Source organism: Meleagris gallopavo, chromosome 6, assembly GCF_905368555.1.
Source record: "Meleagris gallopavo chromosome 6, MGAL_WU_HG_1.1, whole genome shotgun sequence".
Lineage (NCBI taxonomy): Eukaryota > Metazoa > Chordata > Aves > Galliformes > Phasianidae > Meleagris > Meleagris gallopavo.
The window spans coordinates 24,313,236-24,827,772 of NC_139409.1; the positions used below are offsets into that span (position 1 = coordinate 24,313,236).

The window sequence follows — 514,537 nt, forward strand, 5'->3', positions numbered from 1 at the left end:
GGTATAAATGATTATGGGAAACTGATTGCAGACCATTCTTTCTGACACAGCAACACACTTTTTGTTTCATTTAAGCACTTTCTTGATCAAAAATGGTCATTCAGATGGTTATTTCTCAGATTGTTTCAAACAATAAAAAATAAATTAATAAGTAATTGAAAGAAAAGTAGGAAAAGACAGGAAATTTACCTTACAATTAAAAAAGAAGAAATTGTTATTTTTTGCTTAAAGAAACCAGCTCCAGAAAAGAGAAAGCTCATCTGGTTACTTCCTAAGCTTGGGTTCTTGCAAGCGGCATTCCCTCTCTGCAGCCTTGCTGGTGCTTTACACCTCTTCGATGGGCACAAAAAAAATTATCTTCGTAAAAGAAGATATCATCCCTATGCTGCAGTGGGTTGTGTAACACTCCCTACAGTTAGCATTAAAAATGGACTTCAATTAGGCCAAGTACTCATTGCTTGTTACTGTTCTGAGCAGTGTTTCCACCTGGGCCTTGGCAGGGCTTCTCAGGCAGCCCTCTGTCAGAAGGTTTCAGCACCATCTGGAACAAATTCGTTTTTAACAGGTTATGTGTCTTTGGGGACACATAACCTATTGGTACTCCAAAGGGACAAACTGATGTTGGCAGTGAGAGCAGTGCTTTGGGAAAAACTTTTTTCATGCGATGATAAAAATGTGTATTTATGAATGATTTCAGCTTCAGAAGTATTCCTGTATTCACTGTATCCAATTGTTCACTGAAATTTGAGCAGTGACACTATGAAAGTCAAAGCATTTATTTCATCATTTTCAAATAAGACAGTCTGATTTTTTTGTTCCCAAGATATATACATCTATCTTTAAAATTCCGTCTTGAAATTGAAACAAAGCATTCAATTTGAGGTTGAACAAACTGCCTCTTCAACCCAGGCAAGCAGTGTAGGGATGGGAAGAGGCTCCCCTTTGCAAGAGATAGAAATAAATTATTCATGCAACTTAAATACTACTTATCTATTATTTAGTATAGCCCCAGTGTTTCAGTTTCACATCAGGCAGACAGCACAAATGGGAGAAAAAGAGGGCTGCAGTTCTGTAGTGTTCATCACACTTGGTACACCAACTAATGATATTTGTCTAATAAATTGGCCAGCACAGGTCTGCAAGAGAAAGAGTCCAAGCAATTAAAAGTGCTGTATGGGAAACCGGAGAGCTCTGCCTTTTAATCACGGAGAAGCAGCACTTTGGAGTTCATAGAGCTGCTCTTGCCGTTGTTTCTGCTGTCAGTCCCAGGCAGTTGTTCTGACAGGTGCCATTGATTTTTCTGAAATGCCAGAAGGCTGCCTGCTGGCTGCAGCTCTGCTCCCACACAGTGCGCAGCACCGTCCTGGGAAGGAAAGGAGGCAGCGTTCTGAAACAGAGGGATTTGATGTGCTCACCGAAGGGAAATTCCCCAGGGCCTGCAGAAGAGAGGGTGCTTGAGGGGAAAACCTCCAAAAGATGAAAGCATAAGCTTGGCATTCTGATTTCTACAGCAAGCCAAAAGAAAGAAATTTTAAGCAGTGATCTGCTGAGATTTGCTTTCCTGATTTATAGATGGTAAAAAACAACCTGTATCATTCTTAAAGCTCTGCTCCCTATAGAAACATAAATCAACAGAAGGGGAACCGATCCCCAGATTCCCTGCCAATCTCTGTCTTAATCCACAGATGTTTTATTACCTCCCTCTCTTCTTCCACAGTTGCATTCGATTCTCCACGAGCACTTTCATGCCAGGAAGCCTGGCATGTTCAGAGCAGAAATGCCTTGTTACATATTTTATGAGGGTCCTTAACCACATGCGTGGAAAATGTTTATTTTATAAGTGCGGAATTGTCCCCCAGGGATGTTTTGCTTCACAAATGAGCCTAATGAACATTAGAGGAGCAGTTTTCTTCAGGAAAGTGATAGGGTTTTTTCTTCCTTCATTTTTTAATTACAGCCCCCAACCTGAAGGACTAGCACGAAACTCAAAACAGAGGAGGTTACAAGAAACATGCTTCTTCTACCATGAAGCAGTGTGTTACCCCGTGCTGACAGTGAGCCCTGGAATACTCTGTGCTAACACACACCTTGCTGCTGCCCTCAGCAGCTCTTTGCCAGGGACCTGTGCAGGCTCATGGGTGTCAGCTGACATCCCCAGTGTGAACCCCACGTGATGCTTGAGGGAATGGCATGGAGCTTCATCAGGGAGGGTCAGGTTGGTTGTTAGGGAAAGGTTCTTCAGTCCTGCTTCTCACTCCAAGATTACTTGATTAACACGCCTGCCATAGGCGATAACTTTTCCTGGCAATTACAATGCCCACAGTATATAACACATAGATTTTCCTGGTGATACAGAAAGCTGAAGAGCACCCAAAGGACAGGCTCTTTCTTTCAGTGAGGGTGAAACTAGTGGAGAACTGAAGTGGGGTGCATCACCCTGGACCTCTAGAAGCAGGCCGGCTCCCTTGGCCAGGTACCTGCCTCCTCAGACAGGAAAGTCAGAGCCAGCCCCTTGCTGTACCTTTGAGAAAACCAACAGCTTTCTCTCCCTGCTCCCATTCCTGCCATGAGCATGGACTCTTCAGCCTAGCCCAGAGGAAGACAGCTGAAGGTGGAAGCAAATGGTGACCATTTGCACTGTCCTGTGTGTCTCCAGGGTCTCCTCTTGTATCCTAAAAATCTTCTTTTGTCCCCCAGATAAGTTTTCTGTTGGATCTTTGGGCCCAATAGCAAAAGTATTCTATAAGTTTTATTATTTCCCTTCTTTTTATCCTTTTGTGTGAATCGCTGATGCATACAGTGGCTATATCTATTTTAAGCACTGATTTTTTTTTTAAATTATATAAATGCTAGATGATTGTGCTATGCCTGTACCTATTGTTTACAGTGAAAACGGGTATTTTTAAACATCTACTAAAATAAATGAGCAAACAGTCAAGGCAAAAATGAAGAGATGATAATATTATTCTGAAAACACTTCTTGATTTTCATGCTTGACTTATTGTCCTAGAAATGAACCAAGAGAACCTGGTGTATAAGAAATGAGGAACCCTCAATCTCTAGTCTGATTTATATGCAAATGTCCAAGTGTATCTGTTTTATACACATATTGGCTAGTACACACGGGGCCAGGATCAGATGCAGCTGTAGATGATGCTCTTTCTTGTGTAGCTCACTTGATTTTTTATGTGAAGGATTTGGAACTTTTGAGACAAAAGTGCGCAGAATTGTTTGCTCAGATGGGGACCAGAGTCCTGGCTTTCAAAAATAGTAGAGGTCTTCTGTCAGTACGAGCATGGGAAGGCAGCCCATGGCAGGAAGCAAGGATCTGTGCACTCCGCAGACTGTCATTTTATGGGAACATCAGATTTTTGCCACGTGGGCCCATAAAAGGCATTTTGAAAATGGAAAGCTGGATCTAAACATAACTGAAATTTTGCCAATGCCTTGAGAGTCCATTACAGAGTGTATTTTTGAAAATAGCCCATTTTATCCTAGTAGGAGCTAGTGTTGCCCTGTGCTGTTTGCAGAATAGATGCTTTTTGTTTGGCAGTGCCTGAGCACACAGAACACACAAAACAGTTTCAATTGTACCAGCACTAACACCACCACAGGAGTGCAGCTGCAGTGTTTCAAAGTGTTCCTATTTTGTACTTCCGTCCCATTCCTTTTTGTGATCAAAACATCATAAAATAAATGTCATAGATGGGAAGGAAAAAAAGTTCTGATTTCTGTGGCAAAAAGCTTTGCTTTTTTCCAAGATTAATGAATGTGGCTGAAGCCTATGGAGGAGTGCTTACTGGGTCTCGGAATCTATGTGCATACCCCATTTCCAGAAAGGCAGTTTAAGTTGTGCCCATACCATTCTAGCTGGAGGTGCCCCTGTTCATTGCAAGAGAGTTGGACAAGATGATCTGTAAGGTCCCTTCCAAGTCTAGCAGTTCTATGATTCTGATTTTCCTAACATCTTTCTTAACTAATATCAAGATGGAGAACAAGTTTTCCTTGAGAAGAAATGGAGATTGGTTTTCACGACATGCCCTTTCTTAGTTTGGAGGCTGTTGCTGTTAACACCTCAATCACCTCTTACTGTGCTGCTCCTTGGCATGCAGGTCCTGAGCCCCCGCGTGCAGGAAGCAGTTACTTCTGCAGTACCAGAGATATCGTATTTGAAATAATAAAGGCTGTTAGGCATTAAGGAGGAAGAGAAGATTTTTTTCTGAGAACATTTATTCCCCTCATCTCAGTGGTAATTTTTTTTTTCTTATAGGTGAAAATCCTCATAAAAAGGACCATATATTAACAGTTCTGTGTCTTAAGTGCCTGTTATCTTGCTTATACTTAAGTGATGCCAGGAACTTTCATTATTTCTAAGGCCTCCCCTGCTGTGAAGCAGTTAATTTTGACATTGTCAGAGAGGTGACAACCCCTCTGAGCAATGAAAGACTTTTGATTCACTGAAGCAATGGCATTACTTCACTACACAGCAGCAAAGTGCGACTCTCAGGGTGAGGCACATTTAACACAGCAGGAGCTCTTGATGGGATATTGGTTGGAAAAACTGTTTGCGTTGCCTATAGGGGAAAGGGATTTGGGAAAAGTGAGGAGCATTAGGCAGCTTGTTACGTTCTGCCCCTTAGCACTTTTGTTCCTAAGACCTTGAGATGCAGTAACTGTTGATTATTAAATACAAATATGTCAAATTTCTTCTCATTGTTCTACAATCACTACAATTTTACTAACACGTTTTCCTCATAATTCAGTTTCATTTTTAGTAACCTCTATCAGTTTGTGATATCATCATAGAATCACAGAAAGGCTTGGGCTGGGAGGGGACCTCAAAGACCACCCAGTTCCAGCCCCCTGCCTTGGGCAGGGCTGCCACCCACCAGCTCAGGCTCCCCAGGGTCCCATCCATCCTGGCCTTGAGTGGCTTCAGGGATGGGGCACCCACAGCTTCTCTTAGGAACCTGTGGCTGTGCTTCACTACCATTTCAGTAAAAACTTTCTTCCCAGCATCTAACTTAAATCTATCCTCCTTTAGTTTAAATGCATTCCTCCTTGTCCTATCACTATCAGACTATGAAAAGTCAATCCCCCTCCTGCTTGTACGGTCCCTTCAAGTACGGAAGGTGAGGTCTTGCCAGAGCCTTCTCCTTTCCAAGCTAAAAAAGCCCAACTCCCTCAGCCTTACTTCATAGGAGAGGTACTCCAGAACTTTGACAATCTCTGTGGTCCTCCTCTGGGCCCATGATATAAGAGTGTCTGTTGACTGTACAGAGGACTGTTTTGAGAATACTTATGAAAATGCCTTTCAAGTCTGAGGGTTTACAAAAAGCTTGTTTTCTCCCTGTTAATGAGACAAATAGTTTTCGCAGAATCGTGGAATGATTAAGGTTGGAAAAAATGACTAAGATGATCTAGTCCAACCATTATCTACCTTGCTATCTAATGTATTCCTCCTATTTTGTTTTTCAGAGTTTTGAATGGAGAGCATATTTTGGTGGCTCTGGGCTTTTTTTGTGCCACAGTTCAGCCTGGTTCAGCATAGTTGCAGCATAAGGGGGTGAAGGGACCCATGGACCAATGCGCCGGGACGTGGGGGAAGGGAAAAGGTAGGGAGATGGGCCTAGATGTGAAAAATAGTGGCTACAAACTAAGGGGAAAAAAAATTAGTTTGCTTAATATAATAAAGGAATGAGAGATAATACAATGTAATACAATACGATTGAAATTGGAGCTAATACATCAAATAAAATGAGAAAGAGAAAGCTTCTGAAACAGAAGTCCTTACTCTAACGCTGTTGGTGAAATGGCCAGGTGGCACAGAGAGCAAACAGGCAGTCTCATGACTCCCAGTTTTATCCTTTCCTTTGAATGGAAAATGGAAATGAAAAAACAAATTCTTCTGGCAGTTGTAGTTCATCTCTTCTGAGGCAAAGAGACCAGAAATATCAACAGAACCACAGCATTAACTCTTTAACTCCCAGTACACTGTGTTATGTTATGATGTGGAATACCAATCAAAAATCATGAAACCATGACATTTTGATAGAAATTAGAGATTTGCGAGCAGTCTACATCCATCCTGTTCTGGGGTGTTCCTGAGACACCTGCACTGTTCTGGCAGACAAAACTCGAGGACCTCTGTAGATACGACAGCTCTACAATTACAAAGGACATTTGCCTAACAGAGTGTCGCTCATTGCGCTACCAAAGCTGTCTGAGTTTCACACAAGTTCAGTATTCACTCTAGGATCATCTAGTCCAACCATCAGCCCATCCCCACTATGCCTGCTCACCCATATCCCTCAATGCCACATACACATGTTTCTTGAACACCTACAGGAATAGTGACTCCTCCACTTCTTGAGCAGCCTGTCCCAGTGCCTCATCACTCTCAAGTCCTCCATAGCATTTGTGCTCAGCAAAATAAGCACAGAAACAAGCAGTGGTGACAATACATAAAGGACTGATGCAGTGCTCATAAGAAAGACAGAAAAATGAAAACAAGCAAGAGGAGCAGTGACAGCCAGACCTGGTGAGAGGTTTCAGCTGAAATGCTTGGATACTGGACACAGAACACTGGCACATCTGTTTATACATCTCTGTCTTTTACAAGAGAAAACCATATTTCTCGATGTCCGACTGCCTTCTCTGATCACATCTCATTTCTATAAAGCTGTTGCTAATGTTCTGTTTGCTCCTGGCATTATTAAAAACTCCAATCTGAACTTGGCTATGCACAGGACTAGTACTAAGTACAAGCAAAGATGTCTGACAAACAATTGTAACTTCTCAGTTTTTCTTCTTTAATCTGAGTTTGTACCTTTCATTTTGTAGAAATGTATCCATTTTTCAGACTGATGCCATGTGGCACTATTGAAACTTCAAAAGATTTCTAGAGTTTTTCAAAATTCCTGATTTAATGGTGAACAGCGAGGCACAAACTACTCATAGGGGCCAGGCACTGATAGCAGAACATGTTCAGAAGAAAGACATGAAATGATCCAAAGAGTGGAACACCTCTCCTACAAGGACAGGCTAAGAGAGCTGGGGCTGTTCAGCCTGCAGAAGAGAAGGCTCCGGGGAAGACCGTGGAACGGCCTTTCAGTATCTAAAGGGGGGCTGTAAGAAAGAAGGGGACAGACTCTTTAGCAGGGTTTGTGGTGGTAGGACAAGGGGAGATGGTTTCAAGCTTAAAGAGGGGATATTTAGGTTGGATATTAGGAAGAAGTCTTTGACAGTGGGAGTGGTAGGCACAGGCTGTCCAGAGAGGTGGTAGATGCCCCATTCCTGAAGACAGTCAAGGTCACGTTGGATAGGGCTCTGAGCAACCTGATGTTGCTGTAGATGTCGCTGTTCATTGCAGGGTGGTTGGGCTAGATGAGTTATAAAGGTCTCTTCCAACTCCAAGTATTCTGTGATTCTGTGATTCTGTACGTTGCTCAACAGAGGATATCCAAATATTATAGCCTTCTACATTTTTTTTCCACAATGGCTCTGTAACAAGAAAGAAATAACTGAGAATATTTTCACAGCCTACTGCTCCTCTCTAAATTCATTCAGTGTTTTTTCTGCTCCCAAGTAGAAGAGAAGGCTCCTTGCACTCTTGATTCCAAACATTATGTGGTTCTGACACCAACGTGGCAATGAAAAGTAATTACTTACACCAGTCAAAGTGCACAAGGTTTAATGCACAGGTGCCTAATTTCAAATTAGGTGATGAATAGAAATCAGAGAGGATGTCAGAATATCAACTAAGCTAAATGAATTCTCTTCTCATTATACTTTAAAATGAAGAATGAGGGTACCTGTTGGAGGAGGCAAAGACTCTGGAAGAAATAAAGCAGTGTGTCCAGTAGAGATTACAGCAACTCCACTTTGAAATTCACTGATTTGTTTTCACTCCTGAGGACATCAGTCTGAAGTACGTTCTTGTTAGGATCCTCATCTGAAATTCACCAAACAGAGGCCTTCAGAAGAGAGGAAAGTCAGGAACTGAAGGGAGTAAGAAACTGCTGTTTCCTTATGGCTGGCATCTTTATTTATTTCCCTTAAAATATATTCTGACTTCAATTTTTTAGGGAGTTTTTCTTTTTTTCCTCCATTTTTTTAAAGAATACTGATACTGAACTGTTTCACTGTTCTCTCTCAGAGACTGCCTGGGCTTTGGTTGCTGTGCCTTTACATGCTTACCTCTCACCTCAGGCAGCCTCTATTCTTTTTGAAGCACTGAAACTTGCAAATAAGGAGATCAGGGCAGGGGATGCTCTGGTGCGGGGATCAGGCCTGGAGGGGCAGCAGCAGAGAGGAACTGGTAGGGAGGAACACAGTGAGAGAGGCTCCGCAGTGATTTCCCTTGGCATCAGCTGTATCGATTAAATAAGTGCCACAGAGAGACATATTTTCTGTAAAGAACTCATATTCTTAAGCGTAGAAATGCATCCCTACTTTCCTGAGCTCTGTGAGCAGAGAACGAGCCACAACTCTCAAAACTTCACCAAGCTTCACTGTTCTCTTCAGTCCTGTTGCTCTTTTCCAAGGCAAGACAAACAGTGCATCCTCCTGATTGAATGTCATGCACTTTTTAGCACTCAAAAATCTGTGTTCAACAAGTGGGAGTTAATCCTTTGAGATTATGAGTCTAAAAAGGAATACAGATAAGACACTCAAAGGTTAGCAGTGTCCTCTGGATGTGCTGCCTGACCCCTTCGCTGTGCTGACACAGCTTTGTAGAAAGAGGAAGGCACAACCAGCACAAAGCAGAAGCTGTGTCTTCCAAACTTTCTGTGATCTTGGAGATCTGGCTTAGCTGACAGCTTTGGCAGAAGGCAAGAACAGCTGGTTAGCAGCCAAATAGGGAAAAGGAAAAAGGAATGAGCCTGGGGACTCAGAACACCCACAGACAGCACCTTTCTCACTCTACTTCAGTGCTTAGGTACAAATGCCAGGAGGCAGTGGAAGCAGCAGAAGCAGGAGGGGTGTGAGTGCATTTTGCCCCGTCTCCCCTTGATTTACAGAAAGCAGAAAGGCTGGTATGCCACAACAGGAGTCACCAAATTTACATAAAAACTGAAATGGAGCATAATTCTGTGCTCAGTTGCAATTATGATGTAAATACAATTTGACCCCTTCAGCAAAAAAATATGGTTCCAGTATATGGTTTGTTCAATAGTCACACTTGTTCGGAAAAACAATGAGTTTGGTTCCAAAAACCTCTGTATTCTGCGAGTACCAATCAAATGGTGGAAAGTGAATGGCTTTGTTTTATGGAACTGCAGTGATCTCGGCTCCTGTGAACAAACAGCATCAGAGCTGTGTGCACTGGCCATCTCTGATGTGTATCTGGAAAAGAAAACACCATTTCCAGACAAGTAGAAGAAAACAGAACTATGCTCACATCCCAGATGTGTTCACAGGATTCCCCAGAGGAATCTGTGAGTGTCAGAATAACACTGACAGCAGGTGACAGAAACTGCTGAACTGGGGTGTTGCCATTTGCATCCCTTGACACAATCCAGTCTCAAGTTTTCACCTGTAGACTGAGCAGATATATCTAGCAAAGTCAAGGAAAAAAAAAAAAGCTTTTCAGTGACATTATGCTTGCTTTCTACATTGTTCCTTGAGCTAGGGGATGAAATTCTGGCCAAAACAAAGCTGGGGCTGCTGCACTGTGCTCTTCCCCTGGGCATGTGGGGCTAACTGCTGTAATTCTGGATGGGGAGCGCTCACAGAAGAGACAACTGAATCTCACTAGGGGAGATGCAGAAAGGAAGCTGATCTACTGCTGTTTCTGCCAGTCACATCCTTCCCAGTTGTTTTTGCTTGTTCTTCCTGGTGCAAAATCCTATGAACACACAGAAGGGAGAGTACATGGAGCCAGGCAAATGCTCCTGGCTGCTGCAAGCAGATCAGCACATGAACAAAACGGACTGAGTGCAAATCCCACAGTTTTCAGAAGGAACAGAAGTTTTTGTTGGGAAAAAAATCTTTAGAAAGCTGAGGTGTGGAAACAATACCAAAGCTTCAATGAGAACAATTTGGAGTACCCGTAGCAAAAGAAAATATATTTCTTGTGAGAATAATCTACAAAAGTGGCAGGGTCTGGGGTGGGGGAGGGATGGGCACTGCCCATAGAAGAAGAAAATTAGATTAGGGACCACTCAAGAAATTTAGAGATGCACAAGCCCATATAATTATCCAGGAGGCTGAAAGAGGTGGATAACATTAACTAGAGACCTCACTCTAACCTCTTTGAAAGGTCATAATGTTTAATGGTGATTCTGAGGCTGAAGAAAAGGTGAATATTTGCTGTTAAATACTCACAAGGATGCCTACGATATAGTGCCTATTCCCTTTCAGCTGCATAAATTTTTCCTACAGTGAGGCCCAAAAGATCTAAACTGTGTACAGCAAGTGGTTTGGTCAGTGACATAACCCAGCTAGCAGCAGCCCAAGTGCAGAGAAACACAGGGCCTTCTGTCCAGCCTGTTGCTTGTGCTTGGTTCTACTTTTCTCCATCTCTTCTGTTCAATTCTTTGGCTCTTCCACCTCTTGTCCCCTTAATGTTGTCACTTTTGTACAGTTAGTACTTTAGCCACTGTTGAAAATAGGGAAAAAAAACCAGACAAAATCTAATTTGAAAAATGCTAAAAAATTATCAAATAAACTATTATGCTGTCTTTATTTTGTGAGCTGCTGAAAGTCTTGGTGTGGGAGCTTACAGCCTTAGGTTCACAAAGTAAAGTAGGCTGAGAGGAATTTTCCTTACTCTTATGAGACATTGATTACTTCTGCTGTATTTTATATTATTATTTAGAAGTGTTTGTCACTGGTCTCAAATAGGTAAGACGTTACACATGTTTATGGCTGCTAAGAAAATTGTTCCCAGCACTGGTTAGTACATCTTCCTTCTGTTCTTAGTTCCAAATCAAATGTGGGCTCAGAAGGGAATTTTTCTTCTGGGTTGAACTGTTGAGAATCAATTGGGGTGTTCCTGGACTCCCACTTCACCTACCAAGTTCCCTGTGTGAGGGCCCCAGAGCAGTGTTCCCCACTGTGGAGATCCCAGCTGTGCTCCTGAGGCCGTAGGCAGCTATGCCTGCATCCTGCCTGCCTGAATCAGCTCTCTGTTACCAGGTGTGCTCCCAGCTGGGGTGATTGCCCATGCTCACAGCCCTGGCAGACACACGCAGGCATCCTGGCTGTGGTGTCTGCTGCTCTGTTTACTCTGCCAGCACTGGTGGCATTTTGTCTTTCAAGGGGAAGATTTAAATTAGTGGAAATTAGTACAAATCTTTGGTAATTCAATTTTCTATCAATCAGACTTCATTTCTTATACAGCAAGCCAGTGACACCACGTGCACTTTCCACATTCCAACACACAGCCCCTAACTGATCATTCTGGAATGTATCAGAAACCAAAGAGTCCAGCAGCAGAGAGCAAATAACCTCTTCCTCATGCAGCTTGTAAATACACAGCAGGGTGCAGGGTGCACACATTTTGCAGGCATGACTTCTACTCTTGACACTCCATGCTCCAGGAATGGAGAAGACTGATGACAGAGGTCACCCTCTCTGCAGACCCTCTAGCGGAGGCATCTCTCTCCCTCCTCTCTTCTGGGGAATGTGACCCAAGCTGAATGGGAGCCACCAAACAGAGCATCAGAGCTCAGGAAGGGAACAGGACTCCTGGGAACATGCAGGGCAGGCAGGGGCAAAAGGAAGGTGTCTAGCAACTGGCACAGAGGTAAGGCTGCCTCCACAATGGCCCCGCAAGAGGTTGGAGCTTGTTGCATCCAATTCATGATGACTGAGCTAACAAGTTCCTTGGCCAGCCCCTGGGACTGGAGGGCTGTGTCCAGTCCTCAACCCAGCTGGTGTCCATGGTGAGTTTGGACTGTGTCAGATGCATGCAGATCTCCTGTAGAGATTTCTACACATGTGCTCAGTGCTGTCCTGGGCAGAAGAAAGACAATATTGGTGAAGATGAGGTTCTCTTAGGTGGAAGGACACTGGTGAATCCCAGGACAGATATTGTCACTACAACAGCATCACTGCTGACCAGCTTGCTGGTGGAGATGTGAGGCAATGATAACCTGTTTTGCACAACAGCAGCTCTGCAAAAGCCTGGACAGAGCCTGGTGTATGAGACAGGAGTGCTCCCAGGCATGCTCCCATTTCATAGTGCTGGACACACTGTGTGAGAAAGGCAGATAAAACCACAGCAGCTGTTTGGGATGCATAGAAGGAGAGAGGGGGAAGTGTGATCTGGGTCTGGGATAGCACTGTAATATAACAGTGAAATATGAATCTAGATGATATGGAGGGATAAAGTTTCTGGCAGATGCTTCCCCCTCTGCTTGCCACGGAGTTAGTTCATTATTTATACTGGGAGGTTTTATGTTTAATTAAACAGCAGCTACAACCAAAGGCACGCTGCCTCCTGAGCACGCACAGCCAGCAGTAGCCTGGGTCGTGTCTCTCTTGCAGAGATGATGCAAGGAGTAACAGCACCAGGCTGACTGGAACTGCTGTCAGTACAATAGACACTCAGCCCTAAGATAATGAAAACTGAGGAATATGGATAGTTTTCTGGGCACATTGACATTATTAAAAGGTGATGCTAGCTTTAACACTGCACTAAACTAAGAAGACACACTTCTGCAAAGGGATTGTACTTTTAGAAGACAATGCCTGTATTGAAGATAAGCAAAACTGAGATGACCAAACAATGGTCATTCCAATTTTGCTGGCTGTGGAAACTTCTGATGCATCTATCGTGACACAAATGTCAGGGTGAATGAGTGACCCCGCCTGGGCCCAGGAGCTGTGGGCAATGACACTGCTCTGTGCACCTGGACAGGCAGGCAGCTCTGTCAGACCCAAGCCAGAAAGGGTCACTTCAGTGTCCCAGCCATGAGGTCTGTCACATTGAAAACAAGGTGACACATGCAAGCTGCCTGTGGGGCTGATTGCTTTCACAAGGAGACACTTCTTGTCGGGAGCTCCGGCAGCCTGGGTGTTACTGCTGAAGACTTCCTGAAAGGCTGCTAATAGGATCTGAATCGGTTGCTGCTGAGGGACCCGTGGCTGACCCTTCCTAAAGGCAATACGGATGAGTGAGGTGCCTGAAATAGGTGCAGCAATTCTTCCTGATAAAAATGCTTATTTGTATGTAAAAAGCAATATAAGATCGATGTTTATGATGCATGAGCATGTGTGACTGCTCAGAAAAGAGGAAGGATCAATATTTAGGAAGAATATACATAGAGTGTTTGAAGTATTAAGAGCATAGTGGAAATACAGAAAAGCTCCAAGTCTGCATGTCTGCATGGAGTTAAGGGTTGCAATGCAGGAAAAGCTCAGTAAAAGTCACAGATGTAAGGAACTGTGCAGAAAATCAAAATACTGAAGAAAAGAGGGAGAAAGTGTCATTCCTTCAGCTTTATTTAACTTTCAGTCTGAAACTCAAGGGTTTCCTACATCCATAATTCACAACTTGTGAGGATTGTTAGGAGAGTTTTTCTCTGCTCCTTGAGCAGGAAACATGATGCCAGTAACTTACAAATAAGCCTGTAAGACTGCTTCCTGATTCCCAGCCTGCCTCACATCAACAAGGTTTGTCCAAGCTCTCTTAAGAGCACTGGCTATTTTGAGAGATATTGTTCTTCATTTTGTATGCTACTCTAAGGAATTTTTAGATGAATACTTTAAAGTGGCAGTAGAGAATGGATGCTCAGAAAAAAGTCCTTGGACACACATTTCCTATTCACTTTTGTCCAATTTGATCATCTTTATTTTTTTCCAATATTCACAAGGGTTATTTTTCCTATGTTTGCACAAGACACATCTATAGTATCAGTGGCAACCAGTATTTTGATCTGAGCTTTCTGAATGATGAGTGGAAGAAGAGTAATTTGCCATACCAGGAGCATTACTTGGATCCTTTACATGTATTCCAAACTGATATCATCACTTCCTATTTTGTTTCCATGACTATATTATTATTATGAGTTATATTTACTTGGTTATGTTATATCATACAAACTTTGCAGGTAACCAATGATTATACCAATTTCTGTAATATTCTGTCTGTACATTCCATGAAGCCGGTTAACATTTCTTATACTTTGTCCCACCCAAATAGTTTCTACATTGCCTTAATGATATTCCTCTATGTTCTGGTATGATATTACAGTAAGAAATACAAAATTAATCTCAGTTTTTGCCATATGGACTTCTAAAGAGGGCTTTGATAGCTGGTCTCTCACTTTGCTGCACTGACTGATTTGTCTAAACTTACTCAGAAGCAGAATTCAGTGGTGCAAAGAGCACCATATCTGTGATGTTAAAACCATAAAACAATTTATTTTCCTGTGTTTACGAAATAGAAGATAATAGTGTCCCTTGAAGCCCATTTTATCACTGAAAATCTACTTCTTTTGTAAACTCATATGTCAAACAAGTGCTCTGAAAATATTCTAATTACATCTTTGCGAGTGGGTTTGAAATAAACATGCAAACAAACATTAAATGTGATTTGAAAAATAGAACAGAACATGAGCCACATTCTCTGCTGACATAAATCCCTGTGCTCTTTCTGTTCCATTACTTCACAGCATGTTCTGACCTGTGGTTTCCAGACTATTCTGTCAACACATTAATGTATTCAGAGACTTTATTGCCACTCAATTTGTGCAAATATATCTAATATTGGACATATATTATCCTTTATCACCTGTTCAGCACTTTCTCAGTCGGCTCTCTGTTGTTTTCTCTTCTGCTCCTGGTGTTTGGGAGGAACTCCTTCTGAAGAACATATCTGCAGAACCATATCTTTTTTTTTTTTCCATATAAATCCTCCTCGATTAGGAGTTTTCTGTCAAAGTGAAAACCATACAACATTAGTACTGCCTGTGCAGTGGTACTAATGTCTTCCATGCTGATTAGAGCTGCCCACTGCCTTTATATACTGGTTCTGTGTGTTGTCTTGAGTCTTATGTTTTGGTCCTTGTTTTGGCAAACTGGGACTGAAACTGAAATGTATATCTTTGTCAGTTTTTATGCTTAGAAGCTCCTAAACTGCGACTTCTGAATGCAACGGTGATATGAATAATGTGTATTATGAACAGGCTGAGAGGACATAGTTGCCCCAGCCACTGTACAGAACATTCACAAATATGAATGAACTTAGAGTATGATGGTTGCTTTAGCAACAGAGTACTAAGAAAGAGCTATCAACACATTAAAGATATTTCCTCTTGTATCTTAATAATATTGTGTGAACTGCTACACCTACAGAGAACTGTGCTTCTCAATTGCCCGCTTCTTTGTAATGCTAGAATTTGCTCTTTTTGTTTCCAGTGTGCTCTTCATCATTAAATGTATGCATTTACATAACCCTTCTCCAACTCCAAAGGCAGTTGGACTATTTCAAATGTTGCCATGACTGACAACTTGTTTTGAAAGACAATTTTCAATAGTCAGTACATAATGTAATTGCCTTATTTTGTGATACTCGGTATTTTGTTGCTGATCTGGATAGTGCATATATTATATATATTATTTTCAAGTACATGTACATTAAAAATAATTCATTTATGCTTCAAAGACCTTTCTAAAGCATCTACTTGGGGATGTTGCTTTTTATCTCTGAGTTGTCCATATCTGCACAACCCAAAACTTCATTTTGTCTAAAATCCTTTGAAAAATAAATATATATTTATAACAAATAAGCCAAACATAAGAGAAAGAAGATATCACCATAGTGATGTAGAAAGCACTTAAACAGCCATTATGTTTGAATGATGCAACACTGGTCAAATGCTGGAGAGAATAAAATTAAAAGTGAACACTCCCAATACTTCCTTGTGCCTACAATTCATTTTATGTGAGCAGATAAGAAAATCGATCTTGGCAGAAACACCCAAAGATCAAAGGTTCCCCAATTCATAGACAGACATTATGTGACTGAAAAATGTATTCCAGCTTTTGCCTGATAATGCTACCTCTGCTGTCCTTAAGCTAAATGGAAATGTGGTAAATGGGCATCATTTTTAAAACTAACACTATTACAAGAATATATTATTTTTGCCCTTAAAAAGTTCACCATCTCTCACTGGCAAAAACTGCTAAGACATAATCGGAGAAATACACATCCAGTAGTCTCCTTTTTCAGTATATGAGACATACAGGCTGGAAAAGGTGCTTTGCTTCTTTAACATTCACAGGCAAAGGACATTTGTTTTCCCCTAAAAGAAAATGTTCAAAAAAGAGAAGAAAAATAATGTTTTTTTCAATCATTCCTCTTTTTTTTCATCCTTCAGTAAAGCCATTCTACAGCACCTTTAGTTGAACAAATGCTAATACATCCTCTGATAAAAAGAATCTGAGTGATTAGACCACTTTCAGAAAAAAAAAAAAGACAAAAATACTTATCAAAATACAGACAAATTAATAAAAAAAATATATCTTAATTGTCATTTCATACTGAAACACTGGTATCTCTTTGAAACATATATTATGTTTGATTTCATTAATTTTAACATGAAACTTAACCCTAAGGTTGATAGTTCATCTAGCATATTATTATCCTGTTTGTTAATCAAGCACAAGCAATGTGAGATTTCATGGCTCTTATCAACAGAGCTTTAAACTAGGTTTGATAGAGGAAGGCGACGTACTGCTGAGTGACAGTGAGGAGCTAGGGAACACTGTCACTGTAGAAAGCAGGGGAGGAAAACCTCAGATTTGTCTCAGCAGAATTTGGGAGTACTCCTTCAAGAATGTAATGAGTTGATAGCCCAGCTGGAGTGCTTCTGTAGCAGTGCATGCAGCATGGGAAATAAGCAGGAGGAGAAGGAAACTGTGATGCAATTAGAAGCTATGATCTAATTGTTATCACAGAAACATGGTGGGACGAATTGCACAGCTGGAATGCTACGCTAGAGAACTACAAAATTTTAGAAGGGAGGGGCAAGGCAGGAGGGCTGGGGGAGTTGCCCTCTATGTTAAGAAGTGCCTCTTCTCAGCTATAGTCAGGCTGAAAGCTTGTGGGTTAAAACTAAGGACCAGATCAATAAAGCACATCTGGTGGCTGGGATATGATGCAGGCTGTCTGATCAAAGGGAGCCTGTTGATGAGGCTTTCTTGCTTCAGCTGCAAGAGGTGTTGCTCTCCCAGGCTCTCATACAGATGGAGGATGTCAACCACTCTCATGTCTGCTGGGAAAACAACATGGCAAATTGCAGTCAAGCCAGGAGGATAAATTCCTAGTCCATGTATTGGACAGACCAAAGAGAGGTGAAGCACTGCAGGACCTGATGCTCCTCAGTGAAGAGGATCTCATTAAGGAGACTGGAGGAAGTTTGTGAGGCCTCACCTGAAGTACTGTGAACAGATCTGGGGCCCACAGCAAAAAAAGGATGTGGAGCTGTTGGAAAGAGTCCAAAGGAGGGCCACAGAGCTATGAAGAAAGGCTGAGGGAGCTGGACTTGTTCCCCCTGGAGACGAGAGGACCCCTAGTGCATGGTTGGATTTCCAGAAGGCAATACTCCATTTGAGAAGCCATTCCCAGATCTGCCTGGGACCCTGCCATTTCTACCCTTCTCTCAGTAGGAACACAGAGCCTGAGGTATCTGCATGATTCTATGTTTATCACCACAGGCAGTGTTGCTGGCTTGGGTTTATTTGACAGAGACAGGCTGGGTTGTGAAACTATTGGGCACCAGTAAGTACAATCTACAGAAATGTAACAAAACTTTGTAGTTGTAGCCTGGATGTAAAAACACTCCTGCTTTGGAAGGTTCAGGACATCAAAAACACAGCAGTTCCAGTGGGTGTAATGAAACACTTCAGGGGATTATCCATATGACTTGACACCTAGAGGAAACACTGGATAATTGCCACCTACAATTTTGAAAAGATGGATGACTAACAAACTCAACTGCCAGTCAAGGAGACAGTTTTGTGGGATGGATGATTCATAAGAGAACAGCATCACTTTTTCTGTTTTTCACCTTTTTTTTTTTTTTTTTTTGCCAACCAATGAAGGTGGCAAACACAGGCAAAATCACGGCTAGTAGACGAACAACCACAAGCACGGGGGATATATTCTAAACTGTTGACTACTATATTCAATTATTTCTGGGCAATACTGAACAAAGGAGGACCCAAATCTGAACCGGTGTTCTGAGCACACTCCAATGAGGCTGATACTTGTAAAGGACTTTTCTTTAGGATCCATGATCAACTGAAAGTGCTGTAAGACAACACAGTATGTTCAGGAGGTCCTAAGAATCAGAGAAGATTGTTAAAATGGGAAAGAAGATTGAAGATGAATGTGAGCATCACTTTTTCCAAGTACTGTCAGCTGCAGGACATGGTGTTCTGCCCGCTCTCTTGCACAAAAGGATTAGTCTCCAGAACAAAACTTCCTTGGTGTCCCTTTCCACAGACTGTAACAACCTCATACCTTGGCCTGCACATTGGAAGGAAGGTTAAACCAGAGCTGAAGGCAGCAGTTCAGAGGCTCTGACACCTGTGAACATTGTGAAACATTGGATTTCTCACATTAAAACTACTTAAGAATGAATTAATTCTTAATACATAACTGATTAAGAGGGAAAAACTCCATCATGTGATATAAGTACTATTGATATCTCCTACACTTTTTATTATGTTTTTTTTTTTTCCCCTAGGTTCAGATCCCAAATTCCTGTATTTACTGCCTTTCCTCCAAGTGAAATAATCATCACATAATTCAATGAGAGAGTGTGATTAGAATGGAGCCTGAGAACTTCACTTCTACAGAATTTCAATTATCTCTGGTATATAACCAGATGTACGCAACCTATTATTGAATATAAACACTCCATTCATTTCCTTCTGCCAAAATTATTTGCATCAAGCTCAGAAACAAGAAATCATATGGGAGAGTGGATCTTCTAAAGAGATGCTTTGATTTTCATTTTGATGAAAAGCACTGAAGAACAGCAAGAAGTGAAACTGTCAGCACTATACAAAATAGTGAGAATTGTATTCAGAAACGTGTATATTTTTGGTGGAGTTTCCATTAAATTCATGTTGGCATAAATTGCTACCAATCAGATAGTTACTCATTGCTGACTGCAGAAACGCAGGTTCCCTGCTATTAAAGTATCCTATTGGCTGCTCAGAAAAATGTTTAAGTATTTGCTTAAATTCACATTCTCAGAATGTATCCATATAAAGCGTGGAATAAGAAATTGTTTTCAGCTTTTAAGCGTGGAGTAAATGCTATGCTGATTTAAAGCCTGAAACTGAGATGTAACACCCCCATTTTGAAGCTAGCTGTAGTTAATGCTTCATTAACACTTTTCACTCGCGGTGCATTAAAGCTTTTTTCTGTGAGCCTCAAACCATAACATTTCATTCTCATACATGTTTTATTTTCATCTAATTGTTTCTCATTATACACGTGCACATGTATATGGATAAATTTCTGTAAGTTGCCATCTATTTCAAGCAGTCTGTACCACCCACCGGTTTGGCAGTGCAATCTGTTTTGTAAATTGACTGTGATGTGACATGGCAATTGCATAAGCGGGACTTGAGCTGGCACAACTCAACTGGGAGATGAGGGAGGAATGGCAGCGTTACAAATAATTCCATCCTGGGTGTGGGTATTTTGGGTTGTTTCAGTCTATTTTAAAATCTTCAGATCTGAAGTGCAGTGAAGAGAAAAGGTGACACAGCCAAGATCAGAAAACCTCTTTTAACTTCAGTATATTGAAGCTTGAAAGGCCTCTGTCATTCAGTATAATGCTCTTGAAGGAAATTGCAGCTCCGGGAAAAACTGAGTGTTTATCTTGCCTAAATTTAACCCCGTAAGTGCAAATCGTACATTTTTTTGGAAGGGATAGAGAAAATATTTCAGTATCTAACTATGAACATGTCCTGGCACATTTTTTTTTCCTTTTTTTCAATGCTTGAAGTAAAATTATTGTCTAGATGGATGATCTACCAGGTCATTTCTGTGGACATGTCGTCATTCTTAATACAAAGTGAATGCAGTGTGCAGTTTCCAGCGTCTACTGACTGATGAAAGTTAAAAAAGGAGAGAATGATTTAGCTTGAAAGAATGAAGAGATTTCACTAGGAAGAGACCCCCAACAGCAGTGATGCTGGCTGGCACTGACTGGGCAACTCTTCCAGAACCACAGCCAGCTCTGCTTCCCATCTGGAGTCCTGGCAAAGCTCTGCAAGAAGTCAACCCTACTCCATATGCTGCTTGCATTTGCTGTCTGAAGGTAATAAAGCTGTTTCCTTGTTGCGTTCCTCTACACAGCTTCTTAGCATCAAGCATGCTGAGAGCCAGTGACTGATGCTTTGCAATGGCACGGCAGAGAGGAAATTGTCATGTGGCACCACTTATGCTGAGATTTGCAAGCATGCATCCCAGTGTATCTGTATTGAGCAGAACAAGGCTGTCCAGCAAGAGGCACCACCAGACAGAAATGTTTTGCAGGTATAATCTGACAGAGCATGAGTATCTACCCATTACCTTCCAAATTTGACCATGGGATGCCCTGCTTTTATGTCTTTCCTAAACTGCTTTCAAGCTCTTTCTCTGATAGTTATTGCATTTCCCAGAGTGAATGATGTTACGCTGATTGCTGATTACTTGGGGACTTTTTACTCCACGGGGAAAACTTCTGTTTGAATAGCTTCAACATGTAACAATTAAAGTGCAGTTGAATGGTACATCTTCTATTAGAACAGAGCTGTAGAAGAATGTACGATTGAAAAAACAAAAATTACAGGTTTTGTTAAAGTAAATCAACGTGATTTCTGGAAGTGAGCAGTGTGGCTTCTTAACTGCATTCAGGGTTCACAGCTTTGCCAAAATGGGGGTAAAGTTTGTGAACTTCTGATTTGCACAAGTTTCAGTCAAAATTCTCAGTTCTGATTTTATTTGACAGCTCTTTTTTGATAGACAGAAGATGGGAAAGTATGGGGATCACACACTTTCATTTAGTATTTTAATTGCTGAGTCTAAATTTGGCTGTGTCTCCACCTTAATGGAACTTAATGGCTCTGTAATTGCTCGGTGGTGTCACAGAGAATCGATTCCTGATTATGTTCAGGAATAGCACTTTCACGTCTCAACTGAATTTCAGACATGGAGACATTTCTGCCAGCAGAGTAGTGTGCCACAAAACACCTCTTCATCATTGCCGATGATAAACAGTGCCACTAATGTCTCGATAATAACTTTTGTCTTTTTTGCAACAAATACTTTCTTCATATTTTAGCATGTTTGATTAAACTGCTCTCTGGGGCCTGAGAAGTAATTTTACATTTCTATTACTGTAATTAGTCTGCATATAATGTTAAAAATTAACTGTGCTAGAGAAATTGTTATCTTTATTATATTTTATGTAAATCAAGATTTACTCTTATTTTCTTTTAGCTGGAGTTATTGCTGCTTCAACCAACTCTTGTAAATTAGCGTCATTATTTACAGAGGAATTATTGTTCCCCAGCAAATGTACTGAGATTTGTTCCCTAGTGAAGGAAGGCAGTGAATGCTAAAGTTCACAGCTACTGTATAGTCTCTGATTCAGAAGAGCCCTAAAGTATTGCAAACTGTGCAACACTGGGGGCCTTCTGGGGGCCAACGTGCAGCCAGAGAAGGATTCAAGCACCTGAAAGCAGGCTGAAATGTGGATGGTGAAGTACTAGTGGTGCCCATAATGTTGCATTGATGTTTGTAAATCAGAGAATTATTGAATTGTTAAGGTTGGAAAAGACTACTAACATCATCTAATCCACTGTGGACACATTTCCACAATGCCCACTAACCCATGTTCCTCAGTGCCTCATCTACCCTCCAGCCTTGCTAGCTTCTGGGACATGAAGATCCCAGGTGGCAAGGCTGGAGGAGAATATGCCTGAACACTTGGCTAGGAATAAAATGCATCAGAGTCTGCTGAAGATGGTCATTACTGTCCCAAAAAAGAGAGTGTAGTGATGCATGTAAGTATAAAGCCTGTACTGTGTAAATGTATTAGCAAAATGTATATCTGCCATGTTAGTCATAAAGTTGTCCACAGAAAGAAGAGCTGACAGCATCCCTTGGGCTGCTGTTAGTCAAACAGCCCCTTTCCAAGGCATCCAAGGGCAGCCATTGAGAGTCAGACACCTTCTGGTTTTGCAGTGTCCAAGAATCCAAGCCTGCACTCTCCACTTCCCTACGCATACTGCTTATATCAAAGAAAATAAATCAACCTCTGAAATTAGAGGTTGAGAGGGGAAAACATGGGGAGAAATCTAGCACCCTTTCCTCTTTGCATTTCAATAACCAGATGTCTGAGGACCAGGTTTATTCCTCATGTGAGCATAATGGTCAGACAGTTCCAGAACTGTTGTCAGCAGCTGAGATCCTTGAAGTACTTTCAGAAAAGAAAAGCTAAGTGTCACACTAGTATGCACATTTCTGATGTACATTTTCTTGGTGCCGTATCTCAAAGAAAAGGAGATAAAAGATTGGGGAAAAAAAAAAGATAAAATGCTATGTGAAATGCTTCATGTACCCCTCTCATGAGTGATTTAAAGATGTGTTGGTTCATTTTGCTAAGCCTAATAGCTGAACTTGGTTGTCTTGTGTGTTGAATGAATGAACTGGAGATGATCAAACACTCCAAGCTGAAACTGTCACTTGTGATGAAGCCAGCTGACAAAGACCCATTTCTGATGTGATGATCTGGGAGTCTTTTAGCACTCCCTGCTGTTTGACTTCTTGTTGAAGTATCTTTATTGTCTTATCTTTCCAAAATGAAGCTTTTTATTCTCTCATAGGATGTTATCTGTCAATCATCCAAACTGTGCTGCTTTGGTTATTAGCTAGTTTTTTATGAGAGACTAAGAAATAAAAAGTTGAACTCTGTCATGAAGTGAAGAAAGGAGGCTCAAGCGGGATTACAAATGAGATCTGACTCTCCACCACCAATGGCTTTGGTACTGAAGGACATTTACAGTGTATGGTGACTAAGAGCCTGGTCCCTAAGCTGGGTCAGAGAGAATGAGGAAGAAACACCTAGGAATTAATTATTCCTCTGGGTTAAGAAGCGCTATAAACCATCATTCAGGTGGTCTCTGAAAAGATATAGAAGATGCATATGACGTTGCAGAATTTATTGGCTCCTAGCATGGCTTTCTACCCCTGACAACCTCATCCCCAACATCCTTCCTCTTGTGCCTCAGGGTGTTAAATCATTTTGCAGCTCAGGCATCAAACTGCAGCATGATGTCCAGCATCTGCCCTGTTAGATATGACTTAGCTCTAAACAAGGGAAGATATTCATATACATGAAGTAATGGGATTAGTCCTGTTGTGTGAAAGCAACTGAATGCTTTGATCTAAGCCTAAAGCTTTCAATTGTTTGTTTATCTGTATCATTGAGAAGTTGATATCTCTAGATCACTAGGAGTCTGGGGGATACATTCTTGCATCAATAGAGTTTATTGAATTTCCATGGCCAAACTTCATCTTGATTCAGATGGACATAACTGAAATTACTTCAAAGAATGAAGGTAGAACAGTCTATTTAAAATCAGGATTTTAGCTGGCAGAAGAGAATTATGATAGATTGCTTCTTGTTCTTCTACTATGGGCATTTTCATTTATCGCTATTTCAGGTCATTCAGTGTTCCGATAAATGGAACACATCATATCTCAGAATCAGACCTCCTCTCCTCTCCTCTCCTCTCCTCTCCTCTCCTCTCCTCTCCTCTCCTCTCCTCTCCTCTCCTCTCCTCTCCTCTCCTCTCCTCTCCTCTCCTCTCCTCTCCTCTCCTCTCCTCTCCTCTCCTCTCCTCTCCTCTCCCTCTTATTTAAAAGATACCTTTGAGATTCCTGCACAAAACCAGATCAGATTTTCTTAATGTTGCAAGCAAAATATTTAACTTTTCCAAAATATTCAATTTCTTTTGTTCCTGAAGAGAACTTTTGCAACAGTGAACCCTGAACAATTAACCTCACAGTTGTGCTTTCAGCAGAATGTATTTTTTCCCACCTTGGGAAAATCCAAGCTTTTATACAATTGGTTAAAATTTCTGTTTCAAGGCATGCTGTCAGGAAAAAAAAATCTTCATGTAAAATTTTCATTTGTGAAAAAATGACCACATTGTGTAGTGAGCTGGTGCATGTTCTTTGATCCTTTGTGTTAAATTTCTGTTTTGAAATTATCTGAGTGTGATTTCTAAAGGTTTTGTTTTAAGATTAATTTTCTTGCAGAATGCTCTTTGGAAAGCAAAAGAAGAACTGGGTATATTATTCATATAACTGTGTTGTTATTGATGCTGTTACTTCTGTTGATACTTCCCATTTTATTATTTTTATTATTAATAATAATAACTATAGCCCTAATAGCAGCAATGAAATGTATCTGACATTTGGCAAATTCAATCTACTCCATATAAAGTGATTTTTTAAGTAATAACGAGATGGACAAAAGAAGCATTCAGGAGACCATCTGTTTTTCAAAATATTATCCAGATCACTGAGTCATCAAAATTGATCCGGAAATATCTGAATACACTCTCTTGTGCAATTTGCAGTCAGGCCTGCATATGGCAGCACCAGTAGCATAAGAACTTATTTGGATATTATAACACTTCTGTTTCTGATAATGTTGAGGGAGATTAAAAAATCCGTTTGTAATTAATGCTTTTTGGATCAGAATTTTCTAATTCTTAAATAAAAATGTAGAAATAATTAAACAGAACATACAAACAATAAATATATAGCCAAACAACTAAATACAGCCATGTATTGGAGGAAGTCAGTATCAGGATTTTCAGTAAGGTAGACCAGCACTGAAGCACAGTGGAGGAGGAAAAATATCAGCAATAATCATGTTATATGTTTCCTAGAATGAGAAATACTCATCATACTTTACTTTAATCAGTCTCAGAGCATACATTTTCTGTTTTGGAAACTACAAAATAATGTATATTTGATTTAGGAATTAATAAAACCGTGTGAGATGAGGAAAAAAATTAAAGTCTTTCATCAGTAACATGGGAAGTTAATGAATCAAGCCTAGCTTTGTGCGCATTAAGTCTTTTATCCTGAGGAGAATTAATTTATTAAGAACATATACCCCTGCTACACTTTTCATTCCATAAAGTCATCTCAGCTTTTCAGACTCCCTGTGCAGGCTCAGCAAAAGCTGTATGCCTCAAGAGCTGGAACTGACAGCCTAATGAAACTTCTTGCAAAGAGGAGGGCACACCTGGGCACCATCGCCAGGAGATGGAGTTAGGGAAAATCCTTGTGGGGTGAGACCTGAGGACAGAGTTTACTTCCAGCAGCTGAGAAACAGAGGGCCAATGCCATCTTCAGCACTTTTGCACCATGTCTTAATATGTATTTATTGGATTTTAACTGCTATGTCACAGCATTCAGCTAGAACTGATATTGAAGACAAGGTTAGTCATGTTCAGTGTCTTGGAATAACAGAATAAATAGAAAAAAAGGCATTTCTTAGAACATCTTTGATAAAGTTTTAATGCTTTGTTAGAATCATATAGATTAACTTTAAGGAAGACATAAAAAGCAAACATTTTCAACATAAAATAGAAAAAGATGGAATCTAGAAGAATGTATAATATCAGCAACAGCATGGGAGATAATCACCCAGTTTGCACTTCTCCATTTAGCTTCATTGCCTATGTCACCAGTGTAATGAGTACATGTTATAATACCCTGTTATCCACATTATCACAGTCTGTCACGTACTAGAAGAGTAACACAACAGAACAGAGAGTTCACAAGCCTTATGCCCAATTTTTAAAATTTTCCTTTTTTTTCATCAGAAGTGTTTAGAATTCTTGAAGAAAGGCACAGCACATACACTTTTGTTTTTCATGTTCTTTCGTTCCTTTCTCCCCAGTTATGAGCTCCTCCAGCACATGAAATCTGGAACATTGCTCTTCTCTTAGACATCTTTTGGCTCCAGACAGGCTTCTCCATGGTCATCTCCTCTGCACAGGCCCAGCAGGAGCTCACAGAGACTTAGGAAAGAAGGAGAAAGCTGAGGGAGATGCAGAGGTGAGATGTGAAGGTGCAAGCAAACAAGAATCCTTGCATGAAGTCACATCTTTCCAGAACTCTCCTCTCCTTTAGCCCCAGAAGAACAGACAGGTGCTTTGGGGCCATCAGCATCTCCTTAGCCAGGAAAAATGTCTTGCTGTGGGCGCTGACTTGTCCTGAATGCCAGAACCCAACTGCTAACAAGTATCCACCCTTGACCCTTGCTTTCTATGCATGGATTTGAGTCCTGCTCAGCTGAGGCAGTAAACAGCAATAAATGGCTGTCAGTCTCGGTAATCAGTGACCTGCCACCTGCCCATTCTCTTCCTGCTTTATTATAATTTGTTCTTTATATTCATAGAATTGTAGAATTACAGAATCATTTGAGTTGGAAGACACACTTAAAGGCCATTTAGTTCAACTCCCCTGCAATGAACGAAGACACCTCCAGCTACATCAGATTGCTCAGTGCCCCATCCAGCCTGACCATGAATGTCTCCAGGGACAGGACATCCACTGCTTCTCTGGGCAAATTATGATTTGTTCCTTATTTTCCTCATAAGTCCAAATCTTCTATTTCTTTTCCCACAATTTCTCCTTGTTCATGAGTTTGAACTTGTACTTTTGAAAAGAATAAATCCATGAACAGCTTTATTTCAGCTGTCAGAGCTTTTATTGTGAAATATAATGCTCCAAAAGAGCACATTTTTACTTTTTATAATGTGAGACAAAGCTGGAGTGAAACAGATCTCACCCACTGGAAGGTAGAGCCCACACACTCATAAAGATTCATTAAATCATCCATTGTGCTTTCCTGAGATGGTCCATGAAAAGTTACAGTAAGCAAACTGAAATCAGTGCTTTTCTGGCGTGCCTATTTGCCCACTGCATTGCCATCCCTGCCTGTGGCTGTCATCTGCTCCCACTGGCACAGGGTCTTGGCAACTGCAGAGGTGCTGTTTTCTTGTAAAGACGATACTGACCTCATCAAGGCTCTTGTTCCATTCCAGGATGAGGTATTCACTTAGATCTTTACTTGGGATAAGGCTGATGCTGGTTCTGCTAGCAGCTGTTGCTGGTTGGGACAGACACAGCTGAGGATGCAGACCTCCAAAGAATACTGAATGCACAAGCAGTGGGACATTGCGTGGTTAGAACTCATGTGGCTGCAAAGCAGACAGATTACAAAAACAGCGGACCAAGGAGACAATAAATCTTTAAGCTACTTATTGTACAGCAGAACAAATATTTATTCAGTTTGTGTAACCTGGTTTTGCTCCAGCAATCAAACAAGCCACTTGCTTTGCATATTTTACAGCCAGTGATCTGAATGTTAATTGTCACTCTGTGATTTGACTTATGTCATCATCACGCTGACACCTCTTTTATTTTCTTTACAGGACCAAGTTAAGTTTCCTGGCTTCTGAGTTGGACAGATTTCAGGGGCCTCACAAAGAAAAGTAAGGAGAGCCATAAGAGAGCTGATGGAGCTCCTCACTCACAGCCACAGTGTTTCTCAGGGCTTACTAATTTGAACACGACTTCACACAGCAGATAACATCACTGGAACAATTACAGACAGTCTGCCTTCAATATCAACTAAAATAATGGCCTTTTCCCCCTGGCTTTGAGACTCATAAAGATCACTCTACTGCTGAGGCTCACAGAGCCCGTATCAATACTTCAGTGTGGAAATGACTTAGATGGGGCCTCAGGATGCCAGAGAAGAAGGAGACAGTCCCCTCCCTCTCCCTGCTGGCCACCCTTCTGTTGATGCAGGCCATGATACAATTTACCTTCTGTGCTGCAAGCATGCACTCCTGGCTTGTGTCAAGCTTTTCATCCACCAGAACCCCCAAATCTTTCTCAGCAGGGCTGCTCTAAAGGAGTTCTTCTCCCAGTCTGTACAGAGCCCACTTCTCAAGATTGTCCAAGTCCCTCTGGATGGCATTCCTTCCTTCTGTCATACCAACTGCACCTTTCAGCTTAGTGTCATCAGCAAGCTTGCTAAGGGTGCACTCAATCAATGTCATTGGTCTATGTCATTGATAAAGATGATTAAGAGCACTGCTTCCAAGATGAACCCCTGAAGGACTTCATGACCAATCTCCACCTGGGCACAGAGCTGTTGACCACAGCCTTTTGGCTGTGACCATCCAACCAATTCCTTATCCACTAAATAGTCCACTCCTCAAACTCATATCCCTCCAATTTAGAGATAAGAATGTGGTGTGGAATTTAACCATTTTGCACAGTGCTCATTCCCATACAGTGCTGTGGACCCCTGCAAGGTGTGCAGGTCTCTACTGCTTAGCCCTTCCACTAGCCCATTTGTGAGACTCCATTGCTGGAGTGAAAGGCACTCAGATGAGCTCAGGAGGCTCTCAGTTGGCAGAAGCCTTGTAAGGGTTTATAAATGATGGCCATGAGAGCTGTGAAACAACTCACCCTGCTGTGACCCTGCTGATGCTGAGTTCCCTTTCTCTTCGGAATTACCAAGCTGGCATCAGCAGTCTCTTCTCTTGGATATCTAACAGGCAGTCTCTCTCTCTCTCCGTATCTTTTAAGGAGTGCAAGCAGATTTTCAAACAGCATTTGAATAGTACAGACTTGCAGCCAGGAGCAGGCTTGGCTTTTACAGGGATAGGCGAAGCAAGTAAGTGGTACATGTGACTGGCTGGGCCTTCGTCTCTTTCTATGAAGAGCAAAGCAAGAAAAGGTGTGTGGGCAACATGTGATTTTTCCAAAGAACTCTTCTTTGTTTTTCATGTTGTTGAAAGATGAGGAGCATTAATGTGTCCCCTTTTCAAAAAATGACCCAATTCTCATTTCTTTGCATTTTTTAAATGCAAAGAACTGGCTGGTTCTCCAAGATGGGTTATGTTAATGTATGTAATTTAAAGGCGCATTAAAGGGAAGTGAGAGACGTCTGAGTGGAGTTTTCTGAATTCTCATCCTTCTTCTGTACGCCTTTGTGCTAACTGGTGGTGCAGTGAGTGTGAACTGGAAAGGCATTAGAACAGCTTTTGTAAAAGTCATGTTGTCCCGTGGAAAGCAGAACAAAGAGAAGGAGGAAAGAAAAGCAATACACAGATCAATTTAAATTTAGAACCTGGCCTGACACCCTACTGAAATGGAAGCAGGGATGTTGAGCAGAAGTTACTGAATGAGCTTTCAAGTATCCCATCAAAACAGCACAGGGTGAAAATGATGGCACGAAGAAAACTACCTGCAGGCTTTGGACACAGTGTAATATTTACAAAAGCACATCACTGTTGAATGCTGAGGGGGAAAATAAAAGCTCTTAAAAAATGGTTGTCAAAGGAAATAATTTAGAATGTTGGGAGCTGCAGACTGGAGAGTGCAGGCTGTGAGACACCTGAGATGTGTTTGAACTAAATGTGTTGATAGCTTCGTGGGTGGTTGCTCTTAGAGGTATCTGTGCCCTTATGCAAGCCTTCCAAAATCCCAGCAGTACAGGAGGTTACCAAATACTGATAACTGCTGAAGCAACTGAAAAGGCAAAGCCAGGCCCGGCTACAGGAAAAGAGGGTGAAAGGACTGGGAAGAGATAATGCTATTTGCTGGTGAGAGTGGATAGCCCCTCCTGGGCTAGCAGGGGCACCAGCGTTTGAGGAGGATGGGCAGCTACGTGGGGCATGAATGGTGTGCTGGGACAAAGGGTGTGGAGATCAAGGTGCCTGAATTTCCCCTGTGGATGTCGGGATATGTCCACGTGAAGAGTTCACAGGAAAAGGTGTCTGTGTCAGGCTATTGTCAATACATCCAAAAGAGGGGAGGCTGAGATTAGATATTAGAAGGAAGGTTTGTACTCAGGGTGATGATGTGCTGGCACAGACTGCCTGGAGAATCTGTAGGGTCCCCATCTTGGGGACATTCAAGGCTGAGTGAAATGGAAGCCTGAACAACCCAATCTGTTGGGTGGCAGACCTGCCCATCGTAGAGGGGTTGGAAATGGGTGATCTTCAAGGTACCCTCCAGCCCAAGCCTCTCTCTGGTTCTATCAATAATTTGGTCTACAGCTATGAAGAGGATAAATAATTTGGAAGATATTAAATCCAGACTAGTGATTTGATGACAAAATTTCAATTAGAATTAATGTTTAAATATTCTCTCTCTTTGTAGTAGTTTTAAGAAATGAGGAATATGTTATAGCGTTGTTTACAGAAGTAATTGTATGTCAGTAATTGTATGTCCTGAAGTACCATCCACTTCTCTGCCAGAGATTGTTGAATTATGCTCTGTACAAACACAATAAACCAAAGAGCTTACTATGGACAGTAAAGAACATAAATTAGCCAAAAAAAGAAAATACATTTAATATCTGTGATTGTTCTCTTTTCTTTTCTTTTCTTTTCTTTTCTTTTCTTTTCTTTTCTTTTCTTTTCTTTTCTTTTCTTTTCTTTTCTTTTCTTTTCTTTTCTTTTCTTTTCTTTTCTTTTCTTTTCTTTTCTCTTCTTTTCTCTTCTTTTCTTTTCTTTTCTTTTCTTTTCTTTTCTTTTCTTTTCTTTTCTTTTCTTTTCTTTTCTTTTCTTTTCTTTTCTTTTCTTTTCTTTTCTTTTCTTTTCTTTCTCTCTCCTTTTTTCAAATAAGGAATCAAGACAAAGAGATTTTAGGAAGCAGAATAATCAATAATGTTAGTGACCAGTCTTTCAAATTTAATCAACATAATATCTTTACAAAATTCGGTTCGTAAATTATATGTCCAAGGTTATACAGGAAGTCTGTGGCAATGGATTATGAATACAGAGTAAATGGAATACATACTGTGTATAATTTTGAAAGACAGATACTGATAAAACACAGATAACAGTGGAAGAGGCAGCTAAAACTTTGAAGCATACATACTTGTATGTTAAATAGAATGAGCTGAAAAAGAGAAGATTGGTTGTGATTTACCACTTTGATCTCCGAAGTAACAAAAGGCAAAGGGCAAGGTCATTGGGTCTTGAAGTCCCTGATACACCTCAGTCCTGCAGTACAAACTGAAACAACTTCTTACTTCAAAAGGATACTTTTACTAAGCTATGCAGATGAATAATGCCGACTGCACATCTCCTGCGTACTTGTTATTGGAATTGTCTCCTCCAGGAAGGACTATTTGGAAACCTAAAATTCTGGAATTCAGGGAGAAATAGCTCGGCTGGACTATCTGCTTTAAGAAGGCTGCCTCTGGAAACTACTGCACACATCTTCTATCATGCTAGGGATAGACAGTTTCACTGGTATGCCCAGAAGCTTTATGGGAATTGAAGCATTTGTCATCTTGCACTGAGTCTCAAGCAGTCTGCAGTTTAATACTACAAGTAGAAACTTAACACAGGTCATGGATATGAAGTGCTCCAATGGCTGTCAATTGAGGCTTAGTGCAAGGGCTGGCCTGGCCTAAGGTGAACACTGCTCAAGGGTAGCCTGTCTTCTCACCCTGTGGGCATTATGATGGTGGTTGGAGTAGATGGTCTTAATGGTCTTTTCCAATGTTAATGATTCTATGATTCTATGATCTGTGGTTAGAACTTCTGGAAGCAGTCACTCTTTAATCGAACTTCAATTTAATTGAAGTTGAGCTGCTCTACCATTCCTTCAAAGGCATATGGCTGTCCATTCTGCCAAGGATGCTTTGTGTTGGGGAGTGCTACCAGAGTGCTACCATCACTGGCTGACACGTTCCTTCAGGCAGAAAGCTGTCAGCCTCAGTCCCACTCAGACAGCTTGAGTGTTAAAACAAGTGGAAAAGTCCCATTAAATGAGTGAGCTTGTGTGTGAAGTTATAAAGAGAGGAAAGGATAGCACTGAAGAGATACCAAAGTGTATGTGGCATCGAAGGTGGGCTGCAGCCTTGTCACTGCAGTTCGCAGAGCTGTCAGGAGTGTGAGCCATAAATTGTTATGCTGGAAGAAGAACAAGAGGCCCATTATTCAAAGGAAAAGTAGCACTGCTTCCCCTTATATTTGAAATGGCTGTACTGGCTGAAAACACGTAAGGCCTAGAAGTTTGCACAACTCTTGCATGGAAGAGAGGAAATTCTTAAGAATGAGAGGGCTTAGGTAAACTGGTTCATGCTTTAAAGCAACTGCCAATGAAGACTGATTTTCTCATTGAAGAAATTGCACACACTTCTGCTGTGGTCACCTTCAGCACCTGGACCAGCCCCCAAAATAACATAATCCAATGAGAAATAAGCAAAAGCTGCTTTTTGATCTTACCTCCAGTTCACAGCTTGTCTAGGACGGTGTTCTGAAGGAGACAGTGCCTCAGACTCAGTATTATAGAGCAAAGCTCTTGGCAAGAATAGCCAGAGCTGTGTGTCTGACATCTGACTACCTCTGCACAGTGTGTTTATGAGGGTACAAAGACTTCCTTGATAAAACCTCATTTAAACTGTAGCACGATTTTCAGAAAAATACCTCATCTTCACTAAATAATTTACCAGTAGATTGATGCTTCCCCAGCAAATCACTGCAAAGGTGAATCACCCACACTGATAGAAAATGCATTTGGTCTCATTTCTGACTGTCAGCTTCTACCTCTTTGCTGTCTGTTTTGAAGCACAGTAGATGTGCTACTGAAGCTGTAAATAAGACCATTTCCAATCCTGTAACTTTTACTGTGTTTTTTTCTCTCTGATTTCCCTGTTTATCAGTATGATTCTTAAATAAGGGATACTGAAATTAGTTCAGCCTCAATATTATTTTCTACACTGGACTTCACAGGAGCATGCATGGACACCATCAGTTACTTTTCAGAACTATGGGAAGAGACAATTATCATCAGTTCCTTAACAGTACGACATGGAGTGAAGTGTTTGCTGTAACACATTTTGATTCTGCTTCTCCTTTTCAAATCTATTTATGTATAGAGAAGATTTGCCATCTGCTCCCTCCTTCTACTGCAAATAACATTCGGTATTGACATGAACCGATGTATTCTATTTAATTTCCTCATGATTTTCCCCCAAGAACTCTTTTGAAGAAATATATTTACCTCATGTTCATCGATGTTTGCAACGTAACAAGTGAAGGAGACTGTCATTTGGACTCATATGGGGGAGTCCTATCACACAAAAGAGAAGGTTGATATGGATTTTCTACCTTTATTGCCAGTAAAACATGATTTTGAAGCAGTTTCGGGGCATCTTGAGCATTCATTCATTGCTTCAGGTTTATTGTTGTTGGAAGGAAAAAGCACAGAAGTGGTGTTAGCAGAGGTTGCAGAATTAGTCTGAAGTGTCAAAGAGTGAGATGAATTCTGGCATTGTTCAAATTGTTAAGATTTCTCTCAGGAAAGGAATACAATAGGCATTAAGACAAAGAGAGCAATTTTAATTTTTCATGCTGTATATTTAACACAGTCAATTATACAACCTGACACTTAGGTCCGGCTTCACAATATTGCTGGATTTACAGCTACACCTTTGTGCAAACACTTTCTGTTTAATTTATGTAAAGGCAGACGCAGAAGCTCTGAGAGCAATGCTGCTCTCAAAATAATTACATAAAGGAAACAGGAATGCAATTTCTTATTTTCCTATGAACTGAGTTATGCTTTTTTTCAGTAGAGAGGTGTGAATTTGGCAGAGCTCCCTGGAGCTGTGGTACCCATGGGTCATCTCAGCAGTGAAACAAAAACCCCATGAAGCTCTTCTCCATGCTGCCTGCTTCTTTCTCTGCGCCCACCGTGGTCTCCAGGAAGGTTCTTTTAGTGCTTGGCTTACGAGATAAGTAATAAAAGTTATAACAGGATTTGGGGGAAATGGTTTTAGTGTTTGGATTATTTTCTCATCAATTTTTTCCTTTTCTGCTTGTTTTATTTCTGGATTCCCATTCACATGATACTATTGGGTATGGTATCATACAGTCAGGATCTTGGGAGAATACAAATTCCTGCATATACACATTTGCTTCAGGACAAAGAGAAATTCTTTTTCTGCAGTTATTTAACTCATGATTTCCATTATAACTTGGGCAGGCAAGCCACGCCAATCCTTGCATGTTTTGAAAATCCAATCTTAGGTTCACTATATGTCACATAAAAATTTATGATAGTAAGTCTGGAAACAAAAACTTGAAATTTACAGTTTGTTAATTAAACAAAACATTTACATTTGTTCCTTTTTCCTAATGCCTTCCTGTAATAAGATTTAGCCTGACAAAGCATATGATAAATTTCAGCATGCCAGGCTTCACATTTAGAATTCAGCTTCTGCTAGATTGTTTGGCTGCCTTGTGAGGCATATTAAAATAAACTAAAAATTGTATTTTAATGCTTGATTTATCTTTGCTCTGTGCTTAATATAATTATTACGGGCATACATTTTTCTTATTAAGAAGTTAGAATCCGGGACCAAAGTTCAGTCTTCTGCTCTGTTCTGTGGCATGGAGGAGGGAATGCATTCTAAATCCCACCCTGCTGTTAGATGCATATTGATGATGGAAAAAAATCTGAACACTTATTCTGTCTAAAAAGCACACTAACTGCCTTCTTCTTCTTCAAAATATGTTTTGCTGATGGCAGAAATATATGATTTTACAAAATATAACACAGTAGGAGGCAGAAGTTTATGAAGCTTTGCAAAGGAATACAGTCTTATGTGTATCAAATTTTTATCCTTAAATGACCGGGGCTATGGATATTCCTATCCCTCTTTGGGGAAAGAATATTTCAGAATGGAATGAGAACATTGTACAATTTGGCCAATGGCCTCACCTGGCTCTACTCCCCCTGAGTGCTCACGCCCCATTATATGGCTGCAGGCATTGGGCTCCTGAGTCTCATGGGCAATATAGATGCATTTCCTGCAGATGTGAACAGCAGGCCCCATCTGTTTGCTGCAGCTCTGATGTACTGCTGTTGGGAAGCAAATGTATCCAGCGCCTCGAGAACTCCATTTAATTGGATCTGAATCTGCCAGAACATAAGTCTCTCTATTGATCTCGGTAGTCCTCATTGTCAAAACATTTTAACATCACCTTTTAACGCATATTAGCAATTACACTTCCTGTACAGATAATCCTAGCAGAGACCATTCATTCTTCCACTGCTGGGGAAGGCAGCAGAGTCATCTGATTATATTTTCCTAATGGAAAGGCAGAGGCAACAGCTTTGAAGTGTATGTGATTGGACGTGCCATGGGGTTTTGCCATGGATCTGTATAATATCTCAGCTGTGGAACACTGTTAACTGATTATTTTTTTTTACAAAGCATGAATCTTTCTCTGCTGTTTTTCTCAGTGGTTTTACCAAAAGCCATATCGAAGAAAGAGTTTGTTTGAAAATCTTTCTCATAGGCTGATTTTGAAGAGCTTACGTAGCAGCACACAGCTTTTGGTCACTCTGGAGGTTCACGTGGCAGGCAGGACTGGTGCAGGCAAGGTAGGAATGCTCCTGTGGCTGTTCACTGTTACTGCCTCTCATAGCCAGCTGTGCCCTATATCATATGTAATGGAAGAGACAAAATTGCTGCAGTGATACTCCCCTTGGCTTCACCCAAGGCAGATATTCAAGTCTAAAGCACCAACGTTCTGAAATAAGCTATCCTCAGGCAAATATCTCACGAATCATTTGTGGTCATTTTAGAGGGCTCAGTGTTTTGCAGAACTAAGTCCTAAAGCATTAAGACTTTATATAAGAGAAAGATTACTATTGCGGGAACCTGTTATACAATACAATATCCTCCAAGCTGAGCCCAGCTAGACTGACCAAATGAGATCTGCAGGTATTATCTCTTGGTTTCACTCCTGTTTCTAAATCCCAGAAAACCTGCTGTCACCACCAATGAAGAAGGAAGAGAATATCCAACTGTTCCTACAACTTGAATTTTTGAACAATGTTAGACATCTAAACCTACTGCCAAGAACTTTGAATTTTCCAATAGATGCCAATGAGAGGAGCTATTGGGAAAATATCATAGGCAGATGCACAAGTCCTTCATAAAGTGTAATATAGAAAATTACCGCTGGAATTCAGATTTCACATCATAATGTGAACCAGAAAACACTACGTTTTTAAAAGAACATTTACATTGACATGTCACCAGAAAACACTACGTTTTTAAAAGAACATTTTCTCTATATTCGCAGTAAAACATCAAAACAAAAAATACTGACAACAAGACATTTGAAACTATTACATACATTGGAAAATTTAGAGTTTAGTGTTTATGCCCTTTAGAGAAGACCATACTTAAACGAAATCTGACTTAAATACCTCTTTTTAAAAGTTCCTTTCCTTTGTTTCTTTCTGTGTGTATGAGTTCTTTCTTCCTTTCTTGTAATGGTGAATATAGGAATGTATGTTGGCTATGAGCTATCTCATAGCAAAGATGTCTAATAATTGTTCAGGAAGCCATCACAGCATTAGATTTACAATAAACTCAGTACACCATGAAACTTTGCAAGCAGGCAGCAGATCTTCAGGAGCATAATAATTGCATGAATTCTGATTAATTTATTTGTATAAAATCAAATAGAAAAATTCTTTATGAACAGATCCCTTTTCTCTATGCTGGCTATTCTGGCACTGTTTTCCTTCTGCAAAATACAGTTGTTTTTTAGTGACCCCACCGAACAACCTTCTGAAATTAATTACAGCACTCAAAATAACATCATACGTTTGTCTAAAGGTAGGCTGTAGCCTTTCAGCAGACTTAATTCATGCTTGATTTCATTAAAATTAATAGATACATCCATCAGCTGACAGGAATGTTATTCTGTTTGTACTTTTGACCAAAACTTGTAATCATTTTACTTGTTCCATCAGGAAAAGGTGTAAATTACATGGTCATGTCCCTCTATTTCACAAGGTTAAGTGGAGCAAGTAACAATAAACTCTCAATTAAATAAACAATGGTGGCATACCCTGCTATAGCAGCACTTGTCCTCTAAAGATGCATGGGAAAAGCCTGCAAAAATCATGAGAGAAACCCAGAGGTTTTCAATGGGATGATGCAGATAACACAAGTGGGTGCAACCAGAAGGACATGGGCAGCACCCCTGCTGCAGCTGTACCTATGTTGGCTGCATTCCTATAAAACTACACCCCATGACTCTGGCCAGCTTTGCTGCAGGGCTGGTGCTATCACCTAGGATATCTCAGATATTCATAGAATCATAGAATCACCAAGGTTGGAAAAGACCTCCAAGATCATCTAGTCCCACTGTCTGCCTATCAGCAATGCTTGTGTTGTTGTGTCACAACAAATGTTGCATCCTTCTGCACAAAGGTGAATGCTGGAGAGAGATTTTAAAGATTGGAAGATGTTTTTGTGCTTTGATGGGACACACATATTTCTTAGCTCAAAGTACAATGTTAGTACTATGGTGACTACTAACATGTATAGTACACTTTCACAAAGTGTACACATGAAACATGTCTTCTGAAATGTGCCCTCTACATCTCTCACACTATGTTGAATTGATTGTCCCACAGTAGCAATTTTTCACAGAGGTGTTTGGTTAAGACTTCACTCTGTGTTGTTCTGTTATGAAAATATTACCCAACTGTAAACATGGTTTTATTAAAAAGAACAGATTTCTGTTTTCAGAAGCAAGGATCCAGGCTATGACACTGAAGCTGGAGGCCCTCTTCTGAACAACAAATCTGGGAACGGCTGAAGTTGTTCTTCAATAGTTCTGCCCTTATAGTCCACCAAGAGAACTCAGGGCCTGTGCCCAGAGCATTTCAAGAGTGTGGGAGGTCTTTCTGAACATGAATACTGGGGTGTTTCTATGTATTCAAAAAGTATTTTGCTAATTTAATCTCTCCTTCTTGGACTCAGCCAGGAGCCTTGCCCTGTGCAAGGTGAGTTGAGAAGAAATCTTGTTCTGTTTGAACTGGGAGAAAAATCTTCTCTCAAATCACATGTGTTTTCACAGCCCAAAGATAATCCTGATGATCACTCTTGACCATGACTAATGGTAATATAAACCAGCTGATGTCTTGTTAATGCAACTTAACTTCAGTTGTACTTTTTCACACACATGGTGTACTGGTGAATAGACTGATAAACATTACAATTTCACTCGATTGTAATTTTGTGGAAAGTAATTTTCTGTGAAAGGGAAATAAAAAGATTATATTCTTGGTGCCTGATTATAAATAAAAGTTCAAAGAAGCTGATAATAGTGATTGCAGTAATTAAATCACAGACATAAACAAAGAAGAAATTAAAACAACTCATTTCCGCACCAGCTGTGCTCTACCTACAAGTTTATCTACAAAAACAAATTTACTTGTCATTGGGTAAAACCAGACTGTGCAAATTCTGCTTAGCACTGCAGGTTTGTGTCAGAGACGTGTCTGTATAGGGAATAACGGATGCTCTCAGGCATAGATTTCTCGGAGATTTAAAAAAATAACAAAGACCACTTTCCCTCTCCTTCTCCTTGACTCTTGTCTGATTCTGCACATGTTCTGTGCCATAGAAAAACCTATGAAAACACAGTGCAGCTCCCTGCCCTCTCCATCACTCTCTGGCTGCACCTAATACATGTTGTAGAATCAAGTAGATTCTTGCTATTTGATTCTGTCAGGAAAGATCTCTGTAGGTTTCTATAATTATTATTCTGCTTCAAGAGGATCACTTCTTAGGAGACAAAATTTTCTCATAAAGATGGGAGATCTTTATCAATGACCTAGATGAAGGGATAGAGCCCACCATTGGCAAGTGTGCTGATGATATGAACCTGGAAGGTGTGGATGACACACCAGAAGGCTACACTGTCATTCAGCAAGACCTGGACAGGCTGGGGAGCTGGGCAGAGATTGACCTTATGAGGTTTATCAAGAGCAAATGTAGAGTCTTTAATCTGGGGAGGAATAAGTCACTTTCATCAGTACAGGTTAGGAGATGACCTGCTGGAGAGGAGCTCTGCAGGGAAGGACCTGAGTGTCCTGGTGGACAACAGTTGGCCATGAGCCAGCAGTGTGCACTTGTTGTCCAAAAGGCCAACAGTATCCTGGGGTGCATTAAGAAGAGCATGGCCAGCATGTCAAGGGAGGTCATCCTCTTCCTCTTCTCTGCTTGGTGAGGCCATGTCTGGAGTACTTGCCCAGTTCTGGGCTCCCTAATTCAAAAAAGACAGGGGTCTTCTAGAGGAGTCCAGTGGAGGGCAACAAAGACAATGAGGGGTCTGGAGCAGGAGTGGACTCAATGATCTAGAGATCCCTTCCAACTCCTGTAATTTTGTGTTATAGTGATTCTGTGACAGGAATTGAATCCTCAGGCGATACAAGGCCCATCACCCATTCTATAAAAATGTCAACACAGTGTTTCCCAGCATCACTAGTCAGAGGCAAGATCAGTCCAGAATAAACTACCTCCATTGTCCATTTAAATTTGTTTGTTTTCAGTAAGATCTCACTTCCAACCAATGATGTGATTAATTGGGCAGACACACTGATGGCAGGCAGTGTTCAGAAGGCATCTCCTATATGCCTAGTCTCCAAGAAAATGTTAACTAATGGCAATCTTTTCTGTTGTATCAGAGTATGTATGGCATCATTAAATATTTTATAACTCTCTTGCAACCAAGGGGCAACATTTCCTTAGGGCTGAATTTAAATTTAACCTATTTTTCTGTAGGGCAAGAAAGAAGAAAACAATTCTTTTTTTTGTCCTAAAACAAAGTTTATAATCTCAGCTTCCTAAACTGGCAAATATGTCTTCTGACTGACTTTTCCTAACCTGTTCATTAGTACACATCTCAATTTTAATCTTCTACAATAATCCAAAAGTATTTAAAGATAGAAAGAAACATGGAGAATACCTCATCAATGGCAACACTATAGCCAAGGTTCTGCATGTACCGATGAAGACATTTGGTTAAGCTTGGCTAAATACTGTTCTTGTTTATCTTGTAGCTTGTCTACTTGACTCAGTGATGTAATGTTACAAGACAAAAATGGGGAAACCTCTATAAAACCCTACTAGAGAAATCTCAGAGCTCCAGTGACGCAGCCCATTCAGATCCAGTAAAAATTTCCCCCTTGTTCTTAAGTGGTGCCAGTAGGATCAGGAAGATATATCCCACATATATATGGGAAAAAACAGATTTTGTTGGTTGTATGTTGGATTGGAGAAGGCTATTGATTATGTGGAAACTAAATTTTTCTGAGGGTAAATGTTAGGAGAATAGTAAGGGGGACTTACTTGGGTATATGGGCACAATTAACATCTGAACAATCAGACAATAAGTTCAGCCCTGCCCCTGGACATGTCTAAAGATCTGTTCAGCATCTCCAGCATAAAATTTTTCTCTCTGGTATTAAATTCCAGTCAATTTGGAACCAAGATCTCTATCCACCCCCCACTTCAGGCAGGCTCAGAAACAGCTGCCAGAGGAGAATGGGGAGAGGGAGGATAGTTAGTATTTTAGCTAGAAATCAGAAAATGCAGTTTGGGTGCTGTCCTCCTCTGGCTGATGGACTTGTGTTCCTGCACCTCCCATTAACACTTGGTTCCTGCATATGCTCAAGGTCTCTGTGACCAGCACAGCAAAACTCTCTTTCTGTAGCATTTGTACTGACCTCGGTTCTCCCTGAAAACTTCAGGTTTCTTGGGGCTGTTGACTCCCCAGGGGTTAGGCTCTGCTTCTCTCCAAATAGTTAAATCCCTGTGAGAAGGCGATCTAGCCTGGGGACAGAGAGACTGAAATAAACATCCTTTGTCTAATGATACAACAAAAAATGAGAATGAGCCTGAAAGAAGCTTGGCAGCTGCAATTGCTCACAAAATAGATTTTTTTCCCAATTTATTTTCCTTTCTTTAATATATTCCTAGCACAGACTATTGCTATTCAATAATCAGAGGACCAGACTGACTCATTAAATGGAGCCACTTCTCATTTTGCATTCTCTGGGTTACAAGAAAATACTTCCTACCCAAACAAGATGCTGCAGGGCTGATCTGCAGTGCAGCAGAAGGCCAACACAAGGCTTGTAAATCCTAAGCCAGCTATGGTTGTGTCCCTGGACACAGACAGCTGGCAACACCTAGTAGCTGGTTGGCAAGCTGAGAGCTCATGAATCTTTACTGCATTATCAGTGTCCATCCACTCTGAGGTGCTTCTATGTAGAAGATGTACATGGAGGTAAAAGCAATCGGTGCTTAAGACTCCAGGGGATCATTTCTGTGGGTCTGCCCGGGCTCTCCCTTCCTCTCTCTCTCACACAGGAACTGGCTCCACCTTCAGTACAGAGCCCTGCAAATGCAAAGCATTTGTGGCTTCAGCTGTTCTCTTCACACTTACATGCAACTCTGATGAAGGAAGGCCAGGAGATCGTTCCCAGATTTAATCATGTCGACTGATGAAAATCAGCTCTGCTGGTCCTGAAATCCATTTATCCGTTCTGAAGCACAGTTCCTTGCTTGCCAAGCCCTGAGATCCATTTATCTGCTTTGTGGCACCATTCCTTCCTTACCAAGGCATCTTTGCTCTGTTTCAAACTGAAGAAAATTCGCAACTTAACAAAAAACCCAGCAGAACTGTTTTGCAGCATGTATCTTTATGCTGCAGGAAGATTCAGATAGTAAAAGAGTAGCTCTTCTGTCTTTCCTCCTTAGATTTTCAAAAAATTGAAATTTTGGTACTATTTCTCCCATCCCTAAAACCAAAGAACAGACTGATGTATATTCTTTGCGCAGGGATACAGTTGTAGATATTTAATAGACAAAGCATAGAAGTGTTACCAAAGAGCACTGTGCTACACACACTAGTAATTTTTTGTTAGGTAGCAGCAACATCATTCGTATTGGTGGCCCGAAGGTCAGTGTTGATGTGCTTTTTAGTGATGGCACTTGAGCTAAAGGTACAGTAACTGTGTGGACCTGATGATATCAGATAGCCCAGATGAAGAGGTTTGCTCTAGTACTTCCCCGAGACACTTAGGGACTCCTGTATCTCATCAAACACAATGCTGCAGACTTCTTCCCAAACACACATTCACAATTAACTGTTCCAATGGCTGATCCTATTAAACTCAGCAGGACTACTCCCCTAAGCAAATACCTACCTCATCAGCATCGCAGTGAGAACATAATTAACTGCTCTTTTTTCTTTTTCAACCCCCTATTCCTTTCTAAATGTGAAATAAATCACATTATTCAGAACATTACTAATCCTTATTATTCAGTTAGTATTTTCATGGAACTATACATTCCATACAATTTTGTAAATATTAGAAGACTAATGATGAAAGTAATTTAACATTAAACATTTATCGATTCTTTGTAAATTCAGCCTTCTAGCAACGTTCAATTTATTGTATGGATGAAACCTGCAATAAATTGGTTCCTCTGCACATAATAGTTGACATCACTCAGTTTCACCACAAGGACTTCAATTAACTGCATCCATTAGCAGCTCTGTACTAAGAAACTTAAAAAAACATAGCAAAGAATTTCTGTAAGCTTCAGAATAGTTTTATGTATTCTTGAGCTGTCCAGAGCAGCCTTTTTTTTCCCATCTTAGATGTGGAATGAAGGAAAACAAGCAACTATTACAAGCTCAGCTGACCTGTCCCCCTAGCCCCCACCATTCTGCAGCTGAGGGATGATGGGAAGGGGCCGTCTGATCTTTTCCAAAGTATTGCTGTTTTCTTTGGCCATTTGTAAAACTGATCACTTCTGCTCCCTGACATGACTTGCATGTAGTGGAATTACTTTCAACTTCCTTACTTAAGATTTTCTAAATCCTATTGTTACAGAACAGAGACCCTCAGAACGAGCAGCTCAGGGTCAGCTTTTAACCCATAATCCATCTCTGACACAGGGAAGGTGGTTTACTCTCATTACAGTCAGTCATTGCTATGACTTTTACTTAGCACAAATGGCAATTTTTAAAAGCATTCATTTTGATTCCCCAAATTTAAAAAGTGCTGACTGCCATGTTTCCTATAGTGCAGGTAACATTAAAGTATAAAAATTGCCTTGTGATCCTTGAAACGTTTTTTCCCCAAATCATTTTGTCTCGGTTGGTGTTTCTTCTAAAAGGTTTGCAATGCCTGGAAAAAAAGAAACAGAGAACTAATTATATGCCGAGAGTTTCTTAATCACTTGTTCCAGCCAGTAAAATTATTGATTCAACTTGGCAAGAGTTTCACACTCTAAATTTGCACCCAAAGTAAGTGATTAAGTGCTGTGCTTTCCTCTAGACACAGTGACTTTCAGCTCTGGCTAGCAAAACCTACCCTGTTAGTTGGTGAGTTCCCTTCTCCCCCGCAGGTCGAGAGCACTGTATATCACGGCTCATGACAGCACTGCCTGGAGAAATGGGAGCCAAGGGAGAGGTAACCCTGACTGCTGCTAGAAGAGACCTTTAGAAACCTATAAGTGAAATCCAGCCCCTCAGGTGTCTGTGTTGGTTGATGCTTTCTATTGAAGGAAAGAGGTGGTTCCCATGGCTGCAGTGGCCCCCTCCGTGGCAGGCAGACCACTCCTGTCTTCGGGACCAAGTGCCAGAGTACCCCTTTTCCAAATGAACTCAGTACTACAAAACTACTGTACTACAAAACAAGGACTTTCTTAATCGAGTTCTAAGGGGAAAGAATGATGGAGTTAAATCTTCTCACCCCAGATAAAATGAGACTTGTTGAGGTCATGATGTTTGGGCACATAAAAGGCAACTATAAAGAGGGCAGAGGCTCTCACTTCACAAGGAGTCACGTGGAGAAGACAAGGGGCAATGGGCACTAGTTGTGCTGGGAGAGGCTGCATCCTGGTATGAGAAAGGAATATTTTACACTAAGAATGATCAATCACTACCACAACCACCACAGAGACATAGTAGAATTCACATCTCTATAGGTCTTCAATTGACAAGGGTATAGGATAATTGTCAAGGGTATAGGATAATCTTTACCTAGGTTCTTGCTTCCTATGAAATGTTGGACATGAGGATCTTTTGAGGTCCATTCAATACTGGACTCTTCGATGGCTCTATCAATTTTAAATTTGAGGATTCCAGAAGTTAGCTTTGTATGATAAAGCTCCTCTCTGCAAAATCAAAGGAGGGACTGGCTATGGCTACCTCCAGACCTCTATTGCTCTGTTTGGAGACAGACAGGGCTGGCCAAGGGTGCCGGAGCTGCTCTGTTGACTTGTTACAGCCCACACAGAGCACCAGCAATGCAGTAAGAGGGCATATTGAACAGCTCCTTCTCTCAAAAACTGCACATCTGCTATGACTGGCAAACTAAAAATTGCATCTCACACATAAGATGTTGATTTACCATTGAAAAACTCTGTGGATCACCACACTAATTTAAGCCTGGTTTTGTAATATTTTCAAAATACCTCTGTGAAGAGTTTGAAAGGACATGTAAGAGCCAGTGCTATGATGCACAAGTATTAAAATGAGGTTTGTGAAGCTGCTGAAAATACAGATTCTTAATCTTCTGTTAACAAAATGAAAATGAGGACCATATTTCTTTGGTCAAGGAGTAACTAACATGGCTGTTATCCTCCATTAGCACTGTTTTAATTGGTCAAGGGGACCAATTAAGCCCCTTTCCCTTTAGGTGCATTGGTGCTGTAGAAGAAACATATTACCTTTTTTTGGTAATGAAGAAAAGGCAAAAGAAGAGAACAGCAGGAAGCAGTTCAGCCCTACTGTGTGTTGCAATTAAAAGAGAAGGGACTCCTGGCCTCCACTGAGGGCCGTGGAGTTACATTTGCAGAGGGACACCCATTTGCATAGGGACACCCAGAGGTTTGTCTTGGAGGTGTTGTTGGCAAAACAGCTTCATATCGTGCTCTGTTTCTTCTCCTGCCTCCAAATGACAGCAAGACAGAAACTGGAAAAGCTTTGGTGCAGATCTTCTAGGCAACCTGCCAATGGGGAGACACATGCAAGGCACAGTGTAGGGGTGCACATCATTAGTGATGCAACACAGCTCTCACAGCTGCATGACCTGAAGTACCCCACCACTGTTGCACACTTCTGGGCATCTCCTTTTCTAGAAATTCTCTTTCCTTCCTTCTCCTTCCCTACCAGTCGATATTTAAACTGCACATTCAATTCAGAGGGAAAGTAATAACACAGTCGTCCAATTATCAGTTAATCCTCTGTGCTTTTCCTAACTGCTACTGGGCAAGGAGAGACATAAATCTTCCTCTCCATCCGAATAAGTTGAACAATAAGTATCAGGGCTTGGGAGCAAGGTGGGGGTTTCCCCACGGCAAGGTAAAATATTGTCTTCCCGTTATGGCTGCAGCAATTCAATCTGGGCTTGAAGGTAATGAAAGACCTTCATTCATTTAATCAGATATTGATTGATTGCTATAATATACTATGTCAACAATTGCTGCAAGGGTACAAGGGTTGGCTGAAATAAATCAGATTCCAGCTGACTGTGTTAGAAGAAGTAAAAATTATGTCAATATACTAGATGCTTTATTCTGGTGCTGTGCCAGAATTGTCTGTCAGTAATTTCCAGTACAGACAAATATTTGCTTATGAAGTCCAGTACTATACATTTGCTAGACACAGCAACATCCAAGTTGTGCTTCCATATTGTAATCTTTCATGATTAAAAACTTTTACTATGTCTTTATTTTGCGTGCTTTCTACAGAGCACAAGAGCTACAAGTACATTGAGCAATAAAACTTGATGGAGTTTTTTAGTTGCATTTGATTTACCTGAGATAAGTTCTTGGCTCTATTTCTCATATCTTTTGTGTGGAAATCTATTCCCATATATTCATCCTGCTCTCCACCAAGCAAATGTTGTGTAATTTCAACCATCCTCTCATTTCTCCTTGTGCCTATCTGCGTTGTGACTTTTTTTGGAAGAAATTGTATGTACAAACACATCTAACACTGTGAAGTTTCAGTCCTTATTGCTTTAAGAAATTATTGCAACATATATGAATATAAATAATAATAACCTAAGAATTTGGAACACAAATTTAAGGGAAGGTGAAAAAAAAATAGGAAGATGAATTTAAATCTGCAGCTGTACTGTGAAACAAATTATTTTTAAAAAAGGTTACACTTTCCACCTACTTTGTGAAATGATTGAAAATAAAGTTAGGAAAAGCATTCTAAGAAGTGTCTAATTACTCATTTTAAGTTTATCCTATTTTGAGTTTATTCTATTTTTCAACATATTAGTCTTTCAAATAATGCCCTTGTAGTAATAAATGTAAGTCCTGCAAGCTTTTATAAATAAATATCAGTAACCTTCCATGAACTGAAAACTCTTTTCTAAAGTATTTCAATTGAGATATCAGTGTTGAAACTTCAGTATTACTCTGTGACACTTGGATGTGTTTATCTTGTATTGAAGCCTATATAGCTAGCAATAGTTTTGGGCACTCACAGCTCTCCCTCAGCTCAGTGTCTGGAATGCGAAAAGAATCACAGATAAAGGAGCATTGGCTTCAGTGTGCTGGCAGAAGGAGCACTGAGCACTTGAAGCAGATGATTCTGTCAGCAGCTGACAATATCCAACAGAGAGGAGAGGTTAAGAAGCCCACGTTTTCAATCAGAATAGTAACAGCTCTGTGTGACAAATGTTTTCTCTCTGGAAAGATGGTAGCACTCTTGGTAAATGCATGACAACAGTTTCAATGACCTGATGGTGGGCCCCATCTATAATACAAAACTGTTCTTAACAAACACAGATCCCCGCATCTGAGAATATCTTAAATTTCTATGAATGATACTCCAAGTCCTCTGCAACAAACAGGGATACCTACAGCTAAGTCAGGTGCTCAGAGCCCTTGAATGTTTCCAAAGACAGGGCATCCACCACTTCCCTGTGCAACCTATTCCAGTGCCTCACCACTCTTACTGTAAAAAAACATTTTCTTTTTATACAATCTAAGTCTTCTTCTTTTAGTTTGAAACCATTTCCCGTTGTCCTATCACAACAGATCTTCCTCTGGAGTCTGCCCTCTACTTTCCTATAACCCCTTTCTTGCATTACTTGCTCAATTGTATTGGCTTTATCACTGTTTTTATGAGAAGTGCTAAGAGGAAAGCATCAATCAGACACCAAAGCCAGTGCTGATTTCCTCAGTGTAGAAAAACAAGAAGGTATGGACCTTGTACCAATTACTTATTTCATAAAGCAGTCCTCCTAGTTCTTCACTGATCTAAAAATCACCAAAATTACCTTAGTAACACTGGCTCAATGGTTGGGTGGCTTTGGCATAGCATTAGTTCTCTCTCAGAGGCAGCAAGTCTTGGGGTAGGACAAGACTGAGTCATGACCTGATTAAGTGCGATGATGTGTTAAGTGCACAAAGCTCACAGAATGGTCAGTTAGCAATGTTAGGATGGTCTTGATTCCAGTTTGCTTTTCTTTCTTTTTACTTTATTATTTATTTTATCAGTTTTAGGAAATCACACATCACTGTACAGTTTTAAGAGTTCTTGAATTTTCCTTTGTTTTCCTGCCAAAACATCTCCAATTGAACAGAAAAGTGTCTGGCTAAATGATTTTGTTCATATAAGTCTAAGAGACAGAAACAGATTTATACTATGTCCTAACGCTGCACAGATTATGCACAGCAGGACAGACCTGACACCGTGGTAAGGTGGGATCTTTTCTTCAAGTGGAAAATATGTAAATAGAAAGAAAAATGATTAAAAAAAAGAAGAATTAAATAAAGTTTCTGAGGTGGAAGTGGATTACATTCGTTTCTAATCTGTAACCACATGAGAGATCGAGGAAAGAAATGTCAGTCAGTAGATGAGGCCCTCAAATATCAATACTTGTTTGACTGCCAGAGAAGAGCAAGGAATAGCAGCCAAAGAGGATGCATTTCTTGAATTACAGCACTTTTCATTAGCTAATGCCCAGGAGGATTTCCTTGGATGTGCAGAAATGCTAACCATGATCACATGAGAGCAGGGAATCAGAGAGAGTAAAGTCTTTATGAGCACAACAACATTTCAGCTGCTGGATAACCCAGATACAGATGGCTGTTTCCAAATCAAAGAGAAAGCAATATATCATGCAGCTAAAACTTTCCCCTGGAACCATAACTGATTCATTTTTGTGATATATTATTTATAAAAAACAAACACTGCTTTTGTCATCTACCGCCTGCAACTCCTTCAGTGGAGTTTTATGTGGTTCATTTCAGATTCCCAGCATCACTTTTGAGAGGAGAATGCTTTCTGTGAAAGCATATATAGATGATCCAAATTCTGTGCCCTCTGTACTATATGCCACGGGCAATGTAATTCGGAGTGAGATGGAACATGATGCTGAACATGCTGAACCTGTCAGCAAACACGATGCTAAAAGGTAAGTAGTATATAATGACTGATGATCCATTCACTGGCCCTCTTCCCTGGTTCCTCTATTAATATTTGACTTGAGGAGGAATATGAAAAACAAAAAGGCAGAGCCCTTCCAAATACTACAGTGGGATCTTTGAGTTCTATGGGAAGGGTCATGTGAGACAACAGTCTAGTCAGAGAAGCATGCAAAGAGACATTACTTGCTTCTTAGAGAGAAGGGGCAATGTAGCAGATGCAAATGAATGTTGTAACTTGGATTTTATAGATTAATTTGAGGAGCCTAAATCCCATTTATATTTCGTGGGACTGCATGAGTCAGAGACCTTTTTTTTATATTTCCTATGTTACCCTGTTTTTAGCCATAGGCATGAATTTAGTGATTGAGTGCTTATTCTAATATGACCGTATCTTTTCTCTGATACAGGTTGTATTGTCTATGCATTTTTTAATCAAATCAGTGATTTGTAACTAATTCCTTGGCCCAGAATAAGAAAATGTGTTTACTTCCCCCTCACCTATCAGGTTATTCAGATGACTCATTTTCAGGGAATATTTGTAACAGTCTTTGGGAACAATCTTTCAGTATGGATTTGTTTAACATAATGCTCATCTGTTCAATTGATTCGTATTTCCAAGAGCAGTCTTGCACTTCAGCAGAGCAATTTTGTTCTTTTCTGTTTGTAGTATTAAATAATCATTATAATGTCTCAAAGGATAAGCAAACATTACACTGCAAATTGCAAATTCAAAACATATGGTATTATAGACAAGGGAAGAAATTTATAAAAAATAACATGTGAAGCCTACTATTTTTCCAAATACAATTATCCTTAGCTGAAGTAGAAACTAGTTGTAGTGATTGTTAATCATTTAGAGCACAAAGACAGCTATTCACAGCTATCAAATGCAGGTGAAATATTGCAGATTCTAATCACTTTCCTAGGAAAGAAACACTGAACAAGATGATTCAAATATAAATTATTCTCAGGTCGTATACTAGGAAAAAGCCATGGCTAGCCAAACTCTTTTGTACAATCTGACTGTCCTGGACACCTTTTCATCTTTCTGAATATCAAGTAGTATAAATAGCTGAGAATTCTGTGCTATGAAGGTGAAAAAAGGAAACAAACTATACTGCAGAAAGGCTGTGGTGGTGCTTGTTGCTGTTTCTTATTCTAACTGTTTGGTTTTACCAAGAAATGAGAGGGAAGTTATACTGATTATTTGTTGCTGTTTATTTTCTGGGCAGTTCTCAGAAATGTCCATTAGTCAATGCAGGATAGGAATCATGGGAATGTCTCTGCTGTACTCAAAGATTTGAACTATTTGGGAGCTGTGATTTCTTGGCATTGAACAATCATGGGAACATTATTAAGCGCAGACACAATGAGCAAAGCTTCTATACCTCTTTACTTGAAAGATACGTGCCAAGAAATGTATTCCACACACACCTACTAACATTATCATCATGCTTTCAAAGTTTTCAGACTCCTATATTTAATAGAATACTGAACTGTTCTATCAGTTACTGTATGCACGGTTCTTTTCCTCCTGAAGAAAAATGATTGTATTTTCAAGGCAAAAACTTCTCAAGTTAGAATAAAATGAATGACATTTATAAATTAAGCAATATAATACATCTTTTTTTACTTACTATCTTTTGATTAACTGTATATGCATTTTTCCTTTACAATTAATAGTTCCCTACATCATCCAAATGAAATCTAGGCTGAACAAAGAATGTAGAAAGAAAAAGACAAAACAATTAGAATTGTTTCTTGATTTTTTAAAAAAGGGAGTAACCTCCAGGATGACATTTTCTGTATGAATGCATGTGCGTGTGTATGTCAGGAAGCACAGCAGGCGCTTTGTCTCAGAGACTCTCAGACGGGAGGTTATAGCTGCTGAAAGCACAACCATTCAGCTACTTCCACCCATCTGGATGTAATCTACATGAAACAAGATTCATTTGGTCATCAAAAGCATTTTTATGAAGAAGAAATAAAATAGAAAAGGAAAAGGGAAAGGGAAGGGGAAAGGGAAAAGGGAAAAGAGAAGGAGGAGGAGGAGGAGAAGGAGAAGAAGAAGAAGGAAAAGGAGAAGGAGAGGAGAAGGAGAAGGAAAGGGAAAAGGGGAAGGAGAGGGAAAAGGAAAAGAAGAAAAAAAAAAAAGGAGAAAAAAAAAAGGAGAAGGAAAAGGAGAAGAAAATCCAAACAAGATCCAAAGCAAACACTGTTCACTCCTGCACAGACAGATGTGATCAGCTTAGGCTAGAGGGAATCCATTGTTAGAATGCTACAAGAGCGGTGAATCCAACTTATTTTAAAGACATTCAAAATGATTCATTTTGAAGGGAAGATTGTATTGACATATTACACTGTGACATTTTATTTTATTACATGCCTTTTTTGTCAGGAACAAATGGTTTCCGAATGCTACAGTAAGAATAGAACAAGTAAGTTTACATTCAGTCTGTTCACTTTAAACCACTATTTTTCTTTGCTTTATAAGTTTCCAAAGTTATCAGGTAGTGGGATGAAACCTGTCATGTTTCATTGTTGGATTTCTTTTTAAGCTATAATCTAAAAATCTTTCTATGTTCTGGTATGACTAAATAAAACAGTATTTTTCTTTCCACGAGCTCCGATGATATTTGATAACATACACTGCAAAAACCAAACCAAACCAGAAAACATCTCCCCTGGGGTATAAAGCTGGAATCTGGATTGTACATGTATGGAAGAGATGGAGAAAATATCAGTCATGCAAGGAGATAGCATGACTGAGAGTTGTTTCCAACACACAGCCCAACAGCCAGCACTGATGAATAGAGCTGCCCCAGCAGAGAACTGCACTTTCTTGTGACTGGCAGGGAGATTTGTGCTTTTTCCCGCTTTCAGGAAAAACATATTTAGCACCCAGATTTCTCATTGTCCTCCTTACCTTCCATGCCTTTCTTTGCCATCCTGTCCAGTCATGTCTTGGCTAATGACAAGCCTTGTTCACCTCTTCCATTTGCAGATTTCTTTTGTAGTGTATCATGTTTATTTCTGATTATATCACATAAGAAAAATTCATAGTCTTATCCACATGTCTATCTGACAGGAAGATACATTTTCTTAGCTTGTTTATAGCCAGTTAGATGTTTGACCTAGCACAAGGTGAAACAGGGTGAGAGGTGCTCCACGATCATCATTTCACAACACAAAGTGAGTCCATGCTCGACAGGATAACAATTTCTGTAAGAGATATAGACTAGTATTTTTCGTCAATCATCTGTCAAAAAATGGGAAGTTGATCAGGAATGCTGTTGAGAAAGAGACACTTTACCCCATCTCAGGGGAAATGACAAGAGATGGACCTCTTCGGCAAGACTAGATCTCAGCTTTGGGAACTGCATAAATCACTGCAGGAATTAGCCTAATCTGGAAATGTGCTGGCTGAAAGCCAAAGCAGAGTATGAAATAACTAAAAAGCTCTCTACTTCCATGCATATTAATCAATTATCTGGACTTGACAGTTTTAGTAGAAATTAGGAGTCATTTACTTGCACTTTGAAGTTTGTCTTGTCCTCTTTGTCCTCAGTACTTATTTCCCTGGAAATTAAATATATTTCATCTGCATTTCTGAACAGACTTGTGGTCTTAAGCATCTCTCTCCATGGAACACAGAGCAGTAGATGTTCCCTGGTCCAAGTCCCCCCCATTTCTGTATGCCCTGTCATTATAGCAGTTCCATTTTTGTGCACAGTTTGGATGCCAGCTCTTGATCAAAAGCAGTTCAAGTATCTCCATCTTGGCCAATCTAGTTCTGCACCTGCACATGTGTGGTAGCTAACATTAATACCAATTTCCGTCCCTTATTAATTGTGCTGAGCCATGTAGGAATGCTGCATCTGCAACAGCATCACATTTGATATTTCCAAGAGATTCTTTTGTGATAAGAAAGCTATTTCCCTACTTTGGCCAGCTCAACAGCTGCAATCCATCCAATCATAAAGATTGTTTTCAGTGCCACCTTTACCAGGACCACAGTCCTGATTGCTGACTAGGTGATTCCAAGATCATGACAAGACTGTCCCTGGATATGGACGTACATGATAACAGTTTTGACTTAGTATAGAATTTATGTTTTTCACGTGAACCAACCCTTTCCCTTCTTGATATACTTATTTGGCTGCAACAAACAGAAGGCAATTTTCCTAATTCACAATGGCGTCTAGCTTTCCCTTCAGAATCTGAGCTTCTTTGTTACATTATTCCAGGAGCTAACCCAAAATTTTGCCTTCTCACATTTTTCAATCCAGTGTTGTTCCCAATTATTTCAATAGCAGTGAGTCATATTCCAAACCAAATTATATTAAATAATTATATCATTATTGAAACATGAAAGGTCACTTGCACTTTTGGGGTACTGATTTTTCAGACAGCATTTTTGTTGATCACGTGTTTAGAGTAGGTCCTTACTACCAGAACTCTTTCTCACCTCACCTACTTGCTTTCTTGCTTGCTTCTGTTCTAGCTGTTAGCTATGTGAGTTGGCCTGTGGTGCCACTGAGGTAACATCTGCCTTTACTAGGTTTTTAATATGACTCTTTTGGACTATACAGATTGCTTGGTTTTACTCATCTGTGCTCCTTGAGTTTCTGCTGAGCTTTCTATACTTTGTGAAGAACTTCAGTCTTTTGAAGTGAAGAGCACTTTTAACACAGTTTAATGAATCTGTGATGAATATTTACAGGCCTTTTACACAGCAGATAAGAACCTTTCAGCAAGAGACAGACAGGTGTTCTCCCTGTTGCTGCCATTCACCAAGAAATACTAGCAGGATCACTACTAGAGTTTAGATTTAGGAGAGGTACCTCAATCAAAGAGAACTAGCTAGATGTCTATTAGCCCTGTATACAGGCAGGAGAGCTAGGCAGACAGGAACCTGATGAGATTTAACAAGAACAAATGTAGAGTCTTGCACCTGGAGAGGCACAATTGCATGCATCAGTACAGTTTAGGGGATGATCTGTTGGAGATGTGCTCTGTAGAAGAGGATCTGGGATCCTGGTGGATGACAGGTTGGCTATGAGCCAGCAGTGTACTCTTGTAGTCCAGAAGGATAAAATTTGGCCATTCTTCTTGAGCAAAAAGTTCTAAAGTTCATAAATTCTTTGTTTCATATTTTCTGCCTCTGATGACTCTTACCATTTATTTCCATTTTATCTTTTTGCTAAAGTAAAAAAAAAAAAAAAAAAGAAAAAAGAAAGAGAGAAGAAAAGAAAATACTGCCTATGAATTTCAAGAAAAAATGACTTATTAAGGCATCCTTTATTATTCAGAAAGTGGGAATATCCAGGCTCTGGAAATGTGATCTTAGATCTGTTCTTTTCCTTGTGCATGTTCTATGTCATTAGCTGCGTGGTCACATACTTTTCTTAATACTGCACAGTAATTTAATTGAGCTTCCAAGATTACTAGGTGTGTGTGGATGTGGTACCAATTACTATTTGCAGGGTGCTCCATCTCTCCTGGAAGTATGTATATTGTTCCGGAAATCTGGCCATTTTCTGCAGGCCTTTCCAGGCAGTTCTTGCTTGTGTGGTTTTGGTTGTACTTAATTGGAGTTCCAACAAATGAAGAAATTTGAAAATGAAGAGAGAAAAATGCAAGAGATATGGAAGAGAAGGAAACAACTTCAGGCCTCATGAGTCATCTGTTCAGGGACACTGATTATTTTGTACCTAAAGGAGAATTTTCACATTTGGATTGTATCTAGAGCTCTTTCTACTCCAGCTAGTCTCAATGTGACCTTGGTATACAGAGGAAAGGAAGCAACCTTGTTTTTAGACCCCAAAATGGAAACCGTTGTGCTTTGTTGCATTTAAATATAATTTCAAATAATCAAAGGTAACTTTTTTCTTCTTAATAGAGAGAACAGGTTCATGAGCTTCAAGCTGGAACAGAACTTGGCCTGGTATTTTACTGCCTCGCAGAAAACAAGTGACTGACCTATAAAGCTCTGGCACACTGTGATGACATAATTCAGGCTTTTAGGTGTGTAATTTGGCAAGTGTTAAATGTCTTCTGGAACAAACCCTAACATGTCAAGAGAAAACAGACATAAAAGCGCCACCAAAGGCACCACTATTCCTCCTGCCCTGCAGGCTGCTAGTGGTGCCTAATGGGCTTCAGAATCAGAGCGTGCAGCCTGCCCTCTCATCTTCACTGTTGCTCTCTCAGCCTATACCAGATACTCAATGTGCATCTATCTCGACCTTGTTGCCTTCCTACTTTCTGCTCCAAACAGGTTTCCCAGGCTCTAATGTGCCGAATTCACTTAAATAATTAATGAAAGCATCACTTCTTCTTTAGACTCTGTTGCTACCAGGTTCCAATGTGAATAATAAAAGATCTGGAATAGGGAGTTCTTTGTTAGTAATGATGAAAAAACTGTGGAAACGTTATCAGTGATTGGAAAGCTAGCATAATTAGATGAATATGTATGCACATGAGCATGCACATTGTTGGCTTTTCTTTTCATAATTATTAGCAATAATGGCATATCAACATTCTTAATAGCAATTTTGTCTTTGTGATTATAAAGATCAACAATAATATTCTCTAAGATGAAAAGAGTAGGGCAAAACCTGTATAATGTATTTTCAAAATGAGGATGTATATTCATCATTTCAAAATGAGGAATGTTGTATTAAGTTTAGCGTACTCAATACAAATACTGTTGACTATGCAAACCAAAGAAGTAAAACCTATACTGTAGCGAGTGCTAAAAGATGGGTGACCTTTTGTTCTGCTGGCTGTCTTAACAGCCAGAGAAACTTCTTCAGCCATATGCTGCTCTACTGCGTGCCCTTCGTGTGCTTAAGTCTGTATCAATACCAACTTTGCTTACCCTTTCTTTAATTAATTTATTAATTAAACTACAATACACCCATGTTTCATCATGAACAACCCCACGCTTTACCTGCTAGTCTGACTCTATTGAGTGGTTTCTATGGCCTGTCTCTCAGAGGGATGATATTAGCTACATTTCTTCAAAAGCCCTTGCTGAAGCTAGCATAACAGCAATTTTCTGTAGGACTCAGAGCTTTATTTCCCTTTCTGTCTCCACTGGGGTACACAAGATATGGAAGTTACTTCAGGCAAAAAGAGGTCAGTGCAGACAGTGCTTTCTTTTATTAAATCCTTTCTAGCTCCTCTGCTTGATATCCACTATGTCACAAAAGTGGCTCTCTTTAGATGATGCTTGAAATGTGTTACCTATATATATATTGTCAATATTGATAAAGCAAATGGCAAGAAAGCAAGCCTCTGAATTCCACTGCGCAATAAATATAAAAAAGAAAAATAACATTGCATTGTGTCTCTGCTAGGTGGAGATGAGGACAATGAAACTATGGACATCAGTAATCAACCCTCATTGCAAAGGCTGTAAATCATCACCACCTGAAATCCCACAGGGTGAATCATGCAAGTTCAGAGGAGTCTGTAGGATCAGCATATGGCTCAGCTGGGTTCTGGGAGAGCTCTGCTAGGATTCACTCAGCTGGAGATTTAATTTCTGTTTTCATGTTTCATCTAGCCGTCACCATCAGAAGCAATATCAAAGGAAAATGGGAAAGTTTATGTTCTGACAGATCTCCTTTCTGGTTTATATTAGCCAGGAAGTTCTCTCAGTGAATCTCCCTGTAAAGAAACATATAAAACCTTCCTCTTTGGATAGTTTCTTTCACTATCTTCATTGCTGAAATATTCTATGATACTTTCAAGGAATGTATCTTTAATGCTCTTTCTCTTACCTCAACTGTAAAAGGGTGGACACCAAGGAAGACTATCACATTTTGACTGGAATGTTACAATATCATTTAAAATTCAAAACTCTAAATCATGGGTGTCCAACCTTCTGGCTTGCCTGAGCTACACTGACTAAAAAAGAACTGTCTTGGGTCACATAAACTAAGGTTGCTCTGAATGTAAAAATTTCTATTTCCATGGAAACGACAATTGATACAAAGAGCACAACAACACTATTTTCCAACACAATCACCACCATTAGCTGTGCATTCTCACCAGCAATGAACAAGAGCCTGCATGCCATGCTCATAAAAATCTGCAGCAGAGGAAATGACCTGCTGTCACTGTGTCCCACTGTCACAGTCACCACTGCTGAAACGCACCACCCACTGCCTCACTGTGCTCACATCCACTGTTGGGATTCCATAAACATTCAGCAAGCATTGATGAATGTCAGTGGGTGCCATTTTTTCCATGCAGAGGAATTCAATTCCACACCTTTCTTTCATATGCACTTCCATGTCAGACGCCATTTTGTCAGACTGCCCCTCTGCTGCCATCCGTCACAATGCAACAACATGTAATGGGATATTGGTGGAATCAATAGAGGTCGTTCAACCTCTACTGCCAGACCACCATCATCTGCCTCTGATATCATGAGCCACCATAATAAAATGGGAGGCATTACTTTCCATGATGCTCTAATGAAATATATAATATAGCTCATGTATCTAAGTAACAAGACTTATTTTTTAATCTTTAATGTCTTTTGTTAAAACAAAAAAAAAAGAGAGCAACAAAACCACAGAATTAGTGAGATATTTGACCTTGTGTTGGTGAAATTAAGACATCGAGCTGTTTCAATGTCAGTGGCCATAGCTCTTAGTGAGCTCTAAAGAGGTTTGTTGGAGATTTTTGATGAAATTTTACTCTTTCTGTACTTTAGCCTTGGCAACAGTTGCTCACAAATGTACATACTACCAAAAAGTGATTACATGAGTAGGGCATGACTGTGAAGGGAGGAATGTTCTCTAGTATGAGAGGGCTTGCAAAAGTAAAGAGGGTTGGACACGGCTGCCCTAAGTGATGTGCATGTTCTCAATACACATTCTGTGGGATCAGTTAATAATGCGTTCAGTAATTAGTTGTAATTTACTCTCTAAAGAACCGTGAAGATTTGCAGCTGATAGGTAATATGAACTACAATATGTATTTTAAATGTTCTTAATCTCACAGGCACAATTTGTGGTGTAGAACCCACATAGCTTTAGCTAAAGGCTAAAGGATCATTATCTCAGAAATACGATTAATGTTTTATGTAGAAATCTGCAGTGGGAGAGCTAGAAACACCAATAACTTAGAAATGCCTGAAGGTGGGGATTAAGGGAAGGAGCGGCATCGTGCCGGCAAGCTGCCAGCGTGCACCACAACTGCAGCCAGCTACGTGCTGAGATTGGGCACATGAGGAGCAGGAGCTGCAGATTGATAATTCTCTTTGTTGCAAGCTCATTCTCACTTCTGTCTTTGAAACCACCGTCTGATCTGGAGCGTTTTGGATGAGCCTCTCTAATGAGATATGTTTGAGTACAGGCCATTCTGGAAAGGGGCAACACGCCAATGCCAGTAGTTACAGCCCTAGTTCCAGGCTAAACAGAAACATGGACAATTCGTATGGGCCTCCAGAGCTACAAAATTCAGTGTATCACCAGGAGATGATGCCAAGGTTAAGGATCTCCACCCTTTCGTTCTTTAAGCTATAACCCCCAAGCATTTAAACATAAGAACATTTCTTAAATTCATTGGTAAAGCAGACTGTAAATCTCTTTTTCTCCTGTTCAGCTATATTCTAACCTGTGCTTGTTTGTGTTCACATTCAGTTTGGCACAAACCACACTTGCAATAGATTATTACATGGCAGATTTATCAGTTTTATTTGACTTGCATTACCAGAGAGGTTATTCATTGGTATCTCTCCATTTGGGACCTCTTTTATTGATTTTTTTTAATTCTTTTTTTAAAAAGGAATTTTAAAACATGCGAAGATTACCCGCCTGATAGTCTTTTTTTCTTTCCCTCCACATTTTCATTGTATCAGGTAGTTTAAATAGGGCTTGCTCTATTTCTGTAGTATGAGAAAAGTAATTTGTATTTATCTGTTGATGCCATACATACCAGAAGGTCTCTGTGTGATATACCAGCTGTATTGCATCTGCCACACCTTGCTGAAACACCTTAAAATAAAATGGAAAATACATGTTATTAATTTCACCTAGAGGTTTAATGAAGATGATTACAATTTTAATATAGGTGAGGTATTACTGCAGAAACCTCTGCCAAATTATTTTAATGTATTTTACCTCTTCTGAAGAGGAATTGTTAAATTTTTCAACTAGCAGACATTTGTTATTTCTTAATTCAGAAAACACATCACTTTGGACTAAAAATATCCAAATGTACAGGGCTGAAATGGAAGACACCAAAACGTAGTGAAGGTGAATCAGGAAGACCTACAGGGAAATGGCTTAAGCTTCCCAAGGGGCAACACAATGCTTGACAGAATTCTTTAGAAGATCTGGCTGACATGATGATAACACAGTTTCCAGGTCTTGATTGCACCACTCGGTGGGGTGTTAAGGCCTTGCTATGATTATATGAAGCAAGGAGATCTGGAAAATATTAGGTGGCATAAAATTGAGGTGATCTTGAAAAACACTTCAGATTAAATTTAGTAGATCATGGAGTAGCCCCTCCAGGATGAGTAGAACCATGTGAGGTGCCTTGCTGAACACAATGGGATCATTTTCTGCTCTGTATGTGGGATAGAGGCCTGTATGTTTGCAGTTTTCTCTGCTGGTCTTTTCTTTCCAATGCTGCTTTTTCCTAAATGAATGTTTCCTTCTGAGAAATGGAGGCACTGCCGAGCAGTATGGCTTTCCACTCCCCCTGCAAATGTTCTTTCTTTCATCCATGGGGAGAAAAAAACCTTTCATTCAGCTTTTCATCTCTCACTTTGCCAAAATGATGCTTGCAGCAAGCTGCACACTCTCCCTGTGTATACCCAATGCAATATTCTCTCTTGTCCCTTTTCTTGCTTGAGGACAGATCGGGGATGTTACCAAACAACAGGCACATTATAAAAAGCACTTCTTGCTTCGTGGTTCTAAATATATACATGTCCAAAAGAAGAGAGTACCTTCTTCTGAGCTTTCTTATTAAAAAACATCAGAAGCACTTTGGTAAATCCACAAATTACAATTTAAAAGCAGTAGGGACCACCTTCAGAAGGAAAACAAGGACCTGATGTGTTTGTCTGCAGCTGTTCTTGGATTAAAGGTGCAGACGCCAGAGAGGAGAAGGCAATAAGGCAAACACTGCCCTGATTCCCATATGTCCACTGCACAAAATTAAATTCCAGCTCTGACTGTTTAGCACTGAATGGCGAGAAATCCTCCTCAGTGGACCCATTTGCTGGCACAGCATCTCTCTCTTCAGCAGCACTGAGAATGTCTATGGCTGTAGGATGCAGGACTGCATGGCGCAGCATGCATTGAGTGCAGCCTTTGCAGACAAAATGGGGTATGGGGAGGAGGGGAATGGCTTGGAGTTCCACTTTGGTTTGGGAGTCAGTTTCTCCTTGCTTCCTTGAAAAAAAAAACGAAATGGAGACTGATAAAGTACAGTCTGGGGGACTCAGGCCATTCTGATGGCTGACAGTCCCTTGTATCAGACTGCTGATAAAGCAGTGACATCAGTTGCTTCAGAGAATGTTTATACCGACCATCAACACATAAAATACAGCCTGACAGTCTCCTGAGAGCCATCTACTAACAACAAAATTGCTGACTATAATCACACAGCACAAGAAAGAGGATTATTTTCTATCACAAATCGTTTTGCAATATTAAAAATATTCATTTTTAAAAGGCTGCTTCCTGCAGGGAGTCAGCCTCTGCACAGGCATTTGCAGGAGTGCGCAAGTTCGTGTTTGCCTCTGAAGGAGTCAGAGGCAGAGCTGCATACTGATAGCAAGGCCTTCAGAAAGAGCACCAGAGTGGAAGCTGGAAGGGTTCGGAGAGGTTAAACCAAGTTCCTCTCATGGCATATTTGTGAGACAACTCCCAGCTGAAGTGATCTGAACTTCTGCTACTGTTATTAAAATGTGCCAATAGTTTTTTTTTCTCTTTCACTTCAAATACCCTTCACTGCATGCAAATGTCTTTATGGAACAGGTTTTTGACAGCATTTTAATTACAGTAATCAAAAACTGTTTACAAAGTCAGCTGAAAATAAGTGTGAGCTCCATCAGCCCGTGGCTTTCCCTGCCTCAGGGCTCCTGGGGACAGAGATAGTGATATTTCCTGCCTGTGACAGCCATCCCTCTGCAGCAGCATCAGCCCCAGCCTGATGGAGCAGTCTGTGTCTGAGGCAGAATCCAACGTATCAAGTTGTCATGCCCATGGTATGACCTCAGGCTTTGAATAAAATATGGTAGCTGGTGTATCCATTTAAATGATTAAGCAATGAGCTGGGGACAAATCTCCCCTGTCATTTCTGCATCTGCCCGCTGCGCCGAGTACACAAAGAAAACATCAAGACATCAGTGTGAGATGCATTTTCAGTCTGGGAGCTTTTAGGGAAATTACAGGGTTCTGCAGAATTTCATTCCCCATTAGGTTTGACTGGTGTTAAAGTGGAAAAGGAAAGATCCCTTGTACCTTTTTCCCCTCTGTGAATCTGCACGCTATGTTTGGGCAGAACGCTCTATCTAATTGAGAATAATTGCTCTGTAAAACCAAGCCTGCCATTTCCCTTTTGTGGCAATCCACTTTTCCTTTGCCATTAACATTCCCAAAGTAGAGAGCTGCTGTGACATTTTGTAACGACTTTAAAATGCAGAGAGGAAGTCTCTCCTTCTGCCCCACGGAACCACAGTAAATAAAGGAACATTTAACCTTCATTTCTAAGCCCTGAGAAGCTTTTCTTTTGCCAAAAAGGTGCACCATCAGACTGTTTCAGCTCCTTCACCAGCTGATGTTACACTGAATACTGTCTGTCTGTGGGGAAATTCAAGGTATCCAGTTATAACCATTGCAGATTTAAAAAAAATATTTTATTATATAAAAAAGCATTCTAACATTTTGCTTTTTCTTGTCTATCCATTTCAAGCCGTCCAGTGCACATGGACCCTTACAACTTAGTGAAGACAAAAGACTGTGTGATTACTTCTCAAGTGCCTGAAGAGGTCCTCCAGCCATTGCAAGACACCTCAGAAGAGAATGTCCCACTTGGGTGGGGGAAATCAGCACCACTGACTCAAGAAAAGAGTATAGAATACAAAATTCCTACCCTACTCTGGTCAGCATACACACTTTGGTGCATTGGAGCTTTTAAGATTTTAAGAGCAAATTTGTAACTTTTAAAGGCAACAAAGGAAAAATCATGCAGTCTATCATCTAAAAGACAGGCATGTGGATCTTCCTCATGTGATCATGAAAAACATTCTAGTAATAGTGTTCTCTGCTTTGTATCTGTGAGGCTTCATTCATATGACAGACGTCCTTCCCATCTTTCTGTTACTGGTTTCTTCCCTAACACAGTTGTGAAATTTCTCCTTTAGGGTACATCTCATCCACTACTTTGGAACCCTTTATTACTTTTCAGCCTCTACCAGACACATGCAATGAAATATGTTTTTGATTTGGGATTTTACCAGCAGTATCTTTCTTCTAATGCCTTCACCTGGCAAACAATCCTGAGCTGAAGGTTTGTAGATCTTCTTCTGTTCTCTTCATTTTCTCTTCTTTGTCTTTTAAAGCTGAGTTTGGGGCAAGTCTCCACAGTTATCAGACTGTTTTGCTCCCTGTTCCCTCCACAAATAACCTACCGCATAGCTCCAGTGAGAGTTGATGATACTGAAGAGACACAAATCGAGATGAATACTGTCATAAGTAAAAATTCACTCTCCCTAAATATTAATATACAGTTTTTATTCAAAATGGATATATTGAAAAAATTGGGAACTTTTACAGCACTCGTATCAACAACTTTTTGCCTGCTGCAGTGGGCCACTCTCAACCTTTAATATTCCCCACCATCCAAAAGGATCCCTTATTTTTAACTCTCTCAATGAAAACTGGACTAAGGTAAAGAAATTGGCATTGAGTTTGATATGTTACTAGACATATGGCCCACAGGGTAGGAACTGATTGGCCGTGGAAAAACATTAGAAATGCAACCTGATGTCATTATTCAGGTTGAGTATCAGGATCCTGCTTCAAGCATTATGGTTCAGTGACTTAATGCATCAGAATGCAATGTAAAGAGACAGTGTGGACTGTCATACAAAACCCATAAAACAAAACCAACAATGAAATAAAAAAAATCCTGACTTACGGAATAAGTTAAGGTAATTTATGGAAAATGCCATCAGATAGAAGGTAAGCTTTGATACTGGCTTACCAGAATGACTTTCAGAATGACTTCTGAACATGACTCAGATTTACTGAGAAAAAGTAGGATTCTTGAAGCTCCAAACTTCAGCAGACAGGAAAACCATGTGGGACTCTGCTCTCCTGTAAATCACTTCCTGTCACTTCCCATTGATGGAACAGTACTTTGCTCTCAGGGAATATTGCTGAATGCTGATTTCAGCATCCTGCAAAAGGTATTTTGCAAGGAACTGGAATATTTACCCAGCTTCTAAGCACTGAGACTCAACTTCAAACTTTTGAGAGAAACACACTTTCCAGAAATAAAACCCCAAGTCTGGACAGTTTCCCAACTGCAATGTGGGCTAAAAAAAATCTATGATGAGACAAGCTTGCACTCTGCTTGACAGCTTGACTAATCTTGACTGATGTCTCTTACAGCTGCAAAAGTAATAGTACCTCAGAGAGACAGGTAGGAAGAGGTTTTATTGAGACCCACAGCTTTGAAGTCAGGTTTCAGGCCCACAAGTGCTGACACACACTTTCCTTGATGGAGGAAGGTATCATCATCTCCTCAATACTGACTGAAAAATAAGTCCCAGGAGCTCTTTGTCTCCTCATTGTGAAGTCTTCATGAAGAACTGGATGACTCCCTGCTCCAGTGGGTTGTCTGTTCTGCATGCTAAGAACCTTATACAAGCAAAACACCCCGTTAAATCATTGAGAGTGTTGCCTGAATGAGTATCTGGCCTTGTAGTTGTTAAGCTGAGTGAAAGGATCCTTACATGATTGATTTCCCAATCCTCTCAGCCTCTAAAGCATCCTGTTTCTGAACCCTTTGTTCAGGACCTGAGCCAGAAGGCAATTATGTCCAACCTCATCAGTGCTGAATGGGAGGAAATAACTCCCTCTCAGTGCAGTGTGTGACAATGATGCTCACTCAGAACATGTGCCTTGTCCCCTGTTCTTGCAGCAGGTGGACATATATGATTTTCTGAGGTGTTCTTCAGCAGTACTATTGTTCAACAACTTCACCATCTTGCACAAGAGCATTTGGTGTTGGCCTTCAAACTGGTCCTGAGCTTCATTGCAGAATACTCATTGCATTTATAATTTTCTCTTCCCCAGCACAGTAGTCCTGCTGTAAACAGATGTGAAGGAGAGAATAAAGAGGAGCCCAGTTGCCCCTTGCTGCACCACGCAGTTGAGTGGGCTTGGGTTCTATGCCTTGGAAGTGATCCACAGCTCTCCAAGGCACCAACGGCCCTCCCTCCTGACAAAAGCAAAGTCCAAATTAATTATTCATTGCAGCTCAGACCATTTTAATAATTGAGTATGAAAGCTTAGGAAAAAATCTAATGCTGTTGGTACCTTTCCCAGCCACTAGGCCTGCCAAGAAGAAGAGTTTGCAGGGAGAGACGATTCCTCTCCTATACACACAGCAGAAGTTGTCAGAGATGCTCCATATGGGACTGGTAACCAGATTGCTTCTGCCAAGTGAGCCATGCTGCTGCATCCCACACAGCCTTCAGGGGAAGAAATCAAAATCTCTCTGTTTCCAAAAGTCTCGCAAGTGTGGGTCTTTCCACACCCTCAAGATAAGTGCAATCTGTACGCTGCCCTAGTGTAGATCAACATCTGTGGCACAGGTATATGCTCTGAACTGGGTTTATATGCTCAAAATCCTGATTTAGTGGGATGAGGATGCAGCCTGTGGCCCAGGCTTTATTTAAACACCAGAACCTAAGTAGCCTTCTGCCATCTGGATGGATTTGATGAGTTCACAAGCCTTCCCACATACTTCTACGTCCCTTTGGTTCCTACCTGCTGCTGTGGGAGCAGGGCAAAGACCCATGCCCACAGACCAGGTACCAACACACAGCTAGCCTGCCATGCCCAGTGAGTTGCTCCCCATTCTCCACAGCACATTTCACTTCACCAACAAGTTACCCATTTGTCTTATACAGTACAGCTGGGATGCCTGAGAGTGGTTTTCAACAAACCCCATTTTTGCAACGTTAATACTCTTTTAACTGCTAATACATTGGCGTGCTTTCCAATGCATTGCCATAAGAAGAAGAAAAGCAAGATAGCTGAAATTCAAGCTCTAGCTTTTTGTATAATTTTTTTCATCACTCTGCTTTGTTTTCCAAAAAAGACAACAAATGGAGGACGTCCTCATTCCTCATTTCCTTTTTATATCCTGTTATAGATGCATTTGCTACTACTTTTACCTAGAGCATAAAATATCAATGCTGGTAGCGTGCAGGATATAGCACACCACGTCAGGAAATCTTAGAAATGTCTCTGTCTCAAACTACCTTCAAGATCATGGGTGCCTCAGCTCATCAAACTCAGCCACATCATCTTCATTGACCCTGCACCATAAACTTCACTATTCCTAACTTTGCTAAGTCTTGGCACTTTTTTATCACCCTTCTAAATTTGACAGACAAATTAAAAGAAGAAAGGCTATCTGCCATTGAAACTGTTGATGTTGCAACACAGTGTCATGTTCCTTCAGAGATGAACTTGAAGAGCAGCCTAAAGGCAAAGGTCCCTGGAAGTGCACCGCATCCTCATGCTCACTGTGGGAAAGCCCCAGAACATGTCCTGACCTGCAGCACTGCCTGAAGTCATGGGCTGTGTGAGAGCTCAGAGTGCAGGCCGTCCCCACCCAGACTGATCGACTGCCAGCACAATGTGGAGACGCAGACTCTAGCTGTCCCTGATGCCAAACCTATCATTATTTATGTGTATGTAATACAAGACTTATGATAATTACACACTCTAAATTACCTGTGACATATCTACCATAATAAATGCCAGTTTAACTCCATGTATTACAGGCACTACCAGAGCTACCTCGGTGCAATGCTGTGATTTGTGATGCTGCCTGATTAACTTTTTTCTCCATCTTGTCTATCGCATCTTGAAGTGCTCCTTCATTTTGGATGCTAACAATGTGATCTTATAATCAAATGACAGACCACTGCAATCAGCTTGGTGGAAACTTCCATTCAAATATTCATTCACTGACGTATTCAGTCCTCAGGAACTCAATTATTCGTTTCATTAAGGTTATTTAAATGCAGATGTGAGTTAGAGCAAGAGCGTGAAAGACAATCATCTTGCACTCTAAAAGGAGCCTGAGTTATGCAAAAGCTCGTAAATCCGATGAAGAATGAAGCAAAGCAAACCCCTGCACATCATCTCCTGCCAGAATAGGATAAGAAGTCTTGACAGCAGCTAAGGAAATGAAGACTCTCTGCAGTACAGTGAGCTAGTCATGGTCACTGCCTTGACCCAAGAGGGCTCCAAGGATATGGAGGTTGGGCCAACAGCAGGCAGAGACCCAGGTCCCATTGAAGATGAGGGAGCCCCGGAAAGCACCTGGGAGCAGAGAGCTGTGGCAAAGTCACTGCAAAATTTCAACAAAAAGAGAAATATAGAACTTATTTTTGGAAGCTGTATTGTTAAAATATTTTATTTAAACCATGGTGTTTCCTTTTATTTTTCAAAATAATGAAAGAAATCTAGGGAATCCCTAAATCTGATAAAGCTAACTTTTGGTCAATTTTACCTCTTTTTCAATCTGTTTCCTCCTGAGGTATAATTTCTACATTCTGATTTTTCTGTCAGGCACAAGGAATACTCTCTGAGTTGCACTGAGATGTTTCTTCCTTGGAGTCAGAATAGGTGAGAGCCCTTCTGGTTGCAGCTGTGGTTATGTTGTGGTATAACGCGTGATGTTCTGGTTTGTTGGCAGCATCATGATCTCCAGGAATCATCCATCTTTGTCACCTAGAATATTATTTCTAGAATATTATTTCTAGAATAAACAGTGATAAGAGGTGTTTTGCAGTTGGCCCAGTATTATGCTGTCTTTATTCCAACCAGTCCTATTGAAAATACAGAAAACATGAGAATCCTTGGCAGAAACAGCTCTAAGTGTGTTTAATGAGTAGCTGCTTGGTTGCTTTTATCTGCTTGTTTTATCCTTTGGTAATCAGTGACAGATATTAGCTTTGATATGACTGTTAATAAACAAAAATTACGCTTCCCTGCATGTAAGCACACTATTTCAGATCGTAGATTATTTTAAAATTTGAAAAGATACAAGATTTTCACAATGAAAGAAAAGGTGTTTATCAGTTATAAGAGAGCCTATTTGATTGGAAATGAACTTCTACAGTTCATTTTTAAGACTGTTATTAGCTGTGGAAAATGCTGAAAGGACTTCAAGTGATGTTATTTCTGCTAATGTCACCATCAGTGACTAATAGGTTTGTTTGGATTCTGTTACAGATTCCTCATAATGCTGATATGCAAAGACTGCTTCATGACACTGGGCTCTAACTAAAATACTTTTCTGATACATGTAATTTTTATGTGAACAAACATCTTTCACTGGATTTACCTGGGGGGGTATATTTAAGGTCACTTATACCTTTTGTCAGCAGGGGAAAAAGATAGTTAACGGAAACATCAGTTGTATCATGCACATATTGCCTACATAAAACTCAGAAATGTGCATGGGGACAGATGTGCCATTCCTTCATCTCAGTTAATTGCCAACAACACAGCTTTATGCTGATTGCTTACTTCACTTATTTGGAAAGGAAGCCAGATTGACCATGGAAAGGAGTAGTGAAGGACAGAAGCCACTACACTTCAGCAGCCCTGGGAATTTCACAGGCTTTATTTAGCATTCCTGTAAGACAGGTAAATATTAGCAAAGGTGGTGACCAGAATTCTCATTTCATAGGAAATTTCACTAGATTGAATTTTGTTCTCACTCTGAAGCAGAACAAAAATGCCATATGTTTTCATGAAACAAATATTTGAGGAAAAGGCTCGGTGGGAGGTAGGTCAAGTAAAACTGTTCACTTCAATTTGTCTATTCTTTCCTCTGCTCAATATAAGATTCAACACATTAAGAAATGAGAAAGCCATCTCAAAAAGAAAAAAAAGGAAAGGATGAAGTTTCCCCTCCTCCAAAAAAACAGTTGAACCATTCCTTTAATAAAATTACTCTCTGCATACATGCTTATCTTTGATTAAATAATGCATTTTCTAATAAGCAAATACCGAACTAGAGAAAATTATCCATGACGCAGTGTAATAGGATGAGCTGCTGGAGGAACACTATGGGCTGGAGGAGAATAGTAGAGGCCAGGAATCTTCCCAAACCTTTTCTCCTGTATAGCTGTGTCCCCTGCAGCCCTTTTTCACCACATCTCGTGTGCCTGTATAAGAAATCATCAGGCACAGACTGCCTATAGTCTGGCAAAGCATGGTCAACAGGCCTTCTGTGCTGAGGATCCAAAGTCAGAAATTACAGCCTACAGCCAGGTGGAAAAAGGACTCCAGAGTTAGTTCTATGCGTTTCTTGCTCCCATTTCTGACAGGAGTGTTGAGTACTCACTGCCCTACAAATTTTGCTAAAAAATGTGGTTTCCTTGTGTTGGTGATGAATATGAAATGAACAGCTAAGCGTTGTGGCTGTTTGTATAAGTATCACATGTCAGATTCAAATAGGAGGACCTAAAATAAAATTAAAGAGCGGCTGTGTAGAGATTGTACCTTTTGATGGGCAGGAAGATAGCAGCCATCATTTATGTTCAACTATTCCAAAATCTTCAGACGTTTACTTCGTGTTGTCATCGAATGGGATGAGAGTGACAAGCAGGCACAAGTGTTCATAGAGAACAGTGAGAGAACAGGTTGACACAGGTGTTTTCACAGATCCACATGCCTTGCAGTAGCCAGGAAAGCTTGGGTCTCCATTTTGAGAGAACAGTGTTTCATAACTGCTTCTAGAATAAATCAATACAGTCTGACTGGACAGAACTTTAGTCAATTTAAGTTGCTGTCATTCTTTGCAGACCACAAGGAAACACCAATTTATAGCTGCCATGAGCCTGGACTGATGTTTCTAAATGAGAATAGACATCTTAATTACTCATGGAAACAGCCATTAATTCCAGATTGCATTGAGAGCCAATGGTTATAATTTAATCATAGTTTTCCACTCATGACAGCCTATGACATCAACAGATTATTTAATTATAGCTCTCTTTCTCAGACCAGGATTATATAATATTGCTCTCTGGAAAATTAGATGAAATTAATTAAGAAGTAAGGTGTTACACATTATCACGAGATGAATGGGCCCTTCTGAGAAAGTACTCAAATATTGCTGAATGCCTACCAAAAATACCCAGAGAAACCAAAGTCATTGAGACATTCAAGATCAGGCTGGACCAGGCTCTTAGCAAACTAATTGATTGAGCTGTAGATGTCCCTGTTCATTGCTGGGGAGGTAGACCAGACGACCTTTAAAAGACCCTTCCAACTCAAATGATTCTATGAACTCACGAGCGAACTGTTGTTTGCCCAGTGGCAAGACTGTTTGGATGGTCTCCATTTATTTCTAGCCTACCCCTACATCTCAATTCCTACTGAAACATACAAGCAAGTACACAAGATCCTATCAGTAGTTAACATGGTGTTTGTTTACTCAGCCTGTCCTGAGTCTATGTTTTCACTGATATAGTGGAATTCAGCAAAAGCTTCCATCTCCAACTACTCAGTAAGAGACCCATGGGAAACCGTAAATAGATAAATCCTGGCACATCACACCAACAGGCAACAGCCACACTATCCCACTCCCTTGTGATTGCTCAGACAGATATGTGACTCTGCCCTACACAAGTGGTAGCTCTGTACGCCCTGCAGAGCCCCTCAGAGGACAACCATCCTCTCTCCTCCACTCTGCAGCCAACAACAAAGCTCCCATCAGCCATCAGGTGTATCCCTGCTGCTTATAAAGCATAACCCTAATCTTTAAAAGCTGTTAGCTGAGAAAAAGCATCTTAGCACACTATTGCTACAGGTTACATTGAAGAAAGCATCACCTCATGCAATATTTACTAAGAAGAAAACAAGGGCTTTTTTTAGCACCTTTTTGTTCTTTCCCCTCATCCCGTAGGGGATGAGTTGTCTTGCAGGTTTCATTCCCATTTACAGGTTACAAAGAACAAAATATTTCAACTTTCAAGCCTCCCAGAAGGTATTTAACAAGTTCATGCTGAAGTCTGTGCCACAATCTGAAGTGCATTGTTGGCTGTGAGAGGAGATGGCAGCAGATGGGACACTACCTAGTGCTGTAGAAAACTTTGAGCACAGATCAGAATGAGTTGTCTGCAGAAAGTGAAGGAAAGAGGATAGCAAGTAGTAAGGAATACCTTGGCCTTCAAAACATGCATCTAGACAAGGCACTTTCAATAGGGCTGAGGGCCTTTGGAAGTCTTCAACTGGTTGCTCTGATAATCTGTTATCCTGGATCACTGTAATTCATTTACGTGTTTTATCCAAACTCTGGTGGGGTCTGTAGGTAGGCAATAGGGAAAATAAAAACCCTTTCATTTAAAGTCATTTTAGATTTTTTTTTTTTTTTCCTATTTCAGCACAGCAAGTCTGGTACATACATAAAAGATCCTCTCATCTGCCAGATTCTCACCTTGCTGCTTTCACAACCCTTCCTCAACTGGACATAAATAAAACGAAAGAGTTCATAGGCTGAGATAAAGACAGAGATCAGTTATCAATTACTACCATGGGTAAAACACTCAACTTGAGGGAAAATATGTTCATTGCTAATTAAAATAGAAGATAAAGATGACAAAAAAAAAAAAAAAAAAAAAAAAAAAAAAAGAAAAGAAAGAAAAAGACAATAGCAAAAACTCCCAAATCCTTTTTTCCTTTTTCACAGGCTAAGCTTTGCTCCTTCATTATTAGCTCTTCTGCATAGATCCCTCTCTGAGCAACAGAATGGGGGCTGTAGTTAGTCCATAACAGCTCTTCCTTGTCACTTTTGCCTTCCCATGCTTTTCCCTACTACACTGCATATCTTCTCCACAGGCTACAGCCCTCCAGCAACCACAACCACTTTATTTCCCTTCCTTTTTCCTCATTTGTCTCCTTTCTAGGTGATGTTTTGTTCTTTCTTAAATATGTGTTTTCAGACATATCACTAGCTGAGGGGCTCAGCTCTGTCCTGTTGTGGGTCCATTGTAGATGGCTGAAATCAGCTGTTTGTGATTCCAAAGTTTGCCACGTGCATCTGATACAGGAGTAAAGAGGAGACACTTTTCTGGCAGCTGCTGGATCTATGCAACATATTTTACCCATCTTTGGAAAACTTGGGAAAGCCTGATGGGGGCAATGGTAAGACCCATTCTATCAGATTCATGCTTCATCTCATCTCCAGCAAGTCTCATGTGTCTGTATAGCGACAGTCTCCTCCACAGTATTGGTTTTGTCAGGAAATTAGGGTAATTAATAGTAAAAGCAGCAAAGAACTTGAGTGATAAACTGTGACTCTAGTGGCCTCACTTTGGGTTGGTAAGAAGGATGGAGAGATTGTATCTCTCACCTGATTTCACGTAATATTTCAGTCCAAGCCTCTGGGCACTCAAGAGTTTCCAACAGGTGGTTGAGATTCCAGAGCACTGTGGGAAAGGACTTCAGCTGCACCTGCAAACACCAGGAAATTTCCCATCCCCAGCAAAGAGCTGAGGGTGGTGATTGCTTCCACAGGCACTCAGGGATGGAAGAGCAAAAGCCAATATCTTCCAAAGGTTATTTATTTTCATGCCATCCTTCTTGCAGCGGGTTTTTCAAACTGTATTGTTCTCAGAAATGCATTATTCTATCTAAATCAGAAAGTCAAAGGATTCAAAAAGCTAAATGTGGTCCTGGACAAATCTTTTCACTGTGACAAAAACCTTGTTGTTGGGGATGATGTTTCTTCCTTTAAAGACTGCCTTCAGGGAACAACCCTGTGGGGATGACACAAGGAATTTAGCTTTTTTTAATAAGCCTGGATTGCTGCACTTGACATGCTGAAAACAGGGAAGCAGGCAGGAAAATACAAGTGGATTCTCTACCATTACTTGATTTTTATTTTTATTTTTGCTCTAATTCTGTTTTGAAAACAAGCTTTCTCAGCCTCATCAATTCCTGTCAAATGTGACAGTCTTCCCCTTCTTCAAAGTATCCTAGAATAGCATCAAACATGGGAAAAGTGGAAACCTCTTTTAACAAAACTCTAACACTGATAGGCATCCAAATTTTCTTCCTGTTTTCTTTCTCCCTTTTGTTCTGCATATATGTGTCTTGTAGGCGTCTTTAGGTTTGCTAGAGCATCATACTTGTTCCTAGAATTTGATCTGGTCCCTAAACTTGTCTTTTGCATCAGCCTGTTGACTAATATTGGCAGATTTGTAGATATTTTGCTATGGTTATACACTTTTTAGTCCAAATTTAATGCTTAGCTAGGAAACATGGTAACTGCAAGGAAGGGAACTGCTGGATTAGGGCTGTTTGCAGCAATATCACAATCACTGTCAAGTGTTATTACCATCTCAAAAGAAGCCTGTCAACCTGAGGAGGTGCAAGCTTAATTTAAATTATTTTATCACCCCAAATTCCTCAAATAACATTTGGCCTTTGGAGAACAAAAATTGTAATTGCTGGATTGTCTTTTACCCTTTGTTAAAGAACGAAAGCTTTTTGTTCTTTTAATACCTAAATAGAGGTGATGAGGTAATCATTGTCATGCTCTGATTCACATAGTGCTGGAACAAATTGCTGAAGATAGGACTGTCCTGGTGGTATTGAAAATGGAATAGGTTTCTGCTCCAAAACAGCTTCTGCAAGTTAAATAATTGATGACATAATAGAGCTGATGAATGTATACTCCATACAACTACATGGGTTGTACTGTTCATGTCAGACACAGACCCTCACCCAGCTCCGCTTGGCGTGCTGCCCTGGGTCCTGTTTAAGCCTCTAAATCTTTTTTACTTTGTGAAAATATCTTCCAACAGTAAATTTGGATATTCATGGGGCAAAACACAAGCTCATCTCCCATTGCTGTTTGCTTCAGTTTGAAATGGATGTGCTGCTTGGTGAGCACCATGCTTTCAGCATATAGAAAGCTCTCATGGGTGCTCTATTTCAGCCATGTTATTAACCTTCAATTCTATGGAATATTTCTCATGGAAAATTCCATAATTGGCTTGATGAGGATGAGCACAGACCGCTATCTGATCAGAAGGACTATAGAAAATTTACTTACACTATGATTTAGTTTATGAAGTAGTCCAATCTACAAAAAAATTCCAGGTGATGCAGAATGACTGTATTCCCCCACGAGGTCCTACTAATCCCTCGTCACATTGTAGACTTACGCACTGAGACATTAAAATCCTTTTCAATTACTTCTCTGAAGTGCCTGCATGATGTAATTACTGATCCACAGTAATTGTTTTTTGTAACAAGATATATATTAAAAATATTGCTTAATTACAATAAAAATAACTATTTTCTTTCTTTATTTCTTGAAATATTGTTGGAGTAGGCATTGTGATGCTGCATTAGTAGCCTTGTAGAAGACACTGCATTCCAGGAGCTATTGGTCTTGGGCAAGCCATGCCAGATCTACTGGGCCTTGTACTTCACTGGGAAGCCCATATGTCAGCATGAAAGGCTATTGTAACCTGATGGAACACCCTGTGCTGCTCACTGATTGGCATGTGAAAGGAGAAGGTGTATGGTTTCGTTTGTTAGAAAAAAATAAAATGAAACATGGTATAGGTGTGAAAAAGAACCTCTGCATGGACTTGGACAGGATCTGTGGAATGTGCCTTGGGAAAATGCATCCAGATCTGCCCCGTGCTTCACAAAAGTAAGGTTCCCAGCATTTGAAGGGATGTAAGATTTGCTCACTATCTGTGTTCCTTGCTTTATTCTACTTGATTAAACCAGCTATCATATTACTGCACCACCAGTCCGTCTCACCCCAATGCAGAACTGATAACTGCAGGTATCCCTCTGCAGCATCATGCCAGAGATTAATCAGACCCTCATCTATCTCAGTTATTCTTATACTAAAATCTTGCAGAGATAATGTTCTGTTTTGAAAACAAAGTCTAAGCCTTAGCACTAGCAAGAACAGGAGGAGAGTTGTATCCAGTTAGGGCCATTTTAGGTGAAGAAGATCTGTGGGGAAGAAAGAACAGTGCATCTCTTTTGGGACAAAGTTTTGTAAATCACTCTGTGTCCCCATGGAGACTCAATCCTGCTTTCCTTTCTGCAGCTGAAGTCACTGATGGGTGGTCCCACCTGCAATGAGAAGCTGCTGCCCTCCTGCAATTTCCTCCTGCAATTTCTACCCCTACCCCCTTGGCTTCCCTTGAGCCATGAGGGGCTCACATCGTTGTCTTTTGCCAAAACCTCACTGGATTCTTTGGAAACGATCTGTGCTTCCTGCCATCCCAAGAAGAGTCTGTGCCTTCAGACCTGTTAAAGCCAAAACACATTTTTAGGACAATCTTTAACAAGTCCTTAAGACTAAGTCTAGAAATTGGATTTTTGAATGGCTTATCATATGGAATTGCTTACACTCTGTTACTGCGCAGCTTGATGTTCAACATGTCCATTCCATTTCTTCACCAACACACTACTCCAAACTCCTGACATTAATTGTCATTTTCCATCTCAATACAAGATATGCTTTTCCGTCCCAAAATTTTTCCACATCAAATCCATAAATGTTGTTTCTTTTAAAATCATACACTAAATGATACTTGTACAGAAATAACTATTTTTACATAGTAATTGCTCAACATTACAGTATCATAAAATCATAGAATGGTTTGAATTGCAAGAGACCTTGCTGCAGCGGGTCTGTGGATTTAGGAACTGACTGTACAGTTGGCAGAGTTACTCAGTGTTGCCATCACACAGCTATTTAACTGTTGAGAAACATGCTTAACATTTTGCAGTATGGCAGATTTCTGTCTTTTGCACTGCCTGGAGAGTTTTGTTCTAAGCTTTTTACATCAAGGTGAACAAAATGATCTTTCATGATCCTCTTCCATCCAAAGAACTACAGCATATCATTGCACAATACTGAAGTCATGCCATTTAAGGCATCATTCTTCCTTTCAGACTACTTCAGAATCTTTCAAATATTATGCCCAACAAAATCTCTCCAGAAACCCATAAAATGATTCTCTGAAGGAAGCACTCATGAGTACTTGAGCTCATTTGTCTCAGGGAATTTCTTTTTAATTCTCCATATGAAGTACTGCTGTAATCCAGAGACTCTCAATTTAATTTGCTGTTTATCAGAACTGATTGATTGGTTTTATATATTTAGAGTAAATTCAAATCTCTGATGCTCTTCTCAGACAACAGATGTGAATATTCAAGCTGACAGAGTTGTGCAAATGTAAGTCAGCATTAATTAGAGCCACTGCTTTTTTTGTTGTTTGTTTGTAAAGATCAGTGTAAGAAATGGTGTCACATAGGTACCTTCCAGCACTGAAGTGTGAAGATTTCACTAATCTAGATGGTAAGCCATTTAAATAATGAAAAACAAACCTCTGAGAATTTCAGCTCACAAATCTGCAGTTGTTTTCCAAAAACTCATTTCATTTGTTTCATTAAGAGTTCATGAATTAAAATTGAAATCCTTTCCCAGCAATCTTGGCTTTCCTGCTTTCTTTGTCAAGTAGCTCAGCAGCAGCTTTTGTCTCTCAAGGTGCGGTCTCACTTGGCAGCTCAGCATTTTGTGGGAGCAGTGGAAGGAACTGCCTTTGTAAGGCTGAAACATTTTTTTGACCTCAGTTTAGTAATATTGCCCTCAAAATTCACAGGCAAAATTCTCAGCAACAATAGTGTGTGGCAACAATCTATGCCTTTGATCTCCTCCACAGTTAAAGCAGTTTTCATAAAATAGAAAATGCTTTTTAAAAGCTTTCTGATATAAAGTTACTGCAATCCTCCAATTGCTACTTCTTCTTCCCCAGCGGACAAATGAAGAACGCAGGCTTCATTATGTCAATGATTACTGAATACATCTTCTTTCTAGAACAGTGTATACCGCTCGGAGTACAGCAATTACAGAAAGACTGAGAGCTGTGCATATCCTCCAAAAGAAAAGTGAATGCATGAAAGTGGAACAGAAAGCCCACAGTGAAAGAATGCTGCTTCCTGTAAACAAGAGCACGCAGATCAGTAAATCTGCCTCCCACGCTTCCAGGGCCCAAGGGATCCAAGTTATCTGTAACAGGATTAGTCCAGGCCCTCATGCAGAAGGTGGTGAACACTGACAGGAAAGGAATAGTCTCCTAAGATGCTCCATACCAGCCCACCATTAATGACACCAGGAAGATGGAACTATGATGAGACACAGTCATGGGGCTGAGTGTCTCCCCAGCAATCCAGTTAGAGCTCCCAAACTTCATGGGGACTCTCCCTGAAAGCAGGGAAAGTGCAGACATTATTCCATCACTGCAGGTCTGCCTCTCCCTGATGTGACAAAGCTACATTAGGTTTGAAGACAGTGTCTTCACACGAGAGCACAAGTTCACTACAGGAATCTTTACAGATGAGAATCTGCCTCTCAGTCCATGTCTGTCGTCTCAGGAGAGAGGCTCACTCTGAATCACTTTTTATGCTCATAGAATACATAAGGATAAGTGTGCCAGCATTTGCCACCTTTTGTGTTAAGTAGTAATATCCATGACATACTGTGAGATCATCTGATGTTAGTCCTAGCCTTCCACCAACATTAGTGTCAGGGCTAGAGTGGTACAGTGAAACCGAAGGAAAATCACAAATCCTCTTTGCAAATCTTCTCTCAGAGCTACAATGGGCACAGACACAGGGCATGGACACATAGACTTGCTGTAAGCATCTGTAAGGATAACCCAAGTGTGCACTAGTGGGATGCTACTGGATAGCAAACTGGAGTTATAACACCATGATACTACCTCATGGTGTTATAACTCCAGTTTAGATGGAGTGTGCTGAATAGGATGGGTTTTGTACTTCAGTTGGTATATGGCATTGGTAAATAAGACCTAGCTTACTGGATCTTTTGAGTAAAATTCCTTATTTTACTCGATTTCTGTACAGTTTGTATCACATCCTTGAATTGTAGTTGATGTCTGTACGCTCTCAGTAAAAGTAAACACAATAATAATAATATATAGTTCAGCCTAGTGATATACATTGTTCTATTTATTTTCCCAGTTGATTAGTTTAATCAGATGAATCATATGCCATATTCCATAAGCCATAATGATTTTATCTGCTTTGGAGCAATACAATGATCAAACATTTCCTCCTAATGCATCACGACAGGAAGCTGACTACAAAATATAGTTCTTTACTAAACATAGAGGACCGAGCTAAAGAACTGCATAAAGTTGCAGAATAGGATAATTGACAGGATACTACAGGCTAGGGGATGGTATGACTCCATTTTAACCTGGCAACTAGTGTTACATTTGGGCATTCGTTAACTATTCTTAAATGTGTCTTGTTCTGTAGAAAGAACCTCATAGACTAAGAATCCAGTGGAAGAGCCTTATTGTACTTACCAACATCATGGGTTTGGACAAGAAAAGAGAACTTTGGCTGGAAACCAGGTTAAAAAACTTCTTTTTTTCTTCCTATTAATGCACATGATTGGCAAGTAACTTTTTTTTTTTTAAATGCCATGCAGTATGCGAATGACTTGCATACTCATCAGGACATAGTTTGTTTAAATTTTTCTTTTTAAACGAGTCACCTGCAGAATTTTTGTATTTCTTCTTGTGATTTTTCTGAGGAGCAGTCCTGAGTTTAAGTTGTTCACCAAGTTCAAGCTTACTCACTGTATAGTACTCATCGCATAGTTTACCATGTGTTTTAAGTAAATCATCTCCATGACTTGTCTCAATCATGTGTTTTTGCTTTCTGAAAGAATGATGTCTTTTAAAGGAAAATCTGTAGTGGGACAGAACTCCAGTTACAATTCTGGAGGATAGTCAGCTATATATGCAAATATTTATGGAATACTCAGGAGTTGCAATAGTTTGCATGAAAAAAGCAACAAGTCATTAAACGTCTCACAAAAGAGAATATAACCACTAAAAGTTGCATGACTTTACCATGAATATCCACAAAGCTGTTAGTGCTTTACTTTTTGCACTGTTCCATTAATGCCAAATTAAATTGTACTACAGATATGCACCTTAGTAATCACATAAATATTATGATCAGAGGACTGGAGCACTTCCCCTGTGAGGACAGGTTGAGAGAGCTGGGGCTCTTCAGCCTGGAGAAGAAAAGGCTCCAGGGGAACTTGTATCGACCTTCCAGTACCCAAAGGGGGCCTACAAGGAAGATGGGGAGGGATTTTGTTTAAGGGCATGTAGTGACAGAACGAGGGGAAATGGCTTTAAACTGGAAGAGGGTAGATTTAGACTAAATATTTGGAAGAAATTCTTTACTGTGAGGGTGGTGAGACACTGGAACAGGTTGCTCCGAGAAACTGTGGATGCCCCACCCTGGAAGCATTCAAGGCCAGGCTGGATGGGGCTGTGAGCAACCTGATCCAGAGGGAGGTGTCCCTGCCTACAGCAGGGGGTTGGAACTAGATGATCTTAAAGGTCCCCTCCAACCCAAATCATTCTATGATTCTACGATTAAGCAAATAGTAAGATCAGTGTGTGAAATGTACTTCAAGTAAACTATGTATTTGTCTGGTCAGTTGGATAAATCATTCATGCCATATTATGGATGATATGAAAAACTGTGAATGAAAGAGCAAGATGTTTTTTCCTTTCTGTTAAACTGCAAGTTTGCACTTTCACTCTCCTTTGACTTGTGTGTGGTCTTGGATTTCAGTAGTACCATTGGCAGGGCAATAAAGAGATAAGCTGGCAATGTAGATATATGCACTCGGACTTAATTATTCAATGCATACTTGGTCTTTCAGGAGGCTGTTGTCTACTTCTGAGTAGTGATCATCTATCTCTTGAAGAACATTATATCCCTAGAAATCAACTGATTAGTTAAATTCATCTCCACACTTAAATAGCAGAATTCTCAGGACGTGCAGACGGCCACACTCCAAACCATGCAAACTAATTTCTTCATTTAGTTAACAAGAAGCAGTCCTACCTAATGATGCAGAAAGAGTTGTGGTAAGGTAGGAGTGTAGCATTGAAGGACTGAGAGGAAACTGACCTGGGGCACTCTGCTCATGAAGGTGAGCCTATAGGAAAACCAAAATCTCGTGTTCTCTGCACGATGATATTTTAAATATAAATGGAAAACGGGTGGTAAGCATTACATTCACCTTCATCTACTCACAACCTGATGATTCGGTTAACAACTAGAAATAGAATGCTACTTGAAAAAAATCACAGCAAATAAATGATTCAGACACTTGAGGAAATGAATAAATTACATCTGCCTAAAAGCCATGCTAATGAATGCATTCCCTTTTTATGTCTACACTGTTGGTTTTTCAGTGAGCACGTTTATCTCACTTTGCAATTCTAGAGTTATATGTACATCTGTTGTACATACCCAAGGGGACATCTGCAGAAAAGATATTGAAAAAACTGCAGATCTGTGGAAAACTATAGTTTAAATCCCACTAATTATTATTGCAAGTATTGATTTATTCTGCAGAAAAACACTGTTAACAGAAGACAATTCATTTTATCATACCTTAATTGCCAAAAATGACAGAAGAAGAAGAGGTACTCAAGCACAGAAAATCAATTTATTTACCAAAAGATTTCCTTCATTAGAAGAGAGGAAATACAGCGAAGAGTCAAATTAATTTTGTCTGGGGCAAATGTATTTCACTTTTTTGCTCATGAAAAACAATAATAAGGGGCAGGATTTTCAAGGCAATGAATTTTAAGAAGGCAAAAAGTGCCAGCTCATTAATTAAATAGTAAGCAAGGAAAATTAAACGATGTGTTGAAAATAAAGGCAAAAGTAAAGACAGTCTTTAATTGTGGGATAAGCTGAAGAACAGCAGTTAAGATACTGTTTGGAAGAAAACGGGAGAGGTGGCAGAGAACAAATCATCCACCAGGAAAACTTCCCTCACTTACTTACTAAATATTTCATAATTCTTCATTATGAGCAGTTCTTCTTCCTCTTCCCATTTTTCTCTCTATGTGCTCACGGCACTTCAAGACTCCAAGTTTAGGAGTATAGCACTCCCTTTCAGAGCCTCACTTGTTAGCTGCAGCACAGTACCAAGGCTGTATGTTCACTCTTTATGGAGATACACTCTTTGTACTCTTTGAGTCAGACCCAGCTGGAGCAGCGCATGGAAGGGACTGCAACATGGCACTGAGCCATGATGAGAAGTGGGACCCAAGTGCACAGGATTGCAGGGTCAGCCTGGTGCCTTATTTAATGGATGCACTTAGAAGAGTCAGAATTAATTGTTAAATCCAAGAGCCTTTCTCTGGCAATATCAAAGGATGCACTTTGTAGAAGGCACCTTGTTTGCTACTAGATTGAAGAATAATTCTTTTCATTTGCCTCTGATGTTATCTGCTGCCTATGTGCACAGCCATTTTCCAGGTGTTCCAGAAATGCTTACTGTTATCCACTACTCACTCCCTACATTTATATATAATAATTTCACTGACACTTGTAGCTGACAGTACTTGCCTTGAAATAGCCTTCAAAAATCTTTTGAATGAAAAATAATTTTTGTCCCCACTTCTACTCACCCCACAGAAAATATTCCATCACTCTCCAAAGTTCATCTTTCCCTACATAAGAAGCAGAACAGGGGGACATGGTTTAGTGGGGGAATATTGGTGGTAAGTGGAAAGTTGGACTGGATGACCTTGGAGGTCTTTTCCAGCCTTGGTGATTCTATGATTCTATGAAAAGTAACAGTATAAAACAAATCAAACAGAATTTAGCCAGACTCTCAGGTCAAGCAGCTAGAAGAGAGAAAAATATTAATTTGTGGTACAGAGCCACATAGTTCCAAACATTTGCTTGAGGTTTACATGTATATTATTAGTGTCTACATATCTAAAGAGTAGGGCAGGGATGCACTATTGGATGCTGTAGCATTGCACCACACTGAGCCTAGGTCTGAAAAAGCCCATTTGTTCTTCACATTTAAAACTATACACTTATATTTCTGCTTTCCGTATCACAATCTTTCTCTCTCTAAGTATTAGGCACTTAGAAAAATATTCATTTCAGTGTAATGTTAGGTAGTGTCCCCAAACTGCCTTTATTAAAAAGGAATCTGCTTTCTAAGCCCAAGGAGAAGGGTGGGTGGGAGAGTGGAATCTGTTTCATTATCAGTTTGGAAGCAGAAGAATAGAAAAAGATGAACATTAGTAGATTCTGCAAAATCATCTAATTTTGTGCATCTTAATATATAAGCACCAGAAAGAGTTTGGTAGCTTAAACATCATTAAGTTACTGCAGGATATTACAACTTATGTTACATACCACAGGGGGCTTCTCGGCAGATTTGAGATTGTGTGGCTAGGAGCTGAACACTGAGATAAGCAGAAAAACAATGTGCTCTGCCACTATTTGCATCTCTGTAAGGAACGGAGCATCGGGTCAATTAGCTGCTTTTTGCCTCACTGACAGCTTCCTCAGCCTCTGCTGAGTTTATGCCAGCACACTCCTAATTTGGAAAAGGAATCCTGTCCATCCAGAGCACCCTTAAAAGACTGCAGATCTCAGTGCTGGGATATGAGAATTCAGCCACTTGAAATGCAGCAGCTGCATTACCGGGGAGAAACCAGTATAATGGTAACAGTTTTGTGCATGCTATTGATAGCCAAAACTTAACTCCTAGTTGTTTGTTCATCTCAAGAAAAGAAGCAGGAAATTACTCAAGTCACCCAACAGACACAGTGCTATAATTATATGAAATTGACATTGTGTTTTCTGAACAGTATAAAGAGAAGATATCTCTTCTCACTCCTGAAAGATAAAAACTTTAGAAGGGTGATATTACGATACAAGACTAAAATCTGCTGCTTAGGGCAACAGAGGTTGCACCAGAGCGATGTTTTTCTGTTTGACTCCTTTTCTGTTCCATGGCTTGTTTTAAAGTATCTTGAATCTAGACAGTGTTTTTCCAGGTTTCCACCTATCTTTTGAAAGGCTAAAGGTGGGCAATAACAATCCTTTAAATCTAAGTACAGGTTTACAGAATCTGAAAATTTTTTTGAAATTTCTGAAATTGTCCAGGATTGTGAACAAATTCTGCTTGTGTGCAGCACAGAGAGCCCAGTCTGCAGCTTTGGGTGCAATATAGAGGCTGTAAATATACTCACTTGGTTGGTCTGAAGCAGTTAAGATTTATTATCGAGTTGGCCTGCATGTTTTGAACCACTTTTAGGAGACCAGAAATACATACTGGCAAATACATAGTTGGTAATGAAACCTACTTTATTAAAAAGAGAAGTGATACACTGGAACAGGGAGGTGGTAGAGTGGAAACACCACTGCTTCAGTTTTACTTTGCAAAGAGTCCTTATGCCGCAGTTGAAAACCTTTATTCAATATAAGCTGATTTACAAAGCTAAAAGCAAAGAGAATAGAAGCTATTACCAATAATAGCATTCATTCATATCCAATCTTTTATCTTTGGCCACACTGTAACCTAACCTCCCTATCATGATTTAGCACTATGAACTTCTGTTAAGTTAAATAAATCACCTGCAGAGCTATAAATATTAATGAAGTATTGGGCTCTGAGCTGTGTTACTTGGCTTGCTGCTATCAATATTAATGAGGTCTTGTGAGCGGTTCCTTTGGTGACGAGTCATGTTACCAGGTGTAAACCTATAAATATTAATGATGCGGACAAGGCAATCTATTTGCTTGTGAACTATGCTCTTCTGTAAGCAAGCAGATATATTCCATCCCTCACTGTTTTCAATGTGGGCTTATGCAACAGCCTCATCCTCCACTGTTGCTCCATTGACAGCAGCATGGTATTTTGACAAACACATCCACCCAGTGTGCACGAAGTGGTTCAATTTTGGAATTCTGTACAGAGCCCTGTTTGCCAAGGCCTGTCTCCATCCACTATCTGTGTTGCATTCCAGGGCCTTCAGATGAGGATTATCTAACAAAGCTGTGGAAGACACAGGCACATTTTGTATAAGCAATGCAGATGGTCGCACTTATGTTTAACTTTTCTTGTTCCTCCTCACTGTAAAACTTTGTTTTCAGTTATTCTCAGTTTTCCCAAAGTTTTCTGATATCTCTGTTCCCAACCCAAGATGTGCCTGGAAAGATGTGGCATCACTCCACCAGATCTGTCCTTGTGATGCTGTGCTCTTTGTCCCATAAGGCAGGAGAGGTTTCTCAGATTTTTCCTTTCCCTGCTCAGGGCCTCTCTTTGCTTGTGCTCAAGGTAAACTGTGATTTTCCATCTATTATCACAGGATTTGGGGGTAGGAAGGTTGGAAATACTAAGAATACTGCTGTCATGAGCTGGTAATATAAAAAACTAATACTCCAAGGTAACTGTGTTGGGAATTTCCTTCAGCTTCTATATTTCTATGACCAGACAAGGCTGAGGGGCTTTCAAAATGCCTGGAAATGGACATCAGTTTCATACTTAATACAGGGTTGAGTTTTTTGTTGTTGTTATTGCTTTTGTTTTGAGAGGAACAAGTTCCTAAGAATGAAGATTCTCCAAGAGAAGTCAGTTTGAGGAAGAGAATTATGGGAAGAATGATAGTGGGACAGGAAACGTTAAAAGGAATACTGGGGTTCAAAAAGCACAAAGGTGTTGCTGCCTTTGTCAGAAATCAGAAATCAATTCTTTGAGATTTCAGTTCCCTCATAAAGCTTCATTCAGGAATCCAGGTTATTTCTACATCTTCAATAGAGAGCACTAATTGCAACTGGATATTTTTATAATTGTCCATGACTTCCTGACATTGCTCATATCTTTTTTTCAGCCTCACTTTCTGCAACAAGCAATCAGAAAACTACTCTTTTGGTTCTGAAAGTGTCTTTTTCCACGTCTTTCCTCTCCTTTTTAGTTAATGATCATTTTTCAGCGGTTCAATTCAAAAGAAGAGGCTTGGGACAATGACTGTCACTGTTTGTAACTGATAGTACCAATAACATTCTTTCCTCAGTAGAGAAAACAGAGTGTGAAAAAGAATGTAAGACATTCCTTACTGGGCTTCCTTCTTTCTTCCAGAGTTACAAAGCACAGTGGTAATGGACTCATCAGTTTTCCAGAACCTGTTAACAAAATCAATGTTTTTGAGGACTTCTTTTTGATATTTAAGTACAAAACCATCAAGAGTCTCCTGTTTCAAGACACTGCAGAAACTAGCCTGTAACAGTATCTTGATGTTGCTTGAGAAATGTCAGTTCAGCCAGATTTAACTTTCTGAAAAAGACTTTGGATCATAGGTGGAAAGTTCTCAGGTTGCATAGTATTCTTTAAACTGGGATTCTAAACCAAGCAAAGTTTATTTGTTTTTAAAAGAATTTCTGTTTCTATGAGGGTAAAACATGGAGTAATCTTGCTGAAAAATTAAGGGCTAAAAATGCATTAGTGTTCTGGCTCTCCATGCCTACTCAAAATAGGCACTGGAGCAAGTTGCCCAGAGAAACTGGGGATCCTGTAAGCTATTCTATCATTCTATAATTCCTAAGACATCTTTTAATTCTCATTTGCTTCAATTTGCCATCAAGGCTTAGTTTCTATTGGAACTTCCATATTATGAGGTTTTCCCATTCCAAATATTACTAGTCTTGTTCTCCTCATTCTTTTGCTCAGTGGTAGTCATCTCCACATTACTAAATTCATCCTCATAGTGAGGCCTCGCAGACATATTGCTTGCTTCATTCCCTATATTTCAACTCTCTCTTTCAGAGAAATATCTCACCAAACATGTTGTACTTCATCACTTTAGAACTACATTGAACAAATCTATGTTCAATGGGTATTAAAATACTTTGCACAAATTAACTTTCAAGAGTTGAAAAAATTCTTCTAGATTTTATCTAACCTTTGTGTTATGCCTAATATGATTATGGCTAATACAGCTCTTCGCATATTATAACCATTAATCATTATTTGCACACTGCTCATTTCTGCGGAGATACAATCTTCTGTAAAAGAGAAATGGAAGACAAAAGTGTTTGCATTTTTTAGCATCTATTTACCAATAAAAGAGAGGATATTTCTCTACCTGACTAGGCAAATTACCCACCAGGCAAGTATGCATATGATTTTCCTACTGCTAAAGTAATTAGTCTAATTTAATTAGGTTGAAACCTGACCTAGGGATGTTCTTATCATTTTATCTGGATGACTAAAACTATTTAGGATGGAAAATATGAATGACAAATTACTATTAATATTTTAATTCTTACAGAAATATAAGTCTTACAGACTTATAAGTATGTATGTGCTTATAAATGTATACTTACAAGCATTAAGTCCTTCAGGCTAGCTGTAGAAGACCCTTCCCTGGTAATTCTCTTGGATCAAAAGCCTGCTTGCAGAAAGGAAAGTGAAGAAGCATAAATGCAGTTAAATGAAAAATGGTACACTGTTCTGTGTAGACCTTCCAGCTATTCTCATATGCACTATTGATGGTGGCTTATCTTACAAGAGGTATAGATGCTACATGTTCCCAGGATGGTACGTGGCCCACAAGCATCCTTCTAAAAAGGCACTACACTGATCACTTCTCCAAAAGAGTGCAATGGACAATGTGTCACTTAGAAAAGTGGGATAAAGCATTTGAGTAGTGAGATGCCCTCACTGGATTTTTCTCCCAATTGAATGCAATGAGCAGGGCTTGTTGTGAACCCAAGAAATGCATTTAGTATCCTGGGGAAGGAGTTCCACAACTCATGTGTTGTGTGCCTTTTCAAAAAAACTTCCTCCTTTTATGGTGTCTCATAATGCACCAGCTTCTTGGATTTGGAAAACTGGTGAATGAACAGGCCATATTTATCTCTGCGCAGCACATCATGACCATCTCCTCTTCAGTCAGCTCACACAGCCCAAAGGATGATCAGAGCCTCTCCTACCAACTTCGTGGTGAGGCAAAGGCTCTGTACATGTTCTTTGGGCACTTGGGCACCACAGTGCAAAAAGGACATAAAACTATCAGGGAGAGTCCAAAGGAAGGGTACAAAGATGGAGAAGGGTCTGGAGGGGAAGATGTATGAGCAGCTGAGGTCCGTGGTTTGCTCAGCACAGAGCAGAAGAGGCTGAGGGGAGGCCTCATGGCGGATGCTGCTCCTGACAGAAAGCAGAGGGTCAGAGCTGAGCTCTGCTCTCTGGTGACAGCGACAGGGCCTGAGGGAATGGCATGGAGCTGTGTCAGGGGAGGAGCAGTTGGAGTCAGGGAAGGGGTCTGCGCCAGAGGGCGGTGGGCATGGAACGGGCTGCACAGGGCTGTGGTATGGCACTGAGCTTGCCAGAGTTCTAGAACTCTGGACATGCTCTCTGTTATATGATTTTGGGGTGGTCCTGCGTAGAGCCAGAATCTGGACTGGATGGTCCTTGTATGTCCCTTCCAACTCAAGATGTTCTGTGATTCTATGATGCTATGAGCAGGTTAAAAGTAGAATTTTGTTTCCTTAAGATCTATATAGTTTTCCACAGCCCTACTCTGTGGCTTTTTCTCCAATGGAGAACATCAGTTTCAGTCTTTTTGTTTTAAAAAGTCAAGTGTTTTTCTAAAGTTTGAGGAAAATCTTTTAGAGGTCAATACATTTGTCATACTTGGTTGGTACTGCGAGTACCATGTTGAAAAATGTGTGCAGTGAGCTTAAGGACTGACAGAGAGCATGGTGGTAGAAGCCTTATTTTCTAGGAAGCCAAGCTAAAACCTTCATTGAATTCATCAATTATTACTCATTCCAAATCACATTTTTCATGTGATCTCTTCTTCTATAAGCAGAAAGGAGTATTAGTGGTGCAAATCTTTTATTCGCTGACAAGATAACAGGCCTGCTAACATAAAAGCATTTTTATTTTACATATGAAAAGTAAGCCTTTTAACCGATTTAATAAGAAAGCATTTATCTTCTTTTTCTTCTATTGTTTTAGTGTTTCAAAAGCTGAGAAATCATGAATTAATTAGAGAATGTGTTGGTTAGTAAATTAATTTTCCTGCATATAATTGTATCTCAAAATATCGGTGCTGATCCAAAGAAAATGAAATTCTACAGATAAAACATTAATATGGATGGGATAATTAATACAATGAAAAGACTGATTATTTGGCAGTAGCAGAGGCAGAAGAAGGGGAAAAAGACCTGCCTGACCCCAAACTTAAATCCTCTTGGTGAAACTGGGCCCATCTTTGACAAAAAAAAATTATGCAGCTTACTAGCACATTGTAGGCTATCCTAATAGTGTAACACCATTCTGCATTCATCTTTCCAAACACAATTTGATGGCTTGAATCCAAAACAGTTTGCTTAATACCTGTGTGTGCTTCTCCATTTTACAAATACTCTCAGCTGTGAGTTTCCATATCCTTCCTGTTATTCCAGTCAAAGCAAAACAACTCAGTTGCTATCGGACTGCAGGGAAGCAATTGTTTTTTCTTGTCCCATGGCACAATTCCTGTCAATCAACTCCTGTTCTTGGTTGTGACAGTGTTTAAAAACTGTGTTTAAAAAAAAGAATGATGTTTTTCCTTCTTTGCAGTGACTGCAGTTATTTGAGACACAGTGATGACACTGACATCTTTGAAACTGTGTGTGGCTCAGTACTGCAGGGAAGACATATTTTAGGAACAACAAGTGCAGCTTTGGACGTCAGTTAACTTTCTTCACCACTTTGGACAACAGTTAACTTTCTTCACCAAGTCAGATTATTTAAGTAAAAAAAAAACAACAAACCCACAACCTTTAACATACTTTCTGTTTTTACTGTATTATTTTATAATGTCCTATTGCAGCAAATAAAACAAGGTGCACTTAGCTAACATGGCATGCTGCTTAAAATTTCAAGTCTCTTTTTTTTTTAAATCTTTTACTTACCCTCTACTCAAACAAAACCTTTCTGAGAGAATATCCACCAGATTCTGTTTGCATGAATGATGGATGGCCCATGCCACTGCTTTGAAGAAATATAAAAACATCTCTCATGAGACTGCCACAGATAAGATGGGCTCCTCTTAGATTAAAAGCAGGGTTTCTAACATAATGATGTAAAATATGAATGTATGGAGAAGCACTAGTTTTCTACCAAAAACAAATGGGATATCAGAACTTACTGTTCACTCTGTTATAAATACAATTCGGAGCTTGTTTCTCCTTCTAGAAACCTTGCCATCCTATTTTGCAAGTCTAAGGGTAAATTGGCCAGGCACCAGAGCACTCAGTAAAAACAGGAATTTGTAATTTTCCTCTTTCAAAAACTGAAGTTTCATTCACTCTCTGGTGTTTGAATGCCATAGGTAACATTAAGACTCTTAGAGTATGTCTGGAGTGTTGTTCACTAGAAAGCCCTACATATAACTGATCCTGCAATGCAAAAATCTATTATTTTGTTACATCAAAAGATACTGAAATCAGCCCAGATAAGAAAGTAAAAAGTGTAAATTATCCCTTGGGACTGGATTACAGCTGTGTCACTCTATCTGTATAGCATTTAATTACGGTAAATGCTTTCACCTAGACAATATCTTTATTACTGGACAGATTTTGGACAGATTCCATATAATTTAGCAAAACTTAGGTCCCATCACTACCAGGATGTGCAAGAGGAATTACAGGGTGATGCAAACAAGTGCATGTTGAGGGTTATTGGTGGCAGCCCTGTGACATGCCACAGTGTGCATCAGGTGACCCAAAACGCAGACCCCGCATTTCTGCAATACGCACCTCATCCCTCCTACCTGCATAGGGCTGTCCCCATCCTGGAGTGTCCCTGTGCAAAATTAGTTCTAAATGCTCAGCTCTGTGTTATTGCCACCAAAAAGAAGAGGATGAGAACAGTGCAGGAAATTTGTATAATGGATCTTGAAGAAAGCAGAGAAGTACTATTGCTCTATGTAATTATAAATATAATAGCTCATTTTTTGAAAGGGAGGGAAAAAAATGATATATCTGTTATTTTAATATTACCCTACTGCTGTATTATATTATTTTCAGACCATCTACAACTTGAATGGAATTACTATGTGATGAATTATAAAAATAAGGATGTCAAATCATGTTTTCTCCTTATGAGCAGAAAAAAAAGTCACTGCAACTGGTTCCCTTCCTAGTTGTGCTAGCAGCCCTGGACAAGCCTTCCTCATGAACAAATACAGAACAACATTTCTGATCACCAAAGGTACATTTACATCGCCTAAGCCAACAGTCCACTGTGCTCCACCTCCTCCTCTGCTCAGGATGCACAGGACTCTTTTTTGAGCTGTTTCATGTCCACCATCAATAACCTATCTTTCACACAAAAGTTGTTTCATTTAAGAAGAGTTTATTGTAACACTGGAAACTCAGGCTCTCCTTATCTTGTAGAGTGTTAAACTAGAGTCCAGTTCCAGACCTTTTCCCAGCTTGGATCACAGCATCATTTTGGCCCAGCCTTGTGTCAGACAGCCCTTCGACCAGACAGTGGCACTGATGACAGGAAAGCATTCACTCTGCTGTCACCATGCTAACAGGAACACATGGGGCTATAGTTGCAATTGAGCAGCAAGAAAAGAGGGAACTAGAGACATATTTCCCAAACTTAATGACCACTGATCTCTTCCTACTCTACCACAGAAGAATTACACGAGGTTATCCTGTCCAGCCCCTGCTCAACACTGTATGGAACCAGTCAAAGCTGAAGCATCTCAAAACTTTTCTCCAGGTCCCAAACTCTACTGCTTCCTTCACACAATTATTACCTCTCACATGTAAGTCTGAACTGCAGTTCTGCTTTCAGCTTGTAGCCAGTTGTGCTTTACTTGCTTCCTCCTTTTCCTCAGTGCCTTGAATATTCTCAAAGGGTGGGTCTCCCTTTCATATTATGGGACTAGTTCAAGTCCTGTTCCTCAGGACTTGCCAGTGACTGAGGACAAGTTTAAGACATGGTTTTATCCATAGGTGTTTTTTTTTAACACTTTGGTGTTCACTTACCACCACTGTCCTCAAGAAGCCACAAAAGCTTCTTTCAGTCTTCTTGCAGGAAACTCTAGGCTTTCTGCATACACAGCTGCATTTGGCTACTTCATGAGGATCTTCGTGCTTTATTTCTGTTGCCACCTCCTGGACATCAGGTACAGATCTTTTTCCACAGGTCTTGGTAGCACATGGGTATTATGGTATTTGCTGAAGTCCTTGGAACACAGAAGAACCGGAATGGCTCACAGTACCACAGACTCTGTTCTCCATACGCAGCTGCAGCATAAAATTACAGGCTCATCTCTGCTTGAGAGGAGGTAACAGATAATTTTAGGAATTTGACATCAAGGGAATTAAAGTGATGCTTATGCCTTCTCGACTGGGAATGCTCTCCTAATCACTTCTCCTACAAAAAGGCACAACAAAATCACTTATTCTATAAAGCAGGCATATAAGAAATAAAATGCCCTTACAGTCAAAGTAGTGATATCCATGACAAAATCACTCTATCCCTTAGCTAATGTGTTTACTGACATTTTTAGAGAGAAGGTTTTTGCTTACCTGATGCCTTTTATGATGTACACTTAAGTATCTGTGTAGAGCTTGACTGTTCATTAATGAAAAAACTGCAATCTAGTCTGCCAAGCCTTTGCTTTCAAAAGTTTGCATAAAAAGTAAGGTACACAGTTTGACTCAGAAAGCAAATGCTGTCACGTTCTCTCCTTCTCAAGCAAAATATCAAGGGGAAAGTATAAAAAAATGGGGAAAATACTAATGTTTAATGAAATGCTTGAAAACATATTAAAAACATATGCATAATGTGTCCTGAGGTAATAGATCTCAGATCTATGAGTAATGTTTTTATCTTTGATGTGTCCAAATATATTTCATGTTTTTCTTCATTTGAAGCACAAAACTTGGAGTAAGCTAATCAAACCTAGGATAATTTGAACTGGTATTTTTCTGAATTATATATCTGCACATTAATGTGGAAGAATGTGAATATTTCATGAGCATAAACTATTTTTATTCTAAGATGGGAGTAACCTGTCCACCACTCCAGGTCCCCCCTGATGGGGGAATCTGTCTATCGCCTATCTGAGGAAGCATTTAAATCCCTACAATATCCAAATATCCATAGTTAACACTCTCAAAGTGCAAAAACATTTTCTTCTGGAGGTGTCACTTGAATCCTGGCCATGCTCAAAAGCTATCTGCTTAGATATTGAAAGAGGTTTGGGCTGTACAAATCTCTGCAATTTCATTGCAAATGGGTCCCCAAGGAAGAGTCTTAACCTTCACTTAGATGTTGACATATTGCTTATAAAATAAAAATTGGACCCAGAACCAGAGTAAAAGGAAAGCCACATACGCTATGGATCAGAAATAGTTCAAAAGAGGTATGGATACATTTGTGAAGCTTGTGAGTGCTGCAAAGGACAAGATTGACACTCTATCTAGTTTCATTGATCTGAGTTTTATCTGAAGATTGCTGCCTTCATCCTTTTCTCAACTTAAAAAAATTACTCAGCAATATACATTGCCTTTTATGTACTGCCCAGTGAATGTACAACAGTTATGGCAGATCCACATATAAGCTACTTCTCAGATTACATAAAATGAGCTGTATTTTTCTAATCATTTTTAACGACTGCAAAAACTCCCCTCAGCCCTGTAGCAGAGTGGTTGTAGATCTTCAATTTTACAGAAGAGCAAATTGCTGATGAGATGCCCAACCTTAGGCAGGTTAGCAGAGATCCATGCTTTCTTCTGAGGAGAAAGGGACAGGGAGGTGATTGTACTCTGCCCTTGTGAGACCCCATCTGGAGTACTGTGTTCAGGTCTGGAGCCCCCAGTACAAGACAGATGGAGAGCTGTTGGAGAGGGTCCAGAGGAGGGTCACAGAGATGATCAGAGGGCTGGAGCACCTCCAATATGAATACAGGCTGAGGGAGCCTGGAGAAAAGAAGGCTGTGTGGTGACCTAGTTGCAGCCTTTCAGTACCTAAAAGGAGCCTGTTAGCAGAAGGGGAGTCAACTCTTTGAAAGGGTAGATAACAGCAGGACAAGGGGAAATGGTTTTAAGTTGAGGGAGGGAAGATTTAGGTTGGATGTCAGGGAGAAGTTCTTTACTATGAGAGTGGAGAGGTGCTGGAACAGGCTGCTCAGAGAGGTTGTGGATGCCCCGTCCCTGGAGGTGTTCAAGGCCAGGTTGGATGGGACCCTGGGCAGCCTGGTCTAATATTAAATGGGAGGTTGGTGGTCCTGTCTGTGGCAGGGGGGTTGGAGATTCAAGATCCTTGAGGTCCCTTCCAATGCAGACCATTCTGTGTGATTCTATGATACTGACCGATCCTGGGTGGTCTCTTTGATTGTGAGTTGAATGTTTGAATTCAATTTTCAAGCATTTAGTTCATCATGGCTTTAGAGAAGGAGGAACCTGAATTGCATTCCTTCAGGTGCTCAGATAAGCAGCTAATACTTAAGTATTGCACTTCTTGGTTTTTAATATACTTAAATTCTAAAAAAAATTTAGTGATTTTGTATGAAAGTATCTGAATATTTCTCCAATTTGGAATATATGCAATGCACATGATATGATTCTGTTCTTTGGAAGCAAACAGCATGCCACCTGAGCTACATTTTAATAAATAGCCATTCCTTCCTCACATTCTTGGCTGCGGAGGAGCAATACTGCTTGCAGCATGCAGAGCCCGTACACCCAGCTACACATGCAGCTGTGGGAGCAGAAAGCCAGGCAGAATTGCAAGTTGGCAGGTTACATGGGAGCTAGTACAGCTGCAAACTTCTTTATCATTTCTGTTTGATTTCATTATTCTGGATGTCCTGGGAAAATCAGCTTTCCGGGAAACCATTCAGGGAGCTCTTTAATGATTAATACAAACTTCCAGAAAATATTTGCATGCACATACTACAATGCATCCATGAGAATACAGGCACTGAGACAGAGCACAAACAGTAAGGGCCAGCCCTTAATTAGATAAGTTCTGATGCATCTTCTGGTTAGCTAAAATACAGTAATTTTGCCTTATCTGGATAATGCAATGAAGACAGATAAAAGCCATTTTTTATTGCTGGAATCAAGTGAAAAGGGAAAAAAATCAGCAGAAAGGGAGATGCCTGCTCATACACGAGCACTGTTTATGGGTAAGGCTGTGTTGAGAGCAGGGAGTTGTAGACCTGGTAGTTGCATTCCTCTACTGTGTGAAACCTGAAAGGATGAAAACTTCAGCTTCTAGCCAAGTGATGACCTGGTCGCATTTGCACTTATGAATACCTAGGAGCTTGATTTTGTCAACTTCCTAGTTTAATAATTCCTTATTTTGCACCTCAAACTTAGTAAAGTCATCTAGTTGAACTGGACTGGAACTGGCAAGAGTATGAGTCTGGTGCAGGGATCTCATTTCAGATGAATAAAAGTCTGGAAGCTGTGGACTTTCCCAAAGCACAGCTACTTCCAGATTAGCCCTGCATTTACCCTTGTGCATTGGTCTCTGGACGGGGAATGTGAGAGCCAAGTCACCATAGCAAGTGCAATGCGCATACATGGACAGGAAGGGTGAGGAAAATAGCTTGTGGAAGGGACAACAGCCCAATTCTAGTTTTAGACCGGAAGGGACTGTTCAGTGATGTTTTCTGACCTCCAGGATAATGTCTGGTTCTACTGTTTTGAGCTTCACACCTTGGGTTTGTCTGATGTGTATCAGACTTGTGTCAGGAGGGCCAACAGCTTGGAAACATGCTTCCAGCAATGTGACAGAAGAGCAGAACAATTCCCAGCTCGTGCCTCAAATACAACTGGGGAAGGTTCTGAAGAGAGACCACCTTTTTGAATATATCAGGCTTTGCAGCTGTTGATACTTGGTCATATTTGAGAAGAAGTCAGCTATAAGATGATCATCTGCTCCAAAGTGAAACAGCCCTGAGGGTGAACAATCCCCCTGGGACACACCTTGGGGCTAGGCTCAGCTTCCTCTTCCCTCCTCTCTCTCAGTGCCCATTGTGCTGTAGGAGACCAGCATCCAGTGCCAGAAGAGCCCAGCCATGGGCCAAAGGCAGAAATGGCATCTCTCTCCTCAGGCCCAGCCATAGATGTATGATCCTCCTCCCCATCCTCCAGCTGTTTGTGCACGCTCTCAGGTCTTTCATCATCAAAAAGAACTCTAGAAGAAAGAGATGCAAATTACCTAAGTGGAAAGCTCATTGTGTCAGTGACTTGGCATCAAGCAGTGGGGTCTGTAGGGAGGGAGAAAACTTCTTTGATTTCCTTGGGCATGGTGGACATCTCCACGGCTTACTGAAGGATAGCCTCCCTCCTCCTCTTTCTGCCAATGGAAGCTGAGCTCCCAACTTGTTAAAGTGCTTTCATTACATGTGGTAAGGCTTTAAATTTGCTGAAAAATCAGCACGGCATGAGTACAAAAGAGCCACAGTGAGACAGTGAAACCAAACAGATGAAATAAACTCAAATGCAACATGATGAAAAATTCTCAAGTTTCCATAGCATCCAACAGCAACATGGTCACCTTCCTCCTTAGGAGATACTTGAATTGTAGCACCAATAGCCCTTCTTTGGTTAGGCAGCAACTTTTGTAAAACTTCTGCATAATAAATGATGCCCATAAATCCATTTTACACTTTATTTTTCCAGCTGAATGATTTGTTAGGAAGTGACCTACTTAAAAAGGATGTTGTCACTGACATGAACTTAGAACTTCAGAGTTTAAGAAAAATAAATGTAATGTAAGGTTGAAAACTGGAAGAGAATATGGCCAAGCCATAGAAATATATTTTACTGCCAGTGACTATCAAAGCAGCAAGAAAGAACGTCCTTGCTATTTTCTCTGTTTCTCTACCTTTCTTTTCCCTCTTTCTTTGAGTATCTGAATTTCTTAGATCTTCCACGTACTTCCTCCTTGGGCAATTTCTTTTTCCTTATTTTACTTCTGTCTCACCATACACAATGCCACCTTCAAAACCAAATTCACAGACGTTTGTTCCAGGAATGCCAGATTACTTTTACAAGTTCATAGAACACAGAATCATAGAACCACCCAAGTTGGGAAAGACCTCCAAGATCATCCAGTCCAACCATCCACCTACCACCATTAGTTCCCACTAAACTGTGTTCCTCAGTACAACATCTAAATGTTTCTTGAACACATCCACCACCTTCCTGGGCAGCCAATTCTAGAGCCTGACCACTCTTTGAGAGAATAAATTTTTCCTAACATCCAACCTCAGTCTCCTGGCACAACTTGAGGCCATTCCCTCTAGTCGTATCACTAGAAGAGGCCAACCCCCACCTCATCACAGCCTCCTTTCAGGTAGTTGAAGAGAGTGATAAGGTTGCTGCACAGACTTTGATACATGGGTTAAGAATTTAGAAGGAAGTCTTATAAAAATTGTAAAGTAAACAAAAAGCAGGAAAGTCATAAATAAAATCATTGAGGACTTCAAAGGCTTGTGAAGATGTGAAATTCTGTTGGCATACCAGGAAGAAAAGAGTGAGACTCACCAAATGCAAACAAGGAAGGAAATAGTGCTATAAATTTGTGAAAGCTGTTTGACATAGCTATAACAAAACTATTAGTTGTAGGAAGATCAGATTTTTTAAATTTTATCCTTTTATCCTCGTAAATCTTTTTAAAATGTGCTGTGTTTCTGAGAAAAAATATTAATATTCACTGGCGATGCAGCTACATAAATTATCTTGTTTCTAACAGGAGGTATAAAAGGGATGGACTTATGAGTATTTGATCCCAAGCTGAACAACTATTTCAATGAACCACAGATTGTACCAGAGATGAGCAGCATTCATCCTCTTCTGCTGTAGCAATGAACACTGGAAGCTGTGGGGATCAGCAGGAGGACTCAATTCCAAATAAGCCAGGTACACAGCGTGATGATGACAGGTTCTCCTGGCAAAATCAGATAGGGTGTTGAAAACAGGCCAAAAGGATTGGTTTTGATGACCCATCTACAAAATTGCTTCAGACCAAGGCTAGTTTTTCAGAGCTCTCTGAGAGAAGATTGTTCTTCCTGCAGAAAAGCTTTACTGAAGGTGTACTGGGGCTAGATTAAAAATTGACTTTTTATTTTCAGCTGCTGAAGAAGAAGGCTTAAACCTTCCCTTTCTCCTCACAGGTAACTGTGAAGTAGTTTTCATGTAAGCTTGGACAATCAAAGCAAAAAGCCTTAGAGTGAGAGCTCCAGACTCAGAAGGTTTCATTTGTATTGAATAAACTGATTTATAAATATACTTGTAATCTAATAAGCATTCAGGAGACAAACAGAGTCTCTGTTTGCTACAGAACAAAGCAATGTCAGCAGTTTTCTTCCAAGAGTGATGAACTTGGTTAATTTAAGCATCTGCTCCTTGGCTGCTCTATCTATGTCCTTTGCATTGTGATGGGAATTCACACTTCAGCTTCTCTGGTTGAGCTCAGACCTGTGATGCTTATAATATGACTGAGCTTCCAGGAGTAGTTTGTGCCACATCTCGTGTTATAGTAAATGTGGACAAAAGCAGACTTAGATTCATGGTTTATAGAGACAGATGTTGTCTTTGTGGAGTGAATGCCATTCTGTATTTACTATTAAAATGTGTTGTTAGAATGGCATTCACTTGTTGGCTTAATGAACAAAAACCAGTGAACATCATGTCTTCCATGCTCCTAATCAAAACTGTTTGGAGAATGGTGGTAAGACTTGTCAGAGGAGCTGCAAGTCCAGATCTTATTTTTGTCCATATTTTATTCTGAAGGAAAAACCTTCAGACTGAATGAAAACAGATGTAGGAACGCTTCCATCTTGGCAGTTGCTCAGCCCTGCCATCAATAGAGGAGCAGGCATCTGTGGGCAGTTGGACAGCCACTCTTCTGTTCCTCCTCACCAGCTGCCCCACAGCTCCTGCTGTGCTCCATGCAGAGGTGGCTTTGCTGCTCTCCCTCTGAGCTCCAAATGGATGAGGGTAAATGTTTTTTCTCTTCCAAGAACACGCACACTCTCTCTCATAAGGAGCTCAGCAGAACTGCATTTATTCCTTTTATCACCTATTGAGCTACTAGGTTAGGAGATAGCTTTGAAACACACCTCGTACATGGTGTGTTTACAGTCAGTATCTTAACACCCTGCCATTTATTTATTTCAGCTGATCCAATCCATTTTCCTGACAGCATGGACAATGTGGGCCTTGGATCAGAGTTAATGAAGCTCTCTAGATAAGAAGCAATTTACACTGATGGCTTGGCAGGGCAGAGAGCAGAGATAGGAGTGTAAAAGATCGCAGGGATCAGGAGAGTGGGAATACCATTGCCTTTTCTTTTCAGAATTAGAACAAAAGACCAATATTGGCATTTCCAGCTCTTGCCAGATGATTACGTGTAAGATCAGCTTTTCTTCTTTCTGTACCTGCACAAAAAAGGCATTCTGAGGCACAGAGATCTCACTGCTCCACTTTACCTGTCTGTGAACACAGTGTAATTGGCCCTGTATTGTCTGATTTCACAAGCAGTAGAATTTCTCACTCTCTTCATGGATGGAGAGAGAGAGACAGAGATGCATAATTATCACATATGCTTTGCATGCATTAGTACATTCAGGCATATGCTGTGGAAATGTAAGCCTTCATTAAAAGAAAACAAGACAACAAAATTGTCATGTGAAATTTAAGTACAGGTGAAACGAATTCACTAAGCTGGCTACAGTTAATTAGAAAATCAGACTGTTGTGAGCTCTGCTGATTTTTCCAATGCCACTTTGATGCTTTGTCAATAAATAGTGTCAAAATCCATCGCTACATTACAAAGACACTGCATCTGTGATCAAAATCATTCTGTTTCCCCTGGAGACATATATCTATGAAAAATTTAAGAGGTCATCAGTCACGGTCTCTTTCCAATATGTAGAAAGTTACAGCTCTGGGTAAGAACATTTCTGTTCTTGTCACAACAGAAATCAGTCTGATCTATTAAAAAAAACGGCATCACTATGCTTAGGTAGAATGCATCTCATCCCTTATTTTTGAAGTTATATAAAATAGCTGTTCTATGGCTCGCTCTGTTACTTTCAGATGCCTCATAAAGGAATGAAAAGAGATGTCAATACAAATGAGACTTCGGCTCCAGGTTTAAGTATCTAGCACATTATTATATTGCATAAAAACTTGGGAGAACAATGTCAGATGCATTCATCTCGGCTCAAGTGCTCTGAAATTTTATGTCCTTGAACAATTCAGATTTGCATTATGCTCAAAATCTTTCATGGCTACATTTAATTCGCTATTTTCCCAGTGCACATTAGCTGTTTGTTGATGGTACAAGAATCACTTGATAATAGAACAGCAGCTATGGTGTCTTATCATTAACTATTGGACTTTTTACTGGAAACCAAATCATCATCATAAAATTCAAATAAACATTTCACAAAGATCATCGCGGAGGATGTATTATATTAAACCCATCTGAAAAGAAATTCTCTGAGGTGTGTTTCATAGGCACTTGCTTCCCAATTTTTTCCATTAGTGTCAAGATTCAAGCCACAGCAAGAGCCTTTAAGCTGGTTCCTCAGCTCAATTAGGGAAATGTCTGGATAATAACTCCAATGGTGCCTTTCTCTGTCACTTCCATGGGAAATTTTGACCACTCTTCAGCTTATCACGAGTCTAATGATTGCCTGATTAATGAACAGAAGTCTTTGTGTTGGCTGATAGACATCTCACAGTCTAAGTGCACCAGAGGGTGGGATCTGTGCAGTGAGAATGGGGTGGACATTCAGTGCAGATGGTTTGTGCCCACACACAGTCTCACATATTTATTTGCAATGTAACACATTAACTCACTAATATTGTGAGAAGACATTTGCTTTTGTTTCTGTTGCAGAAGCAGGTTTTTTTTTTTTTTTGCAGACTTGAGGACATTTTACTATGTTCTGAGGCATACATAGGGCAGGGAGCAAGTAGCAGCTCCAGCTGCTCTGAAGTTGAGATGTGGCTCTTCCTGTCCTACCTCCTACTGCCCTTCATGAGAAAAATCAACTCAGAAACTCTCTCTAGGAATCAGTTTTCCTCATTAGCCATGAAATATGCTCATTTACTGGAAAGCCCACATTGTAATGTCCGGATACTGCAGGTGAAAGAAAGATTAAGCAGTCAATTTGTTTTAGAAACAGAAAGAGAAAAGTGAGCTTGACCTATTAGTCATTTCTCCACTCCGACCCAAACTATCAGATAAGTCTGATATAAAGTGCTTGAATTCATTAACATTTCTGAAGAATAGAGGAGACTGAAACACATTCCTTTTAATTTTCCATCTCTTGCTGTCTCTGAAGAAGGAAAATCCTTGTAATTTCATAGGTGAAGCTATGGTTACATCCATTTTGATGAACCACTGGATTATAGAACAGAGAGAACTTGCCAGTTCAAACATGTTATACTGAACATAGCTCAGACTCCTGGCTGATAGAATTGACTTCAGAGGAAGCTGGGAGCTCCTGCTACTTCTGTAAAACATGAGGTTTTCAAGAAGAGTGTAGATGTAGCACTGAGGGACATGGGTTAGTGGGCACGGTGGATGGTTGGACTCAATGATCTTGGTGGTCTTTTACAACTTCAATGATTCTGTGACACTCACAGGATTGCCAAGCCTAGTGTGATATACCTGACCTCTTGGTCTGTGGTCATTACGTTAAACAGAAACAACATAAGAGAAGAACAAAACAAAACAATTTTCCATCAACGCTCTTCGAGGTTCATCTAATAAAGAAAACACTGCAAAGCTGCAACAAGAGAATCTGATAGTTGGGGTTCCCCAGAGTTGTTGAAGTGTCATTTTAGTCACTAGGGCAGAAGGATGAGCACTCACACTGCCCATGCTGGGGGTGCCAGCAGAGGCGCCCAGCAGGGGCCTGGGGGGCACATGGTCCCTGATCTGCTCCAGGCCTCCTTGTTCAAGCAGAATATTGGGAAAAATTTCTTCTGAGAAAGAGTATTGAGGCAGTGGAACAAGATGCCCAGGGAAGTGTTGGAGTTACCATCCCCAGGGATGTTTAACAGCCATGCAACTGTGGCACTGAGGGACATGATTAATGGGCATGGTGGAGATGGGCTGGAGTTGGACAACATGATGTTTGTGGTCTTTTCCAACCTTAATGATTTTATGATGACATGTACCTCAGCCACGGTGTCGGGCAGCCCCTGCTGGCTATGGAGGAACTGTGTCCTTCCCCCCTGATGTCCTGGGGGCACCCCCAGTGTTGGGAAGAGGCTAATGCCAGGCTGTGTTTTGGGAAATACTTTGGGAACTGGGGAGCGTTTCTGTTGAACAGGGAGGCCTGGAGTTAGTCACACCTTTATTTAGCAGATGAAGTGCTGGGTCTCCAGTTGGCCCCACGGTTACCTCGCAGTTAACTGTCCTTGAAGAGGAGGTTTGGCACCTCGCGGGAGCACCTCGCAGCAAGCAGAGGGGCAGTACCAGGGAGCTGATTTCAGCACCCGAGAAATGTTCTCTTGCTCAGAAGAGCTGTAAGCTCCTGGCAAACCGCACAGAGCGCCCGATGCTGTGCTATGGGTTGGCCGCAGGTAGGGAGCCGGTCCCGGAGAGGCAGGGAAAGCGTTTGTCCCATCGGAGCAGCCAGATCCTACGCTCTGCTCCGTGCCCGTATCCCCGCCGCGCCGGTGGCAGCCCGGACCTATACTGGTCGGTCCCTGCCCGCTGCTCGCCCTCCTTCAGCGGAGGTGCGGAGCGGCTCTCCCGTCGGAACGGGCTGAGGGGGAAAAGAAAAGCGGTGCCCTCTCCCCATACTCTCTCCCTACGCCCGCAGCCCGTGCCCGCTCCCTATATCCCCGGCCGGGGGGAGCGGCCCCGGGCAGCTCCGGGAGGCGCGGCGGGAGCTGGGGGCGGGGGCTGCCGGCCGGGGCGGGGGCTGGCGCGGGGCTGGGATGATAAAAGCGGGGGTAATTGCATTTAGGCAAATGAGGCAGCCTCGGCCCTCCCCGTCGCCAGGTCTATAAAGTGCGGAGCGCTCCCGCGGGCGGCCAATGCGCGGCGAGCAGCGCCCGGCTCCCGCTGCGAACGGTGCGTGTCCGTTTGTCTGTCAGTGTGTGCCTGCAGGCGTGAGGGTGTGTGCTTGTGAGGGTATGTGCTTGTGGACTTCTGTGGGTGTATGTCTGTATGGTGTGTGGGGCTGTATAGGAGAAAGAGTGCCTGCGTGTGCTTGTGCATTCACACCTGTGTGCTGCATGCGCAACCTGGGTCAGGGTGTATTTGGTGGTGTGTGTGAGCATCCCTGGACAGAGTGCATGTGGAGACCTATGTGTGTGCAGTTCAGGTGTGTCATGGGTGAGCTTATAATTAGATCTACATGTACATGGGTAGGTGTGTGTATATGTGAGGGTGCATTCAGATGCACACACATCTGTATGTGAAGGTGTGTGCCCATGTAGCTCTGTGCTTTGGTCTGAGGATGGGTGCACCTTGATTTATGTCTGCGTGGTGCCCAGCTGCAGGGTGTATGCATACCCAGGGCAGCAGGTGTGTGTCTGTGTGTGATCTGTCCCTCAGTGTGTACGTGTGTATGTGTGCAGGGTACCCTGCAGGTGCTTACCCTGCACCCCACAGGACATCAAGGCAGCCATGAGGCTCCCGCTGGCTTTCACCGTGCTGCTGCTGGCCTCGGCACAGGCACTGGCCGATGAAATGGCAGCTCCCGATGACCTCAGCTACTGGGCAGACTGGGCCGACGGTGAGCAGAAGGTGAGTGCTGAAGCTGAGGGCTGGGTGGGTGCTGGGGGTGCTGGAACTGCACTGAGTGCCGTGCTGTCACCCCGCAGGAGGAGCTGCCGCTTCCCCTGGAGCACTTTCTGCAGAGGATGGCAAGGAGACCTCGGCCCCAGCAGTTCTTCGGCCTCATGGGCAAGCGGGATGCGGGTGAGCTAGACAGGGCACCCCTGCATGCTCTGCCAGCATCCACCTGCACTCCAAAGAGGTCCCCTTCCCTTCTCACACTTTGTTTTTCTCCAGAGTTTTCTTGTTGCTTGTTCAAGCTTAGTATAAGATAAACCCCCTATCAGAAAGGAACGGGCTCCATGTTAAACTGCTGAGTACACACCAGTAAGGAGTATGTTGGCATCTTGCGGGTCAGCGTGTGTGCTGACATGGAAGCAGCTGCATGCACAGCTCCCTGAGCTGAGAGCTGCTCAGACCCACCTGGCAGTGCACGGGTTTCTCTGACACAAGATTTTGTTTTCTCTTCAAAGAGAAATGCAATTGTAAACATCACCTTAAATTTCCTTAATCTCTGGAGCATACTTGGTGTAGTTTCTATATGTGATGCTTTAAAGTACTGCAGTAGCATCATATATGTTTGCCTGTTTGTAGCCTTTTTTTTCTTTCAACTACTCTTTCCTTTTTTTTTTCTTTCCTTTCTCCTCCAACCAGGATATGGCCAGATCTCCCACAAAAGTAAGTTTTAAAAAATGTAAATATTTTAAATACTTATGCAAAGGTACTCTGATGGAGAATGGCATGTTTCAGGGTGCAGGTGTGGCTGAGTTTAGCTCAGGAATGGCAGCATCAGAGGTGGATCACTGCTCCACCCCACGGTCATGTCTCAAACCTGTACTCAATATGAGCCGCCACTCGCTGGGAGATCTCAATCCACATTAAAGTGAGGATGCTGCAGCTCTTAATTTCTCAGGGGGCTCTGTAAACCTTTCTCAGAGGCGAGGCAGGCTTGCTGCCAGGCTCAGAGAGGAACAATTAAGACAGCAAACTCTGGAAGATTAGAATTGCGAATTCCCAAATCCCTGAGAATGATTCCAGGGATAAGTGAGATGCCGTGAGGTGCTCCCTGTGCTGCCTGGGTGTGAGTCAGCCCCACTCACAGCAGGGCTGGCTACTGATCTGCCCTACAAACAGGAGCAGCCAACGCGAGCAATGTGCATTCCTTGCTTTGTGTCTTTGCCACACCAAGTGGGAGGTGGTGTCAGCAGTGTGCTGTATCCTGCTTGTGCACAAGGACAGGTGTATTCTCTATCTGAAGATGCTTAAATAGGATCTGGAAGACGTAATCAGTTTAAAATTTATTTTCTTACTTTGTGAGACCTCCTCTGCCCACAGAGGTCAATAAGTCCTCTGTTCATCACTGGATTTTGTCACTGGGATTATTTATTGGAAGGCCAATTACAGAGTCAAACATCCCGCTGGCTAAAGTAAAAAAAACTGCAGCCTTTCGAAGCTGCTTCAGTCCTGTGAGGTCTGAAATTGTTCCTCTGAGCCTGTAGATGAAGTAGCCAGGCAAAATTCGTCCCAAAGAGAGATCTCTGTTTGCCTCAAAAGTCAGCTTATAGAAAAAAGAATGGCTCCTTTTCCATCCCTACCTGAACTACAGCTGTTGCCACATCTGATACGTGCCAGAGGCAAAAAGCTGGAGTAATTTATCCTCTACAAATCCAGTGGCTTGAGGAGTGCTCAACGGAACAGGAAGGTAATAAATATTCCACAAATAGAGCCTGGCTGTCTGACTTAGATAGAGCCAGACAAAATCGCACTGGTTCCATTTCTAGTAAGGCTCTGCCTGGTAGGTGAGGAGGGTTTAACAGGTAGAGTAGGTGCATTATACAGATGAAAGCTCTGCCAGGACACTGACAAGACCGACAAAACTGTATTGGGAAAGGAGTAAGAATCAGTTGTTGCTTTCCTGTCTTATTTAAACAAAGAAAAGAAGTCACACGTATCAATCTGAGTCAATAACCAATATTCGTTCTCTGTGCTCTGAGAGTGGCATGAAAAATGAGTATGTGAGATGAATGATTTTGAAGTTTGTGTCTTCTTTCCCGGTGAAAATGCATTGTCTTAAGAGCCTGTCTATTTAAATTGCATTAAAACACAAATATATTTTTTCAGGGCATAAAACAGACTCCTTTGTTGGACTTATGGGCAAAAGATCTTTAAGTTCTGGTATGTATGCAACTGAATCAGTACTCTAATACACAGCCGCTTAACTCTGTTCCCTCTGTTCTCTCCTATGGGCTGGTAGAAGAGAGCTCTCTGAGAGGGAACTGGGGCTTTCTGAACCCACATATGTCAGGGTGCCCCTGGCCCTGCTTTTTGGTGTGGCTGGGCCTGCTGCTGGCTGCCACCAAGTAGGTGAAGTAAAGTGATGGTCCCCAGGGCGCTTCCCTCACTCCCCTGTCCTTGCCAGTATGTGTTCTTCTTGTCACTGAGGTGCTATGACAAGGAAGAAACACTTCACTGATGCATCAGGGGAAAAAAAGTCAGAGGCTGAAAACATGAACCTATTTCAACTTGCACTTCAATTCCAGGTCTCCCAGATAAAGGGATATTCTCTTTGTCTCTGCAGATTACTGTTCCTCAGATTTGGAGCAGGAGGTGAAAGAGCAGAACTTTGCAATTGGCAGCATCTAACTCTGCAGGTGGAGCTGTTGAACATTCTGGCTTTTATTTTTAGCCACAAAATGGAAAAAACTACAACAAAACACTTAAATCCTTGAATGAATGCTATAAATTTCTACTATTTTCCCATAGCCTTCGTCCCTTACAAGCATGAGCCCTGTAGGTGATTCCGGACTGCCAGGAGCTCCAGCTCTGCTGTGGGACTGTGATGAAAAAATCATGAAGCCATAAATGCTTTAAATAAAGCCATCATGAGCCATAAAGCATCAGTTAATTCCCTAGCATAGGAATTAAAGGAAAAAAAAACAACCAAAAAACAAACCCTAATGCCCATTTCATGTCTCTGAAATAGTTTTCTCTATTTTGTTAAATGGATGATAAAAGTTAAATTACTAGCTGACACCTTTATATTATGTGGATACATGCTGTGATCTATATTCTGCAATTATGGTTGTCAGAACTTTTATTTTCAATTAATCCCCGTTCAGACTAGTAATATTGCTCTCTGCATCATCTTGCAAATTGCTACGTATCATGAATGATTTCGTACAATTTCATCTGCAGTGGCAATAGCTATTAAATACATAATACCTGTAAATATCTCTGCTATCATAAAAGTAAATAACCTGGAAGTAACAAATGGGGTTTTGTAATCCCAATGGAAACATTTACATGAGTATGAGGATGCAGTATAAAGCAAATGTTTAAAAAAGGCAAAGATTTGATTGCTTTGATTTCAAAATTTCTGGTATAGTTGGAGTACTGCGCTGTGGTATTTAAGTATTTATCTGTAACAAAGGGAAATAATGAGGTTTTACCCTGCTGAGCTGTGGCTGACGTGAAAAACCACACCTCGCTGTGATGGTGACAGTCAGAAGTGGCAGCTCCTGCAGCACATTGTGCTGAATGCCCCCGGGCTTGCAGGGTGCTCATGCACGGCCGGGCTTGAACACGTTCTGCGGTGCTTCCTTGGGGTCACAACAGAGGTGACCAGCTCTGCCTGCTGAGGTCAGGCCCTGCCCAGAAGTGCTCTGCAGAGCTCCCTCATGTTAAAGCAGCAAGGAGGAAATTTCTCCCACCACTGCTGAGCGCTGTTTCTTACTGAAGACTGCTGTAGGTGGCAGTTGCCCACGGGATGCTCTGGGTTTGGCCTAGCTTCTGCTGCAGCCCTTGGTACAAGTTATGGCTGTGAGTACAGGCTGGAGGCAGGGAAGGTTTATGCTGGGAACAGGAGGTGGGAATGTCAGTACAGAAAGTCCTTTAGACTCAGGCACTGATTTCAGTGCTCAAGTCTCCTCTTTGTAATGAAATACTGGAAGGTGAAAAGGTTCTGAGCTAAGAGTACTTCAGGCAGCTCATAGAGGAGAAGCAAAAGGCACAGTCCCTCAGCATCCTGAAGGATTACATGTTCTGAGGGGCAAAGCCAAATTAAGCAGCTGGGGGCTGTGCCAGGATTCCACATCTCTGCTGGCAGCAGCCTCCGAGCAGCTCTGTGGGGCAGGAGCATCACTGGGCGGTGGGGAACACTGGGGTTCTCATGGAGCTGCAGCCTCCCTGCTCCCTGGCTGCAGGGGCTATGTGGGCTGTGGGATTGTGTGTGGCTGTTCAATGTGTCTCATGCTTCTCTGCTTCTTGCAGGATCCTCTGAAAGGAACATAGCACAGAATTACGAGCGAAGGCGTAAATGATACATTCCCTCGTGTTATTTATTAAACTTCATTTGTTCCAATGGCCAATGCAGTGTAATATAAACCAACCACTGTATGGGATAATTATTTATTTAACAATACTAAATGGTTTTGTGTTGAGTTTTTCTTTTCTTTTTTTTTTTTTTTTCTTTTTTTTTTTGAGTTAGGTGTTCAATAAGATGATTATTTTTCATGTAGTGGCAGCGACACGTGTTGCGTAGGAGCGTTGGGTCCTGGAAGGACATCTTCAGGACCGGCGACCTTGGTGATGTCTCACAACAAAGCACATTGTTCAATATGACCTGTAGAGTTATGTTCACCAATCAGAGGTTCTTTTATTCATCAAAAGTGAGTCTGTATCAGCTTCACAACCATGCAGAACAGAGCTGATGTACAGTCTAGTGCCTCGATTTGTTTTCATGGTTTATAATGTACTGTAATTTCTGTATCAAAATATATTTGTATCATTGCAGCATGTTTTACGTTTTCTGACTACATATCTATATATTTTAAAAAGGTGGGAGGGGTAAGATTTGAATGTGAATCTGAAGTCTTCATTTCGTAGCCTGGAATTTTATGATAGTAACATTTTAAATAAAATCTGCTCTGGGGATTTTGCAACATACTTCCTTTGGTGATAGTGATGGCGTTATTTCCAGAATGAGACACAGATCCAAGGAACTGATGTCAGACTAGAAAACACTGAGGTGTAATGACTTCCTTTTGCAGGGAGGCTGTGGGCCTCCTCCTGTAGGACTGGTGAAAGCTTTGGGGGATTTGCTATTGGAGGTAGCAGCTCTAGGTCACTCAAGGTGCCACTGCTATGGAATCCAAAGTCTGCACTGACGGAGTGAGAAGGGCCCACTGTATCCTTCGGCTCATTTGCTGTGGATTTCATCCACTATTGTCTGTTATTTAAAAGCCAAGCTTTTAATAAATTATAGCCCTCTGATTCACAATAAAAACACCTGTTGACTTGGACCAATGCAATGTAAGAGAAAAACATGTGGGTATAATTACCTTTTTAATTAAAATGTCTGGTTACTATATTTCCAGACAGTCCCAAAATGCTACATTCACCTCACCAGCTGCCAAAGCATCTGGAGATCTATTTTTTTTCCATCTGCTAAAAGCTATAATTCTCTGATGCCTTCATACAAGCCTTCATTACAAACTAACCAGCAGTAAAAACAGACAATATATACAAGCTGAATTTCAAAATAAGTAGTACAAAAGGATTAACTAGTTGTTTTCCATTTTTGAAGTGAGCTCAGCAAAATCAATTTTCAAGTTTATCTGAGGCATTCCCACAGCTGCACCCATTAACAGTGCTGATGGACATAGGCTCCTCCTTCTGCTATATATTGATGAGATTTCCCCCCCCCCCTCCAGAGCCTCCTCTTCCCCAGGCTAAACAGCCCCTGCTCTCTCAGCCTCTCCTTACAGCACAGATGTTCCAGTCGCTCCATCGTGTTGGTGGCCCACCTTCAGACTCTGCAGTGCCCAGGTCTCTCCTGCACTGAGAAGCCCAGAACTGGACCCAGCACTGCAGGTGTGGTCTCACCGACACTCAGTGAGGGGCTGTGTCGGCTCCCACTGAGCTCAGTGAGCAAGGGAAGCTGTGCCGAGCTGCAGGCACTGCTGAGGGAGTACAGCCATATGCAGGTGTGCACTGAGTAATGCTCAGTGAAGGGTGAATAGCCCCAGACAGCAGGGAGAGTGAGTCTTATACATGTGGAGTGCAGCACAGGCGTTAGTTAACAGCGTCCAGCAGAGGTAAGGCCTGAATCTTCTAGTGGAACCATTTTCCCTGGAAGGAAAAGCTGACCCTTCAGCTTCACATATCCTCCTGTTATGTGGCTCCCTGCAGAATGCTTAATTAATGTTTGAAAGCTTGTCTTCATTTCTGTTAGCATAATAAAGTATGGTTTTTGCTAATTCACGTTTTGAACAAGAAAACTGGCATTGATGTCTATGGTTGCACAGAAACACATTCCCTGGTACAAATAGAACAACCACACAGCATGAGACAGGGATTGAAACATTCCAACTAACTCCACCACCAGCAAAAAATGGGTAGCATTTCAGGGCAGTTTCCCCAGTTTGAGAAGGAGCATTTGGGAGGATGTTTGGAGCAGCAGCCCATCCCTGCATTGTGCAGGGAGGACAGGCTTCAGTTAAGTGATGCTCTGGAGGAAGAGAAAGAGGAAGAGGGGAAGATTCCTGTTTCCCTCTGGTGTTCTGCCCGTGCTCATCTCACTTCCACCAGGGTCCTCCTGATGCTCCAAGGCAAAAGTGCCTAATTCTTATGCCTTTATTCCTGCTTTTATTAGAAACAATATAGTTTATGCGTTACTGAGAGCTAAAACTTCAGGCATACTTTTTAATCACTTCTGTTGTCTTTACTCTCCCTTGTGAGGCAGTTCTCTCCCTTAACTTTTAAATACTTTTACGTGATAGACAGCATTGACAGCATTGTAGCCCCAGGCCATTTGTGTCTTCAGCCCCACAACAAAGCCCCCAGCTGCTCTGTCACCTCCAGCCACATCCATGACATAGGCAGAGCCGTTCCTGTTGGTAACAGCCTGACATCATCAATGAAGCTACAGTATGGCATCAATCAGTTAAATGGGAGCGAGCTTTTAGAAAAAAAAATATTGAAAATCTTTCTAGGAAGTCAGCACAGAAAGCAAGCCCAGAGTGATGCTGGTAATTGTCCCACTGGAGAGGTGCTGTAGGCGGTTTGACATTGCAGGCACCTTCAAAGCACTCTGCTTCCTTTTTGCTTCTATTTTCCCCCAGAAATGCATCATACACATGCTTTATGGCTGGTGGCTGCTCACCTGCTGCCCACCAGTGCAGTTTTGTGTCCCACATCCCAGCTCCTTCTGGCTCTCCCATGTTTGCTGGTTCTGAACCGGGAAGCAGCTCCTCACTTCCATCATCACAGTTAATTAAGGCGTAGAGTAAAACCTAAATGATTAATGTTGCAACAAGTTAATACTTGGCTGAAGTAAGACCCTAACAGGCAATCCCCATGGAGGCTGCAGTTGGTAATGTCTACTCACACACAAATGTATTCCCCTCCCCAGGCAGGGGATGCTGAACCCATGCTCTCAGCAGCCTTGAAGAAATGTGACCCAGAAGACAGTCAGCTCCATCCATCACCACCACTGCTCTGCTGCATGGAGGCTGTTTTCCCACCGTGCAGATGTGGCAGAATTCACTGTGGAAGACTGCCAGGGGTCTGCCTCTGCCTGCACCTCACACCAGGGTAGCTTGGGCCTTGCAACACTTGCCCACCCAGCTGCCACTAGAGAGTCCTTTGTTGCTGTCCTGCAAGGCTCCTGGTTTTCAGTACAGTCCTAAGCAAAAGAAGAGGAAGAATCTGGAAACATCTGAGCAGAGTGATCCCTGCAGAGGAGCCCAGCCCCCAGCCATTGTTAGCTGGAGCAGAGTAGCACCAAGAGTTGTTTTTTAAATTATTCATGTGATTCTTAAAAATGCTGTTTTTTCCAGACTAAGCCAATAAGAGCTCCTTCAGAGCTACCAAGAACCATTATTTATATGAAGACTTTGTCCCTGTATGTACCTAAACTATAGCTCAGATAACTGCTTTAGCATAAAGAGAACTGTGCAAGTCCCTCTACGAGCTTTATTATAGACCAAATTTTCCTGAGCAGTTCCCATAGCCACAATATTGTAGATTTTGTTAATGAACATTGCCAGTATGCTAGGACAGGAGCACACAGCGGCTCTTTCCCCGGAGCATTGCCACACTACTCTGCCAGGATGCAGCTGCCTATGGGACTGCACACACCACAGTGCCCTCTTGCTATCTACAGAATGGTGCACTTCCCCTTTAGGAAACAGTTGATACCCGAAGGGTAGGTTTGTATTTGGTTTTGTTTTGCTGTCAGCAAGTGTACAGAATCCTTGAATCTATCTACATCCTTCAGGGACACTACGTAGTCTCTCTTCACATTACTCTCAGTGTTTCTGAAAGAGCACAGACTGAGACATTTGTCAACAGGAGGGGCATCTGGGATCTGTGGAATTCACAGAACCACAGAATCACAGGGGTTGGAAGGGTCCTCAAGTGATCATCATGTCCAACCTCCCTGCTAAACAGTTACCCTACAACAGGTTGCATAGGCAGGCGTCCAGATAGGTCTTGAATACCGCCACAGAAGGAGACTCCATAGCCTCTCTGGGCTGCCTGTTCCAGTGCTCCATCACCCTTACTGGAAAGAAGTTCTTCATGTTCATACAGAACTTCCTGTTTTCAGGCTTTAGGCCATTACTTCTGGTCTTATAGCTACACACTACCAAGGAGAGCCTAGCCTCAGCCATTTATCTCTGTTGCAGTGTCTCACAGTAAAGAATTTCTTCCTACACGCCCTTACAAAAAGTCCCTCCCCAGTTTTCCTGTAGGCCCCCTTCAGGTACTGGAAGGCCACTATAAGGTCCCCTCAGCGCCTTTTCTCCAGGCTGAAGAGCCCCAGCTCTCACAGCCTGTCCCTGTGGGGTAGGTGCTCCAGAAAGGCACAAGCACAGTGTAGCAAAGCACTACAATTCAAGCAACATCCTCCAGAAGAAAACCTTGCTTGGAGAAGACATTCCTTCCTTGCTGAAGGAACAGACACACACAGCAAGGCTACATTAAGACTTCATTTAAAAGCAGAAGTTAAACATTGAATCTCTCTGGATAGGGAATCGAACAATGATGACAGATTTTCTGAGTGAAAAATGGGCTATAGTTATACCTTTTAAGTTATATGATGGGCACAACCGCAAAATTAAGTTTTCAGGATGATAGAAAAGCGATATTTTAAGAAACATTTTGCATATACCTGCAGTTATTTAAAGGTGAAACATTTTGCTTATGCACTTAGCTGTTTTTTTAATTGCTCACAGGATGTACCCATGCACTTGAGATTATTTTAATAGTGGTACACCATACAGCTGAGGAAATTATGTCACTTGCTGTTTCATTTCTCTTACAGCTTTTATTTGTGAGATGCATCAAACGGTGCAATACTGGGACTCCACACAGAAAAAGAGGTGCTGTTTGTTCTCATTAAGACCCCTGTGCTGTGCTCCCACCTGCAGCCCGAGCAGCCTTGGGCCTTGGCACCTGCTTCATATCCTGGTGCTGCAGCAGGTGCTGCTTGGGGTGGGTTGGTTTGAAGGAAATCACCTGGAAAGGAAGACATCAGCATAAATGATTTCCTTTTAAAGTGCACACTTCCGTTCAGCGCTGAGAGCCCACTAAGATTTTATTTGGTTATCTTTTTCAATTGTTTTCTAAGGAAAGTTTTGTTTTATCAGCATTGCTGGGATTGCTGCATGTAAAGCACACAGCTACCTGCGCTGCAAGGGGATGATTTATTGCACTGAATATAAAATATGAATATCTCATCCACCACTTACCAGCACAATGGTACTAAATGAATATGGACTGGAGCACTTCCCAGCTCAGACAATGTATGTTTATTAGCAAAAGAAAAAAAAATAGAAACAATAATATCATTTTTTTCTGTCTCTCTCAAACCAATTGAATTTATTTTGCTTCCCAGATAGAAGTGTTTGTGTTGAACAGAAACCAACAAGCCCATTACATATTACAAACGATATTAGAGAAAGTCAGCTTGAACTATAACATTGATACATTATTAGTACATTTCAAAGATATTTATTTAATGGTAGTAGATTTTATGGTGAATTACGTAGCCAAGATAGAATCTTTTATATTTTCCTTTGCCAAGCAAAATAGATGTTTCAAAGCTTTTAATGCTAATTCTTACAAAAGCTTGTCCAAGAGGTTCCTCGAGAAAGGTGCCCAAAGCCAACACAGTGCTGACACATCTCGCTTTCTCTGATGTTTTTGACCTGTAGTGGAGTCATAAGATTATATGAGATTCCCAAACTTTGTGCTGTACAAGAAATGAAGTTTTCAGGCAATACGTTAAGAAAATAAAATATTAAAATGTCTGAGAAAGGATAACATTTCCATTATAAGAGAAATAGGATGTTTCTGCAAGTCTTTTATAAAATTTCATGAGTTTCACCACATTAGTTTGGAGGAGGTCCAATTAGCCCAAAAGCAGGGCAGGACACAGCTAGGAACTCCTTATGTGGTGCAGCCATACCGCTGAGTGCACAGAGCTGCAGAAAAGATATAGTTCACATGACAACTATCTCACATTGAAGATGGTTAGAGAGCATTTCTCCTATGAAGAAAGGTTGATGGAGCTCGGCTTGTCCAGCCTGGAGAAGACAAGGCCCAGGGAAGACCTGGTAGCAGAATTCCAAGACTTGAAGGGAGCTTATAAACAGAAGGGACATCACCTGTTTACATGGCCTGATAGTGATAGGACCAGAGGGAATGTCTTTAAACTAGAAAAAGGGGAAACTTAGCTTAGGTGTTATGAAAAAAATCATTACTGAGAAGGTGGTAAGGTGCTGGCACTGCTGCCCAGAGAGCTGTGGTGCCCCATCCCTGGAGGTGCATAAGGCCAGGCTGGATGGGGCCCTGAGCAGACTGAGCTGCTGGGGGGCAGCCCTGCCCATGGCACAGGGGTGGAACTGGATGATCTTCGAGGTACCTTCCAACCCAAGCCATTCTATGATTCTATGTAAAATATGTCTATCCATCTTTCGTTGCTGCAAAGAGTATTTTTAAGATTTTCTCAGCAGGACTTTTGATTTGAGCTTTCAACCATTTGGCCAACTCTTAGAATAGTGCAGTGAAAGTTTTCACTTCCTGACACAGAAAGTACGTGCAGAAGCTGCTATGGAGTATTGCTTCCTTAATCTTTATTAATATTTGGCTATTAACTCACGTGGTGATGTTAAGATACAAGAGGGGATTTAATTCTATTTGTACTAGAGATTCAGCAGTTTTACCTGAATGGGATATTTCGGTGATCTGAAACTCAGAGCATGAAAGCTTTTTGGTTATCCAAAAAAATAAAGAAAAAAAAAAAAAGAGCATATTTAAAACAATTTAAATCGTATCACTGTATTGAGAAGAACTACACCAGTTCTTTCTGAAAGGAAACCATGAGCATGGCCCAGTAGCACCATCCAGCAGCCAGAATCCCCTCTTTCATGCAGCTTTCACTGACAGAGATAACCGTGCTCCAAAACATGGGGAGAGAAGTGAGCTCAGGCGTTCAGAGAAGCGGGGTGACCACAGTGCTCTCACATTGCTACACCTTTCACACACACCTCAAGAGATACAACAACTTCAATACCCCCAAACACACACCTTAAGCATCTGATCCAGCTGAGCATTTGGCCACTGCTGTAGCATTTAAGGGTGATTATGGCACATTCCTAAAGTTCAATACTTCTTCAAAGCCCTGTTCCACTGAAGTGCCCATGAATCTGTTTTTGCCTCTACTGAGCAAAGGAGATCAAAAGTCATAATGGAACAAAAAAATGGCCCCTGATAGGTTGCAAAGTTATTTCAGGTAATTTAATTGAATATAATGAGTGATACCTCATGTACTTTGGTTTTGATATTGATTCCTTCAGATTTGTCTAAAATAGAAACAATTAAACAAGCAAGTAATGATCCTGAGATTTAGATTAAAGATAAATCTTAAGCAAGAAGCACATTCCGTAGAGTATCCTGAATGGAGCCATCCATTTTGGCCTGTCAAGTAATGGTATGGCTTCAGAGGCAATTACATTTGCTATTATCTATCTTTCTCCCTGTGTTTGAAGTAAAAATAATGTGTTACCTTGCTCCACTTTTTGCTTAGCCTCGCACACCAAGATACCTCTTCATCCACTGAACTGCAGCTTACGGGCAACAGAAGTGGGAGAAGCTGTGGAGCTGCCGAGCACAAAACCACTCCATCTCTTGTCCTGTAGGCACCATGTGCCAGGCATCACCTGGAATGTGCTCTGTGGCTCTTGGGACTTAGCAGATGTGAGACAGTAACTCAAAGGCCAAATGTAAATATTGTTCTATTGTCAGCAGCCTGATAATAACAATATTTATCTTAAATCTGTGCTGGGTGCCCATCACCTGTTCCTTAGCCAGTTGTTAAAAACCGCTGATGTCCCTGTAATACCAACTTTCTACGAAATAATGTGTAGTAAAGTATTGTGTCTGAAGAAAGATGAAAGTTTTGTTTCACTGTGACACCAGGCTTCCTGCCATCCCAGCTGCAGACCTGCTCTTTGGCATTTCAAAATTAGCAGTGAGAAATCAGCTGGGAGCCAGAGGGCCGCAAATATCCACCAGGATAATGTAGCATCTTTCATTCCCTCCAAGGAAGTGTGACAGAGCCAAGTCATCACTGGAAAGTATTTGCATATTTAAATTGTTTCATTATCTCATAAAAGTCTCTAATCAGTCATTGGTGTGCTAAGAGAAGAACGTTAAGCAAAAGGAAGAGGAAATAAATGCAAATACGTCTTCACAATCCCAAGGAGCAAAAGACTTCCAAAAATATCAGGTACATTTGGGACAAAAAGTAATGACAAAAATAATAAAAATATGATTTTGACCATGATAAAAGGAAATACACCACGGTAACTGATTCTTTCATAGACTACTTCAGCAAGACATTTATACAGAGGACACACTTCTACAGAGAGTCAGCCACTGCATTTATCTTCTTTTGCTATTTCAAGCTGGGGCAGTAAGCCGTGCTTAATTTTAAACATGACAAGAGGGCTGTCTGACAGCTCCAGCTGTTTCAGCTTGTGCTCTTGTACACCACAGCAGAAGTATCTGAGCAAAACTCGACATGAATCACCCTGAGCTGTTTTGAAATAATTTAATTCTTTAACAGTTAAGGAGATATGATTTAAAAATAAATAAATCATGCTGAGGGATTTGAACAAAATTTCTGTAGGCTGGCATCCTTCACAAGTAATATTTGGAAAATACAGGGAGACAAAAAAAAAAACCAACCACAACACCAAAGAGACACCTCTAGACCTACCACCACCATTGGTGGCTTCTCTCTGTGGAAGGCTCTAGGTTTCTGGGAGCACAGGTATGGCTCCATCCCCTTTCTTACTCCTCACCTACTCAGATGAGCTTCTGACTTTTGCCCTCATAACATCCACCTTACAACTTCACACTGCCCATGTATACTCAAACTATCTTCCTCCCAGACCAGGTCCTACAGGCCCTCACTCAAATGAGTAATGCTACTGGCAGTGTTTCAATCTTCCCTGGCCTGGCCAGATCTGAGCTGGTGGCTCTGCCTGGGCTCACTGGCACCATGGCATGACCCTCTCAGCCACATGACCTTCCTGATGCCCAGGCCCCAAAGGGCAGCAAACATTCAGTAGGGACACAGCTGTCCAGCAGCATCTCCTGGCACACAGTATCAAAGTATGGCCTCACTCTCATGGCTATGCTGCAAAGTTACACTCAAAAGGGGCAGGAAGCCTGCTTCACTGCCTGCCCCCCAAAAACATGTTTAAGTTTCTAGATCCCCATGTTTTTCTTCTGCAGAGGAGAAAAAATAATAACAAAAATTCCACCTTCCTGCTGAAAACTCCAAACCAAGATCATTGTATAAAAGGGAGCACACACAGCCAGAAGTGAAGAAAACCTGGATCCCAGCTGGCCATTCCTGTACTTACCTCCTCAGCATCTTCAGAAGGCAGAGAAATGAAATGGCTCTGCTAAAGAGGGGAGATGTGCTGAATTGCTTTTTGCAGCTCATCGGGGAGGTTTATGCTGGAGCTGAGCACAAGTTTCCCATCCCCTTAGAAAATCAGAAGTTCAAAACCTGTGCTGATAGCAGCATCTCACTGTGCCTCACAGAATGATATGTGAGGCATTATTTCAGAAAATGGAGTTGGGTGTCACTCCAAAATGCACACATCTCTTTTCTCAACGACCTTTGAGTTGGTAACGCACCTTTTCCATGAGTAACTCATCCACTGCCAAGATAGGCAACTCTGCCACCACTTAGAACAGATTCTGCACTAAAAATTCATACTGATTTATGGCCCATGAAGCTCTAAATTCCCAGACACCGGCTCTGTGTGGAGTCCCTCTGTGTCAGCAGACTTTTTAGCTGCAGGTAGTGAAGAAAAAATCATTTTTGTAGTTCAGAAAAGACCAGGAAGGGCAGAGTGCTCGAAGCTGGGATTCCTGCAGGTGGCACTGACTCAGCCCCTGGCAGAGCAGGAGCTGTGTGGGACCAGCACCACCAAACTGGAAACTGGGGACAGATAGAACTCACAGCTTCAGAGCACATTCCTGAAATACATCACAAGGAATCCGAACATCTGCAGAGGGCAGTCCATTATCTGCCCACATAATAGCAACCTGTTCATCTTTACTGTGCAACTCCCCTATGCTTCCTCACCTACCTGATTTAAGCTGGAGGAAACAATCACATCATCTTCCTGCCCTGTCCTCAGAGGCTGCCTTAAGAGTTCCAATTAGCATCAATTGGGATAATGGTTCTATTTGCATTTTTAAGCTATTATTAGCAAGCCGTCAGTCAGCCAATAATTTGTATCACTACCCCCCTCCTTTTTGTGCTAAAATAATAATGGTTTTAATCAAAAGCAATTTGTATTAATATATGTTTTGCCCCAGGTGTTAAGAGCAGTCTTCAAGAGTGGTGGCGAGAGATGTTAAGTAACACCGTTTATTAATATAGATGACTACTGATAGCCTTGGAAGTAGCAGAAATGGAGGCTCTTTTTGCAGCCAGCTTCTTAGCAGGACTCATGGGCACACAGAGGGTCACGCACTGCATGAACGCCTATGCTCCTCATATTAACCAATCACAAGAATGGGATGGAGGAGTAGACCTCAGAATAAAACCATTCCCCAGCCCAGTGCTACCTTACACATTCCTTAGAACTAGCATTATATACCTGTTTCAACTCACACTTCTGAGTTGTAATATAATAACTGGTTTTAAATGACTTTCAAATGCAATAATGAATGCACTCAGTGCATTTAGCTCTGAGCTGCCTTCTCACCTGCAGCACCAGCATAATAAGATCTGCGCGATATCTCGCGAGCAAGATTAATTAAACCTTTCCTTTCTATTATCTTTGCTCCTATTCTAATCTAACGCTTAATAAAAAAATCCCATCAACAAGCGCATGCGAAAAACCGAGCTCCGGACACAAAGCGGAACGGGAGGAAAGCGGCTCCCAGGCTCACGAGCGGGCTGCTCGCAGCGCCGGGCTGCCAGCGGCTGCCCTCTGCCGGCCGGGAAGCCCGAGAAGGAATTCTGCCTGCCCTGCAGCACAGCCCTGCCCAGACACAGGCTTCTTCATAGAGAGAAAAGTGGGCCCTTGCTGCTGATACATAATCGGCTATAATAATTGATCATGTGTGAACATAGTCCTGGTTATTTCTTCCCCCAGATTAAATGTAGAAAGAAAAGGAGGTGAGCGCAGAAAGACAAAAAGTAAAACTTTTTGGAGAAGAGAAAGCTCCGGGGAGACCTCCTTGTGGCCTTCCACTACTAGAAGGGAGCATATAAACAGGAGGGGAACGGCTGTTTATGAGGGTGGATAGTGATAGGACAAGGGAGAATGATTTTAAACTGAGACAGGAGAGGTTGAGGTCAGATATTAGGAGGAAGTTTTTCCACACAGAGTGCGGTGACGCACTGGAACAGGTTGCCCAAGGAGGCTGTGGATGCCCCATCCCTGGATGCATTCAAGGCCAGGCTGGATGTGGCTCTGGGCAGCCTGGCCTGGTGGCTGGTGACCATGCACACAGCAGGGGGTTGAAACTCAATGATCTTTGAGGTCCTTTTCAGCCCAGGCTGTTTTATGATTCTATGAAGACCATTAAGAAGGGTGTTGCACACTGGAGCTCCATCCCACCCTCCACGCTACAAGTCCATCTTAAGCCAGCCGGCCAGCCGCCCGTGGCTGTTGTCTTAAATCAGAAAAAAAACCAAACAACCTACCCAAAAACCTACATGGCTTCACAAAAGTCATAAAGGCTGTGGAATTCATGCCTATATATGGGGAATGAATTAATAGATTTTTACTCCTGAGACCCCAAACATATATGCCCTTAATGAGAATAAGGCAAGCAAACAAGGCCTTCCTCCTCAGGACTCCAGAAAATAGCTATAATAATTAGGATCACCAGTATAGGATCTTGCCTCACTAAGTAAATGCCCAATGTACTATGAATTAAAAAGAATTATAGTAGACTTTCTTAAATATCTGACTCTTCCACAAGACTACTTATCCCTCCTACAGCCTACCACCTGCTTGTTGCTCTTCCTTATCTCACAAGTGAACAACATTGCAGCAGAATGTGCATCAGAGTGATAACAGAACATGTGCTGCACCTATTTTTTTACTGCAGGCATTTTCATACCATCTGAGCATTGGAAAGTTCACAGTAACAGATCTTATCTTTACACAGCAGAAACCAATCAATATACTCTATACTCCTTGCCCAAGTCAAAATATACTCTATTGCTTAAAAAAAAAAAAAAAAAAAAAAAAAAAAGCCAAACATATGACCCTTATGTAAATAGGTCTGCAGGAACATATTATCTTACTCAATGGCATGTTGATAACTAACAAGTAGTGCAAGGCAAAATATGGCCACTACTAGTAAAGCTGGACAGTTCCTGAGCTCCACAGTACTGAGAGATTTCTGGTTCAAATAGACAAATTCAGAAATTCAAAGAGATTCAGTGGATTAGGAGGGGTGAAAAAAGTAATGAACAGACAATCCATCACCTTATGAAATTTTTTTTTAATACCAGAACTGCTTATGGCTTTGGTTTCCCTGTCAAAAGAGATGTTAAACTAGACTACTGTCTAGCACGATGGTAGTCAAGTCACTCTGCAGCGCTCATAGTTTTGTTTCAAGTTACCTTTACACAATTATTAAAAATTTGTCCCGGGTAAAAAAAAAAACAAAACAAAACTTTTTTTTTTTTTTTTTTGGTAGAGCATTAAAAATTCTTATGCTTAATGAAATCGTTTTTCTTTTCTTTTTCCATTTTCTTAAGCAAGGTCCCTAATCCCATTGTCTTTGAAGGTGCTTTGTCTAACAACAATCTATGGCTAAGAGGGCTGGCTCACCACGCAGTCGATCACATGCAGCTGAGTGGCAACAGTCTACCTTTCCGTCTTCCATAAGTGAAAAAATGCTTGAAATACTTAGTCATGTAACTTCCATTCGACTGACACAAATGACCCCGTTAACGCTCTATTTTCAAGAATAATAAATACATTTAAAAATTGAAGCCCCTGAGTTAGAAACGAAGACATAACTCAGCTTCTCTTTGATAATAGTCATAGCTAACTTTAGACAGGTGGTATATTTAAAAGATTCAAAAGGGACAACTTGTGGCTTTATGGTAACAAGGAAGATTCCCATTGGTTTCATTTAAGTATGATCCAGCACCACCACCATTATCAACTCTAGTAAGCACCTCTGCATAGCTATGTATTCTTTTCAAAACTAGACCAAAGTTCTCATGAATTACTTGAAAGACATTCAGAACAGAGTAATATATCCAAACCCACACTGAGGCATACAAATCACTAACCAGCTCAAGTGAACTTGCCTTATTCTCAGAGGACACACAACAGTTTGCATCACTTTGCCTTGATTCCTCAGTGCAGAGTTCACAATAAAACACGTTAAATGACTGCCAGGCAAATCAATACATTTGAGACCATCACATAAGGAACCAAAGTTTTCTATAAAGTATTTTCCCATGAATTTCAAAATTTTGGTACAGCAGGATGAATTCTGTAATAGGATAACTACAGAAAGCTCTTATTTTCAATAGCATTTTCAAAATCTATCCCAAAGACCACTTAAACTTTAGGTTTGCATATTTATTTTTTCTTTTAAAGGAGAGCACGTGCAAATTGCTTGCAGCACTTGCATTTAGGGTTGATTCTATCAACAGCTACTCTTGAGTAGCTGACTTGTAATGTTTCAGTGTGCGAGCTGAAGGATCAGTTGCTTTAACCCATCTTGGCATCCAGTAGTGGGGCAGCCAGTTGCTTCGCCCTGGGTAGTGCTTCTCAAAGATCTGACGGTAGTAGTAACTTTCTTTTGTTCTAGGAGGATTGAAAGGATATTTCTCCGCTGCCTTTTCCAGTAGAAGGTCATCAACCTGTAGAAACAGCAGAACCCACATTAGAAAGCACATTAAGCTACTTTCTAATTTATGCAAGCCAATTTGCTCAAAGTCAGACATGAGAATTCACCACAAGTGGCCTCTAAGTTTTTAAAAACCTTTAAACCTATTCTAAAGGCAGGTAGAGATTTCTCACAGGTGAATTTTTGTCACAGGCTCCTTTCTATCTTTATGGATACGTAACCACATGTCCAGTGCTCTTTATGTTTCTCTCTGTATTACATGAGATTACATGTAATATCCCTTTGTTATTAAGATCAAGAAAACCCTTTTTTCTTATCCTTTTCTTCGCTGTGAATCAATGGCACAACTTGAAGCAGACTTCTTCCATGTAAATGGCATCCTATTCTTTTCTGCTCATAATGAGCTCTTCACTCTGCTTGTATAACTAGGCTCTTAGCATCAGAAGACCCGGGATGCAGAGGCAGAAGACACTTGCAGCTGCTGATGTGGCTAAGAAAGGAAGGAAGAAAACTTGCACCAGTTGACAATTTCTAAAGCAGCTTCCCCTCAACATGCTGTGTAATTCCCCACAGCCATGAAATAAAATTGCCCCTACTACACCAATACTGGCTCAGTAGAGACAGCACAACACTAAGAACTACTTTCTTGCCTGTAGATAAAGTAGAGAAGGACACACACAGTTGGTAGTAAGACAGACAAGTGCCCGTCCATAAGCCCAACTACACATATTTCTGTGTAACAGAGCTCTGGTATAAAATGAGTTGTTAATCCTTCTTCTCAGTGATTAACTACCTCTATGCACCAGAGACTATCCTTTGTCTGAAGCCAAAATGCTGCAAGTCTTCAGTGATCATTGGTGCAAAGAGAGGCATTAAAAAGCAAAAGGGCTCAGGTGGGCATAACTACAAAAAAACAAATGAAATGAACAAGAAAGGATATTAGAGTAATTATACTGTTACTCCACTGCAGAGTAAGTTCATGCAAGTGTTTTCAACTGAAGTAGCTGCTTTACTTATAGCCCAGAAATTGTGTTTGCCAACACAGAATCTAATTTGCAATCCAGATACTTAAATGATGCTCATTTCCTTACAGTCATTTCTGCCAGACTCTAACATTTCTTTGTACCTATGATTTCAAATGTCTTTAAGCAACTCCCACTCCAGCCCCATCTCTGAAGGCATTTAAGGGCAAGCTGGATGGGGCCCTGGGCAGCCTAACCTAGTGAGAAGCAACTCTGCCCACAGCAGCGGGGTTGGAACTAGATAATTTTTAAGGTCCCTTCCAACCCAGGCCATTCTACAATTCTATGAACTTGGAAGGCTGCTGATTAAAACTTTTCTTGCTCCTCCATCATGAAACTCAAGTTATTATCACATCCAGATTTATTCTCCCAACTAAGAATATGATCTGTTTCCTCTCTGGCAGTAATATTTCAATATAACTAAATGTGAAAGAGAAAAACCCCAAATACTATGGTACTATACCTGTTGATCAATATAGTCTTGAAGAATAGAAAACCAGGATTTCTTTACTGATGCTATACCATCACTGAAAGCTTCTTTGGGTCTCCAAAGTATTTCTTTGGGAAGCAAGTTAGAATCTTCAAAGGACTGTCTTAAAAGGTATTTCTCGATTCCATTCTATTTACAGAACAACAAACAATGCCATGAGTTTCAGGAACTGCAGTACAAAGATTTAAATACTTGACTAAGAAATATTTATTTTCAAAAGATCTGGCCAGAAATGAGTACCCAGTAGCCCGATATTCCAGCAAAATATTTAAAATCATATTTGGTCACATGGAATTCGGCAATTCAATCATGCTTAGAACACATAGCTGTTGATTTGTAAGTCTGCATTTGGGTTCAACCCTAGTTGTACACACCTTTGGGATTCGCAGTTCTGCTGGTAGAGATAAATAGTAAGAAGTAAAGCGATGATCCAGAAATGGGACTCTTAGCTCAAGACTAATTGGGGACAAAAAACAGAAGAGATACTGAATTAATCCAACACACGAGATACTTATAAAATCCTTAACAGTTAAACTGTCCTTGTATTTCCTGTCTTTCACATCAGCACAAGATTTTCTGCTTTTACTTGGGAGAAATTTCACATGTATTCATGACTAACTCATGACTAATTCATGACTAACTCCATTTAATTCATCAATTTAGAGAGTTAAGTTTATTGTCTGAATGGATTAACTACAGATTTCAGATGATTTATGATGCCATCTGCCGGACAGCTTCTGGTACAATGCATTTACAAACTACAATCCTGCAGGATTTGCAACATCTGTTGTTTCACATAAACAAAAATACATTGAAAAATCTGTTTGCCTCCAGAGAACTACCAAGAACCTGCAAACTGCTGACTGGGATTTGCATCAGTATTTGTAAAGATGTCACAGAATCAAGCAAAGATTTCTACTGTTATTTCTGAAATCCACATTTGTTCATATTTTCAGAAAACACTGAAAGAGAGCCTATGTAGACACCATTCAGCTGTTGCCTACTTATCCTGTAGCATACGCAGGATATGTCAGTAGCAGACATGCAAATACAAAGTCCTCCTGCTCACATTCTCTTATAGATGACATGGCTTTTAAGGACACTCGAAAGCTTCCCAACTTCAAAGGCAAATGGAGATGCTATACTAGATACAGAGTTCAAGCAGAGTATGGACTGCATCCAGTTTGTTACTACTGCTCTTACGACTGATGTTCTTCTCAGAGCAGTTTAGATCCAGACAATAATGAAGTTATCATGTGTCACAATATTCTAAACCATTCAGTAGTTCAAGCAGCAACAAGTGAACAACTGTTACAGTCTTCTCAATGGCAAAGGAACTTTTATCATCTTGTTAAGCTCTTCAACGTCCAGCATCCAGAGACCACACCTTACCCATGTGCTGCAGTAGTTCTGTCTGCACGAAGTACATCAAACAGGTAGAGCTCCTTCAGAAGCCTCTCACTCTCTTCTGCAGCCTCTTCAGGAGATGGTGCCTGTAACCAGATGTGTATGTAGCATGCAGATCTGATAAAGCTGCAGTAAGGGAACCATTACTCACTGTCCTACATTTGCATGTACCAAGCAAGTCTGTGACAGCTGACAAAAACTTGTCAACTTGCATGCTAAGATTCCCAGATACCTATTTATGGAAATAAGCAATCTCTCCTCAAGTACAAAACAAGGTGTAAGACCAATGCCTGCCTTTGCAAATACATCATTATAAAGTGGAAGCATACAGAACTCCTAATTTTAATCATATTCATTTTCAAGAGCTTAAGTAGGACTCACACGATCTCAGAACTAGCAAAGAATACACACAAGAAATAAGAGTCTGAGTAAATTTGAAAAAGTCATTTTTCCAAGAGATTGAATCCCTTGGATTTTATGCCACCTCAGGAGTAAGTCTCAACAAGTATACAGCTGTGACAATTCTCAAACTTCACACCTTGAGATCTCAGTAGAGATTCTCTGTTTAAGGGGAGAACAAGAAGTCCAAGGGCCTGCTGGAAATATACTTACCTTATGGAAATATATATATCCCTGAGTCAACTCATCTGATCCTTCTCCCGAAAAAATGACCACACTGTCTGTTTTCTTGCGTATATATTTGGAGACAAGATACATACCTTAAAAGAAGTATAAAGTTATTAAAATACAGCTATATATGTTATACACAGTTGGTACAATTTTAATTTAGTATCTTATAAGTTTCTTGCCTGCAATAATTTCTTCTGTAGCAGAGAACTGCAATGCACTAACATTACACCTTCTTGTTGTTTAAAGCCAACCATCACCAGCCACACAAACTAAATGCTGCAGATACATCTAAAATGTGAACTTATAGTTTGCACTCAAAATATGCAAGATGTATGTGTTAGTCATCCTGGGAATGCTGGAAGATTCCCATGAGAACAAACACAGAATTTCTTCTAACTCGATTAGAAATGAAGCATGTTTAATCTCAGCAGAGTCCTGAAAAAACCTTTTAGCTTTGGAGAACAAAAATATCAGCAAAAGTTGCTGCTTATCTCTGCCACTGTGGATTGAACCAGACAAGGTCTTTTTTATTTTTTTATTTTTTTTAAAGAAGTATTTATTAATCAGAGTTATGTCCTTCCCCCATTAAATCTTTTGTATGTATATTTTGTAAATATGCTTTTGTAACAGAAGTATTAAACAGGATGAGGGGAAATGGCCTGACGTTGCGCCAGGGGAAGTTTAGATTGGATATCAGGAAACACTTCTTTACAGAAAGGGTTGTTAAGCACTAGAATAGGCTCCCCAGGGAGGTGGTTGAGTCACCATCCCTGGATGTGTTTAAAAAATGTTTGGATGTGGTGTTCAGGGACATGATTTAGCAGAGGGTTGTTAGAGTTAGGGTAGTATGGGTAGGTTGTGGTTGGATTCTATGATCTTGAAGGCCTTTTCCAACCTGAGTGATTCTATGATTCAAAGAAAAGGACCTATTTCACTATATTTCTTAACAGGAAATAATCACAAAATAAGGATAGCAGATGAAAAGTTCGCTTTATTTTTTAAACGAACATTTTCAGTATTTCACACTGCAAAATCCTACCTCATGTAAAATTCCACTCAAGGACCTGAGTTTTCAAACCTGTTTTATCTTTTTGGCTTATTAACTTGTTTACAAAGCTATAGGCCGATGTAAGTGTAACTGGGTAAAATGCCATAGCTCGCATTAGGCAGAAGGCCACACTAGATTAGGGTTTTTCATTCTTATCATGTTGGTAACCTTTTTTTATGGACCTGCTGGTGACTTCTGCCATTTCTCAGAATCAAGCATACATTAGGAGAAGTCTACCTGACTTCAGTGTGCACGTATTACTAGAGGGTGATAAGAGATACTTCACTTTAGTATTAAGATTATGCAAGAAATGTGGTAACCATAACTGTTTCACTATGGTAACATTCAATGCCTCAAACACTATTCCTCAAATATAGGTTATGCCTCATATAACCTGTATGTTTTCCCTCTTCTTCCAAGGTTTATACTTATCAGAATGGAAAACCTAGACCCATAGATCAAATATTTATTTTTATATTATGTTCCTTTTTCATCGCAAAGTTTCAGGAATAGCTTTCGACAATATCTTACAGTCAATGACTTTGAAACTAATAACCAGTTTGGCTTCAATCCGATGTCACAGATGAGAGTTGGGAGCAAGAACCCAGGAGTCTCTGTTCCCAAATTCTACAACAGTTAATGACGAAAACAGAGTTTTGTATAAAATGTTATTAAAGCAATACAAAGCGAGTACTGCTATTAAAAATCTTACCAATTGAAGCTCTTACTGTTGTTATATCGTAGGTTTCCAAAGAAAAGATAACCTCCTCTACTGCCTGAATTCCCTCTTCAGAATTAAATATTACTTCATGGTGTTCGCTGCCTATATGCGCTGCCACCTGTTGGTAAGAAGTCACAATAACATATTAAAACATTTTTAAACACGCTCTCTGGAATCACCAGTTCCCTTTCGCTATAAACAGTGAGAATTACAGGACTTAAGGACAAGAAAACACAACGCCGTAGCAGTCACTCCTACTCGCAGTGGTACTCTGTCAAAGGGAGCACTTCCCAACTACACGGTGCTCAATTCTGACTGCAGAACATCCATCTGCTTGCCCAAAGCCTAACAGAATCTGCAGAGGATTTAAACACTCTGGAATTTACTCAGAAGAGAAAAGACAGCTCAAAAGTTATGACAGCTGGATACCCAAAGGGAACCTCAGATACCCAACCATTTGTACATGGCTCTTAATTCAAGATGCTGACAATGAACTTGAAGTGTTTAACTTGCATACAAATACCATTAGCAGAGGAACAATAGCACGGTGAGTGACCATAAAACTCAGAGGTTTTAAGAGTAGTAAAACTGAGACCATTCTGAGGTACTGTTTCCTTTAGTAACAATAAAGTAATAGCCCATCACAAAAAAGTCTTCCAAAAAATGAAGGGAAAATAGTTATGGCTCAAATCCTCTTGTTGAGCAATTAATTAAACAGCAAATGTTGTACTAAATGATTCACAGCAAACTGATTTACATCTTCACATTTTAATCAGTACCACAATCAATATCGTATCATGAAGTCTGCACAATTAATATGCACTGTCCCTAATACTCAACAACCCAGAACAACCTGGAAACAATATTTATTATACCTTTCTGGCAGCCAGTAAATCAGGACTGTTTTCCATCCCAATTGCAAAGGTTTGTAGTGGATATTTTATGTTCATTTCTTTCATCAGTTTCAGAAGAACAGCTGCAACCAAGCTGGAATCTAAGCCCCCTTTTAAAAACAAAACAAACAACAAAATGCCAAATTATTTGGTTAGATGACTGACTGTTTTTTATTTCCCTCTAAAGGCACTAACTCTAGATAGCAGAATTTCACATGCAGGTTTCATTTTTAAGCAAAGTGAATCTAAAGCACGTCTGTAAAACTGCAGATTTACCTCTGCTTAACACTGTACCACTAGAGATGCACCTTCTCAACCTTGCTACACTAGGGTCCACTCTTCATTTCAAAACTGCTCTCCATCATCTTCTACATATGTTACTTTACTAAAAAAACTAAGGAAAAAAAAAATTTTGATTTGCTGTTTGAATAAACCAAAACAAAGCAAAAACATTTTGTTTGACCTACAACAGAATGGTTAGTGTAAGAATTCCATGTTTCCCTGATCATTTTTTCAAAAGCATGCTTAACATTTTGAGTGAAATTCATTTTTGAAACTACTTCAGAGTGAAAAGGCTCACTAGCAGCATTCTTTCTTTTTCCTCCCTTACTTTTTCCCCTAGAGGAGTATAGAAGAATTTGAACAGTTCGAAAAACAAACAAACAACAAAATACCAAGAGACATCCTAAGGCTCTTCTATTTTACTCTGACTAGCTAGTTCTACTGCTCTTTGTCTACTTCTACTTGTTGCTCTCCCTTTTAAGTATTGAGCAAAGCACAGCCCCATACTCGTCTGCAGTTCTAGCAGAGAACAATATGGCCTTCTGCTTGTTTCCTACACTTTGTACCTAGTTTTTCAGCTAACATTCCCGCTCTGATTGTCATCTGTGGGACCCTGACAAAAATTTCCCTTTAGAAATACATGAATTACAAGCAAAGTGAGAGGAAAGACAGAGAGCACAGAAATGAAACCGAGTGCTTGAGACTGAAAAATCAGGGAAATGAACATCTGTGTTTTCACAGTGAAGCCAAGTTCCAATCCCTTTGTGATTGGAAGAGCAAGCAACTCTATCTGTGATGCTCCAGGTAAAATTGTGAAGCATGGAGATACTCTGGTATCTTATCAGTCCAGGACTTGAGTTTTGCCACTGATATGCAGTGTAGATGTGGATCTGAGGAGTCAACTGTCCTCTAATTTGAGAAGTCCGTTTCAAAAACAAATCTCAGATATTTATTGAGGCTGAGATACTCCAGCTCTACATGTCTCCATGTTTCATTTACATCCCTCCTTTTTATCATGTCACAGTAAAGAAATACTCCAACAGTATCACCTGTCAGTTCTCTCTCATTCTGATGCACACTCACTAGGATAGGTGAAAAATGAGTGTAACTGCTTATGTTCAGTGCATGAATAAACAGTGTTACCAGAACTCTACCCAGAAGTAGAAAGTGCTACAAAAACACAGTGAATGTCAGTCCCACGGCTACAAAGCCTTACCTTTGCAAGTCTGAACCACCACATCACTCTGATCAGCTAAGTCAGAGAACAACTTCTTGTACCACAAGCTACTACCTCACCTGAAAGAGAGTGTACTAAATAATTTTGGTCCAGAAGTTCCCCTGTAATTTGGTAAACAAAGGGCAGTCTGGGATGTAGGCTAAGGCAAAGAATATGACAAGTAAGAATTTCAATCCCATTTCTTTCTGAAACAGTCCTCTATGTTTCAGATTTGGTGATTCTTCAATAAAACTATCTTTTTCTCTTCTTAGTTAAAAATGGTTATTTCCTCAATAAGACAACATCCCAGCCTAGAATAAACTTCACAAGCACACGACTTTCAAGATATCTGTAAACTAGGAAACTTCATCACAGACCATTAAGGTCTCTGTAACTAAGAATGGAAGATTTAGATCACTTGAGGCGTATCACAGCAGAACAGTCAGTATTTTTTTCTTCTAACTGATCGATGACAGCTGGGAAATGAGAAAAGACACGGAATCATTGCAATTTGTGCTATTTACCTGACAAAAGACAACCAATCCTTCTGTGAGCCATCAAACGCTTTCTAACAGCATTTTCAAACAGAACACGGATGTTGCTCTTCACTGTTTCAAGGTCAAAGCCTGACCAGGAGAAAGAAGAGAAAACCAAAAGAAAAGCATAGTTTCATAAAGATTATGATTTTATTCACACTTTTTAATCAGAATTAATAGGAAATGCTTTGCTGTACTACCTGAAGGCAGATTTTCCACTGTATCACAAGCAGCATGGAGTGGTTCATCTTTATAACTATGAAACTTTACTATTTCCACTGATGCAACCTTGCCAGAGGGCTTCAAATCCAGCACTTCATAATGACCAGGAAGAAATGGTTCCACTTTAGGAAATAAGGATGTTGAAAGCTTTAAGTTGATAAGTCCTATAAATAAAACAGGAGGAAAACAAAATAAAATATAGAGATAGTTTAACCTGGATTATGTAAGGTATACCTCACTCAACTTAAGATTTGTTTTTGCAAGTGTTGACACTAGAGAGAGTTACTTACAAAGAAATAGATAAATTATACTGAAAGTGTCATAACAAAGGAAAAAAAGCCTCACCATATAAAATTCGCACATCCATTAAAAAATTATCCAAAGCTACAGAAAATTTCAGTAGGGTTTTACAATTCTTGGCCTTTACAGATTCTAAGTTCTAGTGGCATTATTTCCCATTGGATTGCAGGAATACATTCTAACATAATTTACTGAAGCATAAATCTAGCCTAATTCAACTTCAGGTAACTTAAACATCTTGGGCTCAATATTAATACTGTAATAGAACACAAAAAACTATAAAATCAAAGTTATTTTAGGAATTTTAAGGACAATTAAACATTTTCAAAAGTTAGTGTCTGTTTTTTTCTGGGTTTTTTGTTTGTTTTTTAAATGATGCACAGACTTCATACTACTAAATATTACTTCTTACTACTGAACTAACTGTTCACTTTCTCTTCACACTTAGAAGAGGCTAAGGAAGTGTGCCTCCAATAACAATACTTAATACTAGATGCTCAATACTACTGTTTTACCTTTTGCCTCAGAACAGACACCCAAAAATCCATCATCAGTCAGCACCTTAAACAGTGGTCTGACTCCATACGTGTCTCTTGCAAGAAACACTTTTCTGTTCGCTGTGTCCAGAAGGATGAAAGCAAATACACCATCCAGCATGGATGCTGTTTGTTCTATCCCTCCTCTGTTGTACAGATGAAGGATAACCTCACCATCCACCAGTGTTTGATACTCAAATCCAAACTGCTTCTGCAACTAAGAAAAGAAACACACAAACGAACAGTTGCAAATACTGATTAACAATCAAAGAAAAAAAAAAAACAAAAAACAACCATAAAGAAAATTTACTAAAGAAAACAAAAGTTTTTCGTTTGTAAAATAGAGCACAAAGTTTCACAAACATTTCCACCAAAGAAGGAAATTACACTTATGTACTCAAAATATTATCCAGGATCATCTCAGAGCCAACACAGATTAATTCTGCAAACTCAAGCAATGCGCATTACAGCCTATTTTCAGGGAAGCACTTCTGTTAGCAGAAATAAAATTGCAGATACACAACCCTGGCTTTAAGAAGCACATCTTCCACAAAGAAAAGACAGAAAGAGGTAGGCACTGGTTCTAAAAATCGCACTCAAAATAGGACCAGAAACAAAAGACAACTGCATTAAGATCAAGCATAATTAATGTTCTTCTGGTGCTGCTTCTAGAGGCTTTTCAACAATTTCTGGACACCTAGGGGAAAGATGGAGGATAGTGGAAGTTTCAGTAAAACACTTGAAAGTGAAGAAGCCCCATATAATCAATGCTTTTGCATTTTAAGTTCTTTGTTTTAGTTGTTATTCATGAGACAAAGATTTGGCTCAAACTGATTAAATATTAAAATAACTAAGGCATTGCCCTAAATAAGATGGCTGTTTCACCAACGATTCTTTCATAGGTAAAAAAAAAGAAAGAAAAAAAAAGAAAAAAAAAAAGGATTCTTTATAAAAAAAGAAGGCCCTTAACCAAGGTAGGGAAAACAACCAAACAAGTTCCTGCTGACAGAACATCAAGTTTTACATAATTACATTTCCCTTAGGTTTCAGTGTGACATGAACTGAGAGTGATTCCCAGTCCTTCCAGCAACAGAAAAAAACACAGTGCAAAACAAAATTAATATTAGTCTGCTGATACAATACCCTTTACATACACTTTGCCCTGGTGTATGTACATCCTATCTTTCAAAAAGCCAGATACTTAATAGCTGAAATGTTAGTCCCCTTCCTATTTAGCCAAATTCCCAATGACATCGCTGACAGTAGGCTGACTTCAAAACTGCTATGTGATAGAAATGTAAGATACTTCAGATTATTCATATATTTCTGATACTACCATGCTCAATTTCTGATCCATTTTGAGCATTTAGTTGCAGCATGATTCAGAATCAGTCAAAAACTGCAAGCTGCCTGATAGTCTAATTTTGGATTATCTGAATCACTTACCTTTACAAGCAACACATCTCAGCACTGGCACACAAAGTTCAGCAGCAATATACAGACCATATGCAGAATGCTCTCAGGCACAGGATACGATTTTGGGCAAACCTGTGTGGAGTCCCACTGACTCAATGATATTTGAGCTCAGGATACACGAACCATACTCTTACCTGTTTGAAATTGTAGATTTCTCCATTGTAACACAGCCACAGATAAGGGAACTTCTTCACCCGGATCGGCTGCATGCCATACAGCTGGTCAACAACCGCAAGGCGGTGGAAACCAAAACAACAGTTGGTGAATCCATTGACATTCTCAAAACGAAATGCATCAGGACCTCTATGTGCTATCTTCATGGCACTCAGACACTGCACAGAAAGGCATTCATCGCTTCCAAACAAGGCCCAGATACCGCACATTGTGAAGCTGCCGAGTTACCTAGAAGTGGAAAACACATTCAGTAAGAACACAGAATCACCTTGGTTGAAGGAAACCTTATAGATCACGAAGTCCAATCAGTTACCTGACCTATATGCGGGACACAACAACTGGAAAGCATGGATACAACATGTTGATAAATAAAAAAAAGCACGGTGTCAATTGCTGGATCATAAAGATAACTGATGAAGAGAGTAGCAGACCTTATTAACACAAGATAAAACACAGCATGCAGATATGATAAGCAACCTTTGTCCAGCTCAAGAAATTCAGTTTAAACTTATCCTCAGGTCGTATTTCATACAGCACCAAGCGGGGTATCAGGTAAGATCTGCTGAAGTAACATCACACCAACAGATGCTTTCCATTCTTTCACATGAGAGCTGTTCTTCTGACACCAAAGGTACCAAGGCACGAGGGCAGCTTCATGGTTAGGAACAGAGCTAATCCCAGCACCTCTCCTTGTATTTAGGTACAGACTGCCTGTTTGTTCAGTTATGCTACCTGGGAAATCAACTTTTCCATACTCTCGGCCAGCGGCACCGTGCAGAGCCAGCCCTTCCTGGGGGCACGCGAGCGTCCCTCCCCAGCCCCATTGCCGCTGTCCGGGCAGGGCGCTGAGCCATGCAGGGAACAGGGTGTCGGCGCGCTGGGAAGGCACGGGGAAGTCGTAGGACGGCCGAACCCTACCAGGAGCGCTGCTGCAAGCAGCAGAGAAGAGATGGGCGTTCAACCCTACCAAGCGCTTTCAGAAGGCTCGCCTATCACCTCCAACCCACCGGTCGGACCAGAGCAGGTGGGAGCAGGCAGCAGCAGGGAAATAAGCGGTACCTCCCTCCCCCACGCCGTGTATCGGGTTGCCCCTCCCCCCAGGGTCTTCTGCTCTTCCGTAGAGCCAAACGGCGAGAAACACGCGACAGCCCGCCCCTCAGCCCGCCGCAGGCGGTCGCAGCCGACCGCCCAGCACACCAGTACCTCGAGTTCCCCTCCCAGGCAGCGGGCCTCGGCCGCCCCTTCCTCCGCGGCCTCGTGCAGCCCCCGCCCGGCCGAGGAACGGCAGCTGGCGATGGCCCGGAAGGAGCGGTGGGGAGGCCCTGCAGCCCGCCGCGTCCCACGCCCGCCCGGGCTCCTACCCGTGCCGGCCGCTTGCAGGGAATGCTGCCGTCCACGATGCGCCGAGCAGAGAAAGAAGCGGCCGGGGCCGGGGCCGGGGCCGTGTCCGCTGCCTGACAGCGTGAGGTAGCCGAGCTCCTCCCCTGCCGCCTGCTGAAAGCCGCGGGCAGGTTTCATCATACGGAGCCCGCCCCTGGCGCGGGCAGGCCGAGGCTGGCTCGTTGTGGCTGCCTCAAGTTGAGGGCTGCCCCTTAGGGCCAGGGGTCTGGAGCGCGCCAGCCCTATCGGAGTGTTTTAAAGAAAAACACGAGCCGCTAGGCGATGTGGGACTCGAAGCTTAGGTTCGCGGGGTGGTCTTTAAGGGTGATCTGTAGCCATCAGAACTCATCCACGGGGCTGCCTTGTTGTGTTCGGTTGGGGGCCCCTCAGTGCAAGAAAGACATGCAGGTCCTGGAATGTGTTCAGGGAAGGGCAGTGGAGCTGTGAGGGGTCTGGAGCACAAATCTGATGGGGAGCGGCTGAGGGAGCTGGGGTTGCTCAGTCTGAAGAAAAGGAGGCTCAGGGGAGATCTCGTCACTGTATACAAGTGCCTGAAAGGAGGCTGTGGCAGGTCAGCCTCCCAGGTAACAGTGGTAGGATGAGAGGGAATGGCCTTATGTTGTGGCAGGGGAGGTTCGGGCTGAGTATGAGGAAAAAAAATCTCAGAAAGAGCAGTGAGGCACTGGCACAGACTAACCAGGGAGGTGGTGGCATCGCCATCCCCGGAGATGCTCAAGAAACGTTAAGATGTGGCACTGAGGGATATGGTCAGTGGGCATGGATTGATGGCTGTACTAGGTGATCTTAGAGGTCTTTTCCAACCATAATGATGATTCTTAGAGCTGTGTTATTTTGTCTGGGAAAGAGAGCATTTACAAGGCTGATACCTTCAGGTGTGTTTACTGAAGAGCTTGCCTTGGGAAACTTACAGATGCTATAGGTACAGGGATTTTGATGCCTGTGTGAACTTCATTAATGGGCAGTTTTGCCTTTTTCCCTTAGAAAATGCTGAAGTGAATTAATTCTGCTGAGAAAACTAGAAAGAAAGTGCTAAATATAAACCTTTATTCTTCACACATACTTCAAGAAGGCCATTAGTAGTCACGTGCAATGCCGCTTCATCATTTGCTTTAGCTGACTTGGTTTAAAACTGCAGTACTGTGCATAAACTTCTTCAGATCATGAAGAACTCTATAAAAAGTTATTTTTTCAGATTTTAGTAAGCATGCTGTACTACTGTATGTATGAGAAGTGCCTCCCATGCTGATCATGAATAGAGGTAGGAAGCTGCTGCTCAGCACCGCCTTGCTTACACCTACCGACACTAAAGATTTGCCCTGGCAGAGCTGTAGGTTTGGGCAGCTGTGTAGGTGCCAGATGTACAGTTCTCAGCAGCTTTGCACAGCCTGGGCGAGCACAGTGAAAGTGTGAGCCTTGGCACATCAGTCACTGCCCACAGTACAAGAACACTGGTTCTGCTGGGGAGCACCTCATGCAGCCTCCTGTTGTTTGTTTGTTTGTTTGTTTTTTCCGGAGATCTAAATGTTAGAAACTACATTTTGAAAATGTACAATAACAGGTAAACACTGCATTCATTTAGGGTTGTTGTTTGTGTGGTTTTTGTTGCTGTTTACTTTTTTTTGTCAGGGTCTTTTGTTAATAGCTTTTCATTACCTCTTTTCCTTCTTTTCTACCTGCAAAGAAAAGATCTCTGGAAGAGCCTGCTTAGCCTTAAATTGTTGTATTTTATGGGTAATCCCTGGTTCTTAACGGGCTCCCATACTGTGTTTTATAATAGTGAATCCAAAGTATTTGGGAAAATGAGAATATTGTCATAAAAAGCCAGAGCAGGGAGGTGAGAAGCAAATTGCAGGAAGAAATATTGGGCAAGCACAGTCAGCGAAGCTGGCCAATTCCTCATTAATGTCTGTGCCCCTGGGACACACTGGGTAACAGCCACTTATTTATCCTACCTTTTATTACTCTTCTATAAAATTGGAGCAAACTGCTGCATTTGAATGTGTCTTGCTTGTTTTATCCTCCATTTTAATGAAGTTTATGTTGTTAAATGTAGGACTAATGGGAGAAATACCAGAGATATATTTTTAGACATTGGCAATTTTACTAGACATAATAACTACAACAGCACAGCTGATAACTGATATGTCTCTTGTCCTTTTCTAGCCTTTTCTCTGCTATTGTCAGGTAGCCCTTTACAGTCCTTTTACATTAAATGTTGAGAAGAAAAGCAGCTTTGCTCTTCTCAGTCATCCTTCAGTGTCCTGCAGATACTGTCACAGGGCAATAGTTTCTCCAAAGCATTGCCTTCTCGACGACTTCCCTGAAGCAACTTTCGGCAGTATTCCAGCTTTCCTATTTCAATATGCCAAGATCTCAGCCTTCTTTGTAAACTCCTTGCAAGCAGACTCAGACCTACATTTGTTCTTATTCTGATGCTTGACAAGCTTAGACTGGCCTTTGAAGGCTGACATTCTCTGCAGATATCAACTTGTGATCAATCCCCTTAGAAATGGGCCTGAATCATGGATGCTGGTCAGTTAGTTATATTTCAATCATGTTGAGTTCTAATAAGGCTACAGTAAACTGACTGTTAAAACAGAAGTATGGTTAGTCAGCTGTGTTACAGTCCTTGGTGTACCCAGATGGAAGTACCTTTATGACTTCCTTTGTATCCAATATCCTTTTTTAGCATGGGCCGACTGCCCTTCATTTAGCCTTACACATCATGAATTGCAACATCATCTCTAATCCTAACTGGTGTAGTAATGGAGTCATGGGATTAGGCTGTTTCTAGATGCCTTGAGTAATCTTTTTTTGTACTCTCAGGGACTGGACATTATGATGTAAGCTGGGCACAGATCTCCAAGAATCCTCTATTTTCCAGCTTGAAATTTTCCTTTCACATATTTGCTGTAACGACACATCACCACACATCATCATAGGCTCACCTGAATGGGATATGCTACTATGACTTGTTTGTGAGCATCCACAAATTACTTCTATGTTGAAGTCTGTGTACTACAGACATCTCCTGTTCCTGAATGCATACTGTGACATGAACAAAATGCCATCCTTGGGCGAGGGAGAACCAAGTGGCAAACAGCAAATGCACTTCCTGGCAGCAGCCTAATATACATACTAGGACGGGAACTGAGCTTGGAAACAAAAGGCTGTTTCTGCTGATGGAGCCAATAGAAACATCCTTACCCCACGACAGCCTCACCAACCTACTGCACACTGGAAGAAATTACATGATGGGCTGGGCTCAGAGGAAGTTGGAGATCAATTCCTTCACAACTGCATGGGTTGGCATAGATAACATATCTCATACTCTGCCTGTCTTTACAAAAACAAAAACGTGCAGTTTGATACATGCACGTTTACTAGGTGGTATCTGTAGTGCCAGGTCTGATAATACCTCTCGCATTTCAAATGCGTGATTATATGTCAGGGATATGTGTATGCAGGGAGCAAAGCCCTTTTCCTTATTTGGTTTTCCTTCCCCAGGAGAACAGTAACACGATGTGCTGAATAGGTAAAAGTTTGAGTGATTGCACTCGAGTTCTCCAGCAACCCTATAACTGCGCTGTTTGCTCCTATAATTTTGAATATATCTATTTTTCTTTCATTTCTTTGTGTTCTCTTTTCATCCTTTGGAGACATGTAAAGGATATGCAGACTATTTGTCTGTCCTCCAGACAAAATCCTCTCTCTCGGTATAAAAAGTAGTTGTCTCTTCCACTGGGAGTTTCTTTTGCTATAGTCTCTCTCATTTAATCCTTTTCTTTCTGCTAAATTACGTTAAGCTTCAAAACAAACAAGACTTGCTCTGACCTCAGAGTTAAGAGGTCACAGCACTGAAATGCTAAAAGAATATCTTTTCTAGAGCTGGGCATTCAGATCTTCAGTAATGTACTAGGAAGGCATGTCTGGTGCAGCAGTGAGAGAAAACACAAAGAAAGGTGATTTGTTACTGCCTGCACAAAAGACTAAGCATTTTACACTGCTGCAGCATCCTTTCTAATGCCCTAAGTTCTTCCATTATCCCCTGTGTTTCTTAGCACAGATGAGAAAAGGTTGTTGAAAGAGCTGCTGGCCATACAGTGCAGATTGCAGGCATGGCATATGGCATACCAATGGGTCTTTTGTGAGAAGGCCCAAGACCGCAGAGGAGTGAAACTTTAACTGAATAATGGTCTTGGCTAATGCCAATTTATGTCTTATCCCTGGGGGGAGGGAAAGAAACCCCCCAACCCAAAGAACTGTTACATATGCTTTTTTAACAACTTGCAAAACAAAACAGAAAAATCAGTTTTTTGATGCTAATTGTATAACATAAAGCGGAATAATTCTCTGGAGTTTTTAGTCATGCTGGTAGAACTAGTTTAAATCCTGGTTCTTTTTCACACAGTACAAAAGATCAGGTGTCAGCTGAATTAGCTTTAACAGCTGTAGTCACTGTAGCAGGATTAATGGCAAATTGCAATCTTCAGTTCATTTTTTCACCGTGCAGCACCCATTGTGATGTTTTGCCCAATTCAGTAGATGTTTTATTACAAGCAAAATCCTATTCATCTAGAATACAACGAAATTCCATTGCAGGAGCCACGGCTAGCTGGTGTAAATTTGTAACAGCAAAACCTGTGTTTGACCATATATAACAGTCTTAAAACTCATTGGAGTGTATTTTGGTTTTGGAATTACTTGACTTGGTTCTAACAAAATCATTTTCACATACATCAGTGGTGCAAGTTTAATCTTTTAAAGCATTGTATTTCATTTTGTGTTTGGAAGATACCAAAAGCATCCAGTGAAATTGCTTAAATGCTCACATTTGCCCTCCTAAATAGAATTAAGATCAGAGGGGGAAGGATGACAGTTATGAATACTGCCTGATGGTCATTTTTTTTAGAGAAGGTAAAATCATCATTTGGTTTCTAAAGGGCTGAGACACTAAGCTAGTCTAAAACATAAGAATGCAGCTGCACTTTCCCATCACTAGATAGTGCTATTGCCTCAAAATGAGAAATCGTCTTGCTTTTAGCATTGTAGCTACCAGAAATAGAGGTGAGGAACAAATACAGCAAAAGTCTTCAGTGAAAGAAATAGAGTGGCAAATGCATTGTAGAAAATGCAGTTAGAAAATAAACAATTGCTCTAATACTTACACTAAGCCAAATATTTTCTTTAAATGAAAATACAATAGCAAAAGTCATTTGTTTCCAGTTTTCTCACATACATGCATGCTGAAATACAGCTTACTGCATACAGTATGTGGTGCCTTCTTACTAATCTGTTAAATCAAATAGTAGCAAACTAATCTGTTAAATCAAATAATAGCAAACCCTTCAAATGATTGCTTTGTTTCTTTATTATAGCTATTTGCTTTTTTTTTTTTTTTTCCCCCTAGGAATTAGTTCTGAATGCTGTACAGAGGTAATTTTTGTTATTAGTGTTATACGATAGTAAAATGGCATGTCTCCCCTCCCTGTTCTTCCATAGCTAGAAACTCATAACAACAGACTTTGTAAAAATATGTTTCTTTACATGTTAAGAAAACATGAAAGAAACAGTCCTTCCTAATTAAAAGAGAAAACAACCAACAAGAGACAAAAAATCAAAAGAGAAGAAAACTAACTCTAAAGGAGCTCAAAATGCAGTATCAGTTCAAAAGGACCAAGAGAATTGAACAATTAATGGTTGGAAAGTAGGAGGGAACTTTGTTCTGCATGCTAATTTGTACCTCATTTCTCATCACAGATATTTCAGATAATAATGTATTTGTACTAATGCAAAAGCTTGATTTCCAATATTAATTCCAACATTTTTATTTAGCTTTCTGTGTTATTCTGTTTTCTAAGGAAAAATAAGGAAACGTGAATGAACTAAAATCTTCTGTCAACTCTCCCCTAGCACAAATATACGATATTGATGCTTGAATCTCTGGCAGCCATCCATGGAACCTTTTTGCTTTTGCCAGGAACGGGTATGAGACAGGCAAACAAAAGAATGTACCCATAAGTGTTGGCTACTCTTCAAGCCATTCTGAAATTCACCTTTTTTGGTTGGGACCTTTGATGTATCATTTCTATAGGATTTGACAGAGAAAGTATTTGCACTGGCTACCTTTTAACTTGCACGTAGATGTAGAATAAATGGAAATGTACTTATCTGTTCAGAAATATATCAGTAACAAGAATAAAAAGAGATACATTTTTCTTAAGTGCCGAAGTTGGTTTATCAAGGCCATTTCTACAAACACAGCAGGGCCAGAAAGTACATTTTGTTATGGCAGCCTAACTAATTATTAGCACACCTGTCGGTGTGATTTATGTCCATACCGAATAGCATTCCTTGAGAAAATCTCAAGAACGGATTACAGAATAATACCTGCCAAGAGCTACTTCTGTAGAGCACTGTGGATGAGACTGAGGTTTCATTCCATCCATCCGAGGGAATCGCAGCAGACTTCATAACCTTTCAGTGCTCCTGCATGCCTTCCCACCACATACCGTGGCACTGAAGGTGAATACCATTTTCTCAGTTTAGTGATAAGTGAATGTCATTCTGGAGAGCTGCACTGGCTTATTTTGACTCTAAAAAAGTCATAAAATAGTTACAGCTCCTAGCTCTGACTCATGTAGGTGTAGCCCAAGGCATTCTGAAGTGGGCTTTGGGTGTCTAAGCAGGACGGAAACATCGTGGGAAATGCTTTTCTTGTAGAACATTCAGGATGAGAGCGTATTCCAACTTGTCTGACATTTACAGTCAAAATATAAAGATATTTAACATTCTTTAATTTTTGTAATGAACAAATTGCCTTTCCCTCACGCTTTTTAAAATGTGCTTTAAAATATCAGCAAGATTCAGAAATTATTCTTCAAGTCTGCCACTCAAAGTGCATCATTCAAATTTTTGGCACATGCTGAATACAATGGATTGTTTTAAATTAATTATTTGTTTAAAGCACATCTAATTGGCATGGATAGCAACACAGAGATTATACATTGTTTAAATGCAGACAGTATTTCTAACTTTACAGATCAGTGAGGTGTATTATTGCATGGCAATTCCATTGTTTGTGCAAGAAATACAGCAAATGAAGTTCCTTATCATGATAGGAAGTCAGACTTAAAGCCACCAGGTGTTTCTTCAAGTAAAAGAAAAAGGGAGTAATAAGCACAGATAACCATTTTCTTTATTGTTTTATAATCCACTTTTCTCAAATAGTTGACAATAAATTAGTTTTACAACTCTGTGGTTCTAGCACTATATGGACTACATGGACCTAACACCAACTAAGTGTGTGCCTTTCCAAGTCAAGCAGGTCATGGTGATAAATTGAAACTGTTTGCTTTCCTGAAGGCCTTTGTTTCGCTCTAGGATTTAGCATAGGCATAAATTATACATGTACTTCAGGTAGTCCAGCTTGCCTGCAGCTACAATTTGTGGATTCACATGCTCACAAAGAGCGAATAGTAAGTTCTGTAGAGAAGAATGATCTCACTGAGTCTGAAAGATGATAGGATTTATTTTATAAATAAATAATATTAATAAGCAAATAAAATATAATATTTAATATGCTCATCTCTTTAACTAAAAATGAATGGAGAACAAAAAAAGGAGCTTGCAGCTAAAAAATATGGAAATTACTCATCCATATATATATTTCTGTGGTCTTTGATGATGATTCATAAAAATATTGGCATAAATTAATTCAAGATAAAATCATTTATAATTGAACAAATCATCAAGAAAAAACAAATAACTGTGGAAATATGTAAAATTTGGCCTATTAAAGCTGGTTCCTTACCAGCCATTAACACATAGAAAGTAGGTTGCAGAAAGAAATCAGAGTTTTGCCTTAGATATCTAACTAAACATGTATTCAGTCACTGACTTGTCGAATCACAATATTTTGTCTTCTGCATTAACTTTCTGTCATTCCTCTTAACTACAAGACTGCTCCTAAAGCAATTCTCCTACTTTATAATGCTGGCCCACAACCTCAGAGATGGATGTTGGTGATATGGCATAGAAGTTGAACCTTCCCACTAATATTCCTTCACATTTTGTTGGCAGCAGAAGGGCAATCTGACAAAATGGTGTCTAACGTGGAAACGTGTATTAAGCAAAGAGGTGGAACTGAATTCCCACACGTGGATAAAGTATCTCCCACTGATATTCATTGATGTTTGCTGAATGTTTATGGAGAGCAAACAGTGGATTTGGCACAGTGAAGTGGTGGGTGGTGCATTTCAGCAGTGGAGACATCAACATGACGGACAAGCTACATTCCAGACAGCCATGCACAACTGTCATACCACAAAATGAAGAGCATCTCAATCAGATAGTCCATGTGAATCAATGGATTTTGTCCAGGGAGCTATGTACACAGCTGAATATTGGCTCCAACACCTTGGAAATGGAGGTGGCCACATTGGAAGTTTGCACCAGGTGGGTTCCATGAACGCTCGCACAGGGAAAGAATGAACACCACCCAGCATCACGCTGCTGTGTAGCTCAACAGAAGGTTTGTAGAGGAGTTTGCTGCTGCTGCACATGCAAAGTATCTCCTTAGAGGAAACAGATCTCTTTGTGTTCCATAACTCACCAATATCTGAGAGGGAAAAGACTGCTTCTGTGTGTGTGATATGCAAATCTCCGCATACAGTGTGAAATAGCTATTATGCAGTGGCCAAGCAAACATTGTGCACACCGATGTTAATAGTCAGGCCATATCTGACCTTTGTTAAATTACAGCTCGTTCCACCTTTGCTTTTTGAAATTCTCCTTTCAAACCAGCTTAGGAATAAGATAACTCAGTAAACAAATCAGTGTGAAAAAGTGTATCACATACGTATGCACGAGGTGCTACACATAGGCCATGATCCCTGGCAGTTGCACTCCAGGGATGCAAAACCAGACTTTCGGGTTTGCCAAGCAAAATGAAGCCTCACATTCAACTCCATGGTATTAAATATCTGTAATATGAGACATTTTGAAAAGTTCACCTATTTCAAAATGTTAAGGTACACCATGGACATGGGTGGACAGAACTGCAGTCAGAATCTGAAGTAGTAAAAAAGAAAAAAAAAAAAAAGAAAGGAGGAAATGAGGAGACAAAGACGTCTACCTCATCTGCTGCCTTTGCCAATTCCATTGCCTTTAGTATATGTAGGCCACTCCAAAAATAGCACTTTTATTTATTTCTATGCAAACTACAACAGATACAAAGAGCACAATTGCACTGTTTGCTAGCACAACTTCTCAACTACAAAGCACTATTTTTCAACACAGTCACAATCATCAGTTGTGCATTTTTGGCAGTGATAAACATGAGCCTGCATGCTGGAATCATAGCCACCTTCACGGCTGTCCTGAACATGGCTCATCTTTCACACTGCCCTCACCACTGCTGGAACGCAGCACCCGCCACCTCACTGTGCTCACATCCACCCTTGGGGCTCCACAAACGTTCAACAAACATCAGTGAATACTGGTGGGCAGCACTTTTCTCACATGGAGGAATTCAATTCCATACCTTTGCTTCATCTGCGCTTCCACGTTAGATAACGTTCTGCCCCTCTGTGCCACCTGTTGCATGGCAACAAAATGTAGTGGAATATTGGTGGGAAGGTTCAATTCTACTGACAGAGCGACGTTCACCTCTTATGTCATGGGCCAACATAATAGGAGCCAGTACTTTCAGAGCAGCCCTTGTAGTTTATAGCTGAATTTATTAATGCCCAACACACAAACTCTCCCATTAAGAGTACTCGCCTCACCTTTGCCCCTTCTGTGATGGAACTGCTCAGGGAGATCCTGTTCACTTCTAGTCATCGTTTCAAGGACACAGCAAGCAGCGGAATGAGGCAGGACTGGAACTATGGCATGGAGCACCCGGAGCTTCTGCAGCCAACACAGAAGCCGCATCTCGTGCAGCCCTGCCGAACGAATGGAGAAGAGCGGAGGGAAGGGCACACCTGGGGCCGGATGGTTTCAGAGAGTGGGCACACATCGATCTGCAGGAGGGCAAAGAGGGCAAAGCCGCAGTTCGAGCTGAACCCCACTGACGGGAGCTGCATCCGCGCCCTTTACAGCACTATAATCTCTATCTGCAGAACCCCATTTAGTTCCTGCTACCTGCCAAACGCTTCCTTGGTTACACTGTAACGCCAAGCACCTTCTAAATCTAAATCTGCAGTTCGTCATCATACTTAACCGCATTTTCGCAGAAAAGATATCCAGAACACAACGTCACCAGCGCTGGGAAGGCAGGCGGCGTTTGCACAGGGCGATAAGGAGCGATTGCGGAGGGCTCGGTCTCCTAGCAACCGAACAGCCGCCTCATGGCAATTCGGCAGCGCGGAGGCTCTGGGCCGGCGGCAGCGCGGAGGCGAGGGGCTGCGAGCGGCAGAAGGAAGGTAACCGGACCACGAAGGACCGCGCTGTTGGGGGGACGTGCGCGGAGGGAAGCATCGCTTAAGAATCCGCGAGCGCTGCGGGGAGCGGACGCCCTCGGCTGACCCGCAGCTCTCCTAGCACGACGCGCGGTCCGTCCCGCACAGCCGCTGACGCGGCGTGGGTGCTCCGCAGCGCCGGCGCCGGAGACGCGCGTTATGGCGCCCCCTACAGACGGCGGCCATTGGCGGGCAAAAACCGCCAAGGGTTAAATGCGCGTGCCCCGGGTGGCCACGCCCTCCCCCGGGGCTCGCCGCCCAATCAGCGCGCGGCGGGGCGTTGCGGGCCCCGCCCTCGGCGGGGTGCGCGGCGCGGGGTGACGCGCAGGGCGGAGGGATGGTGGCGGCGCGGCCGTGTGCGCGGCGCGCGGCCAACGGCTGCTTGGGGGTCGCGCGGCGGAGCGCGCGCCGGGTCCCCGCCGGCCGCTGAGGTGAGGGGAGCGCGGCGAGGCGGGGCCGAGGGCCGGCGGAGGGCGGCGGGGGGGCCGCCGGTAGCGTCGGCCCGCGTGGGAAGGAAGACGCCGGGAGGGGCCGCCCGGGGGAGCACCGGCCGGGGGGACGGCGGGCGTCCGCCGGGAGCGAAGGGGCCCGCGGGCGGAGAGGAAGCACTCAGAGGGCCGCGCTCGGCAGCGGCCGCGGAGCGGGGGTACGGCGGCGGGACGGGGCCCGGGGCCGGCCTGCGGGACGCGGCGGGGCCGGGGGCTGACCTGTTGCTGCGGGGGCTGCCTGAGCTGGTGGCCGCCCGTGCCGCGTGTGCGGCTGCGGCCGGTTCCGTGCCGCCGTGAGCCGCCTGCAGTGGGCACACCGCTACGGCTAACCGGGGGAGCGGCCGAGTGGTTCCGGCCGGGAAGGGACCTCTGCTAAGAAGTGCTTATGCCGTTAGAATGTTAAACAAAATGGTTTTGAAAGCGAAGAACGTCATCTGCGCTTGGCTGACAGGGAGCTGCCCGGCCATCGGTGCAGCATTTGTGGATTACAGCTTCGTGCCAGGAGCACCGATGTGTGCACGGAGCTTCTAGAAACAGCGGTTCCTACTGAGCAGAAAGCCTTCATGGCATGTACAGCTAACTGTGCCTTCTGTGCTTTGGCTCTAAGTACCTTGTTGCATCCCTTGGCTCTTCCAGGCACGCTATAGAAGCCGTCGATTCTATTGCCAACGGCAGAGGACGCTGTAGGTTGGACTCAGTGATCCTTATGGGTCCCTTCCAACACAGGATATGCTGTGATTCTCTGGCCTGTGCCTTCTGCTTTGTGCTGGGGCCTCCCTGCTTCCCGCTCTCTTCATAAGTAAAGGGAAGCAGGGAAAAGCCAGCTGTGTGTGCGCCATGTTTTACATGGTTAATTTGTGAAATCTTAAGCAAAAGATGATGGGATGATAATGGGATGAAAGGTGCAAGAGTTCTGGATCTCTCCTGCTTACTGCATAACGTATTCTCTAAGTTTCAAATCCACAGGTTGATTTTTGACTGTTGAATGTGTTTCCTCTTGAAATAACAGTAGATGGTTTTATGGTCTGCGTTTAATTCAAAGTGTTAATTATAAGGTGTTCATCATAAGCAGCTAGCAGAGTGAGGGCAGTATTTCGGGCTGTGGTAAAAGGCACAGTAGTAGTGGTGGTGGAACCATGGGGGAACCATGAATCTCATTAGAGGAATTAGAGATTAATGGTTGTGTCCTGTCACAGGACAGCCATCGGCCCCATTGCCCAGGGTGTGACACACAGCACGTCAACAGGCTTTCTGGAACAGCTTACAGGGTTGAGAGGGGTAACTGCCAGCAGAACATGGGTTGTCTTATGGGATGCAGGAGAGGAGCATCTTGTGATCGTATAGAGCTTCTTAGATGCTTAGTGGAGGGACCAAAGGAGGGGAGCAAGGTGGTTTGCAGAGCAACAATTCTGGGAAAACAGATGGAAAAGAGGATAAAAAGGCCCAGTCAGGTGCAAACAAACACTGGTCAGCATGTTTGTCTGGTCATACTCCGTGCCGGATTTCTGCGGCCTGTTCCTTTTTCTCATTAAGCTCCATGTATAACTGTTCTCCTGGAAGAGAGGACTCTGTATTCAAATGTGCATATTGAAGTCTCAGTGCTAGCAATAGGAATAGTAAGCTGTAGGGACCTCTGTGACTGACGAGAGAGAGAAGAGTCTAGGTGCCACCAGCTGGGTTGGTGACCTGGAGAGAGCAGAGCACGTGTGTTGGTGGGCCTGCCACTGTGTGGTTGCTGGTGAGTATCGGGCTGGACTGGCTGATGAGTAGGACAGGGGGCTCGGGGCCAAGTATGAGTGCAACTGGGTGTGGGCATGATGCTAGTGAGATGAGAGGATCTTTGAGCTGGCAGTGATCAGAAGAGAATATGAGATTTGAAAATTGTTTTGGAGGCCCATTGGTGCGTGTGTGTGAGAGAGGTGACTGGATACAAAGGGTGGCTGGGTACTGGATAGGCTGAATATCTGAGGCCATTCAGTGGGGAATCTGTGGTGCACCCATGGGGAGTTGGCACTGTGAATCTGGATGAGATCTGAACCAGCAATGGGGAGGGGGTCTGTGGGGAGACCAGCAGTTCCTGGGTACATCGAGTCCCTGTAGAGATCCGCGTTGTGCGTATGCCCGGATTTCACACTAACAGATCTTTGTCCTGCTTGGCCAGACAGGGAACAGCGTGAGGTGTGTGTGCATGTGTGCTGTACAGCCTCAGCCTTGCTGCTGCCGGCACCTGGGCAAGGAGCTGCAGCAACCTCAGGCTGCCGTGGCCGGCAGCACCCAACAGGTGAAAGTTACTGCAAGTTGAGGATGCAGGAATCTTTGGTTCTCAAAACATAAATTTGAAGCCAAACCTACAATGACAGCTAAGTTGTGATAGAGTTTTAAAACACTCTTTGTTTTGGCTGATGTGAATATGGCTACTTACATGAGTGTGTAAGTAGATAAAGAGATTTATTTAAGCTGTCATGATGTAGTAATGGAGCACAAGTGTAAGCTTATCGTTACAGGTTTTTTTTTTTCCTTTCTTTTTAAATTGTATCCCTTTTTGAAGTCAAAAGAAAGGAAGATAGAAGTAGGAATAAAAATGAGGATCTTTTAGTGTCCTGTGTTCTGCACTTGCCTTTTCCTTCTGCATGTATCTCACCCCTGAATAAATTCCTTTTTGGAAAAGAGTGGTAACAAGGAAGTGGGAGTGGGAGTGTTTGTCATCATAAGAACTGCTGTCGCTTTCAGTCACTGCTACTGGCAAGTTAAAAGGCACTGCATGTGTCAAATAGCAACATAATGGTAAAAAACAGAAGTACTGTCCTGTGTGCTGCTGGAGTTCATGAGCATATGGGGATGTATGCGTGTATGTCCACTTTGTTGATATGAAATTGACACAGTCGTGAGCAGATTATTTCAAATTGAAAACCGTGTAATCATAGTATTGAACAGCAAAACAACTTTTTTCTAGTAGAAACTGCTGCAGCTACTTTGTGTGCATCCATGGATTATTTTTCCTCCTTTTAAATATGCTGAAGGAAGGCATTGTTTTATCCTGGCACTCTCCCTTTGCTCATTTCCAGTTCTGAGGAGACCTTTGTGGTGATACGTGGGACAAGTTAAAGCACAAAAAGATATCTTTAGTGCAGTGAGTACTTTTCAGAGCCACTGGCTGCTTGTGCGTCTGGGCTTTCTCTTAAATTGTGGCCAGTGTGGGATTGGAGGTCATCTCATGTAAGTCCTTGTTTTCTGGTTTTCTGTCCAAGTTTATGGCATGTAAGACACAGAAATAAAGCTAGGCACATTACATATGACAATATATGATTAAAAACTGTGTCGTACTTGTTCATATTAAAGAATTAGAACTCCTTAACAGCCTGGTACGGCCTTTTGAGCTCTTAGGTTTTCTTCCATGCTTTAAGTTGCATTTCCAGTTCTGTTTCATTTTTCTGGCAGTGTGGAAAGAAGGCCTTGTCGCATGTTGCAGCTTCTTCCCTCTCAGCTGAGCCAGATGGGTTCTGGAGGCCCCGGCCCAGTGGGCACACCTGCCTTCTGTCCTCTCTGCTTTCTGATCCAGGGAGGTCAGGGGGGCAGGAAGGCGGTGTTTGGAGTTGGGTGTTGCTGCATAGCTGATTCATGCAGCTTGGTTGGGGCTGGCACTTTGCAAAAGGCTCTTCATAGCCAGCAAGGGAAGTGGATGCGGGCTGGATGGGTTGTGCTGGTGGCGGTGGATCTTTGACTGGTGATCTCTAGAAGGCATTCACCTTTGATGAAGATTGATACCTTTGCTTAGAAGCAGCTGTGTGTGGGGCCTTGATAAGACATGGCAGCATCAGTTTACAGTTTGTGGTCATCGTGGTGTTTTTCTTTACTGATGTTTGCTGTTGTAATAACATAGATCAAATACATTACAGACAGCAGAATACCAACTTGAAATATCATTTTTGCTGTAACACTGACAAGTGCCCAACAAGTTTCTAGAGGAATGTCCCACCTTTATATTGTGCAGAACAGAGGTCTCATTTTGGGACCGATCTACTGTGTTAGGAAAGTGACAGCTGGAGGTGAATTCAAAGCAACACAATTAGCACAGCATAAGGATGTTAAGAGAAGATACCCTTGTAGCCGGGTTCACTGCAGTGTCATGGAGCGCTGCAACATTTCTGTTCCCTAACAGTTTCTCCCTTTACTGCTGTCTGTTCGCCTCAGACACACCTTTGCAGTCTGGGTGCTGTGCATTCTGAGATCCCTTGCCCAAGCTCTTCTGTACACCAGTGGTGGTTTTTCCTTCTGCTCTGTAGAGGTGTTGAGGTCACAGGGAGGCTGAAGGGTTTTGCAATAGAACGTCTGAGCACTTGCTCCCGCCTGCCTTATCAGTGGTGGCAGCTGATTGTGTAGGAAGTACTGGAAGTACTGCTCATTTTAAATTTAATCCTGTTGCTCTGTGCATTCTGTAACCTTTTTTTGGCTCCCTAAATGGGGTTCTGCCTCTTGATGTTAAGAATTATGCTAATGGGGGGAATGCCATCAGCTCGTTTGTAAGGTTGACTTGACTCCAGTATGTATTTAACTGTCTGTGTTTCTGTGGCTTAGTCGTGAATTATTTGAACACATCTCAACTCCTTTCAAATCTCTCAGGCCTCCATGGCCTGGAATTGGTCTGCAGGTGCTTAATATATGTAAATTCATGATTGTTTTAGATGTATAAAGCTCATTTTACTAGGTGTAGATCTCGCCTTTGTTTAAAGTTCTTACAATGCTAAGCCAAGTCCTTTTCTTTTTGAGAAGCACAGGTGTAGCCAAAGATTAGGTTTACATGACTGGAATACATGTTTTTTGACATGTAGGAGTGGCTTTGTGGCAGGCGTGCTTTGTTCTCCTCTTCCTCCAAATGCCTTCTAAAAGAGAGTGTTTCTTTACTGAAATTCTGATGTTCTCTCACTCTTCTTCCGGAAGTCTGTCCTCAGTACTTCTAAAAGTGAAATGAAAACTGCCCTACTTTGAGATTAGAGTAGATTTACTTTTATAAGTCTTCAATATCTGCTTGTATTTGGCATCTGTTTAAGAATTCCTGTGATATTCTAACTGCTGGAGTTCAAGTACATCTCATGCCCGCACAGTATGTCAACCTGTAGATTGCCTTGGATCATCATCTCTTAGTTTTGTAAGACAGGTATTACCTTTTTAAGCACAGTTTTCTTAAGGCCAAGAGAAGTGAACATATATTACCATTTTATATTTAAGATATTGCACTTTAAAATATTCTTGTATAAATGTTCTATCAGTATGGTTAAAGAAGTGCTTTCTGTATGCACAGGCACTCTTGTATATTCTGCTTGTCCTTTATAATTGTAAGCTAAACAGTACGCAGTCAGGCTTTTGCCCTGAATACATCTGTACATTTTCTGTAACCAGTTGCATTGCTTCTGTACTTAAACTCCCATGCAAGTCAAGGGGTTCTAGATCAGAGTTAGATTTGAGATTTCTTCTTTAAGATATTTTGTCCTTGATTTCTTCTTGTATGTTAGATTTGAGTTACGTGTTAAGCTGCTTTACCCTTAATGTACTTTCTGCTTGTTTTTGACAGTGTATTACCTTCGGGAAATGGCCTCTTCTAAGTCTTTGATGAACCTTCTGACCTTCAGTTTTGGATCTGCGATAGGATTTTTTCTATGCTATCTCCTGTTTAGCATGATACTAGAAGAACAGGTTGAGATCCAACCTCGTATTCTTCACAATGATCCACATGGTCAACACTCAGAAGATACTGATAACAATCAGCTGCAAGGACAAATGAATTTCAATGCGGACTCTGGACAGCATAGAGGTATTTTGTTACACCTGATTTATTATATAATAAGTACCCTTTTCATGCACCACAAACTGCCAAGTATTTGTATGAATCGTTTTCTTTCTGTTTGCCAGTGTTCAGGTTACATCTAAATAACTTTGTTCTCTTGAGATCTACTGCAAGGTGATTTTCTTTGCCTACATCACATTTGTGATTTTTGCATTTTCCCTTTGGAACCTTTGTTATATATTTGATAGATATATTTGACAGATATATTTATTAGCATTGAAGATGTGATTGAATTGTTTTTCAGCTTTAAGGTGATAGTTCTGGACCATTTCTAACATCTGATCTATCCTCTCAGATAACCCTAAAAGGAAAAAAATAGGATGGGTGCCTCACTGGGCCCTCTTTGCCTTCCTGATTACATGGCGATCCACAAGACTAATTGCTGCTCTCAGCTAGAAACAGAGAAAGTCTGTTGCACTTTGATTTTTCTTTTTTAAGAAGGTAGACCCTTCCGATATTTCAGGCACACTTTTACATTTGACCCACCTTATCATAAGTTCATTCTCAGTCCTAAATACAGATAGTATCTGAACTAGGGCAGTTTAGATGAGAAAAATTGCTTTCACTATAATGCATTTATTTCCCAAGGTGTTAATAAGTAATTTATTATCTAAAGGTACTTAAACTGCAAGCTTTGTAAGTCAAGTTTGTGAGTGTTTTGCTTATAGTTGTAGAAAACTGTTGCAAAGAAAACTGTTTTTGATAAGGTTAAACAGTAATATTTTAGGACCAGTGGTACAAATCTCACCAGCCATGGAATGTTCTTTTACGTGAGTTAACATCACCGCATGCGTCAAGTGAAAGTTTTATTGAGGGGAAACAAATGCTTTGGCACCTTGGAAAATGCTATATTATACATCTGTTGTTTGGCACATTAATATTAGGTTCATAGTATCCTATCTGACTACCACTGATAATTTACAAATAAGATTTAACTTGATTTTATAATAAATTTTTCTGCCTTACCATCTGCGTTTCCCTTCAGAAACACACTGGTATTTTAGAATTGTTTATTAGGTTTTGTTAGTTAACATAAAATTATGTAACAAAGATAAGAATTTCTTTGATCCTTTTTTTTTTTTTTTCAGTTGCTGTGTTCATTATGAATGGTAAAAATATATATGTATTTAATTTTAATTAATCTTTTAATACCATAAAGAGGATGGCTTCTCACAGTTTTTATGTTTTAAAATGTTCCAAAGTCACAATGAGAAGATACCCATTTTGATCCGACTCTTATGCTTCCCTTTATCTTGTGAAGTCAAAGTAACTTGGAGAATTTTAGTTTCTTGCTTGGGGAGTTTGTTTGTTTTCTTCCGAAACTTAACATTAATTTCATTTGAAAACAAAGACCTCCTGTCCCTCTGCATGTATTTCCTGAATTAGAAACAGAGTGTCTGGGGAGAGCTTGCTCTCCTGTGTGTATCAGTGCTCAGTCAAATCTGACGTTTGGGAATTTTCCTCTTTTTTTTCAGATGAGAATAAAAACGTTGCAGATGGACTCTATCAGAAGGTGAAAATACTTTGTTGGGTCATGACTGGACCTCAAAATCTAGAGAAGAAAGCCAGACATGTTAAAGCCACCTGGGCCCAACGTTGCAATAAAATACTTTTTATGAGCTCTGAGGAAAATAAAGACTTCCCAACAGTGGGCCTAGAAACCAAAGAAGGCAGGGACCAACTTTACTGGAAGACTATAAAAGCTTTTCAGTATGTTTATGACCATTATTTTGATGATGCTGATTGGTTCATGAAAGCAGATGATGATACGTATGTTATATTGGACAATTTAAGATGGCTTCTTTCAAAATACAGTCCTGAACAGCCAATATACTTTGGAAGAAGGTTTAAGCCTTATGTGAAACAGGGCTACATGAGTGGAGGAGCGGGGTATGTTCTGAGCAAAGAAGCTCTGAAAAGATTTGTTACTGCTTTTAAAACCAACAAATGCTCTCATAGTTCCTCTATTGAAGACTTAGCACTAGGAAAGTGCATGGAGATCATTAATGTACAAGCAGGAGATTCCAGGGATACAAGTGGTAGGGAAACCTTTCATCCCTTTGTTCCAGAACATCTCTTAATCAGAGGATACCTACCAAAAACATTCTGGTACTGGAATTACAATTATTACCCTGCTGTAGAGGTAAGTATTTAGGAATTTGGCATTTGTTCCATGACGTACGTCTTACCATTATACAATGTTTGAATTGTCAGTTTAATGGCAACTAAATGTATTTTAGAAAAGAAAACTTTGTTGTGACGTTGTGAGATACACCTGTGTTAAATACTACAGTCATCAGCTAAAACTGATGCTAAGAGAGAAATATTGTGGAAGAGCTACTCAATCTTGAATTACTATTACTGTTTTTCTATGCTTTGTGGACAGCAAGAAATGATGAAATCTTCTTAAGAGGCTTGTCTGGTGTCAGCACTACTACGTTCCTTGCAGAGTTACCTGCGAAGTTCCCATTCTGTTTTGTACCCTTGTATCTCAGATACAGTGTCACTTACTTCTCCAATCTCAATGACTGCTGTGCAATAGGAAGCGAGTCCTGTGAGGTTCATTACAAAGCAATGTTTTAAAAAATAATGGTTGTTTCTTAGGTTTTCATCATCAGCTTTCCTCATCCTTCAGAGTGTTTTTCTTCTCTGTATCTGCTTGCTGCTGCCTGATTCATTTTTATGAAGTATGTAAAATGATGATGTTTGATGCCCCGTCCCTGGAGGTTTTCAAGGCCTGGCTAGATGGAGCCCTGGGCAGCCTGGTCTAGTATTAAATGTGGAGATTGGTGGCCCTGCCTGTGGCAGGGGGTTGGTGATTCATGATCCTTGAGGTCCCTTCCAACCTGGACCATTCTGTGATTCTGTAAAAGCAAAAAATGCCCTCTGGCATTAAGTGCAGGCAGCAAGTTTCTTCACTGGCTTGATTACAGAGGCTAAAGACTGCCTATCCATTTCTGTCTTAGGAAAGATGCTTTGGCAAGTCTGCCTGACTGATCCATTTTGCTTGCCTAATGCTAAGCTTTGAAATAAATACAAGAATGACGAAAGGGAATTTTTTCCCAGGAAGTCAAATGGGTGTTTGAATTCTTCCTACAGTATCTTTAATCCATGGCATGCTCTGGAATTCTTGCTGATGGTTTTCACTTGTTTTGTATTCTAGGGCCCTGGATGCTGCTCCGACCTTGCGGTTTCATTTCACTATGTTGATTCCATGACTATGTATTACTTGGAGTACTTGGTTTACCATCTCCGTCCATATGGGTATTCGTATCGGTACAACCCTGATTTGGCAAAGAGCCTGGAGGAGCAGAACAAAAATGAAGCACTGGAGGATAATCCAAAGCTAAAGCAAAAATCTTCTGAGAATTAATTGGACTTTGAAGGAGACTGAAAGAAGGCAGTACGGTGAATAAGAGTCTTCTCAAACTCCTGCATGAAGCTTGTGGACTAAGATGATTCATCGCAATTCTTACGTTGGCAGTACTAGCGGTCAGTGCCTGTGCACAAAAGAGTCCAGCGTAGGCTCTGGCTGTTTGGGATAGTGTGACATTGCAGCCCTACTCACAAAGATATTGGGCCCTAGAGCTGTGGAACAGGAGGAGGTTCTGGTATGCTGGTTCCTGGAAGAACTCATATTTAAAAGCATAGTGGACTGATTAAAAGATTATCATACAGTATTTCTTTTTTCCCCTTCCAAATGTTCTGTTACATGAGTTCTCTTACTAGAAATCTGATGTAACAGGAATGCTTCATGATGTTTTTCTCCAGTATTCTCAGTATTCTGAAGTTACTGCGTGCATGTTGCCCTATAAGGAAGTGAAAAGGGTAAAAAATAGAGCCTCAGATCTGCTTTGCCTTAATGATAAACTGGTTGGTAAGAACAGAGACACACCTCAGTGATTAATGTCTGAATTATTTCAGAAATTCACTGCTAGGAATTATTAATAATTTTTTACTGTAAATCTCTATTGTACAGAACAAGATGAAGTTAGATCACTACTGTCTTAGGGAGAAATCCAGAGATAGTTATTATTGTTCAGATTACTGAGGTGATGTGAGGAGACTATGTTTGTCCATGGCTTTTTTTTTGTTTTATTTTAATCAAGTTACCATTTGGCTAAATGAATATATAAATTCATCTCAGAACTTGTAAGATAAAGATCCTTTTTCATGTGAAAGCTCTTCTCCATTATATTTTCTCTGTAAATCAGAATGGTTAGTATGTTAGCCAAGTTACAGTGGCATGTAGTAATTTGGATTCAGCCAGTGTTAATTAGTTCATTTCTATTCAATTTTCCCATTTCTGTACTTTGAGATTGTGGCACTGCCTTATTCACAGGATTTTACAGATACAAACACTGTTTTAAAACAGCAAGAAAGCTCATTTGTCTGCTTGGCTTAAAGTTCTTCATTTCCCTTTTCTGAACTTTTCTTTTCCTCCATTCTTAAAGTTTTTTCTGCATTTGTTTCTTGTTGCTTTTTTCAGAACAAAGTGTTAGATGATCCCTGTGTCACTCTTGTGAAGCTGAAGTATTTGGTTATTCGGGTAACCCAGCCTGAATGCAGGTTTCTTTCAAAGTGCATTAATCTCTCCACTACTTTATGAGTATCTCTGCCTCGTAAGTGAAAACACTTTCTTGGTGTGGAACAAAACAGTTTTAATTACTGAAGAATTTTCAGAAGTCGAGTCTGTGTTTTACATACACAACACAAAACTTTGTGGTTTTCACTTCTTTGAATTCAGTTAATAGAGCAGTTCAGGGGATGGGGTTAAGCTTGACATGCCTTTATTCCACACTTGAACAAAATTTCTTTTTAGCTTTTTTTCGCCTTCATCATATTGATGAATTTGGACATAACCTGATTACCTCCAGTCACTGCTTTGGAAAGGGCACATACTGATAGCAGACAGCCTTATTTACTGCTGCTGTCCTTCAGGTTCCTGGGAGAGGACGTTAGCATAAAGTACTGGAATTTGTGTTTTCCAAAGATAGTTCTCGCACAGATTGGGGTTCTGTCTGTGGTCCATTGTGAGGTCGTGACTGCTTTTCCGATCATTACTCTGCAGCATAATGGCAATTTCTGAAATATATGGAATTGAAATATTGTATGTCATGTCTCTGCCTGAATATAGGTTAGGTTCGTATGTTAAATCTGTTGATCTTTCGTGAGGAAGATTCTCCGAAATACTGAAAGAGATGAGCTTTATTTTATGTTAACTGACTTAAGTAGAAAATTATAACTGTATTTGTTTAGAAAAAGGAAAAAGCCTCCAGTTTGCTCTATTCAGAGGAGTGCTGTAGTCAGAGAGAGAATGCCTGATAGCTTCTTTTAGTTGGATGCTTCCTTCTGTCAGCTAAATGTTTATCCTGCATGCCACGTAAACAATAAGATTGTGAAATGCATATGCTGTTGATAACTCTGGTGGCATTGTTCAAACCTGCAATTAGAAGTTCTGGAATACATCAGGAAAGTGTAGAATGAAATCGAGATCCCAACGTTAATCTCTTTGCCTTTCCTCTAGGGCAGTTCTGATGGTTGTCTGCTCCCCAGCTGTGGTATATGGGCTTAGCAGAGCAGGGCAGGGCCTTGGGTAGAATGGAGAAATAAAGAAGTGAGCAGCACATCTCTGCAAGTTCCATTTCTTTAGGGAGCAAGGCCGAGAACATACTGTCTTGTGACAAGTAGGCGGCCTATCTGGAGAAGTAAGAGCAGCCTTCTCTTCCAATGCTCATTCTTGCTTTGTTTTAAAGTGTCCTGCTCCTGCACCTCTGATACTGTTTCTTTTGCCTTTCTGGCAGTACTGCAAAGAAATACAAATATTTTTTTCTTGTCAGTATCCAAATAGGCTTGAAAAAATTGATTTTACATTCTAATAGAAGGCTGTTGCTCTCTGTTAAATTGTAATGTAGCAACGAGCCTATACCTCCTGGAATGAGCAGTTTGCATCTCATTCCTCAACAGCTTAAGCGGGCGAGATTGGAATTTGAGCAGTTAGTATAATTTTCACATGCCATCTTACAGAACCATTAGCAGTTTATTATTTCACTCTCAGGTTTTTATGCTTTGACAGAGTATTTATTGAGTATTTCTGTAGCTCCAGCAGGCTTCTTTATGGGAGGATTCAGAAGCACAGAAGCACAGAGTCTCTTTGGCTCTTTAGATTATTGCATGCTCTCTCTCTCTCTCTCTCTTGCTCTCAGATCTCTTAATGTTAATCAAACATAGAAACTTCCATTGGTATGGTTGTGATTAAAATGGTGCATCTAACATGTATGAACTAGTTTTCTTGGAATTAGGATGCAGCAGGCTTTTCTTAAACAGTTGTTTGCCCCTAGATATGGGAACGTTCCTTAGCATAAGACAGTAACGTATTAACCCTGCAGTAAGTGTGTTTTAGCTCAGAAGAAACGAGAGTGCCAAGCAAAGTTCCTAATTGGAGGACAGTGTTAAATTTGGCTTGCAGAAAAAAAAATAAAAATAAAACATAATCTTTAACTTTGAATTCATTTGTGCAGTCTGTATTGGACTTAATGAAGGGGTTAGACTGTGTGGTGTTAGCACAGTCTCTCATCTTGTGGGAGGTCTTTTCCCAATGTCTTTTGCCTGTAAGGACACTGTCTTTGTTTTGCTCTGATGGGGTTATGTATTAAAATCACTTTTTCTTTACATCTGACTGTTCTGTTTCCAGAGTGTGAGTTTCAGTGAGTAGCTGGCATACCTGTGGTGCACAGTTTGCCACCCGAGAAGGGCTTTTATCTTTGTATGACTAAGAAGGATGTGGGTTATTTCTCTGATGTCCTGCTGCTGCTGCTAATAGTGCACACGCAGATGGACATAGACCCTTCGATATGGCACAACGTGGGAAGGCTGCTTTGTCTTTTTTCTGACAAGAAAAACTTCTGTGGGATTCCAAAGGTGTAATTTGCTTTAGTTTTACCATACTGTATTTAAAATACTCCAGAAATGTTGTTAATGCTCTTAAAAAGTAAAATGAATATTGCTGCTGGACAGTATATTCCACTAAAAATCTGTGAATGTTTCATTTTACAGTTATAGGCTGTTGTGTCCCTACTGACAGGTGTAAATTGGTGACTTGTCTGGACTGATCACCGTAAGATTTGTTTCTGAAATACCTTCTTTGAAGTGCCTTTGACCAATTTTTAGCATCAAAATTAAGTTCAGAATTGAATAAATGAAATAAGTTATCTCACATACACGTGTCTGTTTTCATTTGCCCGCCCTGTATGCCAGTAGTGTGGCAGCACAATGGAGTGCAATAAGAATAGTCTCCTTCCTTGTTTGTTTGTTCGTTAGCTTTGGAAAGGTGGGAAGCTTGCTGAGTTCTGTGTTATGCATGCTACTAGCAAGTAGCAAGCTACAAAGAAAACTTTATTAAGAAAATGTTAAATTAATCATTGGTGTTAGCACCAGATCCACATAGACAGACTGCTGTTCCTTCATTGTGCTGATTTTCACAATCTCCATGTTATTATAGCATCCTGAGTGAACTGACTGTAGCTGATGCTCAGAGATAAAGCAACGTTGTTCCAAACGCACCACATTTGACAGGAAATACCACTTACAGAAAGCTCCGCTGGCTCAGGGGAATTTCCTGCACTGCTTTTCTGTGCGCTGATGTGAGTTTAAAAGGAATTTAAGTCAATATTTTCCATCCAGCGACTGAAGGCTCTCTGAGTGCAGGGTGGATGCACTTGTGCATTGCTGGTTCCAACACACTGCAAAATGGTCCACAGCCTTCCCTCCTTTTTGAGAGTTTTTTGCCTTAATGAGGCCCTCCTTTGGGTTCTACAAATGTTGTGGTGAGTAACTTATTTTGACAACTGTGAAAGGAATCAGAAAATCAGAGCCCTGAAGTGAATATTTTCATTATTGCACTTAGGAAATAACATAAACATGGAAAAGCAGCTGGATCATGGGAAATTATTTCTAGCCATTAGGGTGGTATTTGGTATCATTTATAAAGGAAAGGTGAATACTTACATCAGAAATGTAGACTGAGCTCTGTGTTTTTCTAGCTTTCTAGTATATGTGTATATACTAGTATATTCCTGCAATCCTAACCACCTTTCTTTGGCTTATTTGGTTCCGGCTGAAGCCTTGGGTGCTGGAGCCTGCAGTGGTGCTGAGCCAAACTCCATCGTTCCAGTTCCACCTGGGGCTTCTCTGATGTGTCATACTGCTCCTGGGATGAAAAAGTTGATTCTTTTGCACATTCAAGGTATTGCCTGCTCTTTGAGAGGCTCATGCCAGAACCTGGGTTGTCATTTTCACGCTTCAGGTGTCTGCAGCTCACTTCAGGTCTGGATGCAAAAGGTCATACATGAGGTTAGTAATCTACAAACTGTGTTGAAATCAGCCTGCCTAAATGAGCCACTACCAAACCAAGAGTCAACCTGAGGGTTATAGATTAAGGAGATCTGAGTAGGTTGAGACATGAGTTTCTCAGGAATGTTTGTTAAAATACAAAGTTAGTTTGAACAGCTGCATATCTCCTGACATTTAAACTAAAGCATTGCTTGAGGAGGCACGCGTTTGCAGGATACAGTTCTTAGTTTTACGAACCTGCCTATGGCCTTTGTGAGCCCATCCCTTTGGCATCCTGAAATCCACAGGGCTGGTTGGTTCCTTTGAATCTCTGTTCTGTCTCCCAGCAACTCCTTGCCCTCTTGGTTTGTTCCCTCGTAGGATGAAGTTCTACTAGCTGAAAGGGGAGAGACGTTGTCACTAACTTCACTCATGCAAAGCTGGTCAGTGTGTCTCGCTCTGTTCCACTCCCAATTTTCAGTGTTCTCAGCACCTCTGAATTCTTCATAGTCTCATGTCAAGGTCTCTTCTTCCCCTCAGAGCTGACTAAAAGGACTTTGAATTTAATTTGTTTTAATACCCTGCACCTTTAAAACCTTATTCTACGATTTACTCCATTTGTTATTGCACTGGAGTTCTTAATGAGGAATCGTCTGAACATCACACTCTTAAGTGTTATCAGCTCCTCTCTTCCTGGAGACGGAGAGCACAACATGGAAGATAAATATTAACTTGGGGGCAAACCCTGGATGCTCAGTAGAAATCAAAAGTAACAGATGTCTGTGTAGTTGTGGTAGTTGTGGTGTTGTTTTAATGAATAACCGTTGTCTCCAAACTCCCTACAGCTGTAGTCCAGCACCCTGCAGGGAAAACCACACCTGGAGATCTGATGTTTTTCCAGCACAAAACAGTACTTGACCAGCACCTGTAGCTCCAGCATTTATCACTGCAAACAGCAACTTCCACGTGTTCCATCGTAGATTCTGCTGAAATCACGGCTCTGAAACAGCACTCGTGTTTCAAGGGCAGCGAGGGCAGTCATACCGTGGTGGTGTGCTCACCCAGCTCCCACTGACGCCTGGCAAAACTGATGGCTGTAGCATCCAGAGATTTCTTGCGAGATTGAGAGACTTTGCTAACAGCTTGCTAACTTGCTCTGTGCTACTGAGTGACGTGAAGGACTGATTGCACATAGAACGTTTTAGACGTAAAGTGTTGGCCAAGGGCTGCGTTCTGATCCTCATGGTGCAACAGAAGGGTTTCCCCCAGCTGTTCTGTCTGTACATAATCAAGTGACCTTATATCACCAGTCTTGTATAACCTTTGTTAAATCTTTACCTTACAGCAATGAAACCTCGCTGCTTCTCTTATATGAGAGTATTATACCATCTCATCCACAACACGTAACTAAAATCACTTTATAAATTGGAGGCAGAGCTCTCCTGTTCAGCAGCTGGTAGACGTTCAGTGTGAACAATGAAGTCTTTGTTCTCTTTTGCCAGTGTTATCTCATTTTTAGCAGACAACAGGCAGTGTCTGTTTACCCAGATTGGAGCATAGTTGCCCCACTAATTGCAGGCATCCTGGTTTCAGAGCTGCTCCATAGCAGCTATGCTGGGGTTTATGGCCTTTATCTTTGTCAGCCTCCAAAGCTACCTTTCATGCATCGTGTTCAGACTAATGCAAATGTTATTCACAGTCTCTAACAGCAGAAGTTGTCTCACCAAACTCAGATCTGAATGTTTACAAATTTAAGGCAATCCTGATGACAGAATCTCCTGCATCAGCTGTATCTTCTTGCTCTAAGGCCATCACTACGAAAACAGCATTCAGTCTTACTAGCATCTCCTAAGTGAGCTTAAGGGAAGAAAAAAGGAGTACAAGTCACGTGGGTGTCCCATGCTGATAAATTCACCACCATCTACAATCCCATAGCACTTTGCGTTGCAGGCGATGTGTTGGCACCTGCAGGTTTTCCTTGCTCTCCCAGGTGCTGCTCAGCTCTGCAGCCATCTCCTCTCCCTTCAGCTGCTGGCAGAGCTGAGCCATGCCTGCCTCCTTGCTCACAGCTCCCGTGTTGCTTTTCATGTCCCCCTTTCCTTCCAGAGGAGCAGGATATCCTGGCAGGAGTTCTGCCCATCATTCTGACTGGTGCTATGCAAACTCTGGCTTTTATGACCCATTCTACAGATGGGTGGTAAGATGAGTATGCTTTGTCTCAGTGTTAACATATATTACTTCCTTCCCTTGGGAAGTTCCCTTCTGTGTCATATATACATGGCTTTCTTACTGCTGTTATAGGTTGTTTGCCTTTCTTCTTTCAGTGATATATCCCTGTTAACGTACAATTGGTTTTAAGGGCATAAATCCCTCTCTGCTCCTCAGTAACTGTTCCCACTGACTGCTGAACTCAGATCATGTTTTGTTGCTGTGCAGAGCCACAATAACTGCTATTGCTGTGGGCCTGCTGGTTACAAAGGTAGTTTACCTCTGATAAAGAGTGGGCAGCTGCTATTAAAAACTCCATAGCATTATTATAGGCAAGAATATGATCCAAGGCAATTCTTGTGCATGAAAGCAATGAAGTGTGTTCATACATACCTGTGCCATATCTAAGTCCACAGCTTAATAATTCCTTTCTGTAATTCCTAAAGAACAGGAAACAAATACACGAGGACAGAAACACTTTCCCTTGATGTTCAGTTCAGCATCATACAGAGATTTAGCATTTAATCACTGTTTCATAAATACATATGGTCCATGTTAGAGGGAAGAAGCAAACTGGTAGAAGGCACAGTTAAAGAAATTAAGTATTCAGAGTCTTTTCTCCAAGGCCCGTGGAGGATGATGCCCAAACAAACACTTGGCACCCTATGACCTGGGCACTGTTGTTTAAACAGATTCACCTCTTGTTCATTTGGGGGCATCATTTATTCCTCCATTTGAGCCTCATGAAAAAATGCTGGTATTTCTGAAAGGCGACGTGGTTATGGAATGCAATGAAATGATTTTTTTTTCTTGTCATTTTGTGCTGATCTTGCTATAAAAAAAGGTTTGCACTGCTTATCTGTTTTAATATTTCATAAATTGCTTTTGTCATCAAACTAAGCTGAATTCTGGATACTGGATTTGAGACATAGCCAAGAGAAAAGTCTCTCGGTATCTCCTCCAAATTTGAAAGTATGTTGATATTACACTTCAGTACTATTTTAAGTTTTGAATCCACCTTTTCAGCCAATTTGAAACCTTCTTGTTCTTTCATTTCCTCACACTTTGTGTTTATTCCCATCTTGCTGAATTTATCTGGACATCTGTTCACTATTAAATTCTCCAGCACACAGATATACTTGGTGATATTGCACAAGCTGTATTTCTGAGCAGTAACTCAATCCTCCCATGATCTTTTTGCACCACTAGTAGGAAGTTTACTAGCTTGAAACCTTTTGTTTGACTTGCTGATTATTCCCAGCCCTGTACATAGCTGGAAATCACAAGAGACAATCCTTTGTAGTATATTAATCTTGAAGCTATTTATTTTTCAGATTAAAAAAAAAACAAAAAACAAAAACCAAACAACAAACAACCAGACCTATTAAAGTTGCATCATTCTATGGCACTGAATCCCTCCATTTTCCGGCTTCTACAGAGTGCTTCTACAGAGCACAACGTATTGTCCTGGTGTTCCAGTGCTTCTTTTCCAGCCAGGATTAATTGCGCCTTCATAGTTGTTTTTCTTCTTGGAGTGTCCATCATATTTAGTTCTGAGTATAAAAACAGGGGGATTTTTGGAGGCTACCATCAGTTTTTTAGTTTCTAATTTGAAACTCACTAACAAAGCCAAATTTTTTCGAAAAAAGTATTTAATTCTCCTAAAATTCAAGCACTTCATTTCATAGAATAAGGTTAGTGCCTCATTTGCTATGAAGAAGTCCATTTTACATGGTATATGCTATCTTTTGGGTACCTGGGGAAAAAAAAAAGTGCAAGCATTGCTTAAACGTATCGAGATCTGTTCAGACTGTGTATACAGATAATAGGTTTTCTTGCCTAAAAAGAAATAAGAATGCCAGACTCTTTATCAGATGTTGCTTTCCATTTTAATTACAGACTCATAATTCTCAGTTTTAATGATAGTTCACTAGGATTATTGCTGAAAGTAGAAAGGATGTACATAAACATTTATATGCATTTTTCAGTTCTTTTTCCTTTTTTACTTAATAGCATGTATCAGAGTGAAATACATATATATTTAAACACAGAGACCCTGAGAAACTGAAATTTGCTTACTTGCCATAAAGGACATGAAGAATCCTGGTTTTAATGTAATTTCAAATGAAAGTCCCATCCTTGTAAGCAAAAAGATTATACTGGTGTTAATATAAATGTGCTTTAATGGGAAAACCCTCCCCTCTAATTAATTTTGCTGTGGCATTTACATTCACAAGAAGTAGTCTAATTAGAGAAAACCTTAAATTACGACACTCAATGCTGTCATAAGAGTGCTGATGTCAGGAGCTACTTACTCTTGTTAAAAACTAGAGCACATTTTTTTCCTTCCAAGAGAATGAGACCTCTGCCATCAAACGCCATGTGAACACTTCCAATATTTTAATCCTAAAAATAAAATCTTATCCTTGCCACATTAGTATTATCAAATTACAATGAGTTTGAAGGGAAAAGGTACGTTCCCATGCATGTGTATGTGTAATAAAGTTATTGTTATGATGTCACAGATAACATATGCTATGCAGGAATCTAATGAATGTGAATTCCACAGTGGCAAAAGCAGTGGAGCGTGGTGGTAATATATTCATGTTCATACATCATTTTAGATTCTTCTCAGCCATTTCTTCCTTAATATATATGAACTTCTTGCTTTAAAAACTCCAAATGGCAGTCATTTCTAGAAAAATGAGGAATTGATTAGTTTTCTTGGAGCATTCAAAAAGAAATATGCTATAGTTCAACAGATTTTTCCTGTATTGAAGGATGGAACATAGAACTTAATGCAGTGTGTTGAGGAGGAGCTAAATGGTTTTTGTAAAGGAAATTATGCACTATGCATAAGCAAGCTCTTTGAAGACCATCACTCAATGAGTATGTGGGCCTAAGGCAGTGAATAAGTCTGTCTGGATTTCTAAAAGATAAAGTCTCTTGCCAAAGGAAAGTTATATTGGATTAAGTGGAAAAGTCTTCTGATTTAGAAATGGTGAAAAGGAAGGCGAATAAAAGGCTGCTGGAAAGAAGGCACTGGAGGATGCATGCTACAATGGTCTGTCCTACTCAAAATGATCATAAGTGATCTAGCGAAGGGTGTAAAAAGTGAGATGACCAAGTCCGTGACAATATTGTCTTTCTCTAGAGTAGAAAAGAAAAGGGTTGACTTCAAGAAGCTGCAGAAGAACATTGTGATATTGACAGAATAAGCTGTGAGAGGAAAAGTGAGTTTTGAAGAACTAGTACATATGAGAAAAATGATCCCAAATCCACGTATAAAATGATGGCTCTTCAGCTAATTCTTAAAATGAGGTCTTGGAATTTTGATCTGTGAATATATCACCTTAATTCTCAGTAATAGTAAAAAAAAACCCAACAAACTCAAATACAACGTGAGAAACTGTAAGATAAGGAGTAAAGAACAAAGTAGACAACTACTGTGTCACTGTATAAATTCATGACCACAGAGTGCAATTCTGCTCCCACCATCTCAGAAAGGAGTAAAACCTGATCAAAGGTGTAAATGATATGTATGTATAGTACTGGAGACAATTAAGTATTATATCTTTTTAGCCTGGAAAAGAAGTGCTTGAAGGAGATGAACCTGATGGAGAGAAAACTTACTTATTCATCAGTGCAGGTTCTTCGACATTCTTCTTCTGTTTCAAATCTATTGTTGGTACCATTACAACCTCCATACCAGAACTGGCCACAAGAATTGGCATTCTTGTCATAATACCATTTCACCACATAGTTCTGACAATCACCTGGTTTCATAGGTTCCAAGCACCTGGGATCTGAAAGCATATCTTCAAAAGTTAACTTGGATTCTGGGTATCAATTACGTTACTCTAACCCTCCATTATTTTTTTAGAGCATCTTTTTTTTTTTTTTCTTCCTCATAATGCCTGGAATATATACACATCTCAGATTTGTAGCCAAATTCCATTTCAGTTAATGAGATATATGAATAGATCTAAACAAACACATGACTGGTTTGAAATCAGGCTACCTAAATTCTGATGCAAGACTCAAATAGGTATTTAAATACCTAAGCAAAATCAATACACAAGGGCTGTATTCTAGGTTTGAAACTCTGAGTATGGTGGCTGCAGCCAAAACACCCAGATAAACAAAAGATGATAAAATACAGTAAGTATATGAAGGCGGGAGTAGGGATTTTTGGTTGGTTGATTTTGGTACAGATCTGCTACCCAATATTCAGACAACAGTACATACCTTTCAGAGGTTTTGCTACCTGTGATTGCTGTGCTGTTGGGTGGTGATCTTTAGCAGCAGTTACATTGACCAGAGGGTTGACAACTGGACTCTGAGGTCTGATTTCATCTATGTTGGAAAATGGAGGGAATCTCGATTCTCTGAGAACAGAGGTGGTCACTGTATGATCCTGAGCAGATGGCAGTGGCTCAGTATATCTGGTCTGTGGTGGACTATGCTGCAAAAGGAGTCAAAATCTGTTAACACTCTGTCAGAGCTCAGATGTGAAGAGAAAAAGAATGAGAGAATTATAAAGGAAAGTAATGATATTTTTTACACACATTACTTAGAAATAATGACAGGTGGATTCACACCTTGTTCTAGTGATTTCTCAGTAAGGGACCATGATTTTAACAAATGCATTTTCTGGTGCCGACAGCTAAATAAGAAGATAAAGTAATTCTTTCCATTTAGTCACTAAGCTGAATTAGTTCCATTGCAGTAAAATTTCAGTCAGTGCTTATTTGTAATATGAACTAAAAAGGCAAAGAACTGTGAGGTAAGTCTGTGCTTTCAGACGTCTATTACACTCATTGGGAAAGAGATGAAATCAAGTCTGCCAAAGAAAGGGAAATGGTAGGCAAGAGGAACAGGATACTTGTTATGTTATTGATAGAAAAACGCATTCATCAAAGATGATCCAAAGATCTTTTTAAATGTGGAATCCCTTGAATGCAGCAAAAATGTGCAAATCTTGTGTTGAGGGAATCACATCCCAATATTAAGATTGTCTCAAGAGATGCATACTTGCTGTTTTGAATCAAGTGACCAATCAGTCTTTTTCCTGTTTCTAGCTGCCTTCCTCCACTTGCTTATTATCAGAATTTTTGAGTTTTCCTTGACTAAAATGTTAAGAAGGTAACAAACCTCTTCAGGTGAAGATTATTATCTAAAAATGTGCCTCTCTAGTGTTTTACTACATTCAAGAAGCTCTGCATATTTCTCAGTACAGTATGGTACAAATGACTGCATTTATCCCATACATCTCATTATCGACTGAAACCAGGAAGGAAGAAACTTGATACTATATTTAACATCTTTCCATTTACAGGACTGTACTGACGTGTCAGTCAGTTTAAGAAAACTCCTTTTAGCCACTGATACTCTGAAACCCAAAGTCTAACTGAAATGTAAATAGACAGTTCATCCAATCCTTTGCATGTTGCATTTCACAGATCTACAAAAAGATAATGTTTATTGTGATGGTAATTAAATTATTAAGATTCAGCTATAACCAACTAAAGCCAATCAGATCCAAGCATATGAACATCTAATTAGTTAGAACTATTCATATTTGTGACCCTTATAATAAAATGTATAAATGTCAGCATCTATAATACCAGATTAACATTTATTTTCCCTTTTATTTTTCTTAATGATGCAGGGTACCAATGCTGATCCTCTCTCACACAGATCTATGTGGAGGTATTACAGGGCCCAAACCTAAATCACTTACACTGTAACTGTCATTCAGGGAAATTATACTGAATTTTGAAAGTGAAGTTGATCTGTGTAATTAAGAATCATATTACATACACAATGATCCAAAGGGTTAGTATTGGCTAATAATGGAGGAGTTCACTGACTCCTCCACCATATATCAGTAATATTTATATACAGCATTCAATTCACTTAATGTTTAAATGTTGGTACTACAATGTGTCTATAATGACCTACACTATCCATTCCACACAGCTACAGAGGATTATACAGAAAATATTTCAAAATTTATTTCAGCACATTTTGGGGGCAAGCATCTGTTCCATGTTTATCATCAGCTATTTTTAGGCAAAGCAATTTAAACACCCTAGAATGTTAGTACTGAAGTACTGTAAAGGTGACAAATGTCCTACTCTGATACTAACACAGCGACTGAAAAATACCAAAGACCTATTAAGAGAATTAAGTTGATGCACTCATGCAGAAAATATTTATGTATTGCACTAAAAAACCACCTGTCCTTTCTGTCTGTACTGCAACTCCATGTCAGAGAATGGACGAACACAGGACAGGAGAAATTAAAACTGGAGAATAAAGAGTAGTGTGAGCAGGGAGTCCTGGAAACAGTCCAACAAGAAAAGCTGAAAGCTTAACGATACTTACAGGACATCATCACAAGAAGCAACTTTGCACTGACAATCACATAAGTAAATGGCTTGCACACTATCTGCCTGCATAGGCACGCATCTGAAATATTTCCAATTCACTTTTAAAATGAATCAGAAATACAAAAATACAGATTGTTGTCATTTATTGCAACAATGACACAGTATTACCTTCTTGTTTTTCTGTAAACTATTTTAAACAAGTTCACTCTAACTTTAAAAGTTCTCTTCAGATTTTTTTGAGACATTATCCATATATTAAAAGATTGGTAAATGGTGTAATAAATAATATATGAATGTCAACAAAGAGCTACATCTTTTAAAAACATTCAGTAACTTACTGAGTAACTGATTCCTTCTTTATGGGGCACTGAAGTCTCTGAGATTGTCACTCGAGTCAATTGAATGTCAGTAACTTCATTAGGCAATTCAGGTTCTGGAGTTGGAGGTGGTGATAGAACATTTTCTTTTCTACTGTAAATTTCAGATGCATTATCACATATTTTTGTGATGAGTTTATCTGTAAGAGCTGAAAACATCAACAAAATGATGAAATTTATTGGCTAATAAAGAAAAGTCACAACGATTCTCCACAAGCTTTTAGTGCAGCATTAACCACAACTTATAATGACAGTGACTTTTGAAAGACTGTTTTCTGAAGTTATATCAAAACTCAGATTAGAATGAATAAAATAATGCATTCTCAGACCTAACAGATTTTAAAGACCTCTAGTTCTTTTTGGAAACAATAGATAAAAACAAAACCCATTTTAAGCATAAATTATAGCTCAACAGTCTAGAGAGAAAAACAGGGCAATGGAAAGACTGTGTTTATGTGTAAAAAGTAAGAAGATAAACTGAGTTACAGATCCTATTTCTTCTCACCAAAAAAAAAAAAAAAAAAAAAAAAAATTCAGTGACTGGGAATACTTTCATGTTGAATGCTGGAGCCAGAGCCAGAGCTGTAATTTTAATCCTAGCTGGCACCAGAACATTAGTGCGGATTCTGTTCTCATCGTTAATGCCTTAAACGCATTAACTTAAACCCATCCATAGGCTCAGTGTAGCAAAATGAGTTTATGCTCAGGATAAATATAGTTTATACGGTTAGACTGCAGATAGTTGAAACCAATGTTCGTTTCTTCCACTGGTTATTATAGGTTTCCTCTGTCCTTTATCTCTGATTCCAGATATGGCCACAGGATTTTTCAAGTCTGTTTGAAATAAATAATGCAGAATAAAGCAGACCTCATTTGCTTGTTGATATTCTTTCACCACCTCTTCCCTAGAATCAGGATGAAAGCATAGAATTTCCTATGACTTTTGGAAGAAAATGAGTGTATATAAAAGATGGTAAAGGGACTGCCAGACAGACAAATCACTAAAAACAGCCATATATGAAAGAGAAATAGACAGAGATGGTGTCCCAAAATGGAAGGAAATTTTTTTGGGGCTGAATCTGTGGCCCTACACACTGTGTAAGGGAAAGCTGATGGAAGCTGAGGAGTGCCCCAAAGAAGGCCTCAACTTTGAAAATCACTGTTTGTTGGTTTTCATTGTTTGTACAAGAGGTAAAATTTTGCCAAAAGTTTCATTTGACCAAAGAGCAAGGGACATTGAAAACCAAGCTGCATCCAAAAGACAGGCATCAGCTGCTATTCATTGAGCATGTATGGACTGCCTTGCCTTGCTTGGGGAAAGGCCAAACACTTTTATTTGCTTATTTCAAATATTCTCCTACATGGTTTCTTTTACCTGAGAGTGTCTTGAAGTCCTCTATCCGGTAAAAATGTTCTTCATCAGGGTCTGTTGCAATGAGATGCATTTCTTTCAGAAAATTATCATAATGAGGATCAGTTTCTTGAACAATTCCAATGACAAATATCTCAATATTTGCAGCATGTGCTTCCCTTACTACCATATCCAGGTGTACTTCGTCACGAGCGTCTGCTTGTCCATCCGTTACTACTACAGCAACTTTTCTTACGGCTGGGCGTGCTGCCTGAAATAGGTTAATGGCTTTTTTAATGGCAGAAGCTGTGTACGTGCCTTCTCCTAAGTAGAGCATTTTATCAACAGCAGATTTCAGAGATTCTTTGGTTGTGTATTTCTCTAGAGAAGACACCAACTCCACTTTATGGCTGAAGTTGATAACGCCAATGCGAGTTTTAGCGTGGTTGGCCAAAACCTCATCAATGACTGTTTTCATAAATGTTTTGGTACTGATGAAGTTGTCTGGTCCGACACTTTCTGAACTGTCAATGACAAATATAAGTTCCAGCGGTGTTATTCTACATCTGATACCGCAACCTGGAAGAATAACCATTTCAGATATTTTATGAGAAACCACCTTCCAATTATATAAATGAATTGAGCTCAAATAACAGATTTACAGTCAAAGATCAATTAGTTATTCCATACTAATTCCACTTATTCCACTTTAAAGTCATTGGTATTGGGAAATATAAACAGAGCTGAACTAAACTACTTCTCGTATTGGCAACACAGTGAACATTTTTCACATAAGTTGTATCCTTACACACAAACATGAAGACGAAATATCCATTCAGACAACATAAATTCAGTGTAGAGCTATTTTTTTTTCCATACTGGAATGCTTACCACAGAATTCATTGATAAGTCTTATGACCTCTTCTCTCTGGAAAAAAAAAAAAAAAAAGTATTAATCAATCTGCTGTGTGTTTTAAGATTGCTGAAATTTAACAACTTATTTACCTACACCAATGCAGGGAATGCAATGTCCCTATATCAGCCTTGTTTAATATCACATAAAGCATGAGCACATTCTAAAATAAATTTCTAACATTTAAATTAATTCATATACATACTTACTGAAAGACCTGGTTCACCTTTTCTTCCCCAAGTTCCCTGAAAATGTGTAGAGTGAGATAGTTAACAAAATCCAAGTTCATTACATTTCTTCTGTATAAAATGAAGTAATGTATACCGTCTTTTACCTTTGGTCCTGGAGATCCTGGGTCTCCTATCTCTCCCTTGGCACCTTTGCTTCCTGGATCACCTTTATCTCCGTAGTCTCCCTAATTTAAAGCAGTCACATTAAACAGAATCCACAACTCCAGTTTTGTTGGTAGTAAGAGCTGGAGTTATAGTTCAACTAGTTTTTAAGATTAAATTTCTGAGCTTTATCCCTGTGGCTGATTTACCTTAAGCAGAGTATCTTAGAGAAAGAAAGCACTGTCAACATAAATATCTTCAAGAAATTTATATCAGTAAATAGTGAAGATAAATTTATGCTGATTATGAGATGAGATTATATAATTTTTACTCTTCTTTGATTCTAAAAGTGAATTTAATTGAATTCTAAACTGGACCATATTAATGCAAATCTATGGAGAGACTTGAAATCTGCCAACATATTGAAACTCACATCAGCTTTGTGCAGAACCCAAATACTGAAATACTGGGAGATTGTCTAGAAAAGAGATGCCTGGATTGTTACATACATTGGAAAATACATAGTTACGTATTTAGAAACAAATTCTTCATTTTTTTAATTTGAGTGACTAGATCTGATTTCCTAGAAGAGAAAGGATTCAACCTTAATGCATTTCAGCTAACACAGGTATGAAATATACTATGGAAAGGATTCAGGATCTTAATTAAAAATGTCTTCAAAAAGATGATTGTGCATGATAGTTTTTTTTTTTTTCTTCTCTCTGGAATTTACTGATCACCTAATATTTCACCTGAAATTTTAGGAATTCAGTGAGGGGAGTGCCCATTTCGATATTATTTCTCATTACGACCCAGACAGTGGAATCATTTAGATACCATTCCCTGTTACAGCATTTGCCAGTATGATTGCTATCAATTCTGTGGAATCTTTTTGACTCCCTGAGTCTGATTCTGATCTTATTCAAATCTGAAAATTGTATAGCTCCTCCACAGTGTTAAGGAAATCAGACTCCACTATGTAAGCTCTTGGAAAACACTTGCTGGTCTATTTTCACAAAATCATAATATCCAGCTAGTAGTACTGCTTTCCATTATTTGTCTGTGAATTCTATCTAACCTCATCAAAACTAATGTCAGCACAAGAAACAGCAAATACTGATGCTAGATGATGGTGATACTAGTATTCTCATGCACATAAATATGCTAAAAATATATTTTTAGCATATTTTAGCATATTAGCATTTTTAGCATATTTGTTTGGTTTTTGACACATCCAGTAGAAAATAGGTAAATAAAATTCCTACTGAACTAAACTTTTTTTTTGGTGACAAGTCTGCTTTTTTAATAGCAAACAGCAAAATTGAGAATTTGGAGAGATTTTTGGTCAAAGCCTGGCAAATAAATGGACATTTTGATTTTATAATAGCTAAAAACTATACGAATATAGCAGAATGCATGATTTTACTAGTATTATTCTCCTGCTAACAGGTAAGAGCTCATTCCATATATTACTTCAGAGCCTGATCCTTAATGATGGTTAAGATTTCCACAGATTCCAAAGCTGACAATAAGTAGTAAGCGCTTGTCTTGCCAACTGTATGAGGCAGTTTTTTGCTTTTTTGCTTTGCTTTTTATCCATCTTCAAGGATCTGTCGCATTAAATCAACAATAAAGAAAATAAAACCTTTCTTTCCCTATTGCAAGGATTTACCTTTGGTCCAGGAATGCCAACTCCTATTGAGCCCTTTGGCCCATGTAAACCTGGATTTCCTTTTTCTCCCTAAACAGAATATGAAAAGTAAGTTTAATGAAAAATTAAGGTAGAATCCATGCTCTGTCTATTCAGTTTATGACATCCTGCATCATAGAGAAAGCCAGATACTTGTATTAGGAAATGAAACGTGTAATTTTCAAGATAGAATTGCTCTGAATCAGAAGAAATGAAGAAATAAACAATTGAGTATGAATCATAAGAATAATTGAATAAGAATCATAATGTACTTTGATAAAGTATACAATGAAGACTATATTCCTGTTTAATTAAACAAAATATTGATGTTACGCTGACATGAATGGAAGACAAAAGTAGTGAGTTTCACACGATGAGGTTCAGTTATTCATCCAGCCTACAGGTGGAAAAACAAAGTCCCACACAAAGGTTCTCTAAGCACACACACCTAGGATCTCTTCAGGGTTGACTTAATTTTTCTGATTTTAAGTAAATGAGGTCTCAGTTTTTCACATTTCTGCTGACACTTCAAATGACAGGATCTGTCTGGCTACAAAGTGCATATTTGTTTTGAAAGGATTGTTCTATATGTCCTGCTGTGCAAACAGAGACTGGAGAAGCACGTTCACACTAGCAGGATGAGGATATAGCACATTGAGAACCACAGCTGTCATAAAATAAGTACAGAAAATCCTTCACAGCATGTGGGTTCCAGAAACTGTTCTGTTTTCTTTAACAGGGTAAATAACTTTTTCAGATAAAATACTGTCTACATTTTAATCACAGCTAGAGAGAATTAGATTCCCTGATAAAAGCTTCCCCAAAATTCACATTTGTAGCATAACAGCAATGCCTTGTGTAAATACTAAAAACAGCTCTAGGGAATATCAGTGAGATCACCTATTGCCTGCAGTAAGCCTAGCTTAGGCATATCTGCATAGACCAGTACAAGTCTAGTGAGTTATATTTTTCAGTCAAGAGCTCAGACTGTCTTGCACATCCTATACTCATACTTGGATAGTTGTTCACAACTACACCTAAAGTGACTATTCTGCTCATAGTGGACAGAGAAATACACAATTTTCAAGACTCCAGTCTTCACAGTAGGTATACTAGTGCTTTTGGTGAACTGATAGACTGATCATTTCTGCTGGACTGGGTAAGAATTACAGATTTCTTCAGGTGGAGAAGCAGCTACGTGATGCACAACCGAGTCAGACAATTTCCCATGACTGGCTCTCTTGAGCTGAAAGTTCACATGGAGTCAGACGGTGAGATGCACCTTCCTAGAAGAGGCAGTATATCAGGAGTCAAAGACAGTGGGTGTTTTTTTTTCCTGTTCAAATCCCAGATTTCACTGAGAACCTGCTGAAATGGGAGCCTCTGACTGCAGACAGGTGAGCTGTGGTTTTGCCCTGTACTAGGCAAAGGCACCTACCACACTCCAACACATCTTCACCAAAGGTGCTGCCTGAAGAGCCCTGCTCTGTGGGAGCCTCTCAGATCCACTAGACCCAACACAGGGAGCTCAAAACCTCTGCTCCTTGTCAGGACTACATACCACTGACCTGCTATCATTAACTTTTTGCCTCTGGAAAAAGAACAACTCTCCCATTTCCGCACTCCACAATTTCTTACAGCTAGAAAGAACAGGCACTGTTAAGTGGATGTTGGATACTGGAAAAGAAACTGCAGTAAATTACATAGCTAATGCACTAGGAAAAATTATGGGCTTTCCTACAATTCGGAAATATTAATAAGACAGTGGCATGCACAAAGGAGTTTAGTTGGCATTCTTAAATGTTCAGTGACTATTTAATTAACTTAAAGCTGCTTTTCAGCAGATTGTACTTCATAGGTCTTCTATATAGGTTATTAATGCAAATGACTTTTAAACACAGCAAAGTAGCATGCCAGCCTGTTTCAGTGCTTGCTGTCCAGCACTGGGAAAGACTGTTCTTCCTAACTAGTCATGATAGAACTGCCTGATTAACTTCTTTACAGATTTGCAGAGCACATACACATGAACCAGAATTAGAATCTGCTTTGTATTCCAGTAGCCTGTCATTAACAATAAATGTCAGATCTAAGAAAACTATAGATTTATTGAAGTCATTTGTCAGTTAGGCAGTTAGGATGGCGTTTAGGCAACAAAATCGAAAGAGACCTACTTTTCTAAAAAAAGCAAGCCTATGCAGCTGACATTAATCACAGACACACGTGTGAATTTTATCCTTTAAATGCCAACTGCAGAACCAAATCCTGCTTCCTCTACTTGTGTAATCGATCATCAACAGAAAGGATTTGTCATAGATACCATAAGAAAATATTTAGTAACTAAGCAAGAAGTATATTGCATAAATTTTAAAATATTTGTCATTATACCTGCTCAGTGTATGTGCAAAGTTAAACTCAAAATTGACCATCAGTCTTATCCTAAAAATCAAAGCAGTATTCATCTAAAAAAGGACCCATAAATCCTTGACCATAATATCCTGGTAGATCACTGATCAGTAAGTAGACTTTTATGTTAAAATGCCATTCTCAGAGTGCAGACCTGAGAATGTCTAGACTGTGGTTTTGAAAGGAAACCAAGCACACAAAAAAAGAACACCAATGGATGCTGATACTAACATAAAGTTACTCAAAACCCATCTCATTTTTGACATTCCATTCTTACCGTATGCCTACAGAACTCCATGTATATCTAAGAATATACTTGGAGTAATATTGATAGTTCAAATGGAGGAGTATAGTAGCTTTAAGCTGATGAAGAATGGCCATAAAATATGAAGCTTGTGATGTTTGTGAGGAGACAAAAAGACAGATGTGAGAGATCGATGTTCAACAAGCGCCAGGGAATGGAGGAAACAGGTACTGATAGATATTATTTACAGCAGTGCCATTACTACATTAATTACTACATTACTGCATTAAGAAGAGCGTGTCCAGCAGGTTGAGGGAGGTGATCCTCCCCCTCTACTCTGCCCTGGTAAGGCCTCATCTGGAGTACTGTGTCCAGTTCTGGGCTCCCCAGTACAAAAAAGACAGGGATCTCTTGGAAAGAGTCCAGCGGAGGGCCACAAAGATGGTGAAGGGCCTGGAGCATCTCCCCTGTGAAGAAAGGCTAAGTGAACTGGGTCTGTTTAGCCTTGAGAAAAGAAGACTGAGAGGGGACCTGATCCAGGTTTATAAATATCTGAGGTGTGGCGGCCATAGCGGTGAGGCCAGTCTCTTTTCAGTGGTACGTGGAGACAGGACGAGGGGAAACGGACATAAGCTGCAGCATAGGAAGTTTCGCACGAATGTGCGTAAGAACTTCTTCATGGTGAGGGTGATGGAGCACTGGAACAGGCTGCCCAGGGAGGTTGTGGAGTCTCCTTCTCTGGAGATATTCAAGTCTTGCCTGGACGCCTACCTATGCGACCTGGTGTAGGGAACTTGCTTTGGCAGGGGGGTTGGTCTCGATGATCTCTAGAGGTCCCTTCCAACCCCTACAATTCTGTGATTCTGTGATTCTACCATCCTAAACTGCGTATGTCTGCATATCTGCGTATCTACCTATTAGCCATTAAAAATATTTTAACTTTTATTTTTCTTCAGGAAGAGAAAAAATACACAACGATCAATATACTTATTCCTGCACTACATTGAGTCATGAAATGTTTCTGCTCAGAATGGGAATTGTGCTTTTATAACTAACCTCCATATCCATAAAATTAACAACGAAATATTCCAAGTATTAGATTCTGGGTACACAACAAAAATGTCTATTAAAGCCAGGCGGAAACAGTTTTCCTATACAATAAAGCACATAGAGATGGCAGAAACATTTCTGCTTTCTTCAATAATAATGCAAACAGGCTTCAGAAAGTGAGCAAAGAAAGGAAGAAGTTACCTACATTGTCACATTAGAATACCTATTATCTGTATGGACACTGATAATCTTTAAAATAGAAGAAAGGTGCAGATAGATCAAAACCAAAGGTTCAGACAGTCAGTTGACTCTAACCACAGACAGATCTTTGTCTAGGAGTCTTGAAACATGATAAATCAGAATCTGTTGAAGAGAGTTATATAATAATGAGAAAAGATGAGAAAAGGGAGAATGTGGTAAAGTATGTTCTTATGCTATAAAACACTTCACTGTGAAGACGGAAAGTGCTCTCTGCTGTATAAAAAGGGAAATGATTAACATTATTGTGGAAGACATTGAAGCTGGAGTTGGAGTAAGTACTGATGAAAATAAAGTCAGGAATAATGCTTTCCTGGTTAAGCTTGCATGAAATAATTCCACCCTGAATAAAAGAAAGATTATCCTATGAAACATTTAGTAACAACATAAACTTATTTATTTATTTATTTATCTATCTATCTATCTATCTATCTATCTATTTATTTATTTATTTAAGCGCATCAGTATGTTGCAAGGAAAACCAATTTTGCCAACAAATTCCATGGTGGCGTTAGTTTCTACAGCCCACTGCGCTATAGTGAGACATCTGTCTCAACCTGACTGAAATATTAAATTACTCTTATCAAATTACTGGTGATTTAAAACTCGAGAGTTGCAGAGTGGAGCTCAACTCCTGATCCAGGGAAATATTCAATCACATGCTCAACTTTAAGCACTGATTTCAGAGAAATCTGAGAAATATTTTTTTTCTCCACTAGAGCCCTCAGTTTTAGCAATTTGTCTCCACACATTCATGACTAGGCATTTAATTAAATTTCAACAGGGAGAATATGTTTGCATGTTTGCCTTTCTCCTTGTAAGGAGGCATGTTTTGATATGACTGGAACTAGGATAGTAATAACCTGATGAAGAATACGTTGGAGATTGGCTAATTTCTTTTATGTTCTTATAGTTATGTGTTGTTTGTCTTGTTCTGGATAAATACAGTAGCTCTCTGTTTCTGTCTTTACATAAGGGCATCAAGATCAAACTCCAGATGTTTTCTTTGGACAGTGCTCTAAGTCTAACAAGTCAATGAAATGTGACAAGGATGAGAGAGGTTAAATATATCTGTAGCAATAATAGGAGAGCAGTCAGGTGTCAACAGTGATGAAAGTCAACAGCTAAAGTAAATTTTACATACTTTATGAATGATTTACAAAGAATATTTGCAAGAGTTCAGTGACTCAGTGGCAAACAGAACATACAGAGGAAGAAAAAAAAAAGATGAAACTTACTAGGAAAGAGATATAAGAAGAAACTGGAAACGTACTATATTAAACTGGATTACCTTATCTCCCTGTATGCTGATGCCAGGAGGACCAGGGGGACCAGGCAAGCCTTTCCGTCCCGTAACACCCTATTACACTCAGTGTGACAAAAAAATGAAGAATTAGGAGATAAATTCTATTCCTATAACACTAAAGAAGTAATTTCAAATTCACTGCAGGGAAAAGTAAAGCCCTTTTGAAGACTCTAGTTCCGATTCTTCTGTAGTTTGTAGTTTCACATAGTAGGCTTCAGTAGTTATACTTAGAAAATTCTCAGGAAAATAAAGGAACAATTAAGCAGAAAACAATTAAAGAATAAAATGTGCCCGTGAAACAGTGTGATGATTTTCCCATTCCATTCCTGCGTAGAAACCAACAGAAGCCAACTTTATCCAACAGTTTTGCGCAATCACTGCACACAGAGGCAAGCAGTACAGCAATAAAGCTAGACATGTTAGTCCTTACACACTACATAGGCATGTATTTCAAGCCACAGTCTCTGGGAGCACCACTCATTCAGAAAATCTTAAGTGGCAACAGCCAAAGCAACACTTGGTGATTTTTGCGGCTACAGTAGAAAATAGGTCAAGTCTTTCTATGGATCCATGGACAAAATTTTGCCACACACTTTGACAGAATCTCTTTGTAAAAACTACTGTTTAACTACGTTTATATCAGCAGGGGTTCACACTAAACATTGTTGTTCTAAAAATCTTATCTCGAGAACTAGATGATACCAGATGGTCCTCAGCCCTGAAAACAAAATATCATTTCCACACAGAGAATGTATTTTTCATTCTTGAAGGCTTTGGGCTGAGCATTATATATTGTCACACATTTTGTTGGCTTTGAGACCCAGCCTAAACTGATTCTTACCAAAATTACTCTTTTTAAACTGTCTATATGATTAACTGAGGTACTGAAATTGCTATAGCTTTCACAAAGCAATGCAAAGTCGTATGTACATCCTCAGAAAACATTCATGCCCTATTGCTCACTGCATTTCTGTATCAGGTTGGTAATAACATTTCTCCATTCAGACACCAATTTATTCAAAACAGCCGTGAAGACTTCTGTTATTGTATTTGCTGAAGAAATTACAGAAAAAGTTACAAAGACATACATGTTTTTAACTTAAGTAAATGTGGAGAAATACACACAGAAATCCAATGTTTTCTCCATTGACTTTGTAAAAATAATGAATGGATACGTTCATGATACAGAAATATGGGCATGAACTGAGTTATCTTTTTTAGCAGCAGTTTTTTCCTTTTTGAATTATTATTCATTTTAGTGGAGGAAATTAAAATTTGTCCAGATGTTGCATGCTGGCTCCTTATAGAATCAATTTTTTGGCTTTATGTTTCTTTCCTAATGGTTTTACAAATGAAGCTAACAGGATTCAATTTCAGCGAGCAAAAAAAAAAGCAAACATAAAATCCAAATTTAACATATTTTCACCCAGAAAAGAATATCTTGGAAATACAATAGATGCAAAAGGAATAAATGTGTCATTTAACTCAATTATTAGCTCTATGTAATCTAAAACTGTGATCTCATAAATTTTAGCTGCAAATACAGTTTTCAGGCAGTATCCTTCCTAATCCAGGAGTAGAAATGTATAGTCAACCCCCATGCTTTAAAGCTTGATTTCTCCTGCAGTTGCACCAACACGAAACAGTAACTGAAGGGTGTCAGAGTGATTAGAGAGTCTGGCAGCCAACATTACAAAAAAGCAGAAGCTTTAAGATGATGTAGCACCAACCTTAGGACCAACCATTCCAATTCCCCTCGGTCCCGGGGGCCCCGGAGAGCCAATCAGTCCACGTTCTCCCTGAAAATAGTCATAATAGCATCACTAATTTACCACTTACTACCAGTACACATTTCATACACTCAAAAAGCAGTTGGTCAAACAACTGCTTCAAAGAGAAAGCAAATAAATGCTACAGACATTTAGATTAAAAAAAAAAAAAAAAAGCTGAATTTATACTTTTTTTTTTTCTCAGTTAATACTTCAGTGAGGAAAAAAGCAGAAGGGCTCATCCCCTAATAAGCTAGCAAACCCAGGGATGCAGCTGGCAGCCAGTGGGAATGTGAGCAGTTCTGAGTACCAGGCTGCCCTGTATGCTGCAGACAAGCCCAGCGGAAGGAGAGAGGGGCCAGGGCACATTGCTGTAGGGGCGAGGCACAGAGACATGAAAGGCACCTTTTTCCCCACAGTCTGTAACAGTACAAATGAATAGGCACACATCCAGCACATTTTCATTAGAAAACTCTCATCTCTTCGAAAAGAAAAACAAACAAACAAAGAATTGTTAATTACAGGCGCAGAAAATTCTGAACCAAGTTTAGCAAATGTTCTTAAATTATATCTGTGCAGACAAATGCAAAAGGTAGAAATGTTCTGATAAGCTATCACTCATCCAATATACTAACAACAGTGTCATGAACAGATGGTATCTCTTGACAAAATAAAAATTTTCTTTGATGAAAGTCTTCATTCTATTTACTTTCACACTAGGAAAAGCACTACAAATTGATATGCCTGCAGAGGGAGCAGTCCAACCAGAAGAAAACAGCATGTACACATCACACTGATCACACATGACACTTCATTTGTGATAGGCGAAAAGAAAGAACGTATCATACTGATTAAAAAGGAAAGAAACAAGAGTACAGAACCTCTTGCTGACTTCTTTTACTTTCCATGAACATTTGTGGAGCTTTCAGATCTTAATGACTGCTTTTTAGGTGAAATGCCTGAAATTCAATCTCCAGTGACAGATCACACCAATCTGTGTGTTTTGTATATGGCTATGAAACTCCCATGCTAAGTTCTGGCATGTGCTATTTATGTTAATACATGAAGGCCTTAGCTCCATTTGATGGATTTGGAGAGGTGGCAAACCTGAATCCAAAGACCAAGGCTTAGATTAAGCTTATAATGCTTTCCTCACTGATGTAATATTTGGCTATTGAATTGATTTTCAGTTCCTCTTTCTTCCAAAGCATTTGACACTGGCCAGCTTGAGCCAACATATAGGCATGGTACACGGGCACTCTTGGCTTTAAATTGATGTGTCAAGCTTGGAGTCTGAGGGTTACGCTGTTTGCCAGATTAGTCAGGAGAGAATTTCTCCCTCAGATTTGATGAAAGAGGGGGGCTGGTTTGTTGGTTTGGTCTGGTTTGGTTTGGAAAAGGGAGCTGAAGAAAGAGCTATTTCTTTTTCTTCTTTTTTTTATGGATGAGAGGTGTTCTTCTTCTGATGATCTGACACTTTTCTATCACACTTTCCCTGCTAATTCAAGAACAAAGACGCTGGCAGTGTCCTTGATATTTTATTTTGTTTTGTGGCAGATTCTATGTGTAAACATTACAAACCTAAGCACTTGAAGATTGTAGCACTTAAATCTGACACACAGTGCTGACAGGTGTGCCTCTACGGTGAGAGGAATGGTAGATATTCCTGATCTTTTAAAACCTCTGTGGCTTACCAGTTCCTCTTGCAAAGCATTTCCCTACCATTCGCTTGAGATTTTTGTATTATTAGCAAATAGTATGAGACTAGGCAAATGTAGCCACCTTCCTTTTAAATTTCTTCTGTTATCAAGAGACAAATTATTGATTCTCAGTGTCCTTGTATGAAACAGCCCTAAGCAGATGAAGCAAAGAGCAGCCAAAGTTTTCCCTTCTCAAGCTTCTGAAACTTGCCAGATGTGTCAAAGCTATGAGGAAGTTATACTGACAATGTATAACTTTGCTTTGCAGTATACACTGTTTTTAAGAGATTCTGGGCTGCTGTGGACAAGGAAGAAATCTGAAGCCATTTTGAAGGGAAGGTACTGAGCAAATAGACAATTTGCAGTATTCCATTTTGCTGCAGTTGCAACCTACTCTTAAATCAGCCCTGACAAAAAAAAGCACAAGTATGTCTTGAAGTTTTGTCTCTCTTTCTCCCACGAGTAATACATTCTTATACAGGGTCATTGCAGGTAAAGGATCAAATTTTAGCCTCACATGCTTAGTTAATACCAGATGTCTCAATGAAAAGCTCTTTTGTAGAGGTTTATAGCAATTATCAAAATTTTTGTATTTCTTGGCTTAGAGAAAAGGTTTTCATTTTGCTTTACAAGTTGCAAAAGGGAGCAGGCTTTTTTTCCTAAGGTGTAACACTAAGCTGTTCTCCAGGGAATTCATTTCAAAAAGGATTAGTGCTGCTCTTTGATGAGCTCTAATTTATTTCCTGCACTGTGCTTGTAGACAAGCTAAGTCACCATCGGTGAACTAGAAAAACATCACAGAAACAAGAAATAAAAAGCTGAGTCAAGACTACTAAGACACTAAGCCATGTGATGCAGTTAATACAGCAGAAGGAAGGGATGCCATTGAAAGGGACCTGAACAAACCAGAGTTGTGGACACATGTGAACATACTGAGATTCGATAAGACCATGTGCCAGGTGTTGCAAGATGTTGAGTCGGGGTAATCCCTGATACATGCACAGACTAGGAGAAGAACTCACTGAGATCAGTCCTGCTGAGAAAAGATCTGGGGGTCCTGGGGGATTAAAAGTTTGGCATGAGCTAACAGTGCACTTGCAGTGTCCTGGGCTGCATCAAAAGAGGAGAGGCCAGCAGGGTGAAGGAGGTGACTATTCCTCACTACTTTGTCCTCATGAGGATTCACCTGGAGTACTATGGCCAGGTCTGGGCCCCTCAGCACAAGAAAAACATGGAGCTGTCAGAGAGGGTCCGAAGAAGGACCACAAAGATGATCAGAGGGGTGGAGCACCTCTCTTATGCAGAAGGGCTGAAGGATCTGGGTTTGTTCAGCCCGGAGAGGAGAAAGCTCCAGGAAGATCTCATTACGGCCTTCCAGTACTTAAAGAGAACTTATAAACAGGAAGGAGACTGTCTTTTTACACAGTCTGATAGTGATAGGACAAGAGGGAATAGTTTTAATAAAAAGAGAGGAGATTTAGATCAGATGTTAGCAAGCAACTTTTTACTCAGAAGGTGTGGAACAGAGAAGGTGTGGGTGCCCCATCCCTGGAGGTTTTCAAGGTCCGGTTGGATGGGGCCCTGGGCAGCCTGATCTGTGGGTGGCAGTCCTGCCCACGGCAGAGGGATTGAAAACAGATGATCTTTAAGGTCTCTTCCAACTCAAGCCTCTCCATGCTTCTGTGACAATAAAAGTACAGGACTCCAAAACTTATTTCTTATCATTTGATCAAGAAAGCTCATGAAATGACCAAATGTCATGTTCACATGAAAAATAAATTTTGGTCTCCAAGGACATGTATCTCATTTACTGTAAGACGTATATTTGGTACTGAAACACACAACAGACACTGCAGCAATCTCTTTAGTGAGAGCTGGTTGATATAAGAATTTAAGAAAAAAGACCTTGCATCTCTACCTTTTTCATTTTAGTTCAAATAGAGTTGCCTCAAGCTTCAGAAGTTATTAACATTGCAAATGGATCCATCCCAAGTGTTCATGCTGTGCTAGGGGTTTTAATAATCCTCCTGTTATGTGATTACTGAGAATGAAACTTTATGCTTGGTGCTGTGCTCTCATTCTTGAGTGTCTGTAACCCATCTATTTGGCAATATTGCTTATGTGTATATTTTTTATTTTACTCTGACATTATCTGCCCCTGTTTAAATGCTATAGAAAATAGTGTGCTACCCAGATTGAATGCATTCCACATGTTCCAATTTTGTTTTCATGTAAATTTGACCTCTGATATATAAAATTTCTATCTTGCAGTGTGAAATACATGAGCCTTTTCTGAGAGCAGGGAGAACAGAATCTGATTCAGCTGAATGGAATATTCTTATGTAATGATACTCAAAGGAATGTAATGATACTCAAAGGAATTTCAAATTGACTAGTGAGCAAATTTATGAATCTCTTTTATGGAATAAATGTTCTTTTAACATTCTGAGATTGTTGGCTTTTTTTTTTTTTTTTTTTTTTTTTTTTTACATGTAAAGGATGAGAGATAGCCAGTGAACATAAGATCATCCATTTTACGAACTAATTTCTTGAGGGATTTTCACTGTTCAGGTGAATTATTTTCCCCTATGCTTCCAGGAAATTCTGTAGAGATTAAAGACTTCAAACTTTGTGTGAATTCTACTGCAATTATTGTGGTGATTTTGTTTCACTTAAAAGCAAGAAAACAAACAAACAAACAAAAACCCTTTTAATTGCATTTCGGATTTGTTTAACTCAAATTTCCTTACATTCAATCCCTATATTCCCAATGAAATTTTGTTTTAAATTTCTTGGTTTTTAAATATTTCAGCCATGGTCATCTTAGTGAGAGATCACCTTATCTGATTACCTGACATGACCTACCAATTTATTTTTCTGGAGGAAATACTACTCTCCAGAATAATAGTCAAGGGGGAATTCCAGATGTAAAGTTGTCCCTAGACATTTTGCAGCCTTAAGTTATATTTTTATGTAATAACTGCTTTAATAATCTTCTACAATATTCTAGGGTTTCAATGAAATGTTATTCTGCAGTAACAAGAAAAATATTTTGTAAGATTGTATTATATCAAATGTAAAATCTTTATTTGGAAAAAAAAATTTAGTGCAGTTTTCTGCAAGTCTATACTGACTGCCATAAATGAAATTATGTTCTTTAGTCTTGGCATGTGCCAGATTCTGTATTACTTCAGGTGGAATGTCTTGTATCAGTAAGTGGTAGCTCTGAACAGAAGCACAAATCCAGGTGTTTCAGGTCCCTGTCATCAGACTATTGGTAATTCTATGGATGAATGGCCTTCAGTTTTTCCTTCATTGTGGATATGTTTTTAAGACATTATTGTTATTGTTTATTTTTGATGGGAACTTTCATGCTCTGAGAACTGAAGTTAAAAGTTATGTTTGGGGGAAAAAATGGTAATGTTTATTTTGCTTTCTACTACAACATGCTCTGTGTTTCCTGTTTCACACCTAATAAGGAAATTATTAATTAAACCACTCTGCAGGACACCATAAAGCAATTTATAATATAATTTCAGCCATAATTTTCTTTTTTCTGAGTTTTTATAACATAGTAGCTACAGTGTGACTTTTTAGACCAATTACACACTGCATGGAGCTTTGTAACACTTCAGCTATTTTGTGTTTTATAATAAAGCAAACAAACAAACTCAGAAGTATTTCAGTGTTGAACTTCTAATCTCTTTATTGTTTCCTTTTGTTTGTGTGTTCATTTTTTGCCTAGGAACTTTAAAAATACATCACTGTTTCACCTGTAATCACTATTTCTCCTTATTTGTTCGGAGCCTTGCCCTTTTCGTTGCCATAGAAGAAAGAAGGTGAGTAATTACTAAGCAGTATCCTGCCTGCATTGGATTCTGACTTCCATATGGAAATTCCAGCACATAAAAACACTCTGATTCTTTTGGTGTATGGAAAATCTGAAGATATAAAGCAAGAACTGGTTTGCATCTGACAAGGTAGAAAAATCTTTTACAAGCTTTTCTTTGAATTGAAAAGCAAAGTGGGATATGAAATTTCAACATTTTGTCATTGTAATGCATTTTGTAGGGAGATATTTGTCTACATTGTCTACTAGTCAGATGCATGTACAACCATTCTACATACCTTTGGTCCAGGATCTCCCACACTGCTTGGGCCTGCTGGTCCTGGAGGGCCTGCTGGTCCTGGTGGTCCCTGGTACAAGAAGAATACAGCTTGTCATTAGTTGTCCTAAAGAAGTAGTAGTTATGTTCTGCAATAAAGAAGAGAATTTCAGCAGTAGTTATTAATCTGTTTCTGTTGTTCTCAAATTTGCAGTATTTCTATTGTGTACTGCGCAACGGCCATTGTTATTATTCCCTGCTCAATCCTTCACAACCCCTTCACCTGCCCTTCGTACTGCTGAAGGCATCCCTACCCTCCCTTTCAGCATTCAGAGGAAATGTCTTTGCTCTACAGTAAAGCTACTTAGACTTAGCGACATAACTATTGTTCATATCTGCTTGTAGTTTACAGAATTTATCTTTACAGGTCATGAGGTAGGCAAAGTTGGCCTAAGAATGGGAAAGACACATGCTACCGCCTGCAAATATTTCAAAGATGTGTATTCATATGGCAAGGAGAAACACAGACAGTTTTTACTGAAGTCTCTGATTGATTTGCAGAGAAGCATGACTCTTACAGCATTTGGAGATAGGAGTCTTGTAATAAGCATAATTTAAGGAATACTACTGCTGAGTAAAGCTCTTCTTATTGTTTGGTCACTAATGGAAATGCAGCATGCACACATACATACACCTAAGTTTTCCATCCTATAACTGAGCAGAATATAATCAGCAGTTACAGTTTTATTAATGAATGGTTTGGCCAAGCAGATATTTTCTCTTGAAGAGAAAATAAGGAAGAAAGAAAAAAAAAGGAAGAGAGGAAGGAATTCAAAGCAATAATAACATTACATACGTAATGTAATCTTATTACATAATGTGAATACATATTGAGCAGCCATGAAGACTTTAATTAAATTACATAAAATCCCTTTCATGATGCTGAAACAAAAGCAGTTCAGTTTATGCCCAGTTCTGATTGTCTGTAAATCTAGTACTGTATCCAGGACAGGAAAGGACTTCATAACAAATCTGAGATATTTAAAATTGGTGAAGGATGAAAGAGAAGTTTAGTTATACTTAACTAAGTGACTAATACAGAGCATACAAAGCAATTTTTGTCTTTTATAACACTAAGTACAGAATGTAATTATAAGAGTAAACAGTAAAGAATTATACTTACAGCTTCACCTTTGTGGCCTTCACCTTTTTCTCCACGGAGTCCAGGTGGTCCAGGTGGTCCTGGGTTACCCTAAATACAAAGTAATAAATCAGGCATTGTGCATGTAACTAAATCATTGTAATGTAACACATTAAAAGGCCTCCACCAGGACTTAGAGTCATTTGTAAGAATGCTTTGGCTGTGACCATTGAAACAATTCTTTATCCACTGAATTGTCCTTTAAATCTATATCTCACCAATTTAGAGAGCAATGTCACATGAGATTGTGTCAAAGACCTTGCACAAGTACACATAGATGTCATTAGTCACCCTTCCATTGTCCACTGAAGCAGTCACTCCATTGTAGGAAGGCCAACAGATTGGTCAGGCGTGATCTACCCTTGGTGAAGCTATGCTGGCTATATCACCTCCTCTTCTTCCATGTGCCTTAACACATCTGCTCCATTATCTTCCCAGGCACAGACATGAGGCTTACTGGATTGCTGTTTCCCAACTCTTCCTTTCTCTCTTTCTTTAGAATGGAAGTGATGTACCTCTTTCTCCAGTCACCAGGGATTTTACCTGACAGCCATGATTTTTTAAATATGATGGAGAATGGTTTGGCAACCACATCAGCCAGCTTCTTCAGGACCCTGGGATGCATGTCATCCGACCCCATAGACTTGCACATGTTGTCTCATAAGGCAGTCTCTGACTTGCTCTTCTCTTACAATGGAAGGGATTTTGTTCCCCAAGGCCACCAAGGCAAAAAACTTGTTGAGTACCTCAGTCTTCTCCATGTTCATTAAGGCCAGTTCTTTATTCTCATTTATCACAAAATAAAACTTAATACTATAATGCATCTCTCAAGGTACATTGGCAGTTTGCACTAAAGGTGTTCCTATGCGACTGCCAAAACAAGTGGAATTCCTTGTTGATACCTGTAAGTCACACATTCACCCTACATCTAAGCACGGCACGCATACAGCCATGCAGGGGACACTGCACATCCCTTCACACAATACTAGAGAACAAAGAAAGGTAAATGGACTCTACTGTAGACTGATGGAAGGTTAGTTCATAGAATCATAGAAACTTAGAATCATTAAGCTTGGAAAGGACCACTAAGATCATCATCTAGTCCAACTGACAACTTACCACCACCAAGCCTTCTAAACCATCAGCTAAATCACATGTCCCTCAGTGCCACATTTACATACTTCTTGAACGCCTCTGGGGATGATGATTTCACCACTTCCCTGGGCAGCCTGTTCCAATGCCTCACCACTCTTTCTGAGAAGAAATTCATCCTAATATCCAATTTGAACCTCCACTGGCACAACTTAAGGCCACTACCCCTCAATCTACCACCTGGGAGAAGAGATTAACTCCCACCTTGCTTCAACCTCCTTTCAGGTAGCTGTTGGAGAGTAATTAAGTATTTCCTTGAGCCTCCTCTTCTCCATACTGAACAATCCCACTTCCCTCAGTTGCTCCTCGTAAGACTTGTGTTCCAGACCCTTCAACATTTTCACTCCCCTTCTTTGGACACACCCCAGGGCCTCAATTAAAATCATAAAATATGAGTTCATCTCAGTTTTTACTTTCAGTTCCAGCATAGTAAAAAAACCTGCCAAACAGATTTTCATTTAATTTTAGCAAACCACTGTAAATACCAAACACACGTTAACACAATCTCTTCTTTAATGACTGGGATTCTGTCAGGTAATTGGATTTGCCATTAGTAACATAATTATAAATCTACTTAAATCATAAATCTACTGCCAAATCTGCTATAACAGACAGCTCTTTGGCCCAAATTATGTAGTTGTTTGTGTGTTGTTTTGTTTGTTTTATTTTTAATGGCCGCATCAGAAATAAAATAGAGGTGGCTACAATACAGCATGTCTGTGATTACTGCTTCTCACAGCACAGTTTTTGATTGTATTATCTGGATAATACAATCCCAGTGAGTCAGTGTACTTGCAACAAGGCAGGTGACATTTTTGTCACAGATGACATGCTGAATTAATTCACTGACACTACTTGTTTTAAAGTTATTTCCTGAAGCAGCACTGTAGAGACAGTTGCTCTGTTGCTCTTAAAAATAAATAAAAAGAGAAACGAATATAGACATAAATGTGCCCATAGCTTTCACTTTCATAGACATCATCAGGCAAAAAAACGTTGCTCAGGCAGTTTCTACACTTTCACAGGAGCTTTGCACATCTCAGATTTGCTTTCCAACTTTGTCTCAAAATTCCTACCATTGGACCCTTTCTTGAATCTCCAGGACGTCCATCTTCTCCTGGTGGCCCAATAGGTCCTGGATCTCCCTATTTAAAAAGGAATAAAACCAAAGACATTTTCATTATTTTCATTATTAATATTTGAGATTTTACAGAAAAGAACAAATATTCCACTCTTTATGACATTGACATGACAATTGCTGAGCTAGGTAGTATGAAATGAATACTTTGACAGGAAGTTTCTACTACCCTAAGCTAGCACAGGCTGGTGTAAGGCTGATGTAACCTTGTTCCTGCCAGAGTGCAGAGGACAGCAAAGAAATTAGAAGTGATGGCAAAGACAGGTTATATTTAGAAAGGCTACAAATGCAATGGCACAGCATTTCAGAGTTGCAAACTCCACAGGATGAATTTTATGAAGACCCAGGAAGAAAACTGAGTTTTTCTTCAGATATTACCCTGGGTAATTTTAGCCCTGCCAATGACTTTCCTGGAAAGCAAAGAGGCTTAGATTTCACTTTTCTCATGCTAACTCTTGGACTACTTTTCTGATATTCAATTTATGGCAACAGATTTTTTACTTTAAGCATCATTAAAAGAAAATTTTAGTTTCCAGTGAAACTTTTGCTATTTTTTAAAAGTACTGAGAAACTCAGTATTTCAGGACATTCACTGGGGAATACAGGTTAAAGGTTCTGTCAAAAACATGCAGCAACTGCAACGATGAGAAAGGAATCTGAAATAAAAACTGCTATCTAATGTTACTGTCTCCATGTTAGTAACAGCATAATGGCTGTCTAGGGAAATGAACATCTAATCCCCAAACGTGGGTGTAGCTCAAAATAAATAAATTTCCAAGTACACAACCACAGCTGTTCAGGAGTTACACGTAGATCTACTATTACATTAAATACTTAGAGATATACTAAGAAGACCTCAGACCATGACAACTCCTGGGACTGCAAAATATGTCATTTCCTCGTCTAATAAATGTATGCCTGGCTTGACTACTTCAGATACCAGGATGTTCCAAGAACATGAATGCTAGCAAAGCATTTTACTTTCCACAATGAAGAGAGATTACAGACCTGTGCAGTCTGTTATATTTTTGAGCAGTTGGCAGAAACACAAGAGGATTTTGTTTAAACAAAAAAATTATTATAGAACTAAATCAGCAAAGATTTTTATATATTTTAAAAATCAACTTGCACTTTATAAATACTCAGACTACTTATACTGATGTATTAGTTTCTGCACATAAAAGCCTGATATAAAATCTAGTAAAGAGTCCGAAAATTCCCACAGGCTCCAGTGAATTTTTATTGTGGCTCTTCTGCGATGAAGGTGTAATGAACTGTACCAAACTGATCAAATTAGAGTGAAAGGGCAGAAAAGTCTACAAAATTATTATTTTCAGCAAGACTGTCATACAAATGACTTACTGGTCTATTAAAAAATGTCACATTAATGAAGAAAATGGCACTATGTCCAGAAGGCTGACTGGTGTCCTGAAACCTGTCTTCATGCAAGTCACATGTTACAGCATGCCACTTATATTTTCTTGCACAAAGTTTTGCAATTTATTATGATTTTAATCTAAAATAAGAGATATGGGCACCTCACACTCCTTTCTTTCTTCTCAGTAGTTGCATTTTTACTGCAGCTATACCCTGAGCTTGTTCTCTCTTTCCTACCTCATCTGTACACAAACCAGCTCAAACCACAACCCAGCCCTCTGTGATGTTCTGTTGCCAGCCTGTTAAGTACACCGCATATACAATACCTACATGTGCATGTGTGTAGGTGCAAATATATATACTGAAGGAAGAAGAAAACTGAGATGAAATGTCTTCAGTCACTGAGTGTCTATTAGTGATTACTATACCAAAGCTGAAGAGCATCAATTAATGCTGAACTTAATATTATAAAACAGCCACTATTTTTTTTTTTAATAAAATAAAAATGGGAATTTGTGAATATTCAAATGTTTTCAAAACCTTGAAAGTTAGTTTTACTAACTAGTTGCTAAATCAGCATATTTTCCTCAGAAGGACAAGTACCATCCAATTCAAGTACATTTTTTCTGTAGATAAAATGAAGGGGATATAGCTCTAGTTATCTGGTATATAGCATTTTATTTAAAGTAGTGCATACAGTCCAGTTATTCTCTTGAAAATGACATGCAAAGATTCACACACAAACATTCACTCCCAAAAAGTCTTCTAGTTCAGCATTTATTCCTGCACGAGCTCACTGCTGCATGCAGGAAATCTTTAGACTTTCCAAGAAAAAAAATGCTTAAGAAAATAAGCACCCACTAAGTCCAATACCATGTTCTGTGGCCACAAAACACTATGTTAATTTTTGGTATTCTCAGTACTCTTGACCTCTAAAATGCACTCAGCTTTATTACTACAAAAAGAAATTTTGACTTCTTTAATTTGCATTCCTTCACCTTTGACAGAAATGTGCACTAAAAAATATCCAGTCGCTGGTCTCCAGCAGATGCATACTAGATAATCACCTTTGGTCCAGGAGGCCCCTTAACAGATGATCCGGCAACACCAGGTGGCCCTCTCTCTCCAGGTTCACCCTGTTATAAAATAGCATAACTCTCATTTCAGCAGTATAATTTTCTGCACAAGTAACTTTTTTTTTTTTTCCCAAAACTTTATATTATAAAAACATCTGTAGAACTTTACATAAAAATTGACAATATTTGGGAAAAAAACATTGTGGAAGATGGTCTAATATTCAAGTTTTAAATAATTATGGTTTAACTTTATATATGATTTTTTTAAAATAGTAATTATTTTTTTTTGTCTGGCATACTAAGCCAGAATAATAACCAGAATTGGTATTATTTCAGTTTACTTACCATTCAGAGTAATACTTAATACTCACAAAATACTCTGATAGAAAGCTAATGTTTCCAAGACAAAATTTGCAAAATGTTTATTATTAGAATCACTCTGGCAATTTTAATTTAGCTTCTCAGTGCTTAAGCATAACTATGAAGTTTATAATTACATTTCCCTGTTCTTTCTCTTCTCAAGACGCTCATGTCATTTAGTACAAACAGGACAAACAACAGGATTGTTTTGGCTTTCTAAAGCATGGTACACTTGAGAAATTTGTATGTTAAATATATCCCATAAATTTTTGTGTATGAAATACAAACTGAAGGGTTGCCCTGAAAGAAGCAGCTTACTTTTGCTCCAGATAAGCCTTTTTCTCCTTTAGAACCAACCAGTCCCTGGGATCCTTTTTCTCCTGAGTCACCCTGAAAAAAGTAAAGCTTTGGTTTAAATTAAAGCAAAATTTCATTCACAGCTGAATGAAGCCCATAGTTAGAAATTTAGATGCTTCATTCAGTCTGAAATCCCACTCAGTTTTAGAATCTGCTCCAAATGTCTTAAATTTAACTAGATGAGAGATAAAAACGTTTGTTTACTCATAATCTTTTCGATTTTTTAATTTCATATTTAAACATCTGAACAGTCATACCATTTACCTTAGTTCCTCCTCTTTCCATATCAGCACGCTGAGATAGTCATAAAAAGGCTTAGGTTCCACATATTACATTAGGTTTAGGAAAATCATATAGGAAAATTTTGATTTTTTTGCATAATGTCAACCGAATTAGTGTATTAGAACAATTGCAGGTAATTCAGAAAATGAAAATTAGATTAAAATGAAGTTTAAACATTCATCTTTGATTTGAGGTCTTGATGGACATGGTAGTTCAGAGTCTGCTGTTGTTTAGCATCCCTGAGGGTCCCATTTCTGCAAGACATCTTCCATAAAACTGACATAACATCTCTGTGCCCACTGTTCACAGCAGACTGTTCTTTGCATTGTCCTGAATACACAAAGCAGCTGCTCAGTGCTAACATTTTAAGTTATAATGAATTTCAACAATAAAGGTGATAATATCAAGATGATCATTAGAATAATGTATGTGAAAGAAAAATTCAGCATCATCAAGTACAAAAGCTAAATGTAACTTTAACTCAATCTTTAATCTCAATTCAGTTGTATCTTCCTCATATACCAAGAGCTTCATTTCAAAAAACTGTAATAGTAGGTGATTTCTATTTTTTTTTTTTTTTCCCTAAGTAACAACACAAATGCCACATATTTATCCACAGTGGAAGGTTGGTATTTGCACTGCCCTTGCAGCTGAAAAAACATGAAGTTGCATCCTTAATAGGTGTTAACTACAGCTATTCAGATATTTTCTGATTAAAGATTTATAGTTAAAAAATATTACACTGAATAATAGAATCATAGAATGGCCTGGGTTGAAAAGACCTGCTATGTGCAGGGTCAACAACAACTAGACCAGGCTGCCCAGAGCCACATCCAGCCTGGTCTTGTGGGGCATCCACAACCTCCTTGGGCAACCTGTTCCAGTGCTTCACCACCCTCTGAGTGAAAAACTTCCTCCTACTATCTAAACTAAACCTGTCCTGTCTTAATTAAGATAGGACAAGGAGGAAAACCATTCCCCTCCTGGTTATACACTCCCTTCAAATATTGGAAGGTCACAATGAGGTCTCCCCAGAGTCATGTTCAGTTCATCAGTTCAATATGTTAGTAAGGTGCTACCTTCGTATAAAGCTGCACAGCAGCAGACTTTGAAGGCCCCTGGATTGTCAGCAGCCATTCAACAACTAGCCAAAGCAATGAGTTTTGCTCACTCAGCACCCTTTGGATGAAGTAAAACTAAAACCTTCCTCCTTGTTCTAAATTGACTGTATTGGTCACTTTGATTTGCTGCCCTCTAAACTTCTTTCCACCATACTGAATTTATTAACCTTTCTTGTAACATGCCTGAGATTTTCTTAAAGTCTCAGAATTTCCCTTGGAAACAAGGAACTTTGGTTTTGGATCTTTGTGGCAGTTTAGATACCATGCTGGAAAACTTCAGCCACAGCTCACAATTCTTCTAGATACTGCAGGCTACATCAATTTAGCCTGATTTCTTTGTGTCAGGAAAAATCTGAACAAACTTTAAGACACAAGCTATCTGTTGTGAAGACTGTGAAAATTAGTGGAAGTCAACAGCACATAAAAGGCAGGACTGCTAAAACAGCCGCGTATTCAGATGACAGTCACTGTAAACAAAATTTGCTGGAAACATCTCAACTATCACCCTCCATTTCCCCTGACAAATCTATTGGCACATGCCATCCCCCAGAATGAACTACTTGTTATTAAATATCTGAAAAGTGTTGAAGGCTGAGTTTGGTCTTCTTTCATCTAAGGCTTTTATATTCAGGAAAACACATTTTCTTGCCTTTTTGCCTGAGTTCCCAGGGTCTCCCTTATCTCCTTTCATTCCCTGGTCTCCTTGCGGACCCTTAGAGAAGAATAAATAATAGTATCAGCATACATCAATAAATTATTTCATTCTGTAAAATGGTTCTAAGAGTGTGTTAGAATGTTAACTCATTAGATACAATATTTTTACTCAGGTAAAGGTTGTTATTCCCAGCAAGTTAAATATTCTATAGATCCAAAAAGATAAGATTCTGAAGTTCTCTTAAAGCCTTCCATCTACTTCTTAAGCCTTGGTTTTGTGTTAAATAAATTTACATTTATTCAGCAAGTAAAAACATGGATGAAATTTGATTGTTATTCTGTGTACAATGTTAACATAATAAAAAAGCAATTTTCTTGCAAAGTCAAACATTTTGGATTGAAGGATTGCTCAGTCTAAAATGCCTGTCTAAACTAATCTTTTTTTCGTGTGAACTTGTATTACAGTCTTTGATTTATCTGAATATATTGCACTGCATGAGTCAGATGATGCTCACAGACTGGTTTGTTCCATAAATGAAAGTGGGAATTGAAGACTACCTCACTCGTTGTACAAACTGGTATAGGTGTTGCTTCTAAGACAGGTCTTGCTATAAAGAGTTGAAAATATCTATAGGAACCAATCCTGCCCAGTGCTTCTTCCATGAAAAAAAATCACCAAACTCAAAAAGCCCATGTCACTTCCCCAATTTTGGGGGAATTCCTATTTGAAATGGCAAGGTTCTTGTACACAGCTTTTGTAATGGCAGCTGAAGTCAAAGCTGCAAGCACTTACCATCTTTTCTATCATGAAAGCAGTGTGAGCACCGCCATCAGATAAGACTGCATTGTTTCCAATCATTGTAGAGGAATTGAAGTAGTGGCAGCCTTTCTAACAAGCCACAGAGGTATCTCACCAGCTTAGCAAAGATCTTTCTGTTACGGCTGCAGTAATGGTTTTAGGAGCACAGGAGTCTTAGGGAAGGACATTTTGATTTTAGAGGGTAAAAATTTGAAATTATGGAATATCTCATATATTTGATTTGATTTTAGTTGATTAATAGAAACAAAATCTTCTACTTTGTTTATCAGTAACCTGGGAAAAAAATAGAATTCACTGTAAGAAACAGTTAAAACAGGCTCACTTTTTCCCCTCGTTCTCCAACTGCTGGGATTCCTGGTTCTCCTTTTTGTCCATGTTCACCTTGTTGACCCTAATAACAAAAAACACGTCTGTTTGTATTATTTAACTTCTTTACACATAGAAACGGTCAAATTTTCAGTCAAGTCATTTTTGACTGAAACATTCTTTTCTGTCAAAACTCCAGTAACTTGTAGGACTGCATCTATTTTATTCACCCATGCACTGTGGAAAAAGTCTAAGTAAATATTTCCAACTTCCTTCTTCTTGTTCCAATTCATTTAAGTGCATTGTATTTTCTATTTTATGTTGATATATCAAAGACTCTTCTTTCACTGAGAGAAAGATAATTCCATATAAAGAAAAATCAGAACTTCTGTTTAAGAGAAAGTTTTGCCCTTGTGATTCTTCTTTCCAGTAGTATAAAACTAGTTCTTTCTAAAGAAATAGAAATTTAATTTTCCAGTTAGGTTTTTCAGATTGGTTTTCACAGTAAGGAAAATGTTTTCATATTTAATATGTTTCAGAACTACTTATTTTTCCCTACGTTGCTATTAAACATTGTTGCTGTGACTGCTACTTATGTGCCAAAGTAATGTCCAGATGAACATGACTGTACTCCTTGCTGCTTTTGCTGAAGTGACAACTGTGATTCTTTTGTAAATCAAGGTGATTATGAAGCATACATCCACTTCATAATTTATCAGTTCATTCCATTAGCTCTCCTGAATATTTTGCCAAATTCCCTTTTTCCTCTCATGCAGCTCTTACCTGATACTAGACATTGCTAGAGACTTGGACTTTGGAAGCAGTAATTCTGTACCCTATTTTCTCATTCTTTTTCTACTTCTTGCTATGGTGCACTGTTGCCTACTATATTTAAGCTCTTTTCTCTCTCCCAGTGTATCTACCTTTGTCTTTGGTTCTCTCTCATGGTCACTGTGGAAGGCTGAAGGATAGACAAGCCTAACGAGTGTCCAAACTATAACTGGTTTACAACTAAGTAGCTTACTAAAATTATATATTTATATTTAAATGTAATATGTATGAGGAATTAAATTCATTTGATAGAAACATGTCTGAAAGATACTTTGTTTATAAATTTGTGTTCACTTATAACATAAAATCCATATTCAAAAAGCAGAAGTCTCATGTTCTACTTTGAAAACATGAGTGTTTTTCCCTCAAAGATTCGAAAGTGAATTGCTATTTTCAATGAACAGTTCTCCAGTGAACAGTTAAATTTTTCATCTCATAGAGCACATTCTTGAAAATCTGGCACAGATACATTGCTTGTTGCTTCTTGCTAGTGATAGATATTTTTTAAAATAATGTATTAATTATTACCTTTGGACCCTGTAAACCAAGACCTCTAGATCCTTTTGCCCCAGGATTTCCTTTTGGACCCTGCTTACCCTATAAAACAAAAATGCATTATATTATTCTATATTTGAAATTAACCATGAGTCTATCATCTTACAATTATATTATATCATCACTGTCATTCTTCTGTGGATTTTACAGTCTCATCCAAGTGTAATGACCACTGTTACTGTTCAGGGAGAAAGCAAATGGGAAGCATCTCAATATCTGCATGTAAGATCTGATTCACTGGTACAGTACGTTGTAAGCATGAACTTTAATCAACTTTTCTAAAAATAAAACAAAAACCCAAAACACAAAGCAAAATATCTTTTTGGACATTTCTGTTATTCTGCATCCACCTATTCAAGGCTGTGTTCAAGTTTCAACAGAGCTTGAAATTCAGAACCGGTGGACTTCAGGGGCAGCTCTGTGTTCAGTCATGGTTGGGTCTCTATGAAAAGACTGGATGAAATGCAGGACAGATCGTACAACATACATCTAGGCTGTTTATGGGTTCCCTCTGACTTAAGAATGAAACAGACAAATACATGATTCAGCTCACGCTAGCTGTCTCCGGCATATTTGCAGCTCAGTGTCTGTCTGTCCCTCATTCAAACTTACCTGGCTTCCTGGATTACCGACTCCTGGTGGTCCTATTGGGCCCTCTGGTCCTACCTGGCCTTGTTCACCCTATACAAAAAGTATTCCAGAGAGCTAAATTGCAGTAAATCATGTTAGCTGATTAACATGCTTAAATTAATCACAGAGTAGTAGTCCCTCAAGCTGAATTATTATGAATTGCACTGCATCTTTTTGAGTGAAATAAGAATTTTGAACAGAATCATAGAATCACAGAATGGCTTGGGTTGGAAGGAACTCCAAGAATCAAGTTCCAACCCCCTGCCACAAAATCTTAAAGTCTGCTTATGGCAATTGATCTAATGAAAGTCTGACTTCTTCATTCTTTCAAACGCTATCTCGTTTATATAGACAGTGAAGGCTAGAAGGATCAGTAGCTTATATTTGCAGACAGATTAATTTCAAGGATTATCTTGCACAACACTCAGAAGAAAAGCTTGTGACCATGAAGAGGGCAGTTAGAGAATATTTTGGAAAAATCTTTGTCAAGTGGCATTACAGAGGTTTTGTACAGCACTTAAGGAGAGAACAGAAGAATGATGGTGGGGAGGTACTGGGAGGGTATAGGTACTGGGAGTGGCACGGACCTACAGAGATATCCAGGATGTGTGACACCAGTCCACAGAAAACAATAATTCATTTCACTTACACCAGAAAATCTTAATTACTGAAATTGTTCCAAATACTTACTATGCTGGCCATCACTGCATTTTTGTGAGCCTGAGAAACAAAAAGCTAACACATTTCGGAAGCCAGAGTGTTTCTTTACCTGTCTCAGGTCCATTAGACTATATGACTGAAAGCGTGTTCAATATTTTTAAAATATTCAAATCACATTTTATACAACATTTTGGAAATAAATTCATGCAGAACAAAAAAAGTCTATTTCTTCCCTCATACTCCCTACTGCACAGAATACAGTGCTCGGTACTTGCAGTTAACATTATGAGACTCATTTATTGATATTGATAAGCACAGTCTACAAAGCTGCATTGAATGGTATAAATTAGTTCCTGAGATTCCAGGATTCACACAGATTCCTAAGATTCACGCAACTGTTGTGCAGTTTTGCAAATAATTCATCTTTTAATTTACTATATATATAACTAACTATAAATATGATTAGGAAAATATTCTGTCCCTCACCTTGTCACCTTTTATTGGTGGACCTGGCGGTCCCACTGGACCAACTTTGCCTTCAGAGCCTTTTTCACCCTAGAAATATGAAAAAGTTTAGAATCATACTAAGGAATTTATAAAGAACATCCAAGACAAACTGATCAGCACAATGTAGATAATGAGGAAAAAAGTTTTCCTTTGCAAACAAACAAGGAAAACAGTCAATGGAATTACTAGTTTTACAGAAAAGCAATTCAATTGTAGTTCATAATTTCATCTGCATTCATTGTGTTGTTGAACAGAGCTTCAAAAGGAGAAAACTAAACTCTAGGAAATGGGAAGGCACATTTTGAGAATGCGAAAATAAGTTCATTTTGTCAGCAAATAGAGTGGCTCAGAACCTTCCAGTGCAAGGAAATGGCTAACATTGTTTCCATGAAAGGAAGAAAAATCTGCTTTATTTAGTAGTTCAAGGCTCTAGAGAATCTTGAAGTCACTCAAGGATTCTGATGAGAAGCCCGGTTGCAATTTTACCATAAGTCTTTGTTTGTTTCTATTTATTTTTTAAAAAAGAATGTTTACATATATTAACAAGTGCCATTAATGAGGTAACTGTCCACAGAGACTCATATAACCCATTTTTTAGCTTCCAAAAATGATATGACAGAAAGAAAACAGTTCCTGAATATTTTCTTCCAATAGAGAACATAGATAATTTTTCAGAAGACAACAGTAACAAAAATAAGATACCTTATTGAACACATAAATAAGACAAACACTGACTTCTTGAGAGGAACGGTATAGATCTTTTGTAGTTATCTTGATAGTTTTGAACTAGGAGGAATATTTAGAGAGCACGGTGATTCAGAAGACCAAGACTGGAATAACCAATTCTCTTAAATAGCTTAGACTTTACAGCAAATTCTTTCTACAATGTTTAAAAAGAAATAAACTCCATAAAACTACCTTTTGGCCTTGAATACCTTCTCCTGGTACACCTTTCTCACCTGGCAGACCATCGAGGCCACGTAGTCCCTGTAAGAAAAGAAAAAGAATTAGATGACATCAGCATTTCATTTCTTACTGACTTTTTCTCTAACTTGCTAATATAGTTCCTAGCAACTCTTACAACACAGATAGCTAGAAACAGTTCCACAACAGCTGGCTGAGTCCAGATGATTAAAACAATTGTAATAAACCATAATTGGAGGATTTAGATTAGAAGAAGCTAATACTGAAATGCTCTGAACATAATTAACTTTTAAAGATGGTATCTTTAAAACCCAATTGTAACTGTGGAATAAATTACAGTAATGATATTTACTGCTGTGAAATTTATTCCCTATAATTTTGTGTACCTGAAATGATGTCAGTCACTAATTGAACATAATTTTTTTTCCATGCAAAATGACTGGCTTAACATACATACTCAGAGAATGTCAATTTTGTTTTAAATAAATACTAATTATTTTTTTATTATGGTAGTAATTTCTGTTCTTCCAGAAAAATCAGCTCTTTTATTATTTTAAAGATACTGAAGAGTTTTTAAGGATGATCTTGGTTAAATTAAAATGTTCCCACTTTTTTTGTGTGTGTGGGGAAAAAAGTCTTCCACTACCATTAGGAGAAACTCAAAACTAATATTAGAATGACTTCTAACAGCTATTTACATTTGTGGTTTCTTAATTAACAACCTTTTTGTGATTTTTAATGGAATAAGAGGACTACACATTACATACTCTGACCAGCAGGAAGAAAAAGCCTCCAGCGAGCACTTCTTAACAATGAAAGAAAGAGTGCAATCCTTTGCTAAAATCTGAAAATACCTTTCAAGGAGGCTATTAGAAAAAGATAACTGTTTCTCAAAGCTACAAAAAGCTTGCTAAAGGTACCTTGCTCTAATTTGGGAGTTAAAAATATAAGTAAAAGCATATCATTTTGGAGCTTTGTATTTTATGCAAATCACATTACAGATAAAAAGTTGCAGAATATCTCAGCTCCTGGAATTTCACCTTACAATAATATTTCAGACTATTTTTAAATATACCCTTATCTCAGAAAAGTACACGTATCAACATACAATTCCATGTCTGTCTGCAAGCTGAATACTGTAATCTTGCACACAGGGACCAAGTAATTTTTTCTTTCACCAGAACACATTTGGACATGACTTAATTCTCCTACTCTGGTAAACCACACAAAATTACTGCTGCAATATTGGGCTGGCATAGTCAAAAATACTCCTGTTGTTCTAGGTTATGCAGAGGGGTTTATGGAATCAGTATAGCAGTTGGTGTTTATCACTAAGACTTACTAAAGCTCACTAAGGCTTACTTATTTTCACTTCCAATACACATATCAATGACTTACTGTCATTCCTGGCTCACCAATTCCAATAGGTCCTGGAGGTCCAATTTTACCTTCTGGACCCTGAGAACCCTTGTGAAAAATAATTAGAAAGTTCAATTTTAGTTCAGTTTGATGCTTCTGAAAAGAGAAACTTTTATATATAGATGACTTAAGCATGTCATCAGAAAGGTCATCAAACATCTCTTGAAGTAAAACAAATATAAAAGATAAATTAGAAGCATTTGAAAATACATTTCAGTTAACGCTTGGAATCCAAGATTGTATTTTAGCCCTCCTGCCAACAGCAAAGTGTAGAAGAATATTGGTTCACTAGTGAAGACATAGTAAGACAAATCTGTCACTTGATTGTATATTTCAGTGATTGAGATGTATTTCTACACTTTGAACTATATTTACTCATTAGTGCTTGGCTCTGACCTCACACATTCAATCCTCACTTAAATGATACTATGTCTGACATATTTCAGCACAATCATAATGAAAATTCAGGGTTGAGCAAAAGGCAAGCCAGTTGCCTCATTCCTATGTAAACATGCAAACCTATCAATATTACACAGGTTTTATATTTAGACTAAAAGAATTTGAGTCTAAATATAATTGAGATAAAGCGAGCACTTTCACCCTAAAATGTTTGTACATTGTTTGCACTTCAATGGATGTGTGTATTATTGAGACTTACCTTGGGTCCTGGCTCTCCAATGCCAGGGACTCCTGGAGGACCATAGGGACCTATAGGACCTCGTTCTCCCTAGAACAAAAAACATGGAAGGAGACTCCTAATGCAATAGTCTCTTTTCTTAATCAAATTCCCTCACAGTACCTGTACACTCCATTATTTAGGATTATAGAAATATGTATCTTAAGTTAAAAAATTAAATCTTTTAGAGTGGAATGTTTAGGTTAGTAGCAAGGTCAGCATCCCAGCAATAAAAGTTGCTGCAGTAGATAATGATATTAAAAACCATTCGAAATATATTTGTTTCCATCATGTCTTTGGTTTTGACTTTATTCAGTAACTTGGTATGTGTTTCCCTTGCTTCTTTCATTTGGAAATCGAGCCACATTTATGTTTTAAATGTAGGACTAAATTTTTTTTCACCTCAGAACTGTTGTTTTTAGTGCTATCTTTGAAGCAGTTCCTAATTCTCTCATAGGTTTAATAAATTTCTAACAAATCCATCATATCTTCTACAGAAAACAAGCTTCAGATCCCCTCAAAACTGACACTTGGAGATATAAGCAGGGGTCAGGCAGATACAATCCTTTGAAGGTCTGATCTTCATTGCCTAGAGTTCCTGCCATAGACTGATGCTACAAATGCTAGTCCTGACACAATGGTGGATACATTCTGGAATCACTGCCTCAAAATGTTATTAAGATCCAATTTAACCTAAGTAATTCTAAAACTTCACGTAGCTAATGTAGTAATGATTTCCAATCAGTTGCAACTTAAAGTACTTGAAAGTTCTCCAAAACAGAATGAACTCAGTTAGTTGTTAACAAATATACATCCCCCTTCCATGCACTTCACACAGATTACAACCACTGTGTTGAACAGGCTCCACACTGCTCTGTTCAGAAATTGCAGTAAAACTGATAGGATAACCCCACATTAATTTGTCCCAGGACCCTGGTACAACAAAGGACCTTGAGCATGATCTCACTGGGCTTACGTGTGTTTAAATACAAACTGTTTCCAGTATATAGGAAGGCTAAACACTCAGTATCTACAATTTCTTTGAAGATTAAGGCTCAGCTGGAAATTCAAGTATTATAGTTAGTGAAAACTAATGCAATCTGTGATGTTATAGGCACAAAGAATTCCAAAATTATTTTATCTCAACTGAAGAATAACATGCCTCACATGCATTTTCATTTTATTTCTAGAAAGCTCATAAAATGAAGATCTACAAACTCAAAGACAACTTAGAATTCCTTATAAATAGGATAGTCTGGGATAATTATTAAACAATATGATAATTTGAAGAATAGCTAAGAAATTTAATGCTTATTCAAAAGAGCACACTTTCATAATTTAGTAAGTTAATACAGCATCAAAAACATAATTCTTATCAGGTAGATAAAAATCAGAGAAAGCTGGTACAATTTTGAAAACATACGTAACCAGAAGAGTTGAGAAACTAATAGGATTTTACCAACATCCATACTGCTTCAGTGTGCATTCTATGCATGTAGATCTTGCCAAAATATAGGATATAGCAACGTAGTTTAATGTATTTCTTGATACAGCTCACTGTCTGGATTAAATAACTGTATTTATTTTCATGAAGGCTTTGGACCAGAACCCCAAGTCAGTATGTATTCAGATTATCATAAATGATACATTTCTTTACTGATATAACAAAAATTAGAATAATAGAATCAGAGAATAACTGAGTTGAAAGAGATCCACAAGGACCATTGAGTCTATCTCCTGGCTTCACACAAGACCACCCAGAATCCAAACCCAATGTCTGAGAGTGTTGTCCAAATGCTTCTTGAACTCCAGCAGTTTGGTGATGTGAACACTGCCCTGGGCAGCGTGTTCCATGTCCACTGCCTTCTGGTGCAGACCCTTTCCCTAACCCTCAGCTGCCCCTCCCCTGACAGCTCCATGTCGTTCCCTCAGGCCCTGTCACTGTCACCACAGAGCAGAGCTCAGTGCATACCAAAGTGAACTCAACAACTTCTCATACGTCCTTCTCTCTAGACTCTTCACCGTCTTTAAGCTCCTCCTTTGAATACTCTTTAACAGTTTTATGCTCTTTTTATATTGCGGTGCCCAAAACTGCCCTCAGTGCTTGACGTGAGGGCACATCAGAGAAGAGTGGGACAAACTCTCCCAGCTGGCACTGCTGGGTCTGATGCACCCCAGGTTACGGTTGGCCTGTTTTGTTCATAGCTGTTTTGTTTTTTCTCCTCAAAAGGCCCATCTTCTGGACATCCATTTCCCCCATGGAATAATTTGGAATTGAACATAATGTCCCTCTAAATTCAGCTGATCAAAACCAATTTTATTATTTCCCATCGGCAGGAAATTTAAAGAAGGCCAAAAATAATACAACTAAAGCTAGTACTGGTCTTCACTTTAATTCTGTTTACAAACTCTATTTTAAGAACTGCTGTCCTTTAAGTGAACAGTTAGTTGAATTTTAGAGAAATGTTTTATACTATTTTTTTAGAAAATAATATACACAAAAAGCCACATTTTCAGAAGTGAATTAGAAACCTCCTTTTTAATTCCAAAAGGAGTAATTTTGTCTACCAAATTTCTTTACTGTTGACAGGTCACAATGACTCAATTACTAATGCAAGTTCAGCTTCTGAGTGTGCATCAGTTTGTAGAGGTGCAGAACAGTACCAGTTATCTCAGCACCATGTGCCCCATGGTGTGCTCCACTTCCAGGGCAAAAGCATCCCTACGGGATGTGGCAGACTGGAAAACTGACACAACATAAATAGTTGACTATTGCTGTCTCCCCACTTTCTGAGCCTGCATCAGAAGACTACTGAAGTCAGTGCATTTTGATTCAACAGGCTTTGAGCAAGTTGGTTTCTTTGTAGGGATGGGGAAGTCCCAGCTCTGGCCTCCAGCCTGAGAAGCTGTAGATTCTGCCAGGGATCACATCTGCAAGAGATGCCCTCTCACCCTGCTACTGCTAGAAATGGTACACACACACGCGTTGACAAGCCAGCTGTAGCTGCTGCTGAGCTTGGTGCTTGTTTGTCCCAAGGGCACAGCTGCATATTCATGTTTTGTCATGGTACTTCCCTCCTGTGCTCTCTCCCCATTCATCCCTCTCATGCATTCACTCACAGAGATCTGAATTAGCAGCCATTGCCAGGCTAAGCACATCGGCTCCTTTTGTCAAAGCTAAATCCGAAATCATATAGGAACTTGTTCCATTCTGAAAAATGGCCTTTGGTAAGTACAGGCTCCTCTCTGAACCGAAACAATAAACCGTGTTCCTTTGTTCTGTTTGGAAAGTGTTTCATATCTATTTATGACAGCTTCCAAAGACAGAACTTTCCAAAGACAATAACTCTGAGGAATGCTTCCAATTACAAATCGTTTGTTCCTTCCCAGGTTCACCCATGTGTTAGAGCTATGTTAACATAGACAACTTGCTGTCTTAATGGGAGTCCATATGAAGTTAATATTTTTCCAAATGCTCAGTTCAATTTTTTACTTCTTGATAAAGGAGAATGCCTGAAGATGACTGGAAAAGAAAAATAACCTTTCCCAGACAGGAAGCAAAATCGGAAACTAGTTCTATCTGTTCTAAAGACAGAGTATTTCAAACTGCATATTACTAATAATATGAATTACTAATAAGATTGGCATTAATCTTCTGCAGTCATGGTGCTACAGGTAATATGAAATGTATTAAAACAATTAATTGCTGTCAGAGATATTACTGACATTCAGAGGTAAAATTCTGCTTTCCAAAATACCCTCCTTGTAGTCACGTTTTTTTTTGTTGAGCACTACTCAAATTCTACTTTCCTTCTCTGTTGGGATTTTTCTTCAAGCTTCATTTAATATCAACTAGAGCAACAGGAAGGAAAATTTCTCTTCAACTGAGCTTAGCATTTTAACATTAAAACTGACAATTTTGGGAATATAATTAACAGTCTAACCCTCAGCAAAGAGTTTGTTATGATTAGTGCTGCTATAAATAACTTCTTTACTTTTAAGACAGCAAGTACACACTGCAAGGAACAGAAAGAGTGTATTTCAGAGCCCTTAATACTATAATGACTGAGTGATAACAATTAAACTAAAATGAAAAACAAGCTTTCAAATTTAACTTCCTTTCAAAGTAGAAAGTAGAAACAGATAGATCTGCTTACAGATTTGTAAGCAGATACAAATATTTAACAGATATTACTGATATTTTACATTTCTAAGCTAGCTGTGCTACATTGGAACTATGTTACTTTACCAGGAAACTGCATTTTTTTGTCTCTTGGGAAGGATGTAACTCGCCAGATAAGCAAGGAAAGAATCTGTAAGTCATGAGAGAAGGAGCAGGAATAGTTTATTCTGGGACACATTTTGAGGGAAAAATGCAATAATGGATTTTGCATAAAAGTATTACCTCAAGATGTTTTCGGGGAAATAACTAATTGAATATCCACATTCAAACTTAACTGTTTCATTCCTCAGAAGTTTGAATACACATCAGTTCTCATGTTAGATGGTAATTGAGCATTCTACTATGCATATGAAATTTTCCAGAGTGGCTTTCACTTTAACAGTGGCTTTTAAAGAATGTTCTCAGTCTTTCCAGTAAGGAATATCTTTCAGTTCCTGGAAATGTGTTTGTTTCTTTTCAGTAGCTTGTCTAAGACTTTAAACAAGCAACCCCAACGTTATTTCTGAAATGAGAGCCATAAGAACACCTTGTAAGTGGCTACCTCAGCTACACAGGTCATATCCACTCCCTGATTTTATGCCCCAATTGTATAATGTGTAACCAAATCTGTTTGTGAATTGTCCACTTTTTTTTTTTTTTAAATATTCAGTCGCTGCCTGATTTTCAGAACTGCCTTGAATACAAACAGTTACAGAACCTTACTTGTGCTGTTGTACAGACATGTATTTTTAGGTTAAAAAATTAGTTAAACAATTATTTTTGAGTAAATTAATGAAAAACTTGATAACAGGCATATGTATTTTGCAAATTCATTTATGTAACACCAAAATGCTATGCAAAAGTGTATCTGTACATCTTACATTGCTGATCCTGATGAGGTACTTTCATTTTGCAAAAAAGCAGTAAAAGCTTAGAAGTGAGAGTTCTGCTAGAGCAATATATGACATTAAATTATTTATTAATTTAATGGCATTAAATTCATTCTTAGAACTCCCTTGTTTTCTAGAAAAATATGGTGATTCTGTTTCCTTTTTAGAAAGGAAACCAAGATGCATGAAATCTTCCATGTTGGAATATTCACATTTTTCCCTATAACCTTTCTTTTATTGCTTTTGAAAGGCACAGGTGTCTTCTAGTAAGACCATAACCACATGGTATAAGTAGTAATAAATAATAATAAAAAAAATCTATCAAACGCAGTAGTCAGTTAGGATGCTATTTTCCTGTATTAGCCAATGCAGTTAAGTGCTATGTAGAACATAAGTACCTAAGTCACACAAAACAGGCTACTAGAAATGTTGGAAGAGAGATGAGATTCTATTTGGATAATGTTTCTGGGCATTACAGCTTACATCATATCCACAGAGCAAGTAGATATTTTGTTTCAATCAGTAGAAAACACTAACTTTACCTACTATGTCCCTTTATGAAAGCCTGTGCCTTCCTGTAATAAGCTCAATGTGATCTTCGAGAAGCACATCTGACAAAAGCAAATTCTATTGATTTAATCAAGATACCATCTATTAACCAGCCATCTAACATACTGCTGTCAATCCAGGCAAGAATACAGGATATTACTAAAGCAGATACAAGCATAGGTTTCCTCTTTTCTGATTTTCTATTTATTTCTCTTTCTCATATTTTTAATCTTATAATCTTTCTTTCAGTGAGATAGTAGTGTTTTTTTGTTTGAGAAATAATAGTTTTGCGTCATCCAGCAAAAAACATACTACAGGCTAGGGAACACAAAAATCTGAGTTTCTTACTCTGAGAACAAGAGTCAAATGTCTTCACAACAGATGGAGGGTTATAAGCTGAAATTGCACAATTTTAATTAATCAATTTGGTGTGTTAACTTTGAAAGAACTACTAAAGTTTTTTTTCCTCTGGACCTTTTGTAATTTTCTCTACGTGTTCTAGGGAATGGACTGGACTGGGCAGATACATGAGTGATCTGCAGACTCACAGAAGAGACCCAAAACATCTGTAGGCTGAGCTTGATCTGGAGTTTGTATCGTGAGGAACTGAATCTCCCCTTTCAAAGCTCAACATGGCCCATCAACAATGAACATAAATGTTCAGTAGTGGTGTTCTGTTTTATGTCATATTGAACTGCCTTCATCTCTGTTATATCAGAGAAGTCGGCTCAATAAGCAGAGAGTATTAGCATGGAAAGGCCATGGGTACAAGGAAGTGCACTAAGAATAGCCTTATTTCTTTTACCCATGGCAACTATAAATAACTGCTACTTCTCAGATACATTGTACTATGTGTCATGAAAACTAATTTTAAAAAAAGCAACTGACTAATCTTTCTGTAAGGACAAAAAATATTGGAAAGTTCGCTATGTGTCTGAACCAAAAAAGACCTTGACCTTTAGTAGCTGAATGGGTGTTTATTAAGCTATAAACAACTACTGATTATCTGTACTGATCATTAAAAAAATTTTCACTCATTTGAAATAAGCTCTGAAATGCCAAAAGTTGGCCTTAGCACTAGGTAGCAATAAGAGAGAAACTAAACATGCATATGTTTTGTTTCGTTTTTCTATATTCTTTAGCTTTAAGCATAATTACTTGTGTATTAATTAGACTTCTCTGACAGTGTTTTTATTTTCATGGATGTCTGACCCTGGAAAAGCCTTGTCTATAAACCTTAGCCAGAAGACTGCTGAGTTGGAAGCTGACAAACAAGAAAACTTTCTTTTTCATAGTGAAAATCTGCAGCAAAAGTGAATACTGAACCCAGGTAGGTGAATTATAGAGTGAGCTGCATGTATTTTACAGACAGTAAGCATATGAAGAGATTTTCAGGAGAACAAACATACAACAAATACAATTTAGTATTTAACTAAGGTATCTAGTAGTATACTATCCTGGACTCATCAACGTGAAACAACAAATTAAAAAATTACTGTCATTTGCTCTGCTAAATTAAAGAGAGGCTTGACTTTTCCACCACATGCATGAACAGCTTCTTTCAGATCCACTGCCTTCTTTCTTTCCTCACTTCTGAAATATTCTGTACCAAATCTCCTAATCAAGCATTTTGTAAAAGGATGAAGAAACAAGAAGAATGAAAAAGCACTTGTCAGAAGAGGAAAATCAGGGTTAATGCCAGTATTCCAGACCTTTTACCATAAATACTTCCTACATCTGAGTTTATTTCTGTGGATCTTCAAATTTACTTGTTGCCTAAGAAACAAAATATGAATGTTGCATCTTTGTCAAATCGCTCTATGTGAATTTTGTTGCCTGTGGTAAAATATATTTGTCATTAGACTCTACATTTTCAAACTGATAAATAAAAGATCTTTCTGTACTGAATGATGCTAATAGCTGTCCTATGGGCAGGACAACTGTATTTAATTACATAATGCAATTTGCAAAAGGTTTGCAAATCAGAAGACTGCCTACATTAATTAGATATCCAATTGTTTTTGCTTCACAAGCTGTAGTCAATACCTCTAAATGATCTATTTTCAGTGTAACTAACCTTACACCCCTACTAATTTTATAGTTGTCCTGAGTTTTGTCCAGTATATAAGCAATACAAAAATGACTTTGAAAGCTCATTCTCAAGATTTTACGATTACGGTCTAAAAATTAATTTTTTTTTTAAACCAACGCTCCTTGTGCATCTACTACTGTGCATCAGCTAGATGAAGTATATTATGTTGTATATTGAGGCAATGTCAAGCACAGATATAGGTTGGGCAGAGAACAGCTTGAGAGCAGCCCTGAAGAGAAGGATTTGGGAGTGCTTATTGATGAGAGATTCAACATGAGCCATGTGCACCTGCAGCCCAGAAGGCCAACTATATCCTGGGTAGCATCAAGAGAAGTGTGACCAGCAGGCTGAAAGAGGTGATTCTGTCCCTCTCCTCTGCTCTTGTGAGACCCAGCCTATAGAACTGTGTCCAATTGTGGGGCCCCCAACACAAGAAGGACATGAAGCTGTTGGAGCAGGTCCAGAGGAGGGCCATGAAGATGATCAACGGGCTGGAGCACCTCCCTTCTGGGAATAGGCTGAGACAAATGGGGCTCTTCAGACTAGAGAAGGGGGAAACCTTATAGTGGCCTTCCAGTATCTGAAGGGGGTCTACAGAAAAGGTGGAGAGGGACTTTTTATAGGGGCATGTAGGGGCAGGAGGAGGGGAATGGTTTTAAACTGGAAGAGAGTAGAGTCAGACTAGATATTAGGAAGAAGTTCTTTACTGTGAGGGTGGTGAGACACTGCAACAGGTTGCCCAGTGATGCTGTGGATGCCCCCTCCCTGGAAGCATTCAAGGTCAGGCTGGATGGGGCTGTGAGCAACCTGGTCTAGTGAGAGGTGTCCCTGCCTAGCAGGAGGGTTAGAACCAGATAATCTTGAAGCTCTCTTTCAACCCAAAAAAACTGATGATGATTCTATATTATTGCTGTGCAAGGAACACCACTAAAACTATTACTGACAAAAGCATAGTACAGTATTAAGATTCCACACAGACTTCCTGTATCCTCTCTTCTTATATAACATCTACACATATAAAACCACATCTTACCTTGTTTCCTTGAATGCCTTTCAGGCCTGGCTCACCTGGAGGTCCACTGATGCCCTACACAAAAGTCAAAGAATAGAATGAGTTTTCTTTGAAGGTGCATATAATGTTTCTCTTGAGTTTGGCCTGAACTGCATACAGTAAAATGTAGCATAATGTTAAGCTCCGAAGGACAAGCAGCTTCTGTCTCATATCCTGCTAAGTGCCAAGCATACCAATACCATATTCTTAATATTCAATAAGCAATGCTGGCAGAAAAGGTATTTTACTACTCCTACAAATTTCATCTTTTTTATCTAAAGCTTTCCTTTTGTCTCTTGTTCCTGACTTCAAATCTGAATAATTTTCATATTATTTTTTCTGCCCAAGAAAATAAAATAAGCCACCACCTCCCCCCACACTTTAGCTCTGCTTGTAAGAAATCAATTCTTCTAAATCACTCTCTAGCTGATCAGCTGAGATTAATTTTAATTCCCTGACATCACTGTAACGGTTGCTGACATTACTATAGCTGTTGTGTCTACTCACACAATGAAATCGTTCATGGCTCTTTAGGAACAATGACATATGAGCAGGCCACTCTGAGACAGGTTAGAAACTTACAGAAAATAATGTTTTTTCTTCTATTTGGTATCTTTTACTTCCCTTACCTGAGGTCCCCGAGGTCCCCGAGGGCCAAAAGGACCTTCCAAACCCTATGCAAAGATAAATTTCAATTATCATATTAAGAAGAAATTGCAATTACCAACTTCAAAACAAACTACAGCATATCTCTGTTCATATTAAGAAGAAATTGCAATTACCAACTTCAAAACAAACTACAGCATATCTCTGTTCAAATATTTTCTAGTAAGTCTGTTCATTCTTCACAGTACTGCTGTTCTCCTTCTGTACTCAGTAACTGTTAATTCGATTTTCAATATATGGCTAAAATACTTCTCTTATAGAGCAAACATTGTGGATGGCTACTTAACATCATGAATTACTATTTGGTTAACTGGTTGCTCTTTGCCATAGGTCCTGAAATTCAAGTTCAAGTCATATATCATATACAGAATTCTTATAAAACATTATGGTGCTAATATCAGAATAACTTCAGCTAACTTAGTCTCAGTAGTACAAACTGTAGGAAGGTAGAATCACACTGATAGTTTGCAAAAATCATATTAAGATGCCATATTTTATTATTCCATTAGCTCTTATTTCTCCTTGGAAAGAGTCCTTATCAGAAACTGCTACTGCAGATTGCTCACAAATCTTTCACCAATTCTTTGCAGTTCAAAAATCTAATCTGCAATATTGAAGTTATTCTTTGCTATATCTGCTCTGTTTCTGATGATTTTGTTTAGCAGAGATTACTTTCATTAAAAAAAAATATATAATAATTTACCTTTCAGAATGTGAAGCTGGGAATCATGGAAATGGAAATTTACTCCACATCGTAATTCCTGATCCTCTACAGATGTCAAATTTCTTTTCATCGCTGTCCTCAACAGAAATGAATCAGCAACACTGGCATATGGTTTCTATATCTATTTGGCTGATTTGATTTTGTTCTACGCCAGCTTCTGGACAACTTCCTTTGATTTTAGTAGACATTTCACATAACCTCATGCTACTTCTTACATATTGCATGGATAAAGAATCTAAGAAGTAATGACCTCTTTTTATTCCTCAGAGAGATGCGACTCTTTCACATTCTTTAATGGTATTTCAGTCTTTTCTGGCTCACTTGCTGGCATTTTGAATACCAGTTTCTTAAAGGATACACATGATCTTTAATTTTTTATTATAATACTCCTTATTCTTTGTGACAAATACTTCTGCATTAAATATTTCCTAATTTCTGTACCTGTAATTCATCACTACAGAGAAGATGACTGGAATCACAAACATTTCAATTTGATCTTTGACAAAGATAAGCATAATGCAGATGTTAATATTGAAGAAATGTTTTGACTGAATGATCACCTGTAGTCTAGCTGGTATCCAGGCATAAATGAGTGGTTTATATGAGCCCAACGTACATGATATCTCTACCAGGACTACATTGTCCTTTCATCTTTCAGATTATAAAATCCAGACGAACACCACATTCAGCTGTACGAATTTTACACTTCAGATTAAAAGAAGGGGAACGGACAGATGTGTGAATACATATCAGCACAGATGAGCTAGTGGATGTCTTCTTTAAGTTGTTAAGGTTGTATAAGAACCTGTTTCCACTGTAATATAACTTTATATATTTGAGTAAGAATGTATATTTTTAAAAAATCTGATTAATCGTGTTACAAGATCACAGTCTTTTGTAAACAGTGCCTGGCATCAGTTAGGATAGCCTTGAAATTAAGTATTGAATTACTTTTCTTCTGCAAAATGGAAAAAAGAATACGGTGAACTGGGTGTTTGGTTTCTGTGAACAATATTTTTACAGCAAATATATATATCTAATATCAGAGAATTAAAAGAGGTTCAATTTTTACAGTAATCTTTACAAGCTTTTTTATGAATAGGCCCTGTATTTTTCAGTGTGCAACAGTTGAAATAAAAACTGTACTTACTCTTTCCCCTTTTACTCCTGGGGATCCACATTCTCCTCTTTCACCCTTTATAAGAAATCAATATGTTAAGATCTAAACAAGATGTTTTGATTACATTAGATGCACCTAAGACTGTACAAGCAGTGCAATAGCAGAAGAGGCTTAGCAGATTTTGAGGACCTGAGTGCAGCATTAGGCATGATCTGCAGAAAATATGGTGTGCCCTACTGAGGATGCATATTTTTTGTCTCTGAAAACACCTACAAAATATCCATCCTACATAGTAAGATGATAATAACATATTTAATATCTAACAAGTTTTGCCATATTTTTCCACTTTGCTGTGTTGCCTCCAAAGATCCTGTTTCTCTCTACACTCCACTTTCATTACTGTGACGTCCACTGTTTTCCGGAGTTATAATTGTGAGATGATATAAATGAAATGAAGAATTACTAGAGAAAAATCGGATAATCTCTGTTTGTCTACTGGTTATGATGGCCAAGTTAGTCAATTTCAGCTCTAGAATCTGACAAGATCCTGAATAATATTTTTTTTTCCCGTTCTCTGTTTGAAGAGCCTACCTTGGGATTTGTTTTGGGCAAGCATTAACTATGTCAAGTAATAGTTAGCTTAAGTCAGCTTCCTTCTGTCAAGTTTTTTAAAAGCTAATTAATTACAAATCTGCTTGTGTTTGTAACAAATAATTTCAAATTCTTTCTATTTAACCTGTATTCAGCACTCACCTTTCTTCTTTCTAGCAGCTATTTCACTGGTATGTGGCATTTTTAAAAAATATTTACATTATATTTTTTATCTTCTGCTTTTTTGGTTTTTATTCCAACAAACGAGTCTTCCAACTCATATAAATTACATACATTTTTGCTTTACTTTTAGGAATTGCACTGGGAGCTCTCATGACAAACAGACAAGACAGGCTCTTCTTTTCCTTCTTTCACATACATCATCAACGAGTGATAATTTATTTTTACAGCTCATCCATTCTATAAAAAATCTTACCTTTTCACCCTTATAGCCAGGAATTCCCTGTTTGAAGAAAAAAAAAAAAAAAAAAAAGAGGGAGGATCATAAAAGAAAATGCAAAGGCAAACATGCTGTTAATTTATATAGGAAATAAACAATAACTAATTATGATTACGAAGTTTAACTATTCATTAAAATAAAATATTTCTCTGGTACCATTTAATCTGTAATTATCTCCAAATTTAGAAATATGTATTATGTGGTTATGACCTGGCTGTAAGTATGTCAATCAGGTTGCCTGACTTTTAGCAGATATACACTACGTTTAAACAAGATTTTTAAAATGAACTGATCTTATGTGTGGAGTAATGTTAATCTTTCTACTTGGAATGAACAAGAATTCGAGCTAAGAAATACCAGATGTCAGAAGCCACTGTAGAACTACTTAGATGTTGTTAGCGATGACATCTTCAACTCTGTCTTCTCAGAAGTACAATGCAGGTCAATACAAAATCATGTAGCCTCAAAAGTTTGTTTTGCCAGTGGCATCCCAACTCTACACTTAAGCACACAAGTAGAATGAAGCAAATTTTAAATATGTTCATCAAGTACAGATGCTTCTTTAAGGCAGAGCCTAGCTTAGGTGCTCTAAACAATTAAATAAATTGGATTTGTGAAAAATGGAAAATGTATTTGCAATTCAGTGGAAATAAACTTGGATATCCTTAGGATCTGGAAGACCCTGAAATAAAAACAAATATGAGTTAGCTCTGTAGTATTCACATACCTCTTCACCTTTTTCTCCATGTTCTCCTTTTTGAGTATCACCCTGTTGGAAGCAAAGGAACATAATTGAAATAAGCATTGTTCTTTTATTTCTTACTACTACACTAGAACCTAGAACACTATTCAAGGATTAAAAATTGCCTTTTCTATTTAGAAATATCAGCACTTCCTCACACAATTATGAACAGTATTCTCAAAAATTAATATAGAAAAGTCAACTACTGTTATTAAATGACAGAAACCTCAATCATTAGAGCAAGCTGCTCCATACAAAAGATTTGTCTGTTGTTAGAAAGTTCTGTGGAGCTTAACTAGCCTTCAGACAGATCCAGAGACCTCTGCTGTTAGAGAAACAATTGAATGACTAGCAGTTTTAATATGGTCTCCTTTTAATAGCTGACTATTAAAGCAGCTAACTGTAGATGTCTCATAGCAGAAGTCAGTTTTTAAACCATATTTTACCATATCTCTTCTTTGCTATTTTTATCTCTATAGTTTGGACAAAAATAGATAGAAATATTTTTTAAAAACTCTCTCAACCTTGCTTCCTTTAGGTCCTGGTTCACCTTTTTCCCCTTTGCCTCCATCACCACCCTGAAATAAAGCAGGAGAATGTTATTACAATGGTAAGAATAAAATTTCCATTTCCTTGGAGGCTACAGACTTGGTGCTGGCAAAATTATTTTGGAATAATCTAAGGAAAATTAAGGGATAAATTGACACAGAATCAGGTATGGCACACATGACACAACTTCCATACATTTAGAAGCATAGAATATCCCAAATTGGAAGGAATCCATACAGATCATCTAGTCCAACTCCTGGCTCCACAGAGGACCATTAAAAAACAAAAACAACAACAAAAAAAACCACTATGCCTGAGAGCACTGTCCAAATGCTTTTGAACTCTGGTTCTTGGGACCATGCCCACGATCCTCTGGTGCAGACCCTTTCTCTGACCCCCAGCTGCCCCTGACACAGCTCCATGCTGTTCTCTCAGGCCCTGCTGCTGTCACAGAGAGCAGAGCTCAGCACTGCACTTCCACTCCCTGTGAGGAGCTGCAGCTGCCATGAGGGCTCCCTTCAGCTCCTCTGCTCTGGGCTCAGCAAAAACCAAGTGAACACAGTCACTTCTCATATGTCTTCCTCTCTAAATCCTCCACCATCTTTGTACCCCTCCTTTGGACATTCTCTAATGGTTTCATGTCCTTTTTGTACTTTGGTGCTCCAAACTTCACACAGTACTTGAGGTAAGGCCACAGTGCAGCGGAGAGCAGGATGATCACTTTCCTTACCCGGCGGCAGTGCTGGACCTGATGCCCCCAGGGTATGGTTGGCCCTTTTGGCTGCCAGGGCACAGTGCTGGCTGACATACAACTTACTGTTAAACAAGACTCCCAGATCCCTTTCTCTGGGGCTGTTGTCCAGTGTCTCATCCCCTGTATACATAGCAAGGGCTGCCCCATCCCAGGTGCAGAATTTGGCACTTGCTCTTGTTAGTCTTTGGGTGGTTGGTGATTGCCCAGCTCTTTAATTAGCCTGGATCTCTCTGCAAGGCCTCCCCTCCCTCGACAGAGTCTACAGCTCCTCCTAAGTTAGTATCATTGTCAAACTTGTTCAGAACAACTTCTAGTCCTACATCCAAGTCATTTATGAAAACATTAAAGAGAAGTAGCCCTAAAATGAAGTCCTAAAGTGTTTGATCAGTTGCTCAGCATCTAGGGAGAAAGGCAAAAACCTTCATATGTACCTTGTTTGTCTCTGGGAGAGCTATTAAAGATACAAAAATGTTCAGAGGTCACACACTCCGTTCTTTGCCTGGGCCAAGAAGCTGTTATGTTCTGAAGTGTTACAAGAGAGTGGTAGAAGAAGAGTTTTAGAACTTTCTTCACATAGGCCATCATTTTCTGGTAGAAATAAATCTTTGTCTAACAGATCTTTGCTTCCATATTGCAGGTTTCAAAGATATCTTTTTGATTTGAGTTTCAAAATAATGCACCTTTTTAACCATGGTGTTTACCTAGAGTTTACCTAGTAATATAAAGATATGTCCACGATAGCATGCGATTACAGAATTTTTTTTGTTTGAGCTCTTAAAATGGCAGCAGCCTTTCCAGAGATATCAGTGACATACTATGATACCCTGCTTCTGTTTTATCATGGATGCACAGAAAATACCTTGATTTATAAACACATTAACCAATTATAATACAGTGCAACACTAATCACAATGATTAAAATGCAAATTCTCAAGGTTTTTCATGTGAATGCATACTTACAGGATCACCTTTGTCTCCTTTTATTCCCATTTCACAGACACAGTTCTTCAGCATACACTAAAGGGTTAATAGAAACATTAAGTAGAACATTTTCAAATGTGTTATTTCAGATTTCTTAAGTAAAAACTCTGCTTTTGCCTGCTGACATGAGAAAACATAAAATACACGATTTAAATATTTCTTTTAGAATCAACATTACATTTCAGTATAGCCCAACCAAAATCAGTTGTTTGAATTCCAAACTTCATGTATAACACAAATCAGTTACTGATGTAATTACAAATATTTAAAGCTGCATATACATATAGTAAAGTACCGTGAAACTATGTGATTTTTGGGCAATTCTGACATTGGTGTTGATTTTAGTGAGACAACTAATGAACTTTCACGTATAGTAGTGTTTCTATTCTACTTCAGAAGGAGGAGTCTTTTATGCTACTAATACTACCAAATGGAAGTTGAAGACTTATCAGGAACAGGGTGGGAGGAGAAACTATATTCAGGAAAGGAAGGGTGATTCATTCTGCAACATTGTTGCTTTACAAGAGAAACAGATATCAGGAGGAAAAGATACCATCTAATACTAATAAGAGTAACCAAGAGTAAGAGGAGTAAAACTCAAAAAAACCTACTTTCTTCCGAAGTAAGGCTTCCTGTAGAAAGAAAGAAAACAACCAAAATGTATTATTTCTGCATAGAATTCATTTAACAGTGTACTAATTTAACTATTTTCCCTCTCTGGTTTACAGAATTCCCAAGGTAAATGAAAAAGAATATAAACACCTTCATCTGTCATCATTGGTAAGAACACTAGTCTATGAAACTAGTCACATTGAAATGATTCTTCAGTATGAGAAGCAGCTAGACAGGTAAAGAGACAATATTAAAAATCAAAGCTAAGAAGCGGAACACGAAAGATTGAGGAGAGGCCTTACTGTGGAAGCTTTTGCTAAAATAATACATAGAGGAAGGTCTCAATGTTTTATCAGTGTTATGCACGATAGCACCAGTAAACTGTTCAAGTTTTACCATATGCTCAGAGACACACTCCTTGTGCTGGGGAATACCCTGTCCCTTCATTGCTGTGCTATCATTGTTCAAGCACACAAATCCTTAGAAAGTGGCTGGAAAGAGGAAGCCAACTTGATCCTGACTCTTGGTTTAACACAGAGACACAAATTACAAAAATACTACTTCCAACAGCACCATTCCCTGAGATCTCTTCCATGAATTTTTGTTTTGTAAATATGTAAATTCATAGGGGCAAAAATATATACTTGTAACAGGAGAAATATTTTAGAAGTGTCTTTTGTACTTCACTGCAAATCTCTGCACCGCCTTCAGGACTAACCTGACAAACTTAAGGGAAATTTGCCGTGCATAGATGTGGGACCATATTACATCAGCATTACTTACCAATTCCAGTGCTACATCAACTATCAGGTTCTCGTCATCCAGGCATAAGACATGCTTAAAGGATGAATCGCCAGATATCAAGCGCAACTTTTCTTCCTTAACATTTTTCTTGGAAAGGCCAATGGTAAAAAAGTGTATTCCAAGACTCCTTGCTGCAGTGGCTATACCCTCGACACTAGGGCTGTTTGGATGATCCACACCATCAGTCATCAGAAAAGCCACTTTTATACTTCCCTCACGACCTTCAGTTTTGAACAGCTGAGTGGCATTGGAAATTGCATAATAGGAGTAGGTTCCTTGGCCAATGTAGACCAGAGCCCTGATTTTCTCTTTAAAATTCTGCACATTTTTCCATGCTATAAAAGGATGATCAACACTGACTGTGCTGCTGAACTGCATGCCTGCTAGTTTGACGTCGTACTTCTGAGATTTAACTGGCTTCATCTGGAAAATGTTGTCAGTTAAGCTTAAAACAAAATTCTTCTGTAAACCAAACAACTGATTTTTGGCACTTTCTGAACTGTCCACGATAAAGACTATATCAATGAGACACAAATCACCTGCAGTGGAACAAAGAAGTTAAATGTATGAATGATGGGCACATCTGCATTACAGACTATTGTCTCTGCAACAATCCCAATCTTCAAACCATCTCTCCCAAAATTCCTGTCTTTTCAGTATTGTTCTGAAGAGAATTTCATTGTAAATGCCAATAAATTCTATTAAAGTCAAGTAATTAAATATAATTTACTTTAATTTATATCAGAATTATTAAGACAATCTACAGACAAACACTTTCAAATTAAGTTCTTAATGGGATTGGTTCAGAGTTTTAATTGGTTTTGCACACAAAGTACAAATTTTCCACATGCAATTTCAAAATGAAAAATACCTTATCATTTAAAAGAGAAACATGTGTCAATTGAAATAATAGGGCAAATTGTAATGCTTAGCCAAGAAAATGCAGGATACAACTCAGTATTTTTGGTTATCAATAATCAAAATAAATTACATTTATAAATGCATTCATATTTATTCTTAAACATGAGGACATATGCAGTATGGTCAACTCAGATATTTAAGAAAATAGTTTTACCGTCATCACTTTGCACAACAGAATGAGACCTTTTTCCTTTCTTTTTATTTTGTCCATCTGCTATCTGGTTTGTTGCCACAGCCAGAAGTAGAAAGCAAAAGAAAGAATGTTTTTTCCTCATAATGACATTTATCCCAAATTAGATGACTTTTGCTTCCTATTAAAAGAGAAAAATAATCTGTGAACACTTCATGAATAAATACAAATAAATAAACACACATATTTACAGACAGAATACATGTTTGTGGGAAGCACAATTCTGCAGGCAACTTGTTAAAAAGTTATAATAATAATCATGTAGGTGGTTGAAGTGTAGCACCCACTGCAATCCCAACTGGAGCTCCCATTTATATTAGAATGTGTTCTATTAGAGAAGAAAAAATGGGTGGAACACAGTGCCCACTTTTCAGCTTTAAAAACATCAGTGCTATCGTTAACTTTCAGTTGAACATACAACAAAGTAAGGTAAATTGCCATTAATTAACATTGCTCTCAAAATATTTTGCTATTAATATATTTGTATTAAAATAGCAGAGATGTTACAGGAAATAAAAATACAAATAATTTCTAGAATTTTTTAATTGTTAGGAATAAATAGATCTAAGTGCTTTAGGATACAAATATATTACCCACAGCTGGAGAATTAGCATGAACAACTTCTTATAAAAAAACAATGGCTTAGCAGTGAAATTCAGTACATGAATGCATCATTAATGTGCATTATTATGACAGAATGCGTGCAATGTTGTCTGAAAAGACAGTAGTCTATTACGACAATTTACACAAACAAAGTGAATATTGCAATATTTAAGTTAGTGACTTAACATATTTCTAGAGAAAACTGTACTCCACTAAAAATTATTTTTTAAAAGCCTTTAATTCACAGTAATTTGAAATACCGCTAATAATGGTAACCAATAATATCTCAAATTTAACTATCCTTCCTCAACACTACCTCCAACTCCATCAAGCAGTTACATCTATAGAATCTATCAATTCTCTAAAGGTACAAAAGTCTCTTACCTTCAAAGGTATTCAAAAGGCAAATTGGGGATTGAATGAGCTGTCAGCATAGAAAACATGTCCTGTAGGTTTACGCAGTATGGAAAAACAAAGAGAACTGCAAATAAGTAGTCTATCCACTTGCAAATGACTCTATCTTGCCTCAAGATCTTTTATGGTCCATTATTCCTGGTCAGTTGGCCAAAATTTAAACGAAAACAGTCAGGCATTTTGCCAGTGCTGAGAGGGAGACCAAGCCACTCTGTTAAAGGGACAGAGTCAGCCCAGGAGCACAAGTACTTTGCCTTTTTACACAGCTGAACTTCCACACTAAAATACTTGCTGCTAAACAATTTACATCTTTACCTATTGACCTTGTCAGCCACACCTCTTCAGCTTCTCCAAGCAGCAGTGGCTCACAAGAGATGTGACATTAGCATAGCATCCCTTACAGCCTGAGCTCAGGCTTGAAGAGGAGAACCTGGGTGCATTGCAATCAAGAGAAGTACCGGGAGGACTGAAGTTACCATTGAGCGTCTGGGAGTAAAGAGGATGTACAACCCAAAGAAAACTAGCATCTGTTTCATTGTTTCAGAAACAACTTGCAAGGCACACATAAATCTGGATACAATATTATAGTCTTCTTGAAAGAAAATAGTTGTGATCGGGGAGGGAAAGAAATAATAAATTCCCGAGAATTCAAAAGTTCAGATTACCTTCAAATTCTGCAATACAAATGTATTTAAATGCCTAAAAGGCCAAAATAGGAGGTATTACTTACAGAGCTGCCCTTGTACATTTTGAATTGGTAAATGAATATACAGATGACAAGTTCTAAATCCCTTTGGGCATAACATTCACACAAAACAGCTTTAACCTCTTTGAAAGCACAGGCACTTAATCCCTAGTGTGCCATAGCAGCTCACTGTATCCACTGCAGCCACTGACCTTTCACACTCCACCTCTCAGAGCTCCCTCAGCACGGCAGATAACCCCTCCAGATTGAAATAGGGGATAATAAGACTTTGGTCAGTGAACCTTACATTATCGTTCATGATCTGAGAGAATGTGGATACTGTCTGATATCTGAGTTACAGCAACTCAAATGGCACAGTAAAGAAACAGAAATAGGTGACAAAGATGAGAGAGCTTCTGGATGAAGGGAGACAAGAAGGTGACAATTCTTTCACTTGGATAGCCACAACTGAATGTGAATAAGATACAGGTCTATAAAACCAAGAAAGAAGGTGACTACTGTATAGTACAAGAATATAATATGTCAAGAGATGTTCTGGTGCTCAATCAATGATATCAACCAGATTTTAATGCCCTAAATTTTCTTTTTTTTTTTTTTTTCCCCAGTATGTCCTTCACACAGTAAGAATGACAACATTCCCTTGCATACATTGTAGATTTTTTATCCTGTTAGGAAACAGAGCTAACTGATGCAATTTGAAGTACACATTTTAAACAGTTTTTACAAAACAGCTTTCCTAATGCCTAAGGTACATTAATTCAGTGACATTCTTATTCATGTTTCAAGTAGCATATAGTCTTCAAAAATAAGACTGCAATATACCAAGCAAATGATCATTTAGCTGCTGAGTTAAATTAAATGTGTGTAACATATAAAAGAAAGAGATAATATTTATGCTGTCTAAATTCTGCCCTCTGGTGCACCTACATGATTGTGCACTGCGATAAGTTTGGGCATCTTATTCAGCCTTTAATCAGATTATAACTAGCAAACAAAACTACTGTAAAACATAAGGGCCATATGTATAAAATAACATAAGCCTATAGTATAAGAGTATAACACACATCCCTTTGTAATAGAAAGTGAAAGCTAAAGACTAAGATAGTAAAAGACTGAGACGCAGGGTTCACGAGAGAAAATATCTCTTGGAATAACTGATTGCACTCCTTCATCCCTGTCTGACCCCGATAAACTAAATACTCTTTTCAGATATTCTTCTTATAGATACCCAGACAGGGAGCCTCAGGACTTGATGTTCTGTGTGTACAAAGTCAATGGTTGCTCAAAGCGACCAATGAATGTATCAGCAAATTAATACAACCTACCGAAGGACTTCCTTCAGAGTCTGGAGTTTTCAGAGAATTCAAATGACAACCTAATTGAGACACTCTGGAATACGTGTGAAGAACTGTTCTTCAAATTACTGCATTAAAGAATCCTGTTCATTTATGTTCTCTGTGTAATGTTCCAATATCAACATTTGCAGCGACTCGACTTTCTACCACCTCTCCCTGCTCACATTCCCATGGCCACCAGGTAAAAGGCAACATGCGTTCTTACTAATTACACTGCATTCCAGTAGTGTGCTTACACTATCACGAAGTCTCAAGAAATGAGTAAGATGTCAGACATTTAAGCTACTCATTCCCTCATATCTAAAGAACTTCCTCTTAAAATCAAAATTAGATAATGCAACTATAGGTGGTTACTGAAAACAGATGGGAACAAGTCAGTATGTCTGATTTCAACAGTACCAAAGGAAGTGGACCACTGAAGAATGAATAAACAGTGAAATAAGCACAAAAATACTGCCAATGTTGCCTTTGATATATGATATACTACTCTAATTGAATTACTCTTATTTTTTCCATAAATTTTAGCCTGCTTTATTTATCAAAACCATTACTAAGTTCCTAAAGACGACCATTAATACATAAAAAGGTGCTGTGTTTTCATGCAGGATGTGATTTCTACTTCCAAAAATGAAACTTGGCTCTTTTTAAAGTACAACTCAGTAGCTAAGTCAACAGCTGGAATCATAATTTAGCTTGGAATGCCACCTTGTGCAAACACAAAAATCTATGAATCACATCAGCTTTAGTTTCAAAATTTAGGAAATTGAATTTGATGCTTTAGAAAACGAGTATGTTTATTAAAATCATAGTTTGAAAGATTCAGATAGAAACATACTGCAACCAGTTCCGTAGGCTCATGATTCCTGTGGTGGGGAGTTCTAGAGGACCATGAAGACCAGGAGAGCAAGGCTCTCCCTGAAGATATAAAAACAATTAAGAGAGTGCTACTGTGGGTGGGGGTTTTTGAGGTTAAAAGCATAATTTTAAAAAGAAATTCTTCACTCTTTTTATTTTGGAGAAGTATACTTTGGAAGGTACATGGCTTAAGGAGGAGAAAGAAGGTAAAATAAAATAGTTCATATGCAATTCTGTATATCCAAACAGTAATCCCTTGAATAATGTAATCCTATCATAAACAACTCCAACTGGAATGGGGAAAATGTCTTGGAAAGAGGAAAGTTAGAGAAACTAATTCCGATTCTCTTTCAGAGAAAGGAGTCTTATTGTTTACATATGAATTCAAAGTCTGACATACCTAATCTCTGTCAGACCAGTATTTTGGCCAAAATTCTCTTACCTTGGTCCATACTTGAAGTTTCCAGGCCTATGTATCAATTTTTGTGCCTGTACCTTCTCCCCTTCTTCAATCTTTCATGGTCTATCTCTAAACAGTCTTGGCCTCCTGTCAGCTGTTCTGGGGAGGTACCCACTGCCCCTGACAGGGCTGCTAAACTCAGCAGGGTGCACCTCTCCTATCCATGGTAGGACCCCTGAAAGGTGATGGCTCCTGGATGAGCACCCAGACTGTGAGAAATAACTCAAATGATTTTTTAGAGACCGGATCTCTTGTGAAAAAGTTTTGTGATTGCAATGGCAGACATCTAGCAAGCAGGAGCACACAATCAAAAAAAAAACATAATCACAGCCTTATATCCCCTATCGACTGCCACCAAGAATTCCTCCCACTTCCTTGTTGATTGAGTTCTCCAGGTTCACAATCTACCCAACGCTTTTTATTGTATTTACAACCTGATCCCATCAACCTTGGACCTCTCTCTCATTCTTGCCTCATAATTTATTACCCCCTGCTTATCATGTTTGTCCTATCCATTTCCCTAATCTTGACAGCTGAGCCTCACACTATCTGCTCATCTGTTTGTTAAGAGTACTGTAGCTGGTATATGAGGTTGGCAAAAAAACCCTCACAATTTTAACTTTCACAGCTCCAAGGGCACACTGCTGGCTCAGATCCCACTGCCATCCCTGTTATTTTCAGTAGGGCTCTGCTTTATCCTAACATCCCCAGATTGTACTGATAGTGCAGGTTGCCACAACACAGGTGTAAGACTTGCACTGAGATTTGATGAATCTCATGATGTTCACCCGGGCCTGCTGCTCAGCCTGTTTAGGTCTCTTTATGGCATCCCATCTGTCGGGTATGTCAGCCGTACCACACAGCGTGGTGTTAACAGGGAACAGTGAACAGCTTTTTCACATAACTTGAGTGGATATCTGAAGGACAGAATGCTTGTGTAAATGAAAGCTCAAGACCAAGAATGTGGAAGCCGAAGGAACTTGGTGTCAAGTAAAGACAAGAAAGCAGAAAGATAAGACATCAAAACAGATGCCTCAGCTCAGCACAACACAGTTTGGGTTACCTCCCATTAGAAGTTAGAAGTTGACAGTGAGGATGACTACTAGCCTTCATCCAATGACCACGAGATGGAGCCGAGCCTCTCCACATTTTAGGACGCATGCTCGGTGAGGTTGGACAGGATTTACTCACACGTTGCTGTTAACGAGATACTCAGAAAACACAGCTGGAAGAGCTCGCGCCAACAGCAGAGGCGCGCAGCGCACCCACCTGCACAAGAAGCGGGGCGCTGTGGAGCCGCTGCGTGACGTCACCACACCAATCACCAGAACACTCCCAACCCGGAAGTGAGAGCGCGCTCCCGACCACCGGAAGGAGCTGTACGGAATGGCGTTTATCGCGCGCCGGAAGTGCGGTTGTTGTCTCTTCCCCACCGCCCCGCAGCCGGAAGCGGAGCCCTGCCGTCGCTTGTCCCCGCGGCCGAAGGCTCTGGCTGGCCGCGGGTCTCGCCACGACGGTGTCGCAGCGTTCGCGGGTGGGTGAGCGGCCGCGGCTCCTGGGGACGGGTGGGGGTTGGCTGCTGCTCTTGCTTCGGGCAGAGCGGGGCAGCGGTGAGGCGGGCCGGACTCCGAACCGGGTAGGGACTGGGCTGAGGCGAGAGGAGGGGAGCGCTGGGAGCGGACAGCGGGTGAGGAGAGGAGGCCCGGAGGCAGCAACTGATGCTTCCTTCTGCCCTTTCCCAATACGGTAAATCTTTTATTTTTCCCAGCCGTAAGAAAAACTTGCAGGAATCACAAGGTCATTTCCTTAGTATGTGCGAGCGTGGAAGGATTCTGGCCGTGGGGTTCCTGCAGGTATCAGTGGAACTGACAACAGCGTGGGTTTATGTGTGCTGCTAGGCCATGTGCAAAAACCTGGTGACAGTGGGGCAGAAGGTGGAACTGGGAGCAGCAGGAGGAGGTGATTTATGTAAAGCTTTATAGTTACAGAAATCTTCAAGTAGGGTAAGCCTTTGTAGGTTACAGATAGAACTTTAAACAAGGCAGACAGACTCTAATATCTGTGAATTAGTGCATTTCAGTTAGGCAGAGACATTTTCTACTACGTGTTTTAGGGAGCAGCTGTTTCCAGGCAGCACACCCACACATCACGCTGTATCATGTTTTGGTTGATGCTCTCTTCCATAATAAGCAATACTGGTATTGCTGGAGGTTGTGAACACGCTGCTGTAGGTGTGTAGATGGCTGTGTGGTTTCTGCCTCAGTCAGTGTATCTTAGCAAAAACAGGGCATGTCATGGGAAAAGTGGCTTAATGTGAGAAATGCTTAAAGTTTTGGCTTTAAATGTGTGCACACAATAAACTTGGGCTAAAAGTAATGCAGAATAATATTCTTGTTTTTTTTTTTAAATGATGATCTGAGATGAAAAAGGAATTTGGCTTTTGATAACATTCCTGCAAATGATTTTCTCAACAGTTTTCGTATGAATGGATGTCACCCGAATCTTTCTACAAGAGTTTAAGTTGTTTGTGAACTCACCTTAAACATGAGTGGCTCCAAACCTGATATTCTTTGGGCCCCACACCACGTCGACCGTTTTGTTGTGTGTGACTCAGAATTGAGCCTTTATCACATTGAATCTGCTGTAAGTTCAGAACTCAAGGCAGGGTCCTTGCGTTTGTCGGAAGAAACTACTGCCACGCTGTTGTCAATAAATTCAGATACACCGTATATGAAATGTGTGGCTTGGTATCCCAAGTATGATCCTGAATGTCTTCTTGCTGTTGGACAGGCCAATGGTCGAGTGGTGCTTACGAGCCTTGGTCAAGATCACAACTCAAAATCTAAAGATTTGATAGGGAAAGAGTTTGTTCCCAAGCATGCGCGACAGTGCAACACCCTAGCATGGAACCCACTAGATAGTAACTGGCTTGCTGCTGGATTAGATAAACACCGGGCTGACTTTTCAGTGTTGATCTGGGATATCAGTAGCAAATATGCTCCAGAGACTGCAGTTGCTACAGAGAAAGTGAGACTTTCAACAGGAGATCCGGAAGCAGGACTAGTGGTAACAAAGCCACTTTATGAGTTAGGGCAGAACGATGCTTGTCTCTCCCTTTGTTGGCTTCCACGGGATCAGAAGCTTCTTTTAGCTGGAATGCATCGCAATCTGGCTATCTTTGATTTGAGAAATACAAGCCAAAAAATATTTGTAAATACCAAGGCTGTCCAAGGAGTGACTGTTGATCCATATTTCCACGATCGTGTAGCTTCCTTCTATGAAGGCCAAGTTGCCATATGGGATTTAAGAAAGTTTGAAAAGCCTGTTCTGACCTTGACAGAGCAACCAAAACCTTTAACAAAAGTCGCATGGTGTCCAACAAGAACAGGACTGTTAGCTACTTTAACAAGGGATAGTAATATCATTAGGCTGTATGACATGCAGCATACTCCCACGCCTATTGGAGATGAAACTGAGCCTACAATAATTGAAAGAAGTGTCCAACCGTGTGAAAACTACATTGCCTCATTTGCCTGGCATCCCACAAGTCAAAATCGAATGGTGGTAGTGACTCCCAATAGAACTATGTCTGACTTCACGGTTTTTGAGAGAATTTCTCTTGCATGGAGTCCAGTGACATCCTTAATGTGGGCTTGTGGGCGACATTTATATGAGTGTACGGAAGAAGGAAAGGCCAGCTCCTTGGAAAAGGATATAGCGACCAAAATGCGGCTCCGAGCTTTATCAAGGTATGGTCTTGATACTGAACAAGTTTGGAGAAATCACCTCCTAGCTGGAAATGAAGATCCTCAGCTGAAATCACTTTGGTACACTCTGCACTATATCCTTTATTTTACCGTGGTTTATATTTTAAAAGTAATGCACCCCTTTAAGCATAAACTAGTTGTATGAAATGTGTGAAAGTCTAAATACAATGCAGTGTCCTGTAAAAGGTCTGTGTTAATAGCATATGAGTTTTAACTTTGAAGAAGTGTTTTTTCAAATTCTTTGGAAAAAATTAAGCTTCCTATACGTGTAAATACTTATGAAGCAGTATACTGAAGATATGGATCAAAAACTTACAGGAAACAAAGGTCCCCTAGTTTATGCTGGCATTAAGTCAATTGTGAAGTCATCTTTGGGTAAGAATGTTCTAACTTTGATAAGTTATATTACAGTATATTTACAAAATAAAGCACTCACGACTTTGTTTTTAAAACAGAGGCTGCAGAAATACATGAAGTGTATCAATCTGTGTTTTAATATATATTGTAAATACAGAAATGTAAGTGAACAGTTTATATTACAGTGATTTCCTGAATTGTTTGTTTTCTTTGAAGATCATCAGTAGAACAAAATAACCTCAGAGGCAGAACTTCATCTGAACTGTTTCAAACATTTAGCTGTTGACTATGCCACCAAAAAGTCTTGCTCCCTGCATAACTATTTGTTGTATTTTTCGAAGTTCTGCATGGGAGTATAGTTCTAGAAAGCTGACTTTACTGTAGCCAAAGTAGATTTGTATGTTTAAAGAAGCTATCTTATTTTGAAGTGGCAGTCATTCATTGTGTATCAATCACATTACGCCTCTTAAGCTGAGTTATTTTTTAGGGGATTCTTACTTGAATCTTTTCCTCTCTATTCCTTAAGTGTCTTATTAATATTTGATCTGCTCAATGTGGGGAAAAAAAACACAACAAAAGCAACTCTTGAGTGTTGGGAACATTTCTAGCACACTGATGCTTGCTGAGGAGAACTGGTAGAGCAGGTGCATGACTGTATTTTCAAGTTGAACGCACTGATCAGTCCTGTCTTGGTAACAGAAACCTCCACAATCTTAGGATGGAGAGGAAAGAAATACAGACTTAGGGAGTAAGTGTCAAGTTTAGATGTGTGACTTCTAGGAGATCAGAATAAAATCATTTGCTATCTGCTGCTCCTTACCATGTAGTTATTACTGATGTTAATTTAGTAGTAAAGTAGGATACTTGGCTTTTATGTTCTGTTTTATGATTGAAATCAAAGCGTTGCAGTTGCAATTTAGATTGTGATTTAAGCATAATTTAACATACTGTTCCCATTTCAGGAACAACAGAGAACCTCAGGCACAGCAGGAGTGGATCTGATAGACAGGCAGATATTATTCAGTATCTGAGCGAGGAGAGATCCTTGGCTTTGCAGCTCTGTGGGTGGATAAAGAAGGGAACAGACTTAGATGTGGAACCTTTTTTAAATTCATTGGAACAGGAAGGAGACTGGGAGCGAGCTGCTGCTGTAGCACTATTCAATTTGGACATACGGCGGGCAATACAAATTCTAAATAAAGGTGCTTCCTCGGGAAAAGGTTTGTATTGTGTTTTGTGTCTTTTCTTTTGGAGGTACATCACCTGAGTAGTTGTAAACTGGATTTTGGAAAGTGGTATGGAAAATATGCCTGCTGTCTTTTACAGTACTTACTTGAATTGGCTGTATTAGAGCCTCACAATCTGACAACTCCTATTTTCTCTTGGCTCCTCAGACTGTAGTATGCTTTACTGTGTAATTAAAACGTTGTGAATATTGATACATACCACAGAAAGTGTTACACTCAAAAATAACCCACTCAAAAGTGGTGGGATTTTTTCTTTTAATGTAATTGCAGGTGGGTCAGATGTCAGGTCTTCTTCAGTTGGGCTATATGCAGTTTTCTGCCAGTGCAGTGGCAGGAGTAATTGAAATAAAATATTCAAAGTTTCCAGAAGACATTAATTCTGAAATATTCTTTGGGAAAGTGACAATGTATGAAGATTTAAAGATTTTAGAGCTAGTTTTAGTTCCTCCTGGGACTCTGATTTGCATCTGTTCTCTTATTAAATTTAAAAAATGACTTGGCACCAAATTGTATTGGTATGAAATGAAGAGAACAGTTAAGGTTCTTCTGTTTTTAATAGTTTTGGAGGTTGGGGGAGGTGTGTGTGCATTTTTTGAGTGGGGAGAAGGTTCAGAACAGGGTCTGGCATTGAGTTAGAAAAAAGGAAATATTTTGACAGTATTTAGATGAAATTAATATAATGATTTTAGGAAATGTATTAACTTCAAACTCTTGCACATTCTTTTTAAAAAAAAAAATCCCAAACTTAAATATTCTTTCATTGTTTTTCATTAAACCAGGTGATCTGAACCTTAATGTAGTAGCAATGGCTCTGTCAGGCTATACAGATGAGAAGAACTCACTTTGGAGAGAAATGTGCAGTACTCTAAGACTGCAGTTGAACAATCCCTACCTGTGTGCTATGTTTGCTTTTCTAACAAGTGAGTCTGGATCATATGATGGTGTTTTGGTGAGTAAATTTATGTTAAATTTCTTTAAATAATAGTTATGCATATAAACATGTGGATGTCAGTAAAGTATTGCAAACTCCATGAGTTCTTGCATTAGTAAGCATTGTGTCAGTGTGAAAACTATATGAAATATGCAGAGGCAGTCAAAACATCCAACATAATTGACGCAGTTCTTAGGGAATTTTGCTTATCTTTTTTAGCATGGAATTCTTAAGCCATTAGAAATGTTCTTAAAATAATATAAGCTGGTAGGAAAAAAGCAGGAGGTTAATGATCTGGATGCGGGAGTGAGGTACATCCTCAGCAAGTTTGCTGATAATTCTAAGCTGGGAGGTGTTGCTGGCTATTTGGAGGGACTATTTGTGATGCTGTCTTGGCACTATTTGGATGACACACCTTACAGAGGGATCCAGATAGATGGGAGCACTGGGCCATCAGCAATGGCAAGGAGCTTAACAAAGGAAAATGCCAGGTCTGCACCTGGGATGGAGCAGTGCTGGATAAAAACAGAAACTGGGGGATGAGTGGCTAGAGAGGAGCTCTGCAGGAAAGGACTTGGGGGTACTGGTGACAGCAATTCAGTACAAGCCAAAAGTGTGCCCTGGCAGCCAAGGAGAAAACTGTATTTTGAGTGGTATTAAGCACAGCACAGCCAACTAGTCAGAAGAGGTGATTATCCCACTGCATATGACATTAGTACAGCTTCACCTTGAATATTGTGTACATTCCTGGGCTCCACAATATGATAATGATGTTAAGGTCCCTGAAAGTATCCAAAGAAGGCACCAATTTTGGGAACAGAGCTGTAAGGTCTATTCTGTGAAGGGACGCTGAAGGAACCTGGGTTGTCCAGGCTGGAGAAGAGGAGTCCAAGAGGTGGCCAGGAGCTCTCTGCAGCTCCCTGAGGAGGGTAAAGTGCTGGACTGTGCTCGTGGGAACTGATGACAGAATGTTCAGGAATGGCACAGAGCTGTGCTGGGGGAGGCTCAGACTGGATATAAGGAGAAACTTCGTCCCTTTGAGGGTGGTGAAACACTGGAACAGTCTTCGTAGCGAGATGGTTGGTGCCACACACCTATTGGTGCTCATGAGGCATTTGGGCAGTACCTTCAATAGTGTGCTTTAACTACTGATTTAACCCAATGTAGTTGGACTCAGTGATCTTTGTAGGTCCTTTCCAAATGACAAAAGATGAGAGAACTGGGCTTATTTAGCCCAGGAGAAGAGCAGGCTCCAGGGAGACCTCGTTGTGGCCTTCCAGTACTTGAAGGAAGCATATAAATGAGAGGGGTTTATGACTGTTTACAAGTGTGGATAGTGATAGGACAAGGGGGAATGGTTTCAAACTGAGACGGGGAGGTTTAGGTCAGATATTAGGAGGAAGTTTTTCCACACAGAGTGCGGTGACGCACTGGAACAGGTTGCCAAGGAGGCTGTGGATGCCCCATCCCTGGAGGCATTCAAGGCCAGGCTGGATGTGGCTCTGGGCAGCCTGGTCTGGTGGCTGGTGAGCCCTGCACATAGCAGGGGGGTTGAAACTGGATGATCTTTGAGGTCCTTTTCATCCCAGGCCGTTCTATGATTCTATGAACTGTTCTATTCTAACAAGAGAAATGCAGGAAACAGTAGGTGCAGAGAAGTTTTTGTGATGCTGTCTTTGCACTGAATTGTACTTCATTTTTTCTTGTTTAATTGTTAAAATACTTTTGGAGTGATGAAATAATAAATGATTTTGTATCTTCTAGAATTGATATAAAGAGCATGCTAAATCTTTAATTTAATCATGAGATACTTTGAGGGTTTGGAGAAGTAACATACTTGATCCTTAGTTAGAGAACAAAGGATATGCTTCATTTGACCCACATGTAAAAGAGTAATTGGCCTACACATGTTGAAGACAAGGATGACAAAATATGATTTATTTAGGCTATTAAATAAGAATAACGTAAGAATCCCAGAGGAGAAAACAATTTCTCTGAGGAAGAGAGAATGCTCTTGTGCTCTGGGTGTTAGGTAATGATTTTATATGGGCACAGCAAGTACCAGTGTGAATGTAATCAAGGTGTTTTTTTCTTCAGTGCCTGATATAGCAAAAGGATTATAAAGCAGCAAGTAAATGTTGCATGCTGCATGTTGGGTACCAATATACTTTGGAAAAATTGCTGTTTTGGGTATTGTCATTTTATTATTATTATTTTCTTTGGTTGTGTTTTTAGGAAAAATAAAGTAGTTGGGCTAGGCTTTTTATAAATATGGAAGAAGAAGAGTTGTTTGTTCAACCTTTCGTGACTTATTGAGACTCTTGGCTATATGTGCTAGAAACACTATAGCCTAGCCCTACGTGATTTATAAAACTTCTTTTATAAAAATTTATAAAACTGTATAGATTCAAAAAGCACGCACAGTGTGTTGTACCAGGCTTTTCTGCCACAGAAGCAGATTGTTCCAGGTAGCCATAGTCTCAGTCTGATGCCTGTATCTGAGAATAAACAGATCAGTTGATATTTGGTGTTAGCTTTCTTCTGGTGCACTCTTTGTACATAATCAAATTCATAATATTAGCTATACAATAAGATAAATGATCTGACTTTTAGAAGCAGCGTATTGAAATCTTGGAAGTTAGCATGTGATGGTGATATTCCCATTTTTCTCTCTTAAGTATGAAAATAATGTGGCAGTACGAGACAGAGTGGCATTTGCTTGCAAGTTTCTCAATGATGCTCAGGTAAGTCTGTGGTTACACATTCAAGCAAACTGTTGAGCAGGGGTTTATTTAGTGAGATGAAAATTTGAGGTGGGAGTGTGAAGCAGTGTATCATAAGGTTTTTCTTCACAGTAAGATATAAGCTGTAGTATAATTTTTCTCCCCCTCTCTCTTAATTTTTTTTTTTAAAGTAAATAATCTTCTAGACTTACTAGTTTTAAAAATCATATCGCATTAGCTAAATGTTTTAGTGGACAGTATTTGTATTTGGTTTTTATTTCCAGACATTTACCTTCTCTTGAGAAAAGCCTTTATTTTACAGTAAGAGTGTTTTCCTTTAAATTCATAGGAGTGTATGGAAAAACTGGTGATCTCTTTATTTTTGCTCTTTGCATCAAGAGGTTTGAAGTACATTAATATTTAAATTCTTGGTATATAGTGGATACAGCCATATACACTTTCCTGTATAACATGCAGTAAGCAGTGTGTACTTTTAGCAAAAGACATTCTTAAACTTTAAAAAAGTTTTGCTATATGTGTTAAATTAATTACAGGGGGGATGTACAAACAGCAAAAGTTAAGTAATTTCTTTTTATTTTTATAGCTGAACAGATTTATTGAGAAGCTGACGAATGAAATGAAAGATGCTGGGAATTTGGAAGGAATACTGTTGACAGGGCTGACAAAAGATGGCGTGGACTTGATGGAGAGTTATGTTGACAGAACTGGTGATGTCCAGACAGCAAGCTATTGCATGTTACAGGTTAGTGTCTCTCTCAGAAGTGAGTCTTTACACAAGAGAGCTAAACATAGTTTATTTAGCAGTATAGCACTGACTCTTGTGAACTAAAAAGCATATTCTATAGTAAATTTTGACAGTATATAGCCAGGTGATTTTGTGCAATCATCTGAAATGCTTGATGATAATTACAAACGTATATATTCAAGCTGTCTCAGTCAGAGAACGTGAAGACAAAGGGAAGACAGGAAAAGAAAAAAAAATTGAGCAGTTGAATAGTTGAACTACTGCTGTGTTTTCTGATAGGTTCAAAATAGGCTTTTTTGCTTCCAGGGTTTTGTTCGAGAACTGCTGTAAGGTGGAGCGTTTTTTTGTCTTTGGGCAGATGTTGGATTTGTTTTTTATATTGAGCTTATCTTGGTCCTTACTGGCACAGTTGGAGGTACTACCAGTGCTGTGTTTGACTATGCATGTAACCATAGTAATGGTATGAACTCAGATGTGCTACAGAAATGTATAATCTGAGTTTTTAGGAGAACAGCAGCACGAGTATTCTCAACCTGAAGGCAGACTGAAGAAAACTTTTATCAAACTTGTGTTAAATATTTCCAAATATCGTCTCTGTCTATGCAAATTATGCTATTATTTCTTTTATTTTGTATTATGTAGTAATAAAGCCTTTTGAAAAAGTGAATAACTTGTGTTGTGCATGTTCAGTGTATGTCTGGCATCTTTTCTTTTCTCTTTAGGGTTCTCCATCAGAAGTACTTAAGGATGAGAGGGTTCAGTACTGGATTGAGAACTATAGGAATCTTTTAGATGCTTGGAGGTTTTGGCACAAACGTGCAGAATTTGATATCCACAGAAGTAAGCTGGATCCCAGTTCAAAACCTTTAGCTCAGGTAAATATGATTCTTACATGAAGTGTGACCAATTCAGAAAGGAAGGCAACACGGTACTTAAATAGAAAAAAATAAATTCCTGGGTACATCTTGGCTTTCATGAGGAAAAGAAAGGAAAGGAAAGATTTCAATTAAGGATACTCTAAATCAATGTTTTGTGTTCTATTTGTAGTTTTTATTTATTTATTTTGTTAATATTTTTAAAAATATTGTTCAGAGAAAGGACTTAACTGTTTTGGTAGGGGGTAAGGAAGTAAACAAATTTATGTAAATAATAGATATTAGAATATCTAGGAAGTGCCATTTTATTCAATCATTATTTGGTGTTTGTTTTTTTTCTAAGCCTTTCCTTCTAACAAAAACTCATCTTTCAGAATCTGTAAAGTTTCCACACTTCTTTTTTGGTGAAACTGTGGGTTTTCTTTCTTCCAGCGTTGAAAAACAAAATCAGAGACTTACCCTAGTGAGTTCTTCATCATGATGAGGATGTCCCTGAAACTAGGGAAAGGAACCAGGGACCAGTTCAAATTGGCTTTTAGTTAACTGAACCTTTGAAGCCTTTGAGTCTGAAGTGAATAGCAATTTTCTTTATCAGTTCAGAGCATAAGCTAAACTGAAGAATGACACCCCATCCAAATATTATCTGTTACTGTTTTTACTCAAAATGTTCTGCCCACAGCAACTCCTACTTGCTCTTGCCTGCTAATATGTGCATTACAAGCCTTGGGGACACAAGGATTTCTAAGGAAGGCTGTTTTTTGAGTCACATATTCTTCACAACTTTTTAAAGAAAACTCCATCTATAATGCTCCAAGCGAGAAGGAGTTGAATTTACTACTCCTGCCTTACATGAGCAACATAAATAATTCCTGAAGAGCTGAAAGTATTGCTTTTCTCTGTATTATACCCCAACTTGTGACATGAGGTATGCAGGTAAAGATTATTAGACAAATCCTCATGTTGTGGACTTTAGAGTGGGTCACTTGAGTAGAAAAATGGAGAGGCCTGTAAACTGAGTAAGCTTAGCTTCTTTATTTACTTGACATGTAACTTCTTATATTCTTAAATGATACCTCTCCAAGCAGTAGCAGTTTTACATGGTTTTATGTGCTGTTGAAGTACATGGGCAGCATTCTATAAGCCAGGATGTTTGCAACACCTTTGCAAGACTTTCCAGCACAGTCTTTAGGATATCTGGTAAATCAAGTCTTCACTAGCTTGAGCAAATTCACTTAAAATTATAGCAGAAAACAAACTGAAAAATGAATGGGCTTTTGTTCTCTTTAGGTGTTTGTGAGTTGCAATTTCTGTGGAAAATCAATCTCCTACAGCTGTTCAGCCATTCCTCATCAGGGGCGAGGTTTCAGCCAGTACGGGGTGAGCGGTTCACCAACTAAGTCAAAAGTTACCAGCTGTCCTGGTTGTCGTAAGCCACTTCCTCGCTGTGCGCTTTGCCTGATAAATATGGGAACTCCAGTTTCCAGTTGTCCAGGTATAACATACTCGTTTTAAGTTATTTGGTTGGGGTCCTCGTTAGAGGCCTAATTAGCAGTTCCTGAAGGAAGATCTTCTGTTGCACTTTTTCCTCCTATTTGTACTCGTACTGTAAATAATTAAAGAGAGAGAGACTGTAGTGGAGAACACATTTACATCCCATCCAGTATTTTGATTAAGCCTATGTCTTTTTTTTGTGTCAGACTGTATGCATAGTTACCTTGTTCTGGCCATTTTTTCCAGTGATATTGTTAGTAGAATTCCATAGCTTAAACAGAAAAAAAAAGATTTGGATATTGTGGTGCTTGGTATTATGAGCTTTGACATTGAACTGGGAGATATGTTTTCTTGGGATGGACTGTTGGGAGGTGCAGGAATCTTGTAATGTAAATCAATTGCTCCTTAACTGGAAAAGGAAATAAATGTAATGTGTATATATATATATATATACTCTCTGTGACTAAATATGAAAGAACGTATGGGTCCTGCTGGAGCAGCTAAGAGATACTATTCCTAGAATCTCTTGGTTCTGAATTCTTGGACTTAGCAGTATACAAGGTCTAAGTAAAATCAATTTTTTTTATATTTTTTTGGTCAGTCTTGTTAAAGAGCTATGGGCAGCTGTACAGTTGTTATCTATTTATATATCTCTCATTCTTTCACTGGTCAGTGTTATGACTTGTTACTGAATTATTCCAATTCATAACTGAGATTTTGTTAATCTTACGTATTTTAAAGCAGAACATTCCATGTACAGTAGAACAGACGCATAATTCACTGGAACATAAATCAATCACTGGAACATAAATCACCACTGAAAGAGATTGTCTGCAAAATTTAATAGGCAATACTAGCATGTCCGTAAGGTGTGAAACATTAGCCAAGCAATACAATTCTTGATTCTCCACCAGTTCATATATCTTCGATAATTGCATTGACATCCCTTTTAGAATCAGGTTGCTACTTCACCTGAAGTTCCTAATTTCCAAATTCGTTTTAAGTGTTTTTAAGACTGAACTTTAAGCCATTATGTTTCATTTATCTGTTGTGATGGGTTTGCTTCTGCGCAGGAGGATCCAAGTCAGATGAAAAAGTGGATCTTAGCAAAGACAAGAAGTTAGCCCAGTTCAACAACTGGTTTACTTGGTGTCACAACTGTAGGCATGGTGGACATGCTGGGCATATGCTCAGCTGGTTCAGGTAAGTTCATGTTAAGGTCTTTGGCATTTCCCTGCATGAAGTACAATGTGTCTCCTTTGTTGTATCTGCAATTGAAGTGTCTGTGTTTTAAAAACAAACAAACAAAAAACAACAACAGAAGCTAAGCTTACTATGTTGCAAAGTTTTCTGTGAGATGCTGTGTTCCTGCACATACTTAAATTTACAGGTTGCAAAATACTTGTTAGCTTTATCTTACCTGCTTTTTCCTTTCCTTTGCTATTGCTATCTAGGGACCATACTGAGTGTCCTGTGTCTGCCTGTTCGTGTAAGTGTATGCAGCTGGATACAACAGGGAATCTTATTCCAGCAGAGACTGTTCAGGTGTAAATATTCCTTGAAAATGTGAGGATCTTTAATGGATGTCCATTATAGTCCAAGCATACATTTTAGACAGAGGTCATTTGTGACTTACTGTGAAAAAATAAATTGCTATCAGATGAGTAAAATGATGTGTGTATGACTGTGCATGGTAAAAATTGATAATGTGGAAATAAGCCTCTGGATATATCACCTGGGCCTCAGTCAGTGGATTTAAGCAGGTCAGAGGCTGGGAGGCTTTGTTGAAATTCAAAGAATTTTAACAAATTGTTCAGGGTAACGTTTTTGGGCCCGTTTATCAGTTTTCCAAATAAAGCAGTGTTTATCTGTTGTGCTCTTTGAAAATAAACCTTCAAAGCAAATGGCAAAAAAGTGTTCTTCAGAGGATGGCAGAACGATCCTTTCACTGATTGATCACGCTTCTTTGAATGCAATCACTTCCTTGTAAGTCAATTAAGAGTGTCACTGTTAATTATATTCTAAATAATTTTATTTTATGGGAAAATCTATTTCTTTCTTTTCTCAACTTTTGTTAACAGAAAAAGCAATACCTTTGCAATTTGAGAGCTTATTTAATGTGCTGATGTGAATGATAATGCTAAAGAGTCTGGGGAGATTATCCTAGACAAGAGTTCTCTGAAAACTCATGTGTCAGTTTAATTGCGGAGTGCAGACAAATTATTAGAAGTTTGATATGACTGTTTTATTTTTAACATAATACTGTGAAGATCTGAAATCTCAAGGACTGAGACTTGTAAATATTTCAGGTTTTAAACTACATACTGAGTTTTGTCTACAAGCATTTTGAATTTTTGGGACTTCTGGATAATCAGGATTTTTTGGCACTTCTGAAATAGACTGGGAAGTGTGAAGTGAACCTATTTAAATCCTGCTTCAGATCACTGCTGGACACCAGTCTGCTCCTAAAGACTGCACGATTTTATGTCATTGACTGCAAGTGGTAAAAAAAAAAATAAAAAATGTTACCAGCTGGAATTAAGTATATTTATTAACTTGAGAGTCAATGATATTTTGCTAATACTGTGCTAGGAGCTAATCAGTATTGTTGTCCTTGACTTTGTAGGCAACAAAATTCATATTAGGGGAAAAAAAACACCTGTTTTAAGGTATGTGAAAATAACATCAGTTTACTTGGTGTGTGTTTATTTACTATTAGAAACAGTATATGAGTTACTTATTACTTGTGTGCTTTGAAATACTAAATGGAATGCTAGCAATAAACTGGTACCGTATTGCCAGGACTGTGAAATTTGTTGTTTTAAAAAAGAATATACTGTAACATACCACGGGTTCTAAGTGCTCTAATGTAGTTGCAACAAGATAGAAAGTAGAAACATGGTCTGTGGGTGTACATGACTACATTTGGAACTCCCAGTCATATTTTCTGATTAATGCTGTCCTACATCTGCTATACATACTCTGATCTAAAATTCTTGCCTAATTGACAAAGATAGAAAGTTAAAATCTAAGAGGTATTTAATATTTGTAGTCAGACTATCATGGAGAAGCAGTTAATGTTTTTTTTTTTTTTTTCTTGTTGGAATATTTATTTCTCTTTCTGGTATTTTTGCACACTTTGTGTTGAAGTGCTCTTTAAAATGTTCTCCATTAATAAATGTAAACTGGGGTTTAATGTATGATACCCTATTTATATAAACACGGGCAATAATACTTTTGCTTTATGGAAGTGAGGATTTGTAAGTGCAAAGGATATATTTTTATTCCTCTGTAGTACCATTGATTAGTAAATTTTCATGATAAATGCCATGTCCAGGAACCTAACTGCTTAAAAATGTCTCATTTTTTTAATGTAAAAAAGAAGTCTCAACTTTTTTTGACTTGACTGTACCTGTTTGTTTCAGTTTCTATCATTTCATTAAATAAGTTGCCTGCTTTGATGTTCAGCATGTCTTTGAAATGTTTTAGGTTATTAATATGTACATATTCTGGTCCAGTGTAAGTACCAACTTTCGCTGTTGTAATTGGTATTCAAGCTTTCAGACCAATAATTACACTATTTCTAAAAACTTATAAGAGGTGTACTTAATCATCTTTTTTTTTTTCTTGTTTTGCTTCTTAATTAGTAAAGCTTTGATTTGTAAGTATAGCTGCAGACATTTCATTGTCTGCAGATAACATTCACATTTACTATTTTCTATCTTCTTGACTCTGTTATTGAAATAGTTGAAGGTGGCTTTGCATGCCAAAACTCCTTTTTGAACTTACGGTTCATGCTGACTACATTTCATTATTTTCATTTCATAGTATGTGATTAAGTGCAAGCACTTTCTCATCTTATGCACTAGAGGCTTGCAAATGAGCACAAACTGACTTGAGTATTTTATGGTCTCTGTCACCTACAAGGGTCAGAGTCCTGTGCTGCCTGAGCAAGGAGAGCGGAGCAAGCCTGGTGACAGAGATTAACGCCATCCAAGTGTCCAGCACGCCCCAGCTAAGTCACAGTGATGAGTCAGGTCTGAGGTCATGCTGGCGTTCACGTCAGCGGGTTGGGGTCACCAAGAGGCACAGGCAATGCAGGTGGTGTAGCTCAGGCCAGGACCATGGGCTAAGGACCATGAGGCAAAGAGGGAGACACCTCTGACAAGGCTTGGATATAAAGAAAAAAAAATTATGAGTGGTGAGGTACTGGCAGATGTTGCCCAGAGAGGTGGTGGATGCTCCGTCCCTGGAGTCATTCAGGGTCAGGCTGAGCAATGTGATTGAGCTGTGCCATGTCCCTGGAGTTGGACTAGCTCCCCTTCCAACTCAAGCAATTCCAATTCACTGTATCCAAAGGGAGCCCAGCGTGGGAGCTGCTCAACCCCCCTACTCTGCATTTCCAACAGCTCTCTTGTCCAATTTGTGCTTCCTAGTGCCCTCAACAGCCATCCCTACTATACTCAAATCCATTTTTTCCAATCAGAGTAGGATCCTGCCAACTACACTAGATGTTCCAGGAGAAAAAGGCTGTGGGATAGTATAGTGCACCCCTTGGCTGAAGTTAGGAAGAATACTTCAAATACTTCTTAGCCACAGCAGGAAAAAACATACCCCAGTTTTGCTGACCTGATATTCTCCCTTGGCGGTTACGGTTTGGTTGCCCTTGTGATTCCCCTTTCATGAGTTACCCACTAAGTCAATTTTCTTTATTGTTTCTAAGCCTTGGCAGTTCCTTGCACATTTACTGAGTTAGTGAAATTCTAAAGGGGGGGGGAAGCAACGTAGTCCCCATGGTTATTTCTTTGATACGTGAAATGTCTTGCGCTTTCTCTAGTTGTTGCCCTCCTAAGTACATCCAGAACCTGAGCGTTACTTTTCCTTTCATAGCAAGAATATGTTACAGTTCCTTATTAGTATAAGCCACACAGTGATTTTGATACTGTTTGTCCTGTGTCACTGCTCTGGGATAGAAGTCTTGACAGACAACGGAAAACTAGCATTTACCACTTAAATGTGATCAAATATTTACACAAAAGTTCCCATATCCAAGGATGGTCTCTGTCAGGGTAAAGTGCTATAGCCATCTAGTGGTGGAATCCATTTTATTGGGCTTAGATAACCTTGTAAAAAACTATTTGCATGCAATGTTTTACTATATATATATATGCACAAAATAGATTTCTTTTTCTAAAGTAGAATAATTCTAGAGAGTTAAATGCCAGTAAAACAAACATGTAGTTGTTGGCAATGACATTTAATTTTGCTGAACGCTAAAACACAGTAATAGTACTATAAAGCAGAGTATGGTGTCATGCCATAGGGACCTTCTTGTTCAGGTTTACAGTATGGGGCTGACTCATACTTTTCAGGTCCTTCTCCCTCCCCTCCTGTCACTGTCCAGCTTCTAAGCAGAGAGGGGAAAAAAAACAGAGCACCTGACTAACCCAGTTAGTCACTCAGGTGGAAGAACTAATTCACTTATGATTTGTAACAATCAGAGTAATGCTGTAGTTTGTGGTAAGTTTGGTAAATAAGGACTCTTTAAAACAGATTATTTGACTAAAAATGGAGATATTCATAAATAAGTACAGCGATCTTAATAAGGTATTAATCCAGCTATAAAAACTACAACCAAAAAAGGCTAGTGAACATGGAACACAAAAAAAAATTTAAAACACTTTCTAATTGTTTTATTAATTTACAGAAAATATTTCCGAAGTTAGATTTAACTTTGTGTTACATGAAGAGGCGTAAGAATTCTGCCATGTGATATTCATAGAATCACAGAATGGCCAGGGCTGACAGGGACCTCAATCTCCAACCCCCCTGCCACAAGGCCACCAACCTCCCCATTTAATACTAGACCAGGCTGCCCAGGGCTCCATCCAATCTGGCCCTGAACACCTCCAGGGACGGGGCATCCACAACCTCTCTGGGCAGCCTGTTCCAGCACCTCACCACTCTCTCTGTAAAAAATTTCCCCCTGATATCCAACCTAAATTTTCTCTTCTTTGACTTAACACCATTTTCCCTTGTCCTGCAGTTATCAACCCTTTCCAAGAGTTGATTCCCCTCCTGTTTGTAGGCTCTCTTTAGGTATTGAAAGGCTGCAATGAGGTCACCCTGCAGCCTTCTTTTCTCCAGGCTGAACAAGCCCAGCTCCCTCAGCCTGTCTTCATAGGGGAGGTGCTTCAATCCCTGATCATCTTTGTGATCCACTAAGTATGAAGTTTGTGATGGGATTTCAAGTGTGACTGAATTACCAAGCCTAATCAGACACTTAAATCTCTCAACTGTTTAACATCAGTGTAAAAGGCAAGTACCTTGTCCTCCACTTTGTTAAAATTAAATTACTTGTGTTAGGTAAAATGGAATGGGAATCACCATGTATCATTGGAAATAGCACTAGATAGATATAGTACTACCACAAGTAGTTGAATGTAGCCATATATTTATTGGAGAAGTGACCATTATCAAGATGCAAAATAAATCTTTCCCTCCATGTTCAATAAATTTATATCAAAGCAAAAAATTTTAAAATATCTTTACATTAAAACCCTACCAAAAATCTTCAGTATGAGTTTTGTGTTAAGTATCCTGGAACCTCTGTGGACAATGGAAAAGAGGCTTACAAAACATCAATTTCTAGCAAGTCAAATCTTGCAAGAGAGCATCCCTCTGAATGCAGAAGGATTAAATATATACAGTCAGTAACATAGCCACAGAAGTGTTCTGCTTCTTGCTAAGCTAATTCAAAGAAAAGTTTCTAAGAAAATATATTTCACTGGCCACACATGGCACGTGTAATAGCATCTTCTTAGTATATTTGTTGGAAACTAATACAACTCTTACCATGCCGTCAGGCAAGACAGCCAAGGTAATGTTGCACACCTGAAGCTCTAGAAAGAATTAATTGTTCCTCCCAGTACCAAAGGGGAAGTATTCAGGAAATTCGTGAATAATTTTCAGTGCTTCATTGTAGAGTTCCAGATCTGAAAAAGGGCAAAAAAAAAGAAAAAAGCTTAAGTTAAATTCCCCACTAGTAAATTGCAGCATTAAAGCACTGCCAACTTTAAAGCAATACAGTTGAGTGTTTGCCATCCCCTACATGCTCTCTAGTTCCCCAAGCCTGCCATATTCATGCTTTCTTTTTGAGGGATTATTTTTAGGCCTGCTAATAACTGGACATCACACAAGGTCCAACACAGGACAGGGAGGACAAAGAACTGTGTAGCTGGGATTGGAGAAACAATCAGGCCTGTGAGCATGGCCTAGATCAGCTCAGACCTTGAATCAGTCCCTACAGTTTGGCAGTAAAATAATGTATTCAGTATGTAGTATTTCCTACTGCCATTGTCTGTTTATATATTCCGCACCATATCAGGCAGCTTGAAGAATGATCCTCTCCACAAGAAGGGATGATTATGCTCTCCTTATTTACTAAATAAATGTTCAGAACACAAAATTAAATTTGCTATAACATACATCCTTACTTACCAAATGGACTTTTATCTTCCCTGAACTGGACGTATGACATGCACATGATGGTTGCCTGATTTGTTACTCTTCCCACCACTTCAAGAATTCCTGAGATCTCTTCATCTAGCTGCAGAACGTACCAGAAATGAAATTGGCATCACCAAATTAGCTGCTATTTCCACTGTACAGCACTCGAATCAGAAATTCTCTGAAGGTTTGATCATTACAACAGATTCTGTTCTATGTCAAGCCATACATTAGTACTGGGAGGAGAAGGGGAGTAAGAGACAACAGGGAAATAAATAAATAAATAAATCGTAAAAATCATAAAAAATCATAAAATCAAAAAAAAAAAATCAAAAAAATCAAAAGCTTTGCACCTCTTACAGATTTGCAGTTTTTGTAAAGACAATTCGGTACGTACACAGAAAAGGTATGAAGCAACAGCATAGGTAAGATAGAACTTTGAGGATGTATGAAACTGTGACGTTTAAACACTGAACAGATTGATCTAGGGCAACAGAGACAATTAAAATCCAGACTTGAATGAGCTGCATTCAAAACTTAGCTTTTATAGAGTCTTCTAATCTGCAAAGGAATTATTATCTGCCAGAAAACAGTGCCAGTAATCCTAGATTCAGGAGGTATCATCCAAAATTATTTCTTAGGTAATAAGCCTTTTGTTGAATAAGAAAAAAAATAAGGCTAAAAATTTTATCTCACCCTAAAATCATTTGTTTTCTTTTCATCTTTGATTTTAGTATATTCATTTGAAGACTGTGGTACTATTTCAGTAACACCCTTCCAATATCTGACTCTTGCATGATCTTTGTAAACACACCTATTTCTTCCTTACATACTTACACAGCATCGCAGCATGGACTGAAGTGTCCAGCATCCAGCTGTGCATTTATGATGTTCACCCATTTACTCTCTCATGGAAAGTCAGAGAATCATTGGTGAGATGCTGACGTCCAAAATTGCAACAGCTCAACACAGGAAACTTTTCCTTACTTTTCAGGGGCTCAAATAAGAGTTAAGATACAGGGCAGTATCTGCAGGAAAGACATTTTCTTGTAGTTTGGAAATGAACACAGTTTCATATTTATAAGACCAAACTCTTCTCCAGATTGCATTTTACACGAATGAGACTCAATTCTTATAAGTCAGAGTATCAGTGCAATTATTTCACAGCATGCAGTCAGACTTGCCTGTGTTTAACAACTCATTCAGAGGAAAAGATGGAAACACTGCTGCCACCCTCAGTTAAACTGTAGGGTTTGTCATCAGGAGGTGTCACAACTACAGTAATCCTTTAATTACAACATACCTCAGAGGCAAAACAACAACAACAACAACAAAAACCAAACAAAACAAAACAGAAAATGTCTGGGAGTTACTCCTTTACTGGTCACTTGGTTACAAAGGAAGCAGTATTGCTGCACATGAAATATCCATTTAAGGGACTCTTAAAAACAACATATTCTTGAGGTTTGTTTTGGATCAATCTCAGAAAGTATAGGATGGTTAGGGTGGTGACACACTGGAACAGGTTGCCAAGGAGGCTGTGGATGCCCCATCCCTGGAGGCATTCAAGGCCAGGCTGGATGTGGCTCTGGGCAGCCCGGTCTGGTGGTTGGCGACCCTGTGCATAGCAGGGGGTCTGAAACTAGATGTTCTTTCCAACCCAGGCCGTTCTATGACTCTATGAAGCATTCTGTTAGGGGCAGGAAAACAGTCAGTAAAATGACAAAGGAAAAAAGTGAAAGGAAAAGTAAGACAAGGCACGTAGAGAAACACACCACGCTACAAGCAGCAAACATGGCAAGCCTTAGTATCCAAACAGGGACGTGTCTGGAAGGGGGAAACGAAGCCAGTCTGCACAGCAGCCAAAATTTCCCAACAACACAGTCGCTTACTTACAGGTTCGCTCAGCTCCACCGTCGCGTTGCAGCCTTCTCCGTCCGACAGAACGATAAGTTTTCCCGTCGGGTGAATCTACAAAACAAACGACGCCCTGCGCTCAGCAGCGGCCGAAAGGCAGCGGGTGGACGGGCCTCGGCCCGCAGGGAGGCTGCAGCCGGCCCCGGGCAAGGCCGCAGCGGCGGCGAATGGGGCAGCGGCGCTTCCCGAGAGCCTCCCGGGGAGAAGGACTGCGCACGGACCTTCTCGACGCGCCCCACGAAGCAGACAGGCCGCCCGATGTACTGCGCCAGCTGCGCGGCGGCGATGCGCGGCCGCGGCGCCTCGTGCACGTCGCCCATGGCTGCAGCCTCCTTCCCGCGCTGCGCCGGAGTCGCCCCCCGTTATCCTTGGCAACGGGACGGCGGCGGGGCGGGGCTTTCCCGCCGCCAGCCAATCGGCTTGGCGCTTTTCTGTAACGTCATGGGAACGCGCCGCTGCCGTCTCCTGAAGCTGGGGGGGGGGGAGGGCGGCGGCGTCGTCGCCTCACGGAGCCGGAAGCGACGAGCGGCGGCGGCGGGCTGGTGGGTGACCGAGGACTGAGGCGGGGAAGGCGGCGGCGGGGAGGCTGGCGGGAAAAGGGCCGAGCCCTGGGAAAGGTGGTAGGGAAACTCTGGCGCTGTTCGTCCTCCCGCTGCCTGCTCGCGCAGCCCGAGCCCTTACAGTTCTTGGCGATGCCCGCGCTGTCGCCTGACCCCTTTCCCACTCCCCTGCCGGCAGCCCTCCGCTCGCTTTGCAGGGAGCGTGCGCGCTGCGTGCCAGTCCCGCTGCTCTGCCCGAGCGCTGCGCAATCACACCGCTTCTCCTTGCCCCGGGGAACCGCGGTCCTGCGTGCTGTACGGCGCCAACTAGCTGGCTGACTGCAGTATAGGAAGTTTCGCACGAATGTGCGTAAGAACTTCTTCACGGTGAGGGTGACGGAGCACTGGAACAGGCTGCCCAGAGAGGTTGTGGAGTCTCCTTCTCTGGAGATATTCAAGTCTCGCCTGGACGCCTACCTGTGCGACCTGGTGTAGAGAACCTGCTTTGGCAGGGGGGTTGGTCTCGATGATCTCTAGAGGTCCCTTCCAACCCCTACAATTCTGTGATTCTGTGACTGAACGACTGGCTGACTGACTGACGCGAGGCAGAGTTGGCGCCAGTCCCCCCTCCCCCCGTGCACCGCTGCCGCGGCGGGCTGTGCTCTGTGAATGTCTCCGGTGTGTAGAACGTCCATCTAATTTCCTTTCCCAAAGCACTGTCCTCAGCGCTGTCATCTCCTCAGGGTCGCTCTGCTGCTCGCCTCTCGGTGGCTAATTTGCCAGAGATCCTTGTCACGCCAGCATCTCTTTAAAGCTGTGAAGGAGACGTCTCACGAGGGTAGCGCAGGGTGCAGCAGTGCTGCTCCTGGGGCTGTTGTGTCAGGTTGGAAGATCAGTATGACCCTGTGCACTGCTGTCAGTAGCATTACATCTCTGTTGCTCTCAGTTGCCAATGGAGGTTTGCTGTTCGAGTTTGCAGAGAAAGAAGCTGGCTTTCAGGCAGTTAGGGTTGCATCTGGTGAAAGCCTGGCATTCTGTTTTATCTGCTGCTTTCTTGAGCATTTTGATTGTTGCCAGCGGTCTGACTATGCCTGGTTCACCCCTGGCTTTCTGTTTGTCACCTTAATCGTGGTGGTTGTTTGTGATTCCACATACTTGTGTGTTTTTATATGAGGGTAGCTGAAGTTGCATTGGCACTGAGTAATTCAGGTCCTCTATTAGAACTGAGTCAATAAATAAATATATATATGTCTTTTTTAGCATGTTAGGAAATGTATATCCCATTTCTGTATTTGTGTTTCTCTTGACACCTATCTTCATGAAATCCATAAACTAAAGGAGTGTGACTAGAGTTAGTGGCAGATAAAGAAATGATTATCATGGGTTTTCTTTCTTCTTCTCTTGTACAAACCTTTATTAGGCCAGAAGCTTTTAAATTCTTTTGATGTCACAGGGAAATCTTTTTAACATATGCATTCTTACTCTGAATTAGTTGGTTTCCTGTTATAAGTGAGTCATACAGGGCTGTGAACACGTTACTCATTTTGTTGCTGATTTAGTGGTCGATCACAGCAAATGCTCATATAGATGAGAGAACTGCTCTGATGCCCTCTTGTTTTCTCTTTCTGTGGGTTCTACAGCTTAGACAGCTGGATTTGAAATTATTCTGGTTCTTTCTTTGAAATCAGTCTTTGTATCTTTTCTGACCTCATTTCATCATTTATCTAAGTACCAGTATTTTCATCACAGTTCTGCTTCGCTGTGTTCCCAAGCGTCTTTTTTTTTTTTTTAATCATTAAATTATCTTTCTTCTCATGTTACTTGTGAACATGCATGAGAATGGTAAAAAGTAGTGCTAAATAGGTTAGGATCCTTACATATACAAAAATCCTATTGGATGTAATGTATTGGTTTGGCTCAAAGGTCTCCCATACCTCTTGTCAAAGCAGACTGACAAAGTGTACCAGGAACACATTAACCCCCATGTGCAGCTCTGTAACTCATCATTGCCCAGGGCTGTGTTTGTTCTCAGAGCCTCACATAAAGACAAAATATTTCTTATAATCTCACAGAATTGCTATAGTTCACAGTTTACTACTTGCTAATGACTGAAGCAGTGCCAAAAGAGTTATTTTTTCAACTACCAACAATTGAGACTGGAGAAAGGAAAAATTACGTCCCTTTTTCTGTTGAGGGGGAAACATGAGGAGAAGGGAATTGCATATTCCCTCCAAGGGAGATTTTTATCTCAAGGCAGTGAATTCAATTTTCAGGTCTCCTATAGAAATAAAATTAAACCCATCTGGAAAGAGGAAAGTAGTGTGCTATGTTGGAGGCATTACTGCAAGGAATGTGGCACTCTCTGAATAGTGGGTGTGTTGTCTCTGATTTTGTGCTGACAGCTTTTTAAAAGCAAAGATGTCATGTGTTTTTCTCTCTAATTCATGTGACCGCACATCCAAATCCCCAAACATTAAACGTGTTTTTTTTTACTCTGAAATTCAATTTGTGCCGAAATTGGTTGTTCTCAGCTTTTGTGAAATGAAGCCTCGTCTTATCTACGAGTAGTAAGACTCAGCCTGACTCTGCAAGTGCTTAAACTGTGCTCTTATCTTCAAGAGCACGCGTGTGTTTTCATTCAGCTCGGTGTTTCTTTGTTCTGTTTTTAACATGTAATTCAGGAAACTTCACGTCTGTGTTTCATATTGCTGGAGAGATTTATGTTCACTTTTGAAGTACCACAGTTGATAAAATTCTGAAGAGAGCAAAGATCACGGATATCTCAGTGCTGCCCATCCTTTTCCTATATATATGCCTCACTTTATATGCCTCTGCTTTTTGTCTCTTTTTTTCTTTTTTTTTTTTTAAGCTCTTATTTAAAGTTAATCTTTGTGTTGAGGATAGAGACTGAAAAAAGGAAAGTCGTTGATGCAGACCTGAGGGCATTACAGGTTTACAGGAAACAAAAAATGGCATACTTAGAGCGACAGGGGAAAAAATCCAGGCTGTGAAAGTGCTTGTAAAGCTAATTTGGCTATATCAAATTGTATTTACTATTCATTTTTCTCTGAATTGAAATACCTCCAGTCTGTTTGTGTGTTTGTTTTGAAGCACCGATGTTTATATTATATGTGCAGGATTTAAAAGCTGATAAGCTCATATTTTCCTGCACAACGCTATTGTGTAGATGTACGCACTTAGTAAGACGCTTTACTTTGTGTGAGCAATAGTGAAAGGAGATCACTGTTTGGAAGAGCTGAAAACTGTAAAATAATGCAGATGTGAGAGAGGAAAAAGAAGGGAATGGAGCAACTGCAGCTCTGGCACCTTGGAGCGGCTGCCTGCAATCGGAGTCTCTACCAAAGCTACCTGTGAGATTTTACACATCGAGTTGATTTCACTTCTTGTTGCACAAGTGCTTGGGAAGAAGGTAAAATTGCATTTTAAAACTGTTCCACAACTGCCTCTCCTTCATACATCACTGGAGCAGAAACCTGACTCCTGAGCACTGCAGCACAGGTTTTTACCGCTTGAGCTATGGGACTGACAGCCCTAATTGGTAGCAGGAGAAGACTTATTCCCTAAGGGCTAAAAAAAGGAATATGCTGCTGGCGCCATGTGTTGAGCCTGGGTGTGGGGGAAAGGAGGCAATTAGGGGGTTTCTGCTGTGTAATCTCCATAGGACTGGAATACCAGTATTTCACGCGCTAAGGTAAGGAAATGCGCAAAGAAGAATAAAGTGCACATAAGTAACATTCATTTTTTGTACGACTGCATACCTGAGGCTGGTTGGCTTGGGGTATTCTTGCATGCATCAGTGTGGTTTATTTGACTGATAGAAATTCCACTGCGTCAGCATAAGCCAGCAGTAGCTGGCCGGCCTCTGGGCTGCTCTGAGTTTCATTCAGAGGTATCACTCCACGCTTTGAATCATTGCTGGTTTTGACCACATTCTATTTATATACCGTTATTGAAAGCCAATGCTTACGCTTCATAAAGGACTCCGTATGCACTGCTCCGTGGATGGATTTGATATGCTTGTAACAGCGGAGCGGGGGGCAGTTCATACGTGGTGAATAGTCAGGGCTGGTTGTGAAGAAAATTACTGCAGGTCACTGGGCAGGGCACAGTGAGTCTTGCTTATGGGATCACAAATACTTGGGTGGGAAGGGAGGAATTTAGGCAAATAATTAATCCTTTTTTTAAAATTTTTGAATATAAATACTAGCACTGTAGTTTCCTATATTTCACTCATAATGATTCTTTTTTATTTACATTTAGTGTAAAATAATATTATCACTAGAGTATACCTCTTTTCTTTAGACTTGACTCTTCCTGGGTGTATATATTAGGATTTATATATTGCTATTGGATTGTCAGCCCCTTCTCTATGCGTATCTTCAAAATAAGTCAGGATTCAGTTCCTCAAACTCTGCTTTGGACTCAAAATTGCATTATTTGACTTTACCAATTTTGTATTGGTATTTCAGTAGAGAAAAGCTTTATGCACCTCTCTTTACCTTCACTTCTATTTGATGCAGCACTGCTTAGCCAGTCCATTCACATGCTGCTGTGTGGCTCCGCGTTGCCCAGGGTGCCACTTTGGCACTCAGGCACTTCTCAGGGAACTGGAGGTGAGCAGATGTTGGGCTGGTGGCTGCTGGGCGGTGCTGCTTTCCTCTTCCATTGCAACAGCTCTGTAGATGGGAGCTGCTGTTGCTGGAGGAGACAGTGAGAGTTGGTTGCTGTGTTTGGTAGCGCATGTTGTGTAGAAAATAGAAAGTGATGCTGTACTGATAGTCCACTAAGTAAGCCAAACCTGTAAGTACATACTTCATGTGGTTCTGTTGTTCAGTTTTTGCTAGAGTGGGACTTGTTAATGAAGCTTTTCTTATAACTTTTCGTTCTATTTATTTATTTTAAGGAATGATCCTTCCTTGATTCTACATCTTAAATGTTCAGAATAATTAGATAATTTATGTAGGATGGTTTTTGGTTTATCCAAGTATATGGTGTGCTTCGTAGCTGGCCCATCTGGCTATCTTCTGACTAATGCTTGTGAGGCTTTTCCAGATGAGTTTGTCCTCTTTAAGCTATTAAAATTGCTTCAAATCTTTCTTTCCTGAGATACTGAGCACAATCATTTACAGCTGCCATTATCCCATTAATGTTATGCTTTACCTGTTTTGTTCCAGCTCATGTGAAGTCGTAGTTACAGTCTGTTTGGAAGGTTCTTTCACTGAATGGCTTATTGTTATAAAGAAGCTGTTTGATTGTGTTGTGCTTTCTTTTAGGGGAATATTCCCAAGTATTAAGCTGTATGTAAGGGTATGAACTGGAAAAATGAAAATGGATGCTATGCTATTATTGTATATGTTTTTATTTTTTATTTGTGCTTTTGTAATTGATGCACAGACACTTAGTATAGTGTACTTTGCTTAATTCAAGTACTGCTACATTGTAGAACTAAATTTCCTGTAGGATCATGTTTTGGGCTTTAGGGTTTAAAACCTTGAGAACTAACTCTGGTGGGAAAATTTGTGTAACAACAATTCAAAAACGCAAAAGAATATGGAAAGGTGCTTAATAAATGCTAAAGAGAATTTTCTTCTTTCGTTTTCCATTGGAAAGATAAGTTGTTTGTCTGTTTTAAATGGTTTTATTCCATTCTTCACAAAAAACCCTTTAGTAATTTAAACTTTTTGCTTATTGAAGTCAATTGCTACACCAACAGGAACTCTATCTGACATGCTAATGCCTGATATTTCAAATCTGGTAATAAAGATCTAACTGTAATATCATGCATTTGGTATTTGGGGTGGTATGAACCTTTTATGCTAAATTCTGCTGTCTTGTATTTAACATAAATTCTCTTCATTTTAGATAACAAGCTAGAAGAAGAGAAAAAGAGACTATGTTCAGCTTCTTCCGAAAAGGTCAAGATTCAAAGAAAATTACAGTGCAAGAGAGAGAAGCAGATGGATTTGTTATTGTGGGTAAGTGATGCTTCTGTATATAATGATTCTTGTCATCTTTGAATGTAAAAAGGTCTTTGAGATGCTTAGACTAAGAGAAAAGAGTTAAAAGAAGCCATAACAAAAAGAATTCTTGCTTTTCCACAAGTAAGCCTACACTATTACAGACTAAATAGCTAAAGCTTTATTTCTTCACATTGTTTTTTTTGAATAGGTACAAACTCTTCTTCAAGATTGTGGAAGATACAATTTCTTATTTTCCCCTCATGTTTTAAACAATGAAACATTATTTCTTCTCAGAACAAGAAATCGCAGAGTTACCGCTTCTAACTTTATGGTTAGAGTTGCAGAGAGAATATCTTGTTACAGCTGTAAGCTTCCCTCCTTCTAATGTTATCCCCAAAGTCTTTTCATACTAGAAGGCAAGATGTGTCTGTGTATTGCCAGTCACACAGTGAATGTAATGTTCTGATTCAGAATATGACTTTTGATTAGTTTGATGAAAACTGAACAGTTTAGGATTTTCAAAGTCTTTCTGTTATTCAAAACTTAATCTGAAGTGTACTTGCCTGTGGCCAGGCTAAATCTACACCATTAAGTAAGTTCTGTCACAGTTCTGTAGGATGGCTCAAGCACACAGGAGAAACAGAATTTATTGCTGTAGTGCTGTAACTGATCCTTTTCTTCTTCCTCTTCTGAAAATTTGTATTTTTCTCCTTGTAAAACTGTCATCATCAGTGTTCAATTTCTGTTGCTCTGATTAACTGAGTTCTTTTCAGGAATCTTATAGGAATCTATGTAAGTGGTATTTGAGCATTCTGAAGTGAGGAAAGCCTCTGAGTTATCAAAATCTAACTATCTGAGCTAACTCTGAGCTATCAAAATCTAAACAAATATAAAAAAACTAACAAAATCTATCTTAGGATAACTTACTCATGTTCTTAAAACAAATAGCCACAACTAGCTACCAGTTGTTAAAATAGATCCAGTTTCACGTATATAATAGTTGTCTTCCACTGGATTTTCTTCATATGGACTTGTCTACTCACCTTGGTTTTGATGACTACATTAAATAATTCCAGCACTTGCATCGTGGAAGGGTTAAAGGAGAGACCACAATCATCTCCCCAAAAGCTTGGAGACCAGAGTTTCAAATTCTGCAACAGAAAGAGAGCTCTGCACATAAAGGTTGCTTATCTACCACAACTGTTCACCCCAGTTCTGTATTTAACTTGGCTTCATTCCTTTTTCTTGAAATACTGTCTGTGACTATTTAAACTTTATTCCTATAAATCCGTATTAAAGTAATCTCTTAAACATAAACTGAAGAATTATCAAGTATACTTGAGTCTTCCGTTATTTCTATTTACTATTTTTTTTCTTTTCTTGAATAGCAGTTAATTTTGCAGGCTGTGATGAGATAGCATATTGTCTTTTCATCTGAACTTTTACTTGGCAGAATTACTGCCTGTCTTGTCAGTGAAGCATATCGCTGTCCTGCTGGTCAGAAGCAGTTGCAGAATTATAGGTTAGTACCTAAGTAGATACTTAAGTAGAAGTTTTGTCTAGGAATAGTTATTTTCCTACTTTGTTTTTTACTGCTTGGATGGGAGGTATTGAAACTTTTCAAAATGAGATGTAAAGCATTCTGGAACATTAGTACTGAAGTCTAGCAATCTTAGTAGTAATTATAGGAAAGCTGTTCTTACGACTGCATCATCAGGTTGTAAGTGTGAATACTGCCTTAGGCAGTGAACAAACAGTCTTAAAAGGGGGTCACAGCTAAATGTTGTGTGATTCAGGTTGGTTTCTAAACTGAGTCTTTCATTTGAAGCCTGTAGGAAAAAAAAAAACAACCAAACAACAACAACAACAACAAAAAACCCAACCTTGTTCACTAATACTCTATGAAGAAGGGAGGAAGCATTTTGCTTCTCTTTCATGGAGAGAAAAGAGGAGGAAAAAAAATACATCTTCAGAGAATGCTAGCTTCTGATTTTCACTGTTGTAGTCAGGAAAAGCTTGCCTGTCACAAATCCTTTTCAAGGTTTTTCATACCATGCACTATTAATGAGGGCCTTCAGGAACCCTACTAAAAGTCTCAGAGAGACCTATCAAGAAATAATCAAATTACAATTTATTTGCAAAATGAATTCCAGTCTACCATCCATTTTGATTATTCTTGGTAGCAATCTGGAAGAAGACACATTAATGCTAGTGTGTTGGTTTTAAATGCAGTTAAAAATCTCCCATCAGTTAACAAAGAAGTGATCTGTAGTTCTAATTTCTGTCAAAAATCAGGAATTGAAAAATCGAGGCAGCACTGTTGTTTTCATGTATTTTTGGCAAACAAATCAGAAACTCTGCAAACGTTGTTGTCAGAGATACAGTTTGAATTTTGGGTGGTCCTGGATGGAGCCCTGATGTGCTCTTCCAAAACTACTGTTCAACGTTCATTTTGTTTTCGGGTATATTTTAAGATGCTGATGTGCTGGGTCTTCTATTCTTCCAGCAAAATTTGAAATTAGCCAGGTGTGCAGGAGCAGCAAGGGCAGCTGCACCCCAAGCAGATGAGCCTGCAGGGGAAGAAAGGTGATGTGAGGGCAGACAGGCCGAGGCAGAGACCTCAGCACTGAGGAGCCCCGTCTTATGCTGCCTGAGTAAGGAGAGCAGAGCAGGTCTAGTGGCAATGACCAAGCTCAGCTTTAACAGGCTTAATCAGGAAGTGTTCTGTGATGAAGATATGAAAAAGTCAAATGATCAACACCAGTCAGTCTTTAGTTTTGGAAATCTTTGTTCTGTTTTTTTTGTATTGCTCCCCACACCGTCCATTTCTGTGTTCCCATTAATGTATTACACGTACAGATATTCTTTGGGGTGCTTTTTGTTGCAGAAGAACTGGATAAATTGTTATGAATTAAAGTACACCTAGTTGTTTCCTGACATGTAAGTACATAACAAGTAAAATACTGTTCATATGGTAATGTCAATAATGTAGGTCTCTGTATATTTTGAAGAACTTTTTAAATGTTTGCTTCTGAGATAAATTTGCAGTTTTAAAATCTTCAAGAATTAAGTATGTTTTGAAAAGGAAATATGATATACTGACCCTTCTAAATCAAAGGACTACATCCCTGCTGCTTTATTAGTGCAATTAAATAGCTGTTTGGTTTTTCTCTTGCATGCATGTACCTCAAAGAGGAAATGCACCAAGAGATCTGTAAGACCTCAGTGTTGCTGCTGCTGTTTTTTCTGTGGCTTGATAGTAATCTATAGTAGAATCCTGTGAATCTTTACACTGTCTTGCCATTAATATTTAAGGAGCTTCTAGTGGTGCTAGTAATGAAGACTGGAATGCTGCAGTATTTTAAAATAATATGCTGTTACATTTAAGAAATACACAAGGCTTAGTGCCCATTGGAGAAAAGAAGGTTTCAGTGTCCTTTCATTTTCTGCGTCGATGGGTTTAAGGTTTGTTGTTGTTGTTCTGTTTTTGGTGTTTTTTTTTTGCATTTAGAGTTAGTGTTTGTTTAACTGTTTCCAACCCTGCAGTTTTCCAATAAGCAAGCTGCCATTTCAGTTTCTTGTGAAGGTTTAAAAATGTTTAATGTTAACTTTGTGACAATCTGAGATTTTTGAGGAAATCTAATATATATACATATATATATATATATATTTTTTTTTTTCCTATGCCAATATAAGTAAATGTTTTGGTGCATGCCATGCTATGCTAATGCTGTTGAGGAGCATGTGTTGATTACATTAAGCAACCTGTTTTTCAAATCACTGCTTTCTGCATTCTATGCTGAAAAAAAGAGGTGGTAGCTCATCTGGGCACTGAATTTTTCAGTTAGAGTTGACTGAAAAGGGAGTGGGAGAATTCAGAAAGAGAAGAAACAGTCCTCTCCTGTTACTGATCTTTAGTTGCATAAGGAGGTAATGGCTACCCTTCATTCAGTAATGAAGTCAAACTAATCCTCTTGGGTACTAATTTTAAACAAAAACAAATTGCACTTTTCAATAGTACCACTAGATGGTGATTTCTCTTGTATCTCGTAGCGCTTTTTCTCTGCCTCCTTCATGTGCCCACACACACAGACACACAGAAAGTCGAGTAATAGTAATTATCAGTACAACATTTTATTAGTCTGTAGGTTTTCATCAGATGTATGAAAAGCTTTTTAAAGCCTAATATCAAATTTATAATGGAATTCCAGTCTAATAAAAATAATGAAGCTTGAAATGTTGACAGCATGTATCTAGATGTTGGCTTGTAATTCTTTCCAAGCTGATCTGTTGAGGCCCATGTGGGACCTAAATAACACAAAGAAGTAAATTTGCATATTTTACAGCAGGGGGAAAAACAGAATGCAAAAACATGAATAATTAGGAGCACAAGCTTCATGCTATATTAATACTGTTGAAAAGCATGTGTTGATTGTATTCGAAAGCCAGTAGTGATTTGGTTGAGTGAACTCAGTCAGCATCTCTTATGCAGATTAAAGGAACTGGGTTACAGAACAACTGAAATTCATTGTTGTGCTGTATAAGTAGGTATATTTTTTTTCCTAGGTTTTGTGCAGTACTGGAAATTTTTCTATTTTACTGTTTCATCAAAATGTGGATTTCTTTTGGCAGAGCATTTTTAATTGCTTATTTACTTACCTCCAGATTTTAAAGTAGTTATCTCAGCCACAAGTCAGACACTAGAATTTTTAGCACTTTAGTATATGTGACCTATTTTTCATTCCATTACATTTCTATCTTTATGCTTTCCAAGGCCCAAGCCCCAGAAAACACATTCATGGTATGTATTATATTTTATTAAAACTTAAATTTGCAAAAAAGGTCTTTCTGTAAATGACTTAAATTTACGAAAATGCCCTTTCTTAAAGGGCATCTATGGAGGCAAATTTTGAATCATTTTGTTGGCTTCTACTGATTTAAATGTAGGTTATTTAACCTACTTTTTAATGATAAACATTTATTTAAAACCACATTAAAACAATGCTTTTTTAAAATTGATGGTTAGGCTTCATACTCTCTTGGCCCCAAAAATGCTAAAGACTTCTTTTGTTCAACTTTTATAGCAGTTTTATTTCTGGGGTGGGGAAAAAAAAAGAAAAGTTTAAATATTTGCCAGTGTACTTGAGATTGCTATTTTGGAGCTTTAAGGTAGTTCAAAAATGCACAGAATGAAGCATTTTTAGTCAGTCCTTTAAGCACATATTTTTAAGTTGCATAACCAAAAGAGGAAAATGGTAAAACGTACCAATCTCTTTAGAAATTGATGTAATTGTAAGAGGTTAAAGAGGCATCTGGCAAAAGGTTGTTTTGAGGTCACGCATGCATCTGACAGTTTGCTGCCAGCCCTGTAAGAAAATATTGGTTGGAGTTGCATTCCTGTTTTTCATATTAACTGCCTTCCAAGCTGATGTATAATAGTCACTTTCTATGGGTGCCCATCTCCAGAATGCTCCTGAGGGGTTTCATCCTCCTGATTTTAAAGCTTTTGTAAATAGCAATGGAAGTAGAACATACAGAAGAAGAAAATCCCTTTTTTTTTTTTTTTTTTTTTCCTGATTTATTTATTTTTCTTAATCCCTCTTTTCCCCATTAAAAACTTCTCCTCTGGAAAGATCAAGGCATTCCTTAGACCTGATTGTTCTGCAGTGATGTATTTGCATAGGCACTGCACTATTCTTTAACCTTTGTTTATAGTATTTCTGACTGTTGTTGACACCTGAGTTCTGACAGCTTTATTCCCATAGGTGGTGTCTCAGTCAGTTGGTCTGTAATGCATTCTTAAAGCAGTCTGTGGTTGGAATCTAAGAAATAAAAATGGCTACCTAGAACAGCAAAATATAACACAAAAGTAGGGATGTTCAAATGTTGGCTGTAAACTTTGTTTCCCAACTTACACTGGTCATTAAATCCTTTCTAGGAATAAAAAGTTCTTTGCTTTCTGATGCAAAGGAAAGTGTTGAAGATAGATAGGAAAATCAGACTTGGACTCAAGAAGCTGTAAGATGAACTTGCAGACAGGTACAGCCAAGATGAACTTACAACCGAAAAACAGAGTGGTGGACAATGTCTTGCAGGAGTCTCAGTTGCTATCCTGGCAAATGATAAATTCTGGTCAAACTCTGTCTTTTTGAAATTTACAGCACAGTTAGAGCATCTTTCTTTCCAAATGGATCCCTTCTATTAGTGTCTGTAGTCGCTGTCTGTCTGGTGGAAGTCATTCAGCCTGACACAGATGTTAATCAATGTTAATTTTCTGTGAAGGAAATGTTGTGTTGAGCTGATTTTACACACATCCCTCCCTTTGTACTTCAGTGTTATGTCTTCTGTTTTTGCCGTAACACATCTTTGGTGTTTGCCAAAAATACAGCATGCTTTCTGATCACTGCTCTAGCAGCTGAATGAGCTTCAGTTTTTTCATGCTGCTTCCCCCCTATAAATTAGGGGTGCATGATGTCAGTTTCGCAGTTATTTTTATGGAGGATGGGTGACTACGATCACTTCCCTCTTTTCTTTACTCTTTTTTTTCTTTTTAATATTGTCTATGAGAATGAGTACAAACTGGAGAGGGAGCTCAAAGTAGTACTATCAATTGTGAGGGTGTCTTTTGGTTTGCTTTGATGGAGGGGAGGTGTCGGAGTTTCTTTTTTCTTCAAATTGCCTCCAGATTAATGACCATCTTTAAGCATCTGACTACCATTACATATATAAAATAAACTCACTTCTTTTTCAGTTGAAAGCAGGCAAACTTCCTTAAAATGATTCAGAGTCCCAGAGATTTTCCTTGGGGGAGTGGGGGGCAGGGAGAGGATTTGGTCTGATAGACCGTATCATTCTAAAACTGACTTACTGAGACCTGTACAGACATGCTGTTGATGAGCTCAAGCTCATAGGTTTACTATTTCAGGGTGAGTAAGGGAGAGAAACGACTTGGAACCCATAGGATAAATTTTTATTCTTTCAGTTTTCATAATTTTTTCCCCCTTTTTTGAGAGGCAGAAAATGGGAATTCAGTTATTTCTTTTCTTTCTTTTTCTTTTTCTTTTTTTTTTTTAAAGGAAATCTGCCTGAATTCCTCCTGAATAATTTCAAGTTGAAGTCTTGCAGTGTTGGAATGCTATTTCTAAGAAAGATTTGCCTTATTAAAGCATTAGTATAGATATTGTAGAAAGCGTCAGTATTATATTTTAAAACATGGATATTAAATACACATACCAGTGCACCCTTCATTTGGATGGGGAACTGGATATAAATTTCAGCTGAATGTACTGGACTTATATGAACTTATAAAAATTTACTCCTACTTTACTGCTCTGTAAACTAGAGCTGAGAACCAGGAACAAACCATGTGCAGTTTCCAACTTGTGCATTGCATTATACAAAATTAGGGAAGGCCGATCCAAGAAACTGAATTCAACATTTCTGAAATCCAGTTCTCAAAATGTTTTGAGCATATTTGCCTAAGATGACCCACTCACAAAGGAGAAAGCTTGTATTCTTGGTGTGCTGTGGAGCTGAATTGTCAGAGTCAAAGCACTGTATGTCAAGCACATCCGTCTACTTGATTCAAAACCTGAAGTTACAGAATGTTCTTCTTGAAATGCATACTTGTGCTTATTGGAGCGTTCATCCAAGAAGCAGGAGACTTCAAAATCTAGTTCTGCATAGGCTTAGCACATCTTCTAGAATCGAAGTGTGAAACAGTCCAGTTGGAAGGACCACTGCTGTTTATTTTGGCTGCACAGTGATTCTACTCCAATAGTGCAAGATATATGAGCTTCTGTTACACTGCATTAATCATTGAACTGCAGTGACCTTGGAGTAAGGAAACTGGAATAGTGGTGTCTACTCCTTACCCTGTGTCTGTTGTGCTTTTTGATTTTTATTTTCTTTAATGGAGATGATTAAAAATAAACATAAATAGCACAAAGAGACATGTGTTTGCTGCCAACTTTGTAAGCATTACATCTGATGGTTTAACTCTGTTCCAGGCACCTTTTCCTTTCTGTGTGATTACCAGATCCAGCTTCAAATGGAAGGGAGAAAGGTGCCTCAAGCAAGTGTGAGCATAGCTGACTGGGAGGGCTCCTGTGATGAACAGGAGCTGGAATACCTTCAGGCTGTGGAGCCCAAAGCTCACGTTCATTGTGTCTTGAGTGGGCTGGTTAGAAGATGAGGAGAGAAGGTGGGATTTGATCTAGGGTCCCTTTTTTGTTTTCAAGAAAAGGTGTCCATCGTGCTTGGAGCATGCTACATGGGAAGGCAGGAGTTAAGCTGCTTCCCACTCAGATCTGGGATGCTTGTTTTCATGTGCAGAAGCTACAGCTAATGAATTTAGATCCCTAATGCATTTTGTGGCTTCTGAGACAGCTGCTTTTTTAGATTATTGTTTTGGATATGCCTTTCCAGACGTCGTACTCATTCTGATCTTGTTGATAGCAAAATATGTGTACTGTGTGAAAATAATGAGCCATGGTTTGTTATAATATACTTTTCATTTTAAACAGTATTAAACTGCAGTCAAATTCTATACTCACAGATCTTTGCTACTAGACTTAAATTAACATTTTAGAAATATTAAGAAAATTTTAGGAGAAAGAAGGGGGAGAACTTTAAGCAAAATAATTGCATATCACCCACACGTATGATCCTCAACTTGTCACAGCTGTGAACACATTTATTATCCATCAAAGCTTGGTTAAAATAAGCCTTGCTCTATTGCTGGGAGGTGTGTAGCAGGCACTGCTTCCAAGCAGGAGAGTTCCTCCATGCTCCCTCTGCCACTGGTTTTGTGACTCAACCAGCAGGGACCTTCTTTCTCTCCATGGGCACTAGAGCTGATAACGTGGCTTCTAAGGAAGAGGGGTCATCTTTAGTGTTAAAATAAGAAAATAAAGAAATAAGAGCTGTCTAACACATTCTGATTCTGTTTGTTCTGAAGAAATTATTGAGAACCTCAGAATGTAAAATGTTTAAGAAACATTATTCCTTTGCATACTGCTTTCTGAAACTTGGAGCACGCAGTACTTCTGTGGAAGTTGTTTTTAAATAGAATCAGGCTTCCTTCCATTATTAAAAGACCTTCACTGTGCCTGACAGATATTCCCCTGGTACTTTTTACTGGCTAAGCAACACAAGCTCACATTGAGCAGCAGGTACATTAAGTACAAATATATTTCAGCTCTCTATCTTATGCATTTGCCTTTCTAGCAGCTGCTCTTGAAAAAGAAAGACTTCGTTTTCTTTCCTTTCTCTAGATTTGGTGAATCAACTCAAAGCTGAAGATGTTCTCTCTGTTCTTTTGTGTTCTGATTTCAGAAGGTGTGGTATGTGTTAAGTGCTGTCTGCTATCTTTCTTCTCCCGCACCCTCCTTTGGTTTCAGTGGAACTTTTGAATCCTCTGCTCCCCGTGGGTTTGTATTTTTCTAAGTCATCAGCACATTCCTGACAGCATAAGACATCTGTTTGCTTATGTTCTGCACCTAACATCAATGAACTTAATGAGCAGAGAATGAATTATGAAGTTAAGACCTTTCTGGTGAGAATGTGTCCCAGCACTTTTGATCTAGGCTCTGAAGATCAAGCTTAAAGTGAGATATAAAGAACATGCTTTTAGGACCTCTTTAAAGCCTCTCTTTCCACTTTACTGCTGATGACTTTCCTCAAATATAGTCTCTATTGTCTTTGCCAAATGAAGAGCAACCCACAATTAATTATGTTGTCTGTCTGTTGTCAGTCTGTGTGACTTAAAATAGTCTAAGTACTCTTACGTGATGTTTGGAGTGTTAAGGGCCAGCATGTCAACCTAATGTGTCAGGCAGGAGTCCTGTGTCTTCTGCCCCTTTTGAGAGAACTGAGCCATGCACTGTACCAATATTCTGCAAGCAGATGATAGCTGGTGTACTGCTGAGTTGTTGTTTGACTCTTATTTTTACTCTGAGCATGTCTCAGATAGTTTTTGCTGCTGTTAAACCACTTAGAAGAACAGAAGCGATGTTGAAATAAACAGATTGTTTTTTAAGAGAGTGTATTCTTCAAGGTAATTAAACAGATCAATACAATATGAAGTGCATCTGGAAATAATCTGCAAGCCAGAATAGACCATGACGTGGATCTTGTCCATCTTTCTTCCCTTCACAGCACCCGGTACTTCTAACTGGGGTGCTGTATTCTGAATTGTAAATTGAATCACCTGTAGGAGACCTGGTTGTGTACTAAAATGGGCAAGTATTCAAAAAAAGTAAGGTGACTATAATATGCTAAATGCTAATCGAGCAGAGGCAGAAATGTGCCAAAGTGCCTGTTGTTTAAATCCTGTCTGTTTCTACATATTTCTAGCTTCTGCTGTATTTATTATAGATGTCTAAAAGAGTCTTAGATTTTATACTTGAAGACAAAAACCTATCCAAAGGAAAGTATATAACATATGTATGTATAAATTATACTCCTTCCATTCTACTGGCATACTAGTTAATACAAAATAATTTTCCTTCTTAAACAGAGTCATGTATTGATATCTTATTTGTACTTACTGTGTGCCTCAAAGCTAAGCATGATGGACTTTTCTCTGAGAGATTTGTTAAGAACCTTAGGTATGCTTTGTACATTTCCTTGAAATGCTGAAGGTGTGCATCTTGAGGGTCATGTCTGTGGCCTTCTTACTTTTCCAAGTTGGCCTTACGTGCAATTATTTTAGTTGGTAGAGCTCTTGAGGTTCTCAGTGGTGACAACAATCTGAGATACAGTCATGGTTGAAACATTGGGATGTCCTGGATCTTTATGTTAATTTCAACACAGATGTATTGAATAACTATAGCTCGAGTAAATACAATTTGAATAAACAGCATTCGGTTGGGAGAGATTTTGTTATGTTTAGTTTATTCTAAACTGACTATCTGGTTACATTTTTTCCCCTGAAGTCTGCCTGTATTTTAGCATGGGAGGGATAATTCTTGCCTTTATTTTCCTGTTTATAAAATTTGGAGGAAGTACTACACTGTGGAATTGATTCTCATGGAACATTACTAAAATTTGGCTGCATGCGTACCACCTGCTTCTCAACAAAATATTTCTAGTGAGCCATATGTATATGATTTTTAGTTGCCAATCTGACTTTAACAAACTATTTTCATAACAGTGAATTGAAGAAATAGTCTAAATTAAAATATGCATATGCACTGGAGAAGGATTCAGCACAGTATTAAAAGCTGAAAAGATTCAAAGATAAATGCAAAGGTAATGAAGCAAAACAGAGTTTCACAGTTCAGACTTGCTGCTGTGAGATATTCCAGGGGAGATCCTTGAACAGTCAAATAATATGTAAGCAGAGAAGCAAAAGACTGAAAAAAATGAAATATCTGGTCCAATGTCACAACACCTTTTTTTTTCTGGTGTTTACAATAGGCATACCAGGATGTAGTGAGGTGTGTCACTATCTTCCACGATAATGCCTTCTTGACAAAGGGGAATGTCAGAACATTTAAATATTGTATATGATGGAACCACTGGAATTGAATTCTTTGTAAATGCTTTGCAACATGAGAAGATATGTGAAAGGGACCAAGTATGGCTTTAATTTACTCTTGAACTAACCAATTTCAGGTGGCCTGTCACTAGATTAGTTTGTTCATGTAAATTAGAGTGCCCTTCTGACCCTAAAGCTAACAAATTTTAAAATGAATAGGTAGACAGGTAAAAAAAAGTATAACTTATCAAAGACATGATGCAAATTATTACCTATCCCTGTTCAGAATTCGGCTTCTGTTGTTCAGAAGACTTAAATCTTAGAGAAACCAATAGCTGTTGGCTGGATTCCAGACATTCGGGAGAAACGATGTGTTATACAAACTCTGCTTTACAGCTTCTTTTAATTAAAAAATACAAAACAACTTCATTCTGCCAACAATTTATTTTGTATCTAAGTGCTTTCACTGAAATAAATGTTTTACCAATGCTAAAATTTAATTCTTAAGAAAATGAGTGTAATTGTTAGTAGTTTTTATATGTGAATATGTTCCACAGAAATATGTGGTTATCCATACAGATTGTTACTTGCAAAATTTGGTCACAGTAAAGTTTTCTTTCCTAGTGTAAACTATAAGCAATATTAAGTTTTCATACTAATATGATTCAGTACTATTTTCTGCATTAGATGTAAATTGAAAGTTGATGCTATCTATTTTGTATGCAGCTGTCTGCATTTTCAATACAGGAGGAAATACCATCAGTTCAGCGTGACTGGATACTATAAATAGTTCTAGAAAATACCTTCATTTCCTTTTCACATTTATGTCATATGCCTTACTCTTTAAAAATCAGTGTGATGTAATGAAAGCTGAATGTTACATATTTATTTAAAAAAAATTAAGTTATGGCATTGAGTGCCTGTACTTGAGAAAAATACATAGCAGGCATTACTTTCCTCTTTATTTTCATGGAATTGACAACAGATACAAAGAGCACAACAATGCTATTTGACAGAGCAAATTCTCAGCTACAAAACATTCTTTTTCCACACAACCACTGCCGTTAGCTGTGCATTTTTGCCAGCAATGAACAAGAGCCTGCATGCTGTACTCATGAGTATCTGCACCAGCAGAAGCGACCCGCTCTTGCTGTCTCCACTGCTGAAATGCGCCACCCACCACCTCACTGTGCTCACATCCACTGTTTGTTCTCCATCAACATTCAGCAAGCATCAGTGAATGCCAGTGGGTGCCATTTTTTCCATATGGAGAAATTCCGTTCCACACCTTTGCTTCATACACACTCCCATGTCGGACGCCATTTTGTCAGACTGCCCCTGTGCTGCCATCTGCTGCAGCCTTACTGCCATACCACTGACATCTGCCTCTGATGTCAGGGACTAACATAATAAAATAGGGGATGTTACTTTCAGAGCAGTCCTTGTGGTACCAAAATAAAGTTTATCTTATCTGAAAGAATTGGGCATGTTTTGCTCATTGATTTTTAAGGAGGAAAATAATTTTCCGCGGATCAGTCACAAAGAAATGCGAAATATTCTTGGGCTAGAAACATAAGTGATTTTGGAAACTGAATAGTACATTTCTTTGTTGATAGGAAAAATTATACATTTCATATTTGTTTTTATTTCCAGTGAAAGCTAATTAGATATAAATTAAAAAAAAAAACAACAAACTTTTACAGTATTTCTATCTTAATATTCATTTCTAAGTGAAGAAGTTGAAATTCTAAATAGAACAGCTATGCTTTCTAAATGTATCATCATCTAGTAAATCATGAGCTTGTCTGCTTTTAACTAGTATGAAAATTATGTATTTTGTCAGTCACACAATTGCAGTCTACAGTAATAAGGAATGGATAATGGCTCTGAAAGGAAAAAACCCCTTTCACAATAGCTGGTAGCTGCGTTACGAGCAAAACTAAGGCCTGGTCTTCACTGGCTTTCTCCTCACTAGCCTTAGCTCATTTCTCTCTCTTCTTTTTTCTTGCTTCAGTCCTTTAATGCCCCCTTCAGATTGCTCCTTTAAATTTGGTCTTTGATCTTACAGTTTGTTGAGAAGTGTCACACTGGGGATGGGCTAGTCTGAAATCACGCAACCACCAATGTAGCTCAGGAGTTGCTCTTGGATAAGCCCAGCAAAGTACTTGGATTTGGGCTGCTGGTGGGCAACAGTGGCTTGAGCAGCTGCTTCGATCAGGTAACCCTTCCTTGTGTGGAGCTGGGTTAGCAGCTCTATTCTTGAGACTTCTCTGAAGCTTAATTGGTACAGCAATCATAAAATTATTAACAAGGAACAAAGAAAAACACACAAGCCACACAAGTGTGAAAACCTATGCTTTTTTGTACCTGTGAAAGGGTACGGATTGTTGTTCTAAACTAACTTTTTCTTTTAGGAGCAGTTCTCAACTTGTTAAAATCTTTTCATTCGTTGTAGCCTTTACATAAAACTTTATTAAAACTCACAAAAATCTTAGATGTTCATGCTGAGCTTATGTTATTTTTCTTTTAAAATTGGGTGGTTCAGCAAGGTATTCTTTTATTGCTGTAACAGCATTGTGTATATCAGTTGGTAGACTTGGTAGATCTGTTTTTTATGCTTACAAAATCTCAAGTAGCTGTAGCTAAGCTTATCTCACAAACGCAATTGAAATCTTGTTATAGTGCATTGACACCATCTCTTTTGTATTGGTTAAGTATATTTGGAGGGGGGGGTTGTGATTTTTTTTTTTTTTTAAACAAAAGCTTTGCAAGTTCTTAAAAAACATCTTAATAGGTGAATTAATTCATAATCTGTCTCTGGTGAGTGGACGTGTTTGAGTAGGAACAACTTGAGGCCATCTGTCTAAGAGCAGCCATGCGCCGGAGGATGACTTGTGTGTATGGTAAGCCAATGATGTTTCATTCAGAAGAAGGAAGTTGCTTGCTTTTGCAAATCTCTGTGCTAGGTGTCTGGATGGTTTGAGATCTCAAAGTGAGTCTTTTAAGAGAAAAGATAAGTATATAAGAGAAATGTTTAAAAAAAGTATGGGCTATGAGAAGTCCTATAAAAGGAGCAGAATGTCACTGCCTATTTCTGAGAACACACATTGCTACCTGGAATTGTAGGGAGGTTACTGATGGATTACTGATGGTTACTGGTGGATGAAGCAGTAGAGGGGCCTACAGGAAAGCTGGGGAGGGACATTTTATAAGGGCAAGTAGTGACAGGACAAGGGGAAATGGCTTTAAGCTGGAAGAGGGTAGATTTTGATTAGATATTAGGAAGAAGTTCTTGGTGAGACATTGGGAACAGGTTGCCCAGAGAGGTTGTGGATGCCCCCACCCTGGAAGCAGTCAAGGAGAGGCTGGATAGGGCTGTGAGCAACCTGGTCTATAGCAGGGGGTTGGAACTAGATGATCTTAAAGGTTCCTTCCAACCCAAACCATTCTATCATTCTATGATACATAGTAGAAAAAAAGCACAAGTCTATTGTTCGGTAGCTTCAGAGCAACCTAACTAAAAGACAAATGTCCAAAGCAAGCAGATCCTTAAATAGATTGATGTTGATGAAAATACTGACATAATGTTTGCATCTCTATGGATGCATCTGTGTGGCCATTACAAATTTGATGTTCAAGCTGGTGATTTTCAGCTGTTGTCAGCTGAAGTGTAGGTGGTTTTACTGATATGCTTGAAGTGCTTACTACATCACCTTACTACATTAAAAAAAGCATGTTTTTTACATCAGAACTTTCTCACAAATGGAGTGAAAGCATGCTTTTTCACAGGAATTAAGTTCATGTGCTGTGTCCCACATTGAATTCAGATTGAAGAAGATTGGAAAACTTATTCCAGTTCTGGTATTAAAGATGGCTGATTGTCAGCAGATTCAGATGAAGTTGGAACCTTTTGTCAGGCTTCAAAAAAAATCTGCAAATCTCCAGGAGAAATGAAGTCATCTGCTCTTTATATATAGACTTCCTTTTTTTTTTCCCTCCACGTTTACCAAGTTAGTTTTCACTAAGAACTGCAAAGGCTTGATATGATTAATGGCAGTTGGTAGAAAGTTAAACAGTTTTGTACACTTGACACGTTGAGATAAGGTGTTTAATATTGCCTACAGATAGTGACTTCAAATTTATTTTTAATAAAATGTAAGTACTTAGGAATTCACAAGTGCTGACTAGAGAGAACAGCTGCCACCTTGAAAGTTTGCAGTGGAAAGTCTTAGCTTGTGCTAACTCAGACTGGAGATATCTACTGTCTGCTCACTATGGTGACTTGTGAGAATAACACAGTGTAGTTAATAAACCTGGTTTGATACTGAAGGAGTTAACCCATTACATTGTCTACATTGCTTTTAAGCCTTTCTAGTAAGTAAACATCGCTTAATTTTGGGGGCCTTAAAAATGCAGAATAAAAGCATGAAGCACTTTCTGCTGTAAGTTCAAATTTGACTGTAGTTGAGACTTGCTCTCAAGTGTGCTACCCACACTTTCAAAGTAGGTTTTTGGAAATAGCTGAGTAAGGGCAGAGCAAATGCCAAAAACTACTACCCATTGTCTGAAATCTTCATATTATTAGTAGATTCAAAGCAAGAAGAACCTAGATAAAGCCCTGCTGGATGTATTATGTACAAAGATGGATAAGTTGAATCTCATTTTTCCAAACATGAGAATTGAAAAAAGAAAAATGATTTCTTATTTTGCTGCCTTCCAAAGATTTTAATTCTAGCATTTAGCCATATGTTCTCTTTCAGCTTCTTCACCTGAAGCACTGAGGGTGTGCAGGGAGTACGGAGGAAAAGTAGTACAAGGAAATGTTCTGCATAAAAGTGAGGGAGCTGCAAAAATTCATGAGATTGATTGTCTTGAGTAGATCTAGAAATTGAGTGTAGGTCTGGTATAGACAGCTTCTGTTGGCTGTGCTGACAAAAGCTGATTACTGTTATCACCTGAGGAAGATTGATCGACTTTTCATTGTCCCATGCTTCAGTTGATGAGTATCCTGCAGCATTTGCACAATACTAGAAGCACAATATTTTGGCATCTTTCAGAGAATATACAAGTAAATCTATTAGGAATTCTGGTTCTGTTTACTCTTGTGTGTTATTGATCCAGATCTCATATGTCTACACTAATTGTGGGCATTATTTTATACCTTGTTCAAATCAATCCCGTCCATACATAAACTGAACTCAGCCTTCCGGTGCCACAGCAGATAAGTTTGAAGAAATCTATGTACTTGTTAAAATAATTGTTCTGCATGTTCAACACACACGTATGTTCCAGAAAAAGAGAGCTACCCCATTCTTCTTGGCAACATGCTGACCATGCTGATGTCTCGGAACCTGCTTACCTCAGATGGTCTTGTTGGTTTTGCCAGTTGGTGAATTGAGGGCAAAGATTCTGTAGTAACTGGAAGATGAGTGGAGTTAGGTCGATTCTAGAGGACTTCTCCTCTAAAAGAGGACTTCCCTGGTGGAGCAGATCCCCTTCTCTGCACGTAGTCCACCAGGGGGAGATGAACACCAAAATTTGCAAGAAGAGCACATCAGCAGGTTTGGCTAGGCCAGCCCTCACACGTCTTGAGTACAGTACCTTATTGCTGCTCATACATGTCAGAACCGAGATGTGAACCTGTGGATTGTTCCTGAGAAGCAAAGAGCAAGGCCATGGCTGCGTTTTTCAACTTTTTATTGCTGTACATCTGGTCTAGTAAAACCTTGTAGGAAAGAGAATAACAGTGATACTGCTGTGGATTTTCCAAAGTGTTTCTTCCTGAATGGCCTGTGGCTTTTGCTGTCAATTTAACTTGACCTCTAGGTTATCTATGTGGTAAGTCCAGAGAGATTTGAGTTCATTTTGGAGGCAGGTTTTCTGTACATGAGACTTCCATATTTATTAAAATGCAACAGTGTTGGAACTGTGCTTGAGCTGCTGCCCAGCTGATAGCAAGGTTTGGGTTACCTCGGCACAGTGACACAGTAGTGGAGCTACCTGGGCAAGTGAGGGGTTGCCTTGACTCCTGCCTGTGTAGAAAGGTTTGCAGAGCAGCTTGTCTGCCAGTACATAGCTATATCAGCACATCCTCAGACTCAAGGGCAAATGTGTAACTTATTTGTGTCTGGAAACCAGGTGGCTTCAAAGACTTTTGAGAATACGGGGTTCTTCAGGTTCATAAGACCAGTAGAACTTAAAAAACCTTGATTTATGACTAGTAACTGCTACAAAATTTGTATTGTACCTAACTTTACAGTGTCTGTCCTGTAAGATATAAGACAGGGAGGCTGTGTTTGAACTGCAGGTCACATGTCTTACAATCATTTAAGCATGTTCAAAGAAAGGAACTCATATTAAATGCCTTATTTGGACATCAAACCTCCAATCCAAACCCGCTGGTTTAGTAACATGATCAGTTAAATCTCTTTTCAACCATTATCATTTTCCCTGTAGTGATTATTTTTAGTGAAGCATTTTGATGGAAATTGGGAGCTTTCCTTAAAGCTTAGTATTTAACTCAAATAGATATAAATTTGTCATCCTTAAAAAGTATATGCTGTTACAGACTTTCTTCCTTATGTGTCCAAGTCCCAGTCTAGAAACTGAAGCAAAGTTGTGTATTTTTAATTGGTTTTATATTGCAACTTATCATTGATCAAGTGATCAGAGACAGATGATTTGATTTTTGGAACACCATCTAGAACCATCTCCTTTCCTATTTATACATAAACAGAAGATATGGAAAAAAAAAAGATATATGCAGATTCTCACTAGTTGTAGATCTTCATTGACAGATCTTGTATGTTATCAAGGCACTCTGTAGCATTGTATATGGCAGGGTGTCTAAATATCTTTTCCTATTCTTCCTATTATGCTTACTTGGAATTTACTGTTCTTATAGTAATGGCATCTACAGTTCTGGCCCACTATTCAGATAAGGAGATTGTTTAGAATAGGATGGAAACAAACATTTCAGGATCTGGGGACATGCCAGTGAAATGATTTGTTGACTTCTTGAGGAAACCTCCTTAACCAAATGAAAAAGAAAGTCACTGATTTTTACAGCTGAATATACTAAATATGAATACTTTCTTGATTGAGAGAATTCAAAAAGACTTGCTGTGTGATTCTGATAACAACATATGACTGCTCAATTTTTACAGATGTTTGTATATAGTTCAAAACCTGAGCTGAATGGGGATGCTTAGGAGTATTTATTTAGTTATAGGTGCTCTCACATTCTGTAAAGATTTATTTTAACACTGTTAACGTTAAGACCACTGTCATTTCCATTTTATCGTGGTCTGAAAGTGTTTCATATTAGTAGCTGACACACACACACAAAAGTTGGGGAGGGATGGCATTTTTTTTGTCCCCCACTGTATTTAATAAAACACAGCAAGATTAACCAGGTTGGCAGAGCTGGATGTTAGAAGTGTTACGAGAAGTTTTCCATTAACTAGGAAGTCCTGTAGATGTCAACTTAAAAGGTAAAATAGGTAAAGTTTTGTAAAGCATGTAATAAATTGTTGTCAGATACATTTGATTTTTGCCATAGTATTTCTGGCCAGCTGCTGATTTTAGGAAAGCCACTAAAATTGCACATGTGGAATATTTTGAATGACTCTCTTTTGGTTTTGATTTTTTTTCTTTGTTTGCTCACGAAATATCATAAGTCTGCTGTAGTGAAAGGTTCTACTCATAGTCTGTAATAGTTCAATCTTAATGTTTACTAAAGAGCTTGTCTGATTCTTTTCTATTTTTTTGGCATTAAGGACTGCATTTACCAACTTGGAAGGTATGGGGAAATCCATACTTTTTCTACTAATTGTTTTCCTTTTAAATTGTGTCCTGATTTATGAGTGTTGGTAGTTTCATTTTTGTTTGTTTGCTTTAATTGTAAATTTGTAAGGTGAACCAGGTTAATTTCCTACTACATCCTGTGATAAGCATGTTTAGCTAGCAAAGAATCTCATCTATGATCTTTTCTTTCACTTTTATGTTCAGCTGGTCCCAAATAATGTATTAAAAATAAATGGGCTTCACTGAGATCTCTGGTTGACTTTTGTATTCGGTGAGTCATTGTAGTGTTACTACAGGATTAAGGTCTATTTTGGCTTTTAATCGTACATCCATGCAGTGTACTTTTGAAAATAATTATTATAATGTTGAAAATTCTGATTTCTGTCTTATCAATTTATTGAAGTTTAAATCTCTGCATGATATTAAACTTTGAAGCTGTTGTAGTCTGTATAAATCGGGACTCAGCTGGAGTGAGCTTTTTGTGCAGTAAAGGCTCAGTACTTACACTGGTAATAACACAAGTGGTTTTAGTGACCTAGTACAGACTCTGTACTGCAGTAAACAGAATGAAGTCTGCCAATTAAAGACACTTGGTGCTTTATGAGAAGACATCTAGAATCTAGGCTTCAGCTAATTAATTTCAAATGAAGCAAACAACATGCTGGAGTGGAGAATAATTTGTTCCTTCATTCATGCTTGTGAGAATCCCATCATTCAATTACCACATGAAATGAGAACACTAAGAAAAACCCCAAGCTCACCTGTGCATTTTAAAGTAAGATTTTCCTTAAAATTGAAAAAAGCTGATTTTATTTGACACCACAGAGCATACAGCTTTAATTGATCAATATAAAACTTTAGCCTTCGCAGAGCCCTGTTCAAAGAACACACCGCTAGGTGCATGGCGGTTCAGAGCAATTACTCGTGGTACTGTCACTGCTCACTAACCTAAAGAAGCCATGCAAGTACTGACACCAAAATATATTTCAGTCTTCAGCAGACATAATTTTAAAAATTATGTTGTAGTTTTGCAGTAATTAAATCTCACGTGCACGTGTACTTCAAAAATCTGTCAGCAGTCCAATTTTCAGACAAAGTGCAAGCGTCAAGTGAAGGAAAGTACAGAATGAGAAAGAAAAATAACCACTTTCCTGCATAAAGTGTTCCCATAGAGCATCGCTGAAGTAATCTTCATGTTTATCAAACATTTGTGTAATAGATATATATGTCCAGTTGGTAAGAGCTTTTTCTTTTTTTTGTAGCGTCATTTAATGCACTATCACCATCCACAGAACTCAAATGTAATAAGTGACTCTCAGCAGCAGATCAACTGAATTATAGTTTAATGCAGTAGTGTTGGGTATGGTGGAGGAGTGATTACACTGTGCTTGAATACTCCTGCTGGCTAGTCATTAGAGGAACAGACATCGGATTATTTTCTGAGAATCTTATTCTGAAGTCCTTGCTGAAACAAAACTCTTTTTTCTACTTTTTTTTTTTTTTTTAATACAATTTTATTGTGCTGGTACAGAGGCTTATAGCTTGAGAAGAAATAGTCCGTTAGGGCAAAATACAAGGTGCTAAACTAGCTTAATTTTTCTATTGGACATGGATGTGTTAAAGGCTAAAGCCAGACACTTTTCACTTCAGGGATGCAATAAAAAACCTAGCTTCCAGAAAATTACAGCTGCAGTTATTTATTCTTTTTTTTTCATCCCATTCCATTAGGCTTTGTAATAAAAGCTATGTTTCAGTTCTTATTTAAATAATACCAGTGTGTAGTTGTCATTCCTGTTTAGTAATAGCCTAGTTTTGTCTAGTAGCTAACTTCATTATGCTATTTTATAAGAGGTGTGTACATATCACTAAAAGACCCCGTCCCGAGAATTTGTCATCTGAAAGATAGGTGAGTAGCATAAATAAAGAAAAATATGAACTTTTTTCTTGTTGTTTGCTTGCTTGATTTTTCAGAAATAAAGTGGTGGTGATGGTTGTCAGTTGGCAATTTGGTGTAAATATTCCAGGGAGCAGAATTTTGTGAACTGTCTTGAAAACTGTTATGGAATTTGTTTTATAGTTTTTCCCACTCGTGGCTGATGGCATCAGGAAGTTCATTACGAAGAAACCTGATGATGTTATCTTCATGAACAAATTTGGAAAAAAAAAAATAGCAGCAATAAAGATGGTGAAGGCTTAGTCAGAGTAAAAAGCTGATGTGGAAAGGGCAGCATTGAGGTGTAGTGAGAAAAGTTCAGAATGACTTTGGCATTAGTCATTGAGTTATCTAGAGCAAATTGTCTTGGTCTTAGCTGAAATGATGTTCAAGCCACGCACACGGACAGCTTGTAGGGATCAAGAACTGAAAATTTTTGTGCATTACATGGAGACTTTCTGATTACAGAATTAGCATGTTAACTGATGCAGTGGTCATGAAGCAGGTGACTTTATCATAGAAGGAGGTCAGCTTACTGTCCTGTGACGATACGCGAAGCTTGGGCCAGATGGTGTCAGTTATGGAACTGAGAACCGAACTCTGGAAATGCAGAAGTTAAGGCTTGATTACACTGTGTTAATTCTTGTCTGTACACGTCACAATAATGGCTCTAATTAATGGCAGCAGGCTGTTTTAAAATAGAAATATTTAAGATCTAGCTTTATGTCACTTTCTGTCCTTAAAAATGATCTTTGCTGTATGCTATGGACTATTTGCTGTAACATCTTTGAACTTAAAATTGCAGACATCTAATTGAATTTACTTTGTGTTTCAAAAGCAGATTAGTCTTTGAATTTTTACTTCAGCTTTTCTCTAACTAAACCACAGTGTAGGAAAACATTCTTACATGTATTGGAAGCTTCTGCTTTGGAAAGGAAATGTTGAACAGTTGTAACTCTGAGGTAACCTGATCTCTCTGCAACTGACATCGAGTTTGTCTTTCAGAATTATTTCTTATTCATTTAGGTTTTATTTTACTTACTTTATGAGTTTGTTTGGTAGAAGACCTTTAGGCAGGACAGCTGTCATAGGCAGAGGTAATATCTTCCAATAACCATTAATCTTTACGGAAAACTAGAACAGCTTTTTGGAGAGATGAGTCCTTCCTCAGATGTGGAAATAAAAGCTGCTGCTCCATAGCCAGATAGGAGCTGAGACAGTGTCTCAGAATGTAGGTAAATCGAACCATTCTGGGAAAAAAAAAAGAAAAAAAAAAAAGAAAAAAAAAAGATGGTTGTTTTTAAAGGAGACATGGTGGGAGGAGAGATGACAGGGATTCATTTTCTTGTAGGGAGAGGTAGTCATTTGTATTTGCTGTAAAGTGAAGATCTTTCCTGAAGTTATGATTTTTCATGTTGATCAGATAAAATAACAAATACCTCTTACGAACGATGGACAAATCTGTACTCAGCTCCAAACAATAATTTAACACTTGTCACTCATTTTCAAACTTACTGCTTCCAGTTTCAGTATCAAAGAGCTTCTGTGACCCAAAGCCTAATATATCTGCCTTCTCTAGCTGTCTATCCTACTTTTGCATGTAGACTTTGTCTTTCTCGAGTTATTAGACCTTTAGAAGTACAACTAACCACTGCTGCAATTATTTTTAAGAGTCACTTGTTATTTGTCCATTAAGAAAGATTTATTGTATTCTGATAGCTACCAAAATTTTTTGTCCTCCCTACTTCAGCGAGCCTTTAGGCCTACTGATTCAGCTTTTTTTCCCATGCTAAAATTGAGAAAACAAACCCAAAAATCCTGGTCTAAAAGATATATTGTGATAATATATATGTCTTAGATAAGACTGTATATAATTATAGACCTTTGTTACAGCATTGAAGCAGTTTTTTCATCTAGTCAAAATCTTTGCTGATTCTTGGTCTTACCTTCAAATAGGAAAAGTTGTGTCTGTTGCTTTTCCTCCTCAGTCTGGCCTATTCATCCTTTTTGTCCTTTCTCTTTTTCTTCTAGCACCTTGTTAAGAAGCTAATTTTAAGTAACACTTTTGACTGAAAACCAGAATAATTTCTTTTTTATGACTTGATCTTTTAGCAGCTATGTATATTAGTACTTTTATTTTGAATTCATATGTGTTAATTGTTGTAAAAATAGTAGAAAGATCCTGTACATTTTGACAAACTACTGCTAGTTGTCTGAGTAGTGTGCATGGTAATACTAAGAGGTCGTCTTGGCTATTTTACCCTTCACTCTTTCTTGACCAGCAGTTTTATGGTCGCCATAATAGTTTGAGTTCTCCAACAGGCTAGGCTTATTTTTTTAGTGAGCTCATCAGGCATTACTACCACAGAGATAGCTCCATTATATAATCACTGGGACCATAGCAAAAATGGTTTAAAAATGGCAAGTTAAGCTTATTTAAAGTGGCAGACCAATTTAACTTTTCTTGCAGTCACGCTGAATGCAGCACTTGTATTTGTCTGTTGTTTCCGAGGCAATTATTAGCATATGTTTAAAAAGCAATCAGATCTGGTCTGCTAGGTCAAGATAATATGAACATAAATGCGCGTTCTTACAACTAAGCTTCCCTAAAATATAAAGTAGAAAAACAAATGTAGTGTGAAATGTTATGTAAAACACAGGCATGGCGTAATTAGCAAAGGACAGTAGTAATGCTGTTTGTTAGGACTTGAATAGTAACAGTCAATTAATTTTTCACAACGGGAAACAGCAAAGCATTTAACAAAGAAACATCATCTGCAGCATAAAGGCTATACAAAGAATCAAAACTGAGGCAGTTAGTAGATCAGAAGTCATGAAGTTAAACTAAAAAGAGGGGGGTTGGGGAAGGAGACTGATCATATTTTTTTTGCAAAGAAATCTGTCTGTATGTTCTAATAATTGATAGATTAAACAGCAACAAAACAGATGAGTGGTACTGTTTTGTATAAAAGGAGTACATACCTAGCTGTGTGTGCGTAGTGGTAAATAGCATGGACAATGTAATTATAGGCTTGATGATCTAGGTACAGCTATCCTTATTCAATCTAACTACTAAAATTTCAAACTATCAGTTCAAAGTTGGCAAGTAAGGATATGATTAATGTTTCTTCCCTTCCTTTTCCTCTGTACCAGAATAATGGCAATGATCTAAGTTGGATAAATAGGGAAGCAAAGAAGCATTGTTGTGTTACATTCAGAGAGAAAGCAGTTATAAACAAATCAAGAGTTCTTGTAACAAAGTCAAATCTTGCTATAAAACATTTTGTATTTCTGCTTCAATATCTTGAATTGCCCCCCAGATAGTTTTGGTAACCATATAAACTTACTAGGCTCTAATTTAGGTACCTTCATTGAATTCCTTATATTGCAGCATATAGTTTTTCTGTTTGCAGCATATGGGTGGTAGAACTTTCCTTATAGTAGGCTTGATCTTTCATTGCTAAAGCTAACTGCTTTTCATAGGACCAGTATCAAACCCCATGAGAGGATGCAAAGGTATTTTAAGGGAAACACAATTAAGGGAAGCAGTAACATTATGTGGAAGAGCTCTGTTATCTGGAATTTCTGGCTTCTCTGCAGCTTTTCCAAGCATCACATGTCAAGGCTTTTGAGAAAGGCACACATTTCCATTTAGTCCCCAAATCACATGGCAATTTTTTTGTACTGGAGTTGCTTTCAGAAAGACTAATGCCAAATAGATGTTCAGTAGAGTTTTGATAGATGTACTACGTTTTCTAATGATACCAGGGAGTTTGGTGCTGCTGCTCTTTACTCTGTTCAATTGGTCATTTTAAATTTTATATTACAAAGCATACATTACTTGGTGATACTCTTCTAGTTATTTGAAGAGGAAAAAAAGAAGAATAAATTCTTCCTCTTTCCTCAGCAACCATAAACAATTAAAAGGAAGGAAATAATGGGCCTGATTTAAGATAGAGAGATGCAAATGTAATTCTAATGTAAATCAACTCCAGAAACCCTGGACAGAGAGGGAACAGAGTGGGAGAAAAACAACTTGATCTGCGTCGTCTCTTTTACCCAGAAGGGAATGTTGCCCACAAGAATACGAGCTTGTTGGAAATTAGGCACAAAAAGGAGTCAAATAAATATGTCTGAGTTGCAGAGGTTTGGGGTGTATTTTGTATCTGTTTCTGAGCCAGTGCAGCTACATGTAGGTAGTCTTTTGTCAGGGCAGTCTGGCCCAATGAGCATAGCACAACACACTACCATCAGGTAAGAGCATGCCAACCTTGTCCAGAAGTTAATATTTAACTTCACTGGTTTGTCTCTGGTTTGCATACTTATAACTGTTTTGGGGTTTTTTTTTTCGTTTTTTTTTTTTTTTTTTTTCCCCCCTTCTGCAATGTTTTAAGACCTTTGACCACTGTGGAGGTAATTAAAGTGAAATTCTGGGGAACAGTGGAAACATCCTGGGAACTGTGAATGTCCTAAAATAGTTGTTTGAAAATGTACAGATATCCTGAGGAATTTCAGAGTCAAAAGCAAATGAAATTTAGGGTATGCACAACATAGCATTTTGAACTAAATCCCAGGCTGCAACTTAAAGTAACATTAAATTCCATTGGACAAGCATAAGGTGATTTTTTTTTAAATCATCCTGGTTTATTTTCAGCAGAGCTTTAGTAATTTTTTTCTCCGTGGGGGTGCTGCTCTGCTATTGTAACTTCAGAACGCCTGCACCTTCTGCTCTAACGGTTTTTTTAAAAGAAATATCCTAATTCTGGATAATTTCAAAGGAAGATGAAGAATTTGAAAACAGTACCTGCCCCTGGAGAAACCCATCACAAATATGTAATATAAAATGGCGCCAAAGAAATGGTGCTTTTTGACTGGCATAATAAAACCTTGTGTAATGAAGTGCTCCACGACTAATGTGTGATAGGTGATGAAATATTTAGCTCAATGCGTTGCCGGTTTTTTTTATTAATTTTTGAAATTATCAGTGATACTGTCTGCAATACTTGTCTTCCTGTACCCATAGTCTCCTCAGTTCCAAGGCACAACCCAGCTCTAGTTTCAAGTACAACAGTCTTCTGTTTAAAAAAGAAAAATAGAGGTGAGATCAGTGACCAGTGGAGGCCAAGCTCACAGATCTTCTTTACCCAAGCAGCCTCTGCTTCAGGCACAGATAGGGCTAATGATTTAGAGTGGTTGCAGGCCTGTTCTTCCTGCACTAGCACCAGTCTAGTGGCTTGTCTGCTTTTTTGACGATTTGATTCATTTCACTAAGCTGGTGCAAAACAAGTCACTCCCTCCCACACCGCACACACACGTGTTGGCGTTTCCTGCCTGCTTAACAAACCGAGCTCTCAGCAGAGCATCGGGTAAAGTAGCAGCGCTGCAGTCGGCTTTTAGGCCTTCAGCTGGCCCAGCCCTGGGGATGGCTGTGTGGTGCCTCGTTTGTAGGGAACAAAATCGGGTTACTTCATGTAAATGCCTTGTGAAATCAGCTTGAGATACCGTTCAGAGGGCACATGTTTGGAGCTGGAGTAGAAATGCAGAGATGTTGTGCTGCTGCTGAAGAAAGTGGAAAGCAGTAATGAGAGCGTAGAAAGGAAGTGGCATAACAGGGAGATAAAAATGCACGGAAGGGCTTCATTAAGTGCAAAGTCAAACAGAAGGTGTTGAACCAAGGGATGGCTTTTTTGTTTGGCTACCAACAGTCCTGGTAGATGAGTACTGCCGTCTACCCAGAAGGGTAGAGCAGCTGATGTAAGCTCGGGGAGTGTCTGGTAGCTCAGAGGAGCATGGTCCTCCCAAATGGTGATTCCTATTTGCTTTGACTTGTAAATGGACCCAGGCTGCATTATGGCACATTCTTCTGCTGTACCATAACTAAATTAATTTTTAAACATTTAACCCTTTCATAGCCAGTAACTTCATGTTTACCTTGATTCCTTAGGCTGAAGAGATTTAAAACATATATTACCATTAAATAAATATTTCATTACCTAAATAGAAGCTTGCAGGCTGTGATATGCTGATTCTGTGCTCTAGTTACTTTACTTCTAATCTCAAACATGTTCAAGTGATAAAATCAGCCCTTGCCAATTTGTTGAAATGATACACATTTTGCAAGAAGTAAGACTGAAAGTTTACTGAAGCATTTTGGCCTCCAATCTAAGGCTGAGAAAGGAGGTCACTTTGCAAACTGGGGGTGTCCTTCTGAGATGTAACACTGGGAGCACAACTACACAGTGGCTCTATTAACATCGGCTGAGACTGTATGCTTTTGCTTTCTTCAGCTGCTGTGTATGTCATTGATTTCAGCCTCTCAGTCTCTTCTCCCAGCTTTACAGCTTTGCCACATACACTGCCTACTTCCAGACTGATTTGCCTTTTCAGGACAAACTTGTGTCAATAAATGCCATGTGAAGAAATAAAAATTCCGTCACCTATCATGATCAGTAAGAAAAGAATGCAAACTGTAAAGTACATCCTACACAACCATTGCTCTAGGTTGCTCCCCCATGTCTTGAAAGTTGTAGTAGAAGAGTAAGGGAATGAGGTAATAGTAAGGATAAACTTTTTAGGAAATGGAAAGTGTTCCATCACAGTAAAAACATATTAGTGTTGCTTTTGGTGTATATCCACCCATATTTAATATTTCTTTTGTAATACTGAAGCTAATCCATTCTCTTGAAATTGTCTTTCAGTTGTCCGTACTGGAAAGGACTTTTATCAGGGGTTTTGTAATGGAAAAAATTTGTTATAGATTTTGAATCCAATAGCGTGGTACTCTTCCAAACATCAGTATTAGTGCTGCCTTTTTCAAATTAAAGGAAGTGCAGATTATTGTGAACAAAGAGTTCATGTGATTTGAATGGTTTTAATCCAGGATTATTTCAGTCAGAAATCCACCTTAGAACATACAAAGTGGGAAGAAAACGCTTGGCATTTCACTGCTTTTCACAGTAAGTGACAATGTATGTAGCTTGTTCAAAACATTTATCAAGATTTACTTCCTAACAGAGTTTATGATAGTATCCAGTTGATTCCATTACCCCCAGGGTATTTTAACAGAGCAAGAATGAAATCCAAACACCCTCCCTCTTGTCCCTTGGAATAATGTTACATCTACTTATTTCTGGTTCTGATATTATTTTTCAGCTAGACTTTGCAGGTTGTACCTTCCACTTGCTCACAAAATCCCTGTCAATCTTAAATAGCTGAGATTTCAGAAGAGGTGTTTTTTAGCCTTGTAATACCCAATACAAATTTTTGCACCTGCTAAATATCTAACACTAACTGCTGTGTGGATGTGTAGCACATTTTCGTGTTCATAAAGGTATATTGATCGTGTTTAGTTTTTATTTTTTCTAAATGTTTGGCCACTATTAGCTTCCTTTTGAAGTAGCTGTTTATGAAGAATGTGTTTGTAAATGTACATCTCAAGATTTGTTTGAGGCTGACTCATTTTTGACCTCAGTTTATATACTCTGGACTAGCTTTCTCTTGAGCCCTTGAGGAATGTCACCTGATTTATCTTACTAACATTGCTGTAGTAGCAGGTCTTCCATCTGAGTGAATTGGAGAGTATTTCCAAAAGTGAAAACTACAATAGTAGTTTTGTAATACTCTGTTATGGTTAAAAACAGTTTATTTAATTTGTATCTCAGTGATGATTCTGCATTTCCTTTGATTCCAAACCTCATGATTGCATAATTGTCTTGATGAAGCATTTATTAGATTTAACAAAGAGATTAGACTCTTAACTTTCTCAGTCTCCCTGTTCAGAAACAGTCAGTTTTTATAAGAATAATCCATGGAATGTAAAAATGTTGCCATGGAATATGCATAACATTACAAACATCAAATGGATTTTTCACTAATTACTTGTAATATTTGTCTCTCCCCATCCCACCCCCACATTTGATGAATTCAAGTGAGACAATTTCCCTGCTCTCACCTGAGCTCTGAAATGGGAGAACAGCAAAGTACCCTGGTCTCTTTCTAAACACCTTAGAGGAGCTGGCGGAGATAAGGCTGTGAATATTCAAAAGGGAATATAGGTTCAGTATGTAGGTCATGGCAGTCTCTCTTTCTTCCCCTCTGCTCGTTGTGCATGACCTGAAAATGCAAAAATAAATAAAATAATAATAATAATAATGATGATAATAAAGTTGAGAGTGGAAATTACAGCGGTGTTTTTGGGAGGGCTGGAATCATTGCAGTCCTGACACCTCTGGATTTGTCCCATCATTTATTGACAGATCTGTCTGAAAGCTTTTCTGCAGTCAGAGGATTTATTTCTGTCTGTCCATCTGTTTTGTTCATGAAACTTGGGAAGATTTTTGAGACTTACATTCTTGTGCCACTTGGTTGAAATGAATTGCTTGCTCCTCTTAGAAGACCACCTTGAAGTAAAGGCTGATGCACACATTGCATTCTACATGGTTTCGTTTGGTTCTTTCAATCTGAATCTGGAACGAATATTGCTGCAAGCTCTACTTTGGGGAAAGTTTTAAATGCTGCATCTCTTTATTGAGTTATAGTGTGTCAGGAAGCGTGTATAATTCTGTAAATACCAGAAATTCAGCAGCATTTTTGTATGGAAAAGGCTGGGGAACATCAGCATGTTGGGTCACTGGGGCTGGACTCCATGCTGCCATGGTAAGCTTAAGTCTTCTCCCTGGCACATGGGCTCCACAGAGCCTGTGTTCTCCTTGTCTTCTGAAGCAGAAGTGGTGAAAGTCGAATGCACAGCAGGATTATTCTCTGTCTTGGAATAAATATGTATCCTGGAGTAAAAATCAAACATAGATTCAAATTGTGAGCCTTCGTTCTTAATGTCAGTATTGAGAATTCATATTTCTATTTTGCATGCAGTCCTGCAAAGGTGGAAATACTGTTTGACAGTTATTAAGGAGTAGATTTAAAAATAAAGTTAAAAAAAAAAAAAGTAGTTTTGCTTAAAGGAGTTCAGAATTTGTGCTGAGGTTAGCTACCTGGAAGACATTTCAAAAATGAAAGTGGCAGAACAACTTTGTGACAGCAGCTGCAGTTAGACCACTAAAATCCTTATTTTTCGCAGGGGCAGAACATTTATATCAAAAACAAATAAACAGAAGAGCTCAAACATATCAGTTCTGTGCCATGGTGTGTAAGATTTCCAGAATTAAATCAGGCTTTCCACTGAAATCTGAGATTATTGTTTGCTTGCAGATAAACATTCAGTTTCTCTTCATCTTTCAGAATGTCTTTTTTGTTTACAATAGGGACAAAAAGAAAAACCAACAAACTTCAAAAACAAATTCTGAATCTGATAACCTTTTTGGATGCAATGTGTTGATTTGTGAAGCCAAACCCACCCACCTAGTTTCTTTTCCAAATAGTGAGTTTTTAAAAAAGAAACAGTCAGAAGATATCCAGTGGTGTCTGTTTATCATCCTCAGTTACTACTGAATTTAAAAAGCAGCAAGAATATTTATTTTGCTAAAAACGGTGCAGTGATATCTGTAGCCTAAAAACTGCCCTCATTAATTGGCCGCGCAAAATCAACCCTTCTTCAGCTCCAGGAAAAGTAAAGTAGACTGTTTCTGATTTTTTCCTCTTTTCTATGCTAAAAAGGCAATGTTCTGGAGCATTTTATAATGTCCAGTCTGTATTTAACCTGATACTTCTAAGGGATAAAGGTGTAATGAATAAAGCGGTGACAGGGAAGCTATAGGCAATATTTTAAAGAAAATTCCCCAATGGAGACAACTTTTCTTTCTCATAACTGGGAAATGAGGGAATTTTAACACCATGAAAGGGCTCTGATTTTTGCGTCAGTTAGCATTAACTTCAGGGAAATTCCTGAATAGTTTCATTTGAATCAAATAGAAAGTGCTTTCAGCTGCATACTGCTTATTTTTTACAAAGACAACAAATGGATTTCATGTAGCCAGATAACTGAAAAATTAAAAATCCAACTGGCCATGCCTTATTTTGGAAACATTAAATGTAATTTAGCTGTGTTTCCTGGACACGTGATAGGTTGCCTACTAAGACGGTGGTATTAGGATGTTGTATGAAACCTACGTAAGGGTTTTGGTTTTCCATTAAATCATTTCAACAAACCTGGAAAATTCTGCTTCACCTTTTTAGTGGCTATGTTTTGGGTGGCTTGTACTTTTTATTATTGTGAATAGTTACATTTTGCTGCAGTTACCTAAAAGAAAAGGAGTTGGCATACAAAAATTGTGCGCTGCGTTGTATTAAATAGAACTTTTTTTCCCAAATGCGTATTCTGGCTTACTTAGATGCACTTTTCTATTCTGACATTGTTTTGTTTCATATGCTGTAAAAAAAGGAGGTAAGTTCTTGGAGTGCAGGGAATCAGGAGCTGAGCTATATTTTGCCTTTGTGAAGGGAATTGCAGTTTGTATCATAGCATCAATGTATATGAATAATAATCATTATCATAATATTTCCCTGAGTTATCCTGTCACTGAATTTGATACATACCAGCATGAGCAACAATTAGCCAATGGGCTAGGATGAGTCCTATTGGGGGGGGGGTTGTTTAGGTTGGAGCATTGCAGTTCTTATTTAATAAATCTGCAGACTTGCTGTAAACAGTTATTAAGAGAGCCTACAGGAACCCGTGTGGTGTGTGTGTGTGTGTGCGTGCCTGGGGGAGGGGTTGTGTTCAGTTTGTTTCTTAATTCATAGAGGAACGCTGACGTAGAAATCAAAAGCCCAGAGTAAAAAGAAAACACTTGTTTCCAGAATAGTGGAGACTTTTTTTTCCTTTCCTTTTCTGTCCTCCTTTCTTTCATTCTTTCTTTCTTTTCTTTTTTTTTTTTTTTTAAGTCTTTGACAATTTGGAAGTAGTGCGGTTTGTTTTTATTGTGAAAACTCTCAGGAAGAACAATTCCGAGTCGGTGCCATTATCCCCAGCTGAATGGTGCTGGGTTTGTGAAATGGAGCAGCTGCGGTAGTTTTAGCTCTGCTCACAAAACCATTCGCTTTTTAATCAAGAACTTCAGATTCTGCGGTGGCTGTTGGTGATGGAGATGGCCAGCTCTGCCCTGAGAGACAGCTGCAGTATAATTGAGACAGACTGTGTGAAACAAATGTAAATGCCCAATGGATGTCTTGAGAGCGGAGTACTCACTAAACTGTAACTGAATTTTTAAAAGGATGAGAAGCACTTATACAGACAGGAATTTACTCCATGATGAAGCATTTTACAGCACGTGATGTTCTTACATATATTGCATAAAACAGAGCTGAAGTTTGGGCGCTGGCACACAAGTTACTGTGTACAATAATCCAGGTTTTGGTGATGGTGCAGTGTGCATAACTGCACAGTGAGAAATGCTGCGCTCTTCCAAAATATTGTTACTAATTTGGCTGAGGTCTTTTTCTTAAATTGTCTGGGACGTTTGTCTAAATGGCATTCCATGTGTCACAGTTTTCTACGTATGCTTATTTTGACAAATAAAAGTGGTTGTATTTTATGGGATGAAATAGAAGCAAACAGAGGCACCGAGGGCAGCCATTAATCTGTAGTGGCAGTTATGGCAGTTATGCATTTAGAAGAATTTTTTTTAAAGCAAGTAAGCATGGGGAAATAAGTGTTCCGTCTCATCTGATGTAAAACCTCAGACTGACAGTTTGCTATAGAAGAGACTTTTCTAAATAGCGTTGTTTGACTAAATCAGAAATATCTTGCTTCGCATCACAAATCAGAAAGTGCTGCCCACGTGTTTAAAAATAAAAATAAAGAAAGGGAAAAAGAAAAGAAAAGGTTGAGTTTTAACATTTCGTCAACAATTTCATAGTCACAGTTAATAAGTAGCTCGTACTCGGAGCTGGCCAGTTGTGTGTTTCGTGCTGCGCTAAACATTCCTCATATACGTGACCGGTTTGCTATGGAGCTGTGGGTAATTGTACAGACCGGAGCATTCCACTCTTTCCAGACCAGCAATGTCATTCTCTCCCTGCCCTTTCCATAACATTTAGCCTAACTGTTTTTTTTTAAATACTTTTCCCAGCTGTATGAAGGGATCCCTGAAGATGGCAGTCCTTGTGGCAGAGTATTATGTTGCTCCTTGATGTCCTCCTTTGTTTTCAAACACTTTGTCCCATTTTATGTTTCCGATGAGTGCAGTCTCAAGCCTCTTTGATGCTGACTAATTGGGGGGGGGTGGGGAAGACAATGTAAAAGGGTTAATCCGTTACACTGGTATTAATGAGTCAGCTGAATCCCTACCATTCTCTTATTTCTGGTTCACTTAGCACCAATTATCACAAATGACACTTGGTTTCGTGGGGAGCAAGCTGGGAGGATGGTAGGTAGGGCTCTCAGATGAGAGCAGCCTGGGTCTTAGGTTAATGCAGGTAAATATATTCGTGCCATGTGGGCTGAGATAAGAAAATAATCCTGTTTTCCTGCTGGACCCCTGAGAGCGTTGGTAGGGCGGCGATATTTTTAGTTGGCATGTGAAAGGATGGTCGGGTTGTTTTCTGAAGCCAGTTCTCTGTTGTGCTGCTGGGGTTCAGGCTGTGGCTGCGCTCACCTGGCGCTGTACGTTAGAAGTAAGGTGATGAAAGAGCCATTATTTGCATAGCTGGGCAACTCTGTGCAGGGTCTGTGCAACTGGGAGCCCCTGTTTTGAATCTGACATCTCTTGTGACGTATTAACACAGCGGTAATGTTCCTCTGATCTGTCCTGAGATTTTAATTTATGGTTCTGGGAAAGCATTAAAGAGAGATTAATTCCAAGATGTAACGTGTTTTCATTACTTTTGATTGCAACTGAGGAAACTGATCGAAGCTTCAGATGCAGAGAAGGAAGTCATGCTTCTGAGCAATTTGTTGTTACTTTTTACAGTACTTTTTATTAATTTAGAAATAATTTCAAGCAAGGCAAACTCAGAGTCTCTCTTTTATGCATAAAATTGGAAAAAGGTGTAAATCCAAGCAAGCATCTGCTTCTGTTTCCTGCTGTTTGTTGGATCTTCCTGTGATTTAGACAGATTCATATTTGCAGCTCATTCTTTCGCTGCAGACTTTGTTTTATCTTCACTGATGCATAAAAAGAAACACATGTGGGGTGGCAGCAATTTGGGGTGGATCTCTGGTACCTGGAGCAGGATAGAGCATCTCTTGTGCTCTGAAGCACAAATCACTTTAGTGGCTGTAGAAACACTCACAACCCTCATCAGAAGTTGTTGTCAGCGTCTCAGAGCTTTTCTTCTGATTGTAGTCTTCCATGAGAGCTGCCTAGGTTAGGTTTATCCTTTGTGCTGCAGAATCACGGAATTGTAGGGGCTGGAAGGGACGTCCAGAGATCATCGACAAAATCTTCTGCATAGCAGCCCCCTGCAGCGGGCTGCACAGGGAGGCATTCAGGTGGAGAGAATGCTGCAGAAATCATTGCTTACAGGAGTGTTTGAGTGCAGGCACCTTCATTTGGTAGTGGTTCTTCCAATTTAGTCACAGGATGGAATGATGCATCCCTGCATGAGAAGCAGGTGTACGGTTGCCACCTTTTGGGGAAGGCTGTGGGCAGTAGCAGCATGGGGAACCTGGTCTCCTAGCTTCAGTGCCTGTATTACAGCTCCTTTCCAATAAACAAGCCCCCAGTTTGTGCTTATGTACACACCTACATTTTAGCAAGTTCCAAACCATCATTGTCTTCTAACCTCCAGGGTGCTTAGAAAGTGGAGACTGGTTTTAGGCCTTAGTCCCTTATTAATCCCTTGGGGGCAGGACAGTAAAGCAAAGGAATTTTGTCTAACTACAAAAGCTTAATGGTAACAGCAGTGGAATATCTCAAAGACAAAGTCCTGTATGCTATCTTCTCCCATGTCTGACCTTACTCAGAGTTGTTTGGCCAGGAGCGATTTTGAGAGAGGATAATCTGATTTTATGAGGTTGCTGTCTCCCAAAACAAAGGTGCTACGTTTGCTCCAGTGGATTTTCCTTTGCCCAGTTCCAGTGTCCCCTGGGCTTCTTTGTGAACCGTCTCGGTTTCAGAAAAAAAGGTGGGTGGATTTCTGTTGGGTTAGGTCACATCAAGGGCAGGGCCTTCCAGGGAGAGAGAAGAGGAATTCACCTCAGGGGAAGCAAACTGCTTCACATAGCCTCCCAGTCTGTCCCCTTTATCCAGGCAATAAATAAATAAATAAATAAATAAAAGCAAATTATTACATTTTACACAGAAATATTCCTTCTGGAAATTCTCCCCATCTTAGGCTATTTGGGCTGATTTTTTGGCCTCCTAAGGGAAGGCTAGGTCCTTAATCCTGCTGCAAACTCTACAGTCTTGCTGTTTGGCTTTCTGCAATGTTGTGAGTTGTATTCCTTCTGTGTCACTGTTGTGCTCTCCTAATAAAGTGAATTGGCTCAAAGGGGTTGATTGATAGAAAAAAGAAGACATGAGTGAGCTGCTAGATCACCTCCTAATTTCTCATCAGACAGCACTGCTAAGGTACCTGATAGCTGGGACTACTATCAGGAAAACAGCAGATTCAGCCAAAAGTCCTTCTGGACTAGAGAGCTGAACTGATGCCCTGGGAAACTTCTCTGGCTCCAGAATGGATGACCGTTGTGCCAGCCAAGTTGTTCTGACCACATCCACGTATGGGATCTGTCCTGCTACTGGGCTTGCAGGCACCCAGCCTGTGTTCCCCACCTCTTCCTAGAAGGAGACATGAAATCAGTTGTTTTCTGAGCAGAAGCTGTGTTCTTTGGGGGACAAAAGAGTGTCATTTTGTGCTTATGTTCCTGTATTTCTTTTTTCCTTCTATTTTTCATTGCATAAGAATTCTAGGTTCCAAATACAGCATATGTTCCTGAGTAGAGTATGTGTTATTCAGTAACTGCATGATGGAAACTGGATTTGGTATTGTTTTTTGAAAATCATTAATCCACCATAGCAGCTGCCAGTCATACACAAGTGTTCAGGTCTTTGTGACCTAGAATTTCATCTGCTAGTCTTCAGCCGATTGAACAGGATCCAATAGTGCAGCCCTTTGTGTGTGGGCTGGGTTACTTTGTGGGCTTGTCTTATATGTAAGCAGCACAATGATATTGTTGGTCTGTGCTTTTGTGAATACTGAATTCAGAATTTAAATGGCTAGAAACATGGCTAGAAATAGGAAATAATATGATTATGATTGTTCTAGTCTCATCTTTGTAAAATTCTTGATCTTCGGGGTTCATTTCAATGCATCTTAAACAAAATGCATCAAAATTGCAAACCTTCCATACATGTTGGTTGATATTTCACCTAGGGGAGAGGCAGGGCTGCTTCTTTTGGCACATGGAGCTGTGAGCCTGACTCAGCCACATTGTGAAAACTCACCCTGGGGTAGTGATGTTACTGCAGACTGAATGGCACTTCTTCAAACAGTAGCCAAGAGGGAGTTGCTAAAGATGCATAGTTTGTTTTTGTAGGGCGGCCTTGTCTGTTTTTGTTATGCTGGGTTTTGAGATAGGTACTCATTCTATTCTAACTGTGTTGTATGACAACTTTCTGCAGAAAAGTTCCATGTGTTGGGTGTTCCTTCCTGGGAACTTGCCCTTGGGAAGGGATTGATGTACAGCATAGGTATATATGATCACTGCCATCACACAGCATGAGCAATTGATAGTAACAGGGAGCTGTGACCTTTCTTCATTTTTTCCGTTTGTGATAAGAATGCGGTACAAAGCCCTAGCATATTTTTCTTAAATGAAAAAAAAAAAAAAAAAAAGAATATTGCACAATTCTTTTGATTATTTTTTTTCTCTTTGCTTTGTGGGCAGTGTTAGTGTCAGTTTTTTGTGTGCAGGCGAATGTTTTGCTGTTTCATTGAAAACCCATGAGAAAACATAACAGCCAAATCTTTTGATCTATTATCTTTGTAAATGGATATTTTAGTGTGACTTTTTTTTTTTTTTTTAGACTATGTGAACTAAGCTTCTTTGTCATTTCAGAAATTATGGTTTGTCCCTTTTTGTCCACCATAATAGCTCCTACTTTCCTCTTTGCATGATTTTAAGGAATTCTGCTGTGCTTTTTTGTGCCGATGCTTTAAATTATTATAAATTGATGCAACTCTGTGTAATATTGTCATGTAATTGAAAATCCAAGCAGAGGTTAAAAACATTTTAATGCACTGAAGCCATCCATATTAAAAATTTGTGAATATTTGATGCTGTTTGTCTCATTGCCTTTCAAATGAAATAGTATACTGGTAATGTGTTAGAGTGAACATTTCCATGTTGTTTACATACAAGTCAAAGGTAAACAAGAAGTTCCATAGTGTAGTTTCTCCTACAAAGCTGGCTTTAAAATAAAGTTCCTAGAAATACTAAACCAGCTTAAAGCACAGAAGTAATTGGAAAATAACACTTTAATCCAAGTTAATCCACATTATTGACCTACGTGCTCTAAATAAATAAATAAATACATAAAATTATGTTGTCCTTTTAATCATCTGTGAATCTGGTTGTTCATGAGAAAAGTCTGCCCGAAGATTAGCTGCTGTACTGTTTTTGCCTCTTCTGAGGACAAAGTAAATGGATTTATGTTTTATTTTGTGTGGAGACTGCCTAATTCTTAACCTCTTTTGTTGGTTTGCCTTTAGATTTTAGATCTCCTTCCTGAGGCTGAGGTAGTTCAGAAGGTTGTAGCAATAAAATGAAATTAATGTTGTGAACCAAAATTAATATATCAAGGAGCTTTAGAGGCAGAGGTGCCTGAATAATGTCTTCTAATTGCTTTTGGATGGAGGTTTCCCTTCTTTCATGTTCAGAACCATTGTGTAAAACCTTTAGATGTCATAAGCTTGTATTTGCTACTACACAAACTCCAAACAGAGTATTTACGCTTCTTTTTAGAGGAAAACAAAATATGCTATGCTCATAAATACACTGCAAGCACATGTTTGAAATGCAAAAGCAACAGTGGTTGTAACACAAGGTTTTCCCCTTACAACTGCCATTATGTACATAGATTGATCCCAGCAGCAAGGCTGCCTTCTAGAAAATCACTTAGAAAAATGAAGGGTAGGAAACTTCTTGAGCCAGAATTCTGTAAGCTTTGTTGTCTGAAAGGTGTTGAAGAAGAGCTTTGATATTATGACGTAACTTTTGCCATCAGATGTATTAGTGCCTGTGAGTCACGTGTTCACATACAAACTGTATATCAGTGAATCCATATAATCCTAACCCTCAGTTTCTCAAAGAGCTCCTTGAAGATCTCCTAGTCCTTCTATCCCTCTACAATAGCCATAGCTATTTCTCTGCATTATGTAGTGACTTTTGCTTCTTACCCTTCCCGTGTCATCATTTGCAGTGACCAACCACAGCAGTATTTGCTAATTGTGCTGCCAGCAGGCCTAGAAGAATAGAGAGCAATTGGATTCTTCTTCAGCAAGGATATTTGGTCTCATTTTACTGCCCAGCTACAGATGATTATATTTTGCAAAAATCTTATTCTTCTGTGCCACTTTCAGCCATGTTTGACAGTGTTTTTCTTTCTTATCAAGGACAGAAGTTTGGTCATGTAAATCTAATTCCTTAGGAAACCATCTTAAATTTGCAATATTTGTTGATTTGCATTTATGTAGCAACTCTCACATGCAAATATGAGACTATTCTCACTGAAATTTTTGATAGACAAATCATTTTAATACATGCTGGATCTAGTGGTGTGAAGTTTTACAGTGTAACCAAGAGACTGATCGGGGAGTCTACACTGCAGATTTTTACATGCTAGGAGAAGCTCTTCTCTGCTGACCAAGGTGGCTTCCAATACGCTGTTTTCTTCCGACTGGGATGAATGAACCATACCATGAACAAAACAGGAGAAGGCTTCAGCCTCAGGCTGACATGCGGACAGTGAAAAAATCTTAATTTCATTGTGAAAGATGGATCGTTGTTATAAATGTTTCTCTCTAGGTTAGTTGAGCTAATAGCGTGAAAGTAATGCTGTTAAAATGTTTTTAAGGGAAGGTTGCTCACTAGCTCTGTACTCTGAGCTGTGTCATTGTCTTCAGCTAAGTTTGTTGTTGTTACTGTTTCCACATAGCCTTTTACTGCTTGCTCATCAGGAACGAGGAGGTAAAGACTTTCATTGTTCTGAGTTTAAACTTTTTATCATCCTTCCAATCAAAGTAAGAAAATGCAAGAGGGATTGTGTAGATCATGACTTTCATATCCTCATAAAAGGTAAAGATGCAGTTAGGCAAGAGAAATAGAGCAAATAAAGGCAGAGAGTATTATCTTTACTTCTCTCTCTTAGAAAAACAAAAAGGATCCAGGAAGAAACTGTAACCCTAAGAGAGCTTTCAAACTGCTTCTTTTGCAATAGCTGCATACCAGACTATCCATATAACAAAGGTGGATTATAATGAGTCACTACCCAGGAAGCAGATTTGAGAATGAGGTGGAAAGAGATAATATAATTTAAGTCTGAACTTTTCCAAACATCTAAGAAGTTTAAGGGACTTCTTGTTTTATTCTTAGCCTGAAAACAATCTAGTTATTCTACGGGATGATTAAGCTGGTTTAGATGGCCATGGCAGTAAGCTCTTAGTTATTATTCAGTAGTTATTATTCAGTAAGTCTAAACAAAGACTAATTAATTTATAAAACTTTCTTAAAAACAAGAGGGGGAAAAAAAAAGTACATGAAATGGCTTTTTTCCCCCGTAAAGTACGATTCACTTGGGCTTAGAAGGTTGTGTTTGTTTTTATATGAAGAGGAGGGGTTCTATTGACAGAGAAGGTGAATGACAGGGAGGACTGAAGATTCTTTAGTAATTTCAGATTCTGCAGCTGAATATACGTGGAGGTTCAACTATGGCATCTAATCTGTGTGTGCCAGGAAATCAAGTAAAATTTTTTTAGAGACAACGTTCATGAAAAATGTTAGCATATCATAGATATGCTGTGGATTATCTGTAGAGCACTGTGAGTTTGTTTAGCGTGGGATGAGTAGCGAAGAGTTTGGAAGCTCTCCCTTAGGCATGGGCACACATATCCAGATAAGCATGACTGTTGGGCCAAGGTGACTTGAAGGACCTACACTTTGGTGGCGTGGCTGGTGTTTTCAACTTCTTGCTTATAAAGTGATTGAATGCGTTGTAAGCCCTTACTCACATCTGTACTGCACTGGTTGCTTCAGCGCTAAAGATGTATTGGGTAGCAAGACACTGATAATAATCTAAGATAAGGAAGGTGTGGCAGCATATAAAGTAATGAACTCAAGAACAGGATTTCCAAACAGCAGAATGGAAGAGTGAGGGCTGCTGAAAGTGGTGAAGGAATTCAGTGGTTTTGTGGGCTACTTAGAAAGGTTGGTAGGGGCACATAATGGAGAAGGTACTTGTGTGGAAGCATCAAACCAATAAAATGGAATGGGATTGATCCTCAGTGTTTCTTTTTGCTTGGTGTGGAAGTATTGTGATTGCTTTTCCTCTTAATAATTCCACTTAATAATTTGCTTTTGCAAATGCAAAACACTTATGATAATGTTTACCTTGTTACATTTTTCTACCTCCCTTTTCACAAGTTTGAAGAAACTATTTTTTCAGAATCCTCACTCTGCAGTGTTTATATAAATTTTCTTATGATTCATCAGAATAATTACAGAAGATACTGGTAAGTTTTACTCCTGATAAAAGCTTCATTTATAGGTATCTTAATACCCAGATATAAAAGCGCTGTTGAAATTCAGAATAAGGCTGACAAAGATTTACTGTGGGCCTGCTTAGTCTAACACAGACCTGTGCCTTAGCATGGGCTTAGACAGATTTCCTTCTCATTCACCCTTATGCTGCATGAACTCTTAAACTCTTGGTTTGCTGAAAATTGCAGCTGTGGAGAATCTTTTTGCTGATATATTGGATTTTAAGGGGGTATTATTAGCTTGTTGAAATGAAACTGCTGTTGATATGAAAAGCTCTAATATGAAACCAGGATGAGATGATCTGAAACTAAGATGACTTCATTGTTTTGCCAACTATATATATTCTTATGAGTCTACTATGTCTTGGTCATATGCATATAGAAACTGACGAGAATTAATGTAAAGTTTGTATGGCACAAATGCTGTACAAACTGGTAGTTCTGTTTTAAGAAAAGAAAACCACCCATCCGTGTCCCATCTCTCCCACTGAAGAAGACAGCACATGTCTAGTGCCTTATTTGACTGAAGTAGATCAGTGAGTAATATATTAATCTGTAATGGGATGTGTCAAATCACTTACAATTTATTACAGTTTGCTGTACTGTTATACAATACATGATCATTAGCAAATATTTTTAAAGTTCTTTCCTTTGCCTTCTGTTAACAATCCTGGTCCCACAAAATCAGCACAATTTTGTGCTCTGGATATTACCATCTGTGTTCCTTGGAACGACTCCATTACAGTCCACACCTCACTCTGGGCAGGATGTACCTGGAAAATATATCTCACTGATATTCTGGGTTGGCAGCTCAGAACTCTTCTCTGGCTCTAAATGTGGCTTTGGACTTTTCTTGTAAGGATCCACAGCAGTTGAGACGAAGCTTGAGGCTGAAAATAGTGATGAGGAGAATGGCAGCAAAGTGGCATCCATTGCTGGTTGCCTGTCTGCTATATTCACAAAGAAAGGAAGAGGAACTTTTGAATAAATCACTTTGGATGGAGTTAGACTAGAAGCAAACAGATGCTCAAGGAGCTGGAAGCTACAGAATGAGGCAGGAGAAGAGCAATCCTATCAGACCCCTTTGCACAGAAGTGAGGTTGTAGAAGAACCTGAGAGTCATAGGTTCAGAGGAGAGAGGGATTTACAGTACTTAAATACCTTCCCAGAATTGATACCATAACAGTGTTGCATCCATCAATGAACTGAAATTTGACATCCTGTTAGTGACTTAAAATTGCTGTGTCTGTCTCAATGAAGGAGTTTCTGAGTAGGAAAAAGGGCTGAGAAACTGCAGTAAAACCTCTATGCTTTTATACCATCGGCATCTCCTGTTTTCAGATCCTACTAATCCTCTCTTAGAGTTATTTGTCTTTTTATTTCCAACCAGAAGTCAGAATACTATTTGTTCCTGCCATTTTTTAGCTAGGAAAGAAAAAGTGGTGACAAGCAGGAAATATTTAAACTAAGTAGAGTATAATGGAAAATAACAATCTTCATTTTGAAGCTGAAGGTGGAAATTTTTATATTTGGTATCTGATTACTGCTCGCTGTGTTACACATGGTTCACTCTCTTATTGGATTCTTATCCACACCAGGTCAAATGGCAGTCTAAGTTAAAGAAAGCTCTAACATGTATTTACAGTTCTTTTCTCTTTTCTGAGGATGGGATAGACTTTTAAGTGCTGTCTGTTGATCAAGAGGCTACAGAGCGTGAGGATGACAAAATGCTGGGAGAGGAAAGAGTATAAATAGAAACCCCACTTCCTTGTTGAGTAGAAGCCAAACTTGTGGTTGAACCTTTATATACAAGAGTTTCTGAGGTCTGGATAAGCAGCTAAATGCCAATTGTTGAAGATGCCAAAAATTCTGAGATCTGAGGGGGTTGTACATACTGCAGACTAACCTGGGTGTTTCTTTCCTGGTCAACACCTGTCTGCAGTTTGTGGAAAAGAAGAAGGTACTGGTAGAACTTGGGGAATCCAGCACAGAGTGGAAGAAGAACCTGTGTCTGACCTTCGATTGCAACATCATTCATTTGGACCTGAAAGAGGCTTAATACAACCTAAAAACAGCCTCCCAAGGCTGAGAATTGAGTGTCTGGAAAGCAGGATAATTGTCTACTGCTCTCTTTTCAAATTTGAAAATATATTTCCATTGTTCAGTAACATAATATTTTTCAGGAATAAGCATGATTTTTTTCCTGCTAAATTCACCAAGTGATCTCCTGTATGTCACTAATTATGCTGTTGATGTTTAAACCACAGTACATTGCACACAGTATCCTTCATTACTAATGCGTAGATTCTCAAAATAGTACATGATGTATTAAATACATTACTTCAGTTTTTTTAATATGAGTTTTATGACTAAAACTTTGCATAATGCTTTTAAGCCAAAGGATATATGAGCCAGAATCTAATTGTCTTGTAAAATGAATCATTTTGCCTGTTATCTCTTCATTAAAATACAGTTTTAAACTTGCTCTAGTTCAAACAAATTAATTCAAGAAATCTTATTGCCTGTATTTATATGGAGGTTAGGCAGGATGATTACAGTGGTCCCTCTGACCTTATCTATCAAAGTATTTAGCATTCAGTTCTGATGAAAGGCTGGATGGAGAGTGCTGATAGCCCTGCCTACTGAGGTCGTGTGTTCTTGATTTTTTCAGAGCCAGATCTCCATTGCTTAGTTTGGCAAAATTATAATTACATACCTACTTGTATCAGGAATCTGTAAGAGTGTTTTTTCTTTCAGTCAAGGACTATAAACTTTAATTTCTAAGGTGCTCAAAATTACCCATCTTGGTTCCCGCTCCCAGAGGTCTGCTCTCATGGGATGTCTGGGGTTCTCCTTCCTCCACCATCCTAACATCTGGGTAGACAAGAAGAGATTGTAGGGAGAAGGGGAAAACCGGATCAGAGGGAAGCACTTAAGAAACTTTGACTTGCAGTTAAGGAAGAGATTAGAACTGAGGTCAATGGGAAACCAAGGCAAGCTGAACAAAAAAATTGAGGGTGGCAAAACAGGATGGGTTGGTTATGGCAAGCACGATAAGGCTGGGAACTGATAGAGCTAGGAGAGCCTGGGTTTGGGGAGGTATGTGGAAGTTAATTAACCACTTGGGCTAATAGAAATTAGGATGATTAATCTATTTGGATACTTGAGATAGGAACCAAGCAAAGAAGAAATCCAGAAATAGTGTTTTCTCCAGAAAACTGTTCTATTCTCATGGACATTTTAGGTGGTTTAATCTACAGCTGCCTATAACTTCATTAACTCAAGTAATACTCATCTTTATAAATATTTGTGTGTTATGTTTGCAGAACTGTATAACTGAAAATTTGGAAGGATGCTGAGGTTTTCCTATTTGCACTTTTTTTTTTAGCAAGAGATCTGCATTAAAGTTCAGTTTACAAAGTCAGCTTGCATTGTGAAAAACTATATATACTATGAACTTGCCACCTGTGGGAGCTGGATGTCAGAGTTCGAAGTGAAAAGATACTTCTTTTCTCTCCCAGTAAGCTATTCTTGTTCTTTTCTTGTGAACATTTTTACATTTTTGACATTTTGGTCCTGATTTCAAGCTATCATTTATTTTCATCTTAAGGAAGTCTAATCACAGGAAGACGAGTATATTCCAGATAGCATTAGCACATATCAAATTGATCTTTTGTTTCTTTGAGTATAAAAACTTTCAAGCGCTTTCTGAGGATGATCTGTAAGGACAAAGAGAAAAAATTTCCCTTGTAACACTCTTTTGCTGTGTTTATGCATACACCCGACTGTACCCAGTGTGAGTCATCTCACTGATCTCACTTAGCTGTCCCTTTGCTGCTGACCGGCTAACCAGCTCTGCCCTTTCACTCCTGACTAGGCTTTGTCCAGCTAGCTGCAGTCTGCTCACATCTTCACAAAGCTCCATGCAGCCAGCACAAGTTCCCCTGACAAATCCTGATCTCAGGGAGGGGTATCCTGTGTTTATCCTCCTGCATCTTTTATTGAATGTAGGACTGAGAGGGAGCACAAAAGGTCATTCATCCTCCTTGTGTTGGCAGGACTGAAAGCATTCATAACAGATGTTTCTTCAACCTCTTTTGAAAATCCTTCAGAGGTGGACATTCCGCTGCTTCCTCAGGTAGTTGACTCTTAAGCAGCCTTACTTCTGGTGAAGCTGATCTTGCTAAATTTGCTAGTTTGCAAATGTATCAAAATCATCCCTTAGTCTCTCTTTCCTGCACCTGCCGACTATTTTCATGCCTCCTCAAGTTTTTGCAATATTTCATTGCAGGTAGCATTTACAAGGCCACAGCTAGTTTTCCTTTGCAGTCATCTCCTTCATTACATGTAAACTAAAGGTTTGAGAGAGTATATTTTCCCGGCCATTACTTGTATCATGATAGGTGCTTATGAATTTTGTTTTTTTTTGGAGTATTGTGGGGAAGAAATGCAGATGAACTGACTCCTAGTCTCCTTTGTTCTCTTTTTTTCCACTCCTCCCACTCCCTTTCTTTTTTAGAAGAGATGATGTGAATGCGAGTACTTTGGAGTATTTTATATAGAGAATTACTAGTTTACTGAGAAACGTGTTTCAGTTCCAGAAAGGGTTGTGACAAGCTTAGACATTAATGGAGCTAGTATGCATTAGTGACCTACAGTTATTAAAACATATTAAAAGCATACCCAATGACTAAATATCTCTACTTGCTTTTATAAGATATTTTACTAGGTACTGCAGTGTACCCAAGGGCCCTTTGAGGTGTGTGACAGCTTGGTGCAAGGCTGCATGGCCCCAGATACCACCAGCTTTCAGGCTCATTGGGCATGGGCAGAGGCTGGCCGCTGTCCTGATGGGCTCTTCCAGGTGCCCTGCTTCTAGCAAAGCCAAAAGCACAGGCTTAGCAAAGGAGTAAAACTAAAGTAACTTGAACCTTTCATTTAGTTCATTAGAACTGTGGCTGCAGGACTCTTTTTAAGAATGCAGGCTTTCAAAATAGTCTGCTGCAGAAAGCACCATCAGTTCAAATAAAACCAGAATTATGCAGCTGAATCTTTTTCATCTCTCTTAAGTTGTTTCTTACAAACTATTTGCTGAGTAGCAGCAGTAACAGCATAAGGAGATAAACCACAGGATCTTCACAGTTTCTCGTACAGCCTCTCTCAGACAAAGACAATTACAAAAGATAGAGTGAGTGGGTTGGTTTGGGGTTTTTTTTTGATTGGTAGATTTGTTTTACTACCCTTACATTTTTAAGAAAGTTGCTAATGTTACTTCTCTTTCTAATACCACTTAATTACTCTTTCACTAGTTTATTGCTGAGATCTGCTTATCTGAGATTGGCACCAGCTGCAGCTTTTCAAGTAAACTGGTATCTGTGTTGTCAGTGCCATCCTGGGCAGACGTAGCCATGTCCATGCCATGGGAGAAGAGTAGTGGCCAGCCTGTCCTCTCGTAATTTTCCTGGATGGCCAAAACCAGGGATGTGCATATGCTCTGCATATGCTCTGCATATGCTACTTCTCTGTTTTGGCACTCATGCTCAGATATGCAGAGCCTAGGTTGTAAATGAGAATGGAGTGGCCACGCATGTGTCCTGCCTTGACCTGGGCCTGAGACATGACTGACACATGCTCAGCTGTGGCCATTACACCAGATCCTCCCACTGCTGCGTCTCCTCCGCTTGACATGTTGCCACTGTTAGAACTTAATGGTCCTAAAGTCTTCAAAAAGAGAAGCCCTGCTTCCTTTCTTTCTTTTTCTTTGTTTCTCTGTATATTTCACTTTAATTGTTAGACACATATTTACTTGCAGTTTTTGCAGACTGCTTCTCAATGCTTCTGTTCAATGTAAAATGTAAATTTGGCAACAGAGTTTTCCCTTTCTAAAGAAATTGTGCAATTTGATTTTAGGAAGACTCAAGATGTTTTCTTCCTTCCTAAGATGAAGGATTTTAGTGACTTAATAGGTATTTTCTGACTTTGATAGGTGACACAGCTGATGACCAAAATAGAGAGACAAAGGATAAAACTTCAATTCCCGAGACCAGACCAATGTACAACCAGCCTCCACAGGTAGGAGACTGCTACTTTACTCATGCATGAAGAAACTTTGATAGCAGCTCATGTGAGAAGTCTGAACGTGCTGCAGAAGGTTTCAGCATATTCATATATGTTGATTAAGTGCTTACTCAGCCTTTCTTGCCATCCATCATGAAAGAAGCATTATTAAAATTTAGATGCTAATACTATAATGACCACCAATATTGAATGGAAAAGGATGCAGATACAAGGCTGGGCTGTGTGGTTATTGCTGTGTATCTTGTTTTTGTACTTGAGATTTGCAACAATGGAACTGTGGCTAGGGTGTTAATGAATTGTGTACAAGTATTAGTGCAGTGAGCAGAGATGGAAAATGTCAGATGTTTACATAAGTTATTTCCACAGCTACCATTGTAACTTACATGTTGTAAATGTGTGAGTATAATGGACTTTCTTCACTGTGTTTGCTTTCTGTTTCAGTGCTGTATGACTGTAAATACGAACATCCTCTTGTTTAGCTTGTTTATTTAATATTTAATCTATGTATACCTTTCCAAAAGATTTCAGCATATAGCATACACACATTTTTTTCTGCTTTAAAAGTGCTTCTGCAGTGAGCATGAGCCTGTTTTCTGTTGCTACATCATCTTAGATATTTGCAAGATAACATTTCACTTTATTTTGTGGTGTTTTTGTGGCACTTTTTTTTCCCCTTAATCCATTATTTCCCTGTCTCTTTCTCATATCAAAACTAACCATATCTCTCTCTCATCCCAGCGCCACTGTAGCATTTATTACTGCTAAGCTTTTGTAAGCCTTTGGAGTATCAGAGGTGTGTGTGTCACTGTTGCTAATCTAAGATCGGGCAATGCATGTGGGGGTGCACTCTAGAGTCTCATTTTTAATTTTTAATTAAAAACTGTGCCTTATATGGAAATTTTTCATTCACCATCAGTAGTGAAAGCTTTGGCTTTTGATAACACAGGATTATAAATCAGCTAGAGTTAATAGCAAAACTTTAGTCTGATTTCTGAATCCAGGCACATCTGAGCAAGGTGTTCTGCCATTTTGAGGCAGTAAAATGCCATGGTATTGTGGTTACTGGTTTCACTGACATAGTTTCCCTTAATGTGGTGTTCTCATTAGGTGTTGCAAGCTGCCAGTGACTGTAGTTCTGTGGAGCTTCAGAATAGGAACTGCATGCTTACGAGTTAGAGAAAAGCAGCAGTTTTCAAAATAAAAAAGCAAGTGTTACCATGAAAATAAAATAAACATTTATTTTTTATATTGAAAGGCTTACATGTCACCAGAATGCTTGTATGAATCAACGTCAGTTAAACTGAGAGACCGTATTTTAACTCCAGTCTCTGGATTTCATGTATTTGAACTTCATGTTTAATTGGAGGAGTTCTCAATTTCTCAAATTAAATAGAGATCATGGAAATGAAATTGATAGATTTGGCTGTTAGGAAAGCAATATTTCTATTTACAGCAGTGAGTGTATTTTTATAAATTTGTGGGAGAAATCTACTAATTTAAGAAAACTGGAAAAGCGTTGTTTTATATACTCAGTATGTCCCATAGGACCTTAATTGAAAGAATAAACTTGTAATCATTAAAACAAGTATGTTTCAGAAACATAGTATATTACGTTAAAATAGATTTGTTAAGCTGCAAAGTAATACCAGATATTTCCCATGCATAGTTGAACAGAGAAGTTGCTGGAAACTTGCTTCTCTTTTAACACATTATACATTTGACAACTTAATAGGTGTTGACTTTGTGGAACACGAATAAGTTCTTTTAGAAATATGGCTTAAAGAATAAAGTCATACTTTGTTTATGGGTCACTTCCTTATCTGAAAGGGAAATGAGGTTGTGTTTGATTTTTTTGAAGAACATGTTTTCTGGAGTATGTTTTTGTAACCATTGTAGCCTTTGGAATTTCCCATTTAGGTACTGCTGGACTCATTTTCTACACAGCTATTGAATTCTCAAGTACATATCTTTGTGCAGTATTGCTTTATTTATATAAAACTAATGCACAAATTAAATCTTGAGACAAGATTGTTTTGCTGCAACTTGCAACATTTAACTGAAGCTCCTGTAGCAGTGGCAGTCCCTGCAATCTGCATTTTTTGTGAGGTTTCCATGTTGCGTGTGGTGCTGTTAGAGGAACTGCAGATATCTACAGCCTCGTTCGTGTTTTCACTGGCCAGCTTCACTCTGCTACACAGCAGAGACAGAATCTCCTGCTGTGAAGAGTCCCACGTGGAGCATCTTCTCCATCACGAGCTTGCAAGGGTTCTGATGCCCACTTAATCCTAGGGAACTTGGAGGTCAGGCAGGGTAATGAGTTCTCTGGGCACAATCAAGCTCACAGCACCCCACAGACATGCACCGTCCGCATTAGCATGCGCCATCCCAGGCATGTGTTGTCCCACAGATGCTGCTTCAGGCTTGTGGACTACAAGTTGCATACATGTTTAAGTGCTTTTCTGGATGTGGGCCAAAGTGCTCAGTGCTCTGCAGGACTGGGAATTTAGATTTGTCTCTTTGTGTCCGTGAATCACAAAGTTGCTAGTTGTAGCTGCAACACCATCACAATAGAAAGAGATATTATGGATTGGTTTTTTCATGCTTGTGGGTTTTCCATTCCAGATAATTCAGTCTTTATCTGCTTTCATTGGGAATTCAAGGTTACAGAAAGTAACCAAATGGAAGTGTTTAGTTTTGTATATGCAGAGTGCTAGAAGCCCCCGAAATGTGATGGGGTTATTTTTTGTAATGAGCTGTTCCACTGGTAAAGCAAATTAGTGCAACCGTGTATTTTTGTCCTACTGTGAGAGCAATTATATAGCACGTCTATTAGGAGACATGAAAAATATTTTTGACAGATGGTATGGCTGTGAATTAGGATTTATGAAGATTATTGTATGTCTGGTGTGCAGGGCACCTGGGATTATTACATTGATGCAAGAAAGAAAAAAAATCTGATAATAGCTGCAGCGTTTTGCATCTCCCTACTGTCACCTTAAGAAGCAGTTCATGTTTATTTGATATGGCACTTCTGGATAATCTGACATACGCTCTTTAGCCAACAGATGTCAGCAGGTTTAATGGGTGGAAACCATACCAGTAAGTGTATTAAAATAAACCATCAAAAATGAGAGCTGCATTTAGATTGTGAATTAAGATTTTTTTCTCTTACTGTGTGTTGGTTTTTGGTTTATTTTATTATCCTGTTTCTCCCTCAAATACTCAATTGCTATTGCCTTCTATCTAAGGAGCTTGTTACACGCTTTCCAGGGCAAGAGAGAATCCTCCAAGGGATTGCTTAATCCATAAGTACCTAATTTATATGTTGTTGTTATAGCCACTCTTAATTATATACCTTGCTGTGATACTTATCTTCATAGGACATAGCCTTTGTTATGAATTGCAGTCATTCTGTTATAGCTCTTGTGACCTTTCTTGGCATAATTTAATACTACAAGCTGAGAATGTAGCAGATAGAAGGGCCATGTTTCCTGAAGTAAATTTACAATTATCCATGGCTATTTGCATGGAGACACTGCGCAGTGCACTATTTTGGCTGAGTTCCCAAATTTGTTAGAAAAAAACCCAAACTTCTGTATCAGAATTTGCAGATAATATCCTCATTACATTGATTGTTTTTATAGCTCTGCTATTTAAGGATTCCACGTAAATGTAAATAACAATTTCTTTGGCTGTTTTTGTCAATTGGGAAGACAGAAACACTATTAAGATATAAAATGTCAAGGAAGAGATAGTGGAGGTTGAGTGCACGGTAAAAAAGTGAACAAAAAATAATTTATTGTTACTTTTACTGTTCTGAAGAAATAGCAAGTCTTGCTGAATGTGTTAGACTTTTAAGATCTCCTTTAGAGCAGATCACCTGGCAAGTGTCTGATATAATTCCAGGATATGAATAATGCTAATGTTACCTTCTTTTCCTTTTAAATATATGTGTATACTAATTAGTTCTTCCAGACCTTTTATTGTCCAGTTTTTACTAAAGCCTGGCTGTCGTGAATATTTTCACAAGTTAGCAGAAAATGAGGTATTACTGATTGTGCCTTCACTTGGTCACCCAGCTCTTAGTTTTCAGTTCAGAGTTCCTGCATTTAAAGGCTCAGAATGGGCGTTCTGAGTTAGTTTTACTGCATCATTTTAAATTCCCCACATTTGCTTTAGAGAAAGTGGTTGATATATCAAAATCATCACAGTTATTGGCCAGTGTTTGTAGTTAGTCTGCTCCACTTTGACCAATGCTAATGTTTATAGTAAATGTTATTTAAAAAGGAAAGAAAAAAAAAAAAAAAGAGGAGGAAAAAAAAAAGCCTTCTTAAACTGGGATTCTAGCTGTGTCCTGGTTAGATTAATTGCTTGTCATATGTCGTATTAACTACAAGTATTTCTTCTTCATCTATAAAGCCCTTAAAGCGTGTTGGTTCATATTTTCTCTCTTCTTAATTGGGCATGTAAGCAGTAATCACTTAATGAAATTATCCACTCTTAGGAGGGACTGGAATAAGACTGTCTTTATCGGGTCATCAAGCGTGTACTTTTCTCTGAATGCTGGTGCCTTCAGAAGAAAGATCTGCTTTACTTGACTGTTGTATATGATTTTAAGCTATAGGAAGTGAAGTTTTTACATTACTTTTAAAGAGAGATTAATCATTTTCAGTGTTGATGCTTTGCAGTGGACATCATCTTTTGTAGCTCCCTCCATTCTATGCATGTATAATACATAGCTGGGGGACTTGCATTTACTGTGCAGACACAGATTGAGAATCCCTTCAAAGTAGAGCTACTGTATGATAAGGAAGTCACACTACATGGTTGAGATCTTACTGGGAAAGAAGGTAAACAGCCTAGTCAGCTAAAAATCAGCTTTCACACTGGAATAGCATCTATACTTCATAAAGCTTAATTACATTGTTTGTATTGCTACCTGTTTGATAATCAAAATATCTAAGGGGTCTTTTCATACTAGAAAGATCTCTAGAACGTACTGACCAGGGGGCTTCTGCCTGCCATTCACAGATGGGCAACCTGGGGGGTGCAGGTGTGTGGGTGTGTACGTGTTATGTATAAGTGCATTATGTATACATGCATGCATGTGTAAAATTTAAGCAGTATGATCATCCTGTAAAATTTAAGCAGTACGATCATCCATAAGAAGGTCTGCTTCTTCACATCACAAAGGATAAGTTACTGTGGCTTCACAAGCAGTGGTTTATAAACTCTCATGATCTAGTGACCTGGAGTCAACCAATAAGAGCTGGTCATGTGTTAGAAGAGTACCATCTTGTAGGAGTTTTTTCAATCCTAAAGTGATTAGTTAAACTCATCTGTGTAACATCATAGGCAATGGAGGTTACTTCAGATCTGTAGTAATTATAGTAATGTGAGGAATGATGTCAGTTGCCTTTTTTTTAAAGGGTAGTATTATATTTTTAGATCCAGGGAACTGGATTGGGAATGGAGAGGTGTGAATTAAGATTAAGTGGTTGCCACCAGCTTCCTCTCATTTAAATAATAAAAAAAAAAGTAATGCAGCTTTGTTACAAAACATTTTTTCTGTGGTACTTTGCAAGTTAGTGCTACTTGTAATGTAGTCTCTTTGTTTAACCTATGTTGAGGTTTCATTGTGACAAGAACTGAGGATGCTTAACATTCTTTTCAAAAGAAGCTTTGAAAGTTCTGTGTGGTTAGAATACACTTGTAACCTGGAGCATAGCCCCAGCAGAGACACTTGGGATCCCCACTGCCATGCTGGAACTTGCAGTTGGGATGGAACTGATCTGCCCATCAGTGGAATTTGTGCAACAGGAGAGAAAACTGCCTCCTGTAGGGAAAGAATGGCACACAGCTGTGATAGATTTTCATTATTTAGTACCTATAATTAGCACCATACATACCCACATGTAGAAATTAATAAAATAGTAAAATTGTCCTGATTGACGGCCTCTGCATTTTTGAGAGCTAGGCACACGTGCTCCATATGACGACCAAGGCACGTGTATGCAGACACAGTTTGCATACCTTGCTATTTCGTTTGGGAAGAGAGTCACTGCATGCTTACTGTAATTGCATGCTTGTTCAGTTACATTGGATTATTACTTGTAAGGGAGATGCTCAAATTGGATGCCCAGATGTTCACATTTTCAGGCTTTGTCTAATTTTGAAATCTTCTGACTAACTTAATCCCTAGATAAAACAGTTGCTTATCCTGTATCTCTTGCTCAAACACATGCGGTTGGACTAAAAGCCAGTAATGCTGGTTCATTTTGCTGCTGTCAACGCATTGATTGGTCAGTCATCTTGCCTCTGGGAGCAAACCTTCTGGGCTTTCAAAATATTAAAATTGATCTAAAATACATTTTAGATCATACATCACTTGATGAAACAGTGTGCTAACACAGCCTGATGGAACTGTGATATTTACAGTGTGATGCATTAGCGTAAAATGGTGGCTGAAAGACCACACTATAGTCAGCTTATTAATAATTACTCTAAACATCATGTAAGGAAAGTAACAGTGTCCTTAGATTAGTTTCTCTGCCACTATCAGGGAAAAAATAAATAAAACCCAGCAATAACCAGTCCGTTTTAAAGTAAAGGTAAAAATGATGTGAAAACTGCCCTATTTCAGTCCAAAATGCAAGTATTGGTAAGACAGGAATATGTTTTTGTGTAATTTCCATCAATGTGATTTGATCCTTCTGCCATAACGTGCTTTTGCTTTAATTCGTACCTTAAAAAATTTCTCTCAAAACTTCACCACTCCTTCACTGTATTGGAATTTAAAAAGACACTCCACTGGGTAGCTCATAGCAAAATTTGTGTTGAAGTACTTTTTAATTATATATGAAGATAAAATGGGCTTCTTTGCAATTTTTTGTTTGATTCCACATGATTATAAATGTTTAGAATACTTTTCTAGTGTCATACTTAGTAGACCTGCTTGATAAAAATGAATCTATTTTAAGTATTGAAAAATTGCCCTTTCTTTTCACTGTGGTCCAGCTATCTTCCTTTCACAGAGAACCACAAGGTCAACAAAGCTGAAAGAGATGACCAGTATTTGTTTCTTTTTGTCTTATTTATTCCTCTTCTCTGCAAATCATCTTGCTCTCATCCGTGTGTCACAAAAGCCTAAGCAGTAGGTGCTGAGGACAACTTTGTTGTTTTATGAGCTCTAATTTTGGATTAGCCCTCTCTGTGCAGAAGGTGCTCTTGACGAGTGCTACCATTACACACTGTGCATGGCATAACTTAAAGTCAGATATCCATCCTTCCTTCCTCTATTGGCTTGAATCTCTGTGGCGAGACCAGGTAGAAAGTTGCATTAGGAGATACCTGACTACTTTTTTAGCATTGGAATATTTTTAATTTTAATTTTTAGCTGCAATATATTGCTAGACTTGCCACAAACACTGATTTTATACATCAGGATAAAAACCTTGGAGTAAAGCTCTTAGTACAGTACTGCAGAGTACATCTACCTGAAAATCCATTTCTGTTGTTCAAAACTGAGGAGAGATGCTGCTGGGAAGACCCGGAGGATCAGCTGCCTTACAGAACTTGAGGAAGGACCACAGATAATAGAATTTGCAGTTCCACTGGAGAAGGCTTCATGTGGGCTCAAATTAGTAATCTTTTTCTGTAATCACTATGGACAGTTACTAATTTCACAAGGCCAAATTCAAGGTCATTGCCTTTCTCTTTCTTCTTGTTGTAGATGCCAGTTACCTATCTGTATTTTTCCTCTCATTGATATTTACCTTGTAGGAAGGCATGTCATTGTCTAGACTCATGGAGAGATTTACTTTTCTTCTGAAATGATAACATCATTGTAACTTCTGATTTCGGCAGCTTTTCCTTCTTGGTTCACTTTGCTGACAAAATTACTGACTTCTTTAGTGAAACCATGCTTGCTAAATATTTTCTTACTAACCTTTTATTTTTAATTAACTTTTCTAAGTTCTTTTCTCAGGTAGAGTTCTTTCTTACCCTTTCCAGTCCTTGCATTTTCACGCACATAAAATAATATAGCAGAATGCAGCATTGCCCCTCCTTTTTAGAGGCTCTGCTCCATGACCGTGTGCTATTTCAGAGGAAATTCTCCTGCAATTTTAGCTTGCCATTCTGGAGCTTCTGCTGTAGCAGGGATTGGGAACAAGAGATAAAGTCATGGAGGCAGGGACTCCATCTGTTTCTCTTGGTCAGACATCAGCTGCCCCAAAAGTCTTCAGGATATTTCTTTTTTTTGCCGAGAGCAATGTGGAGAAACTCAAATCTTGTCATTAACCACAGAGATCAAATGTAGCTGCTAACTTTAAAGCGATTATTTAAATACTGTTTGCTTAAATATGCAATCACAATTTTATAGAAAAATCAATATAGCTTGGGAAGATATGAAGAAATGAACAGTTAAAATACAACCTTTGCTCCTCATTTCAGCTCTATTAAGAGTATTTTCTAGAGGAATATTTGCATTCCAGTTACTTAGAAATTATTCCCCTCTTACAAAGTACTCATTCATGGTTCAGTTGCTTCAGCAGATGACTGCATTTTAGCAGTTAGTATGAGGTTAGTATTACATCAGGAATGAGGATAACAAAATAAATGAGTATTTTGTGCCTTCTGCACTGAAGTTGAAGAAGAAATCCTTCATCAGCATTTATCAGACTCCTGTGTTCATTCTGCAGCATATTGACTCGTCCTTCACTTCAGATTTGTGGCTGTGGGATGCACTGCTGGGTGCTTAGAGCCGCCTGTGTTTTCAATCACAGTTCTTCTGGCTCGCCGTTTTACTCACTGTAGTAATTTTCATGACCTTTTTAATCTTTCAGCGTACACACTACAGAGAAAAAATACAGCCACGATCTGGTCCAGTTAGCAGCACTTCCTGGCACAATCACGGCGCGATGCTTATTGTGGTGTGTGAGATCGTTGCTATGAATAGCTTGTGTGGTGCTTCATAGGAACAGGGGAACTTGATAGGCTGAACCACTCTCACTTCTAAGATTATTCTTATCAGTGCTCACGTTGTTGAGGGGGAAGTTGTTCAAAATTCACCTGTTAGGACAGTGCCCCGAGCACTTAGAGGCACGGGGAGGCAGCAGGAGCAGGAACCCTGCTGCTGAGGGGCATAAAAGCCCATAAACATCCTGAAGTAGCACAGAGTGCTAGAATGGGTTGGGATAAAAGGAGGGATAAGGACAGGAGTGATGTTCTGCTTCCAGAGCAACTATAACTGTTCAAAGAATTTATCATAAAAACGTATTGCTTTAGAAGGATCTTGTGATACACTGCTTCACTGCTCCCAGATAGAGTGAATTCTGATGTCTTACTATTGGCAAAATCATTTGTGTGCAGGAATGCCCCTGGCTCCAGGAAAGGGGAAAAAGAAAATGAATTGTATTAAAGAAAAAAGAAATTAGGGCCCTACCTCACTAGTGCAAGGCTTAAAGCTTTTCCACCTGGTACTGCAGTCCTCTCATAATGCTCAGCTAAAGATCTGCCTCCTTTTACTACATGATGCTTTTCTACTGCTGAGTGGCAGAGCTCCACGTCTATGGCAGAGCTCAGAGCAGAGTCATCTCTTATTCAGATCAGTTATTGGTTTGGGACCTTTGAGGTTCTGCCTTTCTGGTTTGTACAATTTGGTGGTATTTTGGTGTAGAGGAATCTAGGTATATTCATTTTAAAAGTTTAGGTACTCCAAATTCCTATGACACAAATATTATTGTAGTTATGTTTGGAAATTAAGACATTAAGACAACTGTTTCCTGTGTTGAATCAGCATTTTAGGAAGTCAAGTAAAACAGAAGCTCTATCTTGTTTCAGTTGGAATTTGCAAAACTGTTAACTAAGAAAACAGTGTTTTTCCTCTAGCATGAGCAAATGAGGTAGTTACACACTAGATTTGCAGTCATTTGTGGTACTTAAAAATACTTTCCAGAGTGAAATTGCATTTTACAGGTATTTAATAAATAAAACTCACAAGCATCTCTAGTATTTATCAGGACCATTAAACTAATGAAACTATGAAACATTCAGGATATCACCAGTTCAGATAGCAGTCCCGCAGTGCTTTCTCTACGGAGTTTATCAATTCTAGCTGTTGGAGGGGACAAGGAGCACTTATTAAATACGGAATGCTCATTCTGGGGCAGACTCATAACAAGAACTTTGTGCAGGTAGCAGCAGCTCTTTAGGACAGACAACTCACTGCTGTGTTACAAATAGGAGTCATAACAAGTTGGGAAACAAGAGCCCAAACCAACCGGGGAAGCTGACTTCCATTGGCAGCCACTGTTGCTCTAACAGCCTCTGAGAGAACTCCATCCTGGCTCTGTGTGCGAGACTGCCACTGGGATTATGGTTACGCCTGCATTCCTCTTAAGAAATTCTGTGACCATTACCAATACCAGGCATTATGGTATTACAGCCACTGTGAGGTGTCCTGCACCATTCCCTCTATCTACTTCTGTTGTCCCATAGTAGAAACAACACAACAGCCTGTTAAACCTTCAAGCCATTCAGCTCTCAAGATTCACATGAGGTTTCTGAGCCATTTCAGCGGTGTCCCTGTTTTACTGGTCTGAGTATATTCTGTGAAGACATAGGCCGCAAACTTACTGGTGTGCGGGGTGTGGGGTTTTTTGTTGCTGTTGTTCACGTTTGCTTTCTTGACGTTAGAAACTATGATATCACGTACACTTTTTCCACCCCTCCTGCCCTTTATTTCAAGCTTAAACTTCTGAATACAAAGTGCAAACAAGCTTTGCAAGTATTTTTTTATTTTCCCACCTGCTCCTCTTTTCAAATACGAAAAATAATGGCAAAGCCATTCATTGTCATTAGTGGTGATGCCCAGTCTGGAATCCCTACAGATTTTCTAAAAAGACCCAATAAATATTGTAAAAGCATCAATTGAGACACAATTGGAAGAACAATCCACTAAGACAATCTCTGCTTCTTGATACATCAGAGCTAACTGCACAATACTACCTAAGTTTTAAGATGCATTAGGATGCACTATTTGCCCTAATACTGCAAAATTGCCTGAATTGAAGATAATATTTCTGTATCAGCATCAGTGTTGTCGGTCTCTGTCTTTTGGAGAGTTGTGATATTGCTGAATATTTACTAGACAGCCTGGAATATGGAACATGTTGTTAGTTTCTTATAGCTCGCTTTTTAAGGGAAAAGGATCTGCTTCTGAGGAAAAAAAAAAGAAAAAAAAAGTCTCTGACAGAAAGTACAAATTTCTTGAGATAAATCATTTCTTGGTAGAAAAGCTTGTTCAATAATGTGGATGATAATAATGCTAGCACTGATTCTTCTTCAGAGCACTGTAAATCTGATTTCCAAGTACACTGTAAACCATGAATTTTTTCTTTCTTACGAGACTCCTTGGCAGACTTTGTCGTTTGCACACATAGCTGCGGCAAATTAGATGTTTTTAAATGCATCTGAGGAACATAAAAAGTAACAGTGTAAGAGTATAAGATGAGGAATTTATTTTAGAGGATAATTTTATACTTTGTTAGTTTTGAAATAACGTACAATGTCATTGCTGTCATAGCACAGTTGGTATCTGGTAGCCAGCTACCATGTATGTTTACACACAGTTTCTTTTATCCCTTCTTCATTTGGATTCCAAGCCAAGAGTGAAGAGAGCACCTTGCTTATTGGAATTGAATCTGAGCACCATACCTTCTGTAATTTTAACTGATTTTTCAACTCCCTGGTGCTTGCTGAAATGTAAATTGTTTGATGATATTCTAAGTGCATTCAATTAATATTTCTCATACTGGGACTGTGTGTCATAGCATTTGGCAGTGCTTTATTTAGCTAATGTCCAGAGAATACGCTCTGAATAGATTGTATTTGGGATAAATAAATTAGACATTTAAGCAGAAACCAGTGTGACTAATGTGGGATATCAAATTCTCTAGGACTTGCAGTTCTGTATGTGCTTGAGGAATGCATGCATGAGAACATAAGCCATTTCATAACCTTGACTTTTAGTTGTGCAACGTAGCTTTGTGCTGGTGTTTGCATTCTAACCAGCTTGGGCAATTTTAGCCTTGGTGGGTGCCTGATGTTCTCTACTGGAGCGTCCAGTTCATTGTTTTGTTACCACAGATGCTGTAAAAGCCTGCTGGTCAGGTTGGCTGTACTGAAGACTTTTAACTGGAGTGGATGTCTTTATAATTAGAAAATCATGCCCTGGATGGGCAACTAAACTGGTGAGGATCTGGAGCACAAGTCTTTTGAGGAGCAGCTGAAGGAACTGGGATTATTTAGTCTGGAGAAGAGGCTCAGAGATGATCTTATTGCTCTCTACAGCCATCTGAAGTGAGGTTGAGGCGAGGTGGGAGTCAGCCTCTTCTCACATGTAACTAGCGATAGGATGAGAGGGAATGACATCAAGTTATGCCAGGGGCAATTCAGGTTGAACATGAGGAAAAACTTCTCCAAAGGAGTGGTCAGGAGCTGGAACAGGCTGCCCAGGGAGGTGGTGGAGTCACTGTCCCTGGAAGTTTTCAAGAAACATGGAGATGTAGCACTGAGAGACATGGTTTAGTGGGAAATGTTGTGGATAGGCGGATGGTTGGATGATCTTGGAGGTCTTTTCCAACCTTGGTGATTCTATGATTCTGAGAAGTGCAAAATTGTATCTAGCTTGATAACATCTTGCACATGAAGCCATTATCTGAATATCATCGTAAGAGGGTTCAGATAATTATTCACCCTGAATTTTTCAGGTCAGGAACATTTTTTTCTTTGTGTGTAGATAGCTGGTAGATAACAGACACTGCCATAGTGCATGTGACACTTTACATCAGGTAAAAAGATGAGATCCACAGTGTTCAAGGATTAAAACTGCAAACATAACAGTTCTCCAGCTGCCTATTTTCAGTGCAAGGTGTTGCTTGCTGTCGCTGCTGCTGCCTTCATCTCTGCACTCTGGAGCTGTTCTTTTGAAATGAGATAAGGAGGCAGAAGGGCCAGCCTCACTCTCTCAGCTCTGTGGCATACTTTAATGCTATCCCTCCCATTTTTAAGCTGTTCTTTTCTAAACAGCATGGCAGCAGGGATGTGTGGCCAGGCTGACTTTGGCTGGAGTTTTCCTACCACCCGTGGGTTTTGCACATTGTATTACACAGCCGCCCTCCCCAGGTTATGTATTTTTTGCATTGTATAATTTGTTGGTGAATCAGTACAATAAGACAGTCTAAAATGTGGCTTTCTGTGAATGTGAACATTTTAAACTATTTTAGGCATGTTTTGGTTTTGTTTTTCTTGGGAAAGATAGTAGTGGTTGATGTGTGGAACTGGAATAGGAAATCTTGAGATCTTTTTTCATTTCTGCTGTAAGCTCATGTTGTGATACTGGATCCAAGATCTTATGAGGGCATGGGTGGACTGAGACCAAAAAAACTATTGAATGAATATGAATGAGAGATCAGATTATGGCATTTGTTACAAACTGGCCTTTTTTTTTCCTCTTTGTTCCTGGCTTACATATCCTATGTTCCATTTCAGGCTTTGTTTATGATGTTGTTTTGACTATTCAATCAGTATTAGCATCTATAAGCTGCTAAGAACAACCAGTATATAGATATTAAGTGCAGTAAGATGATGATTCAGAGTAAAATACTTCTAATTTATCCTTTCTTACTCAGTCTTGCATTGAAACGTGAAGCGGGGCTGAGAATAAGGGAAGTTCATCCTTGTCCTGTCATCAGTACATTGTTTTTGTGGGCAGTAGGGGGTCTAAGTTGTGGGGGTTCCCATTTGGCACCCTTCTAACAACTGTAAGGCTTCTGGAAATGAAAAAAAAAAAAAAAAAGAAGAAAAAAGAAAAAAAGAAGAAAATCTGGGATGCTTTATGCTCTAATTTTTTTCTCCTTGAAGTTAGATTTGCCAGCTGATTCTCTGATTTCCATTGTAAATTGAGTTCATCCAGCTTGTGGGACAATTAAGACAGAAAAAGATGTTCTTAAAAGCATAATTTGCCAAACAAAATAAACATTAGATTTCAAGGATTTCAAATGATTGCCCAAGCTATGAGAATAGGACGGCAGGAGATCATTTTTCCCTGGAACACATGAGTGGGGGAGGCTCTTTGAAGATCTGGTTTAATCGATTCCTAGATGTAACCTTTTCCTGTTTTTCATTTGGGCTTTTCTGGCTCCACTTTCCTCTTTAGAATATGAGACTAATGTAATAGAAGCAAATACTAGCACCTCAGTGAAAGCTCCACAGCTTTGTTCTTTCAGGAAGAAGTCTAAAAGATATGAGCAGAACAGAACAGTATAGGATGTCTTGAAGCTTTGAGCAGCTACAAGTTTTAGGTACATATTTCAAGTGTGGTGGAGGATTTTTTTTAATTGTTTTTATTTTTTTAGGTAAGTATAACTACCATTATAAAGAAATGTTCTATGTGTTCAACAGTGTTCTTAGCAAGCCAATATGTCTCTATCAGAAAAATGGATTTGAGTTTTGTTACAACGCCTTAAGCTTATTTGGCCATGACAAGAAGGAAGGCTTCTCTTAAGTGTTGCTAACTGATCAGCAACTACAGAAGCTGAGATCCCTTTGAAAGCGAGAGCTGCTGCTCTTCAATTTGCAGATAGCTCTGCTAATACAAGAGACAAATACAAGAGGTTGTAGGAGTTTTCCTGAACTTACTGACTTACAGTTCGTGGTTTTTCAGTACTTTCTCTTCCTTACTCACAGATTTTTCTGAATGTGTGCTGAGCATGGAAGGTTGGAAGGAAGAAGTCAAGACTGCAATCAGAAATTAATGTATAATGGTTTTGGCTTTTACATGATTTGTTAAGCACTTTTGAGGGAGTCAAATTGGAATATTTTTCTATGTGTACTTATATAAAATGGAAATCCCTATGGCAATCATTTTATTCTTCGAGATTGTGTGAACTCTTAGTTTGAATAGCACTTGGTTGCTAGAAATAGTAGAGTAAGTTAGATTTGCTTTCAGAGGCAGAGTAAGTAGTCTTTTCTTTGTTTTTAACATGGTAAAAGTTTTAGGATAGACGGTTACTAAAGTCATTCTGGTAAGCCAGTATCAAAGCTTGTACGACTGTTGTGTTCACCATTCTATCTGATGGCATTTTCCATAAATTACCTTAACTTATTCCGTAAGTCAGGATTTTTTTTATTTCATTGTTGGTTTTGTTTTATGGGCTTTGTACGTTTGGTTTTAGTTTGTCTGTTATAGTTTTGTTTACTGTGCTTTTTTAATGCTCTATAAAGCACAGTTAGCAGACCTTACTAGTCAGTGAAACAACTCTGTTTTAAATTGGAGATTGTGATCAGTAGTAATTTGAAAGAGCTAGAGCAGGAGCTGGTAATTCGGGTTTCGCGTTGTTGTTTGTTTAAACAGAGTCCTACATTTATAGGTGACTTCTGAAAGGCTGTAGAAGGGTAGAATGGACATAACTTTCTATCTAAACAGGAGCTTTGTTGGTTTATAAAAAGAATTGTATAAGAGTATTTTCCCCTAAACTTGAAGACAATGTCCCACCTGCCTTGATTTTCTTAAAGGCAGAGCAATATTAAATAGGAGAAATTATGTTAATCTTTCAAAAAACAAGAAAAAAAATGTTGTTTTCAGCCTTAATTCAAACCAACTTACCTCAAAGAATTTGATCAACATGCATTAAGATTTGCTATTTCAGATCTAGCTGAACTAAACTCTAGAACTACTTTTGGTTGTTTTTTTTTTTTTTTTATTTATTAATAGTTCATGATAGGAAGCCATATCTGCCTGATGTGTAGCATCTGAATTACTGTTCTTCTGTTCTCTTCAGATAAATACAGGGCACCGATCGGAATTGACTCTATCGAGAGCAGAGGTGGGAAATGAGAGGAGCCAAAATTTGGAAAGCAGCCCTTTCATGTCAGATCTTCTAAGCGATGTACCCTTTGCCCTGGCACCACATGTGTTAGCAGTACAGGGCACCCATAATGATGTTCCTGACCGACTGCTCACCTACAACATCAATGACAATTTATCAAGATTTTGGTACGACTTTACGCTTGAAAATTCTGTACTTTGTGAGCCATAATATTTTCTTGATCTTTTCTGTGAGTCAAGGGAAAAGTCTGAATGTGAAGATAAAGATTTAGTTTGAGCAGCTTAATATTTTGGGGGCCTACCACTGATACGAGATCCATTGGATCAAAAGGATTGTTATTCAGTGCTATGTTATATTCCTTAGATTGAAGTGGACTGTAACTTACTGTGTTAAGTGTTCTGTCTGTCTACAAAGAAATCAAGCAAAACTGTTTCAGTTTGATGCTGGCTGTTGGTATCTGCTTCTCATAGGTAGGCTGTAGACACAAACTTTTCATAAAGATGAAGTCTGAGTGCAACTGCTCTGTTTTGTTTTTCATTCTGGTAATAAACATGCAGATCCTGCTCAACGTGTTTCTTTAGATCACCTTTGATTTTCTGCAGATAGAAGCCAGTGTTAATAGTAAAACGTGCTTCTTTGTACTACTGGACAGAGAGTTTTCCAAGAGATAAGTTTTAAAACTCAGACTTAATTCTGAGTACTGAAATAATTTGGAGTACTTGATACGATTGGTTACCAGTTTAAAGGTGACTGTGGGTTGCTCCATTCTCTTACCTGTAGATGTTATTTTTGTGCCCTCATTTTGTGCCATTCCTGTTGCCTGGAGAAGTCCTATAAGGCTGCCTGTTGGCTGCTGTTTGTTCTCACTACCACATGTGTTCCTGATTTATAAACGGATCAGCTTTTCCATTTTAACCTCTTTGCCCCCTAAAGAAGGAAATCTCAGGACACGTACTTTTAATGGTCACACCCTCCTTTTTTTAATTTGTGTGCCAGAGATACAGATGGCAATGTTTAACAACAGGAAAACATTACATTGTTTCTTATCCAGCTAAATTAGATGGCTAAGTACCTAAACATGCTTTCTCACAGACCACTGTGTCCCTAACTCACATGCTTCCAGCATGTTTTTTCCAACTAAAACCAGAGTTGCTGTGTATGAGCAGCAGCTCTCTGATGTAATACCGTGATTTGTGTGAGTAACGCTCTGTGTTGCACAAAAGATTACACTTGTTTTCTCTCTTGGGGTATTTATGTTGTGCCAAATCTTAGTAGGTAATTCCATATATTTTTATGCTCTGTGGTAGCTCAAAATATATATTTTTTCAGACTTACATTCTGTAGGTATTTGAGATAAATACCATAAAGGATGGAAAAATTGCATTGTGAATGTCTTAGGTTGTTACATATTCATGTTTAAGATTTAATCTTTTTTAATGTATGTATATAAGTGAATTTGTTAGTATATGTTTAACAGTTCTGTTCATAAATGTTCTGAAATACTTGCTTCAGGGAAAGTAAGTGTACTGCATACCAATAAATAACTGTCAGATAATGTGTGACAATTAATACTTGGCTTGACCTGTTTTCTTTTCTGTAGCAGTGACCATTGAGACTTCGTGGGAGCTTGAAATTGTTTAACTTAGAAAATTTTTTCAGTGTCACTTTAAAATCAGGGTATTCAGTGAGTCTGTCACACCTTCATCTGCTGTATTTTGTGCATTGTGTTGGTGATGTGCAATGGTTGGTTGGTGTTGATGACACTGCTGCTGTGAGCTGAGAGTACTCAGGCCCCTTAGAGGGAAGAATTAATTTTACAAAGCTGCTTAGAACTGTTTTGTGTGCTGATTTTTCTAGTTAGAACATACGTGAAACACTGTTTAATTTCCATGATTGTTTTATATTTCTCCTTTAAAAATTAACCATTCAACAAACAGAATGTTTCCATTCGAGATGAACATCTCAAACCTGAAATGTCTCTCCAGCTCAGCTGGACTGGAAGCAGAACTGCACGATGCTGCTGAGAAGCCAACAAACTCACAGTACTCGTTCTTCCCTTGTCAGCTGACAGCACATAGCTTTTTTTGGCATTTGTTTTTGATTAAAGCTAGATAATCCATCTATAATAATTATATCTTGTCAGAGTCATGCTCTGCTGTGCTTGCAAGCCAATACGGTGTCCTTTTAAAAGAAAAGAAGATGCAAAAGAGTGTGAGGATGAGGTTGCATTCACCTATGGTGAGAAATATGGTCGGTAGGTTAAGCATTTGGCCTGTATCCTTGGCCGTGTTCCATTAAGGTTAAAATTTGCACATAGCAAGAGTTCTTGTAACGAGCAGGGGTGCTGGAGTGCGTCTCCTCACTGCCCTCTCTTTAGCAAGGGTTGAGGCTTTCCCTTGCTTAACATCATCCATAAAGAATAGATTGAAGCTTAATGGTATCCAGACCACAAAGGTGAACTTCTTCCCACTGGGATAAGAAAAAAGACACTTAGACTGTTATAAATTAGTAAGATTTATGGATTTGCCTGCTAATAACATGAAGATGGTACAGAATCTCTGGAAAATGAAAGATTTCAAACGGTCTTAATTCATATAAAAGTGTATAGCACTGTAAATGCGTATCGGTCGCTGTCAGCAAATGCTGAATGGTTGTCCTTTAAACACATTAGGCCACTCATTTTAAAAAATGGAATTATAAACTATTATAATATAATCAATATTGAGATTTAAGTAGTAAAATGCCCCAGCCAGTCTTTTCTATATGTTCTGTATGTTAAAACAAGAACTGGAATAAAGCTGTTTGCATTGTGTTATGGGTACGTATGTAAATTGTTTAGACAGAACCGAAAGATATTTCATAGCTTATATCAGCAACATCAGAGTTAAGACAGGTTGTCAACTCTAGAGCTAATGATGAAAGCCTGAGGTATGATCCTGTGCTGGTGGAATGCTGTAAATGAGAGCTTTGCTACTGCCATTAGTGGACACTTTACTCGGCCTTTACTCTTTTATTAAATAGTTTATTTAGGTAGAGTTTGGTTTATGGGATATTTTGAGTTTCATTTGTAGTTCTGTACATTTTCCTTGCAAAAGACATACTCTGCTTTGTGTGATGGCTTCCTTATGGAGTTTTCTAATAAATCAAACATAACAAGACACTTCTTATTTCCTCTGGAAAAGTAGTAAATACAGGCCTCTGGAACAGCCTAATTTTAAATTAGAAAAAGGAGACCAAAGCCCACATGTTCAAAGGTAAATCAAAGTATAATTGCATCCAGAGCAGCTCTACGGAAGGCTGAGTGTGAGCCCATCCCTACAGACAGCTCCCTGGTGACAAGCTCAGAAGTGGAACCAGACAACACTGTGCAAAGGAGGTCAGTCAAGGAGATGGTTACAGATCCCCTTTCTGTTGTTTTCTATAAAGTACAACCTGAACCTTGTTACCACAGCTGGCAGTGCATGCTTGTGTGGTCACGGATGAGAGGTTTTGACCCTAGAGCAAAAAAAAAAGGGTGAAAGGCAAAGAGTATATTCACCATGCTAGTTACAGCAGCTCAAAATAGTATGCAGTTTATTGCATTGTTAGCTGGAGAACCTGTCATGTCCACAAAAAGCTAAAGCAGCCTCCCTGTGTGGGACGAGCGGGCTGCTCAGAACAATAGCATGAAGCTTGTGCTTGAGAAACTGCTTTCCTCTTCTCCCCACCGCCCTTTTGTTATGACATAATCATTCATCTTGCTTTGGGTTTTCTCAACCTAGTGAGTACAGAGAGGAACCAGAACTGCAACTAACAGGGGCTAACTCCTTCCCTTCTTAGGTAACTGCAACAGTTCCTCTGATGACAAAACGATTCCAGATTAACCAGATTTCCTTTCAGAGCCAGAGCATGTCTGCTACAGCAACAGAGGCCGAGCCTGGAGAGTAAGTTCGTAAAATCCAAAGGCAGTCTCCTACATGCCAAAGGGCACAAAAGGAAGAGGAAAGTTTAATAAGCCATGTTGGATTTGCTTAGCCCATCTGCTGTGATGAATTTCTGTGAACATAACGAGCTCACAAAGTTAGCCATAGGTACATCAGGCCTAGTTTCTTCCCATCAGTGTCACATTCCTTGAAGTAGCATTGTGAATCTCCCCATTATTCACTGAGGCCATATTCTTTCTTAGATATTTTCTTCCTTTGATTCTTCTAGAGAACTGCCTCTTTCTTTTCAATATCTTTTACAGAGATGAGACTGTTTCCAGAAAATAGATCCAGCCTTCATTCTGCAAAGGGGACCCTTTTGCATAGGCACTTTGTTAGCCTTCCTTCTGGCTGAATCGGAGCCATCCAAAAGAAGCAGTGTAAGTATTCATTCCTACTGGAAGGAAGAAAAGACACTACCTTGTTCCTGTTAACAGTCAGCTAATTTGGAAGCATTGCTGCCCGTAAAACACAACTTGACTTTTTATCAATTTGGAATTTCATCATTTTCAGATTCCTTGAGTCTAAGAAGGAAATTCAAGGCATGGTGCCTCACTGCTTAGTTCCGAAGAGCAAATTTTAGGTTTTTGTGTTTGATATTTCCTTTGCTCTGTGTGATGCCAGCGAGTAAGACTGTTTTAATTCTTCAGCACATGCTGATGAGCCTGCTGAGAAGGAATAAATCCAAGAAGCAGTAAGATCCAAAGCACTGCTTTGACCTCCGTGGATGAAGTCCTTAGGCAATTCTGTATGCAGAAGCATTTTTGTCCATGTATAAGTGGTTTAAACAATTAATAAAACTCTCAAAAATAATGTTTTAAACCTTATTTTCTGAGGCACATTAGTAGCAAACTTTACTGCTTTCGTGAGGAGTGCTAAAAGTCTTGACTAAGCCTGGCTGTTCTGCATGCAATTACTTTGAGGCAATTGGAAACTACTGGTTTTGTACAGATATCTACCTACTGTGAAATGGCAGAGCCCTCATATTTCCTTTATTTCTTTACGTTGTTTGGAACAAAGAACACATGGTGGAATTAAATCAAACTAAAGGGGGAAAGGGTGGCAAGGACACGTAAAGAAGTTTTTGTTGTAGTAGCTAAAACTGGCTTTTAGGAAAGTGCAGAAACTAAATGAAATGCAGATGCTAACAATATGACAACACTATTATATTGGTGATCCAAACTGGGAAGTAAATTGGTGTTGGTATTGTGCTCAGTGGTGTCTTTTTGTGTGCACATGCAGCAGATAGCACAAAGGTCCCTAAACTGCCTCTGTCCTTTTCAGGTAGTTGAATATGTAGAGTAACAACTGCGTACTTCTTTCAACATCTCAGAGCTGATACTTGTTTTCAGTCTGGAGCCTTCCAGGCTGTAGTCTTTGTAGTCTGTATTTCACCACAGAAGGGCAATGAATATTAAAGTTTACTTTCTAATGAGACATCAGAGTTGCTTGAAGAGCTTTGCTATATCAGAGCTCAGCAGTTTGTCAAATACATTCGTCCCACAGAAACAAAACTGTGTGAGCATGCTGCATGGTTCCTACAAAAACCAGGAGATGCAGAGCTTTCAGCATTGTGCTGCCAGCTATGGTGAGATACTGGAGAAGCTTTTTTAACTCTTGGACAAAGTAGAGTATCTAGTGGTGGAAGTAATGATGACCCCAGAAGGATGGAACAGCTGTAGAACAGAAGAAAAAGAGGCTTTGGTTCTGTCAGCCAATTCAACTCACTTTTTCTTTCTGCGAAGATAAAATAAACTCTTGAGATCAAAGATCTCATTTACAAGGCTGTTGTCTTAAGTCAGTCAGCACATGCACTTCAATAACAGAACATAAAAGAAACTGCTCACAAGCAAACAAATAAGAAAAGATGAGTATCAATTATAAACGTTCCTCATCCAACTGTGTGTGGGTATCAGCTTTATGATGAGAGTAGCCACATGTTTCCAAATGTTCATATATTTCAAGGGGTTGGATCTGAGCATCCTTCTAAATTACAGCAAAAAGAAATTTGAAGCAGATGGGCTCAGAAAATAGGCTCAGGTGAAATGAGCCATCAGGAGGGGAAGGAAACTACTTGTTTAAATGAACTGATACTGACTAGAACTGCAAAAGATGTTGGGACTTCATTCTGAGCATGGTGTCACCCCTTTTTGTGAAGAGATCTGCTGTTTGTCTGTTCTGCCTCAGAAAATCAAGCAATGTGTGGTGCTTTGGAAACTATGTTGTAATTTCCTTTTTCAGCTGTTTTTAGAAACTGCTGGTGCATCTGCTTGGCTTACTCTACTCTTAAAGACATTTTTAGGTTCCTGTAGTTCTAATTTTGACTATTATATGTTTAGATAGGGCTTTTGTCAAATATGTAATATTTATCTTACCCACTGAGACAAAGGGTGTTTTTGTTGTTGTTTGACTTTAATGTCTTTTGTAGTTTGGTTAGTTCTCCTCCAGTAATCTCTCAAATACAAAACACTTGCACTTCTTCTACTTAGTAGGATGGAGTAGAACATATGCATTAAATTTATCCCAGAAAGGATCGCCAAATTTTATTTCAAATAGCATTACAGTACTTGTAGATATTTTAGATCAGTCTTACTGTAGTTATGGCTAAATTTTTATCTACAAGGTTAACATATTCTCTATATTTTCATGTGGTTTAATTCATACTGTAGTTTAACTCATGGCTTGGGAGCAGGCAAACTGGGAAGTTGTCATATGGGCAATGGATATTGGATTAATAGAAGGATTTGCAATTACTTCCACTACATCCGTCTACTGTGCAGTATGTGCATCCACTCACAATGGTAAAGTTAAAGTAACTACTTCAAAGCTGGATGTTGCCATTGGATTTTTAAATGAAAATAGTACTTAAAAAGTTCTTTGAAATACCATTCACGTCTGATATTTCAGTCTGGAGATTGGGACCCAGTAATCTGTCAGTCTCTAACAGAGTAGTCCATGTAACTCAGTAACACTTGGATTACTCTGTTTACCTTTCCCCTTGTATATATCTATTGATCTTAAACTCCTCTGACCTAGAGACAGTCTCTTCGACACTGTTTATTATGTTATTAAGATGATGAAATATGGAGTAAACAGAGAAGAGGGGAGATCCTATCTGAGAATTTCCACCCTTGAACTTTTTGTCCCATGTGCATCCAACCTGAACTTTAGGTGCCTAATGGTCTGCAAGCTCAACCCAGGCCGGGTTTGAGAGGAAAATTTCTCCGACACACATCTCCATTCTATGCTTTCTTTGTGCCAGTGTGCTTAATTACAATCCCAGTCATTCTTGTTTCCATTCGCACAGGAGAGAAGGGAAGAGCTCTTCAGCCAACTCAGAAATCCCTTCCAGCTCGGCCTCCCTTTGACTGTTGGTGATGGGAGCCAGGAGTGACTGAACTGCCAGCCATGGCCTCAACTCAGTGCTTGGAAATGGGCTGTGTTGTCCTTCTTCTCTCCTGGTGAATTATTCCTGCTGAGATCAGGCCTGTCATTGAGAATTCATTTATTTTTTAAATAAGTATTTTGATTTGTTCAGAGTGTTTTAAGTCCCGAAAAAATGGTCTGGGAAGGGTTCAGTAGAGTGTTTGCTTCAAATATCTGAAAGAGCTGTTCTGTTGTCAGCCATGGTGGGAGCAGTGGGGATCAGAACACACAGCATTCCAAGGAAACGTCATTCTGTAAAAGCAGTTTTAGTTATGCAGTGAGCAGCTCTTCAAAGCAGAGAGAAATGGGTTTATTTAGAATTCTTTGTTGTAGGCCTGCACCCAGTCTTTTTTCATCTGCTTCTTTCTCTAAATGTGTAGGAAGGTGTCCTTGTGAGTTCACACATCCTTCATGACACTTAGCCGCCAGTTGGCACCTGTGCCTTATCCTCATCATGGAGATATTTTAGCAGAAGTGTGTTTTAATCCCAGGTTTATTTACAGAAAAGATGGATGGATGGATGGATAGATAGATAAAATGATTATTCTTCAGCTTTTCCAGAAAAAAATTCTTTTGTCCTTTCAATTAGATACTTCATGTGGCTCTGCTGGCTACAATCTTGTCATTTTGCCATATCTGCTGTCAATAACTCGATTACCAGATAATCCATCTGAAGAAAAAGAAAGGGTTCTGACTTTCATCATATTATTATTACTTTTTTATGACAAGTGGCAGTACAGAGATGAAGGTGCAGTTTTCAGATCGGAGTCTCCTGTAGCTTCATGTGAACTATGTGCCTTTAAGAACCATTCTCTCTCTTCAAATTACTTATTGTACGAAATTGCAGTTGGCAGCAATCAGGTTAAGTATTTAAATGTTTTCCATTTAACTGAGGGGATTACATTCACATTTCCAATTTAAAATGTTGTAACACCTTAACTTCAAAACCTCCTAATGTGCTTTTAGAGTATGTTTTAGAATATTAGTACTAATTTTGCATGAAAATCCTTGATTTCATGAACACAAAATAAAACATACTATTGTATTTTTCTCACCACTTATAGACAGGTATGTTCTCCAGCAGGAACCAAATGATTTATTGTTTTCATTGCTGCCTTCCCTTTGTTCTCCATCCTCATCCCTCTCCCAGTGATGGATTTTAAGTGGTGAATGTGGAGAAAATCATCATAATGAAAGAACTGACAAAATCTGGTCAAGAGCAGTAATCCCTCTTGGTAAGGAGACATGTCTAAACACAGTTCACATCTTTTGTCTACACTTGTCTACCTTTCTTATTTTCCTTCTTTTTTTTTCTTTTTCATTTTTTTTTTCCTCCAATTCTAAGCAACTCAGCTATTTCCAAGACTGAAGCTCAGGGAAAAGGAATTCTGGTGACCTCTTCTTTGCAGTAGAACTAAAAATGGACAGGGAGAAAGTCTTTTCATTCGTGATTGCTTTCTATGCTGCTTAACAACAAGCTGTGTGTGTGCCTGAACTCTGCCAAGCAGCCTGAGTGCGACTGGTGTGCTCTCATCAACAGGGCTTGCCCTACAGCTGTAGCTCATCTCTATTTTTAGGCAACAGTGTCTCACCTTTTCTCTCCTCTGCTGAGCAGACATTCATTGTGTTGTTTTCTGGGCCTTTTACTGTGTGTTTCAACCATCCATCCATCTGGTTAGGATGCTGAAGCCCCATGGTGCAGCAGGGTGGCAATATGAGCCCATGTGAGGAGATCTTGGACACAGAATCACAGAACCATAGAATGGCTTGGGTTGGAAGGGACCTCAAAGATCATCTAGTTCCAATGTCCCTGTTGCGGGCTGGGTTGCCAACCACTAGATCAGACTGCCCAGGAACCCATCAAGCTTGGTCTTGAATACCTCCAGTGATGGGGCATCCACAATTTCTCTGAGCAGCCCGTTCGTGTGTCTTACCACCCTCTGAGTGCAGAATTGCTTTCTAACAGCTAACCTAAACCTTCCCTCTTTCAGTCTAAATCCATTCCCCCTTGTCCTATCACTATCATCTGTCTAAGTTTATAAGCTCCTTTCAAGTACTGGAAGATTGCAGTGAGATATCCCTGGGGCCCCAGGACTGGACTGAGTACTCCAGATTGGGCCTCACAAGAGCAGAATAGAGGGACACAATAACCTCCCTCTCCCTGCTGGCCACCCCTCCACTGATGCAGCCCAGGATACCGTTGGCCTTCCAGGCTGCAAGAACATACATCTGGCTCATGTCCAGCCTTTCATCCACCAGAACCCTGCATCCCTGAGCGTCCCTTCCAAAGCTCACACTCAGCAGCAGTGCGAATGCTTTCACTTCACTTGTGAGGAGACACAAAAACGGGATTTGTTATGACAATTACACAAATATTATGTAGTCATTGCAAAAGAGGTATTTGTTGTAATCAGTTAATTCTCGTCTTCTTGGTGCAGATTACATAACTCTATTTTTGTTCTGGAATATCATTCCATCCTTTATGTTCATTCATTCTCTAGATTGACTAAAATACTCTAGTAGATTGTGGTGAAATGGCTCCCGTTTCCCCACGCTGTGCCTTTCATACTGCTGGGGAGGCAGATTTCATATCCTGTGGAAGATTTCTTAAAGTATCATTCCCAGCTGAAAGGAAAAATAGCTCATCATGGAGTAAAATACAAAGCAGGTCATTGATGGGTTTGCATTACATAAAATTGTTGAATAATATCAAAAAATCATTTCCACATTTCATACCCATTTTTTAACAAAGTGGTTTTGAAAAGAAACTAGAAATATTAAAAATGTGAAAATACCACAGAAACATTGAAATAGGTAGTAATGAGATGAAAATCATTTTGTTTTGTCACCCCAATATACCACAACAGTAAAGTAAAGTATGTGAAAACTTTAAATTTTGATGGCTATTGGCTTTCCAATGGAAAATACTGAGTAAAACTAATGAGTTGCTTATATAAAAGCAGGGGGGTGGATAAAAAAACTCAGAACTTACTTTAATTTATCCAAAAGGAAAAGCAGCTAAAAAGGTTTGAAAGCACCGCCAGAGTTGTCTTAATCATTGTCTGACACAGCCTTCATGTTACAATTGCCACCTCTAGAGTTTCACGATGAGGATTTTGTTCCAGGAAAAGGAACTGGGAACATGCTTTGTGTTTTGTGCTTGGTGTATGTGCTTTTAGGACATTCCCCATTCACACCACAAATGTAACACAGCCCAGTTGTATCTACTGAGACTTCTGGTTGAAAGCATTTCTTTCCACATCACAGCCTTCAGATGTATCTTTACAGTCACCACTTTATTGAGCAGCTTTATATTTCTCCTCCAAACACAGTTATCTCCACTGATCCATATCGTATTGAACGATCTGAAAATAATGTTATTAATGGGCAGGTATTCACCCACAGAATCACATTTTATTTTAGACAATAATTATAAATTGAACACGTTGCCTGGATCTCACTTGCCTTTTACAAAAGGATATAGGGGCTATGGATAATTTATAAACAAATAGTATTATATTATTGATCACTGATCTCCATGGTTACTGGGCTCCTCTGGTTTCATCTTGGCCTCTTTGTAATTAAGCATTGTTGCACATACACTGCGCTGTGAGTTAGAATAGACTGGAAACGCACAAATCATTATAATGGGCAAAGAGGGAGATTTCCTTTATTTTGCACCATGGCACAACTGGCAAAGCCCTTTTGTATGTACGTGTGGAACTGGCTGCCGTGAGTCGGAGCATATGGGAGCAGGTTGGGGGTAATTGGGTGAGATCTTCACTTGGGGCCATAGCATCGCTGCAGGGTTTGGGCGCTCACTGCCTGCTGTCATACTGGCACCCAAGGCACGGCTCGAGAGTCTCTCTGTTCCAATGGGATTTAAAGCAGTGATGAGTACTCAGGTTTTGTGCCGTTCATTCTTTAAATCCATATTTTTTATTTCTTGTTGACCCAAACAATCAATGGAATTATCTTTTCTTTCTTAAAAAGCAATGCAAAAATATGTACACATGAAAAATTCAGAGCAAAAAAAAAAAAAAAAAAATCAATCTTTCGCTCCACCCCTGTTTTTCGTTGAGAGTAGTCTCAAATAGTTCTTGGAGCAACAGATTGTTCAAGTTGAAAACAAACTTTGGTGAAGCCTACCTTTTTGACAAACATGTTTCGAACACTCTTCTGTGTCACCTCTGAGCTGACCCGAGGCAGGTTTGTCCTCTCTAGATGGCTCAACTCTGATACTGAAATACTTTAAAATGCAAATGGGAAACAATAGAGGAAGCATTTGCATCTTGAAATATCTTTTTAAAAGTCCATCTTTCAGTCTCCATGTGCTGATTATTCGTTTGCTTCTCCCTATCAGACTAATTTCAGTTTCCCCATTTCTGGGTTTGATTTCCCCCAGCTCCATCTCTGCAGAGCACCCCTCCTGCTGTTCCCCAGGCTGCGGATATCTGTGTTCCCATCTGATGCAGAGGCTCTGAGGGATGTGGTCACCTTTACTGCAGCAGCCACCATGGGACTCGCTCACTGCTCCTTCTCCTTTCATCTTCTAATCTGTAACACACTGCTTATCATCCTCATCAATATCTTCATATCCTGCAGGCTCTCTCTTCTCTTTCTAGTTTTTAAAGTCCTTATTTGGTCAAGGAATCCTTCCCAAATATTGATAATATTTACTTGCTCTACTATAGGACCAGTTTCAAATATGCAGCTTTTGGCATCTAACATATCTCCAGGGCTCCCAGGGGAATGGGCACTGGTAACGAGTAGCAGATATTAAAAAAACAAATGGGACTTACAGGTTTTACAGGATGCTTTTCCACACAATCCATTTCCTAAACAAAAGGGTTTCAATACACAAAAAACATAAGACTATTACACCAAGACGCTTAGGTGCTGTTGTAGTCACAGAGGGACCGTAACCAACAAAGAAATCTACTTTTAAAACACAAAGATGAGTCTATAGAAAACAAAACATTCCGAGTATGAATTTATGGATGCTTTTGCCTAGATTAAATTCCTACGGATGAGATCAGGAGTCAGTCCAGAGCTGTATTTAGAAGACACTTTCATAAAAACCAATGAAACAACAATATAATTCTATTCATGTTTCTGCTCAAGTGCCTCAACCCCACATGCAAATATCTAATTTCCCTAAATTTTACCATCTGCGAAAAAACCCCACAAAACTGCAAAAATAAGCGAGCCCAAACAGACCCATCACTGAGGACTGAAAATAGGGATTTGCAAAAAGTGGAGTCTATGGAAAGTTACCATGGACAGTATGTATTTAAAATGGTTAAAAAAATAAAATAAAAATTAAAAAATAAAAATAAAAAAGACTGCAGGAATCAGAGAGAGAGTTTGGTTTCTACCACTTTCTAAATAAGAATAATAAATGGCAAAATATGCAAGGCTGGATTGTATTAGAGAATTCCCATAAATCATATACACCAGTTGGACATTAAACTGTTAATACAAGAAAGCTTTGGAGCATGGGTTTCCAATTTCTACTGTATGAATTTTTGTCAACACAGCTTCCTGTGGTCAGATGACTTATTTTGTCAGTGCTGCTCTTTTCTCCCCCAAAAATACTGAACTGAATTTTAATGTCAGGCAGAAACTCACACACTGGTGTTCTGCTGAAATGCTGCACTAGAGAGCATTTGAGTGTTTTGCTTCTGAGCATACCTTTGTGATTTCTTACCTTATTCATGCTTGTGATCACCTCACATTTTGTCACCAAAGATGTAGCCACGTAAGCCTTTAATTAAACACATCAGCAGACATGGAACAATTAAAGTAAGTCTTCATCAGAGACACTTGGTCTGCAGGGATGAGGAGTGGCACAGTAAGTGTGCTGTGGGCCAGGGCTTTATTTACAGAGACCATGCTGAAAAAAAAACAAGATCAAATCAATAGCAGTTTGCCTAAAGAAGGAGCTTTAATGTCTCCTGGATTGAGACACTAAAGTCTTCTTCTTGCCTATTACTCTTAATACACAGCCACTGTCGTGGGGCTTAATCAGAATTCATGGAGCCGCTAAACCAGGGGAAGATTATTGATCTTATTAAAGATGTAAGAGCACTGGTCTGAGAAGACAGGGCCTCCAGAGAAGGGCTCTGCCTCATTCTGCCTGCCTGGGGCTTCACTACTGCCAGGACCCAGAGGCATTTTTCTTCTGTACATAAGAATCTCAAAAGCCTGGGCACAACTGCCCCACACTGAGCATCTAAATCTCCTCACCTGTAGTTCTGAACATGCCTTCCTGACCTTCACCAGCAGTATTTTCATTAACTTTGAGGACTAGGTTCCTTCTGCTGTTAATCCTACGTGATGCCCCTGAAAACAAAGGAGCAGCATAGATGTAATTGGATGGGAATTTAAAAATTGCAGATTACAAAAATGTTACTGATGGCCTAATGTGACTGAAGCAGTACTGCTAGCGCACAGAGAAATAACCCAGGTGTACCTCTGTGTCCTAGTTTTGTGGTTTCTGTTGTTGTTTTTGTTTCTTTTAATTTCCTGTACAAGCCCTGTTTAGTGTGCAAATTGCTTGCTATATTTATAGAAAATATTGAGTGATAACAGTAGAACTAGAACAGTGCTAATGAGTTTTTGATCAGTTGCCAAACTGAAAAAATTAAACTAAAATTCGTTTAGGATGACCCACAATAAATGTTTTCCATTTTTTCGATGTAAACAAAATCTAAGAAAGCTGTTCAGGGAACTGTTGAGTCACAGCCTGAATCACTGATTGATCACCTGAGGCAAGGACTGAGTCAGCCATGGGAGCACAGGTGGAGGCAATTCACCTGTATGACTCCTAGTCCCCATTTAAGGGCTAACTGCCACTGGGAAAGGTTCTCTTTCAGGAGATCTCTCCCTTTGGAGTTTTCTACTGCAAGCTTAGGATATGGGTAAGCATTTCATTTTTGATTGTCTCTTTCCACCATGATAATCTTTCTAACTATAAAACCTGTAAGATACCGTTTTAGCCATGCCACTCTGTGAACTGTACATCTGTTAATTGTACAGCTGCAATTTGAGTATGTTTTTCTTTCTATTGGATGGGAAGTTAGATGCCTTACTTATGGACTTGGCTCACAAAAACCTGGAGTCAGGGGTTGCTGCTGCTGAGCAGCTGCATAGTCATCATTTAGCGAGATACAAGAAGCAGGGGTAAATTTCTCTCCAGCCCATGGAGGAACTGGAGGAGTTTTGCACAGCTTCCCTAGTCTTGGTGGACAATAGGGAGACAGCATATCCAATAGTTTCCATACAAAACAATAAACCCTTGCCTGTGCTGATCTCCTTGTGGCTTCCTCAGGCTCCTCCCAGCCTTCCACTGTGAGGCTCTGGGCAGTGACTGATGACACACCAGTACCACAGCTGGGGAGCCCATCCAGGATAAATGTGGCAATTAGAAGGTGAATTTAGATATTAAATTAAAAATCTTAATTCCTCCAGTTCCACAAAGAGGGCAGTCTTGAATACACGTTTCTCATGTTCTACATCAATCAAGTGCCAAGTACTGCAGCCTTTCCTTTTCCCCCTCCAGCTTTATCTATTTGAGGGAAAAGGTCAGAAGAAACTTGGGCAGATCTGCTCCAGATTAAACCCGGTTAACTAAACCTGGTTGTTCTGATAATTACTGCAGTCATCTGAAGCATTCACCCAGATTTGAGCTGAATGTCACAGCAATGTTTTTGCAGCATACCTGTGCAGGCTGGATCTTCAGGCTAAGCTGGAATTCATTTTATCTTTCCACAGCAGGTAAAAATTAAATCTTAAAATCAGAAAGGAGTAACATGAGTTTCTTGGGCAACAACCACACTTTGGATAATAGGTGACATGCAGCTGCTCTTACTGATGTCAAAGCTACTGCTGGATGTAGGAAAGACATTTTGGGTTCATTCCCATTGCTGAGCTGCTACGTGTGAGGAAGGGTCTGTGGGCTCTGCTCTTTGCACAAAGGGTCCCTTTTGCTGCGTGGCACTCATCATGCTCCTTCCTTGCATGGACCTAACTGCTGCTGCAGTGTGCCAGTGATGTTTGTCTTAGAAACCGTGGCTCAGCTGAGCTGTTCAGTCCCGCTGTGCCATTCAGGTAGTCGCACAGTTCATCTACCACTTGCATGCTTTGTACAAACCTAGATAGGTTTTCTGAAAATTCTATTATGTGATTACTACATTCTCTCTGAAGGCATATGAATTTGTAACGGTATACTTTTATAGTAAGTGCTTTACTTCTACAGATTCAGGTTTTCTTGTTCTGCTGAATCCTTTAATTAAAGCGCACCTAGGAAAGCTGGAATGTCAGCAGATGATGTTTGTTGGAACTTTTGCTGTGTTCTTATGAGTGTGCTGCAGAACTCAAGAGACAATGGTGGGTTTCAGACAAGCCTAAATGTCTTCTAACTACTTGCTCTGTACTTTAATTTATGCTTCTTTCTGAACACGTTAAATTTTAGTTTATACGTAGGCTCATCCCTGTGCTTTTGTACCAAGTATGCAAGCCACTGAAGCAAATGATGCACTCACTACAAGCTATAATTTAAAGGCAGGTGGGAAGCACTTGAAATGCGTGTATCTTTGTAAGTTGTTCCTAAAATGCTATTATTACCTGTAGTCTCTTTAGTTTCTGAACTAAATGTCCTTTCCTCCTCCCTAAGCCTTTTATCTGCTTTGAAAAAAAAGGCTACTGGAGAGAAGATCTGTTTCAAATCTGGATTTTTGGGAAGCTTTAGCAGCCATTCATCTGCAGATGACCATTTTCAGTGAACTGTGGCTATACTTGGCTTTCAAGAATCAAAGATGGGTAATGCAGAAGAGACACTAGCAAAGACCAAGCTACTGATTTTCCACTTTTTCTTAACTGCAAGAATATCCATGTTTTCTGTTTAGCCTTGTGCTGGGATCAAAGGATCCAAATGGTTGTGCTAGTGTGCGTTACAGCTTCTGGATAAATTACTTAATGTTATTGTAAAACCTAAACTGATGTGACCCTTGTTCTCATCAATCTTATATTTAATCTTTATATAGTGGCTTGTGTAGAAGGTTCTTGTACTGCTATCCTTGATACAAAGATAGCAGCAATTAAAATTCTGCACTTGCATATAATAAAGTGTGATATTTTTAGTGTTGTTGAGCATTAGTGAACCTGTATATATGCAAAATGGCTATAAAACATTGAAATTTAAATCTAATAAACATAGATAAGAAATTGTAAATGAGAATTCTCATTTGGAAAGTTAACCACTTGAAAGAGGAAAAGCTGTTTTACCTGGCAACTTGCATGGATGGAATATTCCAGCTTTTGGAAACACAGCGTAGATAAATTGAGCTCCTACATCTTTTCTACTCTCATGTGCCTAATCACTGGCACTGCAAAAATTAAGCTGCAAGAATTTTGATTTATACACATGCAAGAGTAATAAAGCAGATCTACAAATGATGTTTAAATACCCACTATGGGCTATCTATCAGATTGATACCAAGGAATAGGAGAAAAGCCTGGGAGATGGGAAAACAACAACAGCAGAAGTAGACTTTGACATGCATAAAACATGGGAATAAGAATCTTTTTTTTTTTAATATTTGTGTTATCTGTTAATGTATACCATGGAGTAATGTTTTTAAAAGCTGCCATCAACTTCACACCTCTGCCATCATCTTATCTGTGTTATCAGTTCTCGTTTTTCAAGAGAGGATCTAAGCAACAAATTTGTGTTTTTTTCCTTTCATCCATTCCCACTTTTCCCTGTCTTGACAGTTCTTACCATGTTTTCATTTGATGACTCCTCTGTATCAGTAACAGAATATTTTTGTTTGCAGTTTTCCCTTGTTCTTCACTTTCTTTGTGGTGATCCCAACAGACACAGGAAGATGTCTGTTCATCCATATTTTTGAAATACACTTAATTTCATTTTGCTTTGCGATTATTTATTTTTTTCTTCCCCTTGAACGTAACTTCTCAAATAGAATAATGCACTGCCTGCAGCAGTTACCTCAGATGGCTTCTTGCCAACTTCACCTTGTCTCAAGTTGTCTTCAGTTTCTTCTATGTATGCTCCACTCAGCTGTTCTGAGGTCACTATTAAAGATGTGAACACAGCTCAGGACTTCCTGCCTGCAGCATTATTGATCCTACTGTAACTCTGAAATCTTGTCCTGTCTTAACGGAATCTTTTCTTGTTTTCCAAATCATTGCCAATTCTTTAATCCTTCCTTCAGCCAAGCTTTCTCTTTCAAGAAAATCTCACCAGACTCTATTTTACCTCCATTCACCTATTTGTGCATTTTCTCAGGTGATTTCTTCTGATTACATCAACTCAGCCATCACCTCTACAATACAAATCCTTGCTTTTCATTACACACACCTGGTTCCCTGTGAGACTGAAATGTTGAAGTCAAGATGACCTTCCTGAATTCTTGCTAAGATATTATTAGCCTATTTTTGTATCCTTTCCTGGCATTCCTCTCTCCTGTGACTCTGAATACAAACCAGAGCCATACAAATTAGGGCCATCCGTTGGGCACCTGTTTGTAATCTTATCTTGTATTTCACTGCATCTGTGAAATGCATCTGTGTGATGCAGTTCTTTGTTCTGAGCTGGCTATGCCATTTTCGGTTGTCTGTGCATCCTCAGAAAGTGCTGTCATTCATTTCTTGCAGGTTTTCTTCTTGCAAGCTATACTCAAACAGACTTAAAAAAAAAAAAAAAAAAAAAACAACCAAAAAACAAAACAAAAAACCCCACTAACTTCTCAGCTGTCCTTCAAAGTTATCTCAAATCCTACAGCTTTTATGAAGCATTCAGGAAAACAAGAATTGATATTTCCTAGGACAATTTCAGTGGGGTATATGTTCTTTAATTTACTTGTAGCTTTATAAACATATTTTGTGCTACGTTTTGCCTATAGAAATCTAGTCTATACTAAATATATACTCAACTTCATTCTTGCTTCCTTCTTTTTTTACTTCAGTTTCTCTTATAAATATTATGACCTCCTTTGCTTTAAGAATTGTGCTTTTGGGTGTGTACAACCATCACAAAGCCCTATAATACAACATATAATAACATTATTTTTTTTTTAGCTGTACTCACAAGACATCACTGAGATTTCCCAAAACACCTCATCTTCTCAGACACCTGTAGCAGCATACATGAGAGTCAGCAGTAAATGCTGCACTGGTAAAAAGTGAATTAAACTCAAATGTGATAATTTGAGGCATTAACACACTGTGGCATGCCAGCTCATCTCATTGCATTGAAATAATATAAAAAATACAGTGAGAAAAGAAAACGTGTGCAGTATTGCACAGTTTGGTCCAGTCAATCGGATCAGGCATTCACCCTGATTCTCAAGATATTGAGACAGACAGATTCACACTGCTGCCAGCTAGAGCTCTATGTATCAGGAGAGTAAGAGGATATGGAGGGGCACTTAAGTTCTGTGTGTGTATGGTGCCAGACATAATAGTATCATGATTAATCACTTGGTCACCAAGCTGCTATGACTGGAAAAAAAAGTTCAATTCAAGAAGGCTGGGGAATAGTTTGAATTTAATTTCTTAAAGGTGTGACGATCCCAGCCAGGTCATACCTGAATCAGCCTGTTCTAATTTTGTGTAAAACCAGTAACACAAGCCCACTGAATTGCATAATTTATAAATCACTTCAAGAGAGTTTGGTGTGAAAGGTGATATGAAAGTGGAGGTTGTTAACCACTGCTGCAGCTGGCTGAGTGTCTTGTTTATTCTCTAGCCATATTCTGCGTCAGGAGCCTGTACCACAACTAATTAGCCATAATGCTTTATAATTGTATAAACAGAATATATAATAGATCTGTATGATATATAATTAATTTTGCCCTTAAGGAAAGCTTTTGGAAGTCAAACCATGAGCTCTTTGAGAATTGCCTCTTTATGCTCTCGCTGACAAGGCATATATCCCTGCTGGCAGAGCTCAGGGAACCTTCCAGAAAACAATTTCATTAGGTATGACCAGGTGTTTTTTTGCAGGAGTGAGTGCTTGCAGCCACAACTCTGACATTGAGGTGGCTGCAGCTGTGGCTGTGGCTGCCTTCATGCAGCCAGCAGTGAGAAGTGGGGTTTTTGTGCAGTGGTCAGTTTTAAAAAAAGCTAACCTATTGTTGTCATGGAGGTGCTACTTATTTAGGCTTGTGTTTTGTTGTTCTTATTTTTTATTAGATTATTTTTATGTGTGTGCGTGCGTATGTAGTAAATTCCAGGTTTAACTCCATTACTACTATTGCAAATACTACCTCAGAAGCCCAAACAAATAAATATTTTTTTTTTTTTCTCCTGGATTATGATGCATAAGTAAGAACAACCCAGTGTAGTTGGAAAAATCACTGCCCTGATAGATTTGCTTATCTTTGCCACTAGAAAAAAAAAACAAAAAACGCAAAAGACTTCAGGAGTCCTGTTGGATCAGGCCTGATCTAATCTTTAGATGAGGGCCAGTTGCCTTAAAGTGACAAAGCAGGCAGCATCCAAGACGTGCTCAAGCAGAAGAGCAAAGTACTATGTCACCTAGATGTGGGGACCAGGGCCTGTGCGAAGACAAGGCTGCAGCTGGCAGCAGTATTCTAACAGAGCTGAGCTAGTCTGCTGAGAGATTTCATCAGTCCTTGTGTTCAGCCAAAGCTTCTCATTGCGAGATGCTGATCAGAGCCAGCGGCCGTGCAAGCAGCCCAAGGTGGGGAACTCCCATCTGCCTGGTACTGTGCCGACATTCTGATCAGAGACAGCTTCACGTCGCACTCCATAGGAATGATAATCACACCCTTCCTGAGGCCTGACATGCCATGGGCAGTGTTATCTTTGCACGGCTTTCTAGATCATTCTCACTGATAAAGTTTGTGTACCTGAGAAGTATTTAGCGGAGCTGTCCTCGTGCACACAAACAGAGCAGTTGACTCTTAACCTCAGACGCTTGGGATGGGAGTAGTCTGTGTCAGTTTGCATGCCCTCCAAAGCAACTCAACAGGTCATTTACCTTCCCCTTTCCATGGGGAGCTTTGAGGTGGATTTATTAATTGGGTTCCAAATCTTTTGAGGTAGCTATTTTTGAGGTCACAAGATTTTTCTTCTTTTGTTGCTTTCCCACCCACGTCCATGTCTGAATTTAGAGCTGCCTTCCGTTCCTTTGGGAGCTAGGAGTCACAGAATAAATCTTTTTCCTTCTCCCTTCCAAAATTAAGAGAGATAGCTTCTGTCTTCTCATGTAATCAACTTCATTTCTTACTCCCTTTCTCTGCACTTCATATGATGAATTATCACTTACCGCTCTTCGCACAGATACATTTGTTGTTTACCACTACCTCTCACATACCAGAGTCATTTCATTTGCTGGAAGAGCCAAAGTTGAGCTACTAACTCAGTAGTGTAAGAGAAGATCTTTCCCTTGAGATGTTTCATGCTGGGCTTACAATCACTGAACAATTACATCAGACATTTCAGTTTCTGCATGATGACAGGGATTTCAACTGCTAATCTGAATGTAGTGGTTATATTCCCACCCGTGTCACAGTGCTTACACTATATTTCATGTATCGGGGACCTTATGTGTGCCTACCTGGCTGGCCAGCCCAAGTTTGCGCATGACAATCCTGGAAAGAACTTCTGAAAGTATATGTGGGCTTTTTGTCATTTAAAGCTATGAAGAATCTGAAGAAAAAACCCAGATGCACATCATTGGGACAGTCCTGATTTCTCGAAGGAAAAAGCCCTCTTTCCGGGCAAATAACACGTATAAATAGATTTACCAATTAATGCTTTTATTTCCAAGAACTCATAAAATCTCAGATTACTCTTGAGAGTAATAAATACTTCAATAATGCTGTTCTTGATTACAGGCAAGAGTGTAACAGCTCTGACTGGTAGTGATTTCATAACTGTGCTTGATTACAGGCATGTTCCTATTGTACTGATGCAGAGGGGTTATTTGTTTCCTTCTATCAGTGTCCTGGATTCCACTGGAGACCAAGAGCACACTGTGTCAGCACGCATGGCTTACAAAGCTACTCTCCTCAGAGCCTTGTCACTAAGGCACAGCTATTAATAGCTGGGCCAGCAAAACTTTACAGAATTGTGATTAAAGCTCTATGTAATTACATCAGTGGAGGACACTTTCTAAAGGAATCCTGAATTTGAGCAACTCTTGAGGGCTCTGTCTTGCATATGAAGTTTTACTTCACAGTATGAAGCTAAAGTTACTCGTATCTTTACCTTATTAACATTACAACAAGAATCAGCACTACAAATTAGAAACAAAGAAAAACTATATCCATAATATTGTCCCCACTTCCTACTACTACAGAGCTGAAAGAAGGAAAAGCTCTATTAAGCCAATTAGCCCTCTCTCTGTCAACAAGCAACATCAACAGAAAAATCATGCCTTGCAATTTATTCTCTGGTGCTTTGTTTATTTGGTATTAAATGACTCATGGAATATGGTTTCCACCTCTCCCCTAGGGAGATTATCCCAGCTGCTGAAACTTAGTAGCAGTTCCCTTTCTTTTGTCTCACTTTTAATGATCCCTAAGTTTTTCATTCTATTTTAGGTTGGAATGAAAAAGCTACAAGGGAAACTCATCTCCCCAAGCCTGCTTTTATAAGCAGTAAGGCTGTGACAGAAACACATAAACCCAAGGAAACGCGCAGTCAAAAAAGAAACACATCGTTTGTTTCACTGAACGATGCCATCTCAGTGGCACATGTATGCTTCCTTGTTTTTACAGGTTGTTCCTGAGTGTTATGTAAATGTGCATTTATTGCCTGTAAGTTAGCATTTGGCTAATTGTTAAAGCTTGTTTTATGGCTTCTATGTCACACCAACAACCCACATTTACAATTAAGTATTTGCTCCACAGGCAAACACATTGCTTTCCTAGAATTATTATTTACAGCGTTTTGTCTCAGTGCTGTGACTCTGTTCTGACCCCATAACCTGTTGTATGCACAGAATATCTCAAAATGGAACATATTTATTAAGGGTATGTAGCCTGTGGAAGAGCAAAATCTGTTTTTTAAAAAAAGGTTGTGATACATTTTGTTCTTACCAGACTGCAGTATCTACTTGACAAGAGAATATTTTCCTGCTTTGAAGACGTAGTGACAGCATCTTCATTTCCCAGCCGTGGTTTTGCAGTATACTAAGTCACTTCATAGCATTCCACTGGCTGTAAAGGAATGGTAAGGGGCTTTCCAAAGAAAATTCTGCACTGCTTGTTCTGCCCTTGGAGAAAGATGGTGGTGAACAAGGCTTCGTTGGTGAGAAAATGAAAGGAGGATAAATAGACAGGTAGAAGAAATCCAGAGGGCAGAGCTGCAGGCCAGAGGCAGCCTAGCTTCTCACAGTGTACAGTCTGACATTCTTGACTTGTGCATTATGTGTACCAATGGACAGAAAGAAAGCCTTAAAAATAAACCAGGAAGGATTGGTGATTTTAGCTGTGAGTTGAATGTCAGCCTTTGTGTTAAACTAAATGCTCAAGGAATACATAATTCAGAATTCCCCAGTGGTTGTCCTGTTTTCCTGTAGATGAGAAGAGGATGCAGCCAGCAGGTCTGATTTCAGATGAGATAAAATGTTGTTGTAACAAAAATAATGGTTAATGAGCATGTTCTCGTTTAAGTGAGTTATCCACTACCACAAAGGAAAAAAAGAAAAAGCTTCTGGCAGACAGGAAGGAAAAGCATTATCCAAAATGGTTTTCAATATTCTTAAGGAAAAATCTTATGGTTCTTATTTGCTTTCTTGGTTTCTTCATTATGCAATCCTTACTCACAGCAAAACTCTAATGTGCTTAATGAAACACAGTAACAAATAGTATTTGACTAAACAGACAGCACTGTAATACCTGTTTGTTGAAATCTGATATGAAACTTTATTCTAAAATATTCTAATTTGTGAGTATGCACATTTGACTCAGTGTAAATACTCTATAAGTATTTAGGATAGACATGAATCAAGACTGTAAGGAAAGGAAAACTACCACTTGTCCGAGTGTTTGGCTCTAAATGGGACAATGAGCAATACAGCATGAGATTCTGCTGATGATCTTCTGGAATGTATGGCTCCAGAAGATACAGCACCAACTCCCTGGCCCTCCTACCCCATTCCAAAACATTTTCCTTTTTTTTTTTTTTTCTTCTTTTTTTCTTTCTTTTTTTTTTTTTTCTGTCTCTTGTTCCATTTCTCATTGCCTCCTATCTCACCCAGACTTCTCAGTGCCAACCTCTTCTCTGCTGAGTGTCAGTGAAAATAGCAGTGAGACTAAAAGCTTTGTATCAGCAGCCCTGCAGAATTCAAGGACACAACTGCAACACATCCCAAAAGGCTCACAGACAGAGAGTGCTCAGGTGGTTGGAGGAGATCAGATCTGTGCCATTGAACATTGTGCAGCTGTGAGGAGGTGGGACATGCTTGCTAAGGCGATCTCCAAAGTTCAGCTGTGAAAAAAAATCACGCAAACAAATTCCGTATGTTTTGTTTTTTCAAATGATTGGCTTGCTCTAGCTTGAGGAATCTTTTTAAGGCAAAACAAGCCAAAAGACAAACTATCGCCCACAGCCTGAAATAGACTTTTTCTAGAAAAATTCACAACTCCTGGTTTAGCAGCACCAGCTAAACCCGTTCCTGCCTAAGGAGCCTCAAGTGCAACTTCTTTGAGACAAAGTTTCATCACTGAAGGGCTGCAGCTTGGCTTGTTCTGGTACTCCGCCACAGCTGATTTTACATCCAGACTGCCATTTGGATATAAGCACTTCATCTTATTATTTTTCTCATTCCAAATGCAATTATCTCAAATGTAAGCTCACTAGAAATAATTCAGTTGTAGTGAATGGATCAGAAGATATGCAAAAACAAATGCACAATTTTTCATTGCTATTTTGTGTGAAAAATAGCATTGTTTGAAAACCTCAGAGGCAGTGAGGAAGGACTTGTTTCTAAGTCGAGTGGGCAATGGCAACAAAGAAAATGTAGACAGAGGAAGATAAAAGAGGTATAACAGCGATGAAGCTATCAGGCTGACACACTTAGAGCAGAGTATTGACGTTCTCTGACACAGGTAAGTGCCTCGAAACAAAAGATACATCCAGACTTGAAGGGTTTTTCCTCTTTAAAAACTTCAGGTAGGAACAAACTAACAAGGATTAGGAATGCACAGTGACTAATGACTGCCCAAACCTCTTTGGTTTCCATGGCTCATGGCACTTCAGTAAGTCTATTTCTGCCCTAAAGAGATGAACCCATTAATTGATAACAGTAGGATACACTTGTGCAGCTCTGCTCCATGCTTGCCTGCAGCTGCCCCGATCTTTGAGTTTGCTCCCTTGCTTCCATGCTCTTGCTTTAATGTATAATTTCCACTGCATTCAGGATGCCTCTCCCAACCATGCTAAGAATACCCATGACTCTCAAAAGGCTGTAAATTTCTGAACTTCCCATTACACCAATGTGAACTCCCTAAGCACATGGAGATGTGAAGCAAGAAACACTTCTTATGTAGCTTTTGAAAAGCTGTCCCAGGGTACTTAAGGCAAATGTGGATTTTTGAAAAATACGTAGACTCCGATAGGAGCTCAGTTTTTGCTCCACTCTCCCTGTTATACCTTCCCCTGAATGTTACAGAGCAATGGTTTTCCCTGAGGGAAGTACTCTGAAACTTCTATCGAACACTTAATGGAAAATATCAGCACTTGGCACCTCACTTAAAAATAAGGAAGAACATATCCTTCATCTTCTCTGGCCTACATGTGACAAACGTTTCCTGGGAGAAAGGTGCGATGCTGTTTAACTATGTAGGCTAATTCCAGCTAAGGCAGTGACAAAAAGGAAATAACTTGTGGGGGGCAACGTCTACTCTGTATAGCTGTTGATGGGTTTGGTAAAATTTGGCTGGAAGTGCCCCCAGCAGACCAGCCTTGGAAGGCTGTGTTCACTTGGACTGTAAGGTCACAGTGTAGTCCTTGCTGTCTGGAAAGGAAGAAATACTGATATTTTACAGTGCTCTGTCCAATCACTGTGGGAAGAGGTATGTTTTTGTTCTAGTTCTTGTGGATTTTTCTTTTGTCATAGATTTAGCTTGTCTTTATGCATCGATTCTTCCTATTCTTCTGTGTCCTATTTGTTTCGATGGGGAAGGACATAATGGAATTATGATGAGGGGCCTGGAGCATCTCCCTTACGAGGAAAGCCTGAGAGACTTGAGACTATTCAGCCTGGAGAAGCCTGAGAGGGGATCTTATCAATGCTTATAAATATCTAAAGGGTGCGTATCAAATGGATGGAGCCAGGCTTTTTCAATGGTGCCAAGTGACAGAAGAATGGGCACAAACTGGAACACAGGAAGTTCCATCTGATCATGAGAAGAACTCCTTTGAGGGTGACAGAGCACTGGAACAGGCTGCCCAGAGAGGCTGTGGGGTCTGCTTCTCTGGAGATACTCAAAATCAACCTGCACACTTTCCTCTGCTACCTACTCTAGGGAACCTGCTTTAGCAGGACAGTCTCCAGAGGACCCTTCCAACCTTTAAGATTCTAATTCTGTGATTTGCAGGAGTTGTGGAATAGTATCTAAATACCATATAAATTTTAAAGTCTTTCACTAGTTCATCTTTGCCTTAATCTAATGTAACTCAGCACTGGTTATAACTGCAGTGTATCAATCATTGCCCTGCACAGGCAAAGATGTGCCTTTTCTCAGCTGATCCTAAATGGTTTCTAGTCTCTACAATACATTACTGTATCAGCAGTGTTATCTGACAAAACTAAAAACATAGGAAAGTGTGCTTACTATTTAAAATACTCCAGGGCTAATGTGCGCAGGCTACTACTATGGAAGAATGGCTTCTACAGCCATTTTGATGCCAGTGCAGTGAAGTAGAAAAAACAAACTAGATAGACTTTATAAGCTGTGATTAAGCACAGTGCTAAATCCTCAGGGAAAAAAAAAGTCTCTACAATGCAGTTATAGAAGCAAATTTGGCTCATGTTCGCAGAAGAAAAGACTGGACTGATGGAAAAATATACGGTTGCTGACTTTTCTTAAAAATTAATTTATACAAGTGGCTCTGCTGCCTGAGCACATGTTCATGTGGATGTGAGGTGTATTATTCCTACCCTTTTTGTAACATAACCGTGGTGACTGCATCACATGATGCTAGTGCAAACAAAGTCACATTAACAGCCCATGAATAGATGCATTTTCCTAGAATACAGTTTCGCACTGGGATTATCGACTAGTTCCTGGGCTACCAGAGGATAAGGATAGGTACAGACAGCTTTGGGAGTAGGGGGTAAGGGTAGAAACCTTCAGAGCAGTAGAAGATAATTGTGTTTATCATATAACTGAAAAAGGTACAAAGGATATAGTTAATTCTGTGAGACTACTGCTTCGTTACTGTATCAAACAGTAAGAACCTAACTTTTAAACATCACCCATTCTATTTCTACCTCTTCTCCATGTCTTTTTTGCTTTTAAAACCTGCATTTTGAATCTGAGAAGCCAGCACATTGAGCTGACTTCCCCCAAGAAGGGAGACTTGCTCCTTTATTCCTCTTACATCAACCTACTCACATCAAATTCAACGTAAACTGCTCTTGATGGATTCGACTCATCTCCCTAATCTTACAACCATCTGATTTCTAACTATTAAGTTACTCGCCTCTATTTTCTTTCTGTCCCACTCTCTTATGTTACCAATTCATCTAGTGGGGGCTTTTTCTCCCACAACAGAAGCACTTCTCTTAATGCCACTGCAAAACTTTATTTCCCCCTTGACTTTCTCTGAAAAGCATTTTTTTACATAAATTAAAAAAAAAAAAAATCTCATCTATTTCATAGAAATTTACACGTAGTGACGAACTACGTTGAATTAGAATTTAAAGAAGATCTTCTGGCAAAAAGAAAACCTTTGCACGCGCCTGATGGTCATGCACGATTGGTGTGGGTGTGCTGGAGGCCATCTTTACAGCCACCTCACACCTCGCGGGGCGGCAGGGACGGAAAAGGCTTCGCAGGGGCAAAGCGCCCATTGCTCTGACTGAAAAGCTGAACAGATGGGCCTAGAGAACCCCTCCGTCCACCAACCGCCCCCTCGACCCCTCCGCAGGGCTACCACTTTCCACCCGCCCCACAGAGAACCCGCCCCGCCTCCTCTCAGGGCCCGCCTCCCTCAGCGCTGCCACATCCCATTTCCCGCATCCCGCCCCCCCTCCGTAGCGCCCCACCCCCTCTGCGCATCGCCGCCCTTCGATTGGCTGAGAGCGGAGAGTGACGGCAGCGCTGAGCAATAGAGCCAGCGCTGGCGCAACGGTGCTGCCCAGGGGGCGTGTGTGCCTCCCGCCCCTACCCGTCGCGGCCGGGCGTCGGGGCTGCGCGCTGCCATTCGGCGGTGGGGCGGCGCGGGCGGCGGATGGTACCGGCGGCAGCTCCCGGTCGCTGGCGGGGGACGGAAGCTGGAGCCGGCCGCGAACGCCTCGCCTTCCCCCGACCCTCCCGTCCCGCCGTTTCCGCGCGCTCTCGTTGCGCCCCGCCGCCGTCCGCTGTGAGCCGGCGGCGCCGTACGATGTGAGCGGCCGCGGGACTCGGCAGCGCCCCCGGTACCCACGACGCTGGGGCGGGCAGCGATGGCCGGAGCCTGGCGTGGGAGCAGCCGCCGATAAGAAGCGCCGGGGGCAGCCGGGAGGCGGCGCGGAGACTCCCCGGGGCCGGGAAGCGCCGCTCCCGCCCCTCCCTCCCCTCCTCCCCTGCGGCCGGTGCATGCGGGGCGCCGGGGGCAGCGCTCGGGTCTTTCCCCCGCCGGAGAGCGTGAGCCGCTCGGGGCCGCGCCCCCCGCCATGTCCTCGTCGTCCAGCTCCTCGCAGACCCCCCCGTCCCACCACCAGCCCCCGCCGCAGAGGATGAGGCGCGGCGCCGCCGGGTCCCCCACCGCCGGTGGCGGCACGGCCGGGGGCCCCAGCAACGGGGGCGGCGCGGCGGGGAGCAGCCGCTTGCTGCAGCCCATCCGAGCCACCGTCCCCTACCAGCTCCTGCGGGGCAACCAGCACAGCCCGACCCGCTCCCCCTCCGCCTCGGTGGGCAGCAACACCGGGCCGGGAGGGGGACGAGGCGGCAGCCCGCCGCCACCCAGCGCCACGCCGCCGTTGTCGGCGGGAGGCGGCGCGGCCGAGGCGTGCAGGGTGAAGGGCCGGCAGCGGCGCTCGCCGGACAGCGGCGGCAGCAGGAGGAGCAGCTCACCTGAGAGACGCAGCCCCAGCTCCCCCGTGTACAGAGGTAACGCATCGAGAAGGACGAAGCCCGCTTCCCTCCCCTGGGTGGGGGGGTACCTTCGGTTCATCCTTAATGTCCGCCTCTCGGGGACAGGGCAGAGAACGCGCCTCATCCCGCTGGGGTCTGTCCCCTCGGAGCCGCCCCCTGGAGCGGGGATGGGGGTTGGTTGGTTGGTTGGGGGTGCCGGAGCTAACCCCTGCTGCAGGTGTAGTGCTGCGTGCGGGCTGCTGCTGCCGGTGAGTCCGAGCTGTCCCAACCGAGTTGTTGAATATGTGTTGAAACCAAACGTCCAGCGCTCTGCCCTTCTGCACGGCTCTGTTTCTCAAGTATTTCCTTTTATTTAGCCTTCTCTAAGGGTTAAAATCACGTAATGTTTTCAAACACAGGCTCCGCAGTAAGAAGGAAATTGCCATATTGAAGCGCTTAAAAGCAAATAGCACCGTCTGTCTGTCTCCTCGTGATACTTAATACTGTATCTTGGAGGCTGTGGGAGCCCCAGCCCTGTGGCCCGAATGGGCCTGTAAAAGTTTAAAACGTTGAATTGGCTGCTAGTAAGCGCGACTTAACCTGTGTCAGGTTGTCTGCTGATGTGCTGTACGCGTTAAAGTGGCAGTGGCCATCTTACCTCCCCCCGCCAGTCCCTCGGCAGCTGAATGAGGGTGCACTGAGCAGCCCTGCCGTGCTATCGGGTATCACGCATCGCCTCTTCTCGGCTCGGCACCCCCCGCTTCGGCTCTCCCTTCCTCCAGCCTCGCTGCGTGCCGTTTCTGTGATAAACTGCGGTCTGTAGTGGTTGCCGACGTGTTTTGTAGCTGTGGGTTCTGCTATCTTCTCGCCAGCCCTCCCCCCTTTCAGCCTTAAATGTGTAGTAAATCCCTACAATCCGTAGTAGTTGTAACAGGCAGATCAACGTGACCGGGGATGGTCGTAAGGCATGGGCAGCGTTTTGCGGAGGAGCAAGATGTCACTGCCACCTATGTGCGGAGTTAATCTGCAGTGTAGTGTCTGCGCTTAGGCAGATGGCCGGATTTGTTGTTAACGTAGAAACAGAAATACTTTGTAACTTCTGCATGAATGTGTGATCTTCCTGAGAAGTTCTTGCATGCTTCAAGATGGAGCTGCTCTTCAGTGCTGTTGCTTCATTCAAGCTCTAGTTAAGATTTTCAAGATCATATTTTCCCTACTGCACGAAGCTCTAAATGTAGATTTCCTTCCCCCCCCCTTTTCAATGCTTAGAAAATGCTAACAGGAAACAAAACAAAACCAAAAAATGCAGTTCGCATGGATACTGCTAACACTGAAAGTGATGATGAATGCTGTAAATAATTGAGAGCCTGGTGCAAAACATTGTAGTGGTGCAGTGTGTGAAGGTCTGCGCTTACTGTGTGTTGAGGAGAGAGGAATGTGGACAGTTACCTGCAAGCAAGGAAAAATGCTGCAAAGTTGTGAAGTATTTCATTATTACGCATGGATTTTTTTGTCTGAGGGGAAATTTTAATTTTAGAAAGTGATTTCAGTCTTCATCTGTGGGCTCTTTTGCCCTTAATAAATTGGGCTATAAATTACTGCTGAATGACTTTTCTGTCATTAAACTTGTTGGAGCTTGCCTCTTGGTGAGCCACGCTAGCAGCACACACAACCTGATGCGGTGAGAGTGCAGCGTTGGAAATCATATATGGTCCATCAAGAAATCCACCCTGCAATCTGTATGTGCTGTGAGGAATTTGGACCCCCCTCCTCCAGGTCTAGCCAGCTGCTGCTGCAGAAGCTGACATCCTCCAGCAAATCCTGAATGAATGAATGAAAACAACGTGATCGCCCTAATAATGACCGCAGTCGCACGCGTCGTCATCAGCTTTATTTTTCCAGGAATACAAGCACCATTTTCTAGTGGGTTAGGGCAGCAAGGTACACTATTTCTTCACTCTTCCAAATTAAAAAAGAATACTCCCCTCCTTCACCCCCCCCCCCCAAACCTAGAGCTGTTTTACACAATTTGGAATATTGTCGTCTGCCATGGGCCAGGATTTTAGTCTTTGTTCCCCTGCGTATTCCCATCATTCTAATGCATGACGTCTAGATCCTGAAAATGATGTTTGTAGTGTGTAGGGTGGTAGTACTATACAGAAAATTGATTGGTGAACTGAAGGACTGCTGCAGTAATAATGGAGGGCTTGAAAAAAATGCCTGTTTTCAAACACAGGCCATCTTGCTGCAGCTTGTTAAACAATGTGCTACTCCAGCTAATTATAGTTGTGATCAGTGTTCAGGTCTTGGGGAAGCTACTTGATTAAGGGTTTTTTTGTCAGTTTTTAAAAACGTTTCCCACTGCTGTACAGTGTAAGCTTAGACTGAGGTAAAATCCTGTTGTTTTTCTCACCAGTGCGAGAGATCTGTTTGTCTTTGGCTCTGCAGTCTGATTTAGACTGTTCCACAAACATGCTTGTGCTAGAGGCTGCTTCTGGTTCTGATGGATAGGTGTTTTTTTTCTCTTCTGAAGACAGCTGCTCCTTCCCTACCTCATTCCAGCCTGTCTTGAACTGGATATGTCCTATTTTGTTGTAAATATTTTGGTGATTTGTCAGAGGTTCTTTTTTTTGCAAATGATCTATGAAAACACTTCAGCTTTGAGCCTCTACAGGTCAGCGCAACTTCCATTGCAGGCATTGACATCACTACTACTCCATGAATGAAAGCAGCACGCTGCTTCTGCTCCTATCATCGTGCTCCCTTTTCTTTCTTCCTAAGATGCCAGAGATGTTTTTGTTCTGTAGCAAAATATTGTGTTTATTTGGTATTTTCTTTAAGCAAAATTCAGGATTTTGTAGTTCTAGGAAATGGTTGCTGCCAGTATTTGGTTAGTGTTGTTCATGAATGGATGAGAAATCATGAATGCTATATGCTAATTTCAAGATGCTAAAGAAGCAGGAAAAAGGGGCAAAAAACTTACAATACCATAGGATAAATCTGCAATATGTGAGTCTATGCCTTCCCTTTAAAACAAACAAACAAAAAAAAACAACAACAAAACACCTTGTTATTCCTGTCTCATAGGCATTTATAGCCTGTATTCATATTTTAGAGCTGGCAACTTAAAAAGTGGTTGAATGTGACAACATATGGTTTTCTTAGAAGGAATCTATGTACTTATCTGATGGTATAAATGTAACAGCAACAGAATGTAAAGCCGTGTGTTTTATGACGAAGGACAACTCAGTAATAAGGCAAAAAAAGAAAAAATCCTTTTTGAGATGATCAAACAAAATGCATTACTTGTAAACACGTAGTCCTAGTTGCAAGTTGTATTCATACCTGGATAAAATCTGTAGATTCTGATGTTATGTAAAGCAGTTTGTGTAAATCTAAGGGAGTGTGTTTCCTATGTAGTTTGTCCTTTGCATGGTATGTGATGTTTTGCATACAAGGAATGTATAAGTGATTTCTGTATGGTTTGATCTCAATATTGTTTTCATCAAATGCTTTGATTTATTTAGTGGTAACCATGGTGATACATGAGAAAAATACTGACACAGAATACTTTAATGTACTCAGCTTACACAGCTTATATCAAACTCTTTTTCCATAGCAGATTTTTTAAAGCAGTGGTTGGTTTTAAGGATGTGTGAAAAATACTTTAAGTAGTTTGGCTGTTAAGTGTTCCTAATATCTTTTACTTATCAAAATAGCTCCTGATCAGTTGCCAGCATTAGTCAGAAAATTAAAAAAAAAAAATATATGCAGAGCAACTGCATGACGCAGGTCTTAGTAATAAGTATGTGGATTAGTAGTTGTGCTAGTAGGTAAGACCATTGGAGTGAGGAACAGGACAGGCAGTATTGCTGATTTGTAGACTTGTAAGGGATATCAGTGTTTAAAAATAAAAAAAATCAGACTTCAAAAGGCAGAACTGTTTTGATATCCTGGATTAAAGCCATCCAGTATTTTGGCATCGTAAGCATTTATACTGGAGATCAAGATGATCTTTCATTTATTTCTAACAAATGTAGGTAAGGAAGTAATTTCTGTGATGCTTCCTATTTCCTGATGCCTGAATAATAGCAGTGTTCCCATAATTGAATGGCCAAAGCAGTTTTCTCCAGATTTGGCCTTCTCTCTTCCCAAAATAACTCTTGCTGGAATATAAGATGGTGATAAAGAAGACAATGGTTAAATTCAAACCAGTTGTTTTAAGTTGAAGACTTTTATTGTTAAGTGTTCTAATATCACTTCGAATAAGAATAGTTATTAGATGTCCTTAAGCATAAAGCAGAGTAGCTATTTGTGTTTCAGGTTAAGATAGCTGCAGGAATGAAAAAATGAAGTATTTTCTTCATTGAACTTACATGTTACTGTAGCAAGACATTAGTTATTAAGAACTCTCCCCCCACACAAATGAACTTTGAAGAGGCATATGTATATATGACACTTAATTCTTATTCTTTGGGAATAAGCAAATATTAGTGCCCATAACTGCAGTTACCATTAGCATAGTAAACCTGTGACTAATAGGCAAATTCCTGAAAATCACTGTTTCCATTTTTTTTGTCCTTTTCTTTCCCTGGAAGGTAGTGGGGTAAATGGAGACTATCTTAAAATTCAGATAGTGTGGATCAAAAGACTCATGGTTCTACCATAGATAACGTCACTGGTGTTTGCTAAGTATGGACTTGCAGATGAGTTGTTGAGCTTTGCTATACTGCTGAACTTGGTATCAGAGAGGTAGTTACTCTGAAGGGGGCTTTATACAGCTACTCTAGGAATAATCATGGGAGAGAGAAGTAACGATGCAGTAATTTTGAAATCTTTGTTCAACTCAAACTTGAAAGAAACTGCTGTAGCGATGTGAGACTTATTGGAAATAAAATATGCTTCTTGATGCCTCAGTTGGTTAATATTGAAATTTTTTATAGTACTTTATCGAGTAATTATTTTCATCCGAAGAAGGTTATAGTTTTTCTTCACAGTGAAAAATGAAAGATCCTATTTAAGCCAATTGGCTATGTCCTTCGTAGAGAAAAGCACTGTCAACACTTGATGCAATAGCTGGTTTTCTCTGGACTTAGCATAATTCAACAAAATTAATATACTAGAGTTTAATGTGTTGAGTAGCATTTTTTTAAAGTACATTTTCTTGGTGAAAAACAGGCCCTATTGTGAAGATATGTAACTGGAAAATTGGCTTCTAGACTTGAGATAGTTAATTGTGTTAATGATGATCATTTTGTTTTAATGTTAATATTTAAATGCATCAAGTTTACTTTCTTTCAACACTGTCTCCAATGTAATCCTATAGTGCATTAACAATGGCCCAAGGCATTTTTAGGCAAGTAAAATAGTATTTGTATCTCATCATTAGAAAGACTACATCCACAGCAACTCACGAACCTAAGATTATTCCTTCCTTCTTTTTCTCAGCATTTTCATGAGAGATTACAGTGAAGGAACATGAATGTACTTAATCCTTTATATGCTATATACTTCTCCCTAAAAATTAGTTTTGTCTTCAGTTGTGCTTTAATGATGTGACTGAAGTTCACTATTGGCTTGGTTTATTTTACCAGTTGTATTATTTTTGAATAAGGAATTAAATTTTCAAGCTTGAAAATGGCTAACAGGTACTGAAAGTTATCACAGTTTGACACTTTTGCACTATGGATATCACATGAAGTTTCATGGTAGTATGTAATCCTTCTGAATAGCAAGTCAGTCTCCAATTCTTTTCTGAAGCTGGGATCCCATCCATGAATTACTTGTTCGTGGTTGAAGCTGAAATACATGCTCTCCTGGGAGTCTGTTCCTTCTCTCCCAGTTATGCAAGTATGATGTTGAGGTCAGAACTTTTCTCTTATGCTATCTTTTGGCTTGATTGAGCTGCATTGAGTGAGGAGGAATTGTCCTGGTCTGTATATAAAATACATAGTTGATTTATACAAGAAAGAATATTTTTAAAAAATATCTTTTATTAAGACATTAAATAAAAAGGTAAGAATCCCATAAAACTAGTGGGATATTTGATATTTTGTGAAGCTTATGCAGCAGTCTGGTTTGATGGAAGTGGTTGCATTTCTTCGTGAGTTCTCAAGGTGCTTGTGAGGGATTCTTGACCCAGTAGTACAATAGTACTCTTCCTGTGCTTCATATGTGAAAGTAGTTGTTCCCAACTAGTGATGACATGAATAAGGTGTGATTGTGAAGTGGGGAGTATTTTTCTCTGTTAAGATAGGTCTTATAGAAGTCTAACAAAGAGTCGTAATCAAATTTTTCTTTTGGTTAAATGTCTGATTGCAACTCTGTACATTCGGTTTGAAAATTAGCAGATAATATATTTGTCCAGTGAAAATGGAGTTGGAAACATGAAAGCATTGATGGCTGGTTTTTTTTTTTTTTTGGCAATCTTGAAACCTGTTCTCAAATTTGATCCTCAGCGTGCCACCTTCACCTGCCCTACTCAATTGGTATCTGCAGTGCTTCTTATTAGCCACAACTGAGTCTTACCAAAATACTGACTGTCACATTTTAAAAACAGATTAACTTTCTTGGGCTGGAAAAAAAAACTAGATGTGAGTGCCTTTACTCCAGCACTAGCTGTTTTCCACACAAACAATTTGTAAATAGGGATTAATCAAACCTATTAGTCTTGGTTTGATGGAGGATGGTTATGGTTAAAAGTTTCCATTTTTTATGGTAGTAGATCTCTTAAGTGACTTTTGTATTAGATATTGCTGCTTTGGAGGCGGTAGGTGTTTCCTTGTAGCTCAAAATGTTACAAGTTTGAGTTTTGAAACTTTAATGACAGATTTTTCTTAAATATTGTATTGGTTAGATCTTATTTAGTGTTGCATGTGCCCTAAAATAAACAGTGACATAATTGTTTAAAAGGGTTTAGCTTTCACTACTATTATTGTTAAATTGAGGACTAACTATTTGAAATGGATTTAATTCTCTGAATCAAATACAAATAGATAATTAGCAGCACTGTTTTTTATGCGCAGTTTTTGTACAACCTGAAACTAGCTTTACCCAAACTACACATCTTATGTCTTCTTTAGGAAGAATGTTTTTTATTTTGCTCAGTAAAGTGGTGACTAAGAACATTACATTAGCAGTTCTGTCATGATTTTCTACTTGTCTGAAGCCTACCATAGGATTGTCCTCTTCTCACTGTCTTCTGCAATTGTTCCAGTTTAGACTGTACTTCAGGTGTCCTGTTCTTTGAACTCTATAAGTCACCTGTTTGAACAAGGGTGGCTTCATCCTTCTTTCCCACATTCTCACACCAGGCGTTGAGTAAGGAGGTTAGTTGTAGGCATATTGCTGAATTTAGTAACACTCCTTGCTTGACTGATCATTATAAAGTTGCTGGCATTCTTACTATGAACTTGAAAATCATTTCACCAGCTACATAGGTTTAACACTTTATCTTAAGTAAATATAAGTCTGTTTTTTGAAATTGTTTTCAGTCATGGTAACCACTTGATTGGGAAATGATTAAATTATTTTTGCCTTAGTCCATGAACAGTGTACCAAGGCATTTTCAGGATAACGCCAACAGGATATTTTGAGTATATTGGGTTGTGTGTGGCTGTATAGTTCTTGTGCAGATAAACAGTGTCTTCCTGATAATATGACAATGGCACTTGATATGAGAAAGTACAGTATGGGCTTTATCTGTCATGTGAGGCTTGGGATACCAGGAGTACACCATGCTCTTGCTTGGTGGTTCTGGTTCAGCAGGTGGTCGCTTGTCAACTCTGTTGATTCAGCACTGGTCTGCAGAAACTTGCCCATAATTGCAAACCTTGCTTCTTCCAAATATGACGTGTCAGCAATTGACTGTTTGTGAGTAGTGTAAGTGCAGATATAAATGCCTGAGTCTGTGAACGTACAGGTTCCAGGGGCAGTGGTACAACTGCTTTCCATTTTATAACCCATACTGGATCAGAAATGTTGCTTTAACATTTTGCACTTTGTTGCCAGAATTCAGACATCGAGATGAGGTGCCAGTGAGTGACTCTGCAAGAACTGTGGGTATGTGCTGTAGTCTCAGCCACACTGCTTCCAAGCATCGTGGCAGAGCTCAACTGATGTTTGTTGTTTTTCTTTTTTTTTTGGAGACTGAAGTGCTGGGAATTATGTTGCATAGTCTTTTGGATTTTGAAGTGTTGAGTGTATACCTTTGTATCCAGTATGTCAGGTATCATCCAGAGTCTTTCTGTTATGTAGGATATCATAACTTTGTTTTTCAAGCAGTGGAGATCTTGACTTGTTCACTGAAAATTAAACCTAGACTTAAACTGAGTGTCCTGGAGCAGATTTTGAACAGAGACTCTAAAAATATCAGCTAACTGCTTAAGAATGCAGAATAAAACTTTGCTTTACACAGAAGTTGGGAAGCTGCCAGCTTATGGAAGAGGTGGATTTGGGCAGTAGTACAGAAACAGAAGAATTCATATTTTCAAACCAAGTTGTGTACTGAAGGATGCAGTCCTTGCATTGTTTATAATAATACTCATTTTAACGTGGTTGTATACATCATCTGTAATTATTCTAGGGAGAGAATTAGCTTATTACCATTATTCTGTGGAGTCTCATGGTTTTATTTAGTGTTGCTCGTTATGTTTTATGTAGAGTTGGAGGAAGTGGAGAGATGTTTGCAAAAATGATTAAAATAAAAGCCTCTAAGATAGTTTTTATGGAGTTTGATGACTTAGAACACGGATGAGCAGAAGCAGTGGATACACTGGTGCTGTTTGTACGGTAAATGTTAGATGTTTTTTTTTTTCAGCTAGACCTTCTTTAGTTGTTCAAATTTACATGCATATACAGCAAAACAAAATCCTGCGAAAAGTAAATGATGTATAAGGCTGGAGTAAAGTTTCAGATTTCCAAAGGAAGTAGTTTGATAAATTCCACTGAACATGGCTGCTCTAAATGTGGAGAGAATCTGGTTTAATGAAAAAATATTAAACATATTGGAATCTTTAAAACATCAGTAAAAGTTGAAGAGCTGATCTGATTGCTTGGACATTCATCTCAAAACTGCTGATGGGAGCTTGTGGAGAACCTGAAAGAAACAGGGCAAGGAACTCAAGATAACACGTCACATTGCTGATCAAAATCTTAACTGAGGATGGTTAAAACCCAAACAGAATTAGTCTCTGTGCACTTAAAGACCAAAACTGGAAACTGTAGTTGAAGCTATTCTGAAGGAAAAAAAAAAAAAAAGAGATGAATGATGATCCGCAGTTGGCTTATTGGAACTGTGTATTTGGAATTAGAAATTACCTCAGTTTTGATGCAGGTTATAGATTTTAATCAAATCAATTAAGTGGTTTCTTTTAGAACATTCTAGAAAAGCTTTCTCAGGCTTTTGTATTTACCTGTGACTTTATAAATCAATGTATTTGAATAGGAAGTGGTATTATTTGTATGGATGTGAGAAGAGCTGATATATAGTTGTATTTTTAAATTGTGGAAAATATGAAGACCAGTTGTAAATTACCGAGTCTGGTCTAACTTCTGCTTTATGTCCAACATTGGAGCAAATTCTGAGGGGTAGTGGAAAGCAGCGAGAAACATTGAAGTACAAAATAGGTTTTCCAAACTGTGTAGTGCTCACCCTGTAGTTTTTGTAGGAGAAATTATTTTCTGCACAGGAAATAGATCTTAATCTGTTTACGCAAATTTCAAAGCGAGGGTGGTAAAACTGTAGATGAATTTTGAGAGATTTAATTAGCACACAGGTTATGCAGCAAAAGCTGAAGGACCTTGGGAATAAAAATATCAGAAATAATGTGAGATTTGAAAGTCTAGAATGTGTGTTTATGTATGTGAGGTAATATTTGATTCCCCTTTGTGGTGCTGGAAAACGCTGGAGGGTGGAGTTGGGTGATAGTGGGATCTCTGGCTGCCAGCCTGAAGCGACTGAAGAAGTACTGGGCACAGGTTGAGTCTTGCAGAGTGAGCAACCTGCTGAGACACTGTCTGAGGTGCTGCACATGTTTTTGGGCTCCATGCATTAATCTGGTTTTACTTTCCTATTTTTCAGTACTTTTTAAAGGAAAATATTATTCTTGCTTAATATAATTGTCTCTAGCTAGGAAAGTGCTTTCTGCCCGTGGTCAGTGGTGATGAGGATGATAATAGTGATAACAGTTTTGTGAGTTTTTGTTGTGACAATGGTAACTAATGCCTTTTAACTTTTTACAGTGTTTGTTTTTTTCAACTCAGAATAATGTCAGGCTGCATTTTGAAAAAAAAGTGGAATTAAACATACAAAACCCTCACCTTTCCAAAACATTTCATTAAATTAAGTATTAGGAAAAAAAAATTCCCTCAAAATAATCCAGTTTATTCAACAAAGGTTGTATTATCTCCAGTTTCTGAATTAATGCTGTATAATTTCATTCAAGATTTTAATTTTTAGTACACCAGAAGTAGAAAGAACAGCTTTAGTGCTCTTTTGTTGGGTCCCAGTAGTTTATTTCTCAATATTGGATTCATTTATCATTAGCTGATCTAAATTAACTAAAATGAAGAAAATATTCTCCCTTTACCTGCAAAAGTGACCAGTGGCTAATGGTTTTGTGCTTTCTTAATGTTTAACTACTGAGCTCTACTCGATTTTGCTTTCACTTCCAAAAGTAGGAATATGTTTGAAATAGCATCATTTAATAAAATTGGGTAAGTTTAGGTCTTTGCATAATATTTACATCTGAAATGATAACCTTAAAAATGCATTCTAAAAATCTGGAACATATAAAAATGAGGGTTTTAATTTACTTTTCAGTGTCCTATTAGAATGTAAATGCATAGGTTACATCTGTTGAACAAAGCAGGCTTTTGTAATCTTAAATGCTTAGTCACTTTATACAGGATCTATACATGCCAGCTTTAATCTTTGTGAGAAGAATAACTTGGCTTTAGAGGGCTAAAACTTTCTTCCTTATAGTTTGTTTACTCTTCTTACTCAGATTAGAGCTTTCTTTCTATGCTTGATCTCCAGGGATAATGTTGATTTTTTTTTTTTAAATAGTTTTGCTCTGGACAGAATCTGACTTAGGAAAAATACACATAAGTCACGTTTTGTTTGACCTGTAGTTAGGTGCAGCAGGGACATGAGGTAGAGACTACATCCAAGCACTGTGCCTTCCCATGCAAACATATGGGAGGAGTTGTATGGTCTTGAGGTGTCATGCATAAAGCCTTTGTGATGGGGAGATGCTTTGACCTACATGTTGGATTCAGTGACTAATCAGGACATGTATTGCCTTTCTAGGCTCCTTAGTCATGGCTGTACAAGATAACTCAAATAGTTGATTCCAAATAGTCTTACTATGGGTGTCTGTCCACAATTTTCCTTTGAAAAGGCAAGCTATTTTTGTTTGTTTCTTCATTATAAGTGTATGGGGCTGCTGAATCACGGCCTGAACCTCTGATTGATCACCTGAGGTGAGCAATGAGTCAGCCATGGGAGCACAGGTGAAGGCAATTCACCTGTGCTGCAGGAAGGGGTGGAGCTGGCTCCACCTCTCCTAGACCCCTTTAAGAGCTGACTGCCAGGGGGGAAGGATCTCTCTGGAGATCTGCTCCATCGGAGTTCATCTTGCGAGCCCAGGACAGGGTGAGTGACTTTCTCTCATCTTTCTCTCATTACTCCAATATTAATTATATTAGCCAAGCTCCTGGATATATATATACCATCTGTATATCCACTGATTATACAATAAGCTACCTCTTGTATTGATATACTTGCTGTTTCATGCAGTTCAGTTTGAATTCTCCTAAACCTCTTGATGCACAAAAGACACTGACTTAACTACTAAGCTGTGAAGTCTATATGTGGAAGAAGGGTTCCATAATTTTTACATTTTCTGAAAAATCCATGATGTGGAAAGTGCATTGCTCATGGACATGTGACCCTCCTATCTGGCATGGCCATGCTTACTCACACTCTATGTCACAGCTTCCTCTGTCAGCTTGGCCCTTGAGCTACTGGGTTACTTTGAATGGCAGGCATGAGACCTGTGGGCTGCAGTCAGCTTGGTTGTTGGAGACCGGGGTAGGTCATAATGCTGTTCTCTACCTCCTTTTTGTGGTCAGTTCAGTGTTATGAGTGATGAGAAGAAATTGGAGTTAATTGTATCTGTCTATTTAGAGCAGTAATTTCATAATGTCATCTCCACTCGTTTTTAGTCATCTAGTCTCAGTTTCTAAAAATGGAAACTTCAGAACAGTCAAATAAAAAAAACAATGTGGTGTGCGTAATACCATAATTTCAGCTCCCTATCTGTATTGTTTCTAATGGATCAGAATAACTTAAAATGACTCTTATCATATTCCCTCAGAAGCAAAACACTACAGTACATTCTGAATGTTTAAAAAAACTATTTTGCTTTGTTTTAAGCTGTTGAAGTGATCAAGTGTTTAATTTTAAATTACGAGAGGAATACTGTAATGATGCAAAAATCATATTTTATGCATTCCAGCTGCATACTAGGGTGTTTTTTGAGTTGCTATATAAAATCATTTTTGGTTATTTTGAATGAACCACATGTGGCAAACAGTGTGCTCATTGTTGATCTGCACCTCTCTGAGCTGCTAATACAGTAGGTCAGCAAGTCTGCAGATTTGTTCAGGAACAAGTCTGTCAGTCACTGGCAACTGGGAAATGTCTTTTGAGCTTATAGATCTATCCTGTGGAGTAAAATTTCTGGGTACCCCAAATCTCTCACTAATCCTCCTCTTGAGAGATTTTTGGCTTGAGTTACAAGAGAAAAGTCTTCCTGAGAAGGAAGATAAAATGGTGTTGTTTTTTCTTTTTGAGCAGCTTCTAAATCCCTGTTTCTCAGTCTTTCCCCCTCACAATGCCGATAGAGACAAATTCTGAAAATAAATGCACAATGGTTTGTCCATCTACCTGCATAATCAGATTGGGAAGTGCCATTGAATGTATTTTAGGAGTCAGTACAGTATCAGTGTATACTCAAACAACCAAACAACAAGCTGAAAAAAAACCTAACCAGCGTGTTCAGTGGCCATTGCTCCTCTTCTATCTGAAAGTCTACTTCTGTAGTACCCAGTAGATCAGTTTGAAATGAAGGGAGAACAAATGTGTGGTAAAGGTGTAGCAGAAGAGGGGGGGTTTGGAGTAGAAATGTTTTGAGTAGTCATGAGGTATAGTGGCTACTGTCATCACATGACCTGAGTATTGTCTGCCATTCTCAGTAGTTAGTGTGGGTCACCATTCCTATTTCCATTTCTAGGTTACAGTTTCTATTCCTGTGCTGCGTTCCTGCGTACTTCATTATTTAAAAAGTGCCAAACACAGGCGCTTTCTGAATTACTGGTATTGCAAATTGCTGTAAACTTGTTGTCTCTAGTAGGAATGTCCCAGATGTGGCTCATTCTCCTTTGTGTTATGGTTTCTGGTGTAAACATCTTCTAGACAGACTAATAGAACTTTAACTTTGGGGCTTTTGAAAGAAGTGCATCACATCACTCCAAGTGAGTCAAGAGTCTTGCAGGCCTCATGTGTTGGGTGTATTTGGACAAAATTCTGTGGAAGTTTTGATTTCCTAGGTAAAATCTTGCCAATGTGTCTCAAACTTGGAACTCATTTCATTAGTAGCCCTGAAGGTGAACCAGCAGGTTCTGTAGAGCATCAGTAACTAAACTGAAGAGAAAAAAAAACATATCATGAAACTGTCACACCTGTACTGTGGAAATCTAGTGTTATTTCTTGGTATCATAACTGGGCTGGTCATTGGAGTTACAGATGAGCTTTGAAGAAAAGATTAACCTTTTGGTGGAAGACTTCTGCAGTCAGGTGACATTGGTAATGAGATGACAATATTTCTGGTTTTAGGGATGAATGAGTTTTATTTTTAATTCACGTTTTTCATTCTGCTTGAGAGGAATCTGTCATCTGAGAAGTTCTCCAGATATTTTTAGTGTTTTGGAGCTGGATATATCCATTCCAAGATGTGAGTGGAAGAGCTTTGACCAAACTTGAAGCTGTCTCTGCTAGATACTGAAAGAGACATGGGAAGAAAAGATGATGAAAAGTGAGCTTTGGATTTAGCTGAAGCAGTTTTCAGGATGGTACTGATACTGGCTTTCAGTCTTGCTCCTTTTCTGCAGGTAATTTACTTTCTTGCATGCACAGCAGAGCACGTTAAGCCAAAACAAGTTGTGATCATAGCTTGAGATTATGTGCAGGTTAGCTGCCTCTGTGTTGGGTAGGGAGGCAATCTCTTCATTTTAGAGCAGTAGCAGATGGTTTTATTTGAACCCTACATCTTTTTTGAAAGAACTGTCATGTGTTAGTTGTACTGAATTACGTTTTGCTGGCAGAGAAGTGGAAACCTTTTTCAGTCGTTCTAGGTGATATAGTTAGAATTCTTTTGGCTGTCGATGCAGCATGCAGAACCATAATTTCACGCAGCTTGTGTTAGCTGATTCCTGCTGGGAGGTATGATCACTCGGAATTTTACCAGCTGTAGTATTCAAGTGGGCCCTTGTGTCATTTATTGCAAGAAAGGTCTAGCAAAAGCTCTTAAATACATACCATTAAAACTTGTGGCATATTTTACAGAATGCATGAGGTATTTTGCCTTCCTATAACTGTATGTCTTGCTTTTGTTATTTATAGCTTACTTTTTCAAGTAACATGATACTGAAGCACTGTATTCCTAAGATTATTTGTTCTGGAGGCAGTGCAGAGCTCTTTTTGAAATGAAGCATCTCACATCACTGAAAAAGAAAACAAAATTGTTCTGACTTCCTACTATTGTAATGAAATCCGTTCATACACTGATTGCTGTTAGATGTGGTATAGTCTGAAACGGGAGTAATTTTTGAAACTTGTGAATATTGCTCAAGCCAGTTAATAGAGCCCATCACTGCTCCAGCCCTGCTGTTCCTCCTGGCTCCCCTGTGGTTGTTTCTGCCCCGTATGTTCTGTCAACTCTCCCTCTAATGGTGAAAACTATTTATGACTTTTTTTTACATAGTTTTAATTTTCTTTGTATTTAATTCAGCTTATCACTGTCCTATGGGTTCATGCATCTCCTTGTGCCATCCCAAGGTGTATATGGAAGGAGCAGACAGCACTTGAGTTGGCATTACGTTACTGGTAGCTTTGTTTTATTGGTTTATGCAGCTGAGAAACTGTGTCCTCAGTTTATTTCCTGTGGTTCAATAAATAAAAGTGGTAGGTGCTTAAAAGACTTGGACTTTCATTTGCTTAGCTTTAGGGCTTTACAAAGTGTCCTGCAGTTCACTTCGAAGATTGCCATGGAAAAAAAAATACAGTAGCTTTTGGTGGTGCTACTTTCTGTTCCTTTTGTGGGCTTCCAATATAAGGCTTACTGTTGCCTTTCCTCTGGTTGTAGGACAAGGTGTAGACCTCAGTTAATGCTCTGATTGTATGTGTTTTTGGGCTTATGCTTTCTTGTATTAGTGCAAGCCATACCCTAATCATGGTGTTAATGCTATGTAAAGCATTGGTGTGGAGTCTGCCTTTTGACACCTAGGCAGTATAACAAGAGAAAATGGATTTGGAGATCCTTGACCTTGTTTGGCCTCAAAAAATTGTACAAACACATATTGTTGTCAAGTTTTGAGCAGCAAACAGGATTTTGATGGGTCAGATCATTGCATAGCATGTGACTGCTTTGAAAGTAATTTCACTTGCAAACCTCCTTCAGTGGGGATGAGCAAGATAGACAGTAGCTTTAATGTAGGGCTTAGACTGGCTTATGTAAAGTCTAGAAAATGAGTATATGAAGTAATTTTGCCTAAAGGACAAAACAAGATGATCCAGAGAGCTTGCCATAAAATTCTGACGTGGGAAGGAACAATCTCATGAATCACTGTACTTTTTGCTTTACAAATGAAATGTAGAAGTGTTCCATGATCTAATTGTACAGGGAGAGGAATACAAGACTGTAGGCACTGTGATGAGTGAAGGCAAACATACTAGCTGCCTTGACCTGAGCGATGTCAGGGCAAAATACAACCGCAGACTTCTAGCTTGCTTAGGCCTTTTTGAGATATTGTAAACAACATGGGATGCAATACATGAAAACAAGAAATCTGGTGTATGTTTTCTTGAGAATCATCCTTCTTGTCAGGGTTTGTATTTTAGTGTTAGTACAGCTAAGCAAGGTGACTTGAGTAAGTAAAAGCCTGAACTGATACTTTGTTATGCTTTCTTATTCAAGAGGTCTGGCTTTCCTGAATTGCATCACCACCATGCTTGTTTATTTTCTTTGAAAATGTATCACACAGGTAGACTTGTTCTTTGCTGGTACAAACACATTGTGGTGTTTTTTGTAACTAAGTTTTACCTTCTGTATTTTTTTCTTCCTTTGTCTGATGCTATCTGTGTTGATGTAATGGCATTCTTCTTGGCTTAGCATTTAGACAAACGCTTCTGATATGTTCTTGCCATTGTCTGTCATAGCTAGCTTTTAACGTTTCATGTCAAATGTAGCCTGACTTCTTTTGTTAATTTTGTTCTGGTTTTCCACAGTGGACAGGCCAAAATCCCAGCAAATCAGAACTTCTGGTACCATAAGGCGAACTTCTTCTTTGGACACAATTACAGGACCTTACCTCACAGGACAGTGGCCACGTGATCCGCACGTACACTACCCTTCATGTATGAAAGATAAATCTACTCAGGTAAAAACATAAAGCAGCGCAGCGGAGATGTTTCATGTAATTGATATCTTTCTGGTAATGCTTTTTTTCACTTGATCTGGAGTCTTAGCACAGTTTAATTCCAAAGGAGTGTGGATTCACTTAATTTTATTATAAAGCCCTCTAAATAGGGTTCAGTAGTGTTGTCCTGATCAATGTCAGTTCAGTAACATGCTACACAACTGATAGTTAATACTGTTATGCATTTAGTAGACAGTGCTGTTGGGAAGAGTAACCTCTTGAAGCCAGACATCAGAGTGAGTCTTACATAAACTATGAAGGGAAAACTACAGGCCCTGTATGTCCCAGTACTCCTGGATCCTTCTCAGGGGTCTGTCCTTGGTAGGATCTGATAGCAGTTGGGCTGCTGTGGCATTTATAGTGTTCCATCACTCTTTGGCTGAAAGTTAAATATTCTTGTTTGCCCAGCTTCTGGTTGCATTGGCCTTGTTGTCCAGAATGTTCATCACCATCAAGCAAGTTAAAAAATAATTCTGAAAACTCAAATCCGTAGTGAAGAAGTCATGCATTGTTTTCATAGCATTGCTGGGGTATGAAGCAAGTCTTCTCAATTTCAATATTCTAAACTAAACTGTTGAAAAGCAGAAGGAACTATGTCTTTGATTGTATTTCTAATTTAGGGGCCATGTATTGACAGTTATGTCAGTTGTCTGTGCTGTGATTCTGGTCCACTGTTACCAGTGGTGTTGTGTATAGAAGAATCAATATATTTTCCTATCATCTTAACTTCTGTATATAAATCTGTTAAACCACTAAGACTTTTCTTCATGGAAGCATATGTTGTAACAATGCATATAATATCTTTAAAATAGCAAGGATTTTTTGGTCATAACTTCACCTGTAGATGTACAGTTTTCCATTAATCTTCTGTTTCCAGTGATTTGCCACACATTTGTTGCCTGTTCTGTCTCCATTGCTTGCATTGCAGCATTTCATTGTTGCAAATGCAACATCTCTTTTAATTATTCTAGGTTTTAGTCTTCCATGTAATACTGACCAGTTAGAATGTATAAATGATTTTTCACATATTTTTAATGTGCTGTTATGCAATGCAAGAAGCCCTCTAATGGGGAAAGGATAAGGGTAGAAAGCTTAGGGGGAAAAAGTGTCTGTGTGAGTTCTCTAAATGTTAGGTTACCTGTGTAGGCTTAGAGAGCTATTAGCCTAACTAACGTATGTAGCTTTAACATGATCCAGAAGTCCTCTTTAATGAATTTGGGAATCAAATGAGTAAAATTTGTTCAAAGAAGCTTAGGATTTACAGAAACCTGTTGTGTGGCTCTTCAAAAAAAATCATTTGTTCACATTACGCACATTCCTTTTGAAAACAAGCAGTCATTTTTAAGAGAGAAGAATAAGCAGTCATCTTTGCAGTCATGAAGGATCTAAATAAAAAGCTGTTTGTTCTGGGTTTGCTTAAAAGGTACTTTAATTTCATAATGCTGTATCTTGAAGGTCTTTTTTACCATAATTTCTGTCCAGGAAAATTTCTGTAGCATGCTTTGTAGTTGCTAGATTTCTTATCCCCTTTCATATTAGTATACCCAAATCAAACTTTGTAAGTACTCTTATGAATGAAATATTTGGCATATTTAAGCTTTTCCAAACAAACTTTTTCACTACTTATAGAAGATAGAAATAAACTTGTTCTAAAAATACTTGAGCTCTGTGCATTTGGCAGTAAAATTACTTTCCTAGCAAGCTGAAAATAAGTGTTGAGGTTATTTGACCTACTGGCTGCCACCTTTGGTCTTCTTCAGAAGCAAAGCTTAGTGAGGGTCAAAAAATACTTTGCCTTTACAGCATAATCAGATGAAACAGGGAAGGCAGTACTGTGGTTTCTACAAGGTGAAGGATTACTTCAAAGGAATTAACATGGGGAAGTTTACTTGGTTTGGATTTGTATGGGTGTCGTCTTATTCAAATTATGCATATATAAAACCAAAGCAATTAGCAGTTTTTTAACGTGGGTTGGGAAAGTGTGTATTTAACTACTGAGGAGTGCACAGACATAAAATGGAATAAGCATAGTGATTGGCACAGCAGCTTCCAAGCTTTTGTAAGTAAAATGTTCAATAGGAAGGCTTTTAAAGGAAATTACTGAGTTATGTTTTGATTTTGTTTTTGACTGAACTCTATGTGGTTTGAAGCCTATCTATTTTCAAGAACCGAGGATGAGTTCCTAGTTCTTGACAGAATATATGCATGACAAATTAACACCCTGCTCTTTGCATGAGTACCGGCACAGATACTTTTACCACGTTGTGTTTCTTGGCTAAGAAACAGTTCAGAGCAAGGGAGTCCATATCGTTTTCAGTAGCTGAAAATAATTACACTTGGTAGTTTATCAGAGTGAAGGATGATAAGAAACAATAAAAAGATAATGAAAATCAATAAAATCAATTTTTTCGTATGTGTTTTTCATTGGGAAATAAATTCTCATTTTACTGATCTCAGGAACAGTACTTCCCGTCCAACTTAGGTTGTAGGTGGAATAATGATTTCTCATTCAAGGGTACTTATTTTCCCTAATCAAACATTAATTTTAGATCTAGATTTTGAGCAGTTCTGTGAAGATGGTGATTATTCCTTAGAATTCCTGCAGTTAAAAATCATAATAATAAAAAGGTGATATTCTGGTCATTGTTAGTTAGGTGAACCCTTAATGAGTCTTACTATAAGTTCTTTGAATCTGCATAGTGCTAATGAATAAAATGTCTCTCCTTTCTTTAAAATTAAACCAGTATTAAAAAAAGTTTTCAGTAACATTATTTAAACAGAGTAATAGAGCTCTGTTTTTTGTTTCCATTTGTTACTATTCTCCAAAAAGGAACTATAGTTCATTAAGTGTTTTGAGTGAAAGCACTGAAGAGGAATGAAGCTGTTTCATTTGCTTTTGGAAAAAGATCCTACAACTTCATTTACGGTGATATCAAACTCTACATCTCAGTTCTCCATGCGTTTGTGTAGGTGTTTGTGCATATGCATGCAGCTAGCTGATCTTCAAGGAGCGGCGTGTTTTGGGTAATGAAAGATAAATATTTTGTTTAGTACAACTTTAGATATTTCAGAAATGGAGAAAAACTTACTGCTATACTATGTTATTATACACAGTGACATACCTCGTATATCCTCGTGTACCCTTCTGAATTCCTCTGCTTTCCTACCTCCTTGTCCTTTTCATTAAAGTTTGAGGTTTTCAATTCACAGAATTTAAAATTCAACTAGCTTTCTTCTGTGTTTCTTCTGTCTGGTCGGAAACACTGAGGAATTTTGTATACTACTTCTTTGTACTATACATGTACCAATTTCTGCCAGCTTTGAGCAATAATTCTATGTTGAAACGATTATGCCTAACCTCAGAATTGTCAGAAACAGTTGAATAATCATCATAGTTTATTAATGTAATTACTTGGCAGTAGCTAAATCGTTGAAAGCATTTTTTATAAAATGAAAAAGGGAGATTTGGGATAAAAATATTTTCAATGACATCAGCATCATATATTGCCAGTTAAAATGAATCTATCTAATCTTTCTTGATCTGAATAACAAAAAAAAGTCCAAGTAGTATATGAATCAGTGATTCCTCCATTTTAACTGGATTCCAAGATGCTTGGATATGCCTTTTTAATTGTATATGGCAATTATGTATTACACAAACAGCAAAGAAGAGAGTTTGCAAAGTGCATTTCAGGATTTTTGTTGAACTATTCTCTAATCTAAAGAATAATGCAGAGTTATTAAGCTGAAATGCTTGGCTAAAATGATCTACTTCCATATAGATCAAGACTTACCTCTCCTTAATCGCCTATATGATATTTTGTTCCCTTTTGAGTAGAAATTGTTGCTTAAAAATTGATAACATAAACCAGGAGATTGAAGCTTTTTAAATAGAATATTAGTTAACAGGATTTTTTTAACTTTTGAGGGAGGTATCAAGGAGAAAAAGGTGCATGCTATAAAACTACAAGTTTATCATTCTGACTTTTCTTAATCTATCAGATGTTTAAGAAGAGTCAAGACCTGTAATGAAGTCAGTTTCTAACTCCTTAGGGCATTTCTTTTTGTCAAATTTCTAAAGGTCATTTGAATGCTCTAGAAACATGTGAAGGCTGATCAGACTGTCTAGTGCTGTTGTTGCATTTTTTTAAAATGAAAAAATTCTTCAGAAACATTATCAACTCCATAGTAAAACAGACTCATGTTCTTAATCTTTGCACCCATCCCACAAAACTAGTTCTTCTGGGATGCAAGCTAGATATAGTAATCAGAGTGAAGGGCTGGCTATAAAATGTGAGATGTTTATTTTAGTCTTATTTTATATTTAGGTAGGTTGGTATGTTGTTGTTCCAATCTAAATGAAATAAAATTATGTGGATGTACATCCCTGATATAGATGGAAAAGCAAGACAGAATTACTGAAGGCTTTGGAAGAAATGCTAATCTCTGCAAGGCTGGATGAGTTAGAACAATGGTAATTGGGATTTATGTTAAAACTGAGAAGAGCAACCAGATGTGGTGTTTGCAGCTCACCCTATCCTGCGCACATGCTTTGCGTCAGCTGAGATCAGGACCTTCGCATTTCGAAATATCAGCCATCCTCCTCTTGAAGTTGAATTGTGCATTATTTAACCCTTTCCACGTTTCCATCCTAAGATGTTTTGAACCTTAGTTTCTTTTTATAAAATTGTAGGAAATATCCTGGTTAGCTCATGCTTAATACGATAAATGTGTTTCAGCTTTGAAGTGGTATTGCCAGCTTCACAGGTGGTACTGATGACCTCTGTTACTTTGTTTCTGACTTGAGATGAAGTAGCTAACTGGTTTTGCTTTCTGTGATGCAGAAATTTATCTTCAGATACCATTTTGAATTTTGTTCATCCTGTTTTTTTTAAATGTTTAATGAGTGAGGAGTGCACTTTGCAGTGGCTTCAGATGAAGACTTATATGAATAAGATTGTTGTGTAGAAGCTGTAAATAAAGATGGGATAACTTTCACAAAACGTGGCTTTGTCTGGGGTGCAGAACAACTTGTTCTTATTTCTGTTGTATTAGAATGTGAATCTTTTTTTGAGAAGTTTTGCTTGAATATAAAGACTTGGGATAAGACCCATGTTTTTCTTCATTTAGTGTGGGTTATGTTAGAAGCAGAAATGCATAGCATTTAAAGAAGAGTCCAGCTTGCTATGATACTCTGGCAACTGCTTAGGTTTATTTTTAACTTTTTTTTCCCAGCTGATAATAAATATCACATTAGTACAATATTACCTGAGTTTACTTTGTGCTAGAGAGTATTGTACTCTTTTATAATACTGCAAAGAAAAGTGATGGATGCGATCTATCTCTATCCTGGTATTTGTAGGTATATTTTGAAAGGTTGTGACTTGCCTCAATTTACCAGAGATTGAAAGCAAATATGTGTAATCCTTGACTCTATGAATAATATTAAACTGGAAGAGTGTCAAAGCATAGTTTGAGGACATACAGAATCTAGTGCTGAGTGAATGGATTTTTACATATTTGTTGTTCTGAACTCATTTATTAAGTCAACTGCAATGCAGGTATTCACCTCTGTCTTTTCTAGCAGTACCAGTACTGTTGATGAAATTCTTCAGAATGCTGCTATTCTTGTTTTTCCTATTTGGATCAATATCTACGCTTTAAAAAAAAAAAAAAAGCCAGCAAGTTCTCACTACATTCCTTGGTTTGTTCTGTTTTGTCTATTTCTGTTTGAGTAACTCAGACTTTTTAGATACTCATTGTCTTTTCTGTTCTATTTATTATGCTGTTGTTGAAAGGCTATGAGCTTATAGTGATGCCTGCCACGCCCTCCCAGCCTAAAGGAAAATATTTAAGCACCTGTTCCCACTTTGTTTTGGAGTTGTTCATCAAACTGTGGAGTAATGTGATGTTCAGAAAACATCACTGGAATGTTAATTTCATAGAATCATTAAGGCTGGAAAAGAGCTCTAAGATCATTTAGTCCGATCATCAACTCAACTGATCACCATCATGCCTGCTAAACCCGTGTCTGCCAGTCCCACATCTACATGTTTCTTGAAAACTTCCAGGGATGGTGATTCTTGCACCTCCCTGGGCAGCCTATTCCAATGGCTTGTCACTCTTCCTGAGAAGCAATTTTTTCTAATATCCAACTTGAACCTCCCCTGCCACAGCTAAGGGCCGAACAGATCTCCTATCAGTAGTTTGCCTGGGAGAAGAGTCTGACAAACCCATCACGCTATGACATTCTTTCAGGCAGTTGTGGAGAGTGACAAGTTCTCCCCAGAGCCTCCTTTTCTCCAGACTAAACAATCACAGTTTTCTTATCCTCTTCTCTGAAGACTGATGTTCAAACCTTTTGCCAGCTTTGTTGCCTTTATTTTTGGATATGCTCCAGGGCTTTGATGTCTGTCCTGTAGTGAGAGGCCCAAAACTGAATACAGCCATTTTGAAAGCCCACAGTTAGAGGCTCCATTAAAATACAGAACAAGTAAATGTAGATAACATTTGCATGGAACAAGGCACTTCTAGGAAAAAAAGAGTTTATAGAATCATAGAACGGCTCTGAAGCTGGACTCATCTGCCATAGGTAGGTTGCTGTCCAATAGATCAGCCTTCCCAGAGCCCCAGTATCCCTGGCTTTGAATGCCTCTGGGGATGGGACAGTCACAGCTTCTCTGAACAACCTGTTCCAATGCCTCACCTCTGAGTGAAAAATTTTCTCCTAAAATCTGATATAAATCTCTCTTCTTTCAGTTTAAAGCCTTTTTTTTATCTAAAGCCTTTTTTTTTATCCTATCACTATCAGACTATATCTGTAAGCAGTACTCCGTGTGTGGCCTCATGAGGTCAGGGTAAGGAGTAAAATTACTTCCCTTGCTCTGTTAGCTTCTCCTGTTTTGGGGCCACCTAGGATATAGTTGGCTTTCTGTATTATAAGTTCATACTGTTGGCTCATGTCAAGCTTCTCATCCACCAGAACCTCAAGTTTTCTGCAGAGCTCCTCTCAGGGAGTTCTCCCAGTCTGTACACATCTGGGATTGCTGTGACCCAAGTGCAATGCCTCATGCTTAGCCTTGTTGAATCTCATTGAGTAGGAGAGTGCCTACTTCTCAGACTTGTCCAGATCCCAGTGGATAACATGCCTTTCTTCCTTTCTTCTTTTGTATCAACTGCACTGCTTGGGTCTGATGTTGTTGCTGGGGTTACGCTCAATTCTTTCTGTCTCTACTATTGATAAAGATATTGAACAGAACCAGTAATACAATGGACCCTCTGAGGGGCGTTTCTTGTGACCAGTCTCCACATGGATGTAGAGCTGTTAAGCACAAAGATGTGACCTTCCAACCAATTCTTCATCCACTGAATAGTCTGCCTTTCAAATCCATATCTTTCCAATTTAGAAATAAGAATGTGGTGTGGGACCATGTCAAATGCCTTGCACAAATCCAAGCAGATGACTTCAGGTTGCCATTCCATTGTCCACTGATGCCATCACTTCATCATAGAAGGCCACTGGATTGGTGAGCCCTTAGTGAATCCATGCTGGCTATCTCACATTCACCTCTTGTCTTATGTGTGCCTTTAACGTAGCTTCTAGGAGGATGTGTTCCGTGATCTTCCCACACACAGACATAAGGCACACTGTAATTCCCTGGGCCTTTCTTTCTCCCTTTTCATAAAAATGGGAGTGTTGTTTCCCTTTTTTCAGTCTCTGGGGTCTCCATCTGACAGCTGTGACTTTTCAGGTATGGTGGAGTGTGGCTTGGTGGCCTTATCAGCCAGCTCCCATGGTAGCTTGGGGTGCATGTTGTCTGGCCCTATATAGTTGTATACAGTCTCATCAGGTGGTATCTATCTGAGTTGTGGATTTGCCTTGCTGAGTGACTTGTATTTTCATGATAGCTTTAAATAGATGATTTAGCTCTTCACTCGTTGACTGTTTTTTTCATAACCACATTAAGGCTTCTTTCTCAGATCCCCACGCAGATTCATAATAAATACACAGAAGTCTGACTTTTATAAAGACTTGTTTTCTTTCCTGAGAACATGCAGCAAAAAATCAGGGCTGGCAGAAAAAGAAATGGGATATGTAGGCTTATGTGCACAATGTGCCTGTTATCATAATAAATATTGGCACTGGTGCCAGGCTATAGACCATATAATACTGTAGCAGCTCTCTGATTCTGATAGTGTAGCCTACAACCTGAAACTAAGATTCAGTATTTAACAGTATCAATATTTAACAGTATTTAACGTGTGATTCCATTCTCTGAGCACCAGAGAGCTGCTTTTGCCCCTTCTCAGGGTAGCAAGAGTGAGGGGCTCTAGGCGCTGCTTATTGTGGTACTCTTCAAGGCTATGTCAGCTCTCCTTTATTAGCAGATCAGTGCAACCTTGGTGTGAGGGTGCTTCAGAAAATTCTAAGTCCCAGAGAAAAGCAAGAGTGAGAGAAGCAGTGGAGGATTTGGGCTTCCATGTATAGATGGGAGAAGGCTAAAGGGAAGGCGTGTGGAGAAATGGATCCCGGAAGCGGTCTGACCTGCTTGGGTAGAGTCCTAGATCCCCAATGCAAGTGTCACCAGCGGTCCCCTGAGATCACTCTGATTGATCTTGTGGCTGTGAAAACCACCTTTGCTGAGTTTTCATAGTTTTCAGTGGTATGGTTTTATTTCTTGCAGTTGGATTCAGCTAACATTTGTTGAAATTGTTGAAAAAGTCTTGTGACTTTGTGAATTTTTGAGTGCATGTAGCCCTGACTTTTACATTACTTTTACCCCCAATTCTATGAATTTTAAATGTCATTTCCCCTCTGCCAGCCAGTGATTCTTTTTGTTTGAAGATGCTGGTGGATAACTGCAGTTTTGTAATGCTCCTGTAATGAATAAACCTAGGAGGTGCAGAACTGGCTTCTAGCACCTTCTCAGTTTTTGGGATCTGCATTTGTAGCTCCTAAATTCAAGGACTATGTTAGCAGCCTTCTGGGCTTGCAGACAAAGCTGGAAAAAGTCTATTCTTCTGCTTGTTAGCTCATTGTCAAAAATAATAAAAGATGTATTGAGTTAGAGTTAAAAGGAAGAAATTGATTATATGGCCCAGTGACTAAAGAACACACGTGGGAGAAGTGAATACTGGCTTTTGGTCTCTGATTTCTTAATATATTTTTTATAATTTATATTGTGGTTTTCTAACTGTTCACTGGGTAAAAAAAATGAAATGTATGCTGAAGCAAAGATAAGAATAGTCAGGTAGGTTGTTTTTATAGTTGTCAGCCAGCTGATTTCTTCTTCAGTAGTGCTCGTTGTCCTCATCTTTTGTAAGCACAATTGCATGAAGCCTTAAACTGAATTATCGACACAGTTTTTTTTCTTCATTGATATTACTGCTGCATATTAGATTCTTATATTTGTTTTTTATTTATAATGTCTGGACTCTAATTTTACAGAAAAGTTAAACCAATAATTTGTTACAAATTTTTTTGTAACCTGGGGAATTCACTATACATGTGTATATATTTTTTCCTCTTCCAGACACCTAGCTGTTGGGCTGAAGAAGGAGCAGAAAAGCGATCACATCAGCGCTCAGCATCATGGGGAAGTGCTGATCAACTAAAAGAGGTGAGAATTCTTGCACAGTGCAGACTTTGCAGTCTTGATATGGCCAAGACATACTTTTTAGTCCCTATCTAGAGTCCAGGAAGCTGCACCCTTTCCCTCCCCTCTGTTGCTCTTGAAACAGGTTTTACCTCCCTACTTAGAAGTGTTTTAGGACTGATTGTTGTTTTATGCATGTTGGATTTCCTCCCTTTCTACTACTCAGTGTTGGCTGTAGAGGAGCGGCCAGAGTGCTGAGAAAGTAGCTTGTTGCTGTTGTTTTTGTTCAGAGTTACCTTTGTAAGTTTTCTGTTCTCTAGCACTGAGAGAGACAAAGCTTAAGACTCTACGTTGCTATATTCTTGTTTAGAAATTTTGGTTGGGCTTAAGAGTGAGGATGGAAAGGATGCAAGTTTCATAAATGAAATAGTAGGATAAGTGTTGACACATACTTGAAATGCTCTTCAGTTGTATGTATTCCATTGTAAACTGCAATAGAAGCAAGATAGAACCCAACAGAAGTGGATTTGCATAATGAGAAATTAGGTACAGGAAAATGGTTTTCAGCTCAGCTGAATGTGCCTTATTTCAGGCTTATGTACCAATGAACTGCAGTCTGTCTCAAGTTCATGCAATTCTAGCTTTGGCCAGTACCAAATACTTAGTCTGCGTCAGCTTCCTGTCTGTGTGAGGAAGGGTCCAACCTCTCTTCCAGAGCTACATCTTTCTCTTTAAAAAATAAATTTTGCAGCTTATTTTCATATGGTGGCTTTTTTCTCAATTCTCCATGTTTTTTTTGAGTCCTCTCTCTGGCTCCTTGTTTTGAATAGGACATTCAAAAATGAGGACAAATGTATAGGTTGTCTAAGGAGAGGCTGTTACTGGCAGTAGTCCTTTTTCTCACGGCTATTGGTTAGAAGAATAGTTGTCAAAAGCAGTGAGAAGTTTGATTCCTCAAATGAATAAAGAGTAATTTTGCATTTCAGTGGTAACAATATCCCTGTTTTTAAACAAAAGCACCTGCGCCAAAGAAAGGTGAGGGTTGTCCATTCCTGTCACATTGAGCACCTGTTAACGAAACCCATCTTAACTGATTTATTAATAGATGGGCCTTCCAAGTGCCTGGGTGCCTTCATTTGCAGCTATGAGCAGATACTTAGAACCATGAATTAAGTGCCTAGGAATTAGTACAAAAGGAGTCTTGTGTCTGAGAAGTTTTGGCTTAAACATTAGCTATCGGCACAAAGGAATTGAACCAAAGGCAAGAATAATATCTGTGTTTCTAGGATAACACTCTCACTTCTACTGAGGGAACATTCTTCATCATCTGATAGTTTTGCAGCAAGCAGCTTTTCTTCACCACATGGGCTCTGACTGTCAGTGGTAGGGAAACCTTCAGTGTGTAGGCAATCTCTGCCATTTGATCACAGTGATCCGTTTTGCAAAGTTGCCATCCTCTATGAGCGAATCACAAGAGAAAGACAAGACGTAGCTGGTGAGTTTCGTGATTCCTTTCTGATAGAACACATTAAAAAAAGGGGGGGGGAAGGTGTGTGGAAATAAACTGTTTCTATTCAAATTTTGCAAGAATTGTTCACGCTAAAACTTGCTCTCATCTCTTTCAGCTTGTTTTTTTCCCTTCCTCTGTTTTCCTTTCTCTGTCTCTAGCTTTTCAACACTTTTGTTGCCTTTTCCACATTCGTAGACCCAGTGTCATTCTGCTTACATTTTTTCAGCCAATTCTAGTCTATCTTCTCTTACTTCTGCACTTCCTCAGTTACTTTCCTGCTCTTTGTCTGTTCTATCTTTCTGTTGTTTGGCTTCTATTTTTACCCCTTATTTTTTTTCCCCTCATCTATAAGTCCTGATATTAGCCTATCTGTCCAGCCATTCCGTGTCCGTGTGAGATACTTCCAAGGACATGCAAGTCTTTCACCTTCCTACACCAAACTACTTAATGCCTGCGTGCTGAGTGTTAAGAGTTTTTGTTTGATTCCAGTTTCTTTGTGACTTGTCAATCTGTTTTCTGGAAGCAGAAGTTCTCTGAGACAGTTCTATTCAGATCTAAAGTTCAGTAGAGAATCATAGAACTGTTTGAGTTGGAAGGATCTTTAAAGATTGTGTAGTCAAACTCCTCTGCAGGGGAGCAGGGACACCTACAGCTAGATCAGGTTGCTCAGAGCCTGGTCCATTTGGCCTTGAATGTCTCCAGGGGTGAGGTGTCCATCTCTGGGCAACTTGTTCCAGTGCCTTGCCACTCTTATTGTAAAGGACTTTTTCTTTATATGCAATCTAAATCTTCTCTCTTAATTTGAAACCATTTCTTCTTGTTCTATCACAACAGACCCTGCTAAAGAAAGATGCTGATACTAGCAAATGTAGCTGTGTCTTAGTTTCACCTGGGATGGAATTGTTTTCTTCAGGGTGTCTGGTATGGTGTTACAGTTTGGTTCTTGGAGAAAAGCAATGTTGATAATACACCGGTGTTTCTAATTGCTGCTAAGCAGTGTTGTAAAGGACCCAAGGAGCTACCAGGGAACAAAATTAGGACAGCTGACTTCCACTGGGAAGGGGGAGAAGTGAGGGGAGGACTGTGTGGTGCTTAGGCATCTGCTGGGTTAAACTATAACAAGCTGCCAGTTCCAAACATCTATCTCAAACGTTTGCCCAAGCTTCACCAAAAAAAGGCTTTTTCAAGAAGCAGGTGCATTCTCAGGTTAAGGCTCCTAGGTGAATTTTTTGCTTTTTCTTCCAAAGCATTGAGGAGTTAAAAAGCATACATAAAATGATTTTTTTATCTGCTTTTCTTGGATTAGTGTATCACTTACATATCTGGAGTTTATTTTGATTGATGTTTGATCTAATGATGCTTTTCTGCTGCTTAGGAAGAAGACTTCTAGCTTTCTAGTTAATTAAGGTTCTTGGAAGTTAGCTAGTTGGTAGTACAGCTACCTCTTCCTCTTAAAAGGAGTGGTTTTCTTCAAGTTTGGTAAGGAAGGAAGACACTTAGCAATAAAAAGATGATCTTGTAGAAGAAAAAAGTAATTGAGATTTCAAGATTAGTTTTGGCAAGTTGTAGATTCACTGTGTACTCTCAGTGAAGAGATGGAGTGCCATTTGGTTTGGAGGATTCTTCTGCCCACATATTTGCACTGCTGACTGCTTACTATGGCTATTATGAATTCAGGTAGCCTGTGCTGGCAAGCCTGTCTCCTGTGTCTAGAGGATGATTAAGAAATGGCAGGTTGCTTTTTATGTGCTCATTCTTACTTTCTCATTCTTTTGTCTGGTATTAACTACTCCATCAGAGAAAGACAGGGTTCTTGGAAAATTTGTGTTCATCAAATTCAGGGCTAGGGATATGATCTGAGAAAGCATGTTTATTTATTCACTGCATTTTGTATTTGGCTTAAATGGCCACATTGCAATTCCAGACAGAAAAGTCAAATTCTTCAACAACTTTTCATCTTTCTCTTTTTCCCCAGTGACCTAAGAAGCATTTTGTTTGTTACTGTTATGTACCTGTTGAATGCCAAAATACAAATACTCTGGAAGTGGCTGAGAAAACTTTCCATCTAGATGTCCGTGGTTCCTTTCAGAAGATCATAGCTTCATACTTTGGAGAATGTGGGGATGAATTAGCCCATTGGAGTGCTCTCACTGTCTAAATCTACAGTGTAGCTATGTTTTCTTATAGACTCATGAGCTGCTTGCAACTAGAATCTGAGTCGGAGCTCTGAGGTGAATTTTTTTTAAATCTTTTTTTATAGCATGCTCCTGAGGAAAACTCAGAAAGCTAGATTTCATTTGAATAAAAAATAGGGTAATTACTGTTTAAGTGGAAAAAAGCCCAGAGCATCAGGGAAAGGCAACAGAAATTAAAACAGCATTCTCCCTGCCTTGTGTCCTGGCTTTTTGGGTATTCTTGTAACCATCCATTTCAATCCATGGCTTCTTCTAGTCCGGGCTTCATTTGTTCCTTGTTCTGCTTCTTAAAGATTATCACTTCCCTACACACCCACTTCTCCAGCATTTTTGATCTATGTTGTTGTTGTACATATACTTTTGTGTTCCCTTAACAAACTGGTTACTTTCTTCTTCATCTCTCTGTTAAGCTGGGTTTCCTATCGAGTAGTTCAGGACTTTTTTTTTTTGGTGGAGTTGAGGTATCTCTTCAAATTCATTCAAAGTTTCGTAGTGCCCAAGTGGTGCTTTTTCTCAAGAGATTTCTCATTCTTTAGCACATTTTTGTTAAAAACTTGATTGTGTTAGGACTATCTTGATGTATTCGACGAGACCCATTTGGAAATCTAACCTGTTTCTGTTATTGAAGATTAGGAGTAGCCAAGCATTTCTGAGTAGCAGTTCTTTGAATATGGATTATGAAGTGTGGCAAGACTTGATGTGAAACATTTAAGGTGGATCTGTTGTGTGCGTGATGTTAAAAACAAAACCAAGAAAATTCCAGAACTTGTAGTCAAGCTCCATCAAAGCCTTCACTGAGCACTGTCAACTCTTGATACTGAAAAGTGATGTGAAGTGTTTCTTCACCACAGTGCTGCTTTTTTGCAAGGACATGAGAGGTATATTTAACTACTTGGACTTGACCACAGAGTGAATGCAGTTGAAGTAGTCTCAACTCAGAGAGAGGATACTTTCCAGCTGATGAAGTTCTTTGAACTATGAATTTCATGTGCGTTCATATCTCCTTACTTCAGATTTTTAAATTGTATCTCTAGCTGTGTTTAAAATGGAGCGGGGACTTGCATGCATTGCCTTTTATGCCAGCATGCTGATTGTGAAAGAGAGTGAGCATGAAGGAAAAAAAATAAAAGTACCCTGGTTTAAGGAAGTGTCTGTACCTGTTGTCTAAATTTGCATATCATCTAAGTTTCTCAAACAATACTGAGAGAGTAAAATGCTCTCTCATGTAGAAGCTATTCAGGGGGAATAAGTGAAAGAATTCCTGGATTAAGCGCTTTGATTTCTATTAAGGAGCAGGTCAAGTGAATAATGGTTGTAGTTGCATTTGACCTTTAAAATATATATTGTTTGCTTACAATCTTTGCAACAGACATTAGGAAAGATAATTCTGTCTACTTGTAGAAATCTGTGATAATGTAGCCTGCAGGGAAATACAATTAAATATATTAAGCTCTCCAAGATGAAGCAATATATACTGATTGACAGTCGTTTGTAGAGGTTCTTTTAATTATGAATTATTGGAAAACTTGCTTTGTCTCAAGGTCAAATAAATTTGACTGTAGGCTTCACAGTCCCTCAGTTTAAGCTAGCGATAGGACAGAAATTGTTATAAATAGTTACTAGGGATACTTTGCATCAGTTATTACAGTATTTTCTTGTAAATGAGGAAGTTTACTAATAAACTAAGCCTGCTTGCATATACAGGTTGGTGAATAGGGCAGTTACCTTGGAGAAAGTGTCTAGTAGGCATTTAGAGGGTTTAATGTTCATACCTCAAAGGTAGACAATCGACTATGCTTGTAAAATTCTCTAAAGAAGACTTTAAAAACATCTGTGATTCACTTCATAAAGAAAGATATAAACAGATAACTCATTAATCATTTCACCTGAACTTCTTTCTAGCAGATTGCCAAATTGAGACAGCAGCTTCAGCGCAGTAAGCAGAGCAGTCGTCATGGTAAAGAGAAAGAACGTCAGTCACCTCTCCATGGCAACCATATAGCAATCAGTCAGACTCAGGTAAGTAGACAGCTGCTTATATTAACAGCCTCCTATTTTATCAGCGTTGGTTGAATAGCTTGCTCTTTCTTCCCATCTTTCTTCTGTTTGCTTCCTTATGTGGTACACTGAAATGCTTAGCAACCTAATACCATTGCATCTACACTGCATTTTATCTGATAACCATCATATAATAAAAGAAAGAGGGGTTGCAGCAGGATATAAACTAAAATAAAGATGCTGTAAAAATTCTGTGCGTGGCCAGATAAGATTGTCTTTCCAGGAATATACGCATGTTTCGAAGACTAATTTTCGTGGTATGCTTTCAAAGGTCTCTGCTCCTCTGGAGGGTTTTTGCTTATCAGTTACACAAGCCAATTTCATCTGAGCTCATTTTATAGGTAAATAAATAAAATGTACCAAAAGTAAGCAGTCTGCATTGACAGCTCAACAATTGGTAAGTCTTTGAGCAGCAGACAGAACTTTGAACAGGACTTCTTAGAAGGTATTTGCATTGAGATTACAGAACCCAGTTTTCTACTTCTCTGAAATGAACTAATTTGTTGCAAACAGCTTTATAATTCGCCTTATTGTGTATTCATCAATAGAAGACTGGAGCATTGCTTCATCCAGTATTTGAAGAAAGATTTTATTTCCTTGTCCATTTTAGGAGTTTTTTCTAATAATTTGCTTATTGGTTAATTTGTGGCCAGAGAAGCAATGATTCCCTGTGATTGACAAGTTAGAAAAAAATACTGTCCTGTCTGCTTTCTACAAGGATGACTATAATTCACCTCAAATTTAATTTTGGTTGAAATCAGTGATGCTTACCAGTTATCCCATCCCTGGAAATAGAGGGCTGTTTATCTTTCACATTACAGGATATGAATCATCTTCGTAACTTTGCCTAGGATGTACCTTTTTGTTGTTATGGTAGTCTAGAATCATTGTCAGTAAAACATTCTGCATTCTAGGATGAGAACCTTCATATAATTCTTTGTGGTAGCAGTGCCTTACATGAGGTAGAACAGCATTGCTATGTTACAGTGTGTGTTGAGAGCTTCCATCATGTCCAGATTATGTTGATGAGTGTTCTCATATTTTATATCAGTGAGCAATGTGATGACAGTCAGTGGGCAGTATGATGAATTCTTCTCCAGCAGTGAGTTTATTACACCAGCTTTCCTTTTTCTTTCTTTCTAATGTATCCTCTGATCTCTCTGAGGCTGTGTATACCTGAGGAAACACCTCTCAGTGAATCAGGAATAGGACACTGTAATCCCTTAAATTCTCTGGAAAGTAAAGCTGAGGCTCCTAGTCTGACATCTTCTGTTTTCTGTTATGTTATTCTTATCTAAAATGATTTGAAAATTTATGCAAATCTTAATAGAGCTGATTGTTTTAGCATTAGCCTGGCTAAGATAGCTTTGATTTTCAGATCCTTTCGTGCATCAGTTACAAAAACTTGCCTGTATTCTGAGAGTGTCTTTCTAATATTAAGAAAGATGCTGATGCTATGAGTAATAGCTTTGAGCAACTGCCTGGGCAAATTACCCAAGTGTGGGCCTGATTCTTAGCAGGGTGCAATGGAAGATGCCTCACACAGAGTCTGTTCTGTAAGTGTCACAAACTGCATGTGAAACTGAAACTGGTTCTAAAGCTCAGGCGAGATTCTGTTAGTGACTTTGTGAACCCTTATGATATTTGTAAAAAGCAGTTATTTTTTCCATTTGATAGTGTAGATGTTTGAGCCCTGATTAAATTTCGCCTACAGTGGATCCTTAACTCGGTCTCCACATTGCGAAGAGACAGCTATTTGATCTCCTGAAATGTTTGCATTGTAGTTGTATTTCCTGACAGCTTTTTAAAATAGTGTTTTTAAAAGAAGGAGTTGTGCCATGATGGTTATTTGTTCATGTTGGCTGATCCCTTTATGTTCCTTCTTCTGCTTGGATAAAGTCTAGTGGTTAAAATCTGGTCTTGTGATGAAGGTGTGTAAGAAATTGATGTTCTTCCTGAAGCATTTACGTCTCTACAACAAAAGCTTTGCTGCATTTTTTTAATAGAAAAGGATTTTACTTTCGATCTCAATGTAAGCTGTTGCATGTATCTATGCCTCTACTTACAGTAAAAGCAGTCTGTCGCAAACTGAAATCCACCTAAGTTGTGTGCTTGATGTAATGTTCTTTAGCACTTGGAACTCACTCATGCAATGCTTTGGATTCTCAAGAATGTGTTTAGCAAGGCCAATGAAGTTTTCAATTTTCCTGGGACCTCCAAGGGATGCTATTCTGCAGGCAGTTTTTCTTAATGTTCATTTGGGATGAGCTTAAAAAAATGTAGCCAAACAAAGCAACAAAAAACAACAAACAAAACAGAAAATAAAACAAAGCAACAACCAGAAAACACAACAGCCCCACCCCCCAACAAGCTGATTCATAGAATCATGAAATGACAAAATTTGAGTTGGAAGGAATCCTTAAAGGTGATCCAATCCAGCTCCCCTGCAGTGAACAGGGACAGTTACATTAGGTTATTCAGGGTCACTTTCATTCAGTAATCTCTCAGAGAAGTCCACTGGTATGTTTTACATTTTATCTAATCCTGTGATTCTGTGAACTGCAGGAAAATATATTCTAGGAAGTGAACACTGTTTATGACTGTCAGTGTAGGTGCAGTTGCTGCCAAGCTAAAATGTTCAGAATTGACTGTGCAAGACACGTGCTCTTGTGAATGGATCCTTCTAGTAACAGAGTTCCACTCATTTATTTTTTTTCTGAAAACCATATTTGTATTTTTTTTACGTGCTTGATTCTTAAACTCCAAATGTTTTCTCTTAAGATTTTTGACACAAAGTTCTGAAATGTTAGAAGCTAATGAAATTAGAGGTTTAGGATGAATGCCTTATTTTTCTTTAACATAAGCCAACCAAAAGATGTTAGCAGTGCATTAAGTAGATATTTCATTTGAGTGGTTAAGCTTCAGGAATGTTGCGAAATGCCTTTCGGATCACTGTTAAACCATCTACATCAGCCCACCGCATCCCCAGTGTGTATTCTGTAGTCAGCACATCTGGAAAGAGCATATACCTGCCTACCTACTGATAAATGAGGTAGCAGAATGCTTTTATTATAGAACTCTTGTGAGTCAAGAAGAGGTGATTTTAGTGGCCTTTGATTTATGCAAATGCTTCTTTTTAGTTAAATTTGCCAAGTAAAGATGGTCTTCTAGATGGCAAAATTAATACATTTTCTTAATTCACCATCTTTAGATTCTTTAGTGCTGATCTCATACTTCTGTTTTATTCTGTTTTCCAACTTCAAATCATGTGGCTCTCTACCTTCTAGGCTTCTATTTCCAGATCAATCCCTATGCCACTGTCAAACATTTCAGTGCCAAAATCAACTGTTTCACGTGTGCCATGTAATGTAGAAGGAATAAGCCCTGAACTGGAAAAAGTGTTCATTAAGGAAAATAGTGGAAAAGAAGAGATATCCAAGGTAAGCTTATATTAATGTGTCTATAGTGGCTTTTTCTTTGTAACTACAAACACATGAGAAAACTCCCTCATAGCAGAAATTTTCCTCAGATTGTTTAAAAAAAATTGTTTCAGGATTTTAGGGCTGCTTGTTCTTCTGTTTGTTTTTAAAGGCCTTTTAGTCAAACATTTTATTTAGAATACCCTTTCCTTAGAGAACTTAAGTTTTTGTGAGAAATGTATGCACTTAAATATTCAGCCTACTGTAGTGAGTAAGTAGAAACTGGGAGATTAATTTATTTGCTTTATTTTACATGCTTTTTCTTAGGTAAGACTTAAGTTTCCTGTGCTCTGCTGAGCTTCTTGGTTTTAATGCATTTTTTCCATAAACTGAACTGAATGTGAACTGTTTTACTTCTTTAAAACACTGATCTGTAATGGGGGATCTCCATATGGGAAATATAAGCTAGGCTCCTCAGCTTGTACGTATGAGAGATCTGGAGTGTTGGAATTCCCATTGAAGAGTACTGGAGTGCTTAAATAACGCTTAAAATGTGAAATGCTTACTTTGCAGCCACCCTTTCCTAAATAGCTAATGAAAATTCTCTGCTGTGAGATCAACTGCTGTCTTTTCTAATTCTCTAAACTGTAGGTTTTTTACTTGTGAATGGTCTTCTAATAGCAATTCAGTGCACAAATCAAGCTATAAAACTTTAATCAGAGGTATAAGATTCCAAAATCAGATATTTGTGTTATTTCATTATGACAGTAAACTTTAAAAAAAAAAAAAAAAGCTTTGGAATATTCTTGGCTTCTCCAGAGAATTAGCTGTGCTTTGAATGAAATACCTCAGTAGTAAATGTTTCATGATAGATTGGCTTTCCCAAAGCTGTCCCTTTATAAGAATCTGTGTTGTAAGAAGGGGAGAAGAGAGAAAAACAAAAAACCCTGGAAGTCTAAATCTATAAACTGTTATCTGAGTATAAAAAGGTACATATTGTATTGCCACTATTGATATTGATATGGCCAGAGTTGTGATCTCCTGTGGTTGGAAGAGGTTTAATTTATTTATCAGACAAATCATCTTTGTAAGTGTTGTCCTTAGGCTTTAACAGCTTATTACTTCAGATGCAGAACCCAGTCTTACAAGTTACTGAATGTACTGGCTCTGACCCAGCCAAACAGTTAGGCACATTCTTAAGTGCATTGTTGGACTGAGGCCAGATGTGCTCAGCAGTTTACACAAGCAAGGCAATAGTGAACCCATCATCTAAACATCTAGCTGGGTAGAATCTTCAGACACAAAAGAAAGTCATAAATTAGACGTTGCCCTTGAAGTCCATCTTTGTGGGCAAAGGGTTGTTTCCTGTTATATAACTGCTAATTTCTGTCAGATCTCTTCTGGTGGGACCTAAAATAGGACTCCTAGCACTGTCTTAGAGCTTATTACATCTCACAGTTTACTTATGGAAGATCATAATAAAAGTGATTTACTAAATCTTACCGCTGGTGAACTTTCTCCAACTGCAACAATTTAGCTTCTTCTTAGCCAGGGGTGTTGGGTGGCTGGGTTAAAGGTTAGGAATTACTGAACAAAAGATAAACCATAGGAATCCAAACTTCATTAGTTTCACTGCCGATGAAACAACTTGTTTTTCTTTCAATTTTCTGTCTTTCTTTCTGGTTATAACATTCTCTTTTAAAACAGATGTAACAATCAAAGGTAAGTGGTTGTCTTGGGTGAAACATGAAGGACAAATTTCATTATGAGCTTGCTTTTGATATTGGTGGGCATCTAAATTCTCAACTGGTTTCTTTTAATCTGCTTTCAAATTTACTTAGTAGTTTCAGCAAGTGCATGTTTAAAACTTCGTGTTAATCAATCCAGCTGCTTAAAACACTTGTGGCCTATTGTGAATCTGAATTCATGTGCTAGGAAATATTGGGGGAAAAACATAAAATCTGTCATAGAGAAGAGTAGTTACCTTCATTTTTTTTTTTTTAGATGCAGTTTACTATCTTAAGTTGTATTCAAATTTAGCCAGTACATTAATAGCTTTCTGATCTCACCACTTTCCTTTTAATGAGCATGTTTGGAATATCTTAAGTAAAACGAAATGCATTTTAGTTTGGTTAACTCTTTTTTTTTTTTTTCCCCTGTCACTATTTCATGTCTTTGGTATAAACTTGTGAATTTTTGAACAAACTGTTTCTGGGTTTATCACCTTGAAATAGCTGATGCATGAAACAGAAGTAAGCTTATGGTTAAAGCAGATCTGTTTTTATGGATGTTTGAATTACATTTTAAATTTAGCTGCCAGTTGAAATTGGAAACTAGCGGAACTTTCCTCTCACATTCACACTTTCTTCTTTAGTCTTCAGATACACAAATAGATTTCATTTATTTTTATACTTTTTTGATTTTGGGGGTAGGATATTACGTACTTTATTTTCCCTTCTGCTGACTTGAATTTTAGCTGTCCTACTTCTTAAAAATGTATGAATTGATTTGGAATATATTTTCTATCTTTAACTGATTTTGCTAAATGGAATCTTTGGAAACTTTCTTTACTTTTTTTTTTTCCCACCCACGGTATTTTAATAATAGGAATTTTAATTCATGGAAGGGTAATTGTGGAGAGATTAGCCTTGTTATTTTTACATGCTTCATAAAGATAATGGATGGTACAGTACTGTCGTTAGGTCTTTCTTTTAATAATCTAATTGACTATGAAGTTTAGTGATATGTGGTCAAAGCATTTCAAGCATTTCTTCCTTTCTGGTTTGGCCACGTGTGCGTATATTTTTTCAGATCATCTCTCTTGCTTAGCTAGCTGAAGGCATTCTCATTTTTATTTCATAAAAACAGAGTTAAAGTTGGCATTTAGTTCTGGAGTCCCTTTTTAATAGCATTTTTGTCCTTAGGTTTACTAAAAAATGTCATTTCATCTTCTAATGCCTTTATTCAAAGATTCTGGATATATTTTCCTTCCCAGTTTATAATGTGGTGCCCAGCTTTCCAGGAAATTGTAGTTGTCTCTGTGCCCACTATAAATTGTACAAGAGAATCAGCTTTCTGTGAGGTTGTCTGGCTTTATTCCTCGTCCTATTGTTTCTGCAGCACAAATGTTGGAGACTTTGAACAATAAGATGATGAACTTATCCCCAAGTCACCACAGTGTCTTGCTTTATTTCTTTTGCTTTTGAAAATAGGTAGTAAAATGCTTTTATGTACCTATCAGAAAACTCAATCCTGTAATAACTGGTTTTGATTGTTTTTCTAATTTGAACAGCTGCACAGGGTCTATACCTTAATCTTCATATCCTTCATCTGAAAAGTTTTGGGTTTTATTCTTCTGAATTCTCCTTGTAAGGAACAGTCTCTTCAGGATATGTGATGGATTTCTGCACTCTTGTGTTGTCTAATGCATTGATGACTGTATTTATGCTAGAAGGCAGAAGCAATTTCCTATCTCTGCCTTTGTGCTCCAGTGTGGAGAATAGTTTTTAAATCAAAAGCATTGAATGCTTTACTCCAAAGAAAATGCCTCTCAAATAGATGTAAGGCGTGTGAGAAACAGATTATTTGTAAGGTTCCTAGTGGTATATTATGTCATAGTAGAATTCTTGATGCTACTCTGTAGGACAGTTTTAATTTGATTGATACCGAAAAAATCTGGTGATTTTTAATTGCATTAAGAAGTGCATGTTGTTGTCAAATAGACCATTTCCATACTTTTGCAGGGAGTATAAGGACAGTTTATAACTATATCCAAGAACATACTGTTTCATAGTGGTTGTTGGGTGCTTTGTTGGAATGCCTTTGGAATAGAATTAGTACATGGCTGAATCCTCCTGCAAAAAAAAAAAAAAGTATACAGAATTCTGTAATTTTCAGCCATTTTCCATGCATTGAGAATTATGATGAGTAGCAGCTGTACTCAATTATAGTTAGCCTATTTCTTGTGCTTTAAGATTGTGAGGACTTTGGTTTTAAAGTAGTTTAGGCATGACTCATGGAAAGTAAGTTCTGAAGTCTTTTTTTATGTTGATCATGTTTAAAAATTGAGTATTTCAAGTTGATATTTTCACAAAGGCTTATGGTCTTGTAAAAAATTGGCTTCAGTATTAAGGGAAAGAAATACAGAAGCACAGTAATTTGAAGTATTTTCAGGCTTTTTCTGTTATTTTACTTGTAAAGAGTGATAAATATGTAGCTTTTTATACTCGCATGTATTTCTAGAGGCATATTGAAGAATGCAGGTGACTTTCTTTGCCTTCAATTTTGATTCAGCAGAGGCTGAAATAAGTGATTTGGGATGTACTTCTTGACTACATAAGACTATGCTGTTTCTTCAGGTGTGGAAATTTGTGCTATCCTGAAGTCTTTAATTATGTGGTTACTTACTGTTTTTATTCTCTCCCTGAAATCCTTGCTTTACCTGCTATGTAGTACGTGCACTTAATGAGCAGCCATTTGGTGTTTTCTCCTCATTAGATGTGTGTCATAATGTTCACTACTAAACCTTGCTTTGAAGCCAGAAATCTGAATTCCTCCATGGATTTTTTTTCCTACTATATATATAGTATAGTATAGTATATAGTAAGAATGTCTCTGAAATGATGTGATAAAAATAAAACAACTATGTGAGAGGAAAGGTGATATTATTTGCTTTTTATGGATGGAGAAACACAAATCCATCAGGCTTTCATAGTGCGCTTCTTCAGGGATCTCAGGATACTGCATGTGTTTTAGGACTTCAGAGTGCGGCGCTCTCAGTTTCCTTCTCCGTCTGTGAATGATGAAGACTTCTGTAAATCAGTCCCGTATAGACTGGGCTTCCAGAAAAGATATGATAAAAGAGAAGAGTTGGATCAGATAACTTTGGCCTCTCATAGAATCTTTGTGTCAGAAGCACATAAAAAAAAAAAATGCTGTTCTGTGTGGCAGTTCTTTTTTTCTGGTTATATTAATTATGAGATTGATTTTCTTTCTACAGCTTCAGTCTTGTTTTCTACTTCTGTCTGTGTAGTAATATAATGCTTCAGGTCTATCTTGTGCATTGAATGAGTCATGGCCTGTTGGGGGCAATGGGAATAGCAACATGTGGCCCTCTCGTAATATACAACGTGAACTCAGCTGTGGAAACAGCTCTATCCAAACTTTTGAGCATTTGATGTAACAACTGTAATCTTCTCCTTATAGTGTATTGCTTGGCTTTTAAATGAAATGTGAAATGGTATTAACTAGAAGGCTTATAAAGAGGAAAGGATTTTCTAACTCTACTAGGTCTGCCTCTGTATAATTTGATGGCTTTCTACATAGGCTGTTGCTGAGGAGGGAATATTGTTTCATATCCTCTTTATTAGCAGAAACGTGTTGTGTTGAATTTTAAGCTCTGGAATTGGCTGCTCCAATTTTGGTACATATGGAAAAGAGGAAAATGAAACAAAATTAATTCTTCACTTGAAATGAGAATTTCACCTGAAATTTTCTATCTTGAACATTTGATCATTCCTCTGTGGCTTGAAATGGTCCTTACTGAAGCAAAGCTAGAAACATCTATGCTGTATATTGCAGCATAGGATGCAAGATCACTGTGGCTGGTGCCAACTAAACTGATATGAGAAGGCAGTGCTTATCTTCAGTTCAAGACAAGCTTGTGGACCTTATGTAAGCCTGTACATGTTTTCTTTTAGTTCTGAATTTGTTGTAAGCCAGCTATAGAAGTGAAGGTTGGAAAGTATAGGAGTGCTAGAGAATTACAAGCAAACTTGGATGGTTTCATTTGCAGCTGTAATTCAGTTCACTGTTAGGCCAATAATATGCTATTGTGTTAGAAATACCTTTTATCCAGGTGTGACCTCTCTCATGGTACTTGTTTATGCTTTATGCTGACCGTTACTGAAAATTATTCTCTTTAGTATAATGAGATCTATTGATTTGAGGAGGAGATTGCTTTCTAAAATATCAGAAAAAATGCTGAAAAAAAAAAAATGCTGGCAAGTGTAGATCAACAATGAAGTGCACTTCTTTGTTAATTTAACTCCATTGCATAAGAGCATATAGTTGTCTTGGGAAATCTGTGCATTGTCCCAACATTGAGCATAATTAATGTATGTTGTGCATTTTGTATTGCATTATATACTTCCACAGAAGTTGTTTCAAAAATGAGCTATTTAGATTTTACCTCTTTAGTTCAATTACGAGTACTAGCTGGATCTTCTCTCAGTAATCTGAATTGCTTGTTTCTCTTGCAGCCTTTGGATATCCCTGATGGTCGAAGGGCCCCACTACCTGCTCACTATCGTAGCAGTAGTACACGAAGCATTGACACTCAGACTCCGTCTGTCCAGGAGCGCAGCAGCAGCTGCAGCAGCCATTCACCATGTGTGTCTCCCTTTTGCCCTCCTGAATCTCAGGATGGGAGTCCTTGCTCAACAGAAGACTTACTCTATGACCGTGATAAAGGTGAGAGTAGAATGGCCCACCTTTACCTATGGGAGGCATGTGATGTCCTGCTTTTACAGTTACCTTCATTTTACTCATTACATCAGTTTTTGTTTTTGTTTGATTGTTGTGGAGGGATTGAGGATTTATCTTAAAATGGGTTTTGTTTGTTTACATATCTTTTTCCCTCTTGTTTGTGAAACTTCACAAACATCTTCCATAAATACGTCAGAGGAGCACAGCAAACAGTTCTAACAACCATCTATGAAGATTCGAATGCAAAGAATTCAGACTGTAACGTGTTTGTTTCAAAAGGGTTTCAAGAAGGTTTGTGATAGACTGTGTACTCATCATGGGTGAGTTATTTACTGATCAAAACAGTGAGTTTTTGGGCTGTTTTATAAGTACTCTGCTTCTGAAGTCACATCCCATTTGAAGCTATTTGGTGAGGAATTCATATCTGAGTTTGAAAAAATCTGATGGAGAGTAATTATGTCTATGTATGTTGTCTAACAAAAAAAATTCAATGTAATTTGTGTGTTTATATGTCAATATTCAGCGTTTTGTCTAAGTTTGAAAAAATTAGTTTTATAGAGGAAGTAAATCGGAGTTTCAGAAATAAGGAGTTAATTTACAGACAAGACAGCGTGAAAATGAGGCACCATCATAAAAAGATTGATTTTGGACAATTCTTTTTACAATGAAATGATTCTTGGGTTTCTGGTTGTCTAGACTTGAGCTTCTAATCAATGTAAATATGAGCTTTATTTTGGAAAAATGCATTTGGGAGAGATGTACAAGCTAATAACAATATGTTCAGAGGAAATGAAAGCTAAGATTTTTGATTTGACATAGATTTACTAATGAGCTAAAAGCAACAGTATTTTGAGGTTACAAGTTAAGATTTAAGCATTTCCTGTAATTATTTTCTGTTTGATTGTCCTTAAAGCAATCTTAATTCTAAGTGATGAGCTGAAGTGAATAAGATTGGGGCAGAAGAAATTATATGATAGATCATAGAATGGCCTAGATTGGAAAGGACCTCAAAGATCATTGAGTTTCAACCCCCTGCTATGTGCAGGGTCACCAACCACCAGATCAGGCTGCCCAGAGCCACATCCAGCCTGGCCTTGAATGCCTCCGGGGATGGGGCATCCACAGCCTCCTTGGGCAACCTGTTCCAGTGTGTCACCACCCTGTATATGAAAAACAGGTCCTAATATCTGACCTAAACCTCCCCTGTATCAGTTTGAAACCATTCCCCCTTGTCCTACCACTATCCACCCTCATAAACAGTCGTTTCCCCTCCTGTTTATACGCTCCCTTCAAGTACTGGAAGGCCACAATGAGGTTCTTCATGGAGCCTTCTCTTCTCCAAGCTAAACAAGCCCAGTTCCCTCAACCTTTCTTCATAGGAGAACTGCTCCAGTCCTCTGATCATCATCTTTCTTTCTGAAGTGTCACTTTCCCATATTAAATTTAAAAGAAAATAGTAGAAAACAAATCCAGCCACCTAGATCCTACACTGAGGATGCCTGTAAGTTAATCATAAGGTCTTACCCCAGCACAATAGGTGGTCATGTTCCAAAACCAACCATGGATATTATTTCCCCCTCTGCTTCATTCCTTTCTTACAGTGTGCATGTGTAGACATCACTATGTAGACATCCACTAAAGTGGAAGCAGTCAGGGAAATGCCTTGACAGGTAAGTTTGTTGTATCTGTCCTTAAAACATATGTATCTTAAAAAGTGCTAAAATTGAATGATTGGTACTCAATCATCACAGAAACTGGAGTTTTTTAGTGGTGTTTAGTGGCACTAGCAAGTGGATAATTTGGAATATTGCACTTAATTTTCTCAGTGATTTTCAGCGTCTTTATCTTCCATCTGTGGTGATCTGAGCAGCTCACTGGAGTAAAATCCACTGCTGAACTTCACAATGAGTAGATAGATATGTATTTGTGGTTTCAATCTTAAGACTGGCTTTAGGTCTGTATCGAAAGTCTGACTTTGTATGTAAGTGATGGTGGTAAACAGGAAGCTTTCTACAGTTAAACTTAATTATATTTTTAAATTAGCTTAGGCTTTATGATACCCTGCTTATGTAAAATAAAAGCTTGAATTCCTCATCACAACTTTGTTCTTTAAGGACAAGATAGAAACTAGAAAAACACATAGCAGTTTTCCAGGAGCAAATACTTTTGTTCACAGGTTGTAAAAGTAGCATCAGTAGTTGGGAAGTCTGCCTTTCACTCTCGGAACATCGTTATCACTGGTTGGTCATAATGTTAGCTTCAGAAGAGTTAAATTATACTGAGTGATATAGGTAGAAATTGTATGGAAAGAGAAAGATTTTGAGAGCCATTTTATTAACATCTGTTACTGATGTTAACTACATTATAAAACAAACTTTCTTGTGCTCATTTTAAAAGATTCTGTTGTGCTGGAGTGTAACTTATGTAACTTTGCTGCAAGACCTGCTAAGTTTTGAAAAATGTTTTTCTACATATAACCAGAATTTAGACATTTTAAACTTAAGATTTTTTTTGTTACTTGTCTCAAGATGGAATTTTATTTTTCTCCTCAGTGGGATAACTTAATTTTCCATTAAAATATGATTAACAGCTTAGAAACCGCTCCTGAGTGTGATTCTGTATGGAGAATGAGGGTTAGCAGTTGACTGAGACACAGGAGCAGTGAGAGGAGCCAGCGCTCTGTACAGACAGCGCTGCTTTACATTTCCAAAGCATCTTTTATTTCTTGTGCAAAGCTGTGCTTTGGCCTGAGGCCTTCACAGCTGCTCTTTGGACTGCATCAGCTGTTTGGTTTGTTTCTACGAGGAGCTGCTAAGTCTATTGAATTTTTCAAAAGAAAGTGAAAGATAAATTTCAGAAAAGGGTCACAATTCATCTCCAAATGGTGTAGTGATACCGAATGGTAGATTGGAGCAGAGAGAGAAAGGTGGGAGAGAATGTATTTTCATGGCACCTGGCTTTGCGATTTAGTTTCGAAATACTATCATTGCAAGCTAAATGACTGCCTTGCTCCATTAAAGCTACTGCTTTCATTAGATCTGTTTTATGATATCCTTCTCTATGAGACTAACATGTCCAACATATTTAGTAACTGTGACAGAGATAAAATTCAAAGGCATCCTAAGGTATAAGGATTCAGTGATTTCTTTTTTTTTCTTTTTTTCTTTTTCATGTGAAAATAGTGTAACCTGCTTTCCAGGGCTTTGTGTAGGATTGAGTATTCCTGCTGTTGTTAGCGGGCTGTAACAAGTAGTGTGTTCATGAAGATGCTCTCTCTTGGTCTGGATCTCATTTTCTAACTTCTGGGTGTCTGATTCATAGTTTTTAAAATGAAAATTGTATGAGAAGTCTTTGGGTAGTCTTAAAAAACAAAGGCGTTTTTGAGGTGGAAAATCCTTTTGAATGTATCAAACCAAATCCCAAGGTTCACTGGCCAAGTTGTGTCACTGAAAAGAAAAAGTTCTTTACAAACTGTCTTCAGTCTGTCTGTTTTTGTTGTAGTATATGCAAGCTAAAGTTAGTGGCGTTAAATGTTTTTGTTAAAATATTATTTTTCAGTGTGTAATTATGAACATTTTCTAGGTTATAGAATATGCCAGTTTGAAATGTTCGTGTTCAGGAATTCTATGTAATAGGGCTCCCTATTGTCTTCAGTGTGGTTATGGTAACAAAGCTCACTTTAAAGGTTACAGCTGTTAATCTTCAATCCTAATGGTAATGAAATGTGATTAGTTTGTTGAAATGTGCCAGAGCACACCCTACCGGTGGGAGTCTGGAAGGTGCAGATGCCAGATCATGCATTGCAACCTCTGAGAAAGCATATAAAAAGTGAAAAATAAATAGCATTGTTTGAGAATATCCCTTAAATGACACTGCAGATGAGTAATGATGTTATGATTTATTGCTTAAAACCTGGTAGGATACATGACTGAGGACTGACTTAAGCTTCAGACTTCCTCTTACCACTACAGCTGGTGGCTTTAGTATCACCACCCTTCCATTATTACACTGTAAGTGAAGAACTAACAGTGAGCTTCTACGTGTCAGCTCACGTAGTTTTCAAATATGAGTATGGTGTGTGTCTGGTCAAAGTGAAAAGCTAACCGTTCAGTAAGCTTTAAAAGCTCAAGGAGACAAAGGGAGAAACAGATTGGTTAAATTATATAATTTTTTTTTTTACATGTTTAACAGATGTTCTATGTAGAAAGTTTCTGCCAAACAGGGCTAAACAAACCAAAATTTATTGAAAACTGCACTGGCTAGACAACACTCTGAATCTTCCAAGAGCTGACTTAATTTTGAATTCAGTTTAATTCTTTCCTTGGATGTACTTCCACAGTTTTCCAGTATTCACTAGAATGAACAGTAGCTCATTTTATGTCCCAGAGTTTTTAAATAGAAACTTGGATCTTCAATTTTAAATATTAGAAGGGGGAAACAAACTGTCTGGGTTTTGTTAATGATTTCTGTATTTGGAATGAGCTATGAAGGCCAACAGTGGAAAGATTCCAAAAGACCATCATGTACTCAGCAGGACAAATATCTGCATTGTCTCTAGACTTGTTGCCTTCATACAGTTAACACCAAAAATTCTGTAAATTGAAGTTGTGTGTGTTCACCATGCAGCAGGCAAGAGCAGAATAATCACTATACAAAGGTCCACTTTGATCATCTTCTCATACCTTGAACAGTAAAATAGGATGTGTGACATTGAGCTGATTTGTGTCTTGCTGATGGTTCAAAACCTCTAATGATTAGCCTCTGTATTTGAGTCATGCTTATGCAAATGTTTATGTAGTTACCATTTGCAAATTCTTAAGAAAAACTTATGTTTCAGTAAATCCAGATTGTAATGCTTGAAGCTTTGATTGATTTTCCAGTGTTGTTCAAATGTGCCTTTTCAGCAGCAGAATAAGGAAAGATATCAGAGTTAAAAAGAGTAAGGTACACCAAACTGGTGAAAACACTTGAAAGGAGCCAAAGTAGGAGCTATAATTTCTCTTCATTGCTTTTTCTTGTAAATTGGTAAATCCTCCTTAACCTTGCCTTTTCACTTAATTTTTTTTTAATTGTAAGCCCAAACATAGAATAGGGAGCCACTTGTGTTGGCCTCTTGCTCTTGGAAAAAGTAGAAGCCACTGCAGAAGGGTCAATTTCTGTGAGTAATTATTTTTGTACCTACTTTATTTTCTTCATGCATTCAGTGTTAACATTGTCAAGATGAAGGAAAAGGTGGTTCACTTTCTGTTTAAGGTGAACTTTTCAAACTTTTGTTCTTCTGACTTCACTAGAGTTGAGTCTTATCTCTCAGACTTGCCAGGAAGTGCAAGTCTGCCTGCTGCAAAGTCTGTCCTGTGCCCTAGATGTGTGTGTCTTTAGTTCTAAGTGTGCCTAGTAATCCTCTGCAAAACACAAAGGCAGCTGCAGCCATAAAGAATAGCTAGATCCTATCGTTAGTGATGATGAGAGGGTGGAATTGTGGAGGTTTTATTTTGGATACTAAGAGAACTAAACTGTAAAGCAAATGAGGTAGGACATTATAATGACAACATACCCATACCTGTATTAAAAATGTACTTTGTTTCTTTGCAAATTTTGAGCTATTAGTGAAACTAATGTGGTCAGCATACCTGCCAAGGATTGTTATAAAATAAGACAGATGCTGCATGCACACATTTTCAGTAACTGTTTATACAATGAGAAGGTTTCATTACCACTCATAACTCTTCTGCATGTGTAATGCATATTAGTGTGTTGATTTATATTTTTTGAAATACATAATTAGAGCCAATTTGATTCCAGGATCACAACTCTTCATGCCAGTTGCGGTGTTCTGGATAAAAATATCCTCCTGTTACGTGTTATGTGATTACTGCTGCACTGAAGCTTTTATTCAGAAGAAATGTGCTATGCAAGGGTGTTAGAAATTGCCTGCGATAAAGGAATCGTTGTGGTAGAAGCAAACCAGCATAGCGGCTGAACTGTGAAAAAGGCATCTTGTTTGGAAATCAAGCTTAATTAAAAAAACACTCTCAATCTCTAGTAATATAACTGCTTTAAATTTTCAGACAGTGGGAGTAGCTCACCGTTGCCCAAGTATGCCTCATCTCCCAAACCAAACAACAGCTACATGTTCAAACGAGAGCCCCCAGAGGGATGTGAGCGAGTGAAGGTCTTTGAGGAAATGTCGTAAGTAATGCCTTTTATATCAGCTGGTATCTGCAAAGCAGTAAACCTGTTTACTGAGCCCACTCAACTGCAGATGAATAAACTATTCCAGCTGATGAGCTTTTCAGGAGCAAACTATTCTTAGTTTGTACAGAAGAGAAGTTGAAGTGTTCATGTTGGTTTGAAGAGGAAATGGAGTCTTTTATGCTTGAACTCTTTCTGTGCATTTATAAAAGGCAACAAAAATCCAAGCGGAAAAGATAAGGTACATTTATATTCCTAAGCATTTATAAACTTCACTTCATATGCTTGTATTAACTTTTGTAAATGTTCCTGGTTTGACACAAAAACTCCCCTTGCCAGAATTCTTTATCAGTTTTGAGCATGGGTTGCATTTGTATAACTATGGTTACGCTTGTTTAAAACGCATAAAATGACATGAAATCTATATTATATAAAGTGTGTTTAGATGGTAGTATACTTAATGACAAACTTTGCTCAATAGTTTTGCTGTTGAGCAGGAAATCAGAAATTAAACTCTTGGACATTGTGTCTTTCCCTAGACTCAGCAGTAAACACATGCTGTTGAGATTGAGGTTGTTGAGGCTTAGCTCCTGTGGATGAAAAGAATGAAGGAGGGAATGGATCTTGCTCTACTAGCATTCATTGCCCAACGGATGGTGAAGGAGCAATGCTAGGTTGTGGAGGAAGCCTCCGAGCAAATGATAGAATATATGGGGAAGGAGAGGTCAAATTCATGGAGTTTCTCAAAGATTTGATGCGACTACATGTGTTGTTTCTGCAGTGCTATCGTTAGAGAAGAATTTGTCATTCTAAATTACCATGGCATTTTTTCATTTTTCTTGCTGGAAAGGTGCATGTTTATCCAGTGATAATCAGGTCATTTTTGTGATGGCACTGTTTTTAATGCTGTGGATCAGTTAGCTGACTACCAATATGGAAGATGTTTGCCCCTCTGTCCAATTAATCCCATTCCTTGTCATTCACATTTTAGCAACCCGTAGAACCACAAAGTTCACAACACATAAACATCTCAGTTGGCCGAGTATGTAATCTCTTTTCTTGTTGTAGGTCTCGTCAGCCTGTCTCAACCCCTCTCTTTTCATGTCCTGACAAAAACAAGGTTAATTTCATCCCAACCGGATCAGCTTTCTGTCCTGTAAAACTTCTGGGCCCCCTACTTCCGGCTTCAGACCTGACACTGAAGAACTCTCCAAACTCCAGTCAAAGCACAGCTTTGAGCAGCCTGACTGTTGAGCAGCTTTCGTCTCGAGTCTCTTTCTCATCTCTGTCAGATGACACCAGCACAATGGACTCTACAGAGGTCTTGGTACAGCAACCATCCCAGCAGCAGCAGCAGCAGCCTCTTCTGCAAGAAATTCAGACTGAAGAGCATTCCTCTCCTCAGAGCTATGCGCTAATCTAGACCAAGGTGTGGAGCAGGCCTCTGCCCCAAAGCAAGGATTGAGGAGGTAACAGTTCAGATACATCTGCATGAGGTGGCAACCTTTCAGAACAAAAAGGAGTACTTAGCAGCATTCTGAAAAATATCTCAACGCTGTTCTTGGCAGGGACAGAATCCATATTCAGCATCTTTTGTGAGAAAGCAGTGATGCCTGCAGAATCCATATATCATTAAGCGTTTTAAGTGGAGACTATGCATTTCATAGTATGTTTGACCAGATTAGTACTGTCCTGTGTTCTGTTTGAAATTCTACAGTATAAATAAGCTCTATATATATATAAAAAAAAAAGAAAAAAAAAGTTGCCTGTCTGAATAGAAAATGTCTTGCTGTGTTGTGTCCTATGGAAAATACTGTACTTCAGGATTATGTTTACAATTGATCCAGGTGTTTATGTTTCTAACTTCTGTAATACACACAATGCAAAAAAAAAAAAAAAAAAAAAAAGTGGCCACAGCAGTTGCACAGTGCCCACCCTATGGCCTAGCTTCAGGTACTTCTCTCGAAGTGTAAACTCAGGTAACTTGGAATGTATATCATATTAGGATATTAAATATTTTACAGCTACAAAGCTAAAGAGGGAACATCACTCTTTTGCCTTTCCTTATTTTATGCATTAATATTTCCTCATTACATTCCACTTTCTTGGAATAAGTGCATTCAGCTCCAGGTGAATGGTGACCCTGGACGTGGGTGAACGTGAGGAGAACCAGCAAATCTGTGATGAATATCACTTTGTCATGTGCTTACAAGCAAAAAACAACTGTTGCATTTACTGTCATTTCAATATATGTAAAATGTGGCATTTAAAGGTTTCAGGTGTTGCTCGGTTAATGACTGTTAAACTGTTGCAAATAAGGTGTTCAGTACTAGGCTGTACATGAGAAACATTCCATGTTGTGTGTGAGAGGATTTTGAAAGACAAGAATGTTTTTGTTTGAGGACAGAAATTCTTTCAGGTTTCAGGCGGGGTGATGGGGATTTCCTCTCATGTTTTTGTTGGCAGTTAAGGATGTGAAATGCTACTGTTACCGTCTAAAAGTCAAATTAATGTTTAGTTTCTCTTTTGGAAATGCTCATTCATTTGCTGGTTGGAAATAGGTTTTCAGGTTTTGTCGAGCAGTGTTAGATGAGCAGCATTTAATTTACGTAGTGAATAATTGTGTTTGGATTGAAGTCCGCAAGTAGCAAGTGGGTGTTTTAAGAGGGATGGGGAAAACAATAGTTTTAAGTTTGTTACTTAATCAAAGCTTCTCCCGTAACTTTTGCTTACTTTAAGCTGTATGTGTAAAAGTGTGTTCTCCCCCCTCCTTAAGTATGAATTATAATAATAAAAAAATGCTAATACTGGTTTTGCAGGCTGGACACTTTCTCAAAATGGCAAGAAGGGGTTAGTGGTGCTCTTCTGTTGTACTGGAACAAGAAGAGCACTGCTTTCAGAGATGATTTCCTGTGATACAAAGAGGACCCCAAAGGCAAAATAAACTTGATATTCTTGCTCCATTGCTTTCAGCTCAGTGGAATTACATTTATGCTGTCTGCTCCTAAGAGAATAAAGGTGAGCTTTTCCAGGAATTGAAGAGATTAGTAGCCTGCAGCTACTGAGCATTTAAATTTGCTCCATTATTCTTTTATTTCTTTCCCACTTTTGGAGATGAGAATGGAGGGGGGTGAGAGTGAACAACCAATAACTGCTCACTAAATACATGCTTTCTTATGAGATAAAGCGTGGTTTCTTTTTATTACCGAGGTTTTGTTAATACTGCCTTACAAGGTGGAATTTGCAGCCTATAAAACAGTAACTGGTTTTTGGCTCCCCTGCAGAAAACATGAGGAGAGAGGTCTGTCTCTAACCATTTTCACATGAAAAACCTGCTTGAAACACAACAGCCATCTTTAACCCTACTAATCTCAGGCCTAGGTGAAAACACTATATATTTTATAGATTGAAGATAAAGGGGAGAAAATACTCATGATGTAAGTATCGGTTCCTTTTGATATTTTTCCTTCTAGATTAACATTGCAGTACAGTGACCTTTTTTTGCTCTGGTTATGTCCAGATAAGAAATCGTAGTCTCGGTTGTTGGTGTTAGATTACCGGGGGATACGATGAGTTGTTTTTAGATCAGCGGTGAGCTCTGTACAATAACTGCAATGCCATTGTGTACTTCTTTTTTTTTTTTTCCATGAGAAACTAAATATTAATTGAATTGCACATTTGTTCTTAGCAGATTTGAAGGTTTTGAACCAAATGCGTTAAAGCTAATGCTTTGCCATGTAAATTTCCCAGCAGTTGTTTATCTCTATTGTATTCTACATCCAGCTGTAGAAATTTGTCAAATATTGTTTAAAGTTTTGTACATAGTTGTACTGTTATTTCTAGCCACTGTGCTGAACAGTATTCAAGTTATCACATAATATTGCTTTACACAAGGAAATGTGTGGCTTTTGTTTTGTATTTTTTTCGGTATAGAAGTTCCTGTGTCTTATTTAAATAAAAAATTATAGTTTAAAAAAAAAAAAGTGGTGAGGACACACAAAAGCGGCAGTCCGTTTATTTGTTTGGGAAACTGTGACCTCATAGAATGAGATTAAAGTTTAATATTGTTCCAAAAATACATCTAGGCTCACGTCAACCACATCGCTCTGTGATTACTGTGCTACGTCATCTTACTCACTGATTTTTGCATAACGCGCTGCTTTGAGGAGGAAAAATACCTAAAAAATGGTCAAATACGTGAAAAATAGCATATTTTATTGTTGCATGTGATGAGGTCTTTATTTCTTCAGGGTATAGAAAAAAAATCAGTTAAGTATTATCGGGAACTCAGTATCCACTGCCGTGTTTGTGGTATGGCCAATTTCAAGTTATCTGTTTAAAAATTTTGAAAGCCATGAGATGTTTCACAATGTGAAACTAAACGAAAACCCTAAAGGATGTGGTATAAATCTACTGACAGTCTTGGTTTCGTGTTGTTTTGTATGAGTCAAATGGCTGTCATTTGCCTTGCAAAATAATTCTTTCCAGATGGGGAGGGGGAAGGGGGCAGGAAGAAAGAATAATATTTAAATACATGTAAATCCTCTGCCGTCGGTGTTTACTGAGAAGCACTATGGCAATAACCCATAAAAATGGTTCAGTGCTTATTGTCATGAAGTAGAAATCTTCAAAGATTGCAAGGTTTCTATATGGCTGTGTGAAAATCTTGAAACTGTAGTGCTGGAAGTCTGGAGCTGCAAAGGCTGCAGTGTCCTGCCCTGCTGTGGGAATGGTTGGTGTGCATTGGTCAGAAAATGCTTCGTTTCTGTTGTTTTTTATAAGCTCATATGGCTGACTAGGAAAAACTCTCGCCATCCAGCCCTCTGGGTGGTTTGGCTGCAGTGGCTTCGGCTTGTCCTGGTGGGAGAGGACATCATCTTGAGAACTGCTTTGACAAAAGCATGCAGCTCACCGTGGAGAGGTGTGGTACAACTTGAACCACAGGTAACTTCTTCACCATCCCAAGGATTCAGTCCCTCACCTCTACAGGTTCTGGTGCAGCTTTGTAATTAACTGTGCATGTCCTCCTAAAAGCCGTGATGACAAGCAGTCAAAAAAAAGTGCTGAGGATAGAGAGGTAATGAAATAATTTTGCCTTGTGTCCCCATTCATTTGATGTCAATGTTATAGTCCCAGACAGGCTGTGGCTCTGAAAGCGGACCCTTCAGAGACTGTGGAGGAGTGTAAGGGCGATGTACGCTGGGTAGGGGCAGCATAGTGACCTGCTTGTTTTAGGAAGCAGGGTGCTGTCAGTGAAATGATTTATGGCTTCCTGACAGATGAGCTCTTGGGGAGGGCCAGATAGCTGCCCTCGAGAGCCTCAATATCTTCACAGTATTTAACCACAGCCTGAGATAATATAAAGTAAACATAAGGAATGGAATGAATTAGAGATGCTGGCTGACACTGCAGTTGCGAAGACCACCGAGGGTTTGCAGACGAGCTCCTGGTATCAGCGTGCTAGAGTGGGTAGGTATGTGGATGGGTTACTTGAGGTAAAATCCAACAAACTGAAGAGGAAGGGCGGCTCGTAGAAGTATAAATCAGTGGCTGCTGTAAAATAGTCTGGCTTACTTTGCAAAACACAGCACTGCAAACAGAAATTTGAAGCTACACAATTGGGAGGAAATAACCGTAGTTCCGGCCATGTGCTTCCAGAACATAAACACAAGGAAAAAGTGATTGAAGCTGGGAAAGTATGTTTGTTAATGGGCTGCACACGTACAGCCCTTCCTAATGCAGTGCTTGGCTAAAGGAAGCTGTGCGATCAAAGATCGTCATGCAGTTAAAATATGTACATCTCCTCTCTGTTTGCATTAGTGTAACCGCTCCAGGGAAAGCAGTTCAAGAGACTATAAAGGGTTGGAGGAGGTTCCGGGAAGGGCTATAGGAGTAAGTGAGGAACTGAAAAAAAACACAGCAATGTTTTGCTTTTAACTTAACAGATGAAGAGTGATTTAACTTCAGTTAGTAAATACCTGCATAGGAAATGATTAGTAACGAGCTACTCAAATTCAACAGATGTGGAATACTACTAGGGATAGAAAATGAAGCTGGTTAAATTTATAGGAGAAGCGTGGATATTTTAGTAGTTGGGCACGGGGCCCCCTCACAGAGGTGGGTTTTCAAAGATGGTGTGTTTAATGAGATGATGTTACCAAGACTGTGCTCAAAGAAAAATCAGTTCTATAGAGGTGAATTGTTACTATTGTGTAGATTACAGAAGACAAACGCAATGGCTATGTTGGGCTTTTGACCTTTAAAGACTTTAAAGAGGTATTTAACTACCTGAATGTTGCTGGAAAAATGGCATCCTGAAATATTTATAAATGAGGGAATTATCTCTTTTTTTAAAATGATCTGGAATATTATGTGAAGATAATTTCTGGCTCCTGAAGGCTTTTTGTTTGTATGACAATGGACTGAAGCCTCTGGCACTGCAGAGGTGGTTGATTACCTTTAGAGCTGTTTTCCTTTCTGTCAGCTCCTCCATAGTGCTGTAATTTTGGAAGAAACTGGTGAGTGGGCAATGCCTTTTCAGAGTGCAGTGGGTCACAAAAATAATGCGTCGCTCAATTAGGACAGATAGGAAAATGCTGATCGTGAACATAGTGTTTACACAACAAAGGCCTCCAATGTAAGTGTGTGAATACGCAAATAAAACTGATAATAACAAGAGCAATCAGATCAACAACAAGCAATTGGATCAAGCTGGATAGAGACATCACTCTCTTTCTAAGACCTTGTAATGTTATCTCGGGTTGTAACAAGTTCTGATGTTAAATTGGCTGCCTTGAGCTGTAGCCTGAAAACTCAGAAGCAAAAGAGCTGACAAATCTGGGAGAACAGGAAGTTTGGTCATCTTTTATCCCTCCCTGGATCAGACTAAGCTCGTTAACAAAGCACAATTGTTCTAATAACTGTCTGCAGAAAAATATGGCCTGGTCGTGGTTTTTGTTTTTCTTCTGGTGTATACATGAAGTGAGGTGGGCAGTTAAACTTTGCAGTGATTTGTACAGCTGTTGGCTAGGAAGTTCTGTTTGCTCAGGGATGCTATGGGATTTTGGTGGAAGGAGGTTCTTTCTCCAAGGAGGACAAAGCTAAGAGTAGATCCCTCGTTAAGGTTTGGTGCTGAGATGATGGGCGATGCAATTACTCCTTTCAGATTTTTGTTTGGATAAGAATTTCTTACCCTGCTTTATGATGCAGAAGTTTCTTGGGGAGGAACAGCTCCCTTTCCATACAACTGGTGAGATGGTTGGGCTTGTTACGTAGGGAAGGAAGAAGCTGCTCTTGTGAAAAATGAGGAAAGGGTGTTGCCTTTGGAAATGAAGTCTTGTTTTCAGGAAGCAGAGAAACAAATGCCTACTCTGTTTTGGTGGTTCCTTTGGATTGCCTATAACTCACTGCACCTCCTGAGAAAGCTCTGAAAAATATTTAGCATTTCAGTGTGTGTGCATACCTTATTCAGGCCATGTCCAGTTGGGTTTGGAGTCTCTGCAGGGATTCAAACTCCATCTTTCCATACAATATACTCTGGTGTTTGACCACATTCAAAGTAAAGGATGAATTTCTTATGTTTAAATGGAATTCCCTGCACTTCAGTCCACTACCTCTTCTCTTGTTAACGGGTAGCACTGAGAAAAGTCATGCTCCATGTTTTTAGCACCCTGCTCCCTGCCTCCCTTGAGAAACTTATCCACATGGATAAGATCCCACTGCGCCTTCTATTCTTCAAGTTGAAGAGGGTCACCTGCTGCTGTTTCTATTTTTTGTTTCAGTTTGCTCAACCATGCATGTCTCCTGCTATCATGCCTTGATTTCCTGCTTGCTGGGCTGGACTATCACTGAGCTGAGAGGAGGTGATCTTGAGAATCAGCCTGCGTTCCTGGACTCTTCCAGGGCTGTATTGCAGGTTGTTGTTCCAAGCAGGTGCCTGAAGAGGCCAAAGGCTTTTTGCTTTTTTTTTTTCCCCCCCTACACTTCTCTGCCTCATGGTGACTTCAGCCTCCACATTCTCAACCAGTTCTTCCTCCTTTGTAGGGATGAGGCCCTGCTGAGGGTCAGCTCCTTGACTGACTGCATCACATAGTTATCAGTGCGCTCCAGGAGTGACTGTGCCCTGCTGGGTCGTCTCTGCAGCAGATCTCAGAGTGATTCGAATACCCCCTGAGAACAAGAGGCTTCTTCCAGTTGTCGTGGGTTATGTCTCCCCTGTGGAAATGAACTTGCTTTGTTTTGGCAGTGCTCCCCATGGAAAGGAATGTGTTCTGTTGTGGCAGTGCTGCACAGCAGGAGGACTTACTTTAGGGCCATAAAAGCACTTTCCTGTATCTTAAAACACTTTCCTTTTTTCACTTGGATAACAACTAACAGAACTAACAACAAACAGAACAACACAATGTACATCAACTTCAATTAAGCCCTCTATTAGATACTCTGTGCATTCACAGTGAGCAGAGGGGGAACTCAAAGCACTTTCAGGCAAGATGTACTGTTCATTAAAAGCAGCCCCTGGACAGGCAGCTCAATCTGTTCCTGAAATCTCAGGTAGAAAAATGACCCGTTGTGGATTTCTTGAGTTTTCTGATTGCATTTAATGTTTGCTAACAGCGTGGGCTGTTAACACGGGGCGGGTAGGAGGAACGGGGTGGATTTGAGGCAGGCAGTGCAGCCTTTCTTCCTGAATGTCTCTATTTGCTTTTTAATCCTGTTTCCCTTTTACTTTGTTTTGGCAAAGTTCCCACTGCTTAAACAGTAGCTACAGGACTGACAGACACTCTGAGGTCCCTCCAGCCTTCAAAGTGCAGCAGTAACACTGAGAAGAAGCAAAGGTCAGCAAAGCCAGTGTACCCAGATCACATTCCTTCTCTTCAAAATGAAAGCAAAAGCCATGAAGTGCACTGCGTTGGAGTGAGAAAGGAGGGGTAGGGGTGGGCGATGGGAAGATGTTCATCTAAGGATTTTCTTGACCGTTATTTCCTTGCATGAAGAGCAGTAATGGCTGCACACACTCACAGGTAGGCTTTGCTTGCATGTGGTTTGTAGACAAGTAGAGGTGACCACAGGCCCTGTCTGAAGGCTGTGGTGTCACTTGCTGCTGCCCCTCACTGCCATGCTGGCTCTGGTGCACTGGCTCAACCATCTCTCCCTTTTTTTTTTTTTGGGGGGGTGGGGGGTGAACTTTTCTGTCTGATCAGAGCCATTACAAGCTCTTCTTTAACAGCTGGGCAAGTGTCTGCTACAGACCACGGTGTGGGTGATGGGATGGTGGTGGCCTGCATTTGGATTAAGTGCTGCGATGGCCCTGGACCTGAGCCTTGGGCAGGGTACTGAGACTTAGAAGTATAGAAGGCATTCGGCAATCAAACCCTGCCCGGTTTAGATAGGTGAGGTTACCTCTGTCAGACTTTGGTATTTTGAAGCTGCCTCAGCAGTTATTACTTCAGTGGCCAATGAATTTAATTTCTGTATTTTGTGTGTCAAGGATTTATAATGAGGATTGCACTTGGGATAGTAGTAGGGTTTTTGTTTTTTCTTTCTTTTTAAATTTGCTGGATCCTGCTCCTGCTATGTTCAATGTACTTGTTTCCCTCAGCCACCTGTTATCTACTGACATAGGTGGAGGCAGAGCGGATGATTTCATTGTGTAGCATATTATTTCCAGCCTGTTCATGAAGCATATGGCTTCCAGCACTTGTACTGGGGCCTTTCCTACTGCGTCAATAGCTGAGGAAGTACAAAATGAAAGCAACACCCTACAGAGCAGGTTTCTGGGGACTTTTGGTTATAAAAGAAGGAAGACTGAGCTCAGTTACTGCACCCAATGGCTGAGGTTGGTCTGCAGCCATTTCATTACCCCTGATGTATTTGGGTGGAGTGTTCGTTACCCCCATAAAGATTTCAATGCAACTTAAAGTAAACACTTGTCAGGTAGAATGAGCCTTATCTTCACTTCTGGGAGTTATATGTGGCTACATGGAAGTGGCAGCCTCCATGTTCTACTGAATAGGAATATTAGACTGGTTTATAATTAGTGAATAAGGGGAAATGTCAGGGTAATGCTTAGGAGAACACTGTTAATAAAACACTCAGGTAGAACAGTGACTGATGGCACAGCCAGGCTGCCCTGGTGCTGGAGGGCTGATGGTTACTAAGGACAAAACATGCTGTCCTTGCCTGGCCTGCTAGGCTATGCTGTCCTTGTCTGCTGTGCACCTCAGTTGCCCTAAAGGTACCTGGGTCATGCTTGGCACGTATTAATGCTGCTGCACTCACAGGGCCAATAATTAAACTCATGCAGGTAGCAGAAACTGAGAATTCCTGTTATTTGCTCTAGGGCTGAGGCATAGATTTTATGATTACACAGCCATGGACCTGGGTCTCTGTGTCCTGTGCTGGGCCATTGGTGGGTGCTGCTGCTGGGGCACCTGTGTACAGCCCTGGCTCTGTGCCTGTACTTTTGGGTTCATACACGCTTCAGCAGCATCACAGAATTATAGTTTGGATTGGAAGGGACCTTCAGGATCACTCAGTTCCAACTCCCCACCACGGGAAGACACCACCCACCAGATCAGGCTGCCCAGGTCTCCATCCAACTTGGCTTAAAATGTCTCGAGGCATGGGGCATCCACAACTGTTCCGGGCAGCCTGTGCCAAGGCCTTACCACCCTCAGTAAAGAACTGCTTTATACCTAATCTAAAATTAGCCTCTTCCAGGTTAAAACCATTATCCCATGTCCTATCACTACACTCTGGGATAAGGAGTCTCTCCTGCTTTTCCTGTTGGCCCCCTTTAGATACTGCAAGGCTGCAATGAGGTCTCCATGGAGCATTCTCTTTCCTGTGCTCAACAAGCCCAGCTCCCTCAGCCTCTCTTCATAGGAGAGGTGCTTCAGCTCTCTGAGCATCTTCACGGCTCTCCTCTGGACCCACTCCAACAGCTCCCCATCTTCCTTGCGCTGGGGCCCCCAGGCCTGGATGCAGTGCTTCAGAGGGGCCTTACAAAGGCAGAGCAAAGGAGGACAATCACCTCTTTCACATGTTGAGTGAGGACAGCACTCCCAACAGCACATGCCCAGCTCACCAATGCAGCACTAGACTGTCTCAGCATTGCTGCTTCTCAGCTGAGGCAAACCCTCTACTTCCTGGCTGTTAGAGAGCCCCGTTGTTGCTCTGCTTCCTGCCTTCCCCTATGGTGGCTTATTTAAAAATAAGGCATTAACAAAGAGCTCCAGAGGGTGGGAACAGCAAATCCTAGATGAGACAGTATGCCAAGCTTGCAGCGAGGGCTCAACTTCATGTTACTTATCACCCAGAAAAGACTAGAACTGCACAAGAGTGCAACTCTTAGAGTTGGAAGGGACCTCTGAAGGCCATCTAGTCCAACCCCCCTGCAATGAACAGGGCCACCACAGCTAGGTCAGGTTCCCCAGGGCCTTATATCCAGCAACCTCTTCCAGTGTCTCACCACCCTCACTGTAAAAGGTTTTTTCCTTATAAGCTCCCCTCTTGGAGCTTTGCATGTGGAAAGAACAGAAGGGAACAAGCTGCACTGTATTCTATGATGCTAGAACTGAATTCTGATCACTTATGGAGGTCAGAAAGGGTTCCATGTTAGTCCTCTCCATAAGCTATTCAATCTCCTAAGGTGCACACTCCAACCCCCCTGAAATAACTGCTCTTGGATTTGTAAAAACCCAGACTCATCAAAATCCACTATATCAACTTTAATAAACTTCCTGATGAAGACAGTTAATCAATTACCACTGTTTTCATCCGCCATAGGGGTTCTGCAGCTGTTTTTATTTTAAGACAATCCGCTACAAAACAAGAATATGCATTTGGAATGAAGCATATTAAATCAAGATGAACATTCCGTGTGTAGAACAATCAACGCATAATTTTGCCAGAATGATTAGCTACCCTGATGTCCCAATTACTGCTGAGCCTGTAGACACATCACAGAAAATCCTCTGACAATGGCACTGTGGCATGGAGTTGCTCTGCAGCCCAGGCTGTAGACAAGCACATACCATACGCATTATGATCAGTGAAGTATTGCTTCCAACTCTGCAATTAAGATTTCTGCCATCAAAAAATGCCTTTCTGCAAGGTGTTTCGTTTGTCTGCTCCTATTTTCTTAAGTGAAATGGTCACGATAATAACACACTGTACATAGGGGTTTCAATTTTGCTTAAAGAAAAGCAGTTATATATTAAACACCTCTGGCTTCTTCCATTTAAAAGTGTGAAAAATGGCACAGGCAGAAAGCTAAAAATTCAAAGCTAACTTTAATTTTAAAAAGATATAATACAGGAAGATTCATAACATGAATTGATCAGTATTGCAGTTTAGGGGGAAAACCTGCAGTTGTGGATTCTGTCATATAAAAGGTATGATCTAAAACATGATGAGGATTCAGAACACATTTAGCTGAACCTGTGCCATGTCCTCAATTTTCCCAATCAAGACAGGAGCGTTTTGTTTGTTTGTTTTAAGCATCCTGGAAGCCTATCAATCTGTGGCCAAAAAAACTCAAGAATTTTTTGAGTCTTATTTCCTTCTAACTCAAAGTACAGTAAATGAGCTGTTTTGAAGTCAGTATAGCTCACCTTTGCTTTAATCAGGACTGCTTTAGCCATTAGCTAGAATAGATGGTCCATAAGTGTTCTAACAAGTATCAAGACAAATATAGTCTTTGCAGATGCCTTCCTTACTGCCACAGACTGTACTCAAAGTCAGGATCTCAGGCTGCTCCCTTGCAATGCCCCAGGAAGTTACACATCTCAGGAGAGACTCCACAGGTGACAGCTTATTGAGCAAGGAGCCATTACCAAACAGCAGGAAATACTGACCTTCACAAACAGGTATCCATGTCTGCATGAGCTTCCATGTCCTACTGACAGCACAACAGAATGGCCCCACCCAGTGCTGGGTACTCCCTAAAGAGAAGATCAGGCTATCCACTAAACATGAAAATACACATAAACAACATAAATGGCAAAAACAGAAATATCTTCCATTTTTGGACTTCACAGCTATGTGGCACCTTAAGCAGGATTTTGAGCATTATAAATTTGTACACAGCTGTTCAAAACTTGCTGAGAGTTCAGCCAGCTGGATTCCAGTCAGTCCTGCTCACCCTTCCACCAGTACCACATAGCTTTTTAGCTAGAATACACATTCATGTTGCTCAGTGGAGCCATCAGATCATGTTCTACTGTGCTTGAGGGGCAGTCCGGCTCGGCTAACTTCTGTATTACACAGTCACCTTGAGTTGCACAGTGAGGGTACTTAGTTATCTAAGAGACCCCAAGGCAAGGATTAACTAACTGAGCATACAGCTACGAGGTGACAATCAGCTGAAATGTAAAGGGCCAAACATAATAAAATGCAAAGCAAACCCTATACAGTACATATAGCAAGCACGCACAACTCGCAATATTAAGCAACTGCTAACGCATCCTTTGTACCTTCCTTTGCTATCAAGGGAGAGTCAGGAGAGAAAGAGACACTGAGTAGTCTCACCAAGTAAGACACATTCTCTTATTATCCTACCACAGTACTATTCTGAAACAAAGTGAGGTAATGGTAATCATTAGGTACTGCCTAAAAACTGGCCATCTGTTATCTTCAGATGCTTGTTACATACCAACTCAACAGCACTTCACCAACTCAAACAACACTGGGAATAAAAGGACTTTCTTGTGAAAATCATTTTATTAAAGAGTTAATGTCACAACAAGCTCAAAGTAACACATGCTTCAGAAATAAATTTGATGAAAAATACTCTGAACAGAAATATGAATGTTTTGAAGGCATGGTAAATCATCAGTTGCAAGAAACTTCTGCAAACAGGTGCAAATTCTGTTGGTGCAATGGAAAAAAAAGTCAGAAAAGAAGACTTCTGGCCATTTTGGTAGTACAGTTTGTCTAAGAATTTAAATCAGAAAGGGCACAAATTTCCATGGCTGCATAGACCCAAACGTATTTCCTCAGTAATTAGCTCCAGCACAGATTTTTCACTGTGACTACTCACAAAACAAATTTAATTGACATCCAAATGTAGCAGTAATATATACGTGTATATATATTGTATGCAATAGATGTTTGACTAATGCAGCCTCCTCACTTACATTATTTTTTTTTAATTTACTCAAGAAACATTATAAAAAAATAAGTTTGCAATTTGTATTTCGTTCCAGTGTTAGCTCTGCATCACCTCAGGCAAAGACAGTGTTTCAGCAGATAGATAATCTAATTTGGCAAGAAATCTGCCCTAATTCTTAAACTCATTTTTGTAAATCCATGTAGAAAATAAATGCAAACTCTTTATACAAAACAAGAGCAAGTAACTGTACCTATATAAAAGAGGATTTTGTTTTGCTATCATGGCACATACTTTAAAGATTCACAACAACATACTAATTTTTAGTTTTTTTTTTAAACCCCAAAATAGTGTTGATGAATGGAAGAATGTGAGTTACCATAGGCAGCTGACTCATGCATTAAGCAATTCATGTTCTTTATCAGTTTTCCCAACAGCATCAGGATTGGATAACGGGTCAAGGTCAGCAAAGATACTGAACCAGGCAGTCCAGTCTTTAGGATTCCTTGTAGGTTCTGGGGAAAAATAAATAAATAAATAAATAAATAAATAAATAAAAGTACAAACTTGGAGTTCTTCCTTGTCAGCTATTTCTAAACGAAACTGACTGAAAGTTCGGCTGAGGTCAAACAAATGCTGTTGTTTCCCTTATTAATAAGGGCACTTCTGACAAGAAAATCAGAATGAGTGATTGCATTTTAAAACACCACCTTTAAAAGAATATGGAACTTCATTAAGAACAAATGTTTTAAGTCTGTCTGCCTGTGTACTTTATACACCTCCTGCCACGATAAGTACAGAACACTTCAATTAAAAATAGTCTCTGTCAACCTTTAGTGAAAGGTATTTCCATAGAATCATAGAATCCTTTGAGTTGGAAGGGAACTTTAATGGTCATCTAGTCCAATTCCCCTGCAATGAAAAGGGACACTTACTGCAAGACAAGTCACTCAGACCCTGGTCCAGTCTCACCATAAATGTCTCCAAGGATGGAGTATCTACCACCTCTCTGCCTCACCACACATATAGTAAAAAAAACCAAAACGACAACAACAACAAAAAACTTCTTCCTTATATCCAATCTAAGTCTCCCCTTCTTTAGTTCGAAACCACTTCTTCTTGACCTGAACAGCTCCAGCTCTCTCAGCCTATCCTCACAGGAGAGGTGTTCCATCCCTGGGATCATTTTTGTGGACACACTCCAACAGGTCGATGTCTCTCCTGTACTGAGGGCTCCAGAACTCCAGGTGATGTCTCACCAGTGCAGAGCACTTCCTCACGCTGCTGGCCACACTTCTTTTAATACAACGCAGGATATGGTTGGTTTTCTGGGCTGTGAAGGCACACTGCTGACTCATGCCCAGCTTCCTTTCCACCAGTACCCCTAAGTCCTCAGCAGGGCTGTGCCCTATGCTTAACATCCTCCAGATTGTACTGATAGTGGTGGTTGCCACGATCCAGGAGCAAGACCTTGCATTTGAATTTGTTGAAGCTCATGAGTTTCACCTGAGTCCAGAGTCAGAGACATGTACCTGTGAGTGTGAGACTACTTGTATGTACACCTGCATGCCTGCAAAAAAGCAAAAGCTAAGTGGAAGCAAACTCTACTTTCAACCTTACAATCTTACAGGACTGAATTCCCCACACAATATCATAAATCATGTCTCAAGTACAGCTTCTAGTATAAGGGTAGATTTTTTGATTGATATTAAAAAAAAAATGTGAACCAGGAATATGTTGAATACCAAAAGCAGCTGGAATACTATGTGTCTACATCAAAATACAGATGTTGATGTAAGGCAGATTTTCAAATTAAAGAGGAAGTGACTCTGGCTGCTATAGAGAAGGTACACTGGAACAAGCTCCCCAGGGATGTGGTCATGGCCCCAACCCGCCAGAATTACAGAAGCATCTGGACAATGCTCTGAGACATATGGCCTGATTTTTGGGTGGTCTTGCGTGGAGCCAGGAGTTGGAATCAGTGATCCTTATAGGTCCCTTCCAACTCAGGATATTGTATGATTCTATGATTATTATTTTTTTTTTTGGAGATCTCACGTTTAGCAGGCATTGCGTTCTTAGCAAAATAAGATGCACTCTTCTACTAAGAAGATAATGTTGTACACTAAATGAAAGCATTCTTTGTGAAATAAGGAATTTATGGACAAAATATGCTCTGCTTGGCGTTAATTCCATCTTTGTGTCTGCGAGGGTAGAGAACCTGTCACTTTCACAACACAGATTTTAGAGTAGCTGAATGCTCTTTATATTTTTGGTGAAGGTATTACAGCTGAGACATCTTATTGATTTCCCAACCAGTTCCCAAAACATCTTAACTGTCTTTTTCTACTAGGCTAAAAGCAGTCATTTGTTTAATCCTGGGAGGCAGGGGAAGGAATACACAATGCTCCTTCCTTCTGCACTAACCATATCTGACATAGCTCCTGCTTGAAAATGAATGCACAAAATAAGCTGCTAACTGGAATAAGGATGCAGTGCATTCCTGGTTCCCCTATCCAAAAAAAACCCTAGTCAAAATCAGCAGGGCTTTGTCTCAGTAGATAGCAGGACTATACTCTTGGCTCACTTGCCACAAGGGAACTGTTTCATAAAGACAACTACTGATATGATGCATGTTATCAATGAAATTTATGACAACGGCTCTTCTGTCTTATCAGTAGCCTGTATTATAGCCTAGAGCCTCAGAACACTCTTTAGCTTACACTAAGTACATGTAGATGCTTTTCTGTATGACTCAAAATTGAAGTAGCAGAACAAACTGTAGTGTGAGCTCCCTTGTTACTCAGTACATTATTCTTCTGACATACCAGCACTGAAGCCTACGAACAAAACATACGCACAAACACTATACATATAATCAACATTGAGAGAGCAAAGCAGTAGCAACAAAACCCTTGATGTGTAAATGCTATAAAAATAGGCTTTATTATGGTAGATGAGGTGAGAAAACTAGCAAGATGTAAGTCACAGTTAAAGAGGAAAAGCAAAGCATCTCAAAAACTAAATGACTTACCACCTTTCACTGGTGTCTTGTTAGCGTTCACATTCAGGCTGTTCGGTTTCTGTGCTGGCTGTGGTACAGACAGGGGGCTCCCACTGTTAGCTGCCCACCCTAAAATTCAATAATATAGCAGCATTAGTGGTAAGAATTACCTTGTCAGCTCTGACATTTCACTCTCTAGCAGCACAGTGCTCACACCAGGTGATGGAGCACAGTGCTGTTTTGGTTACGGCCTTTTCTATCTTTCCTCATATATGAGAAATCAGCAGTAACCTGCAGACAAACAACACCCTTAAGAACAGAGCATCTATGGATCAGTTTCTTCATCCCCAGATTCAAGGAATTGCACTTTCCACACCTTTAACCTAGCTAAAGAAAGACAGGCTTGGGTTTTTTTTTTTGTATCTTTAATCCAATCACACTTAATATGCAGTATGTTAATGAAGTCAGCCATAGCTGTAGAATGAGGAACATCAGCTACACATGGGCAAAAATATTACATATAATAAACATTTTTTACATCTTCCTTTACTTTTACAGTTCCAAAGACTTATTTCATCAACTGTTCCAGAAACAAATGCATTTTGTGACCCTGGGTTATTTAATGAATTATGAAATGATTCATTCTGAAAAAAACCATTTGTTGCCAAACACTCTGAAGAATTAAATTCTAGATGAACTACTTGCAGCTAACTTAAAGCTGGGTTTTAATTGGGTGTATTTTAGTTATCCTTCATGGTAAGGGATCTTCTCACCAGGGAGAGAGCAACTATGTGGAAAAAAGTGAAACTGGATATTCACAATTTATTGTTCCTACGTGCACATTACATAACCTCAAGATAATAATGACAACAACAGTTATGGAAGCTGGATGAGCCAGGCTGGCAAAATGAATTAGGGACAGCATACCACAGAAACATAGGAAAAATGGTCCCTGGTGGTTTAAGGTATTTAAATTCTTATGCTTTATCACATTTAGAGGACCGGAGGTCATATTTCTAACACCAGGATTAGAATACAGATGTGATTAGCTTGCTTCTATTTCTTATTTCAATGCCACCTCATTTAAGTGTTGCCTGGTCAATTATCCATCCACCTCAAGGAACTCGTATATCTAATTCTGCAGTATCTGAAACAAGATATTCATCTGTACAATTGCTAGTATTTCCTTGTTCAGCCTCTTTTTCTACAAGTTCACACTCTCACATCCTTTATCTGCTCTCGTCTTCCTTCCTCCCCTTACTTTCTCCACTTTTGAGACCACTGTCAGATACCGAGAGCTGCTGCAACAGCCATTATGTTACAGAAACCCTTCCTTCCTCTAACAGCTTATTCTCATCACTCTGATCTGGCGTTGACTATAAAGGGCTCAAGTCCCATGCTGTGTTATTAAAAGGAAGCAAGAAGAGTGTTTCTATAAAAATCACATAGATCAGAAAGGGAATTTTAAGCCACAAACATCCTCTGTATCTCTGAGAAACTTAAAACTTCCTGAAAATCTGGATGCAGAAGGCTCACATACGTTTGTTCTAGGCAAAGGCAACAAAGGCTTACAGGCCAGCTTGTACCTCCTGAAAATGTGATTTTAAGAGTTTAATCTTTCAAATAAAAAAAAGTATGGCATTAATACTTCAGAGTGACATACTTTTTCAGACATTTTCTCTGCTTGTATTACAAAAGAGAAGAATGGCAGAGGACAGAACTACAGAAAACTGTAATGCTTTCATTTGCAAGCATATGTATTGCAGGAAAGTGCTTTGTATGTCATGGATGGCAATGGATAAAATGAGAGCTTGAAAGAACCGGGCCAAATCCTAATTTCAGAGCAATGAATGGAGAGTGCTCATTGCCTCCAGTGAGCTCAGGAACAAACCACTTTGAGCATGCATCACTGTGACTGGCAGAGCACAGAGTGGAGCACTGTGGGGCACCCAGCTGCTTGGACCTCTCCGTTTGACTTTCTGAGCTGAGACCTGATGAGCAGTGTGCCCACATGGTGCTGCGCTCTGGGTCTCTTCATTACAGCACGAGCAGCTCAAACACCACTTTGAAAGCAAAAAAACCTAACCATAAAAAAATCCAACCAAAAATGTTCTGTAAAATAGACAGTGCTTGCATTATGAAATTCTGGATTCACGAAAGCTTTGGGAAAGATTGCCACAGCATTTTTATGAAATACTTTCATGAATTTCGTTCTTACCACCTACTCACGGTGAGCTGCAGAGAACAAAGCCTGTGCCTTTCAAAACCAAACTGCAGTCTGTATCAGTGTGACAGCATTTGCTGGGCCCACACTTGTTTTAGTTTGCCTTGTTCACAGGGCAAATTCATTCTGTGACTAGACAGAAGGTTATCGCTGTGACAGCAAGGAAACCAAACAGCTTGCTTCAGCGAGCTTCTTCACAAAGTTACCACAATTAAATTTAGAAATGGAAACAGTAAGCTGCACATTTTCTTACCAACTAGAATGTGCATATGTAGGTGATACAAAGAGGAATTCTCAGTGGGGTAAGTAAACGTGGCCATAAACATGAGGGAGAAAGCCAACGCTCTCTTTGAAAAAGTGGCAACTGAACTGCAAAGCTGTATCTAGAGTGTGATGTAAAAGATTCACTGGGATCATGCTTTGTTTTTGATATTTGTATATATGTTTTGACATTTTAAAACAGCACTTGGTAGTCCCATAGCAATTCGGAGTCCCATTGTGCTAGATCCTGTCAATAAATATAGCCAGAGAGGACTCAGAGCTGGGAATTCCTGACCGTAACAGTTTACAACCTGCATAGCACTGTGCCTGTTTTACAGATTAAGATCTGAGGCAGAGAAAAAACAAAGCCTCAAAGATTTATGAGTGTGCTTAACATAAAATAAGTAAGTAATCCTACTGAAGTTAATAGAAAAGTTAATGTGCTTAAAGTTAAGCATGTGAGTTTTAAGAATTTTTATGGTCTTAAGGCCAAATTCACACAGGAAGCATGCACCATCTAGGCTCCGCTGCAGCACCTCGCACTGAATAATTATTAAGCAATCCCATCAATTAGGGGGGAAAAAAAACGTATACCACAATGTACAGATGTATCACAAATGCCTCAGTAAAATATCCATAGCTCACATATTCTAATATTTTTGTTTATATATGCTTATGCTGCAGCTAGTATTTTTTTTTTTGTTTCTAAGAAGTCACTGCTCACAGATTTGACAAGGTTATACAAAAGAAGCGCCATGAAATGAAATGCAGTTTCAGAAGAAATGAGATTTCACAAGATATAAAAAGCATACAATTTCACCTTCAGATAAAAAATAAAAATAATTCACTTGACAACTAGATTCAGCCAGGAACACGATGATTATCAGATATGATCATTTGAATTGATTGGCTGTGGCTTTTCAAATGCCAGTAGATCAATTACTATTATCTTCTCCCAGAATCTTGGAAATTAATTTGAAAACATCAACATATTTTACTCTTTTAATATGTGATTCTATGATGATATTACATTGACAGAATACTTTTCTATTTCTAGTGTTTCATGAATGCAACATTTGTAACTTGCACAGCCAATGTCACTGTCTCATGCAAGTAGAACGGACAACAACAAAACAAAAACAGATACTCAGCTGTCTGAATATATACATATGTGTATATATATAAAAATATTTCTCCTTGAAAAAAGTTTACATTTAAAAACATGCAAAAACTCAAGAAAAGCAATTCTCATAATATATACATTGCTATTTTTAGTCATTTGCTTAAAATCTGTGTATGTCCTTGCATCAAAAAAGGTGTTTTTCATTGTTCCTTTTGTCCCTGTTCCGTTTGACAATGCAGTGACTAAGACTCATTATTTTTTCTGTTCCTATTTTATGTAGTCAATTCCTACACTGTTCCAGTCCCTCTTCACTCTATTAATCATACTCATATATGCATATATCTCATCATAAAATTGCACAGCATTGCAAATGTCATTTGCCCAGCTCCCATCTAAATACTGAAGTCAGTGAACCCAAGTATCTTGCTTATGCCGGGAAGAAAGAACAGTAACTGAATTAATTACCAGGTAACTTTGACTTTCTTATTCCTGCCAAAATGGCTCAGGTCATTACATATCCTACATGATTATACAAGTTTCACAGGTTCCAAGAAGAAGTCTTCAGGATGAAATCAGTCTGCTAGTCTTACTACAGCACTCTTCCCCAAAGGAGATGAAAACGACTGCTGGAACAGGGCCCAGAACAGCATGATCCTCCTCTAGTTTGCAGCGCCCAGCGCCCTACACAGAAATCTGGGCTGGCAGCTACAGATAGTGGGGTGGACAAAGGTAGCTGCTGTTAGCTGGTTAACCACGCTCCCTCCCTCAGGCCAAAGAAGCAATAAGGAAGGCTTTCCTCTAGTATCCCTTCTTCCTTTCCCCTTCCCATTGCTCAAAAAGCTCAAGAAAGAGAATAGCATAGTACACCAGGGGAGAAGGAGTTGTCACTTGTATCAGTAGACAGACATGCAGCCAACAACACAAATTCACCAGCGCGGCTGCTAGGAAAAGGTATTCCACTCTTACCTCACTTATATCCCTTCCCGACAACAGTGTGGGATACAGAAAATAAATGCAATTGATTTTCACTACGTTGTTTAAAAATACTATTTCCAGACAAAACACAGTAATCATTTTTGGTTCTTTGGCCCCTTAACAAACAGACACAGCAGTCATGATTCAAACAGTAAAACCCATTCAAAAGTATTTTCTACTACAGAAAAAATGTGTCAAAGACCTATCAGGAATAATAATGAAAATATTCAAGATAATTATTCTGACTTCAGGCTTTAAAGTAATTCCTTCACAAATCTAAATGCAGGGCTAGAAAAAAATATGCATGTTCCTCTCCAGGTCACATTTCACTTTAACTTCAGCATTTCTGCAGCTATGGCACAACATCACTACACTTCTAAATAGCAAAAAGCCATACTCTGAAGCTTAAAAGCAAAAACAAAATGATAACATACCAAGATGAGCTCTTACCACGTAAAGATGACTGCAAGTCATTCATATTTTGGTCCAATAGTTGAGAAGGCAAATAGCCTGATGGAGTCGATGCCACAGCTGAAGTGTTATCCCCATCTCCAGCTGAAGAGTTCATGGCGAGATCATCCTGTCCAAAAACAGCTGTCCATTCTTTGCTGAACTCTCCCTCTTCCAGGGAGGAAGCACTGAGGATATCATCCAGTATTACCAAGTCATCCTTATCACTAGGTTCTGATTTTAAGGACTTTGCAAACTGCTCCTTTGATGCTGTCTCAGAACAAAACAGAGGGTAAAGATAAATCAATATTAAAACAATCAATGAATGGAAGCCACATTTTCAAAATATTTAGTCTAGTTTCTATGTATTAACTAAGATGGGATTTTTTTTTTATGAATATTTGTCATTTTCTCTTTTAGAACTAATTCTCTTGGACACCTGAGCTTGTAGCTTATGCAACAAATTATTTCCTGATTACCTTAGATAACAGCACTGCACTTCAAACTCATTGTCCATTAAAAATACTACAAGCCTACATAAGTATCTAATAGATACTCCACCAAAATCAATACATAGTCTAATAACTAAAAACACAGGAGAAAAGTACTGTGAAGTATTATATAAGCTACTTTTTGAAGTATTACATAAACTTCCTCTCAAAACAAACAGATTGATACAAGCAGAAAACAACTGGGAGATGGCTCTAGAATTCTGTGAGAACACACTTAAGACAGCCTTTATAACTTTCTATTCATTACTCACAGGGATATGCTGTTCTTCTCCAAAGGGTGCTGTTTTATCATGTAACTTTTGAATTCTCATATCCAGTAAGAACCATAATCCTTTCCACTAGCTTACATAATGTTTGGAAAGAGAAAGAATCATCTATGAATGCCAAGTGTTATTTTACCTGGAAACATTTAGAGTTTCACTGTGGGAGCAAATAGAGGACAAAAATGGTGGTTAACAATGCTGATGTTATGTTACTGAAACCCAGTTCAGTTTATCTTAACTACCCTCATTTCAAACTTGTGGTAAGGCTCAGAAACAAATTCAGTTTTCCGAATTGCTAATATGTCAGCAGAGCTCTCCGAGTTTCATACAGCTTGCAGAAGTGTTTTAACATTCTGGGGTTGAGATAAAAGATTGATAGTGGCACAGTGCTTGCTACCAGAGCAACAGGTCATTTGATTTAAATGCAATTACCTTCTCAAGAAAGTTCCCTTTTAATAGCTGCAGTAATTTATAATGAAATGGCTGAAGTTGAGTCATAGGGGAAAAAAACAGCACAACTGTTTTAAAAATAGGCAGATGAGTCAACATACACACCTATGTACTAAGAAACAAAGAAGACAACACATAATACAATTGTTTTTTAAATTGCTGAAGTCAACACTGATGCTGAGCTCCTCTCTAATTCACATTTTATGCTCCATCACATGACCAAAAAAAAAAAGAACTATCACAAACAAGTCAATTCTAATGTTCCCACTAGACTATAACTAAAATACCATAGAAAACAATTTGTTCTCAAGAATATTGAGGTTCTTTCCAATCTTCACATAAATAGCAAAGAATGTTAACATTCTCCAAGCACCTACAATTCCCCAAATCTCTCTCTGTCCAAGCAGCAATGCGGTGCGGTACATTCTTATATAGGGAAAAGATGTTTGCTGTTTCAAAGACATGTAAGAACTGTGATTTCTACCGGATGACACTATCTCAAATCTGCTTTCAGTAGGCTCTTTCATGAACTTGGAAGGTTTGCAAAGAAGGCATCATTAATAACACCATACTACCAATACTAATCACAAATTATGTTTATAAAATATGTTACAAAAATTTGGCAGCAACACAGCTTAGGGGAAAAAAACTGCTTCATTTGGGTATCCCATTGCAGAAGTACCATTTCTACTGGGAGAGAAAGTAAAACATACAGCTTTACATTGGAGGAGCGCTTGAATCTTGCAGCACTTCACATAACCACCAGAAATCAGAAGAGTGACACATTTCTTATCTCAGCAGTCTTTCTGGTTTTCCTGGGGAGAGAATGCAGAGTAGGGGATGATAGGGTGGTGCCTATGCTGAAGCTACCTCAAGTAAGCAGCAGTAAAGCTCTGCTTGTTTGCAACAATGGTTATCTTGAAAACAGTCTTGCTTATCGAGATATTACCCGTGTGGTATCTGTCCTAGATTACTAGAATTATATGGACTTTCTCACCTCACCTATAAAGCTTCTATTATTTCTTTTCCTGTTTCACTGCCCATTTTCACAGTTGAAATTGCTTCTTCACCTTCACATTCTGCCCCTAATCTTAAAAATATCCATGAAAAACAACCACAAACTCCCAGTAAAAGACTAAAAAACCCAACGTCACAATATTCTCTTCTGTGTTTGTTTGAACAAGCATCTAGCAATACTCATAATCCTTTGCAAACATGCCTCATTTTGCTGTTATTAGAAAAATAAATAAGTAGGGAAAGAAATTAAAAATATTTACAATTATACATTATTTGAAATACAGGATAAAAACTACCTTCTAAATTACACACAAAAGTGTACCTCTAATTACACTAGTGCAGTTAAAATAGCAAAATAGTAATTAGTCTAAATCTAGCTAGTATGTAAAATCTAAGTAGATAGTTAACGTTAACATAAGCATCTTTATCAGATGTAGCTGCTCCACAACTACTTTCATATTAACTATTTCACTAAACAAAAAAAGAACAACAGGCTTTTAACTGACATGACTAAACTTGTATGAACAATAATTGTATGCATTATCTATATCTGAAGGTTGAAGAACACGTGATTCAGGAGAAAACCATGAGGGAAAAAAAAAGGCCTTTTTATTTGTTAACCACAGAAAAGAAGTTATCACTATCAGTTCACAGATTAGGATTGCTATGAGCAGAGGTAGCCAAGGAAACTTTCAGTGTTTCTGCCTGGGTTAAGATGTAATTTCCCCCCACAGTACAAGAGGCTGCCCGTGGCAAACCAAAGTCAAAAGTGTTTGCTTACCCATCACGAAGGCTGTACCTTAAGTAGCCCAAATAAAACTCTAAGGATGACTAAACCACACAAAGGGATTTCTTTGGTTCTTTGTTTGCTTTCTGAGCCGCCACATTGTTTTGATCTTGTTTGTTAAGGTTTTTTTTTTTTACTCATTCTTTTCAGATGAACAAGTGAAGAGCAAATGAAGAAACCACATGCAAAATTCTTATTGCACAAGAGAATTCAATATAAACCATCTGGCAAGTAAAACAGCACCCTTTGGAAAAGAACAGCATATCTCCTTGAGCTGCTGCTAATCTAACAAAAGTAAAAGGATAGGAATAGAACCTGGAATTAAGGTCTTTGTTCTCACGTCTATTTGAGAACAACACAGCAGGTTTAATTAACTATAGGGCTGAAAGAAGTTACCAGTTCTTAAATGTTTTCTAATATTTTCACTGTTGGTATAAAACTAGTGGTTACTATTGTATTGCTAAGTGAAGAGTTCACAGAATCATGGAATTATAGAACGGCCTGGGTTGAAAAGGACCATAATGATCATCTAGTTTCAACCCCCTGCTATGTGCAGGGTCACCAACCACCAGACCAGGCTGCCCAGAGCCACATCCAGCCTGGCCTTGAATGCCTCCAGGGATGGGGCATCCAAAACCTCCTTGGCAACCAGTTCCAGTGCCTCACCACCCTGTGTGTGAAAAACTTCCTCCTAATATCTGACCTAAACCTCCCCTGCCTCTGTTTAAAACCATTCCCTCTGGTCCTATCACTATCAACCCATGTAAACAGTCATTCCCTCTCCTGTTTATACGCTCCCTCCCTTCAAGTACTGGAAGGCCACAATGAAGTCTCCTCGGAGCTTTCTCTTCTTCAAGCTGAACAAGCCCAGTTCCTTCTACCTTTCTTCACAGGAGAGGTGCTCCAGCCCTCTGACCATCTTAGTGGCCCACCTCTGGACACGTTCCAAGAGCTCTGAATCTTTCTTGTGTTGGGGGCCCCAGGCCTGGACGCAGTACTCCACAAGGGGCCTCACAAGAGCCGAGTACAGGGAGACAATCACCTCCCTCTCCCTCCTGGCCACCTTTTTTAATGCAGAGACTGCAAAAAGTTATAGCAGAGGTAAGGTTTATGGTGCAACCTACTTCAATGGAGCAAACCAATTAATATAACCAATTTAATATAACCTTGAATCATCTGCTGGAATGTTTTTATCCTCAGTAAGGTTTGTTTATAGTCTTACATCAGGCACGGTGCTTCAATTGTTTATGAAGTTGAACTTCCTTTAATGCTGTTTAAATACTGCAACTGAATAATTTCATTAAGAAACATATCAGCCTTTCAGATTATGAAAGCAATAAAGAACCAAGATTAAAATTATGCTTGGTACCTATGATTGAAAAGCAAATGAAACAGATATGCACAAATGTTTCATACCATTTTCTTCAGGTTGCAGGTCTAATAAGTCATCTACAGCACCTAAGAATAAAAAAAGAAGAAAAAATTAAAAGCAACAGGAGATTTGCAGTACACAGACAAACACTTTGTATACATCTAGATGTAGTTTCTTAAGACACTTCACCTGAGTTCTGTTTGTGGTTACCATTTCCTTGTAACTTGGATAGGGAATCCTTGCCATCATGAGCTGTAATCAAGAGCCATAAACACACCAAATCACACTTGGCACTTGATGGTGTTGATAGAATGACAACATGTTCATAAACAGTGTCACTATGTTCAACATGCAACAGTTGCTACTCATGTTTAAAATGAACCTGGTCACCATAGGTGAAAGACCCAAGATGTAAGTATTTTTAAATAAGTAAAATTTCTGAATAATAACAAAGTGAAATCTTCCTCTGCAACACCACCTGCCGCACAAGACCACCTCCAAGCTAGGTGCACCCAAATGAGGCAGTCTCAAGAGATGAACAATGTCCACTTTCCTCCAGAAGCAGAGATGTGCTTTTGATAAGTTTGTACTCCCACAGGGCAGAAGAGAGCACAAAAGTGCTCAGGATATCATCACTCCTTAAACTGCTTTTCTTGACTGTGTATCAGTTTATTATAAAACTGGATGTTAAGAAATGGAAGCAGTTGATGAGGAGAGCTGAGAATAAACAGTTCCATCACTAGTGGCACCATGTCGATTACCTTAGAATATAAAGATGTACTTAAAAAAAAAAGAAAAAAAACAGAACAAAAAAACAATCTTAGCAATGTCAGAGACTTGCTAGTATATGAAGAAGGGAAAATTTAGCAGAAGTATTCCAAAATAGTTCAGTTCCTTCTAGAAATAAAGGAGAAAGAGATACAACAAGGTATTCATATTATGGATAATACTTATGAGCTGTCAAATATTTCAGCAAGTGAGAACGATTCTAGACAACGCCTGCTAAGAAAATATTTTAAAAATCAGGTTTTTATATCCAAAAATATTTTAATATCTGGTAAAGTAAGTATCCAATTGCTTAACTGCAAAATGGTTGAAACTTCTAATTGCCAAAAAAATGTCCTGATGCAGTGCCACAATTAAAGAAAACACACACACACAAAAAGAATAACTAACACAGTGATTCAAATAATTGTAGGTAACTATGGGCTGGTAGCTCATCATTGCTCCTTGGTAGAAGAACAGGAGGACAAGTGCTCCTGTAATAAAATGTATTTTCATGGAAAATAGGCTTAGTTTAAAAATAAAAAACGGAGATCAAACCAAAACAGTAACAACAACAAAACAACTAATTCAATTCTTTGATAAAACTATGAGCTTTTTTAGCAAAGAAATTTGTTTAGAAACAAGTTGACTTTTCACTATGCAGCCTTCCAGCTAGAAAGTTAGCACTGCGTAATATCTATAAGAAACATATTGAATGGATTAGGAACAAGACAACTAACAGATGTCAAAAGAAGTTGTTGGCAAAAATAATTGCAAAGTAGAAGTGTTTCCAGTTTAGATCTGCAAGGTTTAGTGTTATATTCATTGCTTTTCAATTGCTTTAGCAGCCATCTGGAAGTAAACACAGAATCCCTCTTAAAAAAAATGTGCAAACAACTTCCAGACTGTTAGAGGTGGTCATTCAGGCCAGTCACTCAGTTACTACAGTAAAGCTGGAGAATTTAATACCACTAATTCTTAAGATATATCTCTAGGAATAAAGAATATAAACTATGCTTCAGAATGGAAGAATGAGTCCTGGAAATCTGTGACTAAAGTGAACCATGCTTTCATAAATTAAAAAAAAAAAAGAAAAGAACAAATGTGAGCTTCTAACTTGACATAATTGGAAAAATGAGATATTTCTGGAAATAGAAAAAAAAAAGAAGGCAATGAGCAGAAACAGGAATGTGACTTTAGAAACATTACTGGTGAAACTAGTATCAGAAATGTCTTGTACAGTAATACTGCTCAAATATTAAAAGTGATGCTGGACAAGGAATGGAAACTAAAACTTCAAAAGTAATGGACTAGAGAAGATGTATTACTGATATCAATATGGTTAGCCTATCATGAGGAGGATCTGAACTGGAAGATTCTCCATTAATTTCGTACATAAAGATATACTTTAAAATCATAGCATAACTTGGATGGACGTCTGGGTTCTATTTTGTGAGCCTCTCATTAGTGTATAACTAGCTATGAAGTTGGATCAGGCTTCCCAGGGATGTGCCTCAAACATCTCCAAGGATGACAGTTCCTGTAAGGACTTATTCCAACTCTTCGCCACCCTTGCAGAAGAGCTCTTTCTAAAACCTAACCACATTTTCCCCTCCTGTCATTTTTCTCCATCAACTACCATTCTTTCATTGTGAATCTTCAGCTAGAGCCTGGCTGTGTCACTGGGTAATAACCACATATCAGGTCATTGGCAGAAGTTAAATATGACTTTGCCTACCTTTTAACTGTAAATTCCACTGAATTCAATGAGTTATTAACAGAGTGGATGTTTAATCACTGGAATAAACTAGTATGTAAGTAGCACAGTTTCCCTGTCTTGACATCTACTGATCAGAATCTGCTCAGTGTAAGAATTATGCTTTGGAAAGCAAACTATTTGCATAACTGAGAATAACCGAGTGAAATGCAGTGGGATACTATACATGAGATATTTATTATGTTTAACAGATCTTCCTGGCATTAAGTTTTATGCATTTGTAGGGATTTGCTTATTGAAACTGAACATACATTAAACAAACAAAAAAGAAAACAACATATACTGCATTTATGAGTTGTGAACACACAAAATAAAATACCTGAGTAGTCTGGTTCCTTGGTATGACTCTCCTCATCTAATGAAATCAACCTTAATTTGAAAGAGTAAGAAACATTAAGAAAACAATTCTAGGAATAGCAAATGTATTATTCTCTTTTTGGTCACACCATTACAGAATCATAATGATAAGAAGGAAACAGTAATCCATACGGACTCCTGCTTTTGCTATATATGCCGGTTTATTGTTGAATTTTATTGTTGTATTGGAAGAAGTCTATTGAAAATCAAAATAAGACTGAAGACCAACTGTCAAAACCGACCAGCTTTTCATTCTTCACCTAACTAAATATATGTAATGAAAGCATAGACTATTTTGTTTTGGTCAGTGGATATAAACCTAAACAAGTAAAATAACTTTTATTATAAATAGCCAAGCAAAATCCACTAATTGTCAGTCAAGTTGTTCTCTGCTTTTTGACAACTGATCCTTAGCTGGGTGCTTCCCTTAAGCACAGATAGTCAAAACAACAGGTGGCAGCAGGATTATATCAACATAGCATCTCCTTGCAACTGAATCCTGATGGTCCCGTGGGGGAGGGATCACATCTCATTCTCCTGTTCTTCTGTTTCTATAGCAGCCCATTCATAAGTCTCTCTCACCTCAGAGCTACAGGTAACCCAAACCTTGATAGCATCAGCACACTTAAATGCACTTTTTACTAAGTACCTCCTGTTTCATTGGATTACTAACCAGTGCTGTATACATTACAAAAACTAATTGCTGCTCAAAGCAATCAGGAATCCATATCCTATTCCCAGGTGAAAGGAGATGCTGCTGAAGGGAAAAATAGAATGCTCACATATCTTCTCCCATATGATGCTGCTTTACTAAGGAAAAAATGAAGCAAAAGCTGAAAAATAAAGACACGGGTAAGAAAGATGAGAAACATATCAGGTTTAATGGATCTTTTTCAAGCTCTCAATTTCATCTTAAAGTTTATTAATTTTCATACACACAACGCAACATTTCAGTAATGTTTGCGTTAAGCTTACTTTTTGCTAACGTGATCAAATTACCCGTGTCTATATTTTCAGTTTTAAATGTTTGGTGACCTCTGTAACTAGAAATCAGATTATATATAGATAGAGATACTTATTATTTTGAGATACAGTGTATATGACTTACTGACTCTGCTGATCTTCTGATTTGGTGCTTTCAGTCTGTGGGTCCTCCTTTTCTGCTGTTTCTCTTAGTTTATTCACAGGATCTTGCAAACTCTACATTACATTCATTACATAAGTGAAGAGAAAGAAGAAGAAAATATATAGCATACAGGGAAGCAAAGGTGTGACATGTAAGGCCAAACAAGACTATAAAGACTACATAATTTAGTATAAAAGTACATCTGGTACAAATAGATTCACTTCTTCAGTCTATTTGCTCCTCATACCGCTTCTTTATTTCTTTACTCTCTTTTCTTCCTGACCCAACTATTCATAGGACCTTAGCAACAGGTCCTATGAGAAGGTACTCCTCATACTCTGAACCTGAAAGCAAGAGTTAAAATCTCAAATCATTAAGAAAGAGGCCAAGTGTGATATTACCATAGCCTACCAACCCCCTTACAATGTGGAAGACCATGCTATAAGATGACAGCAGTTTTGTGGACAGCACTTTTATATGCAAAAGTGGGCATGTGAACAAGTCAAGATATGAAGCACTGTATTCTAGCTGAGATTAGAGAACTGATAAATATAGTACTAGTTGTCCCCATAGTCAATACTGTTCATTAATTAGGGTTGCTGTATGAAAACTTAAATAAAAATAGTATATTTAACATGTTCACTAAGTCCAGCTCATGTAAGGAATAAAAGTTACTGTCCCCAGTCCACCCATCCGCTATGAGAAAAATATTCCCGTAAGTTGTAGGTCTTGTTTGCACTGCCCTGTTAACCAGAATCTGTTAGTCACTAGAAGGGGCATTCCAGTGTCTGTTTCTGTTAGTACTTGCGTGTACAAGGATATGTATGCTTCTCTGTTTTAGAAACCAAACTGATGAATTTGACAGATACTGCAGTTGGTGTTTTTTTTCCCCCTCTCACTGAATTAATACCTACCTAGTACCACAGATTAACTTGTTACAAGCATCTAGAGCACTGCAGATATCATATGTTAAACAATGAGGGATCACAAAGGCTTCAGCAACAATTAGAAGCCTTAAAGAAAGGTACCTTACTTTATGGCTGTCATATTTTTCCAACATGTAACATTGCAAAGCCAAAACCACCTATAAGTGTACTTCTTGGATTCTGAAAAACAGACATGAACCACTCACCTAGATGAAGGTATATGTTACCCTTTAACTGTGTTTGTACCAGGTGCTGACTAGATTGCACCTCTTCTACTATTAAAATTGGTGGGAATTATTCACTCGATCCTGAGAAGACCTGAATCAAAGTTCAGAAACAAAGCAATATGCACAGAACTGCAGTACAAAGAAAGACAGCACTGCTACTGGCAGTGAAGCATCTTACACATCTTCACATAGACCATACAGTTCGCTGCACTCAGGAGGTGATGCCGCAATGGTGTGTGGTGCTCTGTGGCCAAGCACAGCAGCACAGAGCCTACCCCAAGAAGGATGTTATGTTTCAGAATAACAAACAGGGCTACTTAAACTACTGCCTAATTATGAAACTTAGAGAGTTATCAGAAGTAAAACCTTTTACATCTCCACCAATGAAAAGTTTTACTTCTTTTTTTAATGGAGAAATTGCCATCCTTCCTTAAGAAACTGTATCACAATGCTTCCTTCATTGTTAAAGAATGTTTCAGGAAATCCATTTTTAAAAGTCTGTGATCAAACCACGGAAACAGTATATAGAAATTAAGTTCACAAGTACCTTAGGAAGGAAACAGAATGATAATACTCAGAGTCACTATTTCCTGTATTAGAAAAATAAAAACAGCACTGAAATACAGCTTCAGTTTAAATGGAAATTACAACAAAACATTGCTGAAGATCAGCAGATCTTTTTTAAAACAATAATGTAACTAATTGTTTTTACATTTAGGCAATATTTCCATCAATTCTAACAGCAAATAATTAAATTAATATCCTTTCCCCTATTTCCCTCCACTCCACATCCTAATGTGCACTATGAACTGAAGTATCTTTCTAAAATGATAAAAAAAAATAGAGAATAAATACAAAATAAAAATGAGTGCTAAAGGGTACTGTTACCTGTTTTTTGAACATGAATGCACAATAATGTGATAACTATTGTAAACATGCATACAAATGACACTGTGACATTCTATTAATTATTTTCGGTTATGTCTGAAGAAAGGAAGGACTCCCATCACTTGGATGGGAGCAAAATGATTAAACAAGTCTGAAAAGACACAGACTGAATGTGTACAAAAGGAAACATGCTTCATTCAGCTTGGTGTATAAAACACCACTGACTTCACTGGCTGAGAAGAAACAGATGTCTAATTTCACAAAACCCGTCTGGATGCTTGTGTGAACTCACATGGACTTTGTAAGCCATACAAATACATGGCTGAGGGTCTCATGCCTAAAAAACTTTCTTCCTAGCTTCATTAGTTCTCTTCTATAAAAATTGGTGAGAGTGTACACACTTGTAGAGCCACTTCGCAGTCCCTCATTGTGCCTATTCTCTGTCTCTACAACTAAAAGTCACCCAATAATATTTTGCTAGCTACCGTTACTCAGATTAATATCCCAGTCATCCATGGGATTTATCCACTGCCAAGTTAACTTGGATTCCAGTTAAAACACTGCTCCTATGCTGACTGCCTCTCACTTACAAAACTCCTTTCCTTGATTTGGACTTCTTTCAAGTCCAGCCAAAATGACCTAGACTGCATGCAAAACCTGTCCTCGATTTACATCACTGGAGTGTTGGCAATGCACTCAGCTTGCCTACAGCTCCTCCCAAGTGACTTCGACAACTTAGGCACTTCTGCTCCAGTGCAGCCTCATTCAAGTGTTGTATGCAGTTTTGGACACCACAATATCAGAAGGACATAAAACTGCTAGAGAGCATCCAAAGGAGGGCAACAAAGATGGGGAAGGATCTAGAGGGCAAGGTGCATGAGGAGCGGCTGAAGTCCCTTGGTTTGCTCAGTGCGGAGCAGAGGAGCTGAGGGGAGGCCTCAACGCAGCTGCGGCTCTCACAGGCAGACGGGCAGCGCTGAGCTTTGCACTCTGTGGCAGCAACAGGGCCTGAGGGAATGGCATGGAGCTGGGGTCAGGGAAAGAGTCTGCACCAGAGGGCAGTGGGCATGGAACGGGCTGCCAAGGGTTCCCATGGTCATGGTCCAAAGTTGCTGGAGTTCAAAGAGCATTTGAACAATGCTTTCAGAAAAAGGGTTTGAATTTTGGGTGGCCCTGTGTGGAGCCAGGAGCTGGACTTGATGGTACTGTGGGTCCCTTCCTACTTGGGATATTCTCTGATTCTTTGCTGTGAGAAAGAATCAAAGTAACACAGCTAAGGGCAGCTCCAGAAGAAAGGGAGACATCCCATGTCCTTGTAAGAACATATGGAGAAGCAATGTCTCCATTGAAGGGACAAATACTTGCATCTGCTTCATTTGAAGAGAAGACTGAAAGGTGGCTTTAGAATTGCCTCACAGATGTTCATGAAGAAGAAAAAAGTGCCTGGAGATATAAAATTATACACAGTCTTGCCTAGGGAGTGAAGTCATGGTGCAGCAAATGGAAATGAAACAACAGCAAAGGTCAGCAGAAGGTAACTGTACCAAACAGTAGCTGCTTGGGCTTGGTTCTCCAAACCATTTAAGCAGCAGATGCAGCAGTAGTACTTTGCACCCAAAAAAAGGATACACTCAGATTTAGGTCTCTTGAGTCTCTTACAAAGGCTAGTACAGTTTCTTGCCTCATATGAACTCTTCAGGAAGTTTAGCAGTATAGTATAGAAACGTAAAAAATCTGATCAAATACTCATTAAGTAAGGCAAATAAACAGTGACAGAAATTTGAAAGAGGCATCGTTTATGAAAAGCAGCCCCTGAAATAAACTTGAATCCATTTGATATACAGTAATTTAAAGACAATGAAACTTTCAAAGTGTTACCAAAGCAGCAGCCCATCATCCTTCATATTACAGTAATGGATATTTTTACATCACGATACATAGGTTTGTTAGCACATTAATAATAATCTTTCATCAAGCATAAAATCAACAGTTAGGAAATACAGCTGCAATAGCACAGTTATACTACTCTCAGCATATACCCTGAAGCAAAGAAAACAAATGGGCTGCTTTTCATTAATGGGAGCTTGGCAGTCATCTCTAAAGATAATGTTTTCTTTCCAGAAACAACCCCAAGAGCCACTTAAGAGTCTCTTTCCTGAGGTAAATCTAGTACACTCATACTACAAAATGCAAATAGTAATTTTCCATTAAATGGCACCTTCTAATTTTTCAGTAAGACAATCTACATCTAAGTAAAATAGTAACCTGTTTCCTTAAATTCTTGTTTTAAAGCAAAACGCTGACCCTACATACATGTATGCTCAGTTTAATTCAGAAGAGGTACTTCTGAATTAAGGATGAGTAACATTAAGGTGCTCCTACTAGAACTAGAACTATGAAAGTAAAAAATGATTTGCAAGCACCAACTTCAATATTTTCCCTTAGAAAATATCCCTTCTGAGATACAAGACAAGGAAAAATATTCTGAGACAACTCTCAATTAAACATGTAAAAATGGCCACATTACAATATTTCATGTACATTTTAAACAATTATATATTCCAATTGTATGTTTTTAAATGCATAAAATGAACAGCAGATACAACATCTTCATTGAGTAAACTTCTACACCAGAAAATTACTCATTAGAAACTGTACATATTCTTTATCACCTACAGCCACTAATTATACTTCACAAGAAAAAAATAATATCACCGTCAGGTTTATTGATGGAAAAGAGATTATGCAGGAGACTGAACTTTGATATACAAAAGAAAATAATCCCACACTCTAGAGACCACAAGAAATAAAGAACTGATATTATAAGGCAGCAACATAGTCTTATCCCCAAGCAGCTGTTTTATGCAAGAACAGACTACCATGAAACTGTAATATAAAACTAACCTCTGATTACTATTACATTTCAGCATATACATAACTGCAAAACCAGGAAATCACATATTTTCAGAGCAGGAGGCCAGTAATAAAAATGGTTATGATTGTCATTAACAAACTTAGGGCTGCACCTCAAACATACAGTCACTTTTATAGTTATTTTCTGTTCCACTGAGTGCTTGTTACATGTGTGCAGATAATATGGATTTTATTTCTTCATCACAGATTCCTAACTTAATTTCAAGTTTAGAGTATGCCGAAATCTTTCACAGGAGGTAGTTCAGAAGAAAACAAGCATTTAAAAGTATCTCACCCTTTACCACATGAATATTTCATGCTCTATAGAATAGGTGCATTTTCTGCGCAAGTTTATTTCCAAGATGTCTAAATATCACTAAAAATACATACTTTGAAACATCGTATGTCTTGTTAAAATAATCATGTTTATAGGTATGAAAGGGAATAAAGAATAAATACGCAGCAAAAACACAAGCTAGCTGCACAAATTAGACTGGAAAGGATTTGTTTAAAAGCAAAGAGAAAAAATCCTTAAAAAAATTTCACACATCAGGAGATTATGAGCCAGAGCAGTCCTTCAGCATGCTACCCAGGTTCTGGTCATATTAAGCTAGGCTATCAACCAGCCATTGGTACAATGGGAGGTGACTGTGAGGAAACAAAGAGGTTTGGAGTTTAACTGCAGAGTCTGTAGGCAATGACTGGCAATGCCAAGATAACTGTGCCTGTCTCCTTTTGAAATTTGGAGGTGCCTTGTGTCTAGAATTTGGAGTATGTAAGAAGGAAGCACGGAGTTAGGTTAACTTCAGAGCAACTGTGGACTTATCCTACAAGAGAGGATCCTTTAGAGACTGTCTGAGATGAAAAGTTTATGAGTTTTTAAAACTGTCCAGTATAGCCTCCTTTTATTTTTGTCCTCTGGTCAGGAGAAACTGCAGTTTGAAATGTGTTTGTTTGGTTGGTTTGTTTTGATGTTTCAAGCTGCAGAAATAATTGTCTCCACAAACACTTTAGGAAAACCTCTATGAAACTACTCCCTCCCAGCTCACATTCTAGAAGACAACTTTAAATACAGCATGTCATGTACAGGCACGTATGCTAGCCTGGGGTATATAAAAGCTTATACCTTCAGGTGCTTCTTATCCCAGAGATTTGGAATACCCACAGGCTATACAGCACACTGCAGTCCAGCTTTCACTTCTGCATGCCATATGCACAAACATACATGGATTGAGGCTATGACTTGTAATTGTTTTCAAACCAGATTGTCTCTCCAACCACACAGTGCTTTGCTCAAAGTTATTCATTCTTTATTTTTCTGCCAATTGGTAATCCTTCCATCAGACCTTCTTCAGACAAATGTTATTTTTCTCCCACATAAACAGAATCATTCAATCACATAGTTATTATGTTGCATAAAATAATTACAGGACAAGGACATATATGAGGATAACTGGGAAATTAATGTTTCTTTTTTTCCCTATTTCTCTACTGACGCCCAAATTGCAATGGGATGAGCAACTTCTTATGCAGCAGCAGCAGCAATGATCAGAAAAATACACAGTGCGAGTGAGCACTTATTTTGGGAAACCTAATTAAACTTTGAACTCATTACTTCAGTCAGACATTGCACATGTTCCACATTCAAAAATTACAGAAGATCAGCAAATACCACTAGTCAAGGAAAACAGTAATTCCCAGAGTGGTTGAGGTCTAGAATGTACTATAGCACAGGCATGGAGAGTGTGAGCATGTTTGTATCTATATTCAGTATGACAAGATCTTACATAGTGGGAGTTTTCAAAAGCAGATGCAAAGACAACTTGGTATTAATTCATGTGTGGAATTATGGAGGACAACACAAATCCTTAATTCTGCTGGACTTCATGATTCTTTAAAAGCAACTAAACACGATCCCAGTTAGCACTTAAACATATATTTAAGTGCGGCCTATAATGGATAATGTCTTCCTTTAAAATATGTCCTTAATCTCTACACTCTACATGCAGTTTTTGATACTACTGCCAGAAGTATTTTTATAGAAAACTTGTATTTAAATGAAAAGATGGGACAGGAATTGAATTGGCAGACAAGATATGTCCTTGAACTTCTAAGCAGGGGTCAGGGGAGCAAAATCCCAACCAATGTAAGAGCAGAGCAAATCCGAGACAACCTCGAAAATGAACATCTATGGAGCCAGACGACATGCATCCCAGGGTTCTAAAGGCTGACATGGATGCCAAGCCACTCTCTATCATATATGAAAAACATGGATGTCAAGCAAAGCCCCCAAGGACTGGAAAAAGGGAAACATCACTCCCATATTCAAGAAAGGGAGAAAAAAAGACCTGGGGAACTAGAGGTTCGTAGTTCATACTATCTGGTCATAGCCAGATGGTTGTGGTCAAGGGCTCTATGTCCAAGTGAAGGTCGTTTATAAGCTATCCTCGCCAGGGGTTCGTCTTGGGACTAGTGCTCTTGAACATCTTTATCAACAACATAGAGAGTGGGGTTGAGCGTAACCTCAAAAAAGTTTGCTGATGACACCAACCTGAGTGTTGCAGCTGATACAACATAAAAGAGGGACGTCATCCAGAGGGATCTGGACATGCTCAAAAAGTGGGCATACAAGAATCTAATGAGGTTTAACAAGGCCAAGCGCAAGACCCCATCTGTAGTACTCTGTCCAAGCCTGAGGCCCACAGTACATTAAGAATGCGAAGCTGTTGGAGCAAGTCCAGAGGAAGGCCACAAAGATGACCAAAGGACTGGTGCATTCTCCTATGAAGATAGGCTGAGGGAGTTTGGATTGTTTAGTTTGGAGATGAGAAGGCTTCGGAGAGATCTCACTGTGGCATTCCACAAGCAGGAGAGGGACTGACTTTTTACATGGTCTGATAGTGACAGGACAAGGGGGAATGGCTTTAAACTAAAAGAAGGGAGATTAAAATTAGATGTCAGGAACCAATTTTTTTTTACTCAGAGAGTGGTGAGGCAGTATAACAGGTTGCTCAGAGAGGTTATGGATGCTCCATCTCTGAAGGCATTCAAGGCCAGGTTGGATGGATCCTGGGCAGCCTAATCTACTCGATGGCAACCCTGTCCATGGCAAGGGAGTTGGAACTAGATAACCTTTAAGGTTCCCTCCAACCTAAGCCATTCCACGATTCAACAAAACATGAATGTTTTCTATATCACTGTATGGTCTCTTATGTTACCAATGGGAAGACAAATGTATTATATATTCCTTACCTTTAGCATAGTGAATTCATATGGCTGATAACCTTTAAAACTTTCATGGATAGCTGCCATTGTGTGCGAAGTTTTTTCCCAAAAATGAAGAAGTGTTGTCTGTAAGGCAGGGTAAAATTTCAGTGCAATGTTGTCTCAAACATGAATCTGTTTTTCACACAAAGTTTATATCACCACTCCAGTATTATAGATTCTCGTATTTGAATATTGCCATGGAAACCTCTTAGAAAAACATATATTAACAGGAAATCTTTATTTGGGAGGTTAATGGGTTTTGGTTTTTTTGGTACCTGATATGTTGTTAGTACATGAGAAAGAAGGTTGCATCTGCTCGCTCCCAAAAGGTCAACTTTTTGACAGACATCAGTCTTCAGTTTGTCAAAGTTGAGTTTTGCATGTCGCACTTGAGCTTGAACCTTCAAACAAAGGGAGAATTATTTATGTAGTGAGTTTTTTCTTCATTTTTCTACCCCAACTTCACGAAAGAGGAAACAAACAGAACTTAGAAAATCAGAAATATCAGAAAATAAAAATGAAAAAAACTGAACAGACTCAATTAAAATTCCATATAGAATTATTAACATAATCTGTCCCACTAAAAATACATTATAGCAAACTGACATGCTAAAATTAGGAATTATAAGTTTACTGCAAAACACAGAAGGACATCTCCATATACCTACTGTAGGAAAGCAGTTATACTGATAAACTTAAAAGTCAGTCAGAAACTTTTGCTGATAACATAGCACTTCAGTAACTTTGAACAGCTACAAAAAGTTATCTTTTCAAAGTTCTCCTTTTAATAGAAGCACTTTTCTCATATGTTGCTATAAGGAGAGTATCAAGACCTCCTTTCATAGGAACAATCTCTGTTTGAAAGAATTTTAGTTTTACAAATTCTTCTTCTACCACCAGTTATGTATATACCAGGCATTCTGTTACGCAAGCCACACACATTTGATGACAATAGTAGTATTCTCATCAGATATAAGAACAGAAACTTGATGTAAGCATTTTGAGCACAGGATATTTCATTTTAATGACAATTTTGTGCAGAGAAATTTGCATATAACATGTTTACACAATCTAGTTTTTGTCCAAGGAAATACAAAATTATCAAAAAACAAAACATGATTTTCCTATCACCCTTTCATAGTTAAAATGTTTACCCACAAAAACCTTCACAGTAAATGAAAGCCACACTGAACTCAAATTAAATGCATTTCCTTTTCTTTACTTGCCTAATTCAGAGTGGAAGCTTATTTTGGTCAGAATACAGAGATGTGGTTAAAACAAGACCTGACAAACTTGTATGTTTCTGGTTTTCAGAAGTGAATCCATAATCCTGCAACAAGTATCTGTGGTCCTTTTGTGGTGGACACATCTCATGACACCATCTGAAATGTTAGGGTAACAATACCTATCATCCTATCTCATTTATAGTAATAGACTTCCAACGAGGCAGAAAAAAGCAAAAGATCAGTGCCACAAATTCATCAGATGATCTACTCAGATGAATTGTAGCCATGTCTGTGATTGGCAACCCTTTTTCACTGATCTCATCTGATCAACTGTGCATATGTTACAGGGTTGTACATATCGAAGGTCTGATATATTCATAATGAAGGAGCAACCATAACTGAAAACTGATGAAAAGTGAAGAATCTTACAGGTGATATTTTAATTCTAGTTGATGGCAATGTGTCAAATATAAAGCTATACTTTCCAGTGATGCAGCTGAGATCAGAATCCTTTTGCTCTTCAGTGTATCACAGCACTAGTTTGTTTGTGAGAGTACAGCAAGGTCAACTGTGATTTTGTACATTAATAGTCCAAACGAGCAAAGAATATTACTTCTGGGGAATATAAGTATTTCTGTGTCAGAAATGGTGGGCCACAAGAAAAAATATACTAATAAATGTGATTATTAATTTCCACAGTTGGAAGTCTGGACAGGGACTTTATACAACAAATTGGGATTCAGGTCCATCTCTTGTCTCCAACTTCTTAAGAAAAAAGCCCAGAAAAGAAAAAAAAACTTGCAAAGTTTCCAGTTACAGTCTTCCTGCGAATAGCCTTCGGGACACTTAGCAAGAAACAACATCAGGATTTTATCTTAATATGTTATTAGCCTCATTTAAAGCTAGAACACTGACAAAAAGGCGATTCATAACAATGTGGAATATTAACCTATATGTTCGAGATATCCATACAGATGATTCAAAATACTTAAGGCAATGTTTTGATATCAAATATCACAGATTTATTTTACCAACCAATTAAGACGTGAAAGTATGAGAATTATTCAATTAAGGATGTTTATGTGCTTTATTAACATACTAAAAGTTTATTTAGCAGAAATACTCTCCATTGTAGAGCAGCAGTGCAAGACAGCCCAGAAAGAACCCCACTCCAGGTCATCATCATGGGCCTTTTATGTGTGCCCATGAGCACATTTTCAATTCAGATTATTATTGGACACCTTTCAAGTTACTGGCTTCAGGAATTAGGAATAAAACATCTATGCTCACAAAGCAAAATCTACTTAAAACTGTACAAATTATTATAACAAAACTTCAGTTTTCTGCTCAAAGGAGAGTTTATGCAACGTATACTAAAGTTTTTCTTCCTCTGCAATTACTTTCCAAGACAAGACAAATAGGATCACATTGTGGTTTCTGTTTTGTGAATTTTTTTTTTTCATATATTTCACTTCATCCATGCACAGCATACAAAATTTATTTAAAAATCCTTGTCTGAGATGTGTTGGGATTTTACTGACTAAAGAGAATTGTGCTGTTTCAAAGGCAAGGTGGGCATTTTACAATGAAAGTGCTTCTAGCATCTGAACCAGCAGGTGCCAGTTAAGAGATTTATGCGATACATGAAAATCTCACCAAGGTACAGCTGACATAAAAAAAAAATTACTACTTTCAATTTTTTCCTTTTTCTAAGGAAAAGTAAACTGCTTTTAATTTTCCAATGCAAATATCAAAGTATAATATTTAAAGACTGAATTCTTTAAAGAGAACACGTGAGAAAAATCTGAAAAAAAGTGTCTTAATTGCTTAATAAACTAATAAGCCAGATAAAACTGAAATAATTTTTAAAAAATTAAAATAAATAATCAGCGCTAAGATCCTAAATGCTGTGTGTTTGAAATTCAAACTCTGGGATGCTTGATTGCAAGGGAATATATTTGCAAATGCAGCTTCCTAAGCTGTTAGTCAAACCGAGAAGTCCCAGTCTTCAATTCAAGACTGCCATCATTAAAAATAATTTTTTGCACCCAATTAAAAAACCCTGTTCAGTATATTCCTATTAAAATTTGGATTCTTTTTATTTAACATATTTTCAAGAAATTTTTGTGTTTTCTGTGGTATTTCCATGTTACTACTTTTGGTCTAAGATAAAACACAACATATCAGTAGTTGCCCAATTTCAGGGACGGTTCAACCAGTAAAAAAAATTATCTCCAAACTAATTACGGTATATTTTTTGTCTCAGCACTTCCAGTATAGAAACAGAAACAGATGCTTTAGGTCTCATTTGTCACCCAGCCTCTCACTTACTTGATCTGAAAAGCATGCACAGTGTGTGTACAGAGTGGAAAGCAGGGAGGGAAGTAAATCAAGAGGGAAAAATTCCTGGAATATATAAAACCTTCCTGTTGGGAGTTCTGGGTAAACTACACCAGCAGATGGAATCAGCACAAATCTCTGCATGAAATAAGCGTAGCACCTTCTGGCATACCTGATTGTTATAAAGACTACATGAAACCTACGCACAAAATAAAGTAGGCTGTATTTTTAGGACAAAGTATTTAGAGTACAGAAGAGAAAGCAAAAGGAACCTGGCTACTAGTTATCACAGAACTGTAATAACATCACCTAAGCTATGAAGTTACAAAAAGGAACACCTACTGCATTTTCAAACCAACATATGCAAGCACATACTGTAGTTTGCTCTTAAAGTTGAGTTTGATGCCACAAGTCTGAGAATAGAAAAGCTAATGTTTTATACAAAATAATGACTGTAGCTAAACTATTCCATGTGCAACACAAAGAATTCCAAAGTCTTGCACAATGCTAACCCCAATTTCAGCATGCTTTGGTATGTTCAACATTCTGCAGGTTTTTCTTTGACTCAACTGTTCCCCTGGGTGGGAATAGTATTTACTGCATGTATGAATCTCTGTTCCATGAACATGTAAGGATAATACGTAAAAACAATATTTGAAGAAGAGGTTGTATACTTCTGTTCATCTTTAACCCTTCGTTTATGGTCTGATGAAGAACACTGATAAAAGTTACTTTTAGGAGATGACATTTATGAAGTTCAAAATGCCTGACTAGAAAGTAAAATCACTTGGGCAGAATAACACATGCAAATAATACCTTTTACATCTTAAGCTAAGCAGATGTACATAAAATTTGTTAAAAAAAAAAACCAAAGCTATTCTTGTAAGATATGTAAAGTATCCTAGAAAAAAAGGTGCATAATTAGTTCCAATGATATACTATTAAGTTTGCCATTTTGGACTTAATTATGATTGCCCCTGCTTGTGTACATGTGCTCATGCATCTCTCTCTATTTGGCTCGATTAAGTAAATTTAAGGTAATGTTGGCATTCCTATAAAGGACTAAATAATTACCATTGCACGTCTATATGCCTTACTCTTGAAAGCAACAGAAGTATTGTCTGCCCTTCTGCCTCAAAAAATATGATAGCTTCGAAAGAACAGCCAGTTCTGTGGAATTGCTACCCATGATTCTGACTTTCTGTCAGTACAGAATTACAGGCAAATAATGCCTTGACACTGCTGTTGAAAACCTGTATGTCCTGTGTCAGAGTTGTTTCCATCTATCAGGAATACCTTAAGAAAACAGAAGTAACTGAAAGTTAAATTAAATATTATGTTAACTGCAAATGATTGCAACTGATTCTGAAAAAAAAGACTGAGAAAACTTTCTGGTATCCTAAAGTGATAAAAAACTCTATTATAGAACCATTTGAGTTGGAAGGGACCCTTATATATCATTTCAGCTCCCTTGCAATGAACAGGGACACCTACAGGTACATCAGGTTGCTCAGAGCCTGGTCCAGCCAGACCTTAAATATCTTCAAGAATGGGGCATCCACCACCTCTCTGGGCAACCTGTTCCAGCACTTCACTACCCTTACTGTAAACATTATTTTTTCTATTAAATTATTTTTTCTATTAAATCTTCTCTGTTTTAGTTTCAAACCATTTCCCCTTGTCCAATCACCCTGCTAAAGAGCCTGTTCCCTTCTTCCTTATAGCTCCACACTGAAAGGTTCAATGAGGTCTTCCTGGAGTCTTCAATTCTCCAGGCTGAACAGCTCCAGCTCTCTTTCTCCTGTATGGACTTGATCAAGAAAACAAGATGGCACAAAGACTTTTCAGCTGCCTACAACTATTTTTCTAGTAGGATTTTTTTTTTAGAGTTAACTGGAACATCTAATTCACATGTCCAGAGTTCTCACTGCAGCATGTTCAGTATAGTCCTGAAACTGAACATATGTAATAAGTCAAGTGATAAAACTAGAAACCAATAAAGAAAAAAATAGTATAAGCAATGCTATACCACTCTGACACAGAATATAGTGAAATGTAGCTTAATACAGATTAGTTTAAAGCTGCAGTATGTCATTTACTGGCACTAGGAACAATCACGTTTCTCTGTCAACCAGAGTTGAATCATTGTATACAAATAAAATGATCATAAAGTTTTTATTCTATGCTGGTAGAAGTTATTTCCTTTTATTTCAATATTGTTTATTTCTACCAGAACAAACAAATCTCCATGATTTCAACGTAAGTTTTGCACTGCTTATACTGTCTATGAAGCTGTCTAAAGGAAAGAACTAGTAAAAAAAAAAAAAATCACATTGTAATTGAAATGTTATGACCCCAAACCTGACAGCTTTCAAACTTTGTCACAGAAACCAGTTTCATGATAGCTATTTTCACCATCTTATCCTCTCTGAATTTGCGATAGTATCCTTCTTACACTCAATTTTCCTTCTCACAAAATGATATCTAGTGAAACGTTTTCATTCACTTCTGTAATCAAAATGTGAGACAAAATAACAGCCATAATAGCTTTAGTTTTCACAGAACAATAGCCTTTGATGATAAGTCATGTTTTCATCTGAGTTACTGTGTTATTCCCCTTGATTTCAATAGTAATGCTTACTGTTGTTTAACATTTGTTTTGCAAAAGTTACTGAAGGTTTCAATGAGACAGAGTTCCATAGTACCAGACACTAAAAATCACTGAAAAAATTCCAGGTCTCGTACCAGTGATACATAGTCTTTAGGTAAAAGCTCCTGATAGTCAGGTCTAAATTAGGACTGCGCTGGGAAAAGAAGCCCTTCCTGGATACCCACAGGGTGATTTCTGCTCTGTGCATAATGGAATTTGCCCCACTAGAATGTTACAGACCTTGTTATACCTTTTCTTGATTTAAGAGCATGGTTCTCTTAAGCCTTCACTGCAGCATACACATAAGCACATGTGCATGCACACACTCAGGTCTAACACCAACATTCAGCTAAAAAGCATTAGAGCTGCCGGGGGCTGTCTGGAGTAACATATTCAAGTGAGCTTTAGCATTCAGCTGTGCTTCTCATCGGAGAATCAGGAGCACTTGAAGGGCTTGTATTATTTTTCTTCTGCTTCTGCTGATTTGTAATAAAAATATAAGCATATCCTGATTAGTATGAAGATAAAATTGAACTTAAATTACTACTTAACATTTCAGGCTTTTTTGCATGTTGTGTATCATTTCTCATGGGTAAGGCCATAGTATTTTAAACTTCCTTTTCTATTCTCCTTTTGACCCCCTCTGGAAGAGACAATAAAGATGCTATAGACAGGAGAATATTTGTGTAAAGAAGGCAAGGAAAGTATCATATGACAGAACTGCATTTCACAGACACATGATACTTTTGATACAATGTACAGCTCTAGATTCATGTATAGTATGCAATTGATAATACAGTGTAGTTTCTCAGTCCCATGAAATTAACAGAAATAAACAAACATTGTGTTGTACTCCAACCAGTCTCTCTGCTGCTATGCTATTCTACAGAAGCAGGGTCTTGATTACTTTTTCATAAGGAAAGTGATCATATTATGATAGCTCTTCTGCCTCTAACATGCTACCCTGAGGCACTGAATAGATTATAATTGAAAAGGAAAATTTTTGGAGCTTTTAAGAAGCTGTATTTAAGAATTTTTTAAACTATATATACATACATATATATATTTATCATTAGAGATCCTTACCATCTCCCAGAATGGAACAGAACAACCTGAAAAATCTCTTAAGGCTGGATGACAATGTTCTGTACTTTAAATCTATTTGCAATTACAACATTTGAAACCTTAGCTACCCAGAAAAGTAATTGTGTAATAAGGGAAGCTTCAGAATCATCTTTAGTTTTAGTTGAACTAATACCTTTCAATACTGCAATTATTTTGATACTACTTTAAATAAAATAAATTTGTACTAAGTTTTCTCTTTTTGGTATATTAAAAATGCTTCATTAAAAACATTCTGATATTTGTGGGTAATAACCCTTAATACTGCAGGAAGCACCAAAAGGGACCCATTATTTTCTGTGATTGTTGACACATGTCCTGACAGGACATGGCTCATTTCAGCAATTCTTTGAGGAGAGCTACTTTAGCTCCCGTAGTATCCTCGAAACTGCAGTCATTACTTTGGCTCAGTATTTGCCAGAGTTTTTTCTTGTGTATAGCAGCATTCCTTTGAGTCCCCCAGGTCATACCTGATCCAGCTTGTGGAAGCTCTGGGTTTTCTAGGAAAGCATTCATAGCTAGCTGCCATTCATTTGGCTAGAGATCAACAGATTAACTTTACAAAATCTTACTGCTGCACTTGCCCTAAGACATGTCTTCCAGTAGGATATGATAGGTGCAACTAGTTCAGATGTTGTTACTTGAGATCTTCTTAGTGGATGAAGATCACACAAACAATTGACTCTAGAGTTTCATTCATGTTACCCTAAAAACTGCCCATTTCTCTCCACTGGAGCTTTAAAAGCCGTGCAGAAGCTTTTGAAGATTAGTTTACGTGCAGACACTACAGCAGACATCAGGAGGCAGATGCAAGGAGCCCTAAACAAAGTAATGATTGGGAAAAGCACAACTTCCTTTATAGCTAATAACCATAACTATTGAAATATATGCTTATTTGCTGTTTGAATTCATTCACGCATAAGCTTTCAAGCACTGAATCATGATAAATTCTTGAAGAGGTGATTGAAGAATTTCAATAACTTAAATACCATGGACAAGCCAACTCTCCCTCTTGCCTTTGATACATGAGAATGATCGACCTAGAAACACTTTATCTCAGGTAATTTCCCCTAGTCCTCAAGTTACCTCTAACACTTCTTAATTCTCCCTCTCCTTCCCTCCAGTTTTTCAAGCCGGAGGCATGGACTGCCCATGTATCAGTTTCCTAGAGAGTCCTGATGCTGGCTGACTAAGCTAATTCTTCCCCAAAGATCTTGACAAGAACTGTTGCAGCTATTTTACAAACGCAGTTGCAGAGCTGCAATTAGCAACTGGCTGCCTGAGAGCAGAAAATAATAATATCCAAAAGAGCTGAAACTATGATTAAACATACAAAAGAGCTCCTAAATCCAGGATTCCAAACAGATGCTATCATGTTACTACTATTTGCAGTCAATGGAGATGAAACCATTGCACTCAAGATACAAATATATGCCAGACAAATCACCGTTTTGATTCTGATTTTTTTTTTTTTTAAGAAAAGCAAAGTTGCCTATGCAACTTTGTCCTAGTTTCTAGCCCTTTTTTTATTCTGTCAGTACTTTGGGTCAGGTACCTGCCTTTTCTTCCTGTTTTGAAATCCATGTCACCAGGTCAGCTCTGCTGACAAGTTCTTTATGGTAGACTACCTGGGTCAAGGACAACGTCATGGCAAAAAGCAAAATGCTTAAAGAACTTTCCTGTGTTGTTGTTTAGTTGTTTTTTTTTTTTTGTTTGTTTGTTTCTTTAGCAGTAATATAAAAAATATAAGATGTTGCTAGGAACATTGCCATTTTTAAATCCCAGAGGATTTTTTTTTAAAGATATTATACAAATATTATATTTACAAAGCAGCCTGATCAAGGACACGAGCTTTCACTTCTTTGTGGATTTTATTCAGTGGAATATGAAATTTGCTCTTTGTGTCACATTTATATCTAATTTCCCTCTAAAGTTTTTCAGTACTCAGACTGTAAAACTTTTATTGCTTTGAATCTGTTGGCTCACATGCCATGTAAGTGCAGCCTGGCAGTAACGACTAAGCCATAGTCAAAACTGCTTACTCCATAACCACTGACAGTCAGCAGATGTGAGCAACTCTCTGACCCCTGTGAGGATATAAAATCATGGCTGGCTTGAATATTCTTCCTTTTTCCCCTGAAAAAGCCCAAAGGCTGGTTGTACTGTCTTCTGATATATTCCACGATGGCTATCGCAGAAATTGAATCCTGCTAATTAGCCTTCCCTCTCTCATTTATACAAACACTGACACAAAGAACTTATTTCTCTCTCGCTTTTTCTACCACCTCACTTCCTTCCCAGCTCTGTAATTATTCCTGCTGTTGCACACTGTATCTTTTCCAACTCTCATGTCTCTTTAGGTATGTGGAAAAACAAGAACCTCATCACACATTACGCATGTGGTTCCATGAATATTATCCAGTGGCATGAAGAATTATTTTTCCCTATTCTATTTTTCTTACACCCAGAGTCAAGTTGGATCTGCAAAATCGTATCAGTTCAGCCTTTGTATGGGGGAGAAAGTTACATTACTCTAAAAGAAAAAGTCAGAAGAGCACAAATGTATGATCAAAGATGTAAATAAGCTACTGTTAAAAGGAATGAAAGATTTTTCAGTCTGGAAAAAAGAGCTGAATAAGGAGTGCATTAGGAGGCCATCAGACAACATACAGACACTGGAAAAAGCTGTGCTTTGGCCACAAGAACCAGAGAACATTATATTAAACCAGCATATTAAACTCAATACATGAACAGCAGAACTTTAAATAATATCTGCGTCAGTTGAGAAACCCGCTATGTTTTATGATGTCTGCACTGGTCAGATAGAAATCACAGAATCACCTCCAAGGCTGGAAAAGATCTCCAAGATCATCCAGTCCAACTGTCCGTTTCTCACCAACATTTCTCACTAAACCACGTCCCTCAGTGCCACACCTACACATTTCTTGAACGCCTCCAGGGACGGTGACCCCACCACCTCCCTGGGCAGCCTGTGCCAGCACTTGACCAACCTTTTGGAGTAGAATTTTCTTCTAACATTCAACCTGAACATCCCCTTGTGCAACTTGAGGCCAATCCCTCTCATCCTATTGCTAGTTACATAGGAGAAGAGGATGACTCCCACCTCACCTCCCTTCAGATAGTTGTAAAGAGCAATAAGGTCACCCTGTGCCCCTTCTCCAGACTGAAGAATCTCAGTTCCTTCAGTCACTCCTCATAAGACTTGTGCTCCAGACCCTCACTAGCTTTGCTGCTCTTGTCTGAACATTCCCCAGGGCTTCAGAGTCTTTCTTGTAGCGAGGGGCACCATGTACTTGCTCTATGCAAGGTCCTGGTTGCTACTGTTGGTTGCAGATGACGGACAGATGGTGGGACTTCTGTTTGAGCTAATATACCCATCCTGAAGAATCAGGTAACACTGAGGTGTGTGTGTAGGTCAGGGTGGGATTGTAAACAAGGTGCAGTCCAGAACAGCACCTTATCTGAAAGCCGTGCTGTGATCAAAGGCAGTACAGATATTTTCCAAGTATTTTTCCTAAAAGACAGCAGTCTTTCTCATTTCACTGACACCTGTGTAATAGCAGGCTTTTCAGAATCAAAATTCAAAAGCATGCTGAATTTCCTAACTTAGAAAGTGTCCATTTTCAATTGCCAGGATGTATTCACACACTGCCTATGCCCAACCATGACTAAGTAAGGGAAAGCATTTGGAAATACTCCCTAAATTGTAACTGTAGGACAAGAAGTAAGCTTTGAACTCACATAAATTCATTTGAGGAAGAGATGGGAGTAATTTTCAGACACTGATGATTTTTACAGTCATGATTGCAGTACAGACAAAAGCCCAAATCTCAGTGCCTTACTTTCACAAAATTTTGTACCTTCCCACACTGAAATCTACATATATCTTAAGATCTGGGATTTCAACTTTCAAAGTAGCATGTCATAACATACAGGATCCACCTGGACAGATCTAGCTTAGCTTCCAGCATCCATTGCCCAAGCATGTAGGCAACACCCTTCAAGTCCTGGACGGTTGTCTGCCAAGTGAAACCTTAACTCATTAATATTTAAGAGAGGAGTGATGCACCAAACAGTAATATTGTCTACGTAAATCCTCAGGAAAAAGATATAAGCAGCAATTTTTATTTTGTATTGAACTTTCACTTTGCATTTATGAAAATTGTTAGAGCAGCCCTCCTACTAGGTTAGATATAGTGATCAGAACTAGCTAAAGATAGCCTGAACTCATATACTAAAAATCTTCTGTCCATTCAATCGATGAGGTATTGTTTCAATACATCTCAAAAGAACGTGGACTTTTTCCCTTGCCTGTTTAACTTTGAGTTCAATCTGAGGCTTCTTCCTCCCTACTATCACTACTACAGTAGTACAAAAACCTAAATCCAAACGCATCTTTGCAGCAGCAAAGTTTTGTTATATCCAAGTCAAATATCTTCAAGACATGAAAACAATCTCTGGCAAGCAACACTGCTCTTTGTGTTAAATAACTTTATGAACAACTGCCCTGCAGCAATGAATACACTTTCCACTCTTAAATATTTTAGTCCCTTCAGAGGAAAAACAAATAAAAACAGACTGAAAGGTACAGCCAAACAGCAACAGAAAAAGTCTGATATTTTTTTTTTTTTTTTTTTTTTTAAACTAAGGAATTATGGAGATCTTCCACTTCCTTCCCAATTTCTACCCCTCCAGCATGGCCCAACACAGGGAGACAATGGCATGCCAGCTGGGGACAGCAGCTTCTGCTGAGTCCTTGCCACTCATCCAGCAGCTGGATGCAGCCTTGACCAAAGTTACATTTCTCAGCACAATCCAGTGAGTTCAACCAGCCAAAAGCCAGACAACAAAAATATTTAGCTTTGAGCCTTACAATAGTTTTTACAAACAGAGGAGCACAGTGCAATTCCACAATATGAATCCATCTGCTCAACCAGCAATCAGTTCATTGCAATGAAGCATACAACACAAGGAGAAACTAACATGCTAGTTTTAAGAAAAATAGCTATAAAATACAGGATGCAACTGACTCTCAGACATGACAGCTGAGTCACTCCAACCATAATTTCCTTTAAAGTGGAGAAAGGTTTGTTAAATTTAAGAACCAAAAATTGGCAACAGTACTATATCTTCAATTCTTCAGAACCTCACTCAAATTCATTACAGAAACCACGATCACAGCACAACAACCATATGCTGAAAATTAGGCAAAGCAAAAAAATGTGACTGAGTCACACCGTCTTAAAAGACTCAGGAGCCTCCAAGACCACAAATCTAGAGATGTATCAAGCATTACTTTTCCATCAGCTTAACTAAACAGTTTTTAAAAATGATTTTGAATTAAACAAATGCTAAACAAGTTTACAAAAGACTTGCTTCAATTAAGAGTTATTTACTTGAATTGAAGCTGTGAAGAAAACATTTTTAAGCTAAGTTCATATATGATATTGTCAATACAATGTGAATGTTTGCATTGAGCTTTGCATGAGTTGAACTACATTTAGGCACCATCTTTTGAAAAGCTGCTTATCTGTAAGGTCATCCCTCTTCTCAGGAAAAGGGCTTTAAGTATTACTGATTTTTCCTTCCCAAAAATTGTCTCCCATTTTTCAAACGCATAGCTCTGCGCTCTGTTACCCACCATCTTCAATTGCAGTGGAAACGTATCTCACAGTACTTTGATTCATTTTTATAGCTTGGATCAATATGCAAGTTATTTTTAAAAGAGAACAAACAGTAAATGGCAATATAAAGGAAGGGAGGGCAATAGCAATGTCGCATCTAATCTGACTAACAGAAGGTCTGCATTTCCTACTTCAAGCAGCCTAAGTACGTGCCTCAACTTTCTACTGGTGACAAGTTTCAGTATTAGTCAAACTCAGGATGTGTGCTATACCAGGCTGAAAGGCAAAAAAATGTATTGATGCTAATATAGTCCTTGAAGCAATGACATGCACAGATAATAATTACCAATGATTTTCCTAGTCCGTTGACTAGGAAACTCCTAAATTGCATGCAAGACAACATTCACCTACATAGCATTACTTCAGAGTTTTGGGATAGATCTTTATGATATGACACCAAATGCAGTTTTAGTAGTAAGCACACATCTGTAAGTCTGCAGTTGAGAGTAATTACCACAATAGCATGCTCGGACACATACTATTCTTAACTGCAAAAGGGTGCACATTTTTGCACAAGAACATGTATCCTCTTTAGGGAGGAGGTCAATTCTGATATCTCATATCCTCAAATGACTGACAAAATCCAACAGCACAAATGTCTATAACTAGATACAGCCTGAAAACAGACTTTTTTTTTTGTAACTATAATGCAAGTCTGCAAGATGCCAAAAGCAACTGTAAAGATTTGTAGCACAAAGCAGGCCAACTAGAACAGATGACAAAAGCAAATAAATAAGCTTCCAGGTATGGAAGATCTTCATCAGCTCTAAACCAGAAGTAACCTGGACTAAGCACTAAATGTGCTGAGGATCGCTCTTAGTTCTTCACAAGTTGATTGTGTTAATTATATTGCACAATCTGAAAGCAAAGCACAGTTGGCACACATGGAGCAGGGAAGTGCTGGCAAGTGTGGAACAATTAGACAGTTAGCTCTTGCAGGAGATAGAGACAGGTAATTACTGCTTTTGAAAGCTGCTGAAAGAGCAGCTAGAGGGGTAATGTAAAGAAAATTGTAACACAGCATAAAACTAAACTCTCTACTATGTCAATTTCATTCACCTAGTAATTGTAGAAGCTGAGCTGTATCTCATTTACTGAAGGTATGTTGAATCCTTCAGGTGCAACATCACAATTAGATAACTGCATTCATATTTTTTCATTCTCTTGCATCAAAATCAAATTAGTCTTGTTCAGGCCCTGAATATCACTTGACTCTGAGGTGCTTCTGAGCAGTTGGATGGGGAAACTGGGTCAACTGGAATTAGGCAAAGGGATGTTAAAAACTCATGTTTAGGGGCAGTAACATTTTCCCCAGTTAAAGCATCAAAAAATACTAGTTGGCTGCAAGGTCCTTTTGGCCAGTGTAAAGGGTTGTGATGGGTGAATGCATAACGTACTGGGAAATGCCACTGACACACAAAGCAAATATTAGCAGTATGACACCAATAGAGTCAGAAATATTCTTGTACCATCAACATGATAACCGGGCTGCCTTTAATATTTAGTGCCTAGGTGCTCACACTGTCCTGAGTACAAAGCCATCCTGTCTACAGTGCTAATGCAGGAAGAGAAGTTGTGCAGTTGAGTTTCAGATTTTGTTTTCTATTTAACATTTTTCTGTATAGGCAATAGAATGATAACCACTAATAATCACGAGTCACTTGCAACACAGTGTGTATATTGTACTTAACTGTGTACTCTTATTGGTCCAGAGATAAACACAGTTTTGTATAAATACACAGCTGTATTTACCTAAATTGACAGTGCTGTTAAGTAGAAAAATAAATTATGATTAATAAGTTTCATAGTTGATGTTTAATACATCAGTTTATTTAAAACATTTTCCCCAAAATAATTCTATTCTTTCCTGACACAAACTGAGAAAGATTTAAGTTATCATAAAATGTTATCATAAAAATCCCTACATCATCTTCTATGTTGCACTTCAGACTTCACATTGCGCTATCACAAAAGAAACATCTGAAATTTAAGCAGGGCTTAGGTAGAATATTCCTTAAGAAGAAAACTTGAAATGACACATCACATCAGACATTTCTCTGGTTAGAATGGTTCTGTTCAGGGTTTTTTTTTTTTGTTTGTTTTTGTTTTTAAAATCAATTTGGTTTCATTAAGAGAAGGAGAAAAATCAAACAGTATCTTAGAGAAGATTCAGAGCCTATGTAGCACATAACTGAACAGCAAAAGGCCTTATGAAGTAAAAGCAGATGGGCTACATTATGTATGTGCCCAGGCATTTTAGGAAAGTATAAGAATGAATTCCTGGGCAGTGGTGACCAAAAAACTTGGTTCTCTTGTGTAAACAAAGTTTTCCCCAACAGCTGTATTCCCCTTCCTGTTTATTCTTCTCTCCTGCAGAATTATCTCAGTTCAGTCACATCTGTACTTCATTTATTTTTAAAAAATATTTCTTTAGCTACCTCCTAGCTTTTCAGATTAAGGCTGAGGGAATTTTCCAAATCTCATTTCTCCTTTCACAACCTATCTTGTTTACATTTTTACACTTCATTTGGGCTCTGAATTCACATAATGTTCCATATGGGTTAGGGGCTTTGCCCACACAGATCAGTTTGCAGGATTAGAGTTTTCAAGTGACCACTTGAAACTGCCTAGGCAATTATCATTTCTTCCTGATTTAAGACCAAAACACAGCAGGATAATTAAGTGAAAACAGTGTTCAGCTGCTCCTGTCTTCCTTTTTATTAAATTTCAAGGTTACCTTTAATGCTTACACATTCCATAATTATTAGATTTTAAAAATCTGTTGGAGCCTAAAGTTTGCCACATCATATTTGAGAACACCTTTCTAACACGGGTTAACAGTAACCATTACATTAAAGATTAACTTAACACTATTATTGAATTAAATCACTTAAGTTTTTTTTAATTTGCTTTATTCTGCTGAAGTACTACAAGTTCTAATTATATGAACAGTGGTTTTAACCTACTTTATCTTGAGCTACAAGGATGAAAGCGCATCACAATTAAACCACGTCTGCTTCTTTTGCATTTCAACTAGGTTGCACATAACAAGATCACTAAAGTATGTCTAACACTTCATTGCATTTTTATTATTATTATTATTTTTTTTTTTACAGCCATTTTGCTGGGTCTCATCTGACTCTTTTTAAAAATAATTGAGTGGATGATGAACCACCTCTCAAGGGCAGCCTCTGGAAGCAACTCTATCCTACAAACAATACATCTGAAGATGATGTAATCTGTTCCAAAAAGCTTGCTTCTATTTTTAAATAGCATCCTTTTATTATGCTTTTAAAAGGGCATCTCTATCACAAACTGTTACTTTGCATTTAACCTAGTAACAATCATCACTGATATTCCGTATAAATGAAATAGCTTCAGAAAAACATTGTTTTCTCACTGTCTAACAAAATCCTTATAACTAGTACTTGAAATGGCAATTCAAATTTATAAAATTATAAAATATACTGTAAAAAACTTTAGCTTAAGGTCAATTTGTCATAAAAAAGTGTTTAAAAAAAACAATTTAAAATGCTTAAGTATTTTGTACGTAAAGTATATTTTGGTTTGGGTTTCTGCACTTAATGCTACTGAATTTGACACTGAACAACATGGAAAAAGCTTTACATCAGAAAAAGCACAAAAAAGATGTTCTCAGCATTGAAACTTCATCTGATTTTACAAGGAGAGACAGTGATGACAATACACAAACTTTTTTTTTTTTTTTTTTTTTTTTTTTTTTTTTTTTTTACAGAGAGCACTTTCAGTGCTAGTTTAGATGATCTTGGAGATCTTTTCCAACCTTAATTATTCTACGATTCTGATTTCTTTGACGGCAATAAGCATGCCACAAGAAGTAAAGGATGTGAATGCTGTTATCTCCCATCACTTTGCTACACTGAGATATAGATCTCTGAATGCTAACTGATGATGTCTCACTAATTTTAGAGTGCAGCAAATATTACTGGGTATCCAAAAATCTCACTTCATCTCTTCTGATGAGTAACAGCAACCCAGATCAGCAAACATATCAGCAAGAGTGATAAAGATGGACTATCGAAGTGATAGAGCCTACCTTCTCACATTTCTACTAGGTACGATGAAATTTAACAGTATTTTTCACATAATTGTGCCACAAATATCTCATACCTAATTATGATCTACTAAAACTACTTATAGGTCTTTCTGTCATCTCCAGGGAACAATGATCATCATCTACTACACCACATGCAAAGGCTTACATTTTTGTCACCTAAGGGAAAAAAAAAAAAAAAAAAAGCTTAAAATTCTGCAATAGTTAACTTGAGAAGTTACTGTGGAAGTATCACCAAAACAGAAACAACTGCTATCTACAACTTTCTCCTTTTTTTAAACCAAAGTTGATAAACAGTAAATACCATAGCTGGCTCTAAAGATGAATCATTTACAGTGCTACTTGTAACTGTGACAGCTGAAAGTCTATTGATTACACCACTCTGACTGCAAATGCCAAAGACATTTTTCTTTGGGATGCTGGTATACTTTGCTGCTTGGAAAACCAAAACACTTTCCAGCTTAATATCATCTGCAAAAGTAATTAACATTAGCACATTTTCTTTCAGTTGACTTTTAAATAATTACACTAGAATACCACCAAGATCCACAAAACTTCTAAGACTGTTACCCTCAAATGAAATTCATTTACTAGATGAGCAAAATCACTTGGAAAATATATTACAAAAGCACGTCATGGTAGGAAAACAGACTAATTGATCTTCAACATATTTTCTAGCTTTATTTTCTATGAGTTTGTTTAGTGTTCCTCAACCAACAGTCTCAGCTCTTAGGTGCACATGCTATTTAATGCAAGTTTAAATTCACTTTTCCAGTAAGCACTTTTGAACAATCCAGATTTATTACATGCAATGTATTTTTTCTACTACTTTCATAATTTGAATAGAACCACAAAATAACATCACAAAATTCTGTAATGTTATTTATAAACTTGTGTTGTTCATTACTCTTCATTTTGTGACTCTCTAAATGCCTACAGATTTTTCTTTTCATCATTTTACCACAAACTGAAATTATTACAAGGATGGGAACTGTCAAATTCATTCTTGTTTCAAAAGATCAGTACCATATTAGTTGTCTTTTATCCCTTCCTTAGACTTTTTGCTTTTCCTCAGCACTTCAAGAGATTTAAGTTTAATAGACAATTAAAAAAATAATCCTCATGCACATTTCCACAGTGCCTCCAGGCTTGCAGGGCTGTTCACAGCTCTGGTGTTAATGGAGGGTTGGAATACGGAGTGCTGGAGATGATGCTGTAACGTGGGACAGCCCCTTCAGCATCACACAACCAAACTGCACTCATACCAGGCTGAGCTGATAGGCAAGGAGGCAGTGGAAGAACAAACATGTAGGGGTGTCGACAGCCTCCTAAGCCTTCCCTAAGCTACGGCAGATGCATCTTATCCAGACTTGCTAGGGTTTTACAATATATACATTCTGATGTTTCCCTTTTGACCTTTTGATCAATGAATTTATTTAGATTCTCATTCTTCCCCAGGCATCCATAAGTTTTAACTTCTTTCCTAAAAGACATCTAGCAGAGAACTTGTGCTGATCAGCTACTCCCTGCATGAGTATATTTATAAAAACAACAGTCTAAATGATTGTTATGTCCTCTTGAGTTTTCCTTTTTCTTACTGCTTTGCCTTTTCTCTTGCCAGACTTATGTTTAAAATGCCATTTAAGTACATTCATTTTGTTTCAAGTATATTTAGAGTCCTCCAACTAGGAAAACTTGAGATGAACTGCCTCCAAACAGTTCAGTGGAAACTTGCAAGTTCCTCACAACTGCAAAGTAACAGCCAGACATTAAGGGACCTATAATTTTTAGGGTCTCTAGGGAAAGTGGGAATGTACTGACACTTTTTTTCCACGGTAAGATCTATTCCACTTCTTCAGCACCACTAAGGTAGACTCTACCCAGCAGTGCTGCACCTTGAACTCTCTCATCTCCCTGAACAAGGAGGCCCAGCATACTCCATACTACTTGTCCCCCATAGTTCCCACAAAAATACTGATCAAGAAACTACTCCTCTTCCAGACAGTACTCCAATCTAATACGTAATGCTTTACAAACAGAGATATATCACTGCTATCTCAGTACCATAAGGCTTGCACTGTATTTCAAGTGGATGAATCTCACAGCATTCACAAAGCTCTGCAGCAAACATCCCATGCATTGCTTATTTGCACAGTTTCAACCTCATCTCCCTCCCACTGTTTGGTTCATGCAGAAGCAGAGATCCTTGCAAAGCAACAAGGAGAAACTGAGCCATCAACGGTTTACGGATTATGTTTCCACCCCTGGGGTAAGCAGTTCCAGGTATACTGAACCATGACAGAGCCCCAGCCTCCACATACCCAGTTCTCAGTACACTGCTACAGCACAGCTTGCCTGAGGGATCCCAGTACTTACAAAGCTCTGTGCATTTACACAGCCACTTTGGCTTGAACCTCAGAACAAAGAGAAACAAAAACCCATATATATGGTAAGGATTAATTTGTTCTACCAATGTAGCATTATATATATATATATATATATCTTGCTATCTAAAGGATTTTTCATATAATTAAAGTTCAGTATGATAATTTTTTTCAACTTTATTTTTCAACCTGTTACAAGAGATACTGTAATGTCTAGTTTATACAGTGTGATATAGACATTCTTATCAAAACATCTGAGCTAAGTAAAATTGAACCGAACAGCCTCTTCTGTGTTCCTTACAAGCAGAAAATGCATGGAAAAACTTCTTTGTTTTTTCAGAGCTATGGTAAGGAGATTCAGGGACCACCATTGGGCTACTTGGTCTGCAATTTTACAGTATCACAGCAGAGCTCACACCGCACGGTGCAGTCACCAGGCAGATAGAACAGCCAAGACTTAAGAAACTCTCAAACCTAATCAGTGGTGGTGAATTTGGTGAATGAATATTATCTCAATGAAGTTACTTTAAATATCACAGTACTGCATAGCAAAACACTTGTTAGATTTCCTCAGGCAACACTTGAAGCTCCAAACTGGGGATGAAAGACCACTATATCTATAGCTGTGCTTGAGTATCCATAAATCATAGAATGGCCTGGGTTGAAAAGGACCACAATGATCATCCGGTTTCAACCTCCTGCTATACGCTGGGTCACCAACCACCAGACCAGGCTGCCCAGAGCCACATCCAGCCTGGCCTTGAATGCCTCCAGGGATGGGGCATCCAAAACCTCTGGGCAACCCATTCCAGTGTGTCACCACACCCTGAATGAAAATCTTTCTCCTAATATCTGATCTAAATCTCCCCTGCCTTTGTTTAAAACCATTCCTCCTTGTCCTATCACTATCCATCCAAGTAAACAGTCATTTATTAGTTTATAGAAAGAACAAAAAGAACAGACCTCCCAAAAAACAACAGTGGAGGTACACAGCATCTATAGAACACTGTGGGGAGAAGTAAACATTGTTTCAAGTAGTAACAATCACAAGGATATCTTCATGTAACAATGTAAAAAGGTTGCTCTGTGGGTTATTGCTGAAAAAACAACACTGAACACTTTGAAAATGGCAGTATAGCTGGATCTAGTGTATTTACACTAATGTCTTGGAAATAGTAGAAAATTCAAGTACCTCACTGCTTTGAAAGAGAGCTACAAAAATGCCAATGTTTTAACTCAGATTTTATCAGCTCTGAAAATACTGACTCAACTATTGATCTTTTAGCCTTACCTACTCTGATGGGAGGTATGAAAAGCCCATCTGGATTGATTTAACTTTGGCCTCCTGAAACAAGAACTGCCTCTGTACACATAGAGATGTATTTAACATTATAGTAGGAAAGCCTACAGAACTGAAAAACAGTTCTATAATAAATAATGCTGTTGCACTGGGTACATTAAAGGACTCTATACCAGCACTGTTTACTCAAAATTAAAAAGACACTTACTGAAGTAGCACATAACATTTTTACAACAAGAAAAAAAATTCTTCAGACTTCAAATGCTCTCTCAGATTAGCTCCATCAACTACTTGCTAGTGTATCACTACATAAGAAATTCCAGATCAAACATTTCTCACTGGTGATGGCATATTTGAGAATTAAAAAAAAATCTTACATCTGTAATTATGGTATTTTTCCTCAACACAAAATTAAGCATGAATTAAATTATGAGATCCAAAATAAGCCTTAAAAGCTCTGCATTACACTGCCACACTATGGTATAATCAAGATCTGCAAGCAAGAACATAACAAAAGAGAATAAAAACAACTTCAATAATTATCTGAGACTGCAGTACCTACCATTTGTTATGTTTATCTACCTCAGCCCCAAAGCACTAAAAACAAACTTGTGCCTTGTTCAGCATCAGCTACCTAGGTAAATTATACTTATGGATTTTGCTTCCGTAATGTTTTTCAAAAATGAAAAATTTAACTTCTGCAAGTGTTAAAACGTGTAGGAAAGTTGATACCAGGAGCATTCTTTACTTTGCTGGCTGCAAAACATAGACGTTTTTGTTCTCTACAAAAATATGTGATCTGAAAGGTTTTCTGTTGACAGCCAGAGGAAAGAAAGGTTCAAAGACATTCTTTAAGGTTTTTTTTGAGGTATTCAAGGCAATGCTACAGAATTTTAGCATCAGTATCACACACAATGATCTGTTTATGCTAAAATATAACTCATTTTAGACTTGCAAACATTTCAATATACTTAACATGGTACAAATGGGAAAATTTTCCTAAATACTACTAAGTTTAAAAAGACTTTATTTTTGCTGACCTTGAAGCACAGCAATACAAGAGGTCTGAAATTTCACACGCAGCTTTTTAAATGAACAACTCATGAGTCAAAGCATAAATTTTAATTATTTTGCCATTTACATAATTTATACCTTCCATAGCATTTGTTTTTCAAGAAAGCTATAAGTCAACTTCGTATGACCATTACCAGCACTGCTTTATTCGTTCTAACATTCCATTTCTTAAGTGTTTTTCTAATAAATCAAACATAACACGTAAGCAATTGGCTGATGCCAAGACCATACCAATTATTTTACCTGTAAGAACTTGCCATTATAAACATTTCCCACAAGGCATAATAAAATACTTGCCCGGTGCCACAATACTTACAGGAATATCCTGCACTGAAGTATATAAATAAAGATTAGATGGCTAGCTGGAATTTCATCTGTTCCACCCCTTTCTTAATTGCTATTGTCATACAGTTTACAAGAAATGGTATAGTCTAGATGCATACCAGTTCTTTTCCATTAGGATGGCTCACTCAAGTTTTTAAACTCCAAATTATGCACCTTTCATCTCCAAACATTTCCAGTCACAGAAAGATGACTGCTCAAGCCATTAATGAACAAGAATTGTCTTAAGAAAAGTTCCAGTCCTTCACTAATACACTTAAGGGCCTCCTGAGCATTCCTGATCAGGATCAACCCAAATAAATTCTATCCTCACACTTAGTAGCAAATCTGCAGACTATCCTCTGTGACTTGTGATTGGCAGGGGAGGAGTACAGTCAACCTGAGAGACACTGAAGGAAGACAATTTATGGAGAGTGCATTCTTAACAGTTTTAATAGTTAGCAGTTGCCCAGGAATCATGCTGAGCTGTATACAGAACTCCTCCCTTAAATCTGACAACACTCCATTCCGAAAAAGCCTGCTTTTAACTGCACCCAAAGATTTATCAGCAGATACTATGGCATTTCTGTTATTATGTCCATTTTAGGTACAAAAATCTATTTTCCTTTCCCAGATGAAAGCAGGCATATCTTCTTCAATTAGTCATTCAGGTATCACAGCTAAGTATTTAAAATTAGATAGCCTTCTTTAAAACATATATTTTATTTAAATTATAAAGATTTAAGATGAAGTTAAATTGACTACTGAAAAATGCTATTTCTTACTACCATATCTTCCCTTACAGCCTACTCTTCTTTGAAGGATATTGTATTCCATATCAGATTAATTGGAGTTTTGTCACACGGAAAAAGATTAGTTATGTTTAATGGCATTTTTAGCTCTGCAGAGTTATATCTTCCTCAGAACAATCAAAATCATGCTTCATTGCTTCATCAGGCACTCCACTCCAGGAAACTACAAGAAATGTCATACCTTCCTGAACTTTTCCATCTGCTTATAAAGATCCGGATCCAGCTCCTGAGACACATCTTTCATCCAGAGCAGAGCTCCTCTGTATTCAGTTCGATACTGTTCCATGCGATTTACTGTCAGCCACGTGTCTGATATGGCCCTATATCTGAAAGTCTCCACTTCTTGATATAACCTAGTCAAAGGAGCACGCAGTGCTAATCTGGGGAAGACATGAAGAAATGAGGGGAAGGAAGTCATTCTGCAAAGGCACACAAATTAATATAATTACATTGATACTTTGCTAGTAATCAAGAGACAAAAAAAAAAGAATTCAATTTTTACTGTGTTCAGACAGTTGTACAGATTGGTTAGGAATATACACAAAATTGATAGTTTTGTGTGCATATTGTGTTTCTAGTTCTCCTAGTCAAGTAGCAACCTTTCATAGTTTCTTTCACTTACGCATGCTAGTAGAAAAGAAACTTCTGCTAATGTGTGTGTTTTATTTAGTAAATAAAAACATATTAGCTTTTTTAACTTTCCTCTTTGCAAGTTGCATTTAACAAGTGCAAGAATATACCTGAGGTCATTTATATTACTGGACGCATACCACAGATGCATCAGGATAGTTATGTTAAGCCTCAGAAAAAGCATTTCTTAGCCTTTAATCTTCACATATACATGTGAACAAAGAAGTCATCTATCAGGTGCCTAATTAACTGATTTATTTTTCTTTATTTTGAGGAATCCGAACAATTCTATACAAAGATATTTATCTTTGGGAAGATTTTAGGGATTTTCTTAAATGTTTGTTCCAGATACTACACTTAGGAGAGGCAGCAGGGGACACTGTTGTCTTCGCTATGCCATCACTTCAGCTCCTAATGGGACAGAATTACTCCAACTTTTGTCATGTTTCCATCTGCTGCTTCTGCTTTCCTGTTTCTTGCCAGCAGCCACCTCACTGGAATGGGTTCAATCAGTTCCACACCAGTGTAGAGCTAGTTTAATTTGTCACTTAGGGACTTCCTAGGCCTAAGAGAATCTCTAATTTCAGCTCCAATAGCCAGCAAATTTCATTTACTTGATCTCCAGATTGCTACTGGCATTCAACATAAGAACAATTCTCACTCCAAGATGAGCTTGAAGATGGCTTCAGAAAAAAAAAAGACAGACAAACATCTGTTTTTATTTTTATGGGAAATAATTTTGAAAGACATCTTACTTGATGTACATTTAGGAGATATAATAAAATGTGAACTTCTTACTGGGTCTTTTTTGGGTATAATATACATTTCTTCAATTCTACAAATACCTAACCAGTCACTCAAATGAAAAGTTCACTTTAGATGGACAGATTGTACAGTGCGATTTGTGTGAAATGTTGAGCTACTTAAAAAAGCAAATAATTCGGGTTTTAGCTCAAAGGTACCTTACATATGTTCTAAAGATCTTACTCATGGCTGTTCCTGGATTTGCTAATGACCAAACTGCAGTCCAAGATAAACACGAAATTCTCAGTACTTGGTAGGTGAACTTTTATTTTGAGCCAAACAGCTGCACTGCTCAGCTAAAGCTGGAAAGTGTCATGATAATTAAGAGTCTCCCCAAATCCTTTAGGATTTTTACTTTGTCGCAAAACTGAACTTTCCCTTCTGACTGATGGAAAATTTAAAGCTTTCATAGTACTAATATGGAAAAAACAAACCACAAAATCATACACACATAATGAAACCTAACAATATCTAGTGCTGTTGCTTGTAAATCCTTTGAAAAAGCACAATCAGTGAGACATCAAGAACTCCACAGAAAAGCAAAAGTTTGTGTTCCTCTGTATCCTTCACATTTTACTGATTTGCTCCTACCCAATCTACATAAAGTCAGCAGGACGTTTTCTTGAGATTCTTTCAGTAAGGTTAAAGCAGGAAATGGCTTTGTTTCCTTGAGGTGTGAGACTCTATGGTCCAGAAAAAGCCACCTCCTACCCCTCTCAGGACCTAGACAGCTCCCCAAGATAGGAATGCTGCAGTATTTTTCCACACAACGAGAATTGCAACAAAGCAGGAAAGAGACCTGAACCAGCTCCTTTACTGCCCCACTGCTAGAGAGGCCATGCGGATAGCACCGGTACAGCTTCAGAACTGCTGAGCTGAACAGCCATCAACTACCATTATCCCATGTGATCAGATGGTAATTCTGACATACATACCTTTGCTGAGAAGAAAAGCAGAGGGCCTTCCCAGTTGCTTGCATCATTTTTCCTGCTCTTGTTTTATCCTGAGAACCCTGTGATCGAAGAAATTTCCCCAATTCATTTTCTTCCTGAGACAGAACTAATGAAAAATAAACGAGTGATCAAACATGTAATTTAAAACATTATTAACAGCTTTTAAACTGGCCTAACATCAAATAGGTTAAGTCACTCCAAATCCAAGCAGTACAGAAAAATTTCATGGAATTCCTGAATTTATAAATCAGAATATTTGATGAGTTTCCTGCATTTAATAAGAATCACAATTTTGTCAGTGCCAAAGGTCAAAAGAAAAAACATGCTACTTTCTTCTTGAACAACAACAACAAAAAATAAAAAATCATGATTGGATTACATGAAGGACCCAAAAGTGGCACAACTGTATATCTAATCTGGTCTTTGTTTTTCAAGCTTGACTACTGACTTTTTTTTACTCTGAAAAAAATCTAGTCACTTAAGTTAAACATTTATTTTCAAATTACTTTGCAGTATCATTTTTAGAACTCTAGGATTTTTCACATTTTAAATAATACTCTTGAATTTGTTTTTTTTACATAAGAGGATAAACAAAAATATATGTTTATATATTGACATGTTGCCTACTCCCAGTTTGGCATCTTAAGTTTCTATGATCTCACATCCTTACAAAAACATTTAACGGTGGCCTCATCTAACAGTCTTTCAAAGTGGCTGTCTTCAATAGCACTTATTTCTGCCCAGGCTCAATCAGGAGAATGCTCCAATATACTGAAAGATGTTTTGAAGTTCTCTTATCATTCTGGTAAACGCTGACAATCATATTGCAGACTCATTGCACACTATGACAGAGTGTGCTGCATGCACATCTTTGTCAAGGAAATTTCATCTGCTATTGTGGAATACATCTTGAACTCCAATACACTACTAGTCTGCATTACAATTTTACCTCAATATCCTTAAACATCTCATCATCTCTCAACCTCTTCTTTGGACAGGCAAAAGAAAAGGGAAAGAGTGGAGAAAATATATATAAAATTGAGCAACAAGAAAAGTAAATTTAAAGGTGTTTCCAAAGTTGATTCTCTTTTCTAGGCCACAAACCACAGCAGCAGAAAGTCAAAAATGTTAATGGGAGAGAACTTCTTAGGTCTTTTAATACAACCTGTTGTTTGAAACTTCCCAAATGAGGTTCCTGTCTCTCACTAATGAGTGCTACTAATTAATGTCCACCTGTTACAGCCAAGTTAGCATCATCAAATTCATCATAATAGTAATGGATCAGTTAATTATAAAACTAGTAATAAGACCAATGTTCTTCATAGTCAATCTTGATAAAAACACAAAAATTCATAACAGAGTTAGAATTTCTAACGCAAAACAGTTCTGAATTTAGTCCATGTAATGTAATGGGAAAAAAGACTCAAAAAAAAAAAATAAATCAAGCTATCCCACATAATTGCTGCTTTGTGTCACTGTATAAAACATGAACTCGGAGATCTATAAACAATTAAGCAAATCTACATTTAGGTGACTGCAAGGAACGTTATCTTTAACTAGGATTAAAGCAGTAGTTCCCCATTTCCATTTTCACTTTTTCACTTGTTAGATGATTCCATATTGCAGATCTCCTTATTTTAACTACAGTATTTGATCATACTTACAACAAATCCTTTTTTGATAAAGTTCTATTGCTTTCAACAGCTCCATACATGTTCTCTGAATTGAATGGAACAGCTGGAATTGAAACAGAGTAAACAAGATTTTTAAGTGTATGCAAGAAACACTGAAGATTAAAACAAAAAAAGAGCTTATCTTAAATTTTGTTGAAATCTAGGAATTTGTATCTTCTTCTTAAATATTGAGTAACCTTTCCAGTTTGAAAGTGTATTTGCCTTATTAGTTGTGCTTTTCTTTCAATCACATTATCCATTGAAACTATACAGACAGATCAATCAAAACATATAAAAGGAAAATAAAGACAAAAAACATTTTGAAAACAGACCAAACAGTTGATATTCAACCAAAGTACTAATGAATTTTTTTTAATTAATACCTTTTGATACATATGAAGACATACTAATCTTTGCTTTTGAACACCCTCCAACAAAATACAAGGTTATCAAAATGCCTATCTGCAGTTTCACTGAAACATGTTAAAGGGCAATAAGTATATTAAATTTTTAATACCACAAAGTAAAGTGGAACAAATTCATGTAGTTATGCCAACAGTAAAATTTTTGATTTTTAAGTAAACTTCTTATTGTCACAGCTCTGGTTTTCTAACCAAAATGATAAAGCAGCAGTTTCCCCAAGAAAGTATAGAATAAACATGAGTCTTGATTAAGTTCTGAGAATTAACAGGAAAACAGAAATTACCACTCCTTTCTGTTTTTCTAAAACCTGCAATTTAAACTTCATCTTTGTTATATCAAGTACCATGCAAATAATAGCAAAATGGACTCCTGTAGCAGTAACTATAATCTTTTGGCACCTGCTTACCTTCCTTATGTATACTAGGACCTCGTCTTTTAAGCAGAGAGCATGACTTGCAGTTGAAAAACTGCTTAAGTTAAAACATTTTTACTTTTTTTTTTTTTAAATCTTGTAAGCAAATGTACAATCAACAAATGTACAGATGATACAGTATATTCGAGAGCTTGGCTTATGTAATTATTATACTAGAGCAGAACAGGACACTCACCCTACCCTGGGCTCACATAGGAAACTCCAGTGGAGTGAATCTCCAGAGAGATCCTTCCCCACTGGCAGTCAGCTCCTAAATGGGCCTAAGAGAGATGGAGCCAGGCTCCACCCCTTCCTGCAGCACAGGTGAATTGCCTTCACCTGTGCTCCTGTGGCTGACTCATTGCTCGCCTCAGGTGATCAATCAGAGGTTCAGGCCATGATTCAGCAGCCCCATACAGCAAATTACCCTATTTATAATCCCACATGAAGTAACAAAGCATCCTGTCTGATGAACCTGCAACACAATAACCGCAATAAGAACTCAGGTGTATATATTTATAAAGTACTGTTTCAGTCCCTCTAGCTTATTTCACAACAATACTCCCCACTTCAAATGTATCACGAAAGCCACATACGTGCCTAGAATCCTCTAAGATATATGTTATCACTACCACAGTTAGCGTACAAATATTTGGGTGTTGTAAAAGTTTCTTGTACTTCAGCATAAATGCATAAAAAAACAAAAATCCTAATTCAATGATTTTCTAAGAAAAACAGTGACATAAAACATTGACCATTACACTAGAAAACAATACCAATGAAATTTAGCTGTACATTAACTTGGTGATTACACTTCAGAAGTCCATTATCTGTCTTTTTTTGATTTAGCTAAAGATGTTGAAGCTCTTCAGTTTGTAGAACCTTAGCTGTTTTCCAGTGTGGCCGAAGGTACTGACAGTAGGACTGTATTTGCCACACAGTAGTGTCCCATCTCCCAGTTACTCTTTAAAGACTCAGAAACTGCCTTTTCTCACGCTGACAAACAGTAATCTGTACAAAAGCCTCAGAGAGCAGACTGCCCTATGCACCAATTCCTGATAATAAACAAAGGATGATCTCCCGTTCCTCTTGACAACAAAAACTAAAAAGCCTGCCACCAAAATCTGAAAATAAGTATGAGGCACATCAGGTTTCAAATAAATTTTTGTCTTACAAAAATGCCACTATATTCCTCGTGTCTCCCTAAGTATTTTTGTCCAAAATTGGAAAGGATACTATACAAAAATAATGATAAAAATGTATATACATTATTATATAGTATGTATAGGTACATATCTTAGAGTCTTGATGGAAATTAAAACATCTTAGAAGTTGTGAGAGAATAGTTATTACACAGACATTACAAACCTCTAGTTTTGCATCCAGATCTGCATCTGAAGCCACAACATGTTCATCTTCTTTTTTTCCTGTGACTTTTATAAGGGTTTGCTTTGTTTTCCAGTACTTCTGTTGCATTTTATTAACCACAGATTTTTCTTGGCTTTGAGCATATTGATCATAAAATTCCCTTGGATAATTGCTAAAATATTAAGAAACAAAATAACAGAACTTCAATATGATGCTTAAAAAGTAAATCTAACAAACTATATTAATAAATTTCCATATAGAATATGTCATGTATATGTACGTATGTGTATTCTAATATGCATCTCCTCATTATGCATTAGTAACAAAGTTATTAATGCAGTACAAGTTCCACCAATATCTCCTATCCTCCTTTGGAAAATAATACACTGCATTTAATCTGAATGCCTTGGGCACGTAACATTGCCGAATAATCAATGGATAAAAAATCTTCCCAATGCATTATAGAATAATTTACAGTCCCTTGAATTAAAATTTGTTTTTATACAACTAACAGGAAAGTTTAAGAGAGCACTAGTAGAACTGCAATTTTCATGCAATTTAAGCTGTGTCAGGATTTCACAAAGATCATTTAAAGAATATCACGTAAAGAATGAAGTTACACTTCTCATTGTCATTTTAAAAATTGCATAAATAAAAAAAGAATATTTGTCTCTTTTGAGAGGCTACGTGCAAAACAGATAGCTCACTTCTTTCACTGTGCAAAGAATAAGTGACAAATGTAGGTACGTAACTGATCATTTCTTTTTCCCCCCCACGGGAGGGAAATTTTTACTGGCAGATGATTCTGCATTGCATTCCTCTAGCAAAACCAATAAAAAAGTATAACATACAAACTGCATATTCCACAATATGTTTAAACCATATGAAGCATAGAAAATAAAGTCTCTCAATGAAATCTTGATCTCTTTCAAGTAACAGTTATTTCACTATTATTTTCTGCAGAAGTATGTGTCCTTTCCCCTATTGTATAAATTAAGATCTGCAAAATCACTGCAGCTTATGAGTTATAATTGGTTTGTAAAATGTAATATATTAAACACACTAGGAAAATTAAAGTCTTTGGTGCACATATTCCTAAAAAGGGAGGCAGTGCTATCCTACACAGTTATTAATGACACAGTTTGACCTTAAAAGGAACTTTTAAAAGTTTGACAGGGATATGCTATTTGGTTCGATTATTTCTAATCAGTTAATTAAGAGGCAGTCAGTCACCAAATGGATGATAAGAAACTTAACTGGAAATAAGCAAAGACAAAATTCAAAATGCATACATATACTGCACTTCTTGGCTTCATCCTCAAATTCTCACAAAAAGAGAAAGGTGTTCACTCATTTAACTCTGCCCAAGCACCAGCCCAAGGAGCTTTGTTTATGAATTTCATTAAGCTCAGAATAAAAGACTTTTGGTGCTACAGGACAAAATAAACAATGCATGCCAAACATGACAAATTTCATATATAGTTTTGCACAATCAAATCATTACACATACTCTGGCAACTTCAGCCTACCAAATTAGGTCAAACCCAGACTGACCTGACAGATGTAGCGCCTCTAAAAGACAAAATTTACAATATCTAATAAATGACAAGGACATTTAGATCCTTGCCAAATCCCCCTGCATTATGAGAAAGCTGAATACAATAGTTAGCTAATAAGAACAGTGTTATATTACCTTAAAGAAGAAAATAAATAAATAAAGAAGTAATGTGTATGTGGCAGTACTAAGGCCCTAGCTATGTGCCAGTTGTGTGTTTTAACCTGTGCTACAGCTGTGCAAATAACTGGTATCTCAGTTCAGTGGACAACTGAAGAAAACACCATAATTCATTTGATGTCAACCTCCCTTAATAGCTGCCTTGTTTGAGATCACTGGAAATTCTGATGACATGCTGGGAAGAATAAAAATGAGCTATTAATGCAAGGTCACAAAAAAAAAGTTCTGGGATTAATAGAGATTCCTGAATTAAACAGATAAAGAAATTGGAGGGAGATGAAGAACACAATCATCTACCTCAGACAAATTCAACAACTAATATCATTTGGAGAAATATCTAGCTCCTGCTTATTCTTAATGTGATTACACAAGGGTTGCTCATAAATCAATGCCTCCTATTTCAATATGTCAGCCCATGTCTTCAGAGGTGGATGCTGGTGGTATGGCAGTGGAGATTGTACCTCCTCAGCAATACCCCGTTACATGTTGTTGCCATGAGACAGATGGCACCAGAGGGGCAGTCTGACAAAATAGCATCTGATATGGAAGTGCGTATGAAGCAAAGGTGTGGAACAGAATTCCTGCACGTGCAAAAAGTGGCACCCAGTAACATTCATCGAGTCTATGCTGAATGTTCATGGAGACCAAATAGTGCCTGGTAGTACCGTGAAAGTTGGACTGCATGAACAACATTTTCCTATCAGTAACTCTGTCATAGTAATAGTAAAACCTCTGCTGGGGCAGATTTTTAAGAGCATGGCATGCAGATGCTTGTTCATCGCTGGTGAAAATGAACAGCTACTGGTGGTGACTGTGTTGAAATATAGTGTTTTATAGCTGAGAATTTGCTCTATCAGATAGTGTTATTATGTTCTTTGTATCTGTTATTTCCATGGAAATAAGCAGGAGGCATTACTTCCAGGGTGATCTACGTAAAGCTTTCATTATCTAATGAAATATTTGGTGGATAATTTTTACTGGTAGGCTTTTGCCAATATCTTTTAAAATGGATTTCATGTCAAACAATCATAGATATATTTAGGTTTCACTAAACAGTGAGAATGATCTAGTTTTATTTGGTTGTTGATAACTGATATATCCCTTGAAATAAGATGCCTTATATACTTCCTACCATTAGGTAGGAAATTTCTAACGCACGCAATTTTTATCTATGTAGTCAATTCACTTGTTTTTCCATTCTTCAGAAAATTGGCAGTTTTTCACTTGATATTTTTATTCTTTTTAAATAAAATATCTACTAGTGACCATATAAACACTAGATGCCAGAACATAATGCACGATAGACCCAAGCAGTGACAAGTCAGCACGCCAAACACCTCTTAGAGTAATACCTCTTTAGAATAATAAAAAATGACCAAGGCACTTACTACTTATGACCATCCATGTTTCTTATTTTCTTCAGACACTAAATGAATAAGAAATTATCAGTTAATACAAGTATCTTTAAAATATAATTCCCATGTTAGACAACAGAAACATTGCTTTTCCAGACCATGTTGTAGCATCTTGCATATCATGTTATGACAGAAGATTTTTCCATCTGCAGACCAAATGCTTTCCTCATATAACACACAATTCTCACCTGTATCTACGGCACACACATTTAAGTGGTGTTGCTGATTTTTATATTTTAGCAACCCTTCCAGACAAACAAGTTTACCTGGCATAAATCCAGCAATTTTAGACTCAGCAAGCCCAAAGTTTACATGGTAGGAATAATCCTCAGTAAAGTTTTTTTTTCCCTCTAGAATTTTAGTCACAATACAGTTCACTTGTTTCACCAATGCCCCACTGATCTACTTTTAAGAAAAACTAGCTTTGCCATGTCTTGAGCCATGGATGTGAAATCTAACTACCAGACAGTTTTTCTCAGAAGGGCACCATAATTCCTGTGAATGAAATATGATTTGCATGTGTTTGGATTTTAAATTTTAAAAGTTAGTATTTCGAGTTTGGATACTCAGTGAGCTGTCCAGATGGCATGCACATCATCAGTAACAGAGCACACTCCTCCTAGGTGAAATTTACAAATCAAGCCAGAGACTTCTTATAAAAAAAGAAGAAAAAAAAAAACACAGCAAAAACACAACAGAAAACAGCACCTGACATCTCCTCTGCTGCTTCCAGAGAGGACTGTAAGGTACTAATCTGGGAGAGAATGAACAGGGACTACAATGGGGAATCATGATTGGCAATTTAGTTAACAAGGTACTGCCTGAAGACAGTATGGCAAGCACTGAAATGAAATGGAACTGGCAGATTGCAGGGGTTCGGACACGGCTATGCAAACCTGAGAACTTCCTGCAACTGTGAAGCACATGTACTCCCATTTGCAACCAAACAGAGCCAAATCTTAGATTTTGGATTCTAGCCTCTCTGCTATCTGTACCTGTGAAACTTCCTGGCGAAGTTCCATAAGATGCTGGAAGATTATATCAGAGCAGGATATTTTCCTGAAATTCAATTTTCGTGAAGTGCTCATAAGCGCTGCAGGAGAGGTGCTGAGAAAATTCATAACCCTGTCTTCCAAGCAGAGTTAAATGGTAAGGCCAATGACCAAAGAACAGAGAGGAAGAAAGAACTGCTTTGGATTACTGTTTGATTTACAGCACTATCATGTCAAACAACATGCAGAATGGACAGCAACAGGCATGGCTTTGCTTTAGTTTTTAGAGTCACAAAGCACAGGCAATGTTAATTCCAGTTTTCTAATAGCTGTCTCGACTTTATTGTTTAAATACAGGTCCTCCTTAAGTCAACATGTGCAAGAGATAGGAACACGGGATTTGGCTTGATTACACACCCATGACTCAGTTATTGAGCAGCACGCTCGGTTTAACAGGAAGCAAAGAACAGCCTATCTAGGTAAAATGATACGCACATGATGTGGAACAAAGCGTAGCTATCAACAAGGGGAACAGGTCTAAGGCACTGACCTTAAATACTGTACACGCTCACCCTACTCTCCTAGAAACCAGCAACCTAAAAAAAAAAAAAAAAAAAAAAGAAGAGATAAGGTGACATTGAATTCTCATTTTGCAAGCACAGCTCACATTCTTTTTTCCTAAATATCTGACCTTATATTTGACTCTAAGGTCTTTCCAGCTGCGTTCCAAGTCCTACATCACACCCCTATGGCCTTTGTGCAGTATTTTTGCAGTTTTGAGTGCCTGAGAACTGTGTCAATGGTATGAAAATGAAGGCATGTGTGTCTGGACCCACTGTGTGACATGAAGGGACATAAGTTTGAAGCTACAAGGCCTGATGAGACAGTTCCATATGGCCATACAGGGTGGAGTCTTACCTATACTGGCTGCTATACTCCTGACATGCAGTATTACTCAAATCACACTGAAAGAGAAGGGTCCAAAGATCTTTAGGTGATATAGACATAAGCCTGCCAGGGAGATTGCAGCAGTTAAACAGTGGGAACCAAAAGCAGCACACTGCTCAAGCTCAGTCTCTGGGTCCCTTTTATTTCCAATGCAGAATCAGCTTTTGGTATGAATGAAAATTCAGGTCGTAGGGACAGCTCAGTGAGTGCTGGCCTTGAGTGAAAAGAACTGTGGTTGCTCAGAAAGAATCACGTGACTTTTGACCAAGGTTGTGGTTTATCACTTATAATATCCATCACAAAGAGTTCCTTGATACCATTCATTTTAGATTTCATAAAGAAATCAGTTATGTTTCAACCGAGTTTCGCTTCTCTCACTGGCTGGAAAACCAGAATGTCTGCTGCAATTCTGCAATTCTTTTAGCTGTTAATCGAGACCACAAAACTGCACAGATTGGGCCCCATGATCTTCACTTACACAGAACTTGTTACAAGTTAGATACACTTGAGAGATATTTACAGTACTGTATACTAATTTCATTTCATGTTTTAGCATCACAGTTTAGCTTTACTGAGATAAGAACAGTATTTATTAACACAGTCATTAAAATAAAAAAAAACAAAAAGGAAAACAGGAATATTTACTTATGCTGGATGTAGGTGGATGTAGTACTACAGGAATTCTTGTGTTTGTATCTGAGTGCAACTGCAAATGTACTTTCCCTGAAAACTGCAGTCAAAATTAACTTTTGACTTCATGTACTTTCAAATATAAAACTGAACTTAATTTGCCACAGGGAAGTTAATGTGAGAGACTCTAAGACTAAAAAGTGTTTTGGTAAATAATATTATACTGACCTGGAAAAAAAATAGCATCCACCACCCCACTGGAAAACATTTCATTCAGAAAGTTTCCATTACCTTTAATGATAAAGAGCAGTGCAACATTTGTTATCTCTGTGAAAGACATCTAACAAAAGATAGGGACACTCTGAATAATACAGAAGAAAGCAGCAGCAATCATAGGTGCTATGGATCTGAGGTCTTCTGACTACGTTCACGCACTGCTCGTTCTAGAAGTGCTACCTAGTGTTTTGAGACAGACAGATGCTACCTCAGCTTCAGTTTTAAACTTAAGCCTGATCCACAAGGAGTCTACCTGGAAGACAAATGATCACAGTGCTAGAACACCCATCTCTGTATGGAACCGGGGCCCTATCAGCCCTGCTGAACCCCTAAAGTTCCTCACTGGCCCTGAAAAGCCACAGAAGGCCTCAACACTGTGTTTTGCAATCCTCTGCATGTGGACTGGCACCAGAGCGGCCTGCATCCTGGCAGCTTGGGCCTGGCACAGTCACTGGCCTGAACACTGAAATTGCACCCAGTTGTTTCTAAGCTCAGCCTGGCTTTGAAAGGAGCACAGCTGCGTTCTCACTGCATGCTGCCAGAGCTAACAAGGTGTGCTGGAACCAAGGTTGCCCTGCACCATGGCATCTCTGCATCTGTGGTGGTTTGTCTAGGTTGTAGGCTATTTACCCACAAAGTATTTACACAAGTAGCCAAAACGGCTGGAATGCACTAAGAACTTCATAATATTCTTGACCCACTGCATCAAACTGCTTTCCTACCATGATATTTTAGTAGCCATGTTGCTGGAAGGAATTCACTTGCAAACGGCACTTCTGTTCCACATGACTATGGAAAATCCTCTTTCTTTGCACTGTTCCAAACCATTTCACTAGATCACCAACATTCTTCTCTGCAAACGGGAAAATGCTAGCTTGGTGTTTCGAATAATTAAGTCTTTAGCATTCCCTAAGCTTCCCTTCCAGTTTATTCTCTGCGTGACTCCCTTGCTTCTCTTTTTCAGTTTTATTATATTACTGTTTGCTGCAGCATGGGTTATCTGGTTTCCCAAGAGCTGAACAATATTATCTATTACATTAACATCACTCAGAAACATTTAACATTTACTGGAAAAGAAAAATTAAGAAGCGTCATGCGGCAAGGTGAAATTCAGATCTTAAAGCTCTCTCAGTTACGTGGAACTTTAAAAATAAATAAATCTTTTCCCCTCGTTCAAACATCTGTTCTTTGCTGAGCATTGCTTACGCAGCTCTTACACTAATCCTCAGTCAACAGATCCTATAGGAGAAAGCAGGAAGCAAGGGACCACGAACAGGAATCTTTCAACCATGAAGACTAAATCTAAAACAGTGGGGATTCAATCACTCCTTAGAACTAAGAGATGAGCTCAAATGCTTGCATAGCTGTTACAAGTGCTGATTTAAAGAGGAAATTTAGCATTCAAAACTGACTTAATGTAGTTACATAGGATGGTAGGTAATTGAACAATATATTCTTAGATGCATCTAGAAGCAAAAGAATGAAACAACAGAATGAGAGGCAGAGCAGAATTCAGCAAGCCTGACATGATGTACCCATGAAAAAGGACAGATAGGTTTGCACTTTTACTGATAGTTAGCACTATGCTCTCAGTTTACTGTCCTCTCAATGCAGCAGAAGTGTTCTGAAGGTTTTCTAGTTCCATCAAACTCTCCACACTTTAAAGTCCCCACGCCTTATAACTACAAGCATGGAAGAAACATGCATTGCAGTTGATTCACTTAAACGTTTGTATTAAAACAGTAATTTCCCAATAAACTTTTAGTACTGTAATTAGTACAGTAGCACTAGACAACAACAACAAAAAAATTTAGGAGTTCTACATGCAAGAGTGTTAGTTTCATTTACGTAAAATAACCTGATGAGAAGAAAATCTGTGATTTGCTTAGGAGAGGGCACCATCTGTGCTTCTTCAACAGCTATTGGCTGACAACCTGTCTCCTCTCCTCTGCTCCCTGAGAGCTGTGATCAAACCGAATCAAGGAAATGGGTCTCTCACTGCAAGAATAAGCTTAAGCAGGCCCCAGTTCTATCTTCTACGGCCTGTCTACAAACGCACAGACCCAATAAGTCAGGAGCTTCAAACCATGTATCACTTTGCCTTTTGCAAGCAAAATCAAACAGAGCGGCCTATGGCTCTAATTAGACACATTGTCAGCACGTGAAAATAGCAAAAACTGGGGTCAGGGTCTATATAGGCATTCAATATCAAGATTACACATAGCTAGAGTTATAATGCTTAGTCTGACTGCATGACTAGCTGCCACTGTAACTGAGATAAAATAAGTTAATGTTGATATGACAAATGACAAGATTTAATTTTTCCTCTAAAGCTCTTAACACTCACCACTGATGTTCTAATCCTGCTGAATCATCCACGCTTAGCTTTAAATCCGCACTTTCATTCTGTTAGTCTACTCACTGATGCATTTATTTATTACTTCAGAAAGTTTGCAGAACTGTTGTACAAGCGTGGCACTAGAGTTTCTCCCATCTACTACAACTTTTTGCCTATTCCTTTGCCATCAGATGCATCTTATGTATTATCCCCAACTTCTCAGAAGAATCTGTAGTCTTACCAGGGAGAAGATGTATAATCGAAATTACTCCTTCAATCCACTTCAGGAGCTGACATCTAAAAAGACGTTTAATGCATTTGTAACAGAAGCACCAGGAAAGCAGCAAGCTTTACACAGAGAAGGACTGCTGACACAAACTACATGGCTAAGTCATACAGAAAGAATGCTCCTCTACTTGGCTTCTCTTAGAACTGGAGTTTCATAGTCGTTAGTCAAACCATCAGGGAAACAGATTTACCAGCATACTGATTAACACTGTGCATGGGACACGGCACGTGATGCGAGTTTGTTGGAACCAATTTTCTCTTTCACTGCAAACACTTCTGAAACTAATACTTATTGATATGATTTACTCCATTTCCTCTTTTTCTCTACTGAGGCTTACAAAAGACTGACAAAAACTTAACATTTCTTTTATGTGTTTGTCTTGATCCTGTGAGGTCTCAAGACAAGAAATACTACCAACACAACTAGACATAGTTGCTTTGGTTTGCAAAGCAAACCAACCAGCCAACAACAGTGAACTCAAAATAGAAAGCGGAGCCCGTTTTACATTTAGTTGGAGCCTATATAGAATTTTTTGCTGTCTTTTTCAGGCTCATCAATTGCAGGGAGAATAAACCACAATAATAAGAGCAGGCACAATAAATGACCACGATTCTGTGATTGATGGCTTGAACCATCAGAAGTCACATATAAGGTATGAAGAAATCTGGAGGTCTAGGTCTTCGTTTTTTAACAATACCTGGGGACCTATTTGCATAGAATAGACCTAGCAAAATTAGCAGAACTTATTAACACTAAGTATGTAATGACCCACCTTTCACTGTGTATTAAGCTGATTGTTAGCTATTTCTACACAAGGCAGATGACCAATAGGTACTTCACTGAGTACTCTAAGAGTTACTTTATTCTGAAAACAATTATTATGCTTCTATTGTGGAATAATTATTGCAGAATGCACAATTAAAATAGGAAATTACTCTGCTTAGTTTCCTGATGCAGTTAAAATTGAGGATGACAGCCAGTGCCTCATTTCTTTTGTAATCATTTCAAGTTTTTCATTTTTCTATTCCCAATACGTATAATTTAACTAGAAGACAGTTGTGGATAAATACAGTAAATTTGGACATTAGAAGTTTACCATGCACTTATACCCAGAAATTGAGTATAAATATATCTGAGCTGCACTGCTTTCTGGTATTAAGAGTTGCTAGAGATAAGTTTCAGCTGACATGAAGATGTGAAAATGTGACAATGTCACTGAGTTTTTTAAACCTATTTTTGGTCCCATGTGTGTGTGCAAGGACCAGATCAATTGCTATCATTCCTCCTCCTTTTTTTTTTTTTTTTTTTTTTAAATATTGGTTCTATGTGCCTGCAAACTATACCAAAGAGTATTAAGTCATAAATTTACAGGCATGGGTAATCTCCATCTTCTCAGAGCACAATATATATTGAAATGAAACACAGAGCTGCTTTTTTGTTTTTTTAACAACTGAAAAATAAATTCTTTACAATAGTGTTTTATCTCAAGAACATAAGAACGGTAATGTGTAGTCACAACACGGTACGTGTAGTCTCAGAGCAAAATATTTCAAATAAGTGCTGTTAGACTCACAGTTGGCTGATCAGCAAGTAAACAATAGTCCTTTCCAGATAAACTGCACACAAATCTTTCACTATTTATATACAGAAAGACATAGATATTTAGACACACGTAAAACTCAGTTTAAAATGCTTCTGATTACACTGATTTTTCAGAAGCTGTTTGTGAAATAATACAAGAACAGCAAATAGTATCAGCTTGTCCTCAGGCAAAAGCTTCCGCTTGACTACTAGTTTTCCATTTATATCTGTGAGAATACTGAGCAAAGAATGTCCTTTAGGAAAGAACCGGGTAAGTACTGTAAATAAGTATTGAATGTATCTCACGGAAGAAGTTGAGTGGTGGGTCTAACATCACTCTGCAAATGAGCAAAACTGAGGATATATGCAGTCCAGTATTTAATCTCACTCTAAACGCAGATTCACTTCATTTCTCTGAAATTATTATCAAACTGTTTTGTAATATGCATTTGTTCTTCCAGCTTTAAAATCGTATTTTTAAATTTAGTGGCCAAATACTATTAAAGAAAGTGCCATATGGAATACCTGCTGTGTATAGTTTATAAAAGACAATATGAAGACAGTTTCTCTGACACGTTCTACCCATAACCAGTCTAGAGTGTTAATGTTAGGAACCCTTCCCTTTGTAGAACAGATGGAAAAAGCAGAGGATGTACGAAAACTCACAAAACCTTTTCCACACCTATGCTGTCATAAATATGGTTCTAAAGTTCAAACCAATACCTCTCTCATTTAGATGCCCTATTTGCTGACACTGTCAACACTCAAAGAGTCTGCCTCTTTCTTTCCTTTTCATCAGTGCACATGTCAGGAAGCAATGCTATTATACCTGAGGGGCAACAATGCAAGGCCAGAGAATAGGAAAAATAATCTTCTCTCTAATTCCTCAGATCTTTTCACATCAGTGGGTAAGAAATTTGACTAACAAATCAGGTATAGCATGCACAGCAAAACAAGAAGAGGGTGATCTTCTTTCACTACACTTTGAGTCAAGACCACGATCAATACAGTTTGCATATCCCTGACAGATGCACAGCTCTCTCAAACTCTGCTTTATTGCTCCCAGAGCCTGGCACACTTGCTGATTCTTTCCCAAGCAGTGGTGATGCCTACGAAGCTACTCACAGGATGGACCTGGGCACTGTTTCAGTGACTGGGAACAGACAGTTCCCAAGTTGACGTAAATGCTTGCATAACCGGTCAAAATGCCCCTCGTTTTGCCATGGCTTACAATAGCCGCAGGAAAAGCTACTGTGAGACTATTGCTAGAAACATGCAAAAGGTCAAATGTCTCCACTGCTCTTGACCACACGGTTCTTTGTTTAACATTCGGCACTCTCCAGGCTTTTGTATTTTAATGCTTCTGCATCACGTGGCGTAATTGTGTCTTTAGAGTGATTTTACAGTTAGGCAGCTGCAAAACATCCTGAAGAACCAACTTCAGAGCCATGCTGCTGGACAAGACTTTGAAAAAAGTATTAAAGTGTCTTTGAGGATATTTCTTGATGTTTAGCATTAGCTGAGATACCAGCACATTTTTCTGCCAACTCATACCAAAAGCTTTCAACACCAGTTTAAGAGTGACAAGAGCTGTTATTATTCTGCTCTTCCAGAAAATGTTACTTGGGAAATCATTAGAACAATTTAGCAGCCTTGTAAAGGGTGCAGAACAGAAGAATGGGCAACACAGGCATGACTACTAAAGGGAAAAAAAAAAAACACAGCCCTGTAATAGGGTTCAAAAGGAATTTTACTTTGCAATACGTGACTCTCAGCCTCTACTTCCCACAGTGATACAACCCTATGCAAAAAATAAAATAAAATAAATCGTAAAGAACTACTTTTTCATATGGAGAACTGATTTTCTTGAATGTGCAAAGCTTTAATAGTGTGTATATCTGAATCTCAGCTCCCATGCAGACAATAGAGGAAATTACTTTCATCTAAAAACACTTCTTTCATACTTAAGAAGTAGGCAAATTCCAACTGCAAGCAACTGACTTTTCACTACGCTGTCTTTTGAACCTTCCTGGAAACAACTGTTTCACATATGAAGCTTAAACAGTAAGGTAGCTTTAAACAAGGTTTGACAGCATTTAACTGCCACATCACCTTCAGACAAAACTTGCCATGGGAAAAACACAACTGGTTTTACCAGTTATGGCACTTCACTACACAAGAGATCCCCATAGCTTTACACTGAATTCCTTTCGCATCAGTATTAACTGATCTCAAATCATAAAGTCACTAAGCTTAAACCAGTAGGCTAATAGGGTATTCAAAAGGTAAACATCTAAATGAGACGTTCCTAGACTTCATGCTAAATTCTAGAATCAAAACTGCAGCTCCTCAGCTAGTGACAGGAAGAAAACACTATCAGGAGGAACTTCCACTCCCTGGAACTCCAAATGGAGTTGAAAAAGAGTAGATTACCAGGGAAATCAGGTGAAAGGCCATAGACAAATCTAGCCTACTATTTTCTCTGCCCAATGCATTGGAAAAGTGATTGAACAGTTTCAACAACAGCTTTGTTGGACCAGAACAGCTTACTTCCAAGAAATTTGATCTGGAATAAGAGCAAGTCCAAATTAAACTAGATCAAAATAGCAACAAACTCAAGGAGGAAGATATAGGAATAAAACATTAGGAAAAAAAAACAAAAAAAAAAAAACAAAAAACCTGAATAGGTGCTTCCCGGAAATAAATTATTGCCTTGCTCTACAGCAAGGCTTGTGGATAAAGGAAAATGGCAGGTAACCAAACAGAAAAACAATGCTCACACCAAGCTCCAGAATATCCACATGGTGTCACTTGGAATAGGAGGACTCCATGGTGCACGTCTGACATTGTCTCTCTCAGCTATAAATCAGAACTGGATGCACTGAGCCAAAACTGAATGCTCAAGGAGGACCCATACAGGCCCTGAGCCTACAGCACCAGGTGACAGGAGACTTATTTACACTTATTTACACTTGCATTTGGTGCTGAATGTGTACACAGTGCTGCTAGTTAAGAAAAGACCACAGTGCCCTTCATCCTCTCCTCTTACTAAAAACTGATTAACTAATTTTCTTCTTTTTATTCTAACCCAATGCATGAAATTGACAACTCTCACACACCAGTAGATGGATGCAGGTCTGGTTATCGAGATCAAACAAAATACAAGCTCTGAATGAGAATTATTCTGTTACAATTATTCCAGTGTCACCAGCTGTAGGTGCCCAGTGTGCACCTGACCATGCACAGGCACCAGAGGCACAGCCCTGGGGTCACAGTGGCGGGCAACCCGAATTTTAACCTGACAGCCCAGCAGCAAAGCCGGAAATCACGGAGGAGAAGCGGCCGTTTTCCTCCCCATCCTCCCCGCTTCCAGTGGGCACCGAGCCAGGGAGGATGTACGGGAGGAAGGGAGGCAGAAACGGATAAATGCAATAATCATGGTGAGATAACCGCCTGGCGGGAGGGAGGGGAAAGATGCCATCTTGCACCTCGCCGATTTTAAGCCGGAGGGCACCAGCGCCTCAGGCCCGGCCGCCGTGCCGCCTCCTTCCCCCCTAGGCGGGCGGGCAGCGGGGGAAGAGGCTGCCCGCCACCGGCAGCGGCCGGCAGAACCCGTTTCCCCGGCAGGTCCCAGCGCGGAGCCCGGCGGGACCCCCTTCTCCGCACTCACCTTGCCCGCGGCCGAGGAGCGGAGGGCAGGGCCGAGCCGGAGGCACCGCCGCCACCCCTCCAGGTGTTCCAGCGCCGCCGGCGTCACGGCGCCGAACGGAGCCGCCTCTGCCAGCCCCGCAGCGGGGCGGAGTCGCGCCGCCACCCGCCCAGCGGCCGAGGCGGGAGGGCGGTGGCTGCCCGGTGCCGGCGCCTGGGCCGGTCGGCCGTTTCCTGGCGCTGGGCTCGGCCCGCGCGCTCTTCCTCCTCTGTCCCGGCTGCGCCCGGAGGGAAGGCGGAGGGAGGGGCTCACGGACTGGGTCCGTCGGGGACTCTTCGCAGCGCCTCGGCTGAAAAGCGAGCGCCTCTCCTCACCCCAGCCTGTTGGGGCTGTGGGTACCGCGCGAGGTACGACGAGGAAATACTGAAAGGTGGTGACTGGCAAAACCGGCAGTTGTCATCAATGGAGTGGGATGGTCCTCCGAGGGAGAAAACAGGTGGCAGCCTTGGGACAGAGAGTGTGGGTTGAGAGATGGGGTCAGGAATGGGCTAGTAGGGATTTTGGAGTGGGCTGCTTCAAGAGAACTGGGTTTGAAGCTGAAGTCTGAGCCGGACATGAGGGGAGAAGTTGAGATGATACTTGAAAACAAGCTGAATAGTTGGTAGGTAAAAGGAGAAACAAGGGAGCAGCAAGAATGCCGGGGGGGGAATACCCCTCTGAAATGGGGCATCTTTAGCTGCCTTGAACAAATCTGTGAGTTCGATGCAACAGCAGCAATGGGAACAGGAGTGAGGAGGGAAGGTAGAATTGGTGGGGCCGGAGGAACAGGGTAAGGAGAGGATAGGAGAGTGCTGTAGAAAATGAGAAGAGAAACCAAAAGGAATGGAAATAAGGACGCTGATGGGGGGGAATACCTGCTGAACCTTACAGTGGCTTGAAGCTTTTGTGTCAGCGTCTTGGTGAGGTGTAGCTGCACCACCGTTGGGAGCCATACGTCTAATTGTAGAAATGCAAAACCTACAGCAATAGAGACTCACTGCCAGATAGTGATGGCTCTATAACCTGAGGAGTTCCAAGCAGGGCATGGGAGGTTGCGAGGTTTCCTCCATTACTCTGGTCAGAGCATGGACCCCAGATTATATCCAGGTGAGGTATACATAACACAGTGTGCTGGCAAACTGGAATGGGTTTCTGACAGGAAATAATGTTGTTGCTTTCCAGAACTGCAGAAACCTCAATAGGATAGCCTTTGTGTTTGTATCAGTAATACTGAGCAAATAATTTCATAGGAAGTGAGTTTCTTTATGGCAGTCTCAGTCTTGAAGAAGAAGGTATACATTTGGCATAGTAAACCTGCTTTCAGACATCTAACTTCTGTTTAGATTTTGTATGGTAGACAGTATTAGCTGTGCTGATCATCCAGAGCTTTTTAGATAAAGTACAGGAAAATAAGACATTTTTTGGGGTGTAGTTTATCTGTCTTTAGTTAGATGAATTTAATCATTCTTTGGACTAGAGTTCCCATGGAAATGATAAGGCAACAGGCTAAGGTGCATACACTTTCATTACAGGCATTACCCATTTAATCATATTAATTCTTGTTATTACAGTTTAGGAGAAGAAACTGTTCACAGAGTTACTAATGAGGGATGAAAAGTCTCTCTGCCATGAATGAGAATCTGAGATCACTTCAGCAAGATCTGAAGATTGGCATTGACACAGAGAACTCTGTGTCTTCTAATGGAGTTTATGTGTGCAAACCACCCAGACTGTAGAAGGGTGGAAAAAATAAATCTCACTGCATATGAAGTAACTTGTTATTTACCAAGATTCAAAAGAAGATTTTATTTGCTAAATTTGAATGTAATATTTTTGCTAGGTGCACCAGAGTGAGGAAGGAAGGCAAGTAGTCCTGAAAAATCCTAGATTCTGAAAAACATACTTTTATAATTTAGGAACTATTTTATGCCAGCAGTTGTGTATTTGTATGAATATATCTACAATGAGGGTCTTAGATTGGCTAACTTCTGTTTACATGAGGCTAGCATTTTGCTAGCTGCAGATACTTTTGGAATTATCTGTCTTAATCTTTTAAATTATTGTCTGAGATCACGTTATAAAATTAAATGATTAATTTTAAATCTGTTTTCTTTATGATGCAAGCATTTCATAGTCTTTTAGTATGTTTCATATGGCTTATCCCTAGACATGAATGTTATAAATATAAGCAAGTGCCATCTGGTTGTTCTAGCACCTTTCTTATCTCCCATGGAGTTATTTTTAGTGCAGCCGAAATACAGAAAAGAGTTACTGCAAATGATGCATGAAATAAGGTTTACCCACTAATTTTCACAAACTTTGTTCTTTAGCAAAGCTGAATGAATACATAAAAAAACTTGAAGCATGGTGCTATGTGCATTTTGTTAATAACATTTTTTCCCATTAGAGCATCAAAGCGCTCTTGTTGCTCACCTCAACTAAACAATTGATCCACTGACCTTAAAAAAAAGTCTGGACTCACCATTTTTTGCTGATTTGTAGAACACCATATTCATTTGCAAACTGATTCCCTGAGCAACACTGTGAAAATTACTGGAAGATGCAAGTAAAGTACAGCCTTCTGAGATATAACTATTGGACATACCAAAGTTGGAATGGTCATGGTTTACTGGGAGACAGCCAAGCCTTCCATCATGCAAACCTAGAGCTTTTGTAAGGGTGAACTGCAATAAATATTAGCCCACTTCTAGTAATATCTTTTCTGTATCTAAGCCTTATGTTACACTGTGTCCCAGATCCATTTAATTTGTAAAAGGATAAATAAAGTTTGGAGTCATGTGTTGAGTCAGTGACACTCACCTTCCTGTCCTGTTTACTGTATTTCTTTGCTACTAAAGCATACCATAAGGTCACGCTCATCACTTAATTTGTTACATTCTAACTGCATCTGCATTCAGTGTTATCTGTATAGTATAATCTTACAAACACGCAGGTGATTTTTTCTCCAGATGATGACCTGAAAGATCCCTTCCAACTCAGACAGTTCCATGAATCTATGAATTAGTTACTTAGGAAATCTATGTAGAATCAGATATCTAAGAAACGGCAGTGAAAGTTGCTCATCTTTTCTGAACTAACATTATTAGTTGGTGGTTGAACTCTCACACTTGCCGTATTTTTAAATCTTCCCGTATCTCTTCATTTACCTTCTGGTTCTCATCCACACAAGGAAGAACAAACATTTCACGCTGCATTCTGTGAAACAGTACTTCCCTTAAATTCAGTATGGTTCCTCTATATGAATGTTTTTACTCTTTTCTGTGATCTCTGATCTGTCTAATGGTCTTCTGTCTTGACACACTGCTTGCAATGTCTGGAACATCATTGCTGTTTATAAATGGCATTTCAATCTCTAATCTGTTTTCAAATTTCTTAGTAAAATGTGTCTATCCAGCTTAATCATGCTTAATTTTTCAGTTAGCCTTCTGCTTTTCTGTATTAATTTCTGTAGTTAGATAATTTAGCTCTGTAGGGCATTTAATGTGTATTGTTTGTGTGCCAGCCCTGTAGATAAAAGGCCAGAAAAAAAGTAGAGCATATTCATTTGAGCAGTAGCATCATGAATGCTAGAAGCCAGCACATACAGGAAGAGCTTCTGGAGAGTATTAAATTCCTACTTAGAAACAGAGGCAAATGTAGACCAATTCTAGTCATCAGTTGAAGAAATTATGTAAGGTAATGTAAGGACTACTTGACCACTTCTATCTGTGGCAAACAGGATTACAGCTTAGTTATCTGCTGAAAACCTTTATCCTATTGGCAGCTTCAGAGATCACATAATTATTTGTTCCCATTTCATAAACTGGAAAATGCATACTAGGATACTGATGTCCCAGAAATGATTTGGAATTAAAGGACTCCAGACTGGAGTGATGCCAGCATATCTGAAGTTCAGAGTTGGACCCAAATTCTGACAAATAGAAGAGGGTCAGCCTGAATAGTACTTTTCACAGTTTATTAAGTATTACTTTCCTCTACTTCTGCAGGCTTAACATGGAACAGGTGTGAGCACAGGGATTTGCCTGGATTTTTCTGCATGAAGGATTGGTTTCACAGTAGATACTGTCCAAAGTCCTAACTTTTAATGTTGCTGTCCAAATGGAGATTAATGAAGGTATTCTTTCATGTAATTCATTATCCCTGAGGTGTACAATACTTCTATTTCCTCTTGTCTGTCTGACAGTGAACACTATTCTTATTGAACTTTATTCCACTATCCTACACTGATACTTATGTAGTTGTCATTATCAAACTCCTTGAATACTCTCCTCGATGCATCCACAAGAATTTTTCCATTTAAAATAAAAACTCTTGAAACAATTAAATTATTGAAATATTTTTGTCCATTAAGAATGTCACATCATTTTTAAAGATCTACTGGAGATGTTTCATATGTTAGGCTATGAATAAAAGTCTATTAAAAAAACTCTAACAGCTGTTGTGCTAGGAGTTGTAGACACTGCATGCTTTAACAAGTGTGAGAATAATTCTGTGTCAAAAAATAAATCTTGTGACATAAACTATTGCTTGCAGCAACAGAGTCTGATGTACTTTTAACTACTATCTTCTTCTATTATAAAATTCTTATATTATAAAAGGTATTCCAGTTTAATTTTCTGAAGAGGTATCTTTAAGAGATATTTGTTACCATTTAATACTGTGGCTTGTTACCTGAAATTCCTACTGAGAGCATCCTCAACAATCCAAACTGCTGTTCATTTAAAATATTTTATATCTTCCAAAATGTGTCAGTGTTCAATTTTGTAAAGTATTCTAAAATCTGCTTAAAAAATGAATTAAAATGAAGTCATTGTGCTTGAAAAGCTTTGCCATGTGTGACAAAGGATTCTTAGCGTTAACACTGAAATAAAACCAGACATCATGTAATCTCAGATTTGAACTGGTTATATTATATTCTCCTTTGCTATATAATCTCTGTGCCCTCCAAGGCAGTCTGATCTGGCTGGTCAAAGATAACCACATTAAGATAGATGTTTTTCAGTTACTAGAGGATAGATGACATAAAGTCTTTATGTTATTTTTACAATCTAATAGAAAAAAAAATCTGTCATTGCCTCAAATTGAAGAAAAGAACATTACTGGAATTTCATCTCTTAATATCCTGAGATTTCCTATTTGAGGAAAATACCTTTAACAATCTTTTATTATTATTATTATTTCCTTATCTGAATAGGAGTTCTGGAGATTGCTATTCTAAAGATACTGCTTAGTGCAGTATATTTTTTTTGTGAAGTGAAAAATATCAATTATTATTGAAAATTTTGTTTCCAAAATTTTTCATATACCTTTGAAAATCACTTCAGGTTGCCATAGGAATAATGTTAAATTAGACTAAAAAAGAAAAGGAAAGTTTTATGTGTGCTTTTAAATAGAGAAAGTATTCTTCAAAATACTGCAACATCTCTTACTGAGCAATGCAATGATTTTTAATTTTTTTTTTTCCTTCTCTTGGAAACAACATAGATTATTTGCCCCCCCAGGAGACAAGCTGTACTCACGTAGATCCAGTACCTTCTGTTTTGCACTGCTCCTTTTTTTCTACTGCATACATGTACATATATATCACATAACTAAACATGAATAGGTTTCTTGCATGTTATTGATGACATTATCTTCAGTTTGATCCTGTGAGAAGCCTTTCAGAATGTTTAACAAAGCTGAAAATGTCATAGGCAATTAAACTGTTTTGCTCACAGGGTTGATGTATCATAAATCAACTCATTCTTGCTAAAGAAGAAACATTATTTGGACTACATCTTAAAAAAATGTTGAGATTCAGCTTCTATCAACAAGTAATAATGTTCTCTACAGCATATTTTAACAAATGGATTTGCTATGGTTAAGTAGAAGTTTAGTGCTTGAGCCATTTAAACATTACTTTTGGGAGCTACTAGTCCAATGCAAGTCTTTATTACTTCTATGGCTACTGATTCAACTTCCACTAGTCTTTCTGTTTACTTAATCTTAGAGTCACAGGCCCAGTGGGCCCACTTCAGTCCATCGGAAATATGAATATATTTATTTGATTATTTTTTCAAGAGTTCCTTAAAACCAAAATGCAATCTAAATGGTCTAAAATAAACATTAGTACTCTAACCCAAACTAAACCAAGATTCATTTAGGATACCTATAAACTCTTCTCTAATGTTAACAATTCTCTTTTGAACCAGGAAAAACAATACAGAGCCAAATATTTAGGTTGAGTAATGCTGAAGACATTGAACTATTCAGCTGCACCAAACATGAATTACGAAATAGGGCTAATAATGTAAAAAAATCAATTAAAACCTCTTCCCTTCCTTCTGCTTTTATATCTCCCTATATGAACCTTTCTGAGAGCTACAGATGAGTGTGTATAATCATGAGTATCTTTATTAGTCATTGATTGCAGGCCTCCCAAGTTACTGTGTCTCATGGCAGGGAAGGGAATTATGACCCATGGTAAAAAAAAAGGCTGAGTGAACATCCTTGGAGAAAAACTCACTGATTGTATGCAGATGCATTAGATTGGAACAAGTGCCTGGAGAAGCTCTGAAATCTCCTTGGATTTATTCAATATTTGGCTGGAAAAAAACCATATAATTTGTCTTATAAATGTAATTTGAGTTTAAAATTATTTCTAACTATGAATTAGACCCTAATTTGTACTGGTGGGTTGAGCTAGAAGGCCTTCCCAGATGCCTTTCAACCTGTATTTCTTTCTGTTATTCCATGATTCCAAAAGTACTTATTACCAGCCGTTAAAGATAATTTGGTTAGCTGCTATAACCCATTTAGCTACGAATCCTATCAGTATTGGATGAATATCAGCGTACACATCTTCCCTCCAAGATTGCAGTTTACATAAGCAAGACACCAAGTTGCATTTTCATACCTGAACCTTTTTTTTTTTTTAAATGATTCTAAGAAAACAACTGCTCTGTTTTTGTTTTTGTTTCTTTTTGAAGGAGTTAGAAAATGGCAAAATAATTTTCTTTCAATTGGAAAAAAAAAAAAAAAGCATTTGTGCTCACTATGGAACCTTGCCAAGGAATTTAGGGTTGATTTGCTGCTTAACATGCATGTATCTTAACTTTATAATAAACATGCATAAATTTCAGTGTTGTAGATATATATGTAATATATCTACATATGTATGGGTAAACATACTTTCTCCCTGTCATCATAGCAGATCCAAATTCTTCTATTACATTGCTTTGAATGTGAAGTGAAAATGAAAAAAACTACCAAAAGGCATTCAAAGGTCCTTGATGTACCAAGCATGTCTGGCCTGGCAAGGAGAATCACAAAGAGGTCAATAGGTCTTGCTTTGGTAGAATTTATACTCAGTGGGAATTGGATGGAAGTCCTGATGTTTGACCTAGATAGGAGAGAGATTAGGTGCTGTATTGTGGCATTACAACCAGCATGTCCTTATAACATGAATTTTTGTTTCCTCCATTTTAATACTTGTGACAAAAAGGAGAGTCCATAAGGCCTTTGTTGCCAAGGGAAAGTACTGCTATAATGTTGCAAGGAAACACTTGCATTTTAAGACTTGTTCTCTCCATTGTTCTGAAAAAAAAAAAAAAAAAAAAAAAAAAAAAAAAAGCCCTATTCATTTACATCACATAAAAGTCCTCTTTTCTGTTTCAACAAATGAGTGTGGACATGCTATTCTGTCTTCTGTCAAACTTACAATCTTTTATACTCTTTCAGGGAAGATAAAATTTTCTAACTCTATCACTGGAAAGCAGTAGCATATTAGAATGAAAGAATTATTCAATTTTCTTCATAATGGCTCTTTAAAAAATTGTAGGCTATGATTATTTTGCAATAATGCAGACTTAAATGATAGAAAACTTTCATCCATAATGACAAACATCTCATCTTAGGTATTTTCAAGTAAGATTTAATAAATTTAATAAATTTCTCTTCCCGTGGCTGATATTCATTAAAGGACCTCATAATTTCTAAACTCCAGTCTGCTGAAAATAATGAAATTAGATCAATAGAGTTATGTTTAATGGCTTGTGTTATGCAGCTCATCTGAAAAAGCTCTAAACGTACATTTTCATAAGGTCTGCATTACTCAACTCATTGACTATAGTGAGGTGATGAGCTAATGCTGTTATTTTTAGTTCCTGCAGGCTTTATCCAAGGCATGTTGGAGATAAAGAGCTAGAAGGAATGACTGCGCTGAATGTGGAAGTAGAATGCATTATGAATGATTATAAGTTCTCGTTTTCGGGAATGAGAGTTAGGCAGTTCTGAGTAGTGTTGTAATGGCAATTTCCTCATTTTAAGAACTCCAGTTATTAGGTTTGGGAATGCTGCCCACGTTCACATTTCCTCAGAATATATTGATTGGAAGGAGCAAAGAAATTGCCCTGCTGAACTGGGCCTGTATGTTGTCCTGTATCTTGCCGTGGCCAACATTAGGAGAACATGCAAAGAAACGTATGGGAGCTAGTTGGAGTTCACATGTAGGTCTCAGTGTAAACTCTGATCCCTCACTTTAAGACTGTAACAGTGAAGTTTTCTTCCTTCTACCAATTTGTTATTTACATTGACCACTGTAACTCTGATAACCCTTAGGATTACAAAGAGGTAGAATGGAAGCTCATGTTACCACCACATTTTGCTTATTTCCTTTCTAAGAAAATATCAGTATTTTCAGACTCCCTCTGTTTTCTTTTCTCTTTTATTCTCTTTCACTCTCCTCAGAGCCCCTGTAAATCAGCAGTGTTCTTCTCAAGACCGGGATCAGATGCACACCCAGTGCAGGGAGAAGGTCACTTCTGTGGGTCATCTCACAACCTTCTAACACATGGTGGTTTTATCCAGCCCTTTCCTATGCCAGCTGCCAGTTTGTCCATTTTCATGAAAACAGATACACATAAAACAAAAGCTTATCTTTTTTTCCCCTTACCGTGAAGCCATTACTGACTTTATTAACATGGTGCTGTGAGAATACCCAGTCATCCACTTTGATCAGTATTCCCTATACTTCCCCACCACCTTCTTTGCACTTCATTAATTCTGTTTCCAAAATGTAAAACTCTTAGAATTTTTAGGTTAATCTCAGCGGCATAAAGGAGTAGTGAATTTGGTAAAGTGCTTTGAATTCCTATGTACAAGGTACTGTGCAGAGAAACTGGAAAATGATAACATTCTAAAATTAGTCAGCTGGATTTTTTTTTTATTCAAAGGAGATTGAGGCTGGTCCAAAGAAAGTCCTTTTCAGTGATGTTTCTTTACTCTTTCTATCTTTGTGTTTGTAAAGACGTTTGCAATTTATATGAAGAAACTGGTCAAGATCTTCTTAAAGGACCTTGCTGGCTCAAATCCAGAGTGTTCTAAATAATTAGAAAAGTAAGTATGGGGATGTGCAGGATATTTTCCAAGGCACAAAGGACAATTAGGTAACCAACTCCCAGGACAAATCTAAGGCTCACTGCAATCTGAGTCACTTAAAAATCCCATACCTTTGTAACTTTATGCACTCTGAAAAGTCTGAAAAATAATAATAAAAATGAACAGAGAGCTGGAGATGTAGATTGTATCAAGATGAAAGACTCATAATTACAGCACAGGAAATGGCAGCAGATTATGAAAGATCTTTGGCCTGAAATGATGTAGCAAAAATCTCTAAGCATCTGGTTAAAGAGGCCTATTAACAAGTGCCTGATTTTCTGCAGGCTGCCATGTTATCTTACATGGAACATTTTCAGCAGATGAGAGCAAGCAATAGTAAGACAACAACTTTGATTTTTCTTTTGGTAAGTATTGGGAAATAGAAGACGGTTTGAATTTATTAAGCTGGTGCTCCATAGCAACTGCTCAGTAAAAGCATTTTTTTGGGTATGTCTAAAAAGGACAGTATGGCTTACAAGAATTGCCTGGTCTTGTGCTGGCCTGCATCTGTGTGTAAATGCTGTACCATGCACAAAGGTGAGCAGTGTCTGTTTTGTCAGACTGTGCTATATTCAGGTAGGCATGGCCTTGCTTCCAGGTTATTAAAAGAGGGGTAGCTAATGCAGAGGCAGAACATTTGAACACTGCTCTGGTTCCAGTGCTACCCAGGTCTCCTTGCTGCATCTGTGTTCTCAGCATCCCAACTGCATGGTGTAAATGCCCAAAGTGTAGATAAGATTTCTATGTTTACCCTAAGTTCATTAGTGTGATTGCCAACACACACACACAAAAAATATATAAATATATATATATATTCACCAGAATTGTCTATTTGATTTGATTCAACATTATTCTAGTCTGCTTTTACATTCATTTCAAATTATATATGCTCATAATAACTTGCATAAGAAATACACATATGTTTTAGTGTTAATGAAATCAACTTTTTTCACTTCTCAGGTCCATAAATTTGGATGTGGTGAAGCTGAATTGACATTAAAAATATGACAGAATTAATCAACTCCATTATTGCATTCTAACATACAAAGAGAAATTCCCTGTATGGAATGTCAGTATGGCTTTTTTTTGTGTGAGATTGTATCTTTAATAATAAAACTTATTTTTGCCTAGTTCTTTCATTATATAAAAGGAACAGAAAAGAAACTTGGCAAAAAAATTGTAATGTAATATAATAATATAATATAATGTAGTATATATATAAAAAAATCTATCAGTAAAGCCCTAAATGGATGGCCTTATTTATATGACAAATGTTGCAAAGCTATTTTCAGTGAGTTGACATTTGCCACACTATTTATAATTTATTAATAATGTTGTTGTAAGTGTTAGCAGAACAGCTGTATTGCTTGGGCACTCAGACATCCTGATAATATATGGTCCCTTCTGTATAACTATGATGTAAATAAAATGAAAAGCAATCTCTGTCTCTACATAATCTTAGCAGGCTAGGCAGAAAAGGATAGTAGAAAATGAGTATTATTACAGAGAAACGAAGTGACTTATCCGTGGTCCCATCAGATGTGAGGAAGCTGAAAACAGAAGACAAGTCTCTCGAGCCTCAGCCATCTGAGCCTCGGTCTAGTGGTTTGTTTGTTAGTCTAATCTGTCACTCACATACTCCTTTAACCCACCTAATTGCAATCTGCACCAACCAAAATTTAACAGATACATTTTAAAGGCTATTTTTAAGTCCTGGTTTGCAGAGAAAATTCTCCGTATTCACAGGCCTGTGGTGATAAGAAAACACTAACACAGTCTCATAGGAAAATTAATTTTTAGGAGGTCATATAGATATATGCTGACACTGATTTACTTGTGACAGTAGCGAGCTTCATGTTAAGTGTGTGCTTACAATTGGTTTGCACATCTACTTTGACCATATCCTGTGGGACAGGGTGCTGCTCTGATTGGTGGTTATGCTGACTTCAAAAAATGTTTATTGGGGAGTATTACTGCAATTATTTCTGCTTTATTTTAAGTGAAGAAGCCACTGAATTTCCTGTCTTTCTAGTGTTAGGCTGGACGAGGACCAAAGAGAATTTTAGCTGGGCAGCAAAAGGGACTTGCCTCAAAACTGACCACAAATTCAGGGACTGATTCATCACTTAGTTGCAGTTGTCTTCCTGAAAATAAACATGAATGTAAAATTAAAGAAACAAGGAAAACTGAATGTAGTCCTGAGTAGAAGTGCTACGGGAGAGGGGAAAGAACTTTTGAGCAGATGATTTGCTGGAAAGACAGAATGGGAAATTTATAAGTGAGAAAACCTTCCAATACATTTTTTTACTGATTTCCGAGAATTTTTAATTTATTATTATTATTATTATTATTATTTTGTGTATTCATTTGTTATGAAAGGGATGAGTCGGGTACTACATTTCTTTTTTAAACGAAACAAGATGGCTTGGATCTTAGCTGACATTTGGAGTTTTTGTCGTCAGTGTAAATCAAAGGATTTTAAGATACGGGAGCCAAGAGACACTTTCTCATTAGGATAAGCCAAAAAATGAGCTAGAGGTCTGTGAAAAAATGGCTGCAAATCCCAATTTTGAAGTATCACTGATCAGGATGATGGGCAGCATCCCTGGGAACTCAGTGTGCTGGGAAAATTCCAGCAGAGCCTCGCAGAGATAAGGAGCCTTTCAGAAAGGAAACTGCACAAGGATGGGGCTTCTTTTTCTTTTTCTTTCTTTCTTTCTTATTTTCTTTTTTTCTTCCCCCCCCCCCCCCCTAATTTATATTTGTCCTTAGCATACAGAGCGTGTTACAGCACTTTGTTTTCATAAAGCTGTACCCTAAAAGAAACATTCAATGCATTTTCAGTAAACACTACCATAAGATATGTTTTTGGATGTTATGACACAGTGATAGCTGGCATTACAAAGCACTGTCTGTGTGGTGTGGGTGTGCTGAATGAAAGCCTGTACAGAATTTGGTGCGAAGAAAATGAATCCCTCAGAAATAGGCATTGATAAAAGCACGGGGAAATCATAAAGGTAATACGGACAATATTTCCCTTTTGGAGAAAAGCATTATAAAATGTGGCTGCCAGCTATGAGGAACCCTGGCTTAGCTTATGCAGACGCAAATGCTACAAATCCTGCCATATTAATTGGATTTCTCCCGGGGAAGTTGTTCCGTCCCTCATTCACCTGGTTACAATCCAGCTGATGCAGCAGTCGCCATGGCAACGACTGCTTCAACGTTTGAACCTATACAGATATTGCTGGGTACTGCCCTCAAGAGAGAAATGCTGTGGGTGGGAACTGCGGGATCGCCGCGAGGCGGGAGCGGCTCTGCGGGGTGAGGCTGACACCTGGCGGCCGCCTCTGCGCCGTTCGGGCCACGTCCGGCCTTGTCTGAAACGGGCGGTTCGGTTCATCGAATCAGGGTATCTCGGGTTGGAAGGGAACTATAAAGATTGTCGAGTCCAGCTCCCGGCTCCACGCAGCGTCATCCCAAATCCGAACCCTATGTCCGATAGTGTTGTCCTAATGCTGCTTGAACTCCGGCAGCTCGGGGCCGTGCCCACCGCCCTAGAACCCTTTCCCTAACCCCACGTGTCCCTCCCCTGACACAGCTTCATGCCGTTCCTTCGGGCCCTGTCGCTGTCACACGGCTCAGCGCTGCCCTTCGCTCCCTGAGACGAGCTACAGCCGCCGTCAGGCCTCCCCTCAGTTCCTCTGCTCTGCGCTGAGCGCACACAGGGACCTCAGCTGCTGCCCGTGTGTCTTCCCTTCTAGACCCTTCACCATCTACGTACCTTTCCTTTGGACACTCTCTGATAGTTTTATATCCTTTTTGTACTGGAGTGCCCCAAACTGCATGCAGTACTTTTCCTGTATATTATAATTGTTCCATGGAGCTCGTGGCTGATGTTGCACAATAAAAAACATATCATTAGAAAATCAAATATGCTTCGAATTGGAGCTTTCGATTCTAACATCCCAGCTAGCTCATTCATAAAGTCTGATGTGTACAAAAAATTCAGTGGTGAACACTGGCCAGTTAGGCATGCTGCTGGACTTTGATTTCAGAGTGAATCAAGCTCTTTACATTTCTTTAAAATTAAAGGGTTTTTTTTTGTTTTTTTTTTTTTTTTTGAGGCAGAGAATGAATATGTAGCAAATAATCTCTTCTAGGCAGAGCCTATCTGAAACTTATGGCTTATTAAGCATCATGCATATGACCAGTGTTTAAAAATACCACAAATAAATCCAGCGAGAGGACGCACATAAATCCTCAATGCTATCTATTCTTCAGGCACTAGCAAGGGCACAGTGAAATCGTGGGGGAGCTGCAGGTGCACCACAACGCGGGTAATTCCTGAAAGCCTTGTGCCTGTCAGCTCCCAAGGGCAGACAGAACATCTCAGTGCCACGGAAAGGATTTCTCCAATGACAAGTGGTTTGTGTGTCTCCTTTGTGGGGGTACAGCATAAACTCCCTCTATTTAGTTTGGTAGCTGATGGGAGAGAGAGAGAGCGGAGCTTTAGCTGCCCTCCCTTCTGCTCCATTTTCCTTTGAAAAGTGTTCTGCTGCTGGCATTATTAACTCTGAAACTCCCCATACAGCTGTGGGCTGCGAGGACTGGATCTCCTATGCGACCATGGAAGAAGCACAAAGGTTTCCTTGTGACTACTCGCTCTTTTTGTGTGCCTACAAAAGCCCGCTCACAATGTAGTATGCTGTTAATAGCTAAAGCACAAGATGTGGTAATGTAAATGAAGCCTGAGCAGCTGAAGTGAAGATTTTGGGGAGACTGGGGTCTAAATGATTGCGCTTTGTCTTCCTTATTGAGTCACTGCCACATGACTTTTTTGGCTTAATCCCTTCATAGCACTTTATGCAGAGGCAGTCCGTTCAGATGTTTAAACACATATTCATTATATGCTGTATGTGCTCAGATGTCCTTGCATGTGAATATGGCTTTGTTAGTACTCTGTCCTCAAGTATATATTTCACCTGTCTGTGTGATTACTGAGGAATTTTGGCAGTTTTGGCTTGTTGCAAAACTGTACTTCCCATTCCCTGAACTAACATTATGTTCTTCTCATTAACATGTAAAAAATGCACTTTTTTTTTTTGTTATTGTTTACTAAGGAATGTTTACTAAGAATTTGCAAAATCTCAGCATGGAAGCAAAGGAACTGAGCATCATTGAGGATATGTATGCAGTAGAGATCTAAAGAGCTTTGGGTTTTTCAAAGAAAGGAGAATTGGGGGCCCCTGAGAAGTGTACGCATGCCATGAATGTCTCTTCTGTTTGTCAGCTCTGAAGCAGTGTCAAAGAAGCTCCTATCTGTGACAGGCAGACCTGACAGACAGCATTGTTCATTCGGTTTTTATTCAATATAAGGGTTACAGATCCTGGTGTCAGGATAAAGTAAGACTAAGTAAGTGGTCTGATGGATCCTGCACTTCTAGGACATGGCAATCTGGGATGTGGGTACTAGATGTAATTCAAATTTTGCAAGCATGGGATAAAGACTCTGAAATGAAAGTGAAAGATAGGAATTCTTTGTTAGGATGGAAGCAAGCTACAGTAGCAATTTAAATCTATTTCTACATATAAAATATGTGGCCTGCATACAGTTCCTAATTTTCATTTTTATTTTCTATGACATCTTGCCAAGTTGTAGTGATGCCACAGAGACTGTGAAAAAAAAGGGAGGTAAGAAGAAATCTGATGTCCTGGCACTGTGCAAAAATCCTGATAAATTCATTATCAGCCACTGTGGAACTGTGCTGTTTCAGAACAACTGACAACCTCACCATGCTAGTTCTTTTATTCTGGGAAAATATTACTGTTCTTTACCTGATACATTCTACTAAATTGGGTGTTTGTGCTTCTAAAATCAAGAGCTACTGGACAGAAGCATATGGAACGAAAATGGACCATAATAAATTATTATTGTTACAGGGATGTGGGTATGTGAGCCTAACATGGTCTCATATCACTGTAATCGTCGTTCTTATTTCAAGGAGCCATATACAGCTCCTTGAAGGAATAAATATAGTGGACAGCATTTTCCTCACCAGCCAAAGACCCAAAATGTCATTAACTTGAAATGGAAACTAGTCCTTTAAAATGCTCAGCTGCCCTTGAACCTCCCTATTCAAGTGATTCCCCTGCACTGCAAAGAACAAGAAGTTTCTTAACAGATGTTTCCTGAGAAAAGCTGTGTATAACTAAGCCTAAAGGGGTTGTTGGAACTTGATGATCCTTGAAGTTCCTTCCAACCCTTGAGGTTCCTTCCAACCCTTGCCATTCTATGATAAAGCTGGAGAATCACTATAGACACACAGAAGCAAATGGGGGTTCTCCAGTAGCAAGTTTCTGTTGCCCTTTTTCCGTCCAAAGACCCTTGAGAATCAGGATAGAGCAGCTACACACAAAACTTTTAAGAAAGTCAAACAACACAAATGTTTTCATTAGAAGTTCATAATGAATGTTGAATTGCCTTGTTGTCAAAGACCAGCTCACAGCACGTTTCAGTTTGCATCTCAATGCCAGCAGAACTCACGTTTCCTTAGAGAAGGATATATTTTGGAGCAAGTGTACCAAATTCTTATACGTTCAGCTATTAATGATAAAGTGACTGTGAAGTTATTGTCTAGACAGTGGCTGAGATTTGAAGGCACCTCTGGAAGCTGCATTGCCCAAGATCCTTCTCAAGGTCTGATCGGCAGGAGCAGGTTGCTCAGATTCTGTCCAGTTGGGTAACTGCAAGAACCAAGACTCCATGATTGATTTGGACAGCCTATGTCTGTGTTTGAGGACCCTCACCCTAAGAAGGGTTTTCCTTGTGTTTGGAATTTCTTGTATTTGAATTTGTGCCACTTGCCTTTTGTCCTGTCACTGAGAACCACTGAGAAGAGTGTGGCTCTTATTACTTCAGGCACACTCTTCAGGTCTTTATGGACATTGATGAGATCCCCCTGATCCTTCTCTTTCCAGGCTGAGCAGCCCCGTCAGAGTAAAGGAGGCAGTTTGGGAACTCTGCATCTGAGATCAGGTGTGAAACTGACATATTTGAGAAAATTGAAGTGAAATTCCGTGCTGTGTCACTTTAGTAAAAGCACGAGGGTCATGACCCAGTAGGAAGATTGGTTAAAGTAACTTCAAGATACTTTTGTGCTCCTTTAACCTTGGATTGCCCTGGGGTCTGCTGAAAGCTCTAGCGTAATCTATTCAGCTAAAATTGTGGCTCCTCTGCACTGTCATAAGGGGATGTGAAATAGGATTGCATGAAATAGAAATGTCATGGCTGAAATAGCCATAATGCTGTTCCTCTTGTCCCCACTCCAAACTGTAGCATGCTCGTTATACTAGTCCTAGAGAAGGAATGTTAGGAACAAGGCTTTTTGCTTTTTTTAGTGCTTCTACTAAGGAAATCTGACATATTTTGAGGGATTTTTAGGGCCCCTTTAGACCTCTCTGTTGCTTCTTCATGGATAACAGTGAAGACAAGTCTTTTCTGTTTAATCCCTCTAAGTCTCAGGTATAAGATGCTTTTCTTTTCACTTGTTCCTAAGTAATAAGCTTTTTAGATGTGATTTGGATTTTATTCCATGTGTTGGCTCTAGCTGAGAGGAGTCTAGGTTTTTCTCTGAGGATGTCTAACAATGCTAGAAAGTGAATAATTAGGACAAAACAGAATGCTTGACTCTGTATTAGGTCATTTTATTTTTCAGGAGTGAAAAGTGCAGGAAGGCTATGGGAGGCAGAAAATGACTCATTTTAACTATGGTGCCTTCCTGTTCTTAGGACATCATTTGGAAACATCACCACAATGTAATGTCCAGATGTCTAGAAACTTTCTCTTAAGAGCTCTCTGCTCATTGGCTGCCATTACAGAGTGATAATGCTTTCCTTCTCATGCCAGCTTGGAATTGCATCTCTCTGTCCTGGTAATTTTGATGCAGGTTGTCTTGGCAGATGCTAAATTAAAGGCATGCTAGGAGAATTACGTAGTCTTTTAGATTCTTAAGGTTTGGTGTTTTTGTCAAATGAGTATTCCTTAAATTAGTTCATTTCAAACAGAACAAAACTGTAAAAAACGTCTCTAAACACTTTTAAGATAGTACATTTCAATACCTTGGGTCTGCTTGTATGAGAATTAACTAACATCAGTGTACATGTAATGAGAAAATCAGGTCTTGCTTTGGTCAGGTGACGCATCTGTTTCTCCACATTTTCAAATAATAGTAAAGCTGCCCTCTTAAATATTCTACTTTCACACAGTTATTCAGTATTTGTCAATAATTCCCATTGTTATTCAAATCATATGTCCTACTCTTGTATTCATTGTATGCAGCAGTTAAAATTGTGATTGCTGGATTATAGCAGTCTTTATCATCATAACTGAATTTTTTACTTTGAATTAACTCTAAAACTTTAATGCTCCATTAATGTACGATACATTGGATATAAGACAGATGATGAGATTTGAATGAGCTCATATCTCTTGATCTTTTTATCTCCATGCATATGCATGGAATGAAAACATGGTTTTGAGAGCAACAAAAGTTGGAAGGATAATGGAGAGTAAAAGAGTATTTGAAACTATTGATTTAGGTGTTGGGAAAGAATATATACATAAATGAAGACATCCTTGAAATCCAATGGGGTTGAAATGACAATAAACATTGAAAGCTACAGAGAAACAATTGGTATTGCAACAACTTTGGAGCTGAGATTGTGAAAAATTTGTTTATTTTCAGTTTAATCAAAAGAAATCAATTCCTCTTATGACACTCCAGATAGGTCTTTGTTTTCTGTCTGCGAAGGAATTCTGTCTTTCCTGTAGATGGAGGTGAAATTCAAGAGGTAAGTTGGTATCTATGTGAATTAAGAACAAAACTGTTCTTTTGTTGTTGTTGTTTGTTTGTTTTTAACCTGACAAATTCTGGACAGAATGAACAAATCTTTTAAATACTGGTAAAAATACTTCCACTCTTGAAAGCAGAGGTGGCAAATGCTATCTCTCCATGGCATTTATGAGCTACATTAAAAAACGATCAAGCTGTAATTATATTATGTGTCTGAACAATTGTCAGAATTTGTATACGGAAAAATAAGATTCTCTTGCATCTTTCCTTGCTAAGATTTTTCACGAGCCGTAACAATTCAGAAAGCCAGCTTTACTTGCTTTCTTGCTCTTCTCTCAGATTTCAGGTTTTAGCTTTTGTACCTTTTTATAGGATGAAATCAAGTGACCTTCCTTCACTTCACCTAGGTCCTCATCTCCAATGGGCAGTGACTAGACTGAATTTAGTGACTACATTGCTTATTTTATCAAAGGTAGCAGTAAGAATACAGCAGTCAGGAAAAAAGGTTTCAAAACAAGTTCATACAATCGTCTCTGTGAAATATTGCTTCCTGTACCTAAAGGCAGGCAGATCTGCGTTCTCCAACCCCTCTCCTACTTAAAGTATCTGCTTAAACATACCTTTGTATTTCTGGCTATCCCCTCTTGGTACTGAGAAGCTCCCTGGCAGGCTGAGACTGTCCTCCTAGGGCTAATGAACTTCCCGTCGCCCGAGTGTTTACCAAGCAGGGTCTTACTGTGTAACTGATTCTTTACCTTGTTGTCTAAACACCTTATTGTCTAACCCCACAAAATGACAGTGGAAGTAGCTGGAGTTTAATGTCCATATTAAATGTGTATGAATCAGATCAGTATTTACAATTTATTGCAGTGCATTGCTAATTTGGTCAATACAAGTCATTCAGGCAAACCAGGTTTCTCTAAAAGATCAGGCTTGCTCATCCCTGTAGTTTACTGATTTTTTACAAGACATGCTTTAAGAGTCTATTTTAAAATCTGAGGAGTAAGGATGTCTCTTTCTAATTTAATCTGTCCTCTCCTGGTGAGCTGATGTGTAGTGCACAGTTGACAGACCTCTGAGCAATTGCTTCAGTGCTCTTGCTCTGATTTTTTCGGGCTTTGCTCAGTGATATTAGGACAGTCTTGATTTCCAGTTTATTCTTTTGGGGTTTTCTATTGAGCTCATGACCAAAGAAACAGAGTGACATGCAGTAGAGCACGGAGCAGCACAATGAACAGCTGGTATGTGTTTGTTCTCTCATCCTCTCCTCAGGGGGACGAGTGTGCACTGCAGAATGTTTTCCTTTGGAATTATTTTTAATACTGTGCTAATAAGAGACAAGCAAGGGTAAAAGCAATGTGCTTGGTGTTCAGAGTATGAGCAGTGAGACTGGTTATGTCCTTATTTTCTTGCTTACCCCAAACACGAATAAGCCTCCAGGAAATGCCTGTCTACTGCACAGACAGACTTTGCTCTTTATGGAGAATATGTCATGGATATTGTCTCTTCAATACTGCAGGGAGAAAAGGCTGACCATTTATTTATTTTGCTTTAGTAGAGCAATCTGAAGGAAAGCCCCCACCCCAAAAAAAGTATTTATATATTTCCAGATCCATAGGTTGTTATTTTTCCAAGGAAAGTTTATGTTTCTAAGTACAGAGGAGTAACACTACCATTTCAGTGAAACCAATGACAATTATGCCTAACTATAGTACAATCTCTGCTTCTGAAACAAAATGAAAACTGAACAGGAAACAGAGAACAGGGAGAATTGTTCTTTTGGAAACCATCTTTGTAATGGCTCATTACATATTGTCCATGGCACCCTGTTTGGAGAAGTTGAAATGAACTACAAAGAGATTACTCATATTATTCTCAGATACTTCTCTTTATCAAACAATGTTTCCTAAACTAAACCTTTTCTAAATATTGTGGTATTTAATATAAAAAAGAAGGAGTCAATTGTCCCTACAATGTATTGCTGTAACAACACAACATGAAATGTTGTTTCGAGCTGGCTATTGCCAACTACTTCCCACTATACTCTGGTTATGGGCCTCTGCTGTAGACTCTGCATCCCGCCAAGGGCAGGGTCTGGTGTCTGTAGCAATGCTAGTTTAGCTCTATGAATGAGTCTGTGATGAGTCAGAATAATACAGTGGGTGTTTCTCTGTGTTTATACTTCCATAGGTACTGGAGTGCACCAGAGGATTGCTTAGTCTACAGCAACAGCATGCAACACTGAACAAATGGTGTCTAGGATCTGTGTTTCTCCTTACACCATCAAAACCGCAGGGACTCTGGGGCCAGGTGTGAGGAGCAATCCCTCTGTTGTTGCCAATGCTTCACAGCTCAACACCTACCTACAGTTGTAGGCAAGACAGTGTCACCTGGAAGAAGCTATGCTGCTGCAGTCATGCTGCTGTCACTGCCAGTGATGGGTCGCATATGCCTACCTGTGCTGCAGTCATGTCTTCATGCAAAGTTATTCCTCAAGACTTTAGTTTTCTCAATGTTCCCTTATCGGAGAACACAATTTGCACTTGATGTGGAACACTGGGCCAGCTCAGCCTGGCTTTGTTTTACTGCTCCATAATGGATATGCTTGTAAACTGATGTTTCTATTCTAGAAGGTTAATAATGATTCTTTCTGGAGTGAAATTTTATCCATAGCAAAATAATTACAGTGAAATAGCTGGGAGTACCTTTCCAAGGCAGCAGTTCCCAGGCATTCTCTGCAAATGGGAGAAGGATGATTTCTGACAATCTGCTTTTGATTACAGAAAATTGTTAAGTTCTAGTTTCACCCTCAAACATTTATCTCTCTGCTGCCTTGTTTTGGAAGATGAAGCTTCACAGGAGCTGAACAGTGGGTCTTATTGATATAATCTCTATTTTACCTAACAGGTCATTTACCCCCTTCCTCTCTGTCTGCCTCCCTTCTTTTCCTTGCCTTGCTGCTGCTGGCAAGCTAATTAGGCTGCTCCCACAAGAAAAATTCATCCAAGGCCATAACAGCCGTATCAGATGGAAGCTAGGATAAAACTCTCCACAGTATAGCCTTGTAAGTGCCTCTCAGCTTGTCATAATATTTCCCTGCCTGCTTTTTTTTTCTATTCCTTACTTTATAGGGAAAATTCTCTCATCCTGTGTTCTATGAATGCCTTAAGTAAATTAATTAAAAGAAATTATGATGCATGTTTCCTGAAATATACTCCTTTACTTCCTTTTATCCTTCTTTCTTTTATACATTGTAGGTGCTGAATCTCAAGCTTTGTTCAACAAAAACACATTGTATATTTCTATATCTTTCCTATTATAAATCCTTAACCTTCTACTAGACTAATATATTAAAATTCTTCAGACACGGGGAAGCTATGTTCATAATCTCCAGTTCATTATCTTAATTAGATCTGTCTTATATTATCCCACAGTTTAGTCTCATTACTTTAAAGGTGATCAGCCTTAGAAGAGAATGTGAGCAGAATTTAGTGAATTCTATTGTGGCAACATTTCTCTCAGATCTGGCTTTGGATCTTTCAGGTGCAATAATGATAATGCTGCTGGTGCGGTTAATTAAAAATTGCATTTGAATGGTATGAATATTCATTTTGGGGAATGAACACAGGATTAACTCAGAGGGGTAAAATGTCTGCAATGTCCCAAGGATGTGAAGTGAACCTGGATCACATCAGAACACAAATGAATCATTTAAAATGATGGAAATTCAAAATCCTCCCACCCTGGAAACTATTAGTAGAGCATTGTCCAGGTTGAGCCTGTCTCTTAATGTGACAACAGACATTAATGTTCATCCTTCAGTAAAAAGTTATATGACATATATTTGACATACAGCTCAACCTAGGAGCTATTACCTGGTGCTAAATCTTTGCTAAATAATTAAGAAAGGCTACTAGCTTTTTAAAATTCTTAGGTTAAAGTGTTATAGTTACATCCATTAGTTCCAGATTACTTTTAATAGCTTTCTGTGAAAGATCAAAATTGGTTTCCCAGAAAGTGATTGTGACATGCAGGATGCTGCTGGGGAGGGTGCAGACAAGAACTGCTGAGACCTTTGATAATGAAGCACTCTGTACCCAAACCTTCTCTCTGGCAAAAGCTAGGACTTTAATATTCTGGGCAAGGATGTTAAAAATGTATCTTTTCTTTGTCTTGTGAATAACACCATTGAAAATATCAAAGTGGTGTTTCTTTTTGCCCAAAATTTATTTGTTGTCATTTTTCCTGAACAAAGGAAACATCAAATAATGAACAGCCTCTGTAAAGCTTATCTGGTACTGCAGGATGCTTAAAAAAAATGAGACTACAAACTAGAGATAAAGCCTCTTTGGTGTAGGAACGTTGTGTGAAGTTTAATGGGCATTTGCCAGAGAATATTTTGCTGGTTGTTAGCTAGCTGCCAAGGGATTCATGGGATTCATGTTCTAGAATAAAATGCTCTGTGAATAAAATGAGGTCAGTTAAGGTAATTTGCATGGTGCTTTTGACTGGAGCATCGGGGAGGTCCAGGCTCACTGTGCAGTCAGAGATAGTGCAGTGATGTGTGTCCTCTCCTCCCTTGTCCTGCATTCTTCTTATCTAAGGCACTTCTAGTTTGAAGCCTTCACTAGATGGCCACCTGGGAAAGCCCAAATCTACTCGTCACATCCCACGCAATGCAGAATCTGGCCTTCTTTCTCCAAGAGAGAAGCAGTAGCATTGTGTTTCAGCAGCCCAAGCTGTTTCAACGAATAAAGGGCGTGGGGGCTTTTCACAGGAATAATCCCTTGCCCCTGTATAATGAAGACAAATAAGAGTAGAGGCATTCTACTTACTCCCATATTTTCTTGTTAATGCCAAAGAGATTTAGTCAACCTTTCTGCAGCGAAGATACAGCAGGAACATAGGTTGTGTTTTGGGGCAGATTATTTGTATAGTGGGCTTCTCCAGCTAAGCAACTTAACTCCGACCCGGTTGGATAGGAGAAGGGAGAAGGGAGCTCTTTTTGCTTCTCCTGTGGATCCTTTCGAATTGATGTGTAACTTGAAAATAGTATTTTAATTGTAAGTAAAGGCAAGATTAAAAAGTATCAAGCAACTATTATCGTTATTTAATTTTCTTTTTACTAGCAGTATTGTTCGTTGTTTATCTGGCTAAAAAAAAAATTGAGAAATAACTCAGGGCCATTGTATTTGGATATAGAGTACACAAAAGCTGGAAATTTCTTGGTTGACTTGTGGGGAGCATTTACATTTCTTAGTCATAGTGTGTGTGCCTTGTGACACCGAAGATGTTGCAGATAGGGTATACGTACCTGATAGATCTGATATGGGGCCACAGTTCCTCTAAAGCTACAACTACTTGATTCACTCTGGGTTGCCTTTGACATCATAGTCCTTATACAGAGAAATCCTCTGGCTGTAGGGAGACTCAAACTCTTTCTGAAATCAGATTCCTTCAATGTCTAAATACTAACAGAAAGCTGCTTAAAATCTCCAGCATTGCTCATAGCACATTAGTGCAAATGTATGCCACATGCAAGCTACTCTGAATAGAGTAACATGAGGGCTTAATTTGCCCTGCTAATTAGACTTGAGAAGGAAATTGTGGCCAGACAGCAGCTGTGGGAGGAAAGAATGAACAAATTCAGACTTTTTGTTCATCTGGTCATGCTTTTCATCCTTGTTTTACTATCTGGCAATTATTGCCTGTATATTTCTGTTGTTCCTTAAAATCCATCCTGCTTATTGAATAACTGCTGCTTTCTTCCTTCCCTGTGGTTTCACCCACTGTGAAGGCCAGACTTGAGGTGATAGAATACCTGGCCTTGCATTAGTGCCAACTGTTTTCCTTAGGTTTTCTCTGGAGAACTAATCATATTAATTTATTCATGGAATGTCATGGTGCTCAGTTCTGAGGAGGGGCATGTGCTTGTCTTTTGTACCCTGCTTGTGTTTTGTGTACTCTTGTGGAGCCCATGTGTCTACTGCCTGATAGTTAATCCCACTGATAGTGTGATTTAATAAGAGGGAAGAATGATATGGCTGCATCCTGCCCATTATGCCCTTAGGAAGGAGATTTTTATTCGCTGTCAGATGTCACTGATGGAGCATTTGGCTTCCTTTCATCAAGTGACAATTGCAGTTTTAAGAGTACAGTATAGAGTGCCACTTTAAAGCCAAACGTCTCAATTCACAAGTGAGAGAAGGATAAAGTTGTGCAGCTGGAGGATGTTATTTCTTCTCAGCAGCTGTCATTGAAAAGGCATGGGAATGCTCTAGATGTCAGGTGTCATAAATGCTCCATCCAGGGTTTGTCACGTGCTGGGTAATATAATGTGAAGTGTTGAAAAGAAGTTTCTGTATACATTGAAAATCTTCTGTAGGTGAGCTTGCCCTGAAATTTGCTATACTGATGTTTAGGAAGTCAGAAATTAATATAAGTGAGATCAGTGGCAAAAGCTGTATGTTTTACCAGAGTTGTGGAGGCTTTTTATGTCACTCAAGTCAAAATGTACAACTTTATGAATGTCCGTGACAACTCCTTCACTCCATGCTCCAACTTTCCAAATCTTCAGGTGTACCTACATAGTGTTACCTGCTCCTTCTAAGGACAGATGCTTGCATGCTGTGGGAGGGCCGTGAATTAAAATGGGGAAAATGGTATTCCAGTACAACACAACTTTACACTAGAAAGGTGTTATATTGCATGCCCCATGTACACTCTACTGGCAGTTCTCAAAATTTCCCATATATTCCTCTTTCTCCTTTTTTCACAAACCTCATCACTGAGATAGGAGGAGAGCAGCTGAAGACAAGAAGAGCATCCAGGTCTTTTAACTTGCTTTTCATTTCTTCAATTTTCCTTATTTTTTAAGGATTCATTCAGTGTGATCTGTGCTTGACAACCCCTGCACCATCCACATATAGAAACACTGATTTCAGTCAATGAGGAAAAGTATGAACTTATCAATTTTTAGGTTCAGTGTCTGGTGACAGTGGGGGCTAGAGAGGGCAAGATTTGAATCTTATTTAGTTATTTCCTTGGTCTTGGACTCTGGTGTTTTCTGTAATGTCATTCTCCGTCAGCAATAGTTGGCTTTCTCTGTCAGCTGTTGAAATCAGAGCATCTCTTCCTATTCCAGCTGGCATTTGCCAAAGGTACATGAAATGCAAATGCATATACAGGAGAATGCTTTCATTTGTAGTTATGTCAAGTGGAGATGTAACACTAGACACATAAGGGTGTTTGTTGATGCAAGGACCACCAGGCATTGAGTGCTGGAATTTTGCTCAGAGGAAGCAAGCCAGATGGGAAGAGAAAAGAAATCCCCAGCTTTCAAGTGTCACATCATCACAGGTGAGTCTAAAGAATGAGAAGCAACATCTTCTTCTAGTCCCTTCTAGTTCATCTAGTCTGCACATAGAATCCTTCAATGACGTTGTCTTCATTTAATCAATTTTTAGATGAAATTATGAAAAAGTAACTTGATGTGCCTCCCTACACTTAGTTCATATCAGGTTCTATGAGGTCAAGATTGCAAGGCTGCTCTACAATCTCCCTTCTGTGCTCACAAGCATAGGAGATTTAAAGTGCCAGCAAGATCAAGACAGGCAAGGAGAGTGAGCTACGGAATTACTAGTGACATTTTTCTCATTTTGCATTGCAGACAATAAGTCCATGAGTGTTGTGGATGACTGGAATAATCGTCTGCTTGGGAAGTCTCCTAAGGAAAAAGGATTTCACTTGGTACTATTATAGTTGCCTTAGTTTAAAGCAGAGATGAATTCAGGACTGTAGATTTTATGCTAATTATCTTTGTATTCCAGTCAATACAGAAGGAACAGATTGGATTATCATCAGAAAAGCTCATGTGGTTCGATTTACCTGAAGTGATACCCATTTTGTTTGTTCAGAATTGGACTGATGAAAAAGAAGGTTGATTGGATAAAACCTCTCTTCAAATTCTATGGCTTGAGAATCCAGTTTAACTGATTTTTCCAGAAATGTGTCAAAATAAGTTTGAAAGAAAATACTTATAACTACTCAAATAACTATAGCTATTTCATGTGGTTACAAAGCAGTCACAGTGATATGCCTTTAAAATTTTTCTTATTACTTTAAGCATCCATCTAGATGCTGTGAAGAATTTGCTTATGTAATATCAAAACACTTGTTAAGTTTTCTACCCTTCCTCTTCTTGTCTGCTTTTTGTTGTTTAGAAGAACACTACCTAAAATATTTAAAGTGTTTTGGAAACATGCTGCATAGAATGACTTAGCATGACTTGATTTTTAGTGACAACTGCCTTTACGTTCACTGATGTGCTCCTGTTCATAGTAGTTGGAATTTTTTTTGAAGCTGATCATTGTTTTTCAAAATGTTCACCTTTGGAGATAGCAATTTCGGAACTTAGATTTTGTTGATATTTGAGTGTGAATCATCTTTGGAATATCTGAGGAGAGTATTGGCTTCTCTATTTTTAAGTTAAGGTGGAATGAAATAGCAAAGAACAATTCATTCGCTGCAAAAAGAAAACCTTTATGTAATGCATGGTAGTGATAGCCAGTGAAACAGGCAGAACTGTGGTAGTTACAGATAGTTATAAGTTTCTTTTTCCATTCTTCTGTGCTGAAATCATAAATTAACTTTTAAGATATTTTTCTTGCAGAATGTATTGGGTTTTGTAGATCCTAAGAAATAGTATCTACTAACATAAAAGATGATTTTCTTAGTGATTCGAGAAAATGTTGCACTAGGGATTTTGAAAAGCTGTTCTATACCTTATACAGCTTGATGAATACAGTTGTAATGAATGATACATAATGCATGCAGATTTGAGGTTTGTTTCCAGTTTTGTATAAATACGTTGACCACTTGACTGTCTATCTGTTCTTACAATTTTCTGTGATACATTTGTATTGTATGTTGAGAAAAATGAGTCTTTTAAGATGAAAGTCTGGCTTGATTTTCATACAACAGTAACAATGACATGAAGAAAGAGATACAAAAATGCAGATCTTTTGAATGTAATGAGAACAGGCTACATTTGTATTATTTCCTGTGCTTAAGTTTCATTACAGTAATTTTCCCAATGAATACATTGCACAGTATGCTATTTCCTCTTCTCATTACCATCTTTGTCATGGAGAAGAAGTTATAGAATCTTAATGATTCAGTTATTTAAACCTTTTTGATAGTCTCTGTATTTTGAATGACCTCTCTGTTTCACCTTTTCCCTAAGGTTACTGAGCTTGAGAATAGGAATTACTTTCAAATCAAATTACTCAACAATGGAAAGGGCAAGGTAGTTTAGACTGCTATTATCACAATTACAGAGATTCTAGAAAGGATGAGAAGAGGGAAAAAAATAAAAGAAAACAGAGTCTGAATCTTTCACTACATCTTTACTACAAAGCAGTGGTAATTATTGTATGCCAGTGCAATGCAAAGCTCAGTGGAAATCATAGATCACTATATCCCAGTGCTGAGAGATTGCTTCAAGGGATATCATATTGGAGTATTGTCGGCTTTGCTGTAAAAATCCAAACACTCTACAATCCAAAACATGGGCGATCACTGACACCGCGATATCTAAAAGATTCGTCATCTTGAAAAATTGTATAAATGTGATTGATCACGTGAATTTGATATATTTCAGGAATGATAGTTTATGGGACTTATCTGTGTTCAAATGGGAGGAGAAAAACAGATCTCTTTACACTGGGATTCCAGGTGCTGGCCAGTGAAGTGGATTGGAAATTTCTTGGGATCCATAGGTCTTGGGGGAAAACTGATAGGTGAAAAGTACCTGGTAAAAAGTAAACATTTATGACATGATGTGAAGTTGCCCCACAGTGTGACTCTGCCAGCCAAATAACTTTCACCATTTAAAAGCATGACTGAGTAGCCTGTGGTGCTTCACAGACATCTGAGATTCTCAACTGAGAATATTAAATGATAAAAGCCAAGATTAAGGATTCAGTACTTGCCAGTATCATTAGGATCCTGAATGTGTTCTCTGATCATTTTAAACGGTAAATCCACATCAGAAGTATATGCCCTGTACTTTCTATAATATTCGTTTTCCTACACTGGGCAGGAACATTGCATGAGAGATTCATGAAAACTGCATGAGGAACAAATATAGGCAAAGGATTTATCTGCAAAGAATTTTTATATACAGGGAAGCTATATTTACACACATTCTCCAGTCTTTATTTGAATAAATAAAGTGGTGTCGTGGGACATGCTGCAATACTGATAATGAGTTTTATACTCATTCATCCTGAGAAGTTTCAATAGATATAGTTTGCCTATCAAATGGATTTAAAATTGTATTGTCACCGGCTTGCTTTCTGCAATGATTGCTTTTGTATTGCAGCTCCATGCCTCAACAGACACTTAGATTGTCTATATCTGCCACATTGTTCACATGAGTCTCTCTATAATCTGTAATAAGCAACCCTTCATTTTAATACTAAAACTCAACATACGCTCCTACAATGATTATTAACTTAGGGAAATGGCAGCCAAAATGATATTTTGCTTTCTATTCTCTATTCTTTCCATGTACATTGCAAGTAGACATGCAACAGTCTACTTAGTTCAACAACTCAGCACAGTCAAAAAAGCGTTGCAGAAGGGATGTTGTGGGTACAGTTGCAAACATTTCCATGGTTCTTATTATCATGCTACGCACAACTATAATAATAAACATTGACTACACTTGGCTTAGCTATTATTTGAAATTCATATGATCTGAATCCTAATTTTCAGGACAAAGTAAGACTTTAACTTAATACATCTTTTAGGCATGTAATCTATTTAAAACACATTACACATTACACATAAATGTTCTGCTGGATTAGTTTTTTAAGACTTTGTTAAATACACTGCAGTCTGAATTTTATCAGAAGTGAATCAAACTCTCTGCAATTCTGAATGTAAATTCCTCTTTTTACTTTCTCTAGTTGAAGTTATTTTAAACCATTTCAGCTTGGTAAAGTCTACTGAAATAACTGCTAGATTAATGTATGTATGGACACGTATGTTTCCTTCTCTCATCTTCTTATAACCACTGAAATTTTTGGCCTATTCCAAACAGTCTGGGAGAAAAACAGTAATCTCAGAGATAGATTTCCAAATACTTTATGAAAGATGTAGCTGAGTGGAAAAGCTTGCTCAAAAAAAAAAAAAAAAAAAAAAAAAAAAAAAAAAAAAAGCTACAGTTTGAGTCCTAATAGCAGATCGAATAGCAGAGAACCCAATTATAAAACCTAAACCCACAGGAAATCATCAATTTCTGTTGCTACTTTTTTTTGGTGTGTTGTTTAGCTGAGTTCCAAGGATGACAACAGTTTCTTCTGGGAGATGTCGGCATGGTGATGGCAGGTGCTTTCTATTTAGAGTTTTGCAACCAAAATAGTGTACTTTAGTTCAATGTGATGGAATATATCGGTGCACTGTGCCTATGTTATCCTAAATTCTGGAAATGCTTTACTAGGGATGAGATGTGATAGGGACAACGAAGGAAAAGGGGAAAATCTTAGACTGAGATAAGACAGTGAATTCACTTTGCTTTGCTGATTTGTTACTTAGTTATCATTTAATAATTTCATAACATTTTATAAAGGTTAATTATACCTCTTATTTTATGCTTCAGTTCTTGTTTGCTTCCACTCTGTCAAGAAGAAAAATAAGATACGGGGAGATTAAATAGATGACTGAAGGCTCTGCTTCAAGTCTCTCTTATATCTCCAAAATGCTCTAAGCAAGGTACATAGCTACCAGAAACACTGCAGTCATTCTAATTAAATGGTCTTTTAAAGATTAAATTACCCTTGGCAAGTACATAGCATATATTGGAGATATATCCTTAGTCAGGATAATGATAAAACTCTGATTCCATTATATATAGTTAAGTGACACTCTGGAATTTTGCCATTTCTTTAAAATATGAGCAGATTTCACTTGTAATCCTTGAGAATACTCAGGTTTATTGTACTAGATTTCGGACATGGGCTTTTAAATACTTACAGTGTAAGAAACTCAACTCTAACTCTTCTTTTAAATAAAGTTAAAATTTAATGACATAACCCTATACACTGAAATAGAAGCATGGAATAGCAACATATTTCAAATTTCAATACTTTGTATGGCTATGTTGGCTTCAAAATACCCCAGTACATTTAAAAAACTAATCAGAGCATATTTATTTATAGTGGCAGAAAAACTACTTACATTTCTCTTTGTGGTCACCGTCTTCTGATTTCAGTGTGCTTCTAAGCATCTACTGAATAATTGAGTTTTAATATTGGGAAAATATATTCATGTTTAGTAAAGAAAGATTATACACCCTAGTCCTCTTCATGGATCCCTCTAAAATGGTGGCTTTAAAGATTCCTAAAAAGACCAGGAAATTAGAAGTGTATGAAAGAATCACTTTGGAGAAAGATTTGTTTTTCCAAATTAACATGATGAAGGAACGTTTATCATTTCTCACCCTTTGTTTTCGACCCAAACTAAATTCAATAATCTATTTAAGTCACACTTCAGGATTTGCATTCGAGTTTGATGGCAATAATAAAGTGAGATAAATTAAATTAATATTCTTCTTGATACAATTAGTTTAATAACTTTTCCATTTCCATTCCCTTTTTATCTGCTTTATCACAATTCGATAACATACTACGGTAAACCAGTGCTTCAATAAACTTCTCTCTGTGCCCAGCATGAAGAGATTAGGATTTCTTTTATTGCTCAGATTGTCATATCTTGCCTTATATAGCACCTTTTATTGCAAAAGGAAGCCAGGCGCTTTGATATAAAGAAGAATGACATTTCTTAGAGTTGATATGTGTGTGCTTCTGTGGTGGAACAGAGACCTTTTTCACAGTCACCAGCAAGTGCAAGGTCCTACATCCAAGAGCAAAGTACTGCATCTGGGTTGGGGAAACTGCAAGCACAGATACAGACTGGATGAAGAATGGCTTGAGAGCAGCCCTGAGGAGAAGAATTTGGGAGTGTCAGTTGATGAAAGATTCAACATGAGTGGCAATTTGTGCTTGCAGCCCAGAAGGCCAACTGTATCCTGGGTTGCATCAAGAGAAGTGTGACTAGCAGTATGAGGGAGGTGATTCTGCCCCTTTACTCTGCTTTCATGAGACCTGGAGTATTGCAACGAGTCCTGGAGGCTCCAACGCAAGAAGTACATGGAACTGAGGAGGGCTGTGAAAATGATCAGAGAACTGGAGTGCCTCGCCTACAGGGACAGACTGAGAGATCTAGGGCTTTTCAGCCTTGAGAAGAGAATGCTCCAGGCTGGACTTTACAGCAGCCTTCTAGTTCCTGAAAGGGGCCTACAGGAAAGCTGGGGAGGAACTTTTTATAAGGTCAGGTAGCAACAGGATGAGGGGAAATGGTTTTAAACTGGAAGAGGGTAAATTTAGACTAGATATGAGGAAAAAATTCTTTACTGTGAGCGTTGTGAGACAGTTGCCCAGAGAGGTTGTGAATGCCCCCTCCCTGGAAGCATTCAAGGCCAGGCTGGATGGGGCTCTGAGCAACCCTGAGTAGCCTGAGTATTTTGGCTTTAGCTGGGTGGAACATTGATTATCTGCAGAATGAAATTTTCCCTTTAGCGGGGTCACTGAACAGGATAGGACTACAGTGCTCTGATGCTACTATTGCATCCATTGCCAATAAACTGCAGCCTCCATGCATTCTGAGTGATGAAGTTGCCATGTTCAAGTGAAGGCAAGTCCCACACCCTCCAAGATGACCTTCCATGCTAGATGACATGAAGAGTTTTTCTGAGATGTTGCTAATATTTCTCAGTGCAAGTCAAATATCATTTATATACGTATGTATATATACAAACACTCCTTTTTTCTTTCTTTCTTTTTTTAATTTTTTTTTTTCCCCTGAGTAATTGATTTCTTTCTTTCTTTTTTAGTTTCTGCAGGACTTGAAAACCCAGCTAAGATGTTCTTCTTGACAGGAAGGACAGATTTCTGTGGGAGTTGGGCAGTAGTAATTGTGTTGGGTCAGCATCTATTAACACTGGCAGTTTAAGCCACTGTGTTCATAATTGTCCTCTGTGTGTTTACAGAAAAGATGAATATATACACACACAAACCTTTCAAGCCCATGCGTGGGCTGCTTAATAGTTTATCAAGTGTTATCTGCTAGTGTAGTCCTCCCACTTATCCTTGCTACTACTGCCAAGTGTGCCTGGAGCAATTTTTAGGGGAAGAGTTATTCATTATGTGAATAGCCAGTGCTTTGGTTCTCAAGGCCATGTCAGGTGCACTGGAAGGCAAAGAAGTCATTTCAGGGAAAGCATTTCAGCCTCTTGTTCCATACCTGTCTTCTAAATGACCCCGGTCAAATCTTTTATATGTAGCTTTCCATATGAACTTAAGCTCATAGGCCTGGATCTGTAACAGGACTGGCTCTGGGAGTAGAGGTGTCAAATATAAGTTGGGTGCCCAAAATATGTATAAGGGTGAGACTCTCAGGCAGGGACTACTTTTGTTTGTGCTCCATGAAGAACAGATAGTTAAATCATTTTCTTTGAAGGTACAGTGAGAGGATGTGAAGGGCAACAGTTCCCGGCTTTTATGTGGTGGTTTAGAGGTGAAATCCTTCCATCAAGGAGAAGACCTGGGTAAATAAACTTTGTATGTGTTTATAACTTTATATTTTGATAATATTCTGCTGAAATAGTTTTGATTTTATCGAGGCCTAGAAGAAGAGCTCTCTCGAGGAAGCCCTGTCAGGCTGTTTACTCTGAACAACTCTGCGACATCTGAAGCAAAATGCACTCAGCCTTTGCAAAAGAACATAAGCATAAAAATAATGAAAGAAATTGGAAATAAATAAGATTTGTAGATATGGAAAAAAAAAAAAAAAAAAAAAAAGAACAACTGAAACAAATTCTACCCTTTAAGATTTTTAAAGAGACATTGACATTTTGGTTAAGGTTTCTCAGGACTTCTGGGCTCTCTATCAGAACTTCTTTCTCAAACTGTTCTTTTAGTTATTTCTGTTCGAGGGTTGCTTGTAAAATCTCTTTTTGAATACCTTTTTCTAGCCTTCGTCAATGATGTTTTCATTCTCCATCCCTTTTTTTAAACTTGTTGCTTGAAGTTACTAAGAGTTAAGAGCTCGGGCGGTGACTTCCTTTGTTTTCCTGGGGAGAAGCTGCACAACGACCTAAGGAGTTAGTTCTGTCCATCAGACATGGTCTGTTCTCTCTGCATAAATTTCTTCTATGTTGAAAACTATAGTCATAAACAGAATTAATAAATTAATGCAAATTTGAAAGTCTACAAAAATATTCTCCAGGCCATCACACAAGACTGAAAATTAGAATACAAAGAGTTGTCAAAACTCTCCATAACTTGATGATTGATCCTAGAATAAACCCTTGGCTCCCTTCAAGTACCACACCTATTTGCTAAAATATATTCATAGGATTATATCTTGTTTTTACATGTATTTAAAAACTTTAACAAATCAAAAATGCTTGAGTCTGAAGGAAAAAAATGATATAAAAGAATTACATTGAACAATGAGTTTTTCTTATCCTAACAGAGTGACTTATCTCAGTTAGACATTTGCCCAAAAGCAGTAATTTAAAATCTATCAATTACTTCACAATTTTTGGTCGTTCAAAGTAAAACTCTTTCACAAAACGAGGAATGGCTTGATTTGTTGCTCAGATATTTTTCCTGAAGAGGTATGCTGCTCTCAGATGAGTCTTTTTGAACCTGTAGGTCTATACACAGACTTTGGTGAGCCTCAATGGGCTGAGAACATCAGTGGATCAACATGAAAGTTATTTTGGTTTGGATGGCACTCTTTTCAGACTTAGCTAAATGAATTTCCTATTTACTTGGCACTGCCTAAGAACATGGATATTTTGGCACTTGTGGATCAGTAATGCAAGGTAAATACGTATGTGTTGTAACTTGGTCATAGATGAGATTTTTTTTTACTTACTTACAATTACAGCTCTCGCTGAAACTGCTGAGCATGACTATCACTGTTTCTTAAAGTAAATGAGAGCAGTTAAGTGATAGTAAGCAATAAAAAGGGAACACAATGGGTTTGCTACTGTGGACACTGACAGCAGATCCCAGCAGCTCCACATTTGTGGGAAACACGCTCAGAGCCTAAGGTTCAAATGAATAGAAATGAGAATCAATAACTGTGAGAAAAACAAGCAGAAAGGACCAGAAAAAATAGGAGACAAAGAAATATCTGTGGCATGACTGAAGGAAAGCCAAAGGAAAAAGCAGCAATGTTGGGGCAGAATGATCGCTAAAAAGGCAGATTTAGCTGAAAGAAAAAAAATAACATCTTATTGCTTGTTCCAGCTGCATCAGGGATTTATGCTTGTTCCTGGTAAAGAAAATGGGTTGTACCAGGGCAATCACAGACTCTGTCATCAATTTATCCCCCTAACAAAACAATTCAGAAAACCCCAAATATCTGGTTAACTACCTGGATAAAAAGAATAAGGTTGTAAAGAAAAGAACAATATTTCCAGCTGTGGAATTTGATAGATAGTCTGTGAAGCTGAGTTTTGCATAAGAAATAAATTTATGTTGCATTTCTAATGCAAATTGCCTGTATTTCACATGGACAGAATGAATCCTTTCTGGCTTGATCTTCAGCTTTTCAAATCAATAGAAGGACTCTAATATATTTTCAATAGACTTTGGAGCAGGCTCTTCCTTCCATACACTCAAAATGACTTACAATCAATTTATGGCAAAAATCCTCTCCAGAAAGCCTGAAAACTACAAATATGCAGTTTCATGGGAAGCTAGCATCAGTTGCCTAAAAATAGACTCAATTTCAATATACTGATCCAGATGCCTGCCTGTGAAGAATTTACTCCCTGTGCCAATGCTATCTAGCTTTTAGTAGCTTGAACAAAAGAGGCAGAAGACTATGTTTAAGGAAGAGATGCCAAGTGCCTCTTTTTATCAAATGTTCCCTATGCCAAAATGGAAGTACTCAAGAAGTTCATTTTGATGACATGTTATTTCTTTCTCCATCCCCACAAGTAACTTGTCAGGTGACTGATATCAGAAGTATTACAGAGAAGTGGATCAGCCACTTACATTCATACAGATGGATCTGTAAAGAACCTTTTTATATAGTCTGTTCTAATGCAGTGAATGCAGTGACTTTTTTTTTTTCTTTTTTTTTCCTGGCTATATCTCTACCTTGGATTTTGGGAAAATTTGCAGCTTCTGGCTGCAGAGGCACATTCCGGAAATGTCCTGTCTCATTGTCGAGCTAAAATTTGGGAGAAATACTTCTTCTCCTTTGTGTCCACACAATAAATATGCACAGACACTGGCTGAAAGTGGGGACACAATTTGCACCAGGAGGTCTGCCTGTCTGAACCATTAGGGTATGAAGGAAGCAGATGTTTTGCAGAGTTCAGAGCTCCAATATTACAGATACAGACTCATGACACTACATTGAGGAACAGAGCATGTATATTAATCCCATTGCATCTCTAGGGTAAATGCCAGGAGTATATGAAGGGGATAGTCTGAGAGATTCAATGAGCAGAGTGGGCTGAAAGAAAAATATGGAATCACAAATCCAAAAGGGCACAGAACATTTTGAAGTTCAAAAGTATGATATGAAGAAAGAAGATTATGTATTGTTCTGAGAAGCATCTGGGGGAGTAAGAGGAAGAGCAGTGGGCAAGTCATAGTAGAAAACTACCTAGAGCAATCTATGAACAGAAAGGGAGAAATGCATGAATATGAAGGATTGGTATTCTGGTTTAGGAGTTCATAACTTAGTGCTGTGCACCTGACTCTTTGCAGTGTGAAATAAGGGAGTTTGGGGAGTCCTGATTGAGGTTGAGAGAGGTCATGGGAGTCTTATGTTTCAATAATACTTTTGTTTGCTATGTCAGCTAAAGCCCATCACACTGCATCCTTACTATGAACAGCCTGATGGGACAGCAGGAAAATTGGTAGAGATACTGATTAAAGAGTGCCTGGAACATTTAACAATTCCATATTTAACTTTGTTATAATGTTGCTATCAACCCTAGGGGTGAACAGGAAAAAGGACAAAAGTTCCTTTTCACAATTTACTATCTGTGGTAGTGGTCATGAGATAGAGCAATGCCAGGAACACTTCTCACAGCATGAGAAAAATTCGGAGGAGTGTCACCCCTCCTATGAATGAAAGAGAGAATGATGATTTTCACTGAGAAATACCTGCTTCAAGGACTTGTCACCAAGAGTACTTGGCCAGATCCCCTAGCTTCAGTCCTCTAGGAGAACACAGCCCAGCAAGGGAGGTGTCCAGAATGATGACAAGAACTGTGAAGGTACTGAAGGTACCATATGCTCACTGGTGCACCCAACAGTGCAGCTCATGAGAAATTTGTGCTCTGGAAGCTGATGGAGAGACCTTTCTTATCTCCTGTAAATGATAGGAAGACACTTAATGTCTTTTATTTTGCTAATATAAACCACAGGTTTCTTAAATTTCTGAACCCAAGAAAATAAGGCAGAAAGATATCCAGGCATTTGTATACCACTGCAAATGCTGCCAGCATCCTGCTGCTACAGACAGGGATTTCAGTGAATTGGTGGAGAACTGAGCCAGCACATACTGTAAACGCACCTGACAGCACGAGCTGCCTATGATCATGTCCTTCCTCCTCTCTCTCTCTTGCTCTATTTCTAAACGCTCCCCCCTGTCTCCACCAAATGTTGATGAAGAATTTTCACAGTTTACATCCTCAGTCCTCCAGACTGTGGGAGATGTGCATGGGGAGATCACTCCCAGCTGACAGACCTGGAACCTGCAACAGGCAGATGATGTTTCACTTAGGGTGGGTCTTACAACAAAGTGAACGGAGGAAAGGCAACTAGAGAAAAATATAAAATGCACATGTAATAACTGGATTTGTACAAGGTGAAGATTATTCTGAATATCTCTTGTTTTGTTAGAGTACAAAAATTGTAACAGGATCATTATTATTATATTTTTTTTAAAGTCAACGAGAACATAGATCCTAGGAAATAAATACATGAGAAAACTTTTTTTTTTTTTTAATTATTATTTTTACTGTTATTTTCACATCCCATTTCAGCCCTAAATCTGTTGCTTCCAGGCAGCAAGTGAATCCTGGCATGTTCTACCCCATGAGTGCATGCTTTGATGCTGATAGTTCAGCTCTGGACTTCTCCTTTGTTCCAGACCAGATGTTCTGCTTCTCCCTGGTAATGGTTAACATGGCGCTACCTCATTATACACCTCTCTCTGGAAATTATGCCAGTGCTACTTCAGAAACAGCCAAGAGCCGTACTGAATCAATGAGACAGCTGGCACCCTCCCTGGGGACAGAACGCTTTACCTTTTGGATTCAGGCAGTCACTATGAGCTGAGATCCAGGACGCCGTGAATGATTTTTCATAGACAGGTGAGAACAAAAGAGCTTTGAAAATCTAATTCAATAGAATCTGAGAACATGGGGGTCTATTGATTAAAAAAAAAATACACATACATCATCCAGTTGCATTTTCATCTTAATTGATTTTTGTATGAGATGGAAGAGTGAATTCTGTTGAACAAAAGACTCCATAGAAATCTTTTCTTTACATACCATTAAGTAAGTAGATTTTTGCGTACACAACAGCTGTGTTGTGTTTGCAAAAATCAAATAATTCCTGAATAAAGCTCACAAACTGTAAATTGATCTCTTTGATCTTGTCCATAACATATGCTAATCCTCAAGTATCCAGGGAAGTGGAGGATGAGATAATGCAAACAAAATAAACACCTGGTTAATATAAACGTTTGTAATTGAGGTTTCAGGCCAGCTCACTGTTAGTATATTTATTTTTGGAAAAAAAAAAAGAACTCAAGATTTTAAAAGGAGAGTTTAAACAGGAGGAATTTGGCTTTGTTCAGTGAAGTCTCATTAAACTGCAAGTTGGAAAATTCTGAAAATAAATGAGAATTGGCTGCACTTAATTTTCTCCTTCCAGTAAGCATACTTACTTTCACAGGATGTACTTGACAAAACCCATCATAAGAAAAGCATTTGGTTTCTACAAAGACTGTATGACTAAAGTAGACTGCAGGATTCTCAAGATAATTCCTAACACTACATACAAGACTTCCTGGCTGATTCACATCAACTGGTTCAAACCATCCTAAGAGCACTCTGTGCATTGTGCTACTCCCCTTACCTCCCACTCTGTATTTAATTTAGGAAAGTAAAGTTGAGAATTTGTCTTTATTGCTACTTAAAAGTCTCTTGATCATGTTGGATGCTCCAAAAATAGTGATTAATAATAGTCGTTTCTTCTTCCATTAGTGAAGGTCTTCTAACATAACTAGCTATGTTTCTGATGTCTCCCTCTGCCAGGGCTGCATGGAACAACATGCCATATTTTTGCTAAGTTTGTTGAAATTCATGTTAACACCTGATTTTAAGAACATTTGCTCATTTCACCCCAAGCGATTAATTTTTCTTGGATGGCCAGTGTCCAGATCTAGAAAACTCAATGCAATAGGGATGAAAGTGTAAAGTACCAATGAAATCTGGGCTTCTGCCATCGTTTTCATCAGGAAATGTACTGCCTGTGTGATTGCTGACAGAGATCTCTCTGTGTTTCTTTCTTTCCTGACTTTGGTATTCAAAGCAAGTGCTGATTTTGCTGAATAGAAAGAAATACAGCTGAGTCACATGTCTTGAAAGTGGCTGCAGGATAAGACCTGGAACTGCATTAATATGACAGCCATCCTTCAGAATAGTTTTTCTGCATCCTGTAGAGATCCTGCCTGGCAGAGGAAGCTATTTCCTCTAAAGAAGAGCACTGTGGTTGGTTTTTCTTTCCTGCCTGGATTATCTCCCGACTGCTTTTATTTTGCTTAATCAAAACCAACTTCTGCTCAGAAATGAAGAAGGAAACTTAAATCCCCCAAAAAATGATGGCATTTGTTAATTTCATACTAAGCCCATTAATTCCTTGCAAGTATGTAGGTCATCGGTATACCCATGGTGCTTTTTATCTCAATCTTTTTCAAGAAAAAAAAAAAAAAAAGAAAAGAAAAGAAAAAAAAGGCTTAAACTTTGCAACATTCCTGTGAGGCAGGTAAATCTTTTCATAAAAGGATTATTTCACCAGTTACTGACATACAGGCACCTCTGGGGTGAAACACTGTGGTTGTTTAACTGCCTGTAGCCACACAACACAAGAAGTGAGGGGACAGGAAATGAAAACCATCCAATCCAATTTAATTTTAAGGAGCAAATAGATAGGCAGAACGTAAGGTTCACAGCTGGGATTTCACCAGAGTAGAGGAAATAATACACCTTACGGAAAAGTGGCATAGTATCTTCAGTGATTGCAAATAGCAGGCTCTCAGATTTAATACGCTATCTGAAAGACAGAATCCTCTGCAGCTCATGGCTCCCCACATTATCCTGAGATAGCAGCCTGAGAATTAGTGTTAGAGGGGAAGATGCAAGCTATCAAGTCACCATTTTTCCCCTTGGAGGAATCTAGATATTTCTTAGAGGTTCACTTTGCAAATACTGCCCAAGCACTGCTGATGAGTTATGACAGTACTGCAATGCAAGGTAGCAGAATGTAGCAGATGCTTGAAAGTGCCATTGCAGAAATATGCCAGAGGAAAGATTATCTTCCAAAAAAGTTTATTCCTTTTCCCAAGAGTCTCACAATCCATATCTACCTGTTTATTGATGATTCTGTAGTGATTAGAAATGTTTTGGTATTGTAACATCATTTGGACAATTCTACTCATCTGGACAAGGGCTGCTGCCCTAAAGGTATCATCCTCATCCAGTCAGAAACTGCACATTACAGCCCTGAAGAGGACCAAAGGTGTTAAGCAAAATGTAAAGTGGTAACCATGGGGACAAAAATACATGGCTTGCTCATGTTTGATTGTAGGAGAAGAAACTGGAAGGAAGGAAGATGAGAGCAAAGATTAAACACTTGCTGCATTCATGCTGCACTTGTCTTTTTTGAGAGATATTGTGGAGGTGCGGCTGCAGAGCAATTACTCAGCGCTGCCAAGGAGAGCAGCAGCTGTGCAAACAGCTGTACATGGACAAAGCTTGTCTTATGGAAGGGTCTGGCTGGTGACGGTGGGGTGGGACAGGGCAAAGAGCAGCAGCACCGCGTGAAATCCTGCCCTGATTACAGACAAAGGTGTTTGTTTTCAAGAAAATTGGGATTTCAGTCAAGATGTACTTTTGTGGGTGAGAAATGAGAAGGCAGGATATCTTATTCTTATTTGCATCCTTGCATACTTGTCTTCTATTGGAAGTGTGTTTGACTTCTTCAGCTCTGAAAGATATAATATGTCAATAAGTGGAAAGTGTTCTGAAGGAAAATCAAGCATTTTTTTTTTTCTGTAAACAATTCCTTGGGAGCTACAAAAACTCTGTTCCGACCTTGAACTACCTCCTTTTCTGCACTCCTCTTCCATAAATCATGCATTTATTTCTGACTTTCCTGAGCAAACCTAAGTGATCTACTGTGCTGTTTGTGGGTGGCCTTCAAGTCTCCCACATCAGGATGCAGCTACTTGCCAGCTTCCCCAGTATGTGTTTCTTAGGTCAGAAAATCTGCTATCTGCAGGATATCATGATGAGAACAAGTATGTTGTATCTCTTGTGCAGCTTCTATGATTTTCCAGCAGGAAGAATTTCTTTTTAAACATTAAATTCAGCCTTGCTTTGTATGGTTAGGGCACAAAGCTTCAAATGCTTTGTAGTTTAAAGAGGACAACACTGATAACTGCAGAAATTTCAAATAGATATTGATTTCTGAGTTGCATAGAAAAGAACCACTGTTATTTATTTCCTGAACTAAAGAAGTAGAAACTGAAATACACATTTGGTAATAAAAACAAAGACCTCTGAGGACTTAGGCACAAAAACATCGACCATGATAATCTACACAGAGGGGAAACATTTAGTTTGAAGCCTTCACCTTATTTACAAAGTGAGAAAGAAATGGAGATGTGCCAGGAGTAGAAAACAAGTGGCCCTGATAGCCTCAACACAGGAAGGAACAGAGGTGTAGCCTTGTAGCACAGAGCTGGATACCCCATTTACCATGTGGAGAGTCTAAGATTCAGAGTTTTCACAGGACTGCCAAAAAGTGAGAGCTAAAGATGTGGAAAATGATGTGTGCTATCCATAATTCAGTTTCATTGTTATATAATGGAACTTAGTGATGAAATAATAGCAGCAGAAATGTCACTAGAAACTGTCAATGTAAAAAAAAAAAAAAATTAACTTAGCTGTCTTTCCTTTTATCTCATAAATGCCAAAGTCTATCATAGCATTCTCTAAAGGATAGAATTCTTGTTTTGAGTTCATGATTTGATGCTTGGAGGGGATACTTGAAATCCAGCATCTGAGATGGTGAGAAAGGAGTCATTTTCATGAGGAACCTAAAATGATTTTGATGGAGTTTTGCAGAATACACAAAGTTTGTGTCTATTACAGATTAGTCAAGTGGTGCCTGGGCCCTGCGTGAATCAAATCTTCTCAGTTTCTTTGATGTATAGTCCCATCTCTTCCCACTCTTTCCTACTATGTGAGCTACTTTATCTTCTAGTTTGTCTGGTACTTTGTTTACCTTCTTTATAGAGAGAGAGAGAGAGAGAAAAAAGGTCTGAGGACTCATTACTTTATCCCTAAGGCAACATTGGAATGAAGACAAGGGACATCACTGTTGAAAGATAGTAAAATGATGGGATGTAATGAGAAATACACTTAGGGAATGCCAGCTAGAGCTCATAGCCCTCTCAAGGTAGTTGTAGCACAGAGCATCTTGCATTTGTCACAACCAATCGTCCTAAAACCATTATGATATGTAAGAAACCAAGAGTTTACACTAATGTATATTTTATTATATTCTCTATGAAGAATACCAAAAGAAGTACTGCAAAAGCAAAATAGATTTCTGATTAAGAACAATATAAATTTAGAAAGTTAAAATAGGATTGTTGGTAATCTGAAATTTCACGTTATACAGGTGTGATAATTAGGACTAAACAGGCAGTTTAGAGCATATTGACCAATCATTAACTAATTTAGGAGTTCTATAGATCACTTGTTACTACTTATTTTCTCCCGAATAATCACACATATACCCAGGAAAGCCAAATGGGTGCTGTAATCAGAAGGTATGAGATGGAAGAACGCTATGACATGGCAGCCTGGACCTGAAAAGAGAAGATTCAGCAGAGGAACTCCTAGAGTTAGACAGGGGGCTGGATTCAAATTTGCTGTCCTCTGCATCATTAGCTGAATTAAATCTGGGGCTGTATGCTTCAGGAGAGAACTTGGGATACGTCCAATGAAGGGTGCATTACTTTCCTTTTGTACTCTGTGTGCTCTGGCACAGTAAATATGTGAAATAGTATCAAGGAATCCCTAGGAAAGCCCTGATGCTGTCAACCAAGAGGATGTAGAGACCTGGGGCATAGACTGCTTTCAGCTGTGGTTCTGGTGGTTTGTGGAATTGTGGGTTGACCAGCTCAGCTTGACCTAGCCATGACCAGTAATGATCCAGGATGTCCCTTTCTGTATTTTTTACATAACTTCATAACACTGCAAAGCTACTAATGGTGTTAGATTACATTTGTCAGGACTGAACATTTTATATCCATGCAAAGATAACCAAGGGGTTTGGGGATCATTTCTGAGTT

The 514,537-nt window shown here is 39.1% G+C and overlaps 10 protein-coding genes and 2 long non-coding RNA genes across 33 annotated transcripts; 6 read left to right on the top strand and 6 right to left on the bottom strand.

Annotated features, from left to right (window-relative positions):
• Nucleotides 1-100,558: 100,558 nt before the first annotated feature.
• Nucleotides 100,559-106,319, top strand: TAC1 (tachykinin precursor 1). 7 transcript variants are annotated; one of them, XM_003207095.5, is made up of 6 exons: nucleotides 100,559-100,667; nucleotides 101,211-101,345; nucleotides 101,423-101,519; nucleotides 102,030-102,053; nucleotides 103,497-103,550; nucleotides 105,645-106,319. In XM_003207095.5, exons 2-6 carry the CDS (start codon nucleotides 101,226-101,228, stop codon nucleotides 105,692-105,694), a joined length of 345 nt encoding a protein of 114 aa, XP_003207143.1. In that variant the 5' UTR covers nucleotides 100,559-100,667; nucleotides 101,211-101,225; the 3' UTR covers nucleotides 105,695-106,319. The 7 variants fall into 7 exon arrangements, with proteins under 7 accessions (XP_003207143.1, XP_019471894.1, XP_019471897.1 ...); XM_019616349.2 differs by lacking the exon at nucleotides 105,645-106,319 and adding an exon at nucleotides 103,954-105,631; XM_085227484.1 differs by having other exon boundaries at nucleotides 100,569-100,667; nucleotides 101,177-101,345.
• A 12,091-nt stretch (nucleotides 106,320-118,410) lies between these two features.
• ASNS (asparagine synthetase (glutamine-hydrolyzing)) lies at nucleotides 118,411-132,269 on the bottom strand. 2 transcript variants are annotated; one of them, XM_085227487.1, is made up of 12 exons: nucleotides 132,113-132,269; nucleotides 130,712-130,979; nucleotides 129,081-129,318; nucleotides 128,244-128,429; nucleotides 128,032-128,133; nucleotides 125,992-126,119; nucleotides 125,108-125,234; nucleotides 123,330-123,436; nucleotides 122,703-122,803; nucleotides 121,685-121,766; nucleotides 121,284-121,439; nucleotides 118,411-119,811 (listed from the first exon to the last, which is right to left on the bottom strand). In XM_085227487.1, the coding sequence occupies exons 2-12, from the start codon at nucleotides 130,958-130,960 to the stop codon at nucleotides 119,602-119,604; spliced, it is 1,686 nt and encodes a 561-aa protein (XP_085083613.1). In that variant the 5' UTR covers nucleotides 130,961-130,979; nucleotides 132,113-132,269; the 3' UTR covers nucleotides 118,411-119,601. The 2 variants fall into 2 exon arrangements, with proteins under 2 accessions (XP_085083613.1, XP_085083614.1); XM_085227488.1 differs by lacking the exon at nucleotides 132,113-132,269 and adding an exon at nucleotides 131,955-132,070.
• A 10,162-nt stretch (nucleotides 132,270-142,431) lies between these two features.
• Nucleotides 142,432-156,163, top strand: C1GALT1 (core 1 synthase, glycoprotein-N-acetylgalactosamine 3-beta-galactosyltransferase 1). Of its 2 annotated transcripts, none has more exons than XM_085227501.1 (4): nucleotides 142,432-142,579; nucleotides 148,673-148,912; nucleotides 150,421-151,088; nucleotides 152,109-156,163. In XM_085227501.1, the coding sequence occupies exons 2-4, from the start codon at nucleotides 148,690-148,692 to the stop codon at nucleotides 152,316-152,318; spliced, it is 1,101 nt and encodes a 366-aa protein (XP_085083627.1). In that variant the 5' UTR covers nucleotides 142,432-142,579; nucleotides 148,673-148,689; the 3' UTR covers nucleotides 152,319-156,163. The 2 variants fall into 2 exon arrangements, with proteins under 2 accessions (XP_085083627.1, XP_085083626.1); XM_085227500.1 differs by lacking the exon at nucleotides 142,432-142,579 and adding an exon at nucleotides 142,878-143,046.
• Nucleotides 156,164-160,780: 4,617 nt separating this feature from the next.
• On the bottom strand, nucleotides 160,781-218,455 carry COL28A1 (collagen type XXVIII alpha 1 chain). Of its 2 annotated transcripts, XR_014884242.1 has the most exons (36): nucleotides 218,270-218,455; nucleotides 217,247-217,403; nucleotides 216,151-216,710; nucleotides 215,367-215,387; nucleotides 214,735-214,791; nucleotides 212,996-213,049; nucleotides 212,457-212,498; nucleotides 211,706-211,732; nucleotides 210,709-210,753; nucleotides 208,798-208,842; nucleotides 208,151-208,204; nucleotides 199,407-199,475; nucleotides 198,728-198,796; nucleotides 197,324-197,392; nucleotides 196,385-196,453; nucleotides 195,221-195,289; nucleotides 194,582-194,650; nucleotides 193,239-193,307; nucleotides 192,092-192,154; nucleotides 190,001-190,072; nucleotides 189,314-189,382; nucleotides 186,808-186,876; nucleotides 184,562-184,630; nucleotides 183,401-183,469; nucleotides 177,534-177,602; nucleotides 175,789-175,857; nucleotides 170,525-170,593; nucleotides 168,855-168,935; nucleotides 168,730-168,765; nucleotides 168,499-168,535; nucleotides 167,632-168,186; nucleotides 166,218-166,405; nucleotides 163,733-163,949; nucleotides 163,118-163,290; nucleotides 161,564-162,179; nucleotides 160,781-161,240 (listed from the first exon to the last, which is right to left on the bottom strand). XR_014884242.1 is itself a non-coding variant. In XM_010712543.4 (35 exons), the coding sequence occupies exons 2-34, from the start codon at nucleotides 217,365-217,367 to the stop codon at nucleotides 163,118-163,120; spliced, it is 3,414 nt and encodes a 1,137-aa protein (XP_010710845.1). In that variant the 5' UTR covers nucleotides 217,368-217,403; nucleotides 218,270-218,455; the 3' UTR covers nucleotides 160,781-162,179. The 2 variants fall into 2 exon arrangements, 1 of the variants encoding a protein (XP_010710845.1); XM_010712543.4 differs by having other exon boundaries at nucleotides 160,781-162,179.
• A 4,598-nt stretch (nucleotides 218,456-223,053) lies between these two features.
• Nucleotides 223,054-237,429, top strand: MIOS (meiosis regulator for oocyte development). The gene is made up of 11 exons (XM_085227486.1): nucleotides 223,054-223,209; nucleotides 224,150-225,516; nucleotides 225,719-225,817; nucleotides 226,762-227,019; nucleotides 227,826-227,995; nucleotides 230,656-230,721; nucleotides 231,305-231,463; nucleotides 232,189-232,341; nucleotides 233,629-233,833; nucleotides 234,906-235,035; nucleotides 235,287-237,429. Exons 2-11 carry the CDS (start codon nucleotides 224,220-224,222, stop codon nucleotides 235,381-235,383), a joined length of 2,634 nt encoding a protein of 877 aa, XP_085083612.1. The 5' UTR covers nucleotides 223,054-223,209; nucleotides 224,150-224,219; the 3' UTR covers nucleotides 235,384-237,429.
• Nucleotides 237,430-240,269: 2,840 nt separating this feature from the next.
• On the bottom strand, nucleotides 240,270-243,660 carry RPA3 (replication protein A3). The gene is made up of 4 exons (XM_085227505.1): nucleotides 243,480-243,660; nucleotides 243,238-243,312; nucleotides 241,333-241,441; nucleotides 240,270-240,827 (listed from the first exon to the last, which is right to left on the bottom strand). Exons 1-4 carry the CDS (start codon nucleotides 243,576-243,578, stop codon nucleotides 240,745-240,747), a joined length of 366 nt encoding a protein of 121 aa, XP_085083631.1. The 5' UTR covers nucleotides 243,579-243,660; the 3' UTR covers nucleotides 240,270-240,744.
• Nucleotides 243,661-243,680: 20 nt separating this feature from the next.
• Nucleotides 243,681-314,195, top strand: UMAD1 (UBAP1-MVB12-associated (UMA) domain containing 1). 3 transcript variants are annotated; one of them, XM_085227502.1, is made up of 4 exons: nucleotides 243,681-243,800; nucleotides 249,681-249,793; nucleotides 296,642-296,727; nucleotides 312,579-314,195. In XM_085227502.1, exons 2-4 carry the CDS (start codon nucleotides 249,712-249,714, stop codon nucleotides 312,834-312,836), a joined length of 426 nt encoding a protein of 141 aa, XP_085083628.1. In that variant the 5' UTR covers nucleotides 243,681-243,800; nucleotides 249,681-249,711; the 3' UTR covers nucleotides 312,837-314,195. The 3 variants fall into 3 exon arrangements, with proteins under 3 accessions (XP_085083628.1, XP_085083630.1, XP_085083629.1); XM_085227504.1 differs by having other exon boundaries at nucleotides 243,768-243,875; XM_085227503.1 differs by lacking the exon at nucleotides 243,681-243,800 and adding an exon at nucleotides 243,838-243,878.
• Nucleotides 269,946-272,646, bottom strand: LOC146544110 (uncharacterized). Its single transcript, XR_014884241.1, has 3 exons — nucleotides 272,042-272,646; nucleotides 271,536-271,599; nucleotides 269,946-271,205 (listed from the first exon to the last, which is right to left on the bottom strand). It is a non-coding gene; the product is annotated as an uncharacterized LOC146544110 (long non-coding RNA).
• On the bottom strand, nucleotides 312,832-340,209 carry LOC109368162 (uncharacterized). Its single transcript, XR_014884245.1, has 2 exons — nucleotides 326,264-340,209; nucleotides 312,832-325,910 (listed from the first exon to the last, which is right to left on the bottom strand). It is a non-coding gene; the product is annotated as an uncharacterized LOC109368162 (long non-coding RNA).
• Nucleotides 340,210-340,895: 686 nt separating this feature from the next.
• On the top strand, nucleotides 340,896-393,495 carry GLCCI1 (glucocorticoid induced 1). 6 transcript variants are annotated; one of them, XM_010712664.3, is made up of 8 exons: nucleotides 340,896-341,331; nucleotides 357,866-358,017; nucleotides 367,590-367,676; nucleotides 373,260-373,376; nucleotides 376,703-376,855; nucleotides 383,095-383,305; nucleotides 389,389-389,509; nucleotides 390,581-393,495. In XM_010712664.3, the coding sequence occupies exons 1-8, from the start codon at nucleotides 340,896-340,898 to the stop codon at nucleotides 390,933-390,935; spliced, it is 1,632 nt and encodes a 543-aa protein (XP_010710966.2). In that variant the 3' UTR covers nucleotides 390,936-393,495. The 6 variants fall into 6 exon arrangements, with proteins under 6 accessions (XP_010710966.2, XP_085083615.1, XP_085083616.1 ...); XM_085227489.1 differs by having other exon boundaries at nucleotides 373,263-373,376; XM_085227490.1 differs by lacking the exon at nucleotides 376,703-376,855.
• Nucleotides 393,496-403,215: 9,720 nt separating this feature from the next.
• On the bottom strand, nucleotides 403,216-471,621 carry ICA1 (islet cell autoantigen 1). 6 transcript variants are annotated; one of them, XM_085227495.1, is made up of 17 exons: nucleotides 471,471-471,620; nucleotides 462,289-462,334; nucleotides 460,720-460,757; nucleotides 457,597-457,768; nucleotides 455,385-455,457; nucleotides 453,703-453,826; nucleotides 451,515-451,713; nucleotides 428,582-428,707; nucleotides 428,292-428,390; nucleotides 420,068-420,159; nucleotides 418,922-418,971; nucleotides 416,250-416,312; nucleotides 416,105-416,146; nucleotides 411,660-411,929; nucleotides 406,657-406,755; nucleotides 404,002-404,137; nucleotides 403,216-403,381 (listed from the first exon to the last, which is right to left on the bottom strand). In XM_085227495.1, the coding sequence occupies exons 3-16, from the start codon at nucleotides 460,734-460,736 to the stop codon at nucleotides 404,016-404,018; spliced, it is 1,548 nt and encodes a 515-aa protein (XP_085083621.1). In that variant the 5' UTR covers nucleotides 460,737-460,757; nucleotides 462,289-462,334; nucleotides 471,471-471,620; the 3' UTR covers nucleotides 403,216-403,381; nucleotides 404,002-404,015. The 6 variants fall into 6 exon arrangements, with proteins under 6 accessions (XP_085083621.1, XP_085083622.1, XP_085083620.1 ...); XM_085227496.1 differs by having other exon boundaries at nucleotides 403,216-404,137; nucleotides 406,660-406,755; nucleotides 471,471-471,621; XM_085227494.1 differs by having other exon boundaries at nucleotides 403,216-404,137.
• LOC116216737 (uncharacterized) lies at nucleotides 461,537-476,381 on the top strand. The gene is made up of 3 exons (XM_085226961.1): nucleotides 461,537-461,560; nucleotides 471,304-471,856; nucleotides 475,496-476,381. Exons 1-3 carry the CDS (start codon nucleotides 461,537-461,539, stop codon nucleotides 475,585-475,587), a joined length of 669 nt encoding a protein of 222 aa, XP_085083087.1. The 3' UTR covers nucleotides 475,588-476,381.
• Nucleotides 476,382-514,537: the final 38,156 nt, after the last annotated feature.

Excerpts from the sequence above, each read along its gene's own strand:
- TAC1 (XM_085227485.1), top strand. The coding sequence starts at position 100,631 with ATGCGCGGCGAGCAGCGCCCGGCTCCCGCTGCGAACGGTGCGTGTCCG. Across the intron at positions 101,520-102,029 it reads CATGGGCAAGCGGGATGCGG|GATATGGCCAGATCTCCCAC; the intron begins GTGAGCTAGACA and ends TCCTCCAACCAG. Across the intron at positions 103,551-105,644 it reads CAAAAGATCTTTAAGTTCTG|GATCCTCTGAAAGGAACATA; the intron begins GTATGTATGCAA and ends TGCTTCTTGCAG.
- ASNS (XM_085227487.1), bottom strand. The coding sequence starts at position 130,960 with ATGTGCGGTATCTGGGCCTTGTTTGGAAGCGATGAATGCCTTTCTGTG. Across the intron at positions 123,437-125,107 it reads AACAGTAAGAGCTTCAATTG|GTATGTATCTTGTCTCCAAA; the intron begins GTAAGATTTTTA and ends ACTTCTTTTAAG. Across the intron at positions 119,812-121,283 it reads AAGACTATATTGATCAACAG|GTTGATGACCTTCTACTGGA; the intron begins GTATAGTACCAT and ends CTGTTTCTACAG.
- C1GALT1 (XM_085227501.1), top strand. The coding sequence starts at position 148,690 with ATGGCCTCTTCTAAGTCTTTGATGAACCTTCTGACCTTCAGTTTTGGA. Across the intron at positions 148,913-150,420 it reads GGACTCTGGACAGCATAGAG|ATGAGAATAAAAACGTTGCA; the intron begins GTATTTTGTTAC and ends CTTTTTTTTCAG. Across the intron at positions 151,089-152,108 it reads ATTATTACCCTGCTGTAGAG|GGCCCTGGATGCTGCTCCGA; the intron begins GTAAGTATTTAG and ends TTTGTATTCTAG.
- COL28A1 (XM_010712543.4), bottom strand. The coding sequence starts at position 217,367 with ATGAGGAAAAAACATTCTTTCTTTTGCTTTCTACTTCTGGCTGTGGCA. Across the intron at positions 168,766-168,854 it reads CAGGATCTCCAGGACCAAAG|GGAACTTGGGGAAGAAAAGG; the intron begins GTAAAAGACGGT and ends ACACATTTTCAG. Across the intron at positions 163,291-163,732 it reads GGTAGCAAAACCTCTGAAAG|ATCCCAGGTGCTTGGAACCT; the intron begins GTATGTACTGTT and ends ATATGCTTTCAG.
- MIOS (XM_085227486.1), top strand. The coding sequence starts at position 224,220 with ATGAGTGGCTCCAAACCTGATATTCTTTGGGCCCCACACCACGTCGAC. Across the intron at positions 227,996-230,655 it reads GATCATATGATGGTGTTTTG|TATGAAAATAATGTGGCAGT; the intron begins GTGAGTAAATTT and ends TTCTCTCTTAAG. Across the intron at positions 235,036-235,286 it reads CATATGCTCAGCTGGTTCAG|GGACCATACTGAGTGTCCTG; the intron begins GTAAGTTCATGT and ends ATTGCTATCTAG.
- RPA3 (XM_085227505.1), bottom strand. The coding sequence starts at position 243,578 with ATGGGCGACGTGCACGAGGCGCCGCGGCCGCGCATCGCCGCCGCGCAG. Across the intron at positions 241,442-243,237 it reads CGGTGGAGCTGAGCGAACCT|CTAGATGAAGAGATCTCAGG; the intron begins GTAAGTAAGCGA and ends TACGTTCTGCAG. Across the intron at positions 240,828-241,332 it reads GGAAGATAAAAGTCCATTTG|ATCTGGAACTCTACAATGAA; the intron begins GTAAGTAAGGAT and ends GCCCTTTTTCAG.
- UMAD1 (XM_085227502.1), top strand. The coding sequence starts at position 249,712 with ATGTTCAGCTTCTTCCGAAAAGGTCAAGATTCAAAGAAAATTACAGTG. Across the intron at positions 249,794-296,641 it reads AGATGGATTTGTTATTGTGG|GTGACACAGCTGATGACCAA; the intron begins GTAAGTGATGCT and ends TGACTTTGATAG. Across the intron at positions 296,728-312,578 it reads TGTACAACCAGCCTCCACAG|ATAAATACAGGGCACCGATC; the intron begins GTAGGAGACTGC and ends TGTTCTCTTCAG.
- GLCCI1 (XM_010712664.3), top strand. The coding sequence starts at position 340,896 with ATGTCCTCGTCGTCCAGCTCCTCGCAGACCCCCCCGTCCCACCACCAG. Across the intron at positions 383,306-389,388 it reads ACTCTATGACCGTGATAAAG|ACAGTGGGAGTAGCTCACCG; the intron begins GTGAGAGTAGAA and ends TTAAATTTTCAG. Across the intron at positions 389,510-390,580 it reads AAGGTCTTTGAGGAAATGTC|GTCTCGTCAGCCTGTCTCAA; the intron begins GTAAGTAATGCC and ends TTCTTGTTGTAG.
- ICA1 (XM_085227495.1), bottom strand. Across the intron at positions 451,714-453,702 it reads TGCTTTTCTTCTCAGCAAAG|ATTAGCACTGCGTGCTCCTT; the intron begins GTATGTATGTCA and ends TGTCTTCCCCAG. Across the intron at positions 411,930-416,104 it reads CCTGCAACCTGAAGAAAATG|CATCAAAGGAGCAGTTTGCA; the intron begins GTATGAAACATT and ends GTTCTGAGACAG.
- LOC116216737 (XM_085226961.1), top strand. The coding sequence starts at position 461,537 with ATGATTGGCAATTTAGTTAACAAG. Across the intron at positions 461,561-471,303 it reads TTGGCAATTTAGTTAACAAG|CCGGAGGGCACCAGCGCCTC; the intron begins GTACTGCCTGAA and ends GCCGATTTTAAG. Across the intron at positions 471,857-475,495 it reads GGCTGTGGGTACCGCGCGAG|GCTTAACATGGAACAGGTGT; the intron begins GTACGACGAGGA and ends CTACTTCTGCAG.